At 48.7% G+C, this 548951-nt stretch overlaps 19 protein-coding genes across 19 annotated transcripts; 3 read left to right on the plus strand and 16 right to left on the minus strand.

Moving 5' to 3' along the window:
- Positions 1-3563: 3563 nt before the first annotated feature.
- LOC131582700 (spermatogenesis-associated protein 2-like protein) lies at positions 3564-11346 on the plus strand. Its single transcript, XM_058846139.1, has 2 exons — positions 3564-3868; positions 6163-11346. The coding sequence occupies exons 1-2, from the start codon at positions 3593-3595 to the stop codon at positions 7636-7638; spliced, it is 1752 nt and encodes a 583-aa protein (XP_058702122.1). The 5' UTR covers positions 3564-3592; the 3' UTR covers positions 7639-11346.
- A 710-nt stretch (positions 11347-12056) lies between these two features.
- TK2 (thymidine kinase 2) lies at positions 12057-24843 on the minus strand. The gene is made up of 10 exons (XM_058846140.1): positions 24710-24843; positions 23819-23856; positions 22985-23059; positions 21571-21624; positions 19552-19641; positions 18163-18236; positions 14559-14647; positions 14181-14260; positions 12878-12958; positions 12057-12481 (listed from the first exon to the last, which is right to left on the minus strand). The coding sequence occupies exons 1-10, from the start codon at positions 24804-24806 to the stop codon at positions 12383-12385; spliced, it is 777 nt and encodes a 258-aa protein (XP_058702123.1). The 5' UTR covers positions 24807-24843; the 3' UTR covers positions 12057-12382.
- Positions 24844-24930: 87 nt separating this feature from the next.
- CKLF (chemokine like factor) lies at positions 24931-28108 on the plus strand. The gene is made up of 4 exons (XM_058846141.1): positions 24931-25096; positions 25174-25332; positions 26031-26126; positions 27720-28108. The coding sequence occupies exons 1-4, from the start codon at positions 24932-24934 to the stop codon at positions 27822-27824; spliced, it is 525 nt and encodes a 174-aa protein (XP_058702124.1). The 5' UTR covers position 24931; the 3' UTR covers positions 27825-28108.
- Positions 28109-28608: 500 nt separating this feature from the next.
- Positions 28609-43456, plus strand: CMTM3 (CKLF like MARVEL transmembrane domain containing 3). Its single transcript, XM_058846343.1, has 5 exons — positions 28609-28796; positions 37055-37210; positions 38868-38963; positions 40104-40221; positions 41680-43456. The coding sequence occupies exons 1-5, from the start codon at positions 28686-28688 to the stop codon at positions 41706-41708; spliced, it is 510 nt and encodes a 169-aa protein (XP_058702326.1). The 5' UTR covers positions 28609-28685; the 3' UTR covers positions 41709-43456.
- Positions 43457-46944: 3488 nt separating this feature from the next.
- Positions 46945-85182, minus strand: CMTM4 (CKLF like MARVEL transmembrane domain containing 4). Its single transcript, XM_058845533.1, has 5 exons — positions 84996-85182; positions 66322-66498; positions 56376-56474; positions 54807-55449; positions 46945-54317 (listed from the first exon to the last, which is right to left on the minus strand). Exons 1-4 carry the CDS (start codon positions 85179-85181, stop codon positions 55276-55278), a joined length of 636 nt encoding a protein of 211 aa, XP_058701516.1. The 5' UTR covers position 85182; the 3' UTR covers positions 46945-54317; positions 54807-55275.
- A 13231-nt stretch (positions 85183-98413) lies between these two features.
- On the minus strand, positions 98414-125411 carry DYNC1LI2 (dynein cytoplasmic 1 light intermediate chain 2). The gene is made up of 13 exons (XM_058845532.1): positions 125151-125411; positions 124435-124508; positions 123914-124030; positions 117686-117916; positions 111312-111478; positions 110879-110972; positions 110126-110261; positions 109707-109818; positions 108981-109040; positions 108214-108255; positions 107687-107804; positions 106619-106735; positions 98414-101410 (listed from the first exon to the last, which is right to left on the minus strand). The coding sequence occupies exons 1-13, from the start codon at positions 125243-125245 to the stop codon at positions 101304-101306; spliced, it is 1470 nt and encodes a 489-aa protein (XP_058701515.1). The 5' UTR covers positions 125246-125411; the 3' UTR covers positions 98414-101303.
- A 731-nt stretch (positions 125412-126142) lies between these two features.
- On the minus strand, positions 126143-144620 carry TERB1 (telomere repeat binding bouquet formation protein 1). Its single transcript, XM_058846210.1, has 20 exons — positions 144587-144620; positions 143572-143682; positions 143258-143386; positions 142689-142820; positions 142210-142270; positions 141977-142092; positions 141714-141836; positions 141043-141195; positions 139821-139952; positions 138333-138458; positions 137220-137377; positions 136131-136486; positions 134488-134549; positions 133416-133508; positions 131703-131867; positions 131153-131233; positions 129975-130088; positions 129459-129571; positions 128734-128961; positions 126143-126268 (listed from the first exon to the last, which is right to left on the minus strand). Exons 1-20 carry the CDS (start codon positions 144618-144620, stop codon positions 126143-126145), a joined length of 2613 nt encoding a protein of 870 aa, XP_058702193.1.
- Positions 144621-149755: 5135 nt separating this feature from the next.
- LOC131582744 (hydrocephalus-inducing protein homolog) lies at positions 149756-206165 on the minus strand. The gene is made up of 57 exons (XM_058846212.1): positions 206059-206165; positions 201471-201616; positions 201282-201352; positions 199376-199510; positions 197635-197834; positions 196438-196562; positions 194930-195134; positions 193097-193289; positions 192377-192476; positions 190994-191112; positions 189599-189822; positions 187625-187692; positions 186300-186532; positions 185382-185491; positions 184021-184156; positions 183407-183571; positions 182940-183092; positions 180869-181107; positions 179446-179704; positions 178677-178820; positions 178167-178307; positions 177372-177688; positions 175661-175736; positions 174750-174959; positions 173797-173925; positions 172891-173068; positions 172214-172371; positions 171363-171484; positions 170277-170413; positions 169516-169637; positions 169237-169428; positions 168691-168843; positions 167377-167616; positions 166554-166697; positions 165946-166133; positions 165589-165771; positions 165231-165350; positions 163859-164018; positions 163581-163753; positions 163227-163425; positions 162440-162539; positions 161818-161911; positions 161160-161328; positions 160630-160868; positions 160239-160308; positions 159407-159635; positions 158802-159034; positions 157589-157737; positions 156443-156635; positions 155786-155894; positions 154943-155197; positions 154455-154597; positions 153892-154113; positions 152577-152737; positions 151610-151716; positions 150587-151034; positions 149756-149918 (listed from the first exon to the last, which is right to left on the minus strand). Exons 1-57 carry the CDS (start codon positions 206163-206165, stop codon positions 149756-149758), a joined length of 9558 nt encoding a protein of 3185 aa, XP_058702195.1.
- A 356-nt stretch (positions 206166-206521) lies between these two features.
- Positions 206522-211657, minus strand: LOC131582561 (hypoxanthine-guanine phosphoribosyltransferase-like). Its single transcript, XM_058845876.1, has 9 exons — positions 211631-211657; positions 211146-211252; positions 210523-210706; positions 210121-210183; positions 209563-209580; positions 209284-209366; positions 208247-208293; positions 207498-207574; positions 206522-206569 (listed from the first exon to the last, which is right to left on the minus strand). Exons 1-9 carry the CDS (start codon positions 211655-211657, stop codon positions 206522-206524), a joined length of 654 nt encoding a protein of 217 aa, XP_058701859.1.
- A 4500-nt stretch (positions 211658-216157) lies between these two features.
- LOC131582745 (hydrocephalus-inducing protein homolog) lies at positions 216158-273967 on the minus strand. Its single transcript, XM_058846213.1, has 57 exons — positions 273861-273967; positions 269836-269981; positions 269647-269717; positions 267739-267873; positions 266069-266268; positions 264902-265026; positions 263390-263594; positions 260418-260610; positions 259715-259814; positions 258323-258441; positions 256929-257152; positions 254955-255022; positions 253632-253864; positions 252714-252823; positions 251353-251488; positions 250739-250903; positions 250272-250424; positions 248220-248458; positions 246794-247052; positions 246025-246168; positions 244562-244702; positions 243767-244083; positions 242056-242131; positions 241145-241354; positions 240192-240320; positions 239269-239446; positions 238592-238749; positions 237741-237862; positions 236655-236791; positions 235901-236022; positions 235622-235813; positions 235075-235227; positions 233762-234001; positions 232951-233094; positions 232343-232530; positions 231986-232168; positions 231628-231747; positions 230256-230415; positions 229978-230150; positions 229624-229822; positions 228840-228939; positions 228218-228311; positions 227560-227728; positions 227030-227268; positions 226640-226709; positions 225808-226036; positions 225203-225435; positions 223990-224138; positions 222844-223036; positions 222186-222294; positions 221345-221599; positions 220857-220999; positions 220294-220515; positions 218979-219139; positions 218012-218118; positions 216989-217436; positions 216158-216320 (listed from the first exon to the last, which is right to left on the minus strand). The coding sequence occupies exons 1-57, from the start codon at positions 273965-273967 to the stop codon at positions 216158-216160; spliced, it is 9558 nt and encodes a 3185-aa protein (XP_058702196.1).
- Positions 273968-274323: 356 nt separating this feature from the next.
- Positions 274324-279463, minus strand: LOC131582529 (hypoxanthine-guanine phosphoribosyltransferase-like). Its single transcript, XM_058845820.1, has 9 exons — positions 279437-279463; positions 278952-279058; positions 278329-278512; positions 277927-277989; positions 277368-277385; positions 277089-277171; positions 276052-276098; positions 275303-275379; positions 274324-274371 (listed from the first exon to the last, which is right to left on the minus strand). Exons 1-9 carry the CDS (start codon positions 279461-279463, stop codon positions 274324-274326), a joined length of 654 nt encoding a protein of 217 aa, XP_058701803.1.
- Positions 279464-283876: 4413 nt separating this feature from the next.
- On the minus strand, positions 283877-341855 carry LOC131582746 (hydrocephalus-inducing protein homolog). Its single transcript, XM_058846214.1, has 56 exons — positions 341749-341855; positions 338631-338730; positions 337007-337126; positions 335099-335233; positions 333296-333495; positions 332099-332223; positions 330591-330795; positions 328759-328951; positions 328055-328154; positions 326672-326790; positions 325278-325501; positions 323308-323375; positions 321986-322218; positions 321067-321176; positions 319706-319841; positions 319092-319256; positions 316567-316805; positions 315144-315402; positions 314375-314518; positions 312912-313052; positions 312117-312433; positions 309771-309846; positions 308860-309069; positions 307907-308035; positions 306984-307161; positions 306307-306464; positions 305456-305577; positions 304370-304506; positions 303609-303730; positions 303319-303521; positions 302796-302946; positions 301483-301722; positions 300672-300815; positions 300066-300253; positions 299709-299891; positions 299351-299470; positions 297979-298138; positions 297701-297873; positions 297347-297545; positions 296560-296659; positions 295938-296031; positions 295280-295448; positions 294750-294988; positions 294359-294428; positions 293522-293726; positions 292917-293149; positions 291704-291852; positions 290558-290750; positions 289900-290008; positions 289059-289313; positions 288571-288713; positions 288008-288229; positions 286697-286857; positions 285731-285837; positions 284708-285155; positions 283877-284039 (listed from the first exon to the last, which is right to left on the minus strand). The coding sequence occupies exons 1-56, from the start codon at positions 341853-341855 to the stop codon at positions 283877-283879; spliced, it is 9393 nt and encodes a 3130-aa protein (XP_058702197.1).
- A 356-nt stretch (positions 341856-342211) lies between these two features.
- LOC131582559 (hypoxanthine-guanine phosphoribosyltransferase-like) lies at positions 342212-347347 on the minus strand. The gene is made up of 9 exons (XM_058845874.1): positions 347321-347347; positions 346836-346942; positions 346213-346396; positions 345811-345873; positions 345253-345270; positions 344973-345055; positions 343936-343982; positions 343187-343263; positions 342212-342259 (listed from the first exon to the last, which is right to left on the minus strand). The coding sequence occupies exons 1-9, from the start codon at positions 347345-347347 to the stop codon at positions 342212-342214; spliced, it is 654 nt and encodes a 217-aa protein (XP_058701857.1).
- A 7403-nt stretch (positions 347348-354750) lies between these two features.
- On the minus strand, positions 354751-408490 carry LOC131582747 (hydrocephalus-inducing protein homolog). Its single transcript, XM_058846215.1, has 55 exons — positions 408384-408490; positions 405751-405850; positions 404331-404433; positions 404142-404212; positions 402236-402370; positions 400451-400650; positions 399255-399379; positions 397749-397953; positions 395915-396107; positions 395212-395311; positions 393829-393947; positions 392434-392657; positions 390461-390528; positions 389138-389370; positions 388220-388329; positions 387059-387194; positions 386444-386608; positions 385977-386129; positions 384000-384238; positions 382574-382832; positions 381805-381948; positions 380342-380482; positions 379547-379863; positions 377836-377911; positions 376927-377136; positions 375974-376102; positions 375051-375228; positions 374374-374531; positions 373523-373644; positions 372438-372574; positions 371677-371798; positions 371362-371589; positions 370851-371003; positions 369538-369777; positions 368727-368870; positions 368119-368306; positions 367762-367944; positions 367404-367523; positions 366032-366191; positions 365754-365926; positions 365400-365598; positions 364613-364712; positions 363991-364084; positions 363333-363501; positions 362803-363041; positions 362412-362481; positions 361582-361810; positions 360977-361209; positions 359764-359912; positions 358618-358810; positions 357962-358070; positions 357121-357375; positions 356633-356775; positions 356070-356291; positions 354751-354915 (listed from the first exon to the last, which is right to left on the minus strand). The coding sequence occupies exons 1-55, from the start codon at positions 408488-408490 to the stop codon at positions 354751-354753; spliced, it is 8937 nt and encodes a 2978-aa protein (XP_058702198.1).
- Positions 408491-408846: 356 nt separating this feature from the next.
- LOC131582748 (hypoxanthine-guanine phosphoribosyltransferase-like) lies at positions 408847-417994 on the minus strand. Its single transcript, XM_058846216.1, has 9 exons — positions 417944-417994; positions 413466-413572; positions 412848-413031; positions 412446-412502; positions 411887-411904; positions 411608-411690; positions 410571-410617; positions 409822-409898; positions 408847-408894 (listed from the first exon to the last, which is right to left on the minus strand). Exons 1-9 carry the CDS (start codon positions 417992-417994, stop codon positions 408847-408849), a joined length of 672 nt encoding a protein of 223 aa, XP_058702199.1.
- Positions 417991-474229, minus strand: LOC131582749 (hydrocephalus-inducing protein-like). Its single transcript, XM_058846217.1, has 57 exons — positions 474123-474229; positions 471489-471588; positions 470050-470152; positions 469861-469931; positions 467954-468088; positions 466206-466405; positions 465009-465133; positions 463501-463705; positions 461671-461863; positions 460982-461081; positions 459599-459717; positions 458205-458428; positions 456231-456298; positions 454906-455138; positions 453987-454096; positions 452626-452761; positions 452013-452177; positions 451546-451698; positions 449472-449710; positions 448046-448304; positions 447277-447420; positions 445815-445955; positions 445020-445336; positions 442951-443026; positions 442040-442249; positions 441087-441215; positions 440164-440341; positions 439487-439644; positions 438636-438757; positions 437550-437686; positions 436789-436910; positions 436510-436701; positions 435963-436115; positions 434650-434889; positions 433231-433418; positions 432874-433056; positions 432516-432635; positions 431144-431303; positions 430866-431038; positions 430512-430710; positions 429725-429824; positions 429103-429196; positions 428445-428613; positions 427915-428153; positions 427524-427593; positions 426690-426918; positions 426085-426317; positions 424872-425020; positions 423726-423918; positions 423068-423176; positions 422227-422481; positions 421739-421881; positions 421176-421397; positions 419861-420021; positions 418894-419000; positions 418069-418318; positions 417991-418003 (listed from the first exon to the last, which is right to left on the minus strand). The coding sequence occupies exons 1-57, from the start codon at positions 474227-474229 to the stop codon at positions 417991-417993; spliced, it is 9123 nt and encodes a 3040-aa protein (XP_058702200.1).
- Positions 474230-474585: 356 nt separating this feature from the next.
- On the minus strand, positions 474586-479482 carry LOC131582562 (hypoxanthine-guanine phosphoribosyltransferase-like). The gene is made up of 8 exons (XM_058845877.1): positions 479456-479482; positions 478971-479077; positions 478348-478531; positions 477946-478008; positions 477346-477449; positions 476310-476356; positions 475561-475637; positions 474586-474633 (listed from the first exon to the last, which is right to left on the minus strand). The coding sequence occupies exons 1-8, from the start codon at positions 479480-479482 to the stop codon at positions 474586-474588; spliced, it is 657 nt and encodes a 218-aa protein (XP_058701860.1).
- Positions 479483-483984: 4502 nt separating this feature from the next.
- LOC131582750 (hydrocephalus-inducing protein-like) lies at positions 483985-540226 on the minus strand. Its single transcript, XM_058846219.1, has 56 exons — positions 540120-540226; positions 536686-536831; positions 536497-536567; positions 534591-534725; positions 532824-533023; positions 531627-531751; positions 530115-530319; positions 528287-528479; positions 527565-527664; positions 526182-526300; positions 524788-525011; positions 522814-522881; positions 521489-521721; positions 520570-520679; positions 519209-519344; positions 518594-518758; positions 518127-518279; positions 516058-516296; positions 514632-514890; positions 513863-514006; positions 512401-512541; positions 511606-511922; positions 509897-509972; positions 508986-509195; positions 508033-508161; positions 507110-507287; positions 506433-506590; positions 505582-505703; positions 504496-504632; positions 503735-503856; positions 503445-503647; positions 502909-503098; positions 501596-501835; positions 500189-500376; positions 499832-500014; positions 499474-499593; positions 498103-498262; positions 497825-497997; positions 497471-497669; positions 496684-496783; positions 496062-496155; positions 495404-495572; positions 494874-495112; positions 494483-494552; positions 493651-493879; positions 493046-493278; positions 491833-491981; positions 490687-490879; positions 490030-490138; positions 489174-489428; positions 488686-488828; positions 488123-488344; positions 486806-486966; positions 485839-485945; positions 484816-485263; positions 483985-484147 (listed from the first exon to the last, which is right to left on the minus strand). The coding sequence occupies exons 1-56, from the start codon at positions 540224-540226 to the stop codon at positions 483985-483987; spliced, it is 9462 nt and encodes a 3153-aa protein (XP_058702202.1).
- Positions 540227-540582: 356 nt separating this feature from the next.
- LOC131582563 (hypoxanthine-guanine phosphoribosyltransferase-like) lies at positions 540583-545715 on the minus strand. Its single transcript, XM_058845879.1, has 9 exons — positions 545689-545715; positions 545204-545310; positions 544582-544765; positions 544180-544242; positions 543622-543639; positions 543343-543425; positions 542307-542353; positions 541559-541635; positions 540583-540630 (listed from the first exon to the last, which is right to left on the minus strand). The coding sequence occupies exons 1-9, from the start codon at positions 545713-545715 to the stop codon at positions 540583-540585; spliced, it is 654 nt and encodes a 217-aa protein (XP_058701862.1).
- Between the last annotated feature and the right edge of the window lie 3236 nt (positions 545716-548951).

Below are 548951 nucleotides of genomic sequence, written 5' to 3' on the forward strand. Positions count from 1 at the left end.
TTAGATGGGAAGTAATTATATGGTTCTTACTGCTATATAAATTATACCATTACTGAGTCATATGCACATGATGAGATATAAGGTAAGCATGCAGTTTTTGCTAAGTAGATGACAGTAAATATGTATTTTGCTAAAATAAGACAATTCTTTTGCAGTTCAGCAAGATTTTCAATATTCTCAGTATAGTATACCCCAAAGAACAAAACTGCACCCTTTTGCATTGCAGAGCTGCTGGCAGGCATTGCTAGAAGGTAGGCTCTACTTCACATTTGTGTCTTTAACAAAAAGAACTGCTCCTTCCATAAAGTATTTGTTTAAACAGTTTTGTGGTATGCAAAGCACCCTACGTTGAGAGAAACAAACTCTACCCCACCTCTGAGGGCCAGAGATGCACAGAAGTGCCCCAGTCAGATTTCCTGGCAGGAGAATCAGAAGGGAGGGGAAGCACAGGGTGGTTTGTGCAGAAATTTGCTTTCAGGGCTGGGTCTGCCTGCAGCTCCTGCAGAGGGAAAGGCTCTGGGACCTGCTTCCTTTGGGCTGCTGCTGGGGACAGCCAGGGGGAATCTAATGAACCCAGATTAGAAGGGAAATGTGATTTTTTTCCCCTGAAAGTGAGGCTGTTCTGCAGACAGGCACAGAGGGCTTTTCACACGTGGCAGACACGTCACTACTCTGTTACTGATGCTCAGTTTCTCTGCACGGTGGGAAACCCTTTGGTTTGGCTTTTAACCTTTTTAACAGGAATTTCCTGCCCTTCCACCAACTCTGTATCTGTGGTTTACAAAACAAGCTGACCTTAAGTAGACTTCTGATGAGAATGGGAGATTTACATATTACCTCATGTTAGCAATGCATTGCTAAAATTATAGAAAACTAATCCAAGACTTCCTTTCTTCCTTCAGTAGCAGTGAAGTGTCCCTGGCACTGTGCTCTGGGTTTGGCAGCATTCCTTACACACATCTGCCTGCTCCCTCTTGTGGCATGGACCACTCCATAAAATCCTGTCATCCTGTTACCACAGACTGATCCAAACAATCCCAACTGCTGTCACACGGATATGGGAGCCAACCAAAACATCCACATCCACACTGCAGCATTTTTCTAAGTTACCACTGAATACCTGGGTTATGTGATCCATTACAAACATACAGAATTCAAAAACAAATTGTGAATTGAAGGCAGAGTGTACTGCCTTCTGTGATATCTTACCACCATCACTTGCAGGAGTAGTTTAGCATTTTCTGCTCTTGTTAATCTTTTTAACTGAGTGATATCCAACAAAACTGGGGGAAGGGGAAGCTTATAAATCCAAACAGACAGCACTAGAAAGAAAAAAATTAGCTATAGAACACTACAGAGAGAAGTTTGCAGCTCTGAAGCTACTCCAACAGCTACCAGTGCTACTACTGCAAGTGTTGAAATTCCTCGTAATGATACAGTAAGAACATGGTTTTGTTTCTTGAAAATATTGCAGATCTTGGATAAATCTCAGCAAAGCTGGTTGTGATGTTGCTCTTGAGAAATTCAGATATTATCCTAAACCCTTGCATAATTCTAATACCAGTGCTGAAACCCAGGCTTAACACAGGCACTTGCTTTATTACATGAGTAAAATCAGAAAGAAAACTGGACATGCAACTTCTTGCTACATAACAACAACCCTGTATTTCTGTAGTCATCTCTTCTGCTTCAATCTTTAGTACACCGATCTTATCCAGAACTTTTAGTAAAGAACACACACACATATTTGGGTGTGCTTCTGTGCTTTTTATTTTACATCTCTGGAAATAGCCATGACTGAGCAACTGCTGAAGAGGCAACACTGTGCTTCAGTCACTTATATTTGGATTTTATCTTTGTCAGAAGGCACAGGAACAAGTGCTGGAGCAGACAGGTCCCTCCTGCTCTGAGGGACAAGTCAGCATCCAAGCTTAAGAAGGACAGATTCACATTACTGAAGTCAAGACACTGAAAATGGCAACGTGTCCTCAAGGAAAAAGATGAAAAGCCAGGAAATAATAGGAAATAATAGGAAATATTAAAACAGATAATTTTTTAGCACAGCAAGGTGAGTAAAGATATATTTCCTGAATGGAAACTACATCAAACTGACCAGCAACTGGTCTTGCTACAGCCTGACAAATGATTCCCCTCTTAAACTACAGAAATAATTTCTACATGAAATTATGACCATAGACTTCTGTGAATTAAAATAATAATCATGAGAGAATATTAATCAATTTTTGAAATCACACAGGTGCACAACATCATGGTGGCCACAGGTGGTGAGTTGAAAATTCAGATTCCAAAAATCAAGATTAGAAAAACAGATATGTTCTCCAGCTGCTGTATCCAACCTCCACTTAACCCCACTGCAGGACACCCATCACCCCACAGCACACCCAGATCTCATTTAACCCCACTGCAGGACACCCATCACCCACAGCACACCCAGATCTCATTTAACCCCACTGCAGGACACCCATCACCCACAGCACACCCAGATCTCATTTAACCCCACTGCAGGACACCCATCACCCACAGCACACCCAGATCTCATTTAACCCCACTGCAGGACACCCATCACCCACAGCACACCCAGATCTCATTTAACCCCACTGCAGGACACCCATCACCCACAGCACACCCAGATCTCATTTAACCCCACTGCAGGACACCCATCACCCACAGCACACCCAGATCTCATTTAACCCCACTGCAGGACACCCATCACCCACAGCAGACACAAACCTCTTCCAGCTGTTGCCCAGCCCTAGCCCAGGGATCCAGAGGCGGCTTCCAGCAGGTGGAACAGAACAGGCCCAGGGATCACACCTTGTCTCGGGGGTCTCCAGCGGGGCAGGCAGCAATTGCAATGGAAATGCTGTGTGCTTGGCTGACCTTTTAAAGGAAAGGGAAGACAGCCCCAGAAGTAACAGCCTGTTTGGGCAGGACTGAGCCCAAACTTTTCCCTGGGGAAAGGGAATTCCAGCTCTGGAAGATCGCGACCAACTCAGTGAGCACCCACTGCAAATGAACGGGCCCAGAGCCCAGTGCAGGGACAATCACCCCTGAGAGCCGATCAGCGTGAGAGAGACAACCAGCAAAGAGGGGTCTGAGTACTAATCAACACAAAAATTATAGCGTTTGTGACCAACGAGGGCTGACGCCTCTGTTAAAGTGTACTCAATAGTGTAAACTTCTGATGACCAGGGAGCTTTTGGTGGGTTACCAGAGCTCCCTGCTTTGTGCAAACCTGACTGAAATACGGAAACAACGCCAGGCGGTGTGAGAATTGGCGCTGCGCTCGGGGGAGCTACCGACACCCCGAAACACTCCGGGGCTCCCCGAAACACCCCCGGACTCCCCGAAACACCCCGGGGCTCCCCGGGCACAGCCGCCCCTCAGCGCCGCGGCCGCCACACACCCGGCGCGCAGCCCGAGCCCTCACGGCCCTCCCGCCTTTCACTTTCGGTTCGCGGGGCTCCGCCCCCGCCCTGACTGACGGCCGGGAGCACCAATGGCCGCCCGGCGCGCGGGCGGTGCGGGCCAATGGCGGCGCGGGGCGGGGCGGGGGCGCGGGGATGCCGCCATGGCGGAGCCGGCGCTGCTGAGGGAGTACGTGTCGCAGCTGGCGGCCCGCGCCGCGCAGGGACAGCTCGCGGCCTGCGCCGACCCCGCGCTCAAGGCCCGGGCGCGGCGGCTGCTGGGCCCGGGGCGCCGCGGGGCTCTGGACTTGCGCGGCGTGGCCGAGCGCTGCCGGCGGGCGCGGGGCGGCCGCGCCCTGCTCAAGGCGCTGGAGCTGCTGGAGCTGCTGTGCGTCAACCTCCTGTTGTGCCCCTGGCGCCGGGAGATCCGCTCCCTCAAGGTACGGCCGACCTGGGGCTACGAGGCCGCTTCCCCGGGCCGGAGCTTGGCAGCGGCACCGGGAGGTGGATCTGGGCCAGCGGCACATCCTGCTCGGGGCAGGGGGCTGGGAGCGGGGTCAGGAGCACGGAGCTTGGGACGGGGAGATGGGAGCAGGGTCAGGGGCACAGCTTGCTCGGGGCAGGGAGCGGGGTCAGGGTGATGGGAGCGGGGTCAGGGGCAAGGAGCGGGGTCAGGGGCACAGCCTGCTCGGGGCAGGGAGCAGGGTCAGGGGCACAGCCTGCTCGGGGCAGGGGTCAGGGGCACAGCCTGCTCGGGGCAAGGGGCTGGGAGCGGGGTCAGGGGCAGGGAGCGGGGTCAGGGTGATGGGAGCGGGGTCAGGAGCACAGCCTGCTCGGGGCAGGGTGCCCAGCACGGTGCAGGGCTGCTCAGAGGTGTTCATTTGCCTTCATGAGCCTTGTCCTCGCTGAGGATGGGAGTGCTGAACAACTCCGAGGGCAGGGAATGGAGCCCCTGGTTGTGGTGAGAAAGCAGAGAAGGTAAAAGCTACTCTGAAAAGCTTTGCCTTTCATCACACTAAGCTCTGACCAAAATCTGCCTATAAGCAGGGATGGTTTTAGCGGTGTTCAGTGGTCATCTCCAGTGACTTGGTGCTAAAGGCCAGGTGGGCCAGTGCCTTTCTGATCCCTGATCCCGGCTCAGACCCTGCAGCTGGTGGAGCGGGCAGGGACAGCCCCTTGGAAAGAGGAAATGCTGTTGTTCTTTGCAGCAGGGTGGTCACGGTTACCCCACTTCCCCAGCACCCTGAACACATCTCACTGCCCAGAAGACACAGCCATCTTCACACATCCCAAATTTAAACACACTCCCCAAACGCCCAAATGCAAACTTACTGCCCTTGCTTTGGCAACAGGTGCTGATGAGAAACCATTTCTTTGCTTCTTCCTGCACTTGGATCTTGCTTGTGGATTCTCAAACACCTTTAAATTCCTGTTCTCATTCATCACCCTAAGACAGGGCAAAGCATAAGATAGTCAGGTCTACACTTAGTGGGTTCAGCTTTTCCTTACAGGAATCCTAGGCTGCATTACACTGAAAGACCAATGTGGGTAGCCTGAAGTGTAAGAGAGTGTGCTGCAGGCCTGAAATAATTCTACTGCAAGGCACGAGTTGGAGAACAACCTGTACCTTGTGCACGTTCAGATTTGGTTTGAAATACATGGAATAGTATTTCTGATGTCCCTGCAGTGCCTGCAGCTGCTCCCCCTCCAGGAGGAACAGAAGGTGAGGAGTGCAGGGCCCTTCTGACAGATTTATCTGAGAATTACACTGTGGCCATTCTGGGGGTCAGTTTTGTTCTCTTGAACCTCCTGCTCATGACACTGATGCTCAGGGGTCAGCCTTGGTCTGGCCCAAGCTGGGCAGCCTGAAAACAAGGTACCCCACTCCTGGAAATCCTGACTTTGCGTTCCCACCTCTGTTCTGTTCTGACTTGACAGGAGTCAGTCATGTTCAGCTCAGAACAGTCTCTCCTATCACAGGGTATCAGACAAAACCAAAAACCACTTCCAGTTACAAACCAGGCCTCGTGCCTGAGGTAGCTCTAAAACCAATCAAAGATAGGACAGTTTTTTAAGTTGTTGCACAGCACCAGCTTTTTCTTGTGTTTTGCAGACAGCTTGTGCAAAGAGAGGTGTTTGGACAATATTTCTGTAAGAAGTCTCTCTTCAGAAAGGTGCTTTCAAAAAATGGCAGTTTAATTCAAGGGTAGTCAAGTTCACAGCAGGAATCTGAACCATGGAAAAAGAAGGTGTTAAGAGACTTGTCACCAGTTCAGGAATGTGATTCACAGTGAGTGCATCATGTCTGTTTCTTTAGGAAAAGACCTCAGTGATTCATTCTGTGAGCCTCTGTTTGTTGAAAAAGCTTAGGTTCAGTAGAATACATAAGGTTTATTTCTGAGTTTCTCTAGTTTGACTAAAATTATTTCCTTACTCTCTTCCTTTTTGGATACTGGTACTCTTAACCAAGACCCCAGCAGGTTTAAACTGGCACAACTTCACTGAAACTGGTGTGCTGTAGCAAAGCTGCAATGCTTGAGAGGCTGCCAAAATAGTGCTGTTAGAAAAGCCTCACTCGCTGCAATTCAAAACTCAGACTTCTAGAGCACAGTTTTTTGAAAGTTGTAAGCAAGTTTTGAAGTATTTTTGATCTTTAGGAAATCAACTCTTTCACATTTCCCTGCACCCATTCCCCCAGTGTTCATCAGCTTTCCCATGCTGTGTTCTATTCCAGACTTTCACTGGGAATTTTGTCTACTACATCCAGCCAGTGCTTCCAGAGGACCTTGTGAAAGCAGTCCTGGAGAAAATAGGTTATGTTGCAACTACAGCGACAGAGTTTTCACTTGTCAAAAAGAGAAACAATGAGGAAATGAAGCAGACTGCATTTGAGATATTCCTGGCAAGAATCGAGTGTGAAGCCATCCTCGAGATGACAAATGAAGAAAAATGTGGCAATTTGGAGAGGAGCCCGCAGCAGGGAACACAAACACATCAGCATCGAGGAGAGGAGGATGAGGAAGATCAGACACCGCAGAGAGGAGATGCTGAAAGTCTGGGAAATGAAGGGAACAGTGAGACACCTTTGTGCCTTGCTCCCCAGCAGAAGTGTTCAGCTGCCTGTGCTGCATCCTTTGAAGGCGCTGGGAATGCGAGGATCAAAGGGAACGCGGCTCAGTCAGCAGCTGCCGCATCCCCCGGCAGCCTCCAGGAGCGCCAAAGGCAAGGCATCAACAGCGCCCATCTCCCGGGCAAGTGCTCCGACAGCGAGGACTTCCTGATCAAATACAGTGACATTGTCATAGGGCAAACACCCATCTTCAGTGAGAATCTCTCTCCAAAGGCTTTGGAAAAGGAGCCAGGAGCCAGGCTGAGTGAGGAGTGTGCCTTGCCAGGGGCTGCAGAGTTGGCTGCACGAGCGCCGGGGCCTGCCCCTCTGTCCCTGGGAGCCAGCGGCCCCCCCGCCTTTGACATGTTTGTTGACAGCTCCTGTGACACCAAAACCATCTTGGAGTTTGAAGCTCCAGGAGTCCCAGAAGGATCAATTGAAGCAGAAATTAATGATGCCATAAATTGCATAGATCCAGCCCCTGGTGATGAACCCACTGAGCTCAAGTCTCTGCCCTACAAGGACTTTGCCCAAAACTGCAGTGTCCCCAGGGAAGAGGACGTTTGTGAGCTGTCTTTAACCTTCACAGAACTACAAATCAAGGATGCTCAGGAAGCACTTACATATCCAGTAGAGGAAACTGGCCAGCCTGAGGCAGTGGCCTATGCAGGAACAAGTGACAGGCACGTTAGAGAATTTAATCACTCCCAAATAAAACAGACTTTCCTGACTGATGCTGAGCTGCACAAGAGAGCAGCACCACACACAGAGCCACCTTCAGGTCTGTGCTGTACTGCTGGGCACACAGAGGATTCCACTCCTGCTTCTGACAGCAAGAGACTGTTCATGGATCCTGCTAAGACACACCCGGCTTCTGAGTGCTTCAGGCACGTCAGAGAGCCCCCCAACCTCACCTACATCCCCCCCCAGAGCATTGATGTGCGGCCCTCACACGGGGGCAGGAGGAGCCTGCTGCAGCCTGGCTCTGCTCCAGGCAGGGAAGGGAAGCTGGAGAACTGTAATTCCCAAGAGACTGACAGCCAGGAGCCTTATGTCATCATTGACAGAAGCGACCAGGCAGTGCTGTGCCATCACACCTGAGGCTCTAGTGCTTCACTGGTAATTACATGGGGGCATTGTCCTCTCACCTGTGGCCTTGATCCTGCTGTCAGGGAGATGTTTAGCTTTGTCAAAACAGTTCTAAAAAAACCCAAACCACATCACTGCTTTGGGACAGTAAATAGCAGGAGTTACACAAATTCTTAATTTCACAAGGAAACCTGAGTGGTAACCTTAATAAAGGGTAGGCAAACTGCTATAAATTTAAATCCATTTAATTCATCAGTCACATTCCTTCTGGCTGTTCTTAATGACAGATAGGTTTCTTCACCTGGGCATCCTACTTTTCTTTTTTCCCTTCACAGACCTATTCCTAGAATATTCTTCCAGTACAAAGAAAATTCTTCTAAACTGGAAGACCCAGCTTTAGAAATGCCATACTGGAGTGTACTTCTGGTAACTCTGCATTCCTTTGAAGCTGTGTCTGAGCTGATCTTCCTCCTGACTTCGGTTGAATACAGGTTTAGAAAGTTTGATAACATTCCTTTAGCTTTAAAGAGGAAAACAGCTCTGTGAACACTTGGTTTTGTAGAGGCATTACCTGTGTTACAGGTTTTATATCCACCTCCATTTGTTACCAAAGTATTTTGTGGCCACCACCACAATTTCCAAGAGAAGCCTTGAGCATTTTAACTGTTCACTGCCTCCAGCAGAGAGAGGTCCAGCCACAGCTGCCATTTCCCTTGCCCTTGCTCCTGATACTTAATTCTGCACCAGAAGTTCACAGAATTTTTCTGCAGGCCAGTTCATCTCACTAAAATGAAGGGAAAACAATATAATTCTTTGCCATTTTAGTGGCAGGAAAAAAATCTGCTCAGAGAAGGATCCCAGTGAGCAGCAGAGGCAGGATCAGGGATCTCCTGCAGGTGGGAGTGCTGTGTGGAAAGCTCAGGAGTGTTGTTGGATCAGCTGGAAGCTCCCAGCACTGAGAGCCTGTGTCACACACAGCTCTGAATTCTTTTAGCAAGGTGCACTGCTGCTGTGCTTAGGCACGGTCTCCAGTGCTGCTTCATAATGCAGGTACCTCCAAGGGGTGCCAGAGTGTGGTGCCAGACTCCTCTGGGTGGTGCCCAGCAGCAGGATGAGGAGCTGTGGCCATAAACTAAAACACAAAAAGTTTAATCTCAACATGAAGAGGAACTTGTTTTCCTGGAGGCGGCAGAGCCCTGGAGCAGATGCCCAGGGAGGCTGTGGAGTCTCCCTTTCTGGGACATTCCAAACCTACCTGGACATGCTCCTGTGTCACCTGCTCCCAGTGACCCTGCCTGGGCAGGGCTCGGACTGGGTGACCTCCAGAGGTCCCTTCCAACCCCAAAAATTCTGGGATTCTGTGTTACACTAGACACTTTAATACTGCTTCAAGTAGCTTTTTCAGTAGCACTAAAATGTGTGCTGCCTTGGGCTGGGGTAGAGTTAATTTTCTTCACAGTGGCTAATACGGAGCTCAGTTTTGAATGCTAAAAAATGCCTTTCATGTACAGTTAAAATATTAGCTGAAATGAATATTTTATGAATTGCTTATAATTGACTTTTATCCCTGAAAAAGTTCAGAGGAGCATACATGGATTAGACTAGAAAATCCTCAGGAACTAAAATATGAAGATTTGCTTTATGAACAACTAATGGTTGCAATTCTGTCCTCCCCTGTGTACATCCAGCAGTGTAGGAGAAAACTTTGGCCAAGATAACACCAGGGGACAGAACTGCCTTCAGCTCTGAGTGGGGTTGTGAGAAATGGGTGTTAGGAATAAAAAGTGTTCACAGGGCTGTGTCCTCACACGTAACAGTGGCATCCTTTGGGCTGCAAGATTCCCTGCACTAAACCATTAAGTGACATTTGCTGTGCTGTGCAAAATGTATGTCCATAGTGAAATTAGAATTAAGAACAAACTGCAGATGACTGAGCTTCATACATACAGTACCATTTCCAAAGAAATCCTTCTTTTGGACTCTTAGATAAGAAAGAGTTCTGGAAGTTTTAACAGAAGGTATCAAGAATATCGGGTATCCCCCTGCAAAGAAGCTGCAATAAGTAAGATAATTATTTAGCACACAAAATCTTACTTTTAAGCTCAAAAAGAGCAGTAGAACAGCATTCCTGGGATGACAAGCTTTAGTACCAATGTAGTACTTCACTAGGAAATGTTCTCTCTGTGCCCTTATCCTTACTGAGTTGCAGTGTTTTAGAAAAGAAACAGCTCATCAGATGGGAATAACAAGACAGGAGCTGCAATTCCTGACTGGGTGTGATTCTTTCAGGGCAATGTGCTTTGGGCAAACCACCCCTACAGCAGCAGTGATGTCCAAAAGCAGCACCATCAGATATTGTTGAAAAGCCACATAACTGAATGCTTCTATCCTGCACTAAGTGCCTGACAAATGTCTGTACAAAGTGATCAAAGTGCTAATGAAGCCTTGCTTGTTCCAGCTAAACCAACCAAAACCAGTAGGGGGAAAATAGATTCTGTACTGCCATGATCATTCCCCTAAAATTACCCAGAAGATGAATGTGAGAGCAGTCTGAGTGCTGCATTGAAAGGATTCCCTTGAAGGCAAAGCACAAGTGAAGAGCAACTCAGCTCTCCCTTTAACAAGTCCAAACCCCCACTGGTTTTCACAGCTCTCCAAGTGCTTACAGGTAATAATAAACTGATTGTGATATAAACCCAGAAAAGCACCTGTGTTTTTCTTTACAAAAAGAAGTAAAAGAATGCAAACCAGTTAAGAAATCAATTAATTCTAGGATTTTGTTAGAAACATTTGAAAAGAATAACAGTCCCATGCACCCTTTATTTTCACTGTTCCTCAGCTCAGCCAGAGCAGGACTGGGGATCTCATGAACACAAATAAAATAAGCTCTCTATAAAAAGCTAGCTGAAAAAGACCCTCAGGGCCATTCTGCAACCACTTACAAAATCTGTGTTTTGAGGGTTTTTAAATTTTTTTTTGCACTGAATTCAGTGGGACTACCCGTGCACAGTTCTCTTAGAACTAAGCTATGTTGTGATGTCCTGTAGAGCAGAAAGAGCTTCCTGAATTCAATGAAGTTGCATTAATTGGGGGTAGGATTAGAGCAAAACACCATTTCAAACTGGTAAGATCTGTTTAACAAAGCTACTTTAACTCAATGCACTTCATTAGCTTCCTCCAATAATAAAAATAATGATCCCACCTCTGATGTGAAGTGTGAAGCCTGGGCAGGAAGGAGTCAGACACCTGCTGGCCACTCAGGAAAAGGGGAACAGAGGAGGGGAGGGTGGGGCAGCACCTTCTGGAGCCACTTTCCTGCTCAGGTCCACGGTGCCCACACAGCCCAGGAGCAGCAGTGGGCAAAAGCCAGAGGGACACTGAGACCACACAAGCCTCAGAATGCCCCTGACTCCTGCCAGGGAGGCTGCACCTCAAGGCTCTGCTTGGCCCTCAGTGGAACAACTGGCAGAGGAATCATTTCCCTGGGGAGGGATACAGCTGTTCCCATGTGAAATGCAATGTCTGCAACCCTCTGAACGTTTTGTTTGGTGGGTACCACCCCAAGGGATCAAGACTGAACATTAATCTGACCACAGACATCAAAATTCCATCAGTCCAGCCTCATTGCTTGAGATCTTTCCATCACCTACTCTTACTCTTCTGTCTTCCATACTTCGTGGTGTTTTTGTACTTGAATAGAAAAGAACCCAAAGAGCTTCACCCCTCCTTTCTACTGCAATTCAGCTAAATCCCAGAATCACTGAGGTTGGAAAATACCTGGGAGGTCACTGAGTCCAGCCTGTAACCAACCACTGCCACCCAGCCCAGAGCACAGTGCCATGTCCAGGTTTCCCCCTGGAGCTCCGGGGTCATTGTGGCTGAAGTGCAGCCCCTTGACCCCTTGGAGCTCGTGGCAGTGGCCCTGGCACATCCACCCAGCCTGGCCAGGGCCCTCGGCAGAGCCTTCCTCAGACCCCATTCCCACCCAACAGCCATCACCCCGCCCAGCTGAGGGTAACTGGACTGGGCCCAGCATGGATCCCCAGGGAATCCCATTCCCAGCACTCTGGGCCCGGCCCTCAGGCAGTTCCCATCCCAGCCACGACGGCCCTGCAGCTTCTCCAGGAGATGCCAAGGGAGAGGGGCTCAAAGGCTCTGCTGAACTCCAGGGAGACACATCCACAGCCTTCCCCTCACCCACCTGGAGGTGCACCTGGCCATGGAAGATGGGGTGGGCCAGGCAGGGCAGAGTGGTGGGGCTGATCTCGTGGTTCTCCTGTGGCCATCCCTGTGCTCACACCCAGCACCATCTGCTGGGCTCCAGGCCAGGCTGACAGCTCTGCCTCACACAAACCTCCCTTGGGCACACACTGCCCTTGCTGCTCCACCTGAGCAAGAGAAACCACAGCACCTTCCCTCACAGGGGCCTTGTAATAAACTGTTTATTTCAAATTACAAAAACAGACTTGACTTTGGGAAAAAAAAACCAAAAACTAAAGTTACTTCTAGGAAGCAGCTAGAGGGAAACAGCCACACTTTAGCTGAATAGAACTGACACTGTAAAGCTGATGGAAAACCTAAAAACACAAAGGGAATCTGCTCATATTCTGTTCCTGATTGGTATCTGATCATTTCAGAGCTGTAAGTCCACAGCATTCTACAAAACATAGTGCAAAAACATACCCATTATATTTAAATATTAAAAATACCAAATCAGACTCCAGCAGGTGATTTTTGATACAACAATCACAGGGTTCTATAAATGGTGGTGTCTGTTAGGTGGGTTCAGTATTTGGTCCCGGTTTTCTTCATACTTCTCTATCATTTTCTGCATGTCATGGTCAGCTTCAATAACCTTGGAAAGAAGAAGATGAACACTGGAAATAACTGATACCACAGAACTTGGTTTCTTTTGAGCAGAACAGAACAGGACTACCAGTGCAGCCAAACTGGGATACTCCTGGGGATCTGCCCAAGCTGTTTTCTGCTGGGATTTTGGCATTCCCTGAAAACCTACCCAGCTGATCCTGCAAGCAATCCCAGTCAATGGCCCCTCAAATTCCACTGCAAGGATGGCAGACCCCACTTCTCTGCTATACACTAACAGCTATCATGTTTGTCTGAGGCTGTCCTTCTCCAAAGGTTATCAGAAAAGAAGATTTATTTACTTTTACCACTAAACAATGCTCTTATTGTTTGGAAAGCACAATCCCCCACATACCTAATTGGTTATAATTAAAATAATACTCACAAGTACTGGGCAGGAAATTTCAAACAGTGCACGTTTAATGAGCCACTCTTCGTAGAGCTCATGAATAGCTTCTAAATATTCCTAGAAAAGAGGCACTGGAATAACACAACTGCTCAGGGATGACACACACATTGCAATCTTTATCCATTTGGGAAGCAGTTAAGAGACACATATAAAAGCCTGCAACACACGTCTTCCACTAAGAAAAAATAAAAAGCAACAGAAGGTTTTTAAGAAAAATTAATTCCCAGTACAAAGTTTAACTCCAGGAAGACCTCAAAGACAAAGCTCACAGGAGCACAGGACTCTCAGCTCCTTTTAAGATCAAGCAACCATGATTCTCTCCCACAGGTAAAATGTGGTTCAAGATTTTACAGAGAAAAATACAACAAAGTAAGGACAAAAAGGGCAAGGCTGCAAAGAATATGTATGGGAGGCACTTTTTGTGTCAATACTTTTCCCTAAAATTCCCAGTTCACTTTCTCACAACTCAATTTCCTCTAAAAGCTCTTCTGCCTGTCATCAACTGGTTTTTTTCTTCATGGAGACCACTTCACATTGCTCATTCATAACTGCTCCCCTCCTCTTCAGCAGAGCTGCAAAGTAACACAGGGGCTCTTCAAATCGGTTACAGGAGGATTTATTCTCAAGGCAAAATTTCACATGGCCCAAAATTTAGCTTTTTGCACAGATCTTCAACTGACAATTGCTTCTCCTGAGCCACCCACCCAGAGCTGCAGAGGCAACTGCATTTCTATCTGGTCAGGCTTCTTTAAAAGCCTTGTGGCACAAAGGGCCATGCTGAAAATTGGCACAGAAAGTCACTGTTCCATCACCACCCTTTGTTTTAAAGCAGATTCCCAAGCTCACAATTTTCAAGGAGCTGCTTCTTTCCAGCCACAGCAAAGACACTTTTCATGCACAAACATCCTGGTGAGAGCAGATAACAAAGTGCCCAGAGAAATCTCAGCTCCTGCCAGCCCAGGTATCCGTGTTTCACCTGGGTGAAGGTGTTTTGTGCCATTCCATGGGATAAAGGCAATTGACTTTTACATCTTAGAGCTGATTAATACTGCACCTAAAGTCAGCTACAGTGCACTGACTGCTACAACAGAACACCTGGGAGAGTCAGCATGCATGACAGATCATTCTTTAAAAATAAATCAAAATTCAATATTCAGTTTGCAGTGGAAACAGCTGCACTCAACATGTGCAATACTCAGGATACAATTGTAGTATTTAGATTGGAATAATTCAGTTTTCAAAGCTCCTCATAAGCACATATATCAGAGGAACTCCTTACCAGAGGAATGACTTTTTCCTCTTCCCTGCATCGTGTCTTTAGCCTCTCATAACAAACTTTAGGAGATGTCTGCAAATAAACTGCAGGAACAAACATTTTAATAGTTATATTCAAGGATCAGCTTTAAAAGCAACCAAGAAACTCACTTCACAAACTATGGAAGGGAAGGATCCTGGCTTGGGTACCACCACTGGACCTCCCCTTTGGCACTACCATGAATCAACCCATGAACCACCCACACACCCAAACTGTCTGATGGTGTTCACTTTTATAATGAATAATATCTTCATTTATGAGCCAAAAAAAATTTATTATTTTTTTCTCCCAGAAAGGAAACCCACCCACAGACACAGCCCTCCAGACCCATCAAGATGTTACCTATCAAATCAACTGAAACATCAATGTTGTTCTGGATCCAGTCAAACCATTCACTTAGGACAGCATAATCCACCTCTGGCATTTTCCCACTGAACAAACACAAGAAGCATCACTCACTGCATGCAGAGATCAACTCCAAACTCTCATTTTGCTCACCTGACCAGAATCCCTCCCCATTTACACCAACATTTGTGAAAAGAAGGCCAACATTATGCCCACCCAAACTGAAGGCCACATAAACCATTGCTTATAAAACAGAGAGACCAAATCTTTTCCTTTTTGTGTAAGTACTCAATGGTATTTATTGCTCAGCTTCTCTGTATCAGCACCAGTTCAAATCTGTCCCAGGGCATGTCACCAGGAGGGCTGGATTTACTGAACAATTCCTTACAGAAGCCACAGTAAAAGTCAGCAAAAATATAATGTCAATGTGTCAATAAATTCACTCCCACTGTGAGAAGTATTTGTGGAAAGGGTAGTGAAATATCCAATATGCTTAACTGGAACTCTGAACTCAGAGCACAGAATGTTGGAGATAAATGTCCCAAAGTCATCTCAGCAACAATAATAAAGTATCAGACAACTCAAGTAAAAGGGAGTTACTGAGGACATGTTAAGAATCACATGCTATGTTTTTATTAGTGTATCAATTTTCACTTATTACCATATTCTGATTGTTAAATATTGCTGATTTTACAGCATCCTCTTTTCAAAAATAGAGTAACATATACTCCATACTCTTTCCTAAACGCTTCTGCAACAGAAAAACTTTAAAAAGATGGAGTTGGGAGGCCCCTGTGCTCTCCAGCTGAATGATTAAGACCAGTTATGCCATTTTAAATAGGACTGAAGAAAAATATTCCACAGATTTCTAAACCAGTCCCCTGGCAACCTGCTTTGATCACTTGCAAAACTGAGCAAAAGTAATAAAGATATTTCCCTAAGTATGGGGAAAAGCCAAATTCCCATTTATACCACCTCCCCTCTTGATCTGCCATCCAGAACCTGGGTAACACTGGCCACTGCTGCTCTTCTGATACATCAGTTCTGGGTAGCAGGGATCTACACCAGCCAAACTCTGACTGCACTGCTTTTCTCCAGGACAGATGGGGGAAACAGGAAGGTTGAAATGAATTGGAAATATGAAAAAGCTCCACTCTTCTTACCCTAAAAGACAGACACATCCAAGTCAATTCTGCATTGACCTGCCCTGGAGACCACACACCTTTGCTTTCCCTGGGTAATCCTGGGAGGACTCTGGCTCAAGATCCATAAAGACACAGGGAATATAAAAGGCACAAGTGTTTAGGTTTCCAAAGTTTGCTGACATTTGACTTGTACCAAGTCACATTTTTACTGCCTAAGTGCAACACGAACAGAGCAAGTTTTCTACCGTAACAAGATGGATTCAGAGGGACAGTGAACTGCAGTGCTCACCTTCAGCACACCCTGCACACTCATGGGTACACAATTAAAACTCACCTAACACAGCCAGACTGACTCCTGTTTTAATGTGTCACAAAATAGCTACTTTCACACATTCCTCAATTATTGTTTTATTTATAATCCTTTTACACATCCTTTTCTTTTGGCTTGCTGCTGTAACAAAACAAAGCAAATGCCTTTTTCCCAACATTTAAAAAGTGCTGAAGTCATAAAACATCTAAGATGGTCTTAAATTGTTGTTACTAAATTAATTCACAGAGTTGACACAAACAGATTGTCCTGGGGTGACTTTATGATGCTTGCATCCCCAATTGCCTGATTTATGTTACATATTAAGTTCTGCACCTTTAACACTGGCTCTGAGAGCGAAGGGGAGAAAGAAGAAGCCACAGTTTGTGTTCAGAGAGAACCCTCAGTGCCTGCATCCTGCTCCTGGGCTGTGTTCAGAGCCCTCAGTGCCTGCATCCTGCTCCTGGGCTGTGTTCAGAGCCCTCAATGCCTGCATCCTGCTCCTGGGCTGTGTTCAGAGCCCTCAGTGCCTGCATCCTGCTCCTGGGCTGTGTTCAGAGCCCTCAGTGCCTGCATCCTGCTCCTGGGCTGTGTTCAGAGCCCTCAGTGCCTGCATCCTGCTCCTGGGCTGTGTTCAGAGCCCTCAGTGCCTGCATCCTGCTCCTGGGCTGTGTTCAGAGAGAGCCCTCAGTGCCTGCATCCTGCTCCTGGGCTGTGTTCAGAGCCCTCAGTGCCTGCATCCTGCTCCTGGGCTGTGTTCAGAGCCCTCAGTGCCTGCATCCTGCTCCTGGACTGTGTTCAGAGCCCTCAGTGCCTGCATCCTGCTCCTGGACTGTGCTGTCTGCAGCATGGACAGACAGAGGGACAGAGCTCTCCTTTGCTGTTAGTTTTTTAGCTAGCTGAGGCAGGAAAGTTCCCCAGACTGTTTTTATCCTTTTTCCTTGGATCTGTTCAAACCTGCTCAGGACTGAAAACCCAGCCAAAGCCTGGGAGCTCACACCTGGGGCCCACCAGGGCCTGGGCCTTGGCACTTTCCAGCCCTGGAGGGACTGATAAGAGACTGAAAGGGCTGAGCTACACCCCATGAAAAGGATTTTTTCTGGATTTGCCATCTCTTTGAACAGTGAGAAGTTTTATTGTTTAATATTATTCAATTTCTGTTAAATAAATTTTTTTTTCCACTTTTCTCCAAGGAAATCTTTTCCTGAACCAGCTGGGGGAGGAGCCGCTTGAATTTGCTTTCTGGAAGGACCCCATTCAGAGGTTCTCTCCCAAATTTGCCCTAAACCAGGACACTGATTTAGCCTCATAGCAACCAAGTCTTTGGGAGAAAAGCACTTTGTCTACAATGAAAAAAGAGGAAAAATGAGGCTATTCCAGGCTGTTTGCACCGTGTGTGGACTGGGATGAGTGATAAGTGTGTCTCTCTCCACTTCCAAAGGCATTCCCGTGGCAGAGGTGCTGGTGCAGCACGGATGACACCTTGTGGCACACACTGGGTTTGTCTCTCAAGGCCACTGAGAAGCCACTGAAACCCACCTGTCACAAACACTCCTGGACAGAGCATTCCAAACAAACAAAACCCTGATTAATCCCTGCAGCATTTCAGTTTGTTTGGGATGGGTCAGTTATACCTAGGGCAGGTAACAGGGGATTGTTCTTTCTTTACCCACAGCCTACCAAGGTTTGCAGTCTGTTTTGAACCTGTCAATCCTGATTATGAGCAAGAGCACAGGACTTGAGTCCTGGCTTGCAAGAAATGCCAATCCTGGATGCCAGGCTGGGCAACAGTGCCCAGTTCTCTCCCTCCCACAGTCTTATTCTTTATATCCTCGTGGCTTTTTACTCGTTCAGCATGTGTTTGATTCAAGCAAGATTTGGGGATTCAGCTGGAGAGCAGGTAACTTCAATAGATGGTGTCTAAACAATACTGAACTCTAAGTATTCAGAAGCACTGCTGACAGAAGTTTCCCAGAGTCCTACAGGAGGTGGGCAGCACACCCCATACCAAACACACTGCCACCCCAACACAGAACTGGCAGATTTCACAGCCCCTTAAATGCACATTACCAAAGAAATTATCATTTGATTAGATACATATTTAAAATAATTAATCCAAGAAAGTAAAGTAGAAAACCACATCCCATACCTTCGATACAGATTTTCCACAAAAATGTGTTTTGCACTGTGAATTGATCTCTCCATCATCCTTATGGGGGAAATCTGCAACATAAAACTTGACTCTGTACATTTACATCCTTGTTTCTTTGCAGACTCATATGGCACACATGAAACACAATTTTCAGATCTTGTGAGAAACAAACTTATTGGGAGGGTGGGAATCACAAAACAAACAAGGGCTCCTAATCTTACTCTAGTTTGTTATTCAGGCACCAGTTCAAAGCTAATGGCTCAGCTGAGCAGGGAAGGTAACTCAGGGTACAAAAAAGCAGCAATCCACTTGGGATCTATTGCTGCCCCATCCCAGGCATTGCTGGGTCACAGCACAGGCATCAGACACATTCAAGAAAGGAAACAAGACTTTTAAAAGAAATAACTGCAGCTGACAGAGCCCTGGCCTCAGCCAGCCCTGCATGTGTTCCACCAGCACTTCATGTTGGAGCAGGGAGATCCTCTGACACTCCTGAGCCTGGCAGAGCAACTTCCAACCCAGGTTTCTGCACATTAACAAAACAAAAATGGCTCCAGCAGGGCTCAAATAACAAAAAAGCTCAGACTGAAACACAGGGAAATCCTCAGGAATTCTTGAATGAACTTTTTCTCCAACAGAACAGAATTTCTATTGTCTTGGAAAAACACCTCTTCCAAAAACCTGATGATTGTATGTGCCACTTTCATATTTGGCACTGCTAAAAAGTTTGCCCTGACACAAACTCAGAAAACAACATAAGAACAATCAGTAAAATATAAGCATGGCATCTAAGACCAGGTCTTGTAATCAGGGAATAGAAGACAGCATAGAATGTAACAAAAAGTGTTTGAAGGAGAAAATAATGAAGAAATCTTGATAAAAAGGTAGGATGTGAAATTTAATATTAAAAAAGGAAAAAAATACAATGAAAAAAGGAAGTAAACCACCTGAAAAAGCAATAGAAAATGGTAATGGAAGTATTTTGCATAAGCAGAAGAAGCAATGGCTAAATTTGGATTAGACAGCATGAAGCAGTACTATGAATTCTAACACAAGATTTCTTGGTGTTTGCCAAAGATGTGAAACAATGAAATTACAGACAAGTCACTGATATGAAATGAGGAAGAGACTTGTGCAAGCCTAGTTGCAGAGGGTGTGCCCAAACAGCAGGATCAGTTTGGGGAAGTTGTGAGCAGGCAGGAGACAGAAGTTTTACCCCCAGAGCACACACTGAGCTTATCAATGTCTGCACCACAGAAATTCCCACTCACTGCAGGAACAAGGAATGAACACACACAGCATCTTAACTCTTATATACGAGGTTAAAAGGATTTAGCACTCATAACCACATTTAATTACTCTTAAAATTAAAAGAAGTTTCCTTACCATGGGCCTGGTGTGCTGCTCCAGCATGGTCAGCTGGACATAGGTCTGCAGAGTTATCCCCCACCTTGATGCATCCTGATACATTAAGCCCTTGGGATCAGAGTTGGAAGCAGGACAGATGGACATTTGTTAGGACAAACAGCACAACAGGAAGTTGGGTATTTAGGAAGATTTTGCTTTTCAACAGCTTTGCTCTAAGAAGTGCACTAAACAGTGGAAAACCTGATGAGGTTTGACAAGAATGAAGTGATCATTTGCTCTCCACAATGGAGATGTAGAACAATGGCCCTGTCCCTGCAGACACTGAGGGGGAGGTTGGCTGAAGTCAGCAGGAACAGGTTTATTCTGCACATGGAACAGTCAGAACCAAATAATGAAAAAAAACCTACCTACTACTCTATTGCTGTGCACTAGACTGTCAGTACACCCAGTGCATCCAGAAATCATACAGGGTTCTAAGTATGGTCTGGGCCTCAGAAAATGTGTCCTTTACCACAGGCAGCTGTCCTTCCAAAGGATCCTCACAGCAGCTCCCTAGTAGCTGTTTCACTTTCTGATCGCTGCAATTCCACACACACACAGAACTCACAAGCAACAATCTATCCTGCACAGCAGAGAAAGGATCTCACTCAAAATAAAATACCATTTTATCAGTCTGTTGGCTGAGGTGACAGGTTTTAAGCCAGCAGCATAGATTGAGCCCACAAGTCTGACCTTCTCCTTTTCTCCCTGCCAAAATCAGACTTTCCCAGTGCTCTAAGGCTGCTGTCCATGCTGCAACACATGCCCCACCCCTTCACTAACAATCAGAAAGGCATCAGCAACTCCTAGGAAGGACACTTTGCAGTCCCAGAGGGCCTGTGCTAACACCGATGGTATTTCACACATGTTGGGGCAAGTATGGTTTGGGGTGTGTCCACAGAGCAGATTGCAGAGCCTGAGCACAGATTCCTGCCCCAGCCACCGTGGGGTTTCTGCAGAGGACATGAGCCCCAAGCACAGGACTGAAGCAGGGACTGCTTCCAGCATCCCAGCAAGGCCAGTGTGCAGCTGGGACCCAAGGACATCCTGGGGGAAACAGTTCCAAGAAGCCTCAGCCACCCAAAAGACAACAGAAGCCCACAACACCTCACTGGGCTGAATTTTCCTCATCTGCAGCAGCCAAAGGATCACAGATTCATACCTGTTAAGGGGCTGGAATGGACCTTAAAGATCATCCAGTGCCTCCCCAGCCATGGCAGGGACACCTCCCACTGTCCCAGGCTGCTCCAGCCCCAATGTCCAGCCTGGCCTTGGGCACTGCCAGGGATCCAGGGGCAGCCCCAGCTGCTCTGGGCACCCTGTGCCAGGGCCTGCCCACCCTGCCAGGGAACAGTTTCTTCCATATATCCAAACTAAACTACCTCTCTTTCAATTTTCACTCGTTCCCATTGTCCTGCCACTGCAGTTCCTGAGGAATTGTCTCTCTCTGGGGTCCCTGCAGCCCCTCAGACCCTGGGAGGAGCTCTGGGGTCTCCACACAACCTTCTCCTCTCCAGGCTCAGCAGCCCCAGCTCTCCCAGCCTGGCTCCACAGAGGAGGTGCTCTGTGGCCTCCTCTGGGTTTGCTCCAACAGTTCCATGTCCTTTTTATGTTGGAAGTACCAGAACTGTTCACAGAACTCCAAACATTAACTGACCAGATCCATCACCAAGGGTGACATCCTTCTCATCTTTGAAACAGGCACAAGCACATTCAGAAACAACTGCCACACTCAGGGCTTACCTTCCTGGGAATTGCTTTAACTCACACCCCACTGGACACCCAGTCCTTGCCAAAACCACATTTTATATGCAATGTTTCTATTACATGCATGTCTTAATTGCAGTAGAAGCTCTTTTGCTTCGTGAAGCTTTAGTTTTTGCTTTGTGAGATTTGGATCACACCTTTTGTAGCAGTTTTGCTGGCTGATAAAAAGCCACTAGATATATCTTGCTAAAAGAAGTCACTGTAACTGCAGAAATAATTTCTGCCACTCACCAGGATATTATGACCTCGAACATTCCTCCACTTGTCCAAGGGTTCCTTCAAAACCTGGTTAAAAATAATTACTCCATGTTAAACACATCTTAGATTCAAAATGCTTAATGTGACCCTACAAGTGCACAACTATTTTTAAGGAATATTTGTGCAATAAATCAGAGTATTTAGGACTTGTATTGGAAAGCTCATCACACTTAAAAAAACAGCACTGAATTCTGCAACACAAAAGGTAATAATGAACACTGCTAAAAAACAGAGAAGTGTCAATATCCAACATCTTCTTAGCATTTTTAAACACTGATTACCTCATAAGCATGGGGAGAATTTTTTTAAATGAAAATCAGTGCCATGTAAGGGAAAGAACAGCTTAGCAGAGTATTTAGCATCTCAATGACAAGCCCATCCCCTCACAAATTAATTTCTCAGAAAATAACACTTGCCAGCAAAGGAAGAGGATCAGACTGCTACCACATTTGTTTTCCTTTTATTTTAGTGTTCTAACAAACAAAATGTATTCAAATCTTTTACAACATTAATCAGAAAAGCTTCTACCCTGAATAGGTAAAATCACTAAAAACCTACCTGGTTCAAACAGGGTCTAAATCTGCAATAATACTGTAGACTCAGGCCCAGGAGAATCTCACCAGCCTGGGAACTTAAGTAGCTACTTAAAAATGCTGCACTGTATGCAAATTAAAGTCTGTTATCCTTTGGATTAACAGTTAATTACTTCACAAGGACAATTCCTGTTAAATTACCAAATAACATCTGGCAACACAGAATTTCTGTAAGGATTCCTAAAACTTACTACCACATGTGTTGCCAGGTCTGTTGGGGAAAGCATTAATATCTGTTCTATAAAAACAACTGCTCACTGAGGTTTGGCCTGGAATTAGTTTAAAATACACCAAGCCTGCCCTTCCCCTAACCTGGTTCTAAGCAAGACAAAATCAAATACCAGATCACTCTAAGAAATCTCCTGAAACGGTTCTAACAGATTTTCCTTTTTTAAAAAGAAGCCATCTATTCACTTGGATCTCTGATATATGGCATAGGTATTTTTACATAATAATTATTTACTTTGCTTTTACCAGACCCATCTAAGATTTCAGTGACGTGAAATGGCAAACAGGCAAGTCCAAACATGCCCATGCTCTGTGGGTTGCTGCTATTTTATAAAGGTACAAACTCAGATTCACAGGTTTTACTGGTATTTTGGCATCCAGTACATACCACATGTGATCTCTGCTGCAATTTGACTGTAAAAAGCTGGGGTGGTGCCCCAGCAAGCCCCTGGCTCAGCCCCTGCTGCTCCCTCCTCACGCACCCAAGGACACGTCGGATCTAAGACAAGATCTTAACACAGCTGCTCAGTGGCAGAAATAAGGACAAAGAAATGTGCATCCAGTACCTCAATGCTGGTATTTTGTGCAAAATAATCCAGGCATGTTGTTTTTCCACTCGCTATGTTGCCCTCGATACAGATCTGGTGAAAAACAGAGTCACTTTGAGACCCACACTGTGGCAGAACAGTGAACAGCGTGTTAGAAATGCACCTTGCCCATTCCAACATGCCAGCTCCCTACGTTGGGAAGAGGTTATTTCATGGGAAGCCACTGGGGATCCATTTGGATGCTGTGACTCTCCCAGACCTCCCTGCTACCCCCACAGCCAGCCCCTGCCCTGCTTCCAGCTTCCTCCCCCTCCCCAGGATCCCAGGGGTTCCAGAGGGTCACCTGCTGCTCCTCACTCTGCCACAACCCACCTCAGAAACCTGATCCCAACTTCAAACAAATTGCCAGCTGAAGTAATAATTTCAGCATCCATTATACAGATATCTCAAACCTTAAGAGGGATCACATTTTTATATTCAGAAATCTAAACAACTAAAATAAATTAAGATAATTTTTTTTCAACTGTCTTAAAAGAATTTATAGCCCAGGGGGGTTATATAAAGCAATGGCAAGGCTACACATGCAACACTGAACCCAAATTGACATCTTTCCTGACACAAGCCCTCACAGTTTTATTCCTCACAATTTTTGCACAGATCTCTCACAATTTTAATAGTTTTCAGAACTAGACCGGCCTTGCACAGAGTACAACCCAGTGACAGACCCACCACCACACAGTGACACAGCTATGGCCTATGGTTGCCAATAAAATACATTCAAATTATAATAGAATTATGATGAAAGAGGCTGCCCTTTATACTTAGTTTCCTGAACAAAATGCAAATACTTACAATTCTCTTTCTAGCATCTTTTTTTATCAAATGCTTATCTAGAATGGAAACAAACAACAGTTAAAACCAAAGCAGTCTTCATAATTTAGTTATACTGAGCCTCTTAATGTGAGGCCTTCCAGGACATTTCTAGGCTCCCTATGGCTCAATGTCACTATTTTCTAAATTGTCAAGCTTCAAGGTTTTAGGTAATTATTGGGTCATGTAACAGACACATTGTGGCACCGACTAAAGCAGATTTAGCTGAAGTTTTCCACTGTCCTTTCCACTGCCAAGAGCCTATGGTGAGTGCTCACATTTTGCCCAGACGTTTGCTACATCTGCTGCTCCTCAGTGGGTTTGCACAGGAAATTTTTGGGAAGACCAGCTGGAGCAGCCCGGTGGGATAAGGGTGAGGATTAATTACAAAGCAGCTCCAAAACAAGCACCTTACACCTCAAAACTGCAGTAAAAAACCTGTCCAAGCCAAGCTGAGCTTACAAGAGCCTTCACCCAGCCAAGCATGGCAGGAAGGCAGGGACGGGCTCGGCGGTCACCCCCGGTCAGAGCTCCAGGGTCTGACCCCGCTCTCCCAAAACCGCTCCAGGGTCTGACCCCGCTCCCGCTCCCCCAAAACCGCTCCAGGGTCTGACCCCGCTCCTGCTCCCCCGGAGCCGCTCCAGGGTCTGACCCCGCTCCCCCGGAGCCGCTCCAGGGTCTGACCCCGCTCCTGCTCCCCCGGAGCCGCTCCAGGGTCTGACCCCGCTCCCCCGGAGCCGCTCCAGGGTCTGACCCCGCTCCTGCTCCCCCGGAGCGGCTCCAGCGCATCCCGAGGGCCCACACCGAGCCGAAGGGGCGCCCCAGTGCCGGCCGCCGGTCCCGGCCCGTGCCCGCGGTTCCCCCCGCACTTACGGCCGGGAGCGGCGCGGGGCCCGCCCGCTGAGGGCCCGGGGACGGCCGTGCCCGCGCCCCGCCGGCCCCGCGCCCAGGCCGCGCCCCGCCGCCACATGGCCCATCGCCGCCGCCGCCCGGACCCGCACCGGACCCGGCTCCGGCCCGCCCCGGCCCTTCCGCCGCCGCGCCATCACTTCCTCCGCCCCGGCGCTCTGAGGCGGGGCGGGTTCAGAGCCGGCAATGGCCCCGGGATCACCTGCGGCATCAGCCCCGGCATCTCCGCGGTTCCCGGCGTCGTCCCGGGGTGCCGGTCCCGCCGCGCACCGCCGGGTCGCCATGCCGCGGCTGGAGGTGGACCGGGCCTTCCCCCGCTCGCCGCGGGGCGCGCTGAAGATCGCCCGCACGGTACGGCCGGGGGCGGCCCCGGGGCCCGCGGGCGAGGCCCGGGCCGCCGCTGACCCCCGTCCCCTCCTGTCCCGCAGCTCGTGGCGCTGGCCGCCCTCGTCTGCTTCGTGGTGGCGGGATCGCACCAGGCCTACACGGCGCTGGCCAGCATGGAGACGGCGATCACCGTCCTGTTCCTGCTGCTCTACCTGCTGAGGCTCGACGAGCGGATGCGGTGCCTCTTCTGGCCGCTGGCTGTGAGTACCGTGGGCTCCGAGTAGCGGCTGCTGTGGCTGTGAGTGCTGCCGGCCCTGGGCTGCAGTGGCCCCTGGCTGTGGGCACGGCTGGCCCCTGCCTCAGGGCACCAATGGCCCCGCGCTGGTGCGGCCGCTGATGTGAGCGCCAGCAGGGCCCTGAACAGGAGGGATCGGCTGGCCCAGGGGACACTGCCAGCCGGCTCAGTCATTGTTTCTGCACTGGTAAGGCAAGCCCCAGTGTTCTGTGGAGGTTGAGGCAGTTTTTCCTAGCGGAGCGTTCTGTTCCATCAGTTCTTGGATCCCATCACAGCCCCTCCCGGCATGGGCGCCGTTTGCCTCGCTGTGTAAATACCTTCACATCACAAATTAGTCACACTCTTTCACTCAAATACTAACAAGTGCTCCTCTTACCTCCCTTTTGTACGTGTATTTGCTGCTTCAGTCTATCAGGTGTAGCCAAGTTGCAAAAATTTGATGCAAAAACAACAGAAGGAAGGTAAAACGAAGAAATTTTATTATAAACGCTCCTTTTACCCTCACACCACTGGGTGTCAGTGTCCTCTCACACGGAAATTTCTGTAACTGTGTTCATGGCAATCCAGCCGTTTTTAACCATCCCTTCTCTGTTGGGAGCTCTGTATGTTCTCCTTCAGGCCTGTATTTCAGAATAAATATTTTGCTTCCACTGGCTGTTTCAGGATATTTTCAACTCGATGATTGCAGCATTGTTCCTCCTCGTTGTGAGCTTGTTTGCAATAATAATCAAGACCAACAAGGGGACATTGGCTGGAGGAGTAAGTAGGAACATTGTTAATGAATTTCAGTTCTTAAAGTGCAGTGATTTGACCCTCTTGGTACACTCACACTGTGGTAGGACCATGCAAACAGCTGTCTTGGAAGAACACTCTCAGCAGTAGCAAACAAGGTGCGTTCAGTGGATTTCACTAAAAGACAATAATCCTCACATTGCTAAGATTTGCATTCCTAAGATTTAGGGATGACTGCAGAGAAATACTGAAACACTTAAAATTTCTAGAGTTTTCAAGTAACCTATATTTGCTACCATAGCTTGAAATCCTAGGTAGGAAAATCCCTCTTTTAGGACTATCCAGTTTGGTTGTACTACTTGAGAAAAGATGCCAACAGTCCTGCTAAAAGGAGTTGAAATTTTTTAACAGACACACTGGTACCTCTCTCCTGGTGCATATATTGTTTTGTCTGACACAAACTGAGAAACTATGTCAGTTGAAAAGGGGTTTTGTTCATACTATGATTGTAAGAACTTCATGTTCTTAAGATCAAACCAGTTTGAGTAACTGGTACTTTCAATTCAAATGGCAACTAATGTAATTAACCTCAATAAACAGTAAGGAGGGGAAGAAAACCCCTCAGTTTTGAAAGTCTCTATGAGTACAAGATAAGCTGAAATGTGACGAGCAACCAAAAGAAACCTAAAACCTGCCAGAGAGGTCTTTCAAACTCAGTTTAGGAGATAGTGAGGATGAAAGCTGATGGCTTCACTGGCAGTGGCATCCTAAGCAAAAAGGAGACTTTCTGATAGAGTGACTGTGCTGGAATAGAATTTATATTCTCAGTTGTGAAGTTTACAGAAATTAAAGGTGGGAGCAGGAGACTGAGCAGGTAGCTGGGAGCACAAGTTTGGGTGGAATATGTGACATCTTCAGTGCTGGGAGGGACAGAATCATCCCCAGTTTGTTTTCCTGAGGCACAAACTGCCTTGAGCTGTGCTCTCCCAAGAGCTCTCCTGAAAACAGCTCCCCTGATCAGATAATTCAATGCTTGTATAAAAAACCCCTGTGTGCACGTGGGATGGGGATGAAGGGCAGGAGCTGAGTCAGTTAACTCAGTGGCTCTTCTGCAAACACATTTTTCCAGTTACCTGCCTGAGGTTGTCTATTTTTAAAATAATTGAGTACATTTTCTTCAATTTGGAATATGTTTTCCATTCAGAGCTTCAGAGAAATGCATTTTCCTGCTGGGCTTGTTTGTATGAATACTGATTTTTCCCCTTGACTTTTCTCAGAGCCAGTCCCATTCATTAAGGAGCCCTTAAAGAGACAGAAGGGCTTTCATTTAGGATAAAAGCATTGTGTGGCATAATGCAGCATTAGCTTAGCTTTAAAGGGGAGCACCACACTATCTCCAAGGCCTGACAAAACATCATAAAGAGCAGGCTGTAGACAGCTCTCTGAAAGGCTGAGGGGATGTAAATGTGGGTGTTGTTTAATTTATCAGCTGTTTCAAATCACACACGATTTCAAGGCCAGAGCCACGTTAGGAAGATGTGTTTACTGCTGCCTTGATGAGTCACTACAGTAAAAGCACAAGGTTGATTGGGGGAACTAATTTTATGGTAATTTTTATAGGTGTTGGGTCTTATATTGCTTGTTCTCTGCCTTGCCGATGCGATTCTTCTTTTCAAGAAGATTAGCCATGATAAATCAAGAGGAAGGAGTGCTCCTGCCAAATAGGATTGATGTGTTGGTGAAAGAATGAGTTCTCCATTCTGTTTTCTCACTCTCTTTTAAGGAATTTGTGTTTTCACATGCACACTTTTGAATTTCCTGCTCACTGATGTTTCTGCAGGTATCCTTCGTAAGGTTTCATACTTTTCCAAATGCAGTTTCAGCGTTGCAATTTTACCAGTTAAAGCTTCAGAGAAAATTGTCATGTTTTTCTAAAGTTAATTACATTTTTATCTGTATGAAAATTATTTTCATGGTTGTCTTCTTTCTCTAATAAAAAGAAAAAACTAACAGGCTTAAGTGCATTATTTAATCTTATTTATTTACCAGGTGTAAAAGAGTACATTGGAGTAAGTGCAACTTTTAAAGTAAAAATATAATGACCCATCCTTCGGAAAGATTTTCTTGTGCCATGTGAATTACAAGTTTTTGCATCCTGAAATTTCAGGATTGAGACCCTTGAGCGGGGTTTGGCCTGGGTGACCTGCAGCCCCGAGCTGCCGGTGGCTCAGTGCTGTGTTCAGAGTGGCAGGGAGGGGAAGCCCCCCGGCTCGCCGGTGTCGGCCCAGCAGCCCAGCACAGGGCAGGGCGAAGGTGGCAGCGCAGCTCCATTGTCCCTGTCCCGGGGCTGGGGGCGGGCGCTGGGGCCGCCCCCCACAGCTGGGGGATGCTGAAACTTCTTTTTTTCACATTTCCGCAGTGTCACGATTTCCGCTTCCCTCCTTCAGAGAAAAAAAAATTAAAAAAATTCCACGGCCAACCCCCCAGCCCGAGCCTGAGCCCGCGCCCAGCCCGAGCCCGACTCGAGCCCAGCCCAGCTCAGCCCGAGCCCAGCCCCATCCCCAGCCCACCCCGCCCGCCGCAGCCATGGAGGACCCCGAGGCCGTGGGGGCCGCGCCGCCGCCCGGGCTCAGCTCGCTGCTCCCCCCCCGGGAGTTCCTGCGCTCCCGCAAGGGGCAGCTGCTGCTCGCAGAGTCGGTAAGGACCGAACACCGGGGCCGGGGGGCTGCGGGAGCCACCCCGGGACAGCCGCGACCGGAGCGGGCTCCGCCGGACCGACCTGTCCCGGGCCGCTCCGCTGTGCGCCTGAGGGGAGAGGCGGCAGCGGCTGAGGGGAAAGCGGGGAAAAAACCGAGAGGAGACGGGGGGCGACAACCGAGGGGAAAACTGAGGGAAAACAACCGAGGGGAGACGGGGGGCGACAACCGAGGGGAAAACTGAGGGAAAACAGCCGAGGGGAGACGGGGGGCAACAGCCGAGGGGAAAACTGAGGGAAAACAGCCGAGGAGAAAATTGGGGAACAGCAGCCGAGGGGAAAACTGGGGGAAAATAACCGAGGGGAGACGGGGAAATAGCCGTACCGAAGTGGGGGAACTGAGAGCGTAATGGATTTAGCGTAATTCAGGCACAGCACCTTAGAGAGCAAAACTTGTCTCGTTAGACTTCCAGTGTGTTTCGCTATCGGCGACTCCTTTTCGGTAAAAAAGCGCTTTGATTTCGTTTTAAGCTGTTTGCAGTGTGATTCCAGTAACCACTACGGCTGCGGTTTGCATTATCGGCTGGTGCCAGGTTAGGGGGCAGCCTGGCCTGAGTGTGTCAGGAAAGACTTTAGTGAGGAATTTCTGATGTGTGGCATGAGGCTGTGCCTCTCAGCTGCTGCCCCGAGCCCTCCGAGCCTTGCTGCTCCCTCACCCTCGCAGGGATGCGCTCGCCGGCCGCTGTGGAGCTGCCCAGAGGGAAAGGCTGCTGAGACAGCGGCTGGGCACCAGCCCAGCTGGGCACAGGGCCAGGGACACCTGGCTGGATCAGCAGGACCAGGACAGTGACTGTGGTGAGAGACTTTCTGGAATTTTACATGTAAAGGCTGAAAACCTGACGGCTAAAACAGTACCTGCGTGATAGGGAGGGTGATCACTCACCCCATGGGGAGTGAGTGGGTATTTCACACCAAAATTACGATCTGAATAGAAAGCTCATTGATTGAAATTAGATGTTCAACGTAATTTTTGCTAGAAATAATGATAAATTCAGATACTAAGTTTGCTGAATTTTAGCAGCAGATAGTCAAATATCAGGACAGCCCAAACCAGCAGTCAGGTCCATGGAGCACTGTTCAGACGTGCAAGGTGTCTGGCTATGCACTCTGCTAGCTCAGGGAAGGAAACAAGGATATTCCTGCAAAAGAAAGATTAGGAACTGGCAGAAGGAGGCAGAATTGTCTGTGACCAGCTGGTGGGGGACCAGCTCTGAGAGTCTGTGAGGCTGTGGCCACTACCCTGTGGCAGAGAAACAGGGAACAGCCAGATGCAAGGCTGGCTTTGAGAGGAAAAGCATTCACTCAGTAGGTCAGGATGACTTCTGTGGTGGGGGAAGCCTCAGGTTGGGCAGCAGCAGGCCATGGGCTTTATCAGCTCCACCAAAAAAATGCCAGCTACACCATCCCTCCTCCAGGTACCCCATCAGTCACACCATCACACAATCACACATCAGCATCTGTAGTTTACAAACCCACACATTTACAAGATACCAGAGCCCAGCTAACCTGGCTCCTTTGGCATGTATTTTTTACATACTGTAACACACACTGGAATTTCCTTTACAAGCTTACAGCCACTAAATGGTGGTTTTCAGACAGCCTGGCTTTTTAACATCTCAGAATGATGACATATTGGAGGAATACTATTCTGGTCATGGGATCAGACTCACCCTTTTGTTATCATAGAGAAGTACTGACGATGCCTCCTTGGAGTAATAAAAACTGCTCTGTCTTGACAAAACAGGGATTTATCCTTTGTCAGGCCACTTGGGGCTTCCCAAGGGCTTGGCTGGCTGAAAGCAGCTCTGAAATCTCATCTGCCAAGAGCTTTCCTTGTGCTCCTTGCAGGCCAAGCCCACGTGCTCAGGACACAGTTTCCTGGCAGACAAGAGGCAGCAGTAGTTTCTCTCCAGTTGTCTCAGCTTTGCCAGAAGAAACCCTTGAAGACAACACAGGCCCCAGAGTAAATGCAGCCTGTATACAATTAGAGAAATACAGTGCCAAATAATTGAAGATGAGTCCAAGTTAAATCTATCATGGTTTAAATCTGTGTTTCATCTTTAGCTTTGCATTTCTCCTCTTGGATGTTTAATTTTTCCTCTAACACAGTGCTAATGTGGGATGGGGTTGGGTGCTGCATAAATGTATGGAAATAATATTCATGGATACACATTTTGAACAGTGCCTTTTGTTCAGAAGCAAAGTGGGGTCCTCATTACTGTTACAAATGTCACATTATTCAGCAGCCTGGCAGTTCCCCAGAAATGTACTTTATTTCTGCATATCTGAAGCCATTTTTGAAAATAACATTTCCACACAGAAGATCTTTAGGATGTTCAGGTTTGATTTGCTCTGGTGCAGTACCCATGTAAACTTGGAATCCTGGTGCTTCCCCTCAAACAGGTCAGGCTGGTGATGGTGCTGATTACTGCTAGAGGCTTAATTATAATCTCAAATTTTATTCAGATAAGGAAGTTATCCTCCCCCCATCCCCTGCTCCTTTTTCTTTTGATCTCCACAGAATCACAGAATGGTTGGGGTTGTATGAGACCTCTGGGGAACATCCAGTCCACCTCCCCACTAACCTGCCTGATTAATTTTTTATTCTACCTGGGACAGCTCTAAAGCCAGAAAGAAGCAGTAGCATCAAATACATGTATAAGCTTCACTGTTTCCCCTAATCCTATTTATTCTCACTGTCTTGATCCCTCCATTTTCTAAACATCATTTTTAATCTTACACATTAATCTTTTTTCCTTTCTGTTTCCCCCCTCACCCATGCCATGGTTTCTTCCACACGTTTTAACACTCTTCTTAAGTCATTTTTCCTAACCACTTAAGTTTCTGTGTTGCAGGTCAGCATCTTATCCTTGCTCTTTTCCACCCTTCAAGAGATGAGTTTTCCATTCCCTGTGTCCTGTGTTGGAATCATTTAACAGCCTCTCTCACACTGCCACCAGAGCTTGTCCAGGCAGGATCCCCAGCTGTGGATTCTGCTGCTCACCTGGTGCTCCACTCAGGCCTTTGTGGCTGCTTTAATTGGCGTCTCCTCAGTCTCCTGAAGCCAGCGTGCTTTTATTTTGATTTTATAAAAATGCAGTGTGAATAGGTAAAGTTGTGCCACCTTTGTGGTGACATAAAAGGATGCAGAAATCATTGTGCCTGTTTCTCTCCTCTTTTCTTGTCTTTCTCCTGTCTTTTCAGTCTCCTCTGAACTGACCTTCGTAACTGAAACTCCAGCTGCTGGGTGTAAAGTCTCCTTTGAAGAGGCCCTGTGCCTTTCTCAGGGTCTGTAGCCAGAAGGCCTCTCCTGCTGCCAGTTCTGGAGGAGACAGGAGTTTCACCTCCACGACAAGTGCAACAGAGAAGTGATAACTGAACAGCAGAGACCACTGGGTGATGCACTTTGTCTGTCTGACAAGAATACAAGAACAAAACACACTCTTGTCCAAAATATGACACTGTTACCCACAGTCTCACCCTCAGCCTTAGGTAAAGCTGTTCTTTCCTGGGGAGGGAGGTGAGAGCAGGAGAAGAGGAGATGCTGCAGTGATGGCAGCAGCTTCCCAGCATCCCAGTATTCCCAGTGGGTTCCAGTGGATCTGTTCTCCCTCCTCAGGGGAGACAACGCCTCTGGAGCTGCCATGACCTCAGCACTGCTCAGGCCTCCCTCCCTTCAGGGACACTGTGCTCTCTAACCACTGTCAGGATTGTTTTTTAGACCTGGAACTGCAAGCCAGTTGTACAATAAAGTATAACTTCATAATGCCTGGCCACTTTAAGAAGCCCAGCAACACAATATTAAGTAATAATTACATGGGTTTAAATGGGAACGTTACTTTCTGAAATACAATACCCAAGAAGGGTTCTGTGTGAATGGGAGTGCACATAAGAGGTGCTCACTGAACAGTCAGGCTGCTGTTTTGTCAGGATTTTTTATACATTTACGACTGCCAAGCTATGAAAGGTTCCTGTCCTGCTCTTTGCTGCATTAGAGCTTCCTGCATGCAGCTATTCCTTCACAGTGGAGCTGGCAGCAGTCACCCCAAGCTGTCATCAGCAGCTCAGAAAGAGCTCAGACTCAGCTGCTCTCAGTGCTGAGAGTGCAACCCCAAGTGAGGGGAAGAGAAAAACTCTGTGTAAATACAAATTGACAAAACTGCTAAAACACTGCTATTTTTTTTTTTTTGTCTGCCAGAAGCTGCAGTGCCTTCTGAAAGTGCTAGAAATGAACTTGCAACTGCATGGAGCCTCACAAACTTCCTCTCTAGCTGCCTTTTTTTTTTTAAGCATAGATACAGAGCAGTTACAAGAACACCAAGGTCCCATTGCTTGACCTTTCTCTGAAGTGACCCTGAAACAGCTCCAGGAAGAGAGGTGCACAGCAAGTGTGATGTGCAATGGAACATTTGACAGTCCTTGGAGGGGTCAGGTATATTCTGAAAGGTGCTCTTGAGTTTTTAGAGCACCTTTCAATTTGCAAGATGTTTGTTGGAAAGACTTGAAGTCTGGAAAAGCACATAGGTAGGTGTCATTATTTCTAGGTACAGACTGGCACTGCAGTGTTTGCATTGTGGGAGGAGAGGAGTATTTTTAAAATTTTAAGATAACATCAAATGCTTGAGTTAGTGGCAGCACACTTAAATGGTCAGAAAAGGCACCTGCTCACTTGTATAATTCCGAAAAGACAGTTATAGGTAATAGCCAATATTGCTCAAGGAGTTCATGCATTCCACCTGTCAGAAGAGGAAATGAGCTCTACACAAGGAGAAATGAGAAATATCACCAAAATCTTACAATTTGTGAGCTCTTGTATTACACAGGGCTGTTCCCAAGCTACCAAAGAAGTTTGGCATTAAAATCCATGTCAGGGCTGTGATGGGAGACAGAAATGAGGAAAACCAAAGAAAAAGGTGCAGCACCAAGGTGCAGTGCCATGGTCTTCACCTGACAGAGCCCTCAGGTACCTCCTTCCTGCTGCTGCTCTGGCTCTTTCCAAGGTCTGCTTCCCTCCCCTTCCTGGGCCTTCCAGCCTTCCCACAAGGAAAGTATCCAAAAATACCATCTTTCAAATCTTCATTCTCAAAATCTGGTCCATTATTTTATAGATGTTTATTTTATATAAAATCTTCCTTGGGCCCTTTCAGTCTCATAGTGCCTCCAAGATGAGGAATGACCAATTGCAGCACTTCAGAGTCTTTTCCCTTTGCTAATATCATCAATAATCTACTGAAATTAAGCAGCTTCTTGTGAATCAAAAGGTGCCCTTTTTTTTCAGTGTGCCTAAAGGTGCAGTTCTCCTCCCAAGGAGATGCTGACAAGTGGAGACAGGTTGGAGTCACTCCAGCCACTGAGGGTGGTGAAGGTGGGAGTACAGTCACTGACCCTCAGGGCTGAGGAGCAGGCAGCAGGACACTGCTGTCACCTCCTGTCATGCAGGGCTTGGGTTGGACAGGTAACTGGCCTGGTAACCAGATTTTAAAATAAACAACTAGTATTTCCCCAACTTCTCTGGCTCAGACCCAGTTAGAAAGTTGAAATGCTTAGACTCATCTGTCTCTTGAGCAGCTTCCCTGGCACAGAAGGAGGGATCCCCTGGCACCCCAGCACCTGGGATCAGGGGCTCCTTGATCTGTTCCTTCCACAGAACAGCTCCTGTTTCACTTGTGTCTAAACCTCACACCTGCCCAGGGCTGAGAGGGTACAGCAGGAGCCTTCCCTGGCACAAATCTCCATAAAGCTGATAAGAACAGACCACAAAGACTCTTCCTTTCACTTTACACTTCAACAGGAAAGATTTTTTTCTCAGTGCAAAGGCAGTCAGAGCACAGGAGTTACTGACTCAAACAGAATTGAGATCAAAAGGATCTCTGCTGTGCAGCATCACCTTACATATCTGAAATTTGCCTCTCTACCTCCCCTCGCTGCTCCAGTAGGATGTATTATTTAAAACTGCATTTAATCCTTTCCTAAGAGATCACCAAGTTTAGTTCAGGTCTAAGGATCTGCCATTAGAAGGGTTTGTGGCCAGTGGGACCTGCCCCTGAACCCAGCTCTGTTGCTGCTCACCCCTGCAGCTCAGCCACCACACACCTGCCTTTAGCCACAAAAAGGAAGATACTTTTTTCAACACCAGAAAACAAAAAGAAAATGTCTTGTGTAGATGGTGATTTCTTTTTAATCCAAGAAAACATAGAACTGTGTCTCAATTTTGTTCCAGAAATGCAAGTGAAATGAATTCACAAAGTGCAGTCTATGTTTTTTGGGGTGGGAAGGGAATAGGTGCTGTGATAGGAAGAAGGAAGTCCTCTCTCCTCTTAAGAGCTGTCAAGCTTTGATAAATCCACTTCCCTTCAAAGAGTTCTTATCACTTCTAGCTCATACAAAGAAAATGCCACACTAAGGATGAGATACAGGGAATGAACTCCCTCCACCTTAGGAAAATGAGAAAAACCTGCAGAGAGGCTCTGTGAGCAATAAACAAATCAGAATGGGGCTGATATTACCAGCTGGCAGGCCCATGCAGAAGTGAGCTCTATAAACTATCCCAGCTCAGTTTCTTAGAACCCAGTGAAAAAAGAACAATGCATAGATGTTTAAGATAAGTATAGTCTCTTACTAAAAATATCACATCCTTTCTAACCTCACCAGCCAGTTCTAATGGATGAAAACAGTTTACTCCAGCTGTTAGCATCCTGCTCAGGCACTGACTGTTTTCCCCAAAACACAGGCTGAGAATAAAGGCTTGGTAATTAATTACACCAGGAAATTATTTCAGTGGGATTGAACTGCTTAGTTGCCCCCTAAACATAAATGGTTTTTTGATACATGTTTTTGAGGGTTGACTGACCTCTCATAGGAGTAATTGCCAATTAATAATTATAGGAGTCTTATCACTCAGGTGTAATGATGATTTTTTCTGGTACTGGTGGTCTCCAGGAATCCATGGTAGCAGCAAACAAAGAAAATCCACAGAGCTGAAATTTAAGGAGGCAAATTAATTGATTACCTTTGCAGAAATGCTACATCTGCCTTCAGATGTGCCTACCATTTGGGGGAAAAGAATCCATTTATTTTCAATGCTGTGTGACTGGGAATATCAGTGTCCCAGTTTGGAATTATAAGTTAAAAAAACATCTTTGTAATCTAATGCTTAGTCTGTGCTGACCAAAAGCATCCCTGAGCTTTGGGAAGGCACAGATTTGTGTCCAGGAGGAAAAGCTGGGCAGAGCAGCCCAGGTGTGAACTGGCACATGACAATATATAATTGAGCATCCCGGCTGCTTTTGTTACGTCAGGGTAATTTGATTGAAACAGCAACCAATTCCCATGCATGAGAGTGAAACAGGAGGACTGGAGCCTCTTTTTGGAGATCACCAACCCTCACTGCACCGACTGGAAATGGTGTTGAGCTTCTCCATGGTTCCCTCACCTTCCACTTTTACAATCACAGTCCAGGAGTGTAGGACAGCACTCTGCTACTGCCTGGTTTAGGTGAAAATGCATTTTCTTCAGTCCCATTGTGAAACTTTCTATCTTGAGCCGTATTTCTAAAGGTATTTCAATTGAGTGGGAAAAAAACGACAGTTTTTATTATTTACTAGAGATAGGAAACATTATGGAGGTAAATCTATGGGAGTTATCTGTCTTGTTACTCTCTAGAAGAGCTGCCATGCTGGAAAACTGGAACCAGACGCTTCCAGAAATCACAGAACAATTAATTCTTGTCCCTTTTCTATCCATCATCAGCAGACTTTATTCTTTCAACTCCAAGATTATAAATGCTGAGTTACTTCAGGCTGTCTGAGCACTGATTTGGGTTTCAAATGAGAGCTGTCACAGCTGAAAGCTTAGAGCTCTGCTTGCTTGGCAACACCCCACTCTATCTTCAGAATTATGTTGTCAGAGCTGTTTACAATCCAGAGCAAATTACTGACTTCAAGGGGTGCAAATCCATCCAGCGCTCTGGAAAAGCGATTTCACACACAGGGAAATAAACACCATTACTACAGATTTATTCTGTGCTGAACAAGAAAAATCATTTGGCCCAATGAAAAATAAAAAAAGCAGGATGCTGAAGCTATGCCAGCAGCAGCAGCACTGACAGAAATACACAGGGAAAATAACACTTCAAAGCTGCTCAGCTGCCTGCGGCTCTGCTATTCCATGCGAATAACGACGAGTTTTCCCTTTACTTTAGGTGCTGTCATTTATCATCTTTATCTGCTATATTGCATCTCTAGCAGCTTCTTTCATGATGGCACCACTCCTAGAGTTTCTGCTGGCACTGTTTCTTTTTTTTGCCTACGCCTCCAAGCTTAATGAGAAGTTTAAAGGAGTCCACTGGCCTTTGGCGGTAAGTGAGATGTGCAACAGAAACCTTCAGAATTAATTGTGTGGTGTGAGGGGGTGAAAGGGGCTGGGCAGATCAGGGTGACTCTAACAAGTTTACTGCCCTGTTAGAAACTTGTCCATGCTCCCTCTGGTTCAGAAGATCCTGGAGCACTCCATGCTCTGCTGTGCAGCTTTTTGGGTGCTGACACAAGGCATGGCTTTATCAAAGCACAGCTGGTATTCCAAATTCCAGGCAAATGGCTTGGGGCCAGCATCAGCCCAAGTCTGACTGCTGGGGGCTCCTTATTGCCACCCTTGCAGATGGGGAAACGGGTGTGTTGTTGATAATGGAAAATCAGGCTGTGATTAAATTCTCAGGTAGAGTTACACCCTCAGACAAACTGAGCTGCTCTGGGAAGGGCCAGCTCTGGCCAGTTCATGCCCACACAGGAGCCCAGTGACTGCTGGGGCAGTGCTGGGGCTGCAGGAGAGCCCTGGCCACTGGATGTCCCTGCAGCCTCAGATATCACTGCAAAGGGAGCAGCTTCCTTGCCATACAAATACTTAAAAAAAACCCCACTGATTTTATCAGTCTGGATTCTCTTTTGGTACCATCAGTAGTTCATTGCAGTGAGGTTTGAATTAGAGCTCCCTGCACAAAAATAACTTTAGCAAGGCCACTGGTAGATAAAACAGTATCAGTGACTTTGGCTAGGACTGTGCACAGCTCTCAGCTGGTAATCTCAGTTCCATCATTTTCCCATTTTCTACATGAATCTGGTTCCAGAACTAAGACAAAAAAGGCACTTGTGTGTTTATTATGGCCATTACCATAACATACTACAGGCACAGAATGTAGATAACTGACCTTGTCCTGACTTCAGAGGAATCAGGTTTCTTGCAGGATTTGTGGTTTGAGACAGGATTTTAGTCCTCCATCTGTTCTGGAAAGGCAGAAGAGCTAACTGTGAGCAGAGCTGAGGGTTCCATTTTTGCAGCTCCCATGATTTGCATGTGCCCTGGGAAGCACAGCTCTGTTTGAAGCTCACTGCAGAGACGTCTCTGCTGTGTGACAGGGCACAGCTCAGCAGGACACATCCCAGGGATCACACCAGGCACGGGGCAGCTTGGTGGAGCTGGCAGTGGACATGGGAAGTATCAATCATTCCAACACTAATCCAAGTGTTGTGTTCCTGAATGAGGCACTGCCCAGCCAGGTCTCCCTGGAGATCACCTCACAGCCCTGCATCCACAGAGAGACAGGCACCCATTCCCACAGGAGCTGGGACCTCCTGAGCCTCTGGTGCCACAGGAGGTCTGCTCAAACATGAGGGTTTTAAGTCATTTCAAACGATTTTTCCATCAAATCCCTTGCTGTGCTCCAAGGCAAACACCCTGCACAGCCCCTCCCAGGCTGAAGGAAGGTCTGCCTGACACAGGCAGGGTGGAATCCGGATTTATCCCAGCATCTTTAAGGGCAGAAGTTTATGCCAAGGCTCAGGGCTTCTCTTATTTAGAAATATTTCACAGATGAGCAGTTCCTCCTCTGCAGCAACCCAGGCTGTGGTTACATACCAGCAAGGCCACTGATGCAACAACAAAGGGGCTGAGTGTTTCCAGAATGGTTTTTAGAGGAAATCCTTGACCAGTCTGAGAATGCACCGTTGCTTCTTCCACAGGATTTCTTGCGCTGCGTCACCGCTGCCATTATTTACTTTGCCATTTCAATTGCTGCTGTCTCAAAATACAACGATGGAGCATCTAAAGCAGCAGGGGTGAGTAGGCATGAGCTTTCCACCTAAGTGCTATAGTGAGCAGAGTATGGATGTACTTGAGAAACAGTTCAAATCAGGGAATTTTCTTCAATTAACTGAGAATTAATTTGCCTAAAGCAAAGAAATGTCACTTATTCAGAAAAATTTGTCTTGAACCCGTGAATAGTTGTTGCTCAGTGTTAAATGTACCCTTAGGGAAGGCACCTATTCTGCTTTTTAATTTTACTAGCTGCTCCTGCAAGGAGTGTCAAGATCCTTGAATGGAAGGAATCATAATCATAATCATAATTTTTTTTTTTTTTTTTTTTAAATAACTCAAACCTGCAACTGCTAAGGCCAGTCTGAATTAAGTAATTTCAACCTCCTGCCTCTCCTGCTTAGTTTTACTTGGATGAGTTGAAACAAGAGCAGTGTCATTTTACCCTCCAATACCAAGACTGCCCAGGAGAGAGCCTTCACCCATCAGCATTTTGTGGTCAGAAATACAGCCCCTGCATCTGCAACTTGACTCTAAGCATCAATAATGTATGCAACATAAATATAATTTGCATAACAATTGTTTAAGCTTGGGAAGAACAATGCCCAGTGGTGCCAGCCAGCAGCCCTTCCCAAACCATCCCACAATCCCAAACCTTGTTTGATCTTTGTCCCTGTGGTGAGACATGGACCGATGGAGTGTGCTCAGCTCAGCCCAGCCCAGCCTGTGCTTGGCACAGCTCTGCTGCTCTGGCACTGGAGAGGAAACTCCAGAATCATTTCAGTATGTCTAATTCACTCAGCAATAAACACATCTCCTTGCAAACAAGTGGAAATTTATTTCCCAAGAAATGGAGGTGATTTCTTGGTGGCAGAGGTGCCCTGGGACAGTGGAGGTGCAGGAGGTGAACCAGAATGTGCCCAGAGCCTGCGAGGGCTGCGGCCTGGGGGAGGGATAAGGACACACCTGGTCACTTCTCAGGCTCCCAAATCAGCTGTAGTTCAGTTGATACCAATGTGTCACAAACCATTTCCCTTCCCTGCCTTTTTGGAAAGGCACAGGTCAAAAAAACCTTGGAATTTTTCCTGTGTGGGTTTGGTTGGGTTTGGTTTGTCCCTGACAGACGGGAGCTGTTGTTACTGAGTGTTACTTTACCCTTTCAGGTGTTTGGGTTTGCAGCCACCATCGTGTTTGCCATCGATTTCTACCTAACTTTCAATGACCTGGTCACTTTCCTCAAGCAAGGCAGCTCTGATTCCCCCGAGGGGCACAAGACAGAAGGTGGGTAAAACTCCCTGCTTGTTACAGGAGCTGCAGTGTGAGATTTCCCTCTCCATTTCACTCTGTGCAGGGAGCAAGAGCTCTTTCCCAGTAAGAGCACTTTCTGTTCTTGGGTTTATGTGCCACAGCTCTGCTCAGTTAGGAAGCTGCAAATGGAATTCCAGTGATTTATGAAGATAACCTGCAAGCCAGGAATGTGAAGTTTCTCAGAGTTTCACAACCTCTAACTTTGAAAAGCCCCAAACCCAATTATAGAAATCACCATGCAGCACAGATTTACTTTCCCTATTAAAATGTCTTGCTGTAAAAACAAGCAAACTTCTACCTTTTTTTTTATTTTTTAGTAACTTACAACTAACATCCATGAATCTACAGCCTTTTATGTTCAAATAGTGCTTTTCTCTTTATCATTTCCTTTACATGATCGCCTCTTTTGATCAGCTTTGACCATCTGTGGGCAAATGGCCTTGAAATCTAACAGTCAAACAGTATAAAATTAACAATGTTGTTATCAATTTTTTCTTCTATTGAAGTCTACTTCAGAGAGGTCCACTTATAAAAAGACAAAAAGGTGTTGGGTGCCAGTTTCAAGTCAAGACAAGGGTAGCTGTTTTGCAGTTTCCAGGAGCCCAAACCAGGCATCGTGTCCCTGTGACTACTTATTGCACCCACATGGATTAAAAAGACTGCTCCACATTAAAAACAAACAAAAAATATCCCAACCCCCCCCAGACACTCCATTTAAAACCCCTGCAAAACCAAACACCCAAGGTGTGCATAGAATCCTAGGAAGTGAACAGCAGCACTGACAAGTCTCTTCTGGGGATTTTAGTAAACCATTAAGTATTTTTCAAGCTTTAGGCTGAAAAGAAAGACAAAAGGAAAAAAATAACTAAAGGAACAGGAAACAGACTGCAAAAGCTAAAAACTGAACTACTGAACTGCCCTCAGAAGATGACCAGGTGGCAAGGGTGCAGAGTTAGGATACAGATTAGATCTAATTCCCCTGGAGATGGAGACACAAATACATCAACTCAGAGAAGTGCAGTCACACAGCTTTGTGTTGGTGTTTGTGGCCATGCAAGGAGGGCTCAGCTCTGCAGCCCAAAGTTGTGTTCACACAGGGGCATTCATGAGCTGAGGCCAGAAGGATGGAGCCCTGTGGGCCTGGAGGGATTTCTCAGCATCTCAGAGGTGTTGAGCTGCAGAGCACAGAGCAGAGCCCAGAGCAGCAAGGATACCAGCAGGGCCTCTCAGCAGCATCTTCCAACTCCTACAAACACCATTTCAGGTCCCATCACCTCAGCAAGAGCTGCCATTGCACAGAAGTGTTCATTCCCAATCCTGCTGTGACCTTTGAAGCACACCCTGCCAGAGCAGCCTCTCTCCCAACCAGAACCACAGCTGGGGGGGTTTCCAGTTTGCATTTTCACTTTTGTTCCTTGTTTCACCCCTCAGATGAGGACTCCGACTCTGACTCAGACTGAAGAACCAAACACCAACCAAGCGTGAAGGGAAGATGATCAAGCACTTTCCTCTCTGCTGAATGCACTGTAAATTGAAATATCCCCTCATTTCAGCCCCTTGCCACCTCACTGTTCATGGAATCACCAGAGCACAGACAAGGCAGTGATGTGGAAAAGGAGACTATTCCCAGTGCCACTAAACTCTTTGACAACTACAGATCCTACAGTTGTTCTGTCCAAACAACACAGCTCAATTCTCTGTTGCTCCTCCCCACTCGGCACATCCATGTCCTGAGTAAATGGGAACGGCATTTTTAACATTTACAGCTTTTAATGTGCTTTTATAATTCCAGACCTTTAACACTTAAAGCTTTTATACTTATATATGCCAAAGAAGAGAGGTTTGGATGCCTCTGTTTGTATTTTTCTTGATTAACTAACAGTATTTCTTTATCCAAAGTCTGAATACTGCCAAGCACTGAAGGCATGGATTACAGTTAACGTGTTGGTTTCAATACCTTTATAGCTCCTGTCCATCTGGGACAAGGAAATGTGACAACTGGAAATCTGCAGCAAGAACAAACCTCAGAGTAGTATAATGGTGCTGCAGGGCTCATCAAACATTAAGTATCCCTTGTTTTAAGCTGCTTGGATGGAGTCACATCCCCTCTGCTGCAGTTTCACCACAGGATGGGGAGGAACAGGTGAGGCAGCTCTGGGCAGCCCTGTCCTGTTTTCAGAAGCCCCTGTGAGTGTTTGCACAGCCAGGGAAGGGAGGCTTGGCCAGCAGCTCCCAGCAGGACCTGCCTGGTGAAACCTGCAGGTGTTTGTGCCCCAGGCTCCAGTGCCTGATGTCCTGCTCTGTGCTGAGGCCACTGCTGCTGCCACACTGAGGGTGCCCAGGCCCCAGGAGGGCAGGGGCTCCTCCCCACTGTGAAAAGGCCAAAAAGCCAACCCCAAACTTCAGAATGTCTGCAATGGATTCACCACCCCAGCCCCCTTTTTTCAGTGTGTGTGGGTGGGGTGGGTTGAGTTGATTTTTCACCCCTGGAAGGATCTGACTTGTGGTGTTGTATTCCAGGGGAGAAGCCCTCTGAATTTACAAGCTGTTTTCACAGGTGGCACAGCCTACTTTGGAATATCTGTGTCGATTTATAAACACTGGGGAATGCTTGGGAAGAGCACAGCACACTCCTCACAGATGGCATCAGACAGGTCTGTAGCAAATAAACCTGTATGGATTTTTTAAAAATTAATACAGTACCAGAACAGGTGTGATTAAAATGAGAGCAGATGGTACTAACAGAGTAAGTGAAAAACAGGGATAAAACAATAAAGGCAGATTTCCTTTGGAATAAAATCAGCACCTGGGTTCCAGTTCCCTGTGGCAGCTGCTGGCAGGACAGGGGAGCTGGCACAGAGCAGGGGGTGCTGGTCAGGTTTGGAGTTGTCCAGCAGGCAGCTCCTACATCTCCTGCTTCCTGACCACTGACAGAGTAAATGCAGAGCAAGTGATTGCTTCTAAATGTGACAGATAATCCTTGATTCAGCAGGAAGATCTCTTTGGACCTTTTCCTGTACAAAATCCCATGTTTCTTTCCCTTCTCCTGTCTATTTTACTGGCACACTGTGACGTTCAGGGGACTTGGGCTCATTTTTATACTTGTTTTGTATTTCTCTTTTTTTAAGTAAAAAAATGTACTGCATGTCACAGCTGAACACATGGTTAATATTTAGAAACCATGTTGGATTAAACCTCTTTTAATAGAGTGTTTGGTGTCTTTGCTTACTTGAAGACCTGATTTTGCTGCTTTGCCTCTGCCCAGCACAGGGGACAGTGACTTCAGAAATCCCAAATCTGTGCTGGGGAGAGGGCACAGCTCAGAGCCAGCCCTGGGGACCAGCCACAGGACAAACCACTTCCTCAGGGTATGAGATGAAAAAATGTGACCAAAAATTAGTTCTAAATATTCTAGATATTAGTTCTAAGCATTGGGGATTCAGTGCTCCCTCTTGGCAGCCAATGACCCCATAAAGAACAAAGTCACCCTTCAGGTTCACCCTTCACATACCCAAAATATACTGAGGTTTTCTGGTAATTTTTTCCATGTTGGATTAAAGTAAACAGGCAGCAAACAAAATGTTCATTAATTGCTTCAGGACTGCTTTAGCAGCTTTCAGTGAGGTGCCTGCCCAGAGAATTTCCTTACTGGCTTTTAAGTACTTGATGACTTCATTTATTTCAAAGCAGTTTGCTCCCAGGGTCAAGCACTTCTGTAAGATTCTGGCCTTTTATTAAAAAATATCTGTTCCCATGACTGAAAGAAAACAGGGTTCTGTATTTTAGAAATATCACTTCAGAAAATTAGATTTAAAATAATTACCTCAAAGCCAGTTTGGATTGGGGTGGAGGGAGCTGACTCAGTCTTCTGCCCATATTCCACCACAAATACTGCACCAAGCTCAGGGTCTGGGACACGTGGAGGAGGAGCCAGCTTGGCTTTTTGGGTTTTTTATTTGCTTGTTTTTCCTCAACTGACAACATCAAAAGGGTGTTGGGAGCACTGGTTTCTCTGTGATTCAGCTGACAAACACAGCACTGCACCTGCAGTGTGGAGCCCTTAATTAAATCCTGATTTCAGTGGCCTCGTCAGACACCTCTTTCCAATCACAATCACTCGTGTCCTGTGGAGGAGCTGCTTCCCAAGCCCCAAGCCCCCAGAGCCCAATCCCTGCCCTCATTGCAGCTCCAGCACAGCCACTGCCACCTGGAGTTCCTGGGCAGTTTCCAGCCCCAAGTGTGGACAAATCCATGTAGAAACAATACCAGAAATTCCATGACCTCAAAGCCACTGACGGGAAGGGAAAGTGGCACCTCAGGTGAGTTCACACAGCTCTCACCTGCTTGAAGGGCTCTCTACCTCCTACCAAGCTTTTACATTTATCTGTGGACTTGTTCAGGCTTGTGAAGTGATTTTTGGAGGGAGTGCTAAGGAATTCAAAAGACCTTTCCAAGGAATTCAGGTATCTTTCCAAGGAATTCAGATACCTTTCCAAAGAATTCAAAAGACCTTTCCAATGAATTCAAGTGCCTTTCCAAGTAGCTTTTTTCTTCTGACTGAAGAGGTTCTGTTGTCCTTTGAACAGTCTGTTACTCCACCTAACTGTGCTTTTCACTTGATACTGTTCCAAGTTCCTCAGGACTTCCATTTCCATCTGACAGCATCACTTCCAGGATACCAAGGAAGAGCAGAGCATCTCCGCTGCTGTGGTGGTGGAGAAGAGCCTGGTGTGCTGGAAAGAGAACACAGCTGGATGTTCTGCTCAGCAAGCACCTGGTTCCACTCATTGTCCTTCTGCTGAGGCTGCTCACTGGGCACTGCTGTGAACAGAGGTAAAATCATTGTGTGGCTTCACTCCAGACTTGCCCCAGGACACAAACTGCCCTCAAAGGGCAAATGGCACATGTGGCAGCACATGCACAGCAGCCTCACCTGGCCATCCTTTAATCCTCTGGGAGAAGATGTATCAAGCAGAAGTTCTGAGAACTGAGGATGTGAATCTTGATACAAGATGCTCAAGACACCTTTTTGCATGGAATATTGCCTTAAAAGTCAAGATCTTTAAAAAGTCAGGAATAAATAAACAGGAGTGCATCAAGAAATGCACAGTGTGACACAGTCAGTCACCCTAGGACACTCCTTTAGTGGAAGAATTCAGTGTTCAGTGTTTTGTAAAACTTCCAGGTCAGAAAGTAAAACAGTGCTACCCAGAAAATTTAAGTGTGGTTTTGTTTGGGGCTTTGGGAAGGAGGAGTGAAGAGGAAGATACCAATTCCAACATTAATTTTTGCCAGGAAGCATCTGTCCTTTTCTTTTATGGACTTTGGACACAGCCCATCACATTCTGTTAGCCTGATCCATGAATAAATTAATTACAGTCTTCCCAGGAGACTGAAGGAAGAGATCCACTATCTAAAAACTAGACAAAATTTTTTTATTTTTATTTGACAGCTGATGAAGCTTCTCCTGACCCAGGAGCACCATGGATACCACCCTGGGTAACGCCACAGTGCTGCTGACAGCCCCACACAGGCAAAATGAACTGACCCCTTGTAAGAGGGAACGTGAGCCACGTTCCCTGTGGCTCCCTCAGGAAATCCTTGCCTTGTGCCACCCTCCCCAATCCCTCCCAAGTGTTCTGAGTGCAGCATCCACATTCCCAAATCTCTTCACAAACTCAACCATCCCTCTGTGCCTTTCCACTGTTCTCACCTCTATTGACTCAGTGCTTCCACTTCGTGCCTAAAGCACCTGGAAACCAAAAATCCCAGCAGCATCACCTGCAGCCCCCAGCCCCGAGGCAGCAGAGTATTACCCCACTCCCTGGGGCATTTTGGCTCCCAAATCCCTTTCCAGTCCCAAATGGGAAGCTGCAGACCCCAGGAAGGAGCACTGCAGCCCATGGCAGCACACCAGAAACACCCCAAGAGCAATTCCATCACAAGCTCGTGAGCAGCAGAGCAGTTCCACGTTTTCTGCTCCACTGCCCTCTCCCCAAGGCCTCTCCCATGGTTTCCCATTAGCTGCTGCACCCAGCAGTGTCCCGGGGCAGCCCCAGGGGCTTTGGGTGTTTGTCCCACACACAAAGGGCGTTTTGCAGCTGCCTGGCTGGGTTATGAGCCCAGGAACCTCCCAGTGCTGCATGAGAGGTTCTGCTGCTGCCTGGGGAGGTTTCACCCAGCAGCCCCCAGCCCCACACAGGAATTGCTGTCTCAGTGAGACAAGGCAGAGAATGGGGAGGGGAAAAGTGAGAAAACCCCTGGGCTGAGGTAAAGACAATTTAATAGGGAAAGCAAAAGCTGTGCACACAATCAAAGCAAAACAAGGACTCAATTCCCATGGGCAGGCAGGTGCTCAGCACCTCCAGAGAGCAGGGCACATCCCCTGGAATGGTGACTTGGCAAGACAAACATCACCACTCCAAACCTGCCCCCTTCCTCCTTCTCCCCTTCCCATCCTGATGCTGTAAGGTGTGGGATACCCCTGTGGTCACTTGGGGTCACCTGTCCTGGCTGTGTCCCCCCAGCCCCTCCCCTGCACAGCAGCACAAGGGGCAGGAAAGGCTCTGGCTCTGGGTGAGCTCAGCAACAACAAAAACATCTCTGAATTATCAACACACATCCAAAACTGCCCCACATCAACCACTGGGAAGAAAATTACCCCAGCCCAGGCCACATTTACAGATGAAGACACTGTTTTAGTACTTTAATACGTCCATTTATTAAACAGGAAGTCCTTCACAAATGATTCCATACTATATTGATTGGGCTAAGTGTTAGAAAACTACCATTTCTCCTACATACAAAAATACAGACTTTTACCACTATGAAGAATGATCAGAAGAGTACCGTGAAAACCCAGAGAGCTCAAATCTTCCAGTACCAGAAAGGAAAGACAGAAAGACAACTAAATAAAAAAAAAACTTACAAAAAGTATTGTGCCCATATACAAAAGACTGGAAAAGCAAAATGACATTTAAAACTGATAAATACACCACTTAAATTATGCTGCAACAGCATGGATTTTAAAACCAAGACTGCTTTGTATATTGCAAGACTTTTACAATTCTTCAGCTTGTGTTTCTTGATTAGCACAGACACCGACAGAAAGAACACAACAACTGAAAGATGGTTACTGGTGTAGACACAAGCTGGAGGTGGTGTTTTCTTGTAGAGTACCTTGCCTTTGAGCTTGGTCAAGCATTCCCAGGACATCTTTCCCCCCCAGAGCTGGCAGCTGCTCTGCCAGCAGCGAGGTCCAGCTGTGGGCACAGCTGGAAGGTGCACCCAGCTGGAGGCACCACCTTGAGGCAGCTGCTGCAGCACCGGGCTCTGGGCTCTGCAGAACAATGGGAAATCCTCCAGGGCTGGGAATTGTCTCCAGGGGAATGAATGTGCTGCCTGCTGAAAGTCTCCAGTCCTGCAGCAGGATCTGGTGCTCAGGGGAGCCCTGGTCTCAGTCCCCAGGGCAGGACAACAGGCAGGAGCTGCCCTGGCACCACTCAGGGGATGCACCAAGGGTCCTCCAGGACAGAACATTGCAGCTTTTACTGCAAAAGCAAAGTACCAAGGGTATTGCACAGCAGACTTGTGCTCATGATAAAAGGAAAAATGCATCCCCTTTGTTCAGCCTGAATGGAATTCTAACCTGGTATTTCCACAGTACCTCTGAGCTGTTTGCAATTACAAACCTGGCAGTACAGCACCCATAACCCAGAGGGATAAAGTCTTTTGGTCAGGCCTGGATGCTCCCTCCTCAGAAGCTGGAAATCACCAATTAGGAGCTAGAATTGGAATGTCTGGACTGGGCTGCAGAGCCTGTCCAGAGGAGCCAGAGTCAGCCCTGAGGATACAAACACCCCTAAGCATCCCCTCCACAAGGCCAGGGAAGGGAATGTGGAGCACCAGAAATGTGCTGGGGGCAGCTGAGGGCAGAGCAAAGGAGACACAAGCTGTGATTCCCCAGGGTCAGATTTAGTGCACACAGGGAGGGAAGGCAGTGACCACAGCAGCCATCAACCTGGTGGTGGTGGGAACAAAGCACAACGAGGCCAGAGCTGCGTTAGTGACTCACATTACAAAAATAGTGTTTACTGGATTAATAAATTTACATCTCTATTCCTGTGAATGACAAGTGTTTGTACCACACATGGAAGGCACCCTAGGTGAAGCAGTTTTTCGGTATTTGTTTACAATTCTGTGAAAAGACATACAAAGTGTCAACTTCCAAATCAAAATTGACCATTATAATGAGAAATAAATACATACTTTACTATTTTATTGTGGGTTCCTGAACCCTTACAAATTTCAACATATACAAATAGTTTCAAAATAACACTAACACAGAAGAGAGTAAGTCTAGACAGATATAATGATTAGCTAAGTCATTCGTCCTACTATGTCATAAATGTTGTGTCTAAAGTATAGAAATCATTTTAAAATTGAATAAATTTGCCACAATATATAATTCAAAATATTTTGTTACTCCAGGACTGTGATGCATGAGTTAAAGCTGGATGAGCTGTAGTGCTAAGACACTCTCCCTCCACAAGATCCGACAATAGAAACCGGTAAACATTCAAGATTAAAGTAGAAACAGTAGAAAAATGAAGGTAGCCATTGTTGTAATAAAAGGGTGCTAGCCAGAACCACTTTAACCTGCAGACATCAGGATAGCTGGAACATCACTAAAAATATTTAGACAACACTACTTTGGGGATTAAAAGGGTACCAAAAGTGACAAATCAGCCTAGTTAAGAGAGGATGTTTTCTTTCAGACACATGAAGGTTTTAATTAAATCTGTCCATTGAGACATTTGTCTGACACAAAACAATACAATACCCTGAAATTTCCTGTGCTCTAGACAACAGCCTGTGACAGAGGCAGATGCTCATATTCCATTCTGTTACTCACATCCAGATGTTATTAAAATAGCTGCAGGGACCAGCCCCAATCAAAAAATAAGAACCCCCCCAGATAATCTGTAAAACAATCTGGCTATTGCCTTTTAAATGCTCCTATGTCCTCATTCTAAAGCCATGAAGAAAGTTCCCATATCCTTCCATAAATGCTAACTGGCTTTTTAAAGTTTTACCCATGAAGTCCATGGGATACAGATAAAACCTTCATAGTAAACACAAAGCTCTATGTTATAAATATGTCAATCAAGGTAACTATGTATATTGTATATAAAATTAAATATCTTCTGTTTGCCAAGTATAATTTAAAAAGGAATATCTGTGGCTAATTATAAAAAAATATTTATTAACCCATAGAGATTAAAAGGCAATTTTACTAACTCCTCCATCCAGCACATATGAAAGAGCTGCACTGGGATTCTGGATAGGTTACTTTATCTAATCACATTCCTATGATAAATAGACAACTTTCACTTCTGGGCATATATAAGAACACTTATAACACTTATGAAAGCTGCATATCCCAAAAGAAAATTAGATTGTGTTGTATAGTCTAAATTAAAGGCTACCAGAAATCACAGTGTAAGCAGATTTTTTTTAAAGATTATTTTTAGCATACAAATGGTTAAATTATAGACAAATTTTTAAAATACAACACAAAAAAACCAAAACAAAACAAGGGAACCCTTTCAGGTTGGACAGCACCACTCTGACTTGGTCAAGCAGATCTATCAAGGTGGCCAAGTGGCTGACAGGGAAAATAATATACCAGGAAAATCCTCTAAAATGTCATTCAGAGATTTCCTGAGTATTTGTATAAATTCATTTTAACCAAGTCCCTCTGTCAAAATAAAGAGAGGAACATGGCATAATTTCTACAAAGTATTTTCACACATTCCATGCATTTTTGTACCGATTTCAGGATCATTTTTAAATGTTTTTGTTGCCTATAAAACTCCCACACAGGACACCTCGATCTGCACAGTAATTCTGAGCTTTGCTGGCCCTCCAGACAATGAACAATCCATTATTTCATGCTACAAATAACACAAGCCAAGTGTCTGATTTTCAGAAGTGCCAGAGGTTGGATTCACTCCTTCCCGTGGGGCTGAGCAGGGACCAGCCTGGATCCCCCTCTGGACAATCCCAGCCCCTGAGATCACCACGGCTGCAGTGGCCACTGAGGGTTCTTAATGTTCATGTCTCACTCTGAAAGCACTGCACTGTCAAATGTCCTTCTCACCTCTCCAATCCCTATCAGGCTGTGCCTCTTTATTACCCTGAATGCAAAAAGCTGTTCAGTATCCCAGCTGAGCAGGACAGAGGATATTACTTCCCACACTATCTGAACTACACTATCTGCACTGGTTCCATTTTTTAATTATGCCCTAAAACCATTATTCTTGCTTATTTTAGATTTTTGGTGAGGTTTTTTTCCCCTCATGTAAGAAAACAAGTAGAAATCATTAAAAAGTTGACATGAGACAAGAAAATAACAGATACAGAAAGAGGCCTGAGCAAAAGGGAAGAAGAAAGGATTGCATTAATAAAGCCACAGATTAGGTAAGCATTTGCTGTGCCTGCACACCCCCAAAACAGCAGAGAGGTGACAAATCCCAAATTCCTTCAGGGACTTTAAAGCTCCTGAAGATCTGGTGGTTCACTGCCCCAGAGCAGCTCAGGGCCTGCAGCAGATCCTCTCCTGCTGTACCCACAGCACCTGGGGAAGCACTGAGTGCCCTGCTGGGAGGGGACAATCAGCACATGGGACACAACAATTCACAGGGGGAAATAAATTACTGCCTTAGGAACAGTGGGAACCTTCCCCTCCTCTTTCTAGAAGCAGCAATGAAATACAGAGAGGTGAAACAACTCCAGAGCGTGCCATGAGACACAGAGTGATGAACAAACACAAAGTATTGGTCACAACATGTGACAAAGCCAATGAAAGAGCAACACACACTGATCCTTTATTGAAATCCCATGCAGAAGACACTTTATAACTGCAAGGTGAGGAGCTGCTGCCAAGGCACAGATATTTGCTGATGCTGAGCTCCTGAATCCAGTGAGCAGCACAGAAATGTCAGCTCCCTGGAGCCAGTGCCTGTCTCTCAGAAGGCACAGGGAGATCGCTCTCTACCCCTCCCAAGCTCCAAGCATGTGGCTCCTACCAGGAATCTCACACCAGCACCAGCTTCCCACGGGAAAGAACACCCAGCCCAGCCTCTGAAGCCATCAGGAAAGGGAAGAGCACCACATCTGAAAGAAAGGGATGTTGGACACATTCTGATCTTCCTGGCACTGCAGCAGACACTACACAGACCAGCAAACAAGGCTGAGCAAGAATTAAATATTAAAGCATTTGATCCACGAGGCACAAATATTCCAAATGAAAGGAAAAGCAGGAGAGAAAGAAGGAATTGGCTTCAGTCAGACACATAAGTGAGTTCCTGTGTGGGTTTAGGAGCTCCTGCTGGGGCTGTTTGCACAGCACAGGGCCATGGCACAAACCTCAGCTGAGCAGGGAGAGGCAAACAGACTCTGGCAGCACCCAGCAACAGCTCCCACCCTGCTGCTGCAGCCAGAGCTTCCTCATCACCCTGTCTGTGCACAGGCTGCAGAATTTACTCAGTTCTACACCCAGAAATACACAAAGATTCCAGGTCTAAGGGCTCTCTTTGACCAAAGGGGACTCATCCAAACCATTACTGTTTAAGCATCCTTGTTCAACTGTTTGCTTTAATTTAGTTCTATTTACAGTGGGATTTGAGTCTCTTTTATGGAGCTAAACAGCACCCCCAAGGACTCAAAGAAATTATCCCTATGTGCTAGCAATTACAAGCAAGACTAACTGGCTGAGAGAAGCAATTTAATGTCACTTTTCTAAGTAAGTTTAAAAAAAGTTTAAACTTTCTACCCTCTTTTCTCCCTTAAGGGTTTTTTTGTGTGACTGCAGTTTAGATAACACTTCAAAAAGTACCTCTCCAATACACTGTAAAATTAACTCAGGGGGAATGAACCATGTATACATCAAATTATCTTAATACTTCAAATGTAGTTGTTTCTCACTTTACTTCCCTTCTATATAATCCACATAGTAAATAATGTCTCTGCAGAGCAGTAAGTGCTTAAGATTTTTTAGAAAGTATATACTGTACAATACTAAAATCATCTTTGGTCCCAAAAAATAAGGAAATTACACATTTACATTTGCTTTTGCTTCACGAAGTGAATCAGACAGTATTTTTAAAATCACTGTTCTCTTTTGGATTCCACCCTGAGAGCAGTGCTAGGCCCAGGGCATGATGTGAGTAATAAATATTGGCATTCCCAGATGAGGAAACTCACCCCTCCTGCAGTCCAAGGATGCCACTGGAGGTGTGACTGCCCCACTCTGCTCCTGTCACTGCAGCTCAACAGGGGCTGGCACCTCCCACCACAGAAAACCCCCGAGTTACCCTTTTGCCAGGCCAGGAAAGGTGTAGGGGTTTGAAAGGTACCAAATTCATAAACCTAGAGAGGCATGAGAGCTCCCAGAGCTCTGCCCCAAGCACACTGAGCCTGGGAGCACAGGAGAGGATCTGGGAATGCTCCTTCAGCCCTGGCCAGTGACAGGACACACTCCTGACAAAACCCCTGTGTAACACAAAATCCCTGTGCAACACCATCCTGCTCCCTGACTGCAGACAGCAGCTCCACTCTAAAAGCATGGATCTTCTGGAGAACTCTATGTCATTTTTCTGTAGGTGGGTTTGGCTTGATTTTGGTGTGGGATGTTTAGGGGTTTTTTTGGTTTTGGTTTGCTTGGGGTTTTCCACTCTCTTTACACAAACTGCTTTGATGGCAGTTTACAATTCCAGACTGGGTATGCTTGTGCTACTTTTAAAAAGTCCTTTAATAATTGACATTGCAAACTCTGCCAGTCCTGGGCAGTGCTGGCAAACAGCAGGGCTGTCACAGCACTTCTGGGAATAACAAATTGTTACTCCTTACCACACAGGCCATGGAATTGCCATGTACTGCTCAGGGAATGCACCCAGGTGTGACAACCCTCTGTGGAATGTCTCTGTTCTAACCCAGCTCCAAGAGTTGGTTCAATCTCCTTTTAAACTGCTGTTCCCTTTGGCATTGCATCCAATAAAGCACAATAAAATATTACTGTAGGAAGTGGTAATTACTAAGAAAATGCAAATTTTCCTTAACCTCATCAGTAACTCTGAATTTTAATCTCCATCTTAGCCACTAAGGTGAAATGCACTATAGATGTCAATACATGGAAAATGAAAATGCATCACTTTTGTCACTTTTTTTTCCACTCATTGAAATAATTCTCTGATGCTCAATTTGACTATTGCAGCATTAGGTTCACACTTTCACTATCCCAGCTCCCTCCAGTATTATAAAAGCCCAGGCACTTCTCCTGATCTCCTGTTTGGTGTAACTTGGTTTTCATGGTTAAATAACTTATCCACAATACACTGCCTGTTGTTCTTAAGGCTCCAGGTGCTGCACTCACCCTGAGCAATGCAGCTCCAGCAGGACACACAAACCCAGGCAAACAGTTCCATTAATTGCACACATTTTCATTTTCCTCACACCACAAAGGAGTTCAGCTCTAGAGATCTCCTCCCACACACTGTCTTCACACAGGCACACAAATGCCAAATAATGCACTATAGAGACACCAAAGAAACAGAAAAGTATCAAGAGACGTCTTCTTAATAATATTGTGACATTGTCTAGCCAATTACTGCTGAATTTGATTTCTGAGTAGAGAAAACATAATTCATTCACTGGAAGTACAAGGAAAATAAAAAAAACAAAGCAAAACTTCAGCTAAGTAAAACTATTTCTAAACAAATCAATAAAATCATATTATTTTCCAATTAACTAAATTCATTTTCCAAAGAAACATAAGGGGAATAAATCTGAAGAAACACCCAGTTAAAATAAAAAATCAGGTTTACCTACTACCAATTTAGGTTTAATTTTAGAACAACCATTTTTCCAAAAAGAAATATTTACCCTCATGAACCACAACACTGCAACCTTAGGAACACTTTAAAAGCACATAAATTTTTGCCAGTTCTTGCTTACCCTGGTCTTAGAGGGAAAGCAAGTTCTAGCAAAAACTTCTAGAAATGTTGAACCTTAAAAAAAAAAATAATGAAAAAATAAAAAGAGAAAGAAAAATAAATCTATGGCAGGAATGTAAGTCTATAGGATGACAACCCCTTCATTCTCTACTGCATCCCTCAAGCCCCTTTTCTCCACCCTGTCTCCTAAACATATTTATTTTCCCACTTTGGAATGAGAAGTGGAATGTTTCCCAACAGGACCAGACAAGCACCTACTCACACTCAGAGCATCCCCGTGGCAGCAGCGAGCCCAGCCGAGCCGAGCCGAGCCCAGCCGAGCCGAGCCCAGCCCAGCCCAGCCCAGCCCAGCTCAGCCCAGCTCAGCCCAGCCCAGCCCAGCCCAGCTCAGCCCAGCCCAGCCCAGCCCAGCCCAGCCCAGCCCAGCCCAGCCCAGCCCAGCCCAGCCGCCCTTTGCCAGCCGTGGGAAGGCGTGGAAGGGTCTCCAGCAGGCTCAGGGCAGGAGGGAGCAGGACACACGGACACAGTTTGGGATGGACAGACCCCTCTGGCTGGCTGGCACACGGCTGAGTTATTGCTGAGTGCCCCTGGCTCCTTGGCATGCGTGGCTGTTGCAGCTGCTCCCGTGGATGTCCCTCCTCCCTCGGCCAGGGCTGCTCTGTCTCTGGGGCAGGTGAAGAACAGTGAATCTTCAGAGAGGGAAGGAAAACTGCTGTGCAGTTAATCCAAACAATGGCATACTTCAGAACAGACATATATTATATATTCTGTGAGCTATATAATATATGCACGTGTATATCTGGAGGTCTTGAGGGGATCTTCCTTTTGAACAACCAACATTTTCTGCCTCCATGACAGCAGCTTCTGGCTCAAAGCATCTCTGCGCACGTGCAGGGCTGGGCATCCTCCGCCACCCTCGATCCACCTTTTCCTCCTTAAATAAAGCAAAAACCCTTATTCCATGAGGGAGCTGAGTGCTTTTTTCCCTTTCAGTCCCATCTGAGGGTGGCTCTCACGCGTCCAGGCGCAGGATCTCGGGGCGATGCACCACCTCCCTGGACTCTGTCCGAGCGCGGATGTAGTCGCTGCTCTGCCGGCTGCTCTGCTGCCTGCTGCTCACCCGCCACTTTTTAACTGCTAAAAACGTGTTCACAGCATACACTGCCATTGCCAGGAAACCAAACACCTACAGGGAGCAGAAAGAGTTGTCACAGACAAGTTTTGAAAACAAGAAGAAAAGTAGTTTCACAGCAAAGTCCTCAGAAGTTCAGTTTCCTACGTTATTTGCACTGACAAATCATCATGGCCTGGGAAATTATGTTTTTCTTCTCAGTCAACTTGAGAATCTGCAGAAGTGGCTGAGATCAATGATCCCAGAAAACAGAGTTTTCTCACTACCAACACAACAATTAAATCCTGCACTGCAGCCCAGTGTAAAGAAACCCTTTTGTAAAGAAACCAGCTTTCATCCAAAAGTTCATTCATTCCTCAGGGTGCACACAAAAACTGACAACTCCAGCCATCAGAGGTAACTCATCACAATGCTCCTCCAGAGCATCAGCCTGGAGAAGCAGCTGCTCTGCAGTTTTTCCTCTATGCTTCTGCAGAACTCATGATTTTAAAAGGCAGGTTAAAAAGAAAATAAAAAAGAAAATAAAAAAGAAAAATAATAAGAGGTCGCCAGCTCACACACAAAATTAATTTGTTTGAACTGACTGTCATAGATTTAAAACCCTGAAGTGCTACTACACTCAATCCACAGAACAAAAAAATCACCTATACTGAGCAAGAACTCAGCAAATTATGTGTAAACAGCTTCAATTTCTTCTGACTTTTTGGCTCTATCTTTTCCATAGGCTTGCAACATAGAGCAGGACCATGTAAGACACCAAAGAGTTCAACTGTAAAGTGTTCTCCACAAGTCATTTCTCTGCTGTTCTTGCCTCAAGCCTTCAGACAAAGCTCCAAGGATGTTAAAACCCTTGAACTGTCTCACAGTAAATTGTTAAAGTAGAAGTAAATTGTGATGGCAAAGGCAACAGGTGTATTCGATCAATGAGTAAAAGTTAATTTTAACACAAGAATCAGATATAAACAAGTTTAAATTCTTACCACAGCAGCAATTTCTGCTCCAGTTTTATGGTTTAAAGCAGCCAGTACTACAGAGGCAATGAAAAAGAAGAAAGTGCTGACTCCAGTGTTGACCAGATCCTAGAAAAATAAATTCAGTAGCATTACTAAATGATGCTTGTTTGCTTTATCAGAAGTGATGACAAGATTGGAACAAGTGCAGCAACCCCTTGCCAGCTCCTCTGCAGTTGCCCAGGTGTCCCCAGAAGGCAGAGGCTGTCCCCCAGGAGAGCAGGAGCTGCAATCCTGCAGCACCCAGAGCACCCTGCAGCACTGCAGCAGCACCCAGAGCGCCCTGCAGCAGCACCCAGAGCACCCTGCAGCCCTGCAGCAGCACCTCAGCTGGGGCTGGCTCTGGCAGAGCTGCCAGCACAGGGATGGACGGGCTCCATCCTGCTCCATCCTGCTCCATTGCAGCTGGTGCTGAAGCAGCCTGGCAGAACTGCACAGCCCCTGCTCCTCACATCCCAGCACAGCTCCTGCCCTGCCCACACCAGCCAGGAGCTCTCCTACCCCCTCCTTGAGGTGTGCATTGAACAACACTGCATGTTCTGTGCCACTTCTGTGAGTAACAGCTGCCAGCAGTGTAACAACAGAGATTTTTACCTATTTATTGCATAAAACTGATGTTTCAAGCAGACGTTTTAGAACATGCACACAGCAACATGCTCAGGGAAAACTGCTTTGCTCCAAGAAAAGCAACTTGACAATTCCTGTCACGTGTGCTGCACGTGTGTCACTGGTGTTCAGATGGTGATGCTGCCGTGCCTCACCTCAAACAGGGTCATTAATGTCATTGGAACCAAAGGAAAAATTCTGAATGGCAGGTAACTGCACAAAAATGATTACAGCAGTACAAGACTAACTGATCAGACTTGAGGGAAAAGTATTCAAGGGTGCAAATATTAGTAGAAACAAAGTCTAGATTCATTCAGGACAAGGTGTTCAGTGTGTTATCAGGACACCTTTCACATCTGAGCTGTGTGGACACTGCACTGTCTGCAGGCTCCCGCTGAATTGGGGAACACTATTCCCAAACCACCATGAATAAACAAGTGAGGTCAGAGTGGAGGGATGAAGAAAGGACAATTCAGCACAAACATCAAAGCAGTGAGAAGTGAATACTACCATAGACATGTGGAAAACGAGGTTCACATAATTTTTATAGAATTTAAAAGTTTAATAAAAACAATTAGGAGAAAAAAATAAAGTATACAGATACGGCTGGGTGTCTCTGCATTCACCTTACTAACAAAGGATTGTCCCTTAAAAACAGAACCCTACTACATATCCACAAATTCTCATACATATTCAGACATTCTTTTTAGGATCTTTGGGGTTCTTCTGTTTAGTTTTCTCTTGCCCCCTTCCCAATAGATCAATCCTCTTGGCCCCATTGAGATTTACATTCCCTGATACCAGAAATGCAATAAATTCCTCCCCCAGAGTTCTGGTCACTGCTGTCTTCATCTGGATAAGATAGTTTACAAATGCAGGAGTTCTCTAACTATTTTTTTTTTCCTCAGTCTTTGGGTTATACAAACAAAAGCAGTTTTTATTTTAATACTATGCCATAACCTAACATATATGTATTATACTACTATTTCTAAATTTCATCAATAACAGAAATAAAATAAACTATATTAATACAACAAAATTTCTCATTCTTATACACATAACATTCATTTTAATATTTGTGAAAAGCCAACAATATAAAATGTATCTATAACAGACAGAAGGGATGGAAAGAAAACCTGCATTCAAGATTGCTGTGCAACTTACAGGCCTGAGGTAAAGAAAAAAAACCAAAAAGCCCACACAGAACAAAACCACAGTGAACATGGCAACTCCCATCATATAAAAATAATCACAATAATTGGAATTCAAGGACAATTTGTACTACTTGACTCTCTTCTCCCACATGCAAGGCAGAGTCACTTCCTGTTATAGCTCCTTCATTTTTTCCATTTTTTTAATAATTATTTTATTTTTTCCTCAAAGTGCATCCTGTGAAGTGTAATGAGAAGTCAGGCTTAGAAGACTTAACTCTAAACTTATTCTGCTGGGTATGAATCTCACAATCTGGGTATGAATCCCACAGCTGTGTTCCAATTCCACAGCACAAGGACTCTGAAGTGACAACGCCATCCAGCCAGCCCCAAAACATCTCACGCTTACAGAATGCTGCAGAAAGTAACTGCAGAAATGGAAGGTCTGGCACTGTGTTATTCACAGAAAACAATCTATTTTGAGGTTACTGACTCAGCAGCAGCTGGTTATCAAAACTGAGAGTCCAGACTGCATGAGGCTCATCCTCATCTCCAGCAGGGACTTTCCCAAGGAAATGGAGAGGCTCCCATGGCTCATGGCCACTTCCACTCTCATGTCCAGATGTCAAGAGCCCAATCAGCCCAAACTCTCCTCAAATAATAAAGAAACAAAAGCAAATTGTGGGTCTCACAAATTCCTACCAATTTTTCACCTACCTGCATACAGAGATATTTTTTTAATCCCTGCTCAAGCTCACTGAGATAGATACTACCTGGCACTTAGGACATCAAACAAATTAAACAGATCCAAATTCTATTAACTAGCTATTCCAGTTCTAATTATATAATTTTTCTTTTGCAGAGATAAAATTTAAACTTTAAATAAATAGTGGTATTAGAAAATAAATGGCATTACACAGTTTCTCCAAATGTGCCCCTGTGCAGCTCTGAGTTTACAGCTCTAACTGTGCTCCTGCAGCTGCCAACACGAGCTGTGGTTCTCATCTGCACAAAACTTTTCTCCACTAGAGGGGAAGTCTCACTATATCTGCAATTTATTCAGCTTCAACACTTCCACCAAGTCTCTGTGTAAATATATGTGTGTCACCAAGAAAGGAGAAACTGAATATTGAGGAGAGGGCAGCCCTTGGATAATTTAAAAAATGTAAATTAACTCAACTCAAGGTCAAGTTGTGTATTTTACTACCAGAATACATCTGGCATCCACAGGAAGAACCTGCAGAACAGAGATAAAATCCTACAAGGAATAATTCAGAAGAGCTTAATAATTACTGCAGGCAAGCATCCCAAGAGGTGCTGCCATGACCAAAAAAAGGGAGAAAAATCACTTTTGTACTCCTTTGGACATATGGACAGGTGGTAATCTTACCTTTGCAAGGGACACTGCAATGCTGTGTCCTGTTCCAGTATCCACATTTTTAAAAGAATGTTGAAAAACTGGACAGGGTACAGAGCCACAGAACTTATTGAAAGGAGGAGAAAATTTCTCACAGTATGAATCAAAAGAACCTAAACTGCTTTGAATATTTATAAGATTGAGCTGGGTACATGAAGACTCCAGTGTTCAAACAATTAAAAACATTGGTTGTTTTAAAAGCTTAATATCAGAAAGCCAACAAAATTGGCAAAACAAAATCAACAGCTTCTGATGTTAAGTTCCAGTTAAGGCAGAAGTCATATTCAAAATGAAGCTAATTTTAATGTAGGGGACCTAACCATCAGAACAAGCAGCCAAAGATGTATTTAATATTCTACCATTTCACTTCTTATAATCCAGGTTATGCTTTTTCAGACACACACTCACACATTTTGTACTTCCTTGGTACCATACTTAAGAGTCCACATGGATGGCACATGATGGTCTGTGATTTATAGGGTCAGATGTGCTCATTAATTAATCCTGCTGACCTCTGACATTTAGAATCTGTCACCTTGGACACCACAGGAGCACAGTGTAAGCAAGAGGGCCAGGCCTGCCCACAACATGACACATTTATCATCCAGCTCCGTGCTACAAGTGGACCTGAAGGTTTCATTCAAGCTGCAGAATATAAAATCCTGCTGAAATTAAACTGCCAATCTTTTCTACTGTACTTTGATATAAGCACATCAGGAACTTGTCATCATCACTGGCATTTTATTCTGGTTTACTAGTTATTCTAGTTCACTTTTTACAAAGAATATCAAATTACATTTTTAAATTCAACAATTTAAATCTAAAGAAGTGATTCTACCTTGAGGCTTCAATTTATTCATCTCTGCAACTCCATTCTCCCCATTTAGGTCAAAACTTTCTAATACAATTAACAACTGATTCAACAGTTATTATTGATATTATTGATATTAACAACATTCATATGATAAGGCTGGTTTTTGAAAAAGCTAAAATAAAAATTATTTTACACCCCCAGAGCAGACTGGAGCTTAAGGAGCAATGACAGCTCCTTACACACATGTAATGGTAACATCACAGATACAAACAGCAGTGTAGGTTGTTAATCCAAAATGTGGGAGCTACTGCTTGGAGCAGAAAGATAATAAAAGCAAAAAAATCCAATAGTTTTGGGTGAAGTAAGAGGATAAATAAAAGAAACTACAGCAAGAAGCAGAGGACACACCCTAAAATACTGCAAGTTTTTTCCACGTAAGAGAAAATGAATAATCGTGACAATAAGAAGAATAAACTAATTGAAAAAAGATGAGCTGCTTCAAATCTGGCCATGATGGAGCTGAAGTTCTTGCTATTATATTTATAGACAAAGTAAAACCACATCACAGAGGTAGAAGAATTTCTGCTGAAATTACAGCAACCTCATGAGACAGTATGCTGTGCCATAAAATACTGCACAGAGCTGCCATCCATAACAGAATCAAATCTTTGAGCTGAATCAAACCCACTCCAGGCTGCTGCTGCTGCTCCCTTTCTCCTTTCCAAAATGATTTCAAATGAACAAATGATTTCTGGTCACTTGCTAGTTTATTTACAAGTCTTTCTGCTCGGTCCCCAGTGGTTCTGTCAGTCCAACAAAGAGCATCCAAGGACATAAATCTGCTCTCTGTCCCACTCAGGAGAAGGACAAGGCAGAGGAGATGTTGTAAGTCGTGGATGAAGATGGGCTTATGCCAAGATAAATATTTTTATGCTAGAAGAGGACAAGGATTTTGCTTTGCTGGTTCAGCTGTGAAGGTGGGAAGCTCCATTCCATGACTCTGTGACATCCCACACTCTGGTTTTTAAGGGTCCAGGCAGGTACAGCTCCTGGATTAATGAGGATGGAAAAGCAGAACTGGAGATACAAATGAGAGCTGTTAACAGACCTGGCAGCTGCCACCAAGTAACTCCAGAAATCTCCAACACTGCTGCTCACCCTTCCAGGCTGGGACATCACCAGGAGCTGCCTCAGACTCTCAGAGGCTTCAGTAACATCCACATGTCTTGACCCACAGCTCCCCACAACTTCACACAACCTTTAAAGAATTATTCAATCAAAATTCCTGCCCTGCCTTTTTATCCTGTACGTGATCCTGCACAAGTGACCAGGTACTCTTTAAAAGCCAGCCAGTGCCATACTGCAGCTGAAACTCATGTAAACAGAGAGATGATATTTAAAGTGGTGGTTTCTCTTGTCATTTGCTTTCTGAAATCCAAAAGTTTACATCCAGATGGAGATTAAAGTGGCTAAACTAATGTTCTCAGGAAGAGAAGCCTGCACATTTCAACAGCCTGACTTTGCCACAAAAGCTGACAGGAGTCAGTGGCCTGCTGGTGCCTGATTTAACTTCCACAGAAGACAGCTCAAGGCAACATTTCCTTTTAGTTTTGTTTGGATTTGCTGAGTTTTTTTTCAGGGGAAAGGAAGAAGAGTGTGGTTATTAATATTTTTTTAATTTTTTTTTTTTTTTTGTACAATGACCATAATTTTTCCTCCATTTACAAGGTTTGGGAACATCTTCCCTTTCTTCTATATGAAGCCATCGAGTTGAAGGTTACAAACACACCAGTCAATCCTCTAAACCAAGCACCTCTGGTCAAACTCCCAGAATTTTGTTCTGTTATTAAACACTGTTTGAGTATTTTGCACTACAATTAAAAATGAAAACATGGTTCATCAAGCAAAAATAAGGGCTAGGTAGAAAGAACCAAATTAATTAACCATATGAGCATTACTTGCCACCTCTTTTTCCCCTCATATATTTAGTTACTTAGGTAAACACAAGAAACACATAAGCACTGCTTCCCCAATAAAAGAGTCCATGAAAAAAAATTTCAGAAAGTTACTGTCACAAAGCAATATACCACACCTGCAATAACTACCAAAACACATGACGTTTCTTGTATTTAAAACTTGAGACTACATTCATTACAGAGTAACAACTATACCATTCACCAAATGAGAACAGTCCATGAAGAGCTCAGAGGAAATTAATTCTAATAACTGTTTTTAAACTTATAAAATGTTCATTTTTATCCTTATTAGGTACTGCTATTTTGAGAGCAGTACACATCAAAGTCAAGGATAACTGACTTAATTTTTCATTCAATAGCTAAGGAAAACAAGATGTTTGTTCAAAACAGAAGTGGGAAAAAAATAAATTAAAAATAGAAATAAAAATCAAGATTGCCCTGTGAAGGCCTCAGAATTACAGCTTTGTAATTACACTCTGCAGAGGCAAGGCTGGCACAGGACAGTTTATCATTTGGGCATCACATGGAATTTTCTGCCAACTCCTTCCAGTGTCAGTTGCTTTGCACATAAATTTTCACTGCTGCAACAATGAAAAAAAACCCAGCCCTGCAGAGATGATGAAATCAATGTTCAGGCAGCACAGAACTCCCCAGCTGGTCTGTGTGCTCTAACACACACCTGGGTCCCTGTTTGCTGCCTGCTGCTTCCCTGGGACTGAGTCCAGCCTGCTGCAACTCTGATTTTGTGCTGTGCTCAGTTCTGTGCCTCACTTCTGAGCTGCCCTAAGCTGACAAACTGCAGTCAGAACTGGACTCCAAAAAATAACCTACCATAACTGCAGTGAGTGCTTCAAGAAAATAATTGAAAAAAAATAAAAATCAATGGTCAAAATGTCTTGGAAGATTTTTTTTTCCCTACACACAGATAAAGAGCTCATTCTACTGGTGATCAAGCACTGAGTTACATTGGTACTCAGATCATCACACAACTCCCATCCACTGCCAAATTCCAGTGTTCCCAGCAGTGAGGAGTCTCCCTGAGCAGGGTCCCAGTCCCAGCTCACCCCAGGATTCCAACATTCCAGCACCTTTCCTGCCCAGCCCTGCTCCTGCAGGGCCAGCTCCTGCTCACCCTTGGATACCAGAGCTTCAGCTCTCCCTGCACATCACATGAGAATGCAAATCATGGATTTTAGAAAAAAGGATAATTTAGGCAAAGACAAAATTATAGCAAAATTCATTGGCTCTATCTGAAAGCAAATGTGCCTGAGCTCAAGGTGGAGCAGGAGCTGCTGTGCTCCCCATTCCCCTGGGCCACTCCTGTCTCCCTTTGAGCTGTGAGGCTCATAAAGGAAATGGAAATTTCCACTGACAGGTTCCCCAGCTTTTGCATTTTTGCATAATATTGATAGTGCTGCACAACAGACAAGGGACTGTTCTTTCATCTTGCTGGAACAAACCAGCTTCTCTCCAACACACCCAGACAAGGCTCTTTTCTGCCCTCTCCAGCCCCATGTTTCTTGCATGTTTACCTCAGGCAAATATGAAAATGATTGGCAACTCATCCTCTAATTAGGATCAAAACAAATTTCTTTTCCCCAAATGGATAAAAATATATATATATTTAAAAAATTGAGCAACTTTGCATATCTGTTAGATCCTAGTCCATACTGACCCACATTTTCGTTCCAGTCAGGGACAGGGGACATCTGCCAATATCCACAACACACTGGACATAATTCTTATTTTAATAAACTTTTAAAGGAAACAATCCTGTGTTGGACAATAGCAGTTGATGGCCAGGTACTTTCTAATACACTGGATCATTTGAAACCAAATTATTCCTAGGAAGAAGTACTATTTTTCAAGAAAGGTATCTTTCTAATTTAAGTTGATTAAATTCCTTCAAGCACTGCAACAGCCTCTTCTTCTCACACAGCTTCTCAAAGCAATGCTTGAGACTTCCCATAAGGGAAATATGCATTATAAAGTTATATATGTTTTTAAAAGCATGTATCTTGATGAATTTATGCATACACAGGAGTGACTTCCTCCTAAAGCACTCAGGGATGTGAAAGGTTGTTGTTCAGAAAGCAACTCCTGTCATAACTGTGTCATATAAAGAGACTGAAAAAGTACAAAAATAACCATCAAAACACAGGGAAGTAATAAATATCAAAAGAGGAAAATAATGTATGAACATACATTTAAATTGTAAAGAATAAAAATGCCAAAATAAGCAAAAGGAAAAAAATCATCCAGAACCTTACATTCTTAAATTTCCTACTAACTTGGCTGAAGTAACGTCCCACAGGTGTTTTATTAGCAGCCTTTGATCTCACAATCTGCACTTGCAGAAGGAGAAGCAGCTGTAGAATCACAGAATGGTCCCAAGCACTGCATAAAGCAGGTACTCCCTCACTCCTGTTGGAGGAACAGTCCCAACTGTTTGTTAAAATCAAACAATCAGAAATAAAAATCAAATACAATCAGACTGCTGAAATCTGTAAGAAACACTAGGAAGGATGGTCTCATCAGCTCATGGAAGACACAAGCTGCCAGTTCCCTTCTTAAACTCTGGTTTAAGGATGGGAGAAGCATTTTATCTTCAGTACACAACTAACAGAATGAGACTTGGGAGATCATGGCAAATTCCTCCTGCCTCTGGACATGGCAAGCTGAACTAGAGCAAAGCACTGCAGTGAATTCCATCTGCCACTTGGTTTGATCCCCAACCTGCTCAAGCTGCTCAAACGCTGTTTAGGCAGTGGGTGCAGAGCATGACCATTGCTCCAAATCTGAAATATCTTTATAAAACAAAACAAAACAAAAAAACAAACCCAAAACACAACTGATTGGATTTTTAACCCCCCCTTCCCCAAAATATCTCCTAACAGGTCCTATTGCAGACACAATTGGTGCCACCACAAAGGGATCATTTCTGGACAATTCAGCCACAGCTCACAGAACACCAAATCTATCTACCAAGCACTCCTAGAAGGAGTTCATCAATTAATTATGCAGGGTAGAAAGGATCATCTAATTCCACGTTCCAGTCTCAATTTAAACAAGTAATTTAGGCTGAGAGGCTAAACTAACTGCAACATTAATAAATTATGCTTTAATTTATTTTTTTTTAGAAATCACACAGAAGCCTAAAAACCTCTGGGACTCCAACAGTACTTGCAAAATTACTGTTATAACATAAAACAGAACACTAGCACAATTGTATCTGTACTGTCCAAAGAAGTTGGTGTAAATATTGTCCTTGAAGTTGACAGATCTTTTGCTAGAGTGACTTCCCATGTTGATTTTGTGACCTGTGTTTATGCAACCCAGTCCGAAAGTTTAACTCAGAATACAGCATGAAAATAGAGACTTGTGCAAAAAGAATGTGCACTGCCAGCAGTTCTCTTCCTAAAACTCCTTGTATCTGAGAACACATTAAACACTGCCAGTCAATGTTTAAGAGTTAGGTGTGTAGGCAATACAAAACACCAAATTTTCACAGAAAGCACCTAATTTTCTACACTACTGCCCAATGTAAGAAAATAAATGTAGCAAATTTATCCTAATATAAAAAGAAACAGATTAAGAGAGAACAATGGGCTGCTGTAAATATAGCATCTGTCAAAGTTAAATAACCATGGGCTGCATTTTTATCCACTTCATCCACAAAGCACAATTGCTGCCATTAGCAGGAAGTTTGTTCTCCCAGAGACAATCTACGAGAACACAATTTTAGTTCTATTTAGTGTAGTTTAATCTTGCTACATTTCACAGCTCATTCTGCTGTTAGCATTCAAAATTAATGTAAATAAATGTATACTTTACTCAGCATAAAGAACACTCATAGATGATATTAAACAACAGGAGAAAGCAAAGCCCAAAGACCAAACTTAAACCAGATTTGCAGCTATTTTTAACAGAGTGAGAATTTGAATGAACTTACAGTAAGATTCCAGTTGATCTGGGGTATTCTTGTGTGAAGGTTCAGACTGAACAAAAGCAGGAGAGCTCCAGTAACCACCAGTGCACTGCAGCTCACAAACTCAAAGAAATAAAGGCCCTCGCAAGGGGAGCATTCCATGATGGTCTCTATGCAGATGAACGCGGTCAGTGCCAAAAGCTGGGAAGAAAAACAAGTGGAAAAAAAAAATAAATAGATTTCCACATTTTGAAAGTAGCCACAAGTATTCCTGAAATTTCCATTGGGAACATGATCAGCTTACACTCAGGAATGTGTGATTTTAGTTTACAACAGGGCACTGTCTAGGGAGCAAAAACAAAAGCAAAGTAATGTAAGATTTTCTGGATTTGTCCCGTTCAACAAAGAACACTTGAGAAAAATTACAAGGACTCTTACATCAAAATGACCAAGACACCCCAAAAAGCATGAAACCCCTGCAGGCCACTGGCTTAACATGGAAACAACACCTCAAACATTTTATTTCATTTTTCACTCATGATACACTATTCCAAAACTAGAAGATGGAATTCATTTGTCAACCTCAAGCACAATTACAGAGTATTAATGTTGTGTTATTGTGAAAGACATTTCCATATAGATTATTACTTAAATTCATTACCTGTTGAGATCTAAATCAATCCAATACGGAACAGATTCAGGATTTCTACCAATCTCCAAAAATGCCTGCTTTCTTCATATTTATCATCACCAGTACACTATATTTTATATAGAAACATATTTTATCATTCCTTATATCACAATAAAACTAAGACATGAAGGAAAATCCCCTGGTGCTGCAAGCACAAACATGGAACTGGGATAATGATAGGTCACAGTAAATTCCGAGGATGTATTGGAAGAGTTAACAAGTGTGCACTCTGAATGTAACAAGAGTTGGATTCACCATTTAGGATAAAACCCTGACACTCCTGTACTGGAAAATAAAGTCTGCCCAGTGGACAAAACTAAAATGCATCCCTGCAGAGCTCAGTGTCAGCCAGCACCACATGGGTACCACAGGACACCTCTGACACAAGAGAAGAGGCTGCATGGATGGTTTGGGGTTTTTTTGTTGTTTTGTTGGGTTTTTTACATTTTCCAGGACAAGCAAGGAAGGCCCTAAGAATGTTTTGCTTTGGTTTTCAGGAAAACCACCCCCATCCACCCACTGACATTTTTTAGAAGGAATTCTCTTCTTGCTGTACCACAAAATTCTATCAAGGCTGCAGTAAGCACTTCAATGTCAGGATGAGGAACTAAGGAAGATAATTTCCTCAGAGCCAAATATTCAACAATGAATGTTTTGCACAAATGTAAGTTTAGAAGATTAGATTTAGAAGCCAAATAAAAACCAATTTCTGCTAAATCCTTTGCCAATTTCAATGTTTTGCAGATACATTTCCTTCAAGCACTTTTTATGCTTCATCCATTGGTTTGTCTTTGCCTCCCACAAGAGAATTTGTGAAATGAAGAAAAAGGATTTTGGAAGAAGTCACCAAGAAAGAATTTTTGCCACTAACATGAGCAATAATTCTAAGAAATTACAATACCCCTCATGTTCGTTTGCCACGTACTTCGGAATACAGCAGAAAATGTAAATTTCAAACCAAATTAAAACTCAGCAAAACTATGTTAATAAAAAACCTCACACTTGGTTGGAAAACCTCTCACAGTTCACTTAGCACATGTTCATTAAAGACAGCAGATGCCACACTAATTTTTGTCAGCTAACAGAGCAGGCCAATTCACATCAAACTAATTCTCAATGGATACCCAATGATTAAACACTTCAGATTTTATCTTTGACATTGAACAGCTTCAGAAAGAAAGATCATGCGTGAAATGGAATATTCAGAATCAAAGCAGAATCAAACTGATTTCAGCAATGACACACATACCAAAAAATAAATTACTGTCCAGACACAGCCTCATTTTAAAGTATTAGCATATAATGAAGTTCATCTTCTCTGTAAACACAAGCCTCAAAGATGACACTGAATGCAATTTTTTTTAAAAAAAAGGCTTTAAAAACCAATCTTTGCTCTTTCAAGAAGGATTAACATTACATATTAATGATAAATGTTAGCCAGCAAAATTTCTACTTCTGGATTTTCAAATATAATAAAGTTTCTATTTTTTGTGCCACTATTTTAATACATTATGACACTCGTAATTTTTTTTTCTTTTAAAAGATACGTTTCTCCAATATTCTCTAGAAATACTGTAGTACAAGCCCCAAATATTTAGGTTCATTTTCTCAGAACTTGAACAACTCTGAATTGTGCCAGCAGCATTAGGCTGAAGGAGCCAAAATCTCTGGCGCATCAGTTGCTGTGATGGGCAACAACTCTTGTGTTTTGCTGGTAAAGTTTTGCCCTGACTCTTCTCCACACCAGGCAGCATTGCTTCTTCAAGGCCAACACACCCATCTTGGCTGGCAAAGCTCAAAAGAGACCAAAGAGTTTCCTGCAAACAGCATTAGAAATTAATTATGTACTGAAGAGGTACTTGGACCAGTGAACTCTAATAATCCTGTGTTATTTACATATTCCCAAGCCCAGAATTAATAAACTCCAGAGCAACTCCACATTTAGATTTAATTTTATCCCTTAAGGAACTATAAAATGCATTTACCTGTGACACACTTTTATAAGCAAAAAGCACTAGCTGTGTACACTTAGGCCTCACTTAACCCAAAGCATTTCAAATGCAAGTGAAGATGTGCAGGATGTGCAGCAGCAGCAGTGCAGTGCCCTGGGCTGTGGCAGCCCAAGCCTGCTGATAAATTCATCAGAGAGGCTGGGAGAAAACCTCAGTTGCTTCTCTGTCTGATTGAGGGTGACAGGAAAAGGACAATATTCCCATACACACAACTTATTTCTAATACTTTGGTATTTCAAACAAGATTACAACTAAATCTGTTACTATTTTTCTTGCAATAAAAACATATGTCCCCCTTCTCAAAGATTGGCCATGGTACAAATAATACCCTCCTGCTATCTGCCACTCCTGTCTCACAGCAAAGCCATGACAAAAAATGAAATCCACATTAATCACTACATCAGAAAATAACTGTCCTCCTACAGAAACTTCCCTTTTCCTAACCTAATTTCCTAATAGAAATCTCAATCCTCAATACAAAATGTTACAAAATATATTCTCTTTAAAACACCAGGATAATTTTGTCCTCCCACACATTTATAAACTTTTCAGAAGCATCCTTCCAACTTGTAGTTACAAGTTATATGAAACTTCTATAAAACATACTTACTACCACTTTCACTGGCCATTCCCTCAGAGAGGAATCTAACTTTGTTTTCAATAAAAAAGCAAACTACTCAGAACACATGAAATGAAAATTAAATACTCGGGGTTGCTTCCACAACCTCATAACTTACTCAGAGAGCTTAAAAGTGTTGTGTGAATGCTGCCACATAAACCAAAGCTGCTTCTCAAAGGCCACGGCTCATCCAGTGATAGGGTTCATTAAAAAAACCCCAACCATGTGTTAACATTCATTATCTTTGTGGTTTTTAATGTGTGAAATCAATAAGTTATGAGACAGTGTACATGAATGTGGCAGTGAATTAACACAGAACACCCTTTGGCTGTGACGCAGAGTGCCCTTGTGCAGAGCTTCCTTGGCTCTTTTCCCACCAAGATCACATCCAGGCAAAACTGGTGCCTTCCCTTCCCATGACTACACACACTCTCCTGGGAACAGGGAGCAGGGATCAACACCCTCCACTGCTCCTGGGAAGCCTCCATGATCCATCATCCACATTTGCACTGCTCCAGGTGACTGAGACACAAAGCTACAGAGAAAAAACCCAATTCCTCAGCTGCTAGAGCTCAGTTCTTGCTTTGTAACACTCAAAAACCAGGATCCTGCTTCTGTTGGAGTCTGGAATACAGAGTGTGTGCCCTTGTTTCTGATACTTAGTTATAAGATCTAGAAAAACACTGAATTTCATATAATATGAAATTCATGAGCATATTTTCATGGTGATACATGAAAACAAATGTTGAAGTTACATAGAAAAAGCTAAAAGTGTAAGTGTGTAGATTAGAAAGTTTTTTAAATCACTGGGTGAAAAAGTTTAGAGAACAGGAGACAAGATGGAGGATTTAGGGTGTTGTCTCTTGTCCCTTCTTATTTCTTCCTCATGTTCTTCTCCTGGAGGTTTTTGGGTAGTAGTGAGTGATTGGGTAGAAAATGCCACAGTGCTGCACAGAGGTGATGGGTCATTGGGTCATTAAGAAAAATAATATACGTGCCTATTGTTAATTGGGTAAAAATAGGTATAAAGATAAAAGAACTGCGTAGTTTGGGGCCATTTTGTGTATCAGACACGAAGTGTGCCACAAGGCCTTGTTTGTACCATCAGAAGAAAGAAATGTACCAAATTGCAAAGATTAACCTTGTGTAACCAGCCTGGAGAGACCTGTTCAGTTTTGTGATCACCTGTTAATAAACACGAGAAACAAGATTCTAACGAGCTCAGGAGTTTTCTTCGAATCATAAGAACTGAGATAAGCAGGGCTCCCCACGAGGGAGGATCCCAGAGGAATTCAGCCCAAAGGAGGCTGAGAGACTAAAGAAAAGATATATCCACAGAGAATTGAGCCCAAAGGAGGCAAGGAGAGAGAAATTACAGCTTCTGCCTCCCTCAACTGCACTTCCAAGACGAGCTAAAAAACCCACCAGAGGAACAGCATCGTGTCAGAGCACAGGTCTTGGCCAACAAAATACACCATGACATTTATCCAACACAGGAGACAACCCCCACTTTTAAATCACACATCTTTTCATACTTTAGATGATGAGATTTGACAAGTTTTTCCACAAGCAGAAGTTTCAAGGCTGGTTTACCAAAGAAAAACAAAAAGTTGAATGTGGTGGAAATCTCCTCTTACATCAATTACTGCTCTGTCCCACAAATAACACAGCTACAGCTTTCTCGGGCTGAGGCAAGAGAGAAACATTTCCCTGATGGACAAAATAAACCTTTTCATCTGTTTTTCTCTGCACCAAGTACTTTGGAGAATTTTCTATTCCACTCGAATTCTTCCAACACCCTAAAATTTGTATAGCACTTATTTACTATTAATCTTTCTGGTTCTTAGCTTTTGGTTTCTCTTCCACTTCTTTTCTTAAAGTAGGTACAGTGAATATTGCATTAAAATGCAACTCTGTCATGATGGAAATATTTGTTAATTCTGGATGCTCAGGTCCATGCAGAAGTATCCCAGGCCAGTAATGCTTTTCTCTTGTAAGAATCTGTAATCTTGTAAGGGGAAGAAAGGAGGCTCAGAAGGAAGGAGGTGTGCTCAGGGTAAGCTGAGGAAAGGTCTGGCTCTGCCAGCGTGTGCAGTGCAGCTCCAGTGCTGTGACAGAGCATCCCCTGCCCTTCATCCCCCATCTCCCACCACCACATCTCACAGGCAGGAGGAAAAAGCCCCAAGCAGAGGATGAAATATGAAATGTGTGTCCCACTGATGCCACTCTGTGCTTTTAGCCCTGAATAAAGTGGCAAATGTTACTGCCCAGGGTGTGCAGCACTGCCGAGGAATTCCTGCCCCAAACAGCACCGAGCCCCCGCAGCAGCTCCATGGAGCCACCACAAATGAGAGCCTGGGAATTCCTGAGAGAGCCTCTGCTCCAGGATCCAATGTCCTTGGAGTCAGCCTCCTACCATTATTGCATTCATCTCAACTTTCCTACAAATTCCCTTGGAGAAGGGCCCTTAATGAAGAAATCATCTGCCTCGGGGCTATGTAAATGGCTCATATTTACATCACTTTCTTGGCAACACAGGCACATCAGACATAAAACATTATATTTCCCCAAAATGGAGAAAATGTGCTGTGACAGGTACCAATGTTGTAAAAGAACTTTTAGGAGGTGGCTAATGGTATATTTTTCCTGTCAGAATATGTTGTGTTATATTTTTGAGGAAAATAATCTAAGAACTTTGCACTAAAAATAAAAAAAAGACAGTTCTGCAATAAAAACAAAGTAAAAAATGAGTTTTCCTGTTTATCTAAAACATTACCACAGAAAGCCTTATTGTGTGGTTAAATGACATAATTACGCATGATTTCCAAAAAACCACAAAATGGTCAGCATTTTTTCTGCCTGAAAAATACCCACAGAATTTTAGTAAGAATGTCACACTAGCAAGACATTTTTACATTCAGATTGTTTAAATTAATGGTACAGCAGAATACACATGCACAAAATAGGGAAAAATATATTGCTTTTACAACATTTAAAGTATCAGAAGACATTGAACTTTCTTGAATTAAAATCTAGATTTATTGTTCTCATTTACTTGGCCCAGCAGTCCCAACTTTATGCATGAAACAAAGTGGGTCTCATTCCTTGCAAAGCACATGCATTTCCCACATCTGAAACAGCTGGCACAGATATGAATATTTGGGTTCATATGGCTCAAACACAGTCCTGCTCCTTCAGCAGGAAAACATCTTTTACCCTAAGCAAAAAAATGACTGATTTCCCTCCTGCTCCTGGTCTGTATCCTCAAGACTCCATGAAAAGAGTTATTAACTCTGGTAAGAGGCTGCAAGGGGCCTCAAATCACAAAGGAGCATTAAACTTTCCCTGCAAGATAGAAAGTTTAGGAAAACAACACTTACCAGAGAGGGAAGCTTAAGCACCACCAGTGATTCAGCACCCTGGATAAACTAATTTGTGTTCTAATGGCACAAATAGAATCAAACAAACCCAGAAAAATTCAGCCAGGCCTCCCAATTCACCTCTGATCTGGTTTTGATGGTGACAGTAGAAATAAAAGCAAAAAATGAGAGTTTCAGATCATCATTGCACCTCTAGTGTTTTACATGGTGCTGAAAAGTTTTCATTATTTCTCAGTTCACTTTTGGCTGCAATGTGGCAAAACTTCAGTGCATTAAACATTGTGGAATCTTCACTAAATCAGCTGATCTTTTGCCACCTCCAGCAGTTTTCTATAACCCTAAGATTCAGCTACTGCTGACTTCCCCTTCTCAATTTAGGCAAAAGACCAATTTCAAATACAGAACATATTGCTGAGGTCTGAAACACATTTTGATGGTGTATTAGGAGAAAGGGTCATATTTAAGAGTGAGGGGAATCAACAACAGAATATTTGTTTTGAAACATTTATGACATCAAAACTAATGCTTATTCTACAAAAAAGATGAACTGAACTACAGTGAACAGAAGAAATTCTCAACTGGTTAAACCAGAAATGCATCAATTTTTAAAGTGAACTTAATATTAGAATCTAGAACAAAAAAAAAAAAAAACAAACTACAGACATGATGTGGTGACTTATTTCCTGCTAACTGCATTAGTAGAGTTTTGTTATTGCTTGGACACACTTGAACAACAAACATTCTTATCTGCTAGATAAATGCAAAACCAATTCCAGTTCAAGTACCATTAAACACATAGTAAGTTTTGACAGATAAAACAAATATAGTTCTTCCTAAGAAAACAAAAACAATGAAACCCCCTGCCCTAAAAAAAGTCTGATTTAGATGTATTTTAGGTTTTATCCAACAAGCAGATGACCAAAAGAACCACTGAACAGCATCTGAAGCCAAGGCACATTGCAAGGCACATGATATTTCCCCACTGAAATCTGAATGAGATTCAAACAAAACTTCCAGACTAGACAAAAATGAATGTAATGTGCCACCTATCCCATAAACAAAAGCCCATCGACTGCTTTTTAGCAACCCCACCCTACAGAAAGGTTCATTTGAAGACCATACAGAGAGCCATGCTTTAAACAAAGGCAAACAAAACATGCAAAACATAACTGGTTTCTCCCACCAATTCCTCTCCACAGGAACCTGTGTCTCCAGTCCCCAGAAACTGTAATTCTTGTGTAGCACAAATCAAAATATTTCCATAAGCAACAGGTCCTTCAAGACAATAATGAACAAAATCCTAACACAGTCTCACATTTCTAACTTTCCCATTCATGTTCTTCATTAGTCACTTCATTTCTGAACAACCCAGTGAAGTGAACAATTCATAAATGGAAAGGTTTATTTCGTATCTACAGTACATGAATTGTGCCAATGGCTACAGTGAGTGTCATCAAACAGAAAAACTAAGGGAAGTCGATGGCTCTTCACCCTTTTTTCACCACATCCTGATACTTGAGGCTTAATTTTCCCATTCATTGTCTCATGCTCATTTTGGCAGTGCCTGCAAGCAGAGTTTTTACAGCAATCTCTAATTCCCAAGCATCAGAGTGCTCTGTGGTGCCAGCCAGGGCAGGTTCCTCAGAGGCAGCTGCAGCTCACCAAGGTCAGGCAGAAAATTCTCTCCAGAAGCCTCAGTGTTCCCCTGCCTGCCCCAGGGGAGCAGAGAGGGACAAGTCACCAGCCCAGGGAACTCTGTACACAAACCACTGCAGTGCAGCCAGACCTCAAACAGGGCACTGAGAAAAACCATAATTAAAGCACTCACACAACACTGAGTGGAAATTCTTAAACAGCAGGACTACCCAGATCGGTGTCTTCAAGTCCAATTTTATCACAATCTGACTAGCATTTGCATATCATGTTCTTCAACGAGACAGGCAAAAATAGGTCAAAGAAACCATCATGCATTTCTTTGGTGCCACACTGAATGTAATTTTGTATGCATTGAGTCATCTGCATCTTCCTCAGCCACTTCCAGCAGCAAGTGGTAGGGGCAGAAGGGAGAATAAAACATTTTCCCATTAGTCCCATTTGTTGCCATAGTCCTACTCACACTGGCTTTACCACAATAGTAACAGAGTAAAAACTGGTTACAGATAACAAAATGGAGAGAAAATCCAGCTTAAGTGCTCCCTTAGCAAGCCTCACACAGTAACCTGAATGTTAGCCAGCCTCACTTACAGGCACCAAAGCAGGGAAATAAAACTGTCCTTAAAAATCACTGCCAAATCCTGTCAGTCTTACAGACTAATTTAATAATCAGTGTCACTGAAATCAGCAGAGTCACCAGTTTGGTATCAGCATTTAGGAGCTGTTAGCAATACCTGTGTGGGATGCTCAGGAGGTACCTCCCAGCACCTTTCCCTCCCCAACCTCCCAGCAAGGGTGAAGCATCCTCTCCACTCCACTTCCTGGCATTTTCCTGGCATTAAGTCAAGCTGTAAGAACACAGAGTTTATAATATCTTTGCTATTTAAACAAAATGGACAGATATAACTGCCCTGTTCTTGTCTTGGAGCTGTACACACACAAACTCTGCTGGAATACAGCACATTTCTGAGATCATATGTGCGTGATCTTTATTTAAAGTACAAAAAACCCCTATTGCTTCACTTATGAGAATTCTCTAATCAGCTTTACAAAGGAGAAAAATCAACACTTCTGAACTTCTGATGTTCCCACCCATGTTCACAGGCCAGCCTGTGCTGGAAATCTGGCTAGTCAAAACAATATTAAAACACAGTACTGTAAATCTGGTAGCAAACAGATAAATTAAGTAATTTATTAGCTTTAAGAAGTAAAGGTATAATCATAATATTTGTCAAGTATTTGGTCTGCACGCCTCTGGTTTAATTAGCCTGGTTATTTTAAAAAGTGAAAGTTCTATTTTATCACTATCAGAATCAGTCTGTATCCTTTAAAACCCCATTTAATCCCAATTATGAGTAAACATCAAACACCCCACAAATACTAAAACAAGAAAAGAATTTTAATGAGAAAACAGCCAAGAACATAAAGTAGTTCTACGGAATCCACTGAAATTTTTTGGGTTTGTTTTTGCTTAAAGGAAATGGTGCAAAATGTCCTTGCAATCCCAAGTTCCCAAGACTGTAACCCGAAGGCCCCCTCAGATGCCATCCCTTAAAAGGCAAAAAGAGCGCAGCCATCCTTGTGAAAGAGAACATTTAAACAAGAGATGTGGCTGGGACATGCAGAGCTGTGGCTGCTGTGCTGGGGAACGCCTGGGGCTGCTGTGCTGGTCAGGCTGACACTGAGGATGCAGGAAAAGCTCCACAAACAGCACAGAGCCCCAGATGCCAGCGTGGAACTGCAGATCCTGGGAGATCTGAGCTGGAGAGCAGCCTCAGCCTGGAAACACTGAGCAGCACAGAGAGTCTGCAGTGCTGCCTTCATCCCCAGCACCAGCCTGAACAGCTGGGAATGCACAGCTGGGGCTGCACAGCTGGGAATGCACAGCTGGGAATGCACAGCTGGGAATGCACAGCTGGGGCTGCACAGCTGGGACTGCACAGCTGGGGCTGCACAGCTGGGACTGCACAGCAGCTTGCGACTGTGCAGCTGCACTGCTCCCAAGCAATTCAAAATGTTATTCATTACAGCAGCATCTCAACTTTAAATATCACTATGTCTAACAAAAGAGTTAATCTACATTAGATAAAAAGTTTCTAAGCATTAAATGCAAGAATTAGTTTCTTTTAGAAGAGATTGTGATCAAACTACTAATTAATCTATTCATGATATTCAAGTGGCAGTAACAGTTTCTAGCATGAAAATAATTTCCTGAGACAGAAGTTACTACAGATTGTTAAAGACTTGGAGAACTTAAGCATTTAATAATATTCACAATCATGCTCGTTGCTTTCTTGCCACAAGCATTTCAGTTTAAAAATGTACAAAACTGCAGAAAATTCCTAATATGGAAATGGTTGTAGTCAATTCATAAAATAATTTGAAAAAACCTGCCAGACCTGTTTTGAGTAGCACTGTACCACTGTCAGATTTACAGCATTTGAAAACACCCCGGGTTAGCTTCAGTGAAAGTCCCAGCAGAAGCAGCACCTTGTGCAACTCACACATGGCACACGAGTGTTCCACTCACTGGCACTGCTGGGCTTCCAGGCCCTTCTGAATGAAGCAAAGAATCCCAACCAGGCCAGCTCACTCCCAGCCTGAACGCTTTGGGAACGTACATGTGAGCTAAAGAAAATTTAAAGACATGCAAGCATCACCACCTGCATATCAAGTTACATATTAACAGAAGTTTAACTGGATGCTGGAACATTTATCTGGGTAAAAATGCATCATATTCTTCCATAATCTAAGGCATTACACACCAGAGCCTTAATTACAGTTCATTAAACAGCACAGTCAGGAATCTGACACCCTTGAGTTATAGTTCCCATAGTTCCACTATAGTTATAGTTAATTTGCACACAGTGAGATTAAAACACCAGAGGATCTCTGCTCACCTGAAGCCCCACTGTGGGCTGGGAGTGGCCCTCTCACTCTGGGTGAGAGCTACACCAGCTCTAGAACCTCCCTGCCCATTGTCAGAAATATTTCTGACCCATCTTTTCTCTGCTCATGGTTGGATGTTCTTACATCTATTCTATATCAGTTTGGTGTTATCCAGCTTTGCTTCCCTCCTCCCATATTCTGGAGTTGATGGTACAAGTTCCAGGGAAACCTAAACATTACTTCTGTATTTTTGGAAGGAACTACACAAATCATCTGAGAATTAAGTGACTTTAATTTTTTTTACATAATAATGTATTTTTAATTGCAGCTCTAATAAGTGGTGATTTTAACACTACAGAACAACAGCAGCTGACCCATTGTTAAGATGATGCCTTGGAGTAGGTACCTAGAAGCTACAGATGGTTGAGAATAAAAGTAGGTATTTATTAATTTTACTTAATAAATTATTTATTAAATCAATATAAATATTTATTTAATAATTATTTATTAAAGGCCTTCAACACATAAATCTTGGACAGTCAAAAGCCTCACAGAGGTTATACCCAAGACTGACAATGGTCACGAGATTTTCAGATATAAATTTTCCCCATTTACATATCAAGGGTTAATCCTCCAATTACAGCTTCAGGTAATTAAGTCATATTCCCTAGTTTGCTTCCCCACAACCCACTTTTGTTTGTACTTTCTGGGGCCTGAGGCTTTAGGGTGTCCTTGAATTTCAGGCCTAAATGGATTGTTTTGTCTGACCAAAATGTGAAGAGAATTAGCTAACACTCTATATGGAGTTTATACACCAATGCAGTACAGGATTTGAAAAATATTAAAGCTAAAATCCTAAGGCATCAAGATGTCTCTTCATTGTGCATTTAGTTTTCTTTGTATGCAAAATTTCAGTACAAAATTATTTGCTGAGGTGCTGAAGTAAGAGAGGTTTTGATGAAATGCAATTTTGAGCACAGGATGATGATGGCTACTGAAAAGTGTGCAAGTTGATTTGACAAAACAATGCACTAACTCTCACCAGAAGCAACAGATTCCTCCAACACTGATTATGTTACGCTCTTAAATTTCTAGTCCTTGTCTTCTTATCTCAAGATAATAATTAAATCACTAGGGAGCTTCAGCAACAAAAGACATTACAAGAAACATTACAAGAAATAAGGGTAGCTTTCCAATTATTAATACCATGAGAACTACATTAGTGTAGTGCATCTATCACTATTGCACTGGTTCATAATGGAAGGAAAAAAATACAACATATTTGGTACAGACACTGTAGGAATTTCTTTTGAAATCAGAATTTTAAAACTATCCACCATCTTAAGAGGGAAATTATTACCAGGAATTTGGAGTTTACTGGCAGAAGGATATGATCCCATGGCCAGATGATAATTAAGAGACACCATGAAAGAAACCAAAACCTTTATTCACCTTTCTGTGGGAAGACAGTCACAATCATTTCTTCAGTTGTTCACAGAAACAATAAAAAGCAAACCTAAACAGAGTTATCTTATTATTCTTTCACAGTAAATGTAAGGATAAAAATATCAGCACACAGCAATGAAGATCTACTACCTTTAAAATCTTTTTGAAGAAAAATCAAGAGTTTCAGAGGCACTGAAGAGACACCTGAAGAGGATTTCTAAGCATATTTGTGAATTACAAATTCGATCTGCTCAGTATGATTTAACAGCCTTTTTCTAAGACCAAATATCAGAGATCACCAGTATCCACTGTCATATGCAACATCTTTTGAACAAGCAGCTACAAATGCCACCAAAAACCAAAGCTCAGCACGACACAAAAAAATCCCAATGATTTCTTACAGTTACACACATTCACTGTTTGGAGAGCAAAAGAGAATAAAAAGGTGAACGATGCAGCTCATCACAGAGTGACTATAATATATATATATAGTATATATATATATACTATAATCACAGAGTGCCTGTGTGATCCTGGGATGGAAGAGAAGTGTCTGGAGAAGTGACAGAGCGCTGAGGGGCAGCCCAAAGGCCAGCAGGGCTCAGGCTGTGGCTGCTGAGAGCTCAGCCCCTCGACACCCAGAGCAGGGCCCAAACCTTTCTGTCGTGCCTTGGGCAGCAGGAGCAGAGGGCAGGAGGCTCAGGAGAAGTTACAGCAAGTGGCAGCATTAACTAACACAGGAACAAAAAGTTATAAATTGCTTGAATTAAATCCACCATGAAAAGGAGGAAGGCTTCTATGCCTCCCAAGTGCAGAATAAATGAACTAAACCTTAAGGTGAACCCATCACCTGTGAATAAAACAGGCAGGTACAGGGCTGCCAGGGATGCCAGCTGCCCTCTGAGGCTCAGGTGTGTCCCTGCAGTGCTCTGCTTCCCACCAGGACTGATGGCCTGACTGCTGTGACCTCGCTCAGAATGTCACCCCTGCCCTCTATAAACTCCCTGGAACTGAATTAACACCCCACTGACACAAACCAAACTTCACAATGACCAATGCAAAAGCAATCTCCCTTTACTCACAGTAATTTCCCTGACTTACAGATGGCAGCAGCCACCCATTCCCAGCCAGGAATCACACCCAGAGCACTGCAGGGGAAAAGGAGCAGGCAGGTCAGACAGGCACTCAAATGTGACACATCACACACAGGTGAGAGGTTGGAGGCTCCATCCCTGCAGCTGAGATGCTGAGCTCAAGACACAAGACAGCAGCAATATAAATATGAGATTACTGGACACCTCAGAATAGCTTTCAAACAGATTCTAATAGTCAGCAATTAGCTTATTCCTTAGAACATAAATGTTATTACGCTAATTTTCTAATATAATTAACAATGAGAATTGCCAGTAGTCTTATCACCCATGTAGGCATGCATTCCTGGCTTTAGAATTCTGTTTTCTTCATTGTACCAGAACCTGACAGCCAAGAGTTTTACTGTAGTCCTGGCCTTAGCAATCCATTTCTGAATCTGGAAATGTATGACAGTAAGCCACAAAACAACTTTTTTTCAATGTTCAGCTACTCTCTACCAATGAAGATGGAACTTTTCATTCCAAAAGCTGTGAACATCTGAAGTGCTATTCCCATCAGATTTCATTTAGCTCAAACTGCTGCCTCCCCTGGTAATATCAATTGCTATAGACAAGAAGATGAGAGCAAGCACAGATACTTCCCAGTGCACTCATCAGCATCACGCAGCTCACAGACCTCCCAAGCAGAAGTATTATCTTCTTTAAAAGGAATCTCTGATGGATTGTTGCAGGATTTGGAACAAACACATGAGGAGAAGAAAGTCTAGGGCTGTCTGAGCCACAGAAGCCATCAGCAACCATCACAAATGCCATCCATCCTCTCTCAGCCAGCACACGCTAAGGGGTTTCTGCCTCTTGCTGCTTCCAGCAGAAGGCTGCTCTGTGATCCCACTGCTCCAGGTAAACCACTCAGAACTGCTGCCAATGGCACAGGAACTGACCAGGCACAATTCTTCACACCCACTGGCCCAGCTGTTCAAGGATAATTTAAATCAAGTGCCTGCACAAACCTGGCAGGATTCCTGTGAGAACCAACAGGGCTCCCAACAGGATCCTGCCTGGTTTTCCTTTACCTAAAGCCTACCCTGGAGCTACAGTCCCAGAAAAACTGAGCAGCAGACAAAGGGCAGCCACAACTGGCCATAGAATTTCAGTAGGAAATATGTCTATGCCCAGCTTTAATGACAGCAAGATCCTTGGGGGTGCAGAATTACAATAATCAAGGAAAAAAAAAAATAATAATGCATTTTGAAAAGCTGAAAACTAAAATGAAGAGGGAAAAAAAAACCCCAGATATTCTCATCTAAAATGAAACTATTTCCAGCAAAGAGGTGGTACCTGCTAACCAGCTCATCTCCTCTGCATCACAGAATGAGCCCCTCCTGACTCCTCACACAGTAAACAGCAAGCACACTCAGGAAAAGGAGATACTGTCCTTAGGAAATTCAAGGGAATGGGGATAAAGTACTGAAATAAAACAAATCATTTGAAGACATCCATAGCAAAGCTTTCCAGTGATACACACTTCATTATTGTACAACAGTCTCCCTGGGAAGTATTAAAGCCCTCAAAAGCATGAGAAACAAATTCATGCCAGAAAGTAATGAGAATAAACTCTAAAGAACATTCCTGCTCTGCTCTCCAAGGACAGCCACCTCTCTCCCACACCTTCCATGAGAAAAGGTATCGCTCCTTTTCAGTGCCCAAAGGCCAACAGAGACAACCTCTCCAATGTAAAAACATTTCTTTGGTTAGCACACAAGTGTCCTGGCTTCCCCCTGGCTTCCCCCTGACTTCCCCTGCAAGTTCAAAGTCTCATTAGAACGAAACCAAAAAGCACAAACTAAATATGAAAGCTCCAAGCTACTTTAAGTCCTCCCCCGTTCCATTTCCCTTTGTGCCCTTCATGTGCCACTTCCTTCTGGGGACACCCTTGGGTGTCTCAGCCACCCCAGGAGCCCTGCACATGACATGTTCCTGACATGGTCCAACACTCCCCACCTTCCTCCAGCTGCTGCTGGAAAGAGGCTGCAGCTGCATCCCCAGTACAGCAGATGTTCCCTCACACATCCCAACAAACACACAACTATTTCAACAGAACACTGAGATACAGGCAAAAGACTCCTTTCTGAAAAGCTCACCTACCTGGCAACAACATTGTCAAAATTGGGGAAATCAGTTCAAGGCTAAGCTGTTCCCCATGGGCCCTTTCCTTTACTCCCTCACTGCTGTTGCTGACCACTGGCAGGCAGATCCAAGGACTAGGAACTCTTCAGCCTGGCCATAAAGAGGAGCTGTAAGCACTACATTGTACATTTTCCAGTCAGTAACCAAATCTAAACTTGGTAAAAAACAAAACAAGGCTCAGAAATAATCTGCACAATACTATACATGAAATATAATCACAAGCCATTATGTTGGTGTCCCTTCAAAGGACACCTTGGGGCAATATTTGAAACTGCCCCAAATATTCAGTTTCTTGAAATATTAACGAGTTAAAACTATTGTCCCCTCTAGCAGCCCTTACATTACTCCATATGCCTACAATGTCATCACGGCTTTCCTCTTGTAATAACCCCTTTATTTGAATCCATATAGATAAATCTACAACAAAATAACAGAGCCTTACCCCTACTTTAAGCAACCTGGGGAATTTCGCATGCCCTACTCCTGCTTCTGACAGTCAAAACTGGGCATTTGGAAGCAGAGCCATCCAAGCCACAAAGAGCAGCAGTTTTCCTTCACACAGCACCACGGGGCAGTTTGTGGGAAGCCCTTCAACCAAAGATTACAACAAGCAGCAGCAATGTTTGCCTCCAGCTGATATTTTGCCTGTCAATCACAAATGTATTTTAAGACAAATCCTAATGCTAAATGAAGCACATGCATTGTAATCTTTCCTGTAACATTCTTTTTTACTGTAATACATTTAGAGAGTTTTATCTTAACCAGTAGTTGTTTTTTTCCTTTTTGTACTGTTTTTTTGTGTGCCAGGAGTTCCTTCTTGTTTTTAAGAGGTAGAGTTCTACACCACAGACTTTGTTACATTTCGGTTCCTTCAGTATTTTTGTAAAGGCATTATTGAATATTGTAATTGAAATAATTATACTTGGCAAATAAGCAACCTAAGTACACAGTGGAATGTGCTCTCTCTTTTCCAACACTGCTCAGTTTTCCATTAGTTTGCAAATGTCAGTGGTCTGCTCTTCCATTACCGTGAATGAGGAGTTTTTTTGAGTCCAACCAAACAGGCTGAGCTGATGCACAGCCTTCCACTCTATACTACCTAATTTAATTTCTTCTCAACTGCTGTCCCTCTGCATTCATGCACTCCTGGGAACCACATGCAATAGTTCAGATCATTTTTGTGAAGAGGGCACAAAGCATAGTGCAGTTCCTCTGAAGACACTGCTCTGCAAGTATAAATCTGCCCAACCATGAGCAGCAGTGTCTTTGTCCAGAGACAAGGAAACCTCTCAAATTCCAGCAGTGTGGTTTTCCCCATCTTTCTTTACATGACTTAAAAACCTATGAGGTGTACTCTATGTATCTTTGGGATTTGTTCCAAGCAAGTCAGATTTAATAATAAGGGATTCAGTTACGATCAGTAATTAGTCATTTTAATGACAGGTTTTTAACAAGACTTGCCACAGTTATTAGTGTTCTGCAGAAAGGATCTGCAGTAGAAACTGAAACAAAAATCCCGAGGGCAGATTATTTCAGTGTATCAGGCAGCACCACCCCGGGATTTCCACCACATGGACAGTTTTTAACAGCTCGAAGACAGGTAGATGTTGCACAGTGATGACAGATGCTTTGGCTCCAGTCCTGAACACACAGCACACACACACAGGGCTGGTCCCTGTTGTTTTACTGGGCTAACAAGCTCACTGCTACCACTTGCAGAGAAAAGATCCTACCCTGCGCCGAGGAAATGAGAAGAAAACAAATCACACTTCTAAACCCTGGATTTTACTGGGCATTCATAAAAAATGAATTCATCACCAGAGTCCTCTATAAACTTGTGTGCACCTGAAGCCAGGAAACTTCCAATGTGTTTTTCACAAAACCTCTATGTACAAATTTTGCCTTGTACTAATCAGCAGTGATTTAAAATGCTAAAGTTGTATATATAAAATATTAAAACGTTTCTGGCATCACACTTCTCAAAGAACTTGTTTAAGTTACAAGAATTTGCAGTACCCTGTAAGAAATTACTTAAAAATCTATTTCAAGATGATTGACATTTTCATATAACATCCCTTTTCCTAATATCTTGAAAAACACATCTGTTGATCTGAAAAATATAAATGTCGTAGTGACTTGGAAAGCAGATCAGATGAAGGCAAACATCAGCACTAGCACCACAGAAACTGCTGAAGTGCTTTGGTGTTTATTATGTGTTTCACTGCTGGGGTGGTCCAAGCCTTGCACAGGCTCCGTCAAACTGAACCAGCTGAGGTGTCCAAAGTACACGAAAGAACCCAGCTCACGTTTAATTTCACAACACAAAACCTCACGTTTGCTGTTCGGGGGATTTTTAAGGTTTTTTTCTTTTCACTCGGTGCATCTAAGAGAACTTTATCCCGCTAAGGGCAAGCAGGCGAGCGAGGGCTCTGCGTGCTCCGGGCGGATCCCGGGACCCCCGCGCTCCGCAGCGGGCACCGGGCGGGTCCCCAGGGGAACGGCGGAGCCTCAGCCGGGCACGGCCGGGAGGCGGCCCCGGCCCCGCGACCCCCCTGCAGGAGTCAGACCGTGTGGTTCAGCTGCCTGCCGTGCTGCCCCGGCCCCGCGGCGATCCGCGGGCACACGGCCCAGGTGAAAGGCGCTCCTGCGGCCCCGGCAGCGCCGCACGGCCCGGCCCGGCCCGCCCCTCACACGGCCCGGCCGCAGCCCCGCTCCCGCCGCGGTACTCACCACCTCGGCCAGCTTCAGCCTGCCCAAGGTGCCCCGCAGGTAGTCCAGGTCGCAGCGCAGGCCGCCCAGCCCGCGGCGCTGGCTGACGGGCTCTGTGGTGGGTTGGTAGGGGCTGCTGGCCGCCGAGATCATGGAGGCGCTGGACGCCTCGCCGTCGAAGCCCTCCAGGTCATCGCCGTTCCTCATGGTGCCGGTGCCGCCGGGGGGTGGCCGCGGGCTCCGGCCCGAGCGCCGCGCTCAGCTAAGGCAGCGAGGGCTGCATGGCCGCCCCGCGCCCGCCTCAGGCGCAGCGGCGCGGGGAGAGCCCGGGCAGCATCGCGCGGAGCGGGGCCGCGCTGCGGAGCGGAGCGGTGCCCCGGTGCGGAGCGGTGCCCCGGTGCGGAGCGGTGCCCCGGTGCGGAGCGGTGTCCGGGTAAGGTGTGCGGGTGCGGTGTCCGGGTGCGGTGCAGAGCGGTGCAGAGCGGTGCCCCGGTCCGGTGCGGAAAGGCGCGGAGGGGGCGCGGAGCGCTGCCGCGCTGTCCCGGTGCGGAGCCGTGCCCCGGCCGCGGAGCCCTGAGCGCCGCAGCCCGCCCCGCCGCACGGGGGCGCGCTCCCGGCCCCGCTGCCCTGCTTCTGATGCCGATGTCGGTCCCGATGCCGGTTCTGGTCCCGGTCCGGATCCCGGTCCTGGTCCTGGTCCCGGTCCCAGCAGGGCAGCCCAGCTCCGAGCGGCGGCGCCGCAGCCGCTCCTCCCCCGGCGCGGAGCGGAAAGGGCGGGCAGGGTCCGCCCCGGAGGGCGCGCAGCCGGGCGGTGCCTGCGCCGTGCCCGCCCCGCGGGGAGCGCCGCGCACCTGCCCCGGGCTCCGGGCTCCGCGCCCGCCCCGGCCCGGCCCAGCCCGCCATGGGCTCACTGCCCCGCCCGGCCCGCGGCCGCTCGGGTTTCTGCATCCGCTGCTGGCCCCGAGCAGCGCTCACAGCCCGGCCCGGCCCTCCCGGGGCCGGCTCAGAGCACGATCCGGGCTGCGGGAACCGGCCCGGGCTCACGGCCGAGCCCCTGCCCTGGCGGTGCCCACCAGCGGCTCCGGCAGCGGAATCCTCCGCGCCGCTCTCCCGCGAGTCTCGTGTTTCCAGTGACATCCCAAGGTAGCCTTGACTGGCTCTGAGTCAGGTTTTGGGGGTACTTTTCCTTTTGCTGTGTCACGACAAATAAGGACAAATTGCAACATAGCCTGGAAAATCCAGACGAGTGAAATGCAGCTAAGTCATTTTTTGGAACACAGCCAGACCGCTGTGTACCACGGTGAAGTTCAAATGTTGTGTCCTGTTGTTATAAATGCAAAGGCAATTTTGGGATAAAATCAAAGAAAAATTTATTAATAAACAATAATAAGTAGAAACAGCGATAAAAACCCACAATAAAAAGAACAGCGCAGCGCTGGGTGGACAGGGGTCTACACCGGAGGTATAGGTTTCCCAAATCCACGTCTGAGCGCTCTCAGGCTTGGGGTTTTATAGGGTTTTTAAGTCCTCAGGCTAAATTCCAAGCAGGCTCTATTCACCAAGTGTTCTTGATTGTTTGGTGAATAGATTTCCTGGCTTGGAAGAATAGACCTAACTTGTGTCCAGACAGAGTCTCCTCATATGTAAAGAGACTCTGTATGTATTTTAATTTTGGGTTATCAAGGCAGAAGTGGTGTGATCCGGGGTTGGTGCCGATGGAAATCTTGGCGGAGTCTCCCCCTTTGTTTCCAGTGATTGTATCTCCAACACTAGTCTGACAGGTGGGGGATTCAGGACTCGCAGAGGATACTTTTTCTGAGGCTTGTCTTTGTCGACTTTGATTGTTTCACAACTGATGTCTGCAGAGACGTTGGTCAGGTCCGGAGTTGGGTTCCTCCCCCGAGCTAGTCCTTTTGTTGTCTTTGATGGCTCCCATCCTGCCTATTTTCCGAGTTAATGTCTCTTATCTGGGTGTTGGCTACAATCTTTTTCTTTCGGAGAAGAGCTCCCAGCCAGGTTTGGGAGGAGGATTTCTTTCTTTTTACATACACATCTTTGGTTTTTATTATTTTAACATATACATCTTATTTATATATCTTTTCGAATTTTTACTTACACATAATTTATTACACTGTGATCTGCCGTGGTTACCAGCCAGGCTCTGATAGACCCGTGCTCCTCTTCTTGTCACTGACAGTCTGCACTGTCACCTGTTCCACATTACAGGACTTTAACACATCAACAGTTCTAGCATCTTCCTCCGGTCTCCAAGAGTCTGACTGCTTTTTCTTCTTCTGTTTTCCATGAACACTGTGGATTATGCACCTGGGGATTTCCTTTCCAGTTACCTGTGTGCTCTACTTCATGTCTCCCTTCCAGTTCCCTTGAAACTCCTTTGATCCTTCTTTTCATGGGTTCTTCCCTGTACATGCTATTTTTAATTTCAATATATTTTTCTTCTTTTGTTTAGCCTCTGAATAAACATCCCCAAAGAAGGAGGAGCAAGGAGAGAGCCTCGGAAAGAGAACCAGGGAAAGAATCAGGGGTTTGTTTGGCAGTCATGGCTTGGTTAACTGCAGCCACAGCTGCTCTGCTACACCCTGGACCTGGGAGGGGCCAATGCGCTCAAGCAAGGTGGAGTGTTGGGAGAAGTGTAAAAGAAAGTCATTAACCTTTGGTGAAGGATGAGCAGGGAAAGAAAAAAAGAAGACATAAGCAAAGCATGGAGAAGGAGGGTGACTCTTGCTTGGGTCACATTAACCTGACCTAACAATATGAAATCATGTAATTGTAAGGGGAAATTCCTGCTATGGCACAGAGCTGGACTAATAGGTGCTTACAGTCTCTTATTTCAGTTCTTGTATAACTGGGGAAATCACAACTCTAACAAAGCTCTTTTTCTTGTAGGAACTATCACAAGTATGTGGTTGTCACTTAGGAGAGCATCTCTGAATTGTAACTTAAGGCTCCATGGCTGTTTCAGGAACACAGGTTATGCATATTTACCCACAGAGACATTTAGCCTTTATTTTGAAGGACTGAAGGACTCATGATAGAAAACTATCCTGAGCAAAACAAGGAAAACATTTCTGAAACATCCAGTGAGTATTATTTTGTTCAATCTTTTGCAATTCTAACCAAGACACATCAGTGTGTTGAAAGAGAATCAAAAGGTGGTGCTGAAGGGGGAAGATGGTTGAGTGGTTTAGCAGAAGGTGACGTGGTAGGAGATCTTTATTCTGGCTGTTTGCTTAGTGCCTCCTGCACAACCTTGTGCAAACTTCTTAATAACTTCCTTCTCCCATGGGCTGGAGGACATGAAGTATAAATGTATTTAAATAATGAGAGCAGTTTGGGGGTGCTGGGAGGCGAGGACACACTGAACCCCTCTGGTTTTGAGCAGACAATTCCTGGGGTAGGGAGTGCAAGCAAGCCCCAGCTGGGTGTTCTTGGGGCAAAAGGAGGGCTGGTCCCAGCATGTGCTGAGTGTCCCAGCTCCCAGAGCAGCTCCCGAGTGTCCCAGCTCCCAGGGCAGCTCCCGAGTGTCCCAGCTCCCAGGGCAGCTCCCAGGGCAGCTCCCAGGGCAGCTCCCAGGGCAGCTCCCAGGGCAGCTCCCAGGGCAGCTCCCAGAGCAGCTCCCGAGTTTCCCAGCTCCCAGAGCAGCTCCCGAGTGTCCCAGCTCCCAGGGCAGCTCCCGAGTGTCCCAGCTCCCAGGGCAGCTCCTGAGTGTCCCAGCTCCCAGGGCAGCTCCTGAGTGTCCCAGCTCCCAGGGCAGCTCCCGAGTGTCCCAGCTCCCAGGGCAGCTCTCGAGTGTCCCAGCTCCCAGGGCACAGCCCTGCCAGGAGGTGCCACACCGAGCCCAGGCTGTGCTGGGGATCCCTGGCGTGCTCCTGGACGGGTGGGTGGGCTGGACTGACTTGGCAAGGACTGCTGAGGCTGCTGCCAGCATTTAACAAAGGAATCCTTTACACACATTCTTGCCTGATACGGCACCTTTTCAGCTCTGCAGCACGGGAAGGGAAAAAATGTCTACGTTTAATATGTAAATAAAAGTACTGATCCAGGAAAAAGGTCACTGCATTCATCCTGGGCAGATCAGATCGCTCTCAGATAACTTTGGCTTTACAAGTTTCCAGCACAGCCTGCCATTCCATTGTGTGCCTGCTCATGGAGACCAGGAAAGTGGGGAACTGGGTCAATGACCGGCACACAAGACACCACCATAGTATCGACCTAATCAGATCAGGGAATTCATCACTGAGTTCTTCACATCCAGCTAAAATACAGCTGAAGAGTGAACACAAGGAAGAAACAGTTCAGAGCAAAAAAACAAGTGTGCTGTTCACAGACACTGTAATTAAATGATCTGTTTGTTACCGAACAGTTAGGTCAGCTTTGAGAGAATTAAAAACCCCATCAGAAAGAATCTCCAGGACACTGGTAATAAATTAAAACCAGCTAGTGAATTAGGTGTAAAAAACATTTGAAAGAGAACCTTAAATATTCTCAGTGAACAAACTGAACAGAGACCCTCATCTCTCGACCTTCATTTCAGCTATTCCTACAACCTCTTGTAAACTTGTGAACCAATTGTGGGTTCTTTTCATTAAGCACATTCAAGTGTTATTTCCAAGATTAAAGCCTGTGATTCTTTTCCAGCAGAATAGAAATACCAACTTAAAACCAGATTTTTAAAGTGTATTTATGTAGTTTCAACACACTTAAAAGTATTTTAATGCTTAAATATAAAATGTTGTAGATCTGGATGGTGCTTATTAGCAACGGTGCTTTAATGCAGTTAAGAGTGTAAAAGGCATTAGAATCCTAACAGGAAGGTTACATCTGTGCAAATACCTGAAAAGAGCTGAGAGGTTCTTTAAGAAAAGGCCCCGGTATTTCCACATGACCTACCAAAGGGAAGGAGCACTGGTATGCTGCCAAATTCCAGGAGAGCTGAGCAGTGATTAGAGTTTAACTTTGGCATCAGACAGGAGGCTTTTTTACCCTTGAAATTCTCAATCTAAAAAGTACTGAAGCTTTTTCTCAGCTTTTCAGTTGGGGGAAAAGAAAAAAAAAAACAAGCCCCACCCTCAAAAGCTAATAAAGAACTTGCTTTAGGAAAACATCTGGTAGCTTTGAGTGCCTTAGTGCAGGGAATTGTGCATTTTCCCAGTGTGGGAGTGTGGTGTGCACACTGGTTCTGAAGCCATGAGCAGCATGGGAGGTGGGCAAATAATTTTGCTGAGTCACAAGTAGGAATTAATACAAGAAGAAACTGCAAGTTCTGACACAGCCTTTAAACAGAAGGAAAACTGTCTGGGATGGTGGGGACTCGTGAGGTCAGTTCTCTGCAATGCTGCTGAACAGTGTGACAGTTCCATGTCACCATCCAGCCACAGCTGGGCACTGCAGCCTCCCAGCGTGACACCACCAAAAGGCACCTCAGGAGCAGTGAGGAGACCTGGATTCTGCAGCAGGGAGTGAAAAAACGGTCACAGTCCCACCAACCGAGGAAAGGGGTCACAGTCCCACCAACCGAGGAAAGGGGTCACAGTCCCACCAACCGAGGAAAGGGGTCACAGTCCCACCAACCGAGGAAAGGGGTCACAGTCCCACCAGCCGAGGAAAGGGGCCAAAGCACAGCCCTGCCAGCTGAGGAAAGGGGTCAAAGCACAGCCCCTTGTTGTTGTTCAACAAGTTCAGGGTGAAGCAGAGAGAACAGAAAGAAGCTGAGGTGAAGGGCAGCCTTGAAGAGCTTCTTGCAGGTTCCACTGGCTGAGAGCACCGTGCCTGCTTGCCCGGGTTCTCTTGGGCACACACCACAGCACAGTGAGGGACTCCTGGGCTTTCCATCTTGTTAAAAAAGTGCAGCTTCAGTGGCCCGAAGTGGTAATGAGTCCTACTCCTCTCCAGACTTTCACCACCTCCACCTGAATTCCAGCCCTGAGGCCTTGGAAAATAAACAGAGCAGCCCTGGAGCCCCCCAGGCCTGAGCCACTGGTGACAGTCCCCAGCCCCTGGGGTGCCACCAGCTGTCACAGCTGGGACCAGAGGCAGCAGCAGCTGAAGTCCCCACAGGACCCTGCCAAGGAGCTGTACAGGATTAAGGGGACAGGTAAAAGTGTCAATTCTGGAACTTCACCATCACTATCAGGAAATAGTGTTTCCCTTTCAACAACAAACAAAAAAAGAAAAAAAAAAAAATCATCCTCCCCCACCAAAACCAAGAAAGGCAATGCTGCCAAACAAATCAGTCAGACCCTTACCTTGCAGACATGAACATGACTTCATGTGCTTTTAACAATCAGCCATTCACAGAACCATTTTATTATTTTTTTTTTTACTCCAGGATTAGGGACTGATTCTTTATCACCTACTGGTCCAGTTTGGTGGTGAAGAAGTCACTGGCTCCTTTCACCTCCAAAAATTTCTAAGGGCATCTGCAATCTGCAAGTGCCAGAGAGGGGTTACCTTGCAGCCACAGCTGGGCTGAAGGGCAGCAGACATTCTACAGAGCACAAGGTGAAATGAATTTCTATAAAAAAGTGAAGCAAAACACCAGATTCTTAAGAAAAGTGCCAACAGACCTTTAATGTGCTGGGAACTAGCCAAGACTGTGAGTTACATTTCTTTTGAAAGAATCCTGTATAATGAAGCAGACTGAAAAAATATGCAGAGACTGACAGCAGTGTTTATTTTATTCACGACACTACATTTATCCAGGGAACAGAGGGGAAAAAAAAGCCGTGGACTGAGAAAAAACGTGGTGGTCTTCCAATAACACCATAAAGGCACACAGACCTAGAGCAGAAGGCCAGAAAACTCTTGTTCCTTCTGCATGGACATGGGGATGCTGCCCCTGCAACATTCAGTAGTTTTATAGCAAGTGATGGAGCATGCAGGGTACAGCAGACCTTAGAAGGAAAGAGCTGGGGTTTCTTTTTTCAGAAGGTGGGAAGCTGAAGGGAAGGATGAAAAAATTCTATAGACCATGTTTTATAAGCAAAGTTTTAAAGGTCCCTTAGCAGGCTTAAAAAAAAAAGATGAAGTACACTCACTACATTCTTTCTTTCCACGGACAGCATGGGCCAGCGAAAACAACTGACCTCAACTGTTTGAATCCTGTGTGTGTTGTTATGCAACAACCCAGCCAGTCCCCTGCACTTCTCCTGGGGAACTGCACATGGCAGAGAAGTTCATTCTTTAATTACCCTCCTGAATTTGTTTTACTTACAGCTAACCTGCAGCTGATTGGTAACATCAGCAACCATAATAGCAGTTCAAAGAATATTCCCTTTTGCAACAGCACCTAATTTCTTTGTAAAATAGAACTCTGGATTTGCACATTTGGCTTGTTCCCTCACAGAATATTTCTTTGGTTATATGGGTCTTCTACATGTAAGGGAAAGTTTTGGCTTTTTTGGGTTTTTTCAACAGGAAAAATAATTTCAAGCCTTCCATCACTGGCTATAAACCCAAGGCAGGCATATGGCCCCAGTTCTCCAAGCCTTACACAGAGGAACTAATAAATCCTGATTCCTTGCAGGCTTGTCTTCTCTTCCCACCTTCCTCACCCCTCCCAGCGAGGCCACTGCCCCAGCCCCTCCCCAGGGTCCCCTTGCACAGGCAGCAGCTTAGCTCCTATTTCTGTCCTCCAACTACTGCTCGAGCAAAGGAAGCCAGCACTGCGCCAGGTTCCGTGTGTGCAGACCACAGATCTTTGTTTGGCCTGGCTCGCCTAGGAACCAGCCAAACTTCCTTGGCAATCCCTGCCTAAAGCAGAGGAAATCTTTGGATTTATCGTCTCCACCAAGCCCTTAATTTTCGTGCAACTGGGATTAAGTCAGCTGTCTGTGAGATCTTTCTTGTCACTGAAGCTGGCCAAAAGATTTAAGTTATTTTTGAGGAGGGGGTAGAACAGGACAGAGCACAAATGAAAAAGCAGTGGAAACCATACTAAAAATATTTCAAATATGACAGCATTCTCTTAATAGTTGTGTTGTATTTCTGTTCAGCTGAAAGGTGACTTGGGAGAGATTTTGACAGGCTTTTACTGTTTTAAGTATTTCAGATCCTGCCAGTTTCTCTGGCAGTTTCTTGGCATTGCAAGATACTGGTCAAAACATCCTGATTCAGCCAGTAAGCTCAGCTAATTATAGTCAGCTACTGACAATCCAGTGTTGTCCTGGGGCATGTGTGCTCGTCCCAGGAAAACAAAACTGGCAGTAACAATTCAGGTTCACAGCCTAAACAAATTCCAGTATTAATTCAGTAGCCCCCATCTCTTGCACAGATCAAATGCTGATGTTCCATTGCTCGTTTCCAAACCAGCCCATCACTGTTCCCAACTCCTACCAAAGCTTGAGCCCAGCTGGAAACAGGTTACATCACTGACTTCCACAGCTGAGCAAGAAAGAGCCACGTGTGGGTTTGGTGGAAGTGCCCAGAGCTCTCCCTCCAGGACTTCTGCCTTTGTTTTGCATTCAAGAAATTTTCTATGCAGTCAGTGACTGGTCCTTAGTGAAATGGAATTCTCTCCTACTTGTCCCTCTCTGCCTGTAGGCACAGTAACTGAACACTTTCAGAACATCAGAAAATTTGGTACATCTTCACTTCCTAATAATCTCCAGAGCATCATCAGTATACCAAGTCCTTTGTGGGTAATCATTTTCCTTCTCTGGAAAGGAGAGGTTTTAATTTGGTGCACCCAGGGCACAGCACTGCCTGCAGTCCCTCTCACTAAGGCCATGGACAACAACACAGAATGGATCTGATCTCAGCAGTCCTCTCCATCCATCCATCCATCCATCCATCCATCCATCCATCCATCCATCCATCCATCCATCCATCCATCCATCCATCCATCATCCATCCATCATCCATCCATCATCCATCCACCCATCATCCATCCATCCATCCATCCATCCATCCATCATCCATCCATCATCCATCATCCATCCATCATCCATCCATCCATCATCCATCATCCATCCATCCATCATCCATCCATCCATCATCCATCCATCCATCCATCCATCCATCCATCCATCCATCCATCATCCATCCATCCATCATCCATCCATCCATCATCCATCATCCATCCATCATCCATCCATCCATCATCCATCATCCATCATCCATCCATCATCCATCCATCCATCCATCCATCCATCCATCCATCCATCATCCATCCATCCATCATCCATCCATCATCCATCATCCATCATCCATCCATCATCCATCCATCCATCATCCATCATCCATCATCCATCATCCATCATCCATCCATCATCCATCCATCCATCATCCATCCATCATCCATCCAATCCCATCCATCCATCCATCATCCATCCATCATCCATCCATCCATCATCCATCCATCATCCATCATCCATCCATCCATCCATCATCCATCCATCATCCATCATCCATCCATCCATCCTCCAATCCCATCCATCCTCCATCCATCCATCCATCCATCCATCATCCATCCATCATCCATCCATCCATCCATCATCCATCCATCATCCATCCATCCATCATCCATCCATCCATCCATCCATCCATCCATCCATCCATCCATCCATCCATCCATCATCCATCCATCCATCCATCCATCCATCCATCCATCATCCATCCATCCATCATTTCTCAGTGGTCTCACTCCCTCTGTTCTGTCAATTAAGTCCATTCCACTCCCTCTCTAAAACGCAGCTCCCTGGTTTTTGGAATGCTGTCAGACTGGTCAGGTGAGTGCCAGAGTTCTACAATGGCATTTTCCTCAACTTCAGTATTTCACTGCACGTGCTTGCAGTAGTTGCAACTCTGTTTCTTGCATGTTTTGAGGACTTGTTTTTGGTTTTAACAGCCCAAGTTAAAGATGACATCTTTATGTCATAAAGCTACACTTTTACATACAAAACATTTATACAGAAAACTCAGACACATTTCAAAGGCAGCTTGTGCAAGCTAATTCAGCTTTCTTGTGGACAGATACAACTGTTGGCTTTCAGTGCTGGACACTGATATTTCAGCTTTTGTTCTGAAATAAACCAACCAGTCAAACCAGTGTCAGTTTAGTCAATTTGAAATTAGAAGGAACAGCTTAACTCATATTAAAGAAATTAATAGAACTGAATGAAATGGCTTTTCTTTGGGAAAAAAATCAGCAGCTCACCTTTTGGAAGACATTTAGATGACAAAAATAATCTGCCAAACAGGAATTACTGAGGGAAGCTGACAAGCAGTGCTACAGCATCTCCCAAAGGCATATCCAGCATTGTTACCTTCAGGCACGGATCCCACGCCTGCCACCTCCTGGGCTTGGAATATTTCAGCTCCAGAAACATTCAGCAAAACGTAATTAAGTGTCAGGGAAAGGGGAGTGAGGGATCTTTTCCTTCAGATAAAGTGTTACTACTCATAGTTTTGGTTCTGCTGCACTAAGTCTGCTACCAAAGGCAACGAGAAAATTAATTGCTTCCCTTGGTTCTGACATCATCTCACAGACGTCCTGCATGTCATTAATAATGTGCTTGTCCTAAAGCCCTCCAGGAACTCACAGCTTGGGGCTGACTCCTGGAACCCAGCAGGGATTGCACAGCTCCTTCAGAGGGTGACAGTGCTCCAGCTGCACTCAGGCTGCCGGGTCACAGCGCTGCCATCAGTCACTGCTGGCCACGGCAGCACCAGCAGCACCGCGCTCCCGGGGCACTGCAGCGCTCAGCACACGGCAAACGTGCTGCAGATACTGCAACCTCCTCTGTGCTGCAGATACTGCAACCTCCTCTGTGCTGCAGATACTGCAACCTCCTCTGTGCTGCAGATACTGCAACCTCTGTGCTGCAGATACTGCAACCTCCTCTGTGCTGCAGATACTGCAACCTCCTCTGTGCTGCAGATACTGCAACCTCCTCTGTGCTGCAGATACTGCAACCTCCTCTGTGCTGCAGATACTGCAACCTCCTCTGTGCTGCAGATACTGCAACCTCCTCTGTGCTGCTGATACTGCAGCATCTGTGCTGCTGATACTGCAACCTCTGTGCTGCTGATACTGCAACCTCTGTGCTGCAGATACTGCAACCTCCTCTGTGCTGCAGATACTGCAACCTCCTCTGTGCTGCAGATACTGCAGCATCTGTGCTGCTGATACTGCAACCTCTGTGCTGCTGCAGATACTGCAACCTCTGTGCTGCTGCAGATACTGCAACCTCTGTGCTGCTGCAGATACTGCAACCTCTGTGCTGCTGCAGATACTGCAGCATCTGTGCTGCAGACACTGCAACCTCTGTGCTGCAGACACTGCAACCTCTGTGCTGCAGACACTGCAACCTCTGTGCTGCAGACACTGCAACCTCTGTGCTGCAGACACTGCAACCTCTGTGCTGCAGACACTGCAACCTCTGTGCTGCTGCAGATACTGCAACCTCTGTGCTGCTGCAGATACTGCAACCTCTGTGCTGCTGCAGATACTGCAACCTCTGTGCTGCAGATACTGCAACCTCTGTGCTGCAGATACTGCAAGCTTTTTTATTCTTTTAAGACAGCTGAAGGAGAATTAGGTGCTCTATCCTTCAGGTTTTTGGAGACATACGTGATTTGGAAGCACTGTAACAGCATATTAATATTACCATTTATCAAAAACTTCATTTGAGAAAATTCCTTGAGTTTTTTCCAATACATTTGAATTTCACTGAGGTACATGTGGAAGCAGGGATCACTTCCTTTCACTCTTCCAGGGAGCAGAAATCCTGCTTGATCCCATCCTGAGCTCACCTGCAGTGCCCATTCTGTGGAGAGCTGCTGATAAACCACTCTCAGGAGTGCAGGAATCTCAGAGGAGACGCCAGTGTCCCAAGGCTTTTGGGATTATTTGCACTTGTCTTCTCCACACAGTCTGAGTGGGTGATTGAAGGAGAAGTTCATTATTACAAAGGCTGTAGATGTCAGGCTGGCATTTTTATGTCAATTCCTTGAAGGGGAACTGAATTACAGCAAAAGAGTGCCTTTGGAATTAAACTATCTATCCTATAAATATATTATTCTTTTTTAAATGAAAATTTATTTTAAATAAATAAATATATTATTTATTTTAAAATGAAAATAACAGGCAAGTTTGGGTTTGGTACCAAGCACTCCATTCAGCTCTAAACACAGACCCAGACAAGCAGAGTCTCCTTCAGGTCATTGATAACAACCTCTAATCCCCAGCCTCTCCTATGCAGGTATTTGAACTGCAATGACTCAGAAATTCACTGTTTTGTTCAAGCAAAGGCTGTTATCTGAGCAGTTCATTCTCTAACAAAACCCTGCCACACCTGAAAAGCCAGAGAGGTTAATGCCATCATTTGGAAGAGCACAGGCAGTGAAAGACTCCTCTTGTAAGAGCAGCTTAGAAAGCTTAGAGCAGCCTTCAGAAAGATTTTTCTGCACCAAAGCCTTATTATCCCAATTTCTTTTTCATAACTTGGGAACTGTTTGTTTTGAAAAAAAAACCAAAAAAACTTACATTTGAAGAGCAGCAAAGTAAATGTAAGAGTTATAAGAAGTTCTTCCACTTCCATCCACTGTCACCATTTTAAGAAGTTACTTCCAACTTCACCTGAAGTTTTCACTTGGTTTTCTCCCAAACTAATAGAATAGAATAGAATTCTCTTCATATACTCAAAAAGTATTTTCTAAAGCCCATCTTAAAGGGCTAAAATTTATTTTTCACATTAATGAGCTAATGAAAACGTTATGGCAATTCTAAAATTATAATTGTTTCATGGCCTCCTAAGGATTACCTTCTGGAGAAGTTATATTTCAGAAAGCCAAAGCTTAGCTGATTTCTATTTCAGAGGCAGGGTGATTCTACAAACATTCATACCTAGAGCTTCAGTCTCTGCAGGGCAACAGAGGCATCCAGTTGATATGAAATGAAACAATGAAACAATGAAAATGAGCAGCAGAATCCTAATTAAATGCCCACTCCTTCTGTGCTTACTGGGAAGCTCTTCTTACACCCACCCAAGGGAGAACACTTGGCTATTGGCAGAGAAGAGGAATTTTCAACAGTCCAGCAATTCATTCCTTAAACATCCCATAGGCTGGATTTGAATCCTGCTAATTCAGGACCAGTGCTGTGCTTGGGAATGGTATTTCACAAAATACATCTGAAGCTGCTGAAGCACACAGCTGTCTCCCCAGCCCCATGAAATACAGTATTTTGTAGCAAAGCAGTTGTGCTGTGAGCTGCCACAAGCACAGCTCTGCTCCACTGGCACAGGACACAGCTCCCAGCTCCAGAGGACGGGCACTGGCAGAGGCTGGGTTAGCTGTCACTAACCCAGGGACACAACTCCCAGCCAACCTGCTCCTCCTGCTCACAGAGCTCACCCACACCCTGCTCCCACACAAACAGCTCCAGGAGGGCATCTCCCAGACAAAAGCACAGCAGAAAGCAGTCTGGATTCATGTTTATTGAAGCCAGTAATTAAAGACGTCCTCGTTTTGCCAGCACTAGAAAGCAAGGTTCCACATGACTGCATACTGCACCTGGTTAAAGCCATACAACTGGACTAAGGTTTGTTTCATACATTTGCAGCCCTAATTGTAAGTTGGAAGAAAAACCAATAAACTTAGTATACAGGACAGTGAACTTTCATTTACAGCATGTATATTGTTAAGTTCACGATGTACAGAGCAGTCACTTTCAATGTAGTTAAATTAAATAAAATACAAAATTCTGTTCAGTTTAAACAGTTTTTGTTTCTTTTTTTCAATGCCAATAAAAAAAGTGCAAACTTAAAATCAAGCAGCATAACCACAGCATTTTTATGGAGGGCCAATCTTTAAAGTTTTCTATTTGCTTCAAGTTGAATGCTTTCATCTTTTGTTTTCTTAGTTTAAACATGAACAGTAGATGCAGTCACTATAATGCATATAAATATAGGCATATAATAGTTTAAACAGTCTACCATACAAGTGTATCTGCAAATAAAATGAAGTTTCACTTGAAAATGTAAAGGCTGTTTGCATTTGGCCTTTGGTTCCAATGCTTGAAGACACCAGAATAACAACTGTGCAGCTCACCAAAGCCAGCAGACTTCGGCACCCACAGGATGCTACATTACTTACACCTCTCTTCAGTAAACTAGGAGCATTCACTTGCAATTAGAAACCGGAAATCTGTCCCTGGTTTGTCTTTCTGCAAAGCTGGTAAGATATCACACAGTAACAGTTTTGATCAGTTTTAGTATACTCAACATTTTTATACATCTGGAAAATACTTCAATTGTAAGTTTTAGCCATATTGCTAGAAAAGTGCTTATCAGGTTAGATGACAAAAAAAGGCAGTTTCAGACTGAGGTTTTCAAACTACGCCATTACAATCACACACTTCAATTTTCTTGTCCAATTTTTGATGGTTTAGTCTCCAATCTCACTTCTCAGTGTCAGGAGGACAGTGTGTAATTACTTCTGGTGTGGTAACTTGCAACTGGCACCCATTACACCAGGAAGTGCATCCACATCACCATCAGCCAGCCACAGTCTTAGTCTAACTGTTATCTAGACAATTGTATAACTTCAGGTCATACCATTTCTTAAAAAAGTAAAAAAAAAAAAAATTAAAAAAAAAATAGTATTTTCAACAAAAAAACTGGCACAAGTAACATACTCATGTTAATGTTTGTCAAAGAGGCAAGTAAATACTCTTAGCTTTCTAGATGTCTAGAGAGACTCACATGAACAGCCTCTTGCTGTAACATAGGAGTTGAGGTTAACACCCAGCACTGTGTTAGTGGTCAGTCTAATTCTGTATATTTAAGTTACAATATATATTAGGGAAGTTATATCCAGACATCAGATTTAGTACAACAAATTCATATCAATAAAAAGTAAACTCTGTATAATTCAAATTGTGGTTTTTCCCTTCAGCATTAAGAGCACAGAATATGCTTGGTTTTTTTTTAAATTTCTGGTAGTGTGTCCATGTAAAACAAGCATACTGTGTACAAAATCAAAGTGCCATTTCAGTAACCACTGCAGTTGTGTTTGTTTGTACAGAATGAGGGTTTATGTGACCATGGACAGGGCTCCCTTAGAGCAACAGGGACAACCACAACCCATCTTTCCAAATGAAATGCTACATGAAGGAAAACACAAAACAACTTCTTCAGGATATCCATCGGGTACACATTCATACTTTTTACGTTACCTTCAGAATTGGAGTTGGCTGCACCTGCAGCAGATGTAGTTGGAACTAGGGCCTTGAAAGTTTTTTTTAAAAACCTCCATAGGTGTAAGGCAGGAATCCATTTTAGCTTGGCAGCTAATATTTAGTTACAAAAAAAGTAAGAAAGAAAAATACTGAGAGTGTTCTGTAGCACATTTCATTATGGGAAAATGATCCGTCACCCACCATTCTTCATAGGCCAGCCTCTTGGCATAAAAAAGGCAGAAGCTATCAGAAAACAGGATTTAAAATTAAATACAAATTGCCAAACTACTGTTTTTCAAATAAAACCAAACAGTGACTGTTTGTACTACAGTGCACAATAAGTTCAAGCACCTTCTAAAGACACATCACATACTGTGCCAGGCACTTGGAGCTAAACAAGTTTAGTTTCTCCCTTTGTCAGCTACACCAAAAAGGGCATCCACACTCTTTAAGACTTCTTTAAAAACTAAAACAAGATTTATAACAAGAATAAATTCCCATGGTTCTTAGTGTTTGGCCTGGAATTCTCCAATGTCAAGTAGTCTTTTAAAAACAGTGACTATTTACCCCCTGTGAAACACAGGATTTGACAACATTGCTCCTCTCCAGTCAATCCAACATTCTGGTTTCTCGCTGTCCCAAATCCATTTCCCCTTTTAGGGCTCCATTCCCCACCTTGGCTTCTTTCCCCCAATTAATGCTGTTCCACCACCACCACCACTCCAAGAATATAATGCATTGCAAACATACAAGTAGCCAATTCCAGTAACTCTGAAAGAGGGTTTCAGTTCTCTTTCTTGCCTCGTGTGCAGTCAGTAGTACTTTTAAGAGAATTCTCCGTTTTGCTTCTCTGTGTTCTTCACAACAGGAAATGCAGCTGCACCTGCTTTACCTCCAAACCAAAAGAATTGCCCTATATAAACTCTAAATGGTTATCTTATACAGAGGGATTTTATATGCAAACTTCCTGAATGTGCACTTTTTACTGGGACAAGGCAATGATGTAGTAAGCTCATTTCCCCTGCCCCGAGAAAACTGATAGCATCTGCCATAGCAGAAAATTCCTGGTCTTATCAGATCACTATACATAGTTATTTGGTCATTTACATCTGCATTGTTCTGCCCTATCAAGCCTCGTTCTCTGTTGGAGGAGAGTTTGTTGTTACCATGGGGTCAGGCTTGCGTGTGATCCTGTCCAGCTCCTCCTGAGCATTTGCCAAAACTGTCTTTTGTCCTGGAGAGAAAAAGGACACAAAGCAATCGAGTTTCAATGAAATGTTTCAACCAAGAAGCACAAGCATTCAATAAATCACCTTTAGATGACAACATATTTTTTATTTCTCATTATTTTGTCACCTCCCCAAGGACACAGAGCCTGGCACAATGCAGGGTATTTTTTGTGTAAAAACTGATACTCAGGTTTGATTCACTTTAAAGAGATGAAATGCTGAACCACACAGCAGCAAAAAGAACAACACCACCAGCGATATGTTTATAGCAACTAACATTTAAAAATAACCACCTTTGGAATTTTCTGTAAAAAGTCAAGCATACACAATTCTATTATTAGCATTGATAGGAAGGACTTTATTTAAACCAAACTTTTAAGCACAAGGTATGTAGGACACCTGCTAAAAAAAGCTCATTTATTTGTACTTTGTACTCACACTTGTACTCACTGCATTTCAACATGAAACAACTAACAGGAAGAACTCTCATGTCTGAAGCCAATGCTTCCCTTAAAACAGGGACAGGAATTGCATATTCATATAATATCTCCAAGCAGTCATTTCAAAGGACTTCTTCAATTGGAACCAGACACACTGAAGTATTTCATGGAAAGGCATATCTTACGTTTCTGTATTAGACTCAAAACTGTTTAACAATTCCCTAACTGAAACATTAGCTTACTTCAGTGTTTCTGAAAATTATAAACCCACGGACAAATTCATCACCAAAATTGGAACAATGTATCCTAATGCATGGAGCATACAAGCATTTAAGATTAAAAAGCTATATTTTTAGACAAAAAGTAGATTATATAACCATGTACAGCTTCCTTACATAGCCAAAGAATTTAACAAGCATCTGTTTTCCAGCTCAAATGTGTGTGAAATATTAGGTGGATTTTTTCCAGGGTACATGCTGAAAACATTAAGAAGGCAAGATTTGACTGTTAAAGATTCAAGTGTTTTTTTCCAAAGTACAAAGACATAACCAAGTTAAAAGGTTACCTTTAATCATTAGGAAGGTTTTAGACCTAAGCACTAGTCATAAGCCACAGCATTCTACACAGCATTTACTCAAAGTAGGAGCATTTAAGCAAAATTTAGGAATTAGTACATTAATTAATGTACTGTAATAGAACTTAAAATACAAAACACTTCACATGTAGACTTATGGCACCTGGGAGTTAAAAAAGCCTAAACCCTAAAACAATAAAGGCCACACAAAATCCTTGCTTAAACAAGAGCAGATCTAAATAAAAACTATAACCTTTTTTTTTATGCTGGATGAACTGGCTCCTTAGGGTTCCAAAATAACCCCAAGCAGTGTCCTGCAAATACCTCATGTGGACAGGAAAAACTCTCCCAATGCAGGGGAACACACTTCCCTTTACCACCATGGGGAGCACCTTCCAAAGGAGAAGAACAATGAGCTGTTTTTAAGAAAATAAGAGTTTCCCCTTAACTGTGAATGAGAGTGACACTTGCTTTCATTTTCCCTACAAATTTGTCAAGGACTGATGGCCCCACTCAGTGAGTTGTGTTCTGGACAATTACATGCCCCCAATTCTGTACAATTAATTCCCCTTTCTAGATCAGAGTGAGAGCAGGGAACCTGAGCTCTTTCTCCTCTGTACAGGAATAGAGAGGGAAAGCAGCTTTAGAATTTGCAAGAATCTTCTTGTGAATATGAATGAAATAACTGTGTGACTATAGAAGTTAAGATGTAGAAAAATAATCCACCACAGAAATAACCAACTGAAGTTTTTTTGAAATGTCACAGTCTAGACATCAAAGAGAGCCCAGACACAAAGGCAAACAAGAAGCACTGCACAGCAGGAAAAATGGACACTGCCCAGAAGAGAGATTTCTCTCAGGTAAGAATTGTCACAGTAGAAACCAATCCATCAATGAGGCTGACCAGAATTGTTGAGAACCACAGTGTCACTCACATCCTGGGACAGAATTTCAACGATTCAACCTCAGGCTATTCCTAGCAATGAGAGAAACAGATGGTCTCTTTAAAGCTAAATATTTTTGTCATCAACCTTCTGAAAACGTCAGGCTCTTTAAACAGTTTAGACACTTGAAATGCCTACAAAGATAATTTTAGCACATTTACTTGCACAGAGGGTGCTGCTGGAAATAATGTTTTCTCCAAGATGTTCTGCTCAACTCTTCCACAAAGGAATGGCTCATCTCTCTTCTGTTCTCACCAGCACCAGGTACCTCACAAACTCAACAAGAGCTTTTCAGAGAGCAGCATGAGGAGCCCTTACGTTCTCAACACAGTTTAATCTTACACTGGCTCATGTAAGGTGTGAGCACAGCAGATGTCAAGAACAGGCACCTTCTCCTGTGAGTGAAAGCCAACTGTTCTGTTCCCAAAGTCAGGAAAGGAATGGGACCTGCCAACTCGATGTAGCCAAGAAAAGCCAACCTTGAGATTATTCAGGAGAAGCACTTCCACCCAAGAAAGAACTGCTGCAGCAGGCACTACGATGAGGTAGATCTGCAGAGCTGAGTACAATATTCTGATCATTCATGTCCCAGACAAGAATAAGCCAAGGATGGGAACTACTGAAGAAACTAGTGGGGAAAACAGAGCTCAGCCTCTAGCAGGAGACTAGAAGAGAACTTGTCTAATTTAGTCTATCAAAATCAAGGAAGTTAAGGGAGGATGTATGATTGCTGTCTCTGTATGTTTCAGGAGAGAAATCTATTCCAATTAGAAGTTAATGCTGACACAAGGGGGGGAAAAAAAAAAGGAAAAAAACCTTGCTATCTTTGAAAAATCCTGGAATACACAGTGTTCTAGAAGACTGAAAGAGGAAAGAGCACAGCCCATTACAGACTAGTGTAGCAGTTTTTCCAGAAATTGCAGTTATGTTTTAGGTGCTTAGAACAGCCTGCCAGCACAACAACCAACAGGGTCTGTCCCAACAAGTTCTGCCAAGCCACCCACATTTCTATGACAGGATAACAGGTCCTGAAGAGAAGGGAAAAGTGGTCGATATTACATCTCATATCACCTTCACAGAAATAAACTTTAAAAAAAGCCTTGATATTTCAGAGATAATTAATGGATTTTAATTCATAAAATTACCCATTAATTATCCATAGCACTGGTCAGTACTTTTATTCAGCAATCTACCCTGTCCAGCTGTTGAAGAGAGCAGACAGGTAGGTAAGTGAGCCTGAGGAGACAACAAAGGATTTTGGAAAGATAGGATTGGAGGGAAAAAGTTATTTACATAAATTACCAAAGTGGTGCATGATGATAGAATGGAAACAATGATCAAGCAAACACACAAGCTTTTGAGAGACTGAGGGAATTTGATACAGACTAGAAACCTCATACCAGGAGGCAGAAAATGTATTAAACTGGGTGAATTGTTACAAAAAATCCTGCTCAGCATCAGAAAGATGAAAACAAGCCCGTGTTCCCCTGAGAGATGTGAACAGAACACATCTGTAGCACAGATCAGCTCACCCCTTCTCAGGGCAGGCAGAGCCTTGTCTGCCACCCCCAGCTGTTTCTGAGCACAAAGCAAACAGGGTGAGCAGAGTGCCTGGGGACACAACTGTCACAGCCAAACAACACTGCCTGCACACAAATCTGTTCCTGCAGGCCACACACAAGTCACAGGCAAAGGGGAACAGCTTTCAAAGCCAAACACTGCTGCAAACACAAAGGACTACACTGAGCTCCATCACCACCCAAAGACCAAGAGTACTGGGATTCAGAAACACTGGGCAAGGGAACAAAATAACTGAGAAATTAAGTACTGGAATAGGCTTCCTGAAGAGGTGACATTACAGCTTTTATTTCTGAGTTTGTTTGCTTTTTAATCACTAACCAGGTACTCCCTAACTGACTTTGCTTCAGATAAAAAGCAAGGATGAAATAACACCTAAAAATATTGCTAGTTCTATTGCCATAAAATGTTATTTTGACCTTGTGGTAAGTAAAACATGAGGCTGCATTTGATGAAGCAGGGACACCTTTCAGTGTTTAACTGAAGAAGGCATTCTGGATTATGAAAGAATTAGTTCAGTGTTCTTATAACATGGAAACAATATTATTATGAAAATCATATATAATACAAACCCCTTTTAATAAATAATAAATTTAATAAAGACAAAATTACATAATTCATCACGCTGAAACAAAACACACAAAAAATTACACCTGACTTGCTTTAAGTCAAATCCTATGCATTTTTGAACTTCCAGAACATGAAATGTCATATATAAATCTTCCCATTAAATAGAAATTTAAAAATACCCAGACTCCTACTGCCTTGGCTCTCTGACTGACAGAACCATCATCTGCTGGCAGCAGATATTTCTCATTTCCAGTTTGGAATGTCTGGCCCTTACCTTCCTCTCTCAGCATGAGGAACTGTGGGTTTGGCATCACCATTAAAACCCACAAGATTGAACAAGCATGGGATCAGTGTATCTATCAATAATTTAATAGTGCAAGAATTCTGGAAGGGAAGCTCCTGAACATTCAATGTGATGGGAATGACAGTATTGAACAGAAACAGTCAAAGAATCAAAGCCATAAATTCTGTCTGTCAGGCGGACAAATGCATTTTGCACCACCAAGGTCTGGGTAGGTACCAGCCACTCTGACAGGTTTCTTTCATTTTCACTGAACTGCTGCATTATTCACCAGCAAGAATCTCCCACACTGCAGTCACAGCACAGACAGAGAAGGCACCCATTTGTCAGTGTTATCAGCTGTGCTGGATTGCAATAAAATAATAAATAATTAATGAGTGAACATCTTTAAGCTGTCACAAGGAGTAATTCATTTCAGCTTGAACTCTGGGGAAGTTTCAATAGTTTCACTGCTAACTCCAGTCCAAACCCAAAAAACTGCATCTCTTTTGCAACAGTGAAGCATAAAGAAAAGAAGGGAAGGAATTCTGAAGCTGAAAAAGAAATCAGCACTTTCAGCATAGGATCAAGACTCAAATGTCACTGAAATCGCAGCAGTACAACCTCACTCAAAGAATTAAGTTATATCAGGTTTAACAGAAGCCCTGGTGTCATGAAGTTGCAGTAGTTTGGTTCCTCTTTTAAAGACATTTTGGTACAGTCATCTGTCATGGTCTGTCACTTTCCTGACCAGTGTAAGAGATATACCCATGGACCAAGAAGCCAAATAAACTATTAAAAACACGCTGCAATAACATGTCCAATACCTGATTTCTTGGCTGTACTTTGCACTCCTCCAGCACCAGGACTTCCAGGAGAGCCAGTCTTTTTGCTCAAGAGACTGTTAAAGAAACTAGCCAAGACACCTTCACTTGCAGCATTATCTAAAGAAAAAAACAAATACAGATCACACAGAACACTTAGAGCTGGTAAATGATAACATATTTTCACATACATTAAAATCTCTTCCTAACCAAGGAAATAAACCTCAGCTCTGAGAAAGTCTGTCCTCAGTTTGAAGACCCCAGTCCTTTGCATACTTGGCATAGGCAGAGATGGCTGAATGCACATTCCTGCTTGTTGGGGGGGTGTAATGAAATTTTAATCAAAGTATTTGTGCATTTTAAAGTTTTTAATAAATGCAGAAACCAAGAGCAAGATTATTAAGTATGGACATGAAATTCAAAGACTGATAGGCCCATTAACAACCTGCACAGATGTTCTAGTGCAGCCTTTCATGCCACACTGCTTTTAACAAATCAAAACTTGGCAGTTCAGCAATAAGACAGGATCCAGAAGGGTATTTTATCCCCTGGAAGTGAGGCATGGCCCTACAGCACACAACAAAAAACAACACTGGCCCTGCAGACCTTCTTAATGCCCAGAGGGGAAAGAAACCCCTAAGTACCATGGAGCTGCATCTCTGGGAAAGATCTCATTTCCAAGTGACTGCTACAGCAAATGACATTCCAGAGAGGGTTTAGTGGAATAGGGCTCGCTGTGGATTCCAGAGTAAGTGATATGAAGTATGAAACTGTAGTTCAGAGCAGTCTCCACCCTAATAACCCAACTGATGCATAATAAATGTATTGAGGCAATTTAAGGAAATTAGAATGCATTTGACCTGTCTGACTGCTTGGCAGTAACAGAACTCTATTCCAAGTCGTATAAATGACCAGAAAAGAAAAATGTCAATCCAAAGTTATGTTGTAAATGCATTTCTGTTATTAAACTAACTATACAATTAGTGAATAAATCCCCCAAATCTTTCTATAGAAGAGGATTCACTTTAAGGAAAATAACATATGATAGAACAGTAAAATGCTCATTCATACTTTTAATATTTGGATCTGGTTTCTTAACTGATGTGATTGGTGAGGCACTGGGTACATTGGTGGGACCAGCTCTGCCTTGAGTTCTTGGGGATCCTGCAGGGCCTCTCGCAGGAGATTCCTTAAAAAGTCCAAATCACACACATGAGAGAAGAACTTCAAAGGATTAATTACATTAAGCAAGTTTAACATCACATACTTTTTCAGCCTTTCTATTGGCACTGTAGTGATGCACACTGAAGAAAGACAACAAGCACCCAAAACATCAGTTACATTTGGGATGTGCCTCTACTACAGGAAAGGCTGAATCACTGCAGGAAATTTTCAGTTCAATAATCCAATATTTCCACAGTGAATTTATAAGCAGCATTTAAAAATATTGCCTCATTATTTATTTCCTTTCTGCAGTTTGGGGACATTATGTAGGGTACATTTAAATATAAAATAATGGACCACTGCAGGTTAGAATCATTCCCTTTTCCCTTGAAGGAAACAAAACACCTCCTACTCTTTTCCTTGGATCTACTTACTGATGCTCTTGTAGGCGTTGCTGGCTGTTTGGCAAGGAATGACTGCAAAAACAACATATTAAGCATATTAAATACATTTCAAAGAATACAGAGGAATAAAATACAGTAAAGTTGAGTAACCATAAATTCATTTGATCTTTTTCCTGATATTTACAGGGTTCCTCTTTGATATTTCCATTCTTCCCCACTCTGCCTCTAGAGGACTGACTGCAAGGAGTAAATAAGCTTTGGGCCTTTGTCTCACACAGCCAGTCCAGAACTCAAAGCCAGAACCACAGACACCCCAGTCTGTAACCTCCAGGACATTTATAATCACCTGGATAGGGAAGAATTGTTATATTTTTTTAAAGTATAGAGCAATAAAGAAAATAACAAGTTACAGCATGGCCAAATTTGTAGTCTTCCAAGCCTCTGGCTGTAAGGAAACTGCAATGCTCAGATGTTAGGTTTTAAGAGTATTTATATTTCACAGATCAATACAACTTTGTGGTGAAATAAAAAGTCTCTACTTCCTCTTCTCCTTTGACATGTAAATTCTTTCTATTCTCAGCATATCTTCCCTTAAGCTTGCCAAGATAAGTGACCATATTTCCTGGTTGCACTTGCTAGAATAAAGTTCTACTTCACAGTTACATCTGAATTTGCAAAGCTGAGAAACAGCTACCTGGTGATTTAAATGAGGAATGAAAAACTAAAGGCAGTAATAAGGGAGAAATTAAAGTGAAATCTTACATAGTAAGGACTTATTTTCATTCTTCCTTTCTTACCTGCTGCTTCATAAGAAATACTTGCTCATCTTCTGCTGCCAGCTCTTTATCATGGACTAACTGTTGAACAAAACATTTTGTTGTTATAAGCAAAAACTGGAATTACCATAACTGGTTTTTATGCTTTGGTGATCAAAAGGAGAGGCAAATCTTTAAGACTATTGTTTACTTTTTTTTTTTAAACTGTTCTTTCACATTTAAAATAATAGTAACATTAAGAAGTTGCCATTAAAAAATAATGTTAAATAAAAAATATTGGAGCATACGAACAGTGATGCCAGCCTGTGAGCACTGTCCTATAGAGATGAGCACTTGGTAAGTACCCACATTCCTTTTTCTTAGTTTGGATATTGATCTCATCAGCATCCCTTTAAAGACCTGAGATGACCTTGCTTTACCTTTGCATGGCAACCTCAAAGCCATATGACTATAAATGGAAATGTCCTACAAGAGAATTCTCCATTTTCTTCGGGTGTTTCTGCCCCACACATGCAAAACTGGTAAATGTAAAATTGCTATTCCTGGACTGCCTTTCTTTCAATAAGGTGAATGGTTTCTGGGTTTGCTTGCAGTATTTTAAATAACTAATAAAAGAAAGCCTGATATTTTATATATTTAGATTAAAAAATTTGTATCTGGAGCTCTTCAACATTAATAGTCCTTAGCAGCCATTCAAGCAAACTCTACTTATTTGTTGGGGTACAGAAAGAAATAAGTCCTTTATACCTTTCTCACAGGAGGTTTTACAATGAAGTCCTCATATGCATCTTCTGGTTTTACTGTTGTGAAGTTTTCATGTAAAATGGCAATTTTCTTCTCATTGTCCCAACCAGCAGGTCTGCAAAAAAGAATAAAGCTTTGCCTTTTCTGCAGCTTCTACAGAGACCCTTATTTACTGCCCTCTACTTCAATAAGGCAATTTTCTTATAGATCAGCCCTATTTCTCAGCTAAATTCCAAGCATACAAAAACTGGAATGGTATAGTCTGAGTCAAAGTAATATGCATTAAGTTGGTGTTTAAATTTGGGATTCCACAAGACTAAGCTTTTGAACAACAAACCATTCCATTAATTTTTATATCCCTGTTACATGCAGTGCTTAATAAAAACCCCTCTGACATTGTGCTGCTTGTCCCAGGGACTCACATAAAAACTGCATCCTTCTCTACCACTAAGGCAGGCGTGGTAAACTGGAAACCGTAGGTTTTATGTACAATGTACTTATACAACAGGTCGAGGTTCTTCTCCTCCTTAACTGATGTATAAATCAAGGCAGCCCCATCTGGGTTTCTAGTTGAGGAAAATCAGGTAAGATACAGTTTCTAAATTATAGTAAGAAATTCAAAACAGGAGTTAATAGATTTATAGCTACTAGACTTAGCTTTGAGCAGTAATTCCAGGCAAAATTAGAGAAACTTAGTATGCAGGGGTGGAGTGGATATAACAAGGCAAGGGTCATGGCACTTTTCTTTGACATACACAAAAGTTACCCATCCTCCCAGGCTTACATGAAAATTTCATCCTACTTCACTTGGAAAAAGTCAAAAACTTAATACAAATGAGATCTCAGGCTTACATGGAAATTGCAAATTCTGAGGAAAACCAAGAAAGAACACAAAATATAAGACCAATCCTCTGTAAAGGAACAAAAGGCCTAAATCCCAAGCACAATTTCAAAATTATAAAATATTTTATACATCTGTCAACATTTTCAAAAAAACAAACACTACACATACCTACCGAAGGTTAGCTATGTATAGCACATACCCTAACCAGCAATTACATACCAAGTAATCTTGCAGAGCAATTTCTTACATTATTGTTATGTGCAATTCAACATGAAAACATCTCTTCTTGCTTCCAGATTAGAGGCAATCTCCTCAGCACAGAAAAGGATACACTGTAAGCAGAATCTGCGGATGTGTGACTGAATGAAGTCGAAGTGCTCTTCCCTGTAGTCGTGCTCCTTCTCCAGGACACTCACTGCATCACACTGAGAGAGGAAGGAAAACAAACCAGAAAAACCCAGCTATTTAATCCCAGCACATATTAAAACACCTTCCTTAATCTTACATGCTCCCATCATATTTATTTTGAGTCTCTGGTTCTAAAATAACACCAATAAACCAAACACTAAAGTAATTAACATATAATTGATAAAGTTATTACTATTCCATAAAAGTAAAAATTGATGCTGATGGCAGCAGCTCACTTGTAAAACAAATCCCTCCACCATTAATCCAGAATTCATTTTGCATGTCTGTAGAAAGCATGCCTTTAAGAGAGAAGTAATGAAACCCTTGCATAGCAGCAAAGAGAAGCAGAGCCTCACTTTTGTGCACACCACAAGCACAGGAATGCCCAGGTTGTGAGTCAGCACGTTGTCTCCGAGGGGCAGGGAAACGTGTTCATCCTCCTGGCCAGACGAGGGGCCTCTCCTCTGTGGTGATCCTTGGTAGCCTTCTTCAGGTTCTACATACTCCTGAAACTCCTTTATAACTATTAAAAGAGAGAGATTCTTAAGCTACAACAAAGGAACTAGCTCTTTTTAAACCATAATTCAACTACAACTAACTAGAAATCTCAAGGGTTTTTTTAATTTACTTTTATACTGCGTGAGAACTGAATCCTTGCTGCCCCTTCCAACACCACAACTCCTCCATCAAAACTTACAGGAAGCCAAATCAAGTGGGATCTGGAGCCATTATAAAGAATCACAATTATCTGCAAGAGCTACAAAATATTCCTGAACATTTCATTATAGGGCATTTGGCAACAGAAAATATAAATGTGGTTTAGCAACACAGCTTATACCCTGCAATTTGCACCTACTGTGGAAGAAAGCATGGTGAAAATGTAAATGTACACAGGAAGCACCAACCTGAAACAGCCACTTTTTCTTACATTACTTTAGTTCTTATTACTCTACATTTCTGTTGCAGGCATCCAGTGTTAGAACTATAAATACATAAATTGCATAAATACAGCCTCAAGGGCATCTTCAGGCTACCTGAAGAGACTGAGCTGTATTCTGGAAAACTACAGTGAGGTCCAGAGGAAACGAAATGCTTTTTATGTTTTCAGTATTTTTATTTTATGGCAAGAATGTTCCAATAGTCCTGACTCCTACCCAATACTGAAGCACCTAAGGAATAGTATTAAGTTCATTTTGGAAATGCACTGTGAGCCCACACATGCTTTATCAAATCTGAGCTACAATCTACACTTTAATGTCTTTTATTCAAGACCAAAGTCACAGACCAGATAAATCTGTGTCCTTGATGTGGCTGCTCCTGGCAGGGCTCTCCTCCTCCTCACTCAGCCATGAGGAACCCTCATGGAAAGAGCCAAGCAAACTCCAAGATCTGCTCCCACAAACGCTCCTTTATTTTAGAAATAGTGGGAGCATCAGAGTGACTGTAGGGACAGAGAGGAGAACTCAGGAAAAGCCACCAATCTCCAGCCCAGCCACACAGAGAGGCTGCTCAGAACATCCTCCGTGTTCTGGGAAGGAACTGGAGTGCACTGCACGCCGCCTGAGCTTTAGGAAGTGGTAACGTCAGGCAAGTTTCTTATACAAACCTTGCAAAAAGAAGTCATGGTATCTTTTCAAAACCAGAACCATTTCTGCAATGGTATGTTGGTGCATGGAAGGAAGAACAAATCAGAAAACTCTTCTGTTTAAAGCTGCACAATCTACAATGCTTAACTGAAATATAAAACTGTGATTCTTGTGGAAAAGAGCTCCATTCCAGAGAAAAGCCTAAAAAACCCAAACTAAATACAGACTATGAGACTTCCAATCACCAATTCAATATATGCCAGGGTGCAAGGAAATACAAACAAATGAAAATGAAATGCAGTTGCTTTTAACATGGGGAGGCAGTGCCTTCTTGTGGAGAGGAAACAGCAGTGCTCCAAAGGATGCTTCCTCCAGGACTGCTTCTTAGTCAGCTACAGCAAATCAAAATTCCATCATACATTCTGCACATTCCATGAGTTTTTTTTATCTCACCAAAAGCATTTAACTAGAAAGAGTTTTTTGAAGTACCTCTTGACTTTATTAGCTTTCCCATTACTATTTACTATTGAGTTCAAGTGTATTAAGAGCAGTTTAAAGAACACCATCTGCATCTCCCACAATGGTTCAGATGAGCCTCTCTGACTTAATCACATAGAAAAGACTATTTGACAATACAGCTCTCAATTAACAGCATTATAATCAGACAGGATTCCTTTCCTGGGTTTTGTTCATATCAAAGCAAAATTATCTTTTCTTTACTGAGATGCTTGGGAGCATAAACCCCTCCATTCTGGGGAAAAAAGGCCTCTCCCAAAAAGAGTAACACTTGAGAACATGAGAAAACACAAGATGCTCTAAGGATTTCAGAAATGTAAATAAGAACAAATGCAATGTGGAAATTCCAGAAGTCTGATGGCTTCATTCTCATGAATTTTATCCTCATGAATTTCTGCTGAATGGGAATGAAGGGCACAATCCCAGCTCCCCCTCTCCCCAGGAGTCAGCAGGACCCAGCAGCAGCACCAAGGCCACACCTCACACACAGAGGGAGAAAACCCCTCCATGTGGAGCTGAGCTCTCTGTGGCTTCCCAGGGATGCACCTGGCCTGGCATCAATCCCTGTCAGACACAGACCAGTGGGACACAGAAACAACCTGCCAGAGCAAGAACCTCCGACTGCAGCACCCAGAGCACACAAATACCACTTTAACTCAGGAGCAGGAGTGAGTGCCTGTCAGCAATAGGCTCTCACACACTGCTCCAGCCTTCCACTCAACCCCCATTCCCTCCAGGATTTAGTCCTGTGATATCCAACCTGGACCCCAGGCACTGTCAGATGCCCTGATGAACAAAACTGCACTCTAACAAGGTAATAAAGTAGCTCACTGCAGACAAAACATTTCTTTGACACACAGCATTTTCATACTTACTGCTCACAGCTATGTCTCATTTGAGCTCCACTCTCAGGCTTTTACTGGATATAAAATATCCATATTTAATGGATATAAAGTTGTGCACCCAAATAGCCCAAAAAATATTTCATTTTTCCTTTTTTCCTCCTAGTGAGCTATGAATACTATCTCCTCCACACAGTTCTAATTGAAAAATCATCTTCTATATGGTATGGAAAAGAACTCTTTTCTTTATTAAGAAGTAGTGAAAATTACTTTGGTTTAAGGTTTTTCAATAGGAAATACCCACAAGCTGATGCACATAAAATAAGAAGCCAGAAAAACAACAGTTCCTCTGGAAATCTGTAATATTTTGCCACCCATTACTAACGTTGAGTATTCAGTATGGCCTGTTATGTTTAAGAAATTCTCACCAGGTGATGATGTGCCATTAAAATCACACCTCCACTACAGAATGCTGATTTATCTACCAAACTTGTGGCTCTTTAGTTTTGCACTAAATACAGCAAATGAAAGTGAGGTTCCAGCAACCTTTTGCTCCCATTGCTGTTGTTCACGAGGCATTGCAAGGTAACTCCACCAAAAACTGCGGCATCACTTAGGACATGCACTGACTGGAAGCACTACTGAGACAGCAATTATTAGGTTTGATTGTTCCAGCAACAGTAATATGCTCAGGCCTGGAGTGCTCTTTAACTGCAATGTGGAAATGCAGGCAAATGCCACAATTTAATGGATGGATCCCACAGGTCCTGAACAGCAGAATGAGAAAAATTAAGAATATTTTTCTGAGGCAATCATTCCATATTTACATTCTTTAACGTTTCACAATCACTTTTGGTTTTTTTGTGCCCTATCTTTATTGATCATTAAAAATTTTAGTCTTGTGAAAAGAATTCCTAGACAAAAGATACCTGGATAAACTAATTTTTAAAAAATATTTTAGCTTAAGAAATCTTTCAGCTCTATGTCAGACAAAAAACAAAAAGGTAGACAACCTGAAACTAATTCAGTTTGAATGGAAAATGCAAAAACATGTTATTGTGTTTCAATTCTTTAGCTTCAAACACCCCAGAGGTCATTGGTGTAATTGCCATTTTACCAGTATACATCCTTTCTGCAGTTCTTCATTCCTCACAGCCACCTTATCTCCTCTGCTGTCTTAAATAGGGGAGGTAACATTCACATCTTCCCTGAAATAATTATTCAAATATGCATTATTTAAATAATGATTTATCACAATTGAGCCTGAATTAAATGTCCACAGTTGACATTATGTACCTGACTTCATGTGAGCCAAGCTCTTAGCAGAGGAGCCCCCAGAGCAGCTCAGTGACAGGGGGAGTGCAGGCAGGCAATGCTCTGGGTACATTCCCAAGAAAGCAGCCTGTTGCCTCCATGTGTGTCCTGCTGCCCATTCTGGAAGCTCTTTAACTCCAAAGGGAAGTTTCTCACCCACCCAGGCAAGCCAAGAGTCAGAATCTCAACCAGCAAACACAGGAGCAAGGGCTGGGTGCAGAAAGGCCTCCCAAATCCTGCCAGAAGAGGCAAGCAAAGTCCAACTGCACCGACATGGGTGAGCTGACAGGCATCTCTGGAAACTCTTAGGATCTTAGCAATGGAGAAAGAACATCTTGCAGCACTTCCAGTGGATGCCAGTGGGGCAGGGCTGAGCAGAGTTCCTCCAGGGTTGCTGGTGCTGAGTGTGACAGCCACGGGAAACACTGTGGACATTCAGCTTGTGATGGAGGAGCAGGAGTAAGGGAATAGTCTGCAGGTGAAGTCAGGAAACACATCCATCCACGTGCTCTTATGCTGCAGGGGGCTTAAATTCAGCACACTCCATCACTCTGCACTCCATTTCTATGTTTCAACTGGCCTCATGAGCACTTTTATCATCCTGGTTTTTACATATTTGGGCTGTTGCAACCCAGTGACTTCATTTTCTAAGTGGCAGCATATCCCAGGAGGCACAGGCAGCAGGATTTCAGTAGGAGAGCTTTGCTGTGTAGCTTCAGGATGGGCAGCAGTCCCAAGGCATTCACCAAGCACGTGTGCTCTACCCAGTGCATCACCCTGACACAGTTACAACAGACCTTTCCTCAGCACAGACTGCCCAGAGAATTACAGGCCATGGTGGCCAAAGTCCGGAGCACAGAGCTGGCCCCAGGGACAGTCTGCGAGAAGCCAGAGATGTGCCCAGGTGACATGAGGGTCCTTCACAGGGCCTGAGAACAGGAGATGGAAATTTGAAGACACTGGGGCCCTGTGTGGCACAGCTGAGCCAGGGGATGGCACCAGAGCCAGGCAGGGGGAGCTCAGCCCCTCTCCCATCTCCTCTTCCCTTGACTCCAGGAGAGCTCAGAACAAACCAGGAGTTTCTATGATACTTTAATTTAGAATTCTCTAAGATACCACTATTGGAAATCCCTCTAAGCTCCTCAGACAGGGCACTCGAGCTTTGCCATAGCTCCCTCACAGAGTGCACTCTGAAGGGAAGGCTGAAAAGCTTCTCTTTTCAAAAGGAAAATTTAAGTACACAAACTCCCCCTTTATTTGGATTTGAAACACATTTGCTGCATCTCATAAACATGCAAATTGGGTTAGCTGCTGGATATTGATACTGGAACTGCCTTTCCATTTCCCATTCCCAAAAAATATCTGACACACATAAAACCAACCAATCATTTTCCCTTAAAAACTCTCATATTTTACTTTTTCATTAAATGTAACCTGTTAATCAAACCTAGGTAGTTTTAATTATTAAGTTTAAACTCCAGCTGGTATGCTGCAGGCACGAGGCTTCTGGGAACACAATATTTAACATTCAGAAAGGATTATCAGTTATACAAATACACCTGAGTGCTCACTGGTCAAACAGATCACACTGCTCCCTAAAGGCAGCTCAGGAAACTACCAGACCATATTTGCAAGGGTTCCACACTCCAGCCCAGAGCAAAAGCAGAAACCACAAAGGATCAGCCTGAATATACCTCATCTGAAAGGACTGGAAGTTGATAAGGTCTTTTCCACTAAAGGAATTTATTTTGGAGTAATTCAATATGAAAACAGAAAAAAAAAAAATCTCAAGAAACATTTGACACTACTAAACTAACAACACTAAACTACTAATTAAATTAACTACTAAACAAACAACACCACTAAAGCAGCTGCAGGATCCAATACTGCAACAATGACTGTCTGCCAATGCTAGATTCTTTCCTGCCATGGATATGCCAGGAAAGAAGGTTCATTTATACAACATTCCTAAAGTCACAAGGTAGGAATGGCTGTAGTGAGACACAATTAGCTGCACCAGGTTCACAGCCTGAGCCACCAGAAAAACAAGGCAGAGAGACTTCTGTAAGACAAGCACAGTATGGGAATGGGACCTGGCTGAGATATCACAGCCAAGCAGACAGCTCATTTCATCACTGAATTTTGTCACTGTCTTTTAAAAAGTGAATCTGTCATTATATTATTTTTTTTAATTCCCCTTTTTAAAAATCAAATTATCAAAATCTCGTTATTGCCCAGGATCTAGACCAATCTCATCTTTTGTCAGCAAAACTTGAAGAGCTGCTTTAAAGCCTAATACAGTCTATTTGAATTAGAGTTGCAATCACAACCTAAGAGTAATTCTTATCTGTAAGAACCCACTAGAGTTACCCATAAGAGTAACCCATTCTTAAAACACGCAAAGAAATTGATCAAAAGTTGTGAGAGCTAATTAAAAAACCAACAGCAATGTATGGATTCACAAAGACTTACACTTCTGCTCCATGTGCCTCATCTCTTCTGGAGGAATTTTCATCTTATCAATGTGTTCTTGCAAGACACTGGCCCATTTCTGTAAAGACTCCATAACAGTCCAAGGTCTAGACATATCTGCAACAAAGACCACGATGGTGTCTTGCAGGGATTCGGCAGAAACTGCAAACTTCAGCAGCCCTTTGTGATACAAGTCTCCATCCAGGATCCAAACGTTGCAACGAGTGTGATCTGAAAGGAAAAGGCACAGTTGGAATCCAGCAGATGCCAGGGTTTGCTTTTCCAGGCTGGGAGTGACTGGGTGAGAGCATCAGTGTTCAGTGGAAGGAGCAGAACCAGCTACCAGCACACTTGGCCTGCTTGTTTAACAGACAGGTTCTGTGTAAATACCTGTATTAGTCAGAAATGCTTTCATTCCTGGGCTCAGAACATTTTCCTTTAAAAAAAATAATTTCTGTTCTTGAGCTTTTACTCAGGACAGCTGTCAGGACAGTTTTTAATCGCTGCACAACAGTCCTGCATTAGTAACACACAGAGTGAACCCAGAACACAGGGGATGTGTAAGTGCAGGCCCAAAGGGGTGGCCCTGCTCCAGTCCAGCAGGGGATGAACACTGCCCTCGGTGTCTCCCAGACACATAAGCTGGTTTCACACACCCAAGACACCTCCCAACACAAATAAGCTGCAAACAAGATACCAGAAATAAGCAGCTTAAGTTTCTAGCACAGGAGTGGGAGGAGCAAATACAGGATGAACTTCCCACCTTCCCAACAAGGTTGTGCCACCTCCTCTTATCTCACACTGACATAACACTGGCTCCTTCTGCAGGCTCCTGACAGCATGAGCACTGGAAAAATGACCTGGTATTGCAGCTTTCGTGTTTCTCCCCCAGGTGTTTTTGATAGTGGCTGCATACTTCATTGGAATGCAAGGCAGAGTAGAGGGGGATCAGCTGGGTCAGACAGCTGGCATTTTACCCCAAAACTGAACTCTTGGCAAGAGTATAAGAACTGAAAAAGGAGTTTCCTCCAGAAACGATGTATCAGGTATGAGGGAGGAAGGGAAGGAAGGAATTACATTATCCTTAGAACTTTCTGCTGAAGAGGAACAACACCATTGTTTCAGATCTTCTAGACTCTTCCTAGTACCTCTCCCTAAGTATTCCCTATTTTACTACAGCTATCCAGAGGGAACAGTGAGTCTCTCCTACACTACATACACAGTATGTGACTTCTGCAACGTACAGATCTGCAAACCAGCCACTGCAGAACACAGATTTTCAATGTAGCTACTGAGCTTCATAATTACCCTGCTTCACTGTACTTCTGTGTCCTGAATCTTTCAGCTTCACAAAATCAATCCAGTTACTATGGTTATCATAACTTTATTCTAGGAGGGAATCCACTCCTCCTGACTTCAGAAAAAGGCAAAAGCTTGGCTAAGAAATCTGGAAGAAGATATATATATATATATATATAAATATATATATATATCCTACCTGCTTAATCAGGCCTTGGACAAAATTACTGGGCAGTCCAGTTTCAGACATCTCTCTCATCAAGGTGCTGTATGTGGGCAGTCTACATTTAGCATTTCTTCTAAGTTTTGTTGGGCTGTCCTAAGACATTCCAGCATCAGTGATCACACACACAGGCCAAGAGCCACACTGTGAACTTACAGCTCCTCTCACTGCCAGCTGCACCCCTCGATTCACTCTCCAGTGATCAGTGAGGGTGGAGCTCAGAAATGCACCTGTGCACACCCAGCACTGTTCCACTCCCTTGTCCCCCTCCAGGACAGCAATCACTGGCATCACAGGGATTCCCACAGCACTGGAGGTCTGAATCTAAAGCTCCCAAAGACCTCTGAGGACAGAGGAAGGATCTAGGAGAGGTCTGGGAAAATAGAGAGCAAGGACACAATGTGAACACATTTATATGTTTGCTATTACACAACAGCAAATGAAACATCTGTGCAGGACTCTGCATTCTAGAAACATCCTGGGTACATGCCCTAAAGCAGCAGCCTCCCAGTAAATAAAAACCCCGTGAGCTTTCTATGAGCTAAAGGTTATTAATAGACAGGGACTGTGTGTATGTACAACTGTCTCCTTGGAGCATGAATGAAGTTTTGAAAACCTAATGCAAATCTATCCATAGTTTATGCAAGTTTACAGCTCTCCTCAGCCCTGATGGATTCTCCTGTGGTGAACACTCTGCAGAAAAGACTTTCACACCTTGGCAAGTTACAAAAATTAATAATATAAAAATAATAAATAAAAAAAGTTCAGAATTTTAAATGCAACTTAATAATATCCAAATTCACTGCTTCTAAGTCATGTTTTAAATCCAGTATCTAAGGTTAAAGTTATTTTGTTTGCAATGCACCTTTGCTCCCCTTAAGGATTTAATTTTTCTTTAACATTTGGAATGCAGACTGGAACTAGAATACAAGTAGAACTAGAATATAGCTGGAACTACCACTCAGAATCAATCTGCTAGGAAACCTGGAAGCCTTGCACTCACATTAAAATGTACTTTGGTGAAAAAATGTAACTTTGTATGAAAAGGAAAGGTTTTGCTTCTTTCTAACAGGACAGAAGAATGTGATTTACACTTGCTAAAACATAAAACACACTTAAAAATACAGCACCGGGTGCTCACAATTTGGCAAGGACTTGATGGTAAATTCAGCTTTGTCAGCACCACATCAAGCTCCTACTTAGTCATGAATGTTAACTGGGCCCTTCTTACTGGCAATGACATAACGTACAAAAACAGAGCAAACAATTACCAGATCCCGTTGGAAAAGCAGGGGCTACTTATTACAGGCTATTATAAAAGCTGCTAAAATCACATCTCTAAATCCTGTCAATATTCCATTATCCCCTTAGTCCAGAAGAAGACTTTCCAGCTTTGATGAATTTTATTGCACATGGTTGATTCTGTGAACAGCAACTACATCTGCATCTATTCAAAAGATATCAGTGGCAATTAGATATCCCTTGCTCAAACTGTGAAGAGAAGCAAAAATGGAGAAAACTTTCAAGAGAACTATTTTAAAGATGTTGACCAAAAAAAAAAAAAAAAAGACAATTTTCCTATTAGAAACCAGTACAGCAGCAAGACTTGGCTCAATCTGGAACAACCAGTTCAGCTGGAATATGCATATGATATGGCTGAGGCCAGTCCAAACCTGAGGCAAAACCCAAGACTGCTTGATTTTGTTACAAGTAAGAATGCAACCCCAGAATGGCTCTTCCTCCCTGCACACTGGGCACAGGCGAGATGTGTCTGCAGTCTGAGCAGGTCAGAAATGTCCCCACGGTGCTTGTGGCTCCAGCTGACACACACAGCACAGAGCAGGCCATGCAGGCTGGCTCCCTGTTCTGCTCTACATCCCCGCAGTAACTCTGCCCTAGCCCTGCAAGGGCCTCTGAAAGCTACTCTGGAAACACAGATCCTTTAGGAAAATTATGCACAGCTTCTCTTCTACCTCCTACGAATTCAGATTCTCAGTCCTCAAAAGCAGACTAACCAGTAGAGACAAAAAAACATCTGTTCATCATAAAGAGGCAAAAAATTGAAACTTGCCACACTCCCTGAGAAATTCCACTAATGGAGGACTCTGGGGCCTGAGCTCCAAAATCAGTTAATATTCCAAGCTAAGTTTGTAGGCAGTGCTATAAATGCTTTCATCCAGATGAACTATGGTGTCATGTATGCAGGAGCAGCCATATGCTCCAAGGATAATGTAGCTGAGGATTTAGGAGAATCCTCTCTCTCCCAGGATTGCTTCTCATGTCTCTCCAAACCTCTTCTTGAGAAAATGGCTTGGCCTAGGCAGCATTTGAGACATCTTTAAAATAAAAAGATATATTTTCCCTAGGAAAGTGACTTTTCAGACGGGGATTCGGTAGCAGACTTAGAATCTAAGGGACCCTGAACCCTGGGGACCAAAGGCACATGTCACACTGAGCAGTGACACCTGGCAGAGCTGGAGCAGCTGGACACAGCACAGAGCCCACGTGCATCCAGCTGCCAAGAACCCAGCAGGAGACAGGGAAAACTACACAGTCCATGGACACCTCTGATTACCACAGGGGCCTGCAAAGCAGAGATGCCTCCTGGGCATTTGTTAAAGTTTCCTACAAACTGAAAATTTAATACAATTTAATTGCTGAGCTGATCTTTAGAAGGAAAGTAATTATAAACTAAGATTGCATCCAGCAAACCAGAAAAATTCTACTTTAGATGAAGGAGCAGCCAGGTTCAAACATCCCTTGAAGAGGAAGAGGAAACCACAGCATAGGAAACACAGATCTTCCTTAAGGTTTCCAAGGGGAAGACAGAAGGAGATAATGAATGACTCAGCACTATGAGGAAAATATTTCTCCTGGACAGAGTAAACTTATCTGAAATTAAGAAGAATAAGACAAAGAGCAAATAAATCCATCACCTGGGAAAAAGCTGAAATTATCTCACTCCACTGGAGAGTTTCAGATACCAGTGTTGATCTGGCACCCCTGGAAATCCTTGTGATCTGGTCTTGGCTAGGTTGGAGTCTAATAAAAAGCAGAGACCCTCAGAAGCACTCATCTGCTCTTGAGCTCCTGAATGCCTACCCTGAACTTCTTTATGGCTTCCAGAATTGTGGGTCAATTATAAAGGCTTTGTTCCCTAATCTGTATATGAGCATACACTCATCTGAAGCACACAGAATTTAAAAACCAAATCCAAAACTGTCCTAGAGAAGAAAGAACGTTATCTCTGCCTGCTGGGAGGTCCTGACCCACTTTGCTATTTATTTTGCTTGTGGATGACACTAATGAGACAGAAAGGAAAAAGGCACGTATTATTAGCTCCTAACACACCCATTAGAGGATGCATGAAGACCTGAATTGGCCAGCTGAGCCTGTAGTCAGTCAAAAAGCTCTCTTTTTTCCTGCTAGCACTGCCTGAGTTCTTATGACAGGCCTCTCCTAATCACTTCAAATACTTATCACTTTCAGCCACTCAGGAATAGCCCCAAAATATTTCCAGTGTAGAGATATACTTGAGGTTTGATAGATAACACCAGGAAAAAATAGCACAAACATCCTTCTGCTTGTAATAGCATCTCCTTTGAAGCTGCAAGAGGCCTGATGACACAGGCTGTCTCAGCCCTCCTCATCATAAGGGTGTTTTGCCCTCTGAAGTATTTGTGCAGAACTAAAGCAGATTGTGCATGGTGGAAAAGCACTTACACCCAGAACCTGAAGAAGCAAAGAATGGCTCAGCACTTAAAATTACAGCCCAGAAGATTTTTAGGAACTGCAAGGAGGGCCCTGGAAGACATGGCAATATACTCATCCTTTCATTGTGCCTAACTTAGTATCCAAAGGCAGCTTCCTGCCACGTGAGAGCAGGCCCAATCTCCATAACAACCAGTCACATATGGCACTTAATCACTCCTGCAAGCTTTCAGTGCACCTCCAGTTTTAAAATACCATTATAGGATCTTCCTAGTCTGCTTGTTCCCAGGAACAGGGATGGACCACAACCACTGCTTCCCGCTTCTGAGCTCTGAAGGAAGTCAGGAATAGGAAGACTTACATTCCCCATTTTTAAAGACAAACCAACACAAGGAGGTCTAGCAGTTTGCCCAAAATGAGATCAACAGAGGTAGAGACAAGCAATCAGCAGCATCAACAAAAAGACAAGGGGCAAAGAGACCAGCTCCAACTTGAGACAAGGAAACACTAATCCTGACTTTAAGTTCTGTTCTTCACTCAGTCAACTTAAGCAAAACATTAAAATCTGTGTTATAGCTAATCAAAATTCCACACACAGCCCCTATGAGAAACACCAAACCCCTGTGAGCAGATCCATGCTGAGCATGAAATCCTCACGGATGTATCCCTCCCTTTCTCTAGTCACACAGTAGCCACAGCAACACTACTGCAGCTGCTACAAAGTCACCATCTGCAAAGGGATCTCCCCTAGCAGTGAAGGGATCCCCAGAGCTGCCCTGCCTCAGGAACAGGTCAGGCTGACAGAGGGGCAGGAGGGAGAAGGGACACTGACTGTGAAACCTTTCCCTCCACAGAAACAGACACCGCTCCAAAACTCCCAGCACCATGCTGAACCTGTGACTGGGGCGTAGCCCAGAATGCACTCATCAAACCACAGTTATTAAAACAGCACGGCAGCTACTTAATTAAAGAGATTGCATTTGAAACAAACTTACCATCTCTGTCTTCATCGTGAATATTCAGATACAAGTATTCCAGTCCTCTTCCTTTCTTGCCATGCTCTGCTCCCTGTATTTTAGCCATAAGTGTGGTTTTGCCTGAACCATCATCACCTGCCAGTAAGTTTGTAGAGGAAAAAAAGACACCTTCAGAATTACATCTGACTTCATAGAAAATATTTTTTTCACAACTTGCTTAATTAACAAGTACACTTCTGAATCACAGTTACTTACTGTTCTCTTTCAAGTATTTCAGTTAAATCCAATGGCTCATACCAGAACAACAAGAAAGAAGAACTGTCTTGTTCTCTATTATTACTTAAAATAGGCTGTAAATCTAACAGTGGAAAATAAAGAGAAACTAGATCTATAAGGACAAAGACCACAGATCAAATTACATAACCCAATTGTAATGAACCCATGCGTCAGTTTGCTCCAATCAGTGTTTGAAATATGCTTTGTTTCTACAGATAAAAAAACAACAAACCTACACCCAGCTGGCTGCATGTGTTACTTACCAAAAACAAGAATATTCTTGCCCGATGGCAGTTTAGATCTGGACCGTGTGGAGACTTCGCTGAGGATGGAGGACCTGGGGAAGCAGCAGAGCAGCCGCGTTATCCCGGCTGTGACAGCACCATGAGCTCAGCACATCCGCACCCACGGCCCGGCACATGCGGGCTGTGTACGAGCAGGGCTGCTGTCACAGCCACAGGCCAACTGCACTCCGAACCACCACAAGCATCCCACCTTCCCGAGCAGAGCTTTCATGATTTCTAAACCACAGGCAGGAACATTTAAAGTTCTCCTCCCTTGTAAGGGGCCACAATACTGCAGAACGTTACTTTTCAACTAACTCTCATCACAATCGACTGCTGCATTCGACATGCGCCTTTCTGCCACTACAGGTATTTTTTAAAGCGTTCGTTAGAAATAAAAGCCGTAGAAACACGAGATCGCCTTTGCCGGAGCCGGCCCCACGGACGCCCCTGCGGTCCCGGGCCCCGCTCTGCCTCAGCGCCGCCCTCCCGTCCCTGCGGCCGCGGGGGTCCCGTCACTCACCCCCGGGCCCCCCAGCCCTGCCCCCGGGCCCCTCAGCGCTACCCCCGGCCCCGCCGCCGCCCGCGGGCCCCGAGCGCGGCCCCGACCCGGCCGAGGGCCCGCGCTCTGCTCCGGCCCCGCGGAGCCCGGGCTCGCCCCGCCGTGCAGACCCCGGGCGGCCGCGGGCGCTCACCAGAGATTCTGCCCCTCGTCCTCCTCGCCGGGCAGCTCGGCCCCGCCGGGCCCGTCCGGCCCCAGCAGCTTCTTCTCCGCCAGCACCGGCGCCATCTTGGAGCCGCCGCCACAAAGAGTGACCTCACCGGGCCGCGAGGACCCCGCCCCGCCCCGCCCGCCCGCGCGCGCCGCCGGCCCCGCCGGCCCCGCCGGCCCCTCCGCCCCGCGGCCGCCCCGCCGGCCCCGCGCGCGCCGCGCCCGCCCCGCGATCAGGCGGTGCCCGGGCAGCCCCGGCCCCGGCCCGCCCTGCGCGCGCCGTCCTGCGGCCGCCCGGCAGCAGCGCCCCCTGCTGGCCCGGGAGCGGCACCCGCTCAGTGCCCGCTCCTGCACCGCGACACCCGCCCCGGGACCCCCGCTACACCCCGGTACCTGCTCAGTGCCTGTTCCTGCACCGCGACACCCGCCCCGGGACCCCCGCTACACCCCGGCACCCGCCCCGGGACCCCCGCTACATCCCGGTACCTGCTCCGGGACCCCCGCTACACCCCGGCACCCGCTCAGAGCCTGTTCCTGCACCGCGACACCCGCCCCGGGACCCCCGCTACACCCCGGCACCCGCCCCGGGACCCCCGCTACACCCCGGTACCTGCTCAGTGCCCGATCCTGCACCGCGACACCCGCCCCGGGACCCCCGCTACACCCCGGTACCCGCCCCGGGACCCCCGCTACAGCCCGGCACCCGCCCCGGGACCCCCGCTACATCCCGGCACCTGCTCAGTGCCCGCTCCTGCACCGCGACACCCGCCCCGGGACCCCCGCTACACCCCGGTACCCGCTCCGGGACCCCCGCTACATTCCCGGTACCTGCTCCGGAACCCCCGCTACATTCCCGGTACCTGCTCCGGAACCCCCGCTACATTCCCGGCACCCGCCCCGGGACCCCCGCTACATTCCCGGTACCCGCCCCGGGACCCCCGCTACATTCCCGGTACTCGGTACCCGGGACCCCCGCTACATTCCCGGTACCTGCTCAGGTACCTTCTCCCGATCTTCGGTCCCTGCACCCCCTGGCACCTGCCCTGGCACCTCCCCGCAGCCCCAGTCCCCGCCCGGGCAGCCCCGGTGCCGGGGTCCGATCTGGACAAGCACACGGTATAAAGTGTCGCTGACTGATCAAGCTGTCATTACCACCCCATCCTCACACCCCTGACACCCTCTCTTTGACCAACAGATCCACAAGAGCACGTCAGGGTGTTTACAAACAGACTTTCCTGGGTGGTTTGTCAGTCATTCCAACCTTTCAAAGTGCTGAAACACTGCCCTAGATGGCCCAACCAGCCTTAAAGTGACATCAACTATTCTCATGCAATTTTGGTTTTGTGCTACCTGTTACACGTGGATTTCAAAGCACTTGTGCAAGAAAATTCAGCTGATCAAGACTGTACAGTCAATCCAAAGGAGAGCAAAAGACTGACTTGCACAAATTCACACCTCAGGTTTCTGCCAGCGCCTGGTCCATGGCTTCCCCTTCAGACCCCACCAGAATGTTCCAGTCCCTGCCTTCCAAGAGGAGGTGAAGCATCAGCAGAGGCTGCCCAAAGAGGCAGCAGGAATTCCTTCCTTGAAGAGTCTCAGAACCTTCAAGGCACTGAACAACTTGAATAACTTTGACCTCAGCCCTGCTCCAGAGAGGAGAGGAGACCAAAGGCTCCACAAGCCTTTCCAACCTGAACTATTTCTAAGGTGAGGTAAATTGTCAGTTTTGCAACATTCTCACCTTGTGACAAGATTTACATCTTGTATCTCTTATAGAGATATACTTGAGACATATTTCAGGCTTTGATAATTTGGATACTAACACACATTCAGTCATAGGATGAAGTAACAGCTTGTCTGGACTAGGCTGGAGTCCCTGGAAAAACACCTGGAGTGTGTAAGGGACCCCAATGTCCTCCTTGGGGACACTCCACCTCAGGAGCCCTTTTGGCTCCCAGTCTGCCAATGGTTCCACTGATACTCAACCCTGCTACAGAGTTACATCTTTTATAGATATTTCAATATTTTAATAATAAAAAAACCCAAACTGCAACAGCTGAAAATATTGGATGACATATTTATTGCATCATAGGTATCGTCTTTATTGCAAGTCTCTCAGGTTTTGGTTACCTTGCTTGTTTTCAAGCATTTAAGCCACATCATAATGAAAATCTAGTGCTAATACAATAACTAAACCTTTTCCATAATAAGTTAACTATTGATTCATCATTCCTTTATCAGAACAAGTAAAAAATACAACTGAAATACTAAGGCTATTACTAAAAAATCAAGTCACCAAGGCTTTCAGTAAAGCTTCCTATAAAAAATGTGTAATTAGCAGAAATGGTGGTTCTGCTCACTAACTTGAAAAATACAACAGAAAACTGTCCAGATATAAACAGAAGCCAAATTCTATCAGTACCTATTCAGTTCAACAGTGAGTACAGAATTTCTGTAGCAGTGAAAGATTTGCCTTCTCTGAGCAGCAGTGTTCAACCACACATCCAGTGTTTTCTCAGAGACATTTTTCTGCACGTGCAGCATATTCAATGCATGACAAAATATTCCACCTGCTTTAAACATTTCACTTATTAAGAGGAAACAGATTCAGACACAACATTAACAGTAGTTTCAGACATAAAGTACTCATTTTAGAATACAGCCATTTCTTTCAAATGGTATAGAGCAAGCTGCAAAAAGTGAATCCAAAAGTTGCATCAATCAAGTGCTCAAGAAGGTTAAATTAAGTTCCAAATTACTGTAATTTTTACTGATAGAGATTTTGTTCCCTATGATAGCATTACTTAAAGAAATTGTCAAGTTATGGTAAATTAAATTTACAATGCATAAGAATTCTGTTAGTTGTCACTGAAAAACAGGAGTCCAAGCCAACCTAAATACTCCAAAGACTCAAGTTGTTCTGGCAATACCTTATTGTTACAAAGGCTGGTCTTGAAAATTCTGCAACAAAATGCAAAACACTCTCAGATGATGTTATTGATGTCCTTTGTGGGCTTTTTTCATCTACAAATGAAGAAAAAAGAGAAACTATCAAGATAAATATCGCCCCAAACCACTGCACAGTTACAGACCAGCTTTCAGTAGACAAAGGCTTGTCACTTAATTGCTCCCATGGTCTCCAAAGCAGAGGAGCAATGCTCCCTGTGTGAGGGATGCACGGATCAACCACTGGGAAACTGCTGCAGAGGCTCTCACAGACCAGCATTGCAACAGAGGCTGAGCAGAGGAGACCAACTTGCTGATAAACACAGGGATTAATTCAGAGTCCTTAATGACACTCTCATTCTCTTTGTACCCTGTCAGGTGGCAGTAGCAGGTTCCAAAGCTCTCTGGTCTCTCCCTACTTTAGTTCTCTCTCTCCAAGCACCAGCCCTGGTGGAGTTACACCTGAGACCATTCTCAGGGGCACTGCACTGACACAAGGCACAATCCCATGGCTGCACACTCTGAAAGCCTGTCTTTATTTCTGCAAGTCAGCTCGGGGGGTAATGATGAAAACTGGGCTCACAGCATTTGCCATCAGTAGAAAATTCAGTGATGAGTACCTGCATCTGTAGCCTGTAGTACTTCTTGGAAAGGTCAACACTCGTCCGTCCTTTCTGGAAAGGATAAGACCACAAAATCAAATTCCAGTGATTGCCCATTTTCTGGACTCCTTCCAAAAGGCAGTTAATTTCTTCAGTTGTGAAATCTTTTCGGGTTCTTCTCTTGTTCAAAGGTCTCATGCTGATGGCCAGGGAACACATTTCGTTGCCCTGCAAATAATTATTTTGGTGTTATTAAGAATTATGTAAATGTACATAACATTTTGCAGGTGGAAGTAACATATTACAGGCAATTCAACATTTAATGGTTGTAAAGAAATGGTCACACTGGCAAGGGAACAATGCTTCTTCAAGGTTTCTTCACTGTCTCCGCTTAATGAAATACAGTATTTTTGTGTAATCTTCATTTCTGTTGTGCCTACACAGTTTATTCTTTTAGCAGATTTATTCCTTTAGGTTTCTGTTACTTCCATACTATGCAAATCTTCATCAATACAGGAAAAATCAGACCTCCAGATCCATCATTCTGAAAAATGCTGACACTCAATTCAGGGATAAATCAGTGTGACTAGAGTAGAATTCACACAGGAATATTTTTTACTAAGTTTCATTTTGCTACTGGGCTCCTGTTAAAGGTGGCTAAAAAAGAAACTACGCAATTCCTAGTGCTTTTATTTGGCCATTTATAAAAATGTCAGTGCATGATTAGGCTTTGTATAACTAACCTCATCTTTGTCAAGTGAATGTGTGCAATTTTCTTTTAAGTGCTGACATTTTTGGCTGCACATCTCTTTGACACTCTGTCTCTTCAGGTTAGCATCTTGGGTTTTTCGTAAAGCTATGGAATTGTGAACAAGGAGGCCACTTAGTCACTTTAAACTAACTAAAATCTACTGAAAAACTGAATACAAAACTGGAAAGGAGCATTTATTCTAATGAATCTGAATATGTAAACATTGCTTTGTTAGTAGTATCCATTCTCTTTAGATCTTTTTCTCATAATCCACATTAATTCATAAGGACTACTGATGAACCAGAAGCAAATGTGTAATAATAATAGAATTATTGATGTTCAAGTGGATTTCTGTAAGAGAAAGTGTAACAGTTTATTTAAATTCATAGCCATTTATCTCCAATAGCAAGGACATGTGCTTCTCTGAATTCCCTAAATGCAAACCTAAATGCAAACACTGATCTTTCATCTGTGCATATCAGAGAATTCATTTTCTGATAATACTCACACTTTCCATATGCAGGTGTCAAGTTATAGCTGCTGGTCCACCTAATATTCCTACTATGTTCATCTCTCTTTGAAGTATTAGATTTATCTTTTCTATTTGGAGTCAAAAGAATGCCTTAAAAAATAAACAATATAAAACCCAAATAATAAAACATTACACATCTTTCTTAGAAAGAAACCAAATCATAAAACATAGGTTATGTTTTAGGTATTAAAATTTAACAGAGAACCATCTTTTGAGCCATACCACTAATCTGGTCTTGGAAGAAAGACTGGAAAATGCAGTTTACTTCAGCTTATAGGAAATGTGTACTTGCTAAAGATAATGTATTGCTGTAATGGACTTTCATTTTGCTGTGGTTGCTCTGGTTGGGTTTTTTTACATTGTGAAATACCTTTGTGGCTTTCATAAGACAAATTAATCAATTTCTGAATCTGAAGGGGGAAAATATAAACAAATTTAAAAATCAACCTATTAGCTTTTACTGGGTATTAATTAAATAAAATAACCATGTAAACAAGGCTTTTTAAAATAAGAGTATTAAAAATAAATTTCTGGTGGGAACTTCAAAATTCAAATTTCAATTCTCGTTTCAAAGAAGAATTTATTCAAAAGGATTCCCCTTGTAGCTGTTTGGACAAGCCCCAAGTCCTCAGCAGATCTCCCAGCAGGAACAGGAATGGGTCTAATGCAGTAACATGACTGGAACTGCATAAGGAGTGGTGTTGAATCCAGGTTCAGGCAGCTGAGTTCTGCTCTGAGCCTGACTAAACCTCTCCATTTTAGAAAACAATGTCACAAAACTGAGAAATAGCAAATGACATGGAAGTAACCCTGACAGGATTCAAAACAGGATCAACACAGCCAAGTGCCAGGTGACTTTGCAGGGAAATAATGTGCATTACACAATTTCATTATTATAGAATATGTGAAAATATATATGAAAAAATATATATATTCTCTCTCTATATATATTTATATATATATATTTATATATATATAAAATATATATATTTTCTGGCCTAATGATAAAGAGATTATTCTCAGAATTTAGGAAAAAAAAAAAAAAAAAAAAGAAGAAGAGAATTTTCTATGGACAGTCTCCCATGGTAAAGTTCTGCAAAAGAGTTAATAGAGAGTAAGGGCTTTTCACCCCAGTTTTCAAACCAAGCCTTTACTTTGGAAACTATCCTTCTTGCTTCTAAAAGTTGGTATTTCTTTATGCAGCTGGTCTTTCTTCACTGGGGTCAGCAGCATTTCTGGAAAATGTAAGATGAACTCCAGTAAAAATGCCAGTAAGTAATAACTGTTTAATTTTCAGAATTCCTCCTTTAAACCAGAAATATAGAGGATGTGCTTCTATTTAATTAATTGATATTTCTAAGTATTCTAGACCCATAAATGTGTAATATTGAATGTAATTACTTTGCTGTGATGTACTCACACATACTTCAACTTAACACATTCCCTTCTCTTAGGACCTGACTATTTCTGGCAAAAGAGTCTTATCAAAGCCTATAACGAGCATCTGTCACCATGGCAAGAAATACACAAGATCCTTCAAAACAGAAGTGGCCAGTTCTGATCTCATTTAGTACAAATCATTATAAATCAAATTCCATGAGTGAGTTTAAAACAGGAAGACAATCAGAAGCAAATAAAAAAAAGTTCAGAATTTTAAATGCAACTTAAAGCAGTGGTTCCAAGTACTGAAAATAAACTCCATACTCTGGTGAGCTGCTGATCTGCTGTTACCAGCAGCCAGCCTGCGGAGCTGCCCTCGGTATCTTTCTTCAGCCTCCAGGATGACTCTGTGGTGCTCACACCTCTGCAGGCAACTCTGCAACATCTTGGTGAAGGTTTTACTGTTCAAGGACAGTCCTGCTGTGCAACCTGGGAAAAACAGGATACTGCAGAAATAGCAATCATAGCTTCTGAAGAAGCCACCACAAAATTCAGTGTTTCATTTTGCTCACTAGGATCAATTTGACTTCAGGTTTTCCATACTCATGTAATTTTTATGTGCCTTCTTGAAATACTTTGTATTTGCTCTCTTAAAATAAAAATATTATTTCAACATTTTATGGGATTAAGTTATACTACAATTCCACTCCAGGAGTACTGAGGCACAGATCCTCTACAGAACTACAAATATCAGTGGGATGGGAAGTCACAGGCCTCAGTTCCATTTGCACATTTATCCAGGAGCCAAAATACATCTATTATGTACTATTATTTATTTTTTTAAAAAACTTTGTATTGTAGCAGTTACCTGGATCAATCTTAATATGAATCAATGGTAAGTCTAGTTTAGGCATGAATTCCCTCACAGGAAGACTTGCTGCTCAATTTTGAGGACATTCCTAGGGTAATTTATGGTTTAGATATCCTTAGATGCTCTCATGGTTAAGTTCCATCCGCTGAAGGAGAACTTGTGTGAGGAATCACAGTAAGGGCACAAGTCCATATCTGTAACATTCCACCTTAAGATAATGCAGTGCTAAAGTTCAGCTTGAATTTAGTTTGATAACTCAGATAAAAATAATGTTCAAAGGTAGGTTATGGGCTGCTTTGGGGTTCTTTGGTTTTCTGTGGGTTTTTGTTTTGTTGGGGTTTTTTAAATAAAGAAACATTGGCTTGATTACAAAATCCACTCACAAATCCAGAGTACCAGCAGCATTCTCATGACCTACTGATGGAGCAGGCTGAGGCAGTGGAGCCTGGGGTAACTGAGGGCTGTAGTTGTGGATTACCATAAAACTGCCTGCCTGTACTTCACAGCAGTGAGGCAGAGAGAACAGAAGGACTGCAGAACACTGAGGAGGCTTAGCAGGAGAATAAATGAGGGAAATGAGAAGGGCTACGTGTTCTTCCTCTCTGCAAGCAGAGAAAGGAGGCAAACACCTGCTCAAGTATTCTAATTAGGGAGTCACTTTTCAAGTTACTGTATATTCTGTTTGTCAGCAAACCCACATGGACCAAAACTGCAATTTGACAGGGGAAGGGAAGGGAAGGGAAGGGAAGGGAAGGGAAGGGAAGGGAAGGGAAGGGAAGGGAAGGGAAGGGAAGGGAAGGGAAGGGAAGGGAAGGGAAGGGAAGGGAAGGGAAGGGAAGGGAAGGGAAGGGAAGGGAAGGGAAGGGAAGGGAAGGGAAGGGAAGGGAAGGGAAGGGAAGGGAAGGGAAGGGAAGGGAAGGGAAGGGAAGGGAAGGGAAGGGAAGGGAAGGGAAGGGAAGGGAAGGGAAGGGAAGGGAAGGGAAGGGAAGGGAAGGGAAGGGAAGGGAAGGGAAGGGAAGGGAAGGGAAACTCAGGTTTTGTTATTATGTAACAGGTAACAGAACAGATGTGTTACAATTTCTGTCAAGTCAATCTGCTTACAGCACTGCTGACTCTTTAAGGCTTCTTTATGTACTCTGGAAAGAAAGATTTAAGATAATATTTACCTAAACACCTTAAATCTGCCATTTTATGGGATGAAGATGTAGCTGAAGTACTTTTAACTCTCTCAGTTTTCTCTGAGCAGAATGAATGTTGATCTAAATGAGAGAGGAAAAAGTCACTAAGAAATGTAACATATCTTTTGCCATGGTAATCATGCATCAACATAACTACAGGCAACTGTATTTTCTATTTGTAGATTATTAAAGTTTAATTAATAGAACAGCAGAAAATCCAAATGAAGTTTCTCAAGTTAAATGCCTGACATTCGTATTTCTGTAATTCCACAATAACCCTGTTCAATTCAGTGTTTTTTTCATCACTCTCCTGAAGGATATTACTTCAGCTTGAACATAGCAAATTGACCCTGAAAACCCATATTGTTTAACTAAGCCCTATAAACTTTATTTATGTTTGGAATCAGATGCTGAAAAATGCAACATACTGGAATAATACATATTCTCAGTTTAAACAGGTGTAACCTGGAGAGCAGCTGGTCACCTGTAAAGCTCCCATTCTGGCAAACTCTAATCTAATGAATACTTAGCAATTTTATAAATTAACTAAATAAACTAAACAATAAACAATGACTTAATTAAACAGATCCCAGTTCTGAAATAAATGTATCAGACTAGGATTAATGCAAATATGAAAAACTTCACCATGTAGGAACAGCATCAGGCAAAAGTCACTCTCACAGGCAGGTTCTATCCCAGCCTTACAGGCACAGGACCAAACCTGTATTTTCTGTTAGTGGCTTTCACTGGTCAGTACAGATTAAACACTAAACTTAATCTCTGATACATTTATTTGAACAGCTAAAATCAGTTAAAAAAAAAATAAAGCAAAAATATGTATTAGGAGAAAAGTCAGACAAATGCTCTCCTGGTAAAATTGTGTACAATATAAAATTCCAACACTATGCAAACCAGTTAAAGGATATTACAAATAAGGCACCTCTGTCATCTAATGTTACATAACAAGAGATAAAAAGTAGTGATAAATGCACACAAGACTAATTAAAATCTCATTAAGAACAAAATCAGCTCAGAAAGGAATATGTGTAGCTATTTGTACCTGATGTGCATGTCTGTTTTATATTTCTAACAGTCTCTGCTGGTTGTTTAAAAAACTGTTCACTGGGAAGATCAAAACGTGAACAAATTAAAACCAATAAAGCAATAAAAACAACATACATTTACCTGCAAATGAATACACACATTCCAAGGGCACAACAAAAAAACATATTAAATATATAAAAGAGAAAAGTCTAAAAAATATTTATTTAGTTATCCCAAGTTACTGGACTTATGGCACCCAGCATGTAATCAGTGCATGTTAAAGATTGTTTCCCAGAGATCTGTGATTGCCATTCCTTGCAGTCTGTTCAGCAGGGAGTGCAGAGCTGTCACTGGTTTCCAGAGTAATTTGCAATTCAGATTCACATAAAGATTACCAAGTGCACATAAAGCTCTCACAAAGTCTTCAGAATACTGTAGCCTTCACCATTTGCAGCAAATGCTCTAAAAGGTAATTTGTTTTCTTCTTTTATTACACTAATTAACGTCAATGCAACCAACACAGGGCTATGATACCCTGATCAAGGGTTTTTGTATCCCTGACTCCCTCTGAAAGCTGCAGGAGCAAGGAGCCTGATCCAAGGTTACCTTCCAGTAATTCCTGTGTTCACACAAACACATATTCAAAAGGAGAGACTTTTAAAAATTGTTATTTTAACAGTTTCTGCACCAGAGCCGAGAACAACAACTGAAGAAGCTGTGCAATCATGTTAACCAGTAGCAAAGCAGAATTTACCTGAATGTACCATGGAAAATATCCAGGCTCTTGGTGATTTCTGTGGTAGTTGCAAAGTAACAATATAAAACCAGGCAAGTGCACAGAGCTAGGTGCAGCCAGACACATTAAAAAAAAAAAACACAATACAATAAAAATGTGGAACTCAGAAAGCCCAAAACAACACCAACAAAAAAAATCCCCAAAATGTAGTTTTGCTCATACTTTTCCATTGACTGTTTTGAGGGATATTCCAGGTATAAACTTGAGAATGGAACTTGTATTTATAATTTCAAGTTAGCTATAAATAATTTTGGGTTTATCAATAGGAAAGATAAACATAAGCAGCAAAAAAAAAGAGGAAAATCAGCATTTGTGTGACAGCAACAAGCAAAAGAACAGGTAGTGACTAAACAGGGCTGTTCCTTTCTCTTCCCATGCAGGGCAGCATGGGAAAATGAGGAGAGAATTGCAGAGGTGCAGAAACTTATCCTTCTACTTTGCAGACAGCCCAATTTCAGTATTTTTCTGAGCAGTTCTCTACCTGTTGTTTCCCTAGTACGTGCACATTACAGAAACTGTTTTGTCCAAACCAACGGGTTAAATCTTCAACTGTTACATCAGTGAGAACTTTGGGACAAAAGCCATGGATGATTTTCAGCACTATGCTGAAGGCACTTGAACATGCCCTGAAAGAGGCTCTCTGTCCAACACCAGCACTCAGAGATCAGCAGCTTTGTTACTGCAATGATTGAAATCTTTGATCTGTGACCTCAAAAACAATTTCTAGTGGGCCACTAAAGGGCTACACCTTTCCACTAGAAAAAATAACCCACATAGCTAGTAACAGATAATTTCAAAGCCTGTCAATTTGGAATGACTAAAGAAAAGCAACTAGTATTTCTGCTTAGGGGTACCATTCTTACCCTGCCTCAAGACCAGACTGACTTTTTCCACAAGCAGTTTTTCTGTTTGTGTTGTGACCTGGAGGTTCACTGTCCGTTTGCAGCTCAGTGACCGAACATGGAATGTTCCTCTGCTCAGTTTGTCTGGTGGAAGCTGCATCCACAGTGTTCACTGTTTCATTCCTTTGTGGAGCAAAAGTCACAGATGGAGCAAGAGCCTGATTATTCAACTTTGAGTTCAACTGTGGACAACAGACATCTTTATGTGTTCTTTCTGTGTGCTTCTTTGGATCAGCAGGATTCACCTCATGGCATTTTAATGCTTCAGAATTGGCTGCTGAAGATTCGTCAACAAGTATTTCTTCTTGCACTCTTTCCTGCATTGAAGATTACTGGTTAGTGACTATGTGAGCTCTGTAAGAATATTAAATAAAAAAACAGGTTTAACTAGATAGCCTAACTGTGAGGGTTAAGCAAATTCCAGAGAAGCTTCAGAAAACCCCCTGACTGAGCAGAAAGCCAACAAGACAGCAGTGCCACTGAAGGTGTTGAGGGGGTACTTCCTAAGTGCTTATTTCAGGCTGAAGCAAGGAATTTGCTACTAATGCCAGGCACTGCTAGAACTTAAGAGCCATCTAAAGAACTCATAAACTTGCTGTTCCAAACCCACAGATACTTAGCAGCTTTAAAGCACAAGGAAAATATGAAACAAATTTATCTCAGCTTATGTTCACATTCTCCTTTATCATCTATCCCACCACACCCATACAATCCTAAGCATTTCATGCATGCAAATATTGGAATTATAGTTTTGAATGTCCAGCAACTAAAAATAAATTCAACTTCTTTTTCTATTTCTTAAGAAATCTGGGTTTACAATAAACTTGAATACTTCATACAATACAGGTGCCTCCATTCTCTGCACACCTGTAACTTGGTCTGATCTACAATAATGATAAAAGTTGTAGGTTGTAGTTTCACACAAATCCAACATTTTTCCTGGGGTTTCTTTTGCTCACACTGAAATTATCTTAAAGATTTATTTTCACTTTCTCCTTAAACTCTGCAAAGATGTGATTAGTTTTATCCTATTTTGGTAAATAGGCCAACCTCATCATGCTCTTTTTCAATCGAGTTTATTCTGTGTAAAATTTCTTTTGCTTTCTTCCAGTAGTCTTGTAGATATCTTTTTCTGACTTCCACATCCAATTCTTCTGCACTGTTCACATTTAATGAGTTATCATATAATTTCAGAGACAACTGTTCAGCTTTGTAAAATATAAAACAACATTAATATTTAAAATGTTATCAATTAACATTTTAAAAAGTATTTATTATATTTTAGTATGCTGAGGGACAGCCTCAATAATTTAATGCAAAATAACAATTTTTATCAGACTTAAATTTATATATAAATGTAACACATTTGAAATATAAGCTGTAGTTACAAGAGGTGAGGTTGTAATTATACTTATTATAAACTGTTTGCACAATGATTCTTTGAAAAAAAATGACCTTTTCATTGACTTAACTCTGGGTTCTTTACCAGGATGAGTCTCTGCTTTTATAAAAAACAATTCCATGTTATGGACACTACAAATCCCCAAACCCCTCAACCTTACACAAACCTAGTGCAGTTGTGCTTTCAGCACAAAAATGTAGATACAGGTTTGTTTTTTCCTAATTAGCAATTGCACACCCTCCACACTCTAGAGATTAGAGGAAAACATCTCTTTGCTTCATGAGTGGCATTGTACAAATAATTAATAAATAACTGAAACAGGGGACCTAAAAATACATCTTACTTCAGAAAAAAAATACCAAGATTTCTTAATATCAGGAATTAATGTGATTTCAGCCTTGATTATCTCCTGGTTTATTCTCTCTCTCTAGTGGTACATCCCCAGGAAGAGAGTATCCACTGGGTGTTAAATGACAATGTTCATACTTTCCATAGCATGTATAGACGGGAAAGCTTTAAAAACTGGCCCTACATGGAGAGGTTTCACAAATGCATTACTGCAACAACACTCTTGGAATTTTTACTTCTCTTTTTGCTGCCTAAGTCAGTTCTTGATGACAAATAAGCAACTTTCTATGCAGAAAACAAACATCTCTTGGAGTACACAGAATTACAAAGCTGCCACAGTTAAAATCACTTGGGGAAGCAGCAGAACACAGAGATGGAAAGAATCATTTGGAAAGCAATATCTGCAAGCTTACTCATTTGTCTGCAGTTCTGCAGCACAAAAGTAGCAGCTTTGATGAGTTCCTCATCCTGAGATTCTGTCAATACCTGAATCATAAGTGGCAGACCATTGTTCTGAAGCAGCTCACACTGGTTTTCTTCTAGAACAAGACATGGAAAAGGAAAATAGGTTGGTTTTAACCCCACACACCTTAACCTTACATTCATTTTAGGAGCCAATACTGGCAACTTTCTCTAAGTTTCTGTAGAAAAAGAGATTTTCATTAGAGACTCGAGCCTGCTGCATTGACAGCAGGAGAGCTTTACATCACCCAGGATGATTTGACCAGAACTCAGATTTCTGTAAGAAAATGAAAGGATGACTGAGACAAATTACAGGATGGAGGTCCAAGCTCATTTAATTGTGGCCTAAAACATTCAAATAATGACTCCTGTATTTCTTTTCTTCCATTACCAGCTCCTGGAGTAGAAATGCTACATTTCTCTGAGGTCTGAGATGCAGAAATATCAAAATCTCTAGGTTTATAACTAGCATAATAAAATTAGCAGTTTAATCCTGGTCTATCCAATCTGTTCCTCCTAATTTATTAGGTAGTTAGATAAATTTTTATTGTGATCTCATTTGCATCTGTATTTATATAACTGATAACTTGCTAGAAATAGTTTTTTCTTGTTTAAACTTAAAAAAAAGCAATAAAAAAATAAAGCATTTTTATTTTGACAGTGTTGACATTTTTAGATAAATCTTTTTTTCTACTGGTTTAGTAATTTTTCTATTCAAAAGACATTATCCATTAAGTTTTGTTTCATGAAAAAATGTCTGTTAAAATAAATTTATGACCTATTAAGCTAATTATTGAACATATTATTGGCACTCAGAGGATGAAAACCAACCAGAATTTTTAAACATAAGCCCCTTTCTTGTTTATCTATACATACATGAGAAAAAACAGCTGTACAAATGAATTTCTCTTTCAATTTGCTTGCACTAACCCAAAATACCAACTGAAGTGCTGTATTTTTACCAGATATGCTAGGGTAAGACCTGAGGAACATGAAAAAAACATTTCAGGGCTACCTACTGCTTATGTGTCTTGAAATTCAATGTTCTTACATGGCTTTTCCACAGTCCTTGGTAGCAGTGGACAGAAGCTGTATGAGCCAAGGACCATGAAAGGAGATCTCAAGACAACTCATTTTCTACATCTGGACTGCAGTAGTTTTCAGGTCTGGATTAATTATTCCCTGTGCTCCCTAAGCCCAGCTCTGAATTCTTGCATATTAGTCTACTTTTTCAAAGCTACTAAAGACACTTCCTGCTAACAAGCTTCACAACTTAAAGATGGAATATTCTAGAAAACTTTTTCTGAATATTGACATCATATTATTTAATAGAACTCTCCCTCATGTTCCAATCTTGATGAAGTGACACCACTGGAGGAGTCAGAGTATAAGAATTTAAGAGAAGCTGACATTCAGAAAGAAGAAAAAGAAAATCTTACCACAAACTTCAGTACAGTGTCCAATTGTTAGAATAACACTGGCTTTTTCTCCTGTGCTCAGTGTCTCATTGGACAGCAGCTTCAGCAGCTCTGACACAGTGTGATACTTGGCCAACACAACACCCATGGCAGCTGTTTGTTAAAATAATTGGAAAGAAAATAAACCAGATAATGACTGTAAAGGAATTATCCAAGCATAAAATGCTGGGTTTTGAGGGAAACCTACAGACTCCTCAAAGCCTTGGGCCTGCTCAGCCCTGCTCTGCTCTGCCTTTAACAGTTCAGATTATCCCATCCCTCCTGTGCTGTTCCCAAATCCAGCCCTGCCCATTCTCCCAGCCTGTGCTCCATGGAGATGAGGCAGAAGATCTGATGAACGAGGGCTTTGCACAGTGCAAGTTTTGGAGATCCCTGCTGAGTTTCTCCACATCCTTTATCAGCTCCAGCATGGAGCCAGAGAGAGTTGAATAAGCTTTGACACACAGAGTATCTGCCATAAAAAGAGCAGGGGACAAGCCCTTCCTGGCACTGGGAACACCACTGCTGGTCCATCATGCTGAGGCCCAGTCCTGTCACACACCAACTGCTCTGAAACTACACTCAGAACTAGAACTAGTCCAGGTTTCTGCTTTTAAACTTTTGTGAACTTCCCCTTGAAGCTCTTATGGCAGAAGTGTGAGACACCAACCACGGCCCCAGCACAGGCTCGTCAGGATCACAGGTTTCTCCAAACCTTCTGATGGAATACACAAGACCTCATTAGGAGAGCAGACCCAGCCAGCAAACCGAGTAGAGCTGTGCTGTGCAGAAACACCTTTGAACACATTTGTTCAGCTTCACCTCTGAATTACTAAAGCTTCCTCTCCTAAAGTCACATAATTTATCATTCAGGCATAGGCCTAACTCCAAGATCCAAACTGACTGGCCAAATCCAGAGCTCAGCTTTACTTACCCAGGACTAGCTGAAGTATCTCATTTTTCATTTTCAGTAAGGTTTAAATTTCACTGTCTTTATTTTAGCAACAATGGGACAGCAATCTACCTCAGATGAACTGAATCATGCCCCACTTACAACACTGAATTTTAAAAAAACACTGCAACATCCATTGGGATGTATATTTAACTGCCTTGAAGTATCCATTTATGTATCTTTTCCACCAGCACAAGACTTTAAAAATTCCATTTTAAAATTACCATAGATAAAAAATATCTTTTAACTCACAGTTATTAGTAATGCAGGCATCCAGAGTTTTTGTTACTACCACTGCAAGTTTCATGCTGGAGTGACTCAAACAGGAATCATGCATAAGCTCAAGGAGAACTCTGGCTAATGTATCCAATCCACCAATAGAAACAAAATACTTCTGCACATATGCTTAGTGAAAAAAATGAAAAAAATTGTGATTTAAGCAACTGAGTTTGCAAATTATTTTAGCATTTCATCAAGTAAGTTCATCACAGTTTTTCTCTGCATGTGTTAGTCATTACACTTCTTATACAACAGAAGCTGTATATATATTAATCTCAAAAAATGTAGTAACTACATGTAAAGTAGTTACAGGAAAACATGACCCTAATATGTGGACACAAATGGTAAACATCATGCCTGAGTTCTACCTAAGTCATTTCAGTCAGGTAATAATTACTTTTATTTAGAAATACTTGTAATCAAAACAGCTTCCAAATAGTTTTACTGATCTTAAGAAATGTAACACTCTGTGGCTGTTTGAGCACAGTGCAGGGGAAGTAAAGATGGTGGAGTACAGTTGTCACAGTAAAAGTTGGAAGAACAGCAAATGACTTTGTAGAGATTGACAAGAAAGGAAAAAAAATTTACTCTCTAATTAAAGTTTTATCAAATGCAAATCTGTGCAAAGCTGGAGCTGCACTTACAGTTATTTGCAACTGTGAGACCAAGAAATGAACAAATGGGACGAACTATCTCAGGCTCTGTGCAACTCTCCAGCCACTCTTTGGCAAAGGGAAAGACTGAACAGCAAATGTTTTGATTATCTTCTGGAAAAACAAAAACAAATTACCCCACATCAAAAAGCAATGAAATGAAATTTCAGCTGAACAGTAAAAATTAAACCAAACTGTTACCAGTTTGGAGAATATCTTTAAACCTCTTTCACGATTCTCAGAGCAACATGTACCATTCTGAGGGTTGTTCACACAGGCACAGAGAGTGCTGCACACTGAGGACCAGAGCTGATAGCAGGGATCAGTATTTTCATCTGACAGATTCTTCTCAGAGGTGGAGAGAGTTGTTCTGTTAAGGACAATGAAAACAAGTATCAAATAGTCAAGGGAACATAGCTGCTAACCAGTCTATTATTTGTCTATTTGAATTGCAAATTTTAAAAGTTTTAAAATTTTAAAAGTTTACCTGAATAACTGCAGCAGCAGGCTGATGCAGCCTGTATCTCTGACATAGGTTTGCCCATTTTCTAAAAGAGAACACACACAAGACTCTAGAGACAAATGTGGACAAAATCTTCACATAAAATTTAATTTATATACATACATTCCCTTTCCTAAGCACATACCCTCCCCTGAAGTAAATACAAAATCATATCAACATACTGGTAAATAATCTTTCTATGTCTCTTTTCCTCTACACTCTCAGAAACGATGGGTTTGCATTTGCAAACTGTATTTTTAGAACTAAACCACATTCTATCGTTTTAGGAAATCCCAGTGAGTAATGACCTACTCAGATAATTCAGGTTCAGTTACATGCAAACATTCATCTTTATAAATTAACTTCACCAAAACATTACTTATTGAATGTTCCAAATTTTGTACTACATACTGGCAAATAGAGAAAGAGTGTTGCTGTAAAACAGAAAAAAAACCCCAACTTACTATTATTTGAAACCAGTACTAAGATGACATAAACAGACATCCTTTTCAAGTTCACACCAGAATCCTTTTTAATTAAAATTAAAATGAGGTCTTCAAACAATGCAGAAGTACACAAAGTCTGCTGACAATACACTGAAAACAGAAAGTGAAAGCCATTAAGTCCTAAAGTAAGCCACTCAGAACCCTAAATTATTAAGTCTCAGTTGTGACCAGTATGTGGGGAGTGGAGACAAGGCAGGACTATGAAGTGACTGAGGGCTTCCCCCTGCAGTGAGTTCTGCACCAGCCAGGACCCTGGCAAGCTTTGGAACAATCCAGGGGTCATTTAACACTTGCTGCTGAGGGAGAGGGGGAGTACAGGTGTCTGGTAACTTAAAGACACCCTGTGTGCACAAATCAACAAGGCACTGACCAAATCTGGGAATGCACCTTCCTTGCCCCTTGCTCCAACTGACAATCCTGTAGTCTCATTTTGTTACACCAAAAGAAAATGGAGACAAAGCACAAGCACAAGTAATGATAGGGGGCCATAACTCTCTCAGAAATACAAAAAATATTATTTTTATTACCATTACTCTCTATAATAATCCCCAATGTAAATAAAGCTGCTTCCTTTACTATGCAATGAACACTCGACTTGGCAAGGTCACTTATAAACATCAAACCACCAATTTCTTTAAAGTATTCGCTTGCTTCACCTACAAGAGGAAAAAAGAACAGAAACTTTTGCTTTTGTTTCTCTGCAAAATGAAAGGCTTCTAAGATTTTCCAACATTTCAAACCTTTTATCCTTTAGACAACATTTTTACAGTGCCCACCAGTCTCTTAACATACATGATGAACATAAAAGACTGTGTTGTTTCTAAGGAAAAGCATTTCTTACTGTTCTGTTGGCAAATGGAATAGATAGTGATCAAAGCCTCTTTCTGAGACAGAGGGCAGTCCATCTGATATTTAAGGCATTCAAGCAGTAAGTTCAGATCTGTTTTCATATCTAAGAGCAAACACAAAATACTTCATTAAAATTGTTGTATTTTCTATATATTAATCTAGCATGTACATGTATTTAAAAAAAAAGGAGAAAAGGTAAGCCAAATTGGAGCTACATCACTTCTATTCACCCACAAACAACAAATCTAAAGTATTGCCATCCACAGTTTGTTATTTGAGTATGATTTCCTTTGTAGAGTAACAACCTCCTTTTAATACTTCTGGCCTTTAATTACTAGAGACTTTAAGTGTTAATAAGTGTGATGTAAACTACTAAATATTAAATTCACAACTGCAAGGTGCATTAAGTGTAAATAATACACAACTATTAAAATATTCAGAGTGCAAATACAGTTGAAAATCTGTGGAGTAGTAAGGAAAGAGTCCAAGAGCACAAGGCTGCTCCATGGTACTGAGCTACAGGAGACATGAATTGTGCACCACAGCAGCAGAGCCCTCAGTCAGGTGGTTAGAGATGTAGCACAAAATATTCTCTGGGCACCTACATACAACCCTAGGTGGGTAAACAGACTTGGAAAATCTGTTCCTTAGTCTTTGGAGTATAACTAAAATACTTATTTGATAATTATTTCTAACAGTGTCAGGAGGTATTTTTTAGTGTAAACTCTTACAAGGTTTGGGGGTTCTTAAAGAAGTTAAAATCTAATAAAAATGTGGATAAATATCAGCAAATTAAAAAAAAAACAAAGGTGACTTTGTGTGGTGTACTTTACTACACTGTCATTGCATTTACCCTTTGCATACCCAATACAGTATCCAAAATTTGGCAACTAGGAAAAACCACATTTTTCCAACTGCTCACAACCCTACAACAGGCCTGTCACAGTCTACTAAAACTTTGTAAAATTGATGCAGATTATAATGACAAATTATATTAGATATCTTACCACACTGATTTTTCTGCACCTCTGGAGTGTTCATTTTTGTTTTGTCTTTCCTCTTGTGCTACAACAGCAAGAAAAAAGTGTTTTCAGTTCTGTTCAGATTAACAGTGTTTATACTATACACAGTAGAAATTACATCGTTTTTCTAAAATGCACTCTGCAGTTTTCTGCTCTTATTCTGTCATCTCTCTCACACACAGTTTAATGCATTCCTGCATGGAAAAGTTTTCCTTTGGAAATACAGTATATTATAATAACCCTGCATTTGTAACTACTAGGTTATCATCTTTTGAAGGTGGACATTTTGCAGAAATCAGGTAATTCCATGTTACCACTGAGGGGCACTGTCAGCAAAGAATATCCCTGCTCTGTCACTGATCACAACAAAGCTGATCCAATTTTCCTTACTAGAGTGGCCAACTTTGCCATCAGCCAACAATTGGCACTAAGACCAAGTAATGTTACTTAAGGGGTGAACACTATTAAACACTCAACCTCCTTCTGCTCAAGGAGCCACTAAACCATCAGCATTGTTCTAGCAGTACTGGCCAAACCAAAGGCAATGAGCATAGAGACATATTCCTTACTGCAAGAATTTATTTAAATTCACTGAAGACATTGTCCCATTACATGAACCATGTAATCCACACAACCCCACAGCATTGATGCTTCACAAACCCAGCGTGGCAGCCTCTGAGAGTAGAGCAGCAGAGTGACATTCAGGTTTTGGAAGCAGAAGATGGTCCCTCAAATACGCCCCAAGTCCCAAACACAAAAAGTTGATGCAAGCATTACAAGAACCTATTAAAATTTCTCAAAAAATTACTTAGCTCTGGTAGAAACTTTAAATCAGTGGCAAATCCAGCTTAATAATGGATTAGTTTCCCTTCTCAAGGGCTCGAAGCAGTATCATTGTCACCTTAACGAAGACAGCCTGCCCTGCTTTCTGTTTAGAGTTACTGATCCACCCGCATTCCTTTGCTGCTTCCATTGGAGAGGGAAAATTTAGAGAGTTCATCTCCCTTTAGACTTCCAGAAGTGATAATAGACACGCAATTCATTCTCCTGCAAATCCCAGCCCTGCCACAAGAAGCAAAAGCCTGCAAGCCTTCCTCACCTCTTTTTGTCCTACTGCTACCACCCCACCAGCCTAAGAAAAAACAAAAACCACCTAAACTAAAGGAAGGCTGTAAAAATGAGTTCACTCTGGAGCTAATTGCATTTCAGAAGAGTTTAATTTAATACATGTTTATACAATTATAGAATATAGGAAGCACAAGGGCTTTAAAACTGTAAACAAGTGACCTTACCTGGACCTTTTACTTTTGCAACTTACAGAAGGTACACAAAAGATACGTATTTATAAGCCAGCCTATATTAATTAGATGCAAATAGCTCACCTCTGTTGTTGCATCACAGGGCACGGTAGTAAGACAAGCGACTAGATTTGCTTCAACAAACATCGGGCAAATGTTGCATATTGAACAGATTACCTCTTCATCAGTTATGGAAAATAACCCAGTAACACCCCTTCAAACCCCAAAAACCACTCCTGGAGAAGTGCGGATCTGTCAATGCGTGTGTTCAGCAGCACTAGAGCACATGGCTGGCTCGGTCAGTAGACCAGGCAGCCTCGGCAGGATTTATCCTTTGAAACCCAGGGACCAAAGCCCAGAGGGGAGAAGCGCGGATTGTTGGCTTCCTCTGGAAACCAAACCCCACAGCAGCAGCTGAGGCCGTGAGGATGCTGCGCTGTGGAACAGGACTTGGGGGTGTCCTGGCCCATTTCAGCTCCCTCCCACCCTCCTCCCTCAGATGAGCCGTGTGTGATTTCTGCTCATTATCAGAGCCCCACTTTGAAGACGTAGCAAGCACTCCAGATCAGCCCAAATATAAAAAGGAAAGAACACATAAAAAATTTAAAATAAAAAGACGGGGTGGGAGGAAGGCAACAGTCTGAAGATGAAACAGCAGCTGCATTCTTCGGTGGGAGGCCTGGGGAGTGCCGAGGGGCACGCTTTAGGTACCTGTGACCCGGCGGAGCTGGGGGCTACGGGCAGATCCCGAGGCGAGGCGGGTCCCCGCTGCCGAGCGCTGCCCCTCGGGCTGAGGGGTGAGACCGCCGGGCTGAGGGGTGAGACTGCCCGGCTGAGGGGTGAGATCGCCGAGCTGAGGGGTGAGACCCCCGGGCTGAGGGATGGGATCGCCGGGCGGAGGGGTGAGACTGCCCGGCTGAGGGGTGAGACCGCCGGGCTAAGGGCTGAGATCGCCGGGCTGAGGGGTGAGTCCGCCGGGCTGAGATCGCCGGGCTGAGGGGAGAGATCTCCGGGCTGAGCGGTGAGACCGCCGGGCTGAGGGGTGAGGTCGCCGGGCTGAGGGGTGAGGTCGCCGGGCTGAGATCGCCGGGCTGAGGGGCGGGACCGCCGGGCTGAGGGGTGAGACCGCGGGGCTGAGGGGCGGGACCGCCGGGCTGAGGGGTGAGATCGCCGGGCTGAGGGATGGGATCGCCGGGCTGAGGGATGGGATCGCCGGGCTGAGGGATGGGATCGCTGGCTTGAGGGGCAGCGGCGGCCCCGCGGTGCTGAGGGCAGCGCCCGGCTCGGCCCCTCAGGAGCCGCCGCAGTCGCAGCCCCGCCCGAGCGCCTCAGGGCGCGGCGGACTCGGGACAGCCCTGAGCCTTCCCCTCAGCCAGGTAGGAAGCTCTTGGAATTGTGGAACCGCCACGGGTGGAAGAGATCTTTAAGACCACTCAGTTCAATGTCAGCCCAGCATCTGCCACTGCAAACCCTAAACCACTAAACCATTTCCGAATATCAGATGCAGAGGCCTCTAACACCTCCAGCGATGACAACTCCACCACCTCCCTGGCCAACCTATTCCCAGGCCTGAACACCTGAACAGTGAAATTTTTTTTCTAAAATCTAACCTGAATTTCCTCTCTCAGCGTGAGGCCAGTTCCTCTGGTTCTCACTGCAGGCCCAGCAGAAGAGACCGGCCCCTCCTCACTGCATGGCCCTGGCAGGGAGTTGGAGAGAGCAGTGAGGTCCCTCCTGAGCCTCCTCCAGACTGACTAAACCCAGCTCCCTCAGCCACTCCTCATGGGACATTTTCTCATCCTTTCATGAGCCTTACTGCCCTTCTCTGGACACACTCCAGCCCCTCAATGTTGTTTTCCTCGAGGGGCCCAGAGCTGGGTCCATCCAGATCACCCTGAGGGTGACCAGAGAGACTTCAGTCTCTGTGGGTGTGTGCTTGGTGTCCCCAATAATGAAATACTTACAGCCTGGGTCAGGGAAAGTCAATCTTCTGCCCAGTAGGTCCACGGCAATCACGGTCCAATGGCAGGACCTAAAAAGATGGTCTTGTGCTGCTGCTAAATGGAGTGGCTATTGAGGCTGCCATACTTTATTGAAGGTATTATCTGTCCTTTGGTGAAAGTCAGTCCAGTTAGAAATGTCTTGTCTGAACCCCCCTCCCCCTGCAAAGCCTGCTCTGTTTCTATCCACACGCAGAGGAGGTTCATGCTGCCCTTCTGGTTTTTTTTGTAAGTTCCCCTCCCCTCCAGTTCCTTTGTCCTGGCCCGCAGGGGCTGGGCACTGGACAGAAATGGGTGATGTGCCCTCGCTGCCCACAGCGATGGCACCGTGGTTCCCATGGTGTTACAGGTGGTGGTGGGACCGCCACCACTGCTGGAGCCACCGTCCTTCCTGGCTGTCTATGATGGTCAGCCCCTAAGCTGGCAGCCTTCTGGATCACACCTCGATGATGGTGGTGAGGGTGGGTAGAGGATCCAAGGGCATTCCCATAATGATTTACTTGCATGTGTCATTGGCATTTGCCTTTGCTAATTCCAACAGCAAGGCAGAATGCAGCCCTGGCTCTTCCCCCTGTTTCTCCATGTGAACCCACCACCTATCAATAAAATCTAGGAAAACCTCATTAGGTTGCTGCAGAATGATTGTATAACTAGCTTGGGGTTCTCTGGATGGTAACGTGAGGAACGCTTTCTCTGCAGCTGTTTTGATCTTTTCAAGGACCGGCCTTGGCAAAACCCAGGCCTGGTCCTTCCCCTGTGCCCATTCCCCATCGCCGCTCAAGTGGTCGGTTGTTATTTTATTCCCAATGGCATCAAGGGCGCTGTCGGAACTTTGCAATAGCTCAGAACATACAGCCTGTAATGACCTCTTCCATGCCCCCTCCCATGCAAGATATTCTGATGGGGTAAGGAGGCACGAAAATAAATCATGGAGGTCATACGGGACCGAGAGATTGGAGGAGAGGGTGGCCTTTAAAAGGCCCTTAAAATATTTGCTTCCCTTTCCAAACTCTTTCTGGGCTTTGCAAAGTTCTCTTTTGTTTTGAAATGAGAATGGCTCCCATTCTGGAAGCGCACTCCCACAACCACTGAACATAACTGGAGTGGCAAGAGGAAGGGTCTCCAGTTCTGGGTTCCGGTTCCTGGGCTCGTCACTTGTGGCTCACGGGGTGTGGGAAGCAGAAGGAGGGGCGTGGGAACTGCAAGTCAGAAGAGGGTTGGCGGTGCTGCAGGGGAGAGAGGAGGGGTCAGAGGAGGGGATATTATGAAAGGAAGGGGTGGGGACCTTTTCAGGAGGAGGAGCCCAAGTGGAGAAGGAGGGGTCCGAGGGGACAGGAAGGGGAGGGACAACTGGAGGAGGAGAGATAACAGGGGGAGGAGCATCAGGGAAGAAGGGGTTGGAGGTAGGAAGAAGGAAAGGATTTTGGGGAGGAGAAGTACAAAGGAGGGGCCTGGCCATGTGGTCCCCACCATCTTGTGCTCTCCAGGAGCCATTTTGGGTACACCAGGGAGGAGAGGGTGAACGGAGTAACTGGAGACTGGGGAGAACTGGGGGGAACCTCAAAATGTACTAACTTGGGGGTTTGAACTGGGGTAGTGGGGTTTAAGGAAAGATCTCTGGCACCATGGCTAACAGTTAACATTTTATTAGCTATTGGTTATTAACTGTTAACTGAAATTTAAGTTATTTAACAAATTAACAAACTATTTAATTAACAAACTTAATTAAAAGATGATGTTCACTGGAGCTGGGAAGGGGAGCTGCAGAGGTGTCACGTAAAGGGTGGGAGACCATCAGCAGTAGGAAACAAGATGTTGCCGGCTCCTGCTGGATGCTCCAGCTGACACAGATGCTGTCACTCTGGTGTTGGTTGCCAGTGCAGCTGCTTCTTGTGTCTCTGGCCTTCGTCTGTCTGCTGTAAGGCAGAGCATTTTGGTTTTCCAAAACGCTTCCACTCCCGGGCTCTGCCTTTCAGAACCACCTGCACCGTCCTGTGAGTCTGCTCCAGCTTAGGAATGCTGGGGAGAAAGGGACTGGTATTAGCCAGACAAACATTTCCAGCCAGACGCTTTTCTGTCTCCTTGCAGAGCACCCAGCGTTGCATCCTCCCTCTGTGCAAGCAGTGAGCAGCTCTGTGCAAGAAGCAGAGCTGGGGACTGGCTGGTCCCTGGGTCTCTCATTCTACATCTTGCAGCCCTTCAGGAGCTTAATGTTTCATGCAGTGTCTTTTGCCAGTGTCTCCCTACCAGGGCCAGATGATCTTTCTGTGCTCCTGTGGGAGCTGCTGCCTCTCTGGGGCTGCTTGTCTCCAGGCCCACCTCCCCATCCCAGTCAGAGGGACTGAAGGGAGGGTGTTAGGGGATGAACCAGGCTGTGCTTGGTGATGCCCAGCAATAGCACAAGAGGCAACGGGCAGAACCTGAACAGGAAATTCCACCTGAACCTGAGGAAGAACTTCTTCCCTTTGCGGGTGACAGGCTGCCCAGAGAGGGTGTGGAGTGTCCCTCACTGGAATTATTGCAGAGCCCTCTGGACACAGCTCTGTGCCACGTGCTCTGGGATGACCCCGCTTGAGTAGGGAAGTGGGACCAGATGACCTCCTGTGGTCCCTTCCACCCTGTCCCAGCCTGTGATTCAGTGACAGCCATCAGAAGTGTGAGTTGGCAAGTGTGTCAATGTTTCCCACCTGCACAGCATGGTGGTCTCAAAGTTCCCCACATCCTTTGGGGAGAACAGCACATGAAAGGTCTTCTTCTGGCCAGGAGTGATGGTGCCGAAGTTGGGGTTGATGGAGAACAGTGACTGGTCATGGGTGACATCTGGGAGGACTTCCAGGGAGGAAGTGGCACGCTGCGGGGAGAGACTCCGTTCCTTGGAGCGGCACCGCTTCTTGGAACGCTGCTTCTGCTTGGCATCCAGCTGCTCTTCCTCAGAAAGCTGCTCCTGGTCAGAATCTGGCTGTTCCTGCTTGGAATTCTGCAGCTGTTCCTGCTCGGAATCTTGCTGCTCCTTGGCAAGCCACTGTAGGCGCCGCAGCTCAGAAGGATGCGTCTCAAAAGGATGGTCCTGCTCCCTCCGGAAACGAAGCACCAGCTTTCTGCGCTGCCTTACAACAGGAGCAGAGCTGAGCCGACCTGCAGAGAGGAAGAGGACACCATTCAAAGACAAAATCTGTGTTCCCAGCAACGCTGCCTCCTGCAGCACATAGATGGAAGAGAGCTGGGATGCACTCGGAGCATCTCTGGCCAAGTTCCAAGCAGGGAACAGAGCTTCTGGGAGCAGGGTCTCTGCCTGCAGCACACACTCCTGTGCCAAAGCAGGAGTTGGTTTTAGACAGTGACTTTGCAGCTGCCCTGGAGTGGGGGACTGCACACAGACAGTGGCTGCAGGGCAGCTCACTCGTTACACCATTGCTCTGCCCACTCTCAGACTTCTCAAAGCAATGACCTGATGTCCCCTTTCCCAGTCCTGACCCAGCACGTGGCTCTCCCCAGAGCCTGGCTCAGCTCCTTTGCAGAGCAGAAGTGGCAGAGCAAGAACAAAAGGGGCGGAAAGGCAGAGGGGGAAAGGACAAAACTCTCCAGCTGCAGCTGGGAAGGTGCTGATGAAAGTGGACGTGTGGACAAGAAGGAAAAAGCAGTTCAAGTTTTGGGGTGAAGGGGCAGGGTCTTCTCCCCAGGCCCTCAGCTACCAAATGAAATGCCCTTACTCATCAGAGTGGTTGAATATGGCATCCTCACTGCTTCACTATCTGCAGGTGCAGCTTCCTCCCAGAAGTATTCCAGGGCCACCTTCCCTGTGTTGTGCATCCTGAAACTGAAAAGCAAGAAGGAGGAATTAAAAAAAAATGTCCAATAAAGAGAAAGCAAATAGTACACTAACATTGTCTGAGGGGCTCCTGCTACCACTTTCTGCTGAGGAGCATCTTCTTCCCCAGGCAGCCCTGCCATGCTCAGACTGCTGTCTTGTGTGGCCCAGAAAAGTATTTCAAAGTCTGGAAGTTTAAGAGGAAAGGGCCAACATGGTGCCCAGGATATTGAAGCTAAGGGGCTTACTCTGGACATTCTTTAGGTCTTGCTTTGACTGCAAACTTATTCTTGAGCAGATGAGGACAGGTGACACGCAGCGAAAGCAAACCCATGGCTGTTCTCAGCAGAAAATGGCAGCATTGAGCCTCTCCTGACCAGCCTCTCCTGCTTGGCTTGGCGTGCATGTGAACAAGCCTGTGCTGGTTTTGGCTGGTGTGGAGTTCTGGGAAGCAGGCACTGGGTCAGCCCTGGGCAAAGGTGTCACAGCATTGTCACAGTACAGCTGGTCTGGACTGGACACAGTGAATCTGGCCATAACACAAATCCAATTCAGCTGGCCTAGCTCATGCCTGAACGTGTTCCCAGATAAGTTACAGGGGACCCTTGGCCAGCCCCATCCAAGCTGAGAAGTGAGCACAGCCCTGGCCAGGAAGTTGGGCAGGGAGAGAGATCTCAGCCAATGGCTGTCTAGCCCGGGAGATTTGCACTGGGTATTTCAGTGAGCTCTGAATAATAAACGAGGCTGTTTTGTCTCCTGAGCACCTGGAGCACCTGGAGTCCTGAGTTTTGTCTCCCCACCCACGGCCAGCACAAAGTTACACAAAGGCAGCTCCCGCTGGCAGGGCCCTGCCTGGCCTCAGCACTCACGTGGCTGTCCTTGTCTGGAAGGGCAAGGTGTCCTTCAGCTGAACCACGACTGTGTCCAGTTTGAACTGGGCGTAGGCAACCAAGGCACTGAGGTACAGCTCGGCCTCCTGGCCGCTCTTCTTCAGCACAGTGTGAGCCGGTTCCGGGACTGTCTCCACTGTCTGCAAACAGAGGAGAAAAGAATCACTGAGCAGAGCCCAGAAAGTCAGGCTGAGAAGGGAATCTCTTGGCCTCCAAGATCAGCCTCATAGAGGGACTAGAAAGGACCATTCACTTTTAGTTCCCTGGAAAGATGACAGAATTGGGACTGTTGTGCTGCAGTAGTTGTTTCTGCCCACTGATCAAAGCAGTCTTACCACAGCTGTTAATGTACCCATGGAGACTACAGCGGTGTTCCAATCCCTGTACTTCAACCTTGGAGAGGGACTGACTTTTTCCCTGGTCCCCTAGAAATCCAGCAGGTCTCAAAATTAGGGTTAAGTTCCCCTGCTGGAGCTCTGTGGGTGGAAAACCCCATGACTGAAGACTTCTAGGAAGCATCTTCTTGTCTTAGGAGAAAGTGCTCTCCAGATGTCACCTGTGGAGCAACAGCCACACTGCTGGCAGCTGGGGATGGGCATTTTGGGACGTGAAAGATCTCACTAGGAAAGTCTCCAGCTGCAGATGTTCTGATAGAAAAGAGGATGGTTTAGAGGCCTTCAAATGGTCCAGAAACTTGGAAAGAACCTTCACCCAAGCTGAGTGTGTTTGGCAATAATGACAATAAAAGCAAGAGTCTCCAGAGATGATCCTTCTCCAGACTCCTCCATACTGTCATACAGTGCCTGGGCTACTCCATGATGAGATAACCCTCCCAATACAGAGACCACAACCAAAATCTCTGGTATCCATGGAGACAAAACTTGGAGTTCACCAGCAGGTGCAGCAGAAGTGTATTTGTCTCCACTTCAAAAGAAGAGACAGAGTGCAGCAGACTTAACTCCTTGTTGGTGAAAGGGCACCAAATCATATGGAGAGATTTCAAACACCATAAAATGAGATAATCATAAAACACTGTCTCCCATTCAACATGGGCTGCAGCACTTGTGCTTGTGGCACAGACTGATAGTGTGTGGCTAATGGTCTCTTGTCTAAAGGCTTCTCCTCTTGTGTGAGGGTCGTGTGCATCCACCTCTCCCCTAGAATGCACTGCTGGTGAACCTCAGGGCTGTCCAATGTCCAGAGGAAGCAGGAGCTGCTCAGCCAGCAGCGATGGTGTTATGGTGGTTCTTTTTGGAAAAGCTGTGGTGGCTTTTTTTGCCATTTTGCTTCTTACCTTCTCTTTTTCAGGCCATTGGGCTGCTGGGTCCTTCCCAGTGATGTCGTTCCACAAGACAATGCACATTTCGTCGTCCCAGTCTGGAACCTTCCATGGTGGCAGCTCAAATTTGATCTTGGTCACCTTACATTTCACAAGGTGCCTCCTGAAGGTGGCTGGGACATCTGATTTCAAGGTCACTGTGATGGCCTTGGTGCAGCCAGGGTGGAGATGTCCCACCTAGGGAGAATCAGGGAGTCAAGACCAAACTGGAAGCACTGCCAAGGGCAGGACTGATAGCAAAGGGGACTGATGTGGTGAGCAGCTGTGCCAGGAACCTGCACCTCAGTGTGGATTTATGTGAAGTTGGAGAGACAAAAGTATGAAGAGAAGGTACCACCTCCCATAACGTGAAGCCTTTTCTGCAAGGCTGGCAGCCTTGGCCCAGCCAAGCCAGGGACTGCATCTCCCATGTGGCACTGGAATGGGCTAGCACTGGCATGGGAGGTCTCCCTGCCAGCTCCCAGGAACGCCAGGGCAGGGCTTGAGCAATGGGGAAAGGCAGAGCAGCCCCCACTCACCCTGGGGCAGAACTGGAATGGGACGTCTGCCTCCCACTCGAAGCGCATGAACGTCATGCCGGTGTGGTTGGTGATGGTGAAGGTCCTGTGGCAGGGCTTCCCAACAGGACAGTCCCCAAACTGGATGTGGTTCAGTCTGACAGCTGTTAAGGAGGAAAGCAAGGGATCTCAGCATGCAGGGAGTTCCACCCTGCCCCCCTCACATGCACAGACTCCTGTATGTTCAATGCTTCCTTGCTCCAAGCCTTCCTCCCTCTGGCAGGGAGCTCCCCAGGCAGTTCCCCATCCCACCACTGTCAGGGAAACACCCTGGCACACCCCTGAGCCAGCGCCATGCAGCACAGCACACACTGCTCTGCATGCATGGCTGCCACACCCACGGGCCTCCATGTCCAGGGGTGACAGCCCAGGCCTGGCTAGAGAGAGGACACACATGATCAGATATTTTCTTCTTCCTTGTTCCCCCTTGGCAGCCTCTCCTCTCTTACCATCAATGATGTCTTTGTTCCAGCTGCTCTTATCATTCCTCAACTGTGGGTCTTCCTCTAGACAGTTGAGGGTGAATTCATCCTTGTGGCCTTCACCCACCAGCTCTATCAGGGTCTTCTCAGAGTAGGTGTCCCCCACTAAAACACGGATCTTCCCTTCCACACGTCGAGCCAGGGTGGGATCGAAAATGACATCAAACTCTGCCGATTGCCCACGATGCAGAAGCAGGAGAGGCTTCTTTGGGGGCTTGCTCTCTGCACAGCAATGGAAATCAGAATTAAGTGATAGAGTTGTACAGAGGAAATATTTCCATATCTGAGGAACAGAAGGTTGAAACCAGCTGCCTTCTGAGCACAGGTTCTACCCGCAGTGGTTCCAGACCCTCTTCTTATGTTCACCAGACTGCCATCTCCAGACACATCACCACTTCAGCAGCTTAACACCTCAGGTTGATGCCCAGCCCTCATTCCATCGCTTCCAGCCAGCTCCAGCCACATGGAAAGCTGAGCCAAAGAGCACTTTTGGCTTCTGCTGGCTGCCTGTGTGCTCAAGGGCTGTGTTTGTTCAGGCTGGGACCTTCCCGCATGCTGCAAATACCTCAGAGGCTCCCCTGAGGCAGTGACAGTCCCCCAGAACCCAGCCCACCACGTCTAGAAGAACACAAGAACTTCCTACAACTTGCTAGGAGGAAACCCTGCAAAAAGTCCCCATGAAAAGCTCGGGGGACAGAGAGCCCAAGGAAACAAAGTGTGTCTAACATCTGGCTGCAGCTCAGAGAAGCCAAGAGCAGGGCACACGTTTTCCCTCTGGGCACGATCGAACTTCATGGTTAACAAATTTACCATTTCCAACAGAGTCCTCTCCCACATCTTCAGTGTGGAATCTCTCCAGTGTGGAGCGCCTGCCTTTCAAGAAGAATGCTCCATGCTCATCCTCCAGGTGTAACATAAACTGAGAAAAGGGAACACAGAGCACAATGATACTGGTGTGAGTACAGGATGGCCCAGGGACTGACACCACAGTGCTGCTGGTCCTGCACAGGAACCCAGCACCTCTCCCACTGCAAACAGCACTGAGCACAAAAGTTAAGTCAAACCAGCTGGGAAAAAGGGGTGTTTAGAGGCATTTGGATTGAACCAACACTGAACCAAACAGGACAGAAAGCAATAAGCAGAATATAATTAAACCACAACTAAGTTTGCTTAAAATATAGTAAATTGGGGAATATAACCTAATGGAACTGGAAAATCACACATGTCCATGAGAACAAACCTGAAAGACGGGGGAAAATACTCCACCACCTTTCTTGTGTTCAACTTAAAGAAGAAAGACTGGATGGAAAATTTTCAAGAACTCCCTTCTTGGAGAACAGATGTCAGTCCCTTGCTTAAAAAGAATTTGTGACACCTCTTGCCAGGTCAGCCATGGTTTTTGGGACCCTTCCCCTGTGCCACAAGCACTTATTCCCAAACCAGACCATTCCTTGAGCAGGTGCTCACCTTGACAGGTACGATGCCGTTGTTACGGACGACCAGGGGGAGCATCTCTAAATCCCCCAGCTGGAGCCTCTGGAAGCGCAGCACGGCATTTCCTCTCTTGCTGCGAGCTCTTGGGCACACGACTGTCACCTGCGGCTCGTGCCCCCTCCCACTGATGGTGAAGCTCAGGGTTTGGGGCTTGATTTTCACAGAGCTGCAGGAGAGGCACAGAAACAATTCCAGCTGGCAATAACCCATTTCTCACTGGGCAAGCCAAGCAGCAAGGGCAATCCACACTGTTTTCCCTGCCTGCTGCTCCTGTACCCCACAACACAGCCCCCCACCAGCCTCTTCCCAGTCCACTCAGGGCCATTCACAAGAGGAATCTGCTCCAAAGAGCCAGAGCCTTCCACAGTAACAGTTAAAAGTAATTGCACTTAATTAAATCATGCAGTACAGCAGATACATAATGAGGCACCAGAGGAGATATGGCAAATCCCCCGGCTGCAGTGAGATGAGACATAGGCAACAAGCAAAAAAAGCACAGCATGAAAGCAGTACAAAAGCAAGAAGGCAAAAAGAAATCATTGTCACTATCCACCAAGATGATTTCCAAGAACAATATAAAAGCAATTGCTTATTAGCAATTAGACTTCTCTTGCTCCAATTCAGCCACTAAAGGCTTGAGGAAGGGCAGGTCCAAGCCCCTGTACACAGGTCCCAGTGCAGAGGAACAGGGCTCCTCTTTCATACCAGCTCCCATCACTCACATGAAATAGCTTCATGAGTGCAGGGAATCACAGAGGATCACTTAATGTCACAGAAACAAAGAGGAAATTGTGACTGCTGACTTGCTGTCACAGAAACTGATCCATCTAAGCTTCTGTCCTTGGAAATGCCCAGCTCAGGTGTAGCACATCTCAGTAACTTCCAGTTGGCTACCGAATATTTCCCTGTCTTCCTATTTCCTCATCCAGGCTAAACCTGTATGATAAATCAGCCTCATTTTTCTGCTCTATCTAACAGTTCCTGCCTCCCAAATCATCTCATGCCGAGTACTCTGCCTAAGGCTCCTGAGAGCATTAGAGCTAACAAGAGGTCTGTGCCTTCCCAGTGGAGAGGCAGCTGTCAGTGAGGCCTCCCCCAATATTTCTCAGGGTCAATTACCGTTTGGGGATGACAAGGGAAGCCTTAAAAGTGCAGTTGTAGTTCTGCTCGTCTGGTGGGGTGAAGGTCACTGTAGCAACAGCGTGGGATGAGCCGGGAATGGACATCTGGACAGGATGCAACTTGAAAACGGTGATAGGGCCTTTTTCCTTGGGGGAAGCCAGAGAGCAGTGTTAGGAGGAAACACCTTCCAACATGACACAGTTTTAGTCATAAAGGCATTACTGAAAACAGCATGTCTGTAGTGGTTTAGATTTGCTAATTGGAGTTTCTCAGTTAATGCACTAAATAACGTGGTGGGTTTTAGCACTGGCTAAAATCACCAGGGCACTTACTCATTTTTTGTTGTGAAATACGGATAAGGAGAAGGGTAAAACAGGTTTAAAACTTAAAAGGAATAAAGAAACTTTACTAACAGGACTACAGGAATAAGAAACATCAGAATAAAACCTCCAGAACACTTTTTCTCCCCCTACCCAACTTTTTCTTTTCCCAGCTGACCACTGGGAGACAAAACCTGGGATGGTAAAGCAGCATCAACTATACAATAGTCTTTGATCAGTTCTTGTAAGGAGAAGAGTTTTTTCTTGTCATGCTATGGAGACTTTTCTACAAGAAGCAGTTTTCTCCTGGCTTCTCTTTTCTATGAACAGCAGCCAGCCAGGCAAAAATCTTGCATTGTGACAGCTCTTCCCATTTTCACAGCCCTCCTAGAGGTGTGTTTATGGGCTGTGAACTCAGGGGGTATTGTTTTAAGGATGAGTTGTTCAAGCAGGGAACACTGACCTTGTGCTAAAGCATTGTGTGTTCTGAGTGCTGGCAGCTGCCCTGCCATATGTGGGAGGTGGTCACTGCATGGAAAACCCAGCAAATAACCTAGAACTGGCCTTCAAAGAGAGGAAAAGCCAGGGAGCCTGAGGAAATGCTCTGCTTTGAGTCCTGGCATGTCAGTTCATAACAGCCCCTCTCTGAGTGTGCTTCCAAGAGAGGTTCAGAAGGATTCACTTCTCCCACCAAAGACCCAGAGGTGTGAGCCAAAAGCTTGCCCAAGACATGAGAATTGAACACAACTGTTCCCTGGCTCTGCTGCTCTGCCCTGAAGTTTGACCTACACTGAGCTAGTGTGGGCCACAGGAAGCAATGCATCTGGAGAACAAAACAGCTTTCACACGGCCCTTAGAGGGCAACCATCTCCTTGGCCTCCTGTTCTTACCTGTCCAGGCAGGGGGTTGATGGAGAGGACCACGTCACACGGCAGAGCAGTTGTGTTGTAGATGTTGAAATGGGCTTCAGCCTCTTGCCCAACCAGAATCTTGTTGAAGATGAACTTGTTCTCATCTCTCACAAACAGGCCCACACCGTGCACAGAGAGCAGCTTGTGGCTGAGGTCAGTGCTGCTGCAGATCGGGTACTCGTCAAAGATTAACATGGCATCCTCAGCAAATGCTGTGGACAGACCAGAGGGATGAGCATGGAGAAGCCTCCCTGATGAATTCATCTGGGCCTTGCTGGCCTCTGAGAAGGCTTGGTAAGCTCCTTCTGCCCAGGTAACTGCTAAACCCAGCTTTGGGTGGGGGAGCTGGCTATGAGGATGGAGCTCAGTCCACCTCAGTCTTAAAGAGCATTGCTTTCCCTCTATCCTTTCATGCATCCCTCTCAGCCCGGGAGGGATGAATCCACCAGTGGACTTAAGAGGGCTGGAAACTCTGAGGATTTCAAGGGGGGACACCAGGGCTAGCATGCCTCCCTATCCAAGCAGCAAGTTTAGGTGCTGATCAGCAGCAGGTCTGACCAGGGGAACCTGTGGACAGTACGTACCTGGCAGGCAGGACTCGGCAGTCAGGGTAAAGGGAATGCCGAGGGGATTGTCCCTGGGCTCTCTGCCCACGATGTCAATGTAGAGCTGCTCCTCACAAGTCCCCTCCTGCCCTGCGAGGCACTCCACCGTGATCTGCTGCTGGCCCCACGGAGCGATGGAGCCGGAGCACGGGGACACCGTGAACATGCCCACATTGAGCTGACCCTGCAGAAGAAGTTCCAGGAGAGGCTGAAGGGTAATAGCTGTGCCTTGAGCACCCCAGCAAAGAGGATGTCCTGCCTTGGCCTCCAGCTGGGCCCAAGCAGCCAGTCCCAGGGCAGGGAAAGATGACTCCATGGCCCAAAGGCAGCTCCAGGTTGAGCCCAACAAGCCAAGAGGAGCTGCAAGCCTGTCTCAAGTGGCAGAGAGAAAGGAGATGGAGTGTAAAGAATGAAGGTGGTAGCTGTGATCCTCAGCCTCCAGAGGTAACAGGAGAGCAGAAACAACTGTGAGAAATGATGGGACAGAGGTAGGGGACTGGGAAGAAGAAAAAGAAGACAAAAGTTGTCTGAGCTCTGTGGACTGGGAGTTCAGGGGGGGATGTTTTTGCTTCTGTGGTGTTCACAGACCTGTGCTGGCCAGCAGCTACCACACACAGGACCTGCTCCCCTCTGCTGACCCCACAACTGCAGGTCAGAGCCAGAGTACAGGACTGTCAGTGGGACTGAGCAGATCCTGGACTCCATCCTGCAGACCACGTCCCACCCAGTGGAGATGAGCCCCCAGCCTGGGCACAGCAGCATCTTCTCACATCCCCTGCAGCAGCATTGTTGGGGAGCAGGAGTCACCCACCTGTGTCAAGCTTGATTTCCTTCCCGCTGAGCGCTTTCTAGCTGATGGAACAGACTCCCCTTGCTTTGAACTGAGAGGAGAAAGCAGAGGTATCTGTCATGCTCAGCTCCCCTGCCTTTCTCTGAGGCCAAAGCTGGCCTTCCTCCTCACAGAGGAAAGCCTTCCTGCTCCAGATGGTTCCCAGAGAGCAGCCTGCAGCACCCATTGCTGGACAGAGCAGCTCTAGCACCAGCTTCCTACTACACATGGGGACACTGAGGCGTGTTTTGCTCCCTCTCCCCAAGGCAGGGATGCAAATGGGCGCTAGCCCAGGTCTCCTGGCTGCCTGCCACATGCCAGCCGTGGGGTGGTGCCTCCTCAGGCAGGAAGGGTGGTGCAGGGCTTCCTGTACCTTTTGCTTTCCAAAGGAGATTCATCCTCGGTTGCTCGGTGGATGCGGAATTTGAAGCTGATCACGCCTGTGTTCTCCAGCACGACAGTCTGGCTCTTCTTGCTGCCCTTCATCATGGCACCGAAACTGATGGGTGAGGCAGGCTCAACACTGAACTTGCTGTAGGCAGCTCTTGCTGACACCCTCACTGGGATGCTGGCGACAGTCTGGCCTCCTTCCCCTGAGATGGCATCTATCACCTGTGTCCACAGGAAGGGGTGGTAAACAAAGCAAAGAGAGCCAGCCAGTCCTCTACCCCAGTCCCCAGCCTCCACCCCAGGCCTCCATCAGTTCACCCATCCCTGTTAAAGCACCTCCTCCAGAGTCAGATTCTCAGCTCCCTTAGGAAGCCTCCCAAATGGTTTTGAAGACTTTGTTTGTGTACGTAGGAGAGAGGATTCTCCAGTTAAAGCCCTCCTTCCATTAGACACCTCTCCTGTTTATGCTCCCAAAACACCGTGTGGTAACACAGCCTGGCCCAGGCAGCTCACCTGGCAGTACAGGATGGGGCTGTTCTTGAGGAGGATTTCCCTTGTGGGGTGGAAGAATATCTCAATATTCACACCAGGCTGGGAGGCGATCAGCTTGCCCGACTGAGGCTTGACAGTGAAGTGGGACGCCAAGTCTCGCATCCTGGGACCTGCACCCTTCAGCATCAATCTGTGCAGAAAGGGAAGGAATGGAGATCTCTGCAGTTACAAGTAGAGGTGCTGCCAGCACAGCCAGGACTTTGCATAGGACCAGAAAAAGAAGAAAAGGGAGAGTGCAGCTCTGCTCAGGGAATCCTGGATCCTGACAGAGAGCACAGACGGTCACGAGGTTATTGCAAGAAACCTTGACACTGAAATTTTTCATTCACTCTTTTACAGAGTCTCAGAAGGAGAAAGGAGGTGACCATCAAAGAAAGGCAATGAACCTCAGCATTTCAGTGGCTGAAATTCTTGGGGCTCTCCTTTGGGTTCCCTGCTGAACTGTGGAGAACTGCTGGTTTGTGGCTGGATTCTCTGGTAAAATAGCTGAGATTAGAGAGCCCAGGTTTTGTGTTTATCGTGAGGTAGCCTGCATGGAAACAGGTTCTGACCTTTGACAGAGGGAGAGTGCAGGCCTGGGAACCCGGGGAAATGCTCACCACCAGGCAGCTGGACTCACCTGTACTCGATGTTGTACATCCCTTTGTTTGTTAGAGTCAGGATGTTCTTCACATTATCCTGGACATTGATGGTTCCAAAATCCAAGGTTCCATCTGCAGATAATGTGCAGAGCGAGATCAGACATGGTATTTGTGAGCTGCTGCAGAATACACCAGGTCCCAAGCTACATGGAGGTGCCAGCACAAAACCCTTTTCAGCAAGTTGCTGTTCTTGGAAGGGTTTTCCAGCTACTTGTCTGCCCTTTCTCTTCTTACTCAAACTATCTGCAGGCTCAGTAGCTAAGGAGCTCGGCTTCCATTTCCTCACTTCCAAGCACAAATCCAATCACTTTACATGCTGTGCTGAGCCTGTGGGAATTGCCAACTGCCTGTTCACCTCACTGTTGTTTCAAAGCCCCCAAATCCAACCTGCACGTGAAGCTGCACACTTCAAAGTTCAGAGGGGAGAGACTTCAGGCTGCCAGTGGCCTGACAATGCTTTATTCCATGCAGCTTGCAGGGTATGTGCTTTATGTATCCCTGCCATCCTTGCATCCCATCCCATCCCAAGTGCTTTGGTCACCCACCACCCAAGGTAAGGCAGTGCACCTGGACTGCTTTGTTTGGGAGACATCCACTGACCTTCAGGCAGGACCATGCTCAGGAGAACATCATACACCTCTGCAGACAGTTTGATGTTTTCAACCTGAACAATCCCCAGGATGTTTTCTGTATCTGAAACCTGAGGCAGCAAGAAACAAACACTGTTCAGATTATTCTTTTGCTAGACAGCCTCTAAGTCCTTGTCTCTGCTGGCTGCTTCCCCTATGGCCTCCCTGGCTTCACAAGTGTTGGTGGACACCCAAGCTTTCCTAACCCGTTCATCTCCTGGGCTGTCCCAGTGGCATTCTGCTGCAGTATAAACCCCATCAGCCCAACTCTGCATTCCTACAGCAGGGAATGCTGCTGCTAAAGCATCCTTGAGAGGCACAGGGATGTAAGAACAACCACAGGAAGTGTGAGGTGTCTCAGAGCAGGTGGCATTGACAACCCTTTCCAATCACCTAGCACCCTCTCTGAAATGCAGCCCCTAAACCATGGGGAACAAAATGCCAGGGGCAGAGTTTGTTGCACGATGCCAGAGGTTTGGACAAGCTCCAGGAGAAATGTAGAGATCACACTGCAGTCTGTATAACCAAACAACAACCTTCAACCATTCACAGGGCCAAGGTGGTTGTGCTACAGGCTCAGGGTGCAGTGTCTGGTTATCTGGGGGGATGTGGATGCACTGCACATTCTGGCAAACGCTGTGGAGAGGCAGAAGTTGGGGTCACAGCACCCTTGTGTCTGTCAGGAGCAGCTCTTCCTGACTCTGTCCCTAAGAGCACGTGGCTGTTCACTGTGCCAGGCAGGGCACAGTCCCTCTCACCTCGAGTTGAAGGCTCTTCTCAATGGTGCCAATCTGCTGGGCCTTGAAATTCACTGTCACTTCAATCTCTGAGCGGGGATCAATGGTGCCGTTATCTTGTGACAGTGAGAAGTCCTCAACAAGGTCATCCAGCCCACTGAGCTGCCAGGCCATGGGCAGTAGGGTGTTGTTTTTCAGGACCAAGGTCCTGCTGTCAGTCCTGCAGAGACAGGAGGCACTTGGCATCAGCTGCTGGCTGGTCACACCAGCCTCGCCACTGAATGCAACTTGGAGCAGCTCCATCCCAGCCCTGGAAAGCAGAGTCAAACGTTCTGTCTTTGTCACAAGTCTTGGAGTGCGTGTGGGATGACTGACCTGTGCAGAAGCAGCTTGCCAAAAGACAGCTCCAGGGGGCTGACCTCCAGCTTCACGTGCACCCCATGGCAGCACAGGCTGAAGACCACTGGCTCTGGATTCTTGTTAATGCAGCAGATGAGTTTGTCTTCCAGGAAGCCAGGGGAAGTGGGGTATGCCCAAATGGTCAGCTCCTGGACCCAGCCCCATGGAAAGAAACAGAAAGAGCACTGTGTGTGAGCAGGAGCAGCAGCTCCTGGGCACTTCTACGGTGCCTGCTCTACCTGCCCTTCTCCTACCTGCTTCTTCTTTGGTTTCAGGGTCATGCTGGGAGGGTCCAGAAGGAAGGTCTCTGCTTTCTCATCATCCTCAAAGGAGAACTGGACCTCTACGTCCATGGGGGAGTTGTTGAGGATGGTTATATTCTCCGAGTTGCCAGGACAGTTCTGAGCCTTGTACCTGTCCACAAAAGGGGAAAAGGCTGCAGAGGAGACTGTTGCCTTTGCCACGCATCGAGGAAAGCACCGTGTGCAGCCGAGGAAGCGGTGCTGGAAGACCCTGCTCTAACAAACAAGTGAGGGAAGTGGATCCCAGCCAGGGGCGTGGGCGTGTGCTCATCCTTGCCTGACCTTGATGCCTTCCCCTGTACTTGGTGCCTCCACCCCAGAAGCCTGATGATGCTCAGGCCACTTCAAGTGGTTTTAATACAATGTAAATTCAAAGGTGCCTAGAAAAATAACAGTACACCAGGCACATGGGTGCTTTCCCCTTCTTTCTTGGGGTGCCTTCCCTGCAGGGTGTAAAGAAAGGCTTTTGGAAAAAGAGTTTAGCTGATCTCTTTCCAAAAAGTCATGAAACTGCTTTGGATTTCATGGGTTAGCTCAAAGTCTGAGAAAGAACTATAAAGCATCATTTCCCAAGAGGAATGCAAAAAGATAACAAATGACCCTTCTCTCAGGTGTGGAAATGACTTTGGAGTGAAAGGGTTAAAGAGGCAAACAAAAATCCCAGACCATCCCATAAAGCTGGCTAAAGATTGTCTGTTTTTTGAAACTATGTTGTCAAAATAGATTTAGCCCTCCAGAGCTCCCATGGAGACAAGAACTTAATGTTAAATACTATTTTTTAAAAAGTGACAGTAAAAGTAGAAATGCACAATAGCTTCAATGACAACGTTTTCAGGCAGACTTTATCCAGCAGGGATGATGCAATGTCATTACAGGCAAATGTAGTTCCTGCTGTACATAGCCCCTGACACCCACTGGCAGGTCAACCATAAAATCTTATTAATAATTACAGATCAAGGATAGGTTTACAAAACCATCTACAGAATAATTGCTCAATCAGGCTCACTGCAGAGCTCAAAGCACTTCAAAAACCACCATACATTTCTTAAGGGGTGAAGCTGAGATGTGGAGGCAGACAAAAGTTGCCCCAAGTGCCCTTTGGACTGGCAGCAGCCTGGGGCTCTGGCCAAGGCAGCCAGCAGGCAGGCAGAGCGGCTCCCCCAAGGCTCATTTGCCTCTTGTATGCTCAGGTTCACACATCTGTGCTCCTTCAAACCCAGGTGTGTGCCAGGACTCTGCCAGGGAGTGCCCTGGATCGTGCCACCAGCACAGCACGTCTCCAAGCGTGTCCAGAAAAGTACAACAGCCAGCAGGGAGCACATACCACTCTCTTGATTTCCCACACAGCAGCGGTCCAAAGTGGAATTGCTTGGTGCTCTCAACATATTCCTTGAAGATGGTTTCACCTTCCTTCATGGTCTTCCTCCACTGTGGAAACACCAGCCTGGGCAGAGAAAGCAGGGAAGGAGGAGCTATGAGATGCTCCAGGTAGGAAATGCAGTCAGAAAGCCATAACCCATCCTGGTGGCTCAGGGACCATCTGCCTTCCCAGCTCCCAGCACAGAAAGAGATGCTGGGTGACGTCAGGCAGCACCATGTGGCCAGGCCAGAATGCCCAAGGAGCAGCCCTGGCTGTGAGCTCGGGGGCAGCAGTGTGGGAGGCTGCCAGGGGCCAGCCTTACCGTGGGTTCTGGCTGATGCTGGGGTACAGGCCGGTGCCACTGCAGGGCAGCTCGTACTGCCGCTTTGTCCCCACCAGCTCAAACCTCAGCGTCTGCTCAAACTTCCCTGGCTTTTTGGTGGAGAAGTGGACCTTCAGTTCCACCTCACCGAGGGCAGGCACTGTCCACCGGTACCGTTTCAGCCTGGCAATTAAAGAGGAGGCTTCAGACATTGCTGAGGAGCAAATGAAACAAGGAGGGTGCACTGGCCATCCCATGGAGGCACTGGCACAGGGTCCCTGTGCAGCTGGGGACGATGGACCTTGTTTGGCAAGAGGACCAAGAAGCAGAGGCATCACCTCCTCCCGTGCAGCTCACCTGAGGAATTCTGTGGAGATGGAGGCACCTTCCAGTGTACTTTTGGATCTTGTGCTGGAGGATTCCCAGGGACTTTCTGTTCTCTCTGTAGATATTTGGTTCCCCTTTGGAGACTTGTCTCTGCTCACTGCTTTACCTGTCTTTGGCTGGCCCTCAGCAGAACTGCCCTTCTCATCTGGGATCCTGGCCTAAAGGGAGAGAGAAAAGGGAGAGAGGGGTGAGCCCTGAGACATTCCCATCCTGGAAAGAAAAATGGGCCTTCGTTAACCAGTGGAAGAGAGAATAAATAAGTGCACCTGCCCAGGAACTTGGTTTTCCTTACTGGTGTTTGTTTTGTCTAGGACACCCCTTCTAACTCAGGATCCTCTCCTCAAAGGAAGTTGATGGTTTTAAGTGATTTTTCCCCTCTTACAGAACTGCTCTGTCTCCAGCAAAGCTGTCTCTTTTGCCCCATCCCTGACAGAAAGGAGACCTGCAGATGTGGGGCCCCATCACATCTTCACTACCTCTCCACAATGATCCTTTTCCATCCAACCTGTCCCCCATGCCCCCATCTAGCCTGGTCCCTGCCCTGGCACCTTCAGTGCCAGCACCACTGCAGTACCCACCAGATTGTCTTCAGGTGTAACAATGGTGAAGGGCTTCACATGCTCTGCAGAGCCCAGCTGCTCCTCTGGGCAGTCAACTCTGGAGAGGACAGCAGCAGGGGGAAGGGGAGGCCCTTGGGGATGCAGTCCCAGGTGCCTCAGCATCTAAAAGAGAAGAGAAAATCCTGTTTATACATCTGTCACCTTCATCCTCACAACTCCTTCTTTGAAGGCACTGAGCTTTTGGCAATGGGCTTTTTGATTTCCATCAAAAATCATCATTTTTCCATCATCATTTGTTATGCCCAGTGGGGTGAGCAGGCTCCAGAGCAGAGGCAAGAGCTACAAGCAGGACTGGGAGAGAAACCCCTCCCAAGTGACTCATCTGAAGCAAACAATGACCATGAGCTGCTCACTGCCTGCAGCCACACTAGCCACACTAGCCAGGACTGCACTCTGCCAGCAAAGCCCTGAGAACCAGTGGAGTTTTCTGCCAGAGCACATTCCCAGCCCAAGTCATGCCCAGCCTGCCAGCTGGGCTTGGCACCATGGACCCACATACCAGGCCCTGGCTGGGACAGAGCCTCCACTGTAAGCAGCCCCTGCCCATCTCAAGGACAATGCAAAGGTCCCAGGCATCAACCAGGGCAGATCATGTTTACCTCAGGTTTGCTGTCTCCTCCCTTCCTCCCAACAACACAAACTCTTTAAATCCTCCCACAGCACATCAGCAGAGCTGGCTTTGCCCTGGGCATTGCCTCCATCTCCCTGACCAAGCCTGGGAATATTGGAGTGCTGTGAAGCTTGGGCAGCATGTACACGGGGACCAGACCTGCCTTCTCACCTTCTCCTCCTCAAGGTACTGCTCATCCAAATCCAGGCAGTAAAACTCAATGGGGAATTTGCATGGGTTCTTCACCACCACTGTGGCCTCCACCCCATCGCTGTCCACCAGCACCCATCCCATCTTTAGTGCTGGGGGACTGAACTCCAGCCGTGGCTCCAGACCTTGCCCCGAGAGGTGCAGCCTTAAGTGATTGCTGCTCCCATGAATGTTAAGCTTCAGCTCATACTTGTAAGACCTCTGAAAAGAGAAAAGTGCAGAAAACTTGTCCATGAAGCCCCAGGTGACAGGACCCCAAATACGACCCTTGCCTCAAGGTCAGGGTGTTATCAGTCCCTCCAAGGTGAACAGAAACCAGATTTTCACTTATGCGAGGGACTACAGTGCCTGTGTCTGGGTGTGAGTAACTGGGATGAGTCCTGGTGTGCACTGTAACTGGGTATTGGGTATCAGATGGATGGACAATGGAGTGCCAGGCGTTTTCACCCAGTCATGCAGGAGTGCAGTGCTCAAGAGAAGGGCCCCCGGGGTTACAGTGTCCACACCCAGTCCTGGCACTGCTGCATCAGGCAAACGCCAGCTCCAGGAGAGAGGCAAATGAGCTCTCGCTGGCCAGAAATAAGGGTCACCTTGTCTGCTTAGTGTTTGGCACTGATCAAAGCCAGACACAAGATGTTTACATCTCTTGAGCAATTAAAAGGTCCCTGGGACTGTCTGTGGGCACAGAAGCACTTGTGTCCATACTGGTACACACTGTCAGTTTCCAAGACCCAGCAGCCCCAGGCAAACTACTTTTGGGAATGCTCCATCCTTTTAAGTTGAATCCCCAGCTGGGTGGGAATGTGCAGGCAGGCCAGAGCCCCAGGGACTGACTGCTGGCAGCACACCACTACAGGTGACTGTCCTGCCATGCTCAGGAAGGTGTCTGGTGGCTGTTTTGCCAGTCAGTTCTGCAGCAGGATGGGCCTAGAGCGGCCATTCCAGGATTATCCTCTGCGAGTGTGCAGCTGCTCTGCACCGAGTGTCGCAGCTGCAAACACGGCCAGGCAAGGGGGAGGCTGAGGGGAGCTGGGCACATCCCTCCCCTGTGCCAAGAGGCAGCCACAGAGCCCTGATGCTCTCTGTGCAAGCTCCCTGTGGGCATTTCAGAGCACATCTCCCAGGAGTGCTCTGTGGGGTGAACTGAGCCACGCTGAGCACGGCGCTTGCAGAAAGCCCCCTGTGAAGGCAGAGCTCATACCACACTCTCTGCACCAGGCCCTCATTTCCAGATAGCCCTGACAGGCCTCCTGGGCTGACAGCTGCCAATCTCACCTCCTCCTTGGGTGCAAACTGGATTTGCAAGTTCTGCCACGCTCCTGCATCAAGGGTTCCTTTGGAGGGCGTCACTTCAAAGGGACAGCGCCCTTCCTCCAGCGCCTGCTGCTTCTGACCTTGGGCTCGTGTCAGGTATCTGAGTTGATTGCTCTGGACACAGAAACCAATGGTGTGAGGTCTCCTCAGTCTGTGAGGACAGAGCCTCAGTTCCTGTAGTGCTCTGAGACACTGAAACAGTGCTGAGAGCACCCACAGCCAAACCAAGTGTGGCCCCATAGCCTAGAGCTGGAGGGAAAACCTGTAGACAGGGCAGGCAAAGGGAACTACTGTCCTCAGAGGAGGAGGAATGGGTGAAGATGGCAGAAAAGCAAAGCAGCAGCTAATGGAACCGGTCTGGGAAAACCAGCCTTGATCTAGACCCTCAGAAGCTTCTTCAAACATGCCATAACCCAAGTGCTCGGGCAGCCACAGGAGCAGAAAGGGCAGGAGACACAAAGAAAACCCAACCAAGAAGTGACGTGTTCAGTGCTGCCTGTGCTTTACCTTCGTAACAGGCTTGATGGCAGTGATGAACCATTTGCAGGGCACTTGGAACCCGTTGTAGAGCTGGACTGTCTCAACCTGGCACTGCCCAACGAGGACATTGGGGAAGTGCAGTGTGTTCTGGGAGAGGTCGAGCGACAGTTCCAAGACAGTGGCACGGAGGCGGATGTGAGACTTGGGGCCTTTTGTTACCTGTAGAAGGACAGAGAATTCAGCAGAGGGTGCAGGTGACATCTGCTGCTGTGCCCAGCCTGCTGCCTGCCCCAAGAGCTGTGGTACCTGTATGGGCAGCAGCACATCCACGTCACCCTGTGGTTGCTGGGCACTTTCAAAATGCACATCAAACCTCAGGGTGTGCATGTGGGGCAGACTCTTCATCTGGCCCAGGTCCACGCTGAAACCTTGAACAGATGAAAACAAAGCAGCTGAGATACACAAGAAACACAAGCAATGTGTCATAAGCACGTTAAAGCCTTACAGCTGTCCTGGCTGAGAGGTCTGGGAAAAACCCCATGCTGTGCTGTGACCTGGACAAAAACTTAGAGTGCACCTGAACACGCCTCGACACAGCGAGCCACTGTGTGATGGAAGTGCAGCCTTGCCTCAAGGCCTCTTTTGGGAGCCTCTTTTGATCCACCAGAGGATCTCACAGGCTGTTTCCTCAATAAAGGCTGAATACAAGTGCTGTGACAGTGTGAACTCCAAACAAAGCACTTCCAAAACACAGCAGACCCCACTGGTTCACAAAACAAGGCCACAGAGTGCCCAAAGAAACTTGATGCTCGTGGGAGCCAAGGGCAGAAGATGCTGAGAGGTGACCAGGGTGATGAGCCCATCTGCCCCCCACACTGGAGTGTCAGGGCAGTTGTAGGCAGGCCAGGTCCCTGGGCATGGCTGGACTGGAGAATTCTGCCTCTGAAGCTCCCAGCAGGGGCAGTGAGAAGAAACAACTGAAAAACCTCCCCAAGTTCAGTGGCTTCAGCTAATCTGTGTGAGACACCTCCTCCATGCCCACAGGAAGTGTCTCCAGCACTGCTTACCTGTGTCCTGCAGGACAGATGCATCGACCCAGAAGGACACTGGGATCTGCCCAGGGTTGGTGATCTCCAGGGTGCGTCTCTCAGTGAAACCCTTCAGGACAGTGCCCATGTCCAGGACATACTCTGGCAGCTCAACTCTGCAAGGAGGAGTAAGGACAGTCCTTAAACCACAGCCTGCCTACATGTCCAAGTGGATGGAGGATACAAATCAAGTGGCTATTTCTTTATTCACTGCTGTAAAAACTCAGCTCAAGCCCATGAAACCCATGGCCTGACCAGCTGGCAATGACTTTGGGAAGTCAGGAGGAGTGCAGGTCCTAGCTTTTATCAGCTACTAATGGTACCTGGAAATAAAATTAGTTTAAAATGGAAACTGTCCACAGCTCCTCTGCCATGAAAAGCCAGTAGAGGTGAGTCCACTGGGCCCCCACTGGACTAAATGAAACTACTTAGCCTTGGTGTACAGCCTGAGCCTGAAATTGCTTTGGGGCCTAGGAATAAGATTTGCCTGCACAGGAAATCTTCACTGCTCTGCAACCAGATCACCTGATCTGATCTGCAGAGCATCTTCCTGAATTGAAGCCTCCCGTGCTTGTGCTGCATCATGATGGTGCAAAGGGACAGACCAAGTTAATCAGAGAAGCCCTGCCACCCCACCAGGATTCAAGGCATCTGATTTTGGGCTTTCAAGGGTTTGCTGACATGTGCAGTTCCCTCCTCCTTTTGTTTAGCGTGCTCTGTTAGTTGGAACCAAGACATCAGCTGGGAATTGTCTCTTTCAGAGCTGGTCAGCAGGGACAGAATTGATGCTGTCTGGAAGGGCTTGGAGGTCTGCAGTGGGTCCCCTCAGCTCTAGGGACAGAACCCCACAGCTGTGGGGAGCTGAGTCCAAAGCTCAGCGTGGTGCTGGGGAAGGGAGGGCACTCAGCTGCTCACACGCAGCGTGTCACAGCCACCGGGACAAGAGCCTCTCTGAAGTCCAGGCTATTCCCAGCTCTGCAGAAACAAGGAGCTCTCAGGAGAAGGGGACATTGCTGGCTGTTCCCCACGGGGCACCTGGAGATGGGGATGGGAGTCCCTACTCACTTGACAAGGCTCTGGCACAGCTTTTTGTCAGGGAACTCGGTCTTTGGGGGATGGGATGTGAGCATTTTCTGCAGCTCCAGAGCAGCCTTCTCGATCATCTTTATCTGCAGCCGAGTGTTTGCCTGATAAAACAGAAGACAGACAGTGTCTGGTTAGCAAAGGTCTTTCCCAAGGTTTGCATCTGAGAAAGGATCCCACCCTGCTCTTGTTGAGAGGGGTGTGGGGTTCTCCTGTCTGGCTGCTCCGTGTCTGACACCTCCTGCTCTCTTAGCCAGGACCTCATCTCCAGGGAAGTAACTCCAGCATCTCTGCCTGCCCAGCTATTGTTAGCAAAGCTGATCTGGCCAGGCAGACAGACAAGCCAGGAATCTTCCAGAGCTCCAGACACCTGCCTGTGCCCAGCCAGGACCAAGGCAGCTTGGACAAAAGCTGGTTTGAAAGGGAACCGAGCCCAAGCTGGTGGCTCTTGGAGATGAGCACAGCCAGCACAGTTCCAGGGCACAATCAGGCAACTGCTGTTCAGGTCTGTAAATCTGGCAGGCCTTGGGTTGGGACCAACAAACTCCCCAGCAATGACCTGCATCTCCTTCAAAACACCATCAATGCCATCCCTTGAGCATGGCCTTCAGGATCTGTCCCTGGGGTAGCCAGGAAGCTGGTGCAAGCCAACCCCCGAAGAGACCATGGCCAGAGTGGCAGCCCTAGGGACAATGCTGAGGTGACACATGGTTCTAAGTGGGCAGGGAGGTCCCAAGTGCCATCAGGGCACCGGGAAACTGCTGTGGGCTGCAAGGGGCTCAGGTGACATGGAGACAGTGGCATGTGCCAAACGGGGCTGCAGCTGTTCTTACTACAATGTCAGAGCCTTCAAGCATGCAGGGCTTCAGCTTCCCAGTCTTCACATCTGGACTTTTTAAGGGCTGAGCTGCTGGGATCTGAATTTTCAGGGTCTCACTGTATTGCTGCGTGTGTTCTGCAAGCCGTAGTGGCTTTCCACATTTCTCATTTCCTGAAGGAAGAAAACATCCACCAAGAGAAGTGTGAGCCAAGTGCCAATCCCACTTAACTTGGGAAGTCCCTACCTCCCAAACACTGCTTTCTTCCAGAAAGAAATCCCTCAAGCCATCTATGAAAAGTGGATGCTGCTGCTCCTCTCGGAATCCTCATGTTTGCTCCCACCCATCTTCCTCCCCACAGAGGAACGTCTCATCCCCTGCAATGTCACGCAAATCCAACCCTGCCAGAAGCCCTGCCAGCCTCTCTTACAGCTTTCCCAAGCCTTTCAGTCCAGCCATCATCCTTCAGGACCCTGCCAGATGTGCTGGCAAGCTCTGCAGGATGGTTCCTGGGACAAAGCCCACATGGGATCCTCTGCTCAAGACTCACAAAGCAGTCAGATGGCTTGAGTGGCTCTGGGAGTCCTGCAGCCCTCCAGGCTTGGTGCAGGTGGGCATGAGCTGCCCTATGGGCATTTGGTAGGGAACAAAACCAGAGGGGCCCTTCCTGGGGGCACACAGGCAGTGCCCACCTTTGATGTTCCAGGGCAGGTTCACACTGATCATAGGAAAGGACGCTTCTCCTTTCAGGCAGATCTTTTCTGGCTCCAGGTCACCCACTTTAAGCTGGTATGTCCTGCTAAAGGCTCCTGGTACTCCTGGCATGTAAGAGAATCTCAGCACTTGCTTCCTGCCACATGCAATGGAGCCCTGCAGGAATGGGAGAGGAGGAAGGGAATACATCAGAGTGTTTGATGGGGGATGGCTCAGGGGACAGACAGGCTGAGAAGAAACCATCAGACCACATCACCTTTGTGATAAATACATTATAGTGTTGGCTTTTGCAATTGTTAGAGTAAATACTGTGTGTTTTATAATGTTGGCTTCTGTCAAAGAATTTTTGCTAAAGTTTAGAATTTTTTTAAGGCAAATGTTTTGTGGTGATACCAGTGTTGGGGAAGAGTTGCTGTAATATTAACATTTAACCAATGAAGTTAATGGAAACCTGTTGAATTTGTCAAAAAGTACCAAATGACCAGGACTAGGGCAACTGTACATGCTCCAAAAAGGCAGGATGGAGGAGGAACTATATTAAAATATTTGAATATGTGTAACCATTTGTGAATTTGTATTAGGCTGTTGCAATACCCAGGGTCTATAATGGATGTAGTTGTGTTGACTGGTGTGCCTCTGGATGTGGCTAAGCACCCAAGCCAAGCACCCACCACTGTTCCTTTTGCTTTATTGACTTTCAATAGCACTTGTTTGACTTTCTCTGCCCCCAGAAGAAATTGCTTACAGCCCTCTCTATCTCGTGGCTGAGGTTGGGGTTTTCCCCTCGGACATTTTTCTCCCTTTTCCCCCTCCCCCTCTTTTGTCCCTTTAACACTCTCCTGGGCCACCTGACAGGGCTGGGGTCAGTCACTTGTGCTACTTACAGTGGTGGGCTTGACCAGAAACACACCAGGCAGGTCTTGGTCTGCAGTACTGGGTTCTAGCACCCAGTTGAATTTAATCTTGCTGGTGTTCGCCAGGATGACCGTGCTGTGATGAACTTCGTTAAACATCTGCAGAGAAGGCAGAGAGCGGGAAGTTACAGACCCAGGCCTGCTGCTGGGAATCTCCTTCCTCTCTCCTGGGGTTGAAAGCAGACCCATGATGGGAGCAGGGACCAGAGAGGAGATAGGGGCACTTGGGAACCCGGGGAACCCCCAGGCACAGGGCACCTGCACAGGACCAGGGAGCTCTGGCAGCACCCAGAGGTGTGGCAACAACCATGGGAGGGCCAGTAATAAATGAACACATTTCACTGTGGGGGGACAGGCCCTCTGAGGGGTCACCAACAGCCAGGAGAAACAGAGACAGCACTGAGGCACTCCAAAAGAAAAGGCACCTGCATGCAAGTATTGGCAAGCAGCATACAGGCAACAAGGGAGTCACACAGAGCAACACAGACAGGGCCAGCAGCTGGAAATAGCTGTGGGCTTTCAACTGAAAAAGAGTGAAGTGGGGATCATTCTGGGACAGTCTCTCCAACTATAGTGACTGGAAGCCCAAGATCTTCCCTTGATTATTGCATGGATTAAGAAGAGCGTTAGACAAGAGCATCTCCTTGGAGGTCAGGCTTTAGGAGTGGATCAGCAGAGGGACGTCCAGAGCATCCCCCTGGGGTGCCTCAGGAGGCTGTGTGAAGTCCCCTGAACAAGAGGTATTCCCAGCATTTTGGAGAGGGTTGGGGACGGCCATTTGAAAGCTTGGATGCCAGATGTGTCCCTCAAAGGTTGAACTTCCAAGCCCCAGAGACAACAAAGGGGCTGGGAAGGGAGCCCTGGAGCGAGGGGGGCAGGAAGGCAGCAAGGCGAGGAGCTGTGCCAGGGGAGCCGTGTGGTACCTGGGAGCCGCAGTTGATCTCCCGGGCGCTCAGGGAGTAGCTGACACGTGAGGCCTCCCCGCTCAGCTTCACCTCGTAGGTGGGGCCTCCCTCCACGTGGCACAGCGCTGTGACATGGGCCATGGTGTTGAGGTGGCCAGTGAAGGTGAAGGAGACCTGCTGTCTCTCTCCCGGCTGCAGCACACCCGACAGCGGCAGGATACTGAAAGCCTGCACGGAGAACAGCAGAGATTGAGGTGCTGAGCATGGAAATGGATGCAGAAGAGCACCTTGGAGCAAAGTGCAGCTGTAGCCAGAGGGATCTATTCCTCAAACAACACAGCCAGAATCATCCTGATCTCATCCTGTATCCATGCCACTGACCAGTGGAGGGACCGTGAGGAAAATCTTCTCCCATACTCACGGATCAATGCATTAATACACTACATTAAAGTGAACTGGGATGTCTCCTGGCAGTAGAAATTCTCTCTGATGCACAACTTGCCTTTAAAAAGCATTTATGACTGCTTTTAGAAAAGCGGGACACGCAGAGTGAGAGCTCTTGGAGCTCAGGGAAGGATCCCAGCCCAGCTCATCTGACTCCTGAGGCTTTTCCCCTCTCTCTCTCTGATTTATATGCTGCTTTTTCAAGGTGCTACAGCAAAAGCTCCTGCAAGACTTTCCTACGGAGCAGCTGATGATGTCCAGGGGGAGCAATGCCCTCCACAGGTGCTGCACAGCGTCCTTGGGCCTCCCTACAACATGTCCTGCACGGCCTCTCCAATAACCAGTTGCTTCAGCAGCACTTTGTGATGGGTCTGGAGGGATGCCAGGCCCCTCTGTGGGCAATGCTGAGGGCCACCAGTGGGGCTGGGAGCTACAGCCCTGCTTGCCACACTGAAAATGCGGAAGGGAGACAGATTCCCTCTTACCTTCTCCACTTTGAGGGGAGTCCATGGTACATCCACGGAGTGACTGAATCCTGCCAGCCCCACTGGGATGTAATGCCTTCCACGAATATATGTTGGCAGCTGAAAAACAAGCCATTTTCTATGCTGAGAGGAAGAGAGAGACACTTTGCAAAGTCTCATTTTATAAGACAGCTTCAGGGCCACCACTCCAATACCAGCCCTCAGGTGAAAGCAGAGACCTGGAAACAGGTGCTCTGGCAGGGTTGGGAAGAGGGTACATGGAGATCAGGACTCATCACAGCTTGCTCTGGGAAGGAAGCTGGAGGTCTTATCATCATGATGCACATGAAAGCCTCATCTTACATTGTGAAGAAAACAAGGCAAAACAATCCCACACTCAACACAGATCTGTGCTGAGCTTAGATCTGTAGGATCTGAGCAGCCTTCTCCAAGGAAAACTCTCCTGCTCCTCCCTCCCACACAGCCCATGTCCATCCACAGGCCCCGCTGCCCAGCCCACTCTCAAGGCACAAAACAGCAGGGCAGCAAAAAGGGAGGTCAGCATGAGCATGACTTGGTGGTGGCAAGCTGGAGAGACAACACAGCACTCGGTGTACAAGAAAATCTACCTCTGCTCTTGAAGATTGGCCAAGATCCTGTGGTTCTTTCAGGGCTGTGTCTGGCTCCTCCACATTTTTAATACTGCGGTGGCTCCATTGAGATGCTGAGCAATTCAAACAGGAACTCTTCAGCTTTGGTGGTGGGGGTCTGAATTGAGGTGGGCAAAGTTCATACCTGGAAAATAACATAACTGTGAGCAGGGAGCTGCAGTGGGAGGGAGGGACACCTGCATGAGGAGCTCCTGGTCAGGATGCAGCCCCTGGCTGGGTGCTGGGGTGTTGAACTCAGGAATGGTTTGATCCAGCCCTTCCCAATCCAGGCTGGAGCAGGTCTGTTCTAAACCAGCCCAGGGATGACACTGAGGTAGCAGTGGTGCAGGCAGCTGCAACTGCTTGCATTGAGGAACTACAGAGGACAGGGATTAACACCTTGTGAGGATGCAAAAAGCACAGTGGGAGAGGAAAAGACACAGAAGGAGGAGAGCAAAAAGTGAGATTTGAGGCACCAAGGGCAGACCCAGCCAGTGATGAGCCAGCACAGCCCTGCCAATGCCCAATGCCAGAAACTCTGCAGCTCTACCAGGTATTTATCAGGAATGTTTCCCTGACAGTGCAGGCTGCGGTCGTTGGCATTTTCCAACACTCCCAGGTGACTCAGGTCACATTCCCCACTTTAGATTGAAGCAGGTGCTCAGGGTAACTCTGCTTGTGTTTCTAATGAGGAAGGCAAGGAGCAGAGAGCAGCTCCTGCAGAGAGGACCCATCCCAAAGCAGAGGGGCCAAAAGGGCACCCCCAAAAGGGCCTCCAGCAGCACTGTGGGAGCTGGGATTAGGAGCCCCTCATCAAGGTGGACATTGCCTCAGGCCACAGAGCTCTGAGAAAGCAGCTTTGGCCCCAGCTTTCCATCCCAAGGGAAACCACTATGGGGGTACACAGCACCAAATTGGTGGAAAACCTATTCCCTGAGCATCCAGCCTGACCACAGCTGGTCAGTGTTATTTGCACAAGGAGAAGTCAGAGCAGTCTGTCAGATCCTAGACAAACAGCTCTGTTCTTTGCAAAGCACAAACAGGACACCAGGAAGAAGAGGAGAGGGCAAAGGTGCACATACCTGAACTTGTGCACCTGGCTGTCTGCCTGGAATGACCAGTGGTACTCCACAGGAAGGGGGCTGCAGTTGCTCATCCTCAGAGAGCGCACTGCTTCCGTGCCAGCCACGATGCAGCCAAACTCCAGGCTGCTGGGCTGGATTTGGAGATTGGGGAAGTGGACTTCTCCCCAAAGCTCGATATGCTCCACATTAGGATGGTCCCTAACCATGTCTATCTTCAGAATCTTCTTTTCTTGCCAGCTATTAAGCTCCACTTTGTAAGCTGGGTCAAATGCGATGTAGACATGGCAGGTCTCCTCTACACCCACTGTCACAGGCTGCAAGGAGATGAACAGTAATTAATGACATGCCAAGGTCTGACAGCATGAAACAGTGAATGCTCCAAGTGTGGCCCCAGCATGGGCTTCTCAGTTCATTGTTCACTTCTTTATAGCAAGGGTCTGACTGCAGGCACCACAGTCCAGTCCAGGATTCCCTCAGGCTCACGTTTCTGTGCTCAGCAGCAATACAAGGGGCTGGCTGCTGGAGAGCTGGGATGCTTTCCAGGAGACACCTTTACTGCATGGCTTGCCCTGGCCAAATTGCCTGCTCCCTCCTCCTTGTGCCTTAAAGCCAGGATGGAACTTCTCAATTCAGGTAATATTTTGATTCCTTCAGCAGCTCTGCTGATGCAGCTCAGGCCAGCCCACTGCTGATGCTACACAATAAACTTGTTGACTCAAGGCCCTCCCAAGAGAAAGGCACCAGCACATCCCTCCTCTTCCAACCCCACTGGAGGAGTCCAGGGCTGCTCACCTGGCCATCTGGGAGGGGCTGCTGCTCCTCATCACAGACCAGAAACGGCTGTTCCACGTCCAGCACGAGGTGGAGCGGCAGGGAGCAGGTGTTTTTTAAAGCCAAAGGCTGGTACTGCAGAGTTAGGACATCACTGGGTTTCTATGGAAACAAGGAAAAACAGCCTCAAGTAGCCAGAGACCTCCTCCTGCTTCTCTTGCATCTCACATCTTTCAGCCCCACAAGTGCATACATTCTGTTGATCCTTTCTATTTGTTTCTACATTTCCAGGAGATGTTTCTTTAGAGTGAGCAGAGAAACTGGCATTTCTCTGAAAGTGGCCATGATCCCCACTGCAGTGCAGCTGTAACTGCAGTTTTACTTTGGGGGAGTTAAATACCAGTCTCATCTCTAAAAGCATCTTCACTCACTTTACCGAGTGCCTCAGGAAGAGCAGAGAGGGGCTTTAACACAAGGACACACCCCCCTCAGCCACGCTGCTAAATGCCAGGATGCAATCCAGAGACTTACCTTCTCCACCCGGAAAGAGAGTTTTCTGGCTGATACTTCTATAGAGGGATCTATGAACTTGCAGCTAATGATCGTTTCTATTATCTTCTTTGTCACCACGCTGGTCCCAACCACAGCTTCACACTTCATGTAATCCCGCACCTCCTGCATGCAAGAGTCACTTGTCAGCAGTGGATGGTGGCAGGGCACCAGCAAATGCCCTGCATTGGCTCAGCACCCACCACAGGCCCTATTCCTGCCACAGAGTTACAGTGGGCACTGCCTCCTTTTCTTGCCGTGATGCAGCTGATTTATTCTGCACTCAGTTGTCTCTAACACTGCACCCCAATGCCCACAAAAGGCACCTGTGAGAACTTCCCTCCCTTCACATGGCTTTTGTTTTATCTGTGCTTACCCCAGAGAAACCACTTGGCACTTGTTTAATTCACTTTCTTTTTGTGCTCCTAGTCTAAGTGTAACTTCTTTCTCTGCCCTTCTTTGCTAACTCAGCATGCAACACTGTTTGCCCCAAAAGAGCATTATTTCCTTCCAGCCCTGCTTTGGGATCAGCACTGGGTTTTGGTAGCTGTGGAATCCCAATAAAGCCTTAGCTGGTCTGCTGGTGGCCAGCAAGGAAAGCAACTGGTGCTGCCACAGAAACGTGCGGTCTTAAACCAGTTTCTTGAAGGCCCTTGCTCATTTCCCCAGGCAAATGTCAAGGCACTGTGGAACAAGGCCAGGGGAGGGGATCTGAGGGCTCCCCAGGCTCAGCCCTTGGTGGGGACCTCACCTGTGGGGTGTGGGAGAAGCCTCGCAGCACCATGTCCACAGACTCGCCTGGCTGCAGCTCCCATGAGCCTGGCTCCAGCCCGAACACGGCGCTTGTACGACCGGGGGGCTCCAAATCATCTTCGGCCTTGGGGCTGCTGAGGGCTGAGACGCTCTGGCCCTTCTTCTTGGGTGGCCTCCAGCATTCCACGCTCCAGAAGAGCCGATGGAAATGGTGGCCCCTGTTTGTTACTTGGAACTGATGAGTACTGGGAAGGTGGCTAGAAGAGAAGCCAGGATGGAAAATGGTGTGGGAGCAGCTGTTTTCCTGGTCATCAGATTGCTCCCAATGAGCAATCTGAGGTGTTAATAACTTGGAGACTGTCTTCATTTCCAGCTCTTAATGTGGACCAGAAACTGTCTGATCAGCTGCCCTTCTGATGTCATTATTGCAAAGAGAAATCTGCTTATAATGCTAATGTAGCATTTTCAAGGCGAGACTAACAGGACCTGGTGTTTTCCTCCAAAATGTTTGTTCTGGGCTGATTTGTCCTGTTACTGTATTTTGCATTATTCTATGCCCGACACTGTCAGTGATTTGAGATGCTGCCCTTGAGGACCTTGTGTGTGGGGTATGATTGCAGGCATTTCTAAAAGGCAGCTCAGAGGCAGCTTCTGCATGATCCCAGCAAGCTGGTAAAAATCATCTGCCTGCTCCAGGAGAGGAAGCCAGGGCAGCAGGGCCTCTCTCCTTGGCAGCAGCTTTGGTTTTGCACTGATAGCCATTTGTAGAACTTTTAGAAGTTCTACCGTTTGTAGAACAATTAGAAACTGTTTTGAAGTGAACTTTGCAAACTCTGCTGGCAGCAAAAAAGCCATCGAGGCCCTGGGCACAGCAGGGCAGCAGCAGGGCCCAGGAACAGCAGGAGGAAGCGGCAGGGGCAGTGCGGGCCCCACACAAACCAGCAGTTTCCATCTGGCCCTGGAACTGCTCCGTGGGCTCCTGCCTTCCTGGGGGGGTTGGTACCCTCCTGTCTCTCTGTTCCCAGGCCCTGCTTGCCTGGGAAGTGCCATTTCAGAAGGGAAGGGTGTGAGGCCATCTTCCCTTGGTCCCTCAGCCCCACGGAGGGACCGCCTCACCCGGGCGCCCTTTTGGGAACCTTTTGTTCTGGGGCAGCTGTGACACCACTGCTTGATCAAGTGAGGACATAAATGTATTACAACTAAAGACAATTCAGTGGCCATTTAGCAACTGGTTTCCCTTTCAGTGGCTTTTGAGGGTATCTAACAACTCTCAACTGGCCACCACATGTTTCTGAAGGAATCTCTGCCTTCAGGGAAGGACTCAGGGATTGGAACACTGAAGAAGATTTTGCCTGAAGGACTACAGCAAAACTGCTCCTTGTTGAGACAGGAGGAGAGGTGGGAGTGGGGAGATCTCCTACCTGAATTGGTATCCCAAGTTGAGCTCTGGGGCCAGTGGTTTGTCTGTAACAATTGTGGTGCCAGTGCCCATAGCCCTCAGTAAGAAGCTGAAGCAAAAGCTGTTCCCGATGAAGAGCTGGATGGAGTCAGCAAAATGCCCAGTGTCATCCAGGATGGCTGTGACAGTCACAGGAACCTCACCCCTAGCGGGGATCACTCCTTCTTCCGTTTCAAGAACAAAGCACTGGGGTTTATCAGCCTGTAAGACAAGCAGAAGATGCATTTAGGATGGAAACCATACACCTTCATCTCTTGTGGGATATAAGAAAAGGACAGACTAAAGAGGGGAGGATAAAAATCATAAAGGCTTCGTTTCCCTAAATTTGAGCTACAGTCTCAGGCAACAGCAGAGCTCATCCAACCTGTATTTTCCTCTCCTTTAACAAACTCACCTAATGAACCCAGTTCTGCCCAACCCAAGGGATGTTTATCCTCAGGAGAGTGTTCCTTCCCCACTCTTGCTCTGGAGTGTGTGCCAAGGAAAGCTGCTTTCTCTCTCTCCTGCCTTCTCACAAAGGCTCAAGGCCAGAGGAAGCCAGGACTGCTCAAATCCCACTCCAGAAACCACACAGCTGGAGGACACTGCTGAGATCCTGAAGAACATCACTGCAATACCAGTTGCAACCCCAACACCAAACTGTTCTTGCCCAAGGGGCCATCAGTGCTTCTCAAGATCCCCTGAAGGACTGAAGCCCTCACTTCCCACTGACCATCAGCTGTAGAGAGGTGCCCCAGTGCCCTCTGCTTTGGAAAAGCCACCTCAAAATGGTTATAGCAGAGCAGAAAAGCAAGAAGCAGAAAGGAAACTGGATGATGTGTGCTCTGTGTGCATGGCCCACTCTTCCCAAGAACTCTTGTCATCTGCTTTCTCATGGACTGCATGGATTGGGCAAGAGAGCTGGAAGCTGCTCAGAGGAGGGAGGAAAGGTCTTGCACCAGCACAGCTGTACAGACACAGCTCTGCAGGCCCAGCCCTGCTACGAGCATGTGAAACCCATCATTTACATGCCAGGCCCACCCAGCCAAGATGCACTGCTCCCTGCAAAGGCTGAAAGCAGAATTTCATTGTGGAGTTAGAGAAAGCTGCCCTGGAAAAACCCCTCACTTGAAGGTTGCATTTATCCCCCAAACAGCTGGAAAAGCAGCAAGTTCAAATTCACAGCCCTCCTCCTTGGCCCAGGAGGCTGTGGCTGGACTCTCCCACATGGCCTGATGCTTTATCCACAAACAAAAACAAGGCCATAGTATCAGGTTTGAAGCAGCTCCACAAGTTCACCACATCCAGCATGAAGAAAAACCAACCTCAAGCCCCTCCCAGATCTCCCCCTCCAGCAGACAACCCAGCCAGCCCCAGCCCCAGCCTACAAGCCCTTCCTGGCTGTGCCAGCCCTGCTCTCCCTGCCAGGGGAGCAGCCCCAGCTCCTTCTGCCCTGTGCAAGCTCCACATATTAAAACAGCCTTTCTCTGCAGCTGCTCCCCAAAGATGCTCTTCAACAGCACAAAGATCCCAGGCTGGGGGGGTGCACAACCCCCACACATCTTGGTGTGCACAGCCCAACTGGCTTGAGCCACAGGAGGTGTGACAATTGCAGCCTGAGGACAGAGCTCACACCCTGCTCTCCACTACAAACAGCAGTTTGGCACAAAGCAAATGGAGCTGGAACAGGGAAACCATAGGGAAATCCAGGCTCTCTGGGGAGCAAAGGACCACAGGTTTCTCTTGATCTCAGAGCTCCAAAAATGTGACACACACATCTAAAGACCTTCCATAAAGTTAAGGGAGGACCTGTCAACACAATCCAGACTCGTTTCTGCTCCAACATCTCTGCACCTGATTTCACCGAGGGCCCCAGCTAAAACCACTCCAGAGCCAGGTTCCTCTTGCCTCGCTCAGATGGAATATTGGAGTATCCTGCCACCTCTCACACCACATGGGCCAGATGGAAATCTTGCATATAAAAACCAGTCATAAAAAGTCATGGCTGCTACTTACCAGTCAATTCCCTGGAAAACAGCCCCACAGGTACTTACAATCTTTATCCTGAAGTCTACAGGGACAAGACCTTTGTTGAAGAGGGTAAGAGTTTGTGAGCTCGGCTGTAGCGGTGGGATCATGCCAAAGTCTATCTTCTTTGGAGTTCCATAGATTTCTGCCAGCTCTCCAGAGCTCAGGAGTTCTGCTCTCTGTTCCAGGAAGAAGCAGGAAAGAAAGATTTTTAAAAAAGCCAAAACAAACCACAACAGGGAAACCTAAAAAAGCTTAAACAGCTCAACTCTACTCAAGTTATTTATTATTTATTATTTAACCACTCTCCAGCTGAAATGCTGGGCTTTTGGGGGAAAAAAAATAAGAAATTACATATTCACCTCCAAATTAAAAAGGATTAAAGTAAGAGAAACTTTCAAAATACAAATGATTGGCCCCAGAAGAATCCCTGCACACTCTGCACCCTGCCAGGAGGAGTTGCACAAAGGCACACATCTCCCCTTGCACTCACCAGTGGGTTTCTTTCATCCCCAAACACGCCGATCAGAACATTGGTGCGATGATCGCCCAATGTTTGCACCTCGATTGTAACCGGAATCTCTGCAGTGCTGTGAGGCTGGACAATGCCACAGGGTTTGGGGCTGGAGTACAACACAGGAGAGTCCTCCTTGCGTTTCTGGAAGGGACAGAATCAAATGCAGCTTCAGAGGGACCTCCAAATTCAACTTTAAACTCCTTAACATCCACTGCCACAGCAACTTACACACGTTTTAAAAATCCCCAGGACAAAGGTAAAAGGCCCAAATAAGATGCAAGAATTGCAGGCTTAGCATTCTCAGGGGGTCCTGCAAGGAGGCTGCCAGCACAGCTGTTGGTGTCTGGGGGTGCAGCAGCTTTTCACAACCCTCTAAGATCTCCCACCAGAAAACACCCTGAAGACTAGAACATAAACTGTTTCCTCAGGAGGTTAAACTGCCTCCTAAAGTTTACATTCAGGTAGGATCCTGCTCTCAGCAGATCTGAATAAGACTGAACAGAAACCAGCAAGGTCTTATCCAAACCCTTTTTTCCCCTAATAATCTCCTCAATAATATTTGAGAGGAGGAGGTGGATGCAATGCCAAACCTGGGGAATAAGCCCGTAGCAGCCAGGAAGGTCAGTTTTATTGGTGATGATGAACTTCTTCTCGTATGGCTCCTTCAGGTGGCACTGATTGCAGCGCATGAGTTGGGGGTACACTTGCAGCTCAGGAACCAGACATCTGGGCAAAGAGATGACCCCAAGGGAATCAGAGATACTGAGAGAACAGAGAACATTTACCCCCAAAGATAGATAACCCATTTGTCACTGTCAAACAGACATTTAACAGCCCTACAGTGATAAATTGCCTTCAAAGCCTTCCCACTCAAACAGGTCTTGTCAAGGAGGGGCAAACCCTGAGAGGCAGCACCCAGAGGCTGCCAAGTGCCCCAGGCAGAGCACTTTCTTTTTCCCACAGCTGCCTCAGCCTCTCCTTTACCCAAGAAGGCTTGCAAGGACTCCTGTAACTGTGTCTGTGATCCATGAGCTCTGGGGGAGCATTCCCAACAAGGATCAGTGCTCACTAAGGCTCAAGGAACACACGACTCCAGGGTCTCAGTGAAAATGACTCCCTTCTCTCCCACGGGGCTGTTGCCCTGCCTGAAAACTCAGCTGTTTGCCCCAGCTTTGGAGGGCATGGGACACCACCTGCCCTACAGAGTGGGTGATCACCCCCTCCCAGTTCCTACAGCTCCCTCGGTCCTTCACTCCACAGCTCCATGCACTGACTGTCCCCATTTGCACTTGCTTGACAAAACTGCAGCCCAGGCACTCACTGCATGGCTCTGCCAGAGAGAGGGAGCAGCACAAGGGAACTGCATCCCTCTTGTCATGAAACTGGCAGGATGGAATTCTGCTGCAGCAAGAACAACTTTTGGTTTAAGTCTGAAAACATTAAAGCTCAAAATGGGAAGCAGAGGAAAGGAGAAAAACTAGAGCTGACTTGCCACATCAAGGGCTCTTTTCCCCTTGTAAGATCTTGCCCTCACCACTCTGGCTGTGAGCCATTTCCCCACTGTCACGTGCCCTCATGAACAGAACCAGACCCTGATTCTCAGCAGGCTGCTTGGTGTGTCCCAAACCAAAGCAGGGGGGTCTCAACCCAGCACAGCTCCATCTCTTGCAGGAAGAAGGAGAGCAGGCCCTCGGGAAATGTGTTCCAGCTCAAGCACCAAAAACCAGGCCAATAAATGATATCATTCCTGGTGCCTCTAGAAAAAGGCCCAGGACTGTGCTGGGCTGTGAGCAGGGCTGCTTTTCACCACAGGCTGCTTTCCAAGCACTGCTGTTCTCATGTCCAGCTGGTCACAACATGAGAACATGAAACAACACTTCTCCTTGGGAGCTGCAGCCAGCAAACCCTGTGCAAGGCAGTGTGCTGGGAGAGGCCAGGGAAGTGCAGGTACCTGGCTGTGATGATCAGTGATGCCACTTCCTTGCCAACACCCTCCAGGCCCACCAGGTCCACCAGCATTTTCCGGTAGTATTCCATCACCGTGTTGGAGCACAGGGTCACCTGGTGGAAGAGAAGAGCACTAAATTCTTCCTTATAAAAGCTCATTACCCACATGTGCTATTCTCCAGTTCTTCTTTCATGGTAAGGAAAGGGAGGATTTTTTAATTTCATTATTCTGCTGATCCATGTGTAGAGCACAGTCTCTGAGAGTAACAAAAGCCTTCTGGCAATCCCAGATTTATTAAACACACCTTGCTATTAGGGCATAGGTCAGCTACATGAAAACATTAGGCTAAAGCTCTACACACCACTGTACTCAAATTAGGGGCCAATTTTTCATCTGACTACAATGACACAAATGCAGATGAAATCTGCTGACTTGGACAGAATGAGTTCAGCTTTACAGTAGGAAGCTGAGGGCAAATGTGGCCCAGCAGGTGCTGGGCAGTTCATGGCTGCAGAGCTTTTTGTCTCTACTGGAGATCCCTGCAATGAACACAAATCATTCTGCTCCCCAGGAGAGGAGACATGAGACCAAGAAGAAAAGCAAACTGCTTTCTACAATGACATCTCTCATTCTGTCCTCATCCTCCCTCTGCCCACTTGCAGTCAAAGAAACTGCCCTCAAAAACACAAGAATGGCTCCAGTACTTTACCATATAGTATGTGATCCCAGCGTATGATTTTGGGAACAAAACAGTGCTGCTTCAGGAACATCCTGAGTAACCCAGCTAACAGAGGCCTCAGGCCAGTGCAGATCTCTCACTCACATGATGCTCAAAGCTGGCAGCAGAGCTAAAGCCCTCCCACACTCCAGTGAAGCTTTAGCCCTGGTGCTGAAGCGTGTGTGGCTGGACTCTTCCCATACCTCGATATCCTGGTGTCCCTGGGGGAGGATGGTCCCTTGGCTGGGATTCATTGTAAACTCCCTTGGCTCCACATAGAAATGAATTCCCTTCCTCCAGGATGGGTCACTGTCCTTGCATATCTGATCCAAGCTACTGACAGCAGGCTGCGTGCCATCGTCCGACATGCGGAGCTTGAATGTCACGGCCACCGGGGAGGTGTTAGTGAGGCGACAGGTCATGGTGCGGGGAAAGCCTGGGAAAAGGACACAAATATCCATTTAGGCACCAATTGTGTCATGACTCCTGGTGTGAATACCCTGGTAGGACGAAAGGGTGATTGGAGTTTAGCTCTTTATTATCTGAACTACAGCTCACCGAGAAGCTACATGAGGAATTAATCGTCACTTAGTTCCCTCTGACACTGATTCCAAACTTCAAACTTGAAAATGCCCACTCTTAGCCCTGCTGAACACTGGTAGTGTCTCTCCTTCTGATGGGGAAGAGCTCCTTCACCTGCCCCAAACCAGCACCAGTTATTTCTCCCTGATGACTGTGCACCCAGACCGAGCATTTACTCTGAAAATTCAAGCTGTAAAATTCCCTGTTAAGTCTGCCAACGCTCCCTCTGTTTGCAAGGTGTATAAACAGTGAGTTGTCATTGAGAAGAAGCTACAGCAAAGGAAAGTGAGGATGGAATCAGGAGCTAGAACGTGATGCAAAGCACCCTAATGCAGTTTCTCTCTGCAGCATCCTTAAGGCATCTCTTGGTTTGGCCCAAACAGACTGAGCAGGTGACAGCCCAGAGCACATTCAGCTGGAGGCAAATCTGAGCCTTGCTTTGAGAGCAGTGATTAGGAACCATGTCCCCCCTCACCAACAAAGGGGGCCATCACACCCATGCTGCTCACTGTGATTGCTGCCTGCAAGGGTTTACCCCACTTTAGCTCTGAGATTTGCTTTCCATGCTGGAAAGGCAGAGATACAGCCACACATGGTGGGGATGTCCTGCAGAGCCTGGACACCAGCCACCACTGCTCTGCAGTGCACATCTGGCTTTGCTGGCCAGCTCTGTGGGGAGGAGACTTCTCCCAGGCCTGCTCACCAAGAGTCATTTGAACACAGATGGGGGAAAAAACAACTTTAGGCACAGCCCAGAGCTTCTATTCCTTGGTTCTGTTTGATCTTACAATGGCAAAATGCTACCTGAGGCACCAGCAGCCCTGGAGTTCACAGCCTGAAGAGGCTGCTGTGGCAGAACACGAGTGATGGATGTTTTTATGTTCAAGTGGTTCATTTTGGAATGCACAGGTCCCTCACGCTGTGCCCAAGCCCAAGGAACACTCACCAAAGGAGATGTCACCGAAGTGGAGCTCATGGAGGTCGAAGTGTAAAGCAGGTCCAGTGACACAGCCCCTGCGATGACGAGCACAGAGCAGGAGGAAATGCCTCGGTTAAAGGGACTCACAAAGCCTGTGGCAGCCGTGGCTCGGGGACATAAAGCCTGGTGCCAGGGGCACCGTGGGTTTCCAATCAACACAGCACCATGTGCTCAGCACAGTGTCCGTGTGGGCAGGAGGCAGCTGAAGCCAAGTGGCCGTCAGCCAACAGCCACTGGTGGGGATTTGGGCACAGGGCAGGCAGGAAAAGCCCCCAGGTGCTGGTGGTGCCATGAAGGACCCTGAACACACACCCAGACATGGCTCCATTGCCTCAGTTTCCCCATCTGTAATGTGATGGACATAAAAGTCCCCACAAACTTCTGTAACCAGCCTTTCCAGCCACGGGCTCCCTGCTTTGCTGCTTCTTAGCTCCAACTGGTGTTCCCATGGAGGAGCTTTCTCAGGAGATTTTGACCCACACAATCATTACAGACAGAGTTTAGAGACATGAAGCCAGAGAAGCCCCAAGCATCCTCTGAAAAGAGCAGCAACAGTTCTGCACAGTGGACAGATGAATCCTAGAGGAAAGGACCAGCTTGTCACCAGTGCAGCAGCCGGCACAGCCAAGGGCAATGGCTTAAACAACCAAACATGGGTGTCCTGAATCTACCACACCACCTCACCTGTCCTTGAACCCAGCAGACAGGCTCCAAAAGTCACCAACATCCATTGAAATCAGCACTTGAAGCTGCACAACACTCACGAGTTTATTTTGTGCTTGACACCAATCAATGCCCACTCTGCTTTTTGGTTAAAAATCAAGGACCAGTGAACTGTGCCTTCTCTTGTGTTCCCAGGACTGCCACTGGCTCTGCTCTACACATCTCTACAAGAGACACCTGCCCTTGCCCAAGGAGAAAGCTGCTTATGCAATAATAGCCCAGGACCAGTTTGGGGGGAGACAGAGGAGAATCAATTGATGGTGAAAGGTTCCCTCTTGATTTCCAAAATAAAAGAGCAGCACTTTTCCTCCAAAAACAAAGCCAGCATAATTGTTTCTCCACTATGGGCTGACCTACTCACCACTTTCCTCTTGCTAAGTCATAATTTTCTTATTCTTTTTTGATCCATCTCCCTTATCTCACTGGTATAATCAAGTGCAGGTTGCATTCATTTCTTTACTGCCTTGATCCAGTGCCTCCCAACAGCAGCAGCCTAGCTCCAAAGCTCCAGAGCAGCCAGCATCAGCTTTCCTGCTTGCACGACGTTATCCTACCAGCACATGGCTCAGGCTAGCAGGGACAAGCCCTCACGCTGCTGTGGAACTGAGGACTGAGCTCTGCCTCCCCCATTATCACCCCTTCTCCCTTTGCTGGGCCAGGATTATCTCTTGCAATGGCACCAGCCCATGGGATGATGCCCATGTCCTTGGCACATTCCTGCTGCACAGTTCCCTGTCTCCCAGCCCTTTCCTGGCTGTGGAAAGGAGGGACTGGAGCACTCTCTGCACAGGACTTGGGAGCACAGCTTGTCCCCCACAGCATGGCCATGACAGGTGAGGTGAGGCTGCTGCTGCCCATTTGGGATGGATTATGAGCACAAGTTTTTAAAAACACTGCTGCTGGTGCAGAATCACCCAGGCTGCCCCATCTCCAAAGCCCTGGGAGCTTTGCTGGGTGTTCAGCTGGGACAGCCCAGAGCAGCTACTGCCCAAAGCTGCTCCATCCCACTGCCTGCCATGGCCCAAGGCAGAGGGAGATCCCTGCAGGGAGGAGTCATTCCAGCCCCCGGGCACCCTACACTGGGGCAGTGCCAGGATCAGAGCAGAGATTAAGACCTCGGGAAACTCCTCTTTCCTCTGCTCGACCCCAAAATGAGGGAGGTGGGGGATGTGCCAGAGACAGCTACAGATGTGCCCAGCAAGCTCCCAGAGTCCTTACCAGACTGTCAGGGTCACAGGCGTAGGAGATGCAGCCACACGGAACTGGAATTGTTCCTCAAAGCTCCCCAGTACGGTGGCATTGAAGGAGATGTGAATCGTCCGGATCCCACCTGCTGCAATGACGCCCTCCTCGGGTGCAAACTTGAAGCAGCAGCCCACGTTTGTGGCTGAAGGGATATAGGTGAAGGGAGCATCTATAGCTCCTCGGTTCATCAGTTTCACCTGCAGCAGCAAGAAAGCAAAATGGAAATTCATGTGGAATCTTCCCTTCTTGTCAGTTATTTTCTAATGATGCAATTCCCAGCCAGAAAAGTCAGAAGATGCTTTGTGCTGCTGAAAGGCAGAAGTGAAAAAATACAACAGGACAAGTTCTGCCTTTGGGTTTTCATGCAAAGCAGCAGTAACTGCACATAACCAGAGTCACCCTGGGCTTATCCCATGGACACAGAGCAGTCCAGCTCTGGCCAGCATCACCAAGCTCATTCAGAGCTGGCCCTGAGAGCAACGTGGGGCAGCTGCATAGTCAATCAGCAGAGAGCTGCCACTGCCCCACTCAGCACAGCTCCAACAGGACCATCTACTCATTCACCTTTTCCCAAATCATGAGAACAACACATGGATAACGAGGCATCACCATCAAATATACAGACAGCACCATCTTTTGGTAAAAAAATTCAGTGTGTTTTTCTTTTCCACAGGCAAGCTTTTGAAAGAGTCTGGCATGATGCAATGCCTTATTTTCTCCCTCTTTCAGTTGCTCTCTATTTTTTTTTGCAAACTTGACACTATTTTGAGGGGGAGGCAAATAGGTAGAAAGATCCTTAGCTTTATTCCCAGGAACACTTCTGTCTTTCTAGAGTCAGAGATGCACCAAGGCTGGAGTGTGGTGAGGGAGGGGTCAGCAAAGGAAAGAATCCCAAGCCCTTTGCAAGGGCCAGCAGTGAGCCAGGAGGCTGGATGGCTTTCCTGTGACTCCCAGGAATAAGCAGGAGACACTCAACTGAGAATTGTTTGCAGGGTACTGAAGCTCAACACAGCCAGTTTGTTCCAGCTGCTTCTGAACAGTCCAATGCAAAGGTGCCTTTGTGTCTGGTGCTGCCACAAGAGCCTCTGAACGTGCAGCTTTTTGACCCAGTCTGGGTTTCATATGCCAAGGGGTTGTTTTTCAGGAAGCTTCTGAGCTGATCCCCAAGGAAAGCTGCCAAAAATTGGCATTGCCAAGGGACTGGGGCTTCATGAACAGCAGACACACCTTTCTGACCCCACCAGATCTGACCAGTACATCCAATATTCCCTGCCCACAACTGCCCATGTTGTCAGGAATTCCACAGGTCCACCAGGCTTGCTGCTGCCTCAGGAGCCATCAGGATCCATCCCAACCCCTGCTGCTCACCTCATAGACGTGGGAGGTGTTGACAGAAATGTTCCCAAGTTTCAGCATTTGACGGCTGAATTCAACCACGGGTCCTTGGCCTTCCCCTCTGAGGTGCAGGGGCAGCCTGCTCCCACGGCCTGGGGAGAGATGCTCATTTCAGTACAATAATTCCCACTGTTACACTCTATTTTCCAGCCTGCCTGAATGCTAGCCCCTGACTCTGAGCTGGATAAAACCAGCTCCTGATACTGCAAGAGAAGATATGGACCCTTCTCTTCCCTCAGGAGATATCCCTTGGGGCTGACTTCCAATTTCTAACCCATTCCTTGGGCTGGTTTCCAGTTTTAGCCACCAGTTTGCTGAGTTTAAAACATGTCTGGTGTCCTGTAGTGACAGCCCAAGGAGTAATGGGTATCAATGGAAAGAAGGGAAATTTAGGTGAGCTATTAGGAAGAAATTTTTTACTGTGAGGGTGGTGAGACACTGGAGCAGGCTCCCCAGGGGAGTTGTGGAGGTTCCAGCCCTGAAAGTGTTCAAAGCCAGGCTGCTTGGGGCTTGGAGCTACCTGCTCTAGTGGGAGGTGTCCCTGCCCAGGGCAGGGGTCTTGGGACTGGACGATCTTTAAGGTCCATTCCATCCCTAACATACCATGATTCTATGGTTTCCTTCCCATGCACCTAAAGGAGCTTTCAAATCCATTCAGTGAAGGCACAAAGCTCATCAGGAGTTTGGCAATTGTACCTGGCAAATTGCTGGGCAGCAATTGCCAAACTACCTGGCCCAGTAGCACAAGACTTTGTTGCCAAAATCCTCAACTTCTGACACTCAGCATTGTGTTCTATCTGCACAGACTGAGAGCTGCAAGGTGCCAATTCCCACACAGGGAGAGAAGCAGGTGCTGGCCAAGGGTGGTCCCTCTACAAAGACCCTGGGCTCAGTGGGGCTCAGCCACCTCTGGTCTGGTGCTGTGTGGGCAGTGGGAGGTGATCCAGGCTCAGGGAGCACATTTCTAACTCAGCTCCTGCTGCCTGATGATGGAGCCATGCAAATGGACCCATCCTGGAGGTCAGTGCTCTAGAGGGGCTTGGTGCTTGTTCTCTAGAGCTGTTCTGCTCTGCAGCTCTTTGACTCTGATTTTCCTTTGAGGAAATGCTGGCAAAGCCGTGCCATGAAAACTTCTCCCTGCACTGCCTGGGCTGTTCTGGGATCAGTAACCCAGACCCAGGATTCTGACCCTGGCCTTGCACAGGAGACTCCCTGGAAGCTGCAGGGGCAGTGGGATGTGCCAGCACTGCCCTGCTGCCCAGGGACTCTTCCCAGCAGTTCCAGGGGAGCCCAGAGGGCTCAGGCTTGCACCATGGCTTCAGTGGGGGTGAGAGAAGCAGGGGAAAGGAGCTGTACCTGAGATGTTGCAGTAGGCCACACTTCGATACTCTCGGGCCTTTAGGGGTTTAAAGGTCACCTTGATTTGGACTGAACTGTTTGGCTCGATCTCTCCCTCCTGAAACAGAAAGAGACAGCAAAACATTTCTCTTCAAACTTCCCATTTCTTCTTTACAACCACAGTCCTGCAAGCCTTTATTCAGAGCATCAATGATGAGTGAACAACACAAGGAGCCCAAGGAAACGCTCCAAACCCAGCTCAATACACCACTGGAAGCTCTTCATGTTCAGCTGATCAGCTCCCACTCTCCACAACATTCCCACTGCTCTGACACAAGCTGTTGGTCACATCATGCTGCTGTCAGCTGCAGGATGTAACTGCCTCTGTGCACTGGTGCACTTGACAAGAAGAGAACATGATCCCCTTCCTTGGAAATAAAAATCTTAGTTGAACCTGTCTGGAAAGAAAGCAGGGGTTGGGATTATTCTAGGGTTTACTCCAAGATGAGAAGGGATTTTGCACTGTGCAGACACCAGGCATTCATCACCTCTCACAATGCCAATCCTCAGAATCAGGGCTCTGGTTGATGGGAGAACGTGGGGGTTTGCTTGCATAAACAGAAGAGGAGGAGGAGGAAGGGGAAAAGGAAGAGTTCGAGTTAGAGTTAGAGAGTTAGAGTGTTAGAGTGTTAGAGTGTTAGTTAGAGGAAGAAAGTGAGGCTCTCAGCTATCACTTACCAGTGGCTCAAGGGAAAAAGCATCATTGGAGAATAGCATGGGGTCTTCTTTCAGCTTCATCATCTTCTCCCGGACGCTGCTCTTCAGGATGGCGCGGCGATCTTCACAGGAACCCTTCTTCTTCGCTCTTCTTCTCTCTTCCGTCGTGTTGTCCACGCAGGCCTCTCTCGGTGATCGCAGCAGGTAACACTGCCTGCAGCCACAGGGACAGACAGAGCCAGCAGATGGCTCAATAAGCCCGATATTTGCAGAGAGAAGTGGAAGTGCAGGAGAGCAAAGCACTTGGGGAGGAGCAGCAGCAGCTCCCCAGCAAGGGCTGACCCCAAGCCATGGAGTCCCAGGTGGATCAGAGCATAACTTGTTCACTGGTACAACAGGTAGTTTTACTGCACACTTGCAAACACAGGAGAGCTTTGGAAAGCCAGCATCCCTTAAGAGAACCTCCGGCCTCAAAGCCTCTGCCAAAACTGAGGGAGAATCCAGCAGCCACCTCAACTGGCTTTTCCTACCACTGAGATGCTCAGGGGAGGCAGATAAAGATCATGGAGCAGGACTTCCCTTGGAAGGGGAGATGAAGCTGGGTCACAGCTCTGTGGTACCAGCATCACTCTTTGTTTCTTCTGTTTGGGACCTGCCCTGTTCCCTGCTCTGCCTTCCTCAAGAGCATCCCAGAGCACTTCCAAAGGAAATGGATGAATTCAGGCACTGCATCCCTTCAATGGTATTCAAGGTTTTATATGCATGAAAACAGAGGCCCTGAGAAGGGAAGGGACTTTGTTGTGCAGGAGGGAGACAGCAAACTCCTGGAGAGACCTTTTCATGATCCAGAGCTTTTTGGATCCCATCCCAGTGCATGGTAGTAGAATCCTGTAGTATGATCCATCCTGACCCCCAGCACCTGCCCAGGTGCCCTGACAGAATAGTTATGAGGCCCTGGATCCAGAGGGTCAGGCAGATGACACTAAAGAAAAAATTCTGTCTGGAGAGTCTCCCAGTTGCACTTTGTCAGACAGATGAAGAAAAGAAGAGTAGTGGTAGTGGGCAACTCCCTTCTAAGGGGAACTGAGGGCCTGTGTATCGACTGGATCCATTCCACAGGGAAGTCTGCTGCCTCCCTGGGGCCCAGGATATCACCAGGAGATTCCTTAATAACTGAATTAATTCATCTGTCCACCACTGTCTGGGGTCCAGTGACTGTGATGAAATACCAGAGTTCTCAATATTCAGTGAAACAAGGAGGGGCATCAACAAAACTTCCACTCTGGACTTCTGGAGGGCAGACTTGGGCCTGTTCAAGAGACTGATATGGGGAGTACCTTGGGATAGAGCCCTTAAAAACAAACGTGTCCAGGAAGGATGGACATATTCCAAGAAAGAATTCTTGAAGGCACAGGAACAGACTGTCTCTGTGTGCTGAAAGATGAGCTGGCAGGGAAGACAGCCAGCCTGGATGGGAAAGGAGCTTTTGAACAAACTAAGGGAAAAAAAGAGGGTGCATCACCTTTGGAAAGAGGGGCTGGCAACTCAGGAAATGTTTAAGGATGTTGCCAGGTCATGTAGGAAGAAGATTAGAGAAGTAAAAGCCCAATTAGAAGTTGAGGAAAGCTAGTCATTGCCATCAACCTTTCCTTCCCAAAATGCCATCCCTGGTTGGGGTATAAATGGAACTGGAATGTCAAGTGCTGGGCTCCTGAAGCCCAGGGACACACACCCTGATGCCAGGGATGGTTCACTTGGCCTGAGCCATTCAAAAGCACCAACACCCTCCTGAGGCCCTACGTTAGTTTTAGTCTTGGGCCATGTATCTCACTGAAATGCATCTTGCAAACCAACCTCCTCTTCTCTTCATTCTCATCTTCCTCACTAGGAAAAGTCTTCCACTGGAACTGGGCTCTGATGTTACTCCTGTTCTCGACGAACATGGTTGTGTGGCTTGACGTGGTGATGAAAGTCTTCTTCAGCTCCACGGAATACGTCCTCAACCCGATGCTGGCATCTACAGCTTCTCCCTGAAGGTTTGTGTGGATCATTTCTTCACCTGGAACAAAGCAAAGGGGAGCCTTTGCTCAGTTCAGTTGCTGATGAAAGCCCAAGGAACAGAGCAAACCACAGGTCACAGAAGAAAGGGTCTCAGCTTTTAGCTGTATTTGCAGTTCTATGGGTCAGCACATTTATAACATCCTGACAGCTCTGTGTGTGCAGCGTGAGGGTGTCCTGGGCACCTCCTAAAACAGCTGATTTTGGAGTGTGTTTGTGGAGATTTGGCCCCAAGGTACAGTGAGGTTTGTCAGGTGTGCTCAGGTGACCCACTCAGATCACCAGGATTTCTGCATCCAATTCCTTCAGGTGATGCTGAGGAGCCCTGTTCAGTCCTGGCTTGCCTGGGGTTTCCCTGGGCATCCCATGAGATTCCTGTCTCTCCTGATCCCTTGGATCCCTTGTTGCTGACAAGCAAATACACCTGGGGGCATGTGAGCAGAAAAAGGAGGCCCAGAGGAACAAGTGAGGTGAAGCCCAGAGCAGGAGGGGACCCAGGTGAGGAAACACAACCAGCCTGGCTCTGCAATATGACAAACCACTACAAAATGAACACCATGAAAATCATCATCATCATCATCTCCCTGTCCAAACACACAGCCACATCAGTCTTGAAATATTTGATATTGTTCTGATCTCAAAAACCAAGCTGGAGCATTTCAAATTGAATAAAAAAGGGACCAAGGAAAGATCAGTAAGTACAGAGCAGCTTCTACATGAAGACTGAATGGGATTCCTCAGTCTAGAAATCAAATGGGAGATAGATGTGAGAGGTTTGCAACAGCATGAATGGCCTGGGAAATGGGGACAAGGAAAAAATTGTCTTGATTTGTCACCAAAAAGTACTTGAGGATTTAAAAATGTTATTAGACAGAAACTATATGTATGTGTAGAGGGCAACAGAGTAAAAGGGTCTGTGAGAAGCCAGTGGAGCAGCAGCCTATGGGACAGAGGTGTGCAAGAAATACACTGCATTGGAGAGAGTCTGATGGAGACCTCACACCTCACACACAGCACTGGCCAGAATAAAACAAAACTTCACCCAGGCATAGCCACAAGGCAGTGGAGAATCAGGGCTCCTCCTTCCTCCACTCAGCAACTCTCAGCAAAACAGGAGCCCAAGAATCTTAGTCCTGTTAGAGGGGATCCACTTTATCAGCCCCCTAAACACCAACTGGTTCTCAGTTTTCTTTGGGGTAAAGCTGGAACAGGGGAGGCACATCTAGAGGGAATTGAGGGGGCTGGGACAACAGGGAGTGGTGGTGGAGAAGTGTCCTGTGCCCCGTGCAGTGCCCAGCACTCACCTGTGTTGTAGCTCACTACCATGGACCCAAAATGGGCACCAGTGGTCAGTGGGTGAAATCCCACTGTCACCTGCACGCTGTCACCAGCACCCAGAGCTCCCATGGCCGGAACCACGGAGAAAGGACTGCAACACAAAGAGAGAGATCAGGACTCAGGGGACATCTGGGGATGATATTCCTTCTGCAGTGCAGGTCACTTCACCTCCCTTGGGCAAGCAGGGAGCAAAGAAACCACAGGCAACAGAAAAGAGACAAAACAGGATCAGAAACAGCTGCTGACCCACTTCTGAGGAGATACAGACCTCAGGAGATCCTGTGGGATAAAATGACCTCACCTCCCCCATACTCTGCATCCAGCTCTCTGCAATGAGACCCAAGGATCCCACTGCCAGCAATCCCATCAGAGAATGGTTTGGGAAACCACTGAGAGGATTAAGAGCTGTCTGCATGCACAACTTGACACTGACTGCCTCAGCAATTTCCCTTTTTCTGCTGCCTATCAACCTCATCTCAAGAGATGCAAATGTTAGGGCACTACCTGTCCTGTGAGAGTACAGCCTAGGAATCAGACAGGGAGAAGGAACTTTTCCTTGAAGACCAAGAAATAATTACTGTTGAATTTGCAGCGTGGCTCTTTGGTTTATTTTTCCTTGAAAATATCCCGATTTAGCCTATAAAGGGCACATTTTATCAGCATTTCAATGAAAGCTGCTCTAAGAAAAGCAGCAATCAAAACTCTGCAAGAGTGTAAATGCAGATTAGAGCAATACAGAGACATGGAAACAAGACCCAAAGGGAGGATGCCAATTACAATCTGAAGGATCCAACCCCAGCTAAATGAAGCACCATTAGCAGGGCATCTCATGAGAGGAGCACTGGACAGCCACGTGCCTGTGGCCTCCCAGAGAATGGGGCTATTTGGCTGACAGTGGGAACCATTTCAGAAGCTGCTTGTGCTCAGGAGGGTGCAAGCCAGCTCCTCACATGTTCCAGCACCCTCCAGGAAATGTGGGACAGAGAAAGCTCAAAGGCTGTATCCTGCTAAGAGCACTGAAAGCAAGAGCAGATGCCATCCATCCTGCTCACTTCCAGCCAGAGCTGCAGGGCAGCCCTGATGCTCAGCTTCCTTTTGTTGCTCTTTCCCAAGCCTATTATCACCCAAAGGTGTTTTGCACAAGGACAGAGGAGCTGCCTCACCTCTGGGTGCTGATGTAGTAATGAGCCTCCAGGCTGCCAGTGTTTCGAAGCAGCAGAGTCCTCTTGGTGCTGCTCTTGACTGGACACTCCGAGAAGTTCAGCTGGTCTGGGATGTTCAGGATAGCTCGGGCAGCAATGGCCCGGATTGGCACAACTATCCTTTCTGTTTTAGTCATGCAGACAAGCTCATGGGAATAATCCTGCAGGAAAAGAAACGAGCTCAGCATAGGGCATTTAGTGCCATTCCCATGGCAGAAGAAAACAATGTCCTAGAACCCTTCAAGGGCATCTATTCTATTCTATTCTATTCTATTCTATTCTATTCTATTCTATTCTATTCTATTCTATTCTATTCTATTCTATTCTATTCTATTCTATTCTATTCTATTCTATTCTATTCTATTCTATTCTATTCTATTCTATTCTATTCTATTCTATTCTATTCTATTCTATTCTATTCTATCCCTAAATGAACACTAACTTCTACCAATATTATTATTATTAAAGGCATCAGTGCACTTTGCAAAACCTATCTCAGTGGCATTAAGCTCTCATGTCATTAGGGTCATAGAGAGAACTGCCCTAATCTAAAGTTTAATGATGTTAAATAATTTCCAAGTCCCTTCTAAGGAACATGGAGCTAGGGAACAACACAGGCCATTCCTCTTTATGTTCCTGTATTCCTGCTGTTTGAGAATAGGACAAAGTGTTAAACTGACTCTAAGCAGCAAAAGGAAAGGAAGGTGAGAAAACAGCTGCACCCAAAAAGATCCTGCACCTCTGGTCTAGTGTAGAAACATCAGTTGGCTCACAACTCCCCTCTAACTTTGCCTCTCCAAGCAAGTCAGGAGAAGAACAGAGCTAAGAGGTAGCAGGATGCTGTTGGATGTTGTTTGTTTCCCTTCCTCCCTTCCATGCCATGTGCTAAACCCTTCTGTATGAACAAATCTCCAGATCCCGGCACTGAGATCAGAGCTCCAGGGCCTCGGCACTGCTGCTCAAATCTCCACACCAAAGCACGTTTGGCACGGAATGGGTGCCAGCTGACAGAGCAGCCACAGTGACAGGCATGAAGACAGAGCCACAGCAGTGTCACTGCCACAGGCTCTGGGCTCACAGCTCTGCCTGCAGGTTGTACCTGCCCTACACCAGCTCTTTCAGCAGGTGTCCAAGTTCCCTGCAGCTCACCAAGCTCCTGCTAAGGGCACCTAGAGCTCAGTGTGCCTGTGCCAGGCTGGGCTCACGGGCACAGCACATCCTCTGCCCTGGCCTTGCAGCTGTACCTTGGTCACTTGTGCTGTGGGACAGCCCAGCTGCAAGGCTGGAGAACAGAGGGGGCAGAAATCACCACTTTGCTCCAGCCCAGGGTGAGGCAGGGAAGCTGTTGCCAGTCAGGAAGGAGGAAAGCTCTCTGAGCTCTTCATTCCTCCAGTGTTTTCCATAATAATGAAACCCTTCCATTGTACCTAGAGATGGCCAAACATCTCTCAACAGCCCTCTGTCATTTTCATCCTGTTCCCTGTGCATCTTCCCTTGGGAATGCTCAGGAATGTGCAGGGAGGGAAGCAGGGCCTGTCAGGCCTGGCTGCAGCCCCTGGCAGCACGTGCCAAGCTGAGCCTGGCTGCAGGCTGCCTGCCCCCAGCCTGGAGCCAAGCTCACAGCATGGAATGGGCTGTCCCAGAGTGCAGGGAAAACAGTGGCTTTGGAGATAATTGTGTGTTTTGGCTCCTCCAGTCTCACCTTGCTCTCGTTGGGGGTGAACTGAATGCGCACACGGGCAGTCGCACCTCGCGGCACAGCACGGTACGCCTCGTTGGGGCACACCAGCCTGAAACAAGGTGAGCTCTGCATGGAGACCTGCACCAGCTGAACACACTGCAGGGAAGACATGAAACAATGATTTTGCCACTTGTGGAAACAGGTGGAGAGGAGACCTCTCTGTGCTCTGGTGACATCCTTCCTTGATCCCTTTTCCAGAGCACTTTCAGCTGTGGAGGTACAGGCACATCATTCACAAGGGAGAACTTGAATCCCTTCTGTCTGGCTCATTTTGGCCAGGGGCAGTAGGGCAGTGCCCGGTGGGAAGGAAGGGCCCAGCAGGTCAGCACCAGCAGGATGGAGACAGAGCACCTGCACCAAGTCATCTGCATATTCAACAAGGCCAAAAACCTGCTGGCTTCTGCCTGCACACAGCCATGCAGTGGTGTTCCAGACAGGGGATGTGCTACCTGAAAGCAAAGCAGCACATTATCCTGGGGGAAGGAAGAAATTCCCTTCTAGCAGATCAGGTGTGGCTAGGGCAGGTCTGGGGGTACAGTCAGGCAAACAGACCAGCAAGAGAGGAGACCAAACACTGTGGCCTCACTGGGAATAAAAGCAAACCTGAAAAGGCAAAGAAGGAACACAGCAAGACAATCCCTAAAACATGGAGATGGCAAAAGAGAATTTAAATGAGCAACTAAAGCAGCAAGGAAGAATCATAAAACCATGACAGCAATCACTTTGCCAAAAGTGATGGAAACACAGACAGGCTGTGCCTATTGACTGTGGGCTTCAAAGGCATTTTCTGCCTGGACAAACATGACCAGTGTTGACTCCCATTCCAGCATTAAAGCAATCTTGGCTCCCCAGGGGCTCTTGCTGCCTGTGCAGGTGAGCTGGGCTGCTGGGCATTCCTGCCCTCAGCCAGCAGGCCAGGTTCTGCCCTCTGGGATACACAGACACAGCAAACATGCATTTTCTAGCACATAGATATCAACCCCTGAGCACCAAAATGCTCTCAAAAAGTCTAAACCAGATGATTTTGACCCTCCTGGCTCTTCCCACCAGTCCACTCTTGGCACAAGCCTCATTTGAGGAAATGTTTCCCTGACTGAAATTCAAATGGTTTCAATTTTCCTCTTTACAGTGGAACACAACTGCTGACATTTTTCAACTTTTTCCCCTCTCAACTCTCTTGGGAAACTGCAAAATAATCACAATTGCCTCAAGTGAAGGTGAAATCCTCCAGGAGCACATGGCTTTGGATGTGCTGTGGCTCTCCAAAGGGAAAGCAGAGCACCACGTTGCTTTTGGAAAACCTGAGCAGAGCTGGATGAAGCTTAGCAGGAGCCTGAAGTGGCACCTAAAGGCCTCCCACTGCTTCTGCTGCATCAGTCTGACTCCAGGGCTGTTTCACAACACATTTCCTGCAGTACCAATGCCATCAGTGATAAGTGATTCCAGCAGAAAGTGGAGAAGACTCAGCCCATGAGCTTTGACTGTGAGCTGCACAAAGGGAGTCAAACAGGCTGAGAGAGGCAGAAATTCCTACCAGGAACCAAGATTAACCAAGGAGACACAGGATGTGGTATAGACTCAAGGCAAAGCATGAAGGCAGGTTAGAACTGTACAGCCCTCAACATTCCTATCAACCCAGAGCTTTCAAGAGAAAGCAAATCCTTTGGGATAGATACCATCAATGCATAGCCAAACTCAGGGGAGAATTCCCAGCACAGCAAGATTTCCACCATCCTGCACAACAAAGGTGCTGAGACATTTTCTTCTGGATGTGCTGCAGCAGGTAACTTGCTTTGCTGTACACCATGGGAATTACACCACTCCCCTCTTCCAGCACGGCGTTAAAGCTCCAGGCCCCAGCACTTACCTTGCTCTCATTTGTGAGAGACAGTTCCATTTCAGAGACTTCATGAGCCACGAAGTTCTGAAACACCAGCTCTGGTGGGGAAACACGAAACAAGCTCTGTTTCGGGAGAACTGGCAACAACTGGAGAGACAAGAGAGAGCAGGGAGAGGTTCAGCTGCTGGGAGGAATGTTCATGAAGGAGACTCTTACTCTGATCCCCAGTGAAGTACAGACTCTGGGTGAGCACGTCTGCCCAGGCCACACTGGGGAAACAGTAGCTCAGCCACCTCTGCTCTGAGCTGCTCAAGAGCTGCTGGGCCACACAGAGCAGGGTATAAAAGAAGCCATATAAAAGGCTATAAAGGTTATAAAAAAAGCCATATAAAAGGGTATAAAGGGTATAAAAGAAGCCATTTTGGTGGAGGGTGTGTGTGTGCTCAGCTCTCAGGCAGGGAGACACCCAGCTCAGCTGAATTGTCACTAATGAACAGTTTTCTTTTGCTTCAACAACTTTGTCCCCTTTAATTGTATTTAAATATTAGTGTGTTCCTAACAGAGGTAAAGGCAAAAATAAAATAACACAGAAAATAGGAAAAAGACAAATGAGGTGAGTGCTGAATGAGGATAAGGGTCAGTTCTTTTCTCAGTAACTTGGGTAAGAGTAGAGTTAGTATCTCCTTTTTCCATGAGCTTTAAATGGGTGCTTTCTTGTAGTCTATTATTGCTATCTTATTTGATACCATTATAGAGGCATGTCTGAAATGACACAACAGCAGCAAATGCTTCTGGAGCAGAGACATTGCTTTGAGAAAACTCTCCCCTGTTGTCTGCCTTCTCCAGCCACACTGCTGTCACTCCAGACACACCAGCAGCTCTCCTGTGGGACTGCACTGCTGAAGGGAGTGGCTGCAGCTCACTGTCCCTTACTTGTGCCCTTCTCTGAGCTGTTCCTGACCTCCCTCTCCAGGGCAATCCTTCACCACTTTGTTACTCTCTCTTGCTGCCAATTTCCTGCTCAACACACGCCTCGGCCACCTACCACATCTGGATTGTGCAATATACCCAGCCAGTCCTGCAGGAAAAGCAGCTTTAAACACACCTCTAAGTAGGCACTGATCCAGAGAAAGCACATCCATTCCCCCTGCCCAGGGTGAGTCCCCTGTGCACCTGGCAGCCTGCAGAATCTCTCAGGCACCCAACACATTGTTCCAACCCAAAGCATTAATGCAATTACTTTTGTTAAATCTGCAGTAATTCCTGCAGGTCCTTGGCCTTCAAAGGCCAGCACTGCCACTGTGGAGGGAATCCTATGACCCCAAGCATTTGATGGTGACCACAGCAAAGCAAGAGGTGGCTATTTCAGCAGGAGAATGGCAAATGGCAAATTTGTGCCTTTGTGTCCCCAGCCTTCCCCCCATTGTTTCAGCAATGGCAGCTCCACTCCAGCAAACCCCAGCAGTTTCAGCAGAAGTTATTTGTGTTGGCTTGGTGCAGATCAGGACTCCAAGTCCACCACTACCAGCAGTTTGCAATGACAACAGCACCTGGACACTGAGGTATTTTGCTGGAGGCGAGCCTGTCACAAGCACACACCCTCTTCAAACTTTGCATCAGACAGAAAGGAAAAGAGCAGGAAAAGGCTACCTTCTGACCAGTCTCACTCGTGGGTAGAAATGGGCCAATTCTGGGCAGACTACTCTCCCCAGCACTGGCCTCATTGTTGTTGAGCTTCTCTCTCGGGAATCTAGAGGGAAGCAGCTGAAAGGCAAAAAAAACCCAGCAAAAGCATCAGAGATGTGCTTGTTCAGAAAGGCTTTTCTTGAACAAGTGGCACTGGTGACTTAATTGGTGATCACATCATCTAGGACAGTCCTGGAAGCTCTCTAAGTTACTTGTTGAAATACTTAGCATCAATAAATTAATAATAGAGCAGAATACACATACCCCAACCACATGGCTGTGTCCCTCAGCTTCCCCATGATTTGATGGGACATGTTTGGGGATTTCTGCTCTCTGGGCATTTGTTTCCTCTTTAGTTTCACTGGATTGAGGCAGTGATCTTTTCAGAGAGTGGGGAGGAGCTGTCAGAACTCCCTAACTCCATCCCTGCACAACACTCAAAGCTCACAGCGAGGAGATAGCGCTGCTGGGTGAGTCCAGGAGATGCAAGAAAGCAAAGTGGCACCAAGAGTGAGTGGCACAGGAAAGTGTCCAGGTTTTAGTTCTCTCTGTTAATCAGCATTTGCTTCCTCTGTCTGGGCTCCCACAGCCCTCCACAGAAGAAAACAGAGGGATCTCCTTGACAGAGCCTCAGCAGCAGGGCATCTTCAGTCAAGTGAGCTGCAGACAGCCAAGGGACCTTTGTGGCCCTGACTCCAGTGCTGTGTGCAGGGCTGGATCTGTGCCCCACGCAGGAGATGAGAGAGAACAGCTGCTCTGGAACCTCTGCTGCTGGCACCAGCCGTGTCTCTCCAGGCTTTGGGCAGAGCTGGAGCTGCCCAGGTGCTCAAGGGCAGGTTTGTGAGAGCAGCACAGGGGAGTGCCCAGCCTGACAGAAGGAATTGCTGTGACAAAGGGCAGGGAGAGAAGCGCCTGCTCAGGGCTCCAGCTGGACATTGGTTTCACCTGGCCCCGGTGGCACAGCCAGGGAAGACACTGGAGTGTCCCTGGAGCAACACACGGTGTTCCCAAGTGCACCAGGACAGCCCCCAGCAACAGGAGCACGGCACAGAGAGCTGGGGAGGGCTCTGCAGCCTCACAGTGCTGCTGGACAACAGCAGGGGCAGGGAGAGGAGGGACACCAGGGCCATTTCCAGCCTTAACACAGCCCCAGAGGCTACTTACACTGAAAGACTTCAGTCTTGCCCTGAGCAAAAGCTCAGGAGGTGTCGTTGTCTTTTCTGGAAATCCAGAAGGCATCTTGAAAGGAGGAAGTCGCAGAAGATCAACAATGCCTCAAGAAAACTGCAAGGAGCAAGAATGGAACTCTGAAAATCCAGAATCCAATTCACAGCAGACTCAAGAGATATACTGGTGCTAAAAAATTTATAGTATTTAAAAGTAGCCAAGTGCTTGTTTGGTGTGAGTAGCCAGGATTGTTAGGCCTCTAGTTGAACTACATGGCTAAGTTGTGCAATTCAAAAATGAATCACACTGAAACCTGGAGCTAAAAATCTGAATAACATTAATAATAGTTAGAACAGACTGTAAAAGCTGTAGCTTTAATATTATTAGATTCAATATACTACTATTATTATTATTATTATTATTATTATTATTATTATTATTATTATTATTATTATTATTATTATTATTATTTAAATATTGATATTATTTAAAAATAGCTAGAATGGACCTCTTTTTCTTTAGGCTAAACACCCCTTGCTCTCTCAGCTGCTCCTCACAGGATGTGTGAGAGACTGGAATGATGAGAGATGCTGAAAGCTACGGGGGTTGCTGGCTCATAGTATCACTGAGGATATAGTCCTTGGGGAACAGCTTCCCTGCTCATCTAAGTTTTCTTTCATCCAAACTGTTAGTATTTGATAAATTGTAATGTAAGGTTTAACACTGAATTTCTTCCTATCAGCAGATACCTATGACCACAGAACTATCACTGTAAAATTGCAACAACAGTCCATGTCCATATTTTCCTTCTTTCCTTTCACTTTTGTAATTGATACTATTTTTCCCTAAGAAAACAATTAAGGACAGAACAGTATGAACACACTTATCAAAAAAGTACATTTATACACAAGTGTTTCTAGAATTAAGGATAAAAAGAAATAGACACTTCTTAAGTATCCAGGATCAAGTTAGTAAAATTTTAATGACTATAATAACAATTCTAAATTGCATATAAAGTCATTCCCAATCAAGAACATGTTTTAAAACCTCAAGAATTAAACTTCATTAAGTTATCCCACTGTCTTGGCTTTATGGCTAATGGCTTAAATCTTGTTCTAAAGGATTTTTTGCCCTGTGCCCACCAAAGCCCACCCTTCCCTGAAAATGCCTGCTGACTGGAACTTTGGACTGTGAGTTAAGCCACCTAAGGGAACTTGAGAGAAAATAAAGGTGGCACTATTGTCCTATCATCTCAGGTCTGGGCAGAAGTAATCAACACTGAGGGAGAGAAATGTATCCACACCAAAGCCAAAGGCAGCAGCTGTCCTGAGAATCAGCTCTGTCTGGCTTCAGGGTGGGGAAGTCACAGGCACAGACTCATCTGCTGAGGCCAGGTTTGCACACAAACCTCCCATCAACAGAGGGGCAAGGAGGAAATTTTGTGGCTGTGCCACATCCCCAATGTAAGAGGCAGTGGACACCCATCCTCCCTCCCACAAAGTGGCTCAGCTCTAAAACCTCCCCCCACAAGAAGGCCACATCCAGGGGACATTGCCATGAGGAGCAGCTGAGGGGGTGTCACAACCCAGCCAAGACCTGCAGCGAGCCCCCAGAGCCGTGCCTGAGGCCTTGGACCAGATGAGTGCAGGGGATGCAAAGGAACACAACAGATCTGAAAACCCACAACCCAATTCATGGCAGAGCTGTGACAAAACCCAAAAGTGCAACTTTAGTCAATCTCTAACTTCAAACAAAATTCGGGACTCCCTGTGAGACCAAAGCACCGCGAACTGGGGACTCCCTGGCAGAAAGCAAAGCACCGCGAACTCGGGACTCGCTGTGAGAGCAAAGCAGCAGGAATTGCCCCGCACAGCCCCATTCCCTGTGAACAATTCCCCTGGCGAATGGCCCAGCGGAGCCGTGTGCCCGTGGCCAGGCTGCGCACACCCACCGAGGATCGCGGTCTCCACGCAACTGAAGCTGGAACAGCAGCGCCGCGGGCGCTGCGGCCGCGGTTCCCAGGTAACCCCGAGCCCTGCCCGTGCCCCTGGCTTCCATCTCGGCCTCCGCTCGGGGCCTGTTCCGCCCTCCGAGCTCCCTCGGGCCCCGCCGGGAGCCGAAGGAATCCGCTGCGGGGCCCGGAACGAGCCGGGCACGTTTCTCGCTATGGCCACAGCCCCGCACCCAGCTCCTGCTGCTGCTGCTGCTGCTTCCAGCAGGAAAAATCCCAGCGTCTCCAGAGCTCGTGTTCAGCGCGCAGCACACGGGCAATGAGCGAGCTGCAGCTCCTGCCACTAACGGGGAGCTTCTCCTGCTGCTCCGGGACACGCAAGTAGCAAAAGGAATTTCCCGATGGGATGCTTTATATCACCTAATCAGCAGCCAGAAATCAGTGCTCCAGAAGACTGAGATTATCACATCCTGTATTTCTCTTTGGCGTTCTCTTTCAAAATACAGATGTGCTAAAAGAAAAAAAAAAAATAAAAAAAAATAAAAAGTACAATATTTATCAATCTCTATCTTGGAATGAAGTGTAAGATTGATTTTCAGCTGTATTCCCAGCACTGTGCTAAAAACACACTACAACCGTAATAGTTGGAAGTTTCCTACTTGCAGTAAACTCCAGCTCTTAGTATTCTTTGCAAGTTTATTTGTAATATATAGGTTTATATATTCTAAAGAACTTAGGTTTGTTAAATTACTGCATGCTCCTTAATGCTGCTGAGCAATAGTACAGACTGTTTGTGTCTTCAGCAGGACTGCTTTGTCTTAGGAAAAAGGCTTTGAAGTAAAAAACTTTCTGAGTTAAACAGAATTAAGGAAGTACTTTTGAAAACAAAGGAGGTAAAAATGATCAACCCTATCAGTTTATGATGTTTCCAAGGCTACTACTCTGTGCAGCCTGAAGAAGCTGTAATGGAATAAGGGAAGACTTCTTACAGACATGTAAGATATAAGACATGTTATCCCTAAGTGTATGGAAAACCTTCACCCAGAGTCCCTGCAGGGCTGCTTTAAAGACCTGGTGGCTGAAGAGCAACACAGGGTTGAACTAAGTCAGCCAAATATCCAATTAAAGTCAAATTACAAGTTATTTTCAGATGGGGTCACAGATTGTGTGCTGCTCACCATCCTGGGAGTTCTGAATGTTCTGCAGCATGGCTGAGCCATGAGACTTGTGGAGAAGAATTATAAAAAGGTGAAGCACAAACATTTCTCATGCACCTACACTGCATTACCAACTTGGCACCTTAAAAATGGTTTTGCTCCTTTATTGGAAGTTTCTAGCTGGAGTTGAAGGTTTTTTAATTGTTGAGAAGCTCTGAGTAGAAGCAAATCTTCTTGCTGGGTACCTGATACTTGGCAGTGGAGGAATGTGCATGTACTTACATTTAGATCTCTGAAGTATTCATTGTAGTCAAGAGCATATCCAACCACAGATTTATCTGGGATTTCAAAGCCTGTATCTGTAAGAAAATACAGATCTTTTTATACTTCAGTGGTGGAAATAGCTTTTAAATGCAGAGCTTGTATTCAACACATACTTGAGCTAAGGGTAATAGGCATCATCTCTTTCAGGGTGCTTCCTTAAGAATCTGAGCTATAAATTGATGACAGAGGTTAGAATCTAAACCATTCCCATCAGTCAGTAATATAATTAAGGTGTTAAGAGAGTTATGTTTATTAACAAAATAATTGTTTAAAACCTGGTTATGAGTTAGTCCTGGGAGAAAAGACAAGGAATGAGATTTTACTTGAGTGAAAGTAGATGAACTGTGATTCAGTAGGACTTTTCAGTTTGGAAACAAGGCAAGTTTAATAATGCAGAGTCAAAACAAATGTCCTCCAGGGCCAAAGCAAAGCAACACACAGTTAAGGTTTGATTCATTTCTGCTATCTAAATAGTTAAATTTATATATCAAATAGCTAAACCTGCACTGAGGCCAGCCAGGGGAAAAACAGAAGGTGGTCATGAGGCCTCAGGATGCCATAGCTGGACATTAGTTCACAAGTTTTTATGGAGTTTCTCCCCATTTCTCTTGGCCTTCTTGAAACTTCTGTGCAGTTGTCAGATGTGCTGCCTGAAGGGAAATTGTAAGACTGTGTTTTGGAAAATACTAGAAAAACATGGTACTTACAGTCTGGTCTGTAACCTGGACTCTGACATGTCCTTTTGACGAGCAGGCTGTAAGGCAGAGCAGAGCAGGTTGGTTTTTAAAATATGTCTAAGCTGCAGACTTCCCTTCTGCCACACCTCCCCATAAGCTTCTAAAATCATGCAATTAAATCAAGACAGTGAGATTATTTCACAGAAAGAAGTGGTGTTCAGCCTTGTTGTGGAGGGAGAAGCAAAGGCTCTGATCTAGGTTCATTCTTTATGTCCAAGTGGCTCTGGTTTGTATTCAGTTCTCTCCAATCCTGTGTCTCAGGTCATTGCCCTTCCACGTAGCAATGCCTCAGGACACTGGAATAGCACAGAGGGGGAAGCATGTCTGAGTGGCTGGGAATGATTTTAGTGGGGAGGGAGGGAGAAAAGGACATTTCTTCTGCAAAATCTTATCTATTCTTGGTTTGCCTGTGCACTTCAGAAGAAACTGAGAACCTCCTGGACAGTCCCTAGAAGGCCTGTCTGAATAACTGGTGCATAAAGCAACTGTTTTTATAAAGCATTGTGATTACTTGACAGACACAGGGATATTCCACAAAATTTCCTTTTAGAGACCTACTAAAAGCAGATCTAGAATGCTGCTTGAAGTCATCTTCCAAATGCTGACAGACTCTCAGATTCTGGAAACTTCTAGAGTTGAGGATAGTAAGGGATATTCTGAGTGTTGTCATTCCAGTATTGAGGCAACTGAGGCAACGTTAGAAAACTTATGGAAAGACATCAATTTCCTTCAGACATAAAGTAAGAAACAGGGAATCCATCAGACTTTATGGACTACACAGAAAGAGCTATAAAACCTTTCTTTATTAATTTGAGCAGTGAGGATGGTAGTGCACAGGTAAATTTCCCAGTTCAAGAAACACTTAATTTTCCAGCAGCTGGGTAAGGATTGCTTCCTGCATTTGCTTTCTTCCCCCCAAACTTCAAGCCAAACAAGCACTTGGCAGCATACAATGACTATTCACCCAAATGATTTGAATGTGTTAGTTAGCAGCTGTGTCCTTGTACCTTACAACTTTTACCATCCTTGGTTTCTTGTCTTTTATTTTTGAAAGCAGTGCTTTCATTGTTCTACCAGTCTCAATAATGTCCTGAAAGTGATAAAAAAAATAAGTTATCCTTCAAGTTTGAAAGGAAAATCAGACTGTCAGTGGATTAAATTAGAGCATACCAACCTGGCAGCCCAGTAACTTCATTAATTATTATTTTATATGTAATATGTATTCATTTGAAAAGAAGGGAGAAAAGAATCTGTGTCATTCCACCCCTCCTTCAGTCATTACTTACCTCTACTACTAACACATTCTGGAAGAGATTGCATAGGGAAAGAAGGGAAAGAAAAAAAAATACTTAAATGGCAATTTTCAGCAAACCATACAGCCAAGAAAAGCACACTAAAACCCTCAGATACAAGGAAATTGCCTTGATTTTCAAAGGAGATTGTCACTTGAACTACTGACTGACTTCGGTGCTTACTGAAGAGTCTTTTTGTAAGTATTTATGAAAGCTTAAAATATGGTGATAAAGGCACCTGTGTCAGGTCTGTATCTTGCTCTGTGTACAGCACTGTATTCTAGAGGCACTGAATGAATCAGTTGAGTGTGGTTCATTTCTGGGGGTTCTGGGATAAAATGGGGAATGGACCTTTGGGAGCACTCATTGCTGATCACTTCAAGTTTCCACTGAGATCAGTGGGAATTATTCACTGTTTCAAAGCCCAGCATTTTAAATCAGTGTTAAGAGGCTGGAAGTATGCAGTATCAAAATCTTTAATAAAGATGGATTTCCTGGAAAATACACAGGAACAGTTGTTTTCCTTTAAAAGCTGAAGATGCCAATTCATACCTTCCCACTTAGTGTAGACAGCTCCTCTCCAATAAAACTGATTTTTTCTGCAGGTGACTCATTCTAGAAGGAGAAAGAAGAGATGGAAGTCACATAAAGCATGCCCCAAAGTGTTGTCCTGTATTTGTTTGAAAGGTGAGCTGCTCTTGCTTCTTGCAAGAGGAAGGAGTTTGAGATCTGCCCCTGGCTCTGTCATGTTGAGTGTTCTGCTATGTTTATTCCAGTGAATATATAATATCCACCCTTTGGGGCAGATCAGTAAATCAGTTCCTTTTTAGTATGTAATTTGAACAGAATGTACACATAAACTCAATTTTTGTGGGGTTCTCACACAAACTACCAGTATTTAGAATGCCAGTCTATGGAGAGAGTCAATTTTCCAAAGAAAAGAAAGTTACTCACACAGTAGCTTTTTATTCTGACAAAATCCACGGTAACGGGCACAGATTTATCACCATTTTGATTCAGTGCTTTTATCTGGTCCAGCAAATCAGCAAAGAATTTATAGCCTCCTTTAAGGACACAGAGTGCAACAATGGGATGACTTCCCATGTCTTGCATGATATCTCGAGCCAAACGCTCTGTCCTGGGAGAAAGAAGGAAAAAAAAGGCAATTCTGGAAAGTGTTCTGTGTATCAGAGCTGTTTGTGCATCTATTAAGCAATGTTCAAGTAAAAACTCTGATCTTGCTGTTAGGTTTTTATAACTAGCAAATTGTGAGCACAGCAAGTCACCGGAAAATAAATTATGTATTTGCACAGCATAAGCAGATTTAACCCATAAACACAAATATTGCAGGATAGCTGGGCTTGAAGACAGTTGATGGAACATGGAAGCTTGACTGGGCTTGCAGAGGAATCCTCTCCATGAACCCCCTCTTATTCCAGACTTTAGGACAGAAGTGTTTGGGCTGCAGGGTTTCCCCGTTTCTCATGGGCTGCACAGGGCAGGACCTCAGGCTTTTTTCATTTGGAGGGACAAAAATTGGCATCACTGTCCCTATTCTTTTCTGTTTACCCTCATACCTGTCCAGGATGAGTCCATGAGGAATGAAGACTCTTTCTAAATCCTCTTCATAATGCTTAGGAATGCAAAACAGATTTTTGTTGTAGCCGCTTTCCTCATCTCTTATCTGCAAGGAAAAGGGAAATACATCTAAAACTAGCAACAAAGTCATTCAAGAAAAAGCTTCCAGTCTGTGACAGTGTGAGGAAAAAATTCCTCCCCTCCAATAATGTGTCAAAATAAAAATATTTCTGAGAGTTTTTGATCTTTCTGCTAGAACAATTCACAATCTGATAACTGGAGCTGGTGGCTGAGTTGTGAATGGAGTTGTGAATGCATAACAAGTACTTTGCCCCAGTCATTATGAAATCAATTCTTGGCTATCATCAACTCATTAAAAAAGCCACCCAAAATAATAACAACCTTCCCTCTTGTTCCATTTGCCCTTCTGCAGAGCTCAGTAGCTTGCTCATGTGGTAGACAAGTGAAAATTCAAATGTAAGGCAAGGAGATTGGGATTCCAGGTCAGCATGTCACTTTGGGGTGCTGCTCTACTTTAACCATCGTTCTCCACTGTGTAAAAGAGAAAGCTTTGCCTTCCAAGCATGATTTCACAGCTGAGCCTTTGACATTCCAGCCATTAACTCTCTCAGAGGACAGGGGAGATGGCTCACCCAAAAGGAGAAGCTTTGGGATGGCAGTGAGAAGAGGGGAAGCTGCAGAGGGTGCCCATAGCTCAGGTTTGTTCGTGCCTCGTTGATCGTGGAGAGACGCTGGCAGTGACACTGGCATGGGCTGTGCCTTGGGCTGTGCCACAGCACTGAGAGCAGCTTCAGTGAGTGCAGAGCTGCTCATGCTTTGGTGTTTGGTCAGCCCAGCTGGGCAGCTCAAAACTGGCCCATTTCTGCCTCTGGGAGGCTGCTCGTGCTGGGGACGAGATTCTGTCTGAATTAGAAGCATTGGTCAAAGACAATGATTATTTGAGACTACTGGAACACATAAACACCATCTCTGTATCATTTGAAGTATCAAAAAAAAGCACCTTTAAGGATAGTCACTGACACCAGTATAAAAGTGATGTTTCTGTTGTTTTGTTTTGGTTTGTTTTGTCTCCAAGATTCCCATGTCTATTGCATTCTACTTAACTGCAGCTTAAATGCAGTGATAATTCTCTCTGCAATTTGAGCAGCTTCTTTTGCCTAATCATGATCCTGACTGCGGTATTTAATGGACTTCAGCTTTACAATCTGCTTTTGCATTTCTAAATGCACAGCATTTCTTCTGCACAGCAAGGGGAAGGTCAGCCTTCTTACCAAAGCTGAGCTTCCTGCTGCACTTGATGAGTGACACTGCAACTGCTTCAGCTCAGGTGAGGGATGAGCTTTGTCTGTGTGCATGTACCCGTGGAATAAAGGTAATCTTGAGGCACACAGATGTAAACAGTCATTACTGCTTAGAGCTAGACTGAAATGAAACATTTTTATTTTGTTTTATTTATTTTTATTTTGACAGTGTTGACATTTTTAGAGAAACCTTTATCAGCTCCAGCATGGAGCCAGAGAGAGTTGAATAAGCTTTGACACACAGAGTATCTGCCATAAAAAGAGCAGGGGACAAGCCCTTCCTGGCACTGGGAACACCACTGCTGGTCCATCATGCTGAGGCCCAGTCCTGTCACACACCAACTGCTCTGAAACTACACTCAGAACTAGAACTAGTCCAGGTTTCTGCTTTTAAACTTTTGTGAACTTCCCCTTGAAGCTGTTATGGCAGAAGCGTGAGACACCAACCACGGCCCCAGCACAGGCTCCTCAGGATCACAGGCTTTAGGTACCTGTGACCCGGCGGAGCGGGGGGCTCCGGGCAGATCCTGAGGCGAGGCGGGTCCCCGCTGCCGAGCGCTGCCCCTCGGGCTGAGGGGTGAGACCGCCGGGATGAGGGGTGAGACCGCCGGGCTGAGGGATGGGATCGCCGGGCTGAGGGCTGAGATCGCCGGGCTGAGGGACGGGATCGCCGGGCTGAGGGATGGGATCGCCGGGCTGAGGGGTGAGACTGCCCGGCTGAGGGATGGGATCGCCGGGCTGAGACCGCCGGGCTGAGGGGTGAGATCGCCGGGCTGAGGGGTGAGATCGCCGGGCTGAGGGATGGGATCGCCGGGCTGAGGGCTGAGATCGCCGGGCTGAGGGACGGGATCGCCGGGCTGAGGGATGGGATCGCCGGGCTGAGGGCTGAGATCGCCGGGCTGAGGGACGGGATCGCCGGGCTGAGGGATGGGATCGCCGGGCTGAGGGATGGGATCGCCGGGCTGAGGGGTGAGACCGCGGGGCTGAGGGATGGGATCGCCGGGCTGAGGGATGGGATCGCCGGGCTGAGGGATGGGATCGCCGGGCTGAGGGATGGGATCGCTGGCTTGAGGGGCAGCGGCGGCCCCGCGGTGCTGAGGGCAGCGCCCGGCTCGGCCCCTCAGGAGCCGCCGCAGTCGCAGCCCCGCCCGAGCGCCTCAGGGCGCGGCGGACTCGGGACAGCCCTGAGCCTTCCCCTCAGCCAGGTAGGAAGCTCTTGGAATTGTGGAACCGTCACGGGTGGAAGAGATCTTTAAGACCACTCAGTTCAATGTCAGCCCAGCATCTGCCACTGCAAACCCTAAACCACTAAACCATTTCCGAATATCAGATGCAGAGGCCTCTTTAACACCTCCAGCGATGACAACTCCACCACCTCCCTGGCCAACCTATTCCCAGGCCTGAACACCTGAACAGTGAATTTTTTTTTCTAAAATCTAACCTGAATTTCCTCTCTCAGTGTGAGGCCAATTCCTCTGGTTCTCGCTGCAGGCCCAGCAGAAGAGACCGGCCCCTCCTCACTGCATGGCCCTGGCAGGGAGTTGGAGAGAGCAGTGAGGTCCCTCCTGAGCCTCCTCCAGACTGACTAAACCCAGCTCCCTCAGCCACTCCTCATGGGACATTTTCTCATCCTTTCATGAGCCTTACTGCCCTTCTCTGGACACACTCCAGCCCCTCAATGTTGTTTTCCTCGAGGGGCCCAGAGCTGGGTCCATCCAGATCACCCTGAGAGTGACCAGAGAGACCTTCAGTCTCTGTGGGTGTGTGCTTGGTGTCTCCAGTAACAAAATACTTACAGCCTGGGTCAGGGAAAGTCAATCTTCTGCCCAGTAGGTCCACGGCAATCCCGGTCCAATGGCAGGACCTAAAAAGATGGTCTTCTCCTGCTGCTAAATGGAGTGGCTATTGAGGCTGCCATACTTTATTGAAGGTATTATCTGTCCTTTGGTGAAAGTCAGTCCAGTTAGAAATGTCTTGTCTGAGCCCCCCTCCCCCTGCAAAGCCTGCTCTGTTTCTATCCACACGCAGAGGAGGTTCATGCTGCCCTTCTGGTTTTTTTGTAAGTTCCCCTCCCCTCCAGTTCCTTTGTCCTGGCCCGCAGGGCTGGGCACTGGACAGAAATGGGTGATGTGCCCTCGCTGCCCACAGCGATGGCACCGTGGTTCCCATGGTGTTACAGGTGGTGGTGGGACCGCCACCGCTGCTGGAGCCACCGTCCTTCCTGGCTGTCTATGATGGTCAGCCCCTAAGCTGGCAGCCTTCTGGATCACACCTCGATGATGGTGGTGAGGGTGGGTAGAGGATCCAAGGGCATTCCCATAATGATTTACTTGCATGGATCATTGGCATTTGCTTTTGCTAATTCCAACAGCAAGGCAGAATGCAGCCCTGGCTCTTCCCCCTGTTTCTCCATGTGAACCCACCACCTATCAATAAAATCTAGGAAAACCTCATTAGGTTGCTGCAGAATGATTGTATAACTAGCTTGGGGTTCTCTGGATGGTAACGTGAGGAACGCTTTCTCTGCAGCTGTTTTGATCTTTTCAAGGACTGGCCTCGGCAAAACCCGGGCCTGGTCCTTCCCCTGTGCCCATTCCCCATCGCCGCTCAAGTGGTCGGTTGTTATTTTATTCCCAATGGCATCAAGGGCGCTGTCAGAACTTTGCAATAGCTCAGAACATACGGCCTGTAATGACCTCTTCCATGCCCCCTCCCATGCAAGATATTCTGATGGGGTAAGGAGGCACGAAAATAAATCATGGAGGTCATACAGGACCGAGAGATTGGAGGAGAGGGGGGCCTTTAAAAGGCCCTTAAAATATTTGCTTCCCTTTCCAAACTCTTTCTGGGCTTTGCAAAGTTCTCTTTTGTTTTGAAATGAGAATGGCTCCCATTCTGGAAGCGCACTCCCACAACCACTGAACATAATTGGAGTGGCAAGAGGAAGGGTCTCCTGTTCTGGGTTCCGGTTCCTGGGCTCGTCACTTGTGGCTCACGGGGTGTGGGAAGCAGAAGGAGGGGCGTGGGAACTGCAAGTCAGAAGAGGGTTGGTGGTGCTGCAGGGGAGAGAGGAGGGGTCAGAGGAGGGGATATTATGAAAGGAAGGGGTGGGGACCTTTTCAGGAGGAGGAGCCCAAGTGGAGAAGGAGGGGTCCGAGGGGACAGGAAGGGGAGGGACAACTGGAGGAGGAGAGATAACAGGGGGAGGAGCATCAGGGAAGAAGGGGTTGGAGGTAGGAAGAAGGAAAGGATTTTGGGGAGGAGAAGTACAAGGGAGGGGCCTGGCCATGTGGTCCCCACCATCTTGTGCTCTCCAGGAGCCATTTTGGGTACACCAGGGAGGAAAGGGTGAACGGAGTAACTGGAGATTGGGGAGAACTGGGGGGAACCTCAAAATGTACTAACTTGGGGGTTTGAACTGGGGTAGTGGGGTTTAAGGAAAGATCTCTGGCACCATGGCTAACAGTTAACATTTTATTAGCAACTGGTTATTAGCAGTTAACTGAAACTTAAGTTATTTAACAAATTAACAAACAAATATTTAGTTAACTTTGTTAATTAAAAGATTATGTGCACTGGAGCTGGGAAGGGGAGCTGCAGAGGTGTCATGTAAAGGGTGGGAGACCATCAGCAGTAGGAAACAAGATGTTGCCGGCTCCTGCTGGATGCTCCAGCTGACACAGATGCTGTCACTCTGGTGTTGGTTGCCAGTGCAGCTGCTTCTTGTGTCTCTGGCCTTCGTCTGTCTGCTCTAAGGCAGAGCATTTTGGTTTTCCAAAACGCTTCCACTCCCGGGCTCTGCCTTTCAGAACCACCTGCACCGTCCTGTGAGTCTGCTCCAGGTTAGGAATGCTGGGGAGAAAGGGACTGGTATTAGCCAGACAAACATTTCCAGCCAGACGCTTTTCTGTCTCCTTGCAGAGCACCCAGCGTTGCATCCTCCCTCTGTGCAAGCAGTGAGCAGCTCTGTGCAAGAAGCAGAGCTGGGGACTGGCTGGTCCCTGGGTTTGTCATTCTACACCTTATAACCCTTCAGGAGCTTAATGTTTCATGCAGTGTCTTTTGCCAGTGTCTCCCTCCCAGGGCCAGATGATCTTTCTGCGCTCCTGTGGGAGCTGCTGCCTCTCTGGGGCTGCTTGTCTCCAGGCCCACCTCCCCATCCCAGTCAGAGGGACTGAAGGGAGGGTGTTAGGGGATGAACCAGGCTGTGCTTGGTGATGCCCAGCAATAGCACAAGAGGCAACGGGCAGAACCTGAACAGGAAATTCCACCTGAACCTGAGGAAGAACTTCTTCCCTTTGCGGGTGACAGGCTGCCCAGAGAGGGTGTGGAGAGTCCCTCACTGGAATTATTGCAGAGCCCTCTGGACACAGCTCTGTGCCACGTGCTCTGGGATGACCCCGCTTGAGTAGGGAAGTGGGACCAGATGACCTCCTGTGGTCCCTTCCACCCTGTCCCACCCTGTGATTCAGTGACAGCCATCAAAAGTGTGAGTTGGCAAGTGTGTCAATGTTTCCTACCTGCACTGCATGGTGGTCTCAAAGTTCCCCACATCCTTTGGCGAGAACAGCACATGAAAGGTCTTCTTCTGGCCAGGAGTGATGGTGCCGAAGTTGGGGTTGATGGAGAACAGTGACTGGTCATGGGTGACATCTGGGAGGACTTCCAGGGAGGAAGTGGCACGCTGCGGGGAGAGACTCCGTTCCTTGGAGCGGCACCGCTTCTTGGAACGCTGCTTCTGCTTGGCATCCAGCTGCTCTTCCTCAGAAAGCTGCTCCTGGTCAGAATCTGGCTGTTCCTGCTCGGAATTCTGCAGCTGTTCCTGCTCGGAATCTTGCTGCTCCTTGGCAAGCCACTGTAGGCGCCGCAGCTCAGAAGGATGCGTCTCAAAAGGATGGTCCTGCTCCCTCTGGAAACGAAGCACCAGCTTTCTGCGCTGCCTTACAACAGGAGCAGAGCTGAGCCGACCTGCAGAGAGGAAGAGGACACCATTCAAAGACAAAATCTGTGTTCCCAGCAACGCTGCCTCCTGCAGCACATAGGTGGAAGAGAGCTGGGATGCACTCGGAGCATCTCTGGCCAAGTTCCAAGCAGGGAACAGAGCTTCTGGGAGCAGGGTCTCTGCCTGCAGCACACACTCCTGTGCCAAAGCAGGAGTTGGTTTTAGACAGTGACTTTGCAGCTGCCCTGGAGTGGGGGACTGCACACAGACAGTGGCTGCAGGGCAGCTCACTCGTTACACCATTGCTCTGCCCAGTCTCAGACTTCTCAAAGCAATGACCTGATGTCCCCTTTCCCAGTCCTGACCCAGCACGTGGCTCTCCCCAGAGCCTGGCTCAGCTCCTTTGCAGAGCAGAAGTGGCAGAGCAAGAACAAAAGGGGCGGAAAGGCAGAGGGGGAAAGGACAAAACTCTCCAGCTGCAGCTGGGAAGGTGCTGATGAAAGTGGACGTGTGGACAAGAAGGAAAAAGCAATTCAAGTCTTGGGGTGAAGGGGCAGGGTCTTCTCTCCAGGCCCTCAGCTACCAAATGAAATGCCCTTACTCATCAGAGAGGTTGAATATGGCATCCTCACTGCTTCACTATCTGCAGGTGCAGCTTCCTCCCAGAAGTATTCCAGGGCCACCTTCCCTGTGTTGTGCATCCTGAAACTGAAACACAAGAAGGAGGAATTAAAAAAAAAAGTCCAATAAATAGAAAGCAAATAGTACACTAACATTGTCTGAGGGACTCCTGCTACCACTTTCTGCTGAGGAGCATCTTCTTCCCCAGGCAGCCCTGCCATGCTCAGACTGCTGTCTTGTGTGGCCCAGAAAAGTATTTCAAAGCCTGGAAGTTTAAGAGGAAAGGGCCAACATGGTGCCCAGGATATTGAAGCTAAGGGGCTTACTTTGGACTTTCTTTAGGTCTTGCTTTGACTGCAAACTTATTCTTGAGCAGATGAGGACAGGTGACACGCAGCGAAAGCAAACCCATGGCTGTTCTCAGCAGAAAATGGCAGCATTGAGCCTCTCCTGACCAGCCTCTCCTGCTTGGCTTGGCATGCATGTGAACAAGCCTGTGCTGGTTTTGGCTGGAGTGGAGTTCTGGGAAGCAGGCACTGGGTCAGCCCTGGGCAAAGGTGTCACAGCATTGTCACAGTACAGCTGGTCTGGACTGGACACAGTGAATCTGGCCATAACACAAATCCAATTCAGCTGGCCTAGCTCATGCCTGAACGTGTTCCCAGATAAGTTACAGGGGACCCTTGGCCAGCCCCATCCAAGCTGAGAAGTGAGCACAGCCCTGGCCAGGAAGTTGGGCAGGGAGAGAGATCTCAGCCAATGGCTGTCTAGCCCGGGAGATTTGCACTGGGTATTTCAGTGAGCTCTGAATAATAAACGAGGCTGTTTTGTCTCCTGAGCACCTGGAGCACCTGGAGTCCTGAGTTTTGTCTCCCCACCCACGGCCAGCACAAAGTTACACAAAGGCAGCTCCCGCTGGCAGGGCCCTGCCTGGCCTCAGCACTCACGTGGCTGTCCTTGTCTGGAAGGGCCAGGTGTCCTTGAGCTGAACCACGACTGTGTCCAGTTTGAACTGGGCGTAGGCAACCAAGGCACTGAGGTACAGCTCGGCCTCCTGGCCGCTCTTCTTCAGCACAGTGTGAGCCGGTTCCGGGACTGTCTCCACTGTCTGCAAACAGAGGAGAAAAGAATCACTGAGCAGAGCCCAGAAAGTCAGGCTGAGAAGGGAATCTCTTGGCCTCCAAGATCAGCCTCATAGAGGGACTAGAAAGGACCATTCACTTTTAGTTCCCTGGAAAGATGACAGAATTGGGACTGTTGTGCTGCAGGAGTTGTTTCTGCCCACTGATCAAAGCAGTCCTACCACAGCTGTTAATGTACCCATGGAGACTACAGCGGTGTTCCAATCCCTGTACTTCAACCTTGGAGAGGGACTGACTTTTTCCCTGGTCCCCTAGAAATCCAGCAGGTCTCAAAATTAGGGTTAAGTTCCCCTGCTGGAGCTCTGTGGGTGGAAAACCCCATGACTGAAGACTTCTAGGAAGCATCTTCTTGTCTTAGGAGAAAGTGCTCTCCTGATGTCACCTGTGGAGCAACAGCCACACTGCTGGCAGCTGGGGATGGGCATTTTGGGACGTGAAAGATCTCACTAGGAAAGTCTCCAGCTGCAGATGTTCTGATAGAAAAGAGGATGGTTTAGAGGCCTTCAAATGGTCCAGAAACTTGGAAAGAACCTTCACCCAAGCTGAGTGTGTTTGGCAATACTGACAATAAAAGCAAGAGTCTCCACACATGATCCTTCTCCAGACTCCTCCATACTGTCATACAGTGCCTGGGCTACTCCATGATGAGATAACCCTCCCAATACAGAGACCACAACCAAAATCTCTGGTATCCATGGAGACAAAACTTGGAGTTCACCAGCAGGTGCAGCAAAAGTGTATTTGTCTCCACTTCAAAAGAAGAGACAGAGTGCAGCAGACTTAACTCCTTGTTGGTGAAAGGGCACCACATCATATGGAGAGATTTCAAACACCATAAAATGAGATAATCATAAAACACTGTCTCCCATTCAACATGGGCTGCAGCACTTGTGCTTGTGGCACAGACTGATAGTGTGTGGCTAATGGTCTCTTGTCTAAAGGCTTCTCCTCTTGGGTGAGGGTCGTGTGCATCCACCTCTCCCCTAGAATGCACTGCTGGTGAACCTCAGGGCTGTCCAATGTCCAGAGGAAGCAGGAGCTGCTCAGCCAGCAGTGATGGTGTTATGGTGGTTCTTTTTGGAAAAGCTGTGGTGGCTTTTTTTGCCATTTTGCTTCTTACCTTCTCTTTTTCAGGCCATTGGGCTGCTGGGTCCTTCCCAGTGATGTCCTTCCACACGACAATGCACATTTCGTCGTCCCAGTCTGGAACCTTCCATGGTGGCAGCTCAAATTTGATCTTGGTCACCTTACATTTCACAAGGTGCCTCCTGAAGGTGGCTGGGACATCTGATTTCAAGGTCACTGTGATGGCCTTGGTGCAGCCAGGGTGGAGATGTCCCACCTAGGGAGAATCAGGGAGTCAAGACCAAACAGGAAGCATTGCCAAGGGCAGGACTGATAGCAAAAGGGACTGATGTGGTGAGCAGCTGTGCCAGGAACCTGCACCTCAGTGTGGATTTATGTGAAGTTGGACAGACAAAAGTATGAAGAGAAGGTACCACCTCCCATAACGTGAAGCCTTTTCTGCAAGGCTGGCAGCCTTGGCCCAGCCAAGCCAGGGACTGCATCTCCCATGTGGCACTGGAATGGGCTAGCACTGGCATGGGAGGTCTCCCTGCCAGCTCCCAGGAACGCCAGGGCAGGGCTTGAGCAATGGGGAAAGGCAGAGCAGCCCCCACTCACCCTGGGGCAGAACTGGAATGGGACGTCTGCCTCCCACTCGAAGCGCATGAACGTCATGCCGGTGTGGTTGGTGATGGTGAAGGTCCTGTGGCAGGGCTTCCCAACAGGACAGTCCCCAAACTGGATGTGGTTCAGTCTGACAGCTGTTAAGGAGGAAAGCAAGGGATCTCAGCATGCAGGGAGTTCCACCCCGCCCCCCTCACATGCACAGACTCCTGTATGTTCAATGCTTCCTTGCTCCAAGCCTTCCTCCCTCTGGCAGGGAGCTCCCCAGGCAGTTCCCCATCCCACCACTGTCAGGGAAACACCCTGGCACACCCCTGAGCCAGCGCCATGCAGCACAGCACACACTGCTCTGCATGCATGGCTGCCACACCCACGGGCCTCCATGTCCAGGGGTGACAGCCCAGGCCTGGCTAGAGAGAGGACACACATGATCAGATATTTTCTTCTTCCTTGTTCCCCCTTGGCAGCCTCTCCTCTCTTACCATCAATGATGTCTTTGTTCCAACTGCTCTTATCATTCCTCAACTGTGGGTCTTCCTCTAGACAGTTGAGGGTGAATTCATCCTTGTGGCCTTCACCCACCAGCTCTATCAGGGTCTTGTCAGAGTAGGTGTCCCCCACTAAAACACGGATCTTCCCTTCCACACGTCGAGCCAGGGTGGGATCGAAAATGACATCAAACTCTGCCGATTGCCCACGATGCAGAAGCAGGAGAGGCTTCTTTGGGGGCTTGCTCTCTGCACAGCAATGGAAATCAGAATTAAGTGATACAGTTGTACAGAGGAAATATTTCCATATCTGAGGAACAGAAGGTTGAAACCAGCTGCCTTCTGAGCACAGGTTCTACCCGCAGTGGTTCCAGACCCTCTTCTTATGTTCACCAGACTGCCATCTCCAGACACATCACCACTTCAGCAGCTTAACCTCAGGTTGATGCCCAGCCCTCATTCCATCGCTTCCAGCCAGCTCCAGCCACATGGAAAGCTGAGCCAAAGAGCACTTTTGGCTTCTGCTGGCTGCCTGTGTGCTCAAGGGCTGTGTCCATTCAGGCTGGGACCTTCCTGCATGCTGCAAATACCTCAGAGGCTCCCCTGAGGCAGTGACAGTCCCCCAGAACCCAGCCCACCACATCTAGAAGAACACAAGAACTTCCTACAACTTGCTAGGAGGAAACCCTGCAAAAAGTCCCCATGAAAAGCTCGGGGGACAGAGAGCCCAAGGAAACAAAGTGTGTCTAACATCTGGCTGCAGCTCAGAGAAGCCAAGAGCAGGGCACACGTTTTCCCTCTGGGCACGATCGCACTTCATGGTTAACAAATTTACCATTTCCAACAGAGTCCTCTCCCACATCTTCAGTGTGGAATCTCTCCAGTGTGGAGCGCCTGGCTTTCAAGAAGAATGCTCCATGCTCATCCTCCAGGTGTAACATAAACTGAGAAAAGGGAACACAGAGCACAATGATACTGGTGTGAGTACAGGATGGCCCAGGGACTGACACCACAGTGCTGCTGGTCCTGCACAGGAACCCAGCACCTCTCCCACTGCAAACAGCACTGAGCACAAAAGTTAAGTCAAACCAGCTGGGAAAAAGGGCTGTTTAGAGGCATTTGGATTGAACCAACACTGAACCAAACAGGACAGAAAGCAATAAGCAGAATATAATTAAACCACAACTAAGTTTGCTTAAAATATAGTAAGCTGGGGAATATAACCTAATGGAACTGGAAAATCACACATGTCCATGAGAACAAACCTGAAAGACGGGGGGAAAATACTCCACCACCTTTCTTGTGTTCAACTTAAAGAAGAAAGACTGGATGGAAAATTTTCAAGAACTCCCTTCTTGGAGAACAGATGTCAGTCCCTTGCTTAAAAAGAATTTGTGACACCTCTTGCCAGGTCTGCCATGGTTTTTGGGACCCTTCCCCTGTGCCACAAGCACTTATTCCCAAACCAGACCATTCCTTGAGCAGGTGCTCACCTTGACAGGTACGATGCCGTTGTTACGGACGACCAGGGGGAGCATCTCTAAATCCCCCAGCTGGAGCCTCTGGAAGCGCAGCACGGCATTTCCTCTCTTGCTGCGAGCTCTTGGGCACACGACTGTCACCTGCGGCTCGTGCCCCCTCCCACTGATGGTGAAGCTCAGGGTTTGGGGCTTGATTTTCACAGAGCTGCAGGAGAGGCACAGAAACAATTCCAGCTGGCAATAACCCATTTCTCACTGGGCAAGCCAAGCAGCAAGGGCAATCCACACTGTTTTCCCTGCCTGCTGCTCCTGTACCCCACAACACAGCCCCCCACCAGCCTCTTCCCAGTCCCCTCAGGGCCATTCACAAGAGGAATCTGCTCCAAAGAGCCAGAGCCTTCCACAGTAACAGTTAAAAGTAATTTCACTTCATTGAGTCATGCAGTACAGCAGATACATAATGAGGCACCAGATGAGATATGGCAAATCCCCTGGCTGCAGTGAGATGAGACATAGGCAACAAGCAAAAAAAGCACAGCATGAAAGCAGAACAAAAGCAAGAAGGCAAAAAGAAATCATTGTCACTATCCACCAAGATGATTTCCAAGAACAATACAAAAGCAATTGCTTATTAGCAATTAGACTTCTCTTGCTCCAATTCAGCCACTAAAGGCTTGAGGAAGGGCAGGTCCAAGCCCCTGTACACAGGTCCCAGTGCAGAGGAACAGGGCTCCTCTTTCATACCGGCTCCCATCACTCACATGAAATAGCTTCATGAATGCAGGGAATCACAGAGGATCACTTAATGTCACAGAAACAAAGAGGAAATTGTGACTGCTGACTTGCTGCCACAGAAACTGATCCATCTAAGCTTCTGTCCTTGGAAATGCCCAGCTCAGCTGTAGCACATCTCAGTAACTTCCAGTTGGCTACCGAATATTTCCCTGTCTTCCTATTTCCTCATCCAGGCTAAACCTGTATGACAAATCAGCCTCATTTTTCTGCTCTATCTAACAGTTCCTGCCTCCCAAATCATCTCATGCCGAGTACTCTGCCTAAGGCTCCTGAGAGCATTAGAGCTAACAAGAGGTCTGTGCCTTCCCAGTGGAGAGGCAGCTGTCAGTGAGGCCTCCCCCAATATTTCTCAGGGTCAATTACCGTTTGGGGATGACAAGGGAAGCCTTAAAAGTGCAGTCGTAGTTCTGCTCATCTGGTGGGGTGAAGGTCACTGTAGCAACAGCGTGGGATGAGCCAGGAATGGACATCTGGACAGGATGCAACTTGAAAACGGTGATAGGGCCTTTTTCCTTGGGGGAAGCCAGAGAGCAGTGTTAGGAGAAAACACCTTCCAACATGACACAGTTTTATTCATAAAGGCATTACTGAAAACAGCATGTCTGTAGTGGTTTAGATTTGCTAATTGGAGTTTCTCAGTCAATGCACTAAATAACGTGGTGGGGTTTAGCACTGGCTAAAATCACCAGGGCACTTACTCATTTTTTGTTGTGAAATACAGATAAGGAGAAGGGTAAAACAGGTTTAAAACTTAAAAGGAATAAAGAAACTTTACTAACAGAACTACAGGAATAAGAAACATCAGAATAAAACCTCCAGAACACTTTTTCTCCCCCTACCCAACTTTTTCTTTTCCCAGCTGACCACTGGGAGACAAAACCTGGGACGGTAAAGCAGCATCAACTATACAATAGTCTTTGATCAGTTCTTGTAAGGAGAAGAGTTTTTTCTTGTCATGCTATGGAGACTTTTCTACAAGAAGCAGTTTTCTCCTGGCTTCTCTTTTCTATGAACAGCAGCCAGCCAGGTAAAAATCTTGCATTGTGACAGTTCTTCCCATTTTCACAGCCCTCCTAGAGGTGTGTTTATGGGCTGTGAACTCAGGGGGTATTGTTTTAAGGATGAGTTGTTCAAGCAGGGAACACTGACCTTGTGCTAAAGCATTGTGTGTTCTGAGTGCTGGCAGCTGCCCTGCCATATGTGGGAGGTGGTCACTGCATGGAAAACCCTGCAAATAACCTAGAACTGGCCTTCAAAGAGAGGAAAAGCCAGGGAGCCTGAGGAAATGCTCTGCTTTGAGCCCTGGCATGTCAGTTCATAACAGCCCCTCTCTGAGTGTGCTTCCAAGAGAGGTTCAGAAGGATTCACTTCTCCCACCAAAGACCCAGAGGTGTGAGCCAAAAGCTTGCCCAAGACATGAGAATTGAACACAACTGTTCCCTGGCTCTGCTGCTCTGCCCTGAAGTTTGACCTACACTGAGCTAGTGTGGGCCACAGGAAGCAATGCATCTGGAGAACAAAACAGCTTTCACACGGCCCTTAGAGGGCAACCATCTCCTTGGCCTCCTGTTCTTACCTGTCCAGGCAGGGGGTTGATGGAGAGGACCACGTCACACGGCAGACCAGTTGTGTTGTAGATGTTGAAATGGGCTTCAGCCTCTTGCCCAACCAGAATCTTGTTGAAGATGAACTTGTTCTCATCTCTCACAAACAGGCCCACACCGTGCACAGAGAGCAGCTTGTGGCTGAGGTCAGTGCTGCTGCAGATCGGGTACTCTTCGAAGATTAACATGGCATCCTCAGCAAATGCTGTGGACAGACCAGAGGGATGAGCATGCAGAAGCCTCCCTGATGAATTCATCTGGGCCTTGCTGGCCTCTGAGAAGGCTTGGTAAGCTCCTTCTGCCCAGGTAACTGCTAAACCCAGCTTTGGGTGGGAGAGCTGGCTATGAGGATGGAGCTCAGTCCACCTCAGTCTTAAAGAGCATTGCTTTCCTTCTATCCTTCCATGTATCCCTCTCAGCCCGGGAGGGATGAATCCACCAGTGGACTTAAGAGGGCTGGAAACTCTGAGGATTTCAAGGGGGGACACCAGGGCTAGCATGCCTCCCTATCCAAGCAGCAAGTTTAGGTGCTGATCAGCAGCAGGTCTGACCAGGGGAACCTGTGGACAGTACGTACCTGGCAGGCAGGACTCGGCAGTCAGGGTAAAGGGAATGCCGAGGGGATTGTCCCTGGGCTCTCTGCCCACGATGTCAATGTAGAGCTGCTCCTCACAAGTCCCCTCCTGCCCTGCGAGGCACTCCACCGTGATCTGCTGCTGGCCCCACGGAGCGATGGAGCCGGAGCACGGGGACACCGTGAACATGCCCACATTGAGCTGACCCTGCAGAAGAAGTTCCAGGAGAGGCTGAAGGGTAATAGCTGTGCCTTGAGCACCCCAGCAAAGAGGATGTCCTGCCTTGGCCTCCAGCTGGGCCCAAGCAGCCAGTCCCAGGGCAGGGAAAGATGACTCCATGGCCCAAAGGCAGCTCCAGGTTGAGCCCAACAAGCCAAGAGGAGCTGCAAGCCTGTCTCAAGTGGCAGAGAGAAAGGAGATGGAGCGTAAAGAATGAAGGTGGTAGCTGTGATCCTCAGCCTCCAGAGGTAACAGGAGAGCAGAAACAGCTGTGAGAAATGATGGGACAGAGGTAGGGGACTGGGAAGAAGAAAAAGAAGACAAAAGTTGTCTGAGCTCTGTGGACTGGGAGTTCGAGGGGGGATGTTTTTGCTTCTGTGGTGTTCACAGACCTGTGCTGGCCAGCAGCTACCACACACAGGACCTGCTCCCCTCTGCTGACCCCACAGCTGCAGGTCAGAGCCAGAGTACAGGACTGTCAGTGGGACTGAGCAGATCCTGGACTCCATCCTGCAGACCACGTCCCACCCAGTGGAGATGAGCCCCCAGCCTGGGCACAGCAGCATCTTCTCACATCCCCTGCAGCAGCATTGTTGGGGAGCAGGAGTCACCCACCTGTGTCAAGCTTGATTTCCTTCCCGCTGAGCGCTTTCTAGCTGATGGAACAGACTCCCCTTGCTTTGAACTGAGAGGAGAAAGGAGAGGTATCTGTCATGCTCAGCTCCCCTGCCTTTCTCTGAGGCCAAAGCTGGCCTTCCTCCTCACAGAGGAAAGCCTTCCTGCTCCAGATGGTTCCCAGAGAGCAGCCTGCAGCACCCATTGCTGGACAGAGCAGCTCTAGCACCAGCTTCCTACTCACATGGGGACACTGAGGCGTGTTTTGCTCCCTCTCCCCAAGGCAGGGATGCAAATGGGCGCTAGCCCAGGTCTCCTGGCTGCCTGCCACATGCCAGCCGTGGGGTGGTGCCTCCTCAGGCAGGAAGGGTGGTGCAGGGCTTCCTGTACCTTTTGCTTTCCAATGGAGATTCATCCTCGGTTGCTCGGTGGATGTGGAATTTGAAGCTGATCACGCCTGTGTTCTCCAGCACGACAGTCTGGCTCTTCTTGCTGCCCTTCATCATGGCACCGAAACTGATGGGTGAGGCAGGCTCAATACTGAACTTGCTGTAGGCAGCTCTTGCTGACACCCTCACTGGGATGCTGGCGACAGTCTGGCCTCCTTCCCCTGAGATGGCATCTATCACCTGTGTCCACAGGAAGGGGTGGTAAACAAAGCAAAGAGAGCCAGCCAGTCCTCTACCCCAGTCCCCAGCCTCCACCCCAGGCCTCCATCAGTTCACCCATCCCTGTTAAAGCACCTCCTCCAGAGTCAGATTCTCAGCTCCCTTAGGAAGCCTCCCAAATGGTTTTGAAGACTTTGTTTGTGTACGTAGGAGAGAGGATTCTCCAGTTAAAGCCCTCCTTCCATTAGACACCTCTCCTGTTTATGCTCCCAAAACACCGTGTGGTAACACAGCCTGGCCCAGGCAGCTCACCTGGCAGTACAGGATGGGGCTGTTCTTGAGGAGGATTTCCCTTGTGGGGTGGAAGAATATCTCAATATTCACACCAGGCTGGGAGGCGATCAGCTTGCCCGACTGAGGCTTGACAGTGAAGTGGGACGCCAAGTCTCGCATCCTGGCACCTGCACCCTTCAGCATCAATCTGTGCAGAAAGGGAAGGAATGGAGATCTCTGCAGTTACAAGTAGAGGTGCTGCCAGCACAGCCAGGACTTTGCATAGGACCAGAAAAAGAAGAAAAGGGAGAGTGCAGCTCTGCTCAGGGAATCCTGGATCCTGACAAAGAGCACAGACGGTCACGAGGTTATTGCAAGAAACCTTGACACTGAAATTTTTCATTCACTCTTTTACAGAGTCTCAGAAGGAGAAAGGAGGTGACCATCAAAGAAAGGCAATGCATCTCAGCATTTCAGTGGCTGAAATTCTTGGGGCTCTCCTTTGGGTTCCCTGCTGAACTGTGGAGAACTGCTGGTTTGTGGCTGGATTCTCTGGTAAAATAGCTGAGATTAGAGAGCCCAGGTTTTGTGTTTATCGTGAGGTAGCCTGCATGGAAACAGGTTCTAACCTTTGACAGAGGGAGAGTGCAGGCCTGGGAACCCGGGGAAATGCTCACCACCAGGCAGCTGGACTCACCTGTACTCGATGTTGTACATCCCTTTGTTCGTTAGAGTCAGGACGTTCTTCACATTATCCTGGACATTGATGGTTCCAAAATCCAAGGTTTCATCTGCAGATAATGTGCAGAGCAAGATCAGACATGGTATTTGTGAGCTGCTGCAGAATACACCAGGTCCCAAGCTACATGGAGGTCCCAGCACAAAACCCTTTTCAGCAAGTTGCTGTTCTTGGAAGGGTTTTCCAGCTACTTGTCTGCCCTTTCTCTTCTTACTCAAACTATCTGCAGGCTCAGTAGCTAAGGAGCTTGGCTTCCATTTCCTCACTTCCAAGCACAAATCCAATCACTTTACATGCTGTGCTGAGCCTGTGGGAATTGCCAACTGCCTGTTCACGTCACTGTTGTTTCAAAGCCCCCAAATCCAACCTGCACGTGAAGCTGCACACTTCAAAGTTCAGAGGGGAGAGACTTAAGGCTGCCAGTGGCCTGACAATGCTTTATTCCATGCAGCTTGCAGGGTATGTGCTTTATGTATCCATGCCATCCTTGCATCCCATCCCATCCCAAGTGCTTTGGTCACCCACCACCCAAGGTAAGGCAGTGCACCTGGACTGCTTTGTTTGGGAGACATCCACTGACCTTCAGGCAGGACCATGCTCAGGAGAACATCATACACCTCTGCAGACAGTTTGATGTTTTCAACCTGAACAATCCCCAGGATGTTTTCTGTATCTGAAACCTGAGGCAGCAAGAAACAAACACTGTTCAGATTATTCTTTTGCTAGACAGCCTCTAAGTCCTTGTCTCTGCTGGCTGCTTCCCCTATGGCCTCCCTGGCTTCACAAGTGTTGGTGGATACCCAAGCTTTCCTAACCCGTTCATCTCGTGGGCTGTCCCAGTGGGATTCTGCTGCAGTATAAACCCCATCAGCCCAACTCTGCATTCCTACAGCAGGGAATGCTGCTGCTAAAGCATCCTTGAGAGGCACAGGGATGTAAGAACAACCACAGGAAGTGTGAGGTGTCTCAGAGCAGGTGGCATTGACAACCCTTTCCAATCACCAAGCACCCTCTCTGAAATGCAGCCCCTAAACCATGGGGAACAAAATGCCAGGGGCAGAGTTTGTTGCACGATGCCAGAGGTTTGGACAAGCTCCAGGAGAAATGTAGAGATCACACTGCAGTCTGTATAACCAAACAACCTTCAACCATTCACAGGGCCAAGGTGGTTGTGCTACAGGCTCAGGGTGCAGTGTCTGGTTATCTGGGGGGATGTGGATGCACTGCACATTCTGGCAAACGCTGTGTAGAGGCAGAAGTTGGGGTCACAGTACCCTTGTGTCTGTCAGGAGCAGCTCTTCCTGACTCTGTCCCTAAGAGCATGTGGCTGCTCACTGTGCCAGGCAGGGCACAGTCCCTCTCACCTCGAGTCGAAGGCTCTTCTCAATGGTGCCAATCTGCTGGGCCTTGAAATTCACTGTCACTTCAATCTCTGAGCGGGGATCAATGGTGCCGTTATCTTGTGACAGTGAGAAGTCCTCAACAAGGTCATCCAGCCCACTGAGCTGCCAGGCCATGGGCAGTAGGGTGTTGTTTTTCAGGACCAAGGTCCTGCTGTCAGTCCTGCAGAGACAGGAGGCACTTGGCATCAGCTGCTGGCTGGTCACACCAGCCTCACCACTGAATGCAACTTGGAGCAGCTCCATCCCAGCCCTGGAAAGCAGAGTCAAACGTTCTGTCTTTGTCACAAGTCTTGGAGTGCTTGTGGGATGACTGACCTGTGCAGAAGCAGCTTGCCAAAAGACAGCTCCAGGGGGCTGACCTCCAGCTTCACGTGCACCCCATGGCAGCACAGGCTGAAGACCACTGGCTCTGGATTCTTGTTAATGCAGCAGATGAGTTTGTCTTCCAGGAAGCCAGGGGAAGTGGGGTATGCCCAAATGGTCAGCTCCTGGACCCAGCCCCATGGAAAGAAACAGAAAGAGCACTGTGTGTGAGCAGGAGCAGCAGCTCCTGGGCACTTCTACGGTGCCTGCTCTACCTGCCCTTCTCCTACCTGCTTCTTCTTTGGTTTCAGGGTCATCCTGGGAGGGTCCAGAAGGAAGGTCTCTGCTTTCTCATCATCCTCAAAGAAGAACTGGACCTCTACGTCCATGGGGGAGTTGTTGAGGATGGTTATATTCTCCGAGTTGCCAGGACAGTTCTGGGCCTTGTACCTGTCCACAAAAGGGGAAAAGGCTGCAGAGGAGACTGTTGCCTTTGCCACGCATCGAGGAAAGCACCGTGTGCAGCCGAGGAAGCGGTGCTGGAAGAGCCTGCTCTAACAAACAAGTGAGGGAAGTGGATCCCAGCCAGGGGTGTGGGCGTGTGCTCATCCTTGCCTGACTTTGATGCCTTCCCCTGTACTTGATGCCTCCACCCCAGAAGCCTGGTGATGCTCAGGCCACTTCAAGTGGTTTTAATACAATGTAAATTCAAAGGTGCCTAGAAAAATAACAGTACACCAGGCACATGGGTTCTTTCCACTTCTTTCTTGGGGTGCCTTCCCTGCAGGGTGTAAAGAAAGGCTTTTGGAAAAAGAGTTTAGCTGATCTCTTTCCAAAAAGTCATGAAACTGCTTTGGATTTCATGGGTTAGCTCAAAGTCTGAGAAAGAACTATAAAGCATCATTTCCCAAGAGGAATGCTAAAAGATAACAAATGACCCTTCTCTCAGGTGTGGAAATGACTTTGGAGTGGAAGGGTTAAAGAGGCAAACAAAAATCCCAGACCATCCCATAAAGCTGGCTAAAGATTGTCTGTTTTTTGAAACTATGTTGTCAAAATAGATTTAGCCCTCCAGAGCTCCCATGGAGACAAGAACTTAATGTTAAATACTGTTTTTTAAAAAGTGACAGTAAAAGTAGAAATGCACAATAGCTTCAATGACAACGTTTTCAGGCAGACTTTATCCAGCAGTGATGATGCAATGTCATTACAGGCAAATGTAGTTCCTGCTGTACATACCCCCTGACACCCACTGGCAGGTCAACCATAAAATCTTATTAATAATTACAGATCAAGGACAGGTTTACAAAACCATCTACAGAATAATTGCTCAGTCAGGCTAACTGCAGAGCTCAAAGCACTTCAAAAACCACCATACATTTCTTAAGGGGTGAAGCTGAGATGTGGAGGCAGACAAAAGTTGCCCCAAGTGCCCTTTGGACTGGCAGCAGCCTGGGGCTCTGGCCAAGGCAGCCAGCAGGCAGGCAGAGCGGCTCCCCCAAGGCTCATTTGCCTCTTGGATGCTCAGGTTCACACATCTGTGCTCCTTCAAACCCAGGTGTGTGCCAGGACTGTGCCAGGGACTGCCCTGGATCGTGCCACCAGCACAGCACGTCTCCAAGCGTGTCCAGAAAAGTACAACAGCCAGCAGGGAGCACATACCACTCTCTTGATTTCCCACACAGCAGCGGTCCAAAGTGGAATTGCTTGGTGCTCTCAACATATTCCTTGAAGATGATTTCACCTTCCTTCATGGTCTTCCTCCACTGTGGAAACACCAGCCTGGGCAGAGAAAGCAGGGAAGGAGGAGCTATGAGATGCTCCAGGTAGGAAATGCAGTCAGAAAGCCATAACCCATCCTGGTGGCTCAGGGACCATCTGCCTTCCCAGCTCCCAGCACAGAAAGAGATGCTGGGTGACGTCAGGCAGCACCATGTGGCCAGGCCAGAATGCCCAAGGAGCAGCCCTGGCTGTGAGCTCGGGGGCAGCAGTGTGGGAGGCTGCCAGGGGCCAGCCTTACCGTGGGTTCTGGCTGATGCTGGGGTACAGGCCGGTGCCACTGCAGGGCAGCTCGTACTGCCGCTTTGTCCCCACCAGCTCAAACCTCAGCGTCTGCTCAAACTTCCCTGGCTTTTTGGTGGAGAAGTGGACCTTCAGTTCCACCTCACCCAGGGCAGGCACTGTCCACCGGTACCGTTTCAGCCTGGCAATTAAAGAGGAGGCTTCAGACATTGCTGAGGAGCAAATGAAACAAGGAGGGTGCACTGGCCATCCCATGGAGGCACTGGCACAGGGTCCCTGTGCAGCTGGGGACGATGGACCTTGTTTGGCAAGAGGACCAAGAAGCAGAGGCATCACCTCCTCCCGTGCAGCTCACCTGAGGAATTCTGTGGGGATGGAGGCACTTTCCAGTGTACTTTTGGATCTTGTGCTGGAGGATTCCCAGGGACTTTCTGTTCTCTCTGTAGATATTTGGTTCCCCTTTGGAGACTTGTCTCTGCTCACTGCTTTACCTGTCTTTGGCTGGCCCTCAGCAGAACTGCCCTTCTCATCTGGGGTCCTGGCCTAAAGGGAGAGAGAAAAGGGAGAGAGGGGTGAGCCCTGAGACATTCCCATCCTGGAAAGAAAAATGGGCCTTCGTTAACCAGTGGAAGAGAGAATAAATAAGTGCACCTGCCCAGGAACTTGGTTTTCCTTACTGGTGTTTGTTTTGTCTAGGACACCCTTTCTGACTCAGGATCCTCTCCTCAAAGGAAGTTGATGGTTTTAAGTGATTTTTCCTCTCTTACAGAACTGCTCTGTCTCCAGCAAAGCTGTCTCTTTTGACCCATCCCTGACAGAAAGGAGACCTGCAGACGTGGGGCCCCATCACATCTTCACTACCTCTCCACAATGATCCTTTTCCATCCAACCTGTCCCCCATGCCCCCATCTAGCCTGGTCCCTGCCCTGGCACCTTCAGTGCCAGCACCACTGCAGTACCCACCAGATTGTCTTCAGGTGTAACAATGGTGAAGGGCTTCACATGCTCTGCAGAGCCCAGCTGCTCCTCTGGGCAGTCAACTCTGGAGAGGACAGCAGCAGGGGGAAGGGGAGGCCCTTGGGGATGCAGTCCCAGATGCCTCAGCATCTGAAAAAGAAGAGAAAATCCTGTTTATACATCTGTCACCTTCATCCTCACAACCCCTTCTTTGAAGGCACTGAGCTTTTGGCAATGGGCTTTTTGATTTCCATCAAGTACAAGTATTTTGTTATGCCCAGTGGGGTGAGCAGGCTCCAGAGCAGAGGCAAGAGCTACAAGCAGGACTGGGAGAGAAACCCCTCCCAAGTGACTCATCTGAAGCAAACAATGACCATGAGCTGCTCACTGCCTGCAGCCACACTAGCCACACTAGCCAGGACTGCACTCTGCCAGCAAAGCCCTGAGAACCAGTGGAGTTTTCTGCCAGAGCACATTCCCAGCCCAAGTCATGCCCAGCCTGCCAGCTGGGCTTGGCACCATGGACCCACATACCAGGCCCTGGCTGGGACAGAGCCTCCACTGTAAGCAGCCCCTGCCCATCTCAAGGACAATGCAAAGGTCCCAGGCATCAACCAGGGCAGATCATGTTTACCTCAGGTTTGCTGTCTCCTCCCTTCCTCCCAACAACACAAACTCTTTAAATCCTCCCACAGCACATCAGCAGAGCTGGCTTTGCCCTGGGCATTGCCTCCATCTCCCTGACACAAGCCTGGCAATATTGGAGTGCTGTGAAGCTTGGGCAGCATGTACACGGGGACCAGACCTGCCTTCTCACCTTCTCCTCCTCAAGGTACTGCTCATCCAAATCCAGGCAGTAAAACTCGATGGGGAATTTGCATGGGTTCTTCACCACCACTGTGGCCTCCACCCCATCGCTGTCCACCAGCACCCATCCCATCTTTAGTGCTGGGGGACTGAACTCCAGCCGTGGCTCCAGACCTTGCCCCGAGAGGTGCAGCCTTAAGTGATTGCTGCTCCCATGAATGTTAAGCTTCAGCTCATATTTGTAAGACCTCTGAAAAGAGAAAAGTGCAGAAAACTTGTCCATGAAGCCCCAGGTGACAGGACCCCAAATACGACCCTTGCCCCAAGGTCAGGGTGTTATCAGTCCCTCCAAGGTGAACAGAAACCAGATATTCACTTATGCGAGGGACTACAGTGCCTGTGTCTGGGTGTGAGTAACTGGGATGAGTCCTGGTGTGCACTGTAACTGGGTATTGGGTATCAGATGGATGGACAATGGAGTGCCAGGCGTTTTCACCCAGTCATGCAGGAGTGCAGTGCTCAAGAGAAGGGCCCCCGGGGTTACAGTGTCCACACCCAGTCCTGGCACTGCTGCATCAGGCAAACGCCAGCTCCAGGAGAGAGGCAAATGAGCTCTCGCTGGCCAGAAATAAGGGTCACCTTGTCTGCTTAGTGTTTGGCTCTGATCAAAGCCAGACACAAGATGTTTACATCTCTTGAGCAATTAAAAGGTCCCTGGGACTGTCTGTGGGCACAGAAGCACTTGTGTCCATACTGGTAGACACTGTCAGTTTCCAAGACCCAGCAGCCCCAGGCAAACTACTTTTGGGAACGCTCCATCCTTTAAGTTGAATCCCCAGCTGGGTGGGAATGTGCAGGCAGGCCAGAGCCCCAGGGACTGACTGCTGGCAGCACACCACTACAGGTGACTGTCCTGCCATGCTCAGGAAGGTGTCTGGTGGCTGTTTTGCCAGTCAGTTCTGCAGCAGGATGGGCCTAGAGCGGCCATTCCAGGATTATCCTCTGCGAGTGCGCAGCTGCTCTGCACCGAGTGTCGCAGCTGCAAACACGGCCAGGCAAGGGGGAGGCTGAGGGGAGCTGGGCACATCCCTCCCCTGTGCCAAGAGGCAGCCACAGAGCCCTGATGCTCTCTGTGCAAGCTCCCTGTGGGCATTTCAGAGCACATCTCCCAGGAGTGCTCTGTGGCCTGAACTGAGCCACGCTGAGCACGGCGCTTGCAGAAAGCCCCCTGTGAAGGCAGAGCTCATACCACACTCTCTGCACCAGGCCCTCATTTCCAGATAGCCCTGACAGGCCTCCTGGCCTGACAGCTGCCAATCTCACCTCCTCCTTGGGTGCAAACTGGATTTGCAAGTTCTGCCACGCTCCTGCATCAAGGGTTCCTTTGGAGGGCGTCACTTCAAAGGGACAGCGCCCTTCCTCCAGCGCCTGCTGCTTCTGACCTTGGGCTCGTGTCAGGTATCTGAGTTGATTGCTCTGGACACAGAAACCAATGGTGTGAGGTCTCCTCAGTCTGTGAGGACAGAGCCTCAGTTCCTGTAGTGCTCTGAGACACTGATACAGTGCTGAGAGCACCCACAGCCAAACCAAGTGTGGCCCCATAGCCTAGAGCTGGAGGGAAAACCTGTAGACAGGGCAGGCAAAGGGAACTACTGTCCTCAGAGGAGGAGGAATGGGTGAAGATGGCAGAAAAGCAAAGCAGCAGCTAATGGAACAGGTCTGGGAAAACCAGCCTTGATCTAGACCCTCAGAAGCTTCTTCAAACACGCCAGAGACCCAAGTGCTCGGGCAGCCACAGGAGCAGAAAGGGCAGGAGACACAAAGAAAACCCAACCAAGAAGTGATGTGTTCAGTGCTGCCTGTGCTTTACCTTCGTAACAGGCTTGATGGCAGTGATGAACCATTTGCAGGGCACTTGGAACCCGTTGTAGAGCTGGACTGTCTCAACCTGGCCCTGCCCAGCGAGGACATTGGGGAAGTGCAGTGTGTTCTGGGAGAGGTCGAGCGACAGTTCCAAGACAGTGGCACGGAGGCGGATGTGAGACGTGGGGCCTTTTGTTACCTGTAGAAGGACAGAGAATTCAGCAGAGGGTGCAGGTGACATCTGCTGCTGTGCCCAGCCTGCTGCCTGCCCCAAGAGCTGTGGTACCTGTATGGGCAGCAGCACATCCACGTCACCCTGTGGTTGCTGGGCACTTTCAAAATGCACATCAAACCTCAGGGTGTGCATGTGGGGCAGACTCTTCATCTGGCCCAGGTCCACGCTGAAACCTTGAACAGGTGAAAACAAAGCAGCTGAGATACACAAGAAACACAAGCAATGTGTCATAAGCACGTTAAGGCCTTACAGCTGTCCTGGCTGAGAGGTCTGGGAAAAACCCCATGCTGTGCTGTGACCTGGACAAAAACTTAGAGTGCACCTGAACACGCCTCGACACAGCGAGCCACTGTGTGATGGAAGTGCAGCCTTGCCTCAAGGCCTCTTTTGGGAGCCTCATTTGATCCACCAGAGGATCTCACAGGCTGTTTCCTCAATAAAGGCTGAATACAAGTGCTGTGACAGTGTGAACTCCAAACAAAGCACTTCCAAAACACAGCAGACCCCACTGGTTCACAAAACAAGAGTGCCCAAAGAAACTTGATGCTCGTGGGAGCCAAGGACAGAAGATGCTGAGAGGTGACCAGGGTGATGAGCCCATCTGCCCCCCACACTGGAGTGTCAGGGCAGTTGTAGGCAGGCCAGGTCCCTGGGCATGGCTGGACTGGAGAATTCTGCCTCTGAAGCTCCCAGCAGGGGCAGTGAGAAGAAAAAGCTGAAAAACCTCCCCAAGTTCAGTGGCTTCAGCTAATCTGTGTGAGACACCTCCTCCATGCCCACAGGAAGTGTCTCCAGCACTGCTTACCTGTGTCCTGCAGGACAGATGCATCGACCCAGAAGGACACTGGGATCTCCCCAGGGTTGGTGATCTCCAGGGTGCGTCTCTCAGTGAAACCCTTCAGGACAGTGCCCATGTCCAGGACATACTCTGGCAGCTCAACTCTGCAAGGAGGAGTAAGGACAGTCCTTAAACCACAGCCTGCCTACATGTCCAAGTGGATGGAGGATACAAATCAAGTGGCTATTTCTTTATTCACTGCTGTAAAAACTCAGCTCAAGCCCATGAAACCCATGGCCTGAGCAGCTGGCAATGACTTTGGGAAGTCAGGAGGAGTGCAGGTCCTAGCTTTTATCAGCTACTAATGGTACCTGGAAATAAAATTAGTTTAAAATGGAAACTGTCCACAGCTCCTCTGCCATGAAAAGCCAGTAGAGGTGAGTCCACTGGGCCCCCACTGGACTAAATGAAACTACTTAGCCTTGGCGTACAGCCTGAGCCTGAAATTGCTTTGGGGCCTAGGAATAAGATTTGCCTGCACAGGAAATCTTCACTGCTCTGCAACCAGATCACCTGATCTGTTCTGCAGAGCATCTTCCTGAATTGAAGCCTCCTGTGCTTGTGCTGCATCATGATGGTGCAAAGGGACAGACCAAGTTAATCAGATAAGCCCTGCCACCCCACCAGGATTCAAGGCATCTGATTTTGGGCTTTCAAGGGTTTGCTGACATGTGCAATTCCCTCCTCCTTTTGTTTAGCATGCTCTGTTAGTTGGAACCAAGACATCAGCTGGGAATTGTCTCTTTCAGAGCTAGTCAGCAGGGACAGAATTGATGCTGTCTGGAAGGGCTTGGAGGTCTGCAGTGGGTCCCCTCAGCTCTAGGGACAGAACCCCACAGCTGTGGGGAGCTGAGTCCAAAGCTCAGCGTGGTGCTGGGGAAGGGAGGGCACTCAGCTGCTCACACGCAGCGTGTCACAGCCACCGGGACAAGAGCCTCTCTGAAGTCCAGGCTATTCCCAGCTCTGCAGAAACAAGGAGCTCTCAGGAGAAGGGGACATTGCTGGCTGTTCCCCACGGGGCACCTGGAGATGGGGATGGGAGTCCCTACTCACTTGACAAGGCTCTGGCACAGCTTTTTGTCAGGGAACTCGGTCTTTGGGGGATGAGATGTGAGCTTTTTCTGCAGCTCCAGAGCAGCCTTCTCGATCATCTTTATCTGCAGCCGAGTGTTTGCCTGGGGAAACAGAAGACAGACAGTGTCAGGTTAGCAAAGGTCTTTCCCAAGGTTTGCATCTGAGAAAGGATCCCACCCTGCTCTTGTTGAGAGGGGTGTGGGGTTCTCCTGTCTGGCTGCTCGGTGTCTGACACCTCCTGCTCTCTTAGCCAGGACCTCATCTCCAGGGAAGTAACTCCAGCATCTCTGCCTGCCCAGCTGTTGTTAGCAAAGCTGATCTGGCCAGGCAGACGGACAAGCCAGGAATCTTCCAGAGCTCCAGACACCTGCCTGTGCCCAGCCAGGACCAAGGCAGCTTGGACAAAAGCTGGTTTGAAAGGGAACCGAGCCCAAGCTGGTGGCTCTTGGAGATGAGCACAGCCAGCACAGTTCCAGGGCACAATCAGGCAACTGCTGTTCAGGTCTGTAAATCTGGCAGGCCTTGGGTTGGGACCAACAAACTCCCCAGCAATGACCTGCATCTCCTTCAAAACACCATCAATGCCATCCCTTGAGCATGGCCTTCAGGATCTGTCCCTGGGGTAGCCAGGAAGCTGGTGCAAGCCAACCCCCGAAGAGACCATGGCCAGAGTGGCAGCCCTAGGGACAATGCTGAGGTGACACATGGTTCTAAGTGGGCAGGGAGGTCCCAAGTGCCATCAGGGCACCGGGAAGCTGCTGTGGGCTGCAAGGGGCTCAGGTGACATGGAGACAGTGGCATGTGCCAAACGGGGCTGCAGCTGTTCTTACTACAATGTCAGAGCCTTCCAGCATGCAGGGCTTCAGCTTCCCAGTCTTCACATCTGGACTTTTTAAGGTCTGAGCTGCTGGGATCTGAATTTTCAGGGTCTCACTGTATTGCTGCGTGTGTTCTGCAAGCCGTAGTGGCTTTCCACATTTCTCATTTCCTGAAGGAAGAAAACATCCACCAAGAGAAGTGTGAGCCAAGTGCCAATCCCACTTAACTTGGGAAGTCCCTACCTCCCAAACACTGCTTTCTTCCAGAAAGAAATCCCTCAAGCCATCTATGGAAAGTGGATGCTGCTGCTCCTCTCGGAATCCTCATGTTTGCTCCCACCCATCTTCCTCCCCACAGAGGAACGTCTCATCCCCTGCAATGTCACGCAAATCCAACCCTGCCAGAAGCCCTGCCAGCCTCTCTTACAGCTTTCCCAAGCCTTTCAGTCCAGCCATCATCCTTCAGGACCCTGCCAGATGTGCTGGCAAGCCCTACAGGATGGTTCCTGGGACAAAGGCCACCTGGGATCCTCTGCTCAAGACTCACAAAGCAGTCAGATGGCTTGAGTGGCTCTGGGAGTCCTGCAGCCCTCCAGGCTTGGTGCAGGTGGGCATGAGCTGCCCTATGGGCATTTGGTAGGGAACAAAACCAGAGGGGCCCTTCCTGGGGGCACACAGGCAGTGCCCACCTTTGATGTTCCAGGGCAGGTTCACACTGATCATAGGAAAGGACGCTTCTCCTTTCAGGCAGATCTTTTCCGGCTCCAGGTCACCCACTTTAAGCTGGTATGTCCTGCTAAAGGCTCCTGGTACTCCTGGCATGTAAGAGAATCTCAGCACTTGCTTCCTGCCACATGCAATGGAGCCCTGCAGGAATGGGAGAGGAGGAAGGGAATACATCAGAGTGTTTGATGGGGGATGGCTCAGGGGACAGACAGGCTGAGAAGACAGGTTCTCTAGCTAGAAACCATCAGACCACATCACCTTTGTGATAAATACATTATAGTGTTGGCTTTTGCAATTGTTAGAGTAAATACTGTGTGTTTTATAATGTTGGCTTTTGTCAAAGAATTTTTGCTGAAGTTTAGAATTTTTTTAAGGCAAATGTTTTGTGGTGATACCAGTGTTGGGGAAGAGTTGCTGTAATATTAACATTTAACCAATGAAGTTAATGGAAACCTGTTGAATGTGTCAAAAAGTACCAAATGACCAGGACTAGGGCAACTGTACATGCTCCAAAAAGGCAGGATGGAGGAAGAACTATGTTAAAATGTTTGAATATGTGTAACCATTTGTGAATTTGTATTAGGCTGTTGCAATACCCAGGGTCTATAATGGATGTAGTTGTGTTGACTGGTGTGCCTCTGGATGTGGCTAAGCACCCAAGCCAAGCACCCACCACTGTTCCTTTTGCTTTATTGACTTTCAATAGCACTTGTTTGACTTTCTCTGCCCCCAGAAGAAATTGCTTACAGCCCTCTCTATCTCGTGGCTGAGGTTGGGGTTTTCCCCTCGGACATTTTTCCCCCTTTTCCCCCTCCCCCTCTTTTGCCCCTTTAACACTCTCCTGGGCCACCTGACAGGGCTGGGGTCAGTCACTTGTGCTACTTACAGTGGTGGGCTTGACCAGAAACACACCAGGCAGGTCTTGGTCTGCAGTGCTGGGTTCTAGCACCCAGTTGAATTTAATCTTGCTGGTGTTCGCCAGGATGACCGTGCTGTGATGAACTTCGTTAAACATCTGCAGAGAAGGCAGAGAGCGGGAAGTTACAGACCCAGGCCTGCTGCTGGGAATCTCCTTCCTCTCTCCTGGGGTTGAAAGCAGACCCATGATGGGAGCAGGGACCAGAGAGGAGATAGGGGCACTTGGGAACCCGGGGAACCCCCAGGCACAGGGCACCTGCACAGGACCAGGGAGCTCTGGCAGCACCCAGAGGTGTGGCAACAACCATGGGAGGGCCAGTAATAAATGAACACATTTCACTGTGGGGACACAGGCCCTCTGAGGGGTCACCAACAGCCAGGAGAAACAGAGACAGCACTGAGGCACTCCAAAAGAAAAGGCACCTGCATGCAAGTATTGGCAAGCAGCATACAGGCAACAAGGGAGTCACACAGAGCAACACAGACAGGGCCAGCAGCTGGAAATAGCTGTGGGCTTTCAGCTGAAAAAGAGTGAAGTGGGGATCATTCTGGGACAGTCTCTCCAACTATAGTGACTGGAAGCCCAAGATCTTCCCTTGATTATTGCATGGATTAAGAAGAGCGTTAGACAAGAGCATCTCCTTGGAGGTCAGGCTTTAGGAGTGGATCAGCAGAGGGACGTCCAGAGCATCCCCCTGGGGTGCCTCAGGAGGCAGTGTGAAGTCCCCTGAACAAGAGGTATTCCCAGCATTTTGGAGAGGGTTGGAGACGGCCATTTGAAAGCTTGGATGCCAGATGTGTCCCTCAAAGGTTGAACTTCCAAGCCCCAGAGACAACAAAGGGGCTGGGAAGGGAGCCCTGGAGCGAGGTGGGCAGGAAGGCAGCAAGGCGAGGAGCTGTGCCAGGGGAGCCGTGTGGTACCTGGGAGCCGCAGTTGATCTCCCGGGCGCTCAGGGAGTAGCTGACACGTGAGGCCTCCCCGCTCAGCTTCACCTCGTAGGTGGGGCCTCCCTCCACGTGGCACAGCGCTGTGACATGGGCCATGGTGTTGAGGTGGCCAGTGAAGGTGAAGGAGACCTGCTGTCTCTCTCCCGGCTGCAGCACACCCGACAGCGGCAGGATACTGAAAGCCTGCACGGAGAACAGCAGAGATTGAGGTGCTGAGCATGGAAATGGATGCAGAAGAGCACCTTGGAGCAAAGTGCAGCTGTAGCCAGAGGGATCTATTCCTCAAACAACACAGCCAGAATCATCCTGATCTCATCCTGTATCCATGCCACTGACCAGTGGAGGGACCATGAGGAAAATCTTCTCCCATAGTCACGGATCAATGCATTAATACACTACATTAAAGTGAACTGGGATGTCTCCTGGCAGTAGAAATTCTCTCTGATGCACAACTTGCCTTTAAAAAGCATTTATGACTGCTTTTAGAAAAGCGGGACACGCAGAGTGAGAGCTCTTGGAGCTCAGGGAAGGACCCCAGCCCAGCTCATCTGACTCCTGAGGCTTTTCCCCTCTCTCTCTCTGATTTATATGCTGCTTTTTCAAGGTGCTACAGCAAAAGCTCCTGCAAAACTTTCCTACGGAGCAGCTGATGATGTCCAGGGGGAGCAATGCCCTCCACAGGTGCTGCACAGCGTCCTTGGGCCTCCCTACAACATGTCCTGCACGGCCTCTCCAATAACCAGTTGCTTCAGCAGCACTTTGTGATGGGTCTGGAGGGATGCCAGGCCCCTCTGTGGGCAATGCTGAGGGCCACCAGTGGGGCTGGGAGCTACAGCCCTGCTTGCCACACTGAAAATGTGGAAGGGAGACAGATTCCCTCTTACCTTCTCCACTTTGAGGGGAGTCCATGGTACATCCACGGAGTGACTGAATCCTGCCAGCCCCACTGGGATGTAATGCCTTCCACGAATATATGTTGGCAGCTGAAAAACAAGCCATTTTCTATGCTGAGAGGAAGAGAGAGACACTTTGCAAAGTCTCATTTTATAAGACAGCTTCAGGGCCACCACTGCAATACCAGCCCTCAGGTGAAAGCAGAGACCTGGAAACAGGTGCTCTGGCAGGGTTGGGAAGAGGGTACATGGAGATCAGGACTCATCACAGCTTGCTCTGGGAAGGAAGCTGGAGGTCTTATCATCATGATGCACATGAAAGCCTCATCTTACATTGTGAAGAAAACAAGGCAAAACAATCCCACACTCAACACAGATCTGTGCTGAGCTTAGATCTGTAGGATCTGAGCAGCCTTCTCCAAGGAAAACTCTCCTGCTCCTCCCTCCCACACAGCCCATGTCCATCCACAGGCCCCGCTGCCCAGCCCACTCTCAAGGCACAAAACAGCAGGGCAGCAAAAAGGGAGGTCAGCATGAGCATGACTTGGTGGTGGCAAGCTGGGGAGACAACACAGCACTCGGTGTACAAGAAAATCTACCTCTGCTCTTGAAGATTGGCCAAGATCCTGTGGTTCTTTCAGGGCTGTGTCTGGCTCCTCCACATTTTTAATACTGCGGTGGCTCCATTGAGATGCTGAGCAATTCAAACAGGAACTCTTCAGCTTTGGTGGTGGGGGTCTGAATTGAGGTGGGCAAAGTTCATACCTGGAAAATAACATAACTGTGAGCAGGGAGCTGCAGTGGGAGGGAGGGACACCTGCATGAGGAGCTCCTGGTCAGGATGCAGCCCCTGGCTGGGTGCTGGGGCGTTGAACTCAGCAATGGTTTGATCCAGCCCTTCCCAATCCAGGCTGGAGCAGGTCTGTTCTAAACCAGCCCAGGGATGACACTGAGGTAGCAGTGGTGCAGGCAGCTGCAACTGCTTGCATTGAGGAACTACAGAGGACAGGGATTAACAGCTTGTGAGGATGCAAAAAGCACAGTGGGAGAGGAAAAGACAGAGAAGGAGGAGAGCAAAAAGTGAGATTTGAGGCACCAAGGGCAGACCCAGCCAGTGATGAGCCAGCACAGCCCTGCCAATGCCCAATGCCAGAAACTCTGCAGCTCTACCAGGTATTTATCAGGAATGTTTCCCTGACAGTGCAGGGGGGGGTGGTTGGCATTTTCCAACACTCCCAGGTGACTCAGGTCACATTCCCCACTTTAGATTGAAGCAGGTGCTCAGGGTAACTCTGCTTGTGTTTCTAATGAGGAAGGCAAGGAGCAGAGAGCAGCTCCTGCAGAGAGGACCCATCCCAAAGCAGAGGGGCCAAAAGGGCACCCCCAAAAGGGCCTCCAGCAGCACTGTGGGAGCTGGGATTAGGAGCCCTTCATCAAGGTGGACATTGCCTCAGGCCACAGAGCTCTGAGAAAGCAGCTTTGGCCCCAGCTTTCCATCCCAAGGGAAACCACTATGGGGGTACACAGCACCAAATTGGTGGAAAACCTATTCCCTGAGCATCCAGCCTGACCACAGCTGGTCAGTGTTATTTGCACAAGGAGAAGTCAGAGCAGTCTGTCAGATCCTAGACAAACAGCTCTGTTCTTTGCAAAGCACAAACAGGACACCAGGAAGAAGAGGAGAGGGCAAAGGTGCACATACCTGAACTTGTGCACCTGGCTGTCTGCCTGGAATGACCAGTGGTACTCCACAGGAAGGGGGCTGCAGTTGCTCATCCTCAGAGAGCGCACTGCTTCCGTGCCAGCCACGATGCAGCCAAACTCCAGGCTGCTGGGCTGGATTTGGAGATTGGGGAAGTGGACTTCTCCCCAAAGCTCGATATGCTCCACATTAGGATGGTCCCTAACCATGTCTATCTTCAGAATCTTCTTTTCTTGCCAGCTATTAAGCTCCAGTTTATAAGCTGGGTCAAATGCGATGTAGACATGGCAGGTCTCCTCTACACCCACTGTCACAGGCTGCAAGGAGATGAACAGTAATTAATGACATGCCAAGGTCTGACAGCATGAAACAGTGAATGCTCCAAGTGTGGCCCCAGCATGGGCTTCTCAGTTCATTGTTCACTTCTTTATAGCCAGGGTCTGACTGCAGGCACCACAGTCCAGTCCAGGATTCCCTCAGGCTCACGTTTCTGTGCTCAGCAGCAATACAAGGGGCTGGCTGCTGGAGAGCTGGGATGCTTTCCAGGAGACACCTTTACTGCATGGCTTGCCCTGGCCAAATTGCCTGCTCCCTCCTCCTTGTGCCTTAAAGCCAGGATGGAACTTCTCAATTCAGGTAATATTTTGATTCCTTCAGCAGCTCTGCTGATGCAGCCCAGGCCAGCCCACTGCTGATGCTACACAATAAACTTGTTGACTCAAGGGCCTCCCAAGAGAAAGGCACCAGCACATCCCTCCTCTTCCAGCCCCACTGGAGGAGTCCAGGGCTGCTCACCTGGCCATCTGGGAGGGGCTGCTGCTCCTCATCACAGACCAGAAACGGCTGCTCCACGTCCAGCACGAGGTGGAGCGGCAGGGAGCAGGTGTTTTTTAAAGCCAAAGGCTGGTACTGCAGAGTTAGGACATCACTGGGTTTCTATGGAAACAAGGAAAAACAGCCTCAAGTAGCCAGAGACCTCCTCCTGCTTCTCTTGCATCTCACATCTTTCAGCCCCACAAGTGCATACATTCTGTTGATCCTTTCTATTTGTTTCTACTTTTCCAGGAGATGTTTCTTTATAGCAGATGCTTGTCATGTTTAGAAACCACAGCACCCTCTGGGGGACAGGGCACCACTCCCATGTACAGATGAGGGAATAGGAGAGGAGGTGGCTGCTTGAACAAGACCTAAAGCAGAAAGTGAATCCAGGCCATTTGTCTCCAGTTCTGTCTCTCTCTTGGGCAGAACAGCACTGGATGATCTTCACTCACGTGCTGTCATTTCTTACAACCTTATTGGCTCTAGCAGCCTCATAAAAGCAGTCAGTCTGCAACACGTGTCCTGCAGCCCCTGCTACAGGGACAAGGTGTGTGTGGTCTCAAAGCTGTGATCAGCCTAGGCTCTTCCTTCCTGTCTGGGCATTGTGCTGGGCTTCCTGCATGGTTTAGAGAAACCAGAGACTTTGGGAAACTGCTTCTGGATGTACTGATATCAAACAGGTGCTGTGCCATAGTGTGCAATGAATCAGTTTGTGTGTGTGGCATCGAGCAGAACCCAGGCAGAATCAGGGAGAGCTGAAAGGCTTCTAATTACATCTGAACTGCCTGTCCCAGGGATTCTGTACTTCAGTGGAAGCCTGGGAACCAAAGGAGAGGCCTGAAACTACAGAAACCAAATCATGAAACATCTTCTCATTTTCAGACAACTTGCAGGAGAGGGAAAGATGATGCTGGAGCTGGGATCCAGAGACTAAAGGGCACCTGCTCTGCCTCAGTGTTATCATCACTGCAGGATGTCTGGGGGTCTTTTGAAGCAGGTGAGGCCTAGGGAAATGCACAGAGCTATACCTTATAGCTATACCATAAAGCATCCATGCCAACAGCAGAGAAGGCAAAGAGACACAGGAGATGATGCGTTTTTCCTCTTTAGCCTGAGGAATTCACAGAAATTTCCATTCTTCCCCCCAGCTTCCCTACAGCATCAGTGTACAGACATCATCATGCCTTGGAGGATCCTTAAAAACCTCCCTGTACAGTGAGCAGAGAAACTGGCATTTCCCTGGAAGTGGCCATGATCCCCACTGCAGTGCAGCTGTAACTGCAGTTTTACTTTGGGGGAGTTAAATACCAGTCTCATCTCTAAAAGCATCTTCACTCACTTTACCAAGTGCCTCAGGAAGAGCAAAGAGGGGCTTTAACACAAGGACACACCCCCCTCAGCCACGCTGCTAAATGCCAGGATGCAATCCAGAGACTTACCTTCTCCACCCGGAAAGAGAGTTTTCTGGCTGATACTTCTATAGAGGGATCTATGAACTTGCAGCTAATGATCGTCTCTATTATCTTCTTTGTCACCACGCTGGTCCCAACCACAGCTTCACACTTCATGTAATCCCGCACCTCCTGCATGCAAGAGTCACTTGTCAGCAGTGGATGGTGGCAGGGCACCAGCAAATGCCCTGCATTGGCTCAGCACCCACCACAGGCCCTATTCCTGCCACAGAGTTACAGTGGGCACTGCCTCCTTTTCTTGCCGTGATGCAGCTGATTTATTCTGCACTCAGTTGTCTCTAACACTGCACCCCAATGCCCACAAAAGGCACTTGTGAGAACTTCCCTCCCTTCACATGGCTTTTGTTTTATCTGTGCTTACCCCAGAGAAACCACTTGGCACTTGTTTAATTCACTTTCTTTTTGCGCTCCTAGTCTAAGTGTAACTTCTTTCTCTGCCCTTCTTTGCTGACTCAGCATGCAACACTGTTTGCCCCAAAAGAGCATTATTTCCTTCCAGCCCTGCTTTGGGATCAGCACTGGGTTTTGGTAGCTGTGGAATCCCCATAAAGCCTTAGCTGGTCTGCTGGTGGCCAGCAAGGAAAGCAACTGGTGCTGCCACAGAAACGTGCGGTCTTAAACCAGTTTCTTGAAGGCCCTTGCTCATTTCCCCAGGCAAATGTCAAGGCACTGTGGAACAAGGCCAGGGGAGGGGATCTGAGGGCTCCCCAGGCTCAGCCCTTGGTGGGGACCTCACCTGTGGGGTGTGGGAGAAGCCTCGCAGCACCATGTCCACAGACTCGCCTGGCTGCAGCTCCCATGAGCCTGGCTCCAGCCCGAACACGGCGCTTGTACGACCGGGGGGCTCCAAATCATCTTCGGCCTTGGGGCTGCTGAGGGCTGAGACGCTCTGGCCCTTCTTCTTGGGTGGCCTCCAGCATTCCACGCTCCAGAAGAGCCGATGGAAATGGTGGCCCCTGTTTGTTACTTGGAACTGATGAGTACTGGGAAGGTGGCTAGAAGAGAAGCCAGGATGGAAAATGGTGTGGGAGCAGCTGTTTCCCTGCTCATCAGATTGCTCCCAATGAGCAATCTGAGGTGTTAATAACTTGGAGACTGTCTTCATTTCCAGCTCTTAATGGGGACCAGAAACTGTCTGATCAGCTGCCCTTCTGATGTCATTATTGCAAAGAGAAATCTGCTTATAATGCTAATGGAGCATTTTCAAGGTGAGATTAACAGGACCTGGAGTTTTCCTCCAAAATGTTTGTTCTGGGCTGATTCGTCCTGTTACTGTATTTTGCATTATTCTATGCCCAACACTGTCAGTGAATCTTTGAGATGCTGCCCTTGAGGACCTTGTGTGTGGGGTATGATTGCAGGCATTTCTAAAAGGCAGCTCAGAGGCAGCTTCTGCATGATCCCAGCAAGCTGGTAAAAATCATCTGCCTGCTCCAGGAGAGGAAACCAGGGCAGCAGGGCCTCTCTCCTTGGCAGCAGCTTTGGTTTTGCACTGATAGCCATTTGTAGAACTTTTAGAAGTTCTACCGTTTGTAGAACAATTAGAAACTGTTTTGAAGTGAACTTTGCAAACTCTGCTGGCAGCAAAAAAGCCATCGAGGCCGTGGGCACAGCAGGGCAGCAGCAGGGCCCAGGAACAGCAGGAGGAAGCGGCAGGGGCAGTGCGGGCCCCACACAAACCAGCAGTTTCCATCTGGCCCTGGAACTGCTCCGTGGGCTCCTGCCTTCCTGGGGGGGTTGGTACCCTCCTGTCTCTCTGTTCCCAGGCCCTGCTTGCCTGGGAAGTGCCATTTCAGAAGGGAAGGGTGTGAGGCCATCTTCCCTTGGTCCCTCAGCCCCACGGAGGGACCGCCTCACCCGGGCGCCCTTTTGGGAACCTTTTGTTCTGGGGCAGCTGTGACACCACTGCTTGATCAAGTGAGGACATAAATGTATTACAACTAAAGACAATTCAGTGGCCATTTAGCAACTGGTTTCCCTTTCAGTGGCTTTTGAGGGTATCTAACAACTCTCAACTGGCCACCACATGTTTCTGAAGGAATCTCTGCCTTCAGGGAAGGACTCAGGGATTGGAACACTGAAGAAGATTTTGCCTGAAGGACTACAGCAAAACTGCTCCTTGTTGAGACAGGAGGAGAGGTGGGAGTGGGGAGATCTCCTACCTGAATTGGTATCCCAAGTTGAGCTCTGGGGCCAGTGGTTTGTCTGTGACAATTGTGGTGCTAGTGCCCATAGCCCTCAGTAAGAAGCTGAAGCAAAAGCTGTTCCCGATGAAGAGCTGGATGGAGTCAGCAAAATGCCCAGTGTCATCCAGGATGGCTGTGACAGTCACAGGAACCTCACCCCTAGCGGGGATCACTCCTTCTTCCGTTTCAAGAACAAAGCACTGGGGTTTTTCAGCCTGTAAGACAAGCAGAAGATGCATTTAGGATGGAAACCATACACCTTCATCTCTTGTGGGATATAAGAAAAGGACAGACTAAAGAGGGGAGGATAAAAATCATAAAGGCTTCATTTCCCTAAATTTGAGCTACAGTCTCAGGCAACAGCAGAGCTCATCCAACCTGTATTTTCCTCTCCTTTAACAGACTCACCTAATGAACCCAGTTCTGCCCAACCCAAGGGATGTTTATCCTCAGGAGAGTGTTCCTTCCCCACTCTTGCTCTGGAGTGTGTGCCAAGGAAAGCTGCTTTCTCTCTCTCCTGCCTTCTCACAAAGGCTCAAGGCCAGAGGAAGCCAGGACTGCTCAAATCCCACTCCAGAAACCACACAGCTGGAGGACACTGCTGAGATCCTGAAGAACATCACTGCAATACCAGTTGCAACCCCAACACCAAACTGTTCTTGCCCAAGGGGCCATCAGTGCTTCTCAAGATCCCCTGAAGGACTGAAGCCCTCACTTCCCACTGACCATCAGCTGTAGAGAGGTGCCCCAGTGCCCTCTGCTTTGGAAAAGCCACCTCAAAATGGTTATAGCAGAGCAGAAAAGCAAGAAGCAGAAAGGAAACTGGATGATGTGTGCTCTGTGCACATGGCCCACTCTTCCCAAGAACTCTTGTCATCTGCTTTCTCATGGACTGCATGGATTGGGCAAGAGAGCTGGAAGCTGCTCAGAGGAGGGAGGAAAGGTCTTGCACCAGCACAGCTGTACCAGCCCTGCTACGAGCAAGTGAAACCCATCATTTACATGCCAGGCCCACCCAGCCAAGGTGCACTGCTCCCTGCAAAGGCTGAAAGCAGAATTTCATTGTGGAGTTAGAGAAAGCTGCCCTGGAAAAACCCCTCACTTGAAGGTTGCATTTATCCCCCAGACAGCTGGAAAAGCAGCAAGTTCAAATTCACAGCCCTCCTCCTTGGCCCAGGAGGCTGTGGCTGGACTCTCCCACATGGCCTGATGCTTTATCCACAAACAAAAACAAGGCCATAGTATCAGGTTTGAAGCAGCTCCACAAGTTCAACACATCCAGCATGAAGAAAAACCAACCTCAAGCCCCTCGCAGATCCCCCCCTCCAGCAGACAACCCAGCCAGCCCCAGCCCCAGCCTACAAGCCCTTCCTGGCTGTGCCAGCCCTGCTCTCCCTGCCAGGGGAGCAGCCCCAGCTCCTTCTGCCCTGTGCAAGCTCCACATATTAAAACAGCCTTTCTCTGCAGCTGCTCCCCAAAGATGCTCTTCAACAGCACAAAGATCCCAGGCTGGGGGGGTGCACAACCCCCACACATCTTGGTGTGCACAGCCCAACTGGCTTGAGCCACAGGAGGTGTGACAATTGCAGCCTGAGGACAGAGCTCTCACCCTGCTCTCCACTACAAACAGCAGTTTGGCACAAAGCAAATGGAGCTGGAACAGGGAAACCATAGGGAAATCCAGGCTCTCTGGGGAGCAAAGGACCACAGGTTTCTCTTGATCTCAGAGCTCCAAAAATGTGACACACACATCTAAAGACCTTCCATAAAGTTAAGGGAGGACCTGTCAGCACAATCCAGACTCGTTTCTGCTCCAACATCTCTGCACCTGATTTCACTGAGGGCCCCAGCTAAAACCACTCCAGAGCCAGGTTCCTCTTGCCTCGCTCAGATGGAATATTGGAGTATCCTGCCACCTCTCACACCATATGGGCCAGATGGAAATCTTGCATATAAAAACCAGTCATAAAAAGCCATGGCTGCTACTTACCAGTCAATTCCCTGGAAAACAGCCCCACAGGTACTTACAGTCTTTATCCTGAAGTCTACAGGGACAAGACCTTTGTTGAAGAGGGTAAGAGTTTGTGAGCTCGGCTGTAGCGGTGGGATCATGCCAAAGTCTATCTTCTTTGGAGTTCCATAGATTTCTGCCAGCTCTCCAGAGCTCAGGAGTTCTGCTCTCTGTTCCAGGAAGAAGCAGGAAAGAAAGATTTTTAAAAAAGCCAAAACAAACCACAACAGGGAAACCTAAAAAAGCTTAAACAGCTCAACTCTACTCAAGTTATTTATTATTTATTATTTAACCACTCTCCAGCTGAAATGCTGGGCTTTTGGGGGAAAAATAATAAGAAATTACATATTCACCTCCAAATTAAAAAGGATTAAAGTAAGAGAAACTTTCAAAATACAAATGATTGGCCCCAGAAGAATCCCTGCACACTCTGCACCCTGCCAGGAGGAGTTGCACAAAGGCACACATCTCCCCTTGCACTCACCAGTGGGTTTCTTTCATCCCCAAACACGCCGATCAGAACATTGGTGCGATGATCGCCCAATGTTTGCACCTCGATTGTAACCGGAATCTCTGCAGTGCTGTGAGGCTGGACAATGCCACAGGGTTTGGGGCTGGAGTACAACACAGGAGAGTCCTCCTTGCGTTTCTGGAAGGGACAGAATCAAATGCAACTTCAGAGGGACCTCCAAATTCAACTTTAAACTCCTTAACATCCACTGCCACAGCAACTTACACACGTTTTAAAAACCCCCAGGACAAAGGTAAAAGGCCCAAATAAGATGCAAGAATTGCAGGCTTAGCATTCTCAGGGGGTCTTGCAAGGAGGCTGCCAGCACAGCTGTTGGTGTCTGGGGGTGCAGCAGCTTTTCACAACCCTCTAAGATCTCCCACCAGAAAACACCCTGAAGACTAGAACATAAACTGTTTCCTCAGGAGGTTAAACTGCCTCCTAAAGTTTACATTCAGGTAGGATCCTGTTCTCAGCAGGTCTGAATAAGACTGAACAGAGAACAGCAAGGTCTTATCCAAACCCGTTTTTCCCCTAATAATCTCCTCAATAATATTTGAGAGGAGGAGGTGGATGCAATGCCAAACCTGGGGAATAAGCCCGTAGCAGCCAGGAAGGTCAGTTTTATTGGTGATGATGAACTTCTTCTCGTATGGCTCCTTCAGGTGGCACTGATTGCAGCGCATGATTTGAGGGTACACTTGCAGCTCAGGAACCAGACATCTGGGCAAAGAGATGACCCCAAGGGAATCAGAGATACTGAGAGAACAGAGAACATTTACCCCCAAAGATAGATAACCCATTTGTCACTGTCAAACAGACATTTAACAGCCCTACAGTGATAAATTGCCTTCAAAGCCTTCCCACTCAAACAGGTCTTGTCAAGGAGGGGCAAACCCTGAGAGGCAGCACCCAGAGGCTGCCAAGTGCCCCAGGCAGAGCACTTTCTTTGTCCCACAGCTGCCTCAGCCTCTCCTTTACCCAAGAAGGCTTGCAAGGACTCCTGTAACAGTGTCTGTGATCCATGAGCTCTGGGGGAGCATTCCCAACAAGGATCAGTGCTCACTAAGGCTCAAGGAACACACGACTCCAGGGTCTCAGTGAAAATGACTCCCTTCTCTCCCACGGGGCTGTTGCCCTGCCTGAAAACTCAGCTGTTTGCCCCAGCTTTGGAGGGCATGGGACGCCACCTGCCCTACAGAGTGGGTGATCACCCCCTCCCAGTTCCTACAGCTCCCTCGGTCCTTCACTCCACAGCTCCATGCACTGACTGTCCCCATTTGCACTTGCTTGACAAAACTGCAGCCCAGGCACTGACTGCATGGCTCTGCCTGAGAGAGGGAGCAGCACCAGGGAACTGCATCCCTCTTGTCATGAAACTGGCAGGATGGAATTCTGCTGCAGCAAGAACAACTTTTGGTTTAAGTCTGAAAACATTAAAGCTCAAAATGGGAAGCAGAGGAAAGGAGAAAAACTAGAGCTGACTTGCCACATCAAGGGCTCTTTTCCCCTTGTAAGATCTTGCCCTCACCACTCTGGCTGTGAGCCACTTCCCCACTGTCACGTGCCCTCATGAACAGAACCAGACCCTGACTCTCAGCAGGCTGCTTGGTGTGTCCCAAACCAAAGCAGGGGGGTCTCAACCCAGCACAGCTCCATCTCTTGCAGGAAGAAGGAGAGGAGGCCCTCGGGAAATGGGTTCCAGCTCAAGCACCAAAAACCAGGCCAATAAATGATATCATTCCTGGTGCCTCTAGAAAAAGGCCCAGGACTGTGCTGGGCTGTGAGCAGGGCTGCTTTTCACCACAGGCTGCTTTCCAAGCACTGCTGTTCTCATGTCCAGCTGGTCACAACATGAGAACATGAAACAACACTTCTCCTTGGGAGCTGCAGCCAGCAAACCCTGTGCAAGGCAGTGTGCTGGGAGAGGCCAGGGAAGTGCAGGTACCTGGCTGTGATGATCAGTGATGCCACTTCCTTGCCAACACCCTCCAGGCCCACCAGGTCCACCAGCATTTTCCGGTAGTATTCCATCACCGTGTTGGAGCACAGGGTCACCTGGTGGAAGAGAAGAGCACTAAATTCTTCCTTATAAAAGCTCATTACCCACATGTGCTATTCTCCAGTTCTTCTTTCATGGTAAGGAAAGGGAGGATTTTTTAATTTCATTATTCTGCTGATCCATGTGTAGAGCACAGTCTCTGAGAGTAACAAAAGCCTTCTGGCAATCCCAGGTTTGTTAAACACACCTTGCTATTAGGGCATAGGTCAGCTAAATGAAAACATTAGGCTAAAGCTCTACACACCACTGTACTCAAATTAGGGGCCAATTTTTCATCTGACTACAATGACACAAATGCAGATGAAATCTGCTGACTTGGACAGAATGAGTTCAGCTTTACAGTAGGAAGCTGAGGGCAAATGTGGCCCAGCAGGTGCTGGGCAGTTCATGGCTGCAGAGCTTTTTGTCTCTACTGGAGATCCCTGCAATGAACACAAATCATTCTGCTCCCCAGGAGAGGAGACATGAGACCAAGAAGAAAAGCAAACTGCTTTCTACAATGACATCTCTCATTCTGTCCTCATCCTTCCTCTGCCCACTTGCAGTCAAAGAAAGTGCTCTCAAAAACACAAGAATGGCTCCAGTACTTTACCATATAGTATGTGATCCCAGCGTATGATTTTGGGAACAAAACAGTGCTGCTTCAGGAACATCCTGAGTAACCCAGCTAACAGAGGCCTCAGGCCAGTGCAGATCTCTCACTCACATGATCCTCAAAGCTGGCAGCAGAGCTAAAGCCCTCCCACACTCCAGTGAAGCTTTAGCCCTGGTGCTGAAGCGTGTGTGGCTGGACTCTTCCCATACCTCGATATCCTGGTGTCCCTGGGGCAGGATGGTCCCTTGGCTGGGATTCATTGTAAACTCCCTTGGCTCCACATAGAAATGAATTCCCTTCCTCCAGGATGGGTCACTGTCCTTGCATATCTGATCCAAGCTACTGACAGCAGGCTGCGTGCCATCGTCCGACATGCGGAGCTTGAATGTCACGGCCACCGGGGAGGTGTTAGTGAGGCGACAGGTCATGGTGTGGGGAAAGCCTGGGAAAAGGACACAAATATCCATTTAGGCACCAATTGTGTCATGACTCCTGGTGTGAATACCCTGGTAGGATGAAAGGGTGATTGGAGTTTAGCTCTTTACTATCTGAACTACAGCTCACCGAGAAGCTACATGAGGAATTAATCATCACTCAGTTCCCTCTGACACTGATTCCAAACTTCAAACTTGAAAATGCCCACTCTTAGCCCTGCTAAACACTGGCAGTGTCTCTTTCTGATGGGGAAGAGCTCCTTCACCTGCCCCAAACCAGCACCAGTTATTTCTCCCTGATGACTGTGCACCCAGACCGAGCATTTACTCTGAAAATTCAAGCTGTAAAATTCCCTGTTAAGTCTGCCAACGCTCCCTCTGTTTGCAAGGTGTATAAACAGTGAGTTGTCATTGAGAAGAAGCTACAGCAAAAGAAAGTGAGGATGGAATCAGGAGCTAGAACGTGATGCTAAGCACCCTAATGCAGTTTCTCTCTGCAGCATCCTTAAGGCATCTCTTGGTTTGGCCCAAACAGACTGAGCAGGTGACAGCTCAGAGCACATTCAGCTGGAGGCAAACCTGAGCCTTGCTTTGAGAGCAGTGATTAGGAACCATGTCCCACCTCACCAACAAAGGGGGCCATCACACCCATGCTGCTCACTGTGATTGCTGCCTGCAAGGGTTTACCCCACTTTAGCTCTGAGATTTGCTTTCCATGCTGGAAAGGCAGAGATACAGCCACACATGGTGGGGATGTCCTGCAGAGCCTGGACACCAGCCACCACTGCTCTGCAGTGCACATCTGGCTTGGCTGGCCAGCTCTGTGGGGAGGAGACTTCTCCCAGGCCTGCTCACCAAGAGTCATTTGAACACAGATGGGGGAAAAAACAACTTTAGGCACAGCCCAGAACTTCTATTCCTTGGTTCTGTTTGATCTCACAATGGCAAAATGCTACCTGAGGCACCAGCAGCCCTGGAGTTCACAGCCTGAAGAGGCTGCTGTGGCAGAACACGAGTGATGGATGTTTTTATGTTCAAGTGGTTCATTTTGGAATGCACAGGTCCCTCACGCTGTGCCCAAGCCCAGGGAACACTCACCAAAGGAGATGTCACCGAAGTGGAGCTCATGGAGGTCGAAGTGTAAAGCAGGTCCAGTGACACAGCCCCTGCGATGACGAGCACAGAGCAGGAGGAAATGCCTCGGTTAAAGGGACTCACAAAGCCTGTGGCAGCCGTGGCTCGGGGACATAAAGCCTGGTGCCAGGGGCACCGTGGGTTTCCAATCAACACAGCACCATGTGCTCAGCACAGTGTCCGTGTGGGCAGGAGGCAGCTGAAGCCAAGTGGCCGTCAGCCAACAGCCACTGGTGGGGATTTGGGCACAGGGCAGGCAGGAAAAGCCCCCAGGTGCTGGTGGTGCCATGAAGGACCCTGAACACACACCCAGACATGGCTCCATTGCCTCAGTTTCCCCATCTGTAATGTGATGGACATAAAAGTCCCCACAAACTTCTGTAACCAGCCTTTCCAGCCACAGGCTCCCTGCTTTGCTGCTTCTTAGCTCCAACTGGTGTTCCCAAGGAGGAGCTTTCTCAGGAGATTTTGACCCACACAATCATTACAGACAGAGTTTAGAGACATGAAGCCAGGGGAGCCCCAAGCATCCTCTGAAAAGAGCAGCAACAGTTCTGCACAGTGGGCAGATGAATCCTAGAGGAAAGGACCAGCCTGTCACCAGTGCAGCAGCCGGCACAGCCAAGGGCAATGGCTTAAATAACCAAACATGGGTGTCCTGAATCTACCACACCACCTCACCTGTCCTTGAACCCAGCAGACAGGCTCCAAAAGTCACCAACATCCACTGAAATCAGCACTTGAAGCTGCACAACACTCACGAGTTTATTTTGTGCTTGACACCAATCAATGCCCACTCTGCTTTTTGGTTAAAAATCAAGGACCAGTGAACTGTGCCTTCTCTTGTGTTCCCAGGACTGCCACTGGCTCTGCTCTACACATCTCTACAAGAGACACCTGCCCTTGCCCAAGGAGAAAGCTGCTTATGCAATAATAGCCCATGACCAGTTTGGGGGGAGACAGAGGAGAATCAACTGATGGTGAAAGGTTCCCTCTTGATTTCCAAAATAAAAGAGCACCACTTTTCCTCCAAAAACAAAGCCAGCATAATTGTTTCTCCACTATGGGCAGACCTACTCACCACTTTCCTCTTGCTAAGTCATAATTTTCTTATTCTTTTTTTATCCATCTCCCTTATCTCACTGGTATAATCAAGTGCAGGATGCATTCATTTCTTTACTGCCTTGATCCAGCGCCTCCCAACAGCAGCAGCCTAGCTCCAAAGCTCCAGAGCAGCCAGCATCAGCTTTCCTGCTTGCACGACGTTATCCTACCAGCACATGGCTCAGGCTAGCAGGGACAAGCCCTCACGCTGCTGTGGAACTGAGGACTGAGCTCTGCCTCCCCCATTATCACCCCTTCTCCCTTTGCTGGGCCAGGATTATCTCTTGCAATGGCACCAGCCCATGGGATGATGCCCATGTCCTTGGCACATTCCTGCTGCACAGTTCCCTGTCTCCCAGCCCTTTCCTGGCTGTGGAAAGGAGGGACTGGAGCACTCTCTGCACAGGACTTGGGAGCACAGCTTGTCCCCCACAGCATGGCCATGACAGGTGAGGTGAGGCTGCTGCTGCCCATTTGGGATGGATTATGAGCACAAGTTTTTAAAAACACTGCTGCTGGTGCAGAATCACCCAGGCTGCCCCATCTCCAAAGCCCTGGGAGCTTTGCTGGGTGTTCAGCTGGGACAGCCCAGAGCAGCTACTGCCCAAAGCTGCTCCATCCCACTGCCTGCCATGGCCCAAGGCAGAGGGAGATCCCTGCAGGGAGGAGTCATTCCAGCCCCCGGGCACCCTACACTGGGGCAGGGCCAGGATCAGAGCAGAGATTAAGACCTCGGGAAACTCCTCTTTCCTCTGCTCGACCCCAAAATGAGGGAGGTGGGGGATGTGCCAGAGACAGCTACAGATGTGCCCAGCAAGCTCCCAGAGTCCTTACCAGACTGTCAGGGTCACAGGCGTAGGAGATGCAGCCACACGGAACTGGAATTGTTCCTCAAAGCTCCCCAGTACGGTGGCATTGAAGGAGATGTGAATCGTCCGGATCCCACCTGCTGCAATGACGCCCTCCTCGGGTGCAAACTTGAAGCAGCAGCCCACGTTTGTGGCTGAAGGGATATAGGTGAAGGGAGCATCTATAGCTCCTCGGTTCATCAGTTTCACCTGCAGCAGCAAGAAAGCAAAATGGAAATTCATGTGGAATCTTCCCTTCTTGTCAGTTATTTTCTAATGATGCAATTCCCAGCCAGAAAAGTCAGAAGATGCTTTGTGCTGCTGAAAGGCAGAAGTCAAAAAATACAACAGGACAAGTTCTGCCTTTGGGTTTTCATGCAAAGCAGCAGTAACTGCACATAACCAGAGTCACCCTGGGCTTATGCCATGGACACAGAGCAGTCCAGCTCTGGCCAGCATCACCAAGCTCATTCAGAGCTGGCCCTGAGAGCAACGTGGGGCAGCTGCGTAGTCAATCAGCAGAGAGCTGCCACTGCCCCACTCAGCACAGCTCCAACAGGACCATCTACTCATTCTCCTTTTCCCAAATCATGAGAACAACACATTGATAACGAGGCATCACCATCAAATATAGAGACAGCACCATCTTTTGGTAAAAAAATTCAGTGTGTTTTTCCTTTCCACAGGCAAGCTTTTGAAAGAGTCTGGCATGATGCAGTGGCTTATTTTCTCCCTCTTTCAGTTGCTCTCTATTTTTTTTGCAAACCTGACACCATTTTGAGGGGGAGGCAAATAGGTAGAAAGATCCTTAGCTTTATTCCCAGGAACACTTTTGTCTTTCTAGAGTCAGAGATGCACCAAGGCTGGAGTGTGGTGAGGGAGGGGTCAGCAAAGGAAAGAATCCCAAGCCCTTTGCAAGGGCCAGCAGTGAGCCAGGAGGCTGGATGGCTTTCCTGTGACTCCCAGGAATAAGCAGGAGACACTCGACTGAGAGTTGTTTGCAGGGTACTGAAGCTCAACACAGCCAGTTTGTTCCAGCTGCTTCTGAACAGTCCAATGCAAAGGTGCCTTTGTGTCTGGTGCTGCCACAAAAGCCTCTGAACGTGCAGCTTTTTGACCCAGTCTGGGTTTCATATGCCAAGGGGTTGTTTTTCAGGAAGCTTCTGAGCTGATCCCCAAGGAAAGCTGCCAAAAATTGGCATTGCCAAGGGACTGGGGCTTCATGAACAGCAGACACACCTTTCTGACCCCACCAGATCTGACCAGTACATCCAATATTCCCTGCCCACAACTGCCCATGTTGTCAGGAATTCCACAGGTCCACCAGGCTTGCTGCTGCCTCAGGAGCCATCAGGATCCATCCCAACCCCTGCTGCTCACCTCATAGACGTGGGAGGTGTTGACAGAAATGTTCCCAAGTTTCAGCATTTGACGGCTGAATTCAACCACGGGTCCTTGGCCTTCCCCTCTGAGGTGCAGGGGCAGCCTGCTCCCACGGCCTGGGGAGAGATGCTCATTTCAGTACAATAATTCCCACTGTTACACTCTATTTTCCAGCCTGCCTGAACGCTAGCCCCTGACTCTGAGCTGGATAAAACCAGCTCCTGATACTGCAAGAGAAGATATGGACCCTTCTCTTCCCTCAGGAGATACCCCTTGGGGCTGACTTCCAATTTCTAACCCATTCCTTGGGCTGGTTTCCAATTTTAGAATTGTAGCCACCAGTCTGCTGAGTTTAAAACATCTCTGGTGTCCTGTAGTGACAGCCCAAGGAGTAATGGGTATCAATGGAAAGAAGGGAAATTTAGGTGACCTATTTAGGAAGAAATTTTTTACTGTGAGGGTGGTGAGACACTGGAGCAGGCTCCCCAGGGGAGTTGTGGAGGTTCCAGCCCTGAAAGTGTTCAAAGCCAGGCTGCTTGGGGCTTGGAGCTACCTGCTCTAGTGGGAGGTGTCCCTGCCCAGGGCAGGGGTCTTGGGACTGGACGATCTTTAAGGTCCATTCCATCCCTAACATTCCATGATTCTATGGTTTCCTTCCCATGCACCTAGAGGAGCTTTCAAATCCATTCAGTGAAGGCACAAAGCTCATCAGGAGTTTGGCAATTGTACCTGGCAAATTGCTGGGCAGCAATTGCCAAACTACCTGGCCCAGTAGCACAAGACTTTGTTGCCAAAATCCTCAACTTCTGACACTCAGCATTGTGTTCTATCTGCACAGACTGAGAGCTGCAAGGTGCCAATTCCCACACAGGGAGAGAAGCAGGTGCTGGCCAAGGGTGGTCCCTCTACAAAGACCCTGGGCTCAGTGGGGCTCAGCCACCTCTGGTCTGGTGGTGTGTGGGCAGTGGGAGGTGATCCAGGCTCAGGGAGCACATTTCTAACTCAGCTCCTGCTGCCTGATGATGGAGCCATGCAAATGGACCCATCCTGGAGGTCAGTGCTCTAGAGGGGCTTGGTGCTTGTTCTCTAGAGCTGTTCTGCTCTGCAGCTCTTTGACTCTGATTTTCCTTTGAGGAAATGCTGGCAAAGCCGTGCCATGAAAACTTCTCCCTGCACTGCCTGGGTTGTTCTGGGATCAGTAACCCAGACCCAGGATTCTGACCCTGGCCTTGCACAGGAGACTCCCTGGAAGCTGCAGGGGCAGTGGGATGTGCCAGCACTGCCCTGCTGCCCAGGGACTCTTCCCAGCAGTTCCAGGGGAGCCCAGAGGGCTCAGGCTTGCACCATGGCTTCAGTGGGGGTGAGAGAAGCAGGGGAAAGGAGCTGTACCTGAGATGTTGCAGTAGGCCACACTTCGATACTCTCGGGCCTTTAGGGGTTTAAAGGTCACCTTGATTTGGACTGAACTGTTTGGCTCGATCTCTCCCTCCTGAAACAGAAAGAGACAGCAAAACATTTCTCTTCAAACTTCCCATTTCTTCTTTACAACCACAGTCCTGCAAGCCTTTATTCAGAGCATCAATGATGAGTGAACAACACAAGGAGCCCAAGGATATGCTCCAAACCCAGCTCAATACACCACTGGAAGCTCTTCATGTTCAGCTGATCAGCTCCCACTCTCCACAACATTCCCACTGCTCTGACACAAGCTGTTGGTCACATCATGCTGCTGTCAGCTGCAGAATGTAACTGCCTCTGTGCACTGGTGCACTTGACAAGAAGAGAACATGATCCCCTTCCTTGGAAATAAAAATATTAGTTGAACCTGTCTGGAAAGAAAGCAGGGGTTGGGATTATTCTAGGGTTTACTCCAAGATGAGAAGGGATTTTGCACTGTGCAGACACCAGGCATTCATCACCTCTCACAATGCCAATCCTCAGAATCAGGGCTCTGGTTGATGGGAGAACGTGGGGGTTCGCTTGCATAAACAGAAGAGGAGGAGGAAGGGGAAAAGGAAGAGTTCAAGTTAGAGACTTAGAGAGTTAGAGGAGGAGGAAGAGGAAGAAAGTGAGGCTCTCAGCTATCACTTACCATTGGCTCAAGGGAAAAAGCATCACTGGAGAATAGCATGGGGTCTTCTTTCAGCTTCATCATCTTCTCCCGGACGCTGCTCTTCAGGATGGCGCGGCGATCTTCACAGGAACCCTTCTTCTTCGCTCTTCTTCTCTCTTCCGTCGTGTTGTCCACGCAGGCCTCTCTCGGTGATCGCAGCAGGTAACACTGCCTGCAGCCACAGGGACAGACAGAGCCAGCAGATGGCTCAATAAGTCTGATATTTGCAGAGAGAAGTGGAAGTGCAGGAGAGCAAAGCACTTGGGGAGGAGCAGCAGCAGCTCCCCAGCAAGGGCTGACCCCAAGCCATGGAGTCCCAGGTGGATCAGAGCATAACTTGTTCACTGGTACAACAGGTAGTTTTACTGCACACTTGCAAACACAGGAGAGCTTTGGAAAGCCAGCATCCCTTAAGAGAACCTCCGGCCTCAAAGCCTCTGCCAAAACTGAGGGAGAATCCAGCAGCCACCTCAGCTGGCTTTTCCTACCACTGAGATGCTCAGGGGAGGCAGATAAAGATCATGGAGCAGGACTTCCCTGGGAAGGGGAGATGAAGCTGGGTCACAGCTCTGTGGTACCAGCATCACTCTTTGTTTCTTCTGTTTGGGACCTGCCCTGTTCCCTGCTCTGCCTTCCTCAAGAGCATCCCAGAGCACTTCCAAAGGAAATGGATGAATTCAGGCACTGCATCCCTTTAATGACATTCAAGGTTTTATATGCATGAAAACAGAGGCCCTGAGAAGGGAAGGGACTTTGTTGTGCAGGAGGGAGACAGCAAACTCCTGGAGAGACCTTTTCATGATCCAGAGCTTTTTGGATCTCATCCCAGTGCATGGTAGTAGAATTCTGTAGTAGTCCTGAGAGGAAAAGGATCCTACACTATCTCCTCTCATAAAAAAAAGTCTTCTCTGCTCCAAGACCTCAAAAGCTTCTCTGACAGCAGGACAATGGCCTTGGAGCTAAAACCATCCCTAGGACTGGAAGTAAGGAAGAATGAAATGTCATGGTGACAGTCTAGGACTGTCATAAAACTGGTGTGAAAACAGATGTATTTGGAAAAAAACCCATAAAACCAAAACCAGGCTGAAGTTTACTTTGGGGAAACCCAGTTGCTTCTGAGGGGAAAGTGGATCACCTGGGGTCCAGGCTGAGGCAGGCAAGTGGGAAAAAATGGAAATAAACAGCCCAGGGAAGCAGACAGAGAAGGTCACGGGATTTTCTTTTAACACACAGAGCTTGTATGAAAGTCAGACATCGTGTAAGTAGATAGAGAACAGTGGAAAACCAAGAAGCCCAGGGCACTAAAGGACCCTCTTGCCAGCCATTCAAGTGGGCGAGTGTCATCTCCTGGTCCTTTGCAGGCAGTTTAAAATGGCTCTGAGGAGTGCAAATGACCTGGCCCACAGCAAGCAGGGGCTTTCCAGGGCAGTTTTGGCAGGGCAGTTTTGGCAGGGCAGTTTGTCCAAGCACGCTGAGCAGAAAGGGTGCAGCCACCCACCCTCCTCCTGTAGTGGGTTGTGTCTTTTGGCTGGTTATGAGTTGCTTGCCTTTTTTTTCCTTTTTGCTTTCTTCCCTTTTCTTTCCCCCAGCAATGGTTTACAATTGATCAAAAGCCATTGCAGCTGCTGCTGCCAGCAAGAGTGCACTGACTCAAACAGAAGCCCAGGACGGAGGCAGCTGTGCAGGCCCCTGGTGCAGGGAGGGTCTGAGCCTGGTGTTAATACCAGAGCACTGTGTGAAGGACACCTGTGTGCAGTGTGAGCAGGAGCATCCTCTGCTCTGTCTGGTGGCAGAGCCTAAGGAAGAAGTGGAAAGGCTGAGAGGCATTAGGGAGAGTGAAACAGAAATAAACTGCTGGAGTTACACCCTTCCAAGCCTGAGAGGAGCTCAGCAGGAGTCAGAGGAGCCCTGCCCTGCCCTTCTTGCCATCAGGCAGAAGGAGGAGACCGAGGAGACAGTGGGCAATGGAAAGGGGTCTCTACTGGGGAGGTAATAAAATTCCATCCTGACCCCCAGCACCTGCCCAGGTGCCCTGACAGAATAGTTATGAGGCCCTGGATCCAGAGGGTCAGGCAGATGACACTAAAGAAAAAATTCTGTCTGGAGAGTCTCCCAGTTGCACTTTGTCAGACAGATGAAGAAAAGAAGAGTAGTGGTAGTGGGCAACTCCCTTCTAAGGGGAACTGAGGGCCTGTAGATCGACTGGATCCATTCCACAGGGAAGTCTGCTGCCTCCCTGGGGCCCAGGATATCACCAGGAGATTCCTTAATAACTGAATTAATTCATCTGTCCACCACTGTCTGGGGTCCAGTGACTGTGAAATACCAGAGTTCTCAATATTCAGTGAAACAAGGAGGGGCATCAACAAAACTTCCACTCTGGACTTCTGGAGGGCAGACTTGGGCCTGTTCAAGAGACTGATATGGGGAGTACCTTGGGATAGAGCCCTTAAAAACAAACGTGTCCAGGAAGGATGGACATATTCCAAGAAAGAATTCTTGAAGGCACAGGAACAGACTGTCTCTGTGTGCTGAAAGATGAGCTGGCAGGGAAGACAACCAGCCTGGATGGGAAAGGAGCTTTTGAACAAACTAAGGGGAAAAAAGAGGGTGTATCACCTTTGGAAAGAGGGGCTGGCAACTCAGGAAATGTTTAAGGATGTTGCCAGGTCATGTAGGAAGAAGATTAGAGAAGCAAAGGCCCAATTAGAAGTTGAGGAAAGCTAGTCATTGCCATCAACCTTTCCTTCCCAAAATGCCATCCCTGGTTGGGGTATAAATGGAACTGGAATGTCAAGTGCTGGGCTCCTGAAGCCCAGGGACACACACCCTGATGCCAGGGATGGTTCACTTGGCCTGAGCCATTCAAAAGCACCAACACCCTCCTGAGGCCCTACGTTAGTTTTAGTCTTGGGCCATGTATCTCACTGAAATGCATCTTGCAAACCAACCTCCTCTTCTCTTCATTCTCATCTTCCTCACTAGGAAAAGTCTTCCACTGGAACTGGGCTCTGATGTTACTCCTGTTCTCGATGAACATGGTTGTGTGGCTTGACGTGGTGATGAAAGTCTTCTTCAGCTCCACGGAATACGTCCTCAACCCGATGCTGACATCTACAGCTTCTCCCTGAAGGTTTGTGTGGATCATTTCTTCACCTGGAACAAAGCAAAGGGGAGCCTTTGCTCAGCTCAGTTGCTGATGAAAGCCCAAGGAACAGAGCAAAGCACAGGTCACAGAAGAAAGGGTCACAGCTTTTAGCTGTATTTGCAGTTCTATGGGTCAGCACATTTATAACATCCTGACAGCTCTGTGTGTGCAGCGTGAGGGTGTCCTGGGCACCTCCTAAAACAGCTGATTTTGGAGTGTGTTTGTGGAGATTGGGCCCCAAGGTACACTGAGGTTTGTCAGGTGTGCTCAGGTGACCCACTCAGATCACCAGGATTTCTGCATCCAAGTCCTTCAGGTGATGCTGAGGAGCCCTGTTCAGTCCTGGCTTGCCTGGGGTTTCCCCTGGGCATCCCATGAGATTCCTGTCTCTCCTGATCCCTTGGATCCCTTGTTGCTGACAAGCAAATACACCTGGGGGCATGTGAGCAGAAAAAGGAGGCCCAGAGGAACAAGTGGGGTGAAGCCCAGAGCAGGAGGGGACCCAGGTGAGGAAACACAACCAGCCTGGCTCTGCAATATGACAAACCACTACAAAATGAACACCATGAAAATCATCATCATCATCATCATCTCCCTGTCCAAACACACAGCCACATCAGTCTTGAAATATTTGATATTGTTCTGATCTCAAAAACCAAGCTGGAGCATTTCAAATTGAATAAAAAAGGGACCAAGAAAAGATTAGTAAGTACAGAGCAGCTTCTACATGAAGACTGAATGGGATTCCTCAGTCTAGAAATCAAATGGGAGATAGATGTGAGAGGTTTGCAACAGCATGAATGGCCTGGGAAATGGGGACAAGGAAAAAATTGTCTTGATTTGTCACCAAAAAGTACTTGAGGATTTGAAAATGTTATTAGACAGAAACTATATGTATGTGTAGAGGGCAACACAGTAAAAGGGTCTGTGAGAAGCCAGTGGAGCAGCAGCCTATGGGACAGAGGTGTGCAAGAAATACACTGCATTGGAGAGAGTCTGATGGAGACCTCACACCTCACACACAGCACTGGCCAGAATAAAACAAAACTTCAGCCAGGCATAGCCACAAGGCAGTGGAGAATCAGGGCTCCTCCTTCCTCCACTCAGCAACTCTCAGCAAAACAGGAGCCCAAAAATCTTAGTCCTGTTAGAGGGGATCCACTTTATCAGCCCCCTAAACACCAACTGGTTCTCAGTTTTCTTTGGGGTAAAGCTGGAACAGGGGAGGCACATCTAGAGGGAATTGAGGGGGCTGGGACAACAGGGAGTGGTGGTGGAGAAGTGTCCTGTGCCCCGTGCAGTGCCCAGCACTCACCTGTGTTGTAGCTCACTACCAGGGACCCAAAATGGGCACCAGTGGTCAGTGGGTGAAATCCCACTGTCACCTGCACGCTGTCACCAGCACCCAGAGCTCCCATGGCCGGAACCACGGAGAAAGGACTGCAACACAAAGAGAGAGATCAGGACTCAGGGGACATCTGGGGATGATATTCCTTCTGCAGTGCAGGTCACTTCAGCTCCCTTGGGCAAGCAGGGAGCAAAGAAACCACAGGCAACAGAAAAGAGACAAAACAGGATCAGAAACAGCTGCTGACCCACTTCTGAGGAGATACAGACCTCAGGAGATCCTGTGGGATAAAATGACCTCACCTCCCCCATACTCTGCATCCAGCTCTCTGCAATGAGACCCAAGGATCCCACTGCCAGCAATCCCATCAGAGAATGGTTTGGGAAACCACAGAGAGGATTAAGAGCTGTCTGCATGCACAACTTGACACTGACTGCCTCAGCAATTTCTCTTGTCCTGCTGCCTATCAACCTCAGCTCAAGAGATGCAAATGTTAGGGCACTACCTGTCCTGTGAGATTACAGCCTAGGAATCAGACAGGGAGAAGGAACTTTTCCTTGAAGACCAAGAAATAATTACTGTTGAATTTGCAGCGTGGCTCTTTGGTTTATTTTTCCTTGAAAATATCCCGATTTAGCCTATAAAGGGCACATTTTATCAGCATTTCAATGAAAGCTGCTCTAAGAAAAGCAGCAATCAAAACTCTGCAAGAGTGTAAATGCAGACCCAAAGGGAGGATGCCATTTGCAATCTGAAGGATCCAACCCCAGCTAAATGAAGCACCATTAGCAGGGCATCTCATGAGAGGAGCACTGGGCAGCCACGTGCCTGTGGCCTCCCAGAGAATGGGGCTATTTGGCTGACAGTGGGAACCATTTCAGAAGCTGCTTGTGCTCAGGAGGGTGCAAGCCAGCTCCTCACATGTTCCAGCACCCTCCAGGAAATGTGGCACAGAGAAAGCTCAAAGGCTGCATCCTGCTAAGAGCACTGAAAGCAAGAGCAGATGCCATCCATCCTGCTCACTTCCAGCCAGAGCTGCAGGGCACCCCTGATGCTCAGCTTCCTTTTGTTGCTCTCTCCCAAGCCTATTATCACCCAAAGGTGTTTTGCACAAGGACAGAGGAGCTGCCTCACCTCTGGGTGCTGATGTAGTAATGAGCCTCCAGGCTGCCAGTGTTTCGAAGCAGCAGAGTCCTCTTGGTGCTGCTCTTGACTGGACACTCCGAGAAGTTCAGCTGGTCTGGGATGTTCAGGATAGCTCGGGCAGCAATGGCCCGGATTGGCACAACTATCCTTTCTGTTTTGGTGATGCAGACAAGCTCATGGGAATAATCCTGCAGGAAAAGAAACGAGCTCAGCATAGGGCATTTAGTGCCATTCCCATGGCAGAAGAAAACAATGTCCTAGAACCCTTCAAGGGCATCTATTCTATTCTATTCTATTCTAGTCTAGTCTAGTCTAGTCTAGTCTAGTCTAGTCTAGTCTAATTCTATTCTAATTCTATTCTAATTCTAATTCTATTCCACCCCAAAATGAACACTAAGTTCTACCAATATTATTATTATTAAAGGCACCAGTGCACTTTGCAAAACCTATCTCAGTGGCATTAAGCTCTCATGTCATTAGGGTCATACAGAGAACTGCCCTAATCTAAATTTTAATGATGTTAAATAATTTCCAAGTCCCTTCTAAGGAACATGGAGCTAGGGAACAACACAGGCCATTCCTCTTTAGGTTCCTGTATTCCTGCTGTTTGAGAATAGGACAAAGTGTTAAACTGACTCGAAGCAGCAAAAGGAAAGGAAGGTGAGAAAACAGCTGCACCCAAAAAGATCCTGTACCTCTGGTCTAGTGTAGAAACATCAGTTGGCTCACAACTCCCCTCTAACTTTGCCTCTCCAAGCAAGTCAGGAGAAGAACAGTGTTAAGAGGTAGCAGGATGCTGTTGGATGTTGTTTGTTTCCCTTCCTCCCTTCCATGCCATGTCCTAAACCCTTCTGTATGAACAAATCTCCAGATCCCAGCACTGAGATCAGAGCTCCAGGGCCTCGGCACTGCTGCTCAAATCTCCACACCAAAGCACGTTTGGCACGGAATGGGTGCCAGCTGACAGAGCAGCCACAGTGACAGGCATGAAGACAGAGCCACAGCAGTGTCACTGCCAAAGGCTCTGGGCTCACAGCTCTGCCTGCAGGTTGTACCTGCCCTACACCAGCTCTTTCAGCAGGTGTCCAAGTCCCCTGCAGCTCACCAAGCTCCTGCTAAGGGCACCTAGAGCTCAGTGTGCCTGTGCCAGGCTGGGCTCACGGGCACAGCACAGCCTCTGCCCTGGCCTTGCAGCTGTACCTTGGTCACTTGTGCTGTGGGACAGCCCAGCTGCAAGGCTGGACAACAGAGGGGGCAGAAATCACCACTTTGCTCCAGCCCAGGGTGAGGCAGGGAAGCTATTCCCAGTCAGGAAGGAGGAAAGCTCTCTGAGCTCTTCATTCCTCCAGTGTTTTCCATAATAATGAAACCCTTCCATTGTACCTAGAGATGGCCAAACATCTCTCAACACCCCCCTGTCATTTTCATCCTGTTCCCTGTGCATCTTCCCTTGGGAATGCTCAGGAATGTGCAGGGAGGGAAGCAGGGCCTGTCAGGCCTGGCTGCAGCCCCTGGCAGCACGTGCCAAGCTGAGCCTGGCTGCAGGCTGCCTGCCCCCAGCCTGGAGCCAAGCTCACAGCATGGAATGGGCTGTCCCAGAGTGCAGGGAAAACAGTGGCTTTGGAGATAATTGTGTGTTTTGGCTCCTCCAGTCTCACCTTGCTCTCGTTGGGGGTGAACTGAATGCGCACACGGGCAGTCGCACCTCGCGGCACAGCACGGTACGCCTCGTTGGGGCACACCAGCCTGAAACAAGGTGAGCTCTGCATGGAGACCTGCACCAGCTGAACACACTGCAGGGAAGACATGAAACAATGATTTTGCCACTTGTGGAAACAGGTGGAGAGGAGACCTGTCCGTGCTCTGGTGACATCCTTCCTTGATCCCTTTTCCAGAGCACTTTCAGCTGTGGAGGTACAGGCACATCATTCACAAGGGAGAACTTGAATCCCTTCTGTCTGGCTCATTTTGGCCAGGGGCAGTAGGGCAGTGCCCGGTGGGAAGGAAGGGCCCAGCAGGTCAGCACCAGCAGGATGGAGACAGAGCACCTGCACCAAGTCATCTGCATATTCAACAAGGCCAAAAACCTGCTGGCTTCTGCCTGCACACAGCCATGCAGTGGTGTTCCAGACAGGGGATGTGCTACCTGAAAGCAAAGCAGCACATTATCCTGGGGGAAGGAAGAAATTCCCTTCTAGCAGATCAGGTGTGGCTAGGGCAGGTCTGGGGGTACAGTCAGGCAAACAGACCAGCAAGAGAGGAGACCAAACACTGTGGCCTCACTGGGAATAAAAGCAAACCTGAAAAGGCAAAGAAGGAACACAGCAAGACAATCCCTAAAACATGGAGATGGCAAAAGAGAATTTAAATGAGCAACTAAAGCAGCAAGGAAGAATCCTAAAACCATGACAGCAATCACTTTGCCAAAAGTGATGGAAATACAGACAGGCTGTGCCTATTGACTGTGGGCTTCAAAGGCATTTTCTGCCTGGACAAACATGACCAGTGTTGACTCACATTCCAGCATTAAAGCAATCTTGGCTCCCCAGGGGCTCTTGCTGCCTGTGCAGGTGAGCTGGGCTGCTGGGCATTCCTGCCCTCAGCCAGCAGGCCAGGTTCTGCCCTCTGGGATACACAGACACAGCAAACATGCATTTTCTAGCACATAGATATCAACCCCTGAGCACCAAAATGCTCTCAAAAAGTCTAAACCAGATGATTTTCACTCCCTCCTGGCTCTTCCCACCAGTCCACTCTTGGCACAAGCCTCAGTTGAGGAAATGTTTCCCTGACTGAAATTCAAATGGTTTCAATTTTCCTCTTTACAGTGGAACACAACTGCTGACATTTTTCAACTTTTTCCCCTCTCAACTCTCTTGGGAAACTGCAAAATAATCACAATTGCCTCAAGTGAAGGTGAAATCCTCCAGGAGCACATGGCTTTGGATGTGCTGTGGTTCTCCAAAGGGAAAGCAGAGCACCACGTTGCTTTTGGAAAACCTGAGCAGAGCTGGATGAAGCTTAGCAGGAGCCTGAAGTGGCACCTAAAGGCCTCCCACTGCTTCTGCTGCATCAGTCTGACTCCAGGGCTGTTTCACAACACATTTCCTGCAGTACCAATGCCATCAGTGATAAGTGATTCCAGCACAAAGTGGAGAAGACTCAGCCCATGAGCTTTGACTGTGAGCTGCACAAAGGGAGTCAAACAGGCTGAGAGAGGCAGAAATTCCTACCAGGAACCAAGATTAACCAAGGAGACACAGGATGTGGTATAGACTCAAGGCAAAGCATGAAGGCAGGTTAGAACTGTACAGCCCTCAACATTCCTATCAATCCAGAGCTTTCAAGAGAAAGCAAATCCTTTGGGATAGATACCATCAATGCATAGCCAAACTCAGGGGAGAATTCCCAGCACAGCAAGATTTCCACCATCCTGCACAACAAAGGTGCTGAGACATTTTCTTCTGGATGTGCTGCAGCAGGTAACTTGCTTTGCTGTACACCATGGGAATTACACCACTCCCCTCTTCCAGCACGGCGTTAAAGCTCCAGGCCCCAGCACTTACCTTGCTCTCATTTGTGAGAGACAGTTCCATTTCAGAGACTTCATGAGCCACGAAGTTCTGAAACACCAGCTCTGGTGGGGAAACACGAAACAAGCTCTGTTTCGGGAGAACTGGCAACAACTGGAGAGACAAGAGAGAGCAGGGAGAGGTTCAGCTGCTGGGAGGAATGTTCATGAAGGAGACTCTTACTCTGATCCCCAGTGAAGGACAGACTCTGGGTGAGCACGTCTGCCCAGGCCACACTGGGGAAACAGTAGCTCAGCCACCTCTGCTCTGAGCTGCTCAAGAGCTGCTGGGCCACACAGAGCAGGGTATAAAAGAAGCCATATAAAAGGCTATAAAGGGTATAAAAAAAGCCATATAAAAGGGTATAAAAAAAGCCATTTTGGTGGAGGGTGTGTGTGTGCTCAGCTCTCAGGCAGGGAGACACCCAGCTCAGCTGAATTGTCACTAATGAACAGTTTTCTTTTGCTTCCACAACTTTGTCCCCTTTAATTGTATTTAAAATTAAGTGTGTTCCTAACAGAGGTAAAGGCAAAAATAAAATAACACAGAAATTAGGAAAAAGACAAATGAGGTGAATGCTAAATGAGGATAAGGGTCAGTTCTTTTCTCAGTAACTTGGGTAAGAGTAGAGTTAGTATCTCCTTTTTCCATGAACTTTAAATGGGTGCTTTCTTGTAGTCTATTATTGCTATCTTATTTGATACCATTCTAGAGACATGTCTGAAATGACACAACAGCAGCAAATGCTTCTGGAGCAGAGACACTGCTTTGAGAAAACTCTCCCCTGTTGTCTGCCTTCTCCAGCCACACTGCTGTCACTCCAGACACACCAGCAGCTCTCCTGTGGGACTGCACTGCTGAAGGGAGTGGCTGCAGCTCACTGTCCCTTAGTTGTGCCCTTCTCTGAGCTGTTCCTGACCTCCCTCTCCAGGGCAATCCTTCACCACTTTGTTACTGTCTCTTGCTGCCCATTTCCTGCTCAACACCCGCCTCGGCCACCTACCACATCTGGATTGTGCAATATACCCAGCCAGTCCTGCAGGAAAAGCAGCTTTAAACACACCTCTAAGTAGGCACTGATCCAGAGAAAGCACATCCATTCCCCCTGACCAGGGTGAGTCCCCTGTGCACCTGGCAGCCTGCAGAATCTCTCAGGCTCCCAACACATTGTTCCAACCCAAAGCATTAATGCAATTACTTTTGTTAAATCTGCAGTAATTCCTGCAGGTCCTTGGCCTTCAAAGGCCAGCACTGCCACTGTGGAGGGAATCCTATGACCCCAAGCATTTGATGGTGACCACAGCAAAGCAAGAGGTGGCTATTTCAGCAGGAAAATGGCAAATGGCAAATTTGTGCCTTTGTGTCCCCAGCCTTCCCCCCATTGTTTTAGCAATGGCAGCTCCACTCCAGCAAACCCCAGCAGTTTCAGCAGAAGTTATTTGTGTTGGCTTGGTGCAGATCAGGACTCCAAGTCCACCACTACCAGCAGTTTGCAATGACAACAGCACCTGGACACTGAGGTATTTTGCTGGAGGCGAGCCTGTCACAAGCACACACCCTCTTCAAACTTTGCATCAGACAGAAAGGAAAAGAGCAGGAAAAGGCTACCTTCTGACCAGTCTCACTCGTGGGTAGAAATGGGCCAATTCTGGGCAGACTACTCTCCCCAGCACTGGCCTCATTCTTGTTGAGCTTCTCTCTCGGGAATCTAGAGGGAAGCAGCTGAAAGGCAAAAAAAAACCCAGCAAAAGCATCAGAGATGTGCTTGTTCAGAAAGGCTTTTCTTGAACAAGTGGCACTGGTGACTTAATTTGTGATCACATCATCTAGGACAGTCCTGGAAGCTCTCTAAGTTACTTGTTGAAATACTTAGCATCAGTAAATTAATAATAGAGCAGAATACACATACTCCAACCACATGGCTGTGTCCCTCAGCTTCCCCAAGATTTGATGGGACACGTTTGGGGATTTCTGGTCTCTGGGCATTTGTTTCCTCTTTAGTTTCACTGGATTGAGGCAGTGATCTTTTCAGAGAGTGGGGAGGAGCTGTCAGAACTCCCCTGACTCCATCCCTGCACAACACTCAAAGCTCACAGCGAGGAGATAGCGCTGCTGGGTGAGTCCAGGAGATGCAAGAAAGCAAAGTGGTACCAAGAGTGAGGGGCACAGGAAAGTGTCCAGGTTTTAGTTCTCTCTGTTAATTAGCATTTGCTTCCTCTGTCTGGGCTCCCACAGCCCTCCACAGAAGAAAACAGAGGGATCTCCTTGACAGAGCCTCAGCAGCAGGGCATCTTCAGTCAAGTGAGCTCCAGACAGCCAAGGGACCTTTGTGGCCCTGACTCCAGTGCTGTGTGCAGGGCTGGATCTGTGCCCCACGCAGGAGATGAGAGAGAACAGCTGCTCTGGAACCTCTGCTGCTGGCACCAGCCGTGTCTCTCCAGGCTTTGGGCAGAGCTGGAGCTGCCCAGGTGCTCAAGGGCAGGTTTGTGAGAGCAGCACAGGGGAGTGCCCAGCCTGACAGAAGGAATTGCTGTGACAAAGGGCAGGGAGAGAAGCGCCTGCTCAGGGCTCCAGCTGGACATTGGTTTCACCTGGCCCCGGTGGCACAGCCAGGGAAGACACTGGAGTGTCCCTGGAGCAACACACGGTGTTCCCAAGTGCACCAGGACAGCCCCCAGCAACAGGAGCACGGCACAGAGAGCTGGGGAGGGCTCTGCAGCCTCACAGTGCTGCTGGACAACAGCAGGGCCAGGGAGAGGAGGGACACCAGGGCCATTTCCAGCCTTAACACAGCCCCAGAGGCTACTTACACTGAAAGACTTCAGTCTTGCCCTGAGCAAAAGCTCAGGAGGTGTCGTCGTCTTTTCTGGGAATCCAGAAGGCATCTTGAAAGGAGGAAGTCGCAGAAGATCAACAATGCCTCAAGAAAACTGCAAGGAGCAAGAATGGAACTCTGAAAATCCAGAATCCAATTCACAGCAGACTCAAGAGATACACTGGTGCTAAAAAATTTATAGTATTTAAAAGTAGCCAAGTGCTTGTTTGGTGTAAGTAGCCAGGATTGTTAGGCCTCTAGTTGAACTATATGGCTATGTTGTGCAATTCAAAAATGAATCACACTGAAACCTGGAGCTAAAAATCTGAATACCATTAATAATAGTTAGAACAGATTGTAAAAGCTGTAGCTTTAATATTATTAGATTCAATATACTACTACTACTACTATTATTATTATTATTATTATTTTAAATATTGATATTATTTAAAAATAGCTAGAATGGACCTCTTTTTCTTCAGGCTAAACACCCCTTGCTCTCTCAGCTGCTCCTCACAGGATGTGTGAGAGACTGGAATGTTATGGCTAATGGCTTAAATCTTGTTCTAAAGGATTTTTTGCCCTGTGCCCACCAAAGCCCTGAAAATGCCTGCTGACTGGAACTTTGGACTGTGAGTTAAGCCACCTAAGGGAACTTGAGAGAAAATAAAGGTGGCACTATTGTCCTATCATCTCAGGTCTGGGCAGAAGTAATCAACACTGAGGGAGAGAAATGGATCCACACCAAAGCCAAAGCCAGCAGCTGTCCTGAGAATCAGCTCTGTCTGGCTTCAGGGTGGGGAAGTCACAGGCACAGACTCATCTGCTGAGGCCAGGTTTGCACACAAATCTCCCATCAACAGAGGGGCAAGGAGGAAATTTTGTGGCTGTGCCACATCCCCAATGTAAGAGGCAGTGGACACCCATCCTCCCTCCCACAAACTGGCTCAGCTCTAAAACCTCCCCCCACAAGAAGGCCACATCCAGGGGACATTGCCATGAGGAGCAGCTGAGGGGGTGTCACAACCCAGCCAAGACCTGCAGCGAGCCCCCAGAGCCGTGCCTGAGGCCTTGGACCAGATGAGTGCAGGGGATGCAAAGGAACACAACAGATCTGAAAACCCACAACCCAATTCATGGCAGAGCTGTGACAAAACCCAAAAGTACAACTTTAGTCAATCTTTAACTTCAAACAAAATTCGGGACTCCCTGTGAGACCAAAGCACCGCGAATTGGGGACTCCCTGGCAGAAAGCAAAGCACCGCGAACTCGGGACTCGCTGTGAGAGCAAAGCAGCAGGAATTGCCCCGCACAGCCCCATTCCCTGTGAACAATTCCCCTGGCGAATGGCCCAGTGGAGCCGTGTGCCCGTGGCCAGGCTGCGCACACCCACCGAGGATCGCGGTCTCCACGCAACTGAAGCTGGAACAGCAGCGCCGCGGGCGCTGCGGCCGCGGTTCCCAGGTAACCCCGAGCCCTGCCCGTGCCCCTGGCTTCCATCTCGGCCTCCGCTCGGGGCCTGTTCCGCCCTCCGAGCTCCCTCGGGCCCCGCCGGGAGCCGAAGGAATCCGCTGCGGGGCCCGGAACGAGCCGGGCACGTTTCTCGCTATGGCCACAGCCCCGCACCCAGCTCCTGCTGCTGCTGCTGCTGCTTCCAGCAGGAAAAATCCCAGCGTCTCCAGAGCTCGTGTTCAGCGCGCAGCACACGGGCAATGAGCGAGCTGCAGCTCCTGCCACTAACGGGGAGCTTCTCCTGCTGCTCCGGGACACGCAAGTAGCAAAAGGAATTTCCCGATGGGATGCTTTATATCACCTCATCAGCAGCCAGAAATCAGTGCTCCAGAAGACTGAGATTATCACATCCTGTATTTCTCTTTGGCGTTCTCTTTCAAAATACAGATGTGCTAAAAGAAAAAAAAAAAAAAAAAGAAAAAAGAAAAAGTACAATATTTATCAATCTCTATCTTGGAATGAAGTGTAAGATTGATTTTCAGCTGTATTCCCAGCACTGTACTAAAAACACACTACAACCGTAATAGCTGGAAGTTTCCTACTTGCAGTAAACTCCAGCTCTTAGTATTCTTTGCAAGTTTATTTGTAATATATAGGTTTATATATTCTAAAGAACTTAGGTTTATTAAATTACTGCATGCTCCTTAATGCTGCTGAGCAATAGCACAGACTGTTTGTGTCTTCAGCAGGACTGCTTTGTCTTAGGAAAAAGGCTTTGAAGTAAAAAACTTTCTGAGTTAAACAGAATTAAGGAAGTACTTTTGAAAACAAAGGAGGGGAAAAAAGATCAACCCTATCAGTTCATGATGTTTCCAAGGCTACTACTCTGTGCAGCCTGAAGAAGCTGTAATGGAATAAGGGAAGACTTCTTACAGACATGTAAGATATAAGACATGTTATCCCTAAGTGTATGGAAAACCTTCACCCAGAGTCCCTGCAGGGCTGCTTTAAAGACCTGGTGGCTGAAGAGCAACACAGGGTTGAACTAAGTCAGCCAAATATCCAATTAAAGTCAAATTACAAGTTATTTTCAGATGGGGTCACAGATTGTGTGCTGCTCACCATCCTGGGGGTTCAGAATGTTCTGCAGCATGGCTGAGCCATGAGACTTGTGGAGAAGAATTATAAAAAGGTGAAGCACAAACATTTCTCATGCACCTACACTGCATTACCAACTCGACACCTTAAAAATGGTTTTGCTCCTTTATTGGAAGTTTCTAGCTGGAGTTGAAGGTTTTTTAATTGTTGAGAAGCTCTGAGTAGAAGCAAATCTTCTTCCTGGGTACCTGATACTTGGCAGTGGAGGAAAGTGCATGTACTTACATTTAGATCTCTGAAATATTCATTGTAGTCAAGAGCATATCCAACCACAGATTGATCTGGGATTTCAAAGCCTGTATCTGTAAGAAAATACAGATCTTTTTATACTTCAGTGGTGGAAGTAGCTTTTAAATACAGAGCTTGTATTCAACACATACTTGAGCTAAGGGTAATAGGCATCATCTCTTTCAGGGTGCTTCCTTAAGAATCTGAGCTATAAATTGATGAGAGAGGTTAGAATCTAAACCATTCCCATCAGTCAGTAATATAACTAAGGTGTTAAGAGAGTTATGTTTATTAACAAAATAATTGTTTAAAACCTGGTTATGAGTTAGTCCTGGGAGAAGAGACAAGGAATGAGATTTTACTTGAGTGAAAGTAGATGAACTGTGATTCAGTAGGACTTTTCAGTTTGGAAACAAGGCAAGTTTAATAATGCAGAGTCAAAACAAATGCCCTCCAGGGCCAAAGCAAAGCAACACACAGTTAAGGTTTGATTCATTTCTGCTATCTAAATAGTTAAATTTATATATCAAATAGCTAAACCTGCACTGAGGCCAGCCAGGGGAAAAACAGAAGGTGGTCATGAGGCCTCAGGATGCCATAACTGGACATTAGTTCACAAGTTTTTATGTAGTTTCTCCCCATTTCTCTTGGCCTGCATGAAACTTCTGTGCAGTTGTCAGATGTGCTGCCTGAAGGGAAATTGTAAGACTGTGTTTTGGAAAATACTAGAAAAACATGGTACTTACAGTCTGGTCTGTAACCTGGACTCTGACATGTCCTTTTGACGAGCAGGCTGTAAGGCAGAGCAGAGCAGGTTGGTTTTTAAAATATGTCTAAGCTGCAGACTTCCCTTCTGCCACACCTCCCCATAAGCTTCTAAAATCATGCAATTAAATTAAGACAGTGAGATTATTTCACAGAAAGAAGTGGTGCTCAGCCTTGTTGTGGAGGGAGAAGCAAAGGCTCTGATCTAGGTTCATTCTTTATGTCCAAGTGGCTCTGGTTTGTATTCAGTTCCCTCCAATCCTGTGTCTCAGGTCATTGCCCTTCCACGTAGCAATGCCTCAGGACACTGGAACAGCACAGAGGGGGAAGCATGTCCAAGTGGCTGGGAATGATGTTAGTGGGGAGGGAGGGAGAAAAGGACATTTCTTCTGCAAAATCTTATCTATTCTTGGTTTGCCTGTGCACTTCAGAAGAAACTGAGAACCTCCTGCACAGTCCCTAGAAGGCCTGTCTGAATAACTGGTGCATAAAGCAACTGTTTTTATAAAGCATTGTGATTACTTGACAGACATAGGGATATTCCACAAAATTTCCTTTTAGAGACCTACTAAAAGCAGATCTAGAATTCTGCTTGAAGTCATCTTCCAAGTGCTGACAGACTCTCAGATTCTGGAAACTTCTAGAGTTGAGGATAGTAAGGGATATTCTGAGTGTTGTCATTCCAGCATTGAGGCAACTGAGGCAACGTTAGAAAACTTATGGAAAGACATCAATTTCCTTCAGACATAAAGTAAGAAACAGGGAATCCATCAGACTTTATGGACTACACAAAAAGAGCCATAAAACCTTTCTTTATTAATTTGAGCAGTGAGGATGGTAGTGCACAGGTAAATTGCCCAGTTCAAGAAACACTTAATTTTCCAGCAGCTGGGTAAGGATTGCTTCCTGCATTTGCTTTCTTCCCCCCATACTTCAAGCCAAACAAGCACTTGGCAGCATACAATGACTATTCACCCAAATGATTTGAATGTGTTAGTTAGCAGCTGTATCCTTGTACCTTACAACTTTCACCATCCTTGGTTTCTTGTCTTTTATTTTTGAAAGCAGTGCTTTCATTGTTCTACCAGTCTCAATAATGTCCTGAAAGTGATAAAAAAAATAAATTATCCTTCAAGTTTGAAAGGAAAATCAGACTGTCAGTGGATTAAATTAGAGCATACCAACCTGGCAGCCCAGTAACTTCATTAATTATTATTTTATATGTAATATGTATTCATTTGAAAAGAAGGGAGAAAAGAATCTGTGTCATTCCACCCCTCCTTCACTCATTACTTACCTCTACTACTAACACATTCTGGAAGAGATTGCATAGGGAAAGAAGGGAAAGAAAAAAAAATACTTAAATGGCAATTTTCAGCAAACCATACAGCCAAGAAAAGCACACTAAAACCCTCAGATACAAGGAAATTGCCTTGATTTTCAAAGGAGATTGTCACTTGAACTACTGACTGACTTTGGTGCTTACTGAAGAGTCTTTTTGTAAGTATTTATGAAAGCTTAAAATATGGTGATAAAGGCACCTGTGTCAGGTCTATATCTTGCTCTGTGTACAGCACTGTATTCTAGAGGCACTGAATGAATCAGTTGAGTGTGGTTCATTTCTGGGGGTTCTGGAATAAAATGGGGAATGGGACCTTTGGGAGCACTCATTGCTGATCACTCCAAGTTTCCACTGAGATCAGTGGGAATTATTCACTGTTTCAAAGCCCAGCATTTTAAATCAGTGTTAAGAGGCTGGAAGTATGCAGTATCAAAATCTTTAATAAAGATGGATTTCCTGGAAAATACATAGGAACAGTTGTTTTCCTTTAAAAGCTGAAGATGCCAATTCATACCTTCCCACTTAGTGTAGACAGCTCCTCTCCAATAAAACTGATTTTTTCTGCAGGTGACTCATTCTAGAAGGAGAAAGAAGAGATGGAAGTCACATAAAGCATGCCCCAAAGTGTTGTCCTGTATTTGTTTGAGAGGTGAGCTGCTCTTGCTTCTTGCAAGAGGAAGGAGTTTGAGATCTGCCCCTGGCTCTGTCATGTTGAGTGTTCTGCTATGTTTCTTCCAGTGAATATATAATATCCACCCTTTGGGGCAGACCAGTAAATCAGTTCCTTTTTAGTATGTAATTTGAACAGAATGTACACATAAACTCAATTTTTGTGGGGTTCTCACACAAACCATCAGTATTTAGAATGCCAGTCTATGGAGAGAGTCAATTTTCCAAAGAAAAGAAAGTTACTCACACAGTAGCTTTTTATTCTGACAAAATCCACGGTAACGGGCACAGATTTATCACCATTTTGATTCAGTGCTTTTATCTGGTCCAGCAAATCAGCAAAGAATTTATAGCCTCCTTTAAGGACACAGAGTGCAACAATGGGATGACTTCCCAAGTCTTGCATGATATCTCGAGCCAAACGCTCTGTCCTGGGAGAAAGAAGGAAAAAAAAGGCAATTCTGGAAAGTGTTCTGTGTATCAGAGCTGTTTGTGCATCTATTAAGCAATGTTCAAGTAAAAACTCTGATCTTGCTGTTAGGTTTTTATAACTAGCAAATTGTGAGCACAGCAAGTCGTAGGAAAATAAATTACGTATTTGCACAGCATAAGCAGATTTAACCCATAAACACAAATATTGCAGGATAGGTGGGCTTGAAGACAGTTGATGGAACATGGAAGCTTGACTGGGCTTGCAGAGGAATCCTCTCCATGAACCCCCTCTTATACCAGACTTTAGGACAGAAGTGTTTGGGCTGCAGAGTTTCCCCGTTTCTCATGGGCTGCACAGGGCAGGACCTCAGGCTTTTTTCATTTGGAGGGACAAAAATTGGCATCACTGTCCCTATTCTTTTCTGTTTACCCTCATACCCGTCCAGGATGAGTCCATGAGGAATGAAGACTCTTTCTAAATCCTCTTCATAATGCTTAGGAATGCAAAACAGATTTTTGTTGTAGCCGCTTTCCTCATCTCTTATCTGCAAGGAAAAGGGAAATACATCTAAAACTAGCAACAAAGTCATTCAAGAAAAAGCTTCCAGTCTGTGACAGTGTGAGGAAAAAATTCCTCCCCTCCAATAATGTGTCAAAATAAAAATATTTCTGAGAGTTTTTGATCTTTCTGCTAGAACAATTCACAATCTGATAACTGGAGCTGGTGGCTGAGTTGTGAATGGAGTTGTGAATGCATAACAAGTACTTTGCCCCAGTCATTATGAAATCAATTCTTGGCTATCATCAACTCATTAAAAAAGCCACCCAAAATAATAACAACCTTCCCTCTTGTTCCATTTGCCCTTCTGCAGAGCTCAGTAGCTTGCTCGTGTGGTAGACAAGCGAAAATTCAAATGTAAGGCAAGGAGATTGGGATTCCAGGTCAGCATGTCACTTTGGGGTGCTGCTCTACTTTGAGCATCGTTCTCCACTGTGTAAAAGAGAAAGCTTTGCCTTCCAAGCATGATTTCACAGCTGAGCCTTTGACATTCCAGCCATTAACTCTCTCAGAGGACAGGGGAGATGGCTCACCCAAAAGGAGAAGCTTTGGGATGGCAGTGAGAAGAGGGGAAGCTGCAGAGGGTGCCCATAGCTCAGGTTTGTTCGTGCCTCGTTGATCGTGGAGAGACGCTGGCAGTGACACTGGCATGGGCTGTGCCTTGGGCTGTGCCACAGCACTGAGAGCAGCTTCAGTGAGTGCAGAGCTGCTCATGCTTTGGTGTTTGGTCAGCCCAGCTGGGCAGCTCAAAACTGGCCCATTTCTGCCTCTGGGAGGCTGCTCGTGCTGGGAATGAGATTCTGACTGAAGTAGAAGCATTGGTCAAAGACAATGATTATTTGAGACTACTGGAATACATAAAACACCATCTCTGTATCATTTGAAGTATCAAAAAAAAGCACCTTTAAGGATAGTCACTGACACCAGTATAAAAGTGCTGTTTGTGTTGTTCTGTTTGGGTTTGTTTTGTCTCCAAGATTCCCATGTCTATTGCATTCTACTTAACTGCAGCTTAAATGCAGTGATAATTCTCTCTGCAATTTGAGCAGCTTCTTTTGCCTAATCATGATCCTGACTGTGGTATTTAATGGATTTCAGCTTTACAATCTGCTTTTGCATTTCTAAATGCACAGCATTTCTTCTGCACAGCAAGGGGAAGGTCAGCCTTCTTACCAAAGCTGAGCTTCCTGCTGCACTTGATGAGTGACACTGCAACTGCTTCAGCTCAGGTGAGGGATGAGCTTTGTCTGTGTGCATGTACCCGTGGAATAAAGGTAATCTTGAGGCACACAGATGTAAACAGTCATTACTGCTTAGAGCTAGTCTGAAATGAAACATTTTTATTTTATTTATTTTTATTTTGACAGTGTTGACATTTTTAGAGAAACCTTTATCAGCTCCAGCATGGAGCCAGAGAGAGTTGAATAAGCTTTGACACACAGAGTATCTGCCATAAAAAGAGCAGGGGACAAGCCCTTCCTGGCACTGAGAACACCACTGCTGGTCCATCATGCTGAGGCCCAGTCCTGTCACACACCAACTGCTCTGAAACTACACTCAGAACTAGAACTAGTCCAGGTTTCTGCTTTTAAACTTTTGTGAACTTCCCCTTGAAGCTGTTATGGCAGAAGCGTGAGACACCAACCACGGCCCCAGCACAGGCTCGTCAGGATCACAGGCTTTAGGTACCTGTGACCCGGCGGAGCGGGGGGCTCCGGGCAGATCCCGAGGCGAGGCGGGTCCCCGCTGCCGAGCGCTGCCCCTCGGGCTGAGGGGTGAGACCGCCGGGCTGAGGGGTGAGACCGCCGGGCTGAGGGGCGAGATCGCCGGGCTGAGGGATGGGATCGCCGGGCTGAGGGGTGAGACCGCCGGGCTGAGGGGTGAGACCGCCGGGCTGAGGGGTGAGACCGCCGGGCTGAGGGGTGAGATCGCCGGGCTGAGGGGTGGGATCGCCGGGCTGAGGGGTGAGACCGCCGGGCTGAGGGGTGAGACCGCCGGGCTGAGGGGTGGGATCGCCGGTCTGAGGGATGGGATCGCCGGGCTGAGGGATGGGATCGCCGGGCTGAGGGATGGGATCGCCGGGCTGAGGGATGGGATCGCCGGGCTGAGGGATGGGATCGCCGGACTGAGGGATGGGATCGCCGGGCTGAGGGATGGGATCGCCGGGCTGAGGGATGGGATCGCTGGCTTGAGGGGCAGCGGCGGCCCCGCGGTGCTGAGGGCAGCGCCCGGCTCGGCCCCTCAGGAGCCGCCGCAGTCGCAGCCCCGCCCGAGCGCCTCAGGGTGCGGCGGACTCGGGACAGCCCTGAGCCTTCCCCTCAGCCAGGTAGGAAGCTCTTGGAATTGTAGAACCGTCAGGTGTGGAAGAGATCTTTAAGACCACTCAGTTCAATGTCAGCCCAGCATCTGCCACTGCAAACCCTAAACCACTAAATCATTTCCGAATATCAGATCCAGAGGCCTCTTTAACACCTCCAGCGATGACAACTCCACCACCTCCCTGGCCAACCTATTCCCAGGCCTGAACACCTGAACAGTGAAATTTTTTTTCTAAAATCTAACCTGAATTTCCTCTCTCAGCGTGAGGCCAATTCCTCTGGTTCTCACTGCAGGCCCAGCAGAAGAGACCGGCCCCTCCTCACTGCATGGCCCTGGCAGGGAGTTGGAGAGAGCAGTGAGGTCCCTCCTGAGCCTCCTCCAGACTGACTAAACCCAGCTCCCTCAGCCACTCCTCATGGGACATTTTCTCATCCTTTCATGAGCCTTACTGCCCTTCTCTGGACACACTCCAGCCCCTCAATGTTGTTTTCCTCGAGGGGCCCAGAGCTGGGTCCATCCAGATCACCCTGAGGGTGACCAGAGACACTTCAGTCTCTGTGGGTGTGTGCTTGGTGTCCCCAGTAACAAAATACTTACAGCCTGGGTCAGGGAAAGTCAATCTGCCCAGTAGGTCCACGGCAATCACGGTCCAATGGCAGGACCTAAAAAGATGGTCTTCTCCTGCTGCTAAATGGAGTGGCTATTGAGGCTGCCATACTTTATTGAAGGTATTATCTGTCCTTTGGTGAAAGTCAGTCCAGTTAGAAATGTCTTGTCTGAGCCCCCCTCCCCCTGCAAAGCCTGCTCTGTTTCTATCCACACGCAGAGGAGGTTCATGCTGCCCTTCTGGGTTTTTTTGTAAGTTCCCCTCCCCTCCAGTTCCTTTGTCCTGGCCCGCAGGGGCTGGGCACTGGACAGAAATGGGTGATGTGCCCTCGCTGCCCACAGCGATGGCAGCGTGGTTCCCATGGTGTTACAGGTGGTGGTGGGACCGCCACCGCTGCTGGAGCCACCGTCCTTCCTGGCTGTCTATGATGGTCAGCCCCTGAGCTGGCAGCCTTCTGGATCACACCTCGATGATGGTGGTGAGGGTGGGTAGAGGATCCAAGGGCATTTCCATAATGATTTACTTGCATGTATCACTGGCATTTGCCTTTGCTAATTCCAACAGCAAGGCAGAATGCAGCCCTGGCTCTTCCACCTGTTTCTCCATGTGAACCCACCACCTATCAATAAAATCTGGGAAAACCTCATTAGGTTGCTGCAGAATGATTGTAGAACTAGCTTGGGGTTCTCTGGATGGTTACATGAGGGACGCTTTTCTCTGCAGCTGTTTTGATCTTTTCAAGGACCGGCCTTGGCAAAACCCAGGCCTGGTCCTTCCCCTGTGCCCATTCCCCATCGCCGCTCAAGTGGTCGGTTGTTATTTTATTCCCAATGGCATCAAGGGCGCTGTCAGAACTTTGCAATAGCTCAGAACATACGGCCTGTAATGACCTCTTCCATGCCCCCTCCCATGCAAGATATTCTGATGGGGTAAGGAGGCACGAAAATAAATCATGGAGATCATACAGGACCGAGAGATTGGAGGAGAGGGTGGCCTTTAAAAGGCCCTTAAAATATTTGCTTCCCTTTCCAAACTCTTTCTGGGCTTTGCAAAGTTCTCTTTTGTTTTGAAATGAGAATGGCTCCCATTCTGGAAGCGCACTCCCACAACCACTGAACATAACTGGAGTGGCAAGAGGAAGGGTCTCCTCATCTGGGTTCCGGTTCCTGGGCTCGTCACTTGTGGCTCACGGGGTGTGGGAAGCAGAAGGAGGGGCGTGGGAACTGCAAGGCAGAAGAGGGTTGGTGGTGCTGCAGGGGAAAGAGGAGGGGTCAGAGGAGGGGATATTATGAAAGGAAGGGGTGGGGACCTTTTCAGCAGGAGGAGCCCAAGTGGAGAAGGAGGGGTCTGAGGGGACAGGAAGGGGAGGGACAACTGGAGGAGGAGAGATAACAGGGGGAGGAGCATCAGGGAAGAAGGGGTTGGAGGTAGGAAGAAGGATTTTGGGGAGGAGAAGTACAAGGGAGGGGCCTGGCCATGTGGTCCCCACCATCTTGTGCTCTCCAGGAGCCATTTTGGGTACACCAGGGAGGAAAGGGTGAACGGAGTAACTGGAGACTGGGGAGAACTGGGGGGAACCTCAAAATGTACTAACTTGGGGGTTTGAACTGGGGTGGTGGGGTTTAAGGAAAGATCTCTGGCACCATGGCTAACAGTTAACATTTTATTAGCAACTGGTTATTAACTGTTAACTGAAACTTAAGTTATTTAACAAATTAACAAACAAATATTTAATTAACTTTGTTAATTAAAAGATGATGTGCACTGGAGCTGGGAAGGGGAGCTGCAGAGGTGTCACGTAAAGGGTGGGAGACCATCAGCAGTAGGAAACAAGATGTTGCCGGCTCCTGCTGGATGCCCCAGCTGACACAGATGCTGTCACTCTGGTGTTGGTTGCCAGTGCAGCTGCTTCTTGTGTCTCTGGCCTTCGTCTGTCTGCTGTAAGGCAGAGCATTTTGGTTTTCCAAAACGCTTCCACTCCCGGGCTCTGCCTTTCAGAACCACCTGCACCGTCCTGTGAGTCTGCTCCAGGTTAGGAATGCTGGGGAGAAAGGGACTGGTATTAGCCAGACAAACATTTCCAGACAGACGCTTTTCTGTCTCCTTGCAGAGCACCCAGCGTTGCATCCTCCCTCTGTGCAAGCAGTGAGCAGCTCTGTGCAAGAAGCAGAGCTGGGGACTGGCTGGTCCCTGGGTCTCTCATTCTACATCTTGCAGCCCTTCAGGAGCTTAATGTTTCATGCAGTGTCTTTTGCCAGTGTCTCCCTCCCAAGGCCAGATGATCTTTCTGCGCTCCTGTGGGAGCTGCTGCCTCTCTGGGGCTGCTTGTCTCCAGGCCCACCTCCCCATCCCAGTCAGAGGGACTGAAGGGAGGGTGTTAGGGGATGAACCAGGCTGTGCTTGGTGATGCCCAGCAATAGCACAAGAGGCAACGGGCAGAACCTGAACAGGAAATTCCACCTGAACCTGAGGAAGAACTTCTTCCCTTTGTGGGTGACAGGCTGCCCAGAGAGGGTGTGGAGTGTCCCTCACTGGAATTATTGCAGAGCCCTCTGGACACAGCTCTGTGCCACGTGCTCTGGGATGACCCCGCTTGAGTAGGGAAGTGGGACCAGATGACCTCCTGTGGTCCCTTCCACCCTGTCCCAGCCTGTGATTCAGTGACAGCCATCAGAAGTGTGAGTTGGCAAGTGTGTCAATGTTTCCTACCTGCACTGCATGGTGGTCTCAAAGTTCCCCACATCCTTTGGCGAGAACAGCACATGAAAGGTCTTCTTCTGGCCAGGAGTGATGGTGCCGAAGTTGGGGTTGATGGAGAACAGTGACTGGTCATGGGTGACATCTGGGAGGACTTCCAGGGAGGAAGTGGCACGCTGCGGGGAGAGACTCCGTTCCTTGGAGCGGCACCGCTTCTTGGAACGCTGCTTCTGCTTGGCATCCAGCTGCTCTTCCTCAGAAAGCTGCTCCTGGTCAGAATCTGGCTGTTCCTGCTCGGAATCCTGCAGCTGTTCCTGCTCGGAATCTTGCTGCTCCTTGGCAAGCCACTGTAGGCGCCGCAGCTCAGAAGGATGCGTCTCAAAAGGATGGTCCTGCTCCCTCTGGAAACGAAGCACCAGCTTTCTGCGCTGCCTTACAACAGGAGCAGAGCTGAGCTGACCTGCAGAGAGGAAGAGGACACCATTCAAAGACAAAATCTGTGTTCCCAGCAACGCTGCCTCCTGCAGCACATAGGTGGAAGAGAGCTGGGATGCACTCGGAGCATCTCTGGCCAAGTTCCAAGCAGGGAACAGAGCTTCTGGGAGCAGGGTCTCTGCCTGCAGCACACACTCCTGTGCCAAAGCAGGAGTTGGTTTTAGACAGTGACTTTGCAGCTGCCCTGGAGTGGGGGACTGCACACAGACAGTGGCTGCAGGGCAGCTCACTCGTTACACCATTGCTCTGCCCACTCTCAGACTTCTCAAAGCAATGACCTGATGTCCCCTTTCCCAGTCCTGACCCAGCACGTGGCTCTCCCCAGAGCCTGGCTCAGCTCCTTTGCAGAGCAGAAGTGGCAGAGCAAGAACAAAAGGGGCTGAAAGGCAGAGGGGGAAAGGACAAAACTCTCCAGCTGCAGCTGGGAAGGTGCTGATGAAAGTGGACGTGTGGACAAGGAGGAAAAAGCAATTCAAGTCTTGGGGTGAAGGGGCAGGGTCTTCTCTCCAGGCCCTCAGCTACCAAGTGAAATGCCCTTACACATCAGAGAGGTTGAATATGGCATCCTCACTGCTTCACTATCTGCAGGTGCAGCTTCCTCCCAGAAGTATTCCAGGGCCACCTTCCCTGTGTTGTGCATCCTGAAACTGAAAAGCAAGAAGGAGGAATTAAAAAAAAATGTCCAATAAATAGAAAGCAAATAGTACACTAACATTGTCTGAGGGGCTCCTGCTACCACTTTCTGCTGAGGAGCATCTTCTTCCCCAGGCAGCCCTGCCATGCTCAGACTGCTGTCCTGGGTGGCCCAGAAAAGTATTTCAAAGTCTGGAAGTTTAAGAGGAAAGGGCCAACATGGTGCCCAGGATATTGAAGCTAAGGGGCTTACTTTGGACTTTCTTTAGGTCTTGCTTTGACTGCAAACTTATTCTTGAGCAGATGAGGACAGGTGACACGCAGCGAAAGCAAACCCATGGCTGTTCTCAGCAGAAAATGGCAGCATTGAGCCTCTCCTGACCAGCCTCTCCTGCTTGGCTTTGCATACATGTGAACAAGCCTGTGCTGGTTTTGGCTGTGGTGGAGTTCTGGGAAGCAGGCACTGGGTCAGCCCTGGGCAAAGGTGTCACAGCATTGTCACAGTACAGCTGGTCTGGACTGGACACAGTGAATCTGGCCATAACACAAATCCAATTCAGCTGGCCTAGCTCATGCCTGAACGTGTTCCCAGATAAGTTACAGGGGACCCTTGGCCAGCCCCATCCAAGCTGAGAAGTGAGCACAGCCCTGGCCAGGAAGTTGGGCAGGGAGAGAGATCTCAGCCAATGGCTGTCTAGCCCGGGAGATTTGCACTGGGTATTTCAGTGAGCTCTAATAATAAACGAGGCTGTTTTGTCTCCTGAGCACCTGGAGCACCTGGAGTCCTGAGTTTTGTCTCCCCACCCACGGCCAGCACAAAGTTACACAAAGGCAGCTCCCGCTGGCAGGGCCCTGCCTGGCCTCAGCACTCACGTGGCTGTCCTTGTCTGGAAGGGCAAGGTGTCCTTGAGCTGAACCACGACTGTGTCCAGTTTGAACTGGGCGTAGGCAACCAAGGCACTGAGGTACAGCTCGGCCTCCTGGCCGCTCTTCTTCAGCACAGTGTGAGCCGGTTCTGGGATTGTCTCCACTGTCTGCAGAGGAGAAAAGAATCACTGAGCAGAGCCCAGAAAGTCAGGCTGAGAAGGGAATCTCTTGGCCTCCAAGATCAGCCTCATAGAGGGACTAGAAAGGACCATTCACTTTTAGTTCCCTGGAAAGATGACAGAATTGGGACTGTTGTGCTGCAGGAGTTGTTTCTGCCCACTGATCAAAGCAGTCCTACCACAGCTGTTAATGTACCCATGGAGACTACAGCGGTGTTCCAATCCCTGTACTTCAACCTTGGAGAGGGACTGACTTTTTCCCTGGTCCCCTAGAAATCCAGCAGGTCTCAAAATTAGGGTTAAGTTCCCCTGCTGGAGCTCTGTGGGTGGAAAACCCCATGACTGAAGACTTCTAGGAAGCATCTTCTTGTCTTAGGAGAAAGTGCTCTCCAGATGTCACCTGTGGAGCAACAGCCACACTGCTGGCAGCTGGGGATGGGCATTTTGGGACGTGAAAGATCTCACTAGGAAAGTCTCCAACTGCAGATGTTCTGATAGAAAAGAGGATGGTTTAGAGGCCTTCAAATGGTCCAGAAACTTGGAAAGAACCTTCACCCAAGCTGAGTGTGTTTGGCAATACTGACAATAAAGGCAAGAGTCTCCACACAAGATCCTTCTCCAGACTCCTCCATACTGTCATACAGTGCCTGGGCTACTCCATGATGAGATAACCCTCCCAATACAGAGACCACAACCAAAATCTCTGGTATCCATGCAGACAAAACTTGGAGTTCACCAGCAGGTGCAGCAGAAGTGTATTTGTCTCCACTTCAAAAGAAGAGACAGAGTGCAGCAGACTTAACTCCTTGTTGGTGAAAGGGCACCACATCATATGGAGAGATTTCAAACACCATAAAATGAGATAATCGTAAAACACTGTCTCCCATTCAACATGGGCTGCAGCACTTGTGCTTGTGGCACAGACTGATAGTGTGTGGCTAATGGTCTCTTGTCTAAAGGCTTCCCCTCTTGGGTGAGGGTCGTGTGCATCCACCTCTCCCCTAGAATGCACTGCTGGTGAACCTCAGGGCTGTCCAATGTCCAGAGGAAGCAGGAGCTGCTCAGCCAGCAGTGATGATGTTATGGTGGTTCTTTTTGGAAAAGCTGTGGTGGCTTTTTTTGCCATTTTGCTTCTTACCTTCTCTTTTTCAGGCCATTGGGCTGCTGGGTCCTTCCCGGTGATGTCCTTCCACAAGACAATGCACATTTCGTCGTCCCAGTCTGGAACCTTCCATGGTGGCAGCTCAAACTTGATCTTGGTCACCTTACATTTCACAAGGTGCCTCCTGAAGGTGGCTGGGACATCTGATTTCAAGGTCACTGTGATGGCCTTGGTGCAGCCAGGGTGGAGATGTCCCACCTAGGGAGAATCAGGGAGTCAAGACCAAACTGGAAGCACTGCCAAGGGCAGGACTGATAGCAAAGGGGACTGATGTGGTGAGCAGCTGTGCCAGGAACCTGCACCTCAGTGTGGATTTATGTGAAGTTGGACAGACAAAAGTATGAAGAGAAGGTACCACCTCCCATAACGTGAAGCCTTTTCTGCAAGGCTGGCAGCCTTGGCCCAGCCAAGCCAGGGACTGCATCTCCCATGTGGCACTGGAATGGGCTAGCACTGGCATGGGAGGTCTCCCTGCCAGCTCCCAGGAACGCCAGGGCAGGGCTTGAGCAATGGGGAAAGGCAGAGCAGCCCCCACTCACCCTGGGGCAGAACTGGAATGGGACGTCTGCCTCCCACTCGAAGCGCATGAACGTCATGCCGGTGTGGTTGGTGATGGTGAAGGTCCTGTGGCAGGGCTTCCCAACAGGACAGTCCCCAAACTGGATGTGGTTCAGTCTGACAGCTGTTAAGGAGGAAAGCAAGGGATCTCAGCATGCAGGGAGTTCCACCCCGCCCCCCTCACATGCACAGACTCCTGTATGTTCAATGCTTCCTTGCTCCAAGCCTTCCTCCCTCTGGCAGGGAGCTCCCCAGGCAGTTCCCCATCCCACCACTGTCAGGGAAACACCCTGGCACACCCCTGAGCCAGCGCCATGCAGCACAGCACACACTGCTCTGCATGCATGGCTGCCACACCCACGGGCCTCCATGTCCAGGGGTGACAGCCCAGGCCTGGCTAGAGAGAGGACACACATGATCAGATATTTTCTTCTTCCTTGTTCCCCCTTGGCAGCCTCTCCTCTCTTACCATCAATGATGTCTTTGTTCCAACTGCTCTTATCATTCCTCAACTGTGGGTCTTCCTCTAGACAGTTGAGGGTGAATTCATCCTTGTGGCCTTCACCCACCAGCTCTATCAGGGTCTTGTCAGTGTAGGTGTCCCCCACTAAAACACGGATCTTCCCTTCCACACGTCGAGCCAGGGTGGGATCGAAAATGACATCAAACTCTGCCGATTGCCCACGATGCAGAAGCAGGAGAGGCTTCTTTGGGGGCTTGCTCTCTGCACAGCAATGGAAATCAGAATTAAGTGATACAGTTGTACAGAGGAAATATTTCCATATCTGAGGAACAGAAGGTTGAAACCAGCTGCCTTCTGAGCACAGGTTCTACCCGCAGTGGTTCCAGACCCTCTTCTTATGTTCACCAGACTGCCATCTCCAGACACATCACCACTTCAGCAGCTTAACCTCAGGTTGATGCCCAGCCCTCATTCCATCGCTTCCAGCCAGCTCCAGCCACATGGAAAGCTGAGCCAAAGAGCACTTTTGGCTTCTGCTGGCTGCCTGTGTGCTCAAGGGCTGTGTCCGTTCAGGCTGGGACCTTCCCGCATGCTGCAGATACCTCAGAGGCTCCCCTGAGGCAGTGACAGTCCCCCAGAACCCAGCCCACCACGTCTAGAAGAACACAAGAACTTCCTACAACTTGCTAGGAGGAAACCCTGCAAAAAGTCCCCATGAAAAGCTCAGGGGACAGAGAGCCCAAGGAAACAAAGTGTGTCTAACATCTGGCTGCAGCTCAGAGAAGCCAAGAGCAGGGCACACGTTTTCCCTCTGGGCACGATCGCACTTCATGGTTAACAAATTTACCATTTCCAACAGAGTCCTCTCCCACATCTTCAGTGTGGAATCTCTCCAGTGTGGAGCGCCTGGCTTTCAAGAAGAATGCTCCATGCTCATCCTCCAGGTGTAACATAAACTGAGAAAAGGGAACACAGAGCACAATGATACTGGTGTGAGTACAGGATGGCCCAGGGACTGACACCACAGTGCTGCTGGTCCTGCACAGGAACCCAGCACCTCTCCCACTGCAAACAGCACTGAGCACAAAAGTTAAGTCAAACCAGCTGGGAAAAAGGGCTGTTTAGAGGCATTTGGATTGAACCAACACTGAACCAAACAGGACAGAAAGCAATAAGCAGAATATAATTAAACCACAACTAAGTTTGCTTAAAATATAGTAAACTGGGGAATATAACCTAATGGAACTGGAAAATCACACATGTCCATGAGAACAAACCTGAAAGATGGGGGGAAAATACTCCACCACCTTTCTTGTGTTCAACTTAAAGAAGAAAGACTGGATGGAAAATTTTCAAGAACTCCCTTCTTGGAGAACAGACGTCAGTCCCTTGCTTAAAAAGAATTTGTGACACCTCTTGCCAGGTCAGCCATGGTTTTTGGGACCCTTCCCCTGTGCCACAAGCACTTATTCCCAAACCAGACCATTCCTTGAGCAGGTGCTCACCTTGACAGGTACGATGCCGTTGTTACGGACGACCAGGGGGAGCATCTCTAAATCCCCCAGCTGGAGCCTCTGGAAGCGCAGCACGGCATTTCCTCTCTTGCTGCGAGCTCTTGGGCACACGACTGTCACCTGCGGCTCGTGCCCCCTCCCACTGATGGTGAAGCTCAGGGTTTGGGGCTTGATTTTCACAGAGCTGCAGGAGAGGCACAGAAACAATTCCAGCTGGCAATAACCCATTTCTCACTGGGCAAGCCAAGCAGCAAGGGCAATCCACACTGTTTTCCCTGCCTGCTGCTCCTGTACCCCACAACACAGCCCCCCACCAGCCTCTTCCCAATCCATTCAGGGCCATTCACAAGAGGAATCTGCTCCAAAGAGCCAGAGCCTTCCACAGAAACAGTTAAAAGTAATTGCACTTCATTGAGTCATGCAGTACAGCAGATACATAATGAGGCACCAGATGAGATATGGCAAATCCCCTGGCTGCAGTGAGATGAGACATAGGCAACAAGCAAAAAAAGCACAGCATGAAAGCAGAACAAAAGCAAGAAGGCAAAAACAAATCATTGTCACTATCCACCAAGATGATTTCCAAGAACAATATAAAAGCAATTGCTTATTAGCAATTAGACTTCTCTTGCTCCAATTCAGCCACTAAAGGCTTGAGGAAGGGCAGGTCCAAGCCCCTGTACACAGGTCCCAGTGCAGAGGAACAGGGCTCCTCTTTCATACCAGCTCCCATCACTCACATGAAATAGCTTCATGAATGCAGGGAATCACAGAGGATCACTTAATGTCACAGAAACAAAGAGGAAATTGTGACTGCTGACTTGCTGCCACAGAAACTGATCCATCTAAGCTTCTGTCCTTGGAAATGCCCAGCTCAGCTGTAGCACATCTCAGTAACTTCCAGTTGGCTACCGAATATTTCCCTGTCTTCCTATTTCCTCATCCAGGCTAAACCTGTATGACAAATCAGCCTCATTTTTCTGCTCTATCTAACAGTTCCTGCTTCCCAAATCATCTCATGCCGAGTACTCTGCCTAAGGCTCCTGAGAGCATTAGAGCTAACAAGAGGTCTGTGCCTTCCCAGTGGAGAGGCAGCTGTCAGTGAGGCCTCCCCCAATATTTCTCAGGGTCAATTACCGTTTGGGGATGACAAGGGAAGCCTTAAAAGTGCAGTCGTAGTTCTGCTCGTCTGGTGGGGTGAAGGTCACTGTAGCAACAGCGTGGGATGAGCCGGGAATGGACATCTGGACAGGATGCAACTTGAAAATGGTGATAGGGCCTTTTTCCTTGGGGGAAGCCAGAGAGCAGTGTTAGGAGAAAACACCTTCCAACATGACACAGTTTTATTCATAAAGGCATTACTGAAAACAGCATGTCTGTAGTGGTTTAGATTTGCTAATTGGAGTTTCTCAGTCAATGCACTAAATAATGTGGTGGGTTTTAGCACTGGCTAAAATCACGAGGGCACTTACTCATTTTTTGTTGTGAAATACAGATAAGGAGAAGGGTTAAACATTTTTAAAACTTAAAAGGAATAAAGAAACTTTACTAACAGGACTACAGGAATAAGAAACATCAGAATAAAACCTCCAGAACACTTTTTCTCCCCCTACCCAACTTTTTCTTTTCCCAGCTGACCACTGGGAGACAAAACCTGGGATGGTAAAGCAGTATCAACTATACAATAGTCTTTGATCAGTTCTTGTAAGGAGAAGAGTTTTTTCTTGTCATGCTATGGAGACTTTTCTACAAGAAGCAGTTTTCTCCTGGCTTCTCTTTTCTATGAACAGCAGCCAGACAGGCAAAAATCTTGCATTGTGACAGCTCTTCCCATTTTCACAGCCCTTCTAGAGGTGTGTTTATGGGCTGTGAATTCAGGGGGTATTGTTTTAACGATGAGTTGTTCAAGCAGGGAACACTGACCTTGTGCTAAAGCATCGTGTGTTCTGAGTGCTGGCAGCTGCCCTGCCATATGTGGGAGGTGGTCACTGCATGGAAAACCCTGCAAATAACCTCGAACTGGCCTTCAAAGAGAGGAAAAGCCAGGGAGCCTGAGGAGATGCTCTGCTTTGAGCCCTGGCATGTCAGTTCATAACAGCCCCTCTCTGAGTGTGCTTCCAAGAGAGGTTCAGAAGGATTCACTTCTCCTACCAAAGACCCAGAGGTGTGAGCCAAAAGCTTGCCCAAGACATGAGAATTGAACACAACTGTTCCCTGGCTCTGCTGCTCTGCCCTGAAGTTTGACCTACACTGAGCTAGTGTGGGCCCCAGGAAGCAATGCATCTGGAGAACAAAACAGCTTTCACACGGCCCTTAGAGGGCAACCATCTCCTTGGCCTCCTGTTCTTACCTGTCCAGGCAGGGGGTTGATGGAGAGGACCACGTCACACGGCAGACCAGTTGTGTTGTAGATGTTGAAATGGGCTTCAGCCTCTTGCCCAACCAGAATCTTGTTGAAGATGAACTTGTTGTCATCTCTCACAAACAGGCCCACACCGTGCACAGAGAGCAGCTTGTGGCTGAGGTCAGTGCTGCTGCAGATCGGGTACTCATCGAAGATTAACATGGCATCCTCAGCAAATGCTGTGGACAGACCAGAGGGATGAGCATGCAGAAGCCTCCCTGATGAATTCATCTGGGCCTTGCTGGCCTCTGAGAAGGCTTGGTAAGCTTCTTCTGCCCAGGTAACTGCTAAACCCAGCTTTGGGTGGGGGAGCTGGCTATGAGGATGGAGCTCAGTCCACCTCAGTCTTAAAGAGCGTTGCTTTCCTTTTATCCTTCCATGCATCCCCCTCAGCCCGGGAGGGATGAATCCACCAGTGGACTTAAGAGGGCTGGAAACTCTGAGGATTTCAAGGGGGGACACCAGGGCTAGCATGCCTCCCTATCCAAGCAGCAAGTTTAGGTGCTGATCAGCAGCAGGTCTGACCAGGGGAACCTGTGGACAGTACGTACCTGGCAGGCAGGACTCGACAGTCAGGGTAAAGGGAATGCCGAGGGGATTGTCCCTGGGCTCTCTGCCCACGATGTCAATGTAGAGCTGCTCCTCACAAGTCCCCTCCTGCCCTGCGAGGCACTCCACCGTGATCTGCTGCTGGCCCCACGGAGCGATGGAGCCGGAGCACGGGGACACCGTGAACATGCCCACATTGAGCTGACCCTGCAGAAGAAGTTCCAGGAGAGGCTGAAGGGTAATAGCTGTGCCTTGAGCACCCCAGCAAAGAGGATGTCCTGCCTTGGCCTCCAGCTGGGCCCAAGCAGCCAGTCCCAGGGCAGGGAAAGATGACTCCATGGCCCAAAGGCAGCTCCAGGTTGAGCCCAACAAGCCAAGAGGAGCTGCAAGCCTGTCTCAAGTGGCAGAGAGAAAGGAGATGGAGTGTAAAGAATGAAGGTGGTAGCTGTGATCCTCAGCCTCCAGAGGTAACAGGAGAGCAGAAACAGCTGTGAGAAATGATGGGACAGAGGTAGGGGACTAGGAAGAAGAAAAAGAAGAAAAAAAAAAAGTTGTCTGAGCTCTGTGGACTGGGAGTTCGGGGGGGGATGTTTTTGCTTCTGTGGTGTTCACAGACCTGTGCTGGCCAGCAGCTACCACACACAGGACCTGCTCCCCTCTGCTGACCCCACAACTGCAGGTCAGAGCCAGAGTACAGGACTGTCAGTGGGACTGAGCAGATCCTGGACTCCATCCTGCAGACCACGTCCCACCCAGTGGAGATGAGCCCCCAGCCTGGGCACAGCAGCATCTTCTCACATCCCCTGCAGCAGCATTGTTGGGGAGCAGGAGTCACCCACCTGTGGCAAGCTTGATTTCCTTCCCGCTGAGCACTTTCTAGCTGATGGAACAGACTCCCCTTGCTTTGAACTGAGAGGAGAAAGGAGAGGTATCTGTCATGCTGAGCTCCCCTGCCTTTCTCTGAGGCCAAAGCTGGCCTTCCTCCTCACAGAGGAAAGCCTTCCTGCTCCAGATGGTTCCCAGAGAGCAGCCTGCAGCACCCATTGCTGGACAGAGCAGCTCTAGCACCAGCTTCCTACTACACATGGGGACACTGAGGCGTGTTTTGCTCCCTCTCCCCAAGGCAGGGATGCAAATGGGCGCTAGCCCAGGTCTCCTGGCTGCCTGCCACATCCCAGCCGTGGGGTGGTGCCTCCTCAGGCAGGAAGGGTGGTGCAGGGCTTCCTGTACCTTTTGCTTTCCAAAGGAGATTCATCCTCGGTTGCTCGGTGGATGCGGAATTTGAAGCTGATCACGCCTGTGTTCTCCAGCACGACAGTCTGGCTCTTCTTGCTGCCCTTCATCATGGCACCGAAACTGATGGGTGAGGCAGGCTCAATACTGAACTTGCTGTAGGCAGCTCTTGCTGACACCCTCACTGGGATGCTGGCGACAGTCTGGCCTCCTTCCCCTGAGATGGCATCTATCACCTGTGTCCACAGGAAGGGGTGGTAAACAAAGCAAAGAGAGCCAGCCAGTCCTCTACCCCAGTCCCCAGCCTCCACCCCAGGCCTCCATCAGTTCACCCATCCCTGTTAAAGCACCTCCTCCAGAGTCAGATTCTCAGCTCCCTTAGGAAGCCTCCCAAATGGTTTTGAAGACTTTGTTTGTGTACGTAGGAGAGAGGATTCTCCAGTTAAAGCCCTCCTTCCATTAGACACCTCTCCTGTTTATGTTCCCAAAACACCGTGTGGTAACACAGCCTGGCCCAGGCAGCTCACCTGGCAGTACAGGATGGGGCTGTTCTTGAGGAGGATTTCCCTTGTGGGGTGGAAGAATATCTCAATATTCACACCAGGCTGGGAGGCGATCAGCTTGCCCGACTGAGGCTTGACAGTGAAGTGGGACGCCAAGTCTCGCATCCTGGGACCTGCACCCTTCAGCATCAATCTGTGCAGAAAGGGAAGGAATGGAGATCTCTGCAGTTACAAGTAGAAGTGCTGCCAGCTCAGCCAGGACTTTGCATAGGACCAGAAAAAGAAGAAAAGGGAGAGTGCAGCTCTGCTCAGGGAATCCTGGATCCTGACAGAGAGCACAGACGGTCACGAGGTTATTGCAAGAAACCTTGACACTGAAATTTTTCATTCACTCTTTTACAGAGTCTCAGAAGGAGAAAGGAGGTGACCATCAAAGAAAGGCAATGAATCTCAGCATTTCAGTGCCTGAAATTCTTGGGGCTCTCCTTTGGCTTCCCTGCTGAACCGTGGAGAACTGCTGGTTTGTGGCTGGATTCTCTGGTAAAATAGCTGAGATTAGAGAGCCCAGGTTTTGTGTTTATCGTGAGGTAGCCTGCATGGAAACAGGTTCTGACCTTTGACAGAGGGAGAGTGCAGGCCTGGGAACCCGGGGAAATGCTCACCACCAGGCAGCTGGACTCACCTGTACTCGATGTTGTACATCCCTTTGTTTGTTAGAGTCAGGATGTTCTTCACATTATCCCGGACATTGATGGTTCCAAAATCCAAGGTTCCATCTGCAGACAATGTGCAGAGCGAGATCAGACATGGTATTTGTGAGCTGCTGCAGAATACACCAGGTCCCAAGCTACATGGAGGTCCCAGCACAAAACCCTTTTCAGCAAGTTGCTGTTCTTGGAAGGGTTTTCCAGCTACTTGTCTGCCCTTTCTCTTCTTACTCAAACTATCTGCAGGCTCAGTAGCTAAGGAGCTTGGCTTCCATTTCCTCACTTCCAAGCACAAATCCAATCACTTTACATGCTGTGCTGAGCCTGTGGGAATTGCCAACTGCCTGTTCACGTCACTGTTGTTTCAAAGCCCCCAAATCCAACCTGCACGTGAAGCTGCACACTTCAAAGTTCAGAGGGGAGAGACTTAAGGCTGCCAGTGGCCTGACAATGCTTTATTCCATGCAGCTTGCAGAGTATGTGCTTTATGTATCCCTGCCATCCTTGCATCCCATCCCATCCCAAGTGCTTTGGTCACCCACCACCCAAGGTAAGGCAGTGCACCTGGACTGCTTTGTTTGGGAGACATCCACTGACCTTCAGGCAGGACCATGCTCAGGAGAACATCATACACCTCTGCAGACAGTTTGATGTTTTCAACCTGAACAATCCCCAGGATGTTTTCTGTATCTGAAACCTGAGGCAGCAAGAAACAAACACTGTTCAGATTATTCTTTTGCTAGACAGCCTCTAAGTCCTTGTCTCTGCTGGCTGCTTCCCCTATGGCCTCCCTGGCTTCACAAGTGTTGGTGGACACCCAAGCTTTCCTAACCCGTTCATCTCGTGGGCTGTCCCAGTGGGATTCTGCTGCAGTATAAACCCCATCAGCCCAGCTCTGCATTCCTACAGCAGGGAATGCTGCTGCTAAAGCATCCTTGAGAGGCACAGGGATGTAAGAACAACCACAGGAAGTGTGAGGTGTCTCAGAGCAGGTGGCATTGACAACCCTTTCCAATCACCTAGCACCCTCTCTGAAATGCAGCCCCTAAACCATGGGGAACAAAATGCCAGGGGCAGAGTTTGTTGCACGATGCCAGAGGTTTGGACAAGCTCCAGGAGAAATGTAGAGATCACGCTGCAGTCTGTATAACCAAACAACAACCTTCAACCATTCACAGGGCCAAGGTGGTTGTGCTACAGGCTCAGGGTGCAGTGTCTGGTTATCTGGGGGGATGTGGATGCACTGCACATTCTGGCAAACGCTGTGTAGAGGCAGAAGTTGGGGTCACAGCACCCTTGTGTCTGTCAGGAGCAGCTCTTCCTGACTCTGTCCCTAAGAGCACGTGGCTGCTCACTGTGCCAGGCAGGGCACAGTCCCTCTCACCTCGAGTCGAAGGCTCTTCTCAATGGTGCCAATCTGCTGGGCCTTGAAATTCACTGTCACTTCAATCTCTGAGCGGGGATCAATGGTGCCGTTATCTTGTGACAGTGAGAAGTCCTCAACAAGGTCATCCAGCCCACTGAGCTGCCAGGCCATGGGCAGTAGGGTGTTGTTTTTCAGGACCAAGGTCCTGCTGTCAGTCCTGCAGAGACAGGAGGCACTTGGCATCAGCTGCTGGCTGGTCACACCAGCCTCGCCACTGAATGCAACTTGGAGCAGCTCCATCCCAGCCCTGGAAAGCAGAGTCAAACGTTCTGTCTTTGTCACAAGTCTTGGAGTGCGTGTGGGATGACTGACCTGTGCAGAAGCAGCTTGCCAAAAGACAGCTCCAGGGGGCTGACCTCCAGCTTCACGTGCACCCCATGGCAGCACAGGCTGAAGACCACTGGCTCTGGATTCTTGTTAATGCAGCAGATGAGTTTGTCTTCCAGGAAGCCAGGGGAAGTGGGGTATGCCCAAATGGTCAGCTCCTGGACCCGGCCCCATGGAAAGAAACAGAAAGAGCACTGTGTGTGAGCAGGAGCAGCAGCTCCTGGGCACTTCTACGGTGCCTGCTCTACCTGCCCTTCTCCTACCTGCTTCTTCTTTGGTTTCAGGGTCATGCTGGGAGGGTCCAGAAGGAAGGTCTCTGCTTTCTCATCATCCTCAAAGGAGAACTGGACCTCTACGTCCATGGGGGAGTTGTTGAGGATGGTTATATTCTCCGAGTTGCCAGGACAGTTCTGAGCCTTGTACCTGTCCACAAAAGGGGAAAAGGCTGCAGAGGAGACTGTTGCCTTTGCCACGCATCGAGGAAAGCACCGTGTGCAGCCGAGGAAGCGGTGCTGGAAGAGCCTGCTCTAACAAACAAGTGAGGGAAGTGGATCCCAGCCAGGGGCGTGGGCGTGTGCTCATCCTTGCCTGACTTTGATGCCTTCCCCTGTACTTGGTGCCTCCACCCCAGAAGCCTGATGATGCTCAGGCCACCTCAAGTGGTTTTAATTCAATGTAAATTCAAAGGTGCTTAGAAAAATAACAGTACACCAGGCACATGGGTGCTTTCCCCTTCTTTCTTGGGGTGCCTTCCCTGCAGGGTGTAAAGAAAGGCTTTTGGAAAAAGAGTTTAGCTGATCTCTTTCCAAAAAGTCATGAAACTGCTTTGGATTTCATGGGTTAGCTCAAAATCTGAGAAAGAACTATAAAGCATCATTTCCCAAGAGGAATGCAAAAAGATAACAAATGACCCTTCTCTCAGGTGTGGAAATGACTTTGGAGTGGAAGGGTTAAAGAGGCAAACAGAAATCCCAGACCATCCCATAAAGCTGGCTAAAGATTGTCTGTTTTTTGAAACTATGTTGTCAAAATAGATTTAGCCCTCCAGAGCTCCCATGGAGACAAGAACTTAATGTTAAATACTGTTTTTTAAAAAGTGACAGTAAAAGTAGAAATGCACAATAGCTTCAATGACAACATTTTCAGGCAGACTTTATCCAGCAGTGATGATGCAATGTCATTACAGGCAAATGTAGTTCCTGCTGTACATACCCCCTGACACCCACTGGCAGGTCAACCATAAAATCTTAGTAATAATTACAGATCAAGGATAGGTTTACAAAACCATCTACAGAATAATTGCTCAGTCAGGCTAACTGCAGAACTCAAAGCACTTCAAAAACCACCATACATTTCTTAAGGGGTGAAGCTGAGATGTGGAGGCAGACAAAAGTTGCCCCAAGTGCCCTTTGGACTGGCAGCAGCCTGGGGCTCTGGCCAAGGCAGCCACCAGGCAGGCAGAGCGGCTCCCCCAAGGCTCATTTGCCTCTTGGATGCTCAGGTTCACACATCTGTGCTCCTTCAAACCCAGGTGTGTGCCAGGACTGTGCCAGGGACTGCCCTGGATCGTGCCACCAGCACAGCACGTCTCCAAGCGTGTCCAGAAAAGTACAACAGCCAGCAGGGAGCACATACCACTCTCTTGATTTCCCACACAGCAGCGGTCCAAAGTGGAATTGCTTGGTGCTCTCAACATATTCCTTGAAGATGATTTCACCTTCCTTCATGGTCTTCCTCCACTGTGGAAACACCAGCCTGGGCAGAGAAAGCAGGGAAGGAGGAGCTATGAGATGCTCCAGGTAGGAAATGCAGTCAGAAAGCCATAACCCATCCTGGTGGCTCAGGGACCATCTGCCTTCCCAGCTCCCAGCACAGAAAGAGATGCTGGCTGACGTCAGGCAGCACCATGTGGCCAGGCCAGAATGCCCAAGGAGCAGCCCTGGCTGTGAGCTCGGGGGCAGCAGTGTGGGAGGCTGCCAGGGGCCAGCCTTACCGTGGGTTCTGGCTGATGCTGGGGTACAGGCCGGTGCCACTGCAGGGCAGCTCGTACTGCCGCTTTGTCCCCACCAGCTCAAACCTCAGCGTCTGCTCAAACTTCCCTGGCTTTTTGGTGGAGAAGTGGACCTTCAGTTCCACCTCACCCAGGGCAGGCACTGTCCACCGGTACCGTTTCAGCCTGGCAATTAAAGAGGAGGCTTCAGACATTGCTGAGGAGCAAATGAAACAAGGAGGGTGCACTGGCCATCCCATGGAGGCACTGGCACAGGGTCCCTGTGCAGCTGGGGACGATGGACCTTGTTTGGCAAGAGGACCAAGAAGCAGAGGCATCACCTCCTCCCGTGCAGCTCACCTGAGGAATTCTGTGGGGATGGAGGCACTTTCCAGTGTACTTTTGGATCTTGTGCTGGAGGATTCCCAGGGACTTTCTGTTCTCTCTGTAGATATTTGGTTCCCCTTTGGAGACTTGTCTCTGCTCACTGCTTTACCTGTCTTTGGCTGGCCCTCAGCAGAACTGCCCTTCTCATCTGGGGTCCTGGCCTAAAGGGAGAGAAAAGGGAGAGAGGGGTGAGCCCTGAGACATTCCCATCCTGGAAAGAAAAATGGGCCTTCGTTAACCAGTGGAAGAGAGAATAAATCAGTGCACCTGCCCAGGAACTTGGTCTTCCTTACTGGTGTTTGTTTTGTCTAGGACACCCCTTCTAACTCAGGATCCTCTCCTCAAAGGAAGTTGATGGTTTTAAGTGATTTTTCCCCTCTTACAGAACTGCTCTGTCTCCAGCAAAGCTGTCTCTTTTGCCCCATCCCTGACAGAAAGGAGACCTGCAGATGTGGGGCCCCATCACATCTTCACTACCTCTCCACAATGATCCTTTTCCATCCAACCTGTCCCCCATGCCCCCATCTAGCCTGGTCCCTGCCCTGGCACCTTCAGTGCCAGCACCACTGCAGTACCCACCAGATTGTCTTCAGGTGTAACAATGGTGAAGGGCTTCACATGCTCTGCAGAGCCCAGCTGCTCCTCTGGGCAGTCAACTCTGGAGAGGACAGCAGCAGGGGGAAGGGGAGGCCCTTGGGGATGCAGTCCCAGATGCCTCAGCATCTGAAAGAGAAGAGAAAATCCTGTTTATACATCTGTCACCTTCATCCTCACAACTCCTTCTTTGAAGGCACTGAGCTTTTGGCAATGGGCTTTTTGATTTCCATCAAGTACAAGTATTTTGTTATGCCCAGTGGGGTGAGCAGGCTCCAGAGCAGAGGCAAGAGCTACAAGCAGGACTGGGAGAGAAACCCCTCCCAAGTGACTCATCTGAAGCAAACAATGACCATGAGCTGCTCACTGCCTGCAGCCACACTAGCCACACTAGCCAGGACTGCACTCTGCCAGCAAAGCCCTGAGAACCAGTGGAGTTTTCTGCCAGAGCACATTCCCAGCCCAAGTCATGCCCAGCCTGCCAGCTGGGCTTGGCACCATGGACCCACATACCAGGCCCTGGCTGGGACAGAGCCTCCACTGTAAGCAGCCCCTGCCCATCTCAAGGACAATGCAAAGGTCCCAGGCATCAACCAGGGCAGATCATGTTTACCTCAGGTTTGCTGTCTCCTCCCTTCCTCCCAACAACACAAACTCTTTAAATCCTCCCACAGCACATCAGCAGAGCTGGCTTTGCCCTGGGCATTGCCTCCATCTCCCTGACACAAGCCTGGCAATATTGGAGTGCTGTGAAGCTTGGGCAGCATGTACACGGGGACCAGACCTGCCTTCTCACCTTCTCCTCCTCAAGGTACTGCTCATCCAAATCCAGGCAGTAAAACTCGATGGGGAATTCGCATGGGTTCTTCACCAGCACTGTGGCCTCCACCCCATCGCTGTCCACCAGCACCCATCCCATCTTTAGTGCTGGGGGACTGAACTCCAGCCGTGGCTCCAGACCTTGCCCCGAGAGGTTCAGCCTTAAGTGACTGCTGCTCCCATGAATGTTAAGCTTCAGTTCATACTTGTAAGACCTCTGAAAAGAGAAAAGTGCAGAAAACTTGTCCATGAAGCCCCAGGTGACAGGACCCCAAATACGACCCTTGCCCCAAGGTCAGGGTGTTATCAGTCCCTCCAAGGTGAACAGAAACCAGATTTTCACTTATGCAAGGGACTACAGTGCCTGTGTCTGGGTGTGAGTAACTGGGATGAGTCCTGGTGTGCACTGTAACTGGGTATTGGGTATCAGATGGATGGACAATGGAGTGCCAGGTGTTTTCACCCAGTCATGCAGGAGTGCAGTGCTCAAGAGAAGGGCCCCCGGGGTTACAGTGTCCACACCCAGTCCTGGCACTGCTGCATCAGGCAAACGCCAGCTCCAGGAGAGAGGCAAATGAGCTCTCGCTGGCCAGAAATAAGGGTCACCTTGTCTGCTTAGTGTTTGGCTCTGATCAAAGCCAGACACAAGATGTTTACATCTCTTGAGCAATTAAAAGGTCCCTGGGACTGTCTGTGGGCACAGAAGCACTTGTGTCCATACTGGTACACACTGTCAGTTTCCAAGACCCAGCAGCCCCAGGCAAACTACTTTTGGGAATGCTCCATCCTTTAAGTTGAATCCCCAGCTGGGTGGGAATGTGCAGGCAGGCCAGAGCCCCAGGGACTGACTGCTGGCAGCACACCACTACAGGTGACTGTCCTGCCATGCTCAGGAAGGTGTCTGGTGGCTGTTTTGCCAGTCAGTTCTGCAGCAGGATGCGCCTAGAGCGGCCATTCCAGGATTATCCTCTGCGAGTGTGCAGCTGCTCTGCACCGAGTGTTGCAGCTGCAAACACGGCCAGGCAAGGGGGAGGCTGAGGGGAGCTGGGCACATCCCTCCCCTGTGCCAAGAGGCAGCCACAGAGCCCTGATGCTCTCTGTGCAAGCTCCCTGTGGGCATTTCAGAGCACATCTCCCAGGAGTGCTCTGTGGGGTGAACTGAGCCACGCTGAGCACGGCGCTTGCAGAAAGCCCCCTGTGAAGGCAGAGCTCATACCACACTCTCTGCACCAGGCCCTCATTTCCAGATAGCCCTGACAGGCCCCCTGGGCTGACAGCTGCCAATCTCACCTCCTCCTTGGGTGCAAACTGGATTTGCAAGTTCTGCCACGCTCCTGCATCAAGGGTTCCTTTGGAGGGCGTCACTTCAAAGGGACAGCGCCCTTCCTCCAGCGCCTGCTGCTTCTGACCCTGGGCTCGTGTCAGGTATCTGAGTTGATTGCTCTGGACACAGAAACCAATGGTGTGAGGTCTCCTCAGTCTGTGAGTTCCTGTAGTGCTCTGAGACACTGATACAGTGCTGAGAGCACCCACAGCCAAACCAAGTGTGGCCCCATAGCCTAGAGCTGGAGGGAGAACCTGTAGACAGGGCAGGCAAAGGGAACTACTGTCCTCAGAGGAGGAGGAATGGGTGAAGATGGCAGCAAAGCAAAGCAGCAGCTAATGGAACAGGTCTGGGAAAACCAGCCTTGATCTAGACCCTCAGAAGCTTCTTCAAACACGCCAGAGACCCAAGTGCTCGGGCAACCACAGGAGCAGAAAGGGCAGGAGACACAAAGAAAACCCAACCAAGAAGTGACGTGTTCAGTGCTGCCTGTGCTTTACCTTCGTAACAGGCTTGATGGCAGTGATGAACCATTTGCAGGGCACTTGGAACCCGTTGTAGAGCTGGACTGTCTCAACCTGGCACTGCCCAACGAGGACATTGGGGAAGTGCAGTGTGTTCTGGGAGAGGTCGAGCGACAGTTCCAAGACAGTGGCACGGAGGCGGATGTGAGACGTGGGGCCTTTTGTTACCTGTAGAAGGACAGAGAATTCAGCAGAGGGTGCAGGTGACATCTGCTGCTGTGCCCAGCCTGCTGCCTGCCCCAAGAGCTGTGGTACCTGTATGGGCAGCAGCACATCCACGTCACCCTGTGGTTGCTGGGCACTTTCAAAATGCACATCAAACCTCAGGGTGTGCATGTGGGGCAGACTCTTCATCTGGCCCAGGTCCACGCTGAAACCTTGAACAGATGAAAACAAAGCAGCTGAGATACACAAGAAACACAAGCAATGTGTCATAAGCACGTTAAGGCCTTACAGCTGTCCTGGCTGAGAGGTCTGGGAAAAACCCCATGCTGTGCTGTGACCTGGACAAAAACTTAGAGTGCACCTGAACACACCTCGACACAGCGAGCCACTGTGTGATGGAAGTGCAGCCTTGCCTCAAGGCCTCTTTTGGGAGCCTCTTTTGATCCACCAGAGGATCTCACAGGCTGTTTCCTCAATAAAGGCTGAATACAAGTGCTATGACAGTGTGAACTCCAAACAAAGCACTTCCAAAACACAGCAGACCCCACTGGTTCACAAAACAAGGCCACAGAGTGCCCAAAGAAACTTGATGCTCGTGGGAGCCAAGGGCAGAAGATGCTGAGAGGTGACCAGGGTGATGAGCCCATCTGCCCCCCACACTGGAGTGTCAGGGCAGTTGTAGGCAGGCCAGGTCCCTGGGCATGGCTGGACTGGAGAATTCTGCCTCTGAAGCTCCCAGCAGGGGCAGTGAGAAGAAAAAGCTGAAAAACCTCCCCAAGTTCAGTGGCTTCAGCTAATCTGTGTGAGACACCTCCTCCATGCCCCCAGGAAGTGTCTCCAGCACTGCTTACCTGTGTCCTGCAGGACAGATGCATCGACCCAGAAGGACACTGGGATCTGCCCAGGGTTGGTGATCTCCAGGGTGCGTCTCTCAGTGAAACCCTTCAGGACAGTGCCCATGTCCAGGACATACTCTGGCAGCTCAACTCTGCAAGGAGGAGTAAGGACAGTCCTTAAACCACAGCCTGCCTACATGTCCAAGTGGATGGAGGATACAAATCAAGTGGCTATTTCTTTATTCACTGCTGTAAAAACTCAGCTCAAGCCCATGAAACCCGTGGCCTGACCAGCTGGCAATGACTTTGGGAAGTCAGGAGGAGTGCAGGTCCTAGCTTTTATCAGCTACTAATGGTACCTGGAAATAAAATTAGTTTAAAATGGAAACTGTCCACAGCTCCTCTGCCATGAAAAGCCAGTAGAGGTGAGTCCACTGGGCCCCCACTGGACTAAATGAAACTACTTAGCCTTGGTGTACAGCCTGAGCCTGAAATTGCTTTGGGGCCTAGGAATAAGATTTGCCTGCACAGGAAATCTTCACTGCTCTGCAACCAGATCACCTGATCTGTTCTGCAGAGCATCTTCCTGAATTGAAGCCTCCCGTGCTTGTGCTGCATCATGATGGTGCAAAGGGACAGACCAAGTTAATCAGATAAGCCCTGCCACCCCACCAGGATTCAAGGCATCTGATTTTGGGCTTTCAAGGGTTTGCTGACATGTGCAATTCCCTCCTCCTTTTGTTTAGCGTGCTCCGTTAGTTGGAACCAAGGCATCAGCTGGGAATTGTCTCTTTCAGAGCTGGTCAGCAGGGACAGAATTGATGCTGTCTGGAAGGGCTTGGAGGTCTGCAGTGGGTCCCCTCAGCTCTAGGGACAGAACCCCACAGCTGTGGGGAGCTGAGTCCAAAGCTCAGCGTGGTGCTGGGGAAGGGAGGGCACTCAGCTGCTCACACGCAGCGTGTCACAGCCACCGGGACAAGAGCCTCTCTGAAGTCCAGGCTATTCCCAGCTCTGCAGAAACAAGGAGCTCTCAGGAGAAGGGGACATTGCTGGCTGTTCCCCACGGGGCACCTGGAGATGGGGATGGGAGTCCCTACTCACTTGACAAGGCTCTGGCACAGCTTTTTGTCAGGGAACTCGGTCTTTGGGGGATGGGATGTGAGCTTTTTCTGCAGCTCCAGAGCAGCCTTCTCGATCATCTTTATCTGCAGCCGAGTGTTTGCCTGAGGAAACAGAAGACAGACAGTGTCTGGTTAGCAAAGGTCTTTCCCAAGGTTTGCATCTGAAAAAGGATCCCACCCTGCTCTTGTTGAGAGGGGTGTGGGGTTCTCCTGTCTGGCTGCTCGGTGTCTGACACCTCCTGCTCTCTTAGCCAGGACCTCATCTCCAGGGAAGTAACTCCAGCATCTCTGCCTGCCCAGCTATTGTTAGCAAAGCTGATCTGGCCAGGCAGACAGACAAGCCAGGAATCTTCCAGAGCTCCAGACACCTGCCTGTGCCCAGCCAGGACCAAGGCAGCTTGGACAAAAGCTGGTTTGAAAGGGAACCGAGCCCAAGCTGGTGGCTCTTGGAGATGAGCACAGCCAGCACAGTTCCAGGGCACAATCAGGCAACTGCTGTTCAGGTCTGTAAATCTGGCAGGCCTTGGGTTGGGACCAACAAACTCCCCAGCAATGACCTGCATCTCCTTCAAAACACCATCAATGCCATCCCTTGAGCATGGCCTTCAGGATCTGTCCCTGGGGTAGCCAGGAAGCTGGTGCAAGCCAACCCCCGAAGAGACCATGGCCAGAGTGGCAGCCCTAGGGACAATGCTGAGGTGACACATGGTTCTAAGTGGGCAGGGAGGTCCCAAGTGCCATCAGGGCACCGGGAAACTGCTGTGGGCTGCAAGGGGCTCAGGTGACATGGAGACAGTGGCATGTGCCAAACGGGGCTGCAGCTGTTCTTACTACAATGTCAGAGCCTTCCAGCATGCAGGGCTTCAGCTTCCCAGTCTTCACATCTGGACTTTTTAAGGGCTGAGCTGCTGGGATCTGAATTTTCAGGGTCTCACTGTATTGCTGCGTGTGTTCTGCAAGCCGTAGTGGCTTTCCACATTTCTCATTTCCTGAAGGAAGAAAACATCCACCAAGAGAAGTGTGAGCCAAGTGCCAATCCCACTTAACTTGGGAAGTCCCTACCTCCCAAACACTGCTTTCTTCCAGAAAGAAATCCCTCAAGCCATCTATGGAAAGTGGATGCTGCTGCTCCTCTCGGAATCCTCATGTTCACTCCCACCCATCTTCCTCCCCACAGAGGAACGTCTCATCCCCTGCAATGTCACGCAAATCCAACCCTGCCAGAAGCCCTGCCAGCCTCTCTTACAGCTTTCCCAAGCCTTTCAGTCCAGCCATCATCCTTCAGGACCCTGCCAGATGTGCTGGCAAGCTCTGCAGGATGGTTCCTGGGACAAAGGCCACCTGGGATCCTCTGCTCAAGACTCACAAAGCAGTCAGATGGCTTGAGTGGCTCTGGGAGTCCTGCAGCCCTCCAGGCTTGGTGCAGGTGGGCATGAGCTGCCCTATGGGCATTTGGTAGGGAACAAAACCAGAGGGGCCCTTCCTGGGGGCACACAGGCAGTGCCCACCTTTGATGTTCCAGGGCAGGTTCACACTGATCATAGGAAAGGACGCTTCTCCTTTCAGGCAGATCTTTTCCGGCTCCAGGTCACCCACTTTAAGCTGGTATGTCCTGCTAAAGGCTCCTGGTACTCCTGGCATGTAAGAGAATCTCAGCACTTGCTTCCTGCCACATGCAATGGAGCCCTGCAGGAATGGGAGAGGAGGAAGGGAATACATCAGAGTGTTTGATGGGGGATGGCTCAGGGGACAGACAGGCTGAGAAGACAGGTTCTCTAGCTAGAAACCATCAGACCACATCACCTTTGTGATAAATACATTATAGTGTTGGCTTTTGCAATTGTTAGAATAAATACTGTGTGTTTTATAATGTTGGCTTTTCTCAAAGAATTTTTGCTGAAGTTTAGAATTTTTTTAAGGCAAATGTTTTGTGGTGATACCAGTGTTGGGGAAGAGTTGCTGTAATATTAACATTTAACCAATGAAGTTAATGGAAACCTGTTGAATGTGTCAAAAAGTACCAAATGACCAGGACTAGGGCAACTGTACATGCTCCAAAAAGGCAGGATGGAGGAGGAACTATGTTAAAATGTTTGAATATGTGTAACCATTTGTGAATTTGTATTAGGCTGTTGCAATACCCAGGGTCTATAATGGATGTAGTTGTGTTGACTGGTGTGCCTCTGGCTGTGGCTAAGCACCCAAGCCAAGCACCCACCACTGTTCCTTTTGCTTTATTGACTTTCAATAGCACTTGTTTGACTTTCTCTGCCCCCAGAAGAAATTGCTTACAGCCCTCTCTATCTCGTGGCTGAGGTTGGGGTTTTCCCCTCTGACATTTTTCCCCCTTTTCCCCCTCCCCCTCTTTTGCCCCTTTAACACTCTCCTGGGCCACCTGACAGGGCTGGGGTCAGTCACTTGTGCTACTTACAGTGGTGGGCTTGACCAGAAACACACCAGGCAGGTCTTGGTCTGCAGTGCTGGGTTCTAGCACCCAGTTGAATTTAATCTTGCTGGTGTTCGCCAGGATGACCGTGCTGTGATGAACTTCGTTAAACATCTGCAGAGAAGGCAGAGAGCGGGAAGTTACAGACCCAGGCCTGCTGCTGGGAATCTCCTTCCTCTCTCCTGGGGTTGAAAGCAGACCCATGATGGGAGCAGGGACCAGAGAGGAGATAGGGGCACTTGGGAACCCGGGGAACCCCCAGGCACAGGGCACCTGCACAGGACCAGGGAGCTCTGGCAGCACCCAGAGGTGTGGCAACAACCATGGGAGGGCCAGTAATAAATGAACACATTTCACTGTGGGGACACAGGCCCTCTGAGGGGTCACCAACAGCCAGGAGAAACAGAGACAGCACTGAGGCACTCCAAAAGAAAAGGCACCTGCATGCAAGTATTGGCAAGCAGCATACAGGCAACAAGGGAGTCACACAGAGCAACACAGACAGGGCCAGCAGCTGGAAATAGCTGTGGGCTTTCAACTGAAAAAGAGTGAAGTGGGGATCATTCTGGGACAGTCTCTCCAACTATAGTGACTGGAAGCCCAAGATCTTCCCTTGATTATTGCATGGATTAAGAAGAGCGTTAGACAAGAGCATCTCCTTGGAGGTCAGGCTTTAGGAGTGGATCAGCAGAGGGACGTCCAGAGCATCCCCCTGGGGTGCCTCAGGAGGCAGTGTGAAGTGCCCTGAACAAGAGGTATTCCCAGCATTTTGGAGAGGGTTGGAGACAGCCATTTGAAAGCTTGGATGCCAGATGTGTCCCTCAAAGGTTGAACTTCCAAGCCCCAGAGGCAACAAAGGGGCTGGGAAGGGAGCCCTGGAGCGAGGGGGGCAGGAAGGCAGCAAGGCGAGGAGCTGTGCCAGGGGAGCCGTGTGGTACCTGGGAGCCGCAGTTGATCTCCCGGGCGCTCAGGGAGTAGCTGACACGTGAGGCCTCCCCGCTCAGCTTCACCTCGTAGGTGGGGCCTCCCTCCACGTGGCACAGCGCTGTGACATGGGCCATGGTGTTGAGGTGGCCAGTGAAGGTGAAGGAGACCTGCTGTCTCTCTCCCGGCTGCAGCACACCCGACAGCGGCAGGATACTGAAAGCCTGCACGGAGAACAGCAGAGATTGAGGTGCTGAGCATGGAAATGGATGCAGAAGAGCACCTTGGAGCAAAGTGCAGCTGTAGCCAGAGGGATCTATTCCTCAAACAACACAGCCAGAATCATCCTGATCTCATCCTGTATCCATGCCACTGACCAGTGGAGGAACCATGGTGAAAATCTTCTCCCATACTCACGGATCAATGCATTAATACACTACATTAAAGTGAACTGGGATGTCTCCTGGCAGTAGAAATTCTCTCTGATGCACAACTTGCCTTTAAAAAGCATTTATGACTGCTTTTAGAAAAGCGGGACACGCAGAGTGAGAGCTCTTGGAGCTCAGGGAAGGATCCCAGCCCAGCTCATCTGACTCCTGAGGCTTTTCCCCTCTCTCTCTCTGATTTATATGCTTCTTTTTCAAGGTGCTACAGCAAAAGCTCCTGCAAGACTTTCCTACGGACCAGCTGATGATGTCCAGGGGGAGCAATGCCCTCCACAGGTGCTGCACAGCGTCCTTGGGCCTCCCTACAACATGTCCTGCACGGCCTCTCCAATAACCAGTTGCTTCAGCAGCACTTTGTGATGGGTCTGGAGGGATGCCAGGCCCCTCTGTGGGCAATGCTGAGGGCCACCAGTGGGGCTGGGAGCTACAGCCCTGCTTGCCACACTGAAAATGTGGAAGGGAGACAGATTCCCTCTTACCTTCTCCACTTTGAGGGGAGTCCATGGTACATCCACGGAGTGACTGAATCCTGCCAGCCCCACTGGGATGTAATGCCTTCCACGAATATATGTTGGCAGCTGAAAAACAAGCCATTTTCTATGCTGAGAGGAAGAGAGAGACACTTTGCAAAGTCTCATTTTATAAGACAGCTTCAGGCCCACCTCTGCAATACCAGCCCTCAGGTGAAAGCAGAGACCTGGAAACAGGTGCTCTGGCAGGGTTGGGAAGAGGGTACATGGAGATCAGGACTCATCACAGCTTGCTCTGGGAAGGAAGCTGGAGGTCTTATCATCATGATGCACATGAAAGCCTCATCTTACATTGTGAAGAAAACAAGGCAAAACAATCCCACACTCAACACAGATCTGTGCTGAGCTTAGATCTGTAGGATCTGAGCAGGCTTCTCCAAGGAAAACTCTCCTGCTCCTCCCTCCCACACAGCCCATGTCCATCCACAGGCCCCGCTGCCCAGCCCACTCTCAAGGCACAAAACAGCAGGGCAGCAAAAAGGGAGGTCAGCATGAGCATGACTTGGTGGTGGCAAGCTGGGGAGACAACACAGCACTCGGTGTACAAGAAAATCTACCTCTGCTCGTGAAGATTGGCCAAGATCCTGTGGTTCTTTCAGGGCTGTGTCTGGCTCCTCCACATTTTTAATACTGCGGTGGCTCCATTGAGATGCTGAGCAATTCAAACAGGAACTCTTCAGCTTTGGTGGTGGGGGTCTGAATTGAGGTGGGCAAAGTTCATACCTGGAAAATAACATAACTGTGAGCAGGGAGCTGCAGTGGGAGGGAGGGACACCTGCATGAGGAGCTCCTGGTCAGGATGCAGCCCCTGGCTGGGTGCTGGGGTGTTGAACTCAGGAATGGTTTGATCCAGCCCTTCCCAATCCAGGCTGGAGCAGGTCTGTTCTAAACCAGCCCAGGGATGACACTGAGGTAGCAGTGGTGCAGGCAGCTGCAACTGCTTGCATTGAGGAACTACAGAGGACAGGGATTAACACCTTGTGAGGATGCAAAAAGCACAGTGGGAGAGGAAAAGACAGAGAAGGAGGAGAGCAAAAAGTGAGATTTGAGGCACCAAGGGCAGACCCAGCCAGTGATGAGCCAGCACAGCCCTGCCAATGCCCAGTGCCAGAAACTCTGCAGCTCTACCAGGTATTTATCAGGAATGTTTCCCTGACAGTGCAGGGGGGGGTGGTTGGCATTTTCCAACACTCCCAGGTGACTCAGGTCACATTCCCCACTTTAGATTGAAGCAGGTGCTCAGGGTAACTCTGCTTGTGTTTCTAATGCCATGTGAGGACACAGTTGGGCTGTGCCTGCCTGTCACCCTGCTGAGCTGCAAGAGCTCCCCTACAGTCAAACACAACCTGAATGCTCCATTCCCAGACAGGCATTCAGTGCCAATAATGACCTGCTCCCCAAAGAATAACTGTCTTTAGCTTTGTGACTTCTTATCTAAGGCTGGGTTTCATTTCTGGATGAGAGGATCTTTCATCATAACCCCCAAGAGATCCCATATCATCTATTCCACTGTCTTTAGTTTTAATCAATGGTTTGAGGCAACTTCCCAGGACCATGGTGCCCAGACAATGACATTTTTCACTCTAAAATAGAAACTCTCTGGGAGGCAGGGATAGGAGATGGTGTGATGAACAAGTCCTGCTGTCCAGCAGTACATAACCCATAAGGGATATGTTGCAGTGGGGAAAAGTCAAAATGAGTAACAAGTGTCACAAAAAAAGGGAGTGAAGAATCCAAGGTGCCCACCAAGAGTTGACCCTTGGGAAAGAAATCACCCTGGCACTAAGGGAGTTGTCTCAGAAAAGAAGGAAAGGTAACGAGATGTTCTGCATCAGCCCAGGTGCTGAGTAGCTCTTTCTCTGGTGTTGGGACTTTCTGGGCATCCTCCAGCACAAGGCAAGGGAGGAAGGCAAGGAGCAGAGAGCAGCTCCTGCAGAGAGGACCCATCCCAAAGCAGAGGGGCCAAAAGGGCACCCCCAAAAGGGCCTCCAGCAGCACTGTGGGAGCTGGGATTAGGAGCCCCTCATCCAGGTGGACATTGCCTCAGACCACAGAGCTCTGAGAAAGCAGCTTTGGCCCCAGCTTTCCATCCCAAGGGAAACCACTATGGGGGTACACAGCACCAAATTGGTGGAAAACCTATTCCCTGAGCATCCAGCCTGACCACAGCTGGTCAGTGTTATTTGCACAAGGAGAAGTCAGAGCAGTCTGTCAGATCCTAGACAAACAGCTCTGTTCTTTGCAAAGCACAAACAGGACACCAGGAAGAAGAGGAGAGGGCAAAGGTGCACATACCTGAACTTGTGCACCTGGCTGTCTGCCTGGAATGACCAGTGGTACTCCACAGGAAGGGGGCTGCAGTTGCTCATCCTCAGAGAGCGCACTGCTTCCGTGCCAGCCACGATGCAGCCAAACTCCAGGCTGCTGGGCTGGATTTGGAGATTGGGGAAGTGGACTTCTCCCCAAAGCTCGATATGCTCCACATTAGGATGGTCCCTAACCATGTCTATCTTCAGAATCTTCTTTTCTTGCCAGCTGTTAAGCTCCAGTTTGTAAGCTGGGTCAAATGCGATGTAGACATGGCAGGTCTCCTCTACACCCACTGTCACAGGCTGCAAGGAGATGAACAGTAATTAATGACATGCCAAGGTCTGACAGCATGAAACAGTGAATGCTCCAAGTGTGGCCCCAGCATGGGCTTCTCAGTTCATTGTTCACTTCTTTATAGCAAGGGTCTGACTGCAGGCACCACAGTCCAGTCCAGGATTCCCTCAGGCTCACGTTTCTGTGCTCAGCAGCAATACAAGGGGATGGCTGCTGGAGAGCTGGGATGCTTTCCAGGAGACACCTTTACTGCATGGCTTGCCCTGGCCAAATTGCCTGCTCCCTCCTCCTTGTGCCTTAAAGCCAGGATGGAACTTCTCAATTCAGGTAATATTTTGATTCCTTCAGCAGCTCTGCTGATGCAGCCCAGGCCAGCCCACTGCTGATGCTACACAATAAACTTGTTGACTCAAGGGCCTCCCAAGAGAAAGGCACCAGCACATCCCTCCTCTTCCAGCCCCACTGGAGGAGTCCAGGGCTGCTCACCTGGCCATCTGGGAGGGGCTGCTGCTCCTCATCACAGACCAGAAACGGCTGCTCCACGTCCAGCACGAGGTGGAGCGGCAGGGAGCAGGTGTTTTTTAAAGCCAAAGGCTGGTACTGCAGAGTTAGGACATCACTGGGTTTCTATGGAAACAAGGAAAAACAGCCTCAAGTAGCCAGAGACCTCCTCCTGCTTCTCTTGCATCTCACATCTTTCAGCCCCACAAGTGCATACATTCTATTGATCCTTTCTATTTGTTTCTACTTTTCCAGGAGATGTTTCTTTAGAGCAGATGCTTGTCATGTTTAGAAACCACAGCATCCTCTGGGGGACAGGGCACCACTCCCATGTACAGATGAGGGAATAGGAGAGGAGGTGGCTGCTTGAACAAGACCTAAAGCAGAAAGTGAATCCAGGCCATTTGTCTCCAGTTTTGTCTCTCTCTTGGGCAGAACAGCACTGGATGATCTTCACTCACATGCTGTCATTTCTTACAACCTTATTGGCTCTAGCAGCCTCATAAAAGCAGTCAGTCTGCAACACGTGTCCTGCAGCCCCTGCTACAGGGACAAGGTGTGTGTGGTCTCAAAGCTGTGATCAGCCTAGGCTCTTCCTTCCTGTCTGGGCATTGTGCTGGGCTTCCTGCATGGTTTAGAGAAACCAGAGACTTTGGGAAACTGGTTCTGGATGTACTGATATCAAACAGGTGCTGTGCCATAGTGTGCAATGAATCAGTTTGTGTGTGTGGCATCGAGCAGAACCCAGGCAGAATCAGGGAGAGCTGAAAGGCTTCTAATTACATCTGAACTGCCTGTCCCAGGGATTCTGTACTTCAGTGGAAGCCTGGGAACCAAAGGAGAGGCCTGAAACTACAGAAACCAAATCATGAAACATCTTCTCATTTTCAGACAACTTGCAGGAGAGGGAAAGATGATGCTGGAGCTGGGATCCAGAGACTAAAGGGCACCTGCTCTGCCTCAGTGTTATCATCACTGCAGGATGTCTGGGGGTCTCTTGAAGCAGGTGAGGCCTAGGGAAATGCACAGAGCTATACCTTATAGCTATACCATAAAGCATCCATGCCAACAGCAGAGAAGGCAAAGAGACACAGGAGATGATGGGTTTTTCCTCTTTAGCCTGAGGAATTCACAGAAATTTCCATTCTTCCCCCCAGCTTCCCTACAGCATCAGTGTACAGACATCATCGTGCCTTGGAGGATCCTTAAAAACCTCCCTTTAGAGTGAGCAGAGAAACTGGCATTTCCCTGGAAGTGGCCATGATCCCCACTGCAGTGCAGCTGTAACTGCAGTTTTACTTTGGGGGAGTTAAATACCAGTCTCATCTCTAAAAGCATTTTCACTCACTTTACCAAGTGCCTCAGGAAGAGCAGAGAGGGGCTTTAACACAAGGACACACCCCCCTCAGCCATGCTGCTAAATGCCAGGATGCAATCCAGAGACTTACCTTCTCCACCCGGAAAGAGAGTTTTCTGGCTGATACTTCTATAGAGGGATCTATGAACTTGCAGCTAATGATCGTCTCTATTATCTTCTTTGTCACCACGCTTGTGCCAACCACAGCTTCACACTTCATGTAATCCCGCACCTCCTGCATGCAAGAGTCACTTGTCAGCAGTGGATGGTGGCAGGGCACCAGCAAATGCCCTGCATTGGCTCAGCACCCACCACAGGCCCTATTCCTGCCACAGAGTTACAGTGGGCACTGCCTCCTTTTCTTGCCGTGATGCAGCTGATTTATTCTGCACTCAGTTGTCTCTAACACTGCACCCCAATGCCCACAAAAGGCACTTGTGAGAACTTCCCTCCCTTCACATGGTTTTTGTTTTATCTGTGCTTACCCCAGAGAAACCACTTGGCACTTGTTTAATTCACTTTCTTTTTGTGCTCCTAGTCTAAGTGTAACTTCTTTCTCTGCCCTTCTTTGCTGACTCAGCATGCAACACTGTTTGCCCCAAAAGAGCATTATTTCCTTCCAGCCCTGCTTTGGGATCAGCACTGGGTTTTGGTAGCTGTGGAATCCCAATAAAGCCTTAGCTGGTCTGCTGGTGGCCAGCAAGGAAAGCAACTGGTGCTGCCACAGAAACGTGCGGTCTTAAACCAGTTTCTTGAAGGCCCTTGCTCATTTCCCCAGGCAAATGTCAAGGCACTGTGGAACAAGGCCAGGGGAGGGGATCTGAGGGCTCCCCAGGCTCAGCCCTTGGTGGGGACCTCACCTGTGGGGTGTGGGAGAAGCCTCGCAGCACCATGTCCACAGACTCGCCTGGCTGCAGCTCCCATGAGCCTGGCTCCAGCCCGAACACGGCGCTTGTACGACCGGGGGGCTCCAAATCATCTTCGGCCTTGGGGCTGCTGAGGGCTGAGACGCTCTGGCCCTTCTTCTTGGGTGGCCTCCAGCATTCCACGCTCCAGAAGAGCCGATGGAAATGGTGGCCCCTGTTTGTTACTTGGAACTGATGAGTACTGGGAAGGTGGCTAGAAGAGAAGCCAGGATGGAAAATGGTGTGGGAGCAGCTGTTTCCATGGTCATCAGATTGCTCCCAATGAGCAATCTGAGGTGTTAACTTGGAGACTGTCTTCATTTCCAGCTCTTAATGTGGGCCAGAAACTGTCTGATCAGCTGCCCTTCTGATGTCATTATTGCAAAGAGAAATCTGCTTATAATGCTAATGGAGCATTTTCAAGGCAAGACTAACAGGACCTGGTGTTTTCCTCCAAAATGTTTGTTCTGGGCTGATTCGTCCTGTTACTGTATTTTGCATTATTCTATGCCTGACACTGTCAGTGAATCTTTGAGAAGCTGCCCTTGAGGACCTTGTGTGTGGGGTATGATTGCAGGCATTTCTAAAAGGCAGCTCAGAGGCAGCTTCTGCATGATCCCAGCAAGCTGGGAAAAATCATCTGCCTGCTCCAGGAGAGGAAACCAGGGCAGCAGGGCCTCTCTCCTTGATAGCAGCTTTGGTTTTGCACTGATAGCCATTTGTAGAACTTTTAGAAGTTCTACCGTTTGTAGAACAATTAGAAACTGTTTTGAAGTGAACTTTGCAAACTCTGCTGGCAGCAAAAAAGCCATCGAGGCCGTGGGCACAGCAGGGCAGCAGCAGGGCCCAGGAACAGCAGGAGGAAGCGGCAGGGGCAGTGCGGGCCCCACACAAACCAGCAGTTTCCATCTGGCCCTGGAACTGCTCCGTGGGCTCCTGCCTTCCTGGGGGGGTTGGTACCCTCCTGTCTCTCTGTTCCCAGGCCCTGCTTGCCTGGGAAGTGCCATTTCAGAAGGGAAGGGTGTGAGGCCATCTTCCCTTGGTCCCTCAGCCCCACGGAGGGACCGCCTCACCCGGGCGCCCTTTTGGGAACCTTTTGTTCTGGGGCAGCTGTGACACCACTGCTTGATCAAGTGAGGACATAAATGTATTACAACTAAAGACAATTCAGTGGCCATTTAGCAACTGGTTTCCCTTTCAGTGGCTTTTGAGGGTATCTAACAACTCTCAACTGGCCACCACATGTTTCTGAAGGAATCTCTGCCTTCAGGGAAGGACTCAGGGATTGGAACACTGAAGAAGATTTTGCCTGAAGGACTACAGCAAAACTGCTCCTTGTTGAGACAGGAGGAGAGGTGGGAGTGGGGAGATCTCCTACCTGAATTGGTATCCCAAGTTGAGCTCTGGGGCCAGTGGTTTGTCTGTGACAATTGTGGTGCCAGTGCCCATAGCCCTCAGTAAGAAGCTGAAGCAAAAGCTGTTCCCAATGAAGAGCTGGATGGAGTCAGCAAAATGCCCAGTGTCATCCAGGATGGCTGTGACAGTCACAGGAACCTCACCCCTAGCGGGGATCACTCCTTCTTCCGTTTCAAGAACAAAGCACTGGGGTTTTTCAGCCTGTAAGACAAGCAGAAGATGCATTTAGGATGGAAACCATACACCTTCATCTCTTGTGGGATATAAGAAAAGGACAGACTAAAGAGGGAAGGATAAAAATCATAAAGGCTTCATTTCCCTAAATTTGAGCTACAGTCTCAGGCAACAGCAGAGCTCATCCAACCTGTATTTTCCTCTCCTTTAACAGACTCACCTAATGAACCCAGTTCTGCCCAACCCAAGGGATGTTTATCCTCAGGAGAGTGTTCCTTCCCCACTCTTGCTCTGGAGTGTGTGCCAAGGAAAGCTGCTTTCTCTCTCTCCTGCCTTCTCACAAAGGCCCAAGGCCAGAGGAAGCCAGGACTGCTCAAATCCCACTCCAGAAACCACACAGCTGGAGGACACTGCTGAGATCCTGAAGAACATCACTGCAATACCAGTTGCAACCCCAACATCAAACTGTTCTTGCCCAAGGGGCCATCAGTGCTTCTCAAGATCCTCTGAAGGACTGAAGCCCTCACTTCCCACTGACCATCAGCTGTAGAGAGGTGCCCCAGTGCCCTCTGCTTTGGAAAAGCCACCTCAAAATGGTTATAGCAGAGCAGAAAAGCAAGAAGCAGAAAGGAAACTGGATGATGTGTGCTCTGTGCACATGGCCCACTCTTCCCAAGAACTCTTGTCATCTGCTTTCTCATGGACTGCATGGATTGGGCAAGAGAGCTGGAAGCTGCTCAGAGGAGGGAGGAAAGGCCTTGCACCAGCACAGCTGTACAGACACAGCTCTGCAGGCCCAGCCCTGCTACGAGCATGTGAAACCCATCATTTACATGCCAGGCCCACCCAGCCAAGGTGCACTGCTCCCTGCAAAGGCTGAAAGCAGAATTTCATTGTGGAGTTAGAGAAAGCTGTCCTGGAAAAACCCCTCACTTGAAGGTTGCATTTATCCCCCAGACAGCTGGAAAAGCAGCAAGTTCAAATTCACAGCCCTCCTCCTTGGCCCAGGAGGCTGTGGCTGGACTCTCCCACATGGCCTGATGCTTTATCCACAAACAAAAACAAGGCCATAGTATCAGGTTTGAAGCAGCTCCACAAGTTCAACACATCCAGCATGAAGAAAAACCAACCTCAAGCCCCTCCCAGATCTCCCCCTCCAGCAGACAACCCAGCCAGCCCCAGCCCCAGCCTACAAGCCCTTCCTGGCTGTGCCAGCCCTGCTCTCCCTGCCAGGGGAGCAGCCCCAGCTCCTTCTGCCCTGTGCAAGCTCCACATATTAAAACAGCCTTTCTCTGCAGCTGCTCCCCAAAGATGCTCTTCAACAGCACAAAGATCCCAGGCTGGGGGGGTGCACAACCCCCACACATCTTGGTGTGCACAGCCCAACTGGCTTGAGCCACAGGAGGTGTGACAATTGCAGCCTGAGGACAGAGCTCTCACCCTGCTCTCCACTACAAACAGCAGTTTGGCACAAAGCAAATGGAGCTGGAACAGGGAAACCATAGGGAAATCCAGGCTCTCTGGGGAGCAAAGGACCACAGGTTTCTCTTGATCTCAGAGCTCCAAAAATGTGACACACACATCTAAAGACCTTCCATAAAGTTAAGGGAGGACCTGTCAACACAATCCAGACTCGTTTCTGCTCCAACATCTCTGCACCTGATTTCACCGAGGGCCCCAGCTAAAACCACTCCAGAGCCAGGTTCCTCTTGCCTCGCTCAGATGGAATATTGGAGTATCCTGCCACCTCTCACACCACATGGGCCAGATGGAAATCTTGCATATAAAAACCAGTCATAAAAAGTCATGGCTGCTACTTACCAGTCAATTCCCTGGAAAACAGCCCCACAGGTACTTACAATCTTTATCCTGAAGTCTACAGGGACAAGACCTTTGTTGAAGAGGGTAAGAGTTTGTGAGCTCGGCTGTAGCGGTGGGATCATGCCAAAGTCTATCTTCTTTGGAGTTCCATAGATTTCTGCCAGCTCTCCAGAGCTCTCTGTTCCAGGAAGAAGCAGGAAAGAAAGATTTTTAAAAAAGCCAAAACAAACCACAACAGGGAAACCTAAAAAAGCTTAAACAGCTCAACTCTACTCAAGTTATTTATTATTTATTATTTAACCACTCTCCAGCTGAAATGCTGGGCTTTTGGGGGAAAAAAAATAAGAAATTACATATTCACCTCCAAATTAAAAAGGATTAAAGTAAGAGAAACTTTCAAAATACAAATGATTGGCCCCAGAAGAATCCCTGCACACTCTGCACCCTGCCAGGAGGAGTTGCACAAAGGCACACATCTCCCCTTGCACTCACCAGTGGGTTTCTTTCATCCCCAAACACGCCGATCAGAACATTGGTGCGATGATCGCCCAATGTTTGCACCTCGATTGTAACCGGAATCTCTGCAGTGCTGTGAGGCTGGACAATGCCACAGGGTTTGGGGCTGGAGTACAACACAGGAGAGTCCTCCTTGCGTTTCTGGAAGGGACAGAATCAAATGCAGCTTCAGAGGGACCTCCAAATTCAACTTTAAACTCCTTAACATCCACTGCCACAGCAACTTACACACGTTTTAAAAATCCCCAGGACAAAGGTAAAAGGCCCAAATAAGATACAAGAATTGCAGGCTTAGCATTCTCAGGGGGTCCTGCAAGGAGGCTGCCAGCACAGCTGTTGGTGTCTGGGGGTGCAGCAGCTTTTCACAACCCTCTAAGATCTCCCACCAGAAAACACCCTGAAGACTAGAACATAAACTGTTTCCTCAGGAGGTTAAACTGCCTCCTAAAGTTTACATTCAGGTAGGATCCTGTTCTCAGCAGATCTGAGTAAGACTGAACAGAAACCAGCAAGGTCTTATCCAAACCCTTTTTTCCCCTAATAATCTCCTCAATAATATTTGAGAGGAGGAGGTGGATGCAATGCCAAACCTGGGGAATAAGCCCGTAGCAGCCAGGAAGGTCAGTTTTATTGGTGATGATGAACTTCTTCTCGTATGGCTCCTTCAGGTGGCACTGATTGCAGCGCATGATTTGGGGGTACACTTGCAGCTCAGGAACCAGACATCTGGGCAAAGAGATGACCCCAAGGGAATCAGAGATACTGAGAGAACAGAGAACACTTACCCCCAAAGACAGATAACCCATTTGTCACTGTCAAACAGACATTTATCAGCCCTACAGTGATAAATTGCCTTCAAAGCCTTCCCACTCAAACAGGTCTTGTCAAGGAGGGGCAAACCCTGAGAGGCAGCACCCAGAGGCTGCCAAGTGCCCCAGGCAGAGCACTTCCTTTGTCCCCCAGCTGCCTCAGCCTCTCCTTTACCCAAGAAGGCTTGCAAGGACTCCTGTAACAGTGTCGGTGATCCATGAGCTCTGGGGGAGCATTCCCAACAAGGATCAGTGCTCACTAAGGCTCAAGGAACACACGACTCCAGGGTCTCAGTGAAAATGACTCCCTTCTCTCCCATGGGGCTGTTGCCCTGCCTGAAAACTCAGCTGTTTGCCCCAGCTTTGGAGGGCATGGGACACCCCCTGCCCTACAGAGTGGGTGATCACCCCCTCCCAGTTCCTACAGCTCCCTCGGTCCTTCACTCCACAGCTCCATGCACTGACTGTCCCCATTTGCACTTGCTTGACAAAACTGCAGCCCAGGCACTCACTGCATGGCTCTGCCTGAGAGAGGGAGCAGCACCAGGGAACTGCATCCCTCTTGTCATGAAACTGGCAGGATGGAATTCTGCTGCAGCAAGAACAACTTTTGGTTTAAGTCTGAAAACATTAAAGCTCAAAATGGGAAGCAGAGGAAAGGAGAAAAACTAGAGCTGACTTGCCACATCAAGGGCTCTTTTCCCCTTGTAAGATCTTGCCCTCACCACTCTGGCTGTGAGCCACTTCCCCACTGTCACGTGCCCTCATGAACAGAACCAGACCCTGACTCTCAGCAGGCTGCTTGGTGTGCCCCAAACCAAAGCAGGGGGGTCTCAACCCAGCACAGCTCCATCTCTTGCAGGAAGAAGGAGAGCAGGCCCTTGGGAAATGTGTTCCAGCTCAAGCACCAAAAACCAGGCCAATAAATGATATCATTCCTGGTGCCTCTAGAAAAAGGCCCAGGACTGTGCTGGGCTGTGAGCAGGGCTGCTTTTCACCACAGGCTGCTTTCCAAGCACTGCTGTTCTCATGTCCAGCTGGTCACAACATGAGAACATGAAACAACACTTCTCCTTGGGAGCTGCAGCCAGCAAACCCTGTGCAAGGCAGTGTGCTGGGAGAGGCCAGGGAAGTGCAGGTACCTGGCTGTGATGATCAGTGATGCCACTTCCTTGCCAACACCCTCCAGGCCCACCAGCTCCACCAGCATTTTCCGGTAGTATTCCATCACCGTGTTGGAGCACAGGGTCACCTGGTGGAAGAGAAGAGCACTAAATTCTTCCTTATAAAAGCTCATTACCCACATGTGCTATTCTCCAGTTCTTCTTTCATGGTAAGGAAAGGGAGGATTTTTTAATTTCATTATTCTGCTGATCCATGTGTAGAGCACAGTCTCTGAGAGTAACAAAAGCCTTCTGGCAATCCCAGGTTTGTTAAACACACCTTGCTATTAGGGCATAGGTCAGCTAAATGAAAACATTAGGCTAAAGCTCTACACACCACTGTACTCAAATTAAGGGGCCAATTTTTCATCTGACTACAATGACACAAATGCAGATGAAATCTGCTGACTTGGACAGAATGAGTTCAGCTTTACAGTAGGAAGCTGAGGGCAAATGTGGCCCAGCAGGTGCTGGGCAGTTCATGGCTGCAGAGCTTTTTGTCTCCACTGGAGATCCCTGCAATGAACACAAATCATTCTGCTCCCCAGGAGAGGAGACATGAGACCAAGAAGAAAAGCAAACTGCTTTCTACAATGACATCTCTCATTCTGTCCTCATCCTTCCTCTGCCCACTTGCAGTCAAAGAAACTGCTCTCAAAAACACAAGAATGGCTCCAGTACTTTACCATATAGTATGTGATCCCAGCGTATGATTTTGGGAAGAAAACAGTGCTGCTTCAGGAACATCCTGAGTAACCCAGCTAACAGAGGCCTCAGGCCAGTGCAGATCTCTCACTCACATGATCCTCAAAGCTGGCAGCAGAGCTAAAGCCCTCCCACACTCCAGTGAAGCTTTAGCCCTGGTGCTGAAGCGTGTGTGGCTGGACTCTTCCCATACCTCGATATCCTGGTGTCCCTGGGGGAGGATGGTCCCTTGGCTGGGATTCATTGTAAACTCCCTTGGCTCCACATAGAAATGAATTCCCTTCCTCCAGGATGGGTCACTGTCCTTGCATATCTGATCCAAGCTACTGACAGCAGGCTGCGTGCCATCGTCCGACATGCGGAGCTTGAATGTCACGGCCACCGGGGAGGTGTTAGTGAGGCGACAGGTCATGGTGCGGGGAAAGCCTGGGAAAAGGACACAAATATCCATTTAGGCACCAATTGTGTCATGACTCCTGGTGTGAATATCCTGGTAGGATGAAAGGATGATTGGAGTTTAGCTCTTTACTATCTGAACTACAGCTCACCGAGAAGCTACATGAGGAATTAATCATCACTCAGTTCCCTTTGACACAGATTCCAAACTTCAAACTTGAAAATGCCCACTCTTAGCCCTGCTGAACACTGGTAGTGTCTCTCCTGATGGGGAAGAGCTCCTTCACCTGCCCCAAACCAGCACCAGTTATTTCTCCCTGATGACTGTGCACCCAGACCGAGCATTTACTCTGAAAATTCAAGCTGTAAAATTCCCTGTTAAGTCTGCCAACGCTCCCTCTGTTTGCAAGGTGTATAAACAGTGAGTTGTCATTGAGAAGAAGCTACAGCAAAGGAAAGTGAGGATGGAATCAGGAGCTAGAACGTGATGCAAAGCACCCTAATGCAGTTTCTCTCTGCAGCATCCTTAAGGCATCTCTTGGTTTGGCCCAAACAGACTGAGCAGGTGACAGCTCAGAGCACATTCAGCTGGAGGCAAACCTGAGCCTTGCTTCGAGAGCAGTGATTAGGAACCATGTCCCCCCTCACCAACAAAGGGGGCCATCACACCCATGCTGCTCACTGTGATTGCTGCCTGCAAGGGTTTACCCCACTTTAGCTCTGAGATTTGCTTTCCATGCTGGAAAGGCAGAGATACAGCCACACATGGTGGGGATGTCCTGCAGAGCCCGGACACCAGCCACCACTGCTCTGCAGTGCACATCTGGCTTGGCTGGCCAGCTCTGTGGGGAGGAGACTTCTCCCAGGCCTGCTCACCAAGAGTCATTTGAACACAGATGGGGGAAAAAACAACTTTAGGCACAGCCCAGAGCTTCTATTCCTTGGTTCTGTTTGATCTCACAATGGCAAAATGCTACCTGAGGCACCAGCAGCCCTGGAGTTCACAGCCTGAAGAGGCTGCTGTGGCAGAACACGAGTGATGGATGTTTTTATGTTCAAGTGGTTCATTTTGGAATGCACAGGTCCCTCACGCTGTGCCCAAGCCCAGGGAACACTCACCAAAGGAGATGTCACCGAAGTGGAGCTCATGGAGGTCGAAGTGTAAAGCAGGTCCAGTGACACAGCCCCTGCGATGACGAGCACAGAGCAGGAGGAAATGCCTCGGTTAAAGGGACTCACAAAGCCTGTGGCAGCCGTGGCTCGGGGACATAAAGCCTGGTGCCAGGGGCACTGTGGGTTTCCAATCAACACAGCACCATGTGCTCAGCACAGTGTCCGTGTGGGCAGGAGGCAGCTGAAGCCAAGTGGCCGTCAGCCAACAGCCACTGGTGGGGATTTGGGCACAGGGCAGGCAGGAAAAGCCCCCAGGTGCTGGTGGTGCCATGAAGGACCCTGAACACACACCCAGACATGGCTCCATTGCCTCAGTTTCCCCATCTGTAATGTGATGGACATAAAAGTCCCCACAAACTTCTGTAACCAGCCTTTCCAGCCACGGGCTCCCTGCTTTGCTGCTTCTTAGCTCCAACTGGTGTTCCCATGGAGGAGCTTTCTCAGGAGATTTTGACCCACACAATCATTACAGAGTTTAGAGACATGAAGCCAGGGGAGCCCCAAGCATCCTCTGAAAAGAGCAGCAACAGTTCTGCACAGTGGACAGATGAATCCTAGAGGAAAGGACCAGCCTGTCACCAGTGCAGCAGCTGGCACAGCCAAGGGCAATGGCTTAAACAACCAAACATGGGTGTCCTGAATCTACCACACCACCTCACCTGTCCTTGAACCCAGCAGACAGGCTCCAAAAGTCACCAACATCCACTGAAATCAGCACTTGAAGCTGCACAACACTCACGAGTTTATTTTGTGCATGACACCAATCAATGCCCACTCTGCTTTTTGGTTAAAAATCAAGGGCCAGTGAACTGTGCCTTCTCTTGTGTTCCCAGGACTGCCACTGGCTCTGCTCTACACATCTCTACAAGAGACACCTGCCCTTGCCCAAGGAGAAAGCTGCTTATGCAATAATATCCCATGACCAGTTTGGGGGGAGACAGAGGAGAATCAACTGATGGTGAAAGGTTCCCTCTTGATTTCCAAAATAAAAGAGCAGCACTTTTCCTCCAAAAACAAAGCCAGCATAATTGTTTCTCCACTATGGGCAGACCTACTCACCACTTTCCTCTTGCTAAGTCATAATTTTCTTATTCTTTTTTGATCCATCTCCCTTATCTCACTGGTATAATCAAGTGCAGGATGCATTCATTTCTTTACTGCCTTGATCCAGTGCCTCCCAACAGCAGCAGCCTAGCTCCAAAGCTCCAGAGCAGCCAGCATCAGCTTTCCTGCTTGCACGACGTTATCCTACCAGCACATGGCTCAGGCTAGCAGGGACAAGCCCTCACGCTGCTGTGGAACTGAGGACTGAGCTCTGCCTCCCCCATTATCACCCCTTCTCCCTTTGCTGGGCCAGGATTATCTCTTGCAATGGCACCAGCCCATGGGATGATGCCCATGTCCTTGGCACATTCCTGCTGCACAGTTCCCTGTCTCCCAGCCCTTTCCTGGCTGTGGAAAGGAGGGACTGGAGCACTCTCTGCACAGGACTTGGGAGCACAGCTTGTCCCCCACAGCATGGCCATGACAGGTGAGGTGAGGCTGCTGCTGCCCATTTGGGATGGATTATGAGCACAAGTTTTTAAAAACACTGCTGCTGGTGCAGAATCACCCAGGCTGCCCCATCTCCAAAGCCCTGGGAGCTTTGCTGGGTGTTCAGCTGGGACAGCCCAGAGCAGCTACTGCCCAAAGCTGCTCCATCCCACTGCCTGCCATGGCCCAAGGCAGAGGGAGATCCCTGCAGGGAGGAGTCATTCCAGCCCCCGGGCACCCTACACTGGGGCAGGGCCAGGATCAGAGCAGAGATTAAGACCTCGGGAAACTCCTCTTTCCTCTGCTCGACCCCAAAATGAGGGAGGTGGGGGATGTGCCAGAGACAGCTACAGATGTGCCCAGCAAGCTCCCAGAGTCCTTACCAGACTGTCAGGGTCACAGGCGTAGGAGATGCAGCCACACGGAACTGGAATTGTTCCTCAAAGCTCCCCAGGACGGTGGCATTGAAGGAGATGTGAATCGTCCGGATCCCACCTGCTGCAATGACGCCCTCCTCGGGTGCAAACTTGAAGCAGCAGCCCACGTTTGTGGCTGAAGGGATATAGGTGAAGGGAGCATCTATAGCTCCTCGGTTCATCAGTTTCACCTGCAGCAGCAAGAAAGCAAAATGGAAATTCATGTGGAATCTTCCCTTCTTGTCAGTTATTTTCTAATGATGCAATTCCCAGCCAGAAAAGTCAGAAGATGCTTTGTGCTGCTGAAAGGCAGAAGTGAAAAAATACAACAGGACAAGTTCTGCCTTTGGGTTTTCATGCAAAGCAGCAGTAATTGCACATAACCAGAGTCACCCTGGGCTTATCCCATGGACACAGAGCAGTCCAGCTCTGGCCAGCATCACCAAGCTCATTCAGAGCTGGCCCTGAGAGCAACGTGGGGCAGCTGCGTAGTCAATCAGCAGAGAGCTGCCACTGCCCCACTCAGCACAGCTCCAACAGGACCATCTACTCATTCACCTTTTCCCAAATCATGAGAACAACACATTGATAACGAGGCATCACCATCAAATATAGAGACAGCACCATCTTTTGGTAAAAAAAACCCAGTGTGTTTTTCCTTTCCACAGGCAAGCTTTTGAAAGAGTCTGGCATGATGCAGTGCCTTATTTTCTCCCTCTTTCAGTTGCTCTCTATTTTTTTTTGCAAACTTGACACTATTTTGAGGGGGAGGCAAATAGGTAGAAAGATCCTTAGCTTTATTCCCAGGAACACTTCTTTTTCTAGAGTCAGAGATGCACCAAGGCTGGAGTGTGGTGAGGGAGTGGTCAGCAAAGGAAAGAATCCCAAGCCCTTTGCAAGGGCCAGCAGTGAGCCAGGAGGCTGGATGGCTTTCCTGTGACTCCCAGGAATAAGCAGGAGACAATCGACTGAGAATTGTTTGCAGGGTACTGAAGCTCAACACAGCCAGTTTGTTCCAGCTGCTTCTGAACAGTCCAATGCAAAGGTGCCTTTGTGTCTGGTGCTGCCACAAAAGCCTCTGAACGTGCAGCTTTTTGACCCAGTCTGGGTTTCATATGCCAAGGGGTTGTTTTTCAGGAAGCTTCTGAGCTGATCCCCAAGGAAAGCTGCCAAAAATTGGCATTGCCAAGGGACTGGGGCTTCATGAACAGCAGACACACCTTTCTGACCCCACCAGATCTGACCAGTACGTCCAATATTCCCTGCCCACAACTGCCCATGTTGCCAGGAATTCCACAGGTCCACCAGGCTTGCTGCTGCCTCAGGAGCCATCAGGATCCATCCCAACCCCTGCTGCTCACCTCATAGACGTGGGAGGTGTTGACAGAAATGTTCCCAAGTTTCAGCATTTGACGGCTGAATTCAACCACGGGTCCTTGGCCTTCCCCTCTGAGGTGCAGGGGCAGCCTGCTCCCACGGCCTGGGGAGAGATGCTCATTTCAGTACAATAATTCCCACTGTTACACTCTATTTTCCAGCCTGCCTGAATGCTAGCCCCTGACTCTGAGCTGGATAAAACCAGCTCCTGATACTGCAAGAGAAGATATGGACCCTTCTCTTCCCTCAGGAGATATCCCTTGGGGTTGACTTCCAATTTCTAACCCATTCCTTGGGCTGGTTTCCAATTTTAGCCACCAGTTTGCTGAGTTTAAAACATCTCTGGTGTCCTGTAGTGACAGCCCAAGGAGTAATGGGTATCAATGGAAAGAAGGGAAATTTAGGTGAGCTATTAGGAAGAAATTTTTTACTGTGAGGGTGGTGAGACACTGGAGCAGGCTCCCCAGGGGAGTTGTGGAGGTTCCAGCCCTGAAAGTGTTCAAAGCCAGGCTGCTTGGGGCTTGGAGCTACCTGCTCTAGTGGGAGGTGTCCCTGCCCAGGGCAGGGGTCTTGGGACTGGACGATCTTTAAGGTCCATTCCATCCCTAACATACCATGATTCTATGGTTTCCTTCCCATGCACCTAGAGGAGCTTTGAAATCCATTCAGTGAAGGCACAAAGCTCATCAAGAGTTTGGCAACTGTACCTGGCAAATTGCTGGGCAGCAATTGCCAAACTACCTGGCCCAGTAGCACAAGACTTTGTTGCCAAAATCCTCAACTTCTGACACTCAGCATTGTGTTCTATCTGCACAGACTGAGAGCTGCAAGGTGCCAATTCCCACACAGGGAGAGAAGCAGGTGCTGGCCAAGGGTGGTCCCTCTACAAAGACCCTGGGCTCAGTGGGGCTCAGCCACCTCTGGTCTGGTGGTGTGTGGGCAGTGGGAGGTGATCCAGGCTCAGGGAGCACATTTCTAACTCAGCTCCTGCTGCCTGATGATGGAGCCATGCAAATGGACCCATCCTGGAGGTCAGTGCTCTAGAGGGGCTTGGTGCTTGTTCTCTAGAGCTGTTCTGCTCTGCAGCTCTTTGACTCTGATTTTCCTTTGAGGAAATGCTGGCAAAGCCGTGCCATGAAAACTTCTCCCTGCACTGCCTGGGTTGTTCTGGGATCAGTAACCCAGACCCAGGATTCTGACCCTGGCCTTGCACAGGAGACTCCCTGGAAGCTGCAGGGGCAGTGGGATGTGCCAGCACTGCCCTGCTGCCCAGGGACTCTTCCCAGCAGTTCCAGGGGAGCCCAGAGGGCTCAGGCTTGCACCATGGCTTCAGTGGGGGTGAGAGAAGCAGGGGAAAGGAGCTGTACCTGAGATGTTGCAGTAGGCCACACTTCGATACTCTCGGGCCTTTAGGGGTTTAAAGGTCACCTTGATTTGGACTGAACTGTTTGGCTCGATCTCTCCCTCCTGAAACAGAAAGAGACAGCAAAACATTTCTCTTCAAACTTCCCATTTCTCCTTTACAACCACAGTCCTGCAAGCCTTTATTCAGAGCATCAATGATGAGTGAACAACACAAGGAGCCCAAGGAAATGCTCCAAACCCAGCTCAATACACCACTGGAAGCTCTTCATGTTCAGCTCATCAGCTCCCACTCTCCACAACATTCCCACTGCTCTGACACAAGCTGTTGGTCACATCATGCTGCTGTCAGCTGCAGGATGTAACTGCCTCTGTGCACTGGTGCACTTGACAAGAAAAGAACATGATCCCCTTCCTTGGAAATAAAAATATTAGTTTAACATGTCTGGAAAGAAAGCAGGGGTTGGGATTATTCTAGGGTTTACTCCAAGATGAGAAGGGATTTTGCACTGTGCAGACACCAGGCATTCATCACCTCTCACAATGCCAATCCTCAGAATCAGGGCTCTGGTTGATGGGAGAACGTGGGGGTTTGCTTGCATAAACAGAAGAGGAGGAGGAGGAAGGGGAAGGGGAAAAGGAAGAGTTCGAGTTAGAGTGTTAGAGGAGGAGGAAGAGGAAGAAAGTGAGGCTCTCAGCTATCACTTACCATTGGCTCAAGGGAAAAAGCATCACTGGAGAATAGCATGGGGTCTTCTTTCAGCTTCATCATCTTCTCCCGGACGCTGCTCTTCAGGATGGCGCGGCGATCTTCACAGGAACCCTTCTTCTTCGCTCTTCTTCTCTCTTCCGTCGTGTTGTCCACGCAGGCCTCTCTCGGTGATCGCAGCAGGTAACACTGCCTGCAGCCACAGGGACAGACAGAGCCAGCAGATGGCTCAATAAGCCCGATATTTGCAGAGAGAAGTGGAAGTGCAGGAGAGCAAAGCACTTGGGGAGGAGCAGCAGCAGCTCCCCAGCAAGGGCTGATTCCAAGCCATGGAGTCCCAGGTGGATCAGAGCATAACTTGTTCACTGGTACAACAGGTAGTTTTACTGCACACTTGCAAACACAGGAGAGCTTTGGAAAGCCAGCATCCCTTAAGAGAACCTCTGGCCTCAAAGCCTCTCCCAAAACTGAGGGAGAATCCAGCAGCCACCTCAACTGGCTTTTCCTACCACTGAGATGCTCAGGGGAGGCAGATAAAGATCATGGAGCAGGACTTCCCTGGGAAGGGGAGATGAAGCTGGGGCACAGCTCTGTGGTACCAGCATCACTCTTTGTTTCTTCTGTTTGGGACCTGCCCTGTTCCCTGCTCTGCCTTCCTCAAGAGCATCCCAGAGCACTTCCAAAGGAAATGGATGAATTCAGGCACTGCATCCCTTCAATGACATTCAAGGTTTTATATGCATGAAAACAGAGGCCCTGAGAAGGGAAGGGACTTTGTTGTGCAGGAGGGAGACAGCAAACTCCTGGAGAGACCTTTTCATGATCCAGAGCTTTTTGGATCCCATCCCAGTGCATGGTAGTAGAATCCTGTAGTATGATCCATCCTGACCCCCAGCACCTGCCCAGGTGCCCTGACAGAATAGTTATGAGGCCCTGGATCCAGAGGGTCAGGCAGATGACACTAAAGAAAAAATTCTGTCTGGAGAGTCTCCCCAGTTGCACTTTGTCAGACAGATGAAGAAAAGAAGAGTAGTGGTAGTGGGCAACTCCCTTCTAAGGGGAACTGAGGGCCTGTAGATCGACTGGATCCATTCCACAGGGAAGTCTGCTGCCTCCCTGGGGCCCAGGATATCACCAGGAGATTCCTTAATAACTGAATTAACTTCATCTGTCCACCACTGTCTGGGGTCCAGTGACTGTGAAATACCAGAGTTCTCAATATTCAGTGAAACAAGGAGGGGCATCAACAAAACTTCCACTCTGGACTTCTGGAGGGCAGACTTGGGCCTGTTCAAGAGACTGATATGGGGAGTACCTTGGGATAGAGCCCTTAAAAACAAACGTGTCCAGGAAGGATGGACATATTCCAAGAAAGAATTCTTGAAGGCACAGGAACAGACTGTCTCTGTGTGCTGAAAGATGAGCTGGCAGGGAAGACAACCAGCCTGGATGGGAAAGGAGCTTTTGAACAAACTAAGGGGAAAAAAGAGGGTGCATCACCTTTGGAAAGAGGGGCTGGCAACTCAGGAAATGTTTAAGGATGTTGCCAGGTCATGTAGGAAGAAGATTAGAGAAGTAAAAGCCCAATTAGAAGTTGAGGAAAGCTAGTCATTGTAATCAACCTTTCCTTCCCAAAATGCCATCCCTGGTTGGGGTATAAATGGAACTGGAATGTCAAGTGCTGAGCTCCTGAAGCCCAGGGACACACACCCTGATGCCAGGGATGGTTCACTTGGCCTGAGCCATTCAAAAGCACCAACACCCTCCTGAGGCCCTACGTTAGTTTTAGTCTTGGGCCATGTATCTCACTGAAATGCATCTTGCAAACCAACCTCCTCTTCTCTTCATTCTCATCTTCCTCATTAGGAAAAGTCTTCCACTGGAACTGGGCTCTGATGTTACTCCTGTTCTCGATGAACATGGTTGTGTGGCTTGATGTGGTGATGAAAGTCTTCTTCAGCTCCACGGAATACGTCCTCAACCCGATGCTGACATCTACAGCTTCTCCCTGAAGGTTTGTGTGGATCATTTCTTCACCTGGAACAAAGCAAAGGGGAGCCTTTGCTCAGCTCAGTTGCTGATGAAAGCCCAAGGAACAGAGCAAACCACAGGTCACAGAAGAAAGGGTCACAGCTTTTAGCTGTATTTGCAGTTCTATGGGTCAGCACATTTATAACATCCTGACAGCTCTGTGTGTGCAGCGTGAGGGTGTCCTGGGCACCTCCTAAAACAGCTGATTTTGGAGTGTGTTTGTGGAGATTGGGCCCCAAGGTACAGTGAGGTTTGTCAGGTGTGCTCAGGTGACCCACTCAGATCACCAGGATTTCTGCATCCAAGTCCTTCAGGTGATGCTGAGGAGCCCTGTTCAGTCCTGGCTTGTCTGGGGTTTCCCCTGGGCATCCCATGAGATTCCTGTCTCTCCTGATCCCTTGGATCCCTTGTTGCTGACAAGCAAATACACCTGGGGGCATGTGAGCAGAAAAAGGAGGCCCAGAGGAACAAGTGAGGTGAAGCCCAGAGCAGGAGGGGACCCAGGTGAGGAAACACAACCAGCCTGGCTCTGCAATATGACAAACCACTACAAAATGAACACCATGAAAATCATCATCATCATCTCTCCCTGTCCAAACACACAGCCACATCAGTCTTGAAATATTTGATATTGTTCTGATCTCAACAACCAAGCTGGAGCATTTCAAATTGAATAAAAAAGGGACCAAGGAAAGATCAGTAAGTACAGAGCAGCTTCTACATGAAGACTGAATGGGATTCCTCAGTCTAGAAATCAAATGGGAGATAGATGTGAGAGGTTTGCAACAGCATGAATGGCCTGGGAAATGGGGACAAGGAAAAAATTGTCTTGATTTGTCACCAAAAAGTACTTGAGGATTTGAAAATGTTATTAGACAGAAACTATATGTATGTGTAGAGGCCAACACAGTAAAAGGGTCTGTGAGAAGCCAGTGGAGCAGCAGCCTATGGGACAGAGGTGTGCAAGAAATACACTGCATTGGAGAGAGTCTGATGGAGACCTCACACCTCACACACAGCACTGGCCAGAATAAAACAAAACTTCAGCCAGGCATAGCCACAAGGCAGTGGAGAATCAGGGCTCCTTCTTCCTCCACTCAGCAACTCTCAGCAAAACAGGAGCCCAAGAATCTTAGTCCTGTTAGAGGGGATCCACTTTATCAGCCCCCTAAACACCAACTGGTTCTCAGTTTTCTTTGGGGTAAAGCTGGAACAGGGGAGGCACATCTAGAGGGAATTGAGGGGGCTGGGACAACAGGGAGTGGTGGTGGAGAAGTGTCCTGTGCCCCGTGCAGTGCCCAGCACTCACCTGTGTTGTAGCTCACTACCATGGACCCAAAATGGGCACCAGTGGTCAGTGGGTGAAATCCCACTGTCACCTGCACGCTGTCACCAGCACCCAGAGTTCCCATGGCCGGAACCACGGAGAAAGGACTGCAACACAAAGAGAGAGATCAGGACTCAGGGGACATCTGGGGATGATATTCCTTCTGCAGTGCAGGTCACTTCGGCTCCCTTGGGCAAGCAGGGAGCAAAGAAACCACAGGCAACAGAAAAGAGACAAAACAGGATCAGAAACAGCTGCTGACCCACTTCTGAGGAGATACAGACCTCAGGAGATCCTGTGGGATAAAATGACCTCACCTCCCCCATACTCTGCATCCAGCTCTCTGCAATGAGACCCAAGGATCCCACTGCCAGCAATCCCATCAGAGAATGGTTTGGGAAACCACAGAGAGGATTAAGAGCTGTCTGCATGCACAACTTGACACTGACTGCCTCAGCAATTTCCCTTTTTCTGCTGCCTATCAACCTCATCTCAAGAGATGCAAATGTTAGGGCACTACCTGTCCTGGGAGATTACAGCCTAGGAATCAGACAGGGAGAAGGAACTTTTCCTTGAAGACCAAGAAATAATTACTGTTGAATTTGCAGCGTGGCTCTTTGGTTTGTTTTTCCTTGAAAATATCCCGATTTAGCCTATAAAGGGCACATTTTATCAGCATTTCAATGAAAGCTGCTCTAAGAAAAGCAGCAATCAAAACTCTGCAAGAGTGTAAATGCAGATTAGAGCAATACAGAGACATGGAAACAAGACCCAAAGGGAGGATGCCAATTACAATCTGAAGGATCCAACCCCAGCTAAATGAAGCACCATTAGCAGGGAATCTCATGAGAGGAGCACTGGGCAGCCACGTGCCTGTGGCCTCCCAGAGAATGGGGCTATTTGGCTGACAGTGGGAACCATTTCAGAAGCTGCTTGTGCTCAGGAGGGTGCAAGCCAGCTCCTCACATGTTCCAGCACCCTCCAGGAAATGTGGGACAGAGAAAGCTCAAAGGCTGCATCCTGCTAAGAGCACTGAAAGCAAGAGCAGATGCCATCCATCCTGCTCACTTCCAGCCAGAGCTGCAGGGCACCCCTGATGCTCAGCTTCCTTTTGTTGCTCTTTCCCAAGCCTTTTATCACCCAAAGGTGTTTTGCACAAGGACAGAGGAGCTGCCTCACCTCTGGGTGCTGATGTAGTAATGAGCCTCCAGGCTGCCAGTGTTTCGAAGCAGCAGAGTCCTCTTGGTGCTGCTCTTGACTGGACACTCCGAGAAGTTCAGCTGGTCTGGGATGTTCAGGATAGCTCGGGCAGCAATGGCCCGGATTGGCACAACTATCCTTTCTGTTTTAGTCATGCAGACAAGCTCATGGGAATAATCCTGCAGGAAAAGAAACGAGCTCAGCATAGGGCATTTAGTGCCATTCCCATGGCAGAAGAAAACAATGTCCTAGAACCCTTCAAGGGCATCTATTCTATTCTATTCTATTCTATTCTATTCTATTCTATTCTATTCTATTCTATTCTATTCTATTCTATTCTATTCTATTCTATTCTATTCTATTCTATTCTATTCTATTCTATTCTATTCTATTCTATTCTATTCTATTCTATTCTATTCTATTCTATTCTATTCTATTCTATTCTATTCTATTCTATTCTAATTCTATTCTAATTCTAATTCTATTCCACCCCAAAATGAACACTATGTTCTACCAATATTATTATTATTAAAGGCACCAGTGCACTTTGCAAAACCTGTCTCAGTGGCATTAAGCTCTCATGCCATTAGGGTCATAAAGAGAACTGCCCTTGGCCACAACTTTTACTCTAAATTTTAATGATGTTAAATAATTTCCAAGTCCCTTCTAAGGAACATGGAGCTAGGGAACAACACAGGCCATTCCTCTTTAGGTTCCTGTATTCCTGCTGTTTGAGAATAGGACAAAGTGTTAAACTGACTCGAAGCAGCAAAAGGAAAGGAAGGTGAGAAAACAGCTGCACCCAAAAAGATCCTGCACCTCTGGTCTAATGTAGAAACATCAGTTGGCTCACAACTCCCCTCTAACTTTGCCTCTCCAAGCAAGTCAGGAGAAGAACAGTGTTAAGAGGTAGCAGGATGCTGTTGGATGTTGTTTGTTTCCCTTCCTCCCTTCCATGCCATGTCCTAAACCCTTCTATATGAACAAATCTCCAGATCCCAGCACTGAGATCAGAGCTCCAGGGCCTCGGCACTGCTGCTCAAATCTCCCCACCAAAGCACGTTTGGCACGGAATGGGTGCCAGCTGACAGAGCAGCCACAGTGACAGGCATGAAGACAGAGCCACAGCAGTGTCACTGCCACAGGCTCTGGGCTCACAGCTCTGCCTGCAGGTTGTACCTGCCCTACACCAGCTCTTTCAGCAGGTGTCCAAGTCCCCTGCAGCTCACCAAGCTCCTGCTAAGGGCACCTAGAGCTCAGTGTGCCTGTGCCAGGCTGGGCTCACGGGCACAGCACAGCCTCTGCCCTGGCCTTGCAGCTGTACCTTGGTCACTTGTGCTGTGGGACAGCCCAGCTGCAAGGCTGGACAACAGAGGGGGCAGAAATCACCACTTTGCTCCAGCCCAGGGTGAGGCAGGGAAGCTGTTGCCAGTCAGGAAGGAGGAAAGCTCTCTGAGCTCTTCATTCCTCCAGTGTTTTCCATAATAATGAAACCCTTCCATTGTACCTAGAGATGGCCAAACATCTCTCAACACCCCCCTGTCATTTTCATCCTGTTCCCTGTGCATCTTCCCTTGGGAATGCTCAGGAATGTGCAGGGAGGGAAGCAGGGCCTGTCAGGCCTGGCTGCAGCCCCTGGCAGCACGTGCCAAGGTGAGCCTGGCTGCAGGCTGCCTGCCCCCAGCCTGGAGCCAAGCTCACAGCATGGAATGGGCTGTCCCAGAGTGCAGGGAAAACAGTGGCTTTGGAGATAATTGTGTGTTTTGGCTCCTCCAGTCTCACCTTGCTCTCGTTGGGGGTGAACTGAATGCGCACACGGGCAGTCGCACCTCGCGGCACAGCACGGTACGCCTCGTTGGGGCACACCAGCCTGAAACAAGGTGAGCTCTGCATGGAGACCTGCACCAGCTGAACACACTGCAGGGAAGACATGAAACAATGATTTTGCCACTTGTGGAAACAGGTGGAGAGGAGACCTGTCCGTGCCCTGGTGACATCCTTCCTTGATCCCTTTTCCAGAGCACTTTCAGCTGTGGAGGTACAGGCACATCATTCACAAGGGAGAACTTGAATCCCTTCTGTCTGGCTCATTTTGGCCAGGGGCAGTAGGGCAGAGCCCGGTGGGAAGGAAGGGCCCAGCAGGTCAGCACCAGCAGAATGGAGACAGAGCACCTGCACCAAGTCATCTGCATATTCAACAAGGCCAAAAACCTGCTGGCTTCTGCCTGCACACAGCCATGCAGTGGTGTTGCAGACAGGGGATGTGCTACCTGAAAGCAAAGCAGCACATTATCCTGGGGGAAGGAAGAAATTCCCTTCTAGCAGATCAGGTGTGGCTAGGGCAGGTCTGGGGGTACAGTCAGGCAAACAGACCAGCAAGAGAGGAGACCAAACACTGTGGCCTCACTGGGAATAAAAGCAAACCTGAAAAGGCAAAGAAGGAACACAGCAAGACAATCCCTAAAACATGGAGATGGCAAAAGAGAATTTAAATGAGCAACTAAAGCAGCAAGGAAGAATCATAAAACCATGACAGCAATCACTTTGCCAAAAGTGATGGAAATACAGACAGGCTGTGCCTATTGACTGTGGGCTTCAAAGGCATTTTCTGCCTGGACAAACATGACCAGTGTTGACTCCCATTCCAGCATTAAAGCAATCTTGGCTCCCCAGGGGCTCTTGCTGCCTGTGCAGGTGAGCTGGGCTGCTGGGCATTCCTGCCCTCAGCCAGCAGGCCAGGTTCTGCCCTCTGGGATACACAGACACAGCAAACATGCATTTTCTAGCACATAGATATCAACCCCCGAGCAACAAAATGCTCTCAAAAAGTCTAAACCAGATGATTTTCACTCCCTCCTGGCTCTTCCCACCAGTCCACTCTTGGCACAAGCCTCATTTGAGGAAATGTTTCCCTGACTGAAATTCAAATGGTTTCAATTTTCCTCTTTACAGTGGAACACAACTGCTGACATTTTTCAACTTTTTCCCCTCTCAACTCTCTTGGGAAACTGCAAAATAATCACAATTGCCTCAAGTGAAGGTGAAATCCTCCAGGAGCACATGGCTTTGGATGTGCTGTGGTTCTCCAAAGGGAAAGCAGAGCACCACGTTGCTTTTGGAAAACCTGAGCAGAGCTGGATGAAGCTTAGCAGGAGCCTGAAGTGGCACCTAAAGGCCTCCCACTGCTTCTGCTGCATCAGTCTGACTCCAGGGCTGTTTCACAACACATTTCCTGCAGTACCAATGCCATCAGTGATAAGTGATTCCAGCAGAAAGTGGAGAAGACTCAGCCCATGAGCTTTGACTGTGAGCTGCACAAAGGGAGTCAAACAGGCTGAGAGAGGCAGAAATTCCTACCAGGAACCAAGATTAACCAAGGAGACACAGGATGTGGTATAGACCCAAGGCAAAGCATGAAGGCAGGTTAGAACTGTACAGCCCTCAACATTCCTATCAATCCAGAGCTTTCAAGAGAAAGCAAATCCTTTGGGATAGATACCATCAATGCACAGCCAAACTCAGGGGAGAATTCCCAGCACAGCAAGATTTCCACCATCCTGCACAACAAAGGTGCTGAGACATTTTCTTCTGGATGTGCTGCAGCAGGTAACTTGCTTTGCTGTACACCATGGGAATTACACCACTCCCCTCTTCCAGCACGGCGTTAAAGCTCCAGGCCCCAGCACTTACCTTGCTCTCATTTGTGAGAGACAGTTCCATTTCAGAGACTTCATGAGCCACGAAGTTCTGAAACACCAGCTCTGGTGGGGAAACACGAAACAAGCTCTGTTTCGGGAGAACTGGCAACAACTGGAGAGACAAGAGAGAGCAGGGAGAGGTTCAGCTGCTGGGAGGAATGTTCATGAAGGAGACTCTTACTCTGATCCCCAGTGAAGGACAGACTCTGGGTGAGCACGTCTGCCCAGGCCACACTGGGGAAACAGTAGCTCAGCCACCTCTGCTCTGAGCTGCTCAAGAGCTGCTGGGCCACACAGAGCAGGGTATAAAAGGAGCCATATAAAAGGGTATAAGGGGTATAAAAGAAGCCATATAAAAGGGTATAAGGGGTATAAAAAAAGCCATTTTGGTGGAGGGTGTGTGTGTGCTCAGCTCTCATGCAGGGAGACACCCAGTTCAGCTGAATTGTCACTAATGAACAGTTTTCTTTTGCTTCAACAACTTTGTCCCCTTTAATTGTATTTAAAAGTTAGTGTGTTCCTAACAGAGGTAAAGGCAAAAATAAAATAACACAGAAATTAGGAAAAAGACAAATGAGGTGAGTGCTGAATGAGGATAAGGGTCAGTTCTTTTCTCAGTAACTTGGGTAAGACTAGAGTTAGTATCTCCTTTTTCCATGAGCTTTAAATGGGTGCTTTCTTGTAGTCTATTATTGCTATCTTATTTGATACCATTCTAGAGGCATGTCTGAAATGACACAACAGCAGCAAATGCTTCTGGAGCAGAGACATTGCTTTGAGAAAACTCTCCCCTGTTGTCTGCCTTCTCCAGCCACACTGCTGTCACTCCAGACACACCAGCAGCTCTCCTGTGGGACTGCACTGCTGAAGGGAGTGGCTGCAGCTCACTGTCCCTTAGTTGTGCCCTTCTCTGAGCTGTTCCTGACCTCCCTCTCCAGGGCAATCCTTCACCACTTTGTTACTGTCTCTTGCTGCCCATTTCCTGCTCAACACCCGCCTCGGCCACCTACCACATCTGGATTGTGCAATATACCCAGCCAGTCCTGCAGGAAAAGCAGCTTTAAACACACCTCTAAGTAGGCACTGATCCAGAGAAAGCACATCCATTCCCCCCTGACCAGGGGGAGTCCCCTGTGCACCTGGCAGCCTGCAGAATCTCTCAGGCTCCCAACACATTGTTCCAACCCAAAGCATTAATGCAATTACTTTTGTTAAATCTGCAGTAATTCCTGCAGGTCCTTGGCCTTCAAAGGCCAGCACTGCCACTGTGGATGGAATCCTCTGACCCCAAGCATTTGATGGTGACCACAGCAAAGCAAGAGGCGGCTATTTCAGCAGGAGAATGGCAAATGGCAAATTTGTGCCTTTGTGTCCCCAGCCTTCCCCCCATTGTTTCAGCAATGGCAGCTCCACTCCAGCAAACCCCAGCAGTTTCAGCAGAAGTTATTTTTGTTGGCTTGGTGCAGATCAGGACTCCAAGTCCACCACTACCAGCAGTTTGCAATGACAACAGCACCTGGACACTGAGGTATTTTGCTGGAGGCGAGCCTGTCACAAGCACACACCCTCTTCAAATTTTGCATCAGACAGAAAGGAAAAGAGCAGGAAAAGGCTACCTTCTGACCAGTCTCACTCGTGGGTAGAAATGGGCCAATTCTGGGCAGACTACTCTCCCCAGCACTGGCCTCATTCCTGTTGAGCTTCTCTCTCGGGAATCTAGAGGGAAGCAGCTGAAAGGCAAAAAAAAAACCCAGCAAAAGCATCAGAGATGTGCTTGTTCAGAAAGGCTTTTCTTGAACAAGTGGCACTGGTGACTTAATTTGTGATCACATCATCTAGGACAGTCCTGGAAGCTCTCTAAGTTACTTGTTGAAATACTTAGCATCAGTAAATTAATAATAGAGCAGAATACACATACTCCAACCACATGGCTGTGTCCCTCAGCTTCCCCATGATTTGATGGGACACGTTTGGGGATTTCTGCTCTCTGGGCATTTGTTTCCTCTTTAGTTTCACTGGATTGAGGCAGTGATCTTTTCAGAGAGTGGGGAGGAGCTGTCAGAACTCCCTGACTCCATCCCTGCACAACACTCAAAGCTCACAGCGAGGAGATAGCGCTGCTGGGTGAGTCCAGGGGATGCAAGAAAGCAAAGTGGTACCAAGAGTGAGGGGCACAGGAAAGTGTCCAGGTTTTAGTTCTCTCTGTTAATTAGCATTTGCTTCCCCTGTCTGGGCTCCCACAGCCCTCCACAGAAGAAAACAGAGGGATCTCCTTGACAGAGCCTCAGCAGCAGGGCATCTTCAGTCAAGTGAGCTGCAGACAGCCAAGGGACCTTTGTGGCCCTGACTCCAGTGCTGTGTGCAGGGCTGGATCTGTGCCCCACGCAGGAGATGAGAGAGAACAGCTGCTCTGGAACCTCTGCTGCTGGCACCAGCCGTGTCTCTCCAGGCTTTGGGCAGAGCTGGAGCTGCCCAGGTGCTCAAGGGCAGGTTTGTGAGAGCAGCACAGGGGAGTGCCCAGCCTGACAGAAGGAATTGCTGTGACAAAGGGCAGGGAGAGAAGCGCCTGCTCAGGGCTCCAGCTGGACATTGGTTTCACCTGGCCCCGGTGGCACAGCCAGGGAAGACACTGGAGTGTCCCTGGAGCAACACACGGTGTTCCCAAGTGCACCAGGACAGCCCCCAGCAACAGGAGCACGGCACAGAGAGCTGGGGAGGGCTCTGCAGCCTCACAGTGCTGCTGGACAACAGCAGGGGCAGGGAGAGGAGGGACACCAGGGCCATTTCCAGCCTTAACACAGCCCCAGAGGCTACTTACACTGAAAGACTTCAGTCTTGCCCTGAGCAAAAGCTCAGGAGGTGTCGTCGTCTTTTCTGGAAATCCAGAAGGCATCTTGAAAGGAGGAAGTCGCAGAAGATCAACAATGCCTCAAGAAAACTGCAAGGAGCAAGAATGGAACTCTGAAAATCCAGAATCCAATTCACAGCAGACTCAAGAGATATACTGGTGCTAAAAAATTTATAGTATTTAAAAGTAGCCAAGTGCTTGTTTGGTGTAAGTAGCCAGAATTGTTAGGCCTCTAGTTGAACTATATGGCTATGTTGTGCAATTCAAAAATGAATCACACTGAAACCTGGAGCTAAAAGTCTGAATAACATTAATAATAGTTAGAACAGACTGTAAAAGCTGTAGCTTTAATATTATTAGATTCAATATACTACTACTATTATTATTATTATTATTATTATTATTTTAAATATTGATATTATTTTAAAATAGCTAGAATGGACCTCTTTTTCTTTAGGCTAAACACCCCTTGCTCTCTCAGCTGCTCCTCACAGGATGTGTGAGAGACTGGAATGATGAGAGATGCTGAAAGCTACGGGGGTTGCTGGCTCATAGTATCACTGAGGATATAGTCCTTGGGGAACAGCTTCCCTGCTCATCTAAGTTTTCTTTCATCCAAACTGTTAGTATTTGATAAATTGTAATGTAAGGTTTAACTCTGAATTTCTTCCTATCAGCAGATACCTATGACCACAGAACTATCACTGTAAAATTGCAACAACAGTCCATGTCCATATTTTCCTTCTTTCCTTTCACTTTTGTAATTGATACTATTTTTCCCTAAGAAAACAATTAAGGACAGAACAGTATGAACACACTTATCAAAAAAGTACATTTATACACAAGTGTTTCTAGAATTAAGGATAAAAAGAAATAGACACTTCTTAAGTATCCAGGATCAAGTTAGTAAAATTTTAATGACTATAATAACAATTCTAAATTGCATATAAAGTCATTCCCAATCAAGAACATGTTTTAAAACCTCAAGAATTAAACTTCATTAAGTTATCCCACTGTCTTGGCTTTATGGCTAATGGCTTAAATCTTGTTCTAAAGGATTTTTTGCCCTGTGCCCAACAAAGCCCACCCTTCCCTGAAAATGCCTGCTGACTGGAACTTTGGACTGTGAGTTAAGCCACCTAAGGGAACTTGAGAGAAAATAAAGGTGGCACTATTGTCCTATCATCTCAGGTCTGGGCAGAAGTAATCAACACTGAGGGAGAAAAATGGATCCACACCAAAGCCAAAGGCAGCAGCTGTCCTGAGAATCAGCTCTGTCTGGCTTCAGGGTGGGGAAGTCACAGGCACAGACTCATCTGCTGAGGCCAGGTTTGCACACAAACCTCCCATCAACAGAGGGGCAAGGAGGAAATTTTGTGGCTGTGCCACATCCCCAATGTAAGAGGCAGTGGACACCCATCCTCCCTCCCACAAAGTGGCTCAGCTCTAAAACCTCCCCCCACAAGAAGGCCACATCCAGGGGACATTGCCATGAGGAGCAGCTGAGGGGGTGTCACAACCCAGCCAAGACCTGCAGCGAGCCCCCAGAGCCGTGCCTGAGGCCTTGGACCAGATGAGTGCAGGGGATGCAAAGGAACACAACAGATCTGAAAACCCACAACCCAATTCATGGCAGAGCTGTGACAAAACCCAAAAGTACAACTTTAGTCAATCTTTAACTTCAAACAAAATTCGGGACTCCCTGTGAGACCAAAGCACCGCGAATTGGGGACTCCCTGGCAGAAAGCAAAGCACCGCGAACTCGGGACTCGCTGTGAGAGCAAAGCAGCAGGAATTGCCCCGCACAGCCCCATTCCCTGTGAACAATTCCCCTGGCGAATGGCCCAGTGGAGCCGTGTGCCCGTGGCCAGGCTGCGCACACCCACCGAGGATCGCGGTCTCCACGCAACTGAAGCTGGAACAGCAGCGCCGCGGGCGCTGCGGCCGCGGTTCCCAGGTAACCCCGAGCCCTGCCCGTGCCCCTGGCTTCCATCTCGGCCTCCGCTCGGGGCCTGTTCCGCCCTCCGAGCTCCCTCGGGCCCCGCCGGGAGCCGAAGGAATCCGCTGCGGGGCCCGGAACGAGCCGGGCACGTTTCTCGCTATGGCCACAGCCCCGCACCCAGCTCCTGCTGCTGCTGCTGCTGCTTCCAGCAGGAAAAATCCCAGCGTCTCCAGAGCTCGTGTTCAGCGCGCAGCACACGGGCAATGAGCGAGCTGCAGCTCCTGCCACTAACGGGGAGCTTCTCCTGCTGCTCCGGGACACGCAAGTAGCAAAAGGAATTTCCCGATGGGATGCTTTATATCACCTAATCAGCAGCCAGAAATCAGTGCTCCAGAAGACTGAGATTATCACATCCTGTATTTCTCTTTGGCGTTCTCTTTCAAAATACAGATGTGCTAAAAGAAAAAAAAAAAAAAGAAAAAATAAAAAGTACAATATTTATCAATCTCTATCTTGGAATGAAGTGTAAGATTGATTTTCAGCTGTATTCCCAGCACTGCACTAAAAACACACTAGAACCGTAATAGTTGGAAGTTTCCTACTTGCAGTAAACTCCAACTCTTAGTATTCTTTGCAAGTTTATTTGTAATATATAGGTTTATATATTCTAAAGAACTTAGGTTTGTTAAATTACTGCATGCTCCTTAATGCTGCTGAGCAATAGCACAGACTGTTTGTGTCTTCAGCAGGACTGCTTTGTCTTAGGAAAAAGGCTTTGAAGTAAAAAACTTTCTGAGTTAAACAGAATAAAGGAAGTACTTTTGAAAACAAAGGAGGTAAAAATGATCAACCCAATCAGTTTATGATGTTTCCAAGGCTACTACTCTGTGCAGCCTGAAGAAGCTGTAATGGAATAAGGGAAGACTTCTTACAGACATGTAAGATATAAGACATGTTATCCCTAAGTGGATGGAAAACCTTCACCCAGAGTCCCTGCAGGGCTGCTTTAAAGACCTGGTGGCTGAAGAGTAACACAGGGTTGAACTAAGTCAGCCAAATATCCAATTAAAGTCAAATTACAAGTTATTTTCAGATGGGGTCACAGATTGTGTGCTGCTCACCATCCTGGGGGTTCAGAATGTTCTGCAGCACGGCTGAGCCATGAGACTTGTGGAGTAGAATTATAAAAAGGTGAAGCACAAACATTTCTCATGCACCTACATTGCATTACCAACTCGACACCTTAAAAATGGTTTTGCTCCTTTATTGGAAGTTTCTAGCTGGAGTTGAAGGTTTTTTAATTGTTGAGAAGCTCTGAGTAGAAGCAAATCTTCTTGCTGGGTACCTGATACTTGGCAGTGGAGGAATGTGCATGTACTTACATTTAGATCTCTGAAGTATTCATTGTAGTCAAGAGCATATCCAACCACAAATTGATCTGGGATTTCAAAGCCTGTATCTGTAAGAAAATACAGATCTTTTTATACTTCAGTGGTGGAAGTAGCTTTTAAATGCAGAGTTTGTATTCAACACATACTTGAGCTAAGGGTAATAGGCATCATCTCTTTCAGGGTGCTTCCTTAAGAATCTGAGCTATAAATTGATGACAGAGGTTAGAATCTAAACCATTCCCATCAGTCAGTAATATAATTAAGGTGTTAAGAGAGTTATGTTTATTAACAAAATAATTGTTTAAAACGTGGTTATGAGTTAGTCCTGGGAGAAGAGACAAGGAATGAGATTTTACTTGAGTGAAAGTAGATGAACCGTGATTCAGTAGGACTTTTCAGTTTGGAAACAAGGCAAGTTTAATAATGCAGAGTCAAAACAAATGTCCTCCAGGGCCAAAGCAAAGCAACACACAGTTAAGGTTTGATTCATTTCTGCTATCTAAATAGTTAAATTTATATATCAAATAGCTAAACCTGCACTGAGGCCAGCCAGGGGAAAAACAGAAGGTGGTCATGAGGCCTCAGGATGCCGTAGCTGGACATTTGTTCACAAGTTTTTATGGAGTTTCTCACCATTTCTCTTGGCCTTCATGAAACTTCTGTGCAGTTGTCAGATGTGCTGCCTGAAGGGAAATTGTAAGACTGTGTTTTGGAAAATACTAGAAAAACATGGTACTTACAGTCTGGTCTGTAACCTGGACTCTGACATGTCCTTTTGACGAGCAGGCTGTAAGGCAGAGCAGAGCAGGTTGGTTTTTAAAATATGTCTAAGCTGCAGACTTCCCTTCTGCCACACCTCCCCATAAGCTTCTAAAATCATGCAATTAAATCAAGACAGTGAGATTATTTCACAGAAAGAAGTGGTGTTCAGCCTTGTTGTGGAGGGAGAAGCAAAGGCTCTGATCTAGGTTCATTCTTTATGTCCAAGTGGCTCTGGTTTGTATTCAGTTCCCTCCAATCCTGTGTCTCAGGTCATTGCCCTTCCACGTAGCAATGCCTCAGGACACTGGAATAGCACAGAGGGGGAAGCATGTCCAAGTGGCTGGGAATGATTTTAGTGGGGAGGGAGGGAGAAAAGGACATTTCTTCTGCAAAATCTTATCTATTCTTGGTTTGCCTGTGCACTTCAGAAGAAACTGAGAACCTCCTGCACAGTCCCTAGAAGGCCTGTCTGAATAACTGGCGCATAAAGCAACTGTTTTTATAAAGCACTGTGATTACTTGACAGACACAGGGATAGTCCACAAAATTTCCTTTTAGAGACCTACTAAAAGCAGATCTAGAATGCTGCTTGAAGTCATCTTCCAAGTGCTGACAGACTCTCAGATTCTGGAAACTTCTAGAGTTGAGGATAGTAAGGGATATTCTGAGTGTTGTCATTCCAGCATTGAGGCAACTGAGGCAACGTTAGAAAACTTATGGAAAGACATCAATTTCCTTCAGACATAAAGTAAGAAACAGGGAATCCATCAGACTTTATGGACTACACAGAAAGAGCCATAAAACCTTTCTTTATTAATTTGAGCAGTGAGGATGGTAGTGCACAGGTAAATTTCCCAGTTCAAGAAACACTTAATTTTCCAGCAGCTGGGTAAGGATTGCTTCCTGCATTTGCTTTCTTCCCCCCAAACTTCAAGCCAAACAAGCACTTGTCAGCATACAATGACTGTTCACCCAAATGATTTGAATGTGTTAGTTAGCAGCTGTATCCTTGTACCTTACAACTTTCACCATCCTTGGTTTCTTGTCTTTTATTTTTGAAAGCAGTGCTTTCATTGTTCTACCAGTCTCAATAATATCCTGAAAGTGATAAAAAAAAATAAATTATCCTTCAAGTTTGAAAGGAAAATCAGACTGTCAGTGGATTAAATTAGAGCATACCAACCTGGCAGCCCAGTAACTTCATTAATTATTATTTTATATGTAATATGTATTCATTTGAAAAGAAGGGAGAAAAGAATCTGTGTCATTCCACCCCTCCTTCAGTCATTACTTACCTCTACTACTAACACATTCTGGAAGAGATTGCATAGGGAAAGAAGGGAAAGAAAAAAAAATACTTAAATGGCAATTTTCAGCAAACCATACAGCCAAGAAAAGCACACTAAAACCCTCAGATACAAGGAATTTGCCTTGATTTTCAAAGGAGATTGTCACTTGAACTACTGACTGACTTTGGTGCTTACTGAAGAGTCTTTTTGTAAGTATTTATGAAAGCTTAAAATATGGTGCTAAAGGCACCTGTGTCAGGTCTGTATCTTGCTCTGTGTACAGCACTGTATTCTAGAGGCACTGAATGAATCAGCTGAGTGTGGTTCATTTCTGGGGGTTCTGGAATAAAATGGGGAATAGACCTTTGGGAGCACTCATTGCTGTTCACTCCAAGTTTCCACTGAGATCAGTGGGAATTATTCACTGTTTCAAAGCCCAGCATTTTAAATCAATGTTAAGAGGCTGGAAGTATGCAGTATCAAAATCTTTAATAAAGATGGATTTCCTGGAAAATACACAGGAACAGTTGTTTTCCTTTAAAAGCTGAAGATGCCAATTCATACCTTCCCACTTAGTGTAGACAGCTCCTCTCCAATAAAACTGATTTTTTCTGCAGGTGACTCATTCTAGAAGGAGAAAGAAGAGATGGAAGTCACATAAAGCATGCCCCAAAGTGTTGTCCTGTATTTGTTTGAAAGGTGAGCTGCTCTTGCTTCTTGCAAGAGGAAGGAGTTTGAGATCTGCCCCTGGCTATGTCATGTTGAGTGTTCTGCTATGTTTATTCCAGTGAATATATAATATCCACCCTTTGGGGCAGACCAGTAAATCAGTTCCTTTTTAGTATGTAATTTGAACAGAATGTACACATAAACTCAATTTTTGTGGGGATCTCACACAAACTACCAGTATTTAGAATGCCAGTCTATGGAGAGAGTCAATTTTCCAAAGAAAAGAAAGTTACTCACACAGTAGCTTTTTATTCTGACAAAATCCACGGTAACGGGCACAGATTTATCACCATTTTGATTCAGTGCTTTTATCTGGTCCAGCAAATCAGCAAAGAATTTATAGCCTCCTTTAAGGACACAGAGTGCAACAATGGGATGACTTCCCATGTCTTGCATGATATCTCGAGCCAAACGCTCTGTCCTGGGAGAAAGAAGGAAAAAAAAGGCAATTCTGGAAAGTGTTCTGTGTATCAGAGCTGTTTGTGCATCTATTAAGCAATGTTCAAGTAAAGACTCTGATCTTGCTGTTAGGTTTTTATAACTAGCAAATTGTGAGCACAGCAAGTCGTAGGAAAATAAATTATGTATTTGCACAGCATAAGCAGATTTAACCCATAAACACAAATATTGCAGGATAGGTGGGCTTGAAGACAGTTGATGGAACATGGAAGCTTGACTGGGCTTGCAGAGGAATCCTCTCCATGAACCCCCTCTTATACCAGACTTTAGGACAGAAGTGTTTGGGCTGCAGGGTTTCCCCGTTTCTCATGGGCTGCACAGGGCAGGACCTCAGGCTTTTTTCATTTGGAGGGACAAAAATTGGCATCACTGTCCCTATTCTTTTCTGTTTACCCTCATACCTGTCCAGGATGAGTCCATGAGGAATGAAGACTCTTTCTAAATCCTCTTCATAATGCTTAGGAATGCAAAACAGATTTTTGTTGTAGCCGCTTTCCTCATCTCTTATCTGCAAGGAAAAGGGAAATACATCTAAAACTAGCAACAAAGTCATTCAAGAAAAAGCTTCCAGTCTGTGACAGTGTGAGGAAAAAATTCCTCCCCTCCAATAATGTGTCAAAATAAAAATATTTCTGAGAGTTTTTGATCTTTCTGCTAGAACAATTCACAATCTGATAACTGGAGCTGGTGGCTGAGTTGTGAATGGAGTTGTGAATGCATAACAAGTACTTTGCCCCAGTCATTATGAAATCAATTCTTGGCTATCATCAACTCATTAAAAAAGCCACCCAAAATAATAACAACCTTCCCTCTTGTTCCATTTGCCCTTCTGCAGAGCTCAGTAGCTTGCTCGTGTGGTAGACAAGCGAAAATTCAAATGTAAGGCAAGGAGATTGGGATTCCAGGTCAGCATGTCACTTTGGGGTGCTGCTCTACTTTAACCATCATTCTCCACTGTGTAAAAGAGAAAGCTTTGCCTTCCAAGCATGATTTCACAGCTGAGCCTTTGACATTCCAGCCATTAACTCTCTCAGAGGACAGGGGAGATGGCTCACCCAAAAGGAGAAGCTTTGGGATGGCAGTGAGAAGAGGGGAAGCTGCAGAGGGTGCCCATAGCTCAGGTTTGTTCGTGCCTCGTTGATCGTGGAGAGACGCTGGCAGTGACACTGGCATGGGCTGTGCCTTGGGCTGTGCCACAGCACTGAGAGCAGCTTCAGTGAGTGCAGAGCTGCTCATGCTTTGGTGTTTGGTCAGCCCAGCTGGGCAGCTCAAAACTGGCCCATTTCTGCCTCTGGGAGGCTGCTCGTGCTGGGAATGAGATTCTGACTGAATTAGAAGCATTGGTCAAAGACAATGATTATTTGAGACTACTGGAACACATAAACACCATCTCTGTATCATTTGAAGTATCAAAAAAAAGCACCTTTAAGGATAGTCACTGACACCAGTATAAAAGTGATGTTTGTGTTGTTCTGTTTGGGTTTGTTTTGTCTCCAAGATTCCCATGTCTATTGCATTCTACTTAACTGCAGCTTAAATGCAGTGATAATTCTCTCTGCAATTTGAGCAGCTTCTTTTGCCTAATCATGATCCTGACTGTGGTATTTAATGGACTTCAGCTTTACAATCTGCTTTTGCATTTCTAAATGCACAGCATTTCTTCTGCACAGCAAGGGGAAGGTCAGCCTTCTTACCAAAGCTGAGCTTCCTGCTGCACTTGATGAGTGACACTGCAACTGCTTCAGCTCAGGTGAGGGATGAGCTTTGTCTGTGTGCATGTAACCGTGGAATAAAGGTAATCTTGAGGCACACAGATGTAAACAGTCATTACTGCTTAGAGCTAGTCTGAAAGGAAACATTTTTATTTTGTTTTATTTATTTTTATTTTGACAGTGTTGACATTTTTAGAGAAACCTTTATCAGCTCCAGCATGGAGCCAGAGAGAGTTGAATAAGCTGTGACACACAGAGTATCTGCCATAAAAAGAGCAGGGGACAAGCCCTTCCTGGCACTGGGAACACCACTGCTGGTCCATCATGCTGAGGCCCAGTCCTGTCACACACCAACTGCTCTGAAACTACACTCAGAACTAGAACTAGTCCAGGTTTCTGCTTTTAAACTTTTGTGAACTTCCCCTTGAAGCTCTTATGGCAGAAGCGTGAGACACCAACCACGGCCCCAGCACAGGCTCGTCAGGATCACAGGCTTTAGGTACCTGTGACCCGGCGGAGCGGGGGGCTCCGGGCAGATCCCGAGGCGAGGCGGGTCCCCGCTGCCGAGCGCTGCCCCTCGGGCTGAGGGGTGAGACCGCCGGGCTGAGGGGTGAGATCGCCGGGCTGAGATCGCGGGGCTGAGGGGCGGCCCCGCCGGGCTGAGGGATGGGATCGCCGGGCTGAGGGATGGGATCGCCGGGCTGAGGGCTGAGACCCCCGGGCTGAGGGGCGGGATCGCCGAGCTGAGGGGTGAGATCGCCGGGCTGAGGGATGGGATCGCCGGGCTGAGGGGCGGGATCGCCGGGCTGAGGGGTGAGATCGCCGGGCTGAGGGGTGAGACCGCCGGGCTGAGGGGCGGGATCGCCGGGCTGAGGGATGGGATCGCCGGGCTGAGGGGCGGGATCGCCGGGCTGAGGGGCGGGATCGCCGGGCTGAGGGATGGGATCGCCGGGCTGAGGGGTGGGATCGCCGGGCTGAGGGGTGAGATCGCCGGGCTGAGGGGCGGGATCGCCGGGCTGAGGGGTGAGATCGCCGGGCTGAGGGGTGAGATCGCCGGGCTGAGGGGCGGGATCGCCGGGCTGAGGGATGGGATCGCCGGGCTGAGGGATGGGATCGCCGGGCTGAGGGATGGGATCGCCGGACTGAGGGATGGGATCGCTGGCTTGAGGGGCAGCGGCGGCCCCGCGGTGCTGAGGGCAGCGCCCGGCTCGGCCCCTCAGGAGCCGCCGCAGTCGCAGCCCCGCCCGAGCGCCTCAGGGCGCGGCGGACTCGGGACAGCCCTGAGCCTTCCCCTCAGCCAGGTAGGAAGCTCTTGGAATTGTAGAACCGTCACGGGTGGAAGAGATCTTTAAGACCACTCAGTTCAATGTCAGCCCAGCATCTGCCACTGCAAACCCTAAACCACTAAACCATTTCCGAATATCAGATGCAGAGGCCTCTTTAACACCTCCAGCGATGACAACTCCACCACCTCCCTGGCCAACCTATTCCCAGGCCTGAACACCTGAACAGTGAAATTTTTTTTCTAAAATCTAACCTGAATTTCCTCTCTCAGCGTGAGGCCAATTCCTCTGGTTCTCACTGCAGGCCCAGCAGAAGAGACCGGCCCCTCCTCACTGCATGGCCCTGGCAGGGAGTTGGAGAGAGCAGTGAGGTCCCTCCTGAGCCTCCTCCAGACTGACTAAACCCAGCTCCCTCAGCCACTCCTCATGGGACATTTTCTCAACCTTTCATGAGCCTTACTGCCCTTCTCTGGACACACTCCAGCCCCTCAATGTTGTTTTCCTCGAGGGGCCCAGAGCTGGGTCCATCCAGATCACCCTGAGGGTGACCAGAGAGACTTCAGTCTCTGTGGGTGTGTGCTTGGTGTCCCCAGTAACAAAATACTTACAGCCTGGGTCAGGGAAAGTCAATCTTCTGCCCAGTAGGTCCACGGCAATCACAGTCCAATGGCAGGACCTAAAAAGATGGTCTTCTCCTGCTGCTAAATGGAGTGGCTATTGAGGCTGCCATACTTTATTGAAGGTATTATCTGTCCTTTGGTGAAAGTCAGTCCAGTTAGAAATGTCTTGTCTGAGCCCCCCTCCCCCTGCAAAGCCTGCTCTGTTTCTATCCACACGCAGAGGAGGTTCATGCTGCCCTTCTGGTTTTTTTTGTAAGTTCCCCTCCCCTCCAGTTCCTTTGTCCTGGCCCGCAGGGGCTGGGCACTGGACAGAAATGGGTGATGTGCCCTCGCTGCCCACAGCGATGGCACCGTGGTTCCCATGGTGTTACAGGTGGTGGTGGGACCGCCACCGCTGCTGGAGCCACCGTCCTTCCTGGCTGTCTATGATGGTCAGCCCCTAAGCTGGCAGCCTTCTGGATCACACCTCGATGATGGTGGTGAGGGTGGGTAGAGGATCCAAGGGCATTCCCATAATGATTTACTTGCATGGATCATTGGCATTTGCCTTTGCTAATTCCAACAGCAAGGCAGAATGCAGCCCTGGCTCTTCCCCCTGTTTTTCCATGTGAACCCACCACCTATCAATAAAATCTAGGAAAACCTCATTAGGTTGCTGCAGAATGATTGTATAACTAGCTTGGGGTTCTCTGGATGGTAACGTGAGGAACGCTTTTCTCTGCAGCTGTTTTGATCTTTTCAAGGACCGGCCTTGGCAAAACCCGGGCCTGGTCCTTCCCCTGTGCCCATTCCCCATCGCCGCTCAAGTGGTCGGTTGTTATTTTATTCCCAATGGCATCAAGGGCGCTGTCAGAACTTTGCAATCGCTCAGAACATACGGCCTGTAATGACCTCTTCCATGCCCCCTCCCATGCAAGATATTCTGATGGGGTAAGGAGGCACGAAAATAAATCATGGAGGTCATACGGGACCGAGAGATTGGAGGAGAGGGTGGCATTTAAAAGGCCCTTAAAATATTTGCTTCCCTTTCCAAACTCTTTCTGGGCTTTGCAAAGTTCTCTTTTGTTTTGAAATGAGAATGGCTCCCATTCTGGAAGCGCACTCCCACAACCACTGAACATAATTGGAGTGGCAAGAGGAAGGGTCTCCTGTTCTGGGTTCCGGTTCCTGGGCTCGTCACTTGTGGCTCACGGGGTGTGGGAAGCAGAAGGAGGGGCGTGGGAACTGCAAGTCAGAAGAGGGTTGGCGGTGCTGCAGGGGAAAGAGGAGGGGTCAGAGGAGGGGATATTATGAAAGGAAGGGGTGGGGACCTTTTCAGGAGGAGGAGCCCAAGTGGAGAAGGAGGGGTCCGAGGGGACAGGAAGGGGAGGGACAACTGGAGGAGGAGAGATAACAGGGGGAGGAGCATCAGGGAAGAAGGGGATGGAGGTAGGAAGAAGGAAAGGATTTTGGGGAGGAGAAGTACAAGGGAGGGGCCTGGCCATGTGGTCCCCACCATGTTGTGCTCTCCAGGAGCCATTTTGGGTACACCAGGGAGGAGAGGGTGAACGGAGTAACTGGAGACTGGGGAGAACTGGGGGGAACCTCAAAATGTACTAACTTGGGGGTTTGAACTGGGGTAGTGGGGTTTAAGGAAAGATCTCTGGCACCATGGCTAACAGTTAACATTTTATTAGCAACTGGTTATTAGCAGTTAACTGAAACTTAAGTTATTTAACAAATTAACAAACAAATATTTAGTTAACTTTGTTAATTAAAAGATGATGTTTACTGGAGCTGGGAAGGGGAGCTGCAGAGGTGTCACGTAAAGGGTGGGAGACCATCAGCAGTAGGAAACAAGATGTTGCCGGCTCCTGCTGGATGCTCCAGCTGACACAGATGCTGTCACTCTGGTGTTGGTTGCCAGTGCAGCTGCTTCTTGTGTCTCTGGCCTTCGTCTGTCTGCTCTAAGGCAGAGCATTTTGGTTTTCCAAAACGCTTCCACTCCCGGGCTCTGCCTTTCAGAACCACCTGCACCGTCCTGTGAGTCTGCTCCAGGTTAGGAATGCTGGGGAGAAAGGGACTGGTATTAGCCAGACAAACATTTCCAGCCAGACGCTTTTCTGTCTCCTTGCAGAGCACCCAGCGTTGCATCCTCCCTCTGTGCAAGCAGTGAGCAGCTCTGTGCAAGAAGCAGAGCTGGGGACTGGCTGGTCCCTGGGTCTCTCATTCTACATCTTGCAACCCTCCAGGAGCTTAATGTTTCATACAGTGTCTTTTGCCAGTGTCTCCCTCCAAAGGCCAGATGATCTTTCTGCGCTCCTGTGGGAGCTGCTGCCTCTCTGGGGCTGCTTGTCTCCAGGCCCACCTCCCCATCCCAGTCAGAGGGACTGAAGGGAGGGTGTTAGGGGATGAACCAGGCTGTGCTTGGTGATGCCCAGCAATAGCACAAGAGACAACGGGCAGAACCTGAACAGGAAATTCCACCTGAACCTGAGGAAGAACTTCTTCCCTTTGCGGGTGACAGGCTGCCCAGAGAGGGTGTGGAGTGTCCCTCACTGGAATTATTGCAGAGCCCTCTGGACACAGCTCTGTGCCACGTGCTCTGGGATGACCCCGCTTGAGTAGGGAAGTGGGACCAGATGACCTCCTGTGATCCCTTCCACCCTGTCCCACCCTGTGATTCAGTGACAGCCATCAGAAGTGTGAGTTGGCAAGTGTGTCAATGTTTCCCACCTGCACTGCATGGTGGTCTCAAAGTTCCCCACATCCTTTGGGGAGAACAGCACATGAAAGGTCTTCTTCTGGCCAGGAGTGATGGTGCCGAAGTTGGGGTTGATGGAGAACAGTGACTGGTCATGGGTGACATCTGGGAGGACTTCCAGGGAGGAAGTGGCACGCTGCGGGGAGAGACTCCGTTCCTTGGAGCGGCACCGCTTCTTGGAACGCTGCTTCTGCTTGGCATCCAGCTGCTCTTCCTCAGAAAGCTGCTCCTGCTCAGAATCTGGCTGTTCCTGCTCGGAATCCTGCAGCTGTTCCTGCTCGGAATCTTGCTGCTCCTTGGCAAGCCACTGTAGGCGCCGCAGCTCAGAAGGATGCGTCTCAAAAGGATGGTCCTGCTCCCTCCGGAAACGAAGCACCAGCTTTCTGCGCTGCCTTACAACAGGAGCAGAGCTGAGCCGACCTGCAGAGAGGAAGAGGACACCATTCAAAGACAAAATCTGTGTTCCCAGCAACGCTGCCTCCTGCAGCACATAGGTGGAAGAGATCTGGGATGCACTCGGAGCATCTCTGGCCGAGTTCCAAGCAGGGAACAGAGCTTCTGGGAGCAGGGTCTCTGCCTGCAGCACACACTCCTGTGCCAAAGCAGGAGTTGGTTTTAGGCAGTGACTTTGCAGCTGCCCTGGAGTGGGGGACTGCACACAGACAGTGGCTGCAGGGCAGCTCACTCGTTACACCATTGCTCTCCCCAGTCTCAGACTTCTCAAAGCAATGACCTGATGTCCCCTTTCCCAGTCCTGACCCAGCACGTGGCTCTCCCCAGAGCCTGGCTCAGCTCCTTTGCAGAGCAGAAGTGGCAGAGCAAGAACAAAAGGGGCAGAAAGGCAGAGGGGGAAAGGACAAAACTCTCCAGCTGCAGCTGGGAAGGTGCTGATGAAAGTGGACGTGTGGACAAGGAGGAAAAAGCAATTCAAGTTTTGGGGTGAAGGGGCAGGGTCTTCTCCCCAGGCCCTCAGCTACCAAGTGAAATGCCCTTACTCATCAGAGTGGTTGAATATGGCATCCTCACTGCTTCACTATCTGCAGGTGCAGCTTCCTCCCAGAAGTATTCCAGGGCCACCTTCCCTGTGTTGTGCATCCTGAAACTGAAAAGCAAGAAGGAGGAATTAAAAAAAAATGTCCAATAAATAGAAAGCAAATAGTACACTAACATTGTCTGAGGGGCTCCTGCTACCACTTTCTGCTGAGGAGCATCTTCTTCCCCAGGCAACCCTGCCATGCTCTGACTGCTGTGCTGGGTGGCCCAGAAAAGTATTTCAAAGTCTGGAAGTTTAAGAGGAAAGGGCCAACATGGTGCCCAGGACATTGAAGCTAAGGGGCTTACTCTGAACATTCTTTAGGTCTTGCTTTGACTGCAAACTTATTCTTGAGCAGATGAGGACAGGTGACACGCAGCGAAAGCAAACCCATGGCTGTTCTCAGCAGAAAATGGCAGCATTGAGCCTCTCCTGACCAGCCTCTCCTGCTTGGCTTTGCATGCATGTGAACAAGCCTGTGCTGGTTTTGGCTGGAGTGGAGTTCTGGGAAGCAGGCACTGGGTCAGCCCTGGGCAAAGGTGTCACAGCATTGTCACAGTACAGCTGGTCTGGACTGGACACAGTGAATCTGGCCATAGCACAAATCCAATTCAGCTGGCCTAGCTCATGCCTGAACGTGTTCCCAGATAAGTTACAGGGGACCCTTGGCCAGCCCCATCCAAGCTGAGAAGTGAGCACAGCCCTGGCCAGGAAGTTGGGCAGGGAGAGAGATCTCAGCCAATGGCTGTCTAGCCCGGGAGATTTGCACTGGGTATTTCAGTGAGCTCTGAATAATAAACGAGGCTGTTTTGTCTCCTGAGCACCTGGAGCACCTGGAGTCCTGAGTTTTGTCTCCCCACCCACGGCCAGCACAAAGTTACACAAAGGCAGCTCCCGCTGGCAGGGCCCTGCCTGGCCTCAGCACTCACGTGGCTGTCCTTGTCTGGAAGGGCCAGGTGTCCTTGAGCTGAACCACGACTGTGTCCAGTTTGAACTGGGCGTAGGCAACCAAGGCACTGAGGTACAGCTCGGCCTCCTGGCCGCTCTTCTTCAGCACAGTGTGAGCTGGTTCTGGGACTGTCTCTACTGTCTGCAAACAGAGGAGAAAAGAATCACTGAGCAGAGCCCAGAAAGTCAGGCTGAGAAGGGAATCTCTTGGCCTCCAAGATCAGCCTCATAGAGGGACTAGAAAGGACCATTCACTTTTAGTTCCCTGGAAAGATGACAGAATTGGGACTGTTGTGCTGCAGGAGTTGTTTCTGCCCACTGATCAAAGCAGTCCTACCACAGCTGTTAATGCACCCATGGAGACTACAGCAGTGTTCCAATCCCTGTACTTCAACCTTGGAGAGGGACTGACTTTTTCCCTGGTCCCCTAGAAATCCAGCAGGTCTCAAAATTAGGGTTAAGTTCCCCTGCTGGAGCTCTGTGGGTGGAAAACCCCATGACTGAAGACTTCTAGGAAGCATCTTCTTGTCTTAGGAGAAAGTGCTCTCCAGATGTCACCTGTGGAGCAACAGCCACACTGCTGGCAGCTGGGGACGGGCATTTTGGGACGTGAAAGATCTCACTAGGAAAGTCTCCAACTGCAGATGTTCTGATAGAAAAGAGGATGGTTTAGAGGCCTTCAAATGGTCCAGAAACTTGGAAAGAACCTTCACCCAAGCTGAGTGTGTTTGGCAATAATGACAATAAAAGCAAGAGTCTCCACACATGATCCTTCTCCAGACTCCTCCGTACTGTCATACAGTGCCTGGGCTACTCCATGATGAGATAACCCTCCCAATACAGAGACCACAACCAAAATCTCTGGTATCCATGGAGACAAAACTTGGAGTTCACCAGCAGGTGCAGCAGAAGTGTATTTGTCTCCACTTCAAAAGAAGAGACAGAGTGCAGCAGACTTAACTCCTTGTTGGTGAAAGGGCACCAAATCATATGGAGAGATTTCAAACACCATAAAATGAGATAATTGTAAAACACTGTCTCCCATTCAACATGGGCTGCAGCACTTGTGCTTGTGGCACAGACTGATAGTGTGTGGCTAATGGTCTCTTGTCTAAAGGCTTCTCCTCTTGTGTGAGGGTCGTGTGTATCCACCTCTCCCCTAGAATGCACTGCTGGTGAACCTCAGGGCTGTCCAATGTCCAGAGGAAGCAGGAGCTGCTCAGCCAGCAGTGATGGTGTTATGGTGGTTCTTTTTGGAAAAGCTGTGGTGGCTTTTTTTGCCATTTTGCTTCTTACCTTCTCTTTTTCAGGCCATTGGGCTGCTGGGTCCTTCCCGGTGATGTCGTTCCACAAGACAACGCACATTTCGTCGTCCCAGTCTGGAACCTTCCATGGTGGCAGCTCAAATTTGATCTTGGTCACCTTACATTTCACAAGGTGCCTCCTGAAGGTGGCTGGGACATCTGATTTCAAGGTCACTGTGATGGCCTTGGTGCAGCCAGGGTGGAGATGTCCCACCTAGGGAGAATCAGGGAGTCAAGACCAAACTGGAAGCACTGCCAAGGGCAGGACTGATAGCAAAGGGGACTGATGTGGTGAGCAGCTGTGCCAGGAACCTGCACCTCAGTGTGGATTTATGTGAAGTTTGACAGACAAAAGTATGAAGAGAAGGTACCACCTCCCATAACATGAAGCCTTTTCTGCAAGGCTGGCAGCCTTGGCCCAGCCAAGCCAGGGACTGCATCTCCCATGTGGCACTGGAATGGGCTAGCACTGGCATGGGAGGTCTCCCTGCCAGCTCCCAGGAACGCCAGGGCAGGGCTTGAGCAATGGGGAAAGGCAGAGCAGCCCCCACTCACCCTGGGGCAGAACTGGAATGGGACGTCTGCCTCCCACTCGAAGCGCATGAACGTCATGCCGGTGTGGTTGGTGATGGTGAAGGTCCTGTGGCAGGGCTTCCCAACAGGACAGTCCCCAAACTGGATGTGGTTCAGTCTGACAGCTGTTAAGGAGGAAAGCAAGGGATCTCAGCATGCAGGGAGTTCCACCCTGCCCCCCTCACATGCACAGACTCCTGTATGTTCAATGCTTCCTTGCTCCAAGCCTTCCTCCCTCTGGCAGGGAGCTCCCCAGGCAGTTCCCCATCCCACCACTGTCAGGGAAACACCCTGGCACACCCCTGAGCCAGCGCCATGCAGCACAGCACACACTGCTCTGCATGCATGGCTGCCACACCCACGGGCCTCCATGTCCAGGGGTGACAGCCCAGGCCTGGCTAGAGAGAGGACACACATGATCAGATATTTTCTTCTTCCTTGTTCCCCCTTGGCAGCCTCTCCTCTCTTACCATCAATGATGTCTTTGTTCCAACTGCTCTTATCACTCCTCAACTGTGGGTCTTCCTCTAGACAGTTGAGGGTGAATTCATCCTTGTGGCCTTCACCCACCAGCTCTATCAGGGTCTTGTCAGAGTAGGTGTCCCCCACTAAAACACGGATCTTCCCTTCCACACGTCGAGCCAGGGTGGGATCGAAAATGACATCAAACTCTGCCGATTGCCCACGATGCAGAAGCAGGAGAGGCTTCTTTGGGGGCTTGCTCTCTGCACAGCAATGGAAATCAGAATTAAGTGATACAGTTGTACAGAGGAAATATTTCCATATCTGAGGAACAGAAGGTTGAAACCAGCTGCCTTCTGAGCACAGGTTCTACCCGCAGTGGTTCCAGACCCTCTTCTTATGTTCACCAGACTGCCATCTCCAGATACATCACCACTTCAGCAGCTTAACCTCAGGTTGATGCCCAGCCCTCATTCCATCGCTTCCAGCCAGCTCCAGCCACATGGAAAGCTGAGCCAAAGAGCACTTTTGGCTTCTGCTGGCTGCCTGTGTGCTCAAGGGCTGTGTCCGTTCAGGCTGGGACCTTCCTGCATGCTGCAAATACCTCAGAGGCTCCCCTGAGGCAGTGACAGTCCCCCAGAACCCAGCCCACCACGTCTAGAAGAACACAAGAACTTCCTACAACTTGCTAGGAGGAAACCCTGCAAAAAGTCCCCATGAAAAGCTCGGGGGACAGAGAGCCCAAGGAAACAAAGTGTGTCTAACATCTGGCTGCAGCTCAGAGAAGCCAAGAGCAGGGCACACGTTTTCCCTCTGGGCACGATCGCACTTCATGGTTAACAAATTTACCATTTCCAACAGAGTCCTCTCCCACATCTTCAGTGTGGAATCTCTCCAGTGTGGAGCGCCTGGCTTTCAAGAAGAATGCTCCATGCTCATCCTCCAGGTGTAACATAAACTGAGAAAAGGGAACACAGAGCACAATGATACTGGTGTGAGTACAGGATGGCCCAGGGACTGACACCACAGTGCTGCTGGTCCTGCACAGGAACCCAGCACCTCTCCCACTGCAAACAGCACTGAGCACAAAAGTTAAGTCAAACCAGCTGGGAAAAAGGGGTGTTTAGAGGCATTTGGATTGAACCAACACTGAACCAAACAGGACAGAAAGCAATAAGCAGAATATAATTAAACCACAACTAAGTTTGCTTAAAATATAGTAAACTGGGGAATATAACCTAATGGAACTGGAAAATCACACGTCCATGAGAGCAAACCTGAAAGATGGGGGGAAAATACTCCACCACCTTTCTTGTGTTCAACTTAAAGAAGAAAGACTGGATGGAAAATTTTCAAGAACTCCCTTCTTGGAGAACAGATGTCAGTCCCTTGCTTAAAAAGAATTTGTGACACCTCTTGCCAGGTCTGCCATGGTTTTTGGGACCCTTCCCCTGTGCCACAAGCACTTATTCCCAAACCAGACCATTCCTTGAGCAGGTGCTCACCTTGACAGGTACGATGCCGTTGTTACGGACGACCAGGGGGAGCATCTCTAAATCCCCCAGCTGGAGCCTCTGGAAGCGCAGCACGGCATTTCCTCTCTTGCTGCGAGCTCTTGGGCACACGACTGTCACCTGCGGCTCGTGCCCTCTCCCACTGATGGTGAAGCTCAGGGTTTGGGGCTTGATTTTCACAGAGCTGCAGGAGAGGCACAGAAACAATTCCAGCTGGCAATAACCCATTTCTCACTGGGCAAGCCAAGCAGCAAGGGCAATCCACACTGTTTTCCCTGCCTGCTGCTCCTGTACCCCACAACACAGCCCCCCACCAGCCTCTTCCCAATCCACTCAGGGCCATTCACAAGAGGAATCTGCTCCAAAGAGCCAGAGCCTTCCACAGTAACAGTTAAAAGTAATTGCACTTAATTAAATCATGCAGTACAGCAGATACATAATGAGGCACCAGATGAGATATGGCAAATCCCCTGGCTGCAGTGAGATGAGACATAGGCAACAAGCAAAAAAAGCACAGCATGAAAGCAGCACAAAAGCAAGAAGGCAAAAAGAAATCATTGTCACTATCCACCAAGATCACTTCCAAGAACAATATAAAAGCAATTGCTTATTAGCAATTAGACTTCTCTTGCTCCAATTCAGCCACTAAAGGCTTGAGGAAGGGCAGGTCCAAGCCACTGTACACAGGTCCCAGTGCAGAGGAACAGGGCTCCTCTTTCATACCAGCTCCCATCACTCACATGAAATAGCTTCATGAATGCAGGGAATCACAGAGGATCACTTAATTTCACAGAAACAAAGAGGAAATTGTGACTGCTGACTTGCTGCCACAGAAACTGATCCATCTAAGCTTCTGTCCTTGGAAATGCCCAGCTCAGCTGTAGCACATCTCAGTAACTTCCAGTTGGCTACCGAATATTTCCCTGTCTTCCTATTTCCTCATCCAGGCTAAACCTGTATGACAAATCAGCCTCATTTTTCTGCTCTATCTAACAGTTGCTGCCTCCCAAATCATCTCATGCCGAGTACTCTGCCTAAGGCTCCTGAGAGCATTAGAGCTAACAAGAGGTCTGTGCCTTCCCAGTGGAGAGGCAGCTGTCAGTGAGGCCTCCCCCAATATTTCTCAGGGTCAATTACCGTTTGGGGATGACAAGGGAAGCCTTAAAAGTGCAGTCGTAGTTCTGCTCGTCTGGTGGGGTGAAGGTCACTGTAGCAACAGCGTGGGATGAGCCGGGAATGGACATCTGGACAGGATGCAACTTGAAAACGGTGATAGGGCCTTTTTCCTTGGGGGAAGCCAGAGAGCAGTGTTAGGAGAAAACACCTTCCAACATGACACAGTTTTATTCATAAAGGCATTACTGAAAACAGCATGTCTGTAGTGGTTTAGATTTGCTAATTGGAGTTTCTCAGTCAATGCACTAAATAACGTGGTGGGGTTTAGCACTGGCTAAAATCACCAGGGCACTTACTCATTTTTTGTTGTGAAATACAGATAAGGAGAAGGGTTAAACAGGTTTAAAACTTAAAAGGAATAAAGAAACTTTACTAACAGGACTACAGGAATAAGAAACATCAGAATAAAACCTCCAGAACACTTTTTCTCCCCCTACCCAACTTTTTCTTTTCCCAGCTGACCACTGGGAGACAAAACCTGGGATGGTAAAGCAGCATCAACTATACAATAGTCTTTGATCAGTTCTTGTAAGGAGAAGAGTTTTTTCTTGTTATGCTATGGAGACTTTTCTACAAGAAGCAGTTTTCTCCTGGCTTCTCTTTTCTATGAACAGCAGCCAGCCAGGTAAAAATCTTGCATTGTGACAGTTCTTCCCATTTTCACAGCCCTCCTAGAGGTGTGTTCATGGGCTGTGAACTCAGGGGGTATTGTTTTAAGGATGAGTTGTTCAAGCAGGGAACACTGACCTTGTGCTAAAGCATTGTGTGTTCTGAGTGCTGGCAGCTGCCCTGCCATATGTGGGAGGTGGTCACTGCATGGAAAACCCTGCAAATAACCTAGAACTGGCCTTCAAAGAGAGGAAAAGCCAGGGAGCCTGAGGAAATGCTCTGCTTTGAGCCCTGGCATGTCAGTTCATAACAGCCCCTCTCTGAGTATGCTTCCAAGAGAGGTTCAGAAGGATTCACTTCTCCCACCAAAGACCCAGAGGTGTGAGCCAAAAGCTTGCCCAAGACATGAGAATTGAACACAACTGTTCCCTGGCTCTGCTGCTCTGCCCTGAAGTTTGACCTACACTGAGCTAGTGTGGGCCACAGGAAGCAATGCATCTGGAGAACAAAACAGCTTTCACATGGCCCTTAGAGGGCAACCATCTCCTTGGCCTCCTGTTCTTACCTGTCCAGGCAGGGGGTTGATGGAGAGGACCACGTCACACGGCAGAGCAGTTGTGTTGTAGATGTTGAAATGGGCTTCAGCCTCTTGCCCAACCAGAATCTTGTTGAAGATGAACTTGTTGTCATCTCTCACAAAGAGGCCCACACCGTGCACAGAGAGCAGCTTGTGGCTGAGGTCAGTGCTGCTGCAGATCGGGTACTCTTCGAAGATTAGCATGGCATCCTCAGCAAATGCTGTGGACAGACCAGAGGGATGAGCATGGAGAAGCCTCCCTGATGAATTCATCTGGGCCTTGCTGGCCTCTGAGAAGGCTTGGTAAGCTCCTTCTGCCCAGGTAACTGCTAAACCCAGCTTTGGGTGGGGGAGCTGGCTATGAGGATGGAGCTCAGTCCACCTCAGTCTTAAAGAGCATTGCTTTCCCTCTATCCTTCCATGCATCCCTCTCAGCCTGGGAGGGATGAATCCACCAGTGGACTTAAGAGGGCTGGAAACTCTGAGGATTTCAAGGGGGGACACCAGGGCTAGCATGCTTCCCTATCCAAGCAGCAAGTTTAGGTGCTGATCAGCAGCAGGTCTGACCAGGGGAACCTGTGGACAGTACGTACCTGGCAGGCAGGACTCGGCAGTCAGGGTAAAGGGAATGCCGAGGGGATTGTCCCTGGGGTCTCTGCCCACGATGTCAATGTAGAGCTGCTCCTCACAAGTCCCCTCCTGCCCTGCGAGGCACTCCACCGTGATCTGCTGCTGGCCCCACGGAGCGATGGAGCCGGAGCACGGGGACACCGTGAACATGCCCACATTGAGCTGACCCTGCAGAAGAAGTTCCAGGAGAGGCTGAAGGGTAATAGCTGTGCCTTGAGCACCCCAGCAAAGAGGATGTCCTGCCTTGGCCTCCAGCTGGGCCCAAGCAGCCAGTCCCAGGGCAGGGAAAGATGACTCCATGGCCCAAAGGCAGCTCCAGGTTGAGCCCAACAAGCCAAGAGGAGCTGCAAGCCTGTCTCAAGTGGCAGAGAGAAAGGAGATGGAGTGTAAAGAATGAAGGTGGTAGCTGTGATCCTCAGCCTCCAGAGGTAACAGGGGAGCAGAAACAGCTGTGAGAAATGATGGGACAGAGGTAGGGGACTGGGAAGAAGAAGAAAAAAAAAAGTTGTCTGAGCTCTGTGGACTGGGAGTTCAGGGGGGGATGTTTTTGCTTCTGTGGTGTTCACAGACCTGTGCTGGCCAGCAGCTACCACACACAGGACCTGCTCCCCTCTGCTGACCCCACAGCTGCAGGTCAGAGCCAGAGTACAGGACTGTCAGTGGGACTGAGCAGATCCTGGACTCCATCCTGCAGACCACGTCCCACCCAGTGGAGATGAGCCCCCAGCCTGGGCACAGCAGCATCTTCTCACATCCCCTGCAGCAGCATTGTTGGGGAGCAGGAGTCACCCACCTGTGTCAAGCTTGATTTCCTTCCCGCTGAGCGCTTTCTAGCTGATGGAACAGACTCCCCTTGCTTTGAACTGAGAGGAGAAAGCAGAGGTATCTGTCATGCTCAGCTCCCCTGCCTTTCTCTGAGGCCAAAGCTGGCCTTCCTCCTCACAGAGGAAAGCCTTCCTGCTCCAGATGGTTCCCAGAGAGCAGCCTGCAGCACCCATTGCTGGACAGAGCAGCTCTAGCACCAGCTTCCTACTACACATGGGGACACTGAGGCGTGTTTTGCTCCCTCTCCCCAAGGCAGGGATGCAAATGGGCGCTAGCCCAGGTCTCCTGGCTGCCTGCCACATGCCAGCCGTGGGGTGGTGCCTCCTCAGGCAGGAAGGGTGGTGCAGGGCTTCCTGTACCTTTTGCTTTCCAAAGGAGATTCATCCTCGGTTGCTCGGTGGATGCGGAATTTGAAGCTGATCACGCCTGTGTTCTCCAGCACGACAGTCTGGCTCTTCTTGCTGCCCTTCATCATGGCACCGAAACTGATGGGTGAGGCAGGCTCAATACTGAACTTGCTGTAGGAAGCTCTTGCCGACACCCTCACTGGGATGCTGGCGACAGTCTGGCCTCCTTCCCCTGAGATGGCATCTATCACCTGTGTCCACAGGAAGGGGTGGTAAACAAAGCAAAGAGAGCCAGCCAGTCCTCTACCCCAGTCCCCAGCCTCCACCCCAGGCCTCCATCAGTTCACCCATCCCTGTTAAAGCACCTCCTCCAGAGTCAGATTCTCAGCTCCCTTAGGAAGCCTCCCAAATGGTTTTGAAGACTTTGTTTGTGTACGTAGGAGAGAGGATTCTCCAGTTAAAGCCCTCCTTCCATTAGACACCTCTCCTGTTTATGCTCCCAAAACACCGTGTGGTAACACAGCCTGGCCCAGGCAGCTCACCTGGCAGTACAGGATGGGGCTGTTCTTGAGGAGGATTTCCCTTGTGGGGTGGAAGAATATCTCAATATTCACACCAGGCTGGGAGGCGATCAGCTTGCCCGACTGAGGCTTGACAGTGAAGTGGGACGCCAAGTCTCGCATCCTGGGACCTGCACCCTTCAGCATCAATCTGTGCAGAAAGGGAAGGAATGGAGATCTCTGCAGTTACAAGTAGAGGTGCTGCCAGCACAGCCAGGACTTTGCATAGGACCAGAAAAAGAAGAAAAGGGAGAGTGCAGCTCTGCTCAGGGAATCCTGGATCCTGACAGAGAGCACAGACGGTCACGAGGTTATTGCAAGAAACCTTGACACTGAAATTTTTCATTCACTCTTTTACAGAGTCTCAGAAGGAGAAAGGAGGTGACCATCAAAGAAAGGCAATGAATCTCAGCATTTCAGTGCCTGAAATTCTTGGGGCTCTCCTTTGGGTTCCCTGCTGAACTGTGGAGAACTGCTGGTTTGTGGCTGAATTCTCTGGTAAAATAGCTGAGATTAGAGAGCCCAGGTTTTGTGTTTATCGTGAGGTAGCCTGCATGGAAACAGGTTCTAACCTTTGACAGAGGGAGAGTGCAGGCCTGGGAACCCGGGGAAATGCTCACCACCAGGCAGCTGGACTCACCTGTACTCGATGTTGTACATCCCTTTGTTCGTTAGAGTCAGGATGTTCTTCACATTATCCTGGACATTGATGGTTCCAAAATCCAAGGTTTCATCTGCAGATAATGTGCAGAGCGAGATCAGACATGGTATTTGTGAGCTGCTGCAGAATACACCAGGTCCCAAGCTACATGGAGGTCCCAGCACAAAACCCTTTTCAGCAAGTTGCTGTTCTTGGAAGGGTTTTCCAGCTACTTGTCTGCCCTTTCTCTTCTTACTCAAACTATCTGCAGGCTCAGTAGCTAAGGAGCTCGGCTTCCATTTCCTCACTTCCAAGCACAAATCCAATCACTTTACATGCTGTGCTGAGCCTGTGGGAATTGCCAACTGCCTGTTCACCTCACTGTTGTTTCAAAGCCCCCAAATCCAACCTGCACGTGAAGCTGCACACTTCAAAGTTCAGAGGGGAGAGACTTCAGGCTGCCAGTGGCCTGACAATGCTTTATTCCATGCAGCTTGCAGGGTATGTGCTTTATGTATCCATGCCATCCTTGCATCCCATCCCATCCCAAGTGCTTTGGTCACCCACCACCCAAGGTAAGGCAGTGCACCTGGACTGCTTTGTTTGGGAGACATCCACTGACCTTCAGGCAGGACCATGCTCAGGAGAACATCATACACCTCTGCAGACAGTTTGATGTTTTCAACCTGAACAATCCCCAGGATGTTTTCTGTATCTGAAACCTGAGGCAGCAAGAAACAAACACTGTTCAGATTATTCTTTTGCTAGACAGCCTCTAAGGCCTTGTCTCTGCTGGCTGCTTCCCCTATGGCCTCCCTGGCTTCACAAGTGTTGGTGGATACCCAAGCTTTCCTAACCCGTTCATCTCGTGGGCTGTCCCAGTGGGATTCTGCTGCAGTATAAACCCCATCAGCCCAACTCTGCATTCCTACAGCAGGGAATGCTGCTGCTAAAGCATCCTTGAGAGGCACAGGGATGTAAGAACAACCACAGGAAGTGTGAGGTGTCTCAGAGCAGGTGGCATTGACAACCCTTTCCAATCACCAAGCACCCTCTCTGAAATGCAGCCCCTAAACCATGGGGAACAATATGCCAGGGGCAGAGTTTGTTGCACGATGCCAGAGGTTTGGACAAGCTCCAGGAGAAATGTAGAGATCACACTGCAGTCTGTATAACCAAACAACAACCTTCAACCATTCACAGGGCCAAGGTGGTTGTGCTACAGGCTCAGGGTGCAGTGTCTGGTTATCTGGGGGGATGTGGATGCACTGCACATTCTGGCAAACGCTGTGTAGAGGCAGAAGTTGGGGTCACAGCACCCTTGTGTCTGTCAGGAGCAGCTCTTCCTGACTCTGTCCCTAAGAGCACGTGGCTGCTCACTGTGCCAGGCAGGGCACAGTCCCTCTCACCTCGAGTCGAAGGCTCTTCTCAATGGTGCCAATCTGCTGGGCCTTGAAATTCACTGTCACTTCAATCTCTGAGCGGGGATCAATGGTGCCGTTATCTTGTGACAGTGAGAAGTCCTCAACAAGGTCATCCAGCCCACTGAGCTGCCAGGCCATGGGCAGTAGGGTGTTGTTTTTCAGGACCAAGGTCCTGCTGTCAGTCCTGCAGAGACAGGAGGCACTTGGCATCAGCTGCTGGCTGGTCACACCAGCCTCGCCACTGAATGCAACTTGGAGCAGCTCCATCCCAGCCCTGGAAAGCAGAGTCAAACGTTCTGTCTTTGTCACAAGTCTTGGAGTGCGTGTGGGATGACTGACCTGTGCAGAAGCAGCTTGCCAAAAGACAGCTCCAGGGGGCTGACCTCCAGCTTCACGTGCACCCCATGGCAGCACAGGCTGAAGACCACTGGCTCTGGGTTCTTGTCAATGCAGCAGATGAGTTTGTCTTCCAGGAAGCCAGGGGAAGTGGGGTATGCCCAAATGGTCAGCTCCTGGACCCGGCCCCATGGAAAGAAACAGAAAGAGCACTGTGTGTGAGCAGGAGCAGCAGCTCCTGGGCACTTCTACGGTGCCTGCTCTACCTGCCCTTCTCCTACCTGCTTCTTCTTTGGTTTCAGGGTCATGCTGGGAGGGTCCAGAAGGAAGGTCTCTGCTTTCTCATCATCCTCAAAGGAGAACTGGACCTCTACGTCCATGGGGGAGTTGTTGAGGATGGTTATATTCTCTGAGTTGCCAGGACAGTTCTGGGCCTTGTACCTGTCCACAAAAGGGGAAAAGGCTGCAGAGGAGACTGTTGCCTTTGCCACGCATCGAGGAAAGCACCGTGTGCAGCCGAGGAAGCGGTGCTGGAAGAGCCTGCTCTAACAAACAAGTGAGGGAAGTGGATCCCAGCCAGGGGCGTGGGCATGTGCTCATCCTTGCCTGACTTTGATGCCTTCCCCTGTACTTGGTGCCTCCACCCCAGAAGCCTGGTGATGCTCAGGCCACCTCAAGTGCTTTTAATACAATGTAAATTCAAAGGTGCCTAGAAAAATAACAGTACACCAGGCACATGGGTTCTTTCCACTTCTTTCTTGGGGTGCCTTCCCTGCAGGGTGTAAAGAAAGGCTTTTGGAAAAAGAGTTTAGCTGATCTCTTTCCAAAAAGTCATGAAACTGCTTTGGATTTCATGGGTTAGCTCAAAGTCTGAGAGAGAAATATAAAGCATCATTTCCCAAGAGGAATGCAAAAAGATAACAAATGACCCTTCTCTCAGGTGTGGAAATGACTTTGGAGTGGAAGGGTTAAAGAGGCAAACAGAAATCCCAGACCATCCCATAAAGCTGGCTAAAGATTGTCTGTTTTTTGAAACTATGTTGTCAAAATAGATTTAGCCCTCCAGAGCTCCCATGGAGACAAGAACTTAATGTTAAATACTATTTTTTAAAAAGTGACAGTAAAAGTAGAAATGCACAATAGCTTCAATGACAACATTTTCAGGCAGACTTTATCCAGCAGTGATGATGCAATGTCATTACAGGCAAATGTAGTTCCTGCTGTACATAGCCCCTGACACCCACTGGCAGGTCAACCATAAAATCTTATTAATAATTACAGATCAATGACAGGTTTACAAAACCATCTACAGAATAATTGCTCAGTCAGGCTAACTGCAGAGCTCAAAGCACTTCAAAAACCACCATACATTTCTTAAGGGGTGAAGCTGAGATGTGGAGGCAGACAAAAGTTGCCCCAAGTGCCCTTTGGACTGGCAGCAGCCTGGGGCTCTGGCCAAGGCAGCCACCAGGCAGGCAGAGCGGCTCCCCCAAGGCTCATTTGCCTCTTGTATGCTCAGGTTCACACATCTGTGCTCCTTCAAACCCAGGTGTGTGCCAGGACTGTGCCAGGGACTGCCCTGGATCGTGCCACCAGCACAGCACGTCTCCAAGCGTGTCCAGAAAAGTACAACAGCCAGCAGGGAGCACATACCACTCTCTTGATTTCCCACACAGCAGCGGTCCAAAGTGGAATTGCTTGGTGCTCTCAACATATTCCTTGAAGATGATTTCACCTTCCTTCATGGTCTTCCTCCACTGTGGAAACACCAGCCTGGGCAGAGAAAGCAGGGAAGGAGGAGCTATGAGATGCTCCAGGTAGGAAATGCAGTCAGAAAGCCATAACCCATCCTGGTGGCTCAGGGACCATCTGCCTTCCCAGCTCCCAGCACAGAAAGAGATGCTGGCTGACGTCAGGCAGCACCATGTGGCCAGGCCAGAATGCCCAAGGAGCAGCCCTGGCTGTGAGCTCGGGGGCAGCAGTGTGGGAGGCTGCCAGGGGCCAGCCTTACCGTGGGTTCTGGCTGATGCTGGGGTACAGGCCGGTGCCACTGCAGGGCAGCTCGTACTGCCGCTCTGTCCCCACCAGCTCAAACCTCAGCGTCTGCTCAAACTTCCCTGGCTTTTTGGTGGAGAAGTGGACCTTCAGTTCCACCTCACCCAGGGCAGGCACTGTCCACCGGTACCGTTTCAGCCTGGCAATTAAAGAGGAGGCTTCAGACATTGCTGAGGAGCAAATGAAACAAGGAGGGTGCACTGGCCATCCCGTGGGGGCACTGGCACAGGGTCCCTGTGCAGCTGGGGACGATGGACCTTGCTTGGCAAGAGGACCAAGAAGCAGAGGCATCACCTCCTCCCGTGCAGCTCACCTGAGGAATTCTGTGGGGATGGAGGCACTTTCCAGTGTACTTTTGGATCTTGTGCTGGAGGATTCCCAGGGACTTTCTGTTCTCTCTGTAGATATTTGGTTCCCCTTTGGAGACTTGTCTCTGCTCACTGCTTTACCTGTCTTTGGCTGGCCCTCAGCAGAACTGCCCTTCTCATCTGGGGTCCTGGCCTAAAGGGAGAGAGAAAAGGGAGAGAGGGGTGAGCCCTGAGACATTCCCATCCTGGAAAGAAAAATGGGCCTTCGTTAACCAGTGGAAGAGAGAATAAATCAGTGCACCTGCCCAGGAACTTGGTTTTCCTTACTGGTGTTTGTTTTGTCTAGGACACCCCTTCTAACTCAGGATCTTCTCCTCAAAGGAAGTTGATGTTTTTAAGTGATTTTTCCCCTCTTACAGAACTGCTCTGTCTCCAGCAAAGCTGTCTCTTTTGCCCCATCCCTGACAGAAAGGAGACCTGCAGATGTGGGGCCCCGTCACATCTTCACTACCTCTCCACAATGATCCTTTTCCATCCAACCTGTCCCCCATGCCCCCATCTAGCCTGGTCCCTGCCCTGGCACCTTCAGTGCCAGCACCACTGCAGTACCCACCAGATTGTCTTCAGGTGTAACAATGGTGAAGGGCTTCACATGCTCTGCAGAGCCCAGCTGCTCCTCTGGGCAGTCAACTCTGGAGAGGACAGCAGCAGGGGGAAGGGGAGGCCCTTGGGGATGCAGTCCCAGGTGCCTCAACATCTGAAAGAGAAGAGAAAATCCTGTTTATACATCTGTCACCTTCATCCTCACAACCCCTTCTTTGAAGGCACTGAGCTTTTGGCAATGGGCTTTTTGATTTCCATCAAGTACAAGTATTTTGTTATGCCCAGTGGGGTGAGCAGGCTCCAGAGCAGAGGCAAGAGCTACAAGCAGGACTGGGAGAGAAACCCCTCCCAAGTGACTCATCTGAAGCAAACAATGACCATGAGCTGCTCACTGCCTGCAGCCACACTAGCCACACTAGCCAGGACTGCACTCTGCCAGCAAAGCCCTGAGAACCAGTGGAGTTTTCTGCCAGAGCACATTCCCAGCCCAAGTCATGCCCAGCCTGCCAGCTGGGCTTGGCACCATGGACCCACATACCAGGCCCTGGCTGGGACAGAGCCTCCACTGTAAGCAGCCCCTGCCCATCTCAAGGACAATGCAAAGGTCCCAGGCATCAACCAGGGCAGATCATGTTTACCTCAGGTTTGCTGTCTCCTCCCTTCCTCCCAACAACACAAACTCTTTAAATCCTCCCACAGCACATCAGCAGAGCTGGCTTTGCCCTGGGCATTGCCTCCATCTCCCTGACACAAGCCTGGCAATATTGGAGTGCTGTGAAGCTTGGGCAGCATGTACACGGGGACCAGACCTGCCTTCTCACCTTCTCCTCCTCAAGGTACTGCTCATCCAAATCCAGGCAGTAAAACTCAATGGGGAATTCGCATGGGTTCTTCACCACCACTGTGGCCTCCACCCCATCGCTGTCCACCAGCACCCATCCCATCTTTAGTGCTGGGGGACTGAACTCCAACCGCGGCTCCAGACCTTGCCCCGAGAGGTGCAGCCTTAAGTGATTGCTGCTCCCAGGAATGTTAAGCTTCAGTTCATACTTGTAAGACCTCTGAAAAGAGAAAAGTGCAGAAAACTTGTCCATGAAGCCCCAGGTGACAGGACCCCAAATACGACCCTTGCCCCAAGGTCAGGGTGTTATCAGTCCCTCCAAGGTGAACAGAAACCAGATATTCACTTATGCGAGGGACTACAGTGCCTGTGTCTGGGTGTGAGTAACTGAGATGAGTCCTGGTGTGCACTGTAACTGGGTATTGGGTATCAGATGGATGGACAATGGAGTGCCAGGCGTTTTCACCCAGTCATGCAGGAGTGCAGTGCTCAAGAGAAGGGCCCCTGGGGTTACAGTGTCCACACCCAGTCCTGGCACTGCTGCATCAGGCAAACGCCAGCTCCAGGAGAGAGGCAAATGAGCTCTCGCTGGCCAGAAATAAGGGTCACCTTGTCTGCTTAGTGTTTGGCTCTGATCAAAGCCAGACACAAGATGTTTACATCTCTTGAGCAATTAAAAGGTCCCTGGGACTGTCTGTGGGCACAGAAGCACTTGTGTCCATACTGGTACACACTGTCAGTTTCCAAGACCCAGCAGCCACAGGCAAACTACTTTTGGGAATGCTCCATCCTTTAAGTTGAATCCCCAGCTGGGTGGGAATGTGCAGGCAGGCCAGAGCCCCAGGGACTGACTGCTGGCAGCACACCACTACAGGTGACTGTCCTGCCATGCTCAGGAAGGTGTCTGGTGGCTGTTTTGCCAGTCAGTTCTGCAGCAGGATGGGCCTAGAGCGGCCATTCCAGGATTATCCTCTGCGAGTGCTCAGCTGCTCTGCACCGAGTGTCGCAGCTGCAAACACGGCCAGGCAAGGGGGAGGCTGAGGGGAGCTGGGCACATCCCTCCCCTGTGCCAAGAGGCAGCCACAGAGCCCTGATGCTCTCTGTGCAAGCTCCCTGTGGGCATTTCAGAGCACATCTCCCAGGAGTGCTCTGTGGGGTGAACTGAGCCACGCTGAGCACGGCGCTTGCAGAAAGCCCCCTGTGAAGGCAGAGCTCATACCACACTCTCTGCAGCAGGCCCTCATTTCCAGATAGCCCTGACAGGCCCCCTGGGCTGACAGCTGCCAATCTCACCTCCTCCTTGGGTGCAAACTGGATTTGCAAGTTCTGCCACGCTCCTGCATCAAGGGTTCCTTTGGAGGGCGTCACTTCAAAGGGACAGCGCCCTTCCTCCAGCGCCTGCTGCTTCTGACCCTGGGCTCGTGTCAGGTATCTGAGTTGATTGCTCTGGACACAGAAACCAATGGTGTGAGGTCTCCTCAGTCTGTGAGGACAGAGCCTCAGTTCCTGTAGTGCTCTGAGACACTGATACAGGGCTGAGAGCACCCACAGCCAAACCAAGTGTGGCCCCATAGCCTAGAGCTGGAGGGAAAACCTGTAGACAGGGCAGGCAAAGGGAACTACTGTCCTCAGAGGAGGAGGAATGGGTGAAGATGGCAGCAAAGCAAAGCAGCAGCTAATGGAACAGTTCTGGGAAAACCAGCCTTGATCTAGACCCTCAGAAGCTTCTTCAAACACGCCAGAGACCCAAGTGCTCGGGCAGCCACAGGAGCAGAAAGGGCAGGAGACACAAAGAAAACCCAACCAAGAAGTGACGTGTTCGGTGCTGCCTGTGCTTTACCTTCGTAACAGGCTTGTTGGCAGTGATGAACCATTTGCAGGGCACTTGGAACCCGTTGTAGAGCTGGACTGTCTCAACCTGGCACTGCCCAACGAGGACATTGGGGAAGTGCAGTGTGTTCTGGGAGAGGTCGAGCGACAGTTCCAAGACAGTGGCACGGAGGCGGATGTGAGACGTGGGGCCTTTTGTTACCTGTAGAAGGACAGAGAATTCAGCAGAGGGTGCAGGTGACATCTGCTGCTGTGCCCAGCCTGCTGCTTGCCCCAAGAGCTGTGGTACCTGTATGGGCAGCAGCACATCCACGTCACCCTGTGGTTGCTGGGCACTTTCAAAATGCACATCAAACCTCAGGGTGTGCATGTGGGGCAGACTCTTCATCTGGCCCAGGTCCACGCTGAAACCTTGAACAGGTGAAAACAAAGCAGCTGAGATACACAAGAAACACAAGCAATGTGTCATAAGCACGTTAAAGCCTTACAGCTGTCCTGGCTGAGAGGTCTGGGAAAAACCCCGTGCTGTGCTGTGACCTGGACAAAAACTTAGAGTGCACCTGAACACGCCTCGACACAGCGAGCCACTGTGTGATGGAAGTGCAGCCTTGCCTCAAGGCCTCTTTTGGGAGCCTCTTTTGATCCACCAGAGGATCTCACAGGCTGTTTCCTCAATAAAGGCTGAATACAAGTGCTGTGACAGTGTGAACTCCAAACAAAGCACTTCCAAAACACAGCAGACCCCACTGGTTCACAAAACAAGGCCACACAGTGCCCAAAGAAACTTGATGCTCGTGGGAGCCAAGGGCAGAAGATGCTGAGAGGTGACCAGGGTGATGAGCCCATCTGCCCCCCACACTGGAGTGTCAGGGCAGTTGTAGGCAGGCCAGGTCCCTGGGCATGGCTGGACTGGAGAATTCTGCCTCTGAAGCTCCCAGCAGGGGCAGTGAGAAGAAAAAGCTGAAAAACCTCCCCAAGTTCAGTGGCTTCAGCTAATCTGTGTGAGACACCTCCTCCATGCCCACAGGAAGTGTCTCCAGCACTGCTTACCTGTGTCCTGCAGGACAGATGCATCGACCCAGAAGGACACTGGGATCTGCCCAGGGTTGGTGATCTCCAGGGTGCGTCTCTCAGTGAAACCCTTCAGGACAGTGCCCATGTCCAGGACATACTCTGGCAGCTCAACTCTGCAAGGAGGAGTAAGGACAGTCCTTAAACCACAGCCTGCCTACATGTCCAAGTGGATGGAGGATACAAATCAAGTGGCTATTTCTTTATTCACTGCTGTAAAAACTCAGCTCAAGCCCATGAAACCCATGGCCTGACCAGCTGGCAATGACTTTGGGAAGTCAGGAGGAGTGCAGGTCCTAGCTTTTATCAGCTACTAATGGTACCTGGAAATAAAACTAGTTTAAAATGGAAACTGTCCACAGCTCCTCTGCCATGAAAAGCCAGTAGAGGTGAGTCCACTGGGCCCCCACTGGACTAAATGAAACTACTTAGCCTGGGGTACAGCCTGAGCCTGAAATTGCTTTGGGGCCTAGGAATAAGATTTGCCTGCACAGGAAATCTTCACTGCTCTGCAACCAGATCACCTGATCTGTTCTGCAGAGCATCTTCCTGAATTGGAGCCTCCCGTGCTTGTGCTGCATCATGATGGTGCAAAGGGACAGACCAAGTTAATCAGATAAGCCCTGCCACCCCACCAGGATTCAAGGCATCTGATTTTGGGCTTTCAAGGGTTTGCTGACACGTGCAATTCCCTCCTCCTTTTCTTTAGCGTGCTCTGTTAGTTGGAACCAAGACATCAGCTGGGAATTGTCTCTTTCAGAGCTAGTCAGCAGGGACAGAATTGATGCTGTCTGGAAGGGCTTGGAGGTCTGCAGTGGGTCCCCTCAGCTCTAGGGACAGAACCCCACAGCTGTGGGGAGCTGAGTCCAAAGCTCAGCGTGGTGCTGGGGAAGGGAGGGCACTCAGCTGCTCACACGCAGCGTGTCCCAGCCACCGGGACAAGAGCCTCTCTGAAGTCCAGGCTATTCCCAGCTCTGCAGAAACAAGGAGCTCTCAGGAGAAGGGGACATTGCTGGCTGTTCCCCACGGGGCACCTGGAGATGGGGATGGGAGTCCCTACTCACTTGACAAGGCTCTGGCACAGCTTTTTGTCAGGGAACTCGGTCTTTGGGGAATGGGATGTGAGCTTTTTCTGCAGCTCCAGAGCAGCCTTCTCGATCATCTTTATCTGCAGCCGAGTGTTTGCCTGAGGAAACAGAAGACAGACAGTGTCTGGTTAGCAAAGGTCTTTCCCGAGCTTTGCATCTGAGAAAGGATCCCACCCTGCTCTTGTTGAGAGGGGTGTGGGGTTCTCCTGTCTGGCTGCTCTGTGTCTGACACCTCCTGCTCTCTTAGCCAGGACCTCATCTCCAGGGAAGTAACTCCAGCATCTCTGCCTGCCCAGCTATTGTTAGCAAAGCTGATCTGGCCAGGCAGACAGACAAGCCAGGAATCTTCCAGAGCTCCAGACACCTGCCTGTGCCCAGCCAGGACCAAGGCAGCTTGGACAAAAGCTGGTTTGAAAGGGAACCGAGCCCAAGCTGGTGGCTCTTGGAGATGAGCACAGCCAGCACAGTTCCAGGGCACAATCAGGCAACTGCTGTTCAGGTCTGTAAATCTGGCAGGCCTTGGGTTGGGACCAACAAACTCCCCAGCAATGACCTGCATCTCCTTCAAAACACCATCAATGCCATCCCTTGAGCATGGCCTTCAGGATCTGTCCCTGGGGTAGCCAGGAAGCTGGTGCAAGCCAACCCCTGAAGAGACCATGGCCAGAGTGGCAGCCCTAGGGACAATGCTGAGGTGACACATGGTTCTAAGTGGGCAGGGAGGTCCCAAGTGCCATCAGGGCACCAGGAAGCTGCTGTGGGCTGCAAGGGGCTCAGGCGACATGGAGACAGTGGCATGTGCCAAACGGGGCTGCAGCTGTTCTTACTACAATGTCAGAGCCTTCCAGCATGCAGGGCTTCAGCTTCCCAGTCTTCACATCTGGACTTTTTAAGGGCTGAGCTGCTGGGATCTGAATTTTCAGGGTCTCACTGTATTGCTGCGTGTGTTCTGCAAGCCGTAGTGGCTTTCCACATTTCTCATTTCCTGAAGGAAGAAAACATCCACCAAGAGAAGTGTGAGCCAAGTGCCAATCCCACTTAAATTGGGAAGTCCCTACCTCCCAAACACTGCTTTCTTCCAGAAAGAAATCCCTCAAGCCATCTATGGAAAGTGGATGCTGCTGCTCCTCTCGGAATCCTCATGTTCGCTCCCACCCATCTTCCTCCCCACAGAGGAACGTCTCATCCCCTGCAATGTCAGGCAAATCCAACCCTGCCAGAAGCCCTGCCAGCCTCTCTTACAGCTTTCCCAAGCCTTTCAGTCCAGCCATCATCCTTCAGGACCCTGCCAGATGTGCTGGCAAGCTCTGCAGGATGGTTCCTGGGACAAAGGCCACCTGGGATCCTCTGCTCAAGACTCACAAAGCAGTCAGATGGCTTGAGTGGCTCTGGGAGTCCTGCAGCCCTCCAGGCTTGGTGCAGGTGGGCATGAGCTGCCCTATGGGCATTTGGTAGGGAACAAAACCAGAGGGGCCCTTCCTGGGGGCACACAGGCAGTGCCCACCTTTGATGTTCCAGGGCAGGTTCACACTGATCATAGGAAAGGACGCTTCTCCTTTCAGGCAGATCTTTTCCGGCTCCAGGTCACCCACTTTAAGCTGGTATGTCCTGCTAAAGGCTCCTGGTACTCCTGGCATGTAAGAGAATCTCAGCACTTGCTTCCTGCCACATGCAATGGAGCCCTGCAGGAATGGGAGAGGAGGAAGGGAATACATCAGAGTGTTTGATGGGGGATGGCTCAGGGGACAGACAGGCTGAGAAGACAGGTTCCCTATCTAGAAACCATCAGACCACATCACCTTTGTGATAAATACATTATAGTGTTGGCTTTTGCAATTGTTAGAGTAAATACTGTGTGTTTTATAATGTTGGCTTTTGTCAAAGAATTTTTGCTGAAGTTTAGAATTTTTTTAAGGCAAATGTTTTGTGGTGATACCAGTGTTGGGGAAGAGTTGCTGTAATATTAACATTTAACCAATGAAGTTAATGGAAACCTGTTGAATGTTTCAAAAAGTACCAAATGACCAGGACTAGGGCAACTGTACCTGCTCCAAAAAGGCAGGATGGAGGAAGAACTATGTTAAAATATTTGAATATGTGTAACCATTTGTGAATTTGTATTAGGCTGTTGCAATACCCAGGGTCTATAATGGATGTAGTTGTGTTGACTGGTGTGCCTCTGGCTGTGGCTAAGCACCCAAGCCAAGCACCCACCACTGTTCCTTTTGCTTTATTGACTTTCAATAGCACTTGTTTGACTTTCTCTGCCCCCAGAAGAAATTGCTTACAGCCCTCTCTATCTCGTGGCTGAGGTTGGGGTTTTCCCCTCTGACATTTTTCCCCCTTTTCCCCCTCCCCCTCTTTTGCCCCTTTAACACTCTCCTGGGCCACCTGACAGGGCTGGGGTCAGTCACTTGTGCTACTTACAGTGGTGGGCTTGACCAGAAACACACCAGGCAGGTCTTGGTCTGCAGTGCTGGGTTCTAGCACCCAGTTGAATTTAATCTTGCTGGTGTTCGCCAGGATGACCGTGCTGTGATGAACTTCGTTAAACATCTGCAGAGAAGGCAGAGAGCGGGAAGTTACAGACCCAGGCCTGCTGCTGGGAATCTCCTTCCTCTCTCCTGGGGTTGAAAACAGACCCATGATGGGAGCAGGGACCAGAGAGGAGATAGGGGCACTTGGGAACCCGGGGAACCCCCAGGCACAGGGCACCTGCACAGGACCAGGGAGCTCTGGCAGCACCCAGAGGTGTGGCAACAACCATGGGAGGGCCAGTAATAAATGAACACATTTCACTGTGGGGACACAGGCCCTCTGAGGGGTCACCAACAGCCAGGAGAAACAGAGACAGCACTGAGGCACTCCAAAAGAAAAGGCACCTGCATGCAAGTATTGGCAAGCAGCATACAGGCAACAAGGGAGTCACACAGAGCAACACAGACAGGGCCAGCAGCTGCAAATAGCTGTGGGCTTTCAACTGAAAAAGAGTGAAGTGGGGATCATTCTGGGACAGTCTCTCCAACTATAGTGACTGGAAGCCCAAGATCTTCCCTTGATTATTGCATGGATTAAGAAGAGCGTTAGACAAGAGCATCTCCTTGGAGGTCAGGCTTTAGGAGTGGATCAGCAGAGGGACGTCCAGAGCATCCCCCTGGGGTGCCTCAGGAGGCAGTGTGAAGTCCCCTGAACAAGAGGTATTCCCAGCATTTTGGAGAGGGTTGGAGACGGCCATTTGAAAGCTTGGATGCCAGATGTGTCCCTCAAAGGTTGAACTTCCAAGCCCCAGAGACAACAAAGGGGCTGGGAAGGGAGCCCTGGAGCGAGGGGGGCAGGAAGGCAGCAAGGCGAGGAGCTGTGCCAGGGGAGCCGTGTGGTACCTGGGAGCCGCAGTTGATCTCCCGGGCGCTCAGGGAGTAGCTGACACGTGAGGCCTCCCCGCTCAGCTTCACCTCGTAGGTGGGGCCTCCCTCCACGTGGCACAGCGCTGTGACATGGGCCATGGTGTTGAGGTGGCCAGTGAAGGTGAAGGAGACCTGCTGTCTCTCTCCCGGCTGCAGCACACCCGACAGCGGCAGGATACTGAAAGCCTGCACGGAGAACAGCAGAGATTGAGGTGCTGAGCATGGAAATGGATGCAGAAGAGCACCTTGGAGCAAAGTGCAGCTGTAGCCAGAGGGATCTATTCCTCAAACAACACAGCCAGAATCATCCTGATCTCATCCTGTATCCATGCCACTGACCAGTGGAGGGACCATGAGGAAAATCTTCTCCCATACTCACGGATCAATGCATTAATACACTACATTAAAGTGAACTGGGATGTCTCCTGGCAGTAGAAATTCTCTCTGATGCACAACTTGCCTTTAAAAAGCATTTATGACTGCTTTTAGAAAAGCGGGACACTCAGAGTGAGAGCTCTTGGAGCTCAGGAAAGGACCCCAGCCCAGCTCATCTGACTCCTGAGGCTTTTCCCCTCTCTCTCTGATTTATATGCTGCTTTTTCAAGGTGCTACAGCAAAAGCTCCTGCAAAACTTTCCTACGGACCAGCTGATGATGTCCAGGGGGAGCAATGCCCTCCACAGGTGCTGCACAGCGTCCTTGGGCCTCCCTACAACATGTCCTGCACGGCCTCTCCAATAACCAGTTGCTTCAGCAGCACTTTGTGATGGGTCTGGAGGGATGCCAGGCCCCTCTGTGGGCAATGCTGAGGGCCACCAGTGGGGCTGGGAGCTACAGCCCTGCTTGCCACACTGAAAATGTGGAAGGGAGACAGATTCCCTCTTACCTTCTCCACTTTGAGGGGAGTCCATGGTACATCCACGGAGTGACTGAATCCTGCCAGCCCCACTGGGATGTAATGCCTTCCACGAATATATGTTGGCAGCTGAAAAACAAGCCATTTTCTATGCTGAGAGGAAGAGAGAGACACTTTGCAAAGTCTCATTTTATAAGACAGCTTCAGGCCCACCACTGCAATACCAGCCCTCAGGTGAAAGCAGAGACCTGGAAACAGGTGCTCTGGCAGGGTTGGGAAGAGGGTACATGGAGATCAGGACTCATCACAGCTTGCTCTGGGAAGGAAGCTGGAGGTCTTATCATCATGATGCACATGAAAGCCTCATCTTACATTGTGAAGAGAACAAGGCAAAACAATCCCACACTCAACACAGATCTGTGCTGAGCTTAGATCTGTAGGATCTGAGCAGGCTTCTCCAAGGAAAACTCTCCTGCTCCTCCCTCCCACACAGCCCATGTCCATCCACAGGCCCCGCTGCCCAGCCCACTCTCAAGGCACAAAACAGCAGGGCAGCAAAAAGGGAGGTCAGCATGAGCATGACTTGGTGGTGGCAAGCTGGGGAGACAACACAGCACTCGGTGTACAAGAAAATCTACCTCTGCTCTTGAAGATTGGCCAAGATCCTGTGGTTCTTTCAGGGCTGTGTCTGGCTCCTCCACATTTTTAATACTGCGGTGGCTCCATTGAGATGCTGAGCAATTCAAACAGGAACTCTTCAGCTTTGGTGGTGGGGGTCTGAATTGAGGTGGGCAAAGTTCATACCTGGAAAATAACATAACTGTGAGCAGGGAGCTGCAGTGGGAGGGAGGGACACCTGCATGAGGAGCTCCTGGTCAGGATGCAGCCCCTGGCTGGGTGCTGGGGTGTTGAACTCAGCAATGGTTTGATCCAGCCCTTCCCAATCCAGGCTGGAGCAGGTCTGTTCTAAACCAGCCCAGGGATGACACTGAGGTAGCAGTGGTGCAGGCAGCTGCAACTGCTTGCATTGAGGAACTACAGAGGACAGGGATTAACACCTTGTGAGGATGCAAAAAGCACAGTGGGAGAGGAAAAGACACAGAAGGAGGAGAGCAAAAAGTGAGATTTGAGGCACCAAGGGCAGACCCAGCCAGTGATGAGCCAGCACAGCCCTGCCAATGCCCAACGCCAGAAACTCTGCAGCTCTACCAGGTATTTATCAGGAATGTTTCCCCGACAGTGCAGGTGGGGGTGGTTGGCATTTTCCAACACTCCCAGGTCACTCAGGTCACATTCCCCACTTTAGATTGAAGCAGGTGCTCAGGGTAACTCTGCTTGTGTTTCTAATGAGGAAGGCAAGGAGCAGAGAGCAGCTCCTGCAGAGAGGACCCATCCCAAAGCAGAGGGGCCAAAAGGGCACCCCCAAAAGGGCCTCCAGCAGCACTGTGGGAGCTGGGATTAGGAGCCCCTCATCAAGGTGGACATTGCCTCAGGCCACAGAGCTCTGAGAAAGCAGCTTTGGCCCCAGCTTTCCATCCCAAGGGAAACCACTATGGGGGTACACAGCACCAAATTGGTAGAAAACCTATTCCCTGAGCATCCAGCCTGACCACAGCTGGTCAGTGTTATTTGCACAAGGAGAAGTCAGAGCAGTCTGTCAGATCCTAGACAAACAGCTCTGTTCTTTGCAAAGCACAAACAGGACACCAGGAAGAAGAGGAGAGGGCAAAGGTGCACATACCTGAACTTGTGCACCTGGCTGTCTGCCTGGAATGACCAGTGGTACTCCACAGGAAGGGGGCTGCAGTTGCTCATCCTCAGAGAGCGCACTGCTTCCGTGCCAGCCACGATGCAGCCAAACTCCAGGCTGCTGGGCTGGATTTGGAGATTGGGGAAGTGGACTTCTCCCCAAAGCTCGATATGCTCCACATTAGGATGGTCCCTAACCATGTCTATCTTCAGAATCTTCTTTTCTTGCCAGCTATTAAGCTCCAGTTTGTAAGCTGGGTCAAATGCGATGTAGACATGGCAGGTCTCCTCTACACCCACTGTCACAGGCTGCAAGGAGATGAACAGTAATTAATGACATGCCAAGGTCTGACAGCATGAAACAGTGAATGCTCCAAGTGTGGCCCCAGCATGGGCTTCTCAGTTCATTGTTCACTTCTTTATAGCAAGGGTCTGACTGCAGGCACCACAGTCCAGTCCAGGATTCCCTCAGGCTCACGTTTCTGTGCTCAGCAGCAATACAAGGGGCTGGCTGCTGGAGAGCTGGGATGCTTTCCAGGAGACACCTTTACTGCATGGCTTGCCCTGGCCAAATTGCCTGCTCCCTCCTCCTTGTGCCTTAAAGCCAGGATGGAACTTCTCAATTCAGGTAATATTTTGATTCCTTCAGCAGCTCTGCTGATGCAGCCCAGGCCAGCCCACTGCTGATGCTACACAATAAACTTGTTGACTCAAGGACCTCCCAAGAGAAAGGCACCAGCACATCCCTCCTCTTCCAGCCCCACTGGAGGAGTCCAGGGCTGCTCACCTGGCCATCTGGGAGGGGCTGCTGCTCCTCATCACAGACCAGAAATGGCTGCTCCACGTCCAGCACGAGGTGGAGCGGCAGGGAGCAGGTGTTTTTTAAAGCCAAAGGCTGGTACTGCAGAGTTAGGACATCACTGGGTTTCTATGGAAACAAGGAAAAACAGTCTCAAGTAGCCAGAGACCTCCTCCTGCTTCTCTTGCATCTCACATCTTTCAGCCCCACAAGTGCATACATTCTATTGATCCTTTCTATTTGTTTCTACTTTTCCAGGAGATGTTTCTTTATAGCAGATGCTTGTCATGTTTAGAAACCACAGCATCCTCTGGGGGACAGGGCACCACTCCCATGTACAGATGAGGGAATAGGAGAGGAGGTGGCTGCTTGAACAAGACCTAAAGCAGAAAGTGAATCCAGGCCATTTGTCTCCAGTTTTGTCTCTCTCTTGGGCAGAACAGCACTGGATGATCTTCACTCACGTGCTGTCATTTCTTACAACCTTATTGGCTCTAGCAGCCTCATAAAAGCAGTCAGTCTGCAACACGTGTCCTGCAGCCCCTGCTACAGGGACAAGGTGTGTGTGGTCTCAAAGCTGTGATCAGCCTAGGCTCTTCCTTCCTGTCTGGGCATTGTGCTGGGCTTCCTGCATGGTTTAGAGAAACCAGAGACTTTGGGAAACTGGTTCTGGATGTACTGATATCAAACAGGTGCTGTGCCATAGTGTGCAATGAATCAGTTTGTGTGTGTGGCATCGAGCAGAACCCAGGCAGAATCAGGGAGAGCTGAAAGGCTTCTAATTACATCTGAACTGCCTGTCCCAGGGATTCTGTACTTCAGTGGAAGCCTGGGAGCCAAAGGAGAGGCCTGAAACTACAGCAACCAAATCATGAAACATCTTCTCATTTTCAGACAACTTGCAGGAGAGGGAAAGATGATGCTGGAGCTGGGATCCAGAGACTAAAGGGCACCTGCTCTGCCTCAGTGTTATCATCACTGCAGGATGTCTTGGGGTCTCTTGAAGCAGGTGAGGCCTAGGGAAATGCACAGAGCTATACCTTATAGCTATACCATAAAGCATCCATGCCAACAGCAGAGAAGGCAAAGAGACACAGGAGATGATGGGTTTTTCCTCTTTAGCCTGAGGAATTCACAGAAATTTCCATTCTTCCCCCCAGCTTCCCTACAGCATCAGTGTACAGACATCATCGTGCCTTGGAGGATCCTTAAAAACCTCCCTTTAGAGTGAGCAGAGAAACTGGCATTTCCCTGGAAGTGGCCATGATCCCCACTGCAGTGCAGCTGTAACTGCAGTTTTACTTTGGGGCAGTTAAATACCAGTCTCATCTCTAAAAGCATCTTCACTCACTTTACCAAGTGCCTCAGGAAGAGCAGAGAGGGGCTTTAACACAAGGACACACCCCCCTCAGCCACGCTGCTAAATGCCAGGATGCAATCCAGAGACTTACCTTCTCCACCCGGAAAGAGAGTTTTCTGGCTGATACTTCTATAGAGGGATCTATGAACTTGCAGCTAATGATCGTCTCTATTATCTTCTTTGTCACCACGCTTGTGCCAACCACAGCTTCACACTTCATGTAATCCCTCACCTCCTGCATGCAAGAGTCACTTGTCAGCAGTGGATGGTGGCAGGGCACCAGCAAATGCCCTGCATTGGCTCAGCACCCACCACAGGCCCTGTTCCTGCCACAGAGTTACAGTGGGCACTGCCTCCTTTTCTTGCCCTGATGCAGCTGATTTATTCTGCACTCAGTTGTCTCTAACACTGCACCCCAATGCCCACAAAAGGCACTTGTGAGAACTTCCCTCCCTTCACATGGCTTTTGTTTTATCTGTGCTTACCCCAGAGAAACCACTTGGCACTTGTTTAATTCACTTTCTTTTTGTGCTCCTAGTCTAAGTGTAACTTCTTTCTCTGCCCTTCTTTGCTGACTCAGCATGCAACACTGTTTGCCCCAAAAGAGCATTATTTCCTTCCAGCCCTGCTTTGGGATCAGCACTGGGTTTTGGTAGCTGTGGAATCCCAATAAAGCCTTAGCTGGTCTGCTGGTGGCCAGCAAGGAAAGCAACTGGTGCTGCCCCAGAAACGTGCGGTCTTAAACCAGTTTCTTGAAGGCCCTTGCTCATTTCCCCAGGCAAATGTCAAGGCACTGTGGAACAAGGCCAGGGGAGGGGATCTGAGGGCTCCCCAGGCTCAGCCCTTGGTGGGGACCTCACCTGTGGGGTGTGGGAGAAGCCTCGCAGCACCATGTCCACAGACTCGCCTGGCTGCAGCTCCCATGAGCCTGGCTCCAGCCCGAACACGGCGCTTGTACGACCGGGGGGCTCCAAATCATCTTCGGACTTGGGGCTGCTGAGGGCTGAGACGCTCTGGCCCTTCTTCTTGGGTGGCCTCCAGCATTCCACGCTCCAGAAGAGCCGATGGAAATGGTGGCCCCTGTTTGTTACTTGGAACTGATGAGTACTGGGAAGGTGGCTAGAAGAGAAGCCAGGATGGAAAATGGTGTGGGAGCAGCTGTTTCCCTGCTCATCAGATTGCTCCCAATGAGCAATCTGAGGTGTTAATAACTTGGAGACTGTCTTCATTTCCAGCTCTTAATGTGGACCAGAAACTGTCTGATCAGCTGCCCTTCTGATGTCATTATTGCAAAGAGAAATCTGCTTATAATGCTAATGTAGCATTTTCAAGGTGAGACTAACAGGACCTGGTGTTTTCCTCCAAAATGTTTGTTCTGGGCTGGTTCGTCCTGTTACTGTATTTTGCATTATTCTATGCCCGACACTGTCAGTGAATCTTTGAGATGCTGCCCTTGAGGACCTTGTGTGTGGGGTATGATTGCAGGCATTTCTAAAAGGCAGCTCAGAGGCAGCTTCTGCATGATCCCAGCAAGCTGGGAAAAATCATCTGCCTGCTCCAGGAGAGGAAACCAGGGCAGCAGGGCCTCTCTCCTTGGCAGCAGCTTTGGTTTTGCACTGATAGCCATTTGTAGAACTTTTAGAAGTTCTACCGTTTGTAGAACAATTAGAAACTGTTTTGAAGTGAACTTTGCAAACTCTGCTGGCAGCAAAAAAGCCATCGAGGCCGTGGGCACAGCAGGGCAGCAGCAGGGCCCAGGAACAGCAGGAGGAAGCGGCAGGGGCAGTGCGGGCCCCACACAAACCAGCAGTTTCCATCTGGCCCTGGAACTGCTCCGTGGGCTCCTGCCTTCCTGGGGGGGTTGGTACCCTCCTGTCTCTCTGTTCCCAGGCCCTGCTTGCCTGGGAAGTGCCATTTCAGAAGGGAAGGGTGTGAGGCCATCTTCCCTTGGTCCCTCAGCCCCACGGAGGGACCGCCTCACCTGGGCGCCCTTTTGGGAACCTTTTGTTCTGGGGCAGCTGTGACACCACTGCTTGATCAAGTGAGGACATAAATGTATTACAACTAAAGACAATTCAGTGGCCATTTAGCAACTGGTTTCCCTTTCAGTGGCTTTTCAGGGTATCTAACAACTCTCAACTGGCCACCACATGTTTCTGAAGGAATCTCTGCCTTCAGGGAAGGACTCAGGGATTGGAACACTGAAGAAGATTTTGCCTGAAGGACTACAGCAAAACTGCTCCTTGTTGAGACAGGAGGAGAGGTGGGAGTGGGGAGATCTCCTACCTGAATTGGTATCCCAAGTTGAGCTCTGGGGCCAGTGGTTTGTCTGTGACAATTGTGGTGCCAGTGCCCATAGCCCTCAGTAAGAAGCTGAACCAAAAGCTGTTCCTGATGAAGAGCTGGATGGAGTCAGCAAAATGCCCAGTGTCATCCAGGATGGCTGTGACAGTCACAGGAACCTCACCCCTAGCGGGGATCACTCCTTCTTCTGTTTCAAGAACAAAGCACTGGGGTTTATCAGTCTGTAAGACAAGCAGAAGATGCATTTAGGATGGAAACCATACACCTTCATCTCTTGTGGGATGTAAGAAAAGGACAGACTAAAGAGGGGAGGATAAAAATCATAAAGGCTTCATTTCCCTAAATTTGAGCTACAGTCTCAGGCAACAGCAGAGCTCATCCAACCTGTATTTTCCTCTCCTTTAACAGACTCACCTAATGAACCCAGTTCTGCCCAACCCAAGGGATGTTTATCCTCAGGAGAGTGTTCCTTCCCCACTCTTGCTCTGGAGTGTGTGCCAAGGAAAGCTGCTTTCTCTCTCTCCTGCCTTCTCACAAAGGCTTAAGGCCAGAGGAAGCCAGGACTGCTCAAATCCCACTCCAGAAACCACACAGCTGGAGGACACTGCTGAGATCCTGAAGAATATCACTGCAATACCAGTTGCAACTCCAACACCAAACTGTTCTTGCCCAAGGGGCCATCAGTGCTTCTCAAGATCCCCTGAAGGACTGAAGCCCTCACTTCCCACTGACCATCAGCTGTAGAGAGGTGCCCCAGTGCCCTCTGCTTTGGAAAAGCCACCTCGAAATGGTTATAGCAGAGCAGAAAAGCAAGAAGCAGAAAGGAAACTGGATGATGTGTGCTCTGTGCACATGGCCCACTCTTCCCAAGAACTCTTGTCATCTGCTTTCTCATGGACTGCATGGACTGGGCAAGAGAGCTGGAAGCTGCTCAGAGGAGGGAGGAAAGGTCTTGCACCAGCACAGCTGTACAGACACAGCTCTGCAGGCCCAGCCCTGCTACGAGCATGTGAAACCCATCATTTACATGCCAGGCCCACCCAGCCAAGGTGCACTGCTCCCTGCAAAGGCTGAAAGCAGAATTTCATTGTGGAGTTAGAGAAAGCTGCCCTGGAAAAAACCCCTCACTTGAAGGTTGCATTTATCCCCCAAACAGCTGGAAAAGCAGCAAGTTCAAATTCACAGCCCTCCTCCTTGGCCCAGGAGGCTGTGGCTGGACTCTCCCACATGGCCTGATGCTTTATCCACAAACAAAAACAAGGCCATAGTATCAGGTTTGAAGCAGCTCCACAAGTTCACCACATACAGCATGAAGAAAAACTTCCCCTGCCAGGGGAGCAGCCCCAGCTCCTTCTGCCCTGTGCAAGCTCCACATATTAAAACAGCCTTTCTCTGCAGCTGCTCCCCAAAGATGCTCTTCAACAGCACAAAGATCCCAGGCTGGGGGGGTGCACAACCCCCACACATCTTGGTGTGCACAGCCCAACTGGCTTGAGCCACAGGAGGTGTGACAATTGCAGTCTGAGGACAGAGCTCACACCCTGCTCTCCACTACAAACAGCAGTTTGGCACAAAGCAAATGGAGCTGGAACAGGGAAACCATAGGGAAATCCAGGCTCTCTGGGGAGCAAAGGACCACAGGTTTCTCTTGATCTCAGAGCTCCAAAAATGTGACACACACATCTAAAGACCTTCCATAAAGTTAAGGGAGGACCTGTCAACACAATCCAGACTCGTTTCTGCTCCAACATCTCTGCACCTGATTTCACCGAGGGCCCCAGCTAAAACCACTCCAGAGCCAGGTTCCTCTTGCCTCGCTCAGATGGAATATTGGAGTATCCTGCCACCTCTCACACCACATGGGCCAGATGGAAATCTTGCATATAAAAACCAGTCATAAAAAGTCATGGCTGCTACTTACCAGTCAATTCCCTGGAAAACAGCCCCACAGGTACTTACAATCTTTATCCTGAAGTCTACAGGGACAAGACCTTTGTTGAAGAGGGTAAGAGTTTGTGAGCTCGGCTGTAGCGGTGGGATCATGCCAAAGTCTATCTTCTTTGGAGTTCCATAGATTTCTGCCAGCTCTCCAGAGCTCAGGAGTTCTGCTCTCTGTTCCAGGAAGAAGCAGGAAAGAAAGATTTTTAAAAAAGCCAAAACAAACCACAACAGGGAAACCTAAAAAAGCTTAAACAGCTCAACTCTACTCAAGTTAGTTATTATTTATTATTTAACCGCTCTCCAGCTGAAATGCTGGGCTTTTGGGGGAAAAAAAATAAGAAATTACATATTCACCTCCAAATTAAAAAGGATTAAAGTAAGAGAAACTTTCAAAATACAAATGATTGGCCCCAGAAGAATCCCTGCACACTCTGCACCCTGCCAGGAGGAGTTGCACAAAGGCACACATCTCCCCTTGCACTCACCAGTGGGTTTCTTTCATCCCCAAACACGCCGATCAGAACATTGGTGCGATGATCGCCCAATGTTTGCACCTCGATTGTAACCGGAATCTCTGCAGTGCTGTGAGGCTGGACAATGCCACAGGGTTTGGGGCTGGAGTACAACACAGGAGAGTCCTCCTTGCGTTTCTGGAAGGGACAGAATCAAATGCAGCTTCAGAGGGACCTCCAAATTCAACTTTAAACTCCTTAACATCCACTGCCACAGCAACTTACACATGTTTTTCAAAATCCCCAGGACAAAGGTAAAAGGCCCAAATAAGATGCAAGAATTGCAGGCTTAGCATTCTCAGGGGGTCCTGCAAGGAGGCTGCCAGCACAGCTGTTGGTGTCTGGGGGTGCAGCAGCTTTTCACAACCCTCTAAGATCTCCCACCAGAAAACACCCTGAAGACTAGAACATAAACTGTTTCCTCAGGAGGTTAAACTGCCTCCTAAAGTTTACATTCAGGTAGGATCCTGTTCTCAGCAGATCTGAATAAGACTGAACAGAAACCAGCAAGGTCTTATCCAAACCCGTTTTTCCCCTACTAATCTCCTCAATAATATTTGAGAGGAGGAGGTGGATGCAATGCCAAACCTGGGGAATAAGCCCGTAGCAGCCAGGAAGGTCAGTTTTATTGGTGATGATGAACTTCTTCTCGTATGGCTCCTTCAGGTGGCACTGATTGCAGCGCATGATTTGGGGGTACAATTGCAGCTCAGGAACCAGACATCTGGGCAAAGAGATGACCCCAAGGGAATCAGAGATACTGAGAGAACAGAGAACATTTACCCCCAAAGATAGATAACCCATTTGTCACTGTCAAACAGACATTTAACAGCCCTACAGTGATAAATTGCCTTCAAAGCCTTCCCACTCAAACAGGTCTTGTCAAGGAGGGGCAAACCCTGAGAGGCAGCACCCAGAGGCTGCCAAGTGCCCCAGGCAGAGCACTTTCTTTGTCCCACAGCTGCCTCAGCCTCTCCTTTACCCAAGAAGGCTTGCAAGGACTCCTGTAACAGTGTCTGTGATCCATGAGCTCTGGGGGAGCATTCCCAACAAGGATCAGTGCTCACTAAGGCTCAAGGAACACACGACTCCAGGGTCTCAGTGAAAATGACTCCCTTCTCTCCCACGGGGCTGTTGCCCTGCCTGAAAACTCAGCTGTTTGCCCCAGCTTTGGAGGGCATGGGACACCACCTGCCCTACAGAGTGGGTGATCACCCCCTCCCAGTTCCTACAGCTCCCTCGGTCCTTCACTCCACAGCTCCATGCACTGACTGTCCCCATTTGCACTTGCTTGACAAAACTGCAGCCCAGGCACTCACTGCATGGCTCTGCCTGAGAGAGGGAGCAGCACCAGGGAACTGCATCCCTCTTGTCATGAAACTGGCAGGATGGAATTCTGCTGCAGCAAGAACAACTTTTGGTTTAAGTCTGAAAACATTAAAGCTCAAAATGGGAAGCAGAGGAAAGGAGAAAAACTAGAGCTGACTTGCCACATCAAGGGCTCTTTTCCCCTTGTAAGATCTTGCCCTCACCACTCTGGCTGTGAGCCACTTCCCCACTGTCACGTGCCCTCATGAACAGAACCAGACCCTGACTCTCAGCAGGCTGCTTGGTGTGTCCCAAACCAAAGCAGGGGGGTCTCAACCCAGCACAGCTCCATCTCTTGCAGGAAGAAGGAGAGGAGGCCCTCGGGAAATGTGTTCCAGCTCAAGCACCAAAAACCAGGAGAGGCCAGGGAAGTGCAGGTACCTGGCTGTGATGATCAGTGATGCCACTTCCTTGCCAACACCCTCCAGGCCCACCAGGTCCACCAGCATTTTCCGGTAGTATTCCATCACCGTGTTGGAGCACAGGGTCACCTGGTGGAAGAGAAGAGCACTAAATTCTTCCTTATAAAAGCTCATTACCCACATGTGCTATTCTCCAGTTCTTCTTTCATGGTAAGGAAAGGGAGGACTTTTTAATTTCATTATTCTGCTGATCCATGTGTAGAGCACAGTCTCTGAGAGTAACAAAAGCCTTCTGGCAATCCCAGATTTATTAAACACACCTTGCTATTAGGGCATAGGTCAGCTACATGAAAACATTAGGCTAAAGCTCTACACACCACTGTACTCAAATTAGGGGTCAATTTTTCATCTGACTACAATGACACAAATGCAGATGAAATCTGCTGACTTGGACAGAATGAGTTCAGCTTTACAGTAGGAAGCTGAGGGCAAATGTGGCCCAGCAGGTGCTGGGCAGTTCATGGCTGCAGAGCTTTTTGTCTCTACTGGAGATCCCTGCAATGAACACAAATCATTCTGCTCCCCAGGAGAGGAGACATGAGACCAAGAAGAAAAGCAAACTGCTTTCTACAATGACATCTCTCATTCTGTCCTCATCCTTCCTCTGCCCACTTGCAGTCAAAGAAACTGCTCTCAAAAACACAAGAATGGCTCCAGTAGTTTACCATATAGTATGTGATCCCAGCGTATGATTTTGGGAAGAAAACAGTGCTGCTTCAGGAACATCCTGAGTAACCCAGCTAACAGAGGCCTCAGGCCAGTGCAGATCTCTCACTCACATGATCCTCAAAGCTGGCAGCAGAGCTAAAGCCCTCCCACACTCCAGTGAAGCTTTAGCCCTGGTGCTGAAGCGTGTGTGGCTGGACTCTTCCCATACCTCGATATCCTGGTGTCCCTGGGGGAGGATGGTCCCTTGGCTGGGATTCATTGTAAACTCCCTTGGCTCCACATAGAAATGAATTCCCTTCCTCCAGGATGGGTCACTGTCCTTGCATATCTGATCCAAGCTACTGACAGCAGGCTGCGTGCCATCGTCCGACATGCGGAGCTTGAATGTCACGGCCACCGGGGAGGTGTTAGTGAGGCGACAGGTCATGGTGCGGGGAAAGCCTGGGAAAAGGACACAAATATCCATTTAGGCACCAATTGTGTCATGACTCCTGGTGTGAATACCCTGGTAGGACGAAAGGGTGATTGGAGTTTAGCTCTTTACTATCTGAACTACAGCTCACCGAGAAGCTACATGAGGAATTAATCATCACTCAGTTCCCTTTGACACTGATTCCAAACTTCAAACTTGAAAATGCCCACTCTTAGCCCTGCTAAACACTGGCAGTGTCTCTTTCTGATGGGGAAGAGCTCCCTCACCTGCCCCAAACCAGCACCAGTTATTTCTCCCTGATGACTGTGCACCCAGACCGAGCATTTACTCTGAAAATTCAAGCTGTAAAATTCCCTGTTAAGTCTGCCAACGCTCCCTCTGTTTGCAAGGTGTATAAACAGTGAGTTGTCATTGAGAAGAAGCTACAGCAAAAGAAAGTGAGGATGGAATCAGGAGCTAGAACGTGATGCAAAGCACCCTAATGCAGTTTCTCTCTGCAGCATCCTTAAGGCATCTCTTGGTTTGGCCCAAACAGACCGAGCAGGTGACAGCTCAGAGCACATTCAGCTGGAGGCAAACCTGAGCCTTGCTTCGAGAGCAGTGATTAGGAACCATGTCCCACCTCACCAACAAAGGGGGCCATCACACCCATGCTGCTCACTGTGATTGCTGCCTGCAAGGGTTTACCCCACTTTAGCTCTGAGATTTGCTTTCCATGCTGGAAAGGCAGAGATACAGCCACACATGGTGGGGATGTCCTGCAGAGCCCGGACACCAGCCACCACTGCTCTGCAGTGCACATCTGGCTTGGCTGGCCAGCTCTGTGGGGAGGAGACTTCTCCCAGGCCTGCTCACCAAGAGTCATTTGAACACAGATGGGGGAAAAAACAACTTTAGGCACAGCCCAGAGCTTCTATTCCTTGGTTCTGTTTGATCTCACAATGGCAAAATGCTACCTGAGGCACCAGCAGCCCTGGAGTTCACAGCCTGAAGAGGCTGCTGTGGCAGAACACGAGTGATGGATGTTTTTATGTTCAAGTGGTTCATTTTGGAACGCACAGGTCCCTCACGCTGTGCCCAAGCCCAGGGAACACTCACCAAAGGAGATGTCACCGAAGTGGAGCTCATGGAGGTCGAAGTGTAAAGCAGGTCCAGTGACACAGCCCCTGCGATGACGAGCACAGAGCAGGAGGAAATGCCTCGGTTAAAGGGACTCACAAAGCCTGTGGCAGCCGTGGCTCGGGGACATAAAGCCTGGTGCCAGGGGCACCGTGGGTTTCCAATCAACACAGCACCATGTGCTCAGCACAGTGTCCGTGTGGGCAGGAGGCAGCTGAAGCCAAGTGGCTGTCAGCCAACAGCCACTGGTGGGGATTTGTGCACAGGGCAGGCAGGAAAAGCCCCCAGGTGCTGGTGGTGCCATGAAGGACCCTGAACACACACCCAGACATGGCTCCATTGCCTCAGTTTCCCCATCTGTAATGTGATGGACATAAAAGTCCCCACAAACTTCTGTAACCAGCCTTTCCAGCCACAGGCTCCCTGCTTTGCTGCTTCTTAGCTCCAACTGGTGTTCCCATGGAGGAGCTTTCTCAGGAGATTTTGACCCACACAATCATTACAGACAGAGTTTAGAGACATGAAGCCAGGGGAGCCCCAAGCATCCTCTGAAAAGAGCAGCAACAGTTCTGCACAGTGGACAGATGAATCCTAGAGGAAAGGACCAGCTTGTCACCAGTGCAGCAGCCGGCACAGCCAAGGGCAATGGTTTAAACAACCAAACATGGGTGTCCTGAATCTACCACACCACCTCACCTGTCCTTGAACCCAGCAGACAGGCTCCAAAAGTCACCAACATCCACTGAAATCAGCACTTGAAGCTGCACAACACTCACGAGTTTATTTTGTGCTTGACACCAATCAATGCCCACTCTGCTTTTTGGTTAAAAATCAAGGACCAGTGAACTGTGCCTTCTCTTGTGTTCCCAGGACTGCCACTGGCTCTGCTCTACACATCTCTACAAGAGACACCTGCCCTTGCCCAAGGAGAAAGCTGCTTATGCAATAATATCCCAGGACCAGTTTGGGGGGAGACAGAGGAGAATCAATTGATGGTGAAAGGTTCCCTCTTGATTTCCAAAATAAAAGAGCAGCACTTTTCCTCCAAAAACAAAGCCAGCATAATTGTTTCTCCACTACGGGAAGACCTACTCACCACTTTCCTCTTGCTAAGTCATAATTTTCTTATTCTTTTTTGATCCATCTCCCTTATCTCACTGGTATAATCAAGTGCAGGATGCATTCATTTCTTTACTGCCTTGATCCAGTGCCTCCCAACAGCAGCAGCCTAGCTCCAAAGCTCCAGAGCAGCCAGCATCAGCTTTCCTGCTTGCACGACGTTATCCTACCAGCACATGGCTCAGGCTAGCAGGGACAAGCCCTCATGCTGCTGTGGAACTGAGGACTGAGCTCTGCCTCCCCCATTATCACCCCTTCTCCCTTTGCTGGGCCAGGATTATCTCTTGCAATGGCACCAGCCCATGGGATGATGCCCATGTCCTTGGCACATTCCTGCTGCACAGTTCCTGTCTCCCAGCCCTTTCCTGGCTGTGGAAAGGAGGGACTGGAGCACTCTCTGCACAGGACTTGGGAGCACAGCTTGTCCCCCACAGCATGGCCATGACAGGTGAGGTGAGGCTGCTGCTGCCCATTTGGGATGGATTATGAGCACAAGTTTTTAAAAACACTGCTGCTGGTGCAGAATCACCCAGGCTGCCCCATCTCCAAAGCCCTGGGAGCTTTGCTGGGTGTTCAGCTGGGACAGCCCAGAGCAGCTACTGCCCAAAGCTGCTCCATCCCACTGCCTGCCATGGCCCAAGGCAGAGGGAGATCCCTGCAGGGAGGAGTCATTCCAGCCCCCGGGCACCCTACACTGGGGCAGTGCCAGGATCAGAGCAGAGATTAAGACCTCGGGAAACTCCTCTTTCCTCTGCTCGACCCCAAAATGAGGGAGGTGGGGGATGTGCCAGAGACAGCTACAGATGTGCCCAGCAAGCTCCCAGAGTCCTTACCAGACTGTCAGGGTCACAGGCGTAGGAGATGCAGCCACACGGAACTGGAATTGTTCCTCAAAGCTCCCCAGTACGGTGGCATTGAAGGAGATGTGAATCGTCCGGATCCCACCTGCTGCAATGACGCCCTCCTCGGGTGCAAACTTGAAGCAGCAGCCCACGTTTGTGGCTGAAGGGATATAGGTGAAGGGAGCATCTATAGCTCCTCGGTTCATCAGTTTCACCTGCAGCAGCAAGAAAGCAAAATGGAAATTCATGTGGAATCTTCCCTTCTTGTCAGTTATTTTCTAATGATGCAATTCCCAGCCAGAAAAGTCAGAAGATGCTTTGTGCTGCTGAAAGGCAGAAGTGAAAAAATACAACAGGACAAGTTCTGCCTTTGGGTTTTCATGCAAAGCAGCAGTAACTGCACATAACCACAGTCACCCTGGGCTTATCCCATGGACACAGAGCAGTCCAGCTCTGGCCAGCATCACCAAGCTCATTCAGAGCTGGCCCTGAGAGCAACGTGGGGCAGCTGCGTAGTCAATCAGCAGAGAGCTGCCACTGCCCCACTTAGCACAGCTCCAACAGGACCATCTACTCATTCACCTTTTCCCAAATCATGAGAACAACACATTGATAACGAGGCATCACCATCAAATATAGAGACAGCACCATCTTTTGGTAAAAAAACCCAGTGTGTTTTTCCTTTCCACAGCCAAGCTTTTGAAAGAGTCTGGCATGATGCAGTGCCTTATTTTCTCCCTCTTTCAGTTGCTCTCTATTTTTTTTTGCAAACCTGACACTATTTTGAGGGGGAGGCAAATAGGTAGAAAGATCCTTAGCTTTATTCCCAGGAACACTTTTCTTTTTCTAGAGTCAGAGATGCACCAAGGCTGGAGTGTGGTGAGGGAGGGGTCAGCAAAGGAAAGAATCCCAAGCCCTTTGCAAGGGCCAGCAGTGAGCCAGGAGGCTGGATGGCTTTCCTGTGACTCCCAGGAATAAGCAGGAGACACTCAACTGAGAATTGTTTGCAGGGTACTGAAGCTCAACACAGCCAGTTTGTTCCAGCTGCTTCTGAACAGTCCAATGCAAAGGTGCCTTTGTGTCTGGTGCTGCCACAAAAGCCTCTGAACGTGCAGCTTTTTGACCCAGTCTGGGTTTCATATGCCAAGGGGTTGTTTTTCAGGAAGCTTCTGAGCTGATCCCCAAGGAAAGCTGCCAAAAATTGGCATTGCCAAGGGACTGGGGCTTCATGAACAGCAGACACACCTTCCTGACCCCACCAGATCTGACCAGTACATCCAATATTCCCTGCCCACAACTGCCCATGTTGCCAGGAATTCCACAGGTCCACCAGGCTTGCTGCTGCCTCAGGAGCCATCAGGATCCATCCCAACCCCTGCTGCTCACCTCATAGACGTGGGAGGTGTTGACAGAAATGTTCCCAAGTTTCAGCATTTGACGGCTGAATTCAACCACGGGTCCTTGGCCTTCCCCTCTGAGGTGCAGGGGCAGCCTGCTCCCACGGCCTGGGGAGAGATGCTCATTTCAGTACAATAATTCCCACTGTTACACTCTATTTTCCAGCCTGCCTGAATGCTAGCCCCTGACTCTGAGCTGGATAAAACCAGCTCCTGATACTGCAAGAGAAGATATGGACCCTTCTCTTCCCTCAGGAGATATCCCTTGGGGCTGACTTCCAATTTCTAACCCATTCCTTGGGCTGGTTTCCAATTTTAGCCACCAGTTTGCTGAGTTTAAAACATCTCTGGTGTCCTGTAGTGACAGCCCAAGGAGTAATGGGTATCAGTGGAAAGAAGGGAAATTTAGGTGAGCTATTAGGAAGAAATTTTTTACTGTGAGGGTGGTGAGACACTGGAGCAGGCTCCCCAGGGGAGTTGTGGAGGTTCCAGCCCTGAAAGTGTTCAAAGCCAGGCTGCTTGGGGCTTGGAGCTACCTGCTCTAGTGGGAGGTGTCCCTGCCCAGGGCAGGGGTCTTGGGACTGGACGATCTTTAAGGTCCATTCCATCCCTAACATACCATGATTCTATGGTTTCCTTCCCATGCACCTAGAGGAGCTTTCAAATCCATTCAGTGAAGGCACAAAGCTCATCAAGAGTTTGGCAATTGTACCTGGCAAATTGCTGGGCAGCAATTGCCAAACTACCTGGCCCAGTAGCACAAGACTTTGTTGCCAAAATCCTCAACTTCTGACACTCAGCATTGTGTTCTATCTGCACAGACTGAGAGCTGCAAGGTGCCAATTCCCACACAGGGAGAGAAGCAGGTGCTGGCCAAGGGTGGTCCCTCTACAAAGACCCTGGGCTCAGTGGGGCTCAGCCACCTCTGGTCTGGTGGTGTGTGGGCAGTGGGAGGTGATCCAGGCTCAGGGAGCACATTTCTAACTCAGCTCCTGCTGCCTGATGATGGAGCCATGCAAATGGACCCATCCTGGAGGTCAGTGCTCTAGAGGGGCTTGGTGCTTGTTCTCTAGAGCTGTTCTGTTCTGCAGCTCTTTGACTCTGATTTTCCTTTGAGGAAATGCTGGCAAAGCCGTGCCATGAAAACTTCTCCCTGCACTGCCTGGGTTGTTCTGGGATCAGTAACCCAGACCCAGGATTCTGACCCTGGCCTTGCACAGGAGACTCCCTGGAAGCTGCAGGGGCAGTGGGATGTGCCAGCACTGCCCTGCTGCCCAGGGACTCTTCCCAGCAGTTCCAGGGGAGCCCAGAGGGCTCAGGCTTGCACCATGGCTTCAGTGGGGGTGAGAGAAGCAGGGGAAAGGAGCTGTACCTGAGATGTTGCAGTAGGCCACACTTCGATACTCTCGGGCCTTTAGGGGTTTAAAGGTCACCTTGATTTGGACTGAACTGTTTGGCTCGATCTCTCCCTCCTGCAACAGAAAGAGACAGCAAAACATTTCTCTTCAAACTTCCCATTTCTCCTTTACAACCACAGTCCTGCAAGCCTTTATTCAGAGCATCAATGATGAGTGAACAACACAAGGAGCCCAAGGAAACGCTCCAAACCCAGCTCAATACACCACTGGAAACTCTTCATGTTCAGCTGATCAGCTCCCACTCTCCACAACATTCCCACTGCTCTGACACAAGCTGTTGGTCACATCATGCTGCTGTCAGCTGCAGGATGTAACTGCCTCTGTGCACTGGTGCACTTGACAAGAAGAGAACATGATCCCCTTCCTTGGAAATAAAAATCTTAGTTTAACCTGTCTGGAAAGAAAGCAGGGGTTGGGATTATTCTAGGGTTTACTCAAGATGAGAAGGGATTTTGCACTGTGCAGACACCAGGCATTCATCACCTCTCACAATGCCAATCCTCAGAATCAGGGCTCTGGTTGATGGGAGAACGTGGGGGTTTGCTTGCATAAACAGAAGAGGAGGAGGAGGAAGGGGAAGGGAAAAAGGAAGAGTTCGAGTTAGAGTGTTAGAGGAGGAGGAAGAGGAAGAAAGTGAGGCTCTCAGCTATCACTTACCAGTGGCTCAAGGGAAAAAGCATCACTGGAGAATAGCATGGGGTCTTCTTTCAGCTTCATCATCTTCTCCCGGACGCTGCTCTTCAGGATGGCGCGGCGATCTTCACAGGAACCCTTCTTCTTCGCTCTTCTTCTCTCTTCCGTCGTGTTGTCCACGCAGGCCTCTCTCGGTGATCGCAGCAGGTAACACTGCCTGCAGCCACAGGGACAGACAGAGCCAGCAGAGGGCTCAATAAGCCCGATATTTGCAGAGAGAAGTGGAAGTGCAGGAGAGCAAAGCACTTGGGGAGGAGCAGCAGCAGCTCCCCAGCAAGGGCTGACCCCAAGCCATGGAGTCCCAGGTGGATCAGAGCATAACTTGTTCACTGGTACAACAGGTAGTTTTACTGCACACTTGCAAACACAGGAGAGCTTTGGAAAGCCAGCATCCCTTAAGAGAACCTCCAGCCTCAAAGCCTCTGCCAAAACTGAGGGAGAATCCAGCAGCCACCTCAGCTGGCTTTTCCTACCACTGAGATGCTCAGGGGAGGCAGATAAAGATCATGGAGCAGGACTTCCCTGGGAAGGGGAGATGAAGCTGGGTCACAGCTCTGTGGTACCAGCATCACTCTTTGTTTATTCTGTTTGGGACCTGCCCTGTTCCCTGCTCTGCCTTCCTCAAGAGCATCCCAGAGCACTTCCAAAGGAAATGGATGAATTCAGGCACTGCATCCCTTCAATGGTATTCAAGGTTTTATATGCATGAAAACAGAGGCCCTGAGAAGGGAAGGGACTTTGTTGTGCAGGAGGGAGACAGCAAACTCCTGGAGAGACCTTTTCATGATCCAGAGCTTTTCGGATCCCATCCCAGTGCATGGTAGTAGAATCCTGTAGTATGATCCATCCTGACCCCCAGCACCTGCCCAGGTGCCCTGACAGAATAGTTATGAGGCCCTGGATCCAGAGGGTCAGGCAGATGACACTAAAGAAAAAATTCTGTCTGGAGAGTCTCCCCAGTTGCACTTTGTCAGACAGATGAAGAAAAGAAGAGTAGTGGTAGTGGGCAACTCCCTTCTAAGGGGAACTGAGGGCCTGTGTATCGACTGGATCCATTCCACAAGGAAGTCTGCTGCCTCCCTGGGGCCCAGGATATCACCAGGAGATTCCTTAATAACTGAATTAACTTCATCTGTCCACCACTGTCTGGGGTCCAGTGACTGTGATGAAATACCAGAGTTCTCAATATTCAGTGAAACAAGGAGGGGCATCAACAAAACTTCCACTCTGGACTTCTGGAGGGCAGACTTGGGCCTGTTCAAGAGACTGATATGGGAAGTACCTTGGGATAGAGCCCTTAAAAACAAACGTGTCCAGGAAGGATGGACATATTCCAAGAAAGAATTCTTGAAGGCACAGGAACAGACTGTCTCTGTGTGCTGAAAGATGAGCTGGCAGGGAAGACAACCAGCCTGGATGGGAAAGGAGCTTTTGAACAAACTAAGGGAAAAAAGAGGGTGCATCACCTTTGGAAAGAGGGGCTGGCAACTCAGGAAATGTTTAAGGATGTTGCCAGGTCATGTAGGAAGAAGATTAGAGAAGCAAAGGCCCAATTAGAAGTTGAGGAAAGCTAGTCATTGCCATCAACCTTTCCTTCCCAAAATGCCATCCCTGGTTGGGGTATAAATGGAACTGGAATGTCAAGTGCTGGGCTCCTGAAGCCCAGGGACACACACCCTGATGCCAGGGATGGTTCACTTGGCCTGAGCCATTCAAAAGCACCAACACCCTCCTGAGGCCCTACGTTAGTTTTAGTCTTGGGCCATGTATCTCACTGAAATGCATCTTGCAAACCAACCTCCTCTTCTCTTCATTCTCATCTTCCTCAGTAGGAAAAGTCTTCCACTGGAACTGGGCTCTGATGTTACTCCTGTTCTCGATGAACATGGTTGTGTGGCTTGATGTGGTGATGAAAGTCTTCTTCAGCTCCACGGAATACGTCCTCAACCCGATGCTGACATCTACAGCTTCTCCCTGAAGGTTTGTGTGGATCATTTCTTCACCTGGAACAAAGCAAAGGGGAGCCTTTGCTCAGCTCAGTTGCTGATGAAAGCCCAAGGAACAGAGCAAATCACAGGTCACAGAAGAAAGGGTCACAGCTTTTAGCTGTATTTGCAGTTCTATGGGTCAGCACATTTATAACATCCTGACAGCTCTGTGTGTGCAGCGTGAGGGTGTCCTGGGCACCTCCTAAAACAGCTGATTTTGGAGTGTGTTTGTGGAGATTGGGCCCCAAGGTACAGTGAGGTTTGTCAGGTGTGCTCAGGTGACCCACTCAGATCACCAGGATTTCTGCATCCAAGTCCTTCAGGTGATGCTGAGGAGCCCTGTTCAGTCCTGGCTTGCCTGGGGTTTTCCCTGGGCATCCCATGAGATTCCTGTCTCTCCTGATCCCTTGGATCCTTTGTTGCTGACAAGCAAATACACCTGGGGGCATGTGAGCAGAAAAAGGAGGCCCAGAGGAACAAGTGGGGTGAAGCCCAGAGCAGGAGGGGACCCAGGTGAGGAAACACAACCAGCCTGGCTCTGCAATATGACAAACCACTACAAAATGAACACCATGAAAATCATCATCATCATCTCCCTGTCCAAACACACAGCCACATCAGTCTTGAAATATTTGATATTGTTCTGATCTCAAAAACCAAGCTGGAGCATTTCAAATTGAATAAAAAAGGGACCAAGGAAAGATCAGTAAGTACAGAGCAGCTTCTACATGAAGACTGAATGGGATTCCTCAGTCTAGAAATCAAATGGGAGATAGATGTGAGAGGTCTGCAACAGCATGAATGGCCTGGGAAATGGGGACAAGGAAAAAATTGTCTTGACTTGCCAACAAAAAGTACTTGAGGATTTGAAAATGTTATTAGACAGAAACTATATGTATGTGTAGAGGGCAACACAGTAAAAGGGTCTGTGACAAGCCAGTGGAGCAGCAGCCTATGGGACAGAGGTGTGCAAGAAATACACTGCATTGGAGAGAGTCTGATGGAGACCTCACACCTCACACACAGCACTGGCCAGAATAAAACAAAACTTCACCCAGGCATAGCCACAAGGCAGTGGAGAATCAGGGCTCCTCCTTCCTCCACTCAGCAACTCTCAGCAAAACAGGAGCCCAAAAATCTTAGTCCTGTTAGAGGGGATCCACTTTATCAGCCCCCTAAACACCAACTGGTTCTCAGTTTTCTTTGGGGTAAAGCTGGAACAGGGGAGGCACATCTAGAGGGAATTGAGGGGGCTGGGACAACAGGGAGTGGTGGTGGAGAAGTGTCCTGTGCCCCGTGCAGTGCCCAGCACTCACCTGTGTTGTAGCTCACTACCATGGACCCAAAATGGGCACCAGTGGTCAGTGGGTGAAATCCCACTGTCACCTGCACGCTGTCACCAGCACCCAGAGCTCCCATGGCCGGAACCACGGAGAAAGGACTGCAACACAAAGAGAGAGATCAGGACTCAGGGGACATCTGGGGATGATATTCCTTCTGCAGTGCAGGTCACTTCACCTCCCTTGGGCAAGCAGGGAGCAAAGAAACCACAGGCAACAGAAAAGAGACAAAACAGGATCAGAAACAGCTGCTGACCCACTTCTGAGGAGATACAGACCTCAGGAGATCCTGTGGGATAAAATGACCTCACCTCCCCCATACTCTGCATCCAGCTCTCTGCAATGAGACCCAAGGATCCCACTGCCAGCAATCCCATCAGAGAATGGTTTGGGAAACCACAGAGAGGATTAAGAGCTGTCTGCATGCACAACTTGACACTGACTGCCTCAGCAATTTCTCTTGTCCTGCTGCCTATCAACCTCATCTCAAGAGATGCAAATGTTAGGGCACTACCTGTCCTGTGAGATTACAGCCTAGGAATCAGACAGTGAGAAGGAACTTTTCCTTGAAGACCAAGAAATAATTACTGTTGAATTTGCAGCGTGGCTCTTTGGTTTATTTTTCCTTGAAAATATCCCGATTTAGCCTATAAAGGGCACATTTTATCAGCATTTCAATGAAAGCTGCTCTAAGAAAAGCAGCAATCAAAACTCTGCAAGAGTGTAAATGCAGATTGGAGCAATACAGAGACATGGAAACAAGACCCAAAGGGAGGATGCCATTTACAATCTGAAGGATCCAACCCCAGCTAAATGAAGCACCATTAGCAGGGCATCTCATGAGAGGAGCACTGGGCAGCCACGTGCCTGTGGCCTCCCAGAGAATGGGGCTATTTGGCTGACAGTGGGAACCATTTCAGAAGCTGCTTGTGCTCAGGAGGGTGCAAGCCAGCTCCTCACATGTTCCAGCACCCTCCAGGAAATGTGGCACAGAGAAAGCTCAAAGGCTGCATCCTGCTAAGAGCACTGAAAGCAAGAGCAGATGCCATCCATCCTGCTCACTTCCAGCCAGAGCTGCAGTGCAGCCCTGATGCTCAGCTTCCTTTTGTTGCTCTTTCCCAAGCCTTTTATCACCCAAAGGTGTTTGCACAAGGACAGGGGAGCTGCCTCACCTCTGGGTGCTGATGTAGTAATGAGCCTCCAGGCTGCCAGTGTTTCGAAGCAGCAGAGTCCTCTTGGTGCTGCTCTTGACTGGACACTCCGAGAAGTTCAGCTGGTCTGGGATGTTCAGGATAGCTCGGGCAGCAATGGCCCGGATTGGCACAACTATCCTTTCTGTTTTAGTCATGCAGACAAGCTCATGGGAATAATCCTGCAGGAAAAGAAACAAGCTCAGCATAGGGCATTTAGTGCCATTCCCATGGCAGAAGAAAACAATGTCCTAGAACCCTTCAAGGGCATCTATTCTATTCTATTCTATTCTATTCTATTCTATTCTATTCTATTCTATTCTATTCTATTCTATTCTATTCTATTCTATTCTATTCTATTCTATTCTATTCTATTCTATTCTATTCTATTCTATTCTATTCTATTCTATTCTATTCTATTCTATTCTATCCTAATTCTAATTCTAATTCTAATTCTAATTCTATTCTATTCCACCCCAAAATGAACACTAAGTTCTACCAATATTATTATTATTAAAGGCACCAGTGCACTTTGCAAAACCTATCTCAGTGGCATTAAGCTCTCATGTCATTAGGGTCATACAGAGAACTGCCCTAGGCCACAACTTTTACTCTAAATTTTAATGATGTTAAATAATTTCCAAGTCCCTTCTAAGGAACATGGAGCTAGGGAACAACACAGGCCATTCCTCTTTATGTTCCTGTATTCCTGCTGTTTGAGAATAGGACAAAGTGTTAAACTGACTCGAAGCAGCAAAAGGAAAGGAAGGTGAGAAAACAGCTGCACCCAAAAAGATCCTGCACCTCTGGTCTAGTGTAGAAACATCAGTTGGCTCACAACTCCCCTCTAACTTTGCCTCTCCAAGCAAGTCAGGAGAAGAACAGAGCTAAGAGGTAGCAGGATGCTGTTGGATGTTGTTTGTTTCCCTTCCTCCCTTCCATGCCATGTGCTAAACCCTTCTGTATGAACAAATCTCCAGATCCCAGCACTGAGATCAGAGCTCCAGGGCCTCGGCACTGCTGCTCAAATCTCCCCACCAAAGCACGTTTGGCACGGAATGGGTGCCAGCTGACAGAGCAGCCACAGTGACAGGCATGAAGACAGAGCCACAGCAGTGTCACTGCCACAGGCTCTGGGCTCACAGCTCTGCCTGCAGGTTGTACCTGCCCTACACCAGCTCTTTCAGCAGGTGTCCAAGTCCCCTGCAGCTCACCAAGCTCCTGCTAAGGGCACCTAGAGCTCAGTGTGCCTGTGCCAGGCTGGGCTCACGGGCACAGCACAGCCTCTGCCCTGGCCTTGCAGCTGTACCTTGGTCACTTGTGCTGTGGGACAGCCCAGCTGCAAGGCTGGACAACAGAGGGGGCAGAAATCACCACTTTGCTCCAGCCCAGGGTGAGGCAGGGAAGCTGTTGCCAGTCAGGAAGGAGGAAAGCTCTCTGAGCTCTTCATTCCTCCAGTGTTTTCCATAATAATGAAACCCTTCCATTGTACCTAGAGATGGCCAAACATCTCTCAACACCCCCCTGTCATTTTCATCCTGTTCCCTGTGCATCTTCCCTTGGGAATGCTCAGGAATGTGCAGGGAGGGAAGCAGGGCCTGTCAGGCCTGGCTGCAGCCCCTGGCAGCACGTGCCAAGGTGAGCCTGGCTGCAGGCTGCCTGCCCCCAGCCTGGAGCCAAGCTGACAGCATGGAATGGGCTATCCCAGAGTGCAGGGAAAACAGTGGCTTTGGAGATAATTGTGTGTTTTGGCTCCTCCAGTCTCACCTTGCTCTCGTTGGGGGTGAACTGAATGCGCACACGGGCAGTCGCACCTCGCGGCACAGCACGGTACGCCTCGTTGGGGCACACCAGCCTGAAACAAGGTGAGCTCTGCATGGAGACCTGCACCAGCTGAACACACTGCAGGGAAGACATGAAACAATGATTTTGCCACTTGTGGAAACAGGTGGAGAGGAGACCTGTCCGTGCCCTGGTGACATCCTTCCTTGATCCCTTTTCCAGAGCACTTTCAGCTGTGGAGGTACAGGCACATCATTCACAAGGGTGAACTTGAATCCCTTCTGTCTGGCTCATTTTGGCCAGGGGCAGTAGGGCAGTGCCCGGTGGGAAGGAAGGGCCCAGCAGGTCAGCACCAGCAGGATGGAGACAGAGCACCTGCACCAAGTCATCTGCATATTCAACAAGGCCAAAAACCTGCTGGCTTCTGCCTGCACACAGCCATGCAGTGGTGTTCCAGACAGGGGATGTGCTACCTGAAAGCAAAGCAGCACATTATCCTGGGGGAAGGAAGAAATTCCCTTCTAGCAGATCAGGTGTGGGTAGGGCAGGTCTGGGGGTACAGTCAGGCAAACAGACCAGCAAGAGAGGAGACCAAACACTGTGGCCTCACTGGGAATAAAAGCAAACCTGAAAAGGCAAAGAAGGAACACAGCAAGACAATCCCTAAAACATGGAGATGGCAAAAGAGAATTTAAATGAGCAACTAAAGCAGCAAGGAAGAATCCTAAAGCCATGACAGCAATCACTTTGCCAAAAGTGATGGAAATACAGACAGGATGTGCCTATTGACTGTGGGCTTCAAAGGCATTTTCTGCCTGGACAAACATGACCAGTGTTGACTCACATTCCAGCATTAAAGCAATCTTGGCTCCCCAGGGGCTCTTGCTGCCTGTGCAGGTGAGCTGGGCTGCTGGGCATTCCTGCCCTCAGCCAGCAGGCCAGGTTCTGCCCTCTGGGATACACAGACACAGCAAACATGCATTTTCTAGCACATAGATATCAACCCCTGAGCACCAAAATGCTCTCAAAAAGTCTAAACCAGATGATTTTGACCCTCCTGGCTCTTCCCACCAGTCCACTCTTGGCACAAGCCACATTTGAGGAAATGTTTCCCTGACTGAAATTCAAATGGCTTCAATTTTCCTCTTTACAGTGGAACACAACTGCTGACATCTCTCAACTTCTTCCCCTCTCAACTCTCTTGGGAAACTGCAAAATAATCACAATTGCCTCAAGTGAAGGTGAAATCCTCCAGGAGCACATGGCTTTGGATGTGCTGTGGTTCTCCAAAGGGAAAGCAGAGCACCACGTTGCTTTTGGAAAACCTGAGCAGAGCTGGATGAAGCTTAGCAGGAGCCTGAAGTGGCACCTAAAGGCCTCCCACTGCTTCTGCTGCATCAGTCTGACTCCAGGGCTGTTTCACAACACATTTCCTGCAGTACCAATGCCATTAGTGATAAGTGATTCCAGCAGAAAGTGGAGAAGACTCAGCCCATGAGCTTTGACTGTGAGCTGCACAAAGGGAGTCAAACAGGCTGAGAGAGGCAGAAATTCCTACCAGGAACCAAGATTAACCAAGGAAACACAGGATGTGGTATAGACCCAAGGCAAAGCATGAAAGCAGGTTTGAACTGTACAGCCCTCAACATTCCTATCAATCCAGAGCTTTCAAGAGAAAGCAAATCCTTTGGGATAGATACCATCAATGCACAGCCAAACTCAGGGGAGAATTCCCAGCACAGCAAGATTTCCACCATCCTGCACAACAAAGGTGCTGAGACATTTTCTTCTGGATGTGCTGCAGCAGGTAACTTGCTTTGCTGTACACCATGGGAATTACACCACTCCCCTCTTCCAGCACGGCGTTAAAGCTCCAGGCCCCAGCACTTACCTTGCTCTCATTTGTGAGAGACAGTTCCATTTCAGAGACTTCATGAGCCACGAAGTTCTGAAACACCAGCTCTGGTGGGGAAACACGAAACAAGCTCTGTTTCGGGAGAACTGGCAACAACTGGAGAGACAAGAGAGAGCAGGGAGAGGTTCAGCTGCTGGGAGGAATGTTCATGAAGGAGACTCTTACTCTGATCCCCAGTGAAGGACAGACTCTGGGTGAGCACGTCTGCCCAGGCCACACTGGGGAAACAGTAGCTCAGCCACCTCTGCTCTGAGCTGCTCAAGAGCTGCTGGGCCACACAGAGCAGGGTATAAAAGGAGCCATATAAAAGGGTATAAAGGGTATAAAAAAAGCCATATAAAAGGGTATAAAAAAAGCCATTTTGGTGGAGGGTGTGTGTGTGCTCAGCTCTCAGGCAGGGAGACACCCAGCTCAGCTGAATTGTCACTAATGAACAGTTTTCTTTTGCTTCAACAACTTTGTCCCCTTTAATTGTATTTAAAAGTTAGTGTGTTCCTAACAGAGGTAAATGCAAAAATAACACAGAAATTAGGAAAAAGACAAATGAGGTGAGTGCTGAATGAGGATAAGGGTCAGTTCTTTTCTCAGTAACTTGGGTAAGAGTAGAGTTAGTATCTCCTTTTTCCCTGAGCTTTAAATGGGTGCTTTCTTGTAGTCTATTATTGCTATCTTATTTGATACCATTCTAGAGGCATGTCTGAAATGACACAACAGCAGCAAATGCTTCTGGAGCAGAGACATTGCTTTGAGAAAACTCTCCCCTGTTGTCTGCCTTCTCCAGCCACACTGCTGTCACTCCAGACACACCAGCAGCTCTCCTGTGGGACTGCACTGCTGAAGGGAGTGGCTGCAGCTCACTGTCCCTTACTTGTGCCCTTCTCTGAGCTGTTCCTGACCTCCCTCTCCAGGGCAATCCTTCACCACTTTGTTACTGTCTCTTGCTGCCCATTTCCTGCTCAACACCCGCCTCGGCCACCTACCACATCTGGATTGTGCAATATACCCAGCCAGTCCTGCAGGAAAAGCAGCTTTAAACACACCTCTAAGTAGGCACTGATCCAGAGAAAGCACATCCATTCCCCCTGCCCAGGGTGAGTCCCCTGTACACCTGGCAGCCTGCAGAATCTCTCAGGCTCCCAACACATTGTTCCAACCCAAAGCATTAATGCAATTACTTTTGTTAAATCTGCAGTAATTCCTGCAGGTCCTTGGCCTTCAAAGGCCAGCACTGCCACTGTGGAGGGAATCCTATGACCCCAAGCATTTGATGGTGACCACAGCAAAGCAAGAGGCGGCTATTTCAGCAGGAGAATGGCAAATGGCAAATTTGTGCCTTTGTGTCCCCAGCCTTCCCCCCATTGTTTCAGCAATGGCAGCTCCACTCCAGCAAACCCCAGCAGTTTCAGCAGAAGTTATTTGTGTTGGCTTGGTGCACATCAGGACTCCAAGTCCACCACTACCAGCAGTTTGCAATGACAAGAGCACCTGGACACTGAGGTATTTTGCTGGAGGCGAGCCTGTCACAAGCACACACCCTCTTCAAACTTTGCATCAGACAGAAAGGAAAAGAGCAGGAAAAGGCTACCTTCTGACCAGTCTCACTCGTGGGTAGAAATGGGCCAATTCTGGGCAGACTACTCTCCCCAGCACTGGCCTCATTCCTGTTGAGCTTCTCTCTCGGGAATCTAGAGGGAAGCAGCTGAAAGGCAAAAAAAACCCAGCAAAAGCATCAGAGATGTGCTTGTTCAGAAAGGCTTTTCTTGAACAAGTGGCACTGGTGACTAATTGGTGATCACATCATCTAGGACAGTCCTGGAAGCTCTCTAAGTTACTTGTTGAAATAATTAGCACCAGTAAATTAATAATAGAGCAGAATACACATACTCCAACCACATGGCTGTGTCCCTCAGCTTCCCCAAGATTTGATGGGACACGTTTGGGGATTTCTGCTCTCTGGGCATTTGTTTCCTCTTTAGTTTCACTGGATTGAGGCAGTGATCTTTTCAGAGAGTGGGGAGGAGCTGTCAGAACTCCCTAATTCCATCCCTGCACAACACTCAAAGCTCACAGCGAGGAGATAGCGCTGCTGGGTGAGTCCAGGAGATGCAAGAAAGCAAAGTGGTACCAAGAGTGAGGGGCACAGGAAAGTGTCCAGGTTTTAGTTCTCTCTGTTAATCAGCATTTGCTTCCCCTGTCTGGGCTCCCACAGCCCTCCACAGAAGAAAACAGAGGGATCTCCTTGACAGAGCCTCAGCAGCAGGGCATCTTCAGTCAAGTGAGCTGCAGACAGCCAAGGGACCTTTGTGGCCCTGACTCCAGTGCTGTGTGCAGGGCTGGATCTGTGCCCCACGCAGGAGATGAGAGAGAACAGCTGCTCTGGAACCTCTGCTGCTGGCACCAGCCGTGTCTCTCCAGGCTTTGGGCAGAGCTGGAGCTGCCCAGGTGCTCAAGGGCAGGTTTGTGAGAGCAGCACAGGGGAGTGCCCAGCCTGACAGAAGGAATTGCTGTGACAAAGGGCAGGGAGAGAAGCGCCTGCTCAGGGCTCCAGCTGGACATTGGTTTCACCTGGCCCCGGTGGCACAGCCAGGGAAGACACTGGAGTGTCCCTGGAGCAACACACGGTGTTCCCAAGTGCACCAGGACAGCCCCCAGCAACAGGAGCACGGCACAGAGAGCTGGGGAGGGCTCTGCAGCCTCACAGTGCTGCTGGACAACAGCAGGGGCAGGGAGAGGAGGGACACCAGGGCCATTTCCAGCCTTAACACAGCCCCAGAGGCTACTTACACTGAAAGACTTCAGTCTTGCCCTGAGCAAAAGCTCAGGAGGTGTCGTTGTCTTTTCTGGAAATCCAGAAGGCATCTTGAAAGGAGGAAGTCGCAGAAGATCAACAATGCCTCAAGAAAACTGCAAGGAGCAAGAATGGAACTCTGAAAATCCAGAATCCAATTCACAGCAGAGTCAAGAGATATACTGGTGCTAAAAAATTTATAGTATTTAAAAGTAGCCAAGTGCTTGTTTGGTGTGAGTAGCCAGGATTGTTAGGCCTCTAGTTGAACTACATGGCTATGTTGTGCAATTCAAAAATGAATCACACTGAAACCTGGAGCTAAAAATCTGAATACCATTAATAATAGTTAGAACAGACTGTAAAAGCTGTAGCTTTAATATTATAAGATTCAATATACTACTGCTATTATTATTACTATTATTACTAATATTATTACTATTATTATTATTATTATTATTTTAAATATTGATATTATTTAAAAATAGCTAGAATGGACCTCTTTTTCTTTAGGCTAAACACCCCTTGCTCTCTCAGCTGCTCCTCACAGGATGTGTGAGAGACTGGAATGTTATGGCTCATGGCTTAAATCTTGTTCTAAAGGATTTTTTGCCCTGTGCCCACCAAAGCCCACCCTTCCCTGAAAATGCCTGCTGACTGGAACTTTGGACTGTGAGTTAAGCCACCTAAGGGAACTTGAGAGAAAATAAAGGTGGCACTATTGTCCTATCATCTCAGGTCTGGGCAGAAGTAATCAACACTGAGGGAGAGAAATGTATCCACACCAAAGCCAAAGGCAGCAGCTGTCCTGAGAATCAGCTCTGTCTGGCTTCAGGGTGGGGAAGTCACAGGCACAGACTCATCTGCTGAGGCCAGGTTTGCACACAAACCTCCCATCAACAGAGGGGCAAGGAGGAAATTTTGTGGCTGTGCCACATCCCCAATGTAAGAGGCAGTGGACACCCATCCTCCCTCCCACAAAGTGGCTCAGCTCTAAAACCTCCCCCCACAAGAAGGCCACATCCAGGGGACATTGCCATGAGGAGCAGCTGAGGGGGTGTCACAACCCAGCCAAGACCTGCAGCGAGCCCCCAGAGCCGTGCCTGAGGCCTTGGACCAGATGAGTGCAGGGGATGCAAAGGAACACAACACATCTGAAAATCCACAACCCAATTCATGGCAGAGCTGTGACAAAACCCAAAAGTACAACTTTAGTCAATCTTTAACTTCAAACAAAATTCGGGACTCCCTGTGAGACCAAAGCACCGCGAATTGGGGACTCCCTGGCAGAAAGCAAAGCACCGCGAACTCGGGACTCGCTGTGAGAGCAAAGCAGCAGGAATTGCCCCGCACAGCCCCATTCCCTGTGAACAATTCCCCTGGCGAATGGCCCAGTGGAGCCGTGTGCCCGTGGCCAGGCTGCGCACACCCACCGAGGATCGCGGTCTCCACGCAACTGAAGCTGGAACAGCAGCGCCGCGGGCGCTGCGGCCGCGGTTCCCAGGTAACCCCGAGCCCTGCCCGTGCCCCTGGCTTCCATCTCGGCCTCCGCTCGGGGCCTGTTCCGCCCTCCGAGCTCCCTCGGGCCCCGCCGGGAGCCGAAGGAATCCGCTGCGGGGCCCGGAACGAGCCGGGCACGTTTCTCGCTATGGCCACAGCCCCGCACCCAGCTCCTGCTGCTGCTGCTGCTGCTTCCAGCAGGAAAAATCCCAGCGTCTCCAGAGCTCGTGTTCAGCGCGCAGCACACGGGCAATGAGCGAGCTGCAGCTCCTGCCACTAACGGGGAGCTTCTCCTGCTGCTCCGGGACACGCAAGTAGCAAAAGGAATTTCCCGATGGTATGCTTTATATCACCTCATCAGCAGCCAGAAATCAGTGCTCCAGAAGACTGAGATTATCACATCCTGTATTTCTCTTTGGCGTTCTCTTTCAAAATACAGATGTGCTAAAAGAAAAAAAAAAAAAAAGAAAAAATAAAAAGTACAATATTTATCAATCTCTATCTTGGAATGAAGTGTAAGATTGATTTTCAGCTGTATTCCCAGCACTGTACTAAAAACACACTACAACCGTAATAGTTGGAAGTTTCCTACTTGCAGTAAACTCCAGCTCTTAGTATTCTTTGCAAGTTTATTTGTAATATATAGGTTTATATATTCTAAAGAACTTAGGTTTGTTAAATTACTGCATGCTCCTCAATGCTGCTGAGCAATAGCAGACTGTTTGTGTCTTCAGCAGGACTGCTTTGTCTTAGGAAAAAGGCTTTGAAGTAAAAAACTTTCTGAGTTAAACAGAATTAAGGAAGTACTTTTGAAAACAAAGGAGGGAAAAAAAGATCAACCCAATCAGTTTATGATGTTTCCAAGGCTACTACTCTGTGCAGCCTGAAGAAGCTGTAATGGAATAAGGGAAGACTTCTTACAGACATGTAAGATATAAGACATGTTATCCCTAAGTGTATGGAAAACCTTCACCCAGAGTCCCTGCAGGGCTGCTTTAAAGACCTGGTGGCTGAAGAGCAACACAGGGTTGAACTAAGTCAGCCAAATATCCAATTAAAGTCAAATTACAGGTTATTTTCAGATGGGGTCACAGATTGTGTGCTGCTCACCATCCTGGGGGTTCAGAATGTTCTGCAGCATGGCTGAGCCATGAGACTTGTGGAGAAGAATTATAAAAAGGTGAAGAACAAACATGTCTCATGCACCTACACTGCATTACCAACTCGACACCTTAAAAATGGTTTTGCTCCTTTATTGGAAGTTTCTAGCTGGAGTTGAAGGTTTTTTAATTGTTGAGAAGCTCTGAGTAGAAGCAAATCTTCTTGCTGGGTACCTGATACTTGGCAGTGGAGGAATGTGCATGTACTTACATTTAGATCTCTGAAGTATTCATTGTAGTCAAGAGCATATCCAACCACAGATTGATCTGGGATTTCAAAGCCTGTATCTGTAAGAAAATACAGATCTTTTTATACTTCAGTGGTGGAAGTAGCTTTTAAATGCAGAGTTTGTATTCAACACATACTTGAGCTAAGGGTAACAGGCATCATCTCTTTCAGGGTGCTTCCTTAAGAATCTGAGCTATAAATTGATGAGAGAGGTTAGAATCTAAACCATTCCCATCAGTCAGTAATATAATTAAGGTGTTAAGAGAGTTATGTTTATTAACAAAATAATTGTTTAAAACCTGGTTATGAGTTAGTCCTGGGAGAAGAGACAAGGAATGAGATTTTACTTGAGTGAAAGTAGATGAACTGTGATTCAGTAGGACTTTTCAGTTTGGAAACAAGGCAAGTTTAATAATGCAGAGTCAAAACAAATGCCCTCCAGGGCCAAAGCAAAGCAACACACAGGTAAGGTTTGATTCATTTCTGCTATCTAAATAGTTAAATTTGTATATCAAATAGCTAAACCTGCACTGAGGCCAGCCAGGGGAAAACCAGAAGGTGGTCATGAGGCCTCAGGATGCCATAGCTGGACATTAGTTCACAAGTTTTTATGTAGTTTCTCCCCATTTCTCTTGGCCTGCATGAAACTTCTGTGCAGTTGTCAGATGTGCTGCCTGAAGGGAAATTGTAAGACTGTGTTTTGGAAAATACTAGAAAAACATGGTACTTACAGTCTGGTCTGTAACCTGGACTCTGACATGTCCTTTTGACGAGCAGGCTGTAAGGCAGAGCAGAGCAGGTTGGTTTTTAAAATATGTCTAAGCTGCAGACTTCCCTTCTGCCACACCTCCCCATAAGCTTCTAAAATCATGCAATTAAATCAAGACAGTGAGATTATTTCACAGAAAGAAGTGGTGTTCAGCCTTGTCATGGAGGGAGAAGCAAAGGCTCTGATCTAGGTTCATTCTTTATGTCCAAGTGGCTCTGGTTTGTATTCAGTTCCCTCCAATCCTGTGTCTCAGGTCATTGCCCTTCCACGTAGCAATGCCTCAGGACACTGGAACAGCACAGAGGGGGAAGCATGTCCAAGTGGCTGGGAATGATTTTAGTGGGGAGGGAGGGAGAAAAGGACATTTCTTCTGCAAAATCTTATCTATTCTTGGTTTGCCTGTGCACTTCAGAAGAAACTGAGAACCTCCTGCACAGTCCCTAGAAGGCCTGTCTGAATAACTGGTGCATAAAGCAACTGTTTTTATAAAGCATTGTGATTACTTGACAGACACAGGGATAGTCCACAAAATTTCCTTTTAGAGACCTACTAAAAGCAGGTCTAGAATGCTGCTTGAAGTCATCTTCCAAATGCTGACAGACTCTCAGATTCTGGAAACTTCTAGAGTTGAGGATAGTAAGGGATATTCTGAGTGTTGTCATTCCAGCATTGAGGCAACTGAGGCAACGTTAGAAAACTTATGGAAAGACATCAATTTCCTTCAGACATAAAGTAAGAAACAGGGAATCCATCAGACTTTATGGACTACACAGAAAGAGCCATAAAACCTTTCTTTATTAATTTGAGCAGTGAGGATGGTAGTGCACAGGTAAATTTCCCAGTTCAAGAAACACTTAATTTTCCAGCAGCTGGGTAAGGATTGCTTCCTGCATTTGCTTTCTTCCCCCCAAACTTCAAGCCAAACAAGCACTTGGCAGCATACAATGACTATTCACCCAAATGATTTGAATGTGTTAGTTAGCAGCTGTATCCTTGTACCTTACAACTTTCACCATCCTTGGTTTCTTGTCTTTTATTTTTGAAAGCAGTGCTTTCATTGTTCTACCAGTCTCAATAATGTCCTGAAAGTGATAAAAAAAATAAATTATCCTTCAAGTTTGAAAGGAAAATCAGACTGTCAGTGGATTAAATTAGAGCATACCAACCTGGCAGCCCAGTAACTTCATTAATTATTATTTTATATGTAATATGTATTCATTTGAAAAGAAGGGAGAAAAGAATCTGTGTCATTCCACCCCTCCTTCAGTCATTACTTACCTCTACTACTAACACATTCTGGAAGAGATTACATAGGGAAAGAAGGGAAAGAAAAAAAAATACTTAAATGGCAATTTTCAGCAAACCATACAGCCAAGAAAAGCACACGAAAACCCTCAGTTACAAGGAAATTGCCTTGATTTTCAAAGGAGATTGTCACTTGAACTACTGACTGACTTTGGTGCTTACTGAAGAGTCTTTTTGTAAGTATTTATGAAAGCTTAAAATATGGTGATAAAGGCACCTGTGTCAGGTCTGTATCTTGCTCTGTGTACAGCACTGTATTCTAGAGACACTGAATGAATCAGTTGAGTGTGGTTCATTTCTGGGGGTTCTGGGATAAAATGGGGAATGGGACCTTTGGGAGCACTCATTGCTGATCACCTCAAGTTTCCACTGAGATCAGTGGGAATTATTCACTGTTTCAAAGCCCAGCATTTTAAATCAGTGTTAAGAGGCTGGAAGTATGCAGTATCAAAATCTTTAATAAAGATGGATTTCCTGGAAAATACATAGGAACAGTTGTTTTCCTTTAAAAGCTGAAGATGCCAATTCATACCTTCCCACTTAGTGTAGACAGCTCCTCTCCAATAAAACTGATTTTTTCTGCAGGTGACTCATTGTAGAAGGAGAAAGAAAAGATGGAAGTCACATAAAGCATGCCCCAAAGTGTTGTCCTGTATTTGTCTGAAAGGGGAGCTGCTCTTGCTTCTTGCAAGAGGAAGGAGTTTGAGATCTGCCCCTGGCTCTGTCATGTTGAGTGTTCTGCTATGTTTCTTCCAGTGAATATATAATATCCACCCTTTGGGGCAGATCAGTAAATCAGTTCCTTTTTAGTATGTAATTTGAACAGAATGTACACATAAACTCAATTTTTGTGGGGTTCTCACACAAACTACCAGTATTTAGAATGCCAGTCTATGGAGAGAGTCAATTTTCCAAAGAAAAGAAAGTTACTCACACAGTAGCTTTTTATTCTGACAAAATCCACGGTAACGGGCACAGATTTATCACCATTTTGATTCAGTGCTTTTATCTGGTCCAGCAAATCAGCAAAGAATTTATAGCCTCCTTTAAGGACACAGAGTGCAACAATGGGATGACTTCCCATGTCTTGCATGATATCTCGAGCCAAACACTCTGTCCTGGGAGAAAGAAGAAAAAAAAGGCAATTCTGGAAAGTGTTCTGTGTATCAGAGCTGTTTGTGCATCAAACAATGTTCAAGTAAAAACTCTGATCTTGCTGTTAGGTTTTTATAACTAGCAAATTGTGAGCACAGCAAGTCGTAGGAAAATAAATTATATATTTGCACAGCATAAGCAGATTTAACCCATAAACACAAATATTGCAGGATAGGTGGGCTTGAAGACAGTTGATGGAACATGGAAGCTTGACTGGGCTTGCAGAGGAATCCTCTCCATGAACCCCCTCTTATACCAGACTTTAGGACAGAAGTGTTCGGGCTGCAGAGTTTCCCCATTTCTCATGGGCTGCACAGGGCAGGACCTCAGGCTTTTTTCATTTGGAGGGACAAAAATTGGCATCACTGTCCCTATTCTTTTCTGTTTACCCTCACACCTGTCCAGGATGAGTCCATGAGGAATGAAGACTGTTTCTAAATCCTCTTCATAATGCTTAGGAATGCAAAACAGATTTTTGTTGTAGCTGATTTCCTCATCTCTTATCTGCAAGGAAAAGGGAAATACATCTAAAACTAGCAACAAAGTCATTCAAGAAAAAGCTTCCAGTCTGTGACAGTGTGAGGAAAAATTATTTTTATTTTGACAGTGTTGACATTTTTAGAGAAACCTTTATCAGCTCCAGCATGGAGCCAGAGAGAGTTGAATAAGGTTTGACACACAGAGTATCTGCCATAAAAAGAGGAGGGGACAAGCCCTTCCTGGCACTGGGAACACCACTGCTGGTCCATCATGCTGAGGCCCAGTCCTGTCACACACCAACTGCTCTGAAACTACACTCAGAACTAGAACTAGTCCAGGTTTCTGCTTTTAAACTTTTGTGAACTTCCCCTTGAAGCTCTTATGGCAGAAGCGTGAGACACCAACCACGGCCCCAGCACAGGCTCGTCAGGATCACAGGCTTTAGGTACCTGTGACCCGGCGGAGCGGGGGGCTCCGGGCAGATCCCGAGGCGAGGCGGGTCCCCGCTGCCGAGCGCTGCCCCTCGGGCTGAGGGGTGAGACCGCCGGGCTGAGGGCTGAGATCGCCGAGCTGAGGAGCGGAATCGCCGGGCTGAGGGGTGAGACCGCCGGGCTGAGGGATGGGATCGCCGGGCTGAGGGGTGAGATCGCCGGGCTGAGATCGCGGGGCTGAGGGGCGGCCCCGCCGGGCTGAGGGGTGAGATCGCCGGGCTTAGATCGCCGGGCTGAGGGGAGAGATCTCCGGGCTGAGCGGTGAGACCGCCGGGCTGAGGGGTGAGAACGCCGGGCCGAGGGGCGGGATCGCCGGGCTGAGGGATGGGATCGCCGGGCTGAGGGATGGGATCGCCGGGCTGAGGGATGGGATCTCTGGCTTGAGGGGCAGCGGCGGCCCCGCGGTGCTGAGGGCAGCGCCCGGCTCGGCCCCTCAGGAGCCGCCGCAGTCGCAGCCCCGCCCGAGCGCCTCAGGGCGCGGCGGACTCGGGACAACCCTGAGCCTTCCCCTCAGCCAGGTAGGAAGCTCTTGGAATTGTGGAACCGTCACGGGTGGAAGAGATCTTTAAGACCGCTCAGTTCAATGTCAGCCCAGCATCTGCCACTGCAAACCCTAAACCACTAAATCATTTCCGAATATCAGATGCAGAGGCCTCTTTAACACCTCCAGCGATGACAACTCCACCACCTCCCTGGCCAACCTATTCCCAGGCCTGAACACCTGAACAGTGAAATTTTTTTTCTAAAATCTAACCTGAATTTCCTCTCTCAGTGTGAGGCCAATTCCTCTGGTTCTCACTGCAGGCCCAGCAGAAGAGACCGGCCCCTCCTCACTGCATGGCCCTGGCAGGGAGTTGGAGAGAGCAGTGAGGTCCCTCCTGAGCCTCCTCCAGACTGACTAAACCCAGCTCCCTCAGCCACTCCTCATGGGACATTTTCTCAACCTTTCATGAGCCTTACTGCCCTTCTCTGGACACACTCCAGCCCCTCAATGTTGTTTTCCTCGAGGGGCCCAGAGCTGGGTCCATCCAGATCACCCTGAGGGTGACCAGAGAGACTTCAGTCTCTGTGGGTGTGTGCTTGGTGTCCCCAGTAACAAAATACTTACAGCCTGGGTCAGGGAAAGTCAATCTTCTGCCCAGTAGGTCCACGGCAATCACGGTCCAATGGCAGGACCTAAAAAGATGGTCTTGTGCTGCTGCTAAATGGAGTGGCTATTGAGGCTGCCATACTTTATTGAAGGTATTATCTGTCCTTTGGTGAAAGTCAGTCCAGTTAGAAATGTCTTGTCTGAGCCCCACTCCCCCTGCAAAGCCTGCTCTGTTTCTATCCACACGCAGAGGAGGTTCATGCTGCCCTTCTGGTTTTTTTTGTAAGTTCCCCTCCCCTCCAGTTCCTTTGTCCTGGCCCGCAGGGGCTGGGCACTGGACAGAAATGGGTGATGTGCCCTCGCTGCCCACAGCGATGGCACCGTGGTTCCCATGGTGTTACAGGTGGTGGTGGGACCGCCACCGCTGCTGGAGCCACCGTCCTTCCTGGCTGTCTATGATGGTCAGCCCCTAAGCTGGCAGCCTTCTGGATCACACCTCGATGATGGTGGTGAGGGTGGGTAGAGGATCCAAGGGCATTCCCATAATGATTTACTTGCATGTATCACTGGCATTTGCCTTTGCTAATTCCAACAGCAAGGCAGAATGCAGCCCTTGCTCTTCCACCTGTTTCTCCATGTGAACCCACCACCTATCAATAAAATCTAGGAAAACCTCATTAGGTTGCTGCAGAATGATTGTATAACTAGCTTGGGGTTCTCTGGATGGTAACGTGAGGAACGCTTTCTCTGCAGCTGTTTTGATCTTTTCAAGGACCGGCCTTGGCAAAACCCAGGCCTGGTCCTTCCCCTGTGCCCATTCCCCATCGCCGCTCAAGTGGTCAGTTGTTATTTTATTCCCAATGGCATCAAGGGCGCTGTCAGAACTTTGCAATAGCTCAGAACATATGGCCTGTAATGACCTCTTCCATGCCCCCTCCCATGCAAGATATTCTGATGGGGTAAAGAGGCACGAAAATAAATCATGGAGGTCATACAGGACTGAGAGATTGGAGGAGAGGGTGGCCTTTAAAAGGCCCTTAAAATATTTGCTTCCCTTTCCAAACTCTTTCTGGGCTTTGCAAAGTTCTCTTTTGTTTTGAAATGAGAATGGCTCCCATTCTGGAAGCGCACTCCCACAACCACTGAACATAACTGGAGTGGCAAGAGGAAGGGTCTCCAGTTCTGGGTTCCGGTTCCTGGGCTCGTCACTTGTGGCTCACGGGGTGTGGGAAGCAGAAGGAGGGGCGTGGGAACTGCAAGTCAGAAGAGGGTTGGCAGTGCTGCAGGGGAAAGAGGAGGGGTCAGAGGAGGGGATATTATGAAAGGAAGGGGTGGGGACCTTTTCAGGAGGAGGAGCCCAAGTGGAGAAGGAGGAGTCCGAGGGGACAGGAAGGGGAGGGACAACTGGAGGAGGAGAGATAACAGGGGGAGGAGCATCAGGGAAGAAGGGGTTGGAGGTAGGAAGAAGGAAAGGATTTTGGGGAGGAGAAGTACAAGGGAGGGGCTCCACCATGTGGTCCCCACCATCTTGTGCTCTCCAGGAGCCATTTTGGGTACACCAGGGAGGAGAGGGTGAACGGAGTAACTGGAGACTGGGGAGAACTGGGGGGAACCTCAAAATGTACTAACTTGGGGGTTTGAACTGGGGTAGCGGGGTTTAAGGAAAGATCTCTGGCACCATGGCTAACAGTTAACATTTTATTAGCAACTGGTTATTAATAGTTAACTGAAACTTAAGTTATTTAACAAATTAACAAACTATTTAATTAACAAAGTTAATTAAAAGATTATGTGCACTGGAGCTGGGAAGGGGAGCTGCAGAGGTGTCACGTAAAGGGTGGGAGACCATCAGCAGTAGGAAACAAGATGTTGCCGGCTCCTGCTGGATGCTCCAGCTGACACAGATGCTGTCACTCTGGTGTTGGTTGCCAGTGCAGCTGCTTCTTGTGTCTCTGGCCTTCGTCTGTCTGCTGTAAGGCAGAGCATTTTGGTTTTCCAAAACGCTTCCACTCCCGGGCTCTGCCTTTCAGAACCACCTGCACCGTCCTGTGAGTCTGCTCCAGGTTAGGAATGCTGGGGAGAAAGGGACTGGTATTAGCCAGACAAACATTTCCAGCCAGACGCTTTTCTGTCTCCTTGCAGAGCACCCAGCGTTGCATCCTCCCTCTGTGCAAGCAGTGAGCAGCTCTGTGCAAGAAGCAGAACTGGGGACTGGCTGGTCCCTGGGTCTCTCATTCTACATCTTGCAGCCCTTCAGGAGCTTAATGTTTCATGCAGTGTATTTTGCCAGTGTCTCCCTCCCAAGGCCAGATGATCTTTCTGCGCTCCTGTGGGAGCTGCTGCCTCTCTGGCGCTGCTTGTCTCCAGGCCCACCTCCCCATCCCAGTCAGAGGGACTGAAGGGAGGGTGTTAGGGGATGAACCAGGCTGTGCTTGGTGATGCCCAGCAATAGCACAAGAGGCAACGGGCAGAACCTGAACAGGAAATTCCACCTGAACCTGAGGAAGAACTTCTTCCCTTTGCGGGTGACAGGCTGCCCAGAGAGGGTGTGGAGTGTCCCTCACTGGAATTATTGCAGAGCCCTCTGGACACAGCTCTGTGCCACGTGCTCTGGGATGACCCCGCTTGAGTAGGGAAGTGGGACCAGATGACCTCCTGTGGTCCCTTCCATCCTGTCCCACCCTGTGATTCAATGACAGCCATCAGAAGTGTGAGTTGGCAAGTGTGTCAATGTTTCCCACCTGCACTGCATGGTGGTCTCAAAGTTCCCCACATCCTTTGGGGAGAACAGCACATGAAAGGTCTTCTTCTGGCCAGGAGTGATGGTGCCGAAGTTGGGGTTGATGGAGAACAGTGACTGGTCATGGGTGACATCTGGGAGGACTTCCAGGGAGGAAGTGGCACGCTGCGGGGAGAGACTCCGTTCCTTGGAGCGGCACCGCTTCTTGGAACGCTGCTTCTGCTTGGCATCCAGCTGCTCTTCCTCAGAAAGCTGCTCCTGGTCAGAATCTGGCTGTTCCTGCTCGGAATCCTGCAGCTGTTCCTGCTCGGAATCTTGCTGCTCCTTGGCAAGCCACTGTAGGCGCCGCAGCTCAGAAGGATGCGTCTCAAAAGGATGGTCCTGCTCCCTCCGGAAACGAAGCACCAGCTTTCTGCGCTGCCTTACAACAGGAGCAGAGCTGAGCCGACCTGCAGAGAGGAAGAGGACACCATTCAAAGACAAAATCTGTGTTCCCAGCAACGCTGCCTCCTGCAGCACATAGGTGGAAGAGAGCTGGGATGCACTCGGAGCATCTCTGGCCAAGTTCCAAGCAGGGAACAGAGCTTCTGGGAGCAGGGTCTCTGCCTGCAGCACACACTCCTGTGCCAAAGCAGGAGTTGGTTTTAGACAGTGACTTTGCAGCTGCCCTGGAGTGGGGGACTGCACACAGACAGTGGCTGCAGGGCAGCTCACTCGTTACACCATTGCTCTGCCCAGTCTCAGACTTCTCAAAGCAATGACCTGATGTCCCCTTTCCCAGTCCTGACCCAGCACGTGGCTCTCCCCAGAGCCTGGCTCAGCTCCTTTGCAGAGCAGAAGTGGCAGAGCAAGAACAAAAGGGGCAGAAAGGCAGAGGGGGAAAGGACAAAACTCTCGAGCTGCAGCTGGGAAGGTGCTGATGAAAGTGGACGTGTGGACAAGGAGGAAAAAGCAATTCAAGTTTTGGGGTGAAGGGGCAGGGTCTTCTCCCCAGGCCCTCAGCTACCAAGTGAAATGCCCTTACTCATCAGAGAGGTTGAATATGGCATCCTCACTGCTTCACTATCTGCAGGTGCAGCTTCCTCCCAGAAGTATTCCAGGGCCACCTTCCCTGTGTTGTGCATCCTGAAACTGAAAAGCAAGAAGGAGGAATTAAAAAAAAATGTCCAATAAATATAAAGCAAATAGTACAGTAACATTGTCTGAGGGACTCCTGCTACCACTTTCTGCTGAGGAGCATCTTCTTCCCCAGGCAGCCCTGCCATGCTCAGACTGCTGTGCTGGGTGGCCCAGAGAAGTATTTCAAAGTCTGGAAGTTTAAGAGGAAAGGGCCAACATGGTGCCCAGGACATTGAAGCTAAGGGGCTTACTCTGGACATTCTTTAGGTCTTGCTTTGACTGCAAACTTATTCTTGAGCAAATGAGGACAGGTGACACGCAGCGAAAGCAAACCCATGGCTGTTCTCAGCAGAAAATGGCAGCATTGAGCCTCTCCTGACAAGCCTCTCCTGCTTGGCTTGGCATGCATGTGAACAAGCCTGTGCTGGTTTTGGCTGTGGTGGAGTTCTGGGAAGCAGGCACTGGGTCAGCCCTGGGCAAAGGTGTCACAGCATTGTCACAGTACAGCTGGTCTGGACTGGACACAGTGAATCTGGCCATAACACAAATCCAATTCAGCTGGCCTAGCTCATGCCTGAACGTGTTCCCAGATAAGTTACAGGGGACCCTTGGCCAGCCCCATCCAAGCTGAGAACTGAGCACAGCCCTGGCCAGGAAGTTGGGCAGGGAGAGAGATCTCAGCCAATGGCTGTCTAGCCCGGGAGATTTGCACTGGGTATTTCAGTGAGCTCTGAATAATAAACGAGGCTGTTTTGTCTCCTGAGCACCTGGAGCACCTGGAGTCCTGAGTTTTGTCTCCCCACCCACGGCCAGCACAAAGTTACACAAAGGCAGCTCCCGCTGGCAGGGCCCTGCCTGGCCTCAGCACTCACGTGGCTGTCCTTGTCTGGAAGGGCCAGGTGTCCTTGAGCTGAACCACGACTGTGTCCAGTTTGAACTGGGCGTAGGCAACCAAGGCACTGAGGTACAGCTCGGCCTCCTGGCCGCTCTTCTTCAGCACAGTGTGAGCCGGTTCTGGGACTGTCTCCACTGTCTGCAAACAGAGGAGAAAAGAATCACTGAGCAGAGCCCAGAAAGTCAGGCTGAGAAGGGAATCTCTTGGCCTCCAAGATCCGCCTCATAGAGGGACTAGAAAGGACCATTCACTTTTAGTTCCCTGGAAAGATGACAGAATTGGGACTGTTGTGCTGCAGTAGTTGTTTCTGCCCACTGATCAAAGCAGTCCTACCACAGCTGTTAATGTACCCATGGAGACTACAGCGGTGCTCCAATCCCTGTACTTCAACCTTGGAGAGGGACTGACTTTTTCCCTGGTCCCCTAGAAATCCAGCAGGTCTCAAAATTAGGGTTAAGTTCCCCTGCTGGAGCTCTGTGGGTGGAAAACCCCATGACTGAAGACTTCTAGGAAGCATCTTCTTGTCTTAGGAGAAAGTGCTCTCCAGATGTCACCTGTGGAACAACAGCCACACTGCTGGCAGCTGGGGATGGGCATTTTGGGACGTGAAAGATCTCACTAGGAAAGTCTCCAACTGCAGATGTTCTGATAGAAAAGAGGATGGTTTAGAGGCCTTCAAATGGTCCAGAAACTTGGAAAGAACCTTCACCCAAGCTGAGTGTGTTTGGCAATAATGACAATAAAAGCAAGAGTCTCCCCACATGATCCTTCTCCGGACTCCTCCATACTGTCATACAGTGCCTGGGCTACTCCATGATGAGATAACCCTCCCAATACAGAGACCACAACCAAAATCTCTGGTATCCATGGAGACAAAACTTGGAGTTCACCAGCAGGTGCAGCAGAAGTGTATTTGTCTCCACTTCAAAAGAAGAGACAGAGTGCAGCAGACTTAACTCCTTGTTGGTGAAAGGGCACCACATCATATGGAGAGATTTCAAACACCATAAAATGAGATAATCATAAAACACTGTCTCCCATTCAACATGGGCTGCAGCACTTGTGCTTGTGGCACAGACTGATAGTGTGTGGCTAATGGTCTCTTGTCTAAAGGCTTCCCCTCTTGTGTGAGGGTCGTGTGCATCCACCTCTCCCCTAGAATGCACTGCTGGTGAACCTCAGGGCTGTCCAATGTCCAGAGGAAGCAGGAGCTGCTCAGCCAGCAGTGATGGTGTTATGGTGGTTCTTTTTGGAAAAGCTGTGGTGGCTTTTTTTGCCATTTTGCTTCTTACCTTCTCTTTTTCAGGCCATTGGGCTGCTGGGTCCTTCCCAGTGATGTCGTTCCACAAGACAATGCACATTTCGTCGTCCCAGTCTGGAACCTTCCATGGTGGCAGCTCAAACTTGATCTTGGTCACCTTACATTTCACAAGGTGCCTCCTGAAGGTGGCTGGGACATCTGATTTCAAGGTCACTGTGATGGCCTTGGTGCAGCCAGGGTGGAGATGTCCCACCTAGGGAGAATCAGGGAGTCAAGACCAAACTGGAAGCACTGCCAAGGGCAGGACTGATAGCAAAAGGGACTGATGTGGTGAGCAGCTGTGCCAGGAACCTGCACCTCAGTGTGGATTTATGTGAAGTTGGACAGACAAAAGTATGAAGAGAAGGTACCACCTCCCATAACGTGAAGCCTTTTCTGCAAGGCTGGCAGCCTTGGCCCAGCCAAGCCAGGGACTGCATCTCCCATGTGGCACTGGAATGGGCTAGCACTGGCATGGGAGGTCTCCCTGCCAGCTCCCAGGAACACCAGGGCAGGGCTTGAGCAATGGGGAAAGGCAGAGCAGCCCCCACTCACCCTGGGGCAGAACTGGAATGGGACGTCTGCCTCCCACTCGAAGCGCATGAACGTCATGCCGGTGTGGTTGGTGATGGTGAAGGTCCTGTGGCAGGGCTTCCCAACAGGACAGTCCCCAAACTGGATGTGGTTCAGTCTGACAGCTGTTAAGGAGGAAAGCAAGGGATCTCAGCATGCAGGGAGTTCCACCCCGCCCCCCTCACATGCACAGACTCCTGTATGTTCAATGCTTCCTTGCTCCAAGCCTTCCTCCCTCTGGCAGGGAGCTCCCCAGGCAGTTCCCCATCCCACCACTGTCAGGGAAACACCCTGGCACACCCCTGAGCCAGCGCCATGCAGCACAGCACACACTGCTCTGCATGCATGGCTGCCACACCCACGGGCCTCCATGTCCAGGGGTGACAGCCCAGGCCTGGCTAGAGAGAGGACACACATGATCAGATATTTTCTTCTTCCTTGTTCCCCCTTGGCAGCCTCTCCTCTCTTACCATCAATGATGTCTTTGTTCCAACTGCTCTTATCATTCCTCAACTGTGGGTCTTCCTCTAGACAGTTGAGGGTGAATTCATCCTTGTGGCCTTCACCCACCAGCTCTATCAGGGTCTTGTCAGAGTAGGTGTCCCCCACTAAAACACGGATCTTCCCTTCCACACGTCGAGCCAGGGTGGGATTGAAAATGACATCAAACTCTGCCGATTGCCCACGATGCAGAAGCAGGAGAGGCTTCTTTGGGGGCTTGCTCTCTGCACAGCAATGGAAATCAGAATTAAGTGATACAGTTGTACAGAGGAAATATTTCCATATCTGAGGAACAGAAGGTTGAAACCAGCTGCCTTCTGAGCACAGGTTCTACCCGCAGTGGTTCCAGACCCTCTTCTTATGTTCACCAGACTGCCATCTCCAGACACATCACCACTTCAGCAGCTTAACCTCAGGTTGATGCCCAGCCCTCATTCCATCGCTTCCAGCCAGCTCCAGCCACATGGAAAGCTGAGCCAAAGAGCACTTTTGGCTTCTGCTGGCTGCCTGTGTGCTCAAGGGCTGTGTCCGTTCAGGCTGGGACCTTCCTGCATGCTGCAAATACCTCAGAGGCTCCCCTGAGGCAGTGACAGTCCCCCAGAACCCAGCCCACCACGTCTAGAAGAATACAAGAACTTCCTACAACTTGCTAGGAGGAAACCCTGCAAAAAGTCCCCATGAAAAGCTCGGGGGACAGAGAGCCCAAGGAAACAAAGTGTGTCTAACATCTGGCTGCAGCTCAGAGAAGCCAAGAGCAGGGCACACGTTTTCCCTCTGGGCACGATCGAACTTCATGGTTAACAAATTTACCGTTTCCAACAGAGTCCTCTCCCACATCTTCAGTGTGGAATCTCTCCAGTGTGGAGCGCCTGCCTTTCAAGAAGAATGCTCCATGCTCATCCTCCAGGTGTAACATAAACTGAGAAAAGGGAACACAGAGCACAATGATACTGGTGTGAGTACAGGATGGCACAGGGACTGACACCACAGTGCTGCTGGTCCTGCACAGGAACCCAGCACCTCTCCCACTGCAAACAGCACTGAGCACAAAAGTTAAGTCAAACCAGCTGGGAAAAAGGGGTGTTTAGAGGCATTTGGATTGAACCAACACTGAACCAAACAGGACAGAAAGCAATAAGCAGAATATAATTAAACCACAACTAAGTTTGCTTAAAATATAGTAAGCTGGAAAATACAACCCAATGGAACTGGAAAATCACACATGTCCATGAGAACAAACCTGAAAGACGGGGGGAAAATACTCCACCACCTTTCTTGTGTTCAACTTAAAGAAGAAAGACTGGATGGAAAATTTTCAAGAACTCCCTTCTTGGAGAACAGATGTCAGTCCCTTGCTTAAAAAGAATTTGTGACACCTCTTGCCAGGTCAGCCATGGTTTTTGGGACCCTTCCCCTGTGCCACAAGCACTTATTCCCAAACCAGACCATTCCTTGAGCAGGTGCTCACCTTGACAGGTACGATGCCGTTGTTACGGACGACCAGGGGGAGCATCTCTAAATCCCCCAGCTGGAGCCTCTGGAAGCGCAGCACGGCATTTCCTCTCTTGCTGCGAGCTCTTGGGCACACGACTGTCACCTGCGGCTCGTGCCCCCTCCCACTGATGGTGAAGCTCAGGGTTTGGGGCTTGATTTTCACAGAGCTGCAGGAGAGGCACAGAAACAATTCCAGCTGGCAATAACCCATTTCTCACTGGGCAAGCCAAGCAGCAAGGGCAATCCACACTGTTTTCCCTGCCTGCTGCTCCTGTACCCCACAACACAGCCCCCCACCAGCCTCTTCCCAATCCACTCAGGGCCATTCACAAGAGGAATCTGCTCCAAAGAGCCAGAGCCTTCCACAGTAACAGTTAAAAGTAATTGCACTTAATTAAATCATGCAGTACAGCAGGTACATAATGAGGCACCAGAGGAGATATGGCAAATCCCCTGGCTGCAGTGAGATGAGACATAGGCAACAAGCAAAAAAAGCACAGCATGAAAGCAGTACAAAAGCAAGAAGGCAAAAAGAAATCATTGTCACTATCCACCAAGATGATTTCCAAGAACAATATAAAAGCAATTGCTTATTAGCAATTAGACTTCTCTTGCTCCAATTCAGCCACTAAAGGCTTGAGGAAGGGCAGGTCCAAGCCCCTGTACACAGGTCCCAGTGCAGAGGAACAGGGCTCCTCTTTCATACCAGCTCCCATCACTCACATGAAATAGCTTCATGAGTGCAGGGAATCACAGAGGATCACTTAATGTCACAGAAACAAAGAGGAAATTGTGACTGCTGACTTGCTGCCACAGAAACTGATCCATCTAAGCTTCTGTCCTTGGAAATGCCCAGCTCAGCTGTAGCACATCTCAGTAACTTCCAGTTGGCTACCGAATATTTCCCTGTCTTCCTATTTCCTCATCCAGGCTAAACCTGTATGACAAATCAGCCTCATTTTTCTGCTCTATCTAACAGTTCCTGCCTCCCAAATCATCTCATGCCGAGTACTCTGCCTAAGGCTCCTGAGAGCATTAGAGCTAACAAGAGGTCTGTGCCTTCCCAGTGGAGAGGCAGCTGTCAGTGAGGCCTCCCCCAGTATTTCTCAGGGTCAATTACCGTTTGGGGATGACAAGGGAAGCCTTAAAAGTGCAGTCATAGTTCTGCTCGTCTGGTGGGGTGAAGGTCACTGTAGCAACAGCGTGGGATGAGCCGGGAATGGACATCTGGACAGGATGCAACTTGAAAACGGTGATAGGGCCTTTTTCCTTGGGGGAAGCCAGAGAGCAGTGTTAGGAGAAAACACCTTCCAACATGACACAGTTTTATTCATAAAGGCATTACTGAAAACAGCATGTCTGTAGTGGTTTAGATTTGCTAATTGGAGTTTCTCAGTCAATGCACTAAATAATGTGGTGGGGTTTAGCACTGGCTAAAATCACCAGGGCACTTACTCATTTTTTGTTGTGAAATACGGATAAGGAGAAGGGTAAAACAGGTTTAAAACTTAAAAGGAATAAAGAAACTTTACTAACAGGACTACAAGAATAAGAAACATCAGAATAAAACCTCCAGAACACTTTTTCTCCCCCTACCCAACTTTTTCTTTTCCCAGCTGACCACTGGGAGACAAAACCGGGGATGGTAAAGCAGCATCAACTATACAATAGTCTTTGATCAGTTCTTGTAAGGAGAAGAGTTTTTTCTTGTCATGCTATGGAGACTTTTCTACAAGAAGCAGTTTTCTCCTGGCTTCTCTTTTCTATGAATAGCAGCCAGCCAGGCAAAAATCTTGCATTGTGACAGCTCTTCCCATTTTCACAGCCCTCCTAGAGGTGTGTTCATGGGCTGTGAACTCAGGGGGTATTGTTTTAAGGATGAGTTGTTCAAGCAGGGAACACTGACCTTGTGCTAAAGCATTGTGTGTTCTGAGTGCTGGCAGCTGCCCTGCCATATGTGGGAGGTGGTCACTGCATGGAAAACCCTGCAAATAACCTAGAACTGGCCTTCAAAGAGAGGAAAAGCCAGGGAGCCTGAGGAGATGCTCTGCTTTGAGCCCTGGCATGTCAGTTCATAACAGCCCCTCTCTGAGTGTGCTTCCAAGAGAGGTTCAGAAGGATTCACTTCTCCCACCAAAGACCCAGAGGTGTGAGCCAAAAGCTTGCCCAAGACATGAGAATTGAACACAACTGTTCCCTGGCTCTGCTGCTCTGCCCTGAAGTTTGACCTACACTGAGCTAGTGTGGGCCACAGGAAGCAATGCATCTGGAGAACAAAACAGCTTTCACACGGCCCTTAGAGGGCAACCATCTCCTTGGCCTCCTGTTCTTACCTGTCCAGGCAGGGGGTTGATGGAGAGGACCACGTCACACGGCAGGCCAGTTGTGTTGTAGATGTTGAAATGGGCTTCAGCCTCTTGCCCAACCAGAATCTTGTTGAAGATGAATTTGTTCTCATCTCTCACAAACAGGCCCACACCGTGCACAGAGAGCAGCTTGTGGCTGAGGTCAGTGCTGCTGCAGATCGGGTACTCTTCGAAGATTAACATGGCATCCTCAGCAAATGCTGTGGACAGACCAGAGGGATGAGCATGGAGAAGCCTCCCTGATGAATTCATCTGGGCCTTGCTGGCCTCTGAGAAGGCTTGGTAAGCTCTTTCTGCCCAGGTAACTGCCAAACCCAGCTTTGGGTGGGAGAGCTGGCTATGAGGATGGAGCTCAGTCCACCTCAGTCTTCAAGAGCATTGCTTTCCTTCTATCCTTTCATGCATCCCTCTCAGCCCGGGAGGGATGAATCCACCAGTGGACTTAAGAGGGCTGGAAACTCTGAGGATTTCAAGGGGGGACACCAGGGCTAGCATGCCTCCCTATCCAAGCAGCAAGTTTAGGTGCTGATCAGCAGCAGGTCTGACCAGGGGAACCTGTGGACAGTACGTACCTGGCAGGCAGGACTCGGCAGTCAGGGTAAAGGGAATGCCGAGGGGATTGTCCCTGGGGTCTCTGCCCACGATGTCAATGTAGAGCTGCTCCTCACAAGTCCCCTCCTGCCCTGCGAGGCACTCCACCGTGATCTGCTGCTGGCCCCACGGAGCGATGGAGCCGGAGCACGGGGACACCGTGAACATGCCCACATTGAGCTGACCCTGCAGAAGAAGTTCCAGGAGAGGCTGAAGGGTAATAGCTGTGCCTTGAGCACCCCAGCAAAGAGGATGTCCTGCCTTGGCCTCCAGCTGGGCCCAAGCAGCCAGTCCCAGGGCAGGGAAAGATGACTCCATGGCCCAAAGGCAGCTCCAGGTTGAGCCCAACAAGCCAAGAGGAGCTGCAAGCCTGTCTCAAGTGGCAGAGAGAAAGGAGATGGAGCGTAAAGAATGAAGATGGTAGCTGTGATCCTCAGCCTCCAGAGGTAACAGGAGAGCAGAAACAGCTGTGAGAAATGATGGGACAGAGGTAGGGGACTGGGAAAAAGAAAAAGAAGAAAAAAAAGTTGTCTGAGCTCTGTGGACTGGGAGTTCAGGGGGGGCTGTTTTTGCTTCTGTGGTGTTCACAGACCTGTGCTGGCCAGCAGCTACCACACACAGGACCTGCTCCCCTCTGCTGACCCCACAGCTGCAGGTCAGAGCCAGAGTACAGGACTGTCAGTGGGACTGAGCAGATCCTGGACTCCATCCTGCAGACCACGTCCCACCCAGTGGAGATGAGCCCCCAGCCTGGGCACAGCAGCATCTTCTCACATCCCCTGCAGCAGCATTGTTGGGGAGCAGGAGTCACCTACCTGTGTCAAGCTTGATTTCCTTCCCGCTGAGCGCTTTCTAGCTGATGGAACAGACTCCCCTTGCTTGGAACTGAGAGGAGAAAGCAGAGGTATCTGTCATGCTGAGCTCCCCTGCCTTTCTCTGAGGCCAAAGCTGGCCTTCCTCCTCACAGAGGAAAGCCTTCCTGCTCCAGATGGTTCCCAGAGAGCAGCCTGCAGCACCCATTGCTGGACAGAGCAGCTCTAGCACCAGCTTCCTACTACACATGGGGACACTGAGGCGTGTTTTGCTCCCTCTCCCCAAGGCAGGGATGCAAATGGGCGCTAGCCCAGGTCTCCTGGCTGCCTGCCACATGCCAGCCGTGGGGTGGTGCCTCCTCAGGCAGGAAGGGTGGTGCAGGGCTTCTTGTACCTTTTGCTTTCCAAAGGAGATTCATCCTCGGTTGCTCGGTGGATGCGGAATTTGAAGCTGATCACGCCTGTGTTCTCCAGCACGACAGTCTGGCTCTTCTTGCTGCCCTTCATCATGGCACCGAAACTGATGGGTGAGGCAGGCTCAATACTGAACTTGCTGTAGGCAGCTCTTGCTGACACCCTCACTGGGATGCTGGCGACAGTCTGGCCTCCTTCCCCTGAGATGGCATCTATCACCTGTGTCCACAGGAAGGGGTGGTAAACAAAGCAAAGAGGGCCAGCCAGTCCTCTACCCCAGTCCCCAGCCTCCACCCCAGGCCTCCATCAGTTCACCCATCCCTGTTAAAGCACCTCCTCCAGAGTCAGATTCTCAGCTCCCTTAGGAAGCCTCCCAAATGGTTTTGAAGATTTTGTTTGTGTACGTAGGAGAGAGGATTCTCCAGTTAAAGCCCTCCTTCCATTAGACACCTCTCCTGTTTATGCTCCCAAAACACCGTGTGGTAACACAGCCTGGCCCAGGCAGCTCACCTGGCAGTACAGGATGGGGCTGTTCTTGAGGAGGATTTCCCTTGTGGGGTGGAAGAATATCTCAATATTCACACCAGGCTGGGAGGCGATCAGCTTGCCCGACTGAGGCTTGACAGTGAAGTGGGACGCCAAGTCTCGCATCCTGGGACCTGCACCCTTCAGCATCAATCTGTGCAGAAAGGGAAGGAATGGAGATCTCTGCAGTTACAAGTAGAGGTGCTACCAGCACAGCCAGGACTTTGCATAGGACCAGAAAAAGAAGAAAAGGGAGAGTGCAGCTCTGCTCAGGGAATCCTGGATCCTGACAGTGAGCACAGACGGTCATGAGGTTATTGCAAGAAACCTTGACACTGAAATTTTTCATTCACTCTTTTACAGAGTCTCAGAAGGAGACAGGAGGTGACCATCAAAGAAAGGCAATGAATCTCAGCATTTCAGTGCCTGAAATTCTTGGGGCTCTCCTTTGGGTTCCCTGCTGGACTGTGGAGAACTGCTGGTTTGTGGCTGAATTCTCTGGTAAAATAGCTGAGATTAGAGAGCCCAGGTTTTGTGTTTATCGTGAGGTAGCCTGCATGGAAACAGGTTCTGACCTTTGACAGAGGGAGAGTGCAGGCCTGGGAACCCGGGGAAATGCTCACCACCAGGCAGCTGGACTCACCTGTACTCGATGTTGTACATCCCTTTGTTCGTTAGAGTCAGGATGTTCTTCACATTATCCTGGACATTGATGGTTCCAAAATCCAAGGTTTCATCTGCAGACAATGTGCAGAGCGAGATCAGACATGGTATTTGTGAGCTGCTGCAGAATACACCAGGTCCCAAGCTACATGGAGGTCCCAGCACAAAACCCTTTTCAGCAAGTTGCTGTTCTTGGAAGGGTTTTCCAGCTACTTGTCTGCCCTTTCTCTTCTTACTCAAGATATCTGCAGGCTCAGTAGCTAAGGAGCTCGGCTTCCATTTCCTCACTTCCAAGCACAAATCCAATCACTTTACATGCTGTGCTGAGCCTGTGGGAATTGCCAACTGCCTGTTCACCTCACTGTTGTTTCAAAGCCCCCAAATCCAACCTGCACGTGAAGCTGCACACTTCAAAGTTCAGAGGGGAGAGACTTAAGGCTGCCAGTGGCCTGACAATGCTTTATTCCATGCAGCTTGCAGGGTATGTGCTTTATGTATCCATGCCATCCTTGCATCCCATCCCATCCCAAGTGCTTTGGTCACCCACCACCCAAGGTAAGGCAGTGCACCTGGACTGCTTTGTTTGGGAGACATCCACTGACCTTCAGGCAGGACCATGCTCAGGAGAACATCATACACCTCTGCAGACAGTTTGATGTTTTCAACCTGAACAATCCCCAGGATGTTTTCTGTATCTGAAACCTGAGGCAGCAAGAAACAAACACTGTTCAGATTATTCTTTTGCTAGACAGCCTCTAAGTCCTTGTCTCTGCTGGCTGCTTCCCCTATGGCCTCCCTGGCTTCACAAGTGTTGGTGGACACCCAAGCTTTCCTAACCCGTTCATCTCGTGGGCTGTCCCAGTGGGATTCTGCTGCAGTATAAACCCCATCAGCCCAACTCTGCATTCCTACAGCAGGGAATGCTGCTGCTAAAGCATCCTTGAGAGACACAGGGATGTAAGAACAACCACAGGAAGTGTGAGGTGTCTCAGAGCAGGTGGCATTGGCAACCCTTTCCAATCACCTAGCACCCTCTCTGAAATGCAGCCCCTAAACCATGGGGAACAAAATGCCAGGGGCAGAGTTTGTTGCACGATGCCAGAGGTTTGGACAAGCTCCAGGAGAAATGTAGAGATCACACTGCAGTCTGTATAACCAAACAACAACCTTCAACCATTCACAGGGCCAAGGTGGTTGTGCTACAGGCTCAGGGTGCAGTGTCTGGTTATCTGGGGGGATGTGGATGCACTGCACATTCTGGCAAATGCTGTGTAGAGGCAGAAGTTGGGGTCACAGCACCCTTGTGTCTGTCAGGAGCAGCTCTTCCTGACTCTGTGCCTAAGAGCACGTGGCTGCTCACTGTGCCAGGCAGGGCACAGTCCCTCTCACCTCGAGTCGAAGGCTCTTCTCAATGCTGCCAATCTGCTGGGCCTTGAAATTCACTGTCACTTCAATCTCTGAGCGGGGATCAATGGTGCCGTTATCTTGTGACAGTGAGAAGTCCTCAACAAGGTCATCCAGCCCACTGAGCTGCCAGGCCATGGGCAGTAGGGTGTTGTTTTTCAGGACCAAGGTCCTGCTGTCAGTCCTGCAGAGACAGGAGGCACTTGGCATCAGCTGCTGGCTGGTCACACCAGCCTCGCCACTGAATGCAACTTGGAGCAGCTCCATCCCAGCCCTGGAAAGCAGAGTCAAACGTTCTGTCTTTGTCACAAGTCTTGGAGTGCTTGTGGGATGACTGACCTGTGCAGAAGCAGCTTGTCAAAAGACAGCTCCAGGGGGCTGACCTCCAGCTTCACGTGCACCCCATGGCAGCACAGGCTGAAGACCACTGGCTCTGGATTCTTGTCAATGCAGCAGATGAGTTTGTCTTCCAGGAAGCCAGGGGAAGTGGGGTATGCCCAAATGGTCAGCTCCTGGACCCGGCCCCATGGAAAGAAACAGAAAGAGCACTGTGTGTGAGCAGGAGCAGCAGCTCCTGGGCACTTCTACGGTGCCTGCTCTACCTGCCCTTCTCCTACCTGCTTCTTCTTTGGTTTCAGGGTCATGATGGGAGGGTCCAGAAGGAAGGTCTCTGCTTTCTCATCATCCTCAAAGAAGAACTGGACCTCTACGTCCATGGGGGAGTTGTTGAGGATGGTTATATTCTCCGAGTTGCCAGGACAGTTCTGAGCCTTGTACCTGTCCACAAAAGGGGAAAAGGCTGCAGAGGAGACTGTTGCCTTTGCCACGCATCGAGGAAAGCACCGTGTGCAGCCGAGGAAGCGGTGCTGGAAGACCCTGCTCTAACAAACAAGTGAGGGAAGTGGATCCCAGCCAGGGGCGTGGGCGTGTGCTCATCCTTGCCTGACTTTGATGCCTTCCCCTGTACTTGGTGCCTCCACCCCAGAAGCCTGGTGATGCTCAGGCCACCTCAAGTGGTTTTAATACAATGTAAATTCAAAGGTGCCTAGAAAAATAACAGTACACCAGGCACATGGGTGCTTTCCTATTCTTTCTTGGGGTGCCTTCCCTGCAGGGTATAAAGAAAGGCTTTTGGAAAAAGAGTTTAGCTGATCTCTTTCCAAAAAGTCATGAAACTGCTTTGGATTTCATGGGTTAGCTCAAAGTCTAAGAAAGACATATAAAGCATCATTTCCCAAGAGGAATGCAAAAAGATAACAAATGACCCTTCTCTCAGGTGTGGAAATGACTTTGGAGTGGAAGGGTTAAAGAGGCAAACAGAAATCCCAGACCATCCCATAAAGCTGGCTAAAGATTGTCTGTTTTTTGAAACTATGTTGTCAAAATAGCTTTAGCCCTCCAGAGCTCCCATGGAGACAAGAACTTAATGTTAAATACTATTTTTTAAAAAGTGACAGTAAAAGTAGAAATGCACAATAGCTTCAATGACAACGTTTTCAGGCAGACTTTATCCAGCAGTGATGATGCAATGTCATTACAGGCAAATGTAGTTCCTGCTGTACATAGCCCCTGACACCCACTGGCAGGTCAACCATAAAATCTTAGTAATAATTACAGATGAATGACAGGTTTACAAAACCATCTACAGAATAATTGCTCAATCAGGCTAACTGCAGAGCTCAAAGCACTTCAAAAACCACCATACATTTCTTAAGGGGTGAAGCTGAGATGTGGAGGCAGACAAAAGTTGCCCCAAGTGCCCTTTGGACTGGCAGCAGCCTGGGGCTCTGGCCAAGGCAGCCAGCAGGCAGGCAGAGCGGCTCCCCCAAGGCTCATTTGCCTCTTGGATGCTCAGGTTCACACATCTGTGCTCCTTCAAACCCAGGTGTGTGCCAGGACTCTGCCAGGGACTGCCCTGGATCGTGCCACCAGCACAGCACGTCTCCAAGCGTGTCCAGAAAAGTACAACAGCCAGCAGGGAGCACATACCACTCTCGTGATTTCCCACACAGCAGCGGTCCAAAGTGGAATTGCTTGGTGCTCTCAACATATTCCTTGAAGATGATTTCACCTTCCTTCATGGTCTTCCTCCACTGTGGAAACACCAGCCTGGGCAGAGAAAGCAGGGAAGGAGGAGCTATGAGATGCTCCAGGTAGGAAATGCAGTCAGAAAGCCATAACCCATCCTGGTGGCTCAGGGACCATCTGCCTTCCCAGCTCCCAGCACAGAAAGAGATGCTGGCTGACGTCAGGCAGCACCATGTGGCCAGGCCAGAATGCCCAAGGAGCAGCCCTGGCTGTGAGCTCGGGGGCAGCAGTGTGGGAGGCTGCCAGGGGCCAGCCTTACCGTGGGTTCTGGCTGATGCTGGGGTACAGGCCGGTGCCACTGCAGGGCAGCTCGTACTGCCGCTTTGTCCCCACCAGCTCAAACCTCAGCGTCTGCTCAAACTTCCCTGGCTTTTTGGTGGAGAAGTGGACCTTCAGTTCCACCTCACCCAGGGCAGGCACTGTCCACCGGTACTGTTTCAGCCTGGCAATTAAAGAGGAGGCTTCAGACATTGCTGAGGAGCAAATGAAACAAGGAGGGTGCACTGGCCATCCCATGGAGGCACTGGCACAGGGTCCCTGTGCAGCTGGGGACGATGGACCTTGCTTGGCAAGAGGACCAAGAAGCAGAAGCATCACCTCCTCCCGTGCAGCTCACCTGAGGAATTCTGTGGAGATGGAGGCACCTTCCAGTGTACTTTTGGATCTTGTGCTGGAGGATTCCCAGGGACTTTCTGTTCTCTCTGTAGATATTTGGTTCCCCTTTGGAGACTTGTCTCTGCTCACTGCTTTACCTGTCTTTGGCTGGCCCTCAGCAGAACTGCCCTTCTCATCTGGGGTCCTGGCCTAAAGGGAGAGAGAAAAGGGAGAGAGGGGTGAGCCCTGAGACATTCCCATCCTGGAAAGAAAAATGGGCCTTCGTTAACCAGTGGAAGAGAGAATAAATAAGTGCACCTGCCCAGGAACTTGGTTTTCCTTACTGGTGTTTGTTTTGTCTAGGACACCCCTTCTAACTCAGGATCTTCTCCTCAAAGGAGGTTGGTGGTTTTAAGTGATTTTTCCCCTCTTACAGAACTGCTCTGTCTCCAGCAAAGCTGTCTCTTTTGCCCCATCCCTGACAGAAAGGAGACCTGCAGACGTGGGGCCCCTTCACATCTTCACTACCTCTCCACAATGATCCTTTTCCATCCAACCTGTCCCCCATGCCCCCATCTAGCCTGGTCCCTGCCCTGGCACCTTCAGTGCCAGCACCACTGCAGTACCCACCAGATTGTCTTCAGGTGTAACAATGGTGAAGGGCTTCACATGCTCTGCAGAGCCCAGCTGCTCCTCTGGGCAGTCAACTCTGGAGAGGACAGCAGCAGGGGGAAGGGGAGACCCTTGGGGATGCAGTCCCAGATGCCTCAGCATCTAAAAGAGAAGAGAAAATCCTGTTTATACTTCTGTCACCTTCATCCTCACAACTCCTTCTTTGAAGGCACTGAGCTTTTGGCAATGGGCTTTTTGATTTCCATCAAGTACAAGTATTTTGTTATGCCCAGTGGGGTGAGCAGGCTCCAGAGCAGAGGCAAGAGCTACAAGCAGGACTGGGAGAGAAACCCCTCCCAAGTGACTCATCTGAAGCAAACAATGACCATGAGCTGCTCACTGCCTGCAGCCACACTAGCCACACTAGCCAGGACTGCACTCTGCCAGCAAAGCCCTGAGAACCAGTGGAGTTTTCTGCCAGAGCACATTCCCAGCCCAAGTCATGCCCAGCCTGCCAGCTGGGCTTGGCACCATGGACCCACATACCAGGCCCTGGCTGGGACAGAGCCTCCACTGTAAGCAGCCCCTGCCCATCTCAAGGACAATGCAAAGGTCCCAGGCATCAACCAGGGCAGATCATGTTTACCTCAGGTTTGCTGTCTCCTCCCTTCCTCCCAACAACACAAACTCTTTAAATCCTCCCACAGCACATCAGCAGAGCTGGCTTTGCCCTGGCCATTGCCTCCATCTCCCTGACACAAGCCTGGCAATATTGGAGTGCTGTGAAGCTTGGGCAGCATGTACACGGGGACCAGACCTGCCTTCTCACCTTCTCCTCCTCAAGGTACTGCTCATCCAAATCCAGGCAGTAAAACTCGATGGGGAATTCGCATGGGTTCTTCACCACCACTGTGGCCTCCACCCCATCGCTGTCCACCAGCACCCATCCCATCTTTAGTGCTGGGGGACTGAACTCCAGCCGTGGCTCCAGACCTTGCCCCGAGAGGTGCAGCCTTAAGTGATTGCTGCTCCCAGGAATGTTAAGCTTCAGTTCATACTTGTAAGACCTCTGAAAAGAGAAAAGTGCAGAAAACTTGTCCATGAAGCCCCAGGTGACAGGACCCCAAATACGACCCTTGCCCCAAGGTCAGGGTGTTATCAGTCCCTCCAAGGTGAACAGAAACCAGATATTCACTTATGCAAGGGACTACAGTGCCTGTGTCTGGGTGTGAGTAACTGGGATGAGTCCTGGTGTGCACTGTAACTGGGTATTGGGTATCAGATGGATGGACAATGGAGTGCCAGGCGTTTTCACCCAGTCATGCAGGAGTGCAGTGCTCAAGAGAAGGGCCCCCGGGGTTACAGTGTCCACACCCAGTCCTGGCACTGCTGCATCAGGCAAACGCCAGCTCCAGGAGAGAGGCAAATGAGCTCTCGCTGGCCAGAAATAAGGGTCACCTTGTCTGCTTAGTGTTTGGCTCTGATCAAAGCCAGACACAAGATGTTTACATCTCTTGAGCAATTAAAAGGTCCCTGGGACTGTCTGTGGGCACAGAAGCACTTGTGTCCATACTGGTAGACACTGTCAGTTTCCAAGACCCAGCAGCCCCAGGCAAACTACTTTTGGGAATGCTCAATCCTTTAAGTTGAATCCCCAGCTGGGTGGGAATGTGCAGGCAGGCCAGAGCCCCAGGGACTGACTGCTGGCAGCACACCACTACAGGTGACTGTCCTGCCATGCTCAGGAAGGTGTCTGGTGGCTGTTTTGCCAGACAGTTCTGCAGCAGGATGGGCCTAGAGTGGCCATTCCAGGATTATCCTCTGCGAGTGTGCAGCTGCTCTGCACCGAGTGTCGCAGCTGCAAACACGGCCAGGCAAGGGGGAGGCTGAGGGGAGCTGGGCACATCCCTCCCCTGTGCCAAGAGGCAGCCACAGAGCCCTGATGCTCTCTGTGCAAGCTCCCTGTGGGCATTTCAGAGCACATCTCCCAGGAGTGCTCTGTGGGGTGAACTGAGCCACGCTGAGCACGGCGCTTGCAGAAAGCCCCCTGTGAAGGCAGAGCTCATACCACACTCTCTGCAGCAGGCCCTCATTTCCAGATAGCCCTGACAGGCCCCCTGGGCTGACAGCTGCCAATCTCACCTCCTCCTTGGGTGCAAACTGGATTTGCAAGTTCTGCCACGCTCCTGCATCAAGGGTTCCTTTGGAGGGCGTCACTTCAAAGGGACAGCGCCCTTCCTCCAGCGCCTGCTGCTTCTGACCTTGGGCTCGTGTCAGGTATCTGAGTTGATTGCTCTGGACACAGAAACCAATGGTGTGAGGTCTCCTCAGTCTGTGAGGACAGAGCCTCAGTTCCTGTAGTGCTCTGAGACACTGATACAGTGCTGAGAGCACCCACAGCCAAACCAAGTGTGGCCCCATAGCCTAGAGCTGGAGGGAAAACCTGTAGACAGGGCAGGCAAAGGGAACTACTGTCCTCAGAGGAGGAGGAATGGGTGAAGATGGCAGAAAAGCAAAGCAGCAGCTAATGGAACAGGTCTGGGAAAACCAGCCTTGATCTAGACCCTCAGAAGCTTCTTCAAACACGCCACAGACCCAAGTGCTCGGGCAGCCACAGGAGCAGAAAGGGCAGGAGACACAAAGAAAACCCAACCCAGAAGTGACGTGTTCAGTGCTGCCTGTGCTTTACCTTCGTAACAGGCTTGATGGCAGTGATGAACCATTTGCAGGGCACTTGGAACCCGTTGTAGAGCTGGACTGTCTCAACCTGGCACTGCCCAACGAGGACATTGGGGAAGTGCAGTGTGTTCTGGGAGAGGTCGAGCGACAGTTCCAAGACAGTGGCACGGAGGCGGATGTGAGACGTGGGGCCTTTTGTTACCTGTAGAAGGACAGAGAATTCAGCAGAGGGTGCAGGTGACATCTGCTGCTGTGCCCAGCCTGCTGCCTGCCCCAAGAGCTGTGGTACCTGTATGGGCAGCAGCACATCCACGTCACCCTGTGGTTGCTGGGCACTTTCAAAATGCACATCAAATCTCAGGGTGTGCATGTGGGGCAGACTCTTCATCTGGCCCAGGTCCACGCTGAAACCTTCAACAGATGAAAACAAAGCAGCTGAGATACACAAGAAACACAAGCAATGTGTCATAAGCACGTTAAGGCCTTACAGCTGTCCTGGCTGAGAGGTCTGGGAAAAACCCCATGCTGTGCTGTGACCTGGACAAAAACTTAGAGTGCACCTGAACACGCCTCGACACAGCGAGCCACTGTGTGATGGAAGTGCAGCCTTGCCTCAAGGCCTCTTTTGGGAGCCTCTTTTGATCCACCAGAGGATCTCACAGGCTGTTTCCTCAATAAAGGCTGAATACAAGTGCTATGACAGTGTGAACTCCAAACAAAGCACTTCCAAAACACAGCAGACCCCACTGGTTCACAAAACAAGGCCACAGAGTGCCCAAAGAAACTTGATGCTCGTGGGAGCCAAGGGCAGAAGATGCTGAGAGGTGACCAGGGTGATGAGCCCATCTGCCCCCCACACTGGAGTGTCAGGGCAGTTGTAGGCAGGCCAGGTCCCTGGGCATGGCCGGACTGGAGAATTCTGCCTCTGAAGCTCCCAGCAGGGGCAGTGAGAAGAAACAACTGAAAAACCTCCCCAAGTTCAGTGGCTTCAGCTAATCTGTGTGAGACACCTCCTCCATGCCCACAGGAAGTGTCTCCAGCACTGCTTACCTGTGTCCTGCAGGACAGATGCATCGACCCAGAAGGACACTGGGATCTGCCCAGGGTTGGTGATCTCCAGGGTGCGTCTCTCAGTGAAACCCTTCAGGACAGTGCCCATGTCCAGGACATACTCTGGCAGCTCAACTCTGCAAGGAGGAGTAAGGACAGTCCTTAAACCACAGCCTGCCTACATGTCCAAGTGGATGGAGGATACAAATCAAGTGGCTATTTCTTTATTCACTGCTGTAAAAACTCAGCTCAAGCCCATGAAACCCATGGCCTGACCAGCTGGCAATGACTTTGGGAAGTCAGGAGGAGTGCAGGTCCTAGCTTTTATCAGCTACTAATGGTACCTGGAAATAAAATTAGTTTAAAATGGAAACTGTCCACAGCTCCTCTGCCATGAAAAGCCAGTAGAGGTGAGTCCACTGGGCCCCCACTGGACTAAATGAAACTACTTAGCCTTGGTGTACAGCCTGAGCCTGAAATTGCTTTGGGGCCTAGGAATAAGATTTGCCTGCACAGGAAATCTTCACTGCTCTGCAACCAGATCACCTGATCTGTTCTGCAGAGCATCTTCCTGAATTGAAGCCTCCCGTGCTTGTGCTGCATCATGATGGTGCAAAGGGACAGACCAAGTTAATCAGATAAGCCCTGCCACCCCACCAGGATTCAAGGCATCTGATTTTGGGCTTTCAAGGGTTTGCTGACATGTGCAATTCCCTCCTCCTTTTCTTTAGCGTGCTCTGTTAGTTGGAACCAAGACATCAGTTGGGAATTGTCTCTTTCAGAGCTAGTCAGCAGGGACAGAATTGATGCTGTCTGGAAGGGCTTGGAGGTCTGCAGTGGGTCCCCTCAGCTCTAGGGACAGAACCCCACAGCTGTGGGGAGCTGAGTCCAAAGCTCAGCGTGGTGCTGGGGAAGGGAGGGCACTCAGCTGCTCACACGCAGCGTGTCACAGCCACCGGGACAAGAGCCTCTCTGAAGTCCAGGCTATTCCCAGCTCTGCAGAAACAAGGAGCTCTCAGGAGAAGGGGACATTGCTGGCTGTTCCCCACGGGGCACCTGGAGATGGGGATGGGAGTCCCTACTCACTTGACAAGGCTCTGGCACAGCTTTTTGTCAGGGAACTCGGTCTTTGGGGGATGGGATGTGAGCTTTTTCTGCAGCTCCAGAGCAGCCTTCTCGATCATCTTTATCTGCAGCCGAGTGTTTGCCTGAGGAAACAGAAGACAGACAGTGTCTGGTTAGCAAAGGTCTTTCCTGAGCTTTGCATCTGAGAAAGGATCCCACCCTGCTCTTGTTGAGAGGGGTGTGGGGTTCTCCTGTCTGGCTGCTCGGTGTCTGACACCTCCTGCTCTCTTAGCCAGGACCTCATCTCCAGGGAAGTAACTCCAGCATCTCTGCCTGCCCAGCTATTGTTAGCAAAGCTGATCTGGCCAGGCAGACGGACAAGCCAGGAATCTTCCAGAGCTCCAGACACCTGCCTGTGCCCAGCCAGGACCAAGGCAGCTTGGACAAAAGCTGGTTTGAAAGGGAACCGAGCCCAAGCTGGTGGCTCTTGGAGATGAGCACAGCCAGCACAGTTCCAGGGCACAATCAGGCAACTGCTGTTCAGGTCTGTAAATCTGGCAGGCCTTGGGTTGGGACCAACAAACTCCCCAGCAATGACCTGCATCTCCTTCAAAACACCATCAATGCCATCCCTTGAGCATGGCCTTCAGGATCTGTCCCTGGGGTAGCCAGGAAGCTGGTGCAAGCCAACCCCTGAAGAGACCATGGCCAGAGTGGCAGCCCTAGGGACAATGCTGAGGTGACACATGGTTCTAAGTGGGCAGGGAGGTCCCAAGTGCCATCAGGGCACTGGGAAACTGCTGTGGGCTGCAAGGGGCTCAGGCGACATGGAGACAGTGGCATGTGCCAAACGGGGCTGCAGCTGTTCTTACTACAATGTCAGAGCCTTCCAGCATGCAGGGCTTCAGCTTCCCAGTCTTCACATCTGGACTTTTTAAGGGCTGAGCTGCTGGGATCTGAATTTTCAGGGTCTCACTGTATTGCTGTGTGTGTTCTGCAAGCTGTAGTGGCTTTCCACATTTCTCATTTCCTGAAGGAAGAAAACATCCACCAAGAGAAGTGTGAGCCAAGTGCCAATCCCACTTAACTTGGGAAGTCCCTACCTCCCAAACACTGCTTTCTTCCAGAAAGAAATCCCTCAAGCCATCTATGGAAAGTGGATGCTGCTGCTCCTCTCGGAATCCTCATGTTCACTCCCACCCATCTTCCTCCCCACAGAGGAACGTCTCATCCCCTGCAATGTCACACAAATCCAACCCTGCCAGAAGCCCTGCCAGCCTCTCTTACAGCTTTCCCAAGCCTTTCAGTCCAGCCATCATCCTTCAGGACCCTGCCAGATGTGCTGGCAAGCTCTGCAGGATGGTTCCTGGGACAAAGGCCACCTGGGATCCTCTGCTCAAGACTCACAAAGCAGTCAGATGGCTCGAGTGGCTCTGGGAGTCCTGCAGCCCTCCAGGCTTGGTGCAGGTGGGCATGAGCTGCCCTATGGGCATTTGGTAGGGAACAAAACCAGAGGGGCCCTTCCTGGGGGCACACAGGCAGTGCCCACCTTTGATGTTCCAGGGCAGGTTCACACTGATCATAGGAAAGGACGCTTCTCCTTTCAGGCAGATCTTTTCCGGCTCCAGGTCACCCACTTTAAGCTGGTATGTCCTGCTAAAGGCTCCTGGTACTCCTGGCATGTAAGAGAATCTCAGCACTTGCTTCCTGCCACATGCAATGGAGCCCTGCAGGAATGGGAGAGGAAGAAGGGAATACATCAGAGTGTTTGATGGGGGATGGCTCAGGGGACAGACAGGCTGAGAAGACAGGTTCTCTATCTAGAAACCATCAGACCACATCACCTTTGTGATTAATACATTATAGTGTTGGCTTTTGCAATTGTTAGAGTAAATACTGTGTGTTTTATAATGTTGGCTTTTGTCAAAGAATTTTTGCTGAAGTTTAGAATTTTTTTAAGGCAAATGTTTTGTGGTGATACCAGTGTTGGGGAAGAGTTGCTGTAATATTAACATTTAATCAATGAAGTTAATGGAAACCTGTTGAATGTGTCAAAAAGTACCAAATGTCCAGGACTAGGGCAACTGTACATGCTCCAAAAAGGCAGGATGGAGGAGGAACTATGTTAAAATATTTGAATATGTGTAACCATTTGTGAATTTGTATTAGGCTGTTGCAATACCCAGGGTCTATAATGGATGTAGTTGTGTTGACTGGTGTGCCTCTGGCTGTGGCTAAGCACCCAAGCCAAGCACCCACCACTGTTCCTTTTGCTTTATTGACTTTCAATAGCACTTGTTTGACTTTCTCTGCCCCCAGAAGAAATTGCTTACAGCCCTCTCTATCTCGTGGCTGAGGTTGGGGTTTTCCCCTCGGACATTTTTCTCCCTTTTCCCCCTCCCCCTCTTTTGCCCCTTTAACACTCTCCTGGGCCACCTGACAGGGCTGGGGTCAGTCACTTGTGCTACTTACAGTGGTGGGCTTGACCAGAAACACACCAGGCAGGTCTTGGTCTGCAGTGCTGGGTTCCAGCACCCAGTTGAATTTAATCTTGCTGGTGTTCGCCAGGATGACCGTGCTGTGATGAACTTCGTTAAACATCTGCAGAGAAGGCAGAGAGCAGGAAGTTACAGACCCAGGCCTGCTGCTGGGAATCTCCTTCCTCTCTCCTGGGGTTGAAAGCAGACCCATGATGGGAGCAGGGACCAGACAGGAGATAGGGGCACTTGGGAACCCAGGGAACCCCCAGGCACAGGGCACCTGCACAGGACCAGGGAGCTCTGGCAGCACCCAGAGGTGTGGCAACAACCATGGGAGGGCCAGTAATAAATGAACACATTTCACTGTGGGGACACAGGCCCTCTGAGGGGTCACCAACAGCCAGGAGAAACAGAGACAGCACTGAGGCACTCCAAAAGAAAAGGCACCTGCATGCAAGTATTGGCAAGCAGCATACAGGCAACAAGGGAGTCACACGGAGCAACACAGACAGGGCCAGCAGCTGGAAATAGCTGTGGGCTTTCAACTGAAAAAGAGTGAAGTGGGGATCATTCTGGGACAGTCTCTCCAACTATAGTGACTGGAAGCCCAAGATCTTCCCTTGATTATTGCATGGATTAAGAAGAGCATTAGACAAGAGCATCTCCTTGGAGGTCAGGCTTTAGGAGTGGATCAGCAGAGGGACGTCCAGAGCATCCCCCTGGGGTGCCTCAGGAGGCTGTGTGAAGTCCCCTGAACAAGAGGTATTCCCAGCATTTTGGAGAGGGTTGGAGATGGCCATTTGAAAGCTTGGATGCCAGATGTGTCCCTCAAAGGTTGAACTTCCAAGCCCCAGAGACAACAAAGGGGCTGGGAAGGGAGCCCTGGAGCGAGGGGGGCAGGAAGGCAGCAAGGCGAGGAGCTGTGCCAGGGGAGCCGTGTGGTACCTGGGAGCCGCAGTTGATCTCCCGGGCGCTCAGGGAGTAGCTGACACGTGAGGCCTCCCCGCTCAGCTTCACCTCGTAGGTGGGGCCTCCCTCCACGTGGCACAGCGCTGTGACATGGGCCATGGTGTTGAGGTGGCCAGTGAAGGTGAAGGAGACCTGCTGTCTCTCTCCCGGCTGCAGCACACCCGACAGCGGCAGGATACTGAAAGCCTGCACGGAGAACAGCAGAGATTGAGGTGCTGAGCATGGAAATGGATGCAGAAGAGCACCTTGGAGCAAAGTGCAGCTGTAGCCAGAGGGATCTATTCCTCAAACAACACAGCCAGAATCATCCTGATCTCATCCTGTATCCATGCCACTGACCAGTGGAGGGACCATGAGGAAAATCTTCTCCCATACTCATGGATCACTGCATTAATACACTACATTAAAGTGAACTGGGATGTCTCCTGGCAGTAGAAATTCTCTCTGATACACAACTTGCCTTTAAAAAGCATTTATGACTGCTTTTAGAAAAGCGGGACACTCAGAGTGAGAGCTCTTGGAGCTCAGGGAAGGACCCCAGCCCAGCTCATCTAACTCCTGAGGCTTTTCCCCTCTCTCTCTCTGATTTATATGCTGCTTTTTCAAGGTGCAACAGCAAAAGCTCCTGCAAAACTTTCCTACGGACCAGCTGATGATGTCCAGGGGGAGCAATGCCCTCCACAGGTGCTGCACAGCGTCCTTGGGCCTCCCTACAACATGTCCTGCACGGCCTCTCCAATAACCAGTTGCTTCAGCAGCACTTTGTGATGGGTCTGGAGGGATGCCAGGCCCCTCTGTGGGCAATGCTGAGGGCCACCAGTGGGGCTGGGAGCTACAGCCCTGCTTGCCACACTGAAAATGTGGAAGGCAGACAGATTCCCTCTTACCTTCTCCACTTTGAGGGGAGTCCATGGTACATCCACGGAGTGACTGAATCCTGCCAGCCCCACTGGGATGTAATGCCTTCCACGAATATATGTTGGCAGCTGAAAAACAAGCCATTTTCTATGCTGAGAGGAAGAGAGAGACACTTTGCAAAGTCTCATTTTATAAGACAGCTTCAGGCCCACCACTGCAATACCAGCCCTCAGGTGAAAGCAGAGACCTGGAAACAGGTGCTCGGGCAGGGTTGGGAAGAGGGTACATGGAGATCAGGACTCATCACAGCTTGCTCTGGGAAGGAAGCTGGAGGTCTTATCATCATGATGCACATGAAAGCCTCATCTTACATTGTGAAGAAAACAAGGCAAAACAATCCCACATTCAACACAGATCTGTGCTGAGCTTAGATCTGTAGGATCTGAGCAGGCTTCTCCAAAGAAAACTCTCCTGCTCCTCCCTCCCACACAGCCCATGTCCATCCACAGGCCCCACTGCCCAGCCCACTCTCAAGGCACAAAACAGCAGGGCAGCAAAAAGGGAGGTCAGCATGAGCATGACTTGGTGGTGGCAAGCTGGGGAGACAACACAGCACTCGGTGTACAAGAAAATCTACCTCTGCTCTTGAAGATTGGCCAAGATCCTGTGGTTCTTTCAGGGCTGTCTCCGGCTCCTCCACATTTTTAATACTGCGGTGGCTCCATTGAGATGCTGAGCAATTCAAACAGGAACTCTTCAGCTTTGGTGGTGGGGGTCTGAATTGAGGTGGGCAAAGTTCATACCTGGAAAATAACATAACTGTGAGCAGGGAGCTGCAGTGGGAGGGAGGGACACCTGCATGAGGAGCTCCTGGTCAGGATGCAGCCCCTGGCTGGGTGCTGGGGCGTTGAACTCAGCAATGGTTTGATCCAGCCCTTCCCAATCCAGGCTGGAGCAGGTCTGTTCTAAACCAGCCCAGGGATGACACTGAGGTAGCAGTGGTGCAGGCAGCTGCAACTGCTTGCATTGAGGAACTACAGAGGACAGGGATTAACACCTTGTGAGGATGCAAAAAGCACAGTGGTGTTGCAGTCTGCAACCTCAGGATCTCATCCAGAGAAGCAGCAGGGTTCTGGGGACCAGCATGAAACACCAACGAGACAGGCTCCCGTTCATGAAACCATTTATTCAGCACGAGAACAAACTCAAGTCCAGAACAGAGAGCCCCGAACAGAGGCACAGCAGGGGTTTTTGAGGGACAGAACTCTTAGGGGTTTACACCTTTGAGGGTGGAGTTCAGGGTCAGGGACCATTAGAAACACAGCAAGGGAGAACCCCCCAGGGACTCAAACCCAATCAGAACTCCTGGGCCGCCCTTCACAAGGGGTTTGGGGTGGGACAATGTAACTCTTTGTCTCCCTGAGGCCGCTGCCACACAGTGGGAGAGGAAAAGACACAGAAGGAGGAGAGCAAAAAGTGAGATTTGAGGCACCAAGGGCAGACCCAGCCAGTGATGAGCCAGCACAGCCCTGCCAATGCCCAATGCCAGAAACTCTGCAGCTCTACCAGGTATTTATCAGGAATGTTTCCCTGACAGTGCAGGCTGGGGTGGTTGGCATTTTCCAACACTCCCAGGTGACTCAGGTCACATTCCCCACTTTACATTGAAGCAGGTGCTCAGGGTAACTCTGCTTGTGTTTCTAATGAGGAAGGCAAGGAGCAGAGAGCAGCTCCTGCAGAGAGGACCCATCCCAAAGCAGAGGGGCCAAAAGGGCACCCCCAAAAGGGCCTCCAGCAGCACTGTGGGAGCTGGGATTAGGAGCCCCTCATCAAGGTGGACATTGCCTCAGGCCACAGAGCTCTGAGAAAGCAGCTTTGGCCCCAGCTTTCCATCCCAAGGGAAACCACTATGGGGGTACACAGCACCAAATTGGTGGAAAACCTATTCCCTGAGCATCCAGCCTGACCACAGCTGGTCAGTGTTATTTGCACAAGGAGAAGTCAGAGCAGTCTGTCAGATCCTAGACAAACAGCTCTGTTCTTTGCAAAGCACAAACAGGACACCAGGAAGAAGAGGAGAGGGCAAAGGTGCACATACCTGAACTTGTGCACCTGGCTGTCTGCCTGGAATGACCAGTGGTACTCCACAGGAAGGGGGCTGCAGTTGCTCATCCTCAGAGAGTGCACTGCTTCCGTGCCAGCCACGATGCAGCCAAACTCCAGGCTGCTGGGCTGGATTTGGAGATTGGGGAAGTGGACTTCTCCCCAAAGCTCGATATGCTCCACATTAGGATGGTCCCTAACCATTTCTATCTTCAGAATCTTCTTTTCTTGCCAGCTGTTAAGCTCCAGTTTGTAAGCTGGGTCAAATGCGATGTAGACATGGCAGGTCTCCTCTACACCCACTGTCACAGGCTGCAAGGAGATGAACAGTAATTAATGACATGCCAAGGTCTGACAGCATGAAACAGTGAATGCTCCAAGTGTGGCCCCAGCATGGGCTTCTCAGTTCATTGTTCACTTCTTTATAGCAAGGGTCTGACTGCAGGCACCACAGTCCAGTCCAGGATTCCCTCAGGCTCACGTTTCTGTGCTCAGCAGCAATACAAGGGGCTGGCTGCTGGAGAGCTGGGATGCTTTCCAGGAGACACCTTTACTGCATGGCTTGCCCTGGCCAAATTGCCTGCTCCCTCCTCCTTGTGCCTTAAAGCCAGGATGGAACTTCTCAATTCAGGTAATATTTTGATTCCTTCAGCAGCTCTGCTGATGCAGCCCAGGCCAGCCCACTGCTGATGCTACACAATAAACTTGTTGACTCAAGGCCCTCCCAAGAGAAAGGCACCAGCACATCCCTCCTCTTCCAGCCCCACTGGAGGAGTCCAGGGCTGCTCACCTGGCCATCTGGGAGGGGCTGCTGCTCCTCATCACAGACCAGAAACGGCTGCTCCACGTCCAGCACGAGGTGGAGCGGCAGGGAGCAGGTGTTTTTTAAAGCCAAAGGCTGGTACTGCAGAGTTAGGACATCACTGGGTTTCTATGGAAACAAGGAAAAACAGCCTCAAGTAGCCAGAGACCTCCTCCTGCTTCTCTTGCATCTCACATCTTTCAGCCCCACAAGTGCATACATTCTATTGATCCTTTCTATTTGTTTCTACTTTTCCAGGAGATGTTTCTTTAGAGCAGATGCTTGTCATGTTTAGAAACCACAGCATCCTCTGGGGACAGGGCACCACTCCCATGTACAGATGAGGGAATAGGAGAGGAGGTGGCTGCTTGAACAAGACCTAAAGCAGAAAGTGAATCCAGGCCATTTGTCTCCAGCTTTGTCTCTCTCTTGGGCAGAACAGCACTGGATGATCTTCACTCACATGCTGTCATTTCTTACAACCTTATTGGCTCTAGCAGCCTCATAAAAGCAGTCAGTCTGCAACACGTGTCCTGCAGCCCCTGCTACAGGGACAAGGTGTGTGTGGTCTCAAAGCTGTGATCAGCCTAGGCTCTTCCTTCCTGTCTGGGCATTGTGCTGGGCTTCCTGCATGGTTTAGAGAAACCAGAGACTTTGGGAAACTGCTTCTGGATGTACTGATATCAAACAGGTGCTGTGCCATAGTGTGCAATGAATCAGTTTGTGTGTGTGGCATCGAGCAGAACCCAGGCAGAATCAGGGAGAGCTGAAAGGCTTCTAATTACATCTGAACTGCCTGTCCCAGGGATTCTGTACTTCAGTGGAAGCCTGGGAACCAAAGGAGAGGCCTGAAACTACAGAAACCAAATCATGAAACATCTTCTCATTTTCAGACAACTTGCAGGAGAGGGAAAGATGATGCTGGAGCTGGGATCCAGAGACTAAAGGGCACCTGCTCTGCCTCAGTGTTATCATCACTGCAGGATGTCTGGGGGTCTCTTGAAGCAGGTGAGGCCTAGGGAAATGCACAGAGCTATACCTTATAGCTATACCATAAAGCATCCATGCCAACAGCAGAGAAGGCAAAGAGACACAGGAGATGATGGGTTTTTCCTCTTTAGCCTGAGGAATTCACAGAAATTTCCATTCTTCCCCCCAGCTTCCCTACAGCATCAGTGTACAGACATCATCGTGCCTTGGAGGATCTTTAGAAACCTCCCTTTACAGTGAGCAGAGAAACTGGCATTTCTCTGGAAGTGGCCATGATCCCCACTGCAGTGCAGCTGTAACTGCAGTTTTACTTTGGGGGAGTTAAATACCAGTCTCATCTCTAAAAGCATCTTCACTCACTTTACCAAGTGCCTCAGGAAGAGCAAAGAGGGGCTTTAACACAAGGACACACCCCCCTCAGCCACGCTGCTAAATGCCAGGATGCAATCCAGAGACTTACCTTCTCCACCCGGAAAGAGAGTTTTCTGGCTGATACTTCTATAGAGGGATCTATGAACTTGCAGCTAATGATCGTCTCTATTATCTTCTTTGTCACCACGCTTGTGCCAACCACAGCTTCACACTTCATGTAATCCCGCACCTCCTGCATGCAAGAGTCACTTGTCAGCAGTGGATGGTGGCAGGGCACCAGCAAATGCCCTGCATTGGCTCAGCACCCACCACAGGCCCTGTTCCTGCCACAGAGTTACAGTGGGCACTGCCTCCTTTTCTTGCCGTGATGCAGCTGATTTATTCTGCACTCAGTTGTCTCTAACACTGCACCCCAATGCCCACAAAAGGCACCTGTGAGAACTTCCCTCCCTTCACATGGCTTTTGTTTTATCTGTGCTTACCCCAGAGAAACCACTTGGCACTTGTTTAATTCACTTTCTTTTTGTGCTCCTAGTCTAAGTGTAACTTCTTTCTCTGCCCTTCTTTGCTGACTCAGCATGCAACACTGTTTGCCCCAAAAGAGCATTATTTCCTTCCAGCCCTGCTTTGGGATCAGCACTGGGTTTTGGTAGCTGTGGAATCCCAATAGAGCCTTAGCTGGTCTGCTGGTGGCCAGCAAGGAAAGCAACTGGTGCTGCCACAGAAACGTGCGGCCTTAAACCAGTTTCTTGAAGGCCCCTGCTCATTTCCCCAGGCAAATGTCAAGGCACTGTGGAACAAGGCCAGGGGAGGGGATCTGAGGGCTCCCCAGGCTCAGCCCTTGGTGGGGACCTCACCTGTGGGGTGTGGGAGAAGCCTCGCAGCACCATGTCCACAGACTCGCCTGGCTGCAGCTCCCATGAGCCTGGCTCCAGCCCGAACACGGCGCTTGTACGACCGGGGGGCTCCAAATCATCTTCGGCCTTGGGGCTGCTGAGGGCTGAGACGCTCTGGCCCTTCTTCTTGGGTGGCCTCCAGCATTCCACGCTCCAGAAGAGCCGATGGAAATGGTGGCCCCTGTTTGTTACTTGGAACTGATGAGTACTGGGAAGGTGGCTAGAAGAGAAGCCAGGATGGAAAATGGTGTGGGAGCAGCTGTTTCCCTGCTCATCAGATTGCTCCCAATGAGCAATCTGAGGTGTTAATAACTTGGAGACTGTCTTCATTTCCAGCTCTTAATGTGGACCAGAAACTGTCTGATCAGCTGCCCTTCTGATGTCATTATTGCAAAGAGAAATCTGCTTATAATGCTAATGGAGCATTTTCAAGGTGAGACTAACAGGACCTGGTGTTTTCCTCCAAAATGTTTGTTCTGGGCTGATTCGTTCTGTTACTGTATTTTGCATTATTCTATGCCTGACACTGTCAGTGAATCTTTGAGATGCTGCCCTTGAAGACCTTGTGTGTGGGGTATGATTGCAGGCATTTCTAAAGGGCAGCTCAGAGGCAGCTTCTGCATGATCCCAGCAAGCTGGTAAAAATCATCTGCCTGCTCCAGGAGAGGAAGCCAGGGCAGCAGGGCCTCTCTCCTTGGCAGCAGCTTTGGTTTTGCACTGATAGCCATTTGTAGAACTTTTAGAAGTTCTACCGTTTGTAGAACAATTAGAAACTGTTTTGAAGTGAACTTTGCAAACTCTGCTGGCAGCAAAAAAGCCATCGAGGCCGTGGGCACAGCAGGGCAGCAGCAGGGCCCAGGAACAGCAGGAGGAAGCGGCAGGGGCAGTGCGGGCCCCACACAAACCAGCAGTTTCCATCTGGGCCTGGAACTGCTCCGTGGGCTCCTGCCTTCCTGGGGGGGTTGGTACCCTCCTGTCTCTCTGTTCCCAGGCCCTGCTTGCCTGGGAAGTGCCATTTCAGAAGGGAAGGGTGTGAGGCCATCTTCCCTTGGTCCCTCAGCCCCACGGAGGGACCGCCTCACCCGGGCGCCCTTTTGGGAACCTTTTGTTCTGGGGCAGCTGTGACACCACTGCTTGATCAAGTGAGGACATAAATGTATTACAACTAAAGACAATTCAGTGGCCATTTGGCAACTGGTTTCCCTTTCAGTGGCTTTTGAGGGTATCTAACAACTCTCAACTGGCCACCACATGTTTCTGAAGGAATCTCTGCCTTCAGGGAAGGACTCAGGGATTGGAACACTGAAGAAGATTTTGCCTGAAGGACTACAGCAAAACTGCTCCTTGTTGAGACAGGAGGAGAGGTGGGAGTGGGGAGATCTCCTACCTGAATTGGTATCCCAAGTTGAGCTCTGGGGCCAGTGGTTTGTCTGTGACAATTGTGGTGCCAGTGCCCATAGCCCTCAGTAAGAAGCTGAACCAAAAGCTGTTCCTGATGAAGAGCTGGATGGAGTCAGCAAAATGCCCAGTGTCATCCAGGATGGCTGTGACAGTCACAGGAACCTCACCCCTAGCGGGGATCACTCCTTCTTCCGTTTCAAGAACAAAGCACTGGGGTTTATCAGCCTGTAAGACAAGCAGAAGATGCATTTAGGATGGAAACCATACACCTTCATCTCTTGTGGGATATAAGAAAAGGACAGACTAAAGAGGGAAGGATAAAAATCATAAAGGCTTCATTTCCCTAAATTTGAGCTACAGTCTCAGGCAACAGCAGAGCTCATACCACCTGTATTTTCCTCTCCTTTAACAGACTCACCTAATGAACCCAGTTCTGCCCAACCCAAGGGATGTTTATCCTCAGGAGAGTGTTCCTTCCCCACTCTTGCTCTGGAGTGTGTGCCAAGGAAAGCTGCTTTCTCTCTCTCTCCTGCCTTCTCACAAAGGCTCAAGGCCAGAGGAAGCCAGGACTGCTCAAATCCCACTCCAGAAACCACACAGCTGGAGGACACTGCTGAGATCCTGAAGAACATCACTGCAATACCAGTTGCAACCCCAACACCAAACTATTCTTGCCCAAGGGGCCATCAGTGCTTCTCAAGATCCCCTGAAGGACTGAAGCCCTCACTTCCCACTGACCATCAGCTGTAGAGAGGTGCCCCAGTGCCCTCTGCTTTGGAAAAGCCACCTCAAAATGGTTATAGCAGAGCAGAAAAGCCAGAAGCAGAAAGGAAACTGGATGATGTGTGCTCTGTGCACATGGCCCACTCTTCCCAAGAACTCTTGTCATCTGCTTTCTCATGGACTGCATGGACTGGGCCAGAGAGCTGGAAGCTGCTCAGAGGAGGGAGGAAAGGTCTTGCACCAGCACAGCTGTACAGACACAGCTCTGCAGGCCCAGCCCTGCTACGAGCATGTGAAACCCATCATTTACATGCCAGGCCCACCCAGCCAAGGTGCACTGCTCCCTGCAAAGGCTGAAAGCAGAATTTCATTGTGGAGTTAGAGAAAGCTGTCCTGGAAAAACCCCCTCACTTGAAGGTTGCATTTATCCCCCAGACAGCTGGAAAAGCAGCAAGTTCAAATTCACAGCCCTCCTCCTTGGCCCAGGAGGCTGTGGCTGGACTCTCCCACATGGCCTGATGCTTTATCCACAAACAAAAACAAGGCCATAGTATCAGGTTTGAAGCAGCTCCACAAGTTCACCACATCCAGCATGAAGAAAAACCAACCTCAAGCCCCTCCCAGATCTCCCCCTCCAGCAGACAACCCAGCCAGCCCCAGCCCCAGCCTACAAGCCCTTCCTGGCTGTGCCAGCCCTGCTCTCCCTGCCAGGGGAGCAGCCCCAGCTCCTTCTGCCCTGTGCAAGCTCCACATATTAAAACAGCCTTTCTCTGCAGCTGCTCCCCAAAGATGCTCTTCAACAGCACAAAGATCCCAGGCTGGGGGGGTGCACAACCCCCACACATCTTGGTGTGCACAGCCCAACTGGCTTGAGCCACAGGAGGTGTGACAATTGCAGCCTGAGGACAGAGCTCACACCCTGCTCTCCACTACAAACAGCAGTTTGGCACAAAGCAAATGGAGCTGGAACAGGGAAACCATAGGGAAATCCAGGCTCTCTGGGGAGCAAAGGACCACAGGTTTCTCTTGATCTCAGAGCTCCAAAAATCTGACACACACATCTAAAGACCCTCCATAAAGTTAAGGGAGGACCTGTCAACACAATCCAGACTCGTTTCTGCTCCAACATCTCTGCACCTGATTTCACCGAGGGCCCCAGCTAAAACCACTCCAGAGCCAGGTTCCTCTTGCCTCGCTCACATGGAATATTGGAGTATCCTGCCACCTCTCACACCATATGGGCCAGATGGAAATCTTGCATATAAAAACCAGTCATAAAAAGTCATGGCTGCTACTTACCAGTCAATTCCCTGGAAAACAGCCCCACAGGTACTTACAATCTTTATCCTGAAGTCTACAGGGACAAGACCTTTGTTGAAGAGGGTAAGAGTTTGTGAGCTCGGCTGTAGCGGTGGGATCATGCCAAAGTCTATCTTCTTTGGAGTTCCATAGATTTCTGCCAGCTCTCCAGAGCTCAGGAGTTCTGCTCTCTGTTCCAGGAAGAAGCAGGAAAGAAAGATTTTTAAAAAAGCCAAAACAAACCACAACAGGGAAACCTAAAAAAGCTTCAACAGCTCAACTCTACTCAAGTTATTTATTATTTATTATTTAACCACTCTCCAGCTGAAATGCTGGGCTTTTGGGGGAAAAAAAATAAGAAATTACATATTCACCTCCAAATTAAAAAGGATTAAAGTAAGAGAAACTTTCAAAATACAAATGATTGGCCCCAGAAGAATCCCTGCACACTCTGCACCCTGCCAGGAGGAGTTGCACAAAGGCACACATCTCCCCTTGCACTCACCAGTGGGTTTCTTTCATCCCCAAACACGCCGATCAGAACATTGGTGCGATGATCGCCCAATGTTTGCACCTCGATTGTAACCGGAATCTCTGCAGTGCTGTGAGGCTGGACAATGCCACAGGGTTTGGGGCTGGAGTACAACACAGGGGAGTCCTCCTTGCGTTTCTGGAAGGGACAGAATCAAATGCAGCTTCAGAGGGACCTCCAAATTCAACTTTAAACTCCTTAACATCCACTGCCACAGCAACTTACACACGTTTTAAAATCCCCAGGACAAAGGTAAAAGGCCCAAATAAGATGCAAGAATTGCAGGCTTAGCATTCTCAGGGGGTCCTGCAAGGAGGCTGCCAGCACAGCTGTTGGTGTCTGGGGGTGCAGCAGCTTTTCACAACCCTCTAAGATCTCCCACCAGAAAACACCCTGAAGACTAGAACATAAACTGTTTCCTCAGGAGGTTAAACTGCCTCCTAAAGTTTACATTCAGGTAGGATCCTGTTCTCAGCAGATCTGAATAAGACTGAATAGAAAACAGCAAGGTCTTATCCAAACCTGTTTTTCCCCTAATAATCTCCTCAATAATATTTGAGAGGAGGAGGTGGATGCAATGCCAAACCTGGGGAATAAGCCCGTAGCAGCCAGGAAGGTCAGTTTTATTGGTGATGATGAACTTCTTCTCGTATGGCTCCTTCAGGTGGCACTGATTGCAGCGCATGATTTGGGGGTACACTTGCAGCTCAGGAACCAGACATCTGGGCAAAGAGATGACCCCAAGGGAATCAGAGATACTGAGAGAACAGAGAACATTTACCCCCAAAGATAGATAACCCATTTGTCACTGTCAAACAGACATTTAACAGCCCTACAGTGATAAATTGCCTTCAAAGCCTTCCCACTCAAACATGTCTTGTCAAGGAGGGGCAAACCCTGAGAGGCAGCACCCAGAGGCTGCCAAGTGCCCCAGGCAGAGCACTTTCTTTGTCCCCCAGCTGCCTCAGCCTCTCCTTTACCCAAGAAGGCTTGCAAGGACTCCTGTAACAGTGTCTGTGATCCATGAGCTCTGGGGGAGCATTCCCAACAAGGATCAGTGCTCACTAAGGCTCAAGGAACACACGACTCCAGGGTCTCAGTGAAAATGACTCCCTTCTCTCCCACGGGGCTGTTGCCCTGCCTGAAAACTCAGCTGTTTGCCCCAGCTTTGGAGGGCATGGGACACCACCTGCCCTACAGAGTGGGTGATCACCCCCTCCCAGTTCCTACAGCTCCCTTGGTCCTTCACTCCACAGCTCCATGCACTGACTGTCCCCATTTGCACTTGCTTGACAAAACTGCAGCCCAGGCACTGACTGCATGGCTCTGCCTGAGAGAGGGAGCAGCACCAGGGAACTGCATCCCTCTTGTCATTAAACTGGCAGGATGGAATTCTGCTGCAGCAAGAACAACTTTTGGTTTAAGTATGAAAACATTAAAGCTCAAAATGGGAAGCAGAGGAAAGGAGAAAAACTAGAGCTGACTTGCCACATCAAGGGCTCTTTTCCTCTTGTAAGATCTTGCCCTCACCACTCTGGCTGTGAGCCACTTCCCCACTGTCACGTGCCCTCATGAACAGAACCAGACCCTGACTCTCAGCAGGCTGCTTGGTGTGTCCCAAACCAAAGCAGGGGGGTCTCAACCCAGCACAGCTCCATCTCTTGCAGGAAGAAGGAGAGCAGGTCCTCGGGAAATGTGTTCCAGCTCAAGCACCAAAAACCAGGCCAATAAATGATATCATTCCTGGTGCCTCTAGAAAAAGGCCCAGGACTGTGCTGGGCTGTGAGCAGGGCTGCTTTTCACCACAGGCTGCTTTCCAAGCACTGCTGTTCTCATGTCCAGCTGGTCACAACATGAGAACATGAAACAACACTTCTCCTTGGGAGCTGCAGCCAGCAAACCCTGTGCAAGGCAGTGTGCTGGGAGAGGCCAGGGAAGTGCAGGTACCTGGCTGTGATGATCAGTGATGCCACTTCCTTGCCAACACCCTCCAGGCCCACCAGGTCCACCAGCATTTTCCGGTAGTATTCCATCACCGTGTTGGAGCACAGGGTCACCTGGTGGAAGAGAAGAGCACTAAATTCTTCCTTATAAAAGCTCATTACCCACATGTGCTATTCTCCAGTTCTTCTTTCATGGTAAGGAAAGGGAGGATTTTTTAATTTCATTATTCTGCTGATCCATGTGTAGAGCACAGTCTCTGAGAGTAACAAAAGCCTTCTGGCAATCCCAGGTTTGTTAAACACACCTTGCTATTAGGGCATAGGTCAGCTAAATGAAAACATTAGGCTAAAGCTCTACACACCACTGTACTCAAATTAAGGGGCCAATTTTTCATCTGACTACAATGACACAAATGCAGATGAAATCTGCTGACTTGGACAGAATGAGTTCAGCTTTACAGTAGGAAGCTGAGGGCAAATGTGGCCCAGCAGGTGCTGGGCAGTTCATGGCTGCAGAGCTTTTTGTCTCTACTGGAGATCCCTGCAATGAACACAAATCATTCTGCTTCCCAGGAGAGGAGACATGAGACCAAGAAGAAAAGCAAACTGCTTTCTACAATGACACTTCTCATTCTGTCCTCATCCTTCCTCTGCCCACTTGCAGTCAAAGAAACTGCTCTCAAAAACACAAGAATGGCTCCAGTACTTTACCATATAGTATGTGATCTCAGCGTATGATTTTGGGAACAAAACAGTGCTGCTTCAGGAACATCCTGAGTAACCCAGCTAACAGAGGCCTCAGGCCAGTGCAGATCTCTCACTCACATGATCCTCAAAGCTGGCAGCAGAGCTAAAGCCCTCCCACACTCCAGTGAAGCTTTAGCCCTGGTGCTGAAGCGTGTGTGGCTGGACTCTTCCCATACCTCAATATCCTGGTGTCCCTGGGGGAGGATGGTCCCTTGGCTGGGATTCATTGTAAACTCCCTTGGCTCCACATAGAAATGAATTCCCTTCCTCCAGGATGGGTCACTGTCCTTGCATATCTGATCCAAGCTACTGACAGCAGGCTGCGTGCCATCGTCCGACATGCGGAGCTTGAATGTCACGGCCACCGGGGAGGTGTTAGTGAGGCGACAGGTCATGGTGTGGGGAAAGCCTGGGAAAAGGACACAAATATCCATTTAGGCACCAATTGTGTCATGACTCCTGGTGTGAATACCCTGGTAGGATGAAAGGGTGATTGGAGTTTAGCTCTTTACTATCTGAACTACAGCTCACCGAGAAGCTACATGAGGAATTAATCGTCACTCAGTTCCCTCTGACACTGATTCCAAACTTCAAACTTGAAAATGCCCACTCTTAGCCCTGCTGAGCACTGGTAGTGTCTCTCTTTCTGATGGGGAAGAGCTCCTTCACCTGCCCCAAACCAGCACCAGTTATTTCTCCCTGATGACTGTGCACCCAGACCGAGCATTTACTCTGAAAATTCAAGCTGTAAAATTCCCTGTTAAGTCTGCCAACGCTCCCTCTGTTTGCAAGGTGTATAAACAGTGAGTTGTCATTGAGAAGAAGCTACAGCAAAAGAAAGTGAGGATGGAATCAGGAGCTAGAACGTGATGCAAAGCACCCTAATGCAGTTTCTCTCTGCAGCATCCTTAAGGCATCTCTTGGTTTGGCCCAAACAGACTGAGCAGGTGACAGCTCAGAGCACATTCAGCTGGAGGCAAACCTGAGCCTTGCTTTGAGAGCAGTGATTAGGAACCATGTCCCACCTCACCAACAAAGGGGGCCATCACACCCATGCTGCTCACTGTGATTGCTGCCTGCAAGGGTTTACCCCACTTTAGCTCTGAGATTTGCTTTCCATGCTGGAAAGGCAGAGATACAGCCACACATGGTGGGGATGTCCTGCAGAGCCCGGACACCAGCCACCACTGCTCTGCAGTGCACATCTGGCTTGGCTGGCCAGCTCTGTGGGGAGGAGACTTCTCCCAGGCCTGCTCACCAAGAGTCATTTGAACACAGATGGGGGAAAAAACAACTTTAGGCACAGCCCAGAGCTTCTATTCCTTGGTTCTGTTTGATCTCACAATGGCAAAATGCTACCTGAGGCACCAGCAGCCCTGGAGTTCACAGCCTGAAGAGGCTGCTGTGGCAGAACACGAGTGATGGATGTTTTTATGTTCAAGTGGTTCATTTTGGAATGCACAGGTCCCTCACGCTGTGCCCAAGCCCAGGGAACACTCACCAAAGGAGATGTCACCGAAGTGGAGCTCATGGAGGTCGAAGTGTAAAGCAGGTCCAGTGACACAGCCCCTGCGATGACGAGCACAGAGCAGGAGGAAATGCCTCGGTTAAAGGGACTCACAAAGCCTGTGGCAGCCGTGGCTCGGGGACATAAAGCCTGGTGCCAGGGGCACCGTGGGTTTCCAATCAACACAGCACCATGTGCTCAGCACAGTGTCCGTGTGGGCAGGAGGCAGCTGAAGCCAAGTGGCCGTCAGCCAACAGCCACTGGTGGGGATTTGTGCACAGGGCAGGCAGGAAAAGCCCCCAGGTGCTGGTGGTGCCATGAAGGACCCTGAACACACACCCAGACATGGCTCCATTGCCTCAGTTTCCCCATCTGTAATGTGATGGACATAAAAGTCCCCACAAACTTCTGTAACCAGCCTTTCCAGCCACGGGCTCCCTGCTTTGCTGCTTCTTAGCTCCAACTGGTGTTCCCATGGAGGAGCTTTCTCAGGAGATTTTGACCCACACAATCATTACAGACAGAGTTTAGAGACATGAAGCCAGGGGAGCCCCAAGCATCCTCTGAAAAGAGCAGCAACAGTTCTGCACAGTGGACAGATGAATCCTAGAGGAAAGGACCAGCTTGTCACCAGTGCAGCAGCCGGCACAGCCAAGGGCAATGGCTTAAACAACCAAACATGGGTGTCCTGAATCTACCACACCACCTCACCTGTCCTTGAACCCAGCAGACAGGCTCCAAAAGTCACCAACATCCACTGAAATCAGCACTTGAAGCTGCACAACACTCACGGGTTTATTTTGTGCATGACACCAATCAATGCCCACTCTGCTTTTTGGTTAAAAATCAAGGACCAGTGAACTGTGCCTTCTCTTGTGTTCCCAGGACTGCCACTGGCTCTGCTCTACACATCTCTACAAGAGACACCTGCCCTTGCCCAAGGAGAAAGCTGCTTATGCAATAATAGCCCAGGACCAGTTTGGGGGGAGACAGAGGAGAATCAATTGATGGTGAAAGGTTCCCTCTTGACTTCCAAAATAAAAGAGCAGCACTTTTCCTCCAAAAACAAAGCCAGCATAATTGTTTCTCCACTATGGGCTGACCTGCTCACCACTTTCCTCTTGCTAAGTCATAATTTTCTTATTCTTTTTTGATCCATCTCCCTTATCTCACTTGTATAATCAAGTGCAGGTTGCATTCATTTCTTTACTGCCTTGATCCAGTGCCTCCCAACAGCAGCAGCCTAGCTCCAAAGCTCCAGAGCAGCCAGCATCAGCTTTCCTGCTTGCACGACGTTATCCTACCAGCACATGGCTCAGGCTAGCAGGGACAAGCCCTCACGCTGCTGTGGAACTGAGGACTGAGCTCTGCCTCCCCCATTATCACCCCTTCTCCCTTTGCTGGGCCAGGATTATCTCTTGCAATGGCACCAGCCCATGGGATGATGCCCATGTCCTTGGCACATTCCTGCTGCACAGTTCCCTGTCTCCCAGCCCTTTCCTGGCTGTGGAAAGGAGGGACTGGAGCACTCTCTGCACAGGACTTGGGAGCACAGCTTGTCCCCCACAGCATGGCCATGACAGGTGAGGTGAGGCTGCTGCTGCCCATTTGGGATGGATTATGAGCAGAAGTTTTTAAAAACACTGCTGCTGGTGCAGAATCACCCAGGCTGCCCCATCTCCAAAGCCCTGGGAGCTTTGCTGGGTGTTCAGCTGGGACAGCCCAGAGCAGCTACTGCCCAAAGCTGCTCCATCCCACTGCCTGCCATGGCCCAAGGCAGAGGGAGATCCCTGCAGGGAGGAGTCATTCCAGCCCCCGGGCACCCTACACTGGGGCAGTGCCAGGATCAGAGCAGAGATTAAGACCTCGGGAAACTCCTCTTTCCTCTGCTCGACCCCAAAATGAGGGAGGTGGGGGATGTGCCAGAGACAGCTACAGATGTGCCCAGCAAGCTCCCAGAGTCCTTACCAGACTGTCAGGGTCACAGGCGTAGGAGATGCAGCCACACGGAACTGGAATTGTTCCTCAAAGCTCCCCAGGACGGTGGCATTGAAGGAGATGTGAATCGTCCGGATCCCACCTGCTGCAATGACGCCCTCCTCGGGTGCAAACTTGAAGCAGCAGCCCACGTTTGTGGCTGAAGGGATATAGGTGAAGGGAGCATCTATAGCTCCTCGGTTCATCAGTTTCACCTGCAGCAGCAAGAAAGCAAAATGGAAATTCATGTGGAATCTTCCCTTCTTGTCAGTTATTTTCTAATGATGCAATTCCCAGCCAGAAAAGTCAGAAGATGCTTTGTGCTGCTGAAAGGCAGAAGTCAAAAAATACAACAGGACAAATTCTGCCTTTGGGTTTTCATGCAAAGCAGCAGTAACTGCACATAACCAGAGTCACCCTGGGCTTATCCCATGGACACAGAGCAGTCCAGCTCTGGCCAGCATCACCAAGCTCATTCAGAGCTGGCCCTGAGAGCAACGTGGGGCAGCTGCATAGTCAATCAGCAGAGAGCTGCCACTGCCCCACTTAGCACAGCTCCAACAGGACCATCTACTCATTCACCTTTTCCCAAATCATGAGAACAACACATTGATAACGAGGCATCACCATCAAATATAGAGACAGCACCATCTTTTGGTAAAAAAACCCAGTGTGTTTTTCTTTTCCACAGCCAAGCTTTTGAAAGAGTCTGGCATGATGCAGTGCCTTATTTTCTCCCTCTTTCAGTTGCTCTCTATTTTTTTTGCAAACTTGACACTATTTTGAGGGGGAGGCAAATAGGTAGAAAGATCCTTAGCTTTATTCCCAGGAACACTTTTCTTTTTCTAGAGTCAGAGATGCACCAAGGCTGGAGTGTGGTGAGGGAGGGGTCAGCAAAGGAAAGAATCCCAAGCCCTTTGCAAGGGCCAGCAGTGAGCCAGGAGGCTGGATGGCTTTCCTGTGACTCCCAGGAATAAGCAGGAGACACTCAACTGAGAATTGTTTGCAGGGTACTGAAGCTCAACACAGCCAGTTTGTTCCAGCTGCTTCTGAACAGTCCAATGTAAAGGTGCCTTTGTGTCTGGTGCTGCCACAAAAGCCTCTGAACGTGCAGCTTTTTGACCCAGTCTGGGTTTCATATGCCAAGGGGTTGTTTTTCAGGAAGCTTCTGAGCTGATCCCCAAGGAAAGCTGCCAAAAATTGGCATTGCCAAGGGACTGGGGCTTCATGAACAGCAGACACACCTTTCTGACCCCACCAGATCTGACCAGCACGTCCAATATTCCCTGCCCACAACTGCCCATGTTGTCAGGAATTCCACAGGTCCACCAGGCTTGCTGCTGCCTCAGGAGCCATCAGGATCCATCCCAACCCCTGCTGCTCACCTCATAGACGTGGGAGGTGTTGACAGAAATGTTCCCAAGTTTCAGCATTCGACGGCTGAATTCAACCACGGGTCCTTGGCCTTCCCCTCTGAGGTGCAGGGGCAGCCTGCTCCCACGGCCTGGGGACAGATGCTCATTTCAGTACAATAATTCCCACTGTTACACTCTATTTTCCAGCCTGCCTGAATGCTAGCCCCTGACTCTGAGCTGGATAAAACCAGCTCCTGATACTGCAAGAGAAGATATGGACCCTTCTCTTCCCTCAGGAGATATCCCTTGGGGCTGACTTCCAATTTCTAACCCATTCCTTGGGCTGGTTTCCAATTTTAGCCACCAGTTTGCTGAGTTTAAAACATCTCTGGTGTCCTGTAGTGACAGCCCAAGGAGTAATGGGTATCAATGGAAAGAAGGGAAATTTAGGTGAGCTATTAGGAAGAAATTTTTTACTGTGAGGGTGGTGAGACACTGGAGCAGGCTCCCCAGGGGAGTTGTGGAGGTTCCAGCCCTGAAAGTGTTCAAAGCCAGGCTGCTTGGGGCTTGGAGCTACCTGCTCTAGTGGGAGGTGTCCCTGCCCAGGGCAGGGGTCTTGGGACTGGACGATCTTTAAGGTCCATTCCATCCCTAACATACCATGATTCTATGGTTTCCTTCCCATGCACCTAGAGGAGCTTTCAAATCCATTCAGTGAAGGCACAAAGCTCATCAGGAGTTTGGCAATTGTACCTGGCAAATTGCTGGGCAGCAATTGCCAAACTACCTGGCCCAGTAGCACAAGACTTTGTTGCCAAAATCCTCAACTTCTGACACTCAGCACTGTGTTCTATCTGCACAGACTGAGAGCTGCAAGGTGCCAATTCCCACACAGGGAGAGAAGCAGGTGCTGGCCAAGGGTGGTCCCTCTACAAAGACCCTGGGCTCAGTGGGGCTCAGCCACCTCTGGTCTGGTGGTGTGTGGGCAGTGGGAGGTGATCCAGGCTCAGGGAGCACATTTCTAACTCAGCTCCTGCTGCCTGATGATGGAGCCATGCAAATGGACCCATCCTGGAGGTCAGTGCTCTAGAGGGGCTTGGTGCTTGTTCTCTAGAGCTGTTCTGCTCTGCAGCTCTTTGACTCTGATTTCCCTTTGAGGAAATGCTGGCAAAGCCGTGCCATGAAAACTTCTCCCTGCACTGCCTGGGTTGTTCTGGGATCAGTAACCCAGACCCAGGATTCTGACCCTGGCCTTGCACAGGAGACTCCCTGGAAGCTGCAGGGGCAGTGGGATGTGCCAGCACTGCCCTGCTGCCCAGGGACTCTTCCCAGCAGTTCCAGGGGAGCCCAGAGGGCTCAGGCTTGCACCATGGCTTCAGTGGGGGTGAGAGAAGCAGGGGAAAGGAGCTGTACCTGAGATGTTGCAGTAGGCCACACTTCGATACTCTCGGGCCTTTAGGGGTTTAAAGGTCACCTTGATTTGGACTGAACTGTTTGGCTCGATCTCTCCCTCCTGAAACAGAAAGAGACAGCAAAACATTTCTCTTCAAACTTCCCATTTCTCCTTTACAACCACAGTCCTGCAAGCCTTTATTTAGAGCATCAATGATGAGTGAACAACACAAGGAGCCCAAGGAAACGCTCCAAACCCAGCTCAATACACCACTGGAAGCTCTTCATGTTCAGCTGATCAGCTCCCACTCTCCACAACATTCCCACTGCTCTGGCACAAGCTGTTGGTCACATCATGCTGCTGTCAGCTGCAGGATGTAACTGCCTCTGTGCACTGGTGCACTTGACAAGAAGAGAACATGATCCCCTTCCTTGGAAATAAAAATATTAGTTTAACCTGTCTGGAAAGAAAGCAGGGGTTGGGATTATTCTAGGGTTTACTCCAAGATGAGAAGGGATTTTGCACTGTGCAGACACCAGGCATTCATCACCTCTCACAATGCCAATCCTCAGAATCAGGGCTCTGGTTGATGGGAGAACGTGGGGGTTTGCTTGCATAAACAGAAGAGGAGGAGGAAGGGGAAAAGGAAGAGTTAGAGTGTTAGAGTTAGAGGAAGAGGAAGAAGGTGAGGCTCTCAGCTATCACTTACCATTGGCTCAAGGGAAAAAGCATCACTGGAGAATAGCATGGGGTCTTCTTTCAGCTTCATCATCTTCTCCCGGACGCTGCTCTTCAGGATGGCGCGGCGATCTTCACAGGAACCCTTCTTCTTCGCTCCTCTTCTCTCTTCCGTCGTGTTGTCCACGCAGGCCTCTCTCGGTGATCGCAGCAGGTAACACTGCCTGCAGCCACAGGGACAGACAGAGCCAGCAGAGGGCTCAATAAGCCCGATATTTGCAGAGAGAAGTGGAAGTGCAGGAGAGCAAAGCACTTGGGGAGGAGCAGCAGCAGCTCCCCAGCAAGGGCTGACCCCAAGCCATGGAGTCCCAGGTGGATCAGAGCATAACTTGTTCACTGGTACAACAGGTAGTTTTACTGCACACTTGCAAACACAGGAGAGCTTTGGAAAGTCAGCATCCCTTAAGAGAACCTCCGGCCTCAAAGCCTCTGCCAAAACTGAGGGAGAATCCAGCAGCCACCTCAGCTGGCTTTTCCTACCACTGAGATGCTCAGGGGAGGCAGATAAAGATCATGGAGCAGGACTTCCCTGGGAAGGGGAGATGAAGCTGGGTCACAGCTCTGTGGTACCAGCATCACTCTTTGTTTCTTCTGTTTGGGACCTGCCCTGTTCCCTGCTCTGCCTTCCTCAAGAGCATCCCAGAGCACTTCCAAAGGAAATGGATGAATTCGGGCACTGCATCCCTTCAATGGTATTCAAGGTTTTATATGCATGAAAACAGAGGCCCTGAGAAGGGAAGGGACTTTGTTGTGCAGGAGGGAGACAGCAAACTCCTGGAGAGACCTTTTCATGATCCAGAGCTTTTTGGATCTCATCCCAGTGCATGGTAGTAGAATCCTGTAGTATGATCCATCCTGACCCCCAGCACCTGCCCAGGTGCCCTGACAGAATAGTTATGAGGCCCTGGATCCAGAGGGTCAGGCAGATGACACTAAAGAAAAAATTCTGTCTGGAGAGTCTCCCAGTTGCACTTTGTCAGACAGATGAAGAAAAGAAGAGTAGTGGTAGTGGGCAACTCCCTTCTAAGGGGAACTGAGGGCCTGTAGATCGACTGGATCCATTCCACAGGGAAGTCTGCTGCCTCCCTGGGGCCCAGGATATCACCAGGAGATTCCTTAATAACTGAATTAATTCATCTGTCCACCACTGTCTGGGGTCCAGTGACTGTGAAATACCAGAGTTCTCAATATTCAGTGAAACAAGGAGGGGCATCAACAAAACTTCCACTCTGGACTTCTGGAGGGCAGACTTGGGCCTGTTCAAGAGACTGATATGGGGAGTACCTTGGGATAGAGCCCTTAAAAACAAACGTGTCCAGGAAGGATGGACATATTCCAAGAAAGAATTCTTGAAGGCACAGGAACAGACTGTCTCTGTGTGCTGAAAGATGAGCTGGCAGGGAAGACAACCAGCCTGGATGGGAAAGGAGCTTTTGAACAAACTAAGGGAAAAAAAGAGGGTGCATCACCTTTGGAAAGAGGGGCTGGCAACTCAGGAAATGTTTAAGGATGTTGCCAGGTCATGTAGGAAGAAGATTAGAGAAGCAAAAGCCCAATTAGAAGTTGAGGAAAGCTAGTCATTGCCATCAACCTTTCCTTCCCAAAATGCCATCCCTGGTTGGGGTATAAATGGAACTGGAATGTCAAGTGCTGGGCTCCTGAAGCCCAGGGACACACACCCTGATGCCAGGGATGGTTCACTTGGCCTGAGCCATTCAAAAGCACCAACACCCTCCTGAGGCCCTACGTTAGTTTTAGTCTTGGGCCATGTATCTCACTGAAATGCATCTTGCAAACCAACCTCCTCTTCTCTTCATTCTCATCTTCCTCACTAGGAAAAGTCTTCCACTGGAACTGGGCTCTGATGTTACTCCTGTTCTCGATGAACATGGTTGTGTGGCTTGACGTGGTGATGAAAGTCTTCTTCAGCTCCACGGAATACGTCCTCAACCCGATGCTGACATCTACAGCTTCTCCCTGAAGGTTTGTGTGGATCATTTCTTCACCTGGAACAAAGCAAAGGGGAGCCTTTGCTCAGCTCAGTTGCTGATGAAAGCCCAAGGAACAGAGCAAACCACAGGTCACAGAAGAAAGGGTCACAGCTTTTAGCTGTATTTGCAGTTCTATGGGTCAGCACATTTATAACATCCTGACAGCTCTGTGTGTGCAGCGTGAGGGTGTCCTGGGCACCTCCTAAAACAGCTGATTTTGGAGTGTGTTTGTGGAGATGGGGCCCCAAGGTACAGTGAGGTTTGTCAGGTATGCTCAGGTGACCCACTCAGATCACCAGGATTTCTGCATCCAAGTCCTTCAGGTGATGCTGAGGAGCCCTGTTCAGTCCTGGCTTGCCTGGGGTTTCCCCTGGGCATCCCATGAGATTCCTGTCTCTCCTGATCCCTTGGATCCCTTGTTGCTGACAAGCAAATACACCTGGGGACATGTGAGCAGAAAAAGGAGGCCCAGAGGAACAAGTGAGGTGAAGCCCAGAGCAGGAGGGGACCCAGGTGAGGAAACACAACCAGCCTGGCTCTGCAATATGACAAACCACTACAAAATGAACACCATGAAAATCATCATCATCATCATCTCCCTGTCCAAACACACAGCCACATCAGTCTTGAAATATTTGATATTGTTCTGATCTTAAAAACCAAGCTGGAGCATTTCAAATTGAATAAAAAATGGACCAAGGAAAGATCAGTAAGTACAGAGCAGCTTCTACATGAAGACTGAATGGGATTCCTCAGTCTAGAAATCAAATGGGAGATAGATGTGAGAGGTTTGCAACAGCATGAATGGCCTGGGAAATGGGGACAAGGAAAAATTGTCTTTATTTGTCACCAAAAAGTACTTGAGGATTTGAAAATGTTATTAGACAGAAACTATATATATGTGTAGAGGGCAACACAGTAAAAGGGTCTGTGAGAAGCCAGTGGAGCAGCAGCCTATGGGACAGAGGTGTGCAAGAAATACACTGCATTGGAGAGAGTCTGATGGAGACCTCACACCTCACACACAGCACTGGCCAGAATAAAACAAAACTTCAGCCAGGCATAGCCACAAGGCAGTGGAGAATCAGGGCTCCTCCTTCCTCCACTCAGCAACTCTCAGCAAAACAGGAGCCCAAAAATCTTAGTCCTGTTAGAGGGGATCCACTTTATCAGCCCCCTAAACACCAACTGGTTCTCAGTTTTCTTTGGGGTAAAGCTGGAACAGGGGAGGCACATCTAGAGGGAATTGAGGGGGCTGGGACAACAGGGAGTGGTGGTGGAGAAGTGTCCTGTGCCCCGTGCAGTGCCCAGCACTCACCTGTGTTGTAGCTCACTACCATGGACCCAAAATGGGCACCAGTGGTCAGTGGGTGAAATCCCACTGTCACCTGCACGCTGTCACCAGCACCCAGAGCTCCCATGGCCGGAACCACGGAGAAAGGACTGCAACACAAAGAGAGAGATCAGGACTCAGGGGACATCTGGGGATGATATTCCTTCTGCAGTGCAGGTCACTTCACCTCCCTTGGGCAAGCAGGGAGCAAAGAAACCACAGGCAACAGAAAAGAGACAAAACAGGATCAGAAACAGCTGCTGACCCACTTCTGAGGAGATACAGACCTCAGGAGATCCTGTGGGATAAAATGACCCCACCTCCCCCATACTCTGCATCCAGCTCTCTGCAATGAGACCCAAGGATCCCACTGCCAGCAATCCCATCAGAGAATGGTTTGTGAAACCACGGAGAGGATTAAGAGCTGTCTGCATGCACAACTTGACACTGACTGCCTCAGCACTTTCTCTTGTCCTGCTGCCTATCAACCTCATCTCAAGAGATGCAAATGTTAGGGCACTACCTGTCCTGTGAGATTACAGCCTAGGAATCAGACAGGGAGAAGGAACTTTTCCTTGAAGACCAAGAAATAATTACTGTTGAATTTGCAGCGTGGCTCTTTGGTTTGTTTTTCCTTGAAAATATCCCGATTTAGCCTATAAAGGGCACATTTTATCAGCATTTCAATGAAAACTGCTCTAAGAAAAGCAGCAATCAAAACTCTGCAAGAGTGTAAATGCAGATTAGAGCAATACAGAGACATGGAAACAAGACCCAAAGGGAGGATGCCATTTACAATCTGAAGGATCCAACCCCAGCTAAATGAAGCACCATTAGCAGGGCATCTCATGAGAGGAGCACTGGGCAGCCACGTGCCTGTGGCCTCCCAGAGAATGGGGCTATTTGGCTGACAGTGGGAACCATTTCAGAAGCTGCTTGTGCTCAGGAGGGTGCAAGCCAGCTCCTCACATGTTCCAGCACCCTCCAGGAAATGTGGCACAGAGAAAGCTCAAAGGCTGCATCCTGCTAAGAGCACTGAAAGCAAGAGCAGATGCCATCCATCCTGCTCACTTCCAGCCAGAGCTGCAGTGCAGCCCTGATGCTCAGCTTCCTTTTGTTGCTCTTTCCCAAGCCTATTATCACCCAAAGGTGTTTTGCACAAGGACAGAGGAGCTGCCTCACCTCTGGGTGCTGATGTAGTAATGAGCCTCCAGGCTGCCAGTGTTTCGAAGCAGCAGAGTCCTCTTGGTGCTGCTCTTGACTGGACACTCCGAGAAGTTCAGCTGGTCTGGGATGTTCAGGATAGCTCGGGCAGCAATGGCCCGGATTGGCACAACTATCCTTTCTGTTTTAGTCATGCAGACAAGCTCATGGGAATAATCCTGCAGGAAAAGAAACCAGCTCAGCATAGGGCATTTAGTGCCATTCCCATGGCAGAAGAAAACAATGTCCTAGAACCCTTCAAGGGCATCTATTCTATTCTATTCTATTCTATTCTATTCTATTCTATTCTATTCTATTCTATTCTATTCTATTCTATTCTATTCTATTCTATTCTATTCTATTCTATTCTATTCTATTCTATTCTATTCTATTCTATTCTATTCTATTCTATTCTATTCTAATTCTATTCTAATTCTATTCTATTCCACCCCAAAATGAACACTAAGTTCTACCAATATTATTATTATTAAAGGCACCAGTGCACTTTGCAAAACCTATCTCAGTGGCATTAAGCTCTCATGTCATTAGGGTCATAGAGAGAACTGCCCTAATCTAAAGTTTAATGATGTTAAATAATTTCCAAGTCCCTTCTAAGGAACATGGAGCTAGGGAACAACACAGGCCATTCCTCTTTAGATTCCTGTATTCCTGCTGTTTGAGAATAGGACAAAGTGTTAAACTGACTCGAAGCAGCAAAAGGAAAGGAAGGTGAGAAAACAGCTGCACCCAAAAAGATCCTGCACCTCTGGTCTAGTGTAGAAACATCAGTTGGCTCACAACTCCCCTCTAACTTTGCCTCTCCAAGCAAGTCAGGAGAAGAACAGTGTTAAGAGGTAGCAGGATGCTGTTGGATGTTGTTTGTTTCCCTTCCTCCCTTCCATTCCATGTGCTAAACCCTTCTGCATGAACAAATCTCCAGATCCCAGCACTGAGATCAGAGCTCCAGGGCCTCGGCACTGCTGCTCAAATCTCCACACCAAAGCACGTTTGGCACGGAATGGGTGCCAGCTGACAGAGCAGCCACAGTGACAGGCATGAAGACAGAGCCACAGCAGTGTCACTGCCACAGGCTCTGGGCTCACAGCTCTGCCTGCAGGTTGTACCTGCCCTACACCAGCTCTTTCAGCAGGTGTCCAAGTCCCCTGCAGCTCACCAAGCTCCTGCTAAGGGCACCTAGAGCTCAGTGTGCCTGTGCCAGGCTGGGCTCACGGGCACAGCACAGCCTCTGCCCTGGCCTTGCAGCTGTACCTTGGTCACTTGTGCTGTGGGACAGCCCAGCTGCAAGGCTGGACAACAGAGGGGGCAGAAATCACCACTTTGCTCCAGCCCAGGGTGAGGCAGGGAAGCTGTTGCCAGTCAGGAAGGAGGAAAGCTCTCTGAGCTCTTCATTCCTCCAGTGTTTTCCATAATAATGAAACCCTTCCATTGTACCTAGAGATGGCCAAACATCTCTCAACACCCCCCTGTCATTTTCATCCTGTTCCCTGTGCATCTTCCCTTGGGAATGCTCAGGAATGTGCAGGGAGGGAAGCAGGGCCTGTCAGGCCTGGCTGCAGCCCCTGGCAGCACGTGCCAAGCTGAGCCTGGCTGCAGGCTGCCTGCCCCCAGCCTGGAGCCAAGCTCACAGCATGGAATGGGCTGTCCCAGAGTGCAGGGAAAACAGTGGCTTTGGAGATAATTGTGTGTTTTGGCTCCTCCAGTCTCACCTTGCTCTCGTTGGGGGTGAACTGAATGCGCACACGGGCAGTCGCACCTCGCGGCACAGCACGGTACGCCTCGTTGGGGCACACCAGCCTGAAACAAGGTGAGCTCTGCATGGAGACCTGCACCAGCTGAACACACTGCAGGGAAGACATGAAACAATGATTTTGCCACTTGTGGAAACAGGTGGAGAGGAGACCTGTCCGTGCCCTGGTGACATCCTTCCTTGATCCCTTTTCCAGAGCACTTTCAGCTGTGGAGGTACAGGCACATCATTCACAAGGGAGAACTTGAATCCCTTCTGTCTGGCTCATTTTGGCCAGGGGCAGTAGGGCAGTGCCCGGTGGGAAGGAAGGGCCCAGCAGGTCAGCACCAGCAGGATGGAGACAGAGCACCTGCACCAAGTCATCTGCATATTCAACAAGGCCAAAAACCTGCTGGCTTCTGCCTGCACACAGCCATGCAGTGGTGTTCCAGACAGGTGATGTGCTACCTGAAAGCAAAGCAGCACATTATCCTGGGGGAAGGAAGAAATTCCCTTCTAGCAGATCAGGTGTGGCTAGGGCAGGTCTGGGGGTACAGTCAGGCAAACAGACCAGCAAGAGAGGAGACCAAGCACTGTGGCCTCACGGGGAATAAAAGCAAACCTGAAAAGGCAAAGAAGGAACACAGCAAGACAATCCCTAAAACATGGAGATGGCAAAAGAGAATTTAAATGAGCAACTAAAGCAGCAAGGAAGAATCCTAAAACCATGACAGCAATCACTTTGCCAAAAGTGATGGAAATACAGACAGGCTGTGCCTATTGACTGTGGGCTTCAAAGGCATTTTCTGCCTGGACAAACATGACCAGTGTTGACTCCCATTCCAGCATTAAAGCAATCTTGGCTCCCCAGGGGCTCTTGCTGCCTGTGCAGGTGAGCTGGGCTGCTGGGCATTCCTGCCCTCAGCCAGCAGGCCAGGTTCTGCCCTCTGGGATACACAGACACAGCAAACATGCATTTTCTAGCACATAGATATCAACCCCCGAGCACCAAAATGCTCTCAAAAAGTCTAAACCAGATGATTTTCACTCCCTCCTGGCTCTTCCCACCAGTCCACTCTTGGCACAAGCCTCATTTGAGGAAATGTTTCCCTGACTGAAATTCAAATGGTTTCAATTTTCCTCTTTACAGTGGAACACAACTGCTGACATCTTTCAACTTTTCCCCTCTCAACTCTCTTGGGAAACTGCAAAATAATCACAATTGCCTCAAGTGAAGGTGAAATCCTCCAGGAGCACATGGCTTTGGATGTGCTGTGGTTCTCCAAAGGGAAAGCAGAGCACCACGTTGCTTTTGGAAAACCTGAGCAGAGATGGATGAAGCTTAGCAGGAGCCTGAAGTGGCACCTAAAGGCCTCCCACTGCTTCTGCTGCATCAGTCTGACTCCAGGGCTGTTTCACAACACATTTCCTGCAGTACCAATGTCATTAGTGATAAGTGATTCCAGCAGAAAGTGGAGAAGACTCAGCCCATGAGCTTTGACTGTGAGCTGCACAAAGGGAGTCAAACAGGCTGAGAGAGGCAGAAATTCCTACCAGGAACCAAGATTAACCAAGGAGACACAGGATGTGGTATAGACCCAAGGCAAAGCATGAAGGCAGGTTAGAACTGTACAGCCCTCAACATTCCTATCAATCCAGAGCTTTCAAGAGAAAGCAAATCCTTTGGGATAGATACCATCAATGCATAGCCAAACTCAGGGGAGAATTCCCAGCACAGCAAGATTTCCACCATCCTGCACAACAAAGGTGCTGAGACATTTTCTTCTGGATGTGCTGCAGCAGGTAACTTGCTTTGCTGTACACCATGGGAATTACACCACTCCCCTCTTCCAGCACGGCGTTAAAGCTCCAGGCCCCAGCACTTACCTTGCTCTCATTTGTGAGAGACAGTTCCATTTCAGAGACTTCATGAGCCACGAAGTTCTGAAACACCAGCTCTGGTGGGGAAACACGAAACAAGCTCTGTTTCGGGAGAACTGGCAACAACTGGAGAGACAAGAGAGAGCAGGGAGAGGTTCAGCTGCTGGGAGGAATGTTCATGAAGGAGACTCTTACTCTGATCCCCAGTGAAGGACAGACTCTGGGTGAGCACGTCTGCCCAGGCCACACTGGGGAAACAGTAGCTCAGCCACCTCTGCTCTGAGCTGCTCAAGAGCTCCTGGGCCACACAGAGCAGGGTATAAAAGGAGCCATATAAAAGGGTATCAAGGGTATAAAAAAAGCCATATAAAAGGGTATAAAGGGTATAAAAAAAGCCATTTTGGTGAAGGGTGTGTGTGTGCTCAGCTCTCAGGGAGGGAGACATGCATCCAGCTCAGCTGAATTGTCACTAATGAATAGTTTTCTTTTGCTTCAACAACTTTGTCCCCTTTAATTGTATTTAAAATTAAGTGTGTTCCTAACAGAGGTAAAGACAAAAATAAAATAACACAGAAATTAGGAAAAAGACAAATGAGGTGAGTGCTGAATGAGGATAAGGGTCAGTTCTTTTCTCAGTAACTTGGGTAAGAGTAGAGTTAGCATCTCCTTTTTCCATGAGCTTTAAATGGGTGCTTTCTTGTAGTCTATTATTGCTATCTTATTTGATACCATTCTAGAGGCATGTCTGAAATGACACAACAGCAGCAAATGCTTCTGGAGCAGAGACATTGCTTTGAGAAAACTCTCCCCTGTTGTCTGCCTTCTCCAGCCACACTGCTGTCACTCCAGACACACCAGCAGCTCTCCTGTGGGACTACACTGCTGAAGGGAGTGGCTGCAGCTCACTGTCCCTTAGTTGTGCCCTTCTCTGAGCTGTTCCTGACCTCCCTCTCCAGGGCAATCCTTCACCACTTTGTTACTGTCTCTTGCTGCCCATTTCCTGCTCAACACCCGCCTCGGCCACCTACCACATCTGGATTGTGCAATATACCCAGCCAGTCCTGCAGGAAAAGCAGCTTTAAACACACCTCTAAGTAGGCACTGATCCAGAGAAAGCACATCCATTCCCCCCTGACCAGGGCAAGTCCCCTGTGCACCTGGCAGCCTGCAGAATCTCTCAGGCTCCCAACACATTGTTCCAACCCAAAGCATTAATGCAATTACTTTTGTTAAATCTGCAGTAATTCCTGCAGGTCCTTGGCCTTCAAAGGCCAGCACTGCCACTGTGGAGGGAATCCTATGACCCCAAGCATTTGATGGTGACCACAGCAAAGCAAGAGGTGGCTATTTCAGCAGGAGAATGGCAAATGGCAAATTTGTGCCTTTGTGTCCCCAACCTTCCCCCCATTGTTTCAGCAATGGCAGCTCCACTCCAGCAAACCCCAGCAGTTTCAGCAGAAGTTATTTGTGTTGCCTTGGTGCAGATCAGGACTCCAAGTCCACCACTACCAGCAGTTTGCAATGACAACAGCACCTGGACACTGAGGTATTTTGCTGGAGGCGAGCCTGTCACAAGCACACACCCTCTTCAAACTTTGCATCAGACAGAAAGGAAAAGAGCAGGAAAAGGCTACCTTCTGACCAGTCTCACTCGTGGGTAGAAATGGGCCAATTCTGGGCAGACTACTCTCCCCAGCACTGGCCTCATTCTTGTTGAGCTTCTCTCTCGGGAATCTAGAGGGAAGCAGCTGAAAGGCAAAAAAAAAACCCAGCAAAAGCATCAGAGATGTGCTTGTTCAGAAAGGCTTTTCTTGAACAAGTGGCACTGGTGACTAATTGGTGATCACATCATCTAGGACAGTCCTGGAAGCTCTCTAAGTTACTTGTTGAAATACTTAGCATCAATAAATTAATAATAGAGCAGAATACACATACTCCAACCACATGGCTGTGTCCCTCAGCTTCCCCAAGATTTGATGGGACACGTTTGGGGATTTCTGCTCTTTGGGCATTTGTTTCCTCTTTAGTTTCACTGGATTGAGGCAGTGATCTTTTCAGAGAGTGGGGAGGAGCTGTCAGAACTCCCTAATTCCATCCCTGCACAACACTCAAAGCTCACAGCGAGGAGATAGCGCTGCTGGGTGAGTCCAGGAGATGCAAGAAAGCAAAGTGGTACCAAGAGTGAGGTGCACAGGAAAGTGTCCAAGTTTTAGTTCTCTCTGTTAATCAGCATTTGCTTCCCCTGTCTGGGCTCCCACAGCCCTCCACAGAAGAAAACAGAGGGATCTCCTTGACGGAGCCTCAGCAGCAGGGCATCTTCAGTCAAGTGAGCTGCAGACAGCCAAGGGACCTTTGTGGCCCTGACTCCAGTGCTGTGTGCAGGGCTGGATCTGTGCCCCACGCAGGAGATGAGAGAGAACAGCTGCTCTGGAACCTCTGCTGCTGGCACCAGCCGTGTCTCTCCAGGCTTTGGGCAGAGCTGGAGCTGCCCAGGTGCTCAAGGACAGGTTTGTGAGAGCAGCACAGGGGAGTGCCCAGCCTGACAGAAGGAATTGCTGTGACAAAGGGCAGGGAGAGAAGCGCCTGCTCAGGGCTCCAGCTGGACATTGGTTTCACCTGGCCCCGGTGGCACAGCCAGGGAAGACACTGGAGTGTCCCTGGAGCAACACACGGTGTTCCCAAGTGCACCAGGACAGCCCCCAGCAACAGGAGCACGGCACAGAGAGCTGGGGAGGGCTCTGCAGCCTCACAGTGCTGCTGGACAACAGCAGGGGCAGGGAGAGGAGGGACACCAGGGCCATTTCCAGCCTTAACACAGCCCCAGAGGCTACTTACACTGAAAGACTTCAGTCTTGCCCTGAGCAAAAGCTCAGGAGGTGTCGTCGTCTTTTCTGGGAATCCAGAAGGCATCTTGAAAGGAGGAAGTCGCAGAAGATCAACAATGCCTCAAGAAAACTGCAAGGAGCAAGAATGGAACTCTGAAAATCCAGAATCCAATTCACAGCAGACTCAAGAGATATACTGGTGCTAAAAAATTTATAGTATTTAAAAGTAGCCAAGTGCTTGTTTGGTGTGAGTAGCCAGGATTGTTAGGCCTCTAGTTGAACTACATGGCTATGTTGTGCAATTCAAAAATGAATCACACTGAAACCTGGAGCTAAAATACTGAATAACATTAATAATAGTTAGAACAGACTGTAAAAGCTGTAGCTTTAATATTATTAGATTCAATATGCTACTACTACTACTATTATTATTATTATTATTATTATTATTATTATTATTATTATTATTATTTTAAATATTAATATTATTTAAAAATAGCTAGAATAGACCTCTTTTTTTTAGGCTAAACACCCCTTGCTCTCTCAGCTGCTCCTCACAGGACGTGTGAGAGACTGGAATGTTATGGCTAATGGCTTAAATCTTGTTCTAAAGGATTTTTTGCCCTGTGCCCACCAAAGCCCACCCTTCCCTGAAAATGCCTGCTGACTGGAACTTTGGACTGTGAGTTAAGCCACCTAAGGGAACGTGAGAGAAAATAAAGGTGGCACTATTGTCCTATCATCTCAGGTCTGGGCAGAAGTAATCAACACTGAGGGAGAGAAATGGATCCACACCAAAGCCAAAGGCAGCAGCTGTCCTGAGAATCAGCTCTGTCTGGCTTCAGGGTGGGGAAGTCACAGGCACAGACTCATCTGCTGAGGCCAGGTTTGCACACAAACCTCCCATCAACAGAGGGGCAAGGAGGAAATTTTGTGGCTGTGCCACATCCCCAATGTAAGAGGCAGTGGACACCCATCCTCCCTCCCACAAACTGGCTCAGCTCTAAAACCTCCCCCCACAAGAAGGCCACATCCAGGGGACATTGCCATGAGGAGCAGCTGAGGGGGTGTCACAACCCAGCCAAGACCTGCAGCGAGCCCCCAGAGCCGTGCCTGAGGCCTTGGACCAGATGAGTGCAGGGGATGCAAAGGAACACAACAGATCTGAAAACCCACAACCCAATTCATGGCAGAGCTGTGACAAAACCCAAAAGTACAACTTTAGTCAATCTCTAACTTCAAACAAAATTCGGGACTCCCTGTGAGACCAAAGCACCGCGAATTGGGGACTCCCTGGCAGAAAGCAAAGCACCGCGAACTCGGGACTCGCAGTGAGAGCAAAGCAGCAGGAATTGCCCCGCACAGCCCCATTCCCTGTGAACAATTCCCCTGGCGAATGGCCCAGTGGAGCCGTGTGCCCGTGGCCAGGCTGCGCACACCCACCGAGGATCGCGGTCTCCACGCAACTGAAGCTGGAACAGCAGCGCCGCGGGCGCTGCGGCCGCGGTTCCCAGGTAACCCCGAGCCCTGCCCGTGCCCCTGGCTTCCATCTCGGCCTCCGCTCGGGGCCTGTTCCGCCCTCCGAGCTCCCTCGGGCCCCGCCGGGAGCCGAAGGAATCCGCTGCGGGGCCCGGAACGAGCCGGGCACGTTTCTCGCTATGGCCACAGCCCCGCACCCAGCTCCTGCTGCTGCTGCTGCTGCTTCCAGCAGGAAAAATCCCAGCGTCTCCAGAGCTCGTGTTCAGCGCGCAGCACACGGGCAATGAGCGAGCTGCAGCTCCTGCCACTAACGGGGAGCTGCTCCTGCTGCTCCGGGACACGCAAGTAGCAAAAGGAATTTCCCGATGGGATGCTTTATATCACCTAATCAGCAGCCAGAAATCAGTGCTCCAGAAGACTGAGATTATCACATCCTGTATTTCTCTTCGGCGTTGTCTTTCAAAATACAGATGTGCTAAAAGAAAAAAAAAAAAAAGAAAAAAAAAAAAGTAGAATGTTTATCAATCTCTATCTTGGAATGAAGTGTAAGATTGATTTTCAGCTGTATTCCCAGCACTGTACTAAAAACACACTAGAACCGTAATAGTTGGAAGTTTCCTACTTGCAGTAAACTCCAGCTCTTAGTATTCTTTGCAAGTTTATTTGTAATATATAGGTTTATATATTCTAAAGAACTTAGGTTTGTTAAATTACTGCATGCTCCTTAATGCTGCTGAGCAATAGCACAGACTGTTTGTGTCTTCAGCAGGACTGCTTTGTCTTAGGAAAAAGGCTTTGAAGTAAAAAACTTTCTGAGTTAAACAGAATTAAGGAAGTACTTTTGAAAACAAAGGAGGTAAAAATGATCAACCCTATCAGTTTATGATGTTTCCAAGGCTACTACTCTGTGCAGCCTGAAGAAGCTGTAATGGAATAAGGGAAGACTTCTTACAGACATGTAAGATATAAGACATGTTATCCCTAAGTGTATGGAAAACCTTCACCCAGAGTCCCTGCAGGGCTGCTTTAAAGACCTGGTGGCTGAAGAGCAACACAGGGTTGAACTAAGTCAGCCAAATATCCAATTAAAGTCAAATTACAAGTTATTTTCAGATGGGGTCACAGATTGTGTGCTGCTCACCATCCTGGGGGTTCAGAATGTTCTGCAGCACGGCTGAGCCATGAGACTTGTGGAGTAGAATTATAAAAAGGTGAAGCACAAACATTTCTCATGCACCTACACTGCATTACCAACTCGGCACCTTAAAAATGGTTTTGCTCCTTTATTGGAAGTTTCTAGCTGGAGTTGAAGGTTTTTTAATTGTTGAGAAGCTCTGAGTAGAAGCAAATCTTCTTGCTGGGTACCTGATACTTGGCAGTGGAGGAATGTGCATGTACTTACATTTAGATCTCTGAAGTATTCATTGTAGTCAAGAGCATATCCAACCACAGATTGATCTGGGATTTCAAAGCCTGTATCTGTAAGAAAATACAGATCTTTTTATACTTCAGTGGTGGAAGTAGCTTTTAAATGCAGAGCTTGTATTCAACACATACTTGAGCTAAGGGTAATAGGCATCATCTCTTTCAGGGTGCTTCCTTAAGAATCTGAGCTATAAATTGATGAGAGAGGTTAGAATCTAAACCATTCCCATCAGTCAGTAATATAATTAAGGTGTTAAGAGAGTTATGTTTATTAACAAAATAATTGTTTAAAACCTGGTTATGAGTTAGTCCTGGGAGAAGAGACAAGGAATGAGATTTTACTTGAGTGAAAGTAGATGAACTGTGATTCAGTAGGACTTTTCAGTTTGGAAACAAGGCAAGTTTAATAATGCAGAGTCAAAACAAATGCCCTCCAGGGCCAAAGCAAAGCAACACACAGTTAAGGTTTGATTCATTTCTGCTATCTAAATAGTTAAATTTATATATCAAATAGCTAAACCTGCACTGAGCCCAGCCAGGGGAAAAACAGAAGGTGGTCATGAGGCCTCAGGATGCCACAACTGGACATTAGTTCACAAGTTTTTATGTAGTTTCTCCCCATTTCTCTTGGCCTGCATGAAACTTCTGTGCAGTTGTCAGATGTGCTGCCTGAAGGGAAATTGTAAGACTGTGTTTTGGAAAATACTAGAAAAACATGGTACTTACAGTCTGGTCTGTAACCTGGACTCTGACATGTCCTTTTGACAAGCACGCTGTAAGGCAGAGCAGAGCAGGTTGGTTTTTAAAATATGTCTAAGCTGCAGACTTCCCTTCTGCCACACCTCCCCAGAAGCTTCTAAAATCATGCAATTAAATCAAGACAGTGAGATTATTTCACAGAAAGAAGTGGTGTTCAGCCTTGTCGTGGAGGGAGAAGCAAAGGCTCTGATCTAGGTTCATTCTTTATGTCCAAGTGGCTCTGGTTTGTATTCAGTTCCCTCCAATCCTGTGTCTCAGGTCATTGCCCTTCCACGTAGCAATGCCTCAGGACACTGGAATAGCACAGAGGGGGAAGCATGTCCAAGTGGCTGGGAATGATTTTAGTGGGGAGGGAGGGAGAAAAGGACATTTCTTCTGCAAAATCTTATCTATTCTTGGTTTGCCTGTGCACTTCAGAAGAAACTGAGAACCTCCTGCACAGTCCCTAGAAGGCCTGTCTGAATAACTGGTGCATAAAGCAACTGTTTTTATAAAGCATTGTGATTACTTGACAGACTCAGGGATAGTCCACAAAATTTCCTTTTAGAGACCTACTAAAAGCAGATCTAGAATGCTGCTTGAAGTCATCTTCCAAGTGCTGACAGACTCTCAGATTCTGGAAATTTCTAGAGTTGAGGATAGTAAGGGATATTCTGAGTGTTGTCATTCCAGCATTGAGGCAACTGAGGCAACGTTAGAAAACTTATGGAAAGACATCAATTTCCTTCAGACATAAAGTAAGAAACAGGGAATCCATCAGACTTTATGGACTACACAAAAAGAGCCATAAAACCTTTCTTTATTAATTTGAGCAGTGAGGATGGTAGTGCACAGGTAAATTTCCCAGTTCAAGAAACACTTCATTTTCCAGCAGCTGGGTAAGGATTGCTTCCTGCATTTGCTTTCTTCCCCCAAACTTCAAGCCAAAGAAGCACTTGTCAGCATACAATGACTATTCACCCAAATTATTTGAATGTGTTAGTTAGCAGCTGTATCCTTGTACCTTACAACTTTTACCATCCTTGGTTTCTTGTCTTTTATTTTTGAAAGCAGTGCTTTCATTGTTCTACCAGTCTCAATAATGTCCTGAAAGTGATAAAAAAAATACTTAAATGGCAATTTTCAGCAAACCATACAGCCAAGAAAAGCACACTAAAACCCTCAGATACAAGGAAATTGCCTTGATTTTCAAAGGAGATTGTCACTTGAACTACTGACTGACTTTGGTGCTTACTGAAGAGTCTTTTTGTAAGTATTTATGAAAGCTTAAAATATGGTGATAAAGGCACCTGTGTCAGGTCTGTATCTTGCTCTGTGTACAGCACTGTATTCTAGAGGCACTGAATGAATCAGTTGAGTGTGGTTCATTTCTGGGGGTTCTGGAATAAAATGGGGAATAGACCTTTGGCAGCACTCATTGCTGATCACTCCAAGTTTCCACTGAGATCAGTGGGAATTATTCACTGTTTCAAAGCCCAGCATTTTAAATCAGTGTTAAGAGGCTGGAAGTATGCAGTATCAAAATCTTTAATAAAGATGGATTTCCTGGAAAATACACAGGAACAGTTGTTTTCCTTTAAAAGCTGAAGATGCCAATTCATACCTTCCCACTTAGTGTAGACAGCTCCTCTCCAATAAAACTGATTTTTTCTGCAGGTGACTCATTCTAGAAGGAGAAAGAAGAGATGGAAGTCACATAAAGCATGCCCCAAAGTGTTGTCCTGTATTTGTTTGAGAGGTGAGCTGCTCTTGCTTCTTGCAAGAGGAAGGAGTTTGAGATCTGCCCCTGGCTCTGTCATGTTGAGTGTTCTGCTATGTTTATTCCAGTGAATATATAATATCCACCCTTTGGGGCAGATCAGTAAATCAGTTCCTTTTTAGTATGTAATTTGAACAGAATGTACACATAAACTCAATTTTTGTGGGGTTCTCACACAAACTACCAGTATTTAGAATGCCAGTCTATGGAGAGAGTCAATTTTCCAAAGAAAAGAAAGTTACTCACACAGTAGCTTTTTATTCTGACAAAATCCACGGTAACGGGCACAGATTTATCACCATTTTGATTCAGTGCTTTTATCTGGTCCAGCAAATCAGCAAAGAATTTATAGCCTCCTTTAAGGACACAGAGTGCAACAATGGGATGACTTCCCATGTCTTGCATGATATCTCGAGCCAAACGCTCTGTCCTGGGAGAAAGAAGGAAAAAAAAGGCAATTCTGGAAAGTGTTCTGTGTATCAGAGCTGTTTGTGCATCTATTAAGCAATGTTCAAGTAAAAACTCTGATCTTGCTGTTAGGTTTTTATAACTAGCAAATTGTGAGCACAGCAAGTCGTAGGAAAATAAATTACATATTTGCACAGCATAAGCAGATTTAACCCATAAACACAAATATTGCAGGATAGCTGGGCTTGAAGACAGTTGATGGAACATGGAAGCTTGACTGGGCTTGCAGAGGAATCCTCTCCATGAACCCCCTCTTATTCCAGACTTTAGGACAGAAGTGTTTGGGCTGCAGAGTTTCCCCGTTTCTCATGGGCTGCACAGGGCAGGACCTCAGGCTTTTTTCATTTGGAGGGACAAAAATTGGCATCACTATCCCTATTCTTTTCTGTTTACCCTCATACCTGTCCAGGATGAGTCCATGAGGAATGAAGACTCTTTCTAAATCCTCTTCATAATGCTTAGGAATGCAAAACAGATTTTTGTTGTAGCTGCTTTCCTCATCTCTTATCTGCAAGGAAAAGGGAAATACATCTAAAACTAGCAACAAAGTCATTCAAGAAAAAGCTTCCAGTCTGTGACAGTGTGAGGAAAAAATTCCTCCCCTCCAATAATGTGTCAAAATAAAAATATTTCTGAGAGTTTTTGATCTTTCTGCTAGAACAATTCACAATCTGATAACTGGAGCTGGTGGCTGAGTTGTGAATGGAGTTGTGAATGCATAACAAGTACTTTTCCCCAGTCATTATGAAATCAATTCTTGGCTATCATCAACTCATTAAAAAAGCCACCCAAAATAATAACAACCTTCCCTCTTGTTCCATTTGCCCTTCTGCAGAGCTCAGTAGCTTGCTCGTGTGGTAGACAAGCGAAAATTCAAATGTAAGGCAAGGAGATTGGGATTCCAGGTCAGCATGTCACTTTGGGGTGCTGCTCTACTTTGACCATCGTTCTCCACTGTGTAAAAGAGAAAGCTTTGCCTTCCAAGCATGATTTCACAGCTGAGCCTTTGACATTCCAGCCATTAACTCTCTCAGAGGACAGGGGAGATGGCTCACCCAAAAGGAGAAGCTTTGGGATGGCAGTGAGAAGAGGGGAAGCTGCAGAGGGTGCCCATAGCTCAGGTTTGTTCGTGCCTCGTTGATCGTGGAGAGACGCTGGCAGTGACACTGGCATGGGCTGTGCCTTGGGCTGTGCCACAGCACTGAGAGCAGCTTCAGTGAGTGCAGAGCTGCTCATGCTTTGGTGTTTGGTCAGCCCAGCTGGGCAGCTCAAAACTGGCCCATTTCTGCCTCTGGGAGGCTGCTCGTGCTGGGGACGAGATTCTGACTGAATTAGAAGCATTGGTCAAAGACAATGATTATTTGAGACTACTGGAACACATAAACACCATCTCTGTATCATTTGAAGTATCAAAAAAAGCACCTTTAAGGATAGTCACTGACACCAGTATAAAAGTGCTGTTTGTGTTGTTCTGTTTGGGTTTGTTTTGTCTCCAAGATTCCCATGTCTATTGCATTCTACTTAACTGCAGCTTAAATGCAGTGATAATTCTCTCTGCAATTTGAGCAGCTTCTTTTGCCTAATCATGATCCTGACTGTGGTATTTAATGGACTTCAGCTTTACAACCTGCTTTTGCATTTCTAAATGCACAGCATTTCTTCTGCACAGCAAGGGAAAGGTCAGCCTTCTTACCAAAGCTGAGCTTCCTGCTGCACTTGATGAGTGACACTGCAACTGCTTCAGCTCAGGTGAGGGATGAGCTTTGTCTGTGTGCATGTACCCGTGGAATAAAGGTAATCTTGAGGCACACAGATGTAAGCAGTCATTACTGCTTAGAGCTAGTCTGAAATGAAACATTTTTATTTTGTTTTATTTATTTTTATTTTGACAGTGTTGACATTTTTAGAGAAACCTTTATCAGCTCCAGCATGGAGCCAGAGAGAGTTGAATAAGCTTTGACACACAGAGTATCTGCCATAAAAAGAGCAGGGGACAAGCCCTTCCTGGCACTGGGAACACCACTGCTGGTCCATCATGCTGAGGCCCAGTCCTGTCACACACCAACTGCTCTGAAACTACACTCAGAACTAGAACTAGTCCAGGTTTCTGCTTTTAAACTTTTGTGAACTTCCCCTTGAAGCTGTTATCGCAGAAGCGTGAGACACCAACCACGGCCCCAGCACAGGCTCGTCAGGATCACAGGCTTTAGGTACCTGTGACCCGGCGGAGCGGGGGGCTCCGGGCAGATCCCGAGGCGAGGCGGGTCCCCGCTGCCGAGCGCTGCCCCTCGGGCTGAGGGGTGAGACCGCCGGGCTGAGGGGTGAGACCGCCGGGCTGAGGGGTGAGACCCCCGGGCTGAGGGGCGGGATCGCCGAGCTGAGGGGTGAGACCCCCGGGCTGAGGGGTGAGATCGCCGGACTGAGGGATGGGATCGCCGGGCTGAGGGATGGGATCGCCGGGCTGAGGGATGGGATCGCCGGGCTGAGGGATGGGATCGCCGGGCTGAGGGGTGAGACCGCCGGGCTGAGGGGTGAGACCGCCGGGCTGAGGGGTGAGACCGCCGGGCTGAGGGGTGAGATCGCCGGGATGAGGGATGGGATCGCCGGGCTGAGGGGTGAGACCGCCGGGCTGAGGGGTGAGATCGCCGGGCTGAGGGGTGAGATCGCCGGGCTGAGGGATGGGATCGCCGGGATGAGGGATGGGATCGCCGGGCTGAGGGGCGGGATCGCCGGGCTGAGGGATGGGATCGCCGGGCTGAGGGATGGGATCGACGGGCTGAGGGATGGGATCGCTGGCTTGAGGGGCAGCGGCGGCCCCGCGGTGCTGAGGGCAGCGCCCGGCTCGGCCCCTCAGGAGCCGCCGCAGTCGCAGCCCCGCCCGAGCGCCTCAGGGCGCGGCGGACTCGGGACAGCCCTGAGCCTTCCCCTCAGCCAGGTAGGAAGCTCTTGGAATTGTAGAACCGTCACGGGTGGAAGAGATCTTTAAGACCACTCAGTTCAATGTCAGCCCAGCATCTGCCACTGCAAACCCTAAACCACTAAATCATTTCCGAATATCAGATGCAGAGGCCTCTTTAACACCTCCAGCGATGACAACTCCACCACCTCCCTGGCCAACCTATTCCCAGGCCTGAACACCTGAACAGTGAAATTTTTTTTCTAAAATCTAACCTGAATTTCCTCTCTCAGCGTGAGGCCAGTTCCTCTGGTTCTCACTGCAGGCCCAGCAGAAGAGACCGGCCCCTCCTCACTGCATGGCCCTGGCAGGGAGTTGGAGAGAGCAGTGAGGTCCCTCCTGAGCCTCCTCCAGACTGACTAAACCCAGCTCCCTCAGCCACTCCTCATGGGACATTTTCTCAACCTTTCATGAGCCTTACTGCCCTTCTCTGGACACACTCCAGCCCCTTAATGTTGTTTTCCTCGAGGGGCCCAGAGCTGGGTCCATCCAGATCACCCTGAGGGTGACCAGAGAGACTTCAGTCTCTGTGGGTGTGTGCTTGGTGTCCCCAGTAACAAAATACTTACAGCCTGGGTCAGGGAAAGTCAATCTTCTGCCCAGTAGGTCCACGGCAATCACGGTCCAATGGCAGGACCTAAAAAGATGGTCTTCTCCTGCTGCTAAATGGAGTGGCTATTGAGGCTGCCATACTTTATTGAAGGTATTATCTGTCCTTTGGTGAAAGTCAGTCCAGTTAGAAATGTCTTGTCTGAGCCCCCCTCCCCCTGCAAAGCCTGCTCTGTTTCTATCCACACGCAGAGGAGGTTCATGCTGCCCTTCTGGTTTTTTTTGTAAGTTCTTCTCCCCTCCAGTTCCTTTGTCCTGGCCCGCAGGGGCTGGGCACTGGACAGAAATGGGTGATGTGCCCTCGCTGCCCACAGCGATGGCACCGTGGTTCCCATGGTGTTACAGGTGGTGGTGGGACCGCCACCGCTGCTGGAGCCACCGTCCTTCCTGGCTGTCTATGATGGTCAGCCCCTAAGCTGGCAGCCTTCTGGATCACACCTCGATGATGGTGGTGAGGGTGGGTAGAGGATCCAAGGGCATTCCCATAATGATTTACTTGCATGTATCACTGGCATTTGCCTTTGCTAATTCCAACAGCAAGGCAGAATGCAGCCCTGGCTCTTCCCCCTGTTTCTCCATGTGAACCCACCACCTATCAATAAAATCTAGGAAAACCTCATTAGGTTGCTGCAGAATGATTGTATAACTAGCTTGGGGTTCTCTGGATGGTTACATGAGGAACGCTTTCTCTGCAGCTGTTTTGATCTTTTCAAGGACCGGCCTTGGCAAAACCCGGGCCTGGTCCTTCCCCTGTGCCCATTCCCCATCGCCGCTCAAGTGGTCGGTTGTTATTTTATTCCCAGTGGCATCAAGGACGCTGTCGGAACTTTGCAATAGCTCAGAACATACGGCCTGTAATGACCTCTTCCATGCCCCCTCCCATGCAAGATACTCTGATGGGGTAAGGAGGCACGAAAATAAATCATGGAGGTCATACGGGACCGAGAGATTGGAGGAGAGGGTGGCCTTTAAAAGGCCCTTAAAATATTTGCTTCCCTTTCCAAACTCTTTCTGGGCTTTGCAAAGTTCTCTTTTGTTTTGAAATGAGAATGGCTCCCATTCTGGAAGCACACTCCCACAACCACTGAACATAACTGGAGTGGCAAGAGGAAGGGTCTCCAGTTCTGGGTTCCGGTTCCTGGGCTCATCACTTGTGGCTCACGGGGTGTGGGAAGCAGAAGGAGGGGCGTGGGAACTGCAAGTCAGAAGAGGGTTGGCGGTGCTGCAGGGGAAAGAGGAGGGGTCAGAGGAGGGGATATTATGAAAGGAAGGGGTGGGGACCTTTTCAGGAGGAGGAGCCCAAGTGGAGAAGGAGGGGTCTGAGGGGACAGGAAGGGGAGGGACAACTGGAGGAGGAGAGATAACAGGGGGAGGAGCATCAGGGAAGAAGGGGTTGGAGGTAGGAAGAAGGATTTTGGGGAGGAGAAGTACAAGGGAGGGGCCTGGCCATGTGATCCCCACCATCTTGTGCTCTCCAGGAGCCATTTTGGGTACACCAGGGAGGAGAGGGTGAACGGAGTAACTGGAGACTGGGGAGAACTGGGGGGAACCTCAAAATGTACTAACTTGGGGGTTTGAACTGGGGTAGTGGGGTTTAAGGAAAGATCTCTGGCACCATGGCTAACAGTTAACATTTTATTAGCAACTGGTTATTAACAGTTAACTGAAACTTAAGTTATTTAACAAATTAACAAACAAATATTTAGTTAACTTTGTTAATTAAAAGATTATGTGCACTGGAGCTGGGAAGGGGAGCTGCAGAGGTGTCACGTAAAGGGTGGGAGACCATCAGCAGTAGGAAACAAGATGTTGCCGGCTCCTGCTGGATGCTCCAGCTGACACAGATGCTGTCACTCTGGTGTTGGTTGCCAGTGCAGCTGCTTCTTGTGTCTCTGGCCTTCGTCTGTCTGCTGTAAGGCAGAGCATTTTGGTTTTCCAAAACGCTTCCACTCCCGGGCTCTGCCTTTCAGAACCACCTGCACCGTCCTGTGAGTCTGCTCCAGGTTAGGAATGCTGGGGAGAAAGGGACTGGTATTAGCCAGACAAACGTTTCCAGCCAGACGCTTTTCTGTCTCCTTGCAGAGCACCCAGCGTTGCATCCTCCCTCTGTGCAAGCAGTGAGCAGCTCTGTGCAAGAAGCAGAGCTGGGGACTGGCTGGTCCCTGGGTCTCTCATTCTACATCTTGCAGCCCTCCAGGAGCTTAATGTTTCATGCAGTGTCTTTTGCCAGTGTCTCCCTCCCAAGGCCAGATGATCTTTCTGCGCTCCTGTGGGAGCTGCTGCCTCTCTGGGGCTGCTTGTCTCCAGGCCCACCTCCCCATCCCAGTCAGAGGGACTGAAGGGAGGGTGTTAGGGGATGAACCAGGCTGTGCTTGGTGATGCCCAGCAATAGCACAAGAGGCAACGGGCAGAACCTGAACAGGAAATTCCACCTGAACCTGAGGAAGAACTTCTTCCCTTTGCGGGTGACAGGCTGCCCAGAGAGGGTGTGGAGTGTCCCTCACTGGAATTATTGCAGAGCCCTCTGGACACAGCTCTGAGCCACGTGCTCTGGGATGACCCCGCTTGAGTAGGGAAGTGGGACCAGATGACCTCCTGTGGTCCCTTCCACCCTGTCCCACCCTGTGATTCAGTGACAGCCATCAAAAGTGTGAGTTGGCAAGTGTGTCAGTGTTTCCCACCTGCACAGCATGGTGGTCTCAAAGTTCCCCACATCCTTTGGGGAGAACAGCACATGAAAGGTCTTCTTCTGGCCAGGAGTGATGGTGCCGAAGTTGGGGTTGATGGAGAACAGTGACTGGTCATGGGTGACATCTGGGAGGACTTCCAGGGAGGAAGTGGCACGCTGCGGGGAGAGACTCCGTTCCTTGGAGCGGCACCGCTTCTTGGAACGCTGCTTCTGCTTGGCATCCAGCTGCTCTTCCTCAGAAAGCTGCTCCTGGTCAGAATCTGGCTGTTCCTGCTCGGAATCCTGCAGCTGTTCCTGCTCGGAATCTTGCTGCTCCTTGGCAAGCCACTGTAGGCGCCGCAGCTCAGAAGGATGCGTCTCAAAAGGATGGTCCTGCTCCCTCCGGAAACGAAGCACCAGCTTTCTGCGCTGCCTTACAACAGGAGCAGAGCTGAGCCGACCTGCAGAGAGGAAGAGGACACCATTCAAAGACAAAATCTGTGTTCCCAGCAACACTGCCTCCTGCAGCACATAGGTGGAAGAGAGCTGGGATGCACTCGGAGCATCTCTGGCCAAGTTCCAAGCAGGGAACAGAGCTTCTGGGAGCAGGGTCTCTGCCTGCAGCACACACTCCTGTGCCAAAGCAGGAGTTGGTTTTAGACAGTGACTTTGCAGCTGCCCTGGAGTGGGGGACTGCACACAGACAGTGGCTGCAGGGCAGCTCACTCGTTACACCATTGCTCTGCCCAGTCTCAGACTTCTCAAAGCAATGACCTGATGTCCCCTTTCCCAGTCCTGACCCAGCACGTGGCTCTCCCCAGAGCCTGGCTCAGCTCCTTTGCAGAGTAGAAGTGGCAGAGCAAGAACAAAAGGGGCGGAAAAGCAGAGGGGGAAAGGACAAAACTCTCCAGCTGCAGCTGGGAAGGTGCTGATGAAAGTGGACGTGTGGACAAGAAGGAAAAAGCAATTCAAGTTTTGGGGTGAAGGGGCAGGATCTTCTCCCCAGGCCCTCAGCTACCAAGTGAAATGCCCTTACTCATCAGAGTGGTTGAATATGGCATCCTCACTGCTTCACTATCTGCAGGTGCAGCTTCCTCCCAGAAGTATTCCAGGGCCACCTTCCCTGTGTTGTGCATCCTGAAACTGAAAAGCAAGAAGGAGGAATTAAAAAAAAATATCCAATAAATAGAAAGCAAATAGTACAGTAACATTGTCTGAGGGACTCCTGCTACCACTTTCTGCTGAGGAGCATCTTCTTCCCCAGGCAGCCCTGCCATGCTCTGACTGCTGTCCTGGGTGGCCCAGAAAAGTATTTCAAAGTCTGGAAGTTTAAGAGGAAAGGGCCAACATGGTGCCCAGGACATTGAAGCTAAGGGGCTTACTCTGGACATTCTTTAGGTCTTGCTTTGACTGCAAACTTATTCTTGAGCAGATGAGGACAGGTGACACGCAGCGAAAGCAAACCCATGGCTGTTCTCAGCAGAAAATGGCAGCATTGAGCCTCTCCTGACCAGCCTCTCCTGCTTGGCTTGGCATGCATGTGAACAAGCCTGTGCTGGTTTTGGCTGGAGTGGAGTTCTGGGAAGCAGGCACTGGGTCAGCCCTGGGCAAAGGTGTCACAGCATTGTCACAGTACAGCTGGTCTGGACTGGACACAGTGAATCTGGCCATAACACAAACCCAATTCAGCTGGCCTAGCTCATGCCTGAACGTGTTCCCAGATAAGTTACAGGGGACCCTTGGCCAGCCCCAGCCAAGCTGAGAAGTGAGCACAGCCCTGGCCAGGAAGTTGGGCAGGGAGAGAGATCTCAGCCAATGGCTGTCTAGCCCGGGAGATTTGCACTGGGTATTTCAGTGAGCTCTGAATAATAAACGAGGCTGTTTTGTCTCCTGAGCACCTGGAGCACCTGGAGTCCTGAGTTTTGTCTCCCCACCCACGGCCAGCACAAAGTTACACAAAGGCAGCTCCCGCTGGCAGGGCCCTGCCTGGCCTCAGCACTCACGTGGCTGTCCTTGTCTGGAAGGGCCAGGTGTCCTTGAGCTGAACCACGACTGTGTCCAGTTTGAACTGGGCGTAGGCAACCAAGGCACTGAGGTACAGCTCGGCCTCCTGGCCGCTCTTCTTCAGCACAGTGTGAGCCGGTTCCGGGACTGTCTCCACTGTCTGCAAACAGAGGAGAAAAGAATCACTGAGCAGAGCCCAGAAAGTCAGGCTGAGAAGGGAATCTCTTGGCCTCCAAGATCAGCCTCATAGAGGGACTAGAAAGGACCATTCACTTTTAGTTCCCTGGAAAGATGACAGAATTGGGACTGTTGTGCTGCAGGAGTTGTTTCTGCCCACTGATCAAAGCAGTCCTACCACAGCTGTTAATGTACCCATGGAGACTACAGCGGTGTTCCAATCCCTGTACTTCAACCTTGGAGAGGGACTGACTTTTTCCCTGGTCCCCTAGAAATCCAGCAGGTCTCAAAATTAGGGTTAAGTTCCCCTGCTGGAGCTCTGTGGGTGGAAAACCCCATGACTGAAGACTTCTAGGAAGCATCTTCTTGTCTTAGGAGAAAGTGCTCTCCAGATGTCACCTGTGGAGCAACAGCCACACTGCTGGCAGCTGGGGATGGGCATTTTGGGACGTGAAAGATCTCACTAGGAAAGTCTCCAACTGCAGATGTTCTGATAGAAAAGAGGATGGTTTAGAGGCCTTCAAATGGTCCAGAAACTTGGAAAGAACCTTCACCCAAGCTGAGTGTGTTTGGCAATAATGACAATAAAAGCAAGAGTCTCCAGAGATGATCGTTCTCCAGACTCCTCCATACTGTCATACAGTGCCTGGGCTACTCCATGATGAGATAACCCTCTCAATACAGAGACCACAACTAAAATCTCTGGTATCCATGCAGACAAAACTTGGAGTTCACCAGCAGGTGCAGCAAAAGTTGTATTTGTCTCCACTTCAAAAGAAGAGACAGAGTGCAGCAGACTTAACTCCTTGTTGGTGAAAGGGCACCAAATCATATGGAGAGATTTCAAACACCATAAAATGAGATAATCGTAAAACACTGTCTCCCATTCAACATGGGCTGCAGCACTTGTGCTTGTGGCACAGACTGATAGTGTGTGGCTAATGGTCTCTTGTCTAAAGGTTTCCCCCTCTTGGGTGAGGGTCGTGTGCATCCACCTCTCCCCTAGAATGCACTGCTGGTGAACCTCAGGGCTGTCCAATGTCCAGAGGAAGCAGGAGCTGCTCAGCCAGCAGTGATGGTGTTATGGTGGTTCTTTTTGGAAAAGCTGTGGTGGCTTTTTTTGCCATTTTGCTTCTTACCTTCTCTTTTTCAGGCCATTGGGCTGCTGGGTCCTTCCCGGTGATGTCGTTCCACACGACAATGCACATTTCGTCGTCCCAGTCTGGAACCTTCCATGGTGGCAGCTCAAACTTGATCTTGGTCACCTTACATTTCACAAGGTGTCTCCTGAAGGTGGCTGGGACATCTGATTTCAAGGTCACTGTGATGGCCTTGGTGCAGCCAGGGTGGAGATGTCCCACCTAGGGAGAATCAGGGAGTCAAGACCAAACTGGAAGCACTGCCAAGGGCAGGACTGATAGCAAAGGGGACTGATGTGGTGAGCAGCTGTGCCAGGAACCTGCACCTCAGTGTGGATTTATGTGAAGTTGGACAGACAAAAGTATGAAGAGAAGGTACCACCTCCCATAACGTGAAGCCTTTTCTGCAAGGCTGGCAGCCTTGGCCCAGCCAAGCCAGGGACTGCATCTCCCATGTGGCACTGGAATGGGCTAGCACTGGCATGGGAGGTCTCCCTGCCAGCTCCCAGGAAGGCCAGGGCAGGGCTTGAGCAATGGGGAAAGGCAGAGCAGCCCCCACTCACCCTGGGGCAGAACTGGAATGGGACGTCTGCCTCCCACTCGAAGCGCATGAACGTCATGCCAGTGTGGTTGGTGATGGTGAAGGTCCTGTGGCAGGGCTTCCCAACAGGACAGTCCCCAAACTGGATGTGGTTCAGTCTGACAGCTGTTAAGGAGGAAAGCAAGGGATCTCAGCATGCAGGGAGTTCCACCCCGCCCCCCTCACATGCACAGACTCCTGTATGTTCAATGCTTCCTTGCTCCAAGCCTTCCTCCCTCTGGCAGGGAGCTCCCCAGGCAGTTCCCCATCCCACCACTGTCAGGGAAACACCCTGGCACACCCCTGAGCCAGCGCCATGCAGCACAGCACACACTGCTCTGCATGCATGGCTGCCACACCCACAGGCCTCCATGTCCAGGGGTGACAGCCCAGGCCTGGCTAGAGAGAGGACACACATGATCAGATATTTTCTTCTTCCTTGTTCCCCCTTGGCAGCCTCTCCTCTCTTACCATCAATGATGTCTTTGTTCCAGCTGCTCTTATCATTCCTCAACTGTGGGTCTTCCTCTAGACAGTTGAGGGTGAATTCATCCTTGTGGCCTTCACCCACCAGCTCTATCAGGGTCTTGTCAGAGTAGGTGTCCTCCACTAAAACACGGATCTTCCCTTCCACACGTCGAGCCAGGGTGGGATTGAAAATGACATCAAACTCTGCCGATTGCCCACGATGCAGAAGCAGGAGAGGCTTCTTTGGGGGCTTGTTCTCTGCACAGCAATGGAAATCAGAATTAAGTGATACAGTTGTACAGAGGAAATATTTCCATATCTGAGGAGCAGAAGGTTGAAACCAGCTGCCTTCTGAGCACAGGTTCTACCCGCAGTGGTTCCAGACCCTCTTCTTATGTTCACCAGACTGCCATCTCCAGACACATCACCACTTCAGCAGCTTAACCTCAGGTTGATGCTCAGCCCTCATTCCATCGCTTCCAGCCAGCTCCAGCCACATGGAAAGCTGAGCCAAAGAGCACTTTTGGCTTCTGCTGGCTGCCTGTGTGCTCAAGGGCTGTGTCCGTTCAGGCTGGGACCTTCCGGCATGCTGCAAATACCTCAGAGGCTCCCCTGAGGCAGTGACAGTCCCCCAGAACCCAGCCCACCACGTCTAGAAGAACACAAGAACTTCCTACAACTTGCTAGGAGGAAACCCTGCAAAAAGTCCCCATGAAAAGCTCGGGGACTTTTTGCAGGAAAAAAAGAGAGCCCAAGGAAACAAAGTGTGTCTAACATCTGGCTGCAGCTCAGAGAAGCCAAGAGCAGGGCACACGTTTTCCCTCTGGGCACGATCGCACTTCATGGTTAACAAATTTACCATTTCCAACAGAGTCCTCTCCCACATCTTCAGTGTGGAATCTCTCCAGTGTGGAGCGCCTGCCTTTCAAGAAGAATGCTCCATGCTCATCCTCCAGGTGTAACATAAACTGAGAAAAGGGAACACAGAGCACAATGATACTGGTGTGAGTACAGGATGGCCCAGGGATTGACACCACAGTGCTGCTGGTCCTGCACAGGAACCCAGCACCTCTCCCACTGCAAACAGCACTGAGCACAAAAGTTAAGTCAAACCAGCTGGGAAAAAGGGCTGTTTAGAGGCATTTGGATTGAACCAACACGGAACCAAACAGGACAGAAAGCAATAAGCAGAATATAATTAAACCACAACTAAGTTTGCTTAAAATATAGTAAACTGGGGAATATAACCTAATGGAACTGGAAAATCACACATGTCCATGAGAACAAACCTGAAAGATGGGGAAAAATACTCCACCACCTTTCTTGTGTTCAACTTAAAGAAGAAAGACTGGATGGAAAATTTTCAAGAACTCCCTTCTTGGAGAACAGATGTCAGTCCCTTGCTTAAAAAGAATTTGTGACACCTCATGCCAGGTCAGCCATGGTTTTTGGGACCCTTCCCCTGTGCCACAAGCACTTATTCCCAAACCAGACCATTCCTTGAGCAGGTGCTCACCTTGACAGGTACGATGCCATTGTTACGGACGACCAGGGGGAGCATCTCTAAATCCCCCAGCTGGAGCCTCTGGAAGCGCAGCACGGCATTTCCTCTCTTGCTGCGAGCTCTTGGGCACACGACTGTCACCTGCGGCTCGTGCCCCCTCCCACTGATGGTGAAGCTCAGGGTTTGGGGCTTGATTTTCACAGAGCTGCAGGAGAGGCACAGAAACAATTCCAGCTGGCAATAACCCATTTCTCACTGGGCAAGCCAAGCAGCAAGGGCAATCCACACTGTTTTCCCTGCCTGCTGCTCCTGTACCCCACAACACAGCCCCCCACCAGCCTCTTCCCAGACCCCTCAGGGCCATTCACAAGAGGAATCTGCTCCAAAGAGCCAGAGCCTTCCACAGTAACAGTTAAAAGTAATTTCACTTCATTGAGTCATGCAGTACAGCAGATACATAATGAGGCACCAGAGGAGATATGGCAGATCCCCTGGCTGCAGTGAGATGAGACATAGGCAACAAGCAAAAAAAGCACAGCATGAAAGCAGTACAAAAGCAAGAAGGCAAAAAGAAATCATTGTCACTATCCACCAAGATCATTTCCAAGAACAATATAAAAGCAATTGCTTATTAGCAATTAGACTTCTCTTGCTCCAATTCAGCCACTAAAGGCTTGAGGAAGGGCAGGTCCAAGCCCCTGTACACAGGTCCCAGTGCAGAGGAACAGGGCTCCTCTTTCATACCAGCTCCCATCACTCACATGAAATAGCTTCATGAATGCAGGGAATCACAGAGGATCACTTAATGTCACAGAAACAAAGAGGAAATTGTGACTGCTGACTTGCTGCCACAGAAACTGATCCATCTAAGCTTCTGTCCTTGGAAATGCCCAGCTCAGCTGTAGCACATCTCAGTAACTTCCAGTTGGCTACCGAATATTTCCCTGTCTTCCTATTTCCTCATCCAGGCTAAACCTGTATGACAAATCAGCCTCATTTTTCTGCTCTATCTAACAGTTCCTGCCTCCCAAATCATCTCATGCCGAGTACTCTGCCTAAGGCTCCTGAGAGCATTAGAGCTAACAAGAGGTCTGTGCCTTCCCAGTGGAGAGGCAGCTGTCAGTGAGGCCTCCCCCAATATTTCTCAGGGTCAATTACCGTTTGGGGATGACAAGGGAAGCCTTAAAAGTGCAGTCGTAGTTCTGCTCGTCTGGTGGGGTGAAGGTCACTGTAGCAACAGCGTGGGATGAGCCAGGAATGGACATCTGGACAGGATGCAACTTGAAAACGGTGATAGGGCCTTTTTCCTTGGGGGAAGCCAGAGAGCAGTGTTAGGAGAAAACACCTTCCAACATGACACAGTTTTATTCATAAAGGCATTACTGAAAACAGCATGTCTGTAGTGGTTTAGATTTGCTAATTGGAGTTTCTCAGTCAATGCACTAAATAATGTGGTGGGGTTTAGCACTGGCTAAAATCACCAGGGCACTTACTCATTTTTTGTTGCAAACTACGGATAAGGAGAAGGGTTAAACAGGTTTAAAACTTAAAAGGAATAAAGAAACTTTACTAACAGGACTACAGGAATAAGAAACATCAGAATAAAACCTCCAGAACACTTTTTCTCCCCCTACCCAACTTTTTCTTTTCCCAGCTGACCACTGGGAGACAAAACCTGGGACGGTAAAGCAGTATCAACTATACAATAGTCTTTGATCAGTTCTTGTCAGGAGAAGAGTTTTTTCTTGTCATGCTATGGAGACTTTTCTACAAGAAGCAGTTTTCTCCTGGCTTCTCTTTTCTATGAACAGCAGCCAGCCAGGCAAAAATCTTGCATTGTGACAGTTCTTCCCATTTTCACAGCCCTCCTAGAGGTGTGTTTATGGGCTGTGAACTCAGGGGGTATTGTTTTAAGGATGAGTTGTTCAAGCAGGGAACACTGACCTTGTGCTAAAGCATTGTGTGTTCTGAGTGCTGGCAGCTGCCCTGCCATATGTGGGAGGTGGTCACTGCATGGAAAACCCTGCAAATAACCTAGAACTGGCCTTCAAAGAGAGGAAAAGCCAGGGAGCCTGAGGAAATGCTCTGCTTTGAGCCCTGGCATGTCAGTTCATAACAGCCCCTCTCTGAGTGTGCTTCCAAGAGAGGTTCAGAAGGATTCACTTCTCCCACCAAAGACCCAGAGGTGTGAGCCAAAAGCTTGCCCAAGACATGAGAATTGAACACAACTGTTCCCTGGCTCTGCTGCTCTGCCCTGAAGTTTGACCTACACTGAGCTAGTGTGGGCCACAGGAAGCAATGCATCTGGAGAACAAAACAGCTTTCACACGGCCCTTAGAGGGCAACCATCTCCTTGGCCTCCTGTTCTTACCTGTCCAGGCAGGGGGTTGATGGAGAGGACCACGTCACACGGCAGACCAGTTGTGTTGTAGATGTTGAAATGGGCTTCAGCCTCTTGCCCAACCAGAATCTTGTTGAAGATGAACTTGTTCTCATCTCTCACAAACAGGCCCACACCGTGCACAGAGAGCAGCTTGTGGCTGAGGTCAGTGCTGCTGCAGATCGGGTACTCTTCAAAGATTAACATGGCATCCTCAGCAAATGCTGTGGACAGACCAGAGGGATGAGCATGGAGAAGCCTCCCTGATGAATTCATCTGGGCCTTGCTGGCCTCTGAGAAGGCTTGGTAAGCTCCTTCTGCCCAGGTAACTGCCAAACCCAGCTTTGGGTGGGGGAGCTGGCTATGAGGATGGAGCTCAGTCCACCTCAGTCTTAAAGTGCATTGCTTTCCTTCTATCCTTCCATGCATCCCTCTCAGCCCGGGAGGGATGAATCCACCAGTGGACTTAAGAGGGCTGGAAACTCTGAGGATTTCAAGGGGGGACACCAGGGCTAGCATGCCTCCCTATCCAAGCAGCAAGTTTAGGTGCTGATCAGCAGCAGGTCTGACCAGGGGAACCTGTGGACAGTACGTACCTGGCAGGCAGGACTCGGCAGTCAGGGTAAAGGGAATGCCGAGGGGATTGTCCCTGGGGTCTCTGCCCACGATGTCAATGTAGAGCTGCTCCTCACAAGTCCCCTCCTGCCCTGCGAGGCACTCCACCGTGATCTGCTGCTGGCCCCACGGAGCGATGGAGCCGGAGCACGGGGACACCGTGAACATGCCCACATTGAGCTGACCCTGCAGAAGAAGTTCCAGGAGAGGCTGAAGGGTAATAGCTGTGCCTTGAGCACCCCAGCAAAGAGGATGTCCTGCCTTGGCCTCCAGCTGGGCCCAAGCAGCCAGTCCCAGGGCAGGGAAAGATGACTCCATGGCCCAAAGGCAGCTCCAGGTTGAGCCCAACAAGCCAAGAGGAGCTGCAAGCCTGTCTCAAGTGGCAGAGAGAAAGGAGATGGAGTGTAAAGAATGAAGGTGGTAGCTGTGATCCTCAGCCTCCAGAGGTAACAGGAGAGCAGAAACAGCTGTGAGAAATGATGGGACAGAGGTAGGGGACTGGGAAGAAGAAAAAGAAGAAAAAAGTTGTCTGAGCTCTGTGGACTGGGAGTTCAGGGGGGGATGTTTTTGCTTCTGTGGTGTTCACAGACCTGTGCTGGCCAGCAGCTACCACACACAGGACCTGCTCCCCTCTGCTGACCCCACAACTGCAGGTCAGAGCCAGAGTACAGGACTGTCAGTGGGACTGAGCAGATCCTGGACTCCATCCTGCAGACCACGTCCCACCCAGTGGAGATGAGCCCCCAGCCTGGGCACAGCAGCATCTTCTCACATCCCCTGCAGCAGCATTGTTGGGGAGCAGGAGTCACCCACCTGTGTCAAGCTTGATTTCCTTCCCGCTGAGCGCTTTCTAGCTGATGGAACAGACTCCCCTTGCTTTGAACTGAGAGGAGAAAGCAGAGGTATCTGTCATGCTGAGCTCCCCTGCCTTTCTCTGAGGCCAAAGCTGGCCTCCCTCCTCACAGAGGAAAGCCTTCCTGCTCCAGATGGTTCCCAGAGAGCAGCCTGCAGCACCCATTGCTGGACAGAGCAGCTCTAGCACCAGCTTCCTACTACACATGGGGACACTGAGGCGTGTTTTGCTCCCTCTCCCCAAGGCAGGGATGCAAATGGGCGCTAGCCCAGGTCTCCTGGCTGCCTGCCACATGCCAGCCGTGGGGTGGTGCCTCCTCAGGCAGGAAGGGTGGTGCAGGGCTTCTTGTACCTTTTGCTTTCCAAAGGAGATTCATCCTCGGTTGCTCGGTAGATGTGGAATTTGAAGCTGATCACGCCTGTGTTCTCCAGCACGACAGTCTGGCTCTTCTTGCTGCCCTTCATCATGGCACCGAAACTGATGGGTGAGGCAGGCTCAATACTGAACTTGCTGTAGGCAGCTCTTGCCGACACCCTCACTGGGATGCTGGCGACAGTCTGGCCTCCTTCCCCTGAGATGGCATCTATCACCTGTGTCCACAGGAAGGGGTGGTAAACAAAGCAAAGAGAGCCAGCCAGTCCTCTACCCCAGTCCCCAGCCTCCACCCCAGGCCTCCATCAGTTCACCCATCCCTGTTAAAGCACCTCCTCCAGAGTCAGATTCTCAGCTCCCTTAGGAAGCCTCCCAAATGGTTTTGAAGACTTTGTTTGTGTACGTAGGAGAGAGGATTCTCCAGTTAAAGCCCTCCTTCCATTAGACACCTCTCCTGTTTATGCTCCCAAAACACCGTGTGGTAACACAGCCTGGCCCAGGCAGCTCACCTGGCAGTACAGGATGGGGCTGTTCTTGAGGAGGATTTCCCTTGTGGGGTGGAAGAATATCTCAATATTCACACCAGGCTGGGAGGCGATCAGCTTGCCCGACTGAGGCTTGACAGTGAAGTGGGACGCCAAGTCTCGCATCCTGGGACCTGCACCCTTCAGCATCAATCTGTGCAGAAAGGGAAGGAATGGAGATCTCTGCAGTTACAAGTAGAGGTGCTGCCAGCACAGCCAGGACTTTGCATAGGACCAGAAAAAGAAGAAAAGGGAGAGTGCAGCTCTGCTCAGGGAATCCTGGATCCTGACAGAGAGCACAGACGGTCACGAGGTTATTGCAAGAAACTTTGACACTGAAATTTTTCATTCACTCTTTTACAGAGTCTCAGAAGGAGAAAGGAGGTGACCATCAAAGAAAGGCAATGAATCTCAGCATTTCAGTGCCTGAAATTCTTGGGGCTCTCCTTTGGGTTCCCTGCTGAACTGTGGAGAACTGCTGGTTTGTGGCTGGATTCTCTGGTAAAATAGCTGAGATTAGAGAGCCCAGGTTTTGTGTTTATCGTGAGGAAGCCTGCATGGAAACAGGTTCTAACCTTTGACAGAGGGAGAGTGCAGGCCTGGGAACCCAGGGAAATGCTCACCACCAGGCAGCTGGACTCACCTGTACTCGATGTTGTACATCCCTTTGTTCGTTAGAGTCAGGATGTTCTTCACATTATCCTGGACATTGATGGTTCCAAAATCCAAGGTTTCATCTGCAGATAATGTGCAGAGCGAGATCAGACATGGTATTTGTGAGCTGCTGCAGAATACACCAGGTCCCAAGCTACATGGAGGTCCCAGCACAAAACCCTTTTCAGCAAGTTGCTGTTCTTGGAAGGGTTTTCCAGCTACTTGTCTGCCCTTTCTCTTCTTACTCAAACTATCTGCAGGCTCAGTAGCTAAGGAGCTCGGCTTCCATTTCCTCACTTCCAAGCACAAATCCAATCACTTTACATGCTGTGCTGAGCCTGTGGGAATTGCCAACTGCCTGTTCACCTCACTGTTGTTTCAAAGCCCCCAAATCCAACCTGCACGTGAAGCTGCACACTTCAAAGTTCAGAGGGGAGAGACTTAAGGCTGCCAGTGGCCTGACAATGCTTTATTCCATGCAGCTTGCAGGGTATGTGCTTTATGTATCCCTGCCATCCTTGCATCCCATCCCATCCCAAGTGCTTTGGTCACCCACCACCCAAGGTAGGGCAGTGCACCTGGACTGCTTTGTTTGGGAGACATCCACTGACCTTCAGGCAGGACCATGCTCAGGAGAACATCATACACCTCTGCAGACAGTTTGATGTTTTCAACCTGAACAATCCCCAGGATGTTTTCTGTATCTGAAACCTGAGGCAGCAAGAAACAAACACTGTTCAGATTATTCTTTTCCTAGACAGCCTCTAAGTCCTTGTCTCTGCTGGCTGCTTCCCCTATGGCCTCCCTGGCTTCACAAGTGTTGGTGGACACCCAAGCTTTCCTAACCCGTTCATCTCGTGGGCTGTCCCAGTGGGATTCTGCTGCAGTATAAACCCCATCAGCCCAACTCTGCATTCCTACAGCAGGGAATGCTGCTGCTAAAGCATCCTTGAGAGGCACAGGGATGTAAGAACAACCACAGGAAGTGTGAGGTGTCTCAGAGCAGGTGGCATTGACAACCCTTTCCAATCACCAAGCACCCTCTCTGAAATGCAGCCCCTAAACCATGGGGAACAAAATGCCAGGGGCAGAGTTTGTTGCACGATGCCAGAGGTTTGGACAAGCTCCAGGAGAAATGTAGAGATCACACTGCAGTCTGTATAACCAAACAACAACCTTCAACCATTCACAGGGCCAAGGTGGTTGTGCTACAGGCTCAGGGTGCAGTGTCTGGTTATCTGGGGGGATGTGGATGCACTGCACATTCTGGCAAACGCTGTGTAGAGGCAGAAGTTGGGGTCACAGCACCCTTGTGTCTGTCAGGAGCAGCTCTTCCTGACTCTGTCCCTAAGAGCACGTGGCTGCTCACTGTGCCAGGCAGGGCACAGTCCCTCTCACCTCGAGTCGAAGGCTCTTCTCAATGGTGCCAATCTGCTGGGCCTTGAAATTCACTGTCACTTCAATCTCTGAGTGGGGATCAATGGTGCCGTTATCTTGTGACAGTGAGAAGTCCTCAACAAGGTCATCCAGCCCACTGAGCTGCCAGGCCATGGGCAGTAGGGTGTTGTTTTTCAGGACCAAGGTCCTGCTGTCAGTCCTGCAGAGACAGGAGGCACTTGGCATCAGCTGCTGGCTGGTCACACCAGCCTCACCACTGAATGCAACTTGGAGCAGCTCCATCCCAGCCCTGGAAAGCAGAGTCAAACGTTCTGTCTTTGTCACAAGTCTTGGAGTGCGTGTGGGATGACTGACCTGTGCAGAAGCAGCTTGCCAAAAGACAGCTCCAGGGGGCTGACCTCCAGCTTCACGTGCACCCCATGGCAGCACAGGCTGAAGACCACTGGCTCTGGATTCTTGTCAATGCAGCAGATGAGTTTGTCTTCCAGGAAGCCAGGGGAAGTGGGGTATGCCCAAATGGTCAGCTCCTGGACCCAGCCCCATGGAAAGAAACAGAAAGAGCACTGTGTGTGAGCAGGAGCAGCAGCTCCTGGGCACTTCTACGGTGCCTGCTCTACCTGCCCTTCTCCTACCTGCTTCTTCTTTGGTTTCAGGGTCATGCTGGGAGGGTCCAGAAGGAAGGTCTCTGCTTTCTCATCATCCTCAAAGAAGAACTGGACCTCTACGTCCATGGGGGAGTTGTTGAGGATGGTTATATTCTCCGAGTTGCCAGGACAGTTCTGAGCCTTGTACCTGTCCACAAAAGGGGAAAAGGCTGCAGAGGAGACTGTTGCCTTTGCCACGCATCGAGGAAAGCACCGTGTGCAGCCGAGGAAGCGGTGCTGGAAGAGCCTGCTCTAACAAACAAGTGAGGGAAGTGGATCCCAGCCAGGGGCGTGGGCGTGTGCTCATCCTTGCCTGACTTTGATGCCTTCCCCTGTACTTGGTGCCTCCACCCCAGAAGCCTGGTGATGCTCAGGCCACCTCAAGTGGTTTTAATACAATGTAAATTCAAAGGTGCCTAGAAAAATAACAGTACACCAGGCACATGGGTGCTTTCCTATTCTTTCTTGGGGTGCCTTCCCTGCAGGGTATAAAGAAAGGCTTTTGGAAAAAGAGTTTAGCTGATCTCTTTCCAAAAAGTCATGAAACTGCTTTGGATTTCATGGGTTAGCTCAAAGTCTGAGAAAGACATATAAAGCATCATTTCCCAAGAGGAATGCAAAAAGATAACAAATGACCCTTCTCTCAGGTGTGGAAATGACTTTGGAGTGAAAGGGTTAAAGAGGCAAACAGAAATCCCAGACCATCCCATAAAGCTGGCTAAAGATTGTCTGTTTTTGAAACTATGTTGTCAAAATAGCTTTAGCCCTCCAGAGCTCCCATGGAGACAAGAACTTAATGTTAAATACTATTTTTTAAAAAGTGACAGTAAAAGTAGAAATGCACAATAGCTTCAATGACAACGTTTTCAGGCAGACTTTATCCAGCAGTGATGATGCAATGTCATTACAGGCAAATGTAGTTCCTGCTGTACATAGCCCCTGACACCCACTGGCAGGTCAACCATAAAATCTTATTAATAATTACAGATCAAGGATAGGTTTACAAAACCATCTACAGAATAATTGCTCAATCAGGCTAACTGCAGAGCTCAAAGCACTTCAAAAACCACCATACATTTCTTAAGGGGTGAAGCTGAGATGTGGAGGCAGACAAAAGTTGCCCCAAGTGCCCTTTGGACTGGCAGCAGCCTGGGGCTCTGGCCAAGGCAGCCACCAGGCAGGCAGAGCGGCTCCCCCAAGGCTCATTTGCCTCTTGGATGCTCAGGTTCACACATCTGTGCTCCTTCAAACCCAGGTGTGTGCCAGGACTCTGCCAGGGACTGCCCTGGATCGTGCCACCAGCACAGCACGTCTCCAAGCGTGTCCAGAAAAGTACAACAGCCAGCAGGGAGCACATACCACTCTCTTGATTTCCCACACAGCAGCGGTCCAAAGTGGAATTGCTTGGTGCTCTCAACATATTCCTTGAAGATGATTTCACCTTCCTTCATGGTCTTCCTCCACTGCGGAAACACCAGCCTGGGCAGAGAAAGCAGGGAAGGAGGAGCTATGAGATGCTCCAGGTAGGAAATGCAGTCAGAAAGCCATAACCCATCCTGGTGGCTCAGGGACCATCTGCCTTCCCAGCTCCCAGCACAGAAAGAGATGCTGGCTGACGTCAGGCAGCACCATGTGGCCAGGCCAGAATGCCCAAGGAGCAGCCCTGGCTGTGAGCTCGGGGGCAGCAGTGTGGGAGGCTGCCAGGGGCCAGCCTTACCGTGGGTTCTGGCTGATGCTGGGGTACAGGCCGGTGCCACTGCAGGGCAGCTCGTACTGCCGCTTTGTCCCCACCAGCTCAAACCTCAGCGTCTGCTCAAACTTCCCTGGCTTTTTGGTGGAGAAGTGGACCTGCAGTTCCACCTCACCCAGGGCAGGCACTGTCCACCGGTACCGTTTCAGCCTGGCAATTAAAGAGGAGGCTTCAGACATTGCTGAGGAGCAAATGAAACAAGGAGGGTGCACTGGCCATCCCATGGGGGCACTGGCACAGGGTCCCTGTGCAGCTGGGGACGATGGACCTTGTTTGGCAAGAGGACCAAGAAGCAGAGGCATCACCTCCTCCCGTGCAGCTCACCTGAGGAATTCTGTGGGGATGGAGGCACTTTCCAGTGTACTTTTGGATCTTGTGCTGGAGGATTCCCAGGGACTTTCTGTTCTCTCTGTAGATATTTGGTTCCCCTTTGGAGACTTGTCTCTGCTCACTGCTTTACCTGTCTTTGGCTGGCCCTCAGCAGAACTGCCCTTCTCATCTGGGGTCCTGGCCTAAAGGGAGAGAGAAAAGGGAGAGAGGGGTGAGCCCTGAGACATTCCCATCCTGGAAAGAAAAATGGGCCTTCGTTAACCAGTGGAAGAGAGAAAAAATCAGTGCACCTGCCCAGGAACTTGGTTTTCCTTACTGGTGTTTGTTTTGTCTAGGACACCCCTTCTAACTCAGGATCCTCTCCTCAAAGGAAGTTGATGGTTTTAAGTGATTTTTCCTCTCTTACAGAACTGCTCTGTCTCCAGCAAAGCTCTCTCTTTTGCCCCATCCCTGACAGAAAGGAGACCTGCAGACGTGGGGCCCCTTCACATCTTCACTACCTCTCCACAATGATCCTTTTCCATCCAACCTGTCCCCCATGCCCCCATCTAGCCTGGTCCCTGCCCTGGCACCTTCAGTGCCAGCACCACTGCACTACCCACCAGATTGTCTTCAGGTGTAACAATGGTGAAGGGCTTCACATGCTCTGCAGAGCCCAGCTGCTCCTCTGGGCAGTCAGCTCTGGAGAGGAGAGCAGCAGGGGGAAGGGGAGGCCCTTGGGGATGCAGTCCCAGGTGCCTCAGCATCTGAAAGAGAAGAGAAAATCCTGTTTATACTTCTGTCACCTTCATCCTCACAACCCCTTCTTTGAAGGCACTGAGCTTTTGGCAATGGGCTTTTTGATTTCCATCAAGTACAAGTATTTTGTTATGCCCAGTGGGGTGAGCAGAGGCAAGAGCTACAAGCAGGACTGGGAGAGAAACCCCTCCCAAGTGACTCATCTGAAGCAAACAATGACCATGAGCTGCTCACTGCCTGCAGCCACACTAGCCACACTAGCCAGGACTGCACTCTGCCAGCAAAGCCCTGAGAACCAGTGGAGTTTTCTGCCAGAGCACATTCCCAGCCCAAGTCATGCCCAGCCTGCCAGCTGGGCTTGGCACCATGGACCCACATACCAGGCCCTGGCTGGGACAGAGCCTCCACTGTAAGCAGCCCCTGCCCATCCCAAGGACAATGCAAAGGTCCCAGGCATCAACCAGGGCAGATCATGTTTACCTCAGGTTTGCTGTCTCCTCCCTTCCTCCCAACAACACAAACTCTTTAAATCCTCCCACAGCACATCAGCAGAGCTGGCTTTGCCCTGGGCATTGCCTCCATCTCCCTGACACAAGCCTGGCAATATTGGAGTGCTGTGAAGCTTGGGCAGCATGTACACAGGGACCAGACCTGCCTTCTCACCTTCTCCTCCTCAAGGTACTGCTCATCCAAATCCAGGCAGTAAAACTCGATGGGGAATTTGCATGGGTTCTTCACCACCACTGTGGCCTCCACCCCATCGCTGTCCACCAGCACCCATCCCATCTTTAGTGCTGGGGGACTGAACTCCAGCCGTGGCTCCAGACCTTGCCCCGAGAGGTGCAGCCTTAAGTGATTGCTGCTCCCAGGAATGTTAAGCTTCAGCTCACACTTGTAAGACCTCTGAAAAGAGAAAAGTGCAGAAAACTTGTCCATGAAGCCCCAGGTGACAGGACCCCAAATACGACCCTTGCCCCAAGGTCAGGGTGTTATCAGTCCCTCCAAGGTGAACAGAAACCAGATATTCACTTATGCGAGGGACTACAGTGCCTGTGTCTGGGTGTGAGTAACTGGGATGAGTCCTGGTGTGCACTGTAACTGGGTATTGGGTATCAGATGGATGGACAATGGAGTGCCAGGCGTTTTCACCCAGTCATGCAGGAGTGCAGTGCTCAAGAGAAGGGCCCCTGGGGTTACAGTGTCCACACCCAGTCCTGGCACTGCTGCATCAGGCAAACGCCAGCTCCAGGAGAGAGGCAAATGAGCTCTCGCTGGCCAGAAATAAGGGTCACCTTGTCTGCTTAGTGTTTGGCTCTGATCAAAGCCAGACACAAGATGTTTACATCTCTTGAGCAATTAAAAGGTCCCTGGGACTGTCTGTGGGCACAGAAGCACTTGTGTCCATACTGGTACACACTGTCAGTTTCCAAGACCCAGCAGCCACAGGCAAACTACTTTTGGGAATGCTCCATCCTTTAAGTTGAATCCCCAGCTGGGTGGGAATGTGCAGGCAGGCCAGAGCCCCAGGGACTGACTGCTGGCAGCACACCACTACAGGTGACTGTCCTGCCATGCTCAAGAAGGTGTCTGGTGGCTGTTTTGCCAGTCAGTTCTGCAGCAGGATGGGCCTAGAGTGGCCATTCCAGGATTATCCTCTGCGAGTGTGCAGCTGCTCTGCACCGAGTGTCGCAGCTGCAAACACGGCCAGGCAAGGGGGAGGCTGAGGGGAGCTGGGCACATCCCTCCCCTGTGCCAAGAGGCAGCCACAGAGCCCTGATGCTCTCTGTGCAAGCTCCCTGTGGGCATTTCAGAGCACATCTCCCAGGAGTGCTCTGCGGGGTGAACTGAGCCACGCTGAGCACGGCACTTGCAGAAAGCCCCCTGTGAAGGCAGAGCTCATACCACACTCTCTGCAGCAGGCCCTCATTTCCAGATAGCCCTGACAGGCCCCCTGGGCTGACAGCTGCCAATCTCACCTCCTCCTTGGGTGCAAACTGGATTTGCAAGTTCTGCCACGCTCCTGCATCAAGGGTTCCTTTGGAGGGCGTCACTTCAAAGGGACAGCGCCCTTCCTCCAGTGCCTGCTGCTTCTGACCCTGGGCTCGTGTCAGGTATCTGAGTTGATTGCTCTGGACACAGAAACCAATGGTGTGAGGTCTCCTCAGTCTGTGAGGACAGAGCCTCAGTTCCTGTAGTGCTCTGAGACACTGATACAGTGCTGAGAGCACCCACAGCCAAACCAAGTGTGGCCCCATAGCCTAGAGCTGGAGGGAAAACCTGTAGACAGGGCAGGCAAAGGGAACTACTGTCCTCAGAGGAGGAGGAATGGGTGAAGATGGCAGAAAAGCAAAGCAGCAGCTAATGGAACAGGTCTGGGAAAACCAGCCTTGATCTAGACCCTCAGAAGCTTCTTCAAACACGCCAGAGACCCAAGTGCTCGGGCAGCCACAGGAGCAGAAAGGGCAGGAGACACAAAGAAAACCCAACCAAGAAGTGACGTGTTCAGTGCTGCCTGTGCTTTACCTTCGTAACAGGCTTGATGGCAGTGATGAACCATTTGCAGGGCACTTGGAACCCGTTGTAGAGCTGGACTGTCTCAACCTGGCACTGCCCAACGAGGACATTGGGGAAGTGCAGTGTGTTCTGGGAGAGGTCGAGCGACAGTTCCAAGACAGTGGCACGGAGGCGGATGTGAGACGTGGGGCCTTTTGTTACCTGTAGAAGGACAGAGAATTCAGCAGAGGGTGCAGGTGACATCTGCTGCTGTGCCCAGCCTGCTGCCTGCCCCAAGAGCTGTGGTACCTGTATGGGCAGCAGCACATCCACGTCACCCTGTGGTTGCTGGGCACTTTCAAAATGCACATCAAACCTCAGGGTGTGCATGTGGGGCAGACTCTTCATCTGGCCCAGGTCCACGCTGAAACCTTGAACAGATGAAAACAAAGCAGCTGAGATACACAAGAAACACAAGCAATGTGTCATAAGCACGTTAAGGCCTTACAGCTGTCCTGGCTGAGAGGTCTGGGAAAAACCCCATGCTGTGCTGTGACCTGGACAAAAACTTAGAGTGCACCTGAACACGCCTCGACACAGCGAGCCACTGTGTGATGGAAGTGCAGCCTTGCCTCAAGGCCTCTTTTGGGAGCCTCTTTTGATCCACCAGAGGATCTCACAGGCTGTTTCCTCAATAAAGGCTGAATACAAGTGCTGTGACAGTGTGAACTCCAAACAAAGCACTTCCAAAACACAGCAGACCCCACTGGTTCACAAAACAAGGCCACAGAGTGCCCAAAGAAACTTGATGCTCGTGGGAGCCAAGGGCAGAAGATGCTGAGAGGTGACCAGGGTGATGAGCCCATCTGCCCCCCACACTGGAGTGTCAGGGCAGTTGTAGGCAGGCCAGGTCCCTGGGCATGGCTGGACTGGAGAATTCTGCCTCTGAAGCTGCCAGCAGGGGCAGTGAGAAGAAAAAGCTGAAAAACCTCCCCAAGTTCAGTGGCTTCAGCTAATCTGTGTGAGACACCTCCTCCATGCCCACAGGAAGTGTCTCCAGCACTGCTTACCTGTGTCCTGCAGGACAGATGCATCGACCCAGAAGGACACTGGGATCTGCCCAGGGTTGGTGATCTCCAGGGTGCGTCTCTCAGTGAAACCCTTCAGGACAGTGCCCATGTCCAGGACATACTCTGGCAGCTCAACTCTGCAAGGAGGAGTAAGGACAGTCCTTAAACCACAGCCTGCCTACATGTCCAAGTGGATGGAGGATACAAATCAAGTGGCTATTTCTTTATTCACTGCTGTAAAAACTCAGCTCAAGCCCATGAAACCCATGGCCTGACCAGCTGGCAATGACTTTGGGAAGTCAGGAGGAGTGCAGGTCCTAGCTTTTATCAGCTACTAATGGTACCTGGAAATAAAATTAGTTTAAAATGGAAACTGTCCACAGCTCCTCTGCCATGAAAAGCCAGTAGAGGTGAGTCCACTGGGCCCCCACTGGACTAAATGAAACTACTTAGCCTTGGTGTACAGCCTGAGCCTGAAATTGCTTTGGGGCCTAGGAATAAGATTTGCCTGCACAGGAAATCTTCACTGCTCTGCAACCAGACCACCTGATCTGTTCTGCAGAGCATCTTCCTGAATTGAAGCCTCCCGTGCTTGTGCTGCATCATGATGGTGCAAAGGGACAGACCAAGTTAATCAGATAAGCCCTGCCACCCCACCAGGATTCAAGGCATCTGATTTTGGGCTTTCAAGGGTTTGCTGACATGTGCAATTCCCTCCTCCTTTTGTTTAGCGTGCTCTGTTAGTTGGAACCAAGACATCAGCTGGGAATTGTCTCTTTCAGAGCTAGTCAGCAGGGACAGAATTGATGCTGTCTGGAAGGGCTTGGAGGTCTGCAGTGGGTCCCCTCAGCTCTAGGGACAGAACCCCACAGCTGTGGGGAGCTGAGTCCAGAGCTCAGCGTGGTGCTGGGGAAGGGAGGGCACTCAGCTGCTCACACGCAGCGTGTCCCAGCCACCGGGACAAGAGCCTCTCTGAAGTCCAGGCTATTCCCAGCTCTGCAGAAACAAGGAGCTCTCAGGAGAAGGGGACATTGCTGGCTGTTCCCCACGGGGCACCTGGAGATGGGGATGGGAGTCCCTACTCACTTGACAAGGCTCTGGCACAGCTTTTTGTCAGGGAACTCGGTCTTTGGGGGATGGGATGTGAGCTTTTTCTGCAGCTCCAGAGCAGCCTTCTCGATCATCTTTATCTGCAGCCGAGTGTTTGCCTGAGGAAACAGAAGACAGACAGTGTCTGGTTAGCAAAGGTCTTTCCCAAGGTTTGCATCTGAGAAAGGATCCCACCCTGCTCTTGTTGAGAGGGGTGTGGGGTTCTCCTGTCTGGCTGCTCGGTGTCTGACACCTCCTGCTCTCTTAGCCAGGACCTCATCTCCAGGGAAGTAACTCCAGCATCTCTGCCTGCCCAGCTATTGTTAGCAAAGCTGATCTGGCCAGGCAGACGGACAAGCCAGGAATCTTCCAGAGCTCCAGACACCTGCCTGTGCCCAGCCAGGACCAAGGCAGCTTGGACAAAAGCTGGTTTGAAAGGGAACCGAGCCCAAGCTGGTGGCTCTTGGAGATGAGCACAGCCAGCACAGTTCCAGGGCACAATCAGGCAACTGCTGTTCAGGTCTGTAAATCTGGCAGGCCTTGGGTTGGGACCAACAAACTCCCCAGCAATGACCTGCATCTCCTTCAAAACACCATCAATGCCATCCCTTGAGCATGGCCTTCAGGATCTGTCCCTGGGGTAGCCAGGAAGCTGGTGCAAGCCAACCCCCGAAGAGACCATGGCCAGAGTGGCAGCCCTAGGGACAATGCTGAGGTGACACATGGTTCTAAGTGGGCAGGGAGGTCCCAAGTGCCATCAGGGCACTGGGAAACTGCTGTGGGCTGCAAGGGGCTCAGGTGACATGGAGACAGTGGCATGTGCCAAACGGGGCTGCAGCTGTTCTTACTACAATGTCAGAGCCTTCCAGCATGCACGGCTTCAGCTTTCCAGTCTTCACATCTGGACTTTTTAAGGGCTGAGCTGCTGGGATCTGAATTTTCAGGGTCTCACTGTATTGCTGCGTGTGTTCTGCAAGCCGTAGTGGCTTTCCACATTTCTCATTTCCTGAAGGAAGAAAACATCCACCAAGAGAAGTGTGAGCCAAGTGCCAATCCCACTTAACTTGGGAAGTCCCTACCTCCCAAACACTGCTTTCTTCCAGAAAGAAATCCCTCAAGCCATCTATGGAAAGTGGATGCTGCTGCTCCTCTCGGAATCCTCATGTTCACTCCCACCCATCTTCCTCCCCACAGAGGAACGTCTCATCCCCTGCAATGTCACGCAAATCCAACCCTGCCAGAAGCCCTGCCAGCCTCTCTTACAGCTTTCCCAAGCCTTTCAGTCCAGCCATCATCCTTCAGGACCCTGCCAGATGTGCTGGCAAGCTCTGCAGGATGGTTCCTGGGACAAAGGCCACCTGGGATCCTCTGCTCAAGACTCACAAAGCAGTCAGATGGCTTGAGTGGCTCTGGGAGTCCTGCAGCCCTCCAGGCTTGGTGCAGGTGGGCATGAGCTGCCCTATGGGCATTTGGTAGGGAACAAAAACAGAGGGGCCCTTCCTGGGGGCACACAGGCAGTGCCCACCTTTGATGTTCCAGGGCAGGTTCACACTGATCATAGGAAAGGACGCTTCTCCTTTCAGGCAGATCTTTTCCGGCTCCAGGTCACCCACTTTAAGCTGGTATGTCCTGCTAAAGGCTCCTGGTACTCCTGGCATGTAAGAGAATCTCAGCACTTGCTTCCTGCCACATGCAATGGAGCCCTGCAGGAATGGGAGAGGAGGAAGGGAATACATCAGAGTGTTTGATGGGGGATGGCTCAGGGGACAGACAGGCTGAGAAGACAGGTTCTCTGTCTAGAAACCATCAGACCACATCACCTTTGTGATAAATACATTATAGTGTTGGCTTTTGCAATTGTTAGAGTAAATACTGTGTGTTTTATAATGCTGGCTTTTGTCAAAGAATTTTTGTTAAAGTTTAGAATTTTTTTAAGGCAAATGTTTTGTGGTGATACCAGTGTTGGGGAAGAGTTGCTGTAATATTAACATTTAACCAATGAAGTTAATGGAAACCTGTTGAATGTGTCAAAAAGTACCAAATGACCAGGACTAGGGCAACTGTACATGCTCCAAAAAGACAGGATGGAGGAGGAACTATGTTAAAATATTTGAATATGTGTAACCATTTGTGAATTTGTATTAGGCTGTTGCAATACCCAGGGTCTATAATGGATGTAGTTGTGTTGACTGGTGTGCCTCTGGCTGTGGCTAAGCACCCAAGCCAAGCACCCACCACTGTTCCTTTTGCTTTATTGACTTTCAATAGCACTTGTTTGACTTTCTCTGCCCCCAGAAGAAATTGCTTACAGCCCTCTCTATCTCGTGGCTGAGGTTGGGGTTTTCCCCTCGGACATTTTTCTCCCTTTTCCCCCTCCCCCTCTTTTGTCCCTTTAACACTCTCCTGGGCCACCTGACAGGGCTGGGGTCAGTCACTTGTGCTACTTACAGTGGTGGGCTTGACCAGAAACACACCAGGCAGGTCTTGGTCTGCAGTGCTGGGTTCTAGCACCCAGTTGAATTTAATCTTGCTGGTGTTCGCCAGGATGACCGTGCTGTGATGAACTTCGTTAAACATCTGCAGAGAAGGCAGAGAGCGGGAAGTTACAGACCCAGGCCTGCTGCTGGGAATCTCCTTCCTCTCTCCTGGGGTTGAAAGCAGACCCATGATGGGAGCAGGGACCAGAGAGGAGATAGGGGCACTTGGGAACCCGGGGAACCCCCAGGCACAGGACACCTGCACAAGACCAGGGAGCTCTGGCAGCACCCAGAGGTGTGGCAACAACCATGGGAGGGCCAGTAATAAATGAACACATTTCACTGTGGGGACACAGGCCCTCTGAGGGGTCACCAACAGCCAGGAGAAACAGAGACAGCACTGAGGTACTCCAAAAGAAAAGGCACCTGCATGCAAGTATTGGCAAGCAGCATACAGGCAACAAGGGAGTCACACAGAGCAACACAGACAGGGCCAGCAGCTGGAAATAGCTGTGGGCTTTCAACTGAAAAAGAGTGAAGTGGGGATCATTCTGGGACAGTCTCTCCAACTATAGTGACTGGAAGCCCAAGATCTTCCCTTGATTATTGCATGGATTAAGAAGAGCGTTAGACAAGAGCATCTCCTTGGAGGTCAGGCTTTAGGAGTGGATCAGCAGAGGGACGTCCAGAGCATCCCCCTGGGGTGCCTCAGGAGGCAGTGTGAAGTCCCCTGAACAAGAGGTATTCCCAGCATTTTGGAGAGGGTTGGAGACGGCCATTTGAAAGCTTGGATGCCAGATGTGTCCCTCAAAGGTTGAACTTCCAAGCCCCAGAGACAACAAAGGGGCTGGGAAGGGAGCCCTGGAGCGAGGGGGGCAGGAAGGCAGCAAGGCGAGGAGCTGTGCCAGGGGAGCCGTGTGGTACCTGGGAGCCGCAGTTGATCTCCCGGGCGCTCAGGGAGTAGCTGACACGTGAGGCCTCCCCGCTCAGCTTCACCTCGTAGGTGGGGCCTCCCTCCACGTGGCACAGCGCTGTGACATGGGCCATGGTGTTGAGGTGGCCAGTGAAGGTGAAGGAGACCTGCTGTCTCTCTCCCGGCTGCAGCACACCCGACAGCGGCAGGATACTGAAAGCCTGCACGGAGAACAGCAGAGATTGAGGTGCTGAGCATGGAAATGGATGCAGAAGAGCACCTTGGAGCAAAGTGCAGCTGTAGCCAGAGGGATCTATTCCTCAAACAACACAGCCAGAATCATCCTGATCTCATCCTGTATCCATGCCACTGACCAGTGGAGGGACCGTGAGGAAAATCTTCTCCCATACTCACGGATCAATGCATTAATACACTACATTAAAGTGAACTGGGATGTCTCCTGGCAGTAGAAATTCTCTCTGATGCACAACTTGCCTTTAAAAAGCATTTATGACTGCTTTTAGAAAAGCGGGACACTCAGAGTGAGAGCTCTTGGAGCTCAGGGAAGGACCCCAGCCCAGCTCATCTGACTCCTGAGGCTTTTCCCCTCTCTCTCTCTGATTTATATGCTGCTTTTTCAAGGTGCTACAGCAAAAGCTCCTGCAAAACTTTCCTACGGACCAGCTGATGATGTCCAGGGGGAGCAATGCCCTCCACAGGTGCTGCACAGCGTCCTTGGGCCTCCCTACAACATGTCCTGCACGGCCTCTCCAATAACCAGTTGCTTCAGCAGCACTTTGTGATGGGTCTGGAGGGATGCCAGGCCCCTCTGTGGGCAATGCTGAGGGCCACCAGTGGGGCTGGGAGCTACAGCCCTGCTTGCCACACTGAAAATGTGGAAGGGAGACAGATTCCCTCTTACCTTCTCCACTTTGAGGGGAGTCCATGGTACATCCACGGAGTGACTGAATCCTGCCAGCCCCACTGGGATGTAATGCCTTCCACGAATATATGTTGGCAGCTGAAAAACAAGCCATTTTCTATGCTGAGAGGAAGAGAGAGACACTTTGCAAAGTCTCATTTTATAAGACAGCTTCAGGCCCACCACTGCAATACCAGCCCTCAGGTGAAAGCAGAGACCTGGAAACAGGTGCTCTGGCAGGGTTGGGAAGAGGGTACATGGAGATCAGGACTCATCACAGCTTGCTCTGGGAAGGAAGCTGGAGGTCTTATCATCATGATGCACATGAAAGCCTCATCTTACATTGTGAAGAAAACAAGGCAAAACAATCCCACACTCAACACAGATCTGTGCTGAGCTTAGATCTGTAGGATCTGAGCAGGCTTCTCCAAGGAAAACTCTCCTGCTCCTCCCTCCCACACAGCCCATGTCCATCCACAGGCCCCGCTGCCCAGCCCACTCTCAAGGCACAAAACAGCAGGGCAGCAAAAAGGGAGGTCAGCATGAGCATGACTTGGTGGTGGCAAGCTGGGGAGACAACACAGCACTCGGTGTACAAGAAAATCTACCTCTGCTCTTGAAGATTGGCCAAGATCCTGTGGTTCTTTCAGGGCTGTGTCTGGCTCCTCCACATTTTTAATACTGCGGTGGCTCCATTGAGATGCTGAGCAATTCAAACAGGAACTCTTCAGCTTTGGTGGTGGGGGTCTGAATTGAGGTGGGCAAAGTTCATATCTGGAAAATAACATAACTGTGAGCAGGGAGCTGCAGTGGGAGGGAGGGACACCTGCATGAGGAGCTCCTGGTCAGGATGCAGCCCCTGGCTGGGTGCTGGGGCGTTGAACTCAGGAATGGTTTGATCCAGCCCTTCCCAATCCAGGCTGGAGCAGGTCTGTTCTAAACCAGCCCAGGGATGACACTGAGGTAGCAGTGGTGCAGGCAGCTGCAACTGCTTGCATTGAGGAACTACAGAGGACAGGGATTAACACCTTGTGAGGATGCAAAAAGCACAGTGGGAGAGGAAAAGACACAGAAGGAGGAGAGCAAAAAGTGAGATTTGAGGCACCAAGGGCAGACCCAGCCAGTGATGAGCCAGCACAGCCCTGCCAATGCCCAGTGCCAGAAACTCTGCAGCTCTACCAGGTATTTATCAGGAATGTTTCCCTGACAGTGCAGGGGGGTGGTTGGCATTTTCCAACACTCCCAGGTGACTCAGGTCACATTCCCCACTTTAGATTGAAGCAGGTGCTCAGGGTAACTCTGCTTGTGTTTCTAATGAGGAAGGCAAGGAGCAGAGAGCAGCTCCTGCAGAGAGGACCCATCCCAAAGCAGAGGGGCCAAAAGGGCACCCCCAAAAGGGCCTCCAGCAGCACTGTGGGAGCTGGGATTAGGAGCCCCTCATCAAGGTGGACATTGCCTCAGGCCACAGAGCTCTGAGAAAGCAGCTTTGGCCCCAGCTTTCCATCCCAAGGGAAACCACTATGGGGGTACACAGCACCAAATTGGTGGAAAACCTATTCCCTGAGCATCCAGCCTGACCACAGCTGGTCAGTGTTATTTGCACAAGGAGAAGTCAGAGCAGTCTGTCAGATCCTAGACAAACAGCTCTGTTCTTTGCAAAGCACAAACAGGACACCAGGAAGAAGAGGAGAGGGCAAAGGTGCACATACCTGAACTTGTGCACCTGGCTGTCTGCCTGGAATGACCAGTGGTACTCCACAGGAAGGGGGCTGCAGTTGCTCATCCTCAGAGAGCGCACTGCTTCCGTGCCAGCCACGATGCAGCCAAACTCCAGGCTGCTGGGCTGGATTTGGAGATTGGGGAAGTGGACTTCTCCCCAAAGCTCGATATGCTCCACATTAGGATGGTCCCTAACCATGTCTATCTTCAGAATCTTCTTTTCTTGCCAGCTGTTAAGCTCCAGTTTGTAAGCTGGGTCAAATGCGATGTAGACATGGCAGGTCTCCTCTACACCCACTGTCACAGGCTGCAAGGAGATGAACAGTAATTAATGACATGCCAAGGTCTGACAGCATGAAACAGTGAATGCTCCAAGTGTGGCCCCAGCATGGGCTTCTCAGTTCATTGTTCACTTCTTTATAGCAAGGGTCTGACTGCAGGCACCACAGTCCAGTCCAGGATTCCCTCAGGCTCACGTTTCTGTGCTCAGCAGCAATACAAGGGGCTGGCTGCTGGAGAGCTGGGATGCTTTCCAGGAGACACCTTTACTGCATGGCTTGCCCTGGCCAAATTGCCTGCTCCCTCCTCCTTGTGCCTTAAAGCCAGGATGGAACTTCTCAATTCAGGTAATATTTTGATTCCTTCAGCAGCTCTGCTGATGCAGCCCAGGCCAGCCCACTGCTGATGCTACACAATAAACTTGTTGACTCAAGGCCCTCCCAAGAGAAAGGCACCAGCACATCCCTCCTCTTCCAACCCCACTGGAGGAGTCCAGGGCTGCTCACCTGGCCATCTGGGAGGGGCTGCTGCTCCTCATCACAGACCAGAAACGGCTGCTCCACGTCCAGCACGAGGTGGAGCGGCAGGGAGCAGGTGTTTTTTAAAGCCAAAGGCTGGTACTGCAGAGTTAGGACATCACTGGGTTTCTATGGAAACAAGGAAAAACAGCCTCAAGTAGCCAGAGACCTCCTCCTGCTTCTCTTGCATCTCACATCTTTCAGCCCCACAAGTGCATACATTCTATTGATCCTTTCTATTTGTTTCTACTTTTCCAGGAGATGTTTCTTTATAGCAGATGCTTGTCATGTTTAGAAACCACAGCATCCTCTGGGGACAGGGCACCACTCCCATGTACAGATGAGGGAATAGGAGAGGAGGTGGCTGCTTGAACAAGACCTAAAGCAGAAAGTGAATCCAGGCCATTTGTCTCCAGTTTTGTCTCTCTCTTGGGCAGAACAGCACTGGATGATCTTCACTCACACGCTGTCATTTCTTACAACCTTATTGGCTCTAGCAGCCTCATAAAAGCAGTCAGTCTGCAACACGTGTCCTGCAGCCCCTGCTACAGGGACAAGGTGTGTGTGGTCTCAAAGCTGTGATCAGCCTAGGCTCTTCCTTCCTGTCTGGGCATTGTGCTGGGCTTCCTGCATGGTTTAGAGAAACCAGAGACTTTGGGAAACTGCTTCTGCATGTACTGATATCAAACAGGTGCTGTGCCATAGTGTGCAATGAATCAGTTTGTGTGTGTGGCATCGAGCAGAACCCAGGCAGAATCAGGGAGAGCTGAAAGGCTTCTAATTACATCTGAACTGCCTGTCCCAGGGATTCTGTACTTCAGTGGAAGCCTGGGAGCCAAAGGAGAGGCCTGAAACTACAGAAACCAAATCATGAAACATCTTCTCATTTTCAGACAACTTGCAGGAGAGGGAAAGATGATGCTGGAGCTGGGATCCAGAGACTAAAGGGCACCTGCTCTGCCTCAGTGTTATCATCACTGCAGGATGTCTTGGGGTCTCTTGAAGCAGGTGAGGCCTAGGGAAATGCACAGAGCTATACCTTATAGCTATACCATAAAGCATCCATGCCAACAGCAGAGAAGGCAAAGAGACACAGGAGATGATGGGTTTTTCCTCTTTAGCCTGAGGAATTCACAGAAATTTCCATTCTTCCCCCCAACTTCCCTACAGCATCAGTGTACAGACATCATCGTGCCTTGGAGGATCCTTAGAAACCTCCCTTTAGAGTGAGCAGAGAAACTGGCATTTCCCTGGAAGTGGCCGTGATCCCCACTGCAGTGCAGCTGTAACTGCAGTTTTACTTTGGGGCAGTTAAATACCAGTCTCATCTCTAAAAGCATCTTCACTCACTTTACCAAGTGCCTCAGGAAGAGCAAAGAGGGGCTTTAACACAAGGACACACCCCCCTCAGCCACGCTGCTAAATGCCAGGATGCAATCCAGAGACTTACCTTCTCCACCCGGAAAGAGAGTTTTCTGGCTGATACTTCTATAGAGGGATCTATGAACTTGCAGCTAATGATCGTCTCTATTATCTTCTTTGTCACCATGCTTGTGCCAACCACAGCTTCACACTTCATGTAATCCCGCACCTCCTGCATGCAAGAGTCACTTGTCAGCAGTGGATGGTGGCAGGGCACCAGCAAATGCCCTGCATTGGCTCAGCACCCACCACAGGCCCTATTCCTGCCACAGAGTTACAGTGGGCACTGCCTCCTTTTCTTGCCGTGATGCAGCTGATTTATTCTGCACTCAGTTGTCTCTAACACTGCACCCCAATGCCCACAAAAGGCACCTGTGAGAACTTCCCTCCCTTCACATGGCTTTTGTTTTATCTGTGCTTACCCCAGAGAAACCACTTGGCACTTGTTTAATTCACTTTCTTTTTGTGCTCCTAGTCTAAGTGTAACTTCTTTCTCTGCCCTTCTTTGCTGACTCACCATGCAACACTGTTTGCCCCAAAAGAGCATTATTTCCTTCCAGCCCTGCTTTGGGATCAGCACTGGGTTTTGGTAGCTGTGGAATCCCAATAAAGCCTTAGCTGGTCTGCTGGTGGCCAGCAAGGAAAGCAACTGGTGCTGCCACAGAAACGTGCGGTCTTAAACCAGTTTCTTGAAGGCCCTTGCTCATTTCCCCAGGCAAATGTCAAGGCACTGTGGAACAAGGCCAGGGGAGGGGATCTGAGGGCTCCCCAGGCTCAGCCCTTGGTGGGGACCTCACCTGTGGGGTGTGGGAGAAGCCTCGCAGCACCATGTCCACAGACTCGCCTGGCTGCAGCTCCCATGAGCCTGGCTCCAGCCCGAACACGGCGCTTGTACGACCGGGGGGCTCCAAATCATCTTCGGCCTTCGGGCTGCTGAGGGCTGAGACGCTCTGGCCCTTCTTCTTGGGTGGCCTCCAGCATTCCACGCTCCAGAAGAGCCGATGGAAATGGTGGCCCCTGTTTGTTACTTGGAACTGATGAGTACTGGGAAGGTGGCTAGAAGAGAAGCCAGGATGGAAAATGGTGTGGGAGCAGCTGTTTCCCTGCTCATCAGATTGCTCCCAATGAGCAATCTGAGGTGTTAATAACTTGGAGACTGTCTTCATTTCCAGCTCTTAATGTGGACCAGAAACTGTCTGATCAGCTGCCCTTCTGATGTCATTATTGCAAAGAGAAATCTGCTTATAATGCTAATGTAGCATTTTCAAGGCGAGACTAACAGGACCTGGTGTTTTCCTCCAAAATGTTTGTTCTGGGCTGATTTGTCCTGTTACTGTATTTTGCATTATTCTATGCCCGACACTGTCAGTGAATCTTTGAGATGCTGCCCTTGAGGACCTTGTGTGTGGGGTATGATTGCAGGCATTTCTAAAAGGCAGCTCAGAGGCAGCTTCTGCATGATCCCAGCAAGCTGGGAAAAATCATCTGCCTGCTCCAGGAGAGGAAACCAGGGCAGCAGGGCCTCTCTCCTTGATAGCAGCTTTGGTTTTGCACTGATAGCCATTTGTAGAACTTTTAGAAGTTCTACCGTTTGTAGAACAATTAGAAACTGTTTTGAAGTGAACTTTGCAAACTCTGCTGGCAGCAAAAAAGCCATCGAGGCCCTGGGCACAGCAGGGCAGCAGCAGGGCCCAGGAACAGCAGGAGGAAGCGGCAGGGGCAGTGCGGGCCCCACACAAACCAGCAGTTTCCATCTGGCTCTGGAACTGCTCCGTGGGCTCCTGCCTTCCTGGGGGGGTTGGTACCCTCCTGTCTCTCTGTTCCCAGGCCCTGCTTGCCTGGGAAGTGCCATTTCAGAAGGGAAGGGTGTGAGGCCATCTTCCCTTGGTCCCTCAGCCCCACGGAGGGACCGCCTCACCCGGGCGCCCTTTTGGGAACCTTTTGTTCTGGGGCAGCTGTGACACCACTGCTTGATCAAGTGAGGACATAAATGTATTACAACTAAAGACAATTCAGTGGCCATTTAGCAACTGGTTTCCCTTTCAGTGGCTTTTGAGGGTATCTAACAACTCTCAACTGGCCACCACATGTTTCTGAAGGAATCTCTGCCTTCAGGGAAGGACTCAGGGATTGGAACACTGAAGAAGATTTTGCCTGAAGGACTACAGCAAAACTGCTCCTTGTTGAGACAGGAGGAGAGGTGGGAGTGGGGAGATCTCCTACCTGAATTGGTATCCCAAGTTGAGCTCTGGGGCCAGTGGTTTGTCTGTGACAATTGTGGTGCCAGTGCCCATAGCCCTCAGTAAGAAGCTGAAGCAAAAGCTGTTCCCAATGAAGAGCTGGATGGAGTCAGCAAAATGCCCAGTGTCATCCAGGATGGCTGTGACAGTCACAGGAACCTCACCCCTAGCGGGGATCACTCCTTCTTCTGTTTCAAGAACAAAGCACTGGGGTTTTTCAGCCTGTAAGACAAGCAGAAGATGCATTTAGGATGGAAACCATACACCTTCATCTCTTGTGGGATATAAGAAAAGGACAGACTAAAGAGGGGAGGATAAAAATCATAAAGGCTTCATTTCCCTAAATTTGAGCTACAGTCTCAGGCAACAGCAGAGCTCATCCAACCTGTATTTTCTTCTCCTTTAACAGACTCACCTAATGAACCCAGTTCTGCCCAACCCAAGGGATGTTTATCCTCAGGAGAGTGTTCCTTCCCCACTCTTGCTCTGGAGTGTGTGCCAAGGAAAGCTGCTTTCTCTCTCTCCTGCCTTCTCACAAAGGCCCAAGGCCAGAGGAAGCCAGGACTGCTCAAATCCCACTCCAGAAACCACACAGCTGGAGGACACTGCTGAGATCCTGAAGAACATCACTGCAATACCAGTTGCAACCCCAACACCAAACTATTCTTGCCCAAGGGGCCATCAGTGCTTCTCAAGATCCCCTGAAGGAGTGAAGCCCTCACTTCCCACTGACCATCAGCTGTAGAGAGGTGCCCCAGTGCCCTCTGCTTTGGAAAAGCCACCTCGAAATGGTTATAGCAGAGCAGAAAAGCAAGAAGCAGAAAGGAAACTGGATGATGTGTGCTCTGTGCACATGGCCCACTCTTCCCAAGAACTCGTCATCTGCTTTCTCATGGACTGCATGGATTGGGCAAGAGAGCTGGAAGCTGCTCAGAGGAGGGAGGAAAGGTCTTGCACCAGCACAGCTGTACAGACACAGCTCTGCAGGCCCAGCCCTGCTACGAGCATGTGAAACCCATCATTTACATGCCAGGCCCACCCAGCCAAGGTGCACTGCTCCCTGCAAAGGCTGAAAGCAGAATTTCATTGTGGAGTTAGAGAAAGCTGTCCTGGAAAAACCCCTCACTTGAAGGTTGCATTTATCCCCCAGACAGCTGGAAAAGCAGCAAGTTCAAATTCACAGCCCTCCTCCTTGGCCCAGGAGGCTGTGGCTGGACTCTCCCACATGGCCTGATGCTTTATCCACAAACAAAAACAAGGCCATAGTATCAGGTTTGAGGCAGCTCCACAAGTTCACCACATCCAGCATGAAGAAAAACCAACCTCAAGCCCCTCCCAGATCTCCCCCTCCAGCAGACAACCCAGCCAGCCCCAGCCCCAGCCTACAAGCCCTTCCTGGCTGTGCCAGCCCTGCTCTCCCTGCCAGGGGAGCAGCCCCAGCTCCTTCTGCCCTGTGCAAGCTCCACATATTAAAACAGCCTTTCTCTGCAGCTGCTCCCCAAAGATGCTCTTCAACAGCACAAAGATCCCAGGCTGGGGGGGTGCACAACCCCCACACATCTTGGTGTGCACAGCCCAACTGGCTTGAGCCACAGGAGGTGTGACAATTGCAGCCTGAGGACAGAGCTCACACCCTGCTCTCCACTACAAACAGCAGTTTGGCACAAAGCAAATGGAGCTGGAACAGGGAAACCATAGGGAAATCCAGGCTCTCTGGGGAGCAAAGGACCACAGGTTTCTCTTGATCTCAGAGCTCCAAAAATGTGACACACACATCTAAAGACCTTCCATAAAGTTAAGGGAGGACCTGTCAACACAATCCAGACTCGTTTCTGCTCCAACATCTCTGCACCTGATTTCACTGAGGGCCCCAGCTAAAACCACTCCAGAGCCAGGTTCCTCTTGCCTCGCTCAGATGGAATATTGGAGTATCCTGCCACCTCTCACACCACATGGGCCAGATGGAAATCTTGCATATAAAAACCAGTCATAAAAAGTCATGGCTGCTACTTACCAGTCAATTCCCTGGAAAACAGCCCCACAGGTACTTACAATCTTTATCCTGAAGTCTACAGGGACAAGACCTTTGTTGAAGAGGGTAAGAGTTTGTGAGCTCGGCTGTAGCGGTGGGATCATGCCAAAGTCTATCTTCTTTGGAGTTCCATAGATTTCTGCCAGCTCTCCAGAGCTCAGGAGTTCTGCTCTCTGTTCCAGGAAGAAGCAGGAAAGAAAGATTTTTAAAAAAGCCAAAACAAACCACAACAGGGAAACCTAAAAAAGCTTAAACAGCTCAACTCTACTTAAGTTATTTATTATTTATTATTTAACCACTCTCCAGCTGAAATGCTGGGCTTTTGGGGGAAAAAAAATAAGAAATTACATATTCACCTCCAAATTAAAAAGGATTAAAGTAAGAGAAACTTTCAAAATACAAATGATTGGCCCCAGAAGAATCCCTGCACACTCTGCACCCTGCCAGGAGGAGTTGCACAAAGGCACACATCTCCCCTTGCACTCACCAGTGGGTTTCTTTCATCCCCAAACACGCCGATCAGAACATTGGTGCGATGATCGCCCAATGTTTGCACCTCGATTGTAACCGGAATCTCTGCAGTGCTGTGAGGCTGGACAATGCCACAGGGTTTGGGGCTGGAGTACAACACAGGAGAGTCCTCCTTGCGTTTCTGGAAGGGACAGAATCAAATGCAGCTTCAGAGGGACCTCCAAATTCAACTTTAAACTCCTTAACATCCACTGCCACAGCAACTTACACACGTTTTAAAAATCCCCAGGACAAAGGGAAAAGGCCCAAATAAGATGCAAGAATTGCAGGCTTAGCATTCTCAGGGGGTCCTGCAAGGAGGCTGCCAGCACAGCTGTTGGTGTCTGGGGGTGCAGCAGCTTTTCACAACCCTCTAAGATCTCCCACCAGAAAACACCCTGAAGACTAGAACATAAACTGTTTCCTCAGGAGGTTAAACTGCCTCCTAAAGTTTACATTCAGGTAGGATCCTGTTCTCAGAAGATCCTGAATAAGACTGAACAGAAACCAGCAAGGTCTTATCCAAACCCTTTTTTCCCCTAATAATCTCCTCAATAATATTTGAGAGGAGGAGGTGGATGCAATGCCAAACCTGGGGAATAAGCCCGTAGCAGCCAGGAAGGTCAGTTTTATTGGTGATGATGAACTTCTTCTCGTATGGCTCCTTCAGGAGGCACTGATTGCAGCGCATGATTTGGGGGTACACTTGCAGCTCAGGAACCAGACATCTGGGCAAAGAGATGACCCCAAGGGAATCAGAGATACTGAGAGAACAGAGAACACTTACCCCCAAAGATAGATAACCCATTTGTCACTGTCAAACAGACATTTAACAGCCCTACAGTGATAAATTGCCTTCAAAGCCTTCCCACTCAAACAGGTCTTGTCAAGGAGGGGCAAACCCTGAGAGGCAGCACCCAGAGGCTGCCAAGTGCCCCAGGCAGAGCACTTTCTTTGTCCCACAGCTGCCTCAGCCTCTCCTTTACCCAAGAAGGCTTGCAAGGACTCCTGTAACTGTGTCTGTGATCCATGAGCTCTGGGGGAGCATTCCCAACAAGGATCAGTGCTCACTAAGGCTCAAGGAACACACGACTCCAGGGTCTCAGTGAAAATGACTCCCTTCTCTCCCACGGGGCTGTTGCCCTGCCTGAAAACTCAGCTGTTTGCCCCAGCTTTGGAGGGCATGGGACACCACCTGCCCTACAGAGTGGGTGATCACCCCCTCCCAGTTCCTACAGCTCCCTTGGTCCTTCACTCCACAGCACCATGCACTGACTGTCCCCATTTGCACTTGCTTGACAAAACTGCAGCCCAGGCACTCACTGCATGGCTCTGCCTGCAAGAGGGAGCAGCACCAGGGAACTGCATCCCTCTTGTCATGAAACTGGCAGGATGGAATTCTGCTGCAGCAAGAACAACTTTTGGTTTAAGTCTGAAAACATTAAAGCTCAAAATGGGAAGCAGAGGAAAGGAGAAAAACTAGAGCTGACTTGCCACATCAAGGGCTCTTTTCCCCTTGTAAGATCTTGCCCTCACCACTCTGGCTGTGAGCCATTTCCCCACTGTCACGTGCCCTCATGAACAGAACCAGACCCTGACTCTCAGCAGGCTGCTTGGTGTGTCCCAAACCAAAGCAGGGGGGTCTCAACCCAGCACAGCTCCATCTCTTGCAGGAAGAAGGAGAGCAGGCCCTTGGGAAATGTATTCCAGCTCAAGCACCAAAAACCAGGCCAATAAATGATATCATTCCTGGTGCCTCTAGAAAAAGGCCCAGGACTGTGCTGGGCTGTGAGCAGGGCTGCTTTTCACCACAGGCTGCTTTCCAAGCACTGCTGTTCTCATGTCCAGCTGGTCACAACATGAGAACATGAAACAACACTTCTCCTTGGGAGCTGCAGCCAGCAAACCCTGTGCAAGGCAGTGTGCTGGGAGAGGCCAGGGAAGTGCAGGTACCTGGCTGTGATGATCAGTGATGCCACTTCCTTGCCAACACCCTCCAGGCCCACCAGGTCCACCAGCATTTTCCGGTAGTATTCCATCACCGTGTTGGAGCACAGGGTCACCTGGTGGAAGAGAAGAGCACTAAATTCTTCCTTATAAAAGCTCATTACCCACATGTGCTATTCTCCAGTTCTTCTTTCATGGTAAGGAAAGGGAGGACTTTTTAATTTCATTATTCTGCTGATCCATGTGTAGAGCACAGTCTCTGAGAGTAACAAAAGCCTTCTGGCAATCCCAGATTTATTAAACACACCTTGCTATTAGGGCATAGGTCAGCTAAATGAAAACATTAGGCTAAAGCTCTACACACCACTGTACTCAAATTAAGGGGCCAATTTTTCATCTGACTACAATGACACAAATGCAGATGAAATCTGCTGACTTGGACAGAATGAGTTCAGCTTTACAGTAGGAAGCTGAGGGCAAATGTGGCCCAGCAGGTGCTGGGCAGTTCATGGCTGCAGAGCTTTTTGTCTTCACTGGAGATCCCTGCAATGAACACAAATCATTCTGCTCCCCAGGAGAGGAGACGTGAGACCAAGAAGAAAAGCAAACTGCTTTCTACAATGACATCTCTCATTCTGTCCTCATCCTTCCTCTGCCCACTTGCAGTCAAAGAAACTGCTCTCAAAAACACAAGAATGGCTCCAGTACTTTACCATATAGTATGTGATCCCAGCGTATGATTTTGGGAACAAAACAGTGCTGCTTCAGGAACATCCTGAGTAACCCAGCTAACAGAGGCCTCAGGCCAGTGCAGATCTCTCACTCACATGATCCTCAAAGCTGGCAGCAGAGCTAAAGCCCTCCCACACTCCAGTGAAGCTTTAGCCCTGGTGCTGAAGCGTGTGTGGCTGGATTCTTCCCATACCTCGATATCCTGGTGTCCCTGGGGCAGGATGGTCCCTCGGCTGGGATTCATTGTAAACTCCCTTGGCTCCACATAGAAATGAATTCCCTTCCTCCAGGATGGGTCACTGTCCTTGCATATCTGATCCAAGCTACTGACAGCAGGCTGCGTGCCATCGTCCGACATGCGGAGCTTGAATGTCACGGCCACCGGGGAGGTGTTAGTGAGGCGACAGGTCATGGTGCGGGGAAAGCCTGGGAAAAGGACACAAATATCCATTTAGGCACCAATTGTGTCATGACTCCTGGTGTGAATACCCTGGTAGGATGAAAGGGTGATTGGAGTTTAGCTCTTTACTATCTGAACTACAGCTCACCGAGAAGCTACATGAGGAATTAATCATCACTCAGTTCCCTTTGACACTGATTCCAAACTTCAAACTTGAAAATGCCCACTCTTAGCCCTGCTGAGCACTGGTAGTGTCTCTCTTTCTGATGGGGAAGAGCTCCTTCACCTGCCCCAAACCAGCACCAGTTATTTCTCCCTGATGAGTGTGCACCCAGACCGAGCATTTACTTTGAAAATTCAAGCTGTAAAATTCCCTGTTAAGTCTGCCAACACTCCCTCTGTTTGCAAGGTGTATAAACAGTGAGTTGTCATTGAGAAGAAGCTACAGCAAAAGAAAGTGAGGATGGAATCAGGAGCTAGAACGTGATGCAAAGCACCCTAATGCAGTTTCTCTCTGCAGCATCCTTAAGGCATCTCTTGGTTTGGCCCAAACAGACTGAGCAGGTGACAGCTCAGAGCACATTCAGCTGGAGGCAAACCTGAGCCTTGCTTCGAGAGCAGTGATTAGGAACCATGTCCCACCTCACCAACAAAGGGGGCCATCACACCCATGCTGCTCACTGTGATTGCTGCCTGCAAGGGTTTACCCCACTTTAGCTCTGAGATTTGCTTTCCATGCTGGAAAGGCAGAGATACAGCCACACATGGTGGGGATGTCCTGCAGAGCCCGGACACCAGCCACCACTGCTCTGCAGTGCACATCTGGCTTGGCTGGCCAGCTCTGTGGGGAGGAGACTTCTCCCAGGCCTGCTCACCAAGAGTCATTTGAACACAGATGGGGGAAAAAACAACTTTAGGCACAGCCCAGAGCTTCTATTCCTTGGTTCTGTTTGATCTCACAATGGCAAAATGCTACCTGAGGCACCAGCAGCCCTGGAGTTCACAGCCTGAAGAGGCTGCTGTGGCAGAACACGAGTGATGGATGTTTTTATGTTCAAGTGGTTCATTTTGGAATGCACAGGTCCCTCACGCTGTGCCCAAGCCCAGGGAACACTCACCAAAGGAGATGTCACCGAAGTGGAGCTCATGGAGGTCGAAGTGTAAAGCAGGTCCAGTGACACAGCCCCTGCGATGACGAGCACAGAGCAGGAGGAAATGCCTCGGTTAAAGGGACTCACAAAGCCTGTGGCAGCCGTGGCTCGGGGACATAAAGCCTGGTGCCAGGGGCACCGTGGGTTTCCAATCAACACAGCACCATGTGCTCAGCACAGTGTCCGTGTGGGCAGGAGGCAGCTGAAGCCAAGTGGCCGTCAGCCAACAGCCACTGGTGGGGATTTGGGCACAGGGCAGGCAGGAAAAGCCCCCAGGTGCTGGTGGTGCCATGAAGGACCCTGAACACACACCCAGACATGGCTCCATTGCCTCAGTTTCCCCATCTGTAATGTGATGGACATAAAAGTCCCCACAAACTTCTGTAACCAGCCTTTCCAGCCACGGGCTCCCTGCTTTGCTGCTTCTTAGCTCCAACTGGTGTTCCCATGGAGGAGCTTTCTCAGGAGATTTTGACCCACACAATCATTACAGACAGAGTTTAGAGACATGAAGCCAGGGGAGCCCCAAGCATCCTCTGAAAAGAGCAGCAACAGTTCTGCACAGTGGACAGATGAATCCTAGAGGAAAGGACCAGCTTGTCACCAGTGCAGCAGCCGGCACAGCCAAGGGCAATGGCTTAAACAACCAAACATGGGTGTCCTGAATCTACCACACCACCTCACCTGTCCTTGAACCCAGCAGACAGGCTCCAAAAGTCACCAACATCCACTGAAATCAGCACTTGAAGCTGCACAACACTCACGAGTTTATTTTGTGCTTGACACCAATCAATGCCCACTCTGCTTTTTGGTTAAAAATCAAGGACCAGTGAACTGTGCCTTCTCTTGTGTTCCCAGGACTGCCACTGGCTCTGCTCTACACATCTCTACAAGAGACACCTGCCCTTGCCCAGGGAGAAAGCTGCTTATGCAATAATAGCCCATGATCAGTTTGGGGGAAGACAGAGGAGAATCAATTGATGGTGAAAGGTTCCCTCTTGATTTCCAAAATAAAAGAGCAGCACTTTTCCTCCAAAAACAAAGCCAGCATAATTGTTTCTCCACTACGGGCAGACCTACTAACCACTTTCCTCTTGCTAAGTCATAATTTTCTTATTCTTTTTTGATCCATCTCCCTTATCTCACTGGTATAATCAAGTGCAGGTTGCATTCATTTCTTTACTGCCTTGATCCAGTGCCTCCCAACAGCAGCAGCCTAGCTCCAAAGCTCCAGAGCAGCCAGCATCAGCTTTCCTGCTTGCACGACGTTATCCTACCAGCACATGGCTCAGGCTAGCAGGGACAAGCCCTCATGCTGCTGTGGAACTGAGGACTGAGCTCTGCCTCCCCCATTATCACCCCTTCTCCCTTTGCTGGGCCAGGATTATCTCTTGCAATGGCACCAGCCCATGGGATGATGCCCATGTCCTTGGCACATTCCTGCTGCACAGTTCCCTGTCTCCCAGCCCTTTCCTGGCTGTGGAAAGGAGGGACTGGAGCACTCTCTGCACAGGACTTGGGAGCACAGCTTGTCCCCCACAGCATGGCCATGACAGGTGAGGTGAGGCTGCTGCTGCCCATTTGGGATGGATTATGAGCAGAAGTTTTTAAAAACACTGCTGCTGGTGCAGAATCACCCAGGCTGCCCCATCTCCAAAGCCCTGGGAGCTTTGCTGGGTGTTCAGCTGGGACAGCCCAGAGCAGCTGCTGCCCAAAGCTGCTCCATCCCACTGCCTGCCATGGCCCAAGGCAGAGGGAGATCCCTGCAGGGAGGAGTCATTCCAGCCCCCGGGCACCCTACACTGGGGCAGTGCCAGGATCAGAGCAGAGATTAAGACCTCGGGAAACTCCTCTTTCCTCTGCTCGACCCCAAAATGAGGGAGGTGGGGGATGTGCCAGAGACAGCTACAGATGTGCCCAGCAAGCTCCCAGAGTCCTTACCAGACTGTCAGGGTCACAGGCGTAGGAGATGCAGCCACACGGAACTGGAATTGTTCCTCAAAGCTCCCCAGGACGGTGGCATTGAAGGAGATGTGAATCGTCCGGATCCCACCTGCTGCAATGACGCCCTCCTCGGGTGCAAACTTGAAGCAGCAGCCCACGTTTGTGGCTGAAGGGATATAGGTGAAGGGAGCATCTATAGCTCCTCGGTTCATCAGTTTCACCTGCAGCAGCAAGAAAGCAAAATGGAAATTCATGTGGAATCTTCCCTTCTTGTCAGATATTTTCTAATGATGCAATTCCCAGACAGAAAAGTCAGAAGATGCTTTGTGCTGCTGAAAGGCAGAAGTCAAAAAATACAACAGGACAAGTTCTGCCTTTGGGTTTTCATGCAAAGCAGCAGTAATTGCACATAACCAGAGTCACCCTGGGCTTATCCCATGGACACAGAGCAGTCCAGCTCTGGCCAGCATCACCAAGCTCATTCAGAGCTGGCCCTGAGAGCAACGTGGGGCAGCTGCGTAGTCAATCACCAGAGAGCTGCCACTGCCCCACTCAGCACAGCTCCAACAGGACCATCTACTCATTCACCTTTTCCCAAATCATGAGAACAACACATTGATAACGAGGCATCACCATCAAATATAGAGACAGCACCATCTTTTGGTAAAAAAACCCAGTGTGTTTTTCTTTTCCACAGCCAAGCTTTTGAAAGAGTCTGGCATGATGCAGTGCCTTATTTTCTCCCTCTTTCAGTTGCTCTCTATTTTTTTTTGCAAACTTGACACTATTTTGAGGGGGAGGCAAATAGGTAGAAAGATCCTTAGCTTTATTCCCAGGAACACTTTTCTTTTTCTAGAGTCAGAGATGCACCAAGGCTGGAGTGTGGTGAGGGAGGGGTCAGCAAAGGAAAGAATCCCAAGCCCTTTGCAAGGGCCAGCAGTGAGCCAGGAGGCTGGATGGCTTTCCTGTGACTCCCAGGAATAAGCAGGAGACACTCGACTGAGAATTGTTTGCAGGGTACTGAAGCTCAACACAGCCAGTTTGTTCCAGCTGCTTCTGAACAGTCCAATGCAAAGGTGCCTTTGTGTCTGGTGCTGCCACAAAAGCCTCTGAACGTGCAGCTTTTTGACCCAGTCTGGGTTTCATATGCCAAGGGGTTGTTTTTCAGGAAGCTTCTGAGCTGATCCCCAAGGAAAGCTGCCAAAAATTGGCATTGCCAAGGGACTGGGGCTTCATGAACAGCAGACACACCTTTCTGACCCCACCAGATTTGACCAGTACATCCAATATTCCCTGCCCACAACTGCCCATGTTGTCAGGAATTCCACAGGTCCACCAGGCTTGCTGCTGCCTCAGGAGCCATCAGGATCCATCCCACCCCTGCTGCTCACCTCATAGACGTGGGAGGTGTTGACAGAAATGTTCCCAAGTTTCAGCATTTGACGGCTGAATTCAACCACGGGTCCTTGGCCTTCCCCTCTGAGGTGCAGGGGCAGCCTGCTCCCACGGCCTGGGGAGAGATGCTCATTTCAGTACAATAATTCCCACTGTTACACTCTATTTTCCAGCCTGCCTGAACACTAGCCCCTGACTCTGAGCTGGATAAAACCAGCTCCTGATACTGCAAGAGAAGATATGGACCCTTCTCTTCCCTCAGGAGATATCCCTTGGGGTTGACTTCCAATTTCTAACCCATTCCTTGGGCTGGTTTCCAATTTTAGCCACCAGTTTGCTGAGTTTAAAACATCTCTGATGTCCTGTAGTGACAGCCCAAGGAGTAATGGGTATCAATGCAAAGAAGGGAAATTTAGGTGAGCTATTAGGAAGAAATTTTTTACTGTGAGGGTGGTGAGACACTGGAGCAGGCTCCCCAGGGGAGTTGTGGAGGTTCCAGCCCTGAAAGTGTTCAAAGCCAGGCTGCCTGGGGCTTGGAGCTACCTGCTCTAGTGGGAGGTGTCCCTGCCCAGGGCAGGGGTCTTGGGACTGGACGATCTTTAAGGTCCATTCCATCCCTAACATACCATGATTCTATGGTTTCCTTCCCATGCACCTAGAGGAGCTTTGAAATCCATTCAGTGAAGGCACAAAGCTCATCAAGAGTTTGGCAATTGTACCTGGCAAATTGCTGGGCAGCAATTGCCAAACTACCTGGCCCAGTAGCACAAGACTTTGTTGCCAAAATCCTCAACTTCTGACACTCAGCATTGTGTTCTATCTGCACAGACTGAGAGCTGCAAGGTGCCAATTCCCACACAGGGAGAGAAGCAGGTGCTGGCCAAGGGTGGTCCCTCTACAAAGACCCTGGGCTCAGTGGGGCTCAGCCACCTCTGGTCTGGTGGTGTGTGGGCAGTGGGAGGTGATCCAGGCTCAGGGAGCACATTTCTAACTCAGCTCCTGCTGCCTGATGATGGAGCCATGCAAATGGACCCATCCTGGAGGTCAGTGCTCTAGAGGGGCTTGGTGCTTGTTCTCTAGAGCTGTTCTGCTCTGCAGCTCTTTGACTCTGATTTTCCTTTGAGGAAATGCTGGCAAAGCCGTGCCATGAAAACTTCTCCCTGCACTGCCTGGGTTGTTCTGGGATCAGTAACCCAGACCCAGGATTCTGACCCTGGCCTTGCACAGGAGACTCCCTGGAAGCTGCAGGGGCAGTGGGATGTGCCAGCACTGCCCTGCTGCCCAGGGACTCTTCCCAGCAGTTCCAGGGGAGCCCAGAGGGCTCAGGCTTGCACCATGGCTTCAGTGGGGGTGAGAGAAGCAGGGGAAAGGAGCTGTACCTGAGATGTTGCAGTAGGCCACACTTCGATACTCTCGGGCCTTTAGGGGTTTAAAGGTCACCTTGATTTGGACTGAACTGTTTGGCTCGATCTCTCCCTCCTGAAACAGAAAGAGACAGCAAAACATTTCTCTTCAAACTTCCCATTTCTTCTTTACAACCACAGTCCTGCAAGCCTTTATTTAGAGCATCAATGATGAGTGAACAACACAAGGAGCCCAAGGAAACGCTCCAAACCCAGCTCAATACACCACTGGAAGCTCTTCATGTTCAGCTGATCAGCTCCCACTCTCCACAACATTCCCACTGCTCTGACACAAGCTGTTGGTCACATCATGCTGCTGTCAGCTGCAGAATGTAACTGCCTCTGTGCACTGGTGCACTTGGCAAGAAGAGAACATGATCCCCTTCCTTGGAAATAAAAATATTAGTTTAACATGTCTGGAAAGAAAGCAGGGGTTGGGATTATTCTAGGGTTTACTCCAAGATGAGAAGGGATTTTGCACTGTGCAGACACCAGGCATTCATCACCTCTCACAATGCCAATCCTCAGAATCAGGGCTCTGGTTGATGGGAGAACGTGGGGGTTTGCTTGCATAAACAGAAGAGGAGGAGGAGGAAGGGGAAGGGGAAAAGGAAGAGTTCGAGAGTTAGAGTTAGAGTGTTAGAGTTAGTTAGAGTTAGAGTTAGAGGAAGAAAGTGAGGCTCTCAGCTATCACTTACCAGTGGCTCAAGGGAAAAAGCATCACTGGAGAATAGCATGGGGTCTTCTTTCAGCTTCATCATCTTCTCCCGGACGCTGCTCTTCAGGATGGCGCGGCGATCTTCACAGGAACCCTTCTTCTTCGCTCTTCTTCTCTCTTCCGTCGTGTTGTCCACGCAGGCCTCTCTCGGTGATCGCAGCAGGTAACACTGCCTGCAGCCACAGGGACAGACAGAGCCAGCAGATGGCTCAATAAGCCCGATATTTGCAGAGAGAAGTGGAAGTGCAGGAGAGCAAAGCACTTGGGGAGGAGCAGCAGCAGCTCCCCAGCAAGGGCTGACCCCAAGCCATGGAGTCCCAGGTGGATCAGAGCATAACTTGTTCACTGGTACAACAGGTAGTTTTACTGCACACTTGCAAACACAGGAGAGCTTTGGAAAGCCAGCATCCCTTAAGAGAACCTCCGGCCTCAAAGCCTCTCCCAAAACTGAGGGAGAATCCAGCAGCCACCTCAACTGGCTTTTCCTACCACTGAGATGCTCAGGGGAGGCAGATAAAGATCATGGAGCAGGACTTCCCTGGGAAGGGGAGATGAAGCTGGGGCACAGCTCTGTGGTACCAGCATCACTCTTTGTTTCTTCTGTTTGGGACCTGCCCTGTTCCCTGCTCTGCCTTCCTCAAGAGCATCCCAGAGCACTTCCAAAGGAAATGGATGAATTCAGGCACTGCATCCCTTCAATGGTATTCAAGGTTTTATATGCATGAAAACAGAGGCCCTGAGAAGGGAAGGGACTTTGTTGTGCAGGAGGGAGACAGCAAACTCCTGGAGAGACCTTTTCATGATCCAGAGCTTTTTGGATCCCATCCCAGTGCATGGTAGTAGAATCCTGTAGTATGATCCATCCTGACCCCCAGCACCTGCCCAGGTGCCCTGACAGAATAGTTATGAGGCCCTGGATCCAGAGGGTCAGGCAGATGACACTAAAGAAAAAATTCTGTCTGGAGAGTCTCCCAGTTGCACTTTGTCAGACAGATGAAGAAAAGAAGAGTAGTGGGCAACTCCCTTCTAAGGGGAACTGAGGGCCTGTAGATCGACTGGATCCATTCCACAGGGAAGTCTGCTGCCTCCCTGGGGCCCAGGATATCACCAGGAGATTCCTTAATAACTGAATTAACTTCATCTCTCCACCACTGTCTGGGGTCCAGTGACTGTGATGAAATACCAGAGTTCTCAATATTCAGTGAAACAAGGAGGGGCATCAACAAAACTTCCACTCTGGACTTCTGGAGGGCAGACTTGGGCCTGTTCAAGAGACTGATATGGGGAGTACCTTGGGATAGAGCCCTTAAAAACAAACGTGTCCAGGAAGGATGGACATATTCCAAGAAAGAATTCTTGAAGGCACAGGAACAGACTGTCTCTGTGTGCTGAAAGATGAGCTGGCAGGGAAGACAACCAGCCTGGATGGGAAAGGAGCTTTTGAACATCCTAAGGGGAAAAAAGAGGGTGCATCACCTTTGGAAAGAGGGGCTGGCAACTCAGGAAATGTTTAAGGATGTTGCCAGGTCATGTAGGAAGAAGATTAGAGAAGTAAAAGCCCAATTAGAAGTTGAGGAAAGCTAGTCATTGCCATCAACCTTTCCTTCCCAAAATGCCATCCCTGGTTGGGGTATAAATGGAACTGGAATGTCAAGTGCTGGGCTCCTGAAGCCCAGGGACACACACCCTGATGCCAGGGATGGTTCACTTGGCCTGAGCCATTCAAAAGCACCAACACCCTCCTGAGGCCCTACGTTAGTTTTAGTCTTGGGCCATGTATCTCACTGAAATGCATCTTGCAAACCAACCTCCTCTTCTCTTCATTCTCATCTTCCTCACTAGGAAAAGTCTTCCACTGGAACTGGGCTCTGATGTTACTCCTGTTCTCGATGAACATGGTTGTGTGGCTTGACGTGGTGATGAAAGTCTTCTTCAGCTCCACGGAATACGTCCTCAACCCGATGCTGACATCTACAGCTTCTCCCTGAAGGTTTGTGTGGATCATTTCTTCACCTGGAACAAAGCAAAGGGGAGCCTTTGCTCAGCTCAGTTGCTGATGAAAGCCCAAGGAACAGAGCAAACCACAGGTCACAGAAGAAAGGGTCTCAGCTTTTAGCTGTATTTGCAGTTCTATGGGTCAGCACATTTATAACATCCTGACAGCTCTGTGTGTGCAGCGTGAGGGTGTCCTGGGCACCTCCTAAAACAGCTGATTTTGGAGTGTGTTTGTGGAGATTGGGCCCCAAGGTACACTGAGGTTTGTCAGGTGTGCTCAGGTGACCCACTCAGATCACCAGGATTTCTGCATCCAAGTCCTTCAGGTGATGCTGAGGAGCCCTGTTCAGTCCTGGCTTGCCTGGGGTTTCCCCTGGGCATCCCATGAGATTCCTGTCTCTCCTGATCCCTTGGATCCCTTGTTGCTGACAAGCAAATACACCTGGGGGCATGTGAGCAGAAAAAGGAGGCCCAGAGGAACAAGTGGGGTGAAGCCCAGAGCAGGAGGGGACCCAGGTGAGGAAACACAACCAGCCTGGCTCTGCAATATGACAAACCACTACAAAATGAACACCATGAAAATCATCATCATCATCATCATCTCCCTGTCCAAACACACAGCCACATCAGTCTTGAAATATTTGATATTGTTCTGATCTCAAAAACCAAGCTGGAGCATTTCAAATTGAATAAAAAAGGGACCAAGGAAAGATCAGTAAGTACAGAGCAGCTTCTACATGAAGACTGAATGGGATTCCTCAGTCTAGAAATCAAATGGGAGATAGATGTGAGAGGTTTGCAACAGCATGAATGGCCTGGGAAATGGGGACAAGGAAAAAATTGTCTTGATTTGTCACCAAAAAGTACTTGAGGATTTGAAAATGTTATTAGACAGAAACTATATGTATGTGTAGAGGGCAACACAGTAAAAGGGTCTGTGACAAGCCAGTGGAGCAGCAGCCTATGGGACAGAGGTGTGCAAGAAATACACTGCATTGGAGAGAGTCTGATGGAGACCTCACACCTCACACACAGCACTGGCCAGAATAAAACAAAACTTCAGCCAGGCATAGCCACAAGGCAGTGGAGAATCAGGGCTCCTCCTTCCTCCACTCAGCAACTCTCAGCAAAACAGGAGCCCAAACATCTTAGTCCTGTTAGAGGGGATCCACTTTATCAGCCCCCTAAACACCAACTGGTTCTCAGTTTTCTTTGGGGTAAAGCTGGAACAGGGGAGGCACATCCAGAGGGAATTGAGGGGGCTGGGACAACAGGGAGTGGTGGTGGAGAAGTGTCCTGTGCCCCGTGCAGTGCCCAGCACTCACCTGTGTTGTAGCTCACTACCATGGACCCAAAATGGGCACCAGTGGTCAGTGGGTGAAATCCCACTGTCACCTGCACGCTGTCACCAGCACCCAGAGCTCCCATGGCCGGAACCACGGAGAAAGGACTGCAACACAAAGAGAGAGATCAGGACTCAGGGGACATCTGGGGATGATATTCCTTCTGCAGTGCAGGTCACTTCACCTCCCTTGGCCAAGCAGGGAGCAAAGAAACCACAGGCAACAGAAAAGAGACAAAACAGGATCAGAAACAGCTGCTGACCCACTTCTGAGGAGATACAGACCTCAGGAGATCCTGTGGGATAAAATGACCCCACCTCCCCCATACTCTGCATCCAGCTCTCTGCAATGAGACCCAAGGATCCCACTGCCAGCAATCCCATCGGAGAATGGTTTGGGAAACCACGGAGAGGATTAAGAGCTGTCTGCATGCACAACTTGACACTGACTGCTTCAGCAATTTCTCTTGTCCTGCTGCCTATCAACCTCATCTCAAGAGATGCAAATGTTAGGGCACTACCTGTCCTGTGAGATTACAGCCTAGGAATCAGACAGGGAGAAGGAACTTTTCCTTGAAGACCAAGAAATAATTACTGTTGAATTTGCAGTGTGGCTCTTTGGTTTATTTTTCCTTGAAAATATCCCGATTTAGCCTATAAAGGGCACATTTTATCAGCATTTCAATGAAAGCTGCTCTAAGAAAAGCAGCAATCAAAACTCTGCAAGAGTGTAAATGCAGATTAGAGCAATACAGAGACATGGAAACAAGACCCAAAGGGAGGATGCCATTTACAATCTGAAGGATCCAACCCCAGCTAAATGAAGCACCATTAGCAGGGCATCTCATGAGAGGAGCACTGGGCAGCCACGTGCCTGTGGCCTCCCAGAGAATGGGGCTATTTGGCTGACAGTGGGAACCATTTCAGAAGCTGCTTGTGCTCAGGAGGGTGCAAGCCAGCTCCTCACATGTTCCAGCACCCTCCAGGAAATGTGGGACAGAGAAAGCTCAAAGGCTGCATCCTGCTAAGAGCACTGAAAGCAAGAGCAGATGCCATCCATCCTGCTCACTTCCAGCCAGAGCTGCAGTGCAGCCCTGATGCTCAGCTTCCTTTTGTTGCTCTTTCCCAAGCCTTTTATCACCCAAAGGTGTTTTGCACAAGGACAGGGGAGCTGCCTCACCTCTGGGTGCTGATGTAGTAATGAGCCTCCAGGCTGCCAGTGTTTCGAAGCAGCAGAGTCCTCTTGGTGCTGCTCTTGACTGGACACTCCGAGAAGTTCAGCTGGTCTGGGATGTTCAGGATAGCTCGGGCAGCAATGGCCCGGATTGGCACAACTATCCTTTCTGTTTTAGTCATGCAGACAAGCTCATGGGAATAATCCTGCAGGAAAAGAAACGAGCTCAGCATAGGGCATTTAGTGCCATTCCCATGGCAGAAGAAAACAATGTCCTAGAACCCTTCAAGGGCATCTATTCTATTCTATTCTATTCTATTCTATTCTATTCTATTCTATTCTATTCTATTCTATTCTATTCTATTCTATTCTATTCTATTCTATTCTATTCTATTCTATTCTATTCTATTCTATTCTATTCTATTCTATTCTATTCTATTCTATTCTATTCTAATTCTAATTCTAATTCTAATTCTAATTCTAATTCTATTCCACCCCAAAATGAACACTAAGTTCTACCAATATTATTATTATTAAAGGCACCAGTGCACTTTGCAAAACCTATCTCAGTGGCATTAAGCTCTCATGCCATTAGGGTCATAGAGAGAACTGCCCTAATCTAAATTTTAATGATGTTAAATAATTTCCAAGTCCCTTCTAAGGAACATGGAGCTAGGGAACAACACAGGCCATTCCTCTTTAGGTTCCTGTATTCCTGCTGTTTGAGAATAGGACAAAGTGTTAAACTGACTCGAAGCAGCAAAAGGAAAGGAAGGTGAGAAAACAGCTGCACCCAAAAAGATCCTGCACCTCTGGTCTAGTGTAGAAACATCAGTTGGCTCACAACTCCCCTCTAACTTTGCCTCTCCAAGCAAGTCAGGAAAAGAACAGAGCTAAGAGGTAGCAGGATGCTGTTGGATGTTGTTTGTTTCCCTTCCTCCCTACCATGCCATGTCCTAAACCCTTCTGTATGAACAAATCTCCAGATCCAAGCACTGAGATCAGAGCTCCAGGGCCTCGGCACTGCTGCTCAAATCTCCACACCAAAGCACGTTTGGCACAGAATGGGTGCCAGCTGACAGAGCAGCCACAGTGACAGGCATGAAGACAGAGCCACAGCAGTGTCACTGCCACAGGCTCTGGGCTCACAGCTCTGCCTGCAGGTTGTACCTGCCCTACACCAGCTCTTTCAGCAGGTGTCCAAGTCCCCTGCAGCTCACCAAGCTCCTGCTAAGGGCACCTAGAGCTCAGTGTGCCTGTGCCAGGCTGGGCTCACGGGCACAGCACAGCCTCTGCCCTGGCCTTGCAGCTGTACCTTGGTCACTTGTGCTGTGGGACAGCCCAGCTGCAAGGCTGGACAACAGAGGGGGCAGAAATCACCACTTTGCTCCAGCCCAGGGTGAGGCAGGGAAGCTGTTGCCAGTCAGGAAGGAGGAAAGCTCTCTGAGCTCTTCATTCCTCCAGTGTTTTCCATAATAATGAAACCCTTCCATTGTACCTAGAGATGGCCAAACATCTCTCAACACCCCCCTGTCATTTTCATCCTGTTCCCTGTGCATCTTCCCTTGGGAATGCTCAGGAATGTGCAGGGAGGGAAGCAGGGCCTGTCAGGCCTGGCTGCAGCCCCTGGCAGCACGTGCCAAGCTGAGCCTGGCTGCAGGCTGCCTGCCCCCAGCCTGGAGCCAAGCTCACAGCATGGAATGGGCTGTCCCAGAGTGCAGGGAAAACAGTGGCTTTGGAGATAATTGTGTGTTTTGGCTCCTCCAGTCTCACCTTGCTCTCGTTGGGGGTGAACTGAATGCGCACACGGGCAGTCGCACCTCGCGGCACAGCACGGTACGCCTCGTTGGGGCACACCAGCCTGAAACAAGGTGAGCTCTGCATGGAGACCTGCACCAGCTGAACACACTGCAGGGAAGACATGAAACAATGATTTTGCCACTTGTGGAAACAGGTGGAGAGGAGACCTGTCCATGCTCTGGTGACATCCTTCCTTGATCCCTTTTCCAGAGCACTTTCAGCTGTGGAGGTACAGGCACATCATTCACAAGGGAGAACTTGAATCCCTTCTGTCTGGCTCATTTTGGCCAGGGGCAGTAGGGCAGTGCCCGGTGGGAAGGAAGGGCCCAGCAGGTCAGCACCAGCAGGATGGAGACAGAGCACCTGCACCAAGTCATCTGCATATTCAACAAGGCCAAAAACCTGCTGGCTTCTGCCTGCACACAGCCATGCAGTGGTGTTCCAGACAGGGGATGTGCTACCTGAAAGCAAAGCAGCACATTATCCTGGGGGAAGGAAGAAATTCCCTTCTAGCAGATCAGGTGTGGCTAGGGCAGTTCTGGGGGTACAGTCAGGCAAACAGACCAGCAAGAGAGGAGACCAAACACTGTGGCCTCACTGGGAATAAAAGCAAACCTGAAAAGGCAAAGAAGGAACACAGCAAGACAATCCCTAAAACATGGAGATGGCAAAAGAGAATTTAAATGAGCAACTAAAGCAGCAAGGAAGAATCATAAAACCATGACAGCAATCGCTTTGCCAAAAGTGATGGAAATACAGACAGGCTGTGCCTATTGACTGTGGGCTTCAAAGGCATTTTCTGCCTGGACAAACATGACCAGTGTTGACTCCCATTCCAGCATTAAAGCAATCTTGGCTCCCCAGGGGCTCTTGCTGCCTGTGCAGGTGAGCTGGGCTGCTGGGCATTCCTGCCCTCAGCCAGCAGGCCAGGTTCTGCCCTCTGGGATACACAGACACAGCAAACATGCATTTGCTAGCACATAGATATCAACCCCCGAGCACCAAAATGCTCTCAAAAAGTCTAAACCAGATGATTTTGACCCTCCTGGCTCTTCCCACCAGTCCACTCTTGGCACAAGCCACATTTGAGGAAATGTTTCCCTGACTGAAATTCAAATGGTTTCAATTTTCCTCTTTACAGTGGAACACAACTGCTGACATTTTTCAACTTTTTCCCCTCTCAACTCTCTTGGGAAACTGCAAAATAATCACAATTGCCTCAAGTGAAGGTGAAATCCTCCAGGAGCACATGGCTTTGGATGTGCTGTGGTTCTCCAAAGGGAAAGCAGAGCACCACGTTGCTTTTGGAAAACCTGAGCAGAGCTGGATGAAGCTTAGCAGGAGCCTGAAGTGGCACCTAAAGGCCTCCCACTGCTTCTGCTGCATCAGTCTGACTCCAGGGCTGTTTCACAACACATTTCCTGCAGTACCAATGCCATCAGTGATAAGTGATTCCAGCAGAAAGTGGAGAAGACTCAGCCCATGAGCTTTGACTGTGAGCTGCACAAAGGGAGTCAAACAGGCTGAGAGAGGCAGAAATTCCTACCAGGAACCAAGATTAACCAAGGAGACACAGGATGTGGTATAGACTCAAGGCAAAGCATGAAGGCAGGTTAGAACTGTACAGCCCTCAACATTCCTATCAACCCAGAGCTTTCAAGAGAAAGCAAATCCTTTGGGATAGATACCATCAATGCACAGCCAAACTCAGGGGAGAATTCCCAGCACAGCAAGATTTCCACCATCCTGCACAACAAAGGTGCTGAGACATTTTCTTCTGGATGTGCTGCAGCAGGTAACTTGCTTTGCTGTACACCATGGGAATTACAGCACTCCCCTCTTCCAGCACGGCGTTAAAGCTCCAGGCCCCAGCACTTACCTTGCTCTCATTTGTGAGAGACAGTTCCATTTCAGAGACTTCATGAGCCACGAAGTTCTGAAACACCAGCTCTGGTGGGGAAACACGAAACAAGCTCTGTTTCGGGAGAACTGGCAACAACTGGAGAGACAAGAGAGAGCAGGGAGAGGTTCAGCTGCTGGGAGGAATGTTCATGAAGGAGACTCTTACTCTGATCCCCAGTGAAGGACAGACTCTGGGTGAGCACGTCTGCCCAGGCCACACTGGGGAAACAGTAGCTCAGCCACCTCTGCTCTGAGCTGCTCAAGAGCTGCTGGGCCACACAGAGCAGGGTATAAAAGAAGCCATATAAAAGGCTATAAAGGGTATAAAAAAAGCCATATAAAAGGGTATAAAGGGTATAAAAAAAGCCATTTTGGTGGAGGGTGTGTGTGTGCTCAGCTCTCAGGCAGGGAGACACCCAGCTCAGCTGAATTGTCACTAATGAACAGTTTTCTTTTGCTTCCACAACTTTGTCCCCTTTAATTGTATTTAAAAGTTAGTGTGTTCCTAACAGAGGTAAATGCAAAAATAAAATAACACAGAAATTAGGAAAAAGACAAATGAGGTGAGTGCTGAATGAGGATAAGGGTCAGTTCTTTTCTCAGTAACTTGGGTAAGAGTAGAGTTAGTATCTCCTTTTTCCATGAGCTTTAAATAGGTGCTTTCTTGTAGTCTTGTAGTCTGTGACCACAGCAAAGCAAGAGGTGGCTATTTCAGCAGGAAAATGGCAAATGGCAAATTTGTGCCTTTGTGTCCCCAACCTTCCCCCCATTGTTTCAGCAATGGCAGCTCCACTCCAGCAAACCCCAGCAGTTTCAGCAGAAGTTATTTGTGTTGGCTTGGTGCAGATCAGGACTCCAAGTCCACCACTACCAGCAGTTTGCAATGACAACAGCACCTGGACACTGAGGTATTTTGCTGGAGGCGAGCCTGTCACAAGCACACACCCTCTTCAAACTTTGCATCAGACAGGAAGGAAAAGAGCAGGAAAAGGCTACCTTCTGACCAGTCTCACTCGTGGGTAGAAATGGGCCAATTCTGGGCAGACTACTCTCCCCAGCACTGGCCTCATTCCTGTTGAGCTTCTCTCTTGGGAATCTAGAGGGAAGCAGCTGAAAGGCAAAAAAAACCCAGCAAAAGCATCAGAGATGTGCTTGTTCAGAAAGGCTTTTCTTGAACAAGTGGCACTGGTGACTTAATTGGTGATCACATCATCTAGGACAGTCCTGGAAGCTCCCTAAGTTACTTGTTGAAATAATTAGCATCAGTAAATTAATAATAGAGCAGAATACACATACTCCAACCACATGGCTGTGTCCCTCAACTTCCCCACGATTTGATGGGACATGTGTGGGGATTTCTGCTCTCTGGGCATTTGTTTCCTCTTTAGTTTCACTGGATTGAGGCAGTGATCTTCTCAGAGAGTGGGGAGGAGCTGTCAGAACTCCCTAATTCCATCCCTGCACAACACTCAAAGCTCACAGTGAGGAGATAGCGCTGCTGGGTGAGTCCAAGAGACACAAGAAAGCAAAGTACCAAGAGTGAGGGGCACAGGAAAGTGTCCAGGTTTTAGTTCTCTCTGTTAATTAGCATTTGCTTCCCCTGTCTGGGCTCCCATAGCCCTCCACAGAAGAAAACAGAGGGATCTCCTTGACAGAGCCTCAGCAGCAGGGCATCTTCAGTCAAGTGAGCTGCAGACAGCCAAGGGACCTTTGTGGCCCTGACTCCAGTGCTGTGTGCAGGGCTGGATCTGTGCCCCACGCAGGAGATGAGAGAGAACAGCTGCTCTGGAACCTCTGCTGCTGGCACCAGCCGTGTCTCTCCAGGCTTTGGGCAGAGCTGGAGCTGCCCAGGTGCTCAAGGGCAGGTTTGTGAGAGCAGCACAGGGGAGTGCCCAGCCTGACAGAAGGAATTGCTGTGACAAAGGGCAGGGAGAGAAGCGCCTGCTCAGGGCTCCAGCTGGACATTGGTTTCACCTGGCCCCGGTGGCACAGCCAGGGAAGACACTGGAGTGTCCCTGGAGCAACACACGGTGTTCCCAAGTGCACCAGGACAGCCCCCAGCAACAGGAGCACGGCACAGAGAGCTGGGGAGGGCTCTGCAGCCTCACAGTGCTGCTGGACAACAGCAGGGGCAGGGAGAGGAGGGACACCAGGGCCATTTCCAGCCTTAACACAGCCCCAGAGGCTACTTACACTGAAAGACTTCAGTCTTGCCCTGAGCAAAAGCTCAGGAGGTGTCGTCGTCTTTTCTGGAAATCCAGAGGGCATCTTGAAAGGAGGAAGTCGCAGAAGATCAACAATGCCTCAAGAAAACTGCAAGGAGCAAGAATGGAACTCTGAAAATCCAGAATCCAATTCACAGCAGACTCAAGAGATATACTGGTGCTAAAAAATTTATAGCATTTAAAAGTAGCCCAGTGCTTGTTTGGTGTAAGTAGCCAGGATTGTTAGGCCTCTAGTTGAACTATATGGCTATGTTGTGCAATTCAAAAATGAATCACACTGAAACCTGGAGCTAAAAATCTGAATAACATTAATAATAGTTAGAACAGATTGTAAAAGCTGTAGCTTTAATATTATTAGATTGAATATACTACTGCTATTATTATTACTATTATTATTATTAATATTAATATTGATATTATTTAAAAATAGCTAGAATGGACCTCTTTTTCTTTAGGCTAAACACCCCTTGCTCTCTCAGCTGCTCCTCACAGGACGTGTGAGAGACTGGAATGTTATGGCTCATGGCTTAAATCTTGTTCTAAAGGATTTTTTGCCCTGTGCCCACCAAAGCCCACCCTTCCCTGAAAATGCCTGCTGACTGGAACTTTGGACTGTGAGTTAAGCCACCTAAGGGAACTTGAGAGAAAATAAAGGTGGCACTATTGTCCTATCATCTCAGGTCTGGGCAGAAGTAATCAACACTGAGGGAGAGAAATGGATCCACACCAAAGCCAAAGGCAGCAGCTGTCCTGAGAATCAGCTCTGTCTGGCTTCAGGGTGGGGAAGTCACAGGCACAGACTCATCTGCTGAGGCCAGGTTTGCACACAAACCTCCCATCAACAGAGGGGCAAGGAGGAAATTTTGTGGCTGTGCCACATCCCCAATGTAAGAGGCAGTGGACACCCATCCTCCCTCCCACAAACTGGCTCAGCTCTAAAACCTCCCCCCACAAGAAGGCCACATCCAGGGGACACTGCCATGAGGAGCAGCTGAGGGGGTGTCACAACCCAGCCAAGACCTGCAGCGAGCCCCCAGAGCCGTGCCTGAGGCCTTGGACCAGATGAGTGCAGGGGATGCAAAGGAACACAACAGATCTGAAAACCCACAACCCAATTCATGACAGAGCTGTGACAAAACCCAAAAGTACAACTTTAGTCAGTCTTTAACTTCAAACAAAATTCGGGACTCCCTGTGAGACCAAAGCACCGCGAATTGGGGACTCCCTGGCAGAAAGCAAAGCACCGCGAACTCGGGACTCGCTGTGAGAGCAAAGCAGCAGGAATTGCCCCGCACAGCCCCATTCCCTGTGAACAATTCCCCTGGCGAATGGCCCAGTGGAGCCGTGTGCCCGTGGCCAGGCTGCGCACACCCACCGAGGATCGCGGTCTCCACGCAACTGAAGCTGGAACAGCAGCGCCGCGGGCGCTGCGGCCGCGGTTCCCAGGTAACCCCGAGCCCTGCCCGTGCCCCTGGCTTCCATCTCGGCCTCCGCTCGGGGCCTGTTCCGCCCTCCGAGCTCCCTCGGGCCCCGCCGGGAGCCGAAGGAATCCGCTGCGGGGCCCGGAACGAGCCGGGCACGTTTCTCGCTATGGCCACAGCCCCGCACCCAGCTCCTGCTGCTGCTGCTGCTGCTTCCAGCAGGAAAAATCCCAGCGTCTCCAGAGCTCGTGTTCAGCGCGCAGCACACGGGCAATGAGCGAGCTGCAGCTCCTGCCACTAACGGGGAGCTTCTCCTGCTGCTCCGGGACACGCAAGTAGCAAAAGGAATTTCCCGATGGGATGCTTTATATCACCTAATCAGCAGCCAGAAATCAGTGCTCCAGAAGACTGAGATTATCACATCCTGTATTTCTCTTTGGCGTTCTCTTTCAAAATACAGATGTGCTAAAAGAAAAAAAAAAAAAAAGAAAAAATAAAAAGTACAATATTTATCAATCTCTGTCTTGGAATGAAGTGTAAGATTGATTTTCAGCTGTATTCCCAGCACTGTACTAAAAACACACTAGAACCGTAATAGTTGGAAGTTTCCTACTTGCAGTAAACTCCAGCTCTTAGTATTCTTTGCAAGTTTATTTGTAATATATAGGTTTATATATTCTAAAGAACTTAGGTTTGTTAAATTACTGCATGCTCCTCAATGCTGCTGAGCAATAGCACAGACTGTTTGTGTCTTCAGCAGGACTGCTTTGTCTTAGGAAAAAGGCTTTGAAGTAAAAAACTTTCTGAGTTAAACAGAATTAAGGAAGTACTTTTGAAAACAAAGGAGGTAAAAATGATCAACCCTATCAGTTTATGATGTTTCCAAGGCTACTACTCTGTGCAGCCTGAAGAAGCTGTAATGGAATAAGGGAAGACTTCTTACAGACATGTAAGATATAAGACATGTTATCCCTAAGTGTATGGAAAACCTTCACCCAGAGTCCCTGCAGGGCTGCTTTAAAGACCTGGTGGCTGAAGAGCAACACAGGGTTGAACTAAGTCAGCCAAATATCCAACTAAAGTCAAATTACAAGTTATTTTCAGATGGGGTCACAGATTGTGTGCTGCTCACCATCCTGGGGGTTCAGAATGTTCTGCAGCACGGCTGAGCCATGAGACTTGTGGAGTAGAATTATAAAAAGGTGAAGCACAAACATTTCTCATGCACCTACACTGCATTACCAACTCGACACCTTAAAAATGGTTTTGCTCCTTTATTGGAAGTTTCTAGCTGGAGTTGAAGGTTTTTTAATTGTTGAGAAGCTCTGAGTAGAAGCAAATCTTCTTGCTGGGTACCTGATACTTGGCAGTGGAGGAATGTGCATGTACTTACATTTAGATCTCTGAAGTATTCATTGTAGTCAAGAGCATATCCAACCACAGATTTATCTGGGATTTCAAAGCCTGTATCTGTAAGAAAATACAGATCTTTTTATACTTCAGTGGTGGAAGTAGCTTTTAAATGCAGAGCTTGTATTCAACACATACTTGAGCTAAGGGTAATAGGCATCATCTCTTTCAGGGTGCTTCCTTAAGAATCTGAGCTATAAATTGATGAGAGAGGTTAGAATCTAAACCATTCCCATCAGTCAGTAATATAATTAAGGTGTTAAGAGAGTTATGTTTATTAACAAAATAATTGTTTAAAACCTGGTTATGAGTTAGTCCTGGGAGAAGAGACAAGGAATGAGATTTTACTTGAGTGAAAGTAGATGAACTGTGATTCAGTAGGACTTTTCAGTTTGGAAACACGGCAAGTTTAATAATGCAGAGTCAAAACAAATGCCCTCCAGGGCCAAAGCAAAGCAACACACAGTTAAGGTTTGATTCATTTCTGCTATCTAAATAGTTAAATTTGTATATCAAATAGCTAAACCTGCACTGAGGCCAGCCAGGGGAAAAACAGAAGGTGGTCATGAGGCCTCAGGATGCCATAGCTGGACATTTGTTCACAAGTTTTTATGGAGTTTCTCCCCATTTCTCTTGGCCTTCTTGAAACTTCTGTGCAGTTGTCAGATGTGCTGCCTGAAGGGAAATTGTAAGACTGTGTTTTGGAAAATACTAGAAAACATGGTACTTACAGTCTGGTCTGTAACCTGGACTCTGACATGTCCTTTTGACGAGCAGGCTGTAAGGCAGAGCAGAGCAGGTTGGTTTTTAAAATATGTCTAAGCTGCAGACTTCCCTTCTGCCACACCTCCCCATAAGCTTCTAAAATCATGCAATTAAATCAAGACAGTGAGATTATTTCACAGAAAGAAGTGGTGCTCAGCCTTGTTGTGGAGGGAGAAGCAAAGGCTCTGATCTAGGTTCATTCTTTATGTCCAAGTGGCTCTGGTTTGTATTCAGTTCCCTCCAATCCTGTGTCTCAGGTCATTGCCCTTCCACGTAGCAATGCCTCAGGACACTGGAACAGCACAGAGGGGGAAGCATGTCCAAGTGGCTGGGAATGATTTTAGTGGGGAGGGAGGGAGAAAAGGACATTTCTTCTGCAAAATCTTATCTATTCTTGGTTTGCCTGTGCACTTGAGAAGAAACTGAGAACCTCCTGGACAGTCCCTAGAAGGCCTGTCTGAATAACTGGTGCATAAAGCAACTGTTTTTATAAAGCATTGTGATTACTTGACAGACACAGGGATAGTCCACAAAATTTCCTTTTAGAGACCTACTAAAAGCAGATCTAGAATGCTGCTTGAAGTCATCTTCCAAGTGCTGACAGACTCTCAGATTCTGGAAACTTCTCGAGTTGAGGATAGTAAGGGATATTCTGAGTGTTGTCATTCCAGCATTGAGGCAACTGAGGCAACGTTAGAAAACTTATGGAAAGACATCAATTTCCTTCAGACATAAAGTAAGAAACAGGGAATCCATCAGACTTTATGGACTACACAGAAAGAGCCATAAAACCTTTCTTTATTAATTTGAGCAGTGAGGATGGTAGTGCACAGGTAAATTTCCCAGTTCAAGAAACACTTAATTTTCCAGCAGCTGGGTAAGGATTGCTTCCTGCATTTGCTTTCTCCCCCCAAACTTCAAGCCAAACAAGCACTTGGCAGCATACAATGACTGTTCACCCAAATGATTTGAATGTGTTAGTTAGCAGCTGTATCCTTGTACCTTACAACTTTCACCATCCTTGGTTTCTTGTCTTTTATTTTTGAAAGCAGTGCTTTCATTGTTCTACCAGTCTCAATAATGTCCTGAAAGTGATAAAAAAAATAAATTATCCTTCAAGTTTGAAAGGAAAATCAGACTGTGAGTGGATTAAATTAGAGCATACCAACCTGGCAGCCCAGTAACTTCATTAATTATTATTTTATATGTAATATGTATTCATTTGAAAAGAAGGGAGAAAAGAGTCTGTGTCATTCCACCCCTCCTTCAGTCATTACTTACCTCTACTACTAACACATTCTGGAAGAGATTACATAGGGAAAGAAGGGAAAGAAAAAAAAATACTTAAATGGCAATTTTCAGCAAGCCATACAGCCAAGAAAAGCACACTAAAACCCTCAGATACAAGGAAATTGCCTTGATTTTCAAAGGAGATTGTCACTTGAACTACTGACTGACTTTGGTGCTTACTGGAGAGTCTTTTTGTAAGTATTTATGAAAGCTTAAAATATGGTGCTAAAGGCACCTGTGTCAGGTCTATATCTTGCTCTGTGTACAGCACTGTATTCTAGAGGCACTGAATGAATCAGTTGAGTGTGGTTCATTTCTGGGGGTTCTGGAATAAAATGGGGAATAGACCTTTGGCAGCACTCATTGCTGTTCACTTCAAGTTTCCACTGAGATCAGTGGGAATTATTCACTGTTTCAAAGCCCAGCATTTTAAATCAGTGTTAAGAGGCTGGAAGTATGCAGTATCAAAATCTTTAATAAAGATGGATTTCCTGGAAAATACACAGGAACAGTTGTTTTCCTTTAAAAGCTGAAGATGCCAATTCATACCTTCCCACTTAGTGTAGACAGCTCCTCTCCAATAAAACTGATTTTTTCTGCAGGTGACTCATTCTAGAAGGAGAAAGAAGAGATGGAAGTCACATAAAGCATGCCCCAAAGTGTTGTCCTGTATTTGTTTGAAAGGTGAGCTGCTCTTGCTTCTTGCAAGAGGAAGGAGTTTGAGATCTGCCCCTGGCTCTGTCATGTTGAGTGTTCTGCTATGTTTCTTCCAGTGAATATATAATATCCACCCTTTGGGGCAGATCAGTAAATCAGTTCCTTTTTAGTATGTAATTTGAACAGAATGTACATGTAAACTCAATTTTTGTGGGGTTCTCACACAAACTACCAGTATTTAGAATGCCAGTCTATGGAGAGAGTCAATTTTCCAAAGAAAAGAAAGTTACTCACACAGTAGCTTTTTATTCTGACAAAATCCACGGTAACGGGCACAGATTTATCACCATTTTGATTCAGTGCTTTTATCTGGTCCAGCAAATCAGCAAAGAATTTATAGCCTCCTTTAAGGACACAGAGTGCAACAATGGGATGACTTCCCATGTCTTGCATGATATCTCGAGCCAAACGCTCTGTCCTGGGAGAAAGAAGGAAAAAAAAGGCAATTCTGGAAAGTGTTCTGTGTATCTGAGTGTTTGTGCATCTATTAAGCAATGTTCAAGTAAAAACTCTGATTTTGCTGTTAGGTTTTTATAACTAGCAAATTGTGAGCACAGCAAGTCGTAGGAAAATAAATTACGTATTTGCACAGCATAAGCAGATTTAACCCATAAACACAAATATTGCAGGATATGTGGGCTTGAAGACAGTTGATGGAACATGGAAGCTTGACTGGGCTTGCAGAGGAATCCTCTCCATGAACCCCCTCTTATTCCAGACTTTAGGACAGAAGTGTTCGGGCTGCAGGGTTTCCCCATTTCTCATGGGCTGCACAGGGCAGGACCTCAGGCTTTTTTCATTTAGAGGGACAAAAATTGGCATCACTGTCCCTATTCTTTTCTGTTTACCCTCATACCTGTCCAGGATGAGTCCATGAGGAATGAAGACTCTTTCTAAATCCTCTTCATAATGCTTAGGAATGCAAAACAGATTTTTGTTGTAGCCGCTTTCCTCATCTCTTATCTGCAAGGAAAAGGGAAATACATCTAAAACTAGCAACAAAGTCATTCAAGAAAAAGCTTCCAGTCTGTGACAGTGTGAGGAAAAAATTCCTCCCCTCCAATAATGTGTCAAAATAAAAATATTTCTGAGAGTTTTTGATCTTTCTGCTAGAACAATTCACAATCTGATAACTGGAGCTGGTGGCTGAGTTGTGAATGGAGTTGTGAATGCATAACAAGTACTTTGCCCCAGTCATTATGAAATCAATTCTTGGCTATCATCAACTCATTAAAAAAGCCACCCAAAATAATAACAACCTTCCCTCTTGTTCCATTTGCCCTTCTGCAGAGCTCAGTAGCTTGCTCGTGTGGTAGACAAGCGAAAATTCAAATGTAAGGCAAGGAGATTGGGATTCCAGGTCAGCATGTCACTTTGGGGTGCTGCTCTACTTTGACCATCGTTCTCCACTGTGTAAAAGAGAAAGCTTTGCCTTCCAAGCATGATTTCACAGCTGAGCCTTTGACATTCCAGCCATTAACTCTCTCAGAGGACAGGGGAGATGGCTCACCCAAAAGGAGAAGCTTTGGGATGGCAGTGAGAAGAGGGGAAGCTGCAGAGGGTGCCCATAGCTCAGGTTTGTTCGTGCCTCGTTGATCGTGGAGAGACGCTGGCAGTGACACTGGCATGGGCTGTGCCTTGGGCTGTGCCACAGCACTGAGAGCAGCTTCAGTGAGTGCAGAGCTGCTCATGCTTTGGTGTTTGGTCAGCCCAGCTGGGCAGCTCAAAACTGGCCCATTTCTGCCTCTGGGAGGCTGCTCGTGCTGGGAATGAGATTCTGACTGAATTAGAAGCATTGGTCAAAGACAATGATTATTTGAGACTACTGGAACACATAAACACCATCTCTGTATCATTTGAAGTATCAAAAAAAAGCACCTTTAAGGATAGTCACTGACACCAGTATAAAAGTGCTGTTTGTGTTGTTCTGTTTGGGTTTGTTTTGTCTCCAAGATTCCCATGTCTATTGCATTCTACTTAACTGCAGCTTAAATGCAGTGATAATTCTCTCTGCAATTTGAGCAGCTTCTTTTGCCTAATCATGATCCTGACTGCGGTATTTAATGGACTTCAGCTTTACAATCTGCTTTTGCATTTCTAAATGCACAGCATTTCTTCTGCACAGCAAGGGGAAGGTCAGCCTTCTTACCAAAGCTGAGCTTCCTGCTGCACTTGATGAGTGACACTGCAACTGCTTCAGCTCAGGTGAGGGATGAGCTTTGTCTGTGTGCATGTAACCGTGGAATAAAGGTAATCTTGAGGCACACAGATGTAAACAGTCATTACTGCTTAGAGCTAGTCTGAAATGAAACATTTTTATTTTGTTTTATTTATTTTTATTTTGACAGTGTTGACATTTTTAGAGAAACCTTTATCAGCTCCAGCATGGAGCCAGAGAGAGTGGAATAAGCTTTGACACACAGAGTATCTGCCATAAAAAGAGCAGGGGACAAGCCCTTCCTGGCACTGGGAACACCACTGCTGGTCCATCATGCTGAGGCCCAGTCCTGTCACACACCAACTGCTCTGAAACTACACTCAGAACTAGAACTAGTCCAGGTTTCTGCTTTTAAACTTTTGTGAACTTCCCCTTGAAGCTCTTATGGCAGAAGCGTGAGACACCAACCACGGCCCCAGCACAGGCTCGTCAGGATCACAGGCTTTAGGTACCTGTGACCCGGCGGAGCGGGGGGCTCCGGGCAGATCCCGAGGCGAGGCGGGTCCCCGCTGCCGAGCGCTGCCCCTCGGGCTGAGGGGTGAGACCGCCGGGCTGAGGGGTGAGACCGCCGGGCTGAGGGGTGAGACTGCCCGGCTGAGGGATGGGATCGCCGGGCTGAAGGATGGGATCGCCGGGCTGAGGGGCGGGATCGCCGGGCTGAGGGATGGGATCGCCGGGCTGAGGGATGGGATCGCCGGGCTGAGGGGTGAGATCGCCGGGCTGAGGGATGGGATCGCCGGGCTGAGGGGTGGGATCGCCGGGCTGAGGGGTGGGATCGCCGGGCTGAGGGATGGGATCGCCGGGCTGAGGGATGGGATCGCCGGACTGAGGGATGGGATCGCTGGCTTGAGGGGCAGCGGCGGCCCCGCGGTGCTGAGGGCAGCGCCCGGCTCGGCCCCTCAGGAGCCGCCGCAGTCGCAGCCCCGCCCGAGCGCCTCAGGGCGCGGCGGACTCGGGACAGCCCTGAGCCTTCCCCTCAGCCAGGTAGGAAGCTCTTGGAATTGTAGAACCGTCAGGGGTGGAAGAGATCTTTAAGACCGCTCAGTTCAATGTCAGCCCAGCATCTGCCACTGCAAACCCTAAACCACTAAACCATTTCCGAATATCAGATGCAGAGGCCTCTTTAACACCTCCAGCGATGACAACTCCACCACCTCCCTGGCCAACCTATTCCCAGGCCTGAACACCTGAACAGTGAAATTTTTTTTCTAAAATCTAACCTGAATTTCCTCTCTCAGTGTGAGGCCAATTCCTCTGGTTCTCGTTGCAGGCCCAGCAGAAGAGACCGGCCCCTCCTCACTGCATGGCCCTGGCAGGGAGTTGGAGAGAGCAGTGAGGTCCCTCCTGAGCCTCCTCCAGACTGACTAAACCCAGCTCCCTCAGCCACTCCTCATGGGACATTTTCTCATCCTTTCATGAGCCTTACTGCCCTTCTCTGGACACACTCCAGCCCCTCAATGTTGTTTTCCTCGAGGGGCCCAGAGCTGGGTCCATCCAGATCACCCTGAGGGTGACCAGAGAGACTTCAGTCTCTGTGGGTGTGTGCTTGGTGTCTCCAGTAACAAAATACTTACAGCCTGGGTCAGGGAAAGTCAATCTTCTGCCCAGTAGGTCCACGGCAATCCCGGTCCAATGGCAGGACCTAAAAAGATGGTCTTGTGCTGCTGCTAAATGGAGTGGCTATTGAGGCTGCCATACTTTATTGAAGGTATTATCTGTCCTTTGGTGAAAGTCAGTCCAGTTAGAAATGTCTTGTCTGAGCCCCCTCCCCCTGCAAAGCCTGCTCTGTTTCTATCCACACGCAGAGGAGGTTCATGCTGCCCTTCTGTTTTTTTTTGTAAGTTCCCCTCCCCTCCAGTTCCTTTGTCCTGGCCCGCAGGGGCTGGGCACTGGACAGAAATGGGTGATGTGCCCTCGCTGCCCACAGCGATGGCACCGTGGTTCCCATGGTGTTACAGGTGGTGGTGGGACCGCCACCGCTGCTGGAGCCACCGTCCTTTCTGGCTGTCTATGATGGTCAGCCCCTAAGCTGGCAGCCTTCTGGATCACACCTCGATGATGGTGGTGAGGGTGGGTAGAGGATCCAAGGGCATTCCCATAATGATTTACTTGCATGTATCACTGGCATTTGCCTTTGCTAATTCCAACAGCAAGGCAGAATGCAGCCCTGGCTCTTCCACCTGTTTCTCCATGTGAACCCACCACCTATCAATAAAATCTAGGAAAACCTCATTAGGTTGCTGCAGAATGATTGTATAACTAGCTTGGGGTTCTCTGGATGGTAATGTGAGGAACGCTTTTCTCTGCAGCTGTTTTGATCTTTTCAAGGACCGGCCTTGGCAAAACCCGGGCCTGGTCCTTCCCCTGTGCCCATTCCCCATCGCCG

This window comes from Poecile atricapillus, chromosome 10 (genome assembly GCF_030490865.1).
Source record: "Poecile atricapillus isolate bPoeAtr1 chromosome 10, bPoeAtr1.hap1, whole genome shotgun sequence".
Lineage (NCBI taxonomy): Eukaryota > Metazoa > Chordata > Aves > Passeriformes > Paridae > Poecile > Poecile atricapillus.

Coding starts and splice junctions, on each gene's coding strand:
- LOC131582559 (XM_058845874.1), bottom strand. CDS start 347,347: ATGCTGACCTGGAATCCCAATCTCCTT. Junction 346,397..346,835: donor CATGGACTCATCCTGGACAG/GTATGAGGGTAA, acceptor TCTTTCTCCCAG/GACAGAGCGTTTGGCTCGAG. Junction 343,264..343,935: donor TCCAGGTTACAGACCAGACT/GTAAGTACCATG, acceptor ATTTTCTTACAG/ATACAGGCTTTGAAATCCCA.
- LOC131582563 (XM_058845879.1), bottom strand. CDS start 545,715: ATGCTGACCTGGAATCCCAATCTCCTT. Junction 544,243..544,581: donor TCAGAATAAAAAGCTACTGT/GTGAGTAACTTT, acceptor TTCTCCTTCTAG/AATGAGTCACCTGCAGAAAA. Junction 541,636..542,306: donor TCCAGGTTACAGACCAGACT/GTAAGTACCATG, acceptor ATTTTCTTACAG/ATACAGGCTTTGAAATCCCA.
- TERB1 (XM_058846210.1), bottom strand. CDS start 144,620: ATGAACACTCCAGAGGTGCAGAAAAATCAGTGTG. Junction 141,196..141,713: donor TCTCACAGTTGCAAATAACT/GTAAGTGCAGCT, acceptor TTTTTCACTAAG/CATATGTGCAGAAGTATTTT. Junction 136,487..137,219: donor TTGAAAAAGAGCATGATGAG/GTTGGCCTATTT, acceptor TCTTCAATGCAG/GAAAGAGTGCAAGAAGAAAT.
- LOC131582747 (XM_058846215.1), bottom strand. CDS start 408,490: ATGGAAGCCAGGGGCACGGGCAGGGCTCGGGGTTACCTGGGAACCGCG. Junction 358,071..358,617: donor ACGGCATCGTACCTGTCAAG/GTGAGCACCTGC, acceptor CCCTTTTCTCAG/TTTATGTTACACCTGGAGGA. Junction 357,376..357,961: donor AGAGGACTCTGTTGGAAATG/GTAAATTTGTTA, acceptor ATTGCTGTGCAG/AGAGCAAGCCCCCAAAGAAG.
- LOC131582745 (XM_058846213.1), bottom strand. CDS start 273,967: ATGGAAGCCAGGGGCACGGGCAGGGCTCGGGGTTACCTGGGAACCGCG. Junction 242,132..243,766: donor AGCCAGGTGCACAAGTTCAG/GTATGTGCACCT, acceptor TATTCGTGGAAG/GCATTACATCCCAGTGGGGC. Junction 231,748..231,985: donor AGCATCAGCCAGAACCCACG/GTAAGGCTGGCC, acceptor TTCTCTGCCCAG/GCTGGTGTTTCCACAGTGGA.
- LOC131582561 (XM_058845876.1), bottom strand. CDS start 211,657: ATGCTGACCTGGAATCCCAATCTCCTT. Junction 207,575..208,246: donor TCCAGGTTACAGACCAGACT/GTAAGTACCATG, acceptor ATTTTCTTACAG/ATACAGGCTTTGAAATCCCA. Junction 206,570..207,497: donor AATACTTCAGAGATCTAAAT/GTAAGTACATGC, acceptor TTTTTCTTTTAG/CACATCTGTATTTTGAAAGA.
- LOC131582748 (XM_058846216.1), bottom strand. CDS start 417,994: ATGACCAGTCACTGTTCTCCATCAACCCCAACTTCGGCACCATCACTC. Junction 413,032..413,465: donor CATGGACTCATCCTGGACAG/GTGTGAGGGTAA, acceptor TCTTTCTCCCAG/GACAGAGTGTTTGGCTCGAG. Junction 412,503..412,847: donor TCAGAATAAAAAGCTACTGT/GTGAGTAACTTT, acceptor TTCTACAATGAG/TCACCTGCAGAAAAAATCAG.
- LOC131582700 (XM_058846139.1), top strand. CDS start 3,593: ATGGCGGAGCCGGCGCTGCTGAGGGAGTACGTGTCGCAGCTGGCGGCC. Junction 3,869..6,162: donor GGGAGATCCGCTCCCTCAAG/GTACGGCCGACC, acceptor GTTCTATTCCAG/ACTTTCACTGGGAATTTTGT.
- LOC131582746 (XM_058846214.1), bottom strand. CDS start 341,855: ATGGAAGCCAGGGGCACGGGCAGGGCTCGGGGTTACCTGGGAACCGCG. Junction 298,139..299,350: donor TGTGGGAAATCAAGAGAGTG/GTATGTGCTCCC, acceptor TTTTGTGGACAG/GTACAAGGCTCAGAACTGTC. Junction 297,546..297,700: donor GGCAAGCTGCTTCTGCACAG/GTCAGTCATCCC, acceptor CTGTCTCTGCAG/GACTGACAGCAGGACCTTGG.
- LOC131582744 (XM_058846212.1), bottom strand. CDS start 206,165: ATGGAAGCCAGGGGCACGGGCAGGGCTCGGGGTTACCTGGGAACCGCG. Junction 178,821..179,445: donor GCTTCTCCCACACCCCACAG/GTGAGGTCCCCA, acceptor TCTTGCATGCAG/GAGGTGCGGGATTACATGAA. Junction 149,919..150,586: donor GAGACCACCATGCTGTGCAG/GTGGGAAACATT, acceptor CTTTCTCCCCAG/CATTCCTAAGCTGGAGCAGA.
- DYNC1LI2 (XM_058845532.1), bottom strand. CDS start 125,245: ATGGCGCCGGTGCTGGCGGAGAAGAAGCTGCTGGGGCCGGACGGGCCC. Junction 109,041..109,706: donor TAAAACCTCCTGTGAGAAAG/GTATAAAGGACT, acceptor TTTGTTCAACAG/TTAGTCCATGATAAAGAGCT. Junction 108,256..108,980: donor TATTTCTTATGAAGCAGCAG/GTAAGAAAGGAA, acceptor TTGTTTTTGCAG/TCATTCCTTGCCAAACAGCC.
- LOC131582529 (XM_058845820.1), bottom strand. CDS start 279,463: ATGCTGACCTGGAATCCCAATCTCCTT. Junction 277,990..278,328: donor TCAGAATAAAAAGCTACTGT/GTGAGTAACTTT, acceptor TTCTCCTTCTAG/AATGAGTCACCTGCAGAAAA. Junction 276,099..277,088: donor AGGATGGTGAAAGTTGTAAG/GTACAAGGATAC, acceptor TCTGCCTTACAG/CCTGCTCGTCAAAAGGACAT.
- LOC131582562 (XM_058845877.1), bottom strand. CDS start 479,482: ATGCTGACCTGGAATCCCAATCTCCTT. Junction 478,532..478,970: donor CATGGACTCATCCTGGACAG/GTATGAGGGTAA, acceptor TCTTTCTCCCAG/GACAGAGCGTTTGGCTCGAG. Junction 474,634..475,560: donor AATACTTCAGAGATCTAAAT/GTAAGTACATGC, acceptor TTTTTCTTTTAG/CACATCTGTATTTTGAAAGA.
- TK2 (XM_058846140.1), bottom strand. CDS start 24,806: ATGTGGCGGCGGGGCGCGGCCTGGGCGCGGGGCCGGCGGGGCGCGGGC. Junction 21,625..22,984: donor CACAAAATACCAGCATTGAG/GTACTGGATGCA, acceptor ATTTTTAACCAG/GTTTTGAAGGAACCCTTGGA. Junction 18,237..19,551: donor AGCAGCACACCAGGCCCATG/GTAAGGAAACTT, acceptor TTTATGTTGCAG/ATTTCCCCCATAAGGATGAT.
- LOC131582749 (XM_058846217.1), bottom strand. CDS start 474,229: ATGGAAGCCAGGGGCACGGGCAGGGCTCGGGGTTACCTGGGAACCGCG. Junction 428,154..428,444: donor GCCCCATCCTGTACTGCCAG/GTGAGCTGCCTG, acceptor CTGTGGACACAG/GTGATAGATGCCATCTCAGG. Junction 418,319..418,893: donor ATATTCAACCTCTCTGATGA/GTAAGGGCATTT, acceptor TCCTCTCTGCAG/GTCGGCTCAGCTCTGCTCCT.
- CMTM3 (XM_058846343.1), top strand. CDS start 28,686: ATGGAGGACCCCGAGGCCGTGGGGGCCGCGCCGCCGCCCGGGCTCAGC. Junction 38,964..40,103: donor GAGCATCTAAAGCAGCAGGG/GTGAGTAGGCAT, acceptor TTACCCTTTCAG/GTGTTTGGGTTTGCAGCCAC. Junction 40,222..41,679: donor CGAGGGGCACAAGACAGAAG/GTGGGTAAAACT, acceptor TTCACCCCTCAG/ATGAGGACTCCGACTCTGAC.
- CMTM4 (XM_058845533.1), bottom strand. CDS start 85,181: ATGAGGAACGGCGATGACCTGGAGGGCTTCGACGGCGAGGCGTCCAGC. Junction 66,499..84,995: donor GGCTGAAGCTGGCCGAGGTG/GTGAGTACCGCG, acceptor TTTTCTTCCCAG/CTTTTGGCACTGACCGCGTT. Junction 56,475..66,321: donor AGATCAACTGGAATCTTACT/GTAAGTTCATTC, acceptor TTATTTTTCTAG/GATCTGGTCAACACTGGAGT.
- CKLF (XM_058846141.1), top strand. CDS start 24,932: ATGGCCCCGGGATCACCTGCGGCATCAGCCCCGGCATCTCCGCGGTTC. Junction 25,333..26,030: donor GCCTCTTCTGGCCGCTGGCT/GTGAGTACCGTG, acceptor TGGCTGTTTCAG/GATATTTTCAACTCGATGAT. Junction 26,127..27,719: donor AGGGGACATTGGCTGGAGGA/GTAAGTAGGAAC, acceptor TAATTTTTATAG/GTGTTGGGTCTTATATTGCT.
- LOC131582750 (XM_058846219.1), bottom strand. CDS start 540,226: ATGGAAGCCAGGGGCACGGGCAGGGCTCGGGGTTACCTGGGAACCGCG. Junction 509,196..509,896: donor CTCCCCTCAAAGTGGAGAAG/GTAAGAGGGAAT, acceptor TTCTCCGTGCAG/GCTTTCAGTATCCTGCCGCT. Junction 496,156..496,683: donor GAGCATGGTCCTGCCTGAAG/GTCAGTGGATGT, acceptor CATTATCTGCAG/ATGAAACCTTGGATTTTGGA.